A 576716-nucleotide genomic window follows, 5' to 3' on the forward strand; every position below is an offset into this window, starting at 1 on the left:
TTCTAGAACATTCTTTTTCTACAGTGCTGTGAAATGCAAACATACAAATTTTTCATGATGTGTTATCTGATGGGCAGTAATTGTTAGTAACCTTGAATCTAATATAGCATTTTCCTGGAATGTTATCTCTGCTATAATTGATGATTTTTAAAAATGTCCTCACTTTTTTCATTCCTTTTAGGTCAATGCAAATTCCTGAAGCTGAAGGAAAAGGTGAAATTCTACCTCCAACTATACAAAAAATAATAAAAGGATACAACAAATATCTACGTCCATTTTTTGATAGTAAGTAGAAAAGCTGTTTTAATATGATTGAGACATAACATAATGCAGTGTCTGAAACTCAGCAATGAGAGCAAATATTTTTTCATTGTACTCTTTTTTTCTCCAATGTTTGACAGTGACCGATCTGATTATACATGATGTACTCTGATATAATAAGATATAGCGTAATAGCTTTTGTGGCCCAAGGCAAAACATATATTCCAGGCATTCACAAGCAAAACTTCAGACTCACTTAGAAACTTGGCTATTGATGTTCATGTGTTCTCAGTGAAATAAGCTGTAATACCTTACCTATTTACAAGCATTTTTTCACCTAACTTCCTAAATAATAACTGTAAAAGTTTTGATTAAAGATAAGAAAGCTTTATGTATTAAACTGTTTGTAAGAGCACAGGCAAATCTTGTTACTATGCCAAGTATTATGTGCATCTCCTATAAGATTGCAAGAGAATTATTTAATAAATATTTCTTGCCTCGGGTCTTAAAGGTCACTGAGCTGGCTCACTGCAGAACTGTGATGGAAAAGGAATTGAAAATGTCAGTTCCCTGTGTCATAAAGCCACGGTCACCAGGTTGGAAGACCCACATAGCCTACTGCACCAAGGCTGATTATACTGTCCTGCAGTGCAGCCAATGTTGACAAACATCTTCCTTGCTTGAATCGGGCTATTGCATGTATCAGAAATACTGAAGAGTTACGAGGCAGGGTGAAGATCTCTGCCTGGAGTAACTGCAGAATTCTAAAAAAAAAGCTATCCTACATCTTGAAAAGATGCTCAGCACCACATGTCTGTCGGAAAATAAAATTACAGAGTAAATGCTAGGCAATAGTTCTTAAGTTAGATATTCAGAAATGTTAGAGGTTTCAAATGAAGACTTTTATATCTCTTTATATTCTGCTTAAAAATGATTGACTAAAGAGTTTCTCAGACCATACTGTTATCTCTTGCTCTCTAAATACCTATTCAATAAGGGCACTCCATATCATGTGCAATTAATGAATCAATTTCATAAAAATATTAACATAAATCTGTATTTTAGGTTTAGGAGAAAGGGAAGACTCTTTCATCTGGTTTTATTGTAATTGTCTCAGCTGCTGATACAACTGCTATAAAGCATTTACATGGTCTAAGACTAATTTCAGCAAAATAAAAGTAATGCTAATAAATAAACCTATTCTCACTGGAGATGATGCATAGTGGAAAATAACTACATGTTTGGTGGCCATTAGTATATTTCATTACTTCATGGTAGTACTAGAGGTAGGTTGGCACACCCATGATGGATGTGCTTTGGTAGACAGCAAACAGAATTTCATTACAAAATCCTATGATAATAGTTAAGATCAACAGTAATGGACTTTTGAGTTACGAATCTCCCTTTTCTAATGTGAGCCAAATTTTTTCTCAGCTGTTGTAATGCAGCAAGGGCATAGCTCTCTTCCTGCCTGGGAATTTTTTTCAGAGGGATGCTAAGGACTTGCTGTGTTTGCCTGGAAATCCCAGAGGAGCTCAAGCACAGATCAAGTCTGTGTCATATGCAGAGCCAGTCTAGCACTTCCAGACGGTGCCAGCATCGCTGCATATACTTGCCATGCTCAGGCATGCAAACACGGTCTCCAAAATCTTTGGATCTACATTAGCCCTGCTGCTGAAGGAATGGGATGAGACTCTGAAAAATACTTTTCATTGATGCCATTCCTAAATTCAGGGTTGGTGGTTTTCTGAGAAATGATTTTTTTGTAGGGATAATTTAGGTTAGGATGGCCCAGGACGTGTTCATTCTGACTTTTGGACCTGTAGCTTTTTGCAAGATCATTGGGGATCATTTTCCATGTGATAGATGCTTTGGGTAGGGTGGGGAGTGGTATCTGCTCAGCCCTGACCCCTCTCTGTTACTGGCAAGGTGGGCTGCAGCTTTGAGATTCCGGTCCAGGAGAAGCTATTGCTCTTCTCAGAAGCAGAGCTAGTAAACCACCTAAACCGTCAGCTTAACAAATCGGTGGGTTATATTGACCTGTGTAACTACAGCTATCCTAGCTTTGTTCCATGTAATATTCTCCTTATTTCTATGGATATTATCTGCCTGCTGCTGGTGTACCTTGTATCTGTTCTTTGTGAGAAAGATTTCAGTATAACTGGCTTTACTCAAAATCATATCAATGGCTACAGCACACCTGCTAAATAGCTGATGAAGCCAGAGTATTGAGTCATTTATACCTCTTCTGTGACTTTTTACCTTCCTTATCCTCCAAATCCGTAATTCCTTTAGTATGAGAGTTACATCTTAATACTAAGAGACTGACCAATCCAAGATGGATTTCAGATCAAAGTACTGCTTAGACTTGAGTAGACTAATGAACAAATGCATGATAAAACCATAAACTGGGGTATTGTGGTACTGGTGGAGATCATCAGCTACTATAAAAGCCTTCACAGTTCTAATTGTGTCAACATATCAGTGCTGATTTACTCTGAGAAGGAAACTTATATTTCTAGAAACATGAACAGAAAAGAATGTATATGCATATTAACCCCAAGATCTATGTTTACTGTCTGAAGTGCATGAAAGGATATGCATAAAATGGCAACCTAGTATGTGTATGTTGATATGCAGAAATATCCAAAAATAATGTCCTGAAGTCAGCTGCTTTAAGACGCTTGGTACTCTTTTTTATTTTTTTGTCCGAGATTCCTTTGCTTTCAAAAGTGTGTATGTTTCTGTTTGTTTGTGTGGTCAGTTAGATATGCACTCATAAATAAGTGTGAAGAAATTTGTCACAAAACTAGATGGTATTATTTGGTATATATTGGTATCTACAATGCTTTGAGCTTAATGTTAGCTAGTTGTAATGGAACAACTGAAACTTGATTTTTATCAAGTGTGAGGGGGCCAGAGGTTAGCCTGAATTCTAGAATAACGTAATTCAAAGTCATTTCAAAGTTATTTGTCCTTGAAATTTTTCTTCAGGCAGGAAATGGGGATTTTTGAAGTGATGCTTGCTGCCAAGATACAATCATACTCTTACAAAATCAGTGACACAACTCCTTAATATATAACAAAATGTTTTTTAGTCCTGAAAAGAAAGCATTAGGTATAAACAAATGATCATAAAGTGAAAGTTACTTTTTCCTAAAAACCAGGAGAAACAGGAGTATTTACTAGTCAAGGAAATCTTATGGCAGCTCATAAGTTATTAGTTTAATAACCCCTCCATTTGCCTATTTGTTTGTGTTTGGTCCTTGTGCTGGGATCAGCAGATGACTGGAAATTACCTAAGCGGATACAACTCGGCTAGTGTCATTAACAAGGGGATTATGAAGATATTTTTCATTTGAATCCAATGACTGTGTATAACAACATAAAAATTCTTCTCTCCTTGCATGGATTGGAACATCAGTTCCAATTAAGATGTCTAGATTTTAAGGCTGGATTAATCTCACCTTTAGTCATCTCTTCCCCCACAGGTCACCCCTGCAGACCCTTGCTACCCAAACACTGCAACTTATGCCCAATGCAGGCTGCCATTCCCATCTCTAGGTGCCTAAAGTTAGATTAGTTGAAGCCAGTCTTAGTATGTCAAAGGCTTGCAGACAAGTAAAATTGAGCATTTTATGTTTGTCCATGGTGGGTGGCACATACCAGTTACCAAATTATGGGTGTACTTTTACACAATGTTTTGTACAGAGGAATCCCAGCTGCACTGGTTGCTTGGCTGTTCCCTCATTTGAATGTTACTATTAAGAACGTTCTCTTTCCTTAACTATAGCATTTTAATATCCCTCTGAGCTGGTTCATCAAGCAAGTCTTAATAAGCTGAACAGCTAGACCTGGGAAGTTCTATTAGCAAATTTAAAAAAAATTACCTAATCTAGAATGATTTTAGCCATTCTTTGGACTGGAATATGAAATACTCCTATACTAGTGTTAGTAGATGGTATGCCTTAACGTAGTAATATCCATCCTAGACTTTTAGATAGATGTGCAAGTCTGCTATAGAAAAGCTGATGTAAGGGATTTAAAAATGCATGGTTATTTCCCTTAGATGTGCTACATAACCTTGACACTTTATCTCAGCAATACAAGCTGATTCCAACATCAGGTTTTCTGCTGAAAATGTGTAGACCAATTTTATGACTTTAGGTGCTGTGCCAAACCTCTCTGAATTAATGAGCAATTCCTGCTGACTTCAGTGAGCCTTGGATCAGGTTCATAGAGTTGTTAAGGGATGCATAAAATCTTGTAAATAATTTTATACAAATAGATTTTGTTCTGTGATTGAGTGTGATAATTTAAGTGTTCCAATTAGAGACACTAGGAAAAGGTCACAGCTAAGTATATTTGAATATGGAAGCTGCTTTCAAGTGGTATAGAAAAGTGTCATGCTTAAATCAGTTATTCTAAACCACGTTTAAAAGATTATTTTCCTTAGCTTTGTAATGAGTAATATGGTCTTAAAGTTTAAATTCAAGAAAGTGAATTAAATCTTTGAGTCCAACCTTCTGTGTAAGGTGAGTCATCATATTTTTTTCTCAAATGTTGTTTATACTAAGTTCTATGAGTTTTTAATTAGATGAAGCCATTTTAGTCCTCAGAAGTTTACAGCTTACCCCCAAAAGAGACCAGGAGATACCAGAATGTTAGCTGTGTCTAAGATCCTTTGATTTAGTGAGACAAGCTCACAGGGTGTGTGAGAAAGAAATACCACGTAATCATCATCTAAAGACTATTTTATGTACCAGTTAGCCAACGTCTAATCTTTCAGAGAAAGGCAAAAAGCCCAAAATATGAATGACCAGTTGTATATTGGGGAAAAAAAAAATATCTTTTGAATCCCTACTGGATCCTTAAAATTGGGATTTAATGAATCAATGACTTAGTGCAAAACTGTGAACTTCAGCATATGGATGATAATGTAGAGTTTCCTTCTTTTCCCATGGAAATAAGAGACACTGAGACTGTCAGTGCCACCAAACCCAGCTTCCTGCATGCAGGACAGTTTGGTTTTTGTGCTGGTCCCCTGTGTTGTGTTGTCCCTCCCAAATGCTGAGCTCTAGAGACTCTAAATGATGAACAATGATTAAGTTCAGTTAGAAAAAAATCAATTTATTTGAAGTTTCATGTTATCTCTAGCTTCCGTAAACAGGGATCTTGCTTTCCTTTGTCAGAGAATGTGTACAATTTGCTGCTAGATATCTTTTCTGTGCACTTACTGACACTGGGCAAGTCACCTCTCTGTCTTCTCTTTCTGGAGCTGAGTAAATGCTGTTCCTTAATTTTCATGTTACAAGCTTTGATATTAAGCTTCCAGAGTGTTTTCTTCTGGACTATTTCTCTCTCTCAATTGAACTGTCTGCTGTTTGCACTTTTTTTTTAAATGTGGAAAACAAATCTTGTCACAGTAATCTCATAACAGTCTTGCCAATACAGTCTAGATTGCAAAATAATTTAATTCTGTATATTGCTCCCCATTGCAATAGTGCTTCTGCCAAAGCATAATATGGAAAGATCATGTTGAAATGATTATCTGTGACAACCTCTAAATCCTTCTCAAAGGCACTGCTTGCCAAGATAGCTTCCTATGCTGTACATACTGCCTGCATTATTTGTCCCCACATGAATTGCTTGCATTTGGCTGTATTAAAATGTTTTTTTGACAGATGATTTGACAAGCTGTTATTACGATCCCCACCGATTTTTTGTCTTGTCCACAAACTGTACTAGTGAAGCTACATCACTGTCTAAAGATCATTGATGTGAACAAATAGGATTGAAGCTGATTCCTGCTAGAAATGGGTCTGCTTCTGATGCCTTTGTACCAACAATTATAGTTGAGATCTGTCAGAAGGCCTGTCCTAATCTGTCCAGTCTCTTCATGTAATACACATTTGTCAAGAAAGATGTCTTGTGGTGGGAAGTGCACCCAAAAAATCCAGGTGTAATGTATCACGACTTCTAGAAGTCCCATAATACTCTAAAACAAAGCAAAGCAGGCAATCAGGTGGACAAAAACAATTTTTCGTGTCTGCTGGTTTTGGCTGGGGTAGAGTTAATTTTCTCCTCATAGCCTCATAGTATGAGGCTATGTTTTGGATTTGTGCTTAAAACAGTGTCGATAATTCAGGGATGGTTTAGTCACTGCTGAGCAGTGCTTGCACAGAGTCAAGGCCGTTTCTGCCTCTCACCCCACCCCACCAGCGAGTAGGCTGGGGGTGCACAAGAAGTTGGGAGGGGACACAGTCAGGACAGCTGACCCCAACTGACCCAGGGGATATGCTGTGCCATGTGACATCATGCTTGGCATATAAAGTTGGGGGAAGAAGGAGGAAGGGGAGGATGTCTGGAGTGATGGTGTTTTGTCTTCCCAAGTAACTGTTACGTGTGATGGAGCCCTGCTTTCCTGGAGATGGCTGAATGCCTGCCTGCTGATGGGAAGTAGTGAATGAATTCTTGTTTTGCTTTGCTTGTGTGCATGGCTTTTGCTTTACCTATTATCTCAACCTTGCTTTACCTGTCTTTATCTCAACCTATGAATTTTCTCACTTTTACTCTTGTGATTCTCTCCCCCATCCCACTAGGGGGGAGTGAGTGAGTGGCTGTGTAGCACTTAGTTGCTGGCTGGGGTTAAACCATGACATCATGAAACTGTAATAAGTTGAGTGATACTTTTCCTTCTAATTCTGTTAGTTCCGTAGTATTTTATCCAGTATTGCTGCAAGGATGATGTGTTCCTTCAAATAAGCCATCCCTTTTGAGATATTTCTGAATGTCAGAATTGATTTAAGTTTTATTAAACTAAATGAAAAAGAGCTGGTGCTAACAGCTCAACACTGGCAGTTCATGATACTGCTGACTGCTTTAAATAGTATGTCTTCAGAGTTACAAATACATATGTGACACAATGGTGGCTTATTTTGTTGGTACAAAGTTTAGCAGACTGTGATCATTGCAGTGATCCGAACTTAATTTTTAGGTATGCTATCTACCACTCTTCTGGCTGCTTTACTATATGGGATTACTCTGAATATCTGTGAAGTGCATAAAGTAACGGTCTTTGTACACAAATTTCAGTTCAAGTTAAAATGTATGTTAATTAGATTGTGCACCCATTGCTGTAACAAGGCATGCCCTTTGGCATTTCTTTTCCATGTTTTGAAGATTCCCTTCACTAATGCAGGACAGACTGACTTCAGTTTTCTTCTGAAGATTGGTAGACTTCTTTTGAAGTTGTCATTGTGCAGACAATTCCTGCCAAACATATGGAAATGTAGGAACTGGCAGCCTCATCTGGTATACTGCCTCGGTTTTGACACTGTCAGCAGGAGACATTTCAGAGGAAGTTCAGGGGAAACCCTGGTGGATAATTATGGGAAGACTCATTCTGTTATTAATACTTTGCTTATTTAGTAAGGCACTGTAAATTGTATTTAGCCTCACACACAGAAATTAGCATTTAACTCTTAATATTGTTCTGATTTAATTAACTGTTAAAGCAAAGCTATTCTCAGCAGCTTGTATTGTGTTAATAAAGACCCTTTCCATAATTGTGTGTGGGTTTTTTTTTTTTCCTTGCACATCTCCCTGGCATGTTTCTGTATCTGTAATTTTCTGCTGAGTTTTCATGAGTGCTTGGCTTGACAGGCTGGCTGCACAGTGTGAGCACTTGGCTTGTGAAAGACTGTCAGGGCTAGCAGAGCTGGATGGTTTTGTCCTGACTACGCTACCACTGCTTAGTACTTGAACCACAAGGCAGGTCTGTGCTAGGACAATTGGTTTGAGCTTGAAGTACCTCTAAACCTAAGCTAGATGTCTCTTGGTGGTTGGGAGTCACCCAACACTACAATTCATTTGTGTTACTTGGTAATATTTTGAAAAATACTGCAACAGGAAAGAAAGATGTACAAAGTCCTGTTTCTGCGATTCCAAGAAAATGAAACCTAACTTAACTTCAATAATCTTTTTAGAAAGTCAGCTTTTCCTCTCAGATATGTAATGATAGCACTGATAATACTGAAATGCTGCTAATGAACATTTTCCCTAGCCTGTCTTACCTTAACTAGGCAAGGATCAAGTGTTGTTCCTACCAATAAAATATAGGAAAGAGTCTGTTTATTCCCAGCCACAATTCCCATATAACCAGCTGAACACTGCATTGTCATCTCCTTAGGATGGTCCATTATTAAGTATTATGCCTTGCATGATGAGGTTCCCCCCAAATTCTTGTGTGACAGTTGGCAATATTATGCTCTGTTATAGTCATACATGGTTTCTGTAGGAAAACTTAAGTCTTCCATAAGTTCTTCTGTAGGAAGACTTAAAAAAAAAAAATCAGAAAATGGATCATAAATTGCACTGGTTTTTAAATGTAATGTTTTTTGAGGGTCTGACACCTCTCTTGAGGCTGGCAATATTATACCTGTAATAATGACATAGTACAATGGTAAGCATAAGTATCAATTGACTCTGTTGCATCCTAGAAAGTTGGGCTGAGTTTCCTAGGAGGTCAGGTTTTTAACCCTGGAGGGACAAAACATTAAATGTATTCTTGGAGTATCAAAACTTGAAAAGAATGGAAAGAAACAGAAGTTGTCAATGGTCTGAACTTTTCAGTCAAATAATTTTGTTCCAAAGTTAACCTCCAAAGTCTTCTAATCCCTATATACAATTTATAGTATGTAATAAAGGCATAGATTACCATCAGGGGATGCTGCAAGCCTACAGTCCTCGTTTAAGCTGGAGCTTTATATTTGAACTTTCAAGTGAGGCCGGAACAAAGCATTTGTAGATTCCTTCAGGAGTGCCAGCTGTTTAACAATTTTAACACATGCATTATAAATGGAAAGTATTTTGGAAAAAAAAAATACTAATATGCTTATACCACTTAGAATGACACATTTTTTTCTTTAGTGTTACTCAGTGGGGTAGAGTTGGACCCATCTTCCTCTAGATGCCATTTGGGGGCATGTAAGAGGTATGTACACAATGCTTTGCAAGGAGCCAAGAGGGGGTTTCAGCAGTGTGCCTGCAATACGCTGCCACCATCAGCTACGTAGATCTTACCTAAAGTATTTCTGCATTTCTCAGTGCTGCATTCTCTGCTTCTTCATTACTTGGAAAGATGCATTTATTTAATATGAATTTCCTTGTACATGTACTCTGTTAATTATCCTGCACATATTCAACCAGGAATAATGTCATGTTTCCATGAAAGCTCTGCACAAATTCTGCATTTTAAACTGCATGGCTGGTGATCTTCCTTCTGACACTGTAAAATGCAAGAGTCTGAGCATGCTAACGTTACAATGACAACTACTTAGGTAAGGTATTTAATCACACTGAATAAACCTTCAGCGGATACTAATATTGAAAGGAGAATAAAATGACTAGTTTTCCTTTATAAATGCAACTATTTAAATCACAAGTTAACTGCTAATGGTCATAAGCAAGACATGAAAATGCAGTGACACAATATAGACAATATATTCTTAAATAGGCAGTGAATAAAGTTGCTCAGCTATCCCATCTGGATATTAACCATGTGACATTGCCAGGTGCAACTCCTTAGTTCACTAACATCTGATGGACCAGATGTTGCAACTGGAAGAATTCTTTCCACTGCTCTGCATCTCAGAGCAGAAGGGTGTGATGGACCATGGGGATTGTACCTTCTGCACCTTGTGCAACATTTTCCCCAGCACTTTTTTTTTTGGCGGGGGAGTCATATAAACCAGGAAATATTTAGGAAATAAAGCATGTTGATTAAAACCAAGATACTGTTAGTCTAGAAGTATTATATTTTGCTTATGAAATCATTAAAATTCTTTCATAATCTAAGCTTGAGGAATATTTCCTTTTAAAAAAGCTACTAAACATTTAGAAAAAAAAGGATTGTCTTGTGGAAGATTTTGTAGCCAGTTCTCCTGAATACTGAGTATTGAAGAACTATGTGCTAGAAGCTGACTTTCTCTTTTTTGCAGATGGTCCTGTGTCAGTTGGAATGAGTCTGGATATTGCAAGCATTGATACAATATCAGAAATAAATATGGTATTGTAGCTTTTTCAATCTTTCCTGTTTTGCTTGTCGATAAGCTAATGTCTTGTGTTTTCAGTTGCTCGCAATGTGACTTTGAGGCTTTTCCCCTTGTGCAGTCAATGTGTGTTAGGAGATGGAATTTTATTTTTCACTACAGATGGTGGTTATAGCACTGTAATAAGTATAGAAATGCAGATGCGGATCACACCTCTCAGTTACAAACAAATTTGCTCCTGAGTATTAATCCTGATGAAAGGCATATAGAAGAGTATTTATTTTCCAGATGAAATGTCTAAATCTTTATGCATTTCAGAAAATTAAAGATATATTCACATGACTTTGAAGCCATTCCCTTTCCATGTGATTAGACACAGCTGAACTTGTATTGTTTTTCTCTTCTACTGTTAACTGTCACACTAATTTATTCCAGCTGTGTTTCATTACATTTGTATCATTTATTTTTGAACAAACTATGAAATGGAGTATACTTTTCTAATTGAAGATCCTCCATTGGTACGTAGAAATAAAAGGCAAAATTCATTAACCAGATATTAAATATTAGAAAATATTTTTGTGTGTGTATATATAAAAAATAGTGTACCCATATAAATAAATGTATATATCTCTAAAAAGTTTATATAAAAGTACCTCACCATTTCATTACTCAGGCTTCCACAAAAGTTGAATACTAGAGTCCCTCTGTACTTAGTAAGTATTAGTATTTAGAAAGGGGGAAGTAGGGTCAGAACTCAAGATGAACTTATACTGATAAAAACACACCATAGAATCAAAAGTTGATTAAAAAGGTGCTAAGAAATAGCATGATTTTAATGTAAGACTACAAGGCATATCTGAATTGAAGGTGAATTGGTCTGAGAGCTATATGCAAGGTCTTGATAAATTTGGCACCACAGTTTCCCTTGTGATGCTGAAAGGATAAATTGTGCTAAAAGATGATTCCCTTCCTATTTTACTAACTTCTTTTGTCTATCTGAATTTATACAACTTTTTCCAAAGTTTTCTTAAAAATGCATTATTTAGTAGTTTATGTGAACAAAATTATGTTTGCAACCACTTATATAAATCATTCTAAAATGTAAAGATTTAGAGACAGATTATCTGCTTACAAAACTCTGATGACTTCAGCTGATTTATAGCCCCAGACTTAGGCCATCAGCTTTTACTGTAAAATTCCAATGACTAACAAAATCTACTCAGGGTAGTATTTCTTAATGATGTCAACCTCACATCAAGTGCTGGAAAATCTGGCAGTACAAGAGCCAGTACAACTGCTGTCAGAGTGCCAGCATTTAAGAATGGGACATGGAGAGACACGGGCTATTTGTGTCCAACAGCTGTTTCTATATACTTTTGTAAAACAATATAATACAGGCTTGCTCTGTATGATAACTTTGTTTTTTCTGTTTCAGGACTACACGGCTACCATATTTCTAAGGCAGCGATGGACTGATGAGAGACTTTGTTTCAATGGTAATAAGAGTTTAAGCTTAGATGGTCGGCTTGTGGAAATGCTTTGGGTACCAGATACCTTCATAGTTGATTCAAAAAAGTCTTTTCTTCATGATATCACTGTTGAGAATCGTCTTATAAGAATATACCCTAATGGAACTGTCCTGTATGCTCTACGGTATGTATATACCACATACCAACCTTTATATTTGGCTTCTACTTGCCTTTTAAACTTTCCAGGTTAGCATAATTTTATGCTTAAGAAAATGATCTATTTGAAAAAGTAGAATGTACATAGTCTTGTAGTTTTACAAATATGTAATATTGTTGACCGATACGATTAAATTCTTAAATTTAATAATGGGTCTCCTTTTCTTCCCTAAATAGAGCCTTTTGCTTTCATGTAGACTAAATACGGGAAATGTACTTTGCCATTCCAGTTGTTTTGCAATGAAGTCACCACAGAGGAAAGCAAGCTGTGGCAATTGATTTGCATTATTTATTGCAGATTATGCTTTATAATAGATTTTGATAAATATAACAAAATTGTAAAATATATTGTAAAATATCAACAAAGGAAAATGCACACTGTAAGTGAGAAGGGAGCAGGGGATGACCTTTTTAGACTGCCACTAAACTCAGCTATTCTGGAGTGGCTTCCTGGTTTGGATGCTATTACTTTTCCCCATTAGATACTAGTCAATACTAGATTTGTTTTCCTCGCAGTAGATATTTGCCTGCAAATATTAGTTCAAGAAGAATACATAGCTTTTTTTATTTCTACTGATGAGCAATTTTATTCCGTTATTAATCAGAAATATTTTTTTTTTCCCCCAAGGATCACCACAACTGTTGCATGCAGCATGGATCTGACCAAATATCCAATGGATAAGCAGATGTGTACTTTGCAACTGGAAAGCTGTAAGATGCTCAATACTTACTATTTTTATAGAATTAGAAAAATATCTCTGATCTTTTTCAAGGACTGCTAGATATTATTATCAAAGAGGCTGGAATTTTCAAAGAAGCTAAGGGACAGTGTGTGACCAGTCCCTGTTGAATTACAGTAGTATCTGTATACAAAGATAAATGCACGAGGCATCACTGAAAATAGTATGGCAGTACTGAAACGCTGCCATGCTATTAATGATTAAACAAAATCTCAGGAGATTATGATAGGCCTGGTTTTGCAGTGCATCCTGCAGTTATTCTGTTGGTCTTCAGGGGGAGTTCTGTGAGCAGGCGTTTTCTGGCACAGCGGAGAAAATGTTTTTTATTTGTTTTTCTCTTTCAGATAGTACGTAATTTTTTCCCCCAAGGCACAATTCCTTTAGGAAAGAAAGGAAGTGGAATAAGGCTTACTTGTAAGGCATAGAGTTCATATTTAATTAATTTACTGTCTTCATACTGAAAAAAAGGTAATTGCATAGACAGTTCTGTTCTGACATGGATATATACAGATATTTCTGTGACTTATTTAATTGTGTCTGTGCCAGTGCCCTGGGAAAAATGTCATCAATTCATGGAGCAAGACTAAATATACCTTATAGGTTCTCATCTTATTGATGTCCTCATAATTTTCATTAAAATATGCTCTGTAATGCTTTGTAGACATGGTTGCTTTGCAAATACCCAAACGTGCATATTTATAGTTAACTTTTTGCTATTATTCATATGATAAGGCTCTATCAAAATATTTTTGCATGGGATAATGTAAAAGGATACCCAGTCCTGTAAGATGAAAATATATGTTCAAATATATACCAATACATCTTCAAAATCTTTTGGTGTGCTGTGTCGTGTCTTGCCTGCGCCCCCTGCCCCATCCCTACCGATGCATCTAGAATCAGCAGTTTTATAAGATCTGTTTAACAAATAGTGATTTGAATTAGAATTTGGATTTATCTCTAATTTATTTCCCTTTGGAGGAGTGTATTCCTAAGTCAACGCATATGGTTTTACATCAACAGCATTGCCTAATGAGTCATTTAATATTTTCTCTAGTTCTGGAATGAAATATATGTCCCATAAGTAGTTAAATTTATTTGACAGGATTAAAAAAGGGAAAATTCCCTATATAATTAAAAATAAGCATTTTTCAGAATGATTCCATCTGCTTTTTCAACAACACACAAGTGTCTCCTGTCCAAGGGGAAAACACAGTAATGTCATCACAAATGCTCCCATGACATTGGTGTTTAAAGAAAACACCTAGAAGCAATAAATGCAAAAGGAAAGAGTGTGCCTTTAGCTGTGGCCTTTTTCTTCAGTGCACTGTAATACTTTCTATTGGATGTGCTGGAAAATGGTGTTTGCCCCCTCATGAGATAACCTATGACAATTTATAGATGAATAACGACATCATCCTAGAATACTGCTTGCAAATACCATTACCTGGAATTAAGAATTGTGAATGCAAGCATGCGTATACATCCAAACAAATACCAACGTGTATAAATAAAATGTTAAATATATAGCAAATATGTGATCTGAAACCAAGTGTTAGGCCTTCTATTAAGTGATTGCTAATGTAATCAATCAATATTCTCAAGTAATGGCTTTACACAGTAAAGCATCCCTAGCGGCCTTTACAACATGCTATTCTGCTACTAGTAGTTAATAACATTAACTGATTTATACTTTCTACACAGCAAAATACATTTCAGCCCAAATGTCTGTTGTTTCTTTTCCCTGTTATTGCAACACTTTAGAAGGTAGTACAGGCGTATGTTAGGAGCCGGAGAGTTGCCACTCTGAGTCTCAGCTGATATGGCAGACGTGACATTTGGGTACTTGGAGGGCTCCTGTCTTGGTTGGTGCTGCTGGGGGGTTCATGCTCTCTGCCATGTGGTAGGGAACACCACCATTCATTCATACTGGGCTGAGGGCTTTTTCCTCTTCCCCCCTGCCCCAGGGCTCCAGTCCAAATACATATTCATGTTTTTGGCACATCTCTGAAATTTTATTTCCTTTTTGAACTTGTCCTTTACCATTTATTCAGTGAAGAGCCATGTGAAGGCACTTAACTTGTGCTTGACAATCAGAGGGAATTAAAATTAGCAACAGAAAGGTAAAGAAACTAATTTGTATTAGGCATTATGAATGTTTAATCCCAAATTTACGATTCCTGTAGTTAACCCTGTTGACATTAGCTGCTCGTACTGTATCAACAAAGTACAGGAATGAGACATTTTGGGTTTGAGGAATTAGTTAGAATGAAAACCCAGTGTCATGTAAAGAGAATAGAGATTACTTGTAAAAGCCAAATAATATGGCTTAAGGATTTTGTCTCTATAAACTTTTTAAACATTTTATAATTAGCAAAATATTAATCCCCTGAAAAAAGAATAACTTTGCACAGAGGGAGCACTGTGCTATTTAACTTTACTGACTATTGGGAAGACTCCATGAAAATTCTCCACAAATAGAGTTTTGGAATTAGTATTTTCAAAGAATTTTCATAGGAAGGATCACTAAAACCTACTAATTGTTCAGCTAAAGAAAATACTTTGGAACAAAAATGGTTCTATTAAAGCAAAACAACCTCCATTTGGAGATATGCTTGCTATCACCCATCTGGACGTTGACATTGAGAATTTCTCTCATCTCACACAACTTGGACGACTGAATATCTTGTAAAATAAATAAGAATTTACTGTGGTACTCTATTTCTTTGGACTTTATTTAAATAATCTGCAGTTCTTTTGTACTGAAAGAAAGTAAAATAAATCCATGCCTGGAGTTATGCATAAAAACTGCTTCTACGAACCTCTTTGTTTTGTCTGAGGACAATGCAATCATTTGTTTATAGGAAAAGTTACTTTTATTTTTCATTTCCCAAATCTGGGAAATTCCCCAGCGTGTGCTTTTAGAAAATCGGGAACTTAGCTTGGATGTGCATGCTTTTGGCTTAGTCTTTTGACACAGCAGTGTTTTGGTTTTAATTGCTATAAATGTGATAACATGAGCAGAGATCTCTAGTCATGATACGTTTTCAGAAAACTGCCAGTGACAGTGCTGGTGACAGTGAAAACAAGTTTTACACTTAAAGAATGGTCAGGGAAAGAATTTCCAGGTGAAATTGTAATTTTAATTGGTAACCAGCATAGTGTTTCCTTGAAATTAAATTTCTGAACTTCTGTGTTTCCTACATTAAATGTCTGTAGGAAATCAGTTGTTTTTTGTCATTGGAAGAAACAAAGCCCTTAACTTAAAAATATTCAAATGCTCTTATTGTTTTAATGCATCTCTTTTTCTGTGTTTCTAGAGCTTCGTTCTTTTTGCAGTGTATACCCTTGTGCAATGTATTGCATTATTGTCTTCCTGTAATTTACTTAGAATTGAATGGAGTCTAAAAATAATCATCAGCTCATGTTTCTGTCCCCTAAGCTTAGCTATTAACTTCCACAATATAAGTCTGTCAAATAGAAGAATGATTGATCTAAGTAAGCTAAAGGAAAAGATGTTCAAATGCTCCCTGTTAATATGTAAATTGCATTAACATAATCTTGAATTAATCATATACACTAGTCTGAAAATTGCCTCCTTTTAATATAATGGGAAAAAGCTACAGAGGTATTTTGGCTATGGTTGTGCTGCATATTGACAAATGTGTGCAAAATACAGTTGCCTTCTGATAGATGATTCATGTCCTGTCTCAGCTCCTAATTACTGCTTGAAGGTTAAGAGGAAATTTCCTGGGGCCCCCGGAGCATGCCACTCTGTTGAGCCTGCAGAAACATCAGCATCTAAGCTGGTGTCCTTGGGAAGCATCCAAGCTCCTAAGCCAAAATGTCGTCCCAAGTGACGACCCAAGCCCAGCTCAGAGCACGGTGCCAGCACACAGCAGCGCTGTTGCTCTCCTCACCCCTTATGTTTCTACGGGAATGAGGACCAAATGCACTGCATTGAGGAACAGCAGCCTGGGATGCAACAAAGGGCACACTTAATGTTTAGTCCAAATGCTGGCAGTGCTGTGGCTCATAAAAAATGTATTTCTTTAAAGCTTAATAGCTTTTGCCTTTAGAATACCATGTGGTACTAATCTCTTTTAGTAGTTCTGTGTATACTAGAGTAAAAGATATAAAAAAGACCATCTCCAAAACAGTCAGCTTTTAGATTATAAGACTTTGCATGTTGTCAGGAGTTTTGTTGCAAACAGGCATTACATTCTGCCAAAAACTGTCGTTGTTTATGTCTAATTGTACTTTCAGACAGATAAATAAGAAACAGCTGAACCGTAAGTGTGCTGAACACAAATTAATTATTGTGTAAAATAAACACTTGTGTTGGCTTGTGTATCACTACAGGGGGTTATAACATCAATGATGTCATGTTTTACTGGACTAGAGGAAATGATTCAGTTCGAGGTTTGGACACACTCCAACTGGCACAATACACAGTAGAAGACCACTTTACCTCGGTGTCGGAAGCAGTATATGAGACAGGTAAAAACACCCTTCTAACACTTTCTAGGTACAGTTTGGAATATGGCTCTGGAAACAGAGCAGCATTAAGGAACAGAGCACATTGCTTTCTCTTAGGATGACAGTTCTCGTTTTCTGCTGGATTATGTTCTTGAAACCATACATACTTTTCCAGATGTTACCAGCAGAGACCCAGCTCATGTAAAGGTTGAGTGTTTTTCAGCATTTTCTTGGAGGCTGTGCATTATCTAAAGAATGATAAAGAGATGTACTACTACTTCCACGTAATGTCAGGGAGAACTCTTGTGGAGGAAGAAGAGCCTGTAAATTGGGTATTTAAATTGGAGAGAGACCAGGAACCCTGGGTACCCAGCTTGGAACAGTTCCCAGCCTTCCTGGAAATAGCCACTCTGGCTTTATTAGGCAAGTCAAAAGCCTCTATTCAGCCATGGAAATGTCTGTGAATATGCGGGGTGCTTTTACAACTGCAAGAAGTTGGGTTTCATGGCTAGTGCTTGTCAGAGTTGCTCTTCATATGCAGCAGCCTCTGTCCAGCCTGGTGGGCAGCAGAGTGCAGATTGCCCAGCCTGAGGTCCCTCTGCCCAGGGAAGGGTCAGAAGCATTTCTGCAGATCTGCTCTTCTGCTGATCTTGGGAAACTGCTGTAGAAAGTTTCCTCTAACTGCAGGACTTAACCTCATGAAAGAGTCTGTTCCTGTTTATTTTCCAGAGATTTTGAAAGGGCTTTCAGAGAGTTCAAGACCTGCCAGACCTGCTTTATGCTCTTCGAGTTACCCTGATGTCCTTTGTTACTGTTCTTCACTCACACACGGTTTCTTTTCTGCCCAAGCCAACATGTCAACAGAAAGGGTGATCTTTACATGAAGACACACACATCCTTCAAAGCTGTAGTTTCACCAGACAATATGTTACTAATTCTGAATCACAGAAATATAGTTTCTCTATTCCATTGTTGGGTATTCCTACTTTAATAATTCAACACAGAAACTTTATGATCTAATTTCAGGTATTAATTCAGGCTAAAAGTCAAAGTTCTCTAAATGGATATAAAAGTAGAAATGAATACTTACTAAGAAGGCTCCAGGATCACAAAGTATCTTGCTACTTATGTAAGTGACATCTGTTTGCCTTCCTCCTTTTTACAGCTTCTGGGTAAGCAACAGCAGGTTCAATCAAAGGAAAATAATCCTTTACTGCTGTTCTGCCCAGAAGGGTATTAGGACCTGTTCACCGCATAGGAAAGAGGAAGAGGAAACCTGCTTAATCCTTACTACCTTCTATCATAGAGTCCAGACTCTAAAGCCAAAAAAAGTTCTATTATTTTTTACCAAATAGAATAAAAACAATTTCCAATTATAACTGAAGAAACATGATCAGATGAACTGTGCTCTTTTCAGTAAGTGATGCTGTCTTCCTCCCTTTTTGTTGGCAGGAATCATATGTATAAGCTCAAAAGCCACTTTATCTTTTAATTATACATTTTAACACATGCAACTTAGATTAAAATTTCCCATACCTGCTTGTTTCCATTCTCCTGTTCAAGAAAGCCACGTTATCAAGTGTTATGCCGTATTTTTAAAATGAAATCTCATAATCCTCTTAATTTTCTATTGAGTTATGAATTAGGTGCTATTTTCTACAGATTTTTTTTAGGAAAGCAGTGCCTACTGTAGCCCATACTAAAAGAAAAAAGCAACCAGATTATGGAACTATGTAATCAATTTAGAAATGAAAAATGATGCTTTGCATTTCCTTAACACCATTAATTGATATCTGAGAGGATTTTATAAATAAGTTACATTATAAATAACAATTGTTTATAACAGTTATGATTCAAAAGGCTGAAGCTAAAGATATGAGAGAAGAGCCATGTGTAGCATTTCCCAACACAGCAAAAAAAGCAGTCAGGGTCTGATACTTTGAACTTGAACAGACAATACAGCTGCTGTGCAAGTGAAATATTGCACAACAATGCAAAGCCCAAGTTCATGTGCAGCCATGGACAGAGCCAAATTTAAAATGTAGTCAGCAAAATTCCTGCATAAGTAACTTCAGTAAACTTAAGAAAAGGACATTGTGGATTAATCTTGTTTATAGAACAGCATGCATCACATAATAGTAATCACATTATTGTAATCACATAATAGTAAGTCACTTCGAATAATGTTAGCTAGATTGCTGGCTAGGGTTTGGTGTTGATTTCATTTTGGTACAGAATAATTTAATTTTGGACATGGGTAAATTAATTTCTAGAACCACTTCCTACATGTCTTAACTATAGTCCTTATTCCTTATACACTGATACACTCTTGGACCCCAAACCCATGTGTCTGTCTCGGTGGCTGCTGGGTTTTTATTTTAGCTGTCTAGCCAACACCACCTGCATTCTCAGAGTAATAAACAGTGATATATAAAGCTTGCCCTTCTTATTGGAAAAACATAAAAGCAATGAAAAACTGTTACAGTCTAGCTTTTTGTGTAAATAATCATAGAAATAAGGCTGAAATACACTTTAAGAATTCATTTAATCTATTCTCATGTCGCAAGACAAGGTCATCTGTATCTACAGTCTGCTTCCTGACAGATGTTTTAGGAGTAAGCTAGACAGACCTCCAAAGTCTCTGCTTCATGACCTCCCTAGATGGTTTTTTTCCTGGTGATTATTACAAGCATATTTTCCTCATGTCTAATCTGATTTCCCTTGCTGCATTTCAAACCCATATGTGGATATGTAAGACAAATTTCCTGCTATTTTTCAGCAGCCCTTTCATGATTTCAGGACAGATATATCTCTTCTCAAAGCAACACTTTCCCTCTTTTTAATTCATATTCAATAATCATAAACATAAACAGTTGCCTAGATTTCCTGTCTTTGCTATTGTTCTCCCATCTAATTTCTCATATCTTTGCTGATGTGCAGCACCAAAACCTGGGTACCCTGTTCCCATCAGATAACCTCCATAGAGGGAAGGGTTTACCTAATGCATTTCATTAACTCCGTTCCTCGTTATCCATTCTGAGTTGATATTTGCTTTTCTTGCAGAAAGTTGTTGTGCCTTTTTGACCTTGTTCAGCTTGCAATTCCTTCTAGTACTCCACCTCCTTTACTGCCCTGTAGCCACATATTCCCTGTGCTCTGTTTAGGGAGCTAGTAATTCCCACTGAGTGTAATTTCCCATCTGAGTGTAGGACTTTGTACTTGCTTTTGTTGAATTGAATCTTGTTTTACTCAGGCTGATTTTGATAGTTGTTGGGATAATTTTGAACTCTAATCCTGTTCTCTAATGTGCTAATGCTCCTCTCTTAAAAGACACTTGGTATATCATCACATTTGTTAGTGAGCAGTACTGGGCACAGGACAGACCACATGTGTCCCACTTGATAAATGCTTCTATTTTCACAGCAAACGAAGCTAGTTAATCTCAATTAACATTTTTAATTGGAGAAAGAAGCAAAAATGTCATTTAATACTTGAGGCTAATTGGCTGTTGATAGCTTTTCTTCTGGCCAGCAACTTTCCTTAGTCTTGTTCTCACTACTGCAACCCTCCTGCCAAGTCTTCAGCAGCAGCAGGAATGAAGATGCTCAGCTTGCTCAGGTCTAGTCCAACATTGAGTGTTCAGCCGGAGCCCAGAAGGCAGGGGGAGTTATGTCAGGCAGTCAGGGCTCTCAGTGCACTTCCCCACTTAGAAAACCATGAAGTCAGCAAAATGGCGTATTCAAATGGTATTATTTTGGCAGAACAGAGGGAAAGAAGAGACAGAAGCTTATAGTCGGTCTCCTCTCCTTGATGCATAAAGACATTTTCCCTCTTGGAAAAAGATTGCAAAGGGAGCTGGCTGCTGTTCCTTGTCTGCAGTCACTGCCAGGATTTTGATGTCTATCGCAAATCCTGCTTTAGCCTCCTTGGGCTAGCCTTGTCAGACCTCATTTGGCTATGCAGTGTTGAAACGCTGCTGACCCCTGGCCACTCCACATTATTGGCTTCTCAGGTGAGAGGTCAGGACTAAGCCAGTAATGAGTTGCTCTCACTAATTATTAGCGATCTGAAAATCAAAAATTATATAAACTATAAAGGGTGTATAAGAGTGTATAAATATAAGACTCCTACACAGAGAGTGTATGTTCATCAGTCACAGCCTCTTTCTCTTGAAATAGAGGCATTACCTTGCTTTGTCCTACAGGCCCATCTGCAGTTTCCCAAGGCTCAGGAGATTTCTTAGTTAACAATCAAACTTTCCTAGGATTTTCAGTTGTTCTTTTCTGATGTGTGGTACACTGAGTGACTTCTCTCATTACGTTTATCAGTTCTTTTATAATCTGTAATTACTCTCCAATTGTTATTTCTGAGAAAGTCTTCTTTGCCATACAGGGCTTATGAACAATCTCAGACCCGTATTCAGTATAATCTTATCTGGTGAGTCTTTGGTCAGCCTCACCTAAGATTCAAGCAGTTACATATATATATATCTATATATGTTACCATTATGTTCAACTTACCTATCTGAGGTCATATAATCACTCTCTGTAAGCAAGGTTTCCCACTTGAGTTGACGTTGAAAAGTTTTCCATCATGAACTGTTTTTGTGATACTTCTGCAATGTAGAACAGTTTAGAAAGAGAACAGTTTTGGAAAATACTTAGAAAAAGTTACAGAAAGATAAAAACATGTGGAAATGCAATGAATAGAATGAATATCAAGGATATTAAGATGATGCATTTTTTTGTTAACTTCTGGGAAGTTCTTTGTAGTATAGGCAAAAATACACATAAACACTTGGAAAACTTTCTGTGGCATAATTGTTCTGTAAATTTTTTTTTTACAGGTAAGCTAAATGGATAAATATATCTGTACACAAACACTACATGAAAGGGTTTATTTCATTCTTGGGAAATTTGAATTTCAAACTCATTTTTTTGTAGAGCATTTTCCTGAAGAAACACATGTTGAGAAGCCTGCCCTGATCTTTCATTTCCTTTAGTTCACCTCTGAAGAAGAAGTAGGAAAAGAGGTCGTTTATAAGATCTTGACTGTGAAGAACAGAAGATTATGATTCTCTGAGGGAGGGACAAAGGAGCTGTAATAACACATTAACCATATATATTGACACCCTTAGCATTCTGCATCAGTCAGAGAATTGCATTTCAGTTGTACAACTTAGTTGTTGGGTAAAAGTGGGGACGCTACCCGTTCCTTAGTGCATATATTAACTGTAAACAAGCAGCAAAAAAATTGCATACTGAAAACTACATTTTCAGCACATAGTTAAGGCAGTAAAATTCTATTTAAAGCTTTCTTGTACTGTGCCCTTAAAAGGTGCAAGAAGAGAAGAAAATGATGCATTGGTAGAGTTGTACTGATGCGCTTGTGTGAGATGTGCATTGCACATTTTAGCTGGCACCCAAGAGTTTAGCATGCATATTTCATGATAGAGAAGAATGTGCTCTTTGTGCCTGACTGCATGCCCCTGTGCAAGATACCAAAGTGCTTCTTACATAAAGAGTGATGTGGAGCAGTCTTTTACTGGAGTCGAGTTCATCAAAAAGTCCACAGGAAGTAACTGTGGGGAAGATGCTCCCATCCCATCACACTAGAGTGGAAGCTAGGAACTGCCGACAGCATTTGTAGAGCATCAGGCCTTCCTTCAGGCACCTCTGCTGTGACTGTCTGCTGGTCAGAGGGCAGCAAGAAAGAGCAGAGATGCCACGTTCTGCCATCAGCTGGGAAGAGACATCATCAAAAAATGGGATAATCAAAAAATGGGTGACCTAGGGTGATGAGGAAGCCTGTTTGTTTAGGTTTATATCTATTTCTCAGGCGGTGCAGTAGTAGTCAGTGTTGATAAAATCATTGGTATTAAGCAAGATCTATATGAAGTGTCAGATAGGCAGTCCTGTAAATTAGAATATTGTTTTTTGAAGCCAAAAAGCCAAACCTCAAAGGCAAGTTATAAGGAGGAATAAACTAGCTTTTCTTGCCTTCAGAAAGATCTGCCTTAGACCTAGACCTACACCTGCTCAGCTACTGGGAAAGAGTCTATGCTGGTATAATTTTTATGATACTGAAACAAAAGTAGTCAGCTGGAACCAACTGAGACTTGATTTCTTTCACCTCTTTCTACTTTCTAGGGCACTTCAATTTTTAAAGCAGTAGAAAGAGTTAGAGTATATGGAGACTACAGTGTGCTATCTAGATTCGTTCTTCATCTGTAAGCTGGAGGTATTGTCTAGTTTTGTTACTTCTGCCCTCTAGTAAATTCTATAAAGCCCAAGTAACTCAGCTTAATCTTCTTTCACTGTAGGGTGACCTAAGTAGAATACTTCACCTTCTGGTGGGTTTAGAGTATGTATACTGACAGTCATTCAGGTTCAGATTCATCTGAGAAACAGTTAAATGCAGTAATTTGATACTTTGGTAAGTGCTAACACGGTGCCTTTGCTGCAGAGTTAGCTATCTGCTCAGAGGTTATTTCCATCACATCAAATTTAAATCAGAGCAGTCACACACTGAGGTGCCATCCATCATGGGCCAGGTACTTGAATTAAAAAGCATCTTCTCATTGTAATGCAAATGTTTTGTTTCAATAAGACTCAAGCAAGGGTCAAACATGACAATTTTGAGGAGTTAACTTGAGCTGTTCTTGAGTTAACTCTAGTAAAGCCAGGACTAGGATTAATGAACCTGTTTCACTTTTCATCTGACTGATGGCGCCATAGCCTCAGATGTGCAAGTCAAAGGCAATGAGATACATCATTACTATCTCGTATGCAACTCACAAAATAGGAGTAGCAAATATGTTTCTTTTTAAAGATGACAACTTTTGGTACCTGTGGAGTGTAGATGAAAAAAGGACTGTAATATTTCCCTATCTTCATTTTGCCCCATTGCTCATTTCTTTAGCATGGTAAGTATGCATTACATACCTTTTCTTGACTACTTCTTCCTTCAGTTTATTACAGGAGGAGCTCATGTGAATTCTTTGTACAGGTTGCTTCAAAATTTCCATTTTAAAAGCTTTTCTGAACTCTTTAGAGAAATGCTGACACTGTTATTATCATGTCCATGATGTGTCTTTGGATTCTGGGAAGCAGAAAGCCTCAAGGTTAGAGAAGTGCCTTTTATTTGTTCCCCAAAAAGCCACCGTAAGCTGTTACATTTCTATTTCTCTTTGTTTTTCACATTACTTCAGAAATTTCTGGCATTAGGAAAAATAACACAAAAGAACACAGGAACATTCAAAGGGCTTGTCTACACTTGGAAATTGCAGCAAAGTGGCAAAGTGTGGCTTTTAAGTTTGGTATTTTGAACTAACTTCCTATGTACACACTTGACTTTTATACTAAGGTGAGCAGAGATACAGTTGTAGGGTGCTAACAAGGAAAGGCTATAGCTGCACGGCTATTACATATTGGCTGTTTCAGAGTCTTCCTTCTTAAAACAAGCTCTAAGGCTGAACCACAGGAACCCCCAAGTGCCTTTGGTACTCTGTGGGAGGCATAGTCCAGTCTCTTCACTCCCCTCTGCTGGGTACATGGCACCACATCCTTCTCTATGGTCAGCACAGAAACAAGGCAAACGACTTTTGTGGAGGATTCAGTTTCCTGCTGATGGTTTGCATGCTCTGCACTTTCGCAAGAGCTCTGGGTTGACACCCTTCCCTCACTCATGGTGGCCATGCCATCGTCTTTTGTGTGCTAGCTGCAACCATGCCACAGTAATGACAGCTTGGAGTACAAACACTCTTGACTTTCTATTTAAAAGTATCTGCTTTGAGTCCTAGTTAAATAGCAGCCTGGAAGATTGCAAGCAAAATTAATAAAATCCTTAACAGTTTTTATTAAGGTTTTAAATGCTTGCTCTTGCATGCTAGGAAGCCACAGATTTACAATTGCCTGTACAACCCTAATTCTCTTTCCTTAAATATGCTTTATGCTATAGTCTTTTATTGTGCAGACTCAGTATTTTTCCATGGTACTAGTGCTTGATTTAGTGCAAGGACGAGTACAGACAGAAGCAGAAGTAATATTGCACAGTCAACTCTAAGTTTTGCACTTCCTAACTCTTGAGTGCTTAACTTTGGTCTGCTTACACTTAAAATTGATTTTGGTGGGCAAAATGATTTTTACTGAAACAACTGTATTGGTAAATATCACAGTATTGATAGAAGTACCCTAATGTAATCTTTCTTTTTTCACATAGAAATGATGATAACGGTATAAATCATCTTTGTATCTCCTGCCTCATGGAGACAGTTAAAATCTACTGTCCATCTTTGTATCCTTTTTTCTATCAGTCAGAAACTTAAAGAACGCAATATGTTGAACTTACAAAGAAGAACCCTAAGTACAGTGTATTTGTACCTTCAGGAGGAGAAAGAGTTGACTACCAAAGGACTACTTAGTCTACTAGTTGAAAAGGCAGAGTCAACATGGCAGAAATCTTTATTAAACTTTCTTAAATCAGATTAAGATTAGAAGTTAGGCATTCATTTTTAACAGATAGAATTATTTTAATCATTGTAACATTACTGAGAGAAATGGTGGATACTGCATGTCTTGATATCCTCAGATTAAGTCTAGGTGTCTGTGTGAAAGGTGGACTCTATTCCAATCAAAGTGATTGAGTTCAAAGCAAGGGATAATTGGAGAAATTTAATGACTTGTGATTAGGGTCAGACTACATAATATAGTCATTCTTTCTGATTTTAAGAGCTTGTCGTGGTTTAGCCCCAGCCAGCAACTAAGCACCACGCAGCCGCGCGCTCACTCCCCCTACCCCGATGGGATGGGGGAGAGAATCGGAGGAGTAAGAGTGAGAAACACTCCTGGGTTGAGATAAGAACAGTTTAATAATTGAAATAAAGTAAAATAGTAATGCTAATAGTAACAGTATAATAATAATAATAATAATAATGATACACGAAGCAAGTGATGCACAATGCAATTGCTCACCACCCGCTGACCGATACCCAGACAGTTCCCGAGCAGCGATCGCTGCTCCCTGGCCACCCCCCCGCCCAGTTTATATACTGAGCATGACGTCATATGGTATGGAATAGCCCTTTGGTCAGTTTGGATCAACTATTCTGGCTGTGCCCCCTCCCAGTTTCTTGTGCCCCTGGCAGAGCATGGGAAGCTGAAAAAGTCCTTGACTAGCATAAGCAGTACTCAGCAACAACTAAAAACATCAGCATGTTATCAACATTCTTCTCCTACTAAATCCAAAACACAGCACTATGCCTGCTGCTAGGAAGAAAATTAACTCTATCCCAGCCGAAACCAGGACAGAGCTCTATGAAATGTTACTGTTCTCTGGATGCAATTTATACAATACTTTTAAAAATGGAAATTTAACCATCTATTTTCTAGCCTGGGAGTGAGAAGACACTTCTTGGCATCCATTACTTGCACTTCAAGCTTTTAAAAGTACTCTTTTCTTTGACTCCACGTCTCTCAGCGCACCTAAGGGATGCACAAATAGCCTGTCTGTACATATATTGTTGTTGCTAAAGTGCATTCACCATTCTGTCCTGACTCACAGCACTCAGCATTGGGAAAAAACATAGGTCCTGGAGATCATCACTTGTTGGATTAAAATAGATGAAGCCAAAGCTATCTGACCACAGTATATTCAAGCATTACTCCCTCACCAATATTCTGGTTCAAGTACTTCGTTAAAAAAATGTTTTAAAAAACTTAAACACTTTAACACTTAATTTTGAACTTTGAACTTCTGAATAAAAAGCCTGCTCTGCAAAATGTTACTACAAAGGAAGCTTTTGCCTTACTTTGATCCATTGCACCAGTAACAATTCCAGATGCTATGCTTCTGTTGCCCAAACATAGACAAATTTTGCTCAGTTAGTGAGCTGGATAACAAATTCAGGCTTTGCTTACCAGTGTGCTGTTCCCTTATGAAACACAATTCTGTATGTGACTCTGTGAACCCAAACTTTCATCTTCTGGACATCACCCACTTAGAAGCAAACCATTTGTGCCACAACAGTGACACTGCTCAGAATGACACAAACACTGCAATGCACTAATGTAAAGAAAAAAATAGATAGCGAAGATGCAAAGACACTGCTTGTTTTTGAGCGGAATATAAGAGTTAGGTCAGCAGTATCAGAGAAGGTACTTTTGATCCACACCTTGAGTAACAGTAAATGAAAAAAACAAACAAACCCTCCCCCACAATAATCCAGATATGTGAGGCAGTTAAAGATAAGGATCTATGCTAACTTCATAAAATTACAACTGTTATTATGCTAGTTTATTTAGTAGCTCATTGTGGTAATACTTATGAATAACCACAGCTAAATACATGTGTGCTTTCAAATTTCCTTGCATTGTGTTATGTAATGAAACATCCTTTCCACACATTGATGGATTTTTTTTTTTTCTCCTTCACTAATCCTCAGTGAATTTCCAATTCAAGACATCTTTAATGAATCTCTGGATATGGTGACTGGGTGTTATATATTTTTATTATTTTCCTTCAGTTCAATTTAGAGTATTCATGATAGAATTTTTCAGCACTGCATTTATTTTTTTCAAGCTTGTTTGTTAAGCTGTTACTGCATAATACTGTACAAAAATAATACAGGTTGATAATTTAAAGAACTTTTTACGAATTGCACCTTCACAATATTTTTTTTCTTGCTCTTTCCACAGGACGTTACCCAAAATTAGTGTTTCACTTTGAACTCAAGAGAAACATCTTGTATTTCATACTGGAGACATACGTACCATCAATCCTACTGGTTGTGCTCTCCTGGGTATCATTTTGGATAAGCCAGTCATCAGTTCCAGCCAGAATCTGCATAGGTGAGAAGCTGCTAAAACAAACCAAGAGTTGGATCATTAAGATGTTTTCTTTATTGCACATATATGGCATCCATTTAAAAAAATTGGGAACACTTCTGAGTTTTATGGAATTACTGTCTGGTTTGCCATGTGCAGTACATCATGCAGATTCCTCTTAAAGCTGTGCTATTCTTTAACTAAGAAAACGTCTTTGGGAACTACAGGAGACTTGGAGGAAGGGGAGGCTGCTGAAAGCAAAGGGAAGCTCAGTCATTTTGGAAATAATTTTAACATATTCAAACACATGGCATGCACAGACAGAATTGTGAGGCTTTTGTGAGGGTTAATGATACATACTAATTAACACATGAGTAATAAGAGAATTATAAGAGATTAAATATAGTTAATTTCAAATAAAGGAGATTCTGAAAGGGAAAAAATACAAATCAGTTCTGATCAGACTGCAGGTAGGGTGGGAAAAACATTCCTGCAGAATAGGGAAGAAAGAAAGATTTCATATCAAATGAGGCCAGTGGGTAACTGCACTGAGAAAAATGATATCTGCGTGTTTTAAAGGCAGCGTTTGCATAGCATTGCAATAATAATGTGTTAATCATAAATACACATTCTGTGACACCAAAATCTCTCTCACTTTAATTTCCAGTCTTCTCAGATTTACAAACAGTTTTCATGAGTGTGTTTAAGCATTTAACTTGAGAATCACAAGTTCATTTGAAAGTCTTCTTTCCAAAACATGACGCATTAAATGCAGTGGCATACTAAGAGTTCACAGAGCCAGGAAAAACTGTCTTTGTAGCAGGGCCCTTGCAGTAGAGGCCCTTGTTGCTATTCATGTTTTATCAGAACTTACATTTTTGCATTCCACAGGTGTTACCACAGTCCTTACTATGACAACACTGATGATGGGAGCTAGGACTTCACTCCCAAATGCTAATTGCTTTATTAAGGCAATTGATGTGTACCTCGGCATCTGCTTCAGTTTCATCTTCGGAGCATTGTTAGAATATGCTGTGGCTCATTTCTGCACTCTGCATCGACTCAGTTCAAAGGAACTTCAAGAGGTATTTTAATTCTTGATTGTTGTTCTACACAACAGGCTTCAATTATACCTGCTAAAGAGAATGCATTATTTTAGCATTAATGACAGCTGTATTGAAGGAAGTTTCTATTTTAGAATAAGGATAGTGAAAACAGAATAACATTGAGAAAAAGAAAAATTATTTGATTACCTAGAACTTTTTGGAAGAGATCAAACTGAAACACCCTTCCATAATCATTCTCTCTTTTGGCATGGACTTTATGGCCATTTGTCAAACAATGTGCTAGATGCATCACAAAAATCATAGGCACTTCTTGTCTCCCCACAGTGACGTATGCTTACTTACAGTTCAAAAATCAGACTGAGCTTGGTGACTTGATCTTATTGCAATACAGCAAAAAAGAAGAGATTTTATCCAACTTCATTTATGAAATCTTCTGCACATTCATGGTATATGAGTCAGTTTACTAGCAGGCAGCTTCAGGTACTAGGTGTATCAGATCCCTATAGTCTTCCACTTACACCTTCTCTTTCAACAGCTGCAGCTGAAGGTCAGACTGTGGTTCACTTTCTGTGCTGCATCATTATTATAGCAGCATTTTTTGCTGCTCTAATGAGCTTCTCACAACCTGAAATACTGTGAAATATACTTAAAATAAAATGGGATCAAATCAACATAAGCATTTTTGAGTCTGGTGGCTGTCATCTTGCTGAAATTATCAGGACAGGTTCATGAAGTCACATCTTCCTCTCTAGTGTTTAGCACTGTTTTTATAAGCAGTGAAAACGAAATCACAAGGAAGTTGGAAGCTGATTGTCTTGCAGCTTTTAATTACAGAACTGAATCTAATATGCATGGTAGAAAAGAAATTTTAAGCAGATTATGAAATTTCTGGATGAATAGAAAAAAGTGAAACATGGACAGTGAGAATAACAGGAAAAAAAAGCAGGAGAAAGTTTGGTTGAGTGCTGTAGGGATAAATGTCCAGAAGAAGAAAGATTGTTAACTATTTAAGCCAAACTAGAACAGAGCATCACAAATACATAAGCAAAACTCCTCCGTAGGCTCAAGAAACAGGATATTGAATTCAAGTGGAGAAACTTAAAACCAATGAAAATCAGCCAAGATGTGCGTTTTTTATGCCTAGATAGTTTAACAATTAATATGGAATTTTGGCTGTTTGGATGAGAGATAGGTGCTGTAAATGCACAGGAATATGTTCAAAGCTGTCATTAGATCTAGGTGTGTGGCGAAGGACTGAAAAACGGACACAAAACTGAGCCAGCCAGTGGGTTTTAAAAGACAACATCTAACGGGGGAATGTCTGCAAATGGGCAAACACTCGCTTCGAATGAGGATTTGAGTGGAAAGCCTGAAAGTAATTTTACTTGGCAAGGTAGCATCAGTGACAATTCCCTCTGAGCATATTCATCTTGCGAAGTAAGTGGTTGTCATTTTGCTCATAGAGCAGAAAAAAAAAAAAAAAAAAAGCTTATTGGAGGTTTGGGCAAGAAAATAAAGTGTTTTAGTGCTTGGATGATTAAGCATCTTTGGGTCTGTGAAGGGCACTTAGGACTGCCCTTGCCTTCGCCTACCTGTTTCAGATTCCCCTTCATCTGGGGCACGTGCTTGCAGATGGGGCAGACATGAGAACTCATGGACATGAAAGGCATGCATGGAAATAAGTGAAGGTACAGCCCTAAAATGAGGAAGGAAGAAAGACTTAAGGTACAATTTTGTGATGGACTTAATGACTGAAAGGAATGGTCTGTCACTTCAGGCATGTTTCCTGCCTTCTCCTGTGCATCAGGAGTGAGCAAGGCAGTCCAACTCACTTCTTGCCCACACAAACACAAGCATAGAAGGGAAGGGGAAGTTGGTTGGTCCTAGAGCAACTCCAGACTCCGTAGAATAAGGAAAATGCCTGTCATGTCCTTTTCTTACTGTAGCCAAGGATAAGCACCGCTTACTGAGTGGGGTGCCATGGAGAGCACACCTGACTTGTATTTCTCATTTCTCACTGTAAAAAACAAAACATCACAAGGACAGAAGTAGCAGCTAAAATCTCATGTCACTGTCTAGCAGGTACTTAAATTTCTGTGAGTATCATAGAATCATAGAATCATAGAATCATCTAGGTTGGAAAAGACCTTTAAGATCATCCAGTCCAACCATTAACCTACACTACCAAGCCCACTCTAGACTAATCAAGGGTAGACCAGACTAAACCATATCCCGAAGTGCCACATCTACCCGTTTTTTAAACGCCTCCAGGGATAGATCATCACAATAAATGTGTTCTACTCATTATCATATTCTCTTGTGGACATAGGTTAATTAGAAATCTCACATCCCAGTTTGTTATTCCCATATGCAAGCTGATACAAAATTTGCACTCAGTATTATGTAAATAAATGTAGGAGGTGCATTGAAAATGTAACCCTCTGCCTTGTATAGGAATTAGTCGTACTGGTTTGCTTTCTGCTTTGCTCTTTAAAGCAATTCGGCACTGGCATATCGTGTTCTTCTGAAGTCCTTGGGGTCTCCAGTTTAGAATATAAACTGGTGAAACAGCTCATCATATCCACACTCTTGCAGTGTCTCACATCACGTGAACCAGGACCCTCAGAGACAGCTTCAAAGCTAATGGCAAAAGCAGAGGAGCCACCTGCTGCAAGGAAGGTCAGGCAAAATGTGCCATTCATGTCAACTGCATAACGGACTGCCTGAACAGAGAGGTTCCCTCTCCAAAATGCTGAGTTTCTTCTATTTTATACAAAGATGTGGATTGTGCCCTCCTATAAAACAGAGAATTCCTCCTTGGCCTTCATCTGTCTTTCACCTAAACCTCTCCCTTTTGGTCAGAAAGGAGAAATGTTTGAAAACTGAAAGTAAGGTTACAATGCCAGTCTTCAGCCTACTTGGCATTTCCGTGCAAGCGTTGTGCAATCTTTCTGAACACCGAAGAAGCTCTGGGTGTGCAACACTCTAGGCTGAAATATTTTTAATCTTGCGTGTCTTTATTATTTGATGGAAGTGACAACTTTCCTCAATTCTGTTGGCTGTTAGATGTCATCAAACACTTCAGTTAGCATAAACAGCAGCTACAGTAGCACATGCCATATACAGTGCTTTTCAGGTGATGTACAGTACCTTTCCTGGATGCTACCAATTTTCTATCCAAACAGTGCCCTCCTTAGTGCTAGCTGCCATTTTCTCATTGACAGCTGGAATCCAGAGAAAACTTAGTGTGACATTTAAAATTAGAGTCATGGTTGAACACTTGGAACACAATTTTTTTATATAGTGTAAACCACCTTAATCTTTCATCACATTCAGTTCTCCATAGCGAGTTGGAAAAGTCCCTTGATAGTTAGTCCCAGTTTATAAGACTAGTTTTTTTATAAACTAGTGGTTGTGGTTCTCCTCTAGATTAGCTTTCTCCTTTTGAAGCAATGTTGATACAGAGCTTTTGCTGCAAATTAGCCTCTGTTCTGTGAGTGCCCTGCCTTATAACACTGCAAAAAGAATCAAGTACATATGCACCGTGTACGATATTTTCTTCTTAAGTAATAACTGTCTCTTGGGGAGTAGAAAGGAGTTAAGAACAGCCTAATAAAGCATCAGCCTCCTGTGCATTGTTCACATGCAGTTGCATGAAAAGAAAAATGGCACGTACGCAATGTCCTTTCATGCTCTGCAATAAAACTAATTCTGTACAACTTTTAGTAAGCCCTACCTGAGAGACAAATAGATTCTTACACTGAATAATGCCCCAAATCCTACCAGTTTTGAAGTACAGATGTTGGTTTGCTCTTTTTTCCCTTTCTGAAAAATGAGAGCAGTGGAAAAAAGTCAGGACTCTTCTGACAGGTTTCTTTATTTTGTTAACTTTTGAAGCACCGAGTGCATTCATTAGGCTGTTGCTCCGATGCCTTGTTTCAAGTGCCAGGCGCTGCTGACAAAGGCTCCTCTGCCAACCCCAGCGCTTCCCTCAGCTGCCTGAACTTTTGGAAGAAGAGGAGCTAGATATTTATAACAGAGTTAGGCCCCAAGTAGAACTTCAGGTTTCATTTTTAGTACTACCCTGGGGATTGTTTAAGGTTCAGATTGGAATTTTATGGATTGATCGTCTTAATGCTTTATAGGTAGATTTTTATCCTGGCCTTTGGTTTCAAAATTCTCATGTAGCTGCAGGAGGCTAGGTGGAGGATGAGCAAGGTTTTGTAGTGAGTGTATTTTTAGGATGACACATTGTGTTGAGCTACGTTTATCTCTCTCAAATAAAATATACCTGATTTTTTTTTTTTTTTTTTGCAAATTGAAAATGAAAAGCAGTAATAATCTGTTTTTGTAGCTCCATCTGTTCTGCTTCACTGATTCACAGCAGTCTGAGGACATTGTCCAGACTCCACTTTAATTTTCAAGGATGTTACTAATTTTAGGTGAAGAAAGGCTCAAGAACCATGCCATCTACAAGTACCCTGGGCAGAAGAACAATTCTGCACTGGCATGAAGATCATTCAGGTGGCTTAATGAGCTTTCTTTGACCTTAATAGCTGGGATATTTCTAAATAAGCTTTTTCTATGGCTATACATAGGGCTGTACATCTTCACTTTTCTAAAATTTGTCCTTGTCTAATCTATTTCTTCTCATGATGCAAATGGAAAAAGCAAATTGGTCAGAGGAAGGAGATTCTGCATTCTACATTTCACAAACAAATTTTTACCCTTTTCTTGCTTGTATGCCACTCGCTGATTTGGAAGGTAATGAAATCATCAGGAGAAAATTAAAATTATGTGTACACCTGCCTGAATTAAAATGACCCCTCCTCCAACTATACAAATTTAGGTTTAGTTTAGATACAAAGTTGGAGCCAATCTTTGTAGGTTGGATCTGCTGGTATCTCTGCAATATCCCAAACCAAACTAAATGCCCCAGAACTTTCAAGAAAGTTTGTGTTTAGAGCTGAAGCTGCAGCTGATGTCTAATCCTGTGTCCTTTGAGTCAGTAACAGAAAACGTGCTGACTTCAAAGGGTGAAGATTTCATACATGAACTTCATGGCTCTGAGCCATTTCTAATCAAAGAAACAAAACCTACCAGAAGTCTTATACAACATTCTCCAAAGAGCTGTCTTGATGCAGTGAAGCACATAAAAATGCGCTTAACCTTAGTATAACTTTGAACTTAAAGAATGGGTTTCAGGACTTGAAAGAACATAGTATGAGCTATTTAGTATTGAATTAGTTGTGGGGTTTGTCCTTCTTTATGATCCTCTTTTTTGGCGCTTTTTTTTTTTTTTTTTAAGTAATTCGGTTTTCAACACAAAGCACTGGGAATAGAGTCGCCAACTGCAGAGAAGGAAAGTGTCTTGTATTCTGGGGTGCTTGATTTGGGGTGCAACCTGCTTGCCCAGCTGGTCTGGCAGCTCCCCCACTTTCTCCATCTCCAGACTGGGGCTTTGCTTTACCCGCTTTCTAGACACTGACCTTTGCCAGTATTTTCCCTGAGCAGGACAGATTATTGTTGTGCATTTCATGGATTTGCTGCTCTTAAGTAAAGATTAGTGGGCCATATTTGAACAAATCCAGCTTTGCTCGACAGTCCTACGAAAGCTTTTGCAGTAAGATGTTGTTTAAGTCAGTGTTTTTCCTGTAAATGGAGGCTTTGAAAGCTGAGAGGAGCTGTCTGGTGCATGTAGGTGCTCACCCTTGAAATCAAGGAGCAAGCTACAGGAGGAGTTGTAAGAAAAATCCTATTATTTGCTGTAGCTCTAAAGTAAATAGGCGATGAAACAGGCACTTAAGTACCTGCTGTTTTGTTTCCTATCAGGATGAGGGTGAAGAGGCTGAAGGAGAGAGGAACGGAGACCTGGCAGCAGTTGCTAACAGTTGCAGTGCCCCTGACAATACAAATAAGATCGATTCAAACAACAGCAGCAAAACCAGCATTGGCAGAGAAAGGGAGAGAAGTAAACACAGTGGGTGTAGTTCACCAATGTCAGTAATGAAAAGACTTTGCTGTATCTTTGATTGTTTCCATGTTAAAAATCCTTACCACATAGACAACTATGCCAGATTTTCTTTCCCGTTATCATTCATCATAATTAATGTGTTTTATTGGGTGTATTATTTGTATTTCTGAATATTTTAATGTGCAAAATTGGTGTAAAGTTTAGAAAGGGATATGGGAGGGGAAGTTGCAGAAGAATAAAGAAGTTGCATTTGGATAAAGGGATACGAAAGGACATGCCATCTTTTCAAGCATTTCTACAAAGTTTCTTGTTAAATCACTTTTCCACTGTTAAATGACTGTCATCCAAACCTGACTTTCCTATTAGCATGCATCTCCCATATTAAACTATTTATCAAAGGCCAATAAGTCCTTTTTTAATATTTTAATGGTCAGCTTCGTAAAATATGAGTTATATTACACTTGCTTCTGAACTGCATTGAATACATTTAAAAATAAAAACAATGAAGGGTTGTTTTCCTGCTATGCTTTCAGTATTCAGTTCCTTCTAGCTTTGTCAATAATGCATAAATTTTCCAGATTGTATAAGAAAATGTATAATTGCTGATCAAAGTGTTTTTGCTTCATAGAAAGAAACAGCTTTGAAGGCATGGGCTACCAACACAAACCAAAAAGTATATTCATCTTTTTAAGGTCATAAATATGTATTGAGACCCTTCCCTACATCTTTAGACAGAACTCCCATAGGCATTAGCAGAGACTCTTCCCTACGTCTTTAGACAGAACTCCCAGAGACATCAATGGCTTTTCTGAGTAAGTGCAGGGCAGAATATAGAAATGGACTGGAGCCAAAAGGCTTAGATCCAGAGAGATGTTTTTCCCAAGTGAGGACGTACTTAGGCATTGGCCAATCCTTAATAGAATATGGCCATTTATCCTGATGTTTATACTCTGCTCAGTCACAACAGCCTGGGTAACTATTATGCAGAGGAAAAATTTGATATGCTTAATTTTCAGCTTAGCAAATTTCTCTTGAGTCACTTGCCATTAAAAATTTCACATAAAGATGAAAAAGCTTACTTCTTGAATTGAGAAGAAAACCCTGGATATGCAATAACTCTTGAAGAAAAAAGGGAAAGTTTTACACAGGTGAAATTACGATCCACATGAAAGAATAGTTACACTTGATGAAAAACTCTAACAGTCTTTCTGAGTGGTTACTTCACTGACAGATATTACAGAAGTTACTGATATGGCAACCTGTTTCTTATACTGCAGTCTGGAAGTTTAGAAGCACTTATTATTATACCTTCTTCCTGACCATAATATATGTGTGGGTTGCATAGATATGGATACATGTGTATGTGTGCTTTTATAGACTGTGTACCTTGACATTTATGATGATCTGACACACTGCACACATAGAAATGCATTAAAAAGCCCCCATAATATCGAGACCCTTTGATACACCTTTCTACCAGTGTGCTGCCTGTGAAGAACACTATTACATGAGGAGGAGGAAAGTGCAAAATACCAGTGTGGGTTAGATTTGCCCCTGCTCACAACTAAATCCATGAAAGTGGTGTAATCATTGCATACAGGTAAACAAGTATTAGGTCAATAAAATCCGCTCAGTATTTTTATTTTCTAAACTGGTTGAGCACTGAAAGCTTGTTTCTCTACTGTTATCAGTAATGTCTCTTGCAAGGCTTATTGAGGCAATGTGACTTCAAGAACAGTCTAGTGGCTTTTGGTTCCTTGTGAAAGCAAACGCATTCAAGAAAGCAAACCAAGACTGCATGTGTTAAGGGCAAGCTAAGAAAAAGTATGGTTTTTTTATTTAACATTCTGGTGTTGCAGATTTAACCTTAAACCCTTTACTCAAGAACAGATTCTGTGAGATTTTTTTTCTTGGAAATGAGGTGTGGAACTGAACTCTGAGATCTCTTTCCAGTTCTTACTCCCATAAAATTCACAGAAGACATATGGTAAAGCTCTGTATTTAGTTTCTTAAATTTGAAGTTTACATTAATCCTCAATGTTTTCAAATAGTTCATCCACACATTGTGAGTTACCTGTTGTGTTAACACTAAATTTGGAATTTACATTTACTACAAACATAAAGTAAGAATTTAGAATTTTGTAGCTTCCAAGTAACTTGGAGGTAATTCACCTTAAACATTCTTTTAGAAAGCTGTTGAAAGTCTGCATGGATTTATTTCCAGTGCATTAACTCATAACAAGATCTGTTTTCTCACTGATGTGCTAATTGTAAGCAGTTAGGCACTGAAGTCCCCCATGTTTTAATGAAAGAATAGCTTGCACAACCAGATTATTTATTATTATGCTTTGCATAATACTGCATTAATTACAAATTTGAGAAACAAAATTTGGTTTGACATGAATTTGTGTAAGTAGAAGATGTTCCCTCCAGGGGACAAAGGAACAGATTTTCAGTGCAGTGTATGAAGACTGAAGAACAGCATTTAAATTATCCAATTCAACCTACAAAACTGTCCCCAGAAACTACCTGATTCCTTGGAATTAGCTGGAAAGGCTCTTCTAAGTAAGTGGCATTCATGGGTAATGCATTGAAGGCCTACAAGTCAGAGGTAAATTAGAGATGGAGAAGTCTCTTCTGGAGCTAAAAACAGGGGCCGAAGTTGAGGCTGAGGCACTCAAAGCTAGCCTTGACATTGAAAATGGCTTTGTTTTCATACCTGGTGGAAAGTAAAGGGGAAAGACCTAGGATTTGTTGCAGTCATTTTTCTGGTTGAAAGTTGTCTTCTCTTTCTTTTGCTTACTTCTATTTTAATGTTTTCTTCTCAGGGACCTTCTTTGACTCTGTATTCAGAAATGTCCTGTTATATTTTGAGGAACACTTGAGGCAGATGTACAACTAGGGACATGAGGTAGGTGAAGGGTGTAGTGGTGTGAACAGATGATGCACCTTCATGTGATTTACTTTGCGGTTAGCAGGAGGTGCCCTGCTTTTGATGTATCTGAAGGCAGCAGCCAGCCCAAGGAATAAATTTCCTTCCTCTATGGAATACCCCATGCAATGCTACAGGCTTGGGAAAGAGTGGCTTGAAAGCTGCCTGGCCGAAAAGGACCTGGGGGTGTTGGCTGACAGCCGGCTGAACATGAGCCAGCAGTGTGCCCAGGTGGCCAAGAAGGCCAACAGCATCCTGGCTTCTATCAGGAATAGTGTGGTCAGCAGGAGCAAGGAAGTGATTGTGCCCCTGTACTCGGTGCTGGTGAGGCCACACCTGGAATACTGTGTCCAGTTTTGGGACCCTCAGTACAAGAAGGACATTGAGGTGCTGGAGCGTGTCCAGAGAAGGGCAACAAAACTGGTGAAGGGTCTGGAGCACAAGTCTTATGAGGAGAGGCTGAGGGAACTGGGGTTGTTTAGCCTGGAGAAGAGGAGGCTGAGGGGAGACCTTATTGCTCTCTACAACTACCTGAAAGGAGGTTTTAGTGAGGTGGGTGTTGGTCTCTTCTCCCAAGTAGTTACTGATAGGATGAGGAGAAATGGCCTCAAGTTGCATCAGAGGAGGTTTAGATTGGATATTAGGAAAAATTTCTTCACAGAAAGGGTAGTCAAGCATTGGAAGAGGCTGCCCAGAGAGGTGGTGGAGTCACCATCCCTGGAAGTGTTCAAAAAACGGATAGATGTGGCACTTTGGGACATGGTTTAGTGGACATGGTGGTGTTGGGTTGATGATTGGACTGATGATCTTAGAGATCCTTTCCAACCTTAATGATTCCTAGTTTTTACTTTCATTGAAAAATAATCCAGCCACCAAGCCAGGAAACATGAAATTACTACTCTACCCTTAATTGGTTTAGTGGTGGACTTGGTAGTGTTTGGTTAATGGTTGGACTGGATGATCATAAAGGTCTTTTCCAACCCAAACGATTCTATGATTCTACCTGCAAGCCTGGTCTCTTGATTTAGCAGCCATCTCACAGGTGTCTAAGCACTGTGCAGGCTAGAAAAACATCTCTGACCTTAATAAGCTCTTTGGTATTATTTTCTTTTCTTAACAGAAAATTAAATCTATTCCGAAAATAAAATCCTTTGCTGAGGTATTTCTTTAAAGATAATAATAAAAGTTTTTGGAGATTTTAGACATTTGAAAGTATTAATCCTTGCTACCTTTCCACTTTGGTAATTATCTGGTGTGTTTCTCTAATTCAGCTATGTCATAGGTAAGTATCTCATGCAGCCTGCTTACTGGGATGCTAGTTGGGATGTTTTGAGACTATGTGAAATATTCCACCTAAATCAAAAGGGAAATGCTAAGAAAGATGACATTTTAGAACAGGCATTCATTAGCTTTCTCATAAACTAAGAAGGCATTTTAAATGAATATCAGAACATTTATTTTAAAACACATTTTAAAAAAACCAAATAAATGCCCCATCTGAATACTCCAGTCAACACATATGGCAAGTGTAAGATAAAGGCATCCATCTGTTGATCTGAGTACCCAGTTTCAGCCCAGTGGCATTCTTTATTATCAGTGCCTCAGTAACTTAAATAGCTCCATTTCCTTCCTTGCAAGTCTCTTCATTGTTTGTGCTAATTATTTTAAGAGAATGTCTTCTGGCATGGGAAAACATATTAAAAAAAAAAATGCCCCACATTGTCACTCTGCAATTCAAAAAGACATTACCAAAAAGATTAGAGATTAAAGAAAACCTACGTAACAGTAAAGCTGATGACAGAAGAAGAAACAGAAAGATGTAAACCTGCTTTCCGCTAGCAGTTCTTGCCAGTGGTGTGGTGCAGCTGAGCACGTAAACCACCACCGCGAGTGTGATCTGAAGAGGCTACTGGAGAACTGGCGCTGCTGGTACAATTCATTCCATGCAGCAGTAGATGGAGCTAATTAACTACTCTTCATGATTGAATGAGTAAATGTAAATGGGAAACGCTAGTTAAGGAGGACTCTAGGGAAAAGCTATTACAAGCTGACATTTGTACTGTGGTAACTAGGTCATGTTTGTAGTGACAGATTAATTAGAATCAGACAAAACAGCATTGCCGAGTGGACTGTTGAGGACTTCTGTTTTTCTCACTAAAGTTCAGGCTTCTCAAACCCAGACTGTTGTTTCCATCATTTTAGTCACTGAAATCAGTAACATATTCTGCCAGTCTGCAAAGTAAATTCATCACCACAATACCTTGTGTTTTAAGCCTGAATTTTCTGTCCTTATGTCAAGGTTTTCTCCTGCAGGTTATAACATTTCAAATCGAAGTATTATAGCATCTCAGTATTTCAAAGCAGGCAGAATAGTGGCTGTACCAACAGTTTTCCTATAAATATTTATGAAACCTAAATCCCAGGTAATTCACTGGCACACTGCTAACAGTTGACACAAGGATCAAATGAATTTTAAAAGCCAGTTCAAATCTTTTGGAAAAGTTTCCCTTGAAATAGGGTTTATTGAAATGGTTGGAAACAGAGCTGTGGGAGTCTTCTGGGCTGATTAAACAGGTTGCTGCAAGAACAAGCTATCTCAACCCCAGAGCTGAAGACTGGAGTGGATTCTGCTTACTGTAGAGAATTGGGTGCTTGACAGTGCTTAAAGCAGATAAGCTTGACATGATTTCGAAGTCTGTAATGGATTTGCCATTACTTGTTATATAACTTTATAATAATTAAAACCAGGGGTCCACTTTAATTATATTGCCAAATTCAGCTTTTCATCAGTTTCCATCTGGAGACATCTTTCTTACCCAGTCCTATCTGAACAGTCAAACTTTCCATCCTCAGAAAACGAAGGATAAGGGGGCATTTGGGGGCATTTCAGTCTCTTGATGTGAGTTTACTCATATAATTTGCATTCTGGGTTTTTTTCCAAACTGGAATGGACTCTTATTTTCCCATTCCAGACCAAACACAGCCAAAACTTCAGAAGACAAAAAGCCCCATAAGATTTTAGTGCCATCACATGTGCACACAAACCATAACCCTGATTCATTTTCAAACTCTGCTCTGAATTTAAATTTAATCCAGATTTAACCACTGGATAACTTCATCTTTATTAATGCACAAACATCTGTACCACTGTTGCTTCCCTTGCTATAGCAGGTAACTTTTGGAACCTAGACAGTAAAAAGATTTGATACCAGGGTTATTTGATTTCTCAGAAAGGAGAAAAATGCAATTTTTCTGTTTTAAAGGCAGGTCAGGAATGGATCCAGAATAGCAGCTCTCACAGCACTGGCTCTAGCTGGGTCTTGGCAGCTTTGGAAGCAGAACAAGCTGGCCAAGTTAGAAAAAAATTAACATAAGAGTATAAAATGGATTTCAAAACTGAGTTACATATTGACATTCTCAGCTTGTATGCCCCGACCCTCATGCTGATGTTAATGATGTTGCTACAAACAACAGTAATTACATCTCAGAAACAGTAACAAACTTGTGAGATTTGCCAACGTGGGGAAAGCTAGCATTGCACCCACTGATATATTCTTGAAAGACGCAGGAGAAGGGATTGTCCCTCCTTTTCTATGTCCCAGTTTCTTTAGGAGACAGCTCATTTCAGTCCACTTCCAGTTTTGGTTTATGGAGCACCTGCTTTGGATGAATGCCACAACAAGGTGAACAAGAATCACGTAACATTGCATTAGTCTCTTCTAAGAGAACCATCTGTTCAATTATATGCATTTAAATGCTAGTCCATTAGACTCATATGCTGAACTATGTTATGCATGTAGCTAATTCAGTCCTAATCAAAGTGCTTTCCATTCACAGCAATACATTTTTGATGATATCTAATGAATACAACTGTCCTTTTCTGTGGTATTTTCCATCCTTGTGAAGAAAAGAAGACCTATAGGAAAAGCTTCTACCCTACTCTATCAGTGTATGAGTTGGCCACAGGGATTTGGTCCAATCCTTGCTGTAGTTCTATAAGGCTTGCCTTGACAACACTTTTGTGCATTTCTGAGAACAGAACTGTCAGTCTTGACTTCTCAAAATGGCATAATCTTCAAAATAATGATATAGCAGATTAAGGTCTGAAGAAATTTTGTAGGTTGCTAAATATAAATTGAACCTTGTTCTCAACTTCTTTCCCAGAAAGACCAATAAGAGATTGGGCATAATTTTACGATCTTTCCCCATCATTCTTTATCATCTTTGTATAAGCGTTGTGCTCAAGTATTTTTCCTAGTACTTTTTGAGGTTCTTTCATAATCAAAGATTCAGAGATCCTTGTAATTTTTTTTCTTTAAAAGAGAAAAACTAAAGCATGATGTGCAAATAACTGAAGACTTTGAAGTCTGAGGATTCCTAAGCCTGAGGATCATTTTAATTCTACTGAACAACCTTTTCATGCACTGCTGGTCCACATTTTGTGATGCCTGATAGTAAAGACTGATAACTGGAGATTTCCATATGTTTCCATAGAGGATCCCGTATGGATGCCAACTATGTGGCTGACCCTGCACCATTTCAAACCACATATGCTCACAGGTGCTAGGGTCTTATTTCAGATGGAAAAAATGACCAGAGTCAAAAATGCAAACTCCTTGTTCCACAACTGTCCTTTCCAGCACATTCCAGCTGCTGGGTAAAGCCTTGCTAAAGTTTTGGAAAATGAGGTGATATGGCAGCTGTAATGGTAAGGATTTTTTGCGGTTGATCAGTCCCACAATGCACCTCTAACCAAATATAATATAAGAGCCCAAAAGGAAGAAAAGCCAATTCCTTTATTTCTACTCTAATATCCTAATTTCTAATTTACCACTTCTGGGGCAATAATTTCAAAGTTGCGTTTGTCTTGGGTTGCCACACATTACCTTAAAAGTCTTTGGTCAGTATCTGAACCTTCGTTTCCATAACCCAGCTGCAGGTTACTTTTTCTGTGAGCAAGTGCACATAATGGCCTGAGTTGGATTTCTCTCCTGTCAGGTTACTTGAATTACCATGCAGCTCTTTACCGGCAGAATCAAAAACTGTTTCTGTATCTTCTGCATCTCTGCATATGCCTGTATTCTATCTCTAGCATTTCCCATCCCAGAAGGCTCTGCATTGTTCTCTGATAATGTCAGGTCTCCAGATGCACTGCCATGCTATACTAAACATGACAGAGGGACAAGCCAAAATCATCAATTTTAATGATATTTCACCATCATCCTGGTCCTGTGTCATTCCTGTGTACGCTGCAGCCATCAATCTATGTTTGTCTAAAATGGTTCGTGCCAGAACCTTAAATGTAGAGAGGGCCAAAGAGGCTAATTTATTACATTTTGACAAGGACAAGCCTCATCTGACAATCCACTGTGGCTGAGTGCATCTGGTGAATAGTGCATCCACTTTCTCAGATCAAAATTACTCTGTTAGTTTTCATGACCTTCTTATCTCTGTGCTGTCTCTATCTACCCTGGCTTCCTTATCACATAATAGGATTGTGCCTGTATCTTCCAATTTAATTTCTTTTGGCTTTCAATGTGCACGATGCTGAGAGTGCATGCTGGTATGCAAGCCTCTCTTGCTGAGAGGTGGAATCACTCACCCCAAAATATATTGCCTCATCTGCAGTGCAAGAGACTCTTCGTTGGCCATGGCTGCTGGCTCCTCTTGCCACTTTGGGTTTCAAGTGATTTGAGTCACTACCTACACCAAGGAGAACCTCCACCCACAGCTCTGCCTGTCAATGGCTCTCCAACAAAAAGCTTCAGAGACTTAAGCAGATGGGGTGAAGCGTATATTAGGTTAGACATATCAATATGTCTGTCCATTAGTCCATGTTTTTTAAACCCATTCTGTATTATACCATATATGATAAAGGAATAGAAATCTCACAGATAGGATGTTCCTACAAGCTTTATGAAAATAGATGGCCAGGTCAGAGAGATATCTGACTGCTACCCACTGAGAAAAACACTACAGCGTGAGCTTGAGTCTTTTTAAATCCTAGAGAATACACACTAAAGAGAGCACATCTAAGTGGCCCAAATGCAGGAAAAGCTTCAGTCACAATTTACATCTTCCAGACATGAGAGCCAATCAACACCAAAACACAAATCTGGAGAAAATCAGGCTTTGTTAGGTCTAATATTCATGAGCTACTTCTCTGGTCCTAAGAGACTGAAAGTGAGGTAGAAGGACAGAGGCACTGTTCTCTGTTTTTTTCCTGAATTACAGTGGGAGTACTGTGAGAACACTGTACAAATGATGCTGCTATAGCTATAGAAAAAATATTTATGTCCCTAATCTTCCTTTTGTTTTCATTCTCCCCCCACTCTTTCGTCCTTCTTTCATCTTTGTAAATACACTCTTTTAGTATTAGACTAGCATTTTTTTCAGCTGAATTTAAATCTCTCTCTTGGTGACATGAGCTAAATAAAATATCAGCCTGCCTCCTTCACCTCTGGCTCTGGATGGCCTCATGGAAATCAAAGTGGAACATACAAGGGGAAAGAGTTACTGGAAGAAGTGTCTTCACCTTTGTAAAAAAGAGCAACTAAAGGAAAAACTGAAACAAATTTATTGTATTCATCTCCTGAGCAGATTGTATATTTGTAATCCTGACTAAAGAGCAGGTCACTGGAATTTTACAACATATGCAGAAGATATTTTATCTAGAACGTGAAAAACAAAATAATGATCAGAAGAGGGTGCTCTCAGCTCGTGCTGTTTGGGTTTTGTTTTGAACATTTTGGTAGGAGTCTGCAGAATTTTCTTCTCTCTTTGTTGGGATTAATTTTGTAAAATATTTTCTGGGATTTTTCACCATATAGATCACCCTTTGCAATGCACCATGTGTAAAATATAGGCTCAAGTCTTTAATTCTAGACCTTTATATATGCTTTGGAAGGATTTCTGTAAGATTAACTTAAGTCATTCCACAATGAACTTGCTCTGTTTGGGCTTACACTATTTTCTTTTTTTTATGTTCTCAGGCAGTCACACTCTGGTGACATTAATATTTACAGGAACTGAATTCCTAGCACCCATGACTAAGTGCTATGGAAAGCTTAAAAAATTGCAAGAGCAGCAATTCATTCCAATAACACTTGCATTTTTTATCCAGGCATGAAAAAGAAAGAGTAGCATATAACTTTGGTTATCAATTTCCAATTATTGAAATGTCCCACATATCTAAGTATTCAAAAAAAAATTGTGTACTTGATCTTCAGAGAATAATTTAATGAAAACTTTGTGCTGCCAATAATGAGTTTTTCAGCAAAGCATTTAAGCATCGAGTTCACTTTCAGGGAGTGTGGTACATCACAAAATACCTGACATTTGATAAGTTTAATAAAACTTATTATTGATGTCATGGATAAAAATAAGCCTTTTAAAAGTTAGTTGATATATGTGTGCAGTTTCTTTTTTTGAAGGGCCAGTCTTTTAAGGTGATGAAATTTTACTGTGCACGTAGCACTAGAACACAGAAGTAAGTCACGGCTATAACCCTAGATGTTTGCAGACTTGGTTTTCTCGTCTGAAGTGGTGTAGCAGAGGGTAAATTCAGGCAGAATGCAGGCACCCTCTTTTAGTTGGTGCAATGCAGCATTTAGCTCTGGTCCAGCCTGCTCATGGAAGAGACCTCCCTGACTCTGATTCCCCACTATTTCACTTTTTCTAGCAATGCTTACACTTGTATAAAGTCCTGTGTAGCCATCTTTTGCAGGCACATACAAAAACTGCCTGGAGGGGGAGGCTCATGCTTCTTGTATACAACAATGGTGATTGAAATGACTTGTAAAAGGATTCTCACTCTCTGTGCATCTATATATGTCTATACAAATGTTACCTGAAAAAGCATGATTTTATGGGTGGATTCCTTCTGCACTAAAGAGACTGCTTTTCAATTATGTGCATCAATGGTCAGGTCAAAAATCAAACCAAGTAATAAACAGAGCTCCTGCAGGTCCACGTGCAGAGAGGAGCTACTCATCACAGTGGCCTTTTGGGAAAGAGTTAAGAAAGCAAGCAGGAGAAAAGATAGAGTCCATGTCTCACTGGGTCTGTTTACATTTGTGGGAAAATGGCTGATGTTTGCCAGGACTCTGATTAAGGAAAACCTGTCTTCTACCATTTTATGTTTTCATTGTTTTTCAGAAGAAAGGGAAGACATGCAAGTGAGAAAACACAAATACAAGACCAGTTTTCTTAGGCAATACTTATCTGAAAGCACAATATTACAAGGAGGTAACCTGTCACTTATTCTAATGATTTCCACCCAAGTTCTTGCTGTTGCTGCACTTCTCAACATGACAGGTTAAAAATGAAGGAACTGTGTAGCTGAGCAGCACTGCCCCAACTGTCAGGAGAGAAGCTCATTTCTGGTCTCACGTGGATTAGTGTAAAGTGGGACCCAAAGGCATCAGAGAATAAAACTTAGGAATTACTGGATATTCACTACATATTGAAGAAGGGAGGTCAAAGACCACAGGCCACGCTTGTAGCTACTTAGGCTGGTAGAGTGGAGGGTCAGCAATGAGGGTGCATTAAAAAGTCAGAGGAAAAAGCAAGAACTGAGCTGTCGGGTCAGCAATAAGCTAGCACAGATAGAAAGGCAATACATACCCTCTGATCACACTGACTGTGGAAGAGACACCAGAATGCGGAAAGCAACTGCAGAGGGATGTTCACAAAATCACAGCTGACCTCTCTGAGACTTGGACAGGGAGAATAGATATTAGTGATCTGTACTGCAGCTAAAACACTGCATTGCAGACAGGAGAACTGAGTTTTGCCCTGAAACTCCAGCAAGTATTACAAATACAAACGTGTGTATAGCGTGACCTGAGAGCTCCTAACATGCTGCTTCCATTGCTGCCTAGCAAATTCAGCCAGATTTAGCTAAGGGATTGTAATGATGTTAATAACAATCACTCAGTTTCTAAATGCCTGGAAGAAAACTAGCAGAGCTGTAATGAGAGCCCTATAAGATGACACTTTGGAAAATACTGATCTATCTCACCTATTTCCAAGATAAGTTTGCACCCAAAATGGGGCTACAGTAGTAAAGAAGGGAAAGACAATCCCATCCCAGAACACTACAATTTCCCTGTCTGATTGCCTTTGCATTTGGTGAGATGTAGACTGAACAAAAGAAGAGTCTGAAGGTTTGATTTTCAATAGAGTTTACTTCCCACTGACAAACCAGCATAAGGAGCACTGTAGCCTCACAGAGCACTGGACTGAGATTTTTGGAGACTTTAATACTAGTCCCAGCTCTGTTGGTGTCCTTTTCAGCTGGAATGTCCCCACTTATGCATGGAAGTTACTAACCTTTCATGTAAAAGTCCTTGCTCTAATACTGCAAACTGCTATCAGCAGCTATATGTTACTCTTAAAATAAGAGAACAGATTTTCTAGTTGGACTTCAGGCACCCTAGTCTTCTGGACTGGGGAAAAGGATGGAGCACCAGACTCTTGGGTATCTTTCAGTCCTCATTTCTTTGACTCTGTGATGATCTTTGTTATCAGGGCAAGTGAAGGCACAAAGACATGTCAAAAGTCATATGGTGAAGATGTCTGTTTGGATTTGAAATATTTCTCAACAGAATACTGTTAATAAAAAGCAGACAGACTCAGTTGATCATTATAAGCTCTGAATCACAGCTTTTTGGATGTGGAAGGCCAAAACATGTGAGTATATTATGTAAAACAGTTACAAACTGTTTTTCAATACCCCCCCCCCCCTATATTTAAGGCAAATTTAAATAAAATGTCTCAGATAACTCTGTGTAGTTTTTCTAGTTCAGTGGAAAAATTGCTTTTCACAAGAAGTCATCTTAGCATTTTCTCTGTTTGATGCCTCAGCCTGCAAAGAACAAGCTGAATTATTCCACTACTGAAAATGTCTATGGACAACGGGCTATTTTTTATAGGTCACAACAAAGAATTTATATTCAATATTTCTGCCTTGTTTTGTCTCTGCTTCCACCAGCACTTGCAGAGCTAGCAAATGAGCTGTGAATAGCTGCTCCTCTGGCCCCAATATCTGAGGGAGCAGCAAGCTGTAAATTGCCACGGCTGTGCATATTCTTAAACATTTACTTTTGTTGCTTGTATTCTTCTGTTTGCTGCCCCTGAAAACCTGACCTGATTATATGTACAAGTGTAGATCTCTATTTATTGCCTATTGCTGTTCAGGTGATGATTTAACCTCACATAATTTTTGTGTAGCTTTTATTGTTCACTACTAAATATTTTACTGTTCATAAAGATCCGTGGTCTGAACGCTTTACTAAGCCGACTTTCCTACATTGATTGGCAATGATTTTACATAAAAAAAGATCACCACTATATTTATTTCATGGATCTAACTTTTGTATCAGTTCTTAATCACCCACTTTTCAATGACTACCACTTTACTGCAAGGTGCCGTATCAGCACAATAGCCGGACAGTATCCTGCTCCTTTGAACAGCCATCATGAGTGCTTACCAGTAGGATTTTGGACCTCTGAGGGAAATACAAGCAAGAAAACTGGAGAAATCCTTGAAAAGACTTCAGAATATAATATTGTCGTGGTTTAGCCCCAGCCAGCAACTAAGCACCACGCAGCCGCTCGCTCACTCCCCCCTACCCCGATGGGATGGGGGAGAGAATCGGAGGAGTAAGAGTGAGAAACACTCCTGGGTTGAGATAAGAACAGTTTAATAATTGAAATAAAGTAAAATAGTAATGCTAATAGTAACAGTATAATAATAATAATAATAATAATGATACACGAAGCAAGTGATGCACAATGCAATTGCTCACCACCCGCTGACCGATACCCAGACAGTTCCCGAGCAGCAATCGCTGCTCCCCGGCCACCCCCCCCCCCCCCCCCCCCCCCAGTTTATATACCGAGCATGATGTCATATGGTATGGAATAGCCCTTTGGTCAGTTTGGATCAACTATTCTGGCTGTGCCCCCTCCCAGTTTCTTGTGCGCCTGGCAGAGCATGGGAAGCTGAAAAAGTCCTTGACTAGCATAAGCAGTACTCAGCAACAACTAAAAACATCAGCATGTTATCAACATTCTTCTCCTACTAAATCCAAAACACAGCACTATGCCTGCTGCTAGGAAGAAAATTAACTCTATCCCAGCCGAAACCAGGACAAATATGTACTTAAAAAATCAGCATGGATTTCTGCGATAAAACTAAAGCAAAGAATATATGACTGATTCTGCACCCTTTGTCCCTTGTTGGTAAAGTCTGTGGGGGTCCATCTCAGATTTTTTAAAGGGAAGAAAATGAAACTTTAAAACAGCAGCAGTTGGGTTTTGATTTAAAACAGGCATTTGTACAAGTCGATTTCCTTTTCTCCAACAACAAAAAAAATACAATGAATATTTTATAGTAAAAATTCATTTATGTATAAAGAACCACAAAGTTATTTCCTCATTGCAATGACTATAATTGTATTGCTTCAGATAACCCACAGACAGCCCTATAGGACAGAGAACTATTCAGTACCATGTGAATTCAATCCTTTTCAGAATTATCACAGCTGGTCGATATGAAGGTTTGCAAAATCCTGCCCTACACTGACACAGTGATTTCAGCTATTCATGGGATTGTTTTGGGACTCTCTTCATCAAGTAAGATATTTGATCTGTAAAGAATTTTCAACAGTCCTGTTTTTAACAACACATATGTCCTTCTTTTTTCACTTTTGAGATCTGTTTAAGGTCTGTGTCTTTAACACTGACTTTCCAAAGACTTAAAAACTTCTATGTGATGCACTTTGGGAATTTTGTCTAAGTAGAGGATTGAAGGTTGATTCCTGTGCTTAGATGCTTTGCTCAAAGATGAACAGTAATGTGAGTTTAAAATATACTTGCTGTCCATATGCAAGTAGTTCACCTGAAATCTTGCCAGTGAGAGAACTGAGTCTATTGCCAGGTGAAAGAAGCAAAATGCTAACTTGTTTTAGTTTACTATTAAAACCACTATCTAATACTGATAATGCCTCTAGAAGTAGAGACTTAGGTTTTAAAGGGGCTAAAAATAATGCATTCAGTAGTTATCACTGTTGAAGACCTACAAAATTAAGATGTAGTTATTAAGCCATACTTAATCTTTGCCTAAACAGCAAAAAGGCTTTTCCTTGAGCACCTGTGTATTGGCTAATAGTCTGTAATTCCTTCCTCTTCCTTTCCTCTACCCTGATATATGAGTTGCATATGAGTTGAAAAAGAACAATTAGAATGAAGGATAACATTTCCCCCTCCCCCCCGCTGATCAATGGAAATACTGTAATTGGTTGTAATCAGGGATGAAGCAGGACCTGAAACCTTCCAGCTAACATCTTAGGAAAGGTCTGTGGAAAGATATTGAAGGGATACCTGTGGTGTGTGACTGAGTTGCACACTCCTTTTCTCTCCTTGAAACTGTGTCTAGTTGGATAAAGCAAGGAAGCAGGGGGATAAGACAGAATGAAGAGATTAAGAAATGTTGAGCCAAGATATATATAGATATATATAAAAAAAATATACATATATGAACCCAAACAATACCTTAGGAAGGGGAAAAACATATCTGAACTTTTAGATGGGATAACTGTATTTTATTTATCCGTGTTCAGCATTTTATACTACTTCTCTGGCAGACATCCTGCAACTCTGTGAGTCTTGGGGAAAGGCTGACAGAAAGATGATGCTGTGGGGATTTCAATCTTACTGATTTATAATCTTGGTTATGCTGCTTGGTTAGTGGATCATGTATTATTTCTTTCAAATGACAAGCTGCAGAAGCAGGTAATATTTTTCTCTGAATTTTGATATTGATTTGGAATGCATGATGGTTTAATATTTTGTCATTATTAATGATTTAACTGACAGTATTAAAACACAAAAAAACCACCTACCAACAAGACAACCAGGGATTCTATGCAATTGTTCCTTGTTCCCATTTAGTAGGTGCTAGTTTGGAGAGATACGCATGCTATGCTGCGGCTAGCTTGTTAGTCAGGAAAAGCCAACCAGCCCAGTCAACTAGCACAGTTGTTTCCTAAAAATGCTACCTCTGGCTCTTTCTGTGCTCATGTCCAGGTTGCAAACAGTCCTGATGTGGACAAGGAGTGGTGTATTATCCTTTGCTATGAAGAGGTGCATGTGAATTTAATTTGGGGGTTTCTTAAACTGACAATCATAAATTAAAATTTCCTTTTCTCAGGAAAGAAAGTAGTGTTGTTTTGCAAATATACCCATAAACTACTTTCTTATCTTCCTTCTCTGGGTATTTCTTGTTTCTGAAGATGGCATCATAGGCTCAGTTGTCCCTTGTGCCTGAGGTCAGGTTGGTGCTGCAGAGTGGGTAAGGCTTGTTTGGATTGATGCAGCTGCTTGGTGCCCTTCTGTCAGCGAAGGACCTGTGTAGCAGAGATTTATTGTACTAAATCTCAGATATGCATTCCCCTTCCACCCGTCTCTCCTGTGCCATATGAGGCAAAGGACATGCTTCCTCCAACACTTCATGAATGAAATTTCCAAATACCAATGAGCTATTAAAGATAAGAAATTAATTATTTTTTGTTCTGTCACTGTGTGTAGATATCATCTATTTTTTTGGATGGGCAGAAATGGTAAAATGCCCAGCAGGTTACATAGGGAACTGAGGTGTTGAGGATGAGAAGGGGTGGATTTGCAGCAAAGCCTGCCTAAGGAAGAGTTTGGACCGCTGATAGACATCACTGTTCTTATTTGCTTCTGTCTATGTATTTGGTGTATACTGAGATAAACACTGAAATCTTTGCAACCTATCTTGGTTTTAATGATAAGACCATTCCTAATAGGGTGTTCACTGTAGTCTACTTAAATAATCTTCTAATGTACATAACTCAGTGTATTTACTGAGCCAATACAGATCATCCTCTGTATTGAAACCACCAAGTTCAATAACATTCCAGAAAAATGTCAGTAGTCTTGCTTGTGATATCACAACCTTTTCAAATATTGTTTCTCATACAAGTAATTTAAAAGTTAGTCACAGGACATGTGGTAAATAGTAATGTAAAGAAAACTACACTGATTATGTCTAGATCCATGTTATTTGCAGACCAAGTGCCTGATTGAATTTGCAATGGAGGTAATGAAAATCTTTGTTTGACTTCAATTAAAGTTTTATCAGACTCAAGCCTCCAAGCAAATTAACCTGTGTGAAAGGAGTATGTTAATGTGAATGAGCAAGCTCTTGCTTAAATTTCTTAAGTTTAATGTCCGCAACAAACAGATGTTACTAAACATTTCTGATAGACAGAATCAATCAGAATTTACTTGTTTTCCAGATGGCTAACAACGATTTGAGAAGACAAATTTGAACTGCCCTCACTATAAAAGGAGATAGTTTTTCACGTTTTGTGATTTGCTTATCGAGTTACAAATGATGGCAACCAGGAGTGAGAGTTGCAGAACATTTTCTTTCTGTACTAAAAAAGGGTTTCATAGTAACTAAGTTTGTAAGAGTAGATTAGGCGAGTGAGGAACACTTATTGCGTCTAAAGACACCCGAGGAAGCCTGTGGCATAATGAGATTTTTCTCCCATAGGTGGGCTTAGCACCCTTTTTGCCCATGTGCAGAGACTGACATGAAGAGAGCCATACTGTAAAGCATTCTGCATGCCCCAAAGACTTCCATGCATGGCTTAATCTGAATTTATTTCCAAAAAGCACCACTTAATGTGAAATGTTCTTGATGGAAAGCTTCATAGACCTTGCTTTATCACTTTTTAATTACTGTAGGCACAAATGCATTGACAGTGAGAGTTAGTGCCACACATCCCACTGGTTCTGAAACAAGTTCTGTTGTGTCTATTTTTTACCCAGTTTTATTAGTGGTAGAAATATGACTTAACATGCTTATGTACTCAAGTTCTCTGTCATTCTTTGCCTCTGTGCTAAAATGAATAACTGCTTTTTACCCTTAATGCCCAATAGTATGTTCCACTGCTAAATGTCTCTCTTAGTCTCCAAATGCTAATTAACCCACTAGTGAACTCACTGGGGAAATTAAGGCTGCAAGGCATTTTTTTCAACCTTGACTGACACTGAGAAGTAGCATTTGGGTAACCATTCATGTATAACTGAATATAAAGTATAAAGCAAAAGCTTTATAATTGAGCATCTAAAGGAGACAGATGTTCCTGCCTACTTCAGCTTGAAACATATGAAATCATTCAATTTCTTGGATCTGCTCAGACTGGCAGAAACATCATTAAGGCAATATTTCACATTAATTCCTTGGATTTAGCCTGTGGAACTTCCAAAGGATGAGCAATAATGCAGTGGCATTTGCTGATGGATTGGGAAATCCAGGTAGCCTGCATCAAGAGGTGAAGGGATACGAGTTAAAGACATTCCTCCCAGGGTCTGCACATCGTACATTTAACATACTTTCTCTTCTGTCATTAGGCGTGAATATCTAATTACAGCATGTTTCATACATGCATGATCTTCATGAAATAATTCAGAGACTCTCAAATTTTCCTTTTTAGTATCTTGTCATAATCAGGAATAAGAATTCATGAAAGTTCAGCAGAATTGCCTAATCTCTCATTTTCCTAAATGACCAGTACTTTGGCTTTAGGTTGTTTGGATATTAATCGCATTTGTGATGGCATTACATTTAACAGGACATTTTCCCATTAGTCTGTGGGTTTTTCACACGGCATCACTGTGCAACTTTCCTGAGAAGGCGTCCACACTGGGCGCTCTGTGAACAATACAAGATTGGTGGGTAGTTATAAAGTGATTGAAGGAATCTAGCCCAAAGATCAGTCTTCAAGCAATTAATTGTTGTGTGCGTGTAAGAAGGACTTAAGGGGTTATGTCACTTCTTTTCTCTTTTAGCTGGACTACTGCAGATGAAAACAAGCTGCAGACTGAAAATATTATTGACAGTCTGCTTAAATATCAGTTAGCCAGGCATGTACAGTGTTCAAAAGCAGGTACAGTTGGCTCACACTGAAAAGTGTGACTTCAGTTTATAATGCTTATGACTCCTTAATTTCAGAATAATTGCAGACATGTTCTTTTCTTTTTGCATTAATGAATGCCTACCATGTTTGCTCTTTATTGAGAAGATACCAGAATCTCCTGTAGGTTTTCCCACTTTCAAGAAAGTCTATCATAGCTTATCACAGGATGTCTTTGGGCTTCAGTGAGTAAATTCAGAATTCCTGAAATTATTAATTTTATTTCTGCTTTAAAGGGCAGGGTAAAAATAAGCAATGAAATCTCTTTTCTATTTATATAAACAATAGGTTATCAGACATAGGAGTACTCTTGCCAGTACAGCCTAATGAATTTACAAAACCACTTTGTTTTTAAGTATACCACTGAGAAATTTTAAAGATAAGGTTACTTTCAGGGACTTGTATAAATTTGTTTTAATGCTAATATGTGACTGTAAATCCATAAGATCTGGAACAAACTTCCTTGGCACTTGGCAACCATAATGATCAACAAGTTAGCTTACACAGGAGCATAGTTAATGTAGGTGGAAAGAAGAGTTCTCACAGTTTCTCTCTCCTTAACAGGCTTCACACTACCTGAAATCACCTTGTATTTATTACTGTGTAAGGACATATACCTGGGGAGTTACAGCAGAGCTGCTAAGTTTATCTGTGCCCTGAGGACCACAGAAAAAGCACAATAAAGCTAAGAATAAAACAACTTTTCTCTGTTTCTCCAGTCCACACTCCTATGTTGTTTTTCTTCCTCAATTCCATTCCCTTAACAAAAAAGACAAGGTAATAAATATGATAAATCCACCAAGTCAACTCCAAACCCAAAACAACCTTCCAACAACCCACCACCCCCAGGACTGTCTGTTAATGCTATTTGAGGATTGTCTGTCCATATACCTAAAGTTCAAGCCACAGATGCTCAGTTCAATTCCTGGAGAAACCACAGCAAATTTTTTACACAGTGAACAGAACATTAGAGTTCTATGCTATTTCTGTTTGGCAGGATTAGTTCCGTGGGGTTGTTGTTTCCTTGGTATTGTACTTTCACATTCTTGTTAACTATTCAGATAGCTGCCTGTTTTATTGCACTATCCCTCTTTCAAATATAAAACTATAAAGTGTCCTCCATGAGTGTGTGTTTTTTGGTGTGGTGTTTTGTTTGGTTGTTTTGGGTTGGGTTTTTTTTTTTAATGCATTTAAACAAGGTAGAGCTGTCAAATACAGAGTATGTTCTTCAACTACCATGAATTGTGGTTTAGGTTACAGCGAGGCAACTGAGTTTGCGTATCTTTATTTAATCTGAAATATGCTTATTAAGCATGGGAGAGGAGGTAATAGTTGCCATGGGGTCAGAAGGTCCTTAGAAGAAAAAGAGACAACACAGCTGTTAGTAAAAAGAAGAATGGTTCCAGTCTTTTGTGTTTGGGTAAACTCCATTCCATGATATCTGTGTACTCTAGAAATGGAAACAATAGTATCCAAGTCTGTCTATTATGGTTAGAAAATATCTAGCTTTTTTGCAATGTTTTTAATCACCAGGTGGAACTATTACAAGTGAAACAATTTGGTATAAACATTTTTTTTTAAAAAAAAAAACCTAAGCTTACATCACATTTCTGATAGGGTTTCATTGTAAATATATTATATTTTGCTAAGTTCCTACTGTTCCTTAATTGAGAAATTGTGTAGATTGTGTTTCTGTGTCTGAAAACTTTATCTTTGATATGGATTTCATAGCCAACATCAATTGCCCATATATCAGAAGCTCATGTAATTCTGATAAAACCACAATCCTCTTAATTTTAAGAAAAATATTTATTATATTTGTATTTAATTACAACAGCCATATAAAAATCTTTGTAGGAATTGTGTATAAAACATAGTAAGTGACTTAAATGTTTTGTCTTGGAACAGGGTCTTGTCACTTAATACCATTAGTAATTTGAAACACGTATGCTCTTCGGAGGTAGCAAACCCACCCAGCAAGGTCCTTGCCCCAGAAATCTTACAGACCAAAGCCAGACTCCCCTGCTCCCTTCCATGGAGCATGGCTGTCCCACATCGCCTGGTTTGACCTGTCTGCTCCTGCCTCCCTCCAGGCTGCTGGCCATGCTGTGAACAGCCAGAATTGCAGCACCGGGGAGGTACTCCCTCCTATTCCTATTTTTATTCTATTTTAATTGAGTTTAGAAGCTGAAAACCAAACAGCCAACCCCAGATGACCAAAAGATTTTCAATAACCTCCAGGAAGGACTTCCCAGGCGACTGGTGGTTCACAGCCATAGCTGAGAATGTCTGATGAAAATTACTTAGCAGTCATCATCTTTCTCAGTTGGTTTTTGTTGCTTGATGGCAGTGCGGGGTTCTTTTTTCCTGTGGTGTGGTGTGGTGGGTTTTTTTAGTATTTATTTTATATTTAGTAGAACTTTCTCTTTGTCTTGCAACAATGCTGATCCCAGGTATCCACAATGAGTTTTCTTGGCCCTAGCATCCTGTACTCAGTGCACGTCACAGAAATAGTCCCTGTTGAGAAATGACTCATGCTATTTAGTTTAGCCTCAGCAGAGTTTATTATGGTTTTACTCACCCCTTTCAGTTACAATTACTTTTTCCCTGTGAATTACTATTATTATTCATGCTTTTACAGCCCAAAGGTAGACTAGGTGCCTTGCATTACAGGTAGAAGGGCAAGTAGTAAAATCCTAGAGCACAAAACTATCTTTATATTTAATGTAACTAGGAATTTCACACAAATTCCTATCCCCAAAGAATATACAGTATAATTCTTGGCAGAGTGCAGCAACAGGGAAAGTTACTGCAGTCCAAAATTTAAGTTATCAGAGTAGTCTAATTAAGATATATATTGTTCATGTGCTCATGTCAGTTATGAGAAATCTTGCAAAACAAATCTGTAACAAATCCTTTTTGTGTATTTTGCTGATAAGGAAGCAGACCTTGATGGGTGGGAGGAAAAGGGTAGAGGAAAAGGGTATGTGCTGCAAAGATGGAATGTTAGAAAGAAAAAGAAGGCTCTTTCTGGATTAAGTTTCCAATAGCTAACATTTTTACATCCGGAGCCAGACTATCAAGTGAGATCTCAGTCCTGGGAGAGTTTCTGCCCACAAAGCCCACCCACTCACAAGAACTGCTTCATATGTAAAAGTCAGCTGAAATCTCTGTCGCTGGTACACAAAGCAACCTGTAGGTCTTCCCTTCATCTGTGATTTTAATCTGCAACATAACATCAACCCTTCAGCTAAATTCATGCACTCAGAATATTGCTTTATTTGACACTGCTGTGCTGTAGCATGAACAGAAGATAAACAAGCCTATGGGTTATTTCACTACTTTATCCATCTAGAAATAACAGACCATTATTTTGTTTTAAGTACAGAAACAGTACCCTGGACTTCTATTCATATTTGCAATAAAAGCAGAAATACTTTTCTGGAAAGAGCTTGAAAAGAGTTTAATTTTAAGAGATTATAGCACAGTTCTGGTCTTCTTCAAAAGAGGACAGAATAATAAACAGACATAACTCCTCTTTCACAAACACACTCGCTGACTATCATTTCTAAGCTCTGTTGCTGGAGCAATTCCTATTCTATTTCCAGCATCCCAAAGAGCAATGACACACAGCACTCACTACAGTGCTCCTCACATCAGGAATAAAAGGAACAAGAGCAAAATAAAAGTGAACATGGACAGACTTTCCATTACTCCCATCTTCTAAAGTAGATCATTTTTCTCTTTTATGATCTGCCCCTGCACATAGCTGATAGATGAATACTTCCCCTTACTTTAGCTGAACCATCTGTGTTAGTAAGGTTTGCAAGAGAGAGCTCTATTCAGCAACTAAGAACTAGTGCTGGCCAAAAAATACAAGCGGCTTTCACAAACTAGTTTTTTAAATTTCTCTATTTTCATTATCTTTTGGAGCATCCCATCTTTTACTCTGTAAACTGTAAAAACTACTTTGGCTCTATCACCTCTGAAACTTATTGAAGGTGAATAGTCAAAGGCCTAGCTTTGAACAAGGAGCTAGATTTTCAACATTTTTGAATTTCCTGTACTGTGCAGGGCTTCTGGAAGAATTAGATGATTTTATGGTAAAATTCTAAATATTCTGGTTTTGCCTAGGCATTACTGTTTTAGGTCACGTGTTTTCACTGTATCCAGATTATTTGTTAAGCTTTAATGTGCATTGTTTTTTCAAAAGAATTTAAGACTTGAGCATTGAGCTGATAATTAGAATGTTCCTTTTAGTGCACTAAACACATCTTTGTCTGGCATGCGTTACAGTGAGTCCACTATATATGACATTGTCTCAGTACAAGACTCGCCCTGTCTTGTCTTACTGATTAATTAGAAACAGATTGTAGCCAGAGTTTTGACTGGTGGAAAGTGATTGTTACACAGCCAGGGACAAATGATTTTCCCACAGAGACACTCCAGTATTCTAAAGCCAAGTTTAAAAATATCACGGCACTTTAATATTTACATTCATTGTTCAAAAAAAAAAAAATGAACACATGGAAGAATCTGTAAGATATGGTATTACAACAGCCATTGTGCATTTTATGGCACAGTACAGAAGCTGATCTAATTCTTCAGTTGTTACAGCTGGCAAACAACCAGTTTCAGGACCAAATTCTTGCAGCATCTGCGTATAACCATCCAGTACAAAATTTGCAGTGAAATGCACTTATACAGGCAGGAAACTCTTTATCTTCTGTTATTTTCTATACTGTTTCCTATATAATGCTTGGGATCATAACTTTGGAAGCTCCTTTCAGAACCACACTGCGGGGGGGTGGGGGTGGAAATCCAGCCTCTCCACATCTGTCTTACGTTGTTTGTACACTCAGTGCCTCCCCAGGGGAAGAAAAGTTTGTAAGAGTGTTTCATTTTGGTTTTACTTCCTCTTGTTGTTATTTTCTCTATTTATGTTTGTTTATACTACAGAAGCAGAAGCAAAACAAATGTTCCAACCTGCCTTCTGCACTTGGAGCCCTCCTTCCTTCCTGGGAGCAGCTATCCTGCAGCCCAGAGTAGCTCCTCTTTTGGCTTTTCTTCCTTGGAGAAGACTGAGCTTCAATGTGCTGAGTTGCACAGAGGCAGAGGAGTAAAACTTTCCATTAGATCTTTCTTCCTAGATTTTTAGGAAAAGCTTGTAGATCGTTGGGGTTGTTTAGCCTGGAGAAGAGAAGGCTGCAGGCAGACCTTATTGCGGCCTTTCAAGACTTAAAGGGGGCTTATAACAAAGATGGGGACAGACTTTTTAGTAGGGCCTGTAGTGACAGGACAAGGGGTAATGGTTTTAAACTAAAAGAGGGTAGATTCAGACTAGATATAAGGAAGAAATTTTTTATGGTAAGGGGGGTGAAACACTGGAACAAGTTGCCCAGAGGGTGGTAGGTGCCCCATCCTGAAAACATTCAAGGTCAGGCTGGATGGGGCTTTGAGCAACCTGATCTAGTTGAAGATGTCCTTGGTCATTGCAGGGGGGTTGGACTAGATGATCTTTAAAGGTCCCTTCCAACCCACACTATTCTAGGATTCTATGATATTCTGGGTATAGACCATGAAGGACCAAACTCAATGAAACATGCCAGGCTACCTATGTGAGCATTTTCATGTCCATAGGCTGCATCTAACCTGCAGAACAGATGTGTTCCATGGGTCCTGCTGTCTTTGTCTTGACTGTCTATTAACAGGAACATACAACTGCACCTCGACTCCTTTCCTTGCCTGTGCAGGGAAAGCAGGGCATGCAGAGAGCAAAGCACATGCCAGGGGTATCTTAACACAAAAGCAGGAGACAAGGCAGCATCCAGAGGTAGAAAGTACTCTGGGATTGTATGTGTCACATATGCCTATAGAGGCCCTTGTTTATTTTTCCTTCACAAGAGAAAAGAAAGACAAATTTTCCAGCAACTTCTTCAAACTGAACTCAAATAGATATTCTGGCTCCTGGACCCTAAGGGGACTAGGCCTATAATACAGATGTTCAGGGAGAATTTCTCTTTGGTTGCTTAGACCAGATCGAACGGCCTCTGTAGCTCAAATTAAGTATCTTAATTGCTAAGATGTATTTATTTTAAAATTTAGTTTATATGCCTGTTGTGAATAAAATTCAGAATGTGAACCATCTCAGAATCTGCACGGTTTTTACTGCAGCTTCTTATGCTGAGCATCACTTTGATTGCTACATTTTCAGGACAAAAGCCTGTCTCCAGGGTTATATATTTTATAAGTAAGGTAGCACTCTTCAGAGGCCTGTAAAAGGGCGATTTATTAAAAGAATCTATAATTGTCTCCTTTTTTTAACCCATTGAATAACATTAATTTAGCAGAAAGTTGATGTTATTTTTCAAAGACTTCTAAAGGTGCAGACACTTTCTTATTCTGTTGTTCAGTAGCACCTAATGCCCTGACATCCATGGATATTAGTGTCTCTAGGAACTATGTGACACTTATATCTTCTGTGGATCAGTCATAAACCAGGGAACATAACACAAATGGAACACTAACATTTTGTACAGTGTAACATGAAAAAGATGTGTACTCCTGAATTTCCTTATACATGTCTAAAACATCAAGTGAAGCATTTCTGGGGCAGCACGTTTTTTTGGTGTTTATTTGGAATAACATTTTCCAGTGCAACTGGGAAATCTCCTCCTACATATAAAAATAATTGAAAGTGTGTGTATGGGGCACTTAACAGAGGTATGTTTTGTTCTCTGTGTGTTTTAAAATTGCTTTGTTTAAATATGTTACAGTGCTCTGGAGTGGATTCTTGTCAGCTAAATTAAAGTTATTTTGTAGCTGGCACTTGCGCTGCTGACAAGCAGCTACAAAGAATAGTATGTTTGCACTGCAATTGGTTAAAGTATTTGGGAAAGACTGCACCTTTCTCCATCATGTAACAGAAATATCAAGTGAACTTTGGGGGGAAAAAAGAAAAAAAAAGAAGTCATGAAGGGAAGCTTATAAAGATATATTTCTATGGCTAACACTTTCATCAGGTTTTGGACCAAGTCCCTCAGCTGCACTCCTGGTGAAAAATTGCATCCTGTTATGTGATTTCCAGATCTCGAGTGCAGATGTGCCATTCCTTAGAAAAATCACAAGTTATTTGCTCAAAGAGAGAATCAAATCTGTGTGAATTCATTAAGTCAAACACAGGACTGTAAGTATGCATGATGAACCATATGTTTGTCTAAAGAAGTGCTGAATCAAATGAATGAATGTTTACAGAAATAAGTAGAAGTATACACAAGTCACATATCACAGAAATCATTAACAGATATTACACATCACTTCTAGAATCCAATCCCTTTCTTTACCCATAAGCCGGGGAACAAACTTAATTAAACTGTAATAAGTTACTTTCCTCTGTGAAAATTATTTTTGAGTACTTCATCCTGCTACGGCCACAGGTTTCCACAAAATGAGCACTGAACTGTCACATAACCCTTTGGTTAGGAAAAGTAAATACACACACACACACTGAAGCTAAAACAGACTTAGTTTTTTATAAGCTTTTATAGTCTCATCTGAAATACAGAAGCAACAGCTGGGAGTTTTGACATACCTCCTACTCACAGTGCAAGTCTTCCACCCATCTGTAGAACAGATATAATTGTGTTCATTAGGTTTTGTGAGATTTAATTTATATTTATATCTCTGATACACCTAGTTATAAATCAGGAGTAACGTAACAAGTTTTAATTGCTTCATCTCCTCTCATGGGTATCTTTCCATCATATTAAGATATTTTCCCTTTGTTCTGATGAGGATTTGAAATCTAAAAGCTTATGGGTTCCAGCACCTGTCTGCAGGATACACTCTGTATTTTCAGCTGATATTACAAGTGTATCACACTCATTAAGCTGAAAATGTGCCCAATTTTACTTTAAAAGAGCAGATGTTTAAGAATCAGGACTTTCCAAGCCCCATATGGCATTAGCCTAACAGTAAATTCTTTTTCTACAACTGTGACAGCATCATGTTCCTGGAAGAAGTTAAAGGACAATGGAAGTCTGTGGAGCAAAACCTGAGATGGAAAGATGCAAAAATGATCAGACATCTGTAAGTAAATCATATACATTTGCAAACTCAAAACAAATATAACTGCCATTTAGAGTCCCACAAGAATACACTTTAGGTTATACCTGCTAGTACAATTTGCTGTCATATTTTATACAACTGTATGCATTTTAGACACTGGTTGTGTTAAGATCCTGGTTATCGCTAAATACAGGAACATGAGAGCAGCTGCATTAGGTCAGATCAGAGTTCCATATCTGTTTCACACCGGCTAGAGAAAGCAGATGTCCAGAAAATAATATCAGACAGGGCACGCATATAGGATACTTCCCTCTGAGAGCCTCTAGCCACTTGCAATTCAGGGCCTTTCTGAACCAGACATCATTTCTGTTTAGTAATCCTCAATGGACTTTTAAATTTTTTTTTCTGTTTTCCCTTTCATTAACTTGTCCAGTCCCTTTCAACCCATGTAAAATATTTCCTTCTACATCAGAGGCTGTGAAGAGCTAACTACTGCCCCACTCTACCAAGTGGGACCCTGTATTACTTTAGTAGTAGACAGAAGCTTTAAATTACTCTGAGAAAGCAATTATCTCTGTTTCTATATCAAAGGCAGTAAAATAATTACTCCCATGCATAATTTACTGATGTTAACAGGAAGTGTGCAAATAGATTTATCGTGGGTTTTCATCCTTAGAATAGATACGTTATTTTGATTAGTAGGCTTCTGTCATCTGTGTGATATACTGTATGCACTGGAAGTTGATCATGTATTACTGTAACAGCAATGGATAATGTCAGTGGTGTATACATGCTGTATGAAGTAACAAAACTGGCATGGCTCTAAACTTTGTGCATCAGTTATGCACCATCCCTGTGGGCTGAAATTCCATACCAATGTAGAAAAAGTATAGTAGCAGTACTATGTGGCCTGGCTGGGGATGGTGACCAGGCAGCTAGAATGACGAAGTAGCATACCTGTTGGATATGTGGGAAGGATGGCAAGGATTAATGAACGCAAAGACATCTCAAGAGGACCAAAAAAAAAAAAAAAAAAAAAGTGTGAAAGCAAAAGAGCTGAATTAATCTTTTAGCATTGGTGCTTATGAAAAAAGGAGCTTGAGAAAGTTCTGACCACAGGGGGATATGTTTGAGGAGCTGTCAGACTGCAGTGTCCATAGAACTGCTTTGAGAAGGAAATAACAAGAGAAGTAGTAATAAATCCTGACAATCAGGGAGGCCTAATAAAGTTGTCTGGCAGCAGACCCAAAATAGACAAAAGGAATACTGTTTCTCACAACGTGTAATTTGACAATTTGACTTTGGAACTCATTGTCACCCCACTTAGTAAATGCAAAATTATTAATGGATTCATAAGGTAATTAATACAGTGATGAAAGATGACCCACCAAAGCTATTAAGCAGAATTATACTGACTCATACCCAAACTCAAGAAGTCTCTAAACCATAGATACGTGAAAGTTGGGAGTATGTACTCCCGACATAGATAGAATGTCACTCTAATAATAAGAATAAAGAATAATCACTCTACATTTGCACCATTTCCTAAGCATCTGTAGTGACTATTACTAAAGACAAGATTACCTCTAAGGTGGGTCTTTGGTCTGATCCATCTCAGCTGCTCTTGTGTTCCAGGTACTCCAGTAAGTGGGAGATGGTACCATCATTTTTGTAAATATGGGCATGGGTTCTTTATTATAAAGCAAGAAAGGCTTTTCATATTTTTAACTGCAAGACAAATCAGTGCAAGTAAGAATCTTCACATAATTACTAATAGAAGATGTACAGTTTCACTTCGGGCTTTCATAGTGTCATCACCTCTTTTGAGAATAAAGAATGTGCTGCACATATAGGAAGAAAAAGACAATTAAGAGAGTGATTATTTCTGTTTGTACAGTAGTTAAAAATTGCTGTACAAATATTATTTGTGATCTTCGCTCATACTGTGCTGGGAAGATACAGCTGTTTCAACAAAGCAGATAAGTATGTAGTGAAATAGGAAACAGACTTGCTGGGAAAAAAGTAAAAATTTGTATTATGTAAACTGTATGCTCTGAGGAGACAAACTTCTCTCTTCTTTCTCCACCCTGTTTCATTTTATAAGTCTTTTTTCAGTATCTGTAGTCAAAGAAGGTGTCTCTGTTTTGTGCAATTAGTATGTGTTCCAGTACGCAAGATGAACAAATATTTGGTTGGTGTATATGAATATAGTAGACATTTGTGAACTCTGCGTTAATGTGCAAAATACTGAAATGTTCCTACTGAGACTTTGAAAGCAGAATTCAATTGGTGACAGGGTTTTTTCACCTGTAGTCTATTAAAGAAAACACTGATTTAATTTTAACTCGTAAAAAGCAAAGCTAGTTTGATTAAATTTTAAATTCGCTTTTTGCTTAGCAACAATGAACAAGTAATAGGACAAAAAACCTGCAATTTCCTGGATTCTCCTTCTTGCCCTCCTTGAACATAAGTGACATCTTTCTTTACCCAGTCACAAGGGATCTCCCTGACTGCCACAACCTGTTAAAGATGACAGGAAGTCACTCTGTGACGATGGCAGCCAACTCCTTCAGCACCTTAGATGCGTCCTACCCAGTCCCGTAGACTTGTGTTATGTTCAGTTTGCTTAAGGGGTCTACAACTCAATTTTTGTTTACTGTGGGTAGGAACTCATCCTCTGGACTCTGCCACAAGCCAGTTAGAGCTGGAAAGTCTGAAAGAAAACCTTGTCAGTAAAGACAAAGAAGGTACTGAACAATTCAGCTTTTTCTGTATCCTTTGTCACTAGGACAGAGCAGCCCCATTTTCCTCAGCTTTCCTCTTGCTCCAATGACCCTGTAGGAGTCTTCCTTGCCTTTCATGTTCCTCACCAATTTTTTCCCCCATGGATGTTTGGCATGCCTGGTTCTGGCCCTGCATGACCAGGATATGTTTCTGTACTCCTCCTGGGTATCCTGTCCCCATGTTTACCCCCTGTATGCTTCCTTTTGTGTTGGAGCCACTCAGGAGTTCCTTGTCTCTCCTATCAGGTGTCCTCAGCTTCCTGCCCATCAGGACACTGTCCTGCTCTGAAGAGGTTTTCCTTAAAGATCAACCAGATCTCCTGGGCCCTTTGCCCTTTAGGGCAGCCTCCTGAGAGATCTTGTCTACCAGTTTCGTGACCAATTCCTAAACTAACCTAATTTTAGGTCCTACCTAAAGAGCCTGTGTCTTTCCATCACAGTGCTGTATCCGTCTTATTCCAGAAATACTAAGTTTTGCGGCTGTGCACAGATTTTTAACTCCTGTTTGTTTCCCACACTGTGGGCATGTGTGTACTGGCACTTGAAAATGGTCCCCAGTCATGATTCTTTCTCAGGGGATGTATGATAGCCTCCCCCACTGGGTGGTCACCCTTTCTTGTCCTGTGTCTCTATTTCTCTTCAGACTTAGATCCGCCTTCCCCACCCCCGCAAAAAAAAAAAAAAAAAAAAAAAAAAAAATTAAAGCCATGGTCATTAGGTTAGTAAGCCTATTGGAAAAAATAGTCTTGCCCCACTTTGTCAGATGGGTCCCATCCATATTTTCTTGCTTTCAAGATCAATAAATAAAAGATGCAGAAAAATAACTTTTCTTGCACCTTTGATCTTGACCTTGAACTTCTTCATTTAAACCTCAACCTGTCCATTTTATTCTTGATCCTTGCAGCTAGGTTCTATATTTAAAAAAAAAAAAATTAACAAAATGACATCAGTATGTGAATCTGTTCTTTTCCTGCAGCTCTGCAGTTTTATTGGTCAAACAGCCAGCAGTATATATTTATTTTAGCCTTTAGATTTGCTCTCCCAGCTATGTAGTCTCCACTTACCAGAGCCTGCCTCAACCTGTTTTATTCTTCCCACAACTTTTCTCCTTTTCACACACAATCTGGATCCAAATAAATGGTTATTTTGTCTTAAATGTTATACTACAGTCTTCAAAATGTACCTCATTATTGATGATGGTCCTTATATTTTCTGCTGGTGGGAGATATAACTATATAGTATTAATACCATACTAGTGGAGCAGTTTTTATTTTAAAATTGCTTTCTTCTTGTTTTTAATGTAATTTATTTTCATGATAGGTTGTATATTTAAATATGGGTGAGGAAAAAGTTCACTCTCAAAATAACCATAACCTTTTTGTTTATTGTCAGAAACTGTCATTTACGATGAGGTTATCACTTTTTCCATCCTCCTGGGCATACATTATGGTAGAAGTAAATTGCTGCAGCACATTGATTATAAACTGCTGAATTACTGGTGTCTATCACAGTATTCAAATGGGTTTGCTCCCAGAGAAACATTTTTTCCATTGCTGAGTGCTCTGAAGTAAAAGTAGATTAATAATTTACGTTTCCAACTTGCTCCCAGCGTACCAGTGGCAAAGCTCTCATTGCTTTAGGGACAGACAGCAGGGTCCTGCTTCCTATGCAGGGTTTGGGAATACTCTGGTGTGGACATAGCTGAATGAATTCAAAGTTCCCATCAATATACCAATCCATGTGTGACAGCATTGTGAAGAAAGCACTCCTTTATTCACTGAATGACAGTAACCAGACTTAATCAGTTGAGAACATTTAACAAGAATGCAATTGGACAGATCTTCCGTCATTCTGAGCAAGGCTAAATTTAAGCAGAAGCACCAGAAAATATAGGTCACTGATTAATTCACTGGGATTCTGCATTCTCGCTCTGCAATAATCACTTAATGACAAGTTACAGCAAATGCTTCAATGTGATAATTAATTCTGGTTACACATTATTAAGGTCAGAGGAACTAACAGGTTCACTAATGATTTCTATTTTAGTACATGGGACATTTTAATCAAGAGTATATAAAATAGTAAATGTAAGGGAATTTAACAGTATTTACTGGCTTAATACATGACTAAACATTGACTCCTGTTCAGCATGTAGAGGTATTAAATGCTGCTATTCTATCAGAGGGGAGATCCAACATTTTTGCTGAAATAAGCACTTCCAAAACTTTTTATTCCATTTAATTGTAATTTAACAAAAAATCCTGCACATAGTTAATATAGTAACAGACAGAAGAATAGTTCTGACCTACATGGGAATAATCTACGTGTGTAGAGAGAAAAAAATGTTGTATAGTTCTGACCTACATGGGAATAATCTACATGTGTAGAGAGAAAAAGATGTTGTATCTCTAGACAAGAGAACAAAGCAGGGGAAAAAGTCTAACTTTCATAATTGTCTGTCATCTGATGCCTGCTGAAGCCTGGGGACATGTGAAGGTTCACAGTTCACTCACTTAGAAAAGCCTTCTTAACTCCTCATGCTCACCATAGCTGCTTGGCAATCTAGGTACAATACACAAAGGCTCCAGAGAAACCTGTATTCAGAGATCCAAACCACTGGGGAACTAACAAGTCTTTATACATTATTAACATCTTTTTTTCCTCCCCAGGATTTACAGCAAACTTCTTTCCTGCTCTTGCTTTTCTTCTTCAAACTGTGCAGACATCTTAAGGGTTTTTCATAGATTCAGGAGAAACAAGACCATGCTGGACTTCTTGAATATCCCTTTCCTAAAGATTTAGACACTCTCGTAGGAGAAGGGAAACTTACATCTCTTGGTGCTTTATTCAGATCTTCCTTTACACTGGCATTGAAGTTATCGGAAGTTTTTCTAAGCCAAAAGCTTAGGAGACAATCCTGAAAAATGACCATTTACTATGAATGTGTTAGCACTACTACACAGCAGGCTGTCTACCTAATTAATCATAATATAGACTGAAAACTAGCATCAGTCCCATTGACATCTGTCATACTTAGCTCTAAATGACAATATGAAATGTTTATTAATCTCATTGAACTGTTTCTTCATCTCACTGACAACACTTCCAAATCATATATGCTTATTTATCACCCTGATCCCAATGAGCTGAGCTCTCTCAATTTGAAGATGCTCGTGGGAGGTGAAGCAGTCCTGTCTTACTGTTCCCTCTCTCCTTCAGGTCCAGAATGAAGCCCTGACCTAATGATGGATGGAACAATGAGTCTGCAAAGAAGATCCCTCTTTTTGACTGCCTCCAACTCACCCCAGCATGGCTGTAATGTCTTCATGTGCGGTCTGAAACCTCCTCCCTTACTTTGTAGTATAATAAACAATGTGGTAGAACAGCCATAATAGATTATATGGGGAGATTGCAGTTTTGCTGGGGGGTGTGGGGGGGGTCAATAGAAGAAGACAATACCTCCTGGGGAAAAAAATAGAACTTTTGAAAAAGCTCATTAAAATTCTGCATATCTAAAGTTTGTCTTTGGCTTTCAAAATTCTGTATTAGCCAGAAGTTTTTGAATCCTATAGTCTTGCCGCCTTCTCCATTTGCAGTCTAGGTAGGTTTGACTTAAAAAGCTAAACAAACTGCCTGGTGTATCATCTGTTCTGATGCTTAATCAGAAGGTAACTTCAGACTCGCATGTCATCAATCAACTTTAAAAGGCAATAGAGAAAAATATTATTTAAGGAGCTATTTGGAAGTTTCAGACATAAAGGCACAGTGATCAACCTTTGCAGGTGTTTTAGAAAGATCTGTCTTTATTGCCAAATCCCACATAAAGCAAAGCTGAAGAAGGAGATTAAACCTCACTCTTCACTACCTTCTCCCCTCTGATATCTGGTAACAAGATTCCATATACAATGAGTTATATGTGGCCTGTTTTTAATGCTCAGAAAAGATGTTACCATGATCCCCTTTTTGTGGCCCATTTTTATAGGCACTGGATCTGCTACAAAATCTCCTGTATTTCCACCTCACATGCAAAAATCTACTTTTCTTTGCATCTGTAGCAATTTCACCATTCATCTTGCCCTCTTTGTCATTGGTCTGATTCAAATTATCCACCTGGCTTTCTCACAGAGATGACCATTAAAGGGGTTATCACAAGAAAAGAATTAAATAAGCTCTTCTGATTCCAGAATAACTAAAACCAAATAGCAAGTGCAGCAAACCCCCAATGGGAAACCATGCACATAAATTTCAGCTTTTTTTCTGTTTTGATTTTAGTTCATGGATGAGGCTGCAAGAATAAAATAAAATAAAATTTTCATATTATTAAAAATTGTCTTGTTATATAGACTTACAAATTCTATGGCAATTTTTGGCTGTTTGACTTTTGAAATTTTCTAATTGTATCATCACATAAAAACTATGGTATCCTTTAAAAGCATGTTTTTTTAAATAGCTCTGACCATAAAATTCAGTTTGACTGTACTTACATTGCATCCACAATGAGGGTTTTTCTCCTGAGCAAGAATGGATAACCTAAATAATAAAGACTATTTCTAAATGGATATTTAAAATCTGTTCATAGATACACAGATATATTACCCTTTGAAAGGGGTTCTGTGGTCTTAATTTACAACGATCGGTCAAATGAGCATTTAGAAATGAAATGTTCATGCAATAAACCTTAATAGTGCCTTAAGGTTGCCTGGAGAAAGCTGTGGGAGCATGAAAACTTTTCTCCTTAACTCTGCGAATCAATATGGACATGAAACAAAGCCATGACTTCGACTCTGGCCAGTTACTCTTGTGACCAGTGACACCACTAATGCACTTGTGCTAAAGGAATATTTATCTCCATGCATGTGTTCAGGAAGGACACATAGACTAAGGCTAGTCTGGTATCTCTGCTTACAAGAAACAGACAGAAGGTTATTTGAACCCTTTTTCCTTCAGCTTGTTGCAATTCAGTATAGTCATAAATATTTACTGTCAAAGGCATTTGCCGTCTCTGTTAATAAACCTCAATCTCTGCCATTCTCATTTAATGATTCATAAAACCCTGTAATTTTCTATGAGTGTGTTATGCTACCTTTTGCTGCTAAGACATTCATTTCAAAAGAAAAAAACCTGAGAAAAGGAGACATCACCTAAAGTGTCATTAGGGAAATGGTGGCATCTTGGATATCCAGGCAGAAAGCTGCATTTCTGTCCTAACAACCAAATTAACCTTGTAACTTGTTAGGTGAAAAATGCGACTGCACAGTTGTCCAGTGAAGGATAAGTGCTAGAAACAGCATCTTGCCTGACAATTTACTTTTTCTCAATTCTTCCTATCTCTGAGGAAGTGGCATTTTTGCATTACCATAGCTGTGTTGTAGTTCCCATAAAAGTAAAAAGGGGGATGTTTAAAATGTAAAAGCAATTTTGTTATATTACCATGAAAGCCCTCCAGAACAAGCAGAGTAGTTATCCTCTGAGATTTATTACATTTTATCTCAGGAAAAGAAAATCTAATCTGTGTGATTAATGGTAAAAACTACGTATTTTGTTTATTTTTTTCAATAGTATCGAAGATTATAATAGGCAGAAGACCATTTCTTACAGCTCAGTATCAGCTCTTATGTTCTTAATTCACTCAATCTATTAAGACCTAAAGTAATCAGAACTAATCAAACTCATGATTATGAGTTGATACAAAAATAATAAAAGTAGTCTAAGATTATGATATTTTAACATGCGTTTCACCATTTTGTCTTATGATCTCTGTACCTAACTCAGTCTTATCTCAGCACTTTCAGAGTCCACAATTTCAAACCTCACTCTGTTCAGACAGGACAAGGCACTACTGTTAAAATAAGAGCTCAGACTCCCATGTATTCACAGGACACCAGAGACCAAGCCCTCGAACAAAATTACATACAATTACACCACAGTTAAACCACGACTTGCAACTGTTGCAATAAAATTCTTCACTGTATGGCTATCTTGGCTTTCTGCTATATAAGATCCACTCTTTAGATTTATTTTCATGTACAGAAGGACACCCACATCCTCTGCCACTTGGAAGCCAGTTTCCTCAGTAAATGCAAAATCACTGTTTTGCCCTTTGCCACATACAGCCATTTATAATGGCATTTTATATGGGATTGTATAGCCCTGATATTCTGCAAATCAATGATGATGGTATCATTGAGTTGCCATTTACTTACAATGAATTTTACCCATTCCTGTATTTAATTGTGTTGTTGATTTATGGAGATTGATTTTTCTCTTAAAAACTGGCACAGGTTCTAAATGTAAAAGGTATCCAGTATCTCTGTATATAGGGGAAAACCCAGCTGTATCTAATAGGATCCTCCAGGTACCGGGGCTGTGCTGTGTTCAAAGAAAGCATTTCTTTCATGCTGCGTGCTGTCCTTTGGCTTCCTGACAGCAAGTAACACCTAAGTTCATTTTCCAGCTGCCACCTCCATGGTAACATGAAAAGGATTGTGGATAAATTATAAGACTAATCAGTAAATTCTTCACTCTGTCAAGCGCTCTAGCTATTTCTTTCCTGAGAAGCCACATTTTTTTGCTCAACAGACTGGTGTTAACGTTCAAAATTCTGTATCTCTGTTATGTTTTGCATAGACATTACCACAAACGCTATTGGAAATGGCTCCAGGAGCTGGTTGCAGGCTGTTTATCAGACATTAGGGGACAAAAGTGGCCTCTGGAAGCCTGTTTGCTATCGACACCCCTCCAACCTCTCACTTGCTAATGGTGAGAATTTTCATGGAAGTTTCTCACTGAGTTTTTAAAAAAATGGCAGCAAAGCATAGCATTAAACTAATAAACTGTATAGGTCAGAGAGGGGGAAGAAACTGTTATCTACCCATTATGCCACAAATTCCTTGAGAATATTGTTATAATATAATTTCATAACTCTTTCTAGGAGAGGTTCTTCACACATCATCTAACTCTTACTTTTTTCTTCTTTTTCCTTCTCTCCATTACATTCAACTATTTTCAACTGCATTACAGTCAGCTGGAGAACTGGTGAGGAGATGCTCTCTCTGACAGATATAGCATTATACCAGATGCCACAGACACATCAATCAGGTAATAGGGTTTGGACAAAGAGGTATGTAAGAAAACTATAGAAGAAAATTTTGCATCCTCTAGAAAAATGCTGGGGTAACATAAACTTAAAAGCGAAGGTTTTGTGTGGGTTTTTTTCGAGCCATTCTTTGTGGCTTATTGCACATAGTCAATAATTCCATCAATCGTATGCTGTATCTTTCAAATCCAAAATTCAGAGGGAGGAAGCATCCATTTTGTGTTCAGTTTATTACTCAGGCTGAACCATGCCCTCTTTCAAATCCACAACAGAATTGACCCAAAACATCTCAAAAATATCTAGTAAGCTGAGGTTAAGAAGGGGAAAACAGTGCTAAAAAAACCTTATAATGTTTTTGTGGACATCCCAGATACCTAGAACACTTTTTTAAAAAATTTGAATCAGTCTGGTAGAGAAACACATGGAGAAATTTCAGACATGAATCAACAGTAAAATAAGGAAAAATAAGTAATCATAAAAGACAGCGAGGTTTATCAACTCAAAAATCCACTCACTGAGGCCTTGTAACATGAGACAAGGGGGATAAGATGTCAACTCTGATGCCATTTGGGTCATTGTGATTGTGTGGAGTTGAGAGTTCAGCATCAAAACATGCCTTTTGAATGCTGCAGTGTCGTAAATGTCAAATTAATGAAACCACTTAAGTCAGTGAGTGATGTAGGGAGCCAGCCTCCATTGCAGAAATCAACATTAACCACTGAACTTGACCAATGAATCATCCGGTGTTTTCTTCAAAATATCCCCTTCCACTCCATCTATTCTTTTTTTTTTCCTTATTTTTTTTTCCCTGTAGCCACTTTCTTTTTCTCCTACAGTCATAAGAAAAACTTGTAGTTGCTTCAGTATAAATGAGCAAGGGTTCTTGATAAGTGAAGCATCTAAACCAGAAATTTACTGTTTCTATGTGGGCATGAATAGAATACAGGCTTAAAACAAACAAAAGAACAAAGTACAACAACCTCCCAGATGAATACAATTTATTTTGATCTGAGTAATCTCTCATATCTAAAAAAAAAAAATCTTTTTTTTTATCTCAGTCATGAATATTTTGATGGAATAATCATGGATTTTAGTGAAAAACATATTTTAAGTGATTAGAAGGTACAGGATTACTTCTGTACTGCTGGAAACTTGTGAAGAAATGTCTACTACATTGTTACACTTCTGCTTTGTTTATTAGATGTCTACTGTTATTCATACAATCACAAAGTAACACATCTAAGCAGAACAAAAAGCTAAAAAAGTCAATTTAGGTAGATGATGATTTTTTTTTTTTTTTTTTTTTTTTTTTTTTTTTTTTTAGAATTTGTTTAAAATAAACTTTTTTATGGTAAAGGTATGCATTGTGGTTCCTGGAATGTCATTCTTATTCATGGTGTATAGGCTCCTAGAAAGTTAGGAGAAAGTGTAAAACCTGCCATATACAAATTATATGGCAAGGAAAACACACAAATCAATGGACTAAAGGATAAACATGAGAGCTTGGAGGGCATGGCTAAATATTTATTCTTAAATTATTAAACCATTCTATCAAGCTGAAAAGTTATCCCTTACTGCTACATAATTTTTTCAAGGTGGCTATAAAACTATTAGCAGTAATGAAGCATAAATAAAATGATTGATTTTGCCAATCACTGGGAGTGTACCAGACCTTGTGTTATGTAACATGCATCACAGGTCATCTGTAAGCTTCATTAATCATATACAACCCATTCATTCATGAGGAAAAACGATAAATTACTGTCTGTGGAAGCCTAACATTAACCTCACTAATTCCATGGAAGTGCATGATATATTGCAAGCTTTTTTTTTTTTTCACTTTAAACATGTCAGAGACTGTAATCTGTAATCCTGCATGACAATTTAATCCATGTAAGCAGATATTTACATCCCATGGAGCCCCACTGATTTTAGTGGCTGATGCCTGCTCATGTCTAATTACAGTATAGTTTTCCTACTGTTGATACGATGATAAAACTGTGTATGTATAAAGAAGGGAGTTGGGACTTCATTTCACCCAACTTCAGCCAATTAAAATTTGGGCCAATAATTGAACCACAAAAAGTGAAGGGAAGGCACTTTTCTTTGGGTTATTAAATATAGGCAACCAAACTGCTATAGAAGTCATGCTGTATAAAGTGTATTGAAAGCAATCTTTAAAATAATTATTCAGGCTCCAACTAACCTTCTTTTGGGAAGGTATTCCAGAATTTTTCTTCATTCATGGCTTGAGACTGCCCACCAACACTCCAGCTATTTATTCCTATACTAACAGTGTCTAATATTATGAAACTGTCCCTTCTCTTCTAGTGTTTACCCATGATATATTTATAGACAGTAATACTACCCCCCACATTTTATTAGGCAAAACAAACAAAGATCTAAATCTTTTAATGTGTTCTCATGTAACGGGATCTTTTTCTCTTGATTATCCTCAGGATAATCTTATACACTGGTGACAAGAAACTTTCACAAGTTCTAGAGGAGGTCTCACAAGAGGCTTATGCATCTCTGTTTCTACCATAAAGTACTGTAGGTGACAAGTCATTTGCTGCTTGTCTTAAAAAAATAGGTATTTGAAAATAATTATGCTGTCGGTGTCCTGAAACAACCACCTTACAGTGCTGAGTTGGCTTGTCATCCTTGTACTTTATGTCTTTCTGCTTCTCTGCCTTTAACTTTTTCACTTGTCTCTTTTCTTCTACTTGATCATTGCACTTTGGTTCAAGATTTTTTTGTGCATGTTTCGTACAATGATTAGGACAAAATGGTTATGCCTACTCAACCCTGTGGTGACAGTTATGGTAATAATAACAGCAATCTGAACACACGCATTTTCATCCTCTCAAGATAAGCCATAACAGCGTCAACTTTTTTTCTCTTCATCTAATGGCACTGTGGAGTTATCACAAGCAATAGCTGCGAGTTGTTACAACTACATGCTCTCCTAACCTCTGTGGTGCTTAACTCACACTTTAAAGGACACTTCATTTTCCATAGTCCTTAGATAACTAATCCATTCCAGTCTCTGTCTGCAATCAGAACATACTGCAAAAAATATCTGCATTCTGCAAGACAAGTACCTCCTTTTTTACTGAATTAAAAATAAACATGATTTCACTTGCATGTGTTGTAGGGTCACTTCTTAATGTGAACAAACCCAGTCTCATTGCAAGGACTGGAAAAGAGAATCCTCCTTTTGCTTTGCTGAAATATACACATGCTCTGAGATCATTTGTTTCCCCATGTAAATAAAAGGGAACTCTGTCTCCAGACCTACACGTGTAAGTATTAGCTTTATCTTACCACCATAACCATTTTTAGATTGATGGTGAAAGGCATTGCCTCCGGTGATCACTCATGCAGTAGAATGCACATTATATTGCCAACTGACATTTAACAGCATCTAATATGCATTCAGCTGCTACTGGAAAATTTTTATGTAACACTTTCTAGATTTTGCTTTAGTGTACAGATTACGGAAGAGATATGCAGTGCACTGAACAGTAATCTCCAAGGCACTTACATTCATTTTAGAGAGAAAACGGTGACATTTGCTTACATTTCCTGAGCAGAAGAAATGATCACAGCTAAGATAACAGCTCAACCTACAATCCTGTCTTTTAACCTTGTCTTTAGCTTGCATTGTAGAGAACTATACTAAATAGATGATATTAAAACTAGAAGGAATTCCATACAGCTGTAGTAACCATTGTAGGGAATCACAGTTGCTATCTAAACTTATTCCAAGTTTAATGTTCTAGAAACTTTTGAATACCTGATTCACAGGAAGACCCAGTACCAAAATTAAAATGAGAGAGAATCCCAGGGGAAAAAGCTTAAGAAGGTATTTATTTGTAATAAACTGAATACCCCTTTCTTAAGCAAACAGACCAATGTAATTAATAGATTCACCTGAGATTCAGCATACTTGGATTTTGAGCTGAGACTATTCAAAGCACTCCAGGGGATTTAGATGCATATTGGTTATTGAAATTAAATCCCTTAGACTACTTTGAAAACTCTCAGCCTCGAATTCCTTCAGCCCGCATGGGAGGCTGACTGGTTTCAATTACAAGAGGGCTCGTGCACAAAGCAATGCAGGTGAAAGGAAGACTGCAGACACCAAATAATCATTAATGATACTAATGAGTTAAGAGCTACTGGACCCATGGACCATATGATGAAACTGGACAATTAGAAAGTGAAGACCTAGCCGGATATGTGACGTTTGATCCTCCTTTCAATGAAAAATCTATCATAGGATTTCTTTGTTATATTGTGTTGCCTCCTTAAGGATTTTGCTAAGGAAATATTTCAAAATTCAGAAGTTTTATCTACTTAAGCATAACATTTACGCTTTTTACTGTGGTTTTCTTTTTTTTTTTCGTATTAGCTCTTACAATATATTACATAGAATGTTCTGTGTTTATGTTAGCTTCTTTCCTGGATTTATTGATCTATTTAGAAACTTTTCATTGTCAAAACACATCAGGTCTAAGTAGTTTCAATTTCATTTTCTCTTAAGCTAACTAAAATGTAGTATTACAATCAATTAAAAGTAGTTGTAATCAATTAGAGGTAGTTGTAGACTGTATAATTTTCAATTAAAGATGTTATAGCTATGATAGAAAGTAGAAGCGTTTTAAAGTTATTTAAACAGAGGGCAAGATGACTTTCAAAAAGAATAGACATAGTCTGCAGGTGATTAGGGAGCATACATGCATAAGGCTCCTATTACAAAATACAAACCCACACACGTGATGATAAGCTATCACACAACAATAGTACTGCATCCTTGCAATAAAAATAAGGTTTTAAATAATTATCTCCCTGTATTCTGCAAAGCCTAATGCTTCTCTGCTGTTAACAATGACATCTTTATTTAACTTGATTCCTACATTACTACACGAGCCTGCTACAGTTGTGTGCCATAGAGAACAACTGTGAGGTATTCCTCATTTTAGGAAATTAATCTCAGGTGCATTAGGCTGAAGTTTGATTTGGGGGCAGGGAAGGGAGCTTTTATTAGGAAAGAGCCAGGCTGAAGGAAGCTCTTGGGTTGTTGATGGTATGCTGTGCGATGGTGGCAGAGAGTTACACAACTCAAACTGTGAGTGTATTTCCTACTTTTTCCCTTTTAGCCTGTTTTATCTATTCTAAGATTATCTGATAATCTTTACATTAATTCCATTAGTAGGACAAAATGAATTACTAACCCCCCTGATTTTTAATAGACTTTTATGAGGGAACAGTAGAATAATCTTCAAGGAGAACAGTAGAACAACATACAGGAAATAGTAGCAAACCAAAATATTTTCTTGACTAAAACATTTCCTCTGCTGTCTCAGTATCATTTTCCTTCCTATTGTTTTAGCTTGATGTTACTAACTTCCTATTATCTTATATGAACATGCTTATTCTAAATTTGATGATAAGAAATATACAGAAGGAGGAAAGTGCACTTACTCTTGTACCTACAATCTGAGAGTATAAGCTCTGAGATCTGTATGTTTGATTCACTTTCCCCCCCAGGATGTAAGTCACATGTAGGTTTTAATTTCATATTGGTCAATTAAACAATGTATTTGATTTTTATATTTTGCTGATGGGAGGAAGTTGGACAGAAATTCCAGGAGGGGAAAAAAAGAGTCTGTGTGAAACATTTTATAACCATCCATGAAGAGTTAAATAAGGCAACTCCTTCTGGTTTTTGGTTTTGGAGGGGGTTTTTTGTTTGCTTACTTTTTCCATAATTAGGGAAATTTTGGCTCCTCTAGAAACCTTTTTCAGAAATATTTGTATTAGAGATTTGAGGGAAGAAAGATGCAAAAGTTGTATTTTGGAGCTTAAAACGATGAATGTGGTGACACTCACGTAAACCTGCTCCAAATTCAAACCTTGTTGATGGTTATTTTTTTTCCTCAAAAGGGAACAGGGCCAGCAAAAACAAACAAGAATTTCCCCTTCCATTAACTGTGGCATTTCTGAAGCATTTAAGAGTACTAATACAATGCTGTCACTATTATAAAGGCTTCTGAAGAGGTATCTACAAGTGATGAGGAAGGGTGATACAGAAAGCTCAGGTGCAGAGTAGTTAGTTAGGACCAGCCTTTCCTCAGAACTACCATTTCAGGGACAAACTGGTGTGACTGTCTTCCCTCCAGGGACCTGTTGTTTAGCCAGTGAAGTAGGCTTATATTATTTCCCCTGTTACTAAGATAAGAGTCCAGTTCATATAGCTAGTGCTGATCAGACTGATGGCTCTTCTTTGAGCAGATCAAAGGGCTTGATTCTTGGAAGAACTTCTTGGCCAGCTGAATAGCAGGGAGAAGTATGTCCATGAAAGAGCTGACTCTGTGATCAGCAGCAGCATTCCCCACCTCAACCAGAGCTTCCCTCCTTTGGGGAAAGAGGGCTGCCCAACCACCTTACTTTGCTGAAGATACTTCCACCTTTTCCTTCTTAAAGTAGTTTACCCAATTCTTCCCATCACAGGATGTCTGGCTCAGTCAGTCCTGTTTTTATTCCCACAATGAAGTGTGCAATAATGCCCAATACAGACTGATGTGTCTTACTCCAGCATGAGGGCCCAGAACCAGCTGCACCAACACAGATGGTTCTTATCTTCCTGACTACTTTCTTCTCTCTCCTCTCCTAAGATAAAGGTAGGCAATATTAAGTGTAGCTCAGTTAGGCACCCTCACTTTTCTGACACACCTACTGTTAATCTAACACCAAATGCCAAAATCCCTGGAATAGTTTTACATTGGCAGTAGTGCAAACCTTTGGTCTCCATCTTCAAACTGACTGGTTGATTTCATAATCTTTTATGATTCTCATTGCCCTTGGGAGTCTATACTTGCTTAGCCTTTGGTTAAATGAAATAATCTGTCAGTATCTCCTGAGATATTACTTCATTCCGAATAAAGAAATATTAACCATCTTTTTGACCTGTAGATGGCCTACAGCTTATCTGAATTTACTTATTGTCTTTGGTATCTCATAAATGATGTTATACTGATGAAGTTAAAGTAAAACCTTTGAAGTAAAAGAGTAAATGGCTATTTACCACTTATTTTTTTGAACATGAGGTACTATGAACAAAAATAGTCTTGCACACTGCAACTGCTCGAGTGCACATCAGCTGCTTCTCAGTTTAGTCTTGTTTTCAATACTAAATCTGATTTCCTTCCTCTCCCCCACCCACCCATTCACATTCCTTTCTACTTCAGTTCTGGAATGTGTGGTCTGTGGCCAGCTGACAGTTGGGTTTTTTTTAAATAAATTTGAGTATATTTAAACAAGGCATTTTAAAGATCTATGTGTTGTGAGCAGGGAGAGCTGCCTGAATGAGCAGACAGTAGCTGAATGTTTGAATGATTTCTCTTCCCCAACCTGCATTTCCCACCTATGTCTTAGTTATGAAACTGGCTGTTGTTCACATTTCAAAGTGCTTTAACAACTTCAGTAAATCTGTAGTACTACCGATGAATGTGAGGAGATACATGCATATCCTAGAAGATGCATGGCTCCAATAATCTGTCTGCTTAATTTTAGTCTATACTAATTTTTCAGATATTTTACACCTGTACTTTTAAGTTTTATTCTTCTACTGCTTGGATAATGTAAACTGAACTCACTTATAAGTAGGCTTCATTTCTCATAAAGTTGCAGTTCTTGTGATTGAGGATCAAAAAGGACCAATGGCATTATAGCACAGAAGGGAAGTGGTGGCTCCCAGGCAGACATCCTTTCCAAATGAGCTAGGATTTCCATCAGAATATAATGCAAACACTGGATCAAAATCAAGTAATGCAATGTCATTTTTGCAGTATAGGACAAGTTGTAGTTTGTACAACAGGTCTTGCAACCAATTACCGAATGAAACAATAAAGCCTGAGAAAGTGAAGGAACAGCTAAAATAAAGCACTATTGCCTGCTTCTGAAATCACTTAATACATTTTAAAATAGGTTTGGGTTAGCTGGCAGACAACATGTATAGTAGCAGTTTTCAGAAAGTTAAAGGGCAGTAGTTTAAGTAGTTGCTACCTCTACAGGTGGTGGACACTGGACTGGTAGAAATAAAAATCTGTGAATCTGTCCATCTTCTACAGATAGAGCAATGGGTTAAAAAAAACCCAAACACCAACCCCTCAAAAAACAAATCCAAACAAAAAAAACCCCAAACATTAGCCTCAGTCATACAACTCATGTCATACCCATTGACAAGTACCGATCTGGCCTACCTCAACTCCACTAGAAACTTCTAGCTCCGCATCATAAAAATCCCAAACTTTCCAAAATTGTTGCCAGAAGTCTTGATCCTGCTTCTGCTGAGATCAATGAGAACTTTGACATGCAAACTGGAAGAAGGATTAACATTAAAATCACTAAGTATGTAATAGAAATAATAACTCTTTGATATCTTTTTGCTAGTAACTTGCAAAGCATTTAATAAAAACAATGATCTGTAGGGGAATGAAATCATAGATATGGAAGGCTATGGGGCAAGATTTCCCAGTAAGCCAGGGATAGATTGCAGCACTCTTAAGTCCTGCTGTAGTGCTTTAAAACATTCAACTGTAAATTACCTGAATGTGTGTCCCTCAAAGTAATTTTCTGCAACAAATTAACAAAGCAAAGAATTCTGTCTTTCATATTACATTTCTTTAACAAGTGTCTTAACCTATTTCAAGAAGGGTTTAGTGTGGATGTTCACACATCTAAATTGGCCAATTATTTCTTGGTGAAGTATTTTCACTGTAATATCCTAGAGCAGAATATCACCTCTCTAAAGCTAGTGTGTTTACAGAGTGTTAGAATTCCTGGGTTTATGATATTTTATGTGTTAGTGTTAATAGTCTGGTTTGGAAAATGGACAGTGGTCTGATACAATTGCATATACATCCTATAGGTGATATGGGAAGTAGGGGACAAGTTGGAGAAGACAGCTTAGTCTGACCATTTTGAATTTCCCAATTATTCTGGAACTGCATGAATCCCAGCTGATCAGCAGTCCTAAATTTCTTTTGGAATACAATTTATTTTCTTACACTAGGAGTTAACTACTTTTAGGTGGTACCGTAAAGCTTTCCCTTTTGATGTCCTGAACAAATTCAAGGAAGTCTAATGCTAGTAGGTATAATAGGGAAGGGTAATGTGAACTGAAATTACAATGGCTAGATTTTGATCTTACTGCTGTTTTGGAAGAATCTTGATTTGAGTTTTTTTAAAAGATTACTCTATTAAAAAACAAAAAAGATAAAATTTGGATCCTCTAAAGTAACTGGTTTTAATGTAATCTAAGATGATGATCTGTGTGTGACTAGTGGACTTAACTAGTCACTAACTGTGACACACATGGTCTCCCATACTAACATCCACAGACATTTACTAACATCCAGTGCGTTTATGATTTATATGTTTAAGTATTCAGTAATCCTGTTTTCTCATAGATACCCCATGCATTATAAATATCTTCTTTCTTCAGACCAATTTAGATACTCAGAAATCATTCATTTTGGTGAGAAGGAGCAAATAAGTAAAAAGATGGGCAAAGGACAAGCCTTTCTTGCAGATTTACTTCGAGTCTTATTCCTTGTTGTAAGTGGAGTGACATGGAGCATTTATTTTCATTCCCATTGAGGGCCCAGTGAGCACTCACTTCCATTTGCTTCTCTGTCTTTCATGGAGTAGACTTTTTTCTTCTCTTCTCTAAAAGAAATTTCTGGTAACCAGCAGAACACCAGGCTGCCTTAGGACACTGGACAGACAGGAACTTAAGATTCAGTCAACTTTGTTAAATGTGGTAGGGTTGTCTGGGCTTCTCTGAGTTAGTTCCTGGGTAGTCCTGTGAAGAAATTCTTACAAACAGGAGCATGAGATGTCTCCACCTTCCATAACCATCCTGCAGAATTTTGATACTTGAAAGCAAAGCCTCCACTATACTGATGACTGTTGCAACAGGGAGCTGGCTGAATAGAGACTGGCTGAATAGGGAGCTTTTGTGGGGACTTGGGGAAAAAAGGAGAGTCTACCGCCTTTGGAAGAGGGGGCAGGCAACTCAGGAGGAGTACAGGGATCTTGTTAGGTCATGCAGGGAGGAAATTAGAAAAGCAAAAGCCCAGCAAGAAGTTAATCTGGCAAATGCTGTAAAAGATAATAAAAAATTCTTTTATAAGTACATCAGCAATAAAAGGAGAGCCAAGGAGGATCTCCATCCCTTGCTGGATGTCGGGGGAACGTTGTCACCGAGGACAAGGAAAAGGCTGAGGTATTTAATGCCTTCTTTGCCTCTGTGTTTAACAGCCAGACCGGTCATCCCCAGGGTACTCAGGCCCCTGAGCTAGAGGATAGGGATGGGGACTAGAACGGAGCCCTCATAGTCCAGGAGGAAGCAGTTAATGACCTGCTATGCCACCTGGATGCTCACAAGTCTATGGGGCCAGATGGGATCCACCCGAGAGTACTCAGGGAGCTGGCAGAGGAGCTTGCCAAGCCACTTTGCATCATCTGTCAGCAGTCCTGGTTAACAGGGGAGGTCCCTGATGACTGGAGGCTTGCCAATGTGATGCCCATCTACAAGAAGGGCTGGAAGGAGGACCCGGGAAACTACGGGCCTGTCAGCCTGACCTCGGTGCCGGGGAAGATTATGGAGAGGTTCATATTGAGTGAACTCAACAGGCAAGTGCAGGTCAACCGGGGGATCAGGCCCAGCCAGCACGGGTTCATGAAAGGCAGGTCCTGCTTGGCCAACCTGATCTCCTTTTATGACCTGGTGACCTGCCTGGTAGATGATGGAAAGGCTGTGGATGTCATTTACCTGGACTTTAGCAAAGCTTTTGACACTGTCTCCCATAATCTCCTTGGGAAGCTGGCAGCTCATGTCTTGGATGGGCGTAGTCTTTGCTGGGTAAAAAACTGGTTGGGTGGCTGAGCCCAGAGAGTTGTGGTAAATGGAGTTAAGTCCAGTTGGCAGCCGGTTACGAGCAGTGTTCCCCAGGGCTCTGTTTTGGGGCCAGCCTTGTTTAATATCTTTATCCGTGATCTGGATGAGGGGATTGAGTGCACCCTCAGTAAGTTTGCAGATGACACCAAGTTGGGTGGGAGTGTCGATCTGCTGGAGGGTAGGATGGCCCTGCAGAGGGACCTGGACAGGCTGGATCGATGGGCCGAGGCCAGCTGTATGAGGTTTAACAAGGCCAAGTGCCGGGTCCTGCACTTGGGTCACAACAACACCATGCAATGCTACAGGCTTGGGAAAGAGTGGCTTGAAAGCTGCCTGGCCGAAAAGGACCTGGGGGTGCTGGCTGACAGCCGGCTGAACATGAGCCAGTAGTGTGCCCAGGCGGCCAAGAAGGCCAACAGCATCCTGGCTTGTATCAGGAATAGTGTGGCCAGCAGGAGCAGGGAGGTGATTGTTCCCCTGTACTCAGCACTGGTGAGGCCGCACCTGGAATACTGTGTCCAGTTTTGGGACCCTCACTACAAGAAAGACATTGAGTTGCTGGAGCGTGTTCAGAGAAGGGCAACAAAGCTGGTGAAGGGTCTGGAGCACAGGCCTTATGAGGAGCGGCTGAGGGAACTGGGGTTGTTTAGCCTAGAGAAGAGGAGGCTGAGGAGAGACCTTATTGCTCTCTACAACTGCCTGAAAGGAGGTTGTAGTGAGGTGGGTGTTGGTCTCTTCTCCCAAGTAGTTACTGATAGGACGAGAGGAAATGGGCTCAAGCTGTGCCAGGGGAGGTTTAGGCTGGAAATTAGGAAAAATTTCTTCACAGAAAGGGTAGTCAAGCATTGGAAGAGGCTGCCCAGAGAGGTGGTGGAGTCACCATCCCTGGAAGCGTTCAAAAAACGGGTAGATGTGGCACTTTGGGACATGGTTTAGTCTAGTCTACCCTTGATTGATGTAGTGTGGGTTAACGGTTGGACTGGATGATCTTAAAGGTCTTTTCCAACCTAAATGATTCTATGATTCTAAGTGTGTATTGGGTTTGCATGGCAAAGTTTTGGTAGCAGGTGGGCTACAGGGGTAGCTTCTGTGAGAAGCTCCTAGAAGCTTCCTGTATGTCTGACAGAGCCAATGCCAGCTGGCTCCAAGACAGACCTGCTGCTGGCCAAGGCCGAGCCAATCAGCAACGGTGGTAGCACCTCTGTGAAAACATATTTAAGAAGGGGAAAAAAGCCAAAGGGATACAAAAACTGCGGCTGGAGGGAGGAGTGAGAGCAGTTCATGGAGCCTGTGGGAAGGATCCACGTTGGAGAAGTTCATGGAGGACTGTCTCCTGTGGGAGGAACCCCACGCTGGAGCAGGGGAAGAGTGTGAGGAGTCCTCCCCCTGAGAAGGAAGGAGCAGCAGAGACAACGTGTGATGAACTGACCGCAACCCCCATTGCCCATCCCCCTGTGCCACTGGTGGGGAGGAGGTAGAGTGAAGTTGAGCCCTGGAAGAAGGGAGGGATGGGGGGAAGGTGTTTTAAGATTTAGTTTTTATTTCTCATTTTCCTACACTGACTTGACTGGTAATAAACTAAACTGATTTTCCCCAAGTTGAGTCTGTTTTGCCCGTGACTGTAATTGCTGAGTGATCTCTCCCTGCCCTTAGTGATGAAGCTACCCAGACAAAAGTGTTCATCTGGGGGAGAGTGCTTTATTAAGGTTTCCAGTTCTTCAGTAGGAATGCCCATTGTGCAAGAGGAGAAATAATACATTTAAGTTGTACCCTTTAGAAGTGGTAGACTTTTTTTTTCCAGTATGAAAATAAAGACAAGAATTGGCTTCAAAACACATTCCTAATTATTAAACCATTCCCTGGAATATACAAGTACTTAGACTGAGGGGGGAAATGGAGACTAGATGAAGAGATTATTAAAAATAGTATTATTTTTTTAAGGTTGACTATTATTGTAACAGCCCAGCTGCACAACCATCTACAAACTTTATCACTTATGGCAATATTTGAACTTATTCATGACCAGTATCCACAGCCAACTATTAGTTCACATAGTTATCCAATCATTTTAAATGTCAAACAAGTTTGTTCTTTATCTAGCATGGACTGGTAAGAAAATATTGTTTACTTAGTTCACTCAAAGCAAGTTGGATCACTTGGCTTGTTTTAGAGCATACTTTACTGAGCAACCTGATCTAGTTAAAGATGTGCCTGCTCACTGCAGGGGGGTTGGGCTAGATGACCTCTAAAGGGCCCTTCCAACCCAAAGCATTCTATGATTCTATTCTATTCTATGATTTACTGTACCATGCTGAAAATCTGGCCAGGAGAATCAACCCTTTGAATGAACTTAGGTCCAAATATTGGTGGCAGTAACCTGCCTTCAAATACCTGTTTGAATTGTGAAAGGTTGCACCTTCACAGAGAAGGAACCGAAGACTTCAGCAAAGCTGTGAAATTGTGGCTGAATCTCAGTCCAGCAGTTCCAGTTGAGATGAGCTTATCTGACACTCTTGCAGTGGCAGTGTACTTGTCTCTAAAATTGAAAATACAAGAAAGATGTCATTGGACTGTCATGTTTCTGTATAATTTCTTTTTCAAACTTTCTCTGAATCTTCCAGGTTAGGCCTTGGCTAAGCAAAAAACTTTTTTCTTTTTTTTTTTTTCTGGCACCTGACTTCCTACAAAAGATAATTCTGATATTTTGTGTGTGGGTGTGTGGTGTGTGTAGTGGTGTTTTGGTTTGTGTTATGAGTGGGAGTTGTTTGTGGTTTGTTGGTGGTATTTTTTGTTGTTGTTTGGGTTTTTTTGTTTGGGTTTTTTTGTTTGCTGGAGGGGGTTTTTTTGTTCGTTTGGTTTTTTTTGAAAACCACTCGCCACAAGTTTACATGATACATCATAAAACCTGTCTTCCTACTGCATATGGACTGAGTTCCCCTGCATCGAGTTACTTATACTATGGTACCTTTTGGAATGACATCATGAAATGGTTTCTGAAAACCCTCTGATACCACCTGCATGACCTATGATTAAAAACAAACAAGTGAGTGATCCTTCTTATATGAGCCTTAATATAGCTCTGCATCTTCAGCAAAAGATAGCTAGGAGGTTTGTTTCCTCTAATGGAAGAAAACATTGAATACTACTACTATTTTATTTTACTTAAAGTGGAGTAAAGGATTAGATCAATTTGGCAGCCATGCTAAGGATTTGCTGTGTGTTGTGGTAACAACTTAAAACATTCAGGCTGTAAAATATCATTAAAATTGGGATTAATCAGGATTAACACACATTGGGGGGTGGGGAATGCATTATTAAGTCTCCTTGTCACCTTCACAGTTTTCAGGGCTGTGTTTCACATAAAAATATCCTCATGGATTCCTGTAAGTTTCAATAAATGTATTTTTATTGATCCAATATAGATACTGTCTTTACAAGAAGAGCATTTAAAACAAGTTTATATTTACCAAAGCAGTACATCCTTTGGTTATTTTGGGTTTGTTTTTAATTTGCTTGTCCCCTGACCCTCTTGCTTATTTCCTCTGGCAATAGCTATTCCTAGCCTATAAATGTGCTCTGAACACAGAGGAACTCTGCTGTTACCTATGATTTCAGAAGTGTAAATCTATGATAATAAATATCCTAAAGTCAAGAAAGACTAGATGTTAAGCTTTTTTCCTCATGGTCAGTAGTAATAGCAGTTTGATACAACATATACAAACTAGAGGAATATTTTTCTGGTAAATATTCTTTTTTGCTTTTCCTGTTTCCTAGTGACACAGTTGGAAGCAGGAAACTCTTTCTGAGTTTTGAGCTGCAGTAGTCCAAAGGATATCCTTGTCTTTCTCCACCTCTATAAATAAAGTGGGAGAACTTTTACCCTGCCTGTAAAAGTCAGTATGTGTAACTTCTAGGTTGTTTACAAGAAGAGTCAGAGCTGTTCGTAACTATTTGATTTGTTTGCAACTAATAGGTATTGAAGTATTTTACACCCAATGTTACTTTGTGAAGTTTCTGACAAATGTTAGATCCCCAACCACACGCACACAGAGTTTGGGCATCTAATTATTTACTTTGGTTATATAATTCTACCTGCAAAGGAAGTACCACAGGAAGATCAGTTTTCAGTTAAAAAGGGAAAACTTATTTTATGTTATAGTGGACCAATTTTTGGGTCTCTTTCTTTCCTCTTCCACTTGGTAAATTTTCCAGAATACATCATAACTTAACGTAACCTAATATTTGTATTGACAGGATGAGCTGAAATAGCATTTGCCTACCTTGTTCAGTAAAGCACAATGAAGTGCCTTTACAATAGTCTGATTTTGGTTTAAGCTTTCAGTGGTTTTTTTTGAGATTTATTTCTAGAACATCTGCTTAATCACTCAAGCCGGTTTGCTACAAACCTGCACCAAAGTTAGTGGAAGTGTGTGGTTTTGAGGAGGAGCAGTATCAGCTTGTGTGTAGCTGCCTGAATATCAGGTTCCTGATTCCTACAGGAAAATGTTGGAATGGTCATACAGGAATCACAGGAATGAGAAGAGGATGTAAAACTTCATATAAAACCTCAAGAAATCCAATCCCTTTACTTATCATTTGCAGACTAAGGGTATTTTTTTCCAATCTATAACAAATAGGGTCTTGAAAATAGATACCTCTCCTACTGATTAATTAAAAGTAGAACAAAGTTCAATGTCTGCTGTTTGAAGCTAAGCAAATTCTCATAGAGACAAGGTGCAGATTATCTAGAAATGACAGTAATTAACCTTTATGCCTATTTTAGTAAAGACAAGAGTAGGCTTTCCATTACTGGAAATGCATAAATCAAAGTTGAATATCTTTTTTCTGAATGGTTATTTGTATTTTATTTCCATGTAGGACTAATTCAGGAAACTCCTAGATTTTCTCTTATGCAGATCAGGCTGTCAGAGCACCAGTGGACTACTTGATTACTAATAAGTGTTCTGCTATATTGGCAAGATTTAGTGGGTGAAAGCCTGGCTATGTTGAGTTCAGTGGAAATACTGTCACTAGTTAAAATATGACAAAGTTATTGTATAATTTAATTTGCCTGGGGGATGTAAATACCCAGTAGTAATTCTTGATTATGAATTGGGATTATGATTTATTATTTTTTAAATGATGGCATAGTCAGGAGATGAAAGCAGGGTCTTACTCCTCTGCAAAAAGTGAAGCAGGAGGCTGCATTCAGCCGTGCTGCTGGCCATGGTTCATGAGCTGTATGTGATCCAGAATATCCATTCAGTGCATTCGAGACAGGAAGTGTGAACAGCAGCATCAGCAGATAGAGGTGCCTGATTTTTGTAGTTTCTCTGGAAATTCAGAGCTTGTCTGTTGCCTCAACACAGCAGCAGTTCCCAAGCACAATGGTACTGAGGGTGACATAAGCTGGAAATTTTTTCAGTCAAACTTTCCATCACTCTTCCTGTTGAGGAGTGATTTTACCTTTCCAGTCAGCATGGACAAGGCTGGATCCACGAACACTGCATAACTGCTGTCCCAGGAGGGAATAGGGCTCATGCTGGTACTTTGGCGTTGTACCACCTGCTGTATGGCTGGCCACCTGCTGAGATAAGATGGAGGAACAAATCTCTGAATCATGGATCACTAATTTAGGCCATAGACTTTGTCTTTCCTACCTGCAGGGAAGGTAGATTTCAATTCTGTTGTCAAGATCTAGTTAAAGACAGTTAGAGAAGGAAAGAAGAAATGAGAAATTCCACTTGCAGCCTGTTGTAAAAAGGGATCTAACAGAGAGAGCAGAAAAGGAGCAAGGAAATGCATTAATATATCCAGAAGGAATTTGTGTTCACGGACAGACCAGTAATCTTCCAAACAAAACAAAACTGAGCAAAGAAACAATGCATAACTACTTTGTCTTTAACTGTTCCCTCCCTCTGTTTTCTACTTACTCCCCAGATATGTCAGGAGGAATGCAAAAACTTCCACTGACCCCTTCTTTGAACACCCCACTTCCCCAGACAGACACATACACTCACTCTTAATTTTCACTAAGGGCTGAGAATATTGCCCCCCACCCTTTGTCTGTTAAGAAAGGGAGTAATCTTTCCAGAGAAGATGCATGTTAGTAGCCTTATCCATCAGGACTGTACTGCTTCATCACCTGACAAGCTGTCCCTAAATATCCCAGTCAGATGTCCGTTTTTCCTTCATTTGGTACTTTGACCAGGGAGGTTTTACATCACCATGAAGTTGCAAGGCAGGAGAAGGAAGAGCTGGGAACCCGAACAGGGATGGAGGATGAGGGTCACCTACATACTTTGACCCTCTCCTCTCCTCTCTTCTTCTTTTCTTTCCTTTTCTCCTCTCCTTTTCTCTCCACCCAGAGAGTTGTGGTAAATGGAGATGAATGCAGTTGGTGACTGGTCACAAGCGGTGTTCTCCAGGGCTCTGTTTTGGGGCCAGCCTTGTTTAATATCTTTATCGACGATCTGGATGAGGGGATTGAGTGCGCACTCAGTAAGTTTGCAGATGACACCAAACTGGGTGGGAGTGTTGATCTGCTGGAGGGTAGGATGGCCCTGAAGAGGGATCTGGACAGGCTGGATTGATGGGCTGAGGCCAACTGTATGAGGTTCAACAAGGCCAAGTGCTGGGTCCTGCACTTCGGTCACAAGAACCCCATGCAATGCTACAGGCTTGGGGAAGAGTGGCTGGAAAGCTGCCTGGCGGAAAAGGACCTGGGGGTGTTGGTTGACAGCCAACTGAGGACCAGCTGAGGGAACTGGGATTTCTTAGCCTGGGGAAGAGGAGGTTGAGGGGGGAGACCTTATTGCTCTCTACAATTACCTGAAAGGAGGTTGTAGTGAGGTGGGTGTTGGTCTCTTCTCCCAAGTAGTTACTGATAGGATGAGAAGAAATGGCCTCAAGTTGCATCAGGGGAGGTTTAGATTGGATATTAGGAAAAATTTCTTCATGGAAAGAGTGGTCAAACATTGGAACAGGCTGCCCAGAGAGGTGGTGGAGTCACCATCCCTGGAGGTGTTAAAAATGGGTAGACATGACACTTCAGGACATGGTTTAGTAGGCATGGTGGTGTTGGGTTGATGGTTGGACTGATGATCTTAGAGGTCCTTTCCAACCTTAATGATTCCCAGTTCTTTCTTTAAAAAATAATCCAGCCACCATGCCAGGAAACATGAAATTAATTATTACTCTACCTTTAACTGGTTTAGTGGTGGACTTGGTAATGTTAGGTTAATGCTTGGACTGGTTGATCGTAAAGGTCTTTTCCAACCTAAATGATTCTATGAATCTATGATTTTCTCTCATTTTCTCTCATTTTTTTTAATCTCTCCCCCTCAAAGAGGGAGTTCTTTGTGGTCCTTTGTTTTCAGCTTTAGATCGTGTTATGTGATTCTGCTCCTACACTGCTTTGCAAAAACTGCACTTGCTGAAGGGCGCCAGCTCTGTTTGGTGTCCTTTGTGCCAGGCAGTGTACAAAGATCTACTAAGGAATGGCTTTGCCTAAGGAGCTTTAATTTAAAAAAGGCAAATGGAAGAATAATAGAAGAAGGGAAAACTGAGACACATAGTATGATCTACCCCCATTCACATTGGGAAACTGATTCAGCCTAGTGGCTTCTCTAAAACATTGTCATTACTATTGGCTAAGAAATAAAGTAGAAGCCTACTTCTGAAAAGGAGGTAAGTCAGGCATCAAAAACGTCTGGTAGTTACTGCTTCTGGTAGGTACACCAAGAATTGTAGATAACATTGCAGGAGATTTAGGAGCACCTTTAATGAATGTATTTCTATCCTGTTCACCAGCATACTAAGAGGTTTAAGCTCTGCAACGCTATTAGAGTGGTGAATTTCATGCAGTAAAATTCATGGTGGCAAGGAGGCATCCCAGTTGCCTGAACATGGCTTTGTACGCTAAAATTAGGTTTACAGAAAAGACTGAGTGATGAAAAACAAAAGCCAGCTGAACAGAAAGACTGAAAAAAGTTGTGTTTTAACTTTCCCCTGGTATTTTGTGCCCATTTTGTCTAGGCCTGGAATCAGATTCTTAAACCCATGCAAAAAAACCAGAGCAAAACTGTCTGTTTCCAAAGACAAAACCACAAATGATGAATAGAAGGTGGAAAGGGGTATGGTACAGTCGTGACATTCTCGTCATTTATTCTAGATGTTAAAGCAATTCATTTTGGATGCAGAAGGCTTTTTCTCTGCCTGAAGAAACAAAAACCCACCTTGCACTGAACAGTGAGGCCATTTGCTTATATGGGAAATGAAGACGGCCTCTTGTGTTGAGGCTGTGTTGTTGGGAAGAAAGAGCTAGGTTTGGCTGGGCTAAAGGCAGGAGAGCAATTCAGTACTCATTTCTGCCCCCTCAGCTGAAGACAGATCCTGGGAATGGGGAGACCCATACTAAAGGGGGCTGGGAGATAGTAGTTTGCTTTGTTTCCAGACTGTTGAATATAAAACTATTCTGATAATATGTAAACAACTTCCTCCTAGTCCTCTTTCTTCTCGCAGCAGAAGTAGCTACATCCCAAGCAAAAAACAATGTTTCATCCTGTCAGACTTGGGTGGAAAGGGGAGGGGAGGATAAAACATGAAAACAATTAAAAATGTTTATTTTTAATAGTGTCTGGCAGTAGTCAGAGTTTTCAAAACTATAAATAAACAAAGGTCATAGCCAACAATGAGAAACACATGCCATACACATGTTTTTGAAAATGTAGATAAAGAAAACAGATAATGAATAGTACTATGTAGATGGCTCTTTACAGGAGACTCATCAAAACTACCATTACAATTTTCAATAGTATCAGAAAGCAGCTGTGCCCCTTGGCCCAGTGAAGAATGTAAAATTGAGGCGCCTGTGTCCTGTTCCCTGTGTTACCACTGTTCTGCTGGATTTCACCTCCTTTTCCCCTTCTTCTTGGTTTGGGGACAGGACTCGCTGTGCCTGGAGAAGACATCTGTATAGCATGGTGGGCCCGAATCTTTGTACCAGCCTATAGCTGCTTCTGTAACAAGTGCAGAATTTAAAGAAATCTACTCATATGTGGAAAGTGAGAAGCTATGTTCAGTGACTAACCAATGCTAAAGCTCTAGCAAAGAGGACAAGTCCTAAAGTTCTGGTGTTGGAAAGAAGATGAGGGCACCTTAAGGATCAACCCGGACCAGGAAGCTAATACAAACCACGGTGCGTGGTCAGCAGCCCCTCTCTGTCGCTGGGAATGGGTGCAGGAATACGGCTCCAATTATCGGAGCTATTTATGTGCACTTGCTTTTGGCAATCTTGCTTTGGAATGCTGTTTGTAAAAGGTTTCATACTTTTCTATTAAGCTTCTTAAAGGGCCATTATGCATTCACAAAAATCCATATCCATCTGGTAAGGAATGTTTCCTGACTCAGTTAACACCGTATGCATACCAATTGCTGCCATTCTGGAGTGTGATTCAGTATTCCAAATGTGCTTGCATATTAAGAGAGGAGGGTAGGAAATAGAGTGGGAAAACAGTACATTTTACAAGAAAAGAATAAAGAATAATAGCTTCTTAGTGATTCTCAGGAGCTAGGAGTCTTCATTTAAAAACCAGCCCTCACCAGCTTTTGTGATACATTTAGTGTCTGATACTAGTTAATACCTGTATGACACAGAGCTTTACAAATGAGAAACAGAAATAATTTCAGTGACCTTTGCCAGTTATTTTATTTTCCTGAACATTTTCTTTATTCATGTAGTATATTTATGGGGTTTTTAATCACAGTTGTTTAAACTGGTTCTAATAGTCCTTATCACACCATTTTAGAGAGCTTTAGAAGGATTTTTTTGGTGAAATTGTTTTCACAGCAGGCTTTTTGGATATTAGCATTTCCAAGTTTTAAGGCAACAGCTACATTCTCAGCATCTAGTCCTGATATCATAAGATTCAGATGTAGGTGGGGCCCTTTAAAAGTGATAATGTTTTCATGAATCATGTATGCTATGCTTAACAGCAATTAAGTTTTCAAATATATATGCTTTTTATTTTTCATGCCTGTAATACTATGTCTTTTAAGTGGGTTTTTTGGTTGACATTTGCTGCTGTTGCTGTACATAGTACTGTAGTTACATAGTACTTGATTTGTTTTAACACTGAAGGTTTTCCTTTGTAAAAGTACCAAGACAAATTATATAAAAGGGCATACTGCTTCTTAAAAAGCAGGATGACAACTAAAATATTATGGAAGGGAATGTGTTATTCTTGATGTTTTTGCATGAGGGGACCAAGGCAACACTCCAGTTCCCCAAGAAGGCATAGAAAGTATAAAAGCAAACTCAAAAGAGTTACTGACAAATCTGAAAGACATTGGAAATAGAAGGAAGAAGGCATCCACCTGAACAGAAGAGAATGTTGGTTTCTAAACCACCTTTAAGCTGAGGAAAAGAATCATTTGAGGAAAACATGAGCTTGCCAAAGGAACTTGAAAGAAATAGCATGTAGTAGTGACTGACACAATTCAAAGCAGCTTGAAGTGGGAAATGATATTAAAATGGGAATAGGCAGACAAAATAATAGACAAAACTTTCTGCTTGTAAGGCATCAGGGACAGAAATTTATTTTGACAGAAGGAATTTGGAGAAAGATGGAAGCATGTTAGACTTTAGTTGGACTGAGGAATTACTGACATTAGTAGAATTGTTGCACAGCTGTTAGTGGTAATTGGATTTGTTGGCTTTTCATGTTAGGGCTTCTATCAATGGACTTTCTAACTTGGCCACAAAATATAAATCTACTTAAATACTCTGCAAAATTAGGTCAAGCCATGGTATAGTTTATTTTTTAAAACTCTGTTCATGTATAAATAAGAGTTCTCATTTAGTCTTTGTCATTTGTTCTCCTTATGTTTTCAATTGACCATTTAAAAACAAATAAGTTAGTTATTAGAACCACTAGTTATGCATGAAATCTTCTCTATAATACTACTGTTGGCATTTGGATAGGATTCCACATAACTGAGTGACAAGGACAAAATGTAACAGGCAATGTAACATTTGACTATCTTAAGCATCTATTATATAATGAGATTCTTATTTTAATCATTGTCTTTCAGATTATAAGTTGTTATTTTCCCTTTTCTTCTACAAGTGAATAAAACAGCAAGCAGTGGAATACGGGTTAGGTTAATATGTCATTTTAATTCACTGAATGCATGAGAGCAAGTAACCCAGAAATTTGTTGAATATCCTTGCCATTAAGTAAAGAAGGGAAATAGTAATTACTTTTATTTTGCACCATTCGTCTATTGTCACAAGATGGTACAGTCATGCAGAAAAGACATTGATAAACTGGCTTTAATTCATCGGCAGGTCAGCGAGATTGCTGAGGGGCTAGAGCACCTGACACATAAGGGAGAGAGGAGAGAGCAGGTTTTGTTCTGCCTGGAGAAGAGGTGGCAAAGGGAGGATCTTAATGCTCTCTTCAGTCATCTAATGGGTAGTTGAAGAGGAGATGGCAGCTAGACTTTTTTCACAGAAGTACACAGCAAAAGAAAAAGACAGAATAGATACAATTTGCAGCCAGGGAAATTATTTTAAGAGCTAAGGAAAAAAAAAATTCTTTGCAGTAAGGATAGCCAGACACTGGAGCGGGGCCCAGAGGCTGTGAAATCCCCATCTGTGTAGTGATTCAAAATGTCACTGGACAAGCCCTGAACAACGAAATGTACTTTCGAAGCTGGCACTGTTTTAACTGGAGTGTTGGACCAGGTGATGTTCAGAGCTCCCTTCTGACATAAATCATTCTGGCATTCTCTGACTGTGCTTCAAACCCAAACACTATTAACAATGACTCTAAAGTATATTTAAAGGCCATTAGTGAAGTTGCACAAATAGATATTGTTTTTGCTATTTATGTCATCTTTCTGATCTTAGAATATCCACTTACCATTTTATGTCTCTTCCGCAATGAAGAGACTACCTAACCTGCCACCTCTAGAAGCACAAAGGAGAATATTAAGAGATCTTCATAATTCAGGAAGGTGTGGAAAAGACTCATTTGACCTTCTCTATGCAGGGACATGACAGAGAGAAAAAGCATTTTTGTATGACAGGAAAATAAAGCTTGAAATAGCTTTCTACCTGGAAAATACTCAATTTCAGGGGGCTACATTTTTCCTGTGTTTCTCTCTCCCTTTTTCTCTGATACAAGGCATGCTGGTAAGTCACTCGGAGTTCTCATGAGTGAACACTGAGAGGCACTGGCATGTGTACATCAACATCCAAAAGTATGTCCTCCCAGCGCATCTTAAAACCATGTGTGAGAGAAAGAGGATGGCTCTCCTGAAAGCCCCACATTCCTGCAGGAATAGATGCCTGGGTCTGTGGGACAGAAGGCAGCTGCTGCTTCCTCTGTACTTTCTGCTCTGCCTTCTGCAGGACAGCATTTCAATTTCCAGTGCAGTTTTGCACTATCAACCTTACCTCATGTGAGACCTCAGAAGGTGCAAAGTTGATAAAAAAGCTGCTACTCCTTTGGCTGACCATGCAAAAGCGTTAGTCTTCTGCTACTGTGCAAGTAAATAAAACAGCATGAAAAGATGGAAGAGATGAAGGCTAGAACATTAAAAAATGTGCCATTAATAGCATATCTGAACAATTTCAGTCTGTTCTCTGACACAGCTGAGGGACTTGGTAACAGTTGGAGTTGCATTTGGTGGTCATCAGACATTTACACCGACATACACTCCTGTGTAGGTATGGGTTTTTTTTTTTTGGGGGGGGGGGGGGGAAGTTTACATTATTTGGCAGTAAGTCTGAAGTATTCAAGTATTCAAAAACTTGGCTCAGCTTTGAGAACTAGCTAGCACTCTAGCTTTTTCCTCCAAATATTATTTATTTCACTGTTGATAATTTTGTGATAATTATTCTACTCCCCACTGATAGCTTATCCTTATTTGTGTACAAATTCGGAGCTACATTCTTCGTTTCTAACAGAATTTTGCATTGGTATCTGCTCTGCTACAGAATAAATAAAGCCACATTGCTTTTTTCACAAGAGGTTTCTAACTTCAAGGACCTCCTTATTTCAATGAAAAGTTCAATGCAACTTTTTCAGAAACCTGTCACCCTGCACATATAGAAGTGGTCAAACCCATTTTGATTTCAGATACAATACTATATTTACTACTGTAAGTATGATGCAAAATACAAGTGGAGAGAAAACAATGCAATGATATTTCAGGGTTTCTTATGATTTTGTAACATAAAAACAATACAGAGGTGTTTCTCATTGTGCTAATGCAGAATAGCAGCAATGGAAATCCTGTTTTGTCAGTTCTTTCTATCACAGCATTGTTCCCCTCCTCGGTACATGATTCCCTGCTCTGATTACTCCAGTTCTGAATGACTCAGTTTCCGCATTTCCTTAAAAGATTACTCAGTGTGTGAAATAGGTTCAGGACCATTTTGCCAAGAGTCTGTTTCTGCACTCAGTTTTATCCAGTTAATTCTAGTGATTGGTAAAAAATCTGAACAATTTTGCTTTCATTAGTTTGTTACCTTTGTTTTGCAATCGTCAATGCCATATATGAGGTCTTTATGGAACAGGACTATTCTACCTCCGATACTGACGTATTAGTTCACTATGCGTGAAGCTAAAAATCATTGGGTTCTTTCTAGGCGAGTGTTGTACTTTGTGCTTTTTTCCTCCACCACCTTTCAAATAATGTCTTTTCACAGAATTCCAAATGTCCCAGTGGAAATCTGCTCTGGATTGTTGTTCTCCCAGTTACTTTGCCTACCCTTCTTCTAGGCCAAATCTCTTCTAGGCTTGGTTTTTTTAATAATTTCATTGCAAAGGCTTACAGATGTAACATGGTGTTACACTGATGTGATGAGTAGCATGAGATACAGTCATGATGGGATAACGGTGTCAGGATACAGATGCACTGGAGGAAACAGGGTGAATGATTCATTGTTTCACTACTGTCAATAAAGGGTCAATGTTCAAGGAATTAGAGGGCTGAGAGAGTGCCAACTTCTGGATAAGAAATAAAACAAAAGCCCTGATGGTTTGTGGTTATTAAAGTTTCCATGGCGCTCTTCCAATACTAACATACAATTTTGAAATCCTGACAAAATTCAAATTGACTTATTTACATTCTGACTCCCCATATTTCCTATTATTGTATAACACATGCTCGTTACTTAACTGCTGTGTAATGTCCTGTGATGCTAAGCAGGTGCTGCTGCTGTTTTGTGCTTGGGAACATGATCTAAATGCAATGTAAACCTGTAGTGTAATGAATGACTTGTATCTCTAAGTTCTGATTCCTTTCTATATTGTTCATCTTCATGCAGGCTAATGCCGTTTTAGGATTATCTTCCTAAATTTATTTACATTCCTTTTTAACATTTACTCAGCCGCAGCGTAAAATTTCCCTCTCAAGTACTGTTGTAAGGTCATGGTGTATGCATACATAGATAGACCTATTAAAAATCCTTAAGACTTTTGATGCACAGAAACAAAAATACAAAGAAAATAGCCACATACAGTAATCTTCTTACTTCCCTGATTTAAGAAAATTTATTCTTCACTTCTATGATTTAATCAAATAACTGAAGCAAGAATTTAACTGTAAAGAAATTATTAAAATTAGAAAATATTTTATGTTTCAACTGAATCTCTGGTCTTGCTTCTGTCTGCCAGGAAGTTCATCTGAGCAGGACCTGGCATTCTGGGACTCCTTAAGTGTTTAAGTTCTCCTGGGTGGCTCTGTGGGCAAAAAGAGACCAGCACACATCACATTCTGGTTGCTGACCAAACCAAGAGAGAGAACTGTAAGGAGAGATATTCTAAAGTGTGTTCCTTCTAATATACATGTGCAATAACCTTGGGCTAGATTTAAAAGGATTTAAGAGTAACTGAAGGGTCCAAGGTCAACTATGAATTAAAAAACCCTCACTCAGTTCTATTTAACAGCACAGACACCTAAATTCTTCAAGTATCTTTGACTTTAATATACACTAATATACACTATAAACTCTTTATTCTCTTTTTGCACACACCAAAACCCAGCTAAGGAGCTCATGCCCTATCACATGCTATCTGCTGTGTAAGTGTCCAAAGGCACCCAAGCTGTAGGCACGCAGTTTGTCTAAAACTGGCAGTTTTGGAACCCAACATAGCGCAATGTTGGCTGCTTTTCAAGTTGCAGTGCTGCAACTTTTTTTCTTCCTATCTTACAAGGGAATCTGGGATTATACCACCTTCCCAAGACATGGGAAATTCAGTTGTTTGCATATCATGAGCGCGTTGGAGTTGCATCTTCCAAAGTCTGGGAAAATAGCTACCGCCAACACTAAGCATTCTGCTGTGCTGGCTGGTGACAACTGAAGCAGTACCAAGCTTTGTAGGTGCCCAGGTCCTCTTTTCAATTGGACCTGTTCAGACTGTGAGATCTCAGGGCGGGGACCATCATCATCTGTGCTTGCAAATCATCATACAAATTTTACTTTCTTCATATTTGAAGATGACAGTGAAGGAGAGGGAAGATGACAGATTTTTGTTTCTTTATTTGTAATAAAGCAAGGGAAAAAAAGGGATCAAATGCATTGGGAACTGGAGAGGAAACTCTCCCTATTTTTCACCTCTAATGTTAGGAATAAAACCTCCTTTTCTACCTTTACTGTAGGATTTGATAGATGGCTTCAATGTGACTGTAAACCTTCTTGTTCCTTAATAAAACAATATTCTTCAAAAACTTTCAGGATCAGTGAGTTAGAAAAAACGTTAAAATTCTCCTAGCATGTGTTTAGGGCTGAGTTTGACTGAAAAATTCCATTCCTTCTCAGCAAGGTTAACACTGAATGAAATCCATGCTATGTCTCAATAAATGTCTGTTCTCCACTTGTGCTTTCAAAACCAGTATGGATGAGACAGAATTTTTCAAAGCTAAAAAAGCATTTGCAAATTTAAATGCTACATGGTGTTTCTTTATGATAAAGAACAGCATGCAACCATTACAATGTTGAGTGGTCTCATGTAATACAGTCCATTTTGCTGTCTGCCAGTAAGCCTTACACAACTTTGCTTTTAAAAACAAAAGAACAGAGGTTGTAATATTTATGATTCTTTAAATCAACAACTGTACAGAAAAAGATTGTTCCTGAGAAAGTTGCTATTAGCCTGGAATTTCACAAGGGTACTTACCCTTCTATCACTTATTAATAACTTAGTGCCTAAAGGCTCCAATTAGGTATTAGAAAGCAGTGATAACAGGCACAGTAAATGTGCAAGACAACTCTTCCCTAAGGGACTATAATACAACATTATTTAAAAAAACCTCGTAATTCCTTGAAATAGCTTTACAGCCATGGCAGGCTATTACTAACTTTGGCCTATATCCTGCAATGAAAATGTGTGTTTTGAGTCTCCATTGAGTAAGAGAAGGTAAGGAACTCGCTCTTTTTGCAAAAGCCCATTAAAAATGTAAGTCTGTATTACAAATTGGAATTTTTTCTCACTTTTAGCAAAAAGCAGGGTAGCTTGCAGTTGATGCTGAAAATCTGCCCTAAGAGTTACTACTCATATCACATAAAACACTATCGAGACTGCTCCAAAGCCATGGAGTGCCATAAATAACACGCAAATACAAGTAGAAAAGCAAGAAATCTGCTCGTTGACCTGGATGATGAAGCAGTCTTTGACTACAGGTCAAACCTTTGATTTAGGTCGTGTCCACAGCATCAGCCGAGGTGTCTGAAGTCAGCCAAGTGCACGGGCCCTCCCCGATGGCAGTGGCCGGTCAGCGCAGCCCCGGCTGGGGGACTGCGCTGTCCCTTGGCCTAGGCTGGCCTTTGCCCATGGCCTCGATCTCCTTGCCCACCACCAGAGCTACGAACAGCGCTTCGCACGCGCGTGTCCCAAGAGCGGCAGGAATGACGGCTATTTTCAAAACCAGATTTCCCAACGCGTGTCATTTTCCCAGCGCCTGATTTTCCAACCTGTGCCTAGGCTGGCGGCACGCTCTGTGCAGCGCAGCTCGTCCTTGGCGCACCGGTCTGTCCGTGTGTCCCGTTACCGGACAGCCACGGCGGGCTGAAAGCACCGCGCTTCAGCGCAGGTAGCGCCCGCGCAGGGAACTCCCCGGGGCCGCGGCTGCCGGCGGGGCGCGGGGGCGGCCCCGGCCCCCCGGGGGGGCCGCGCCCGGTGGGTGGCGGGAGGAGGGGGCCCGCTGCGCGCCGCGGGGCCCGCCCAGCGCCGCCGCTGCACGGGCTGCGGCAGGAAAGGAGCGGCGGCTCCTCGGAGGAGGAGGAGGAGGAGGAGGAAGGGGGGGGGGGGTCCCTCGGAGCGGAGCCGGCCGCAGCGAGAGGCGCGGCGGGGCGGGGCGGGGTGGGCGCAGGAGGCGTGGAGGGGCGCGCGGAGCGGCGCGGAGCGGCGCGGCGCGTGCCATGCGCGGCGCGGAGCGGCGGGCGCGGCAGCGGGCGGCTCGCTGGCTGGCTCAGCATGCGCGGGCTCTGCCGCCGGCTCTGCCTGCTGGCCGCCGTGCTGGGGCTGTGCGCGGGCAGCAGGAACTGCCCCGACCTCATCGTGGACCGCTGCCTCTGCGCCGCCGAGCGCGCCAAGGGGCCCGGCCGCCCGGCCCTCCGCATCAAAGTGGTCTGCAGCGGCGGCGACTTGGTGGAAACTTTGCAGCCCGCCGTGCTGCCCAACCGCACCGTGTCCCTGTGAGTACGGCCCGCGGGGGCAGCGCGCACCTGGCGCCCGCCGGCCCCGCGCTCCCCCCGCGGGAGGCGCTGGCGCGGGGCGGGGGTGCCCCAAAGCGGAGGGGCGGGGGGGGGGGGACACCCCTCGGCGCGGCCGTGCTCGCCGCCGCCCCGAGCGCTGCTGCCGGGGCAGGCGGGACCGCTCCGCGCAGATTGCAGCCCTGGGCCGGCTTTTAAAAAGTGTGCGAGAGTTCGGTTTGTTTTGTTGTTGTTGTTGGTTTTTTTGTTTTTTTTTTTTTTTTTGTTGTTGTTGTTCTCAGCTTGGAAACTCTCGCTGGCGTTTTGGTCGAGCTGGGGAAGCTGGGCTTACCCCGGTGTGAATTGCATGCCGCTGCGTGTGGTGGTTTGGGAAATGTCAGTGCCAGCAGAACTGCTGGAGCTCGCTGGTGCACCTCTGCGCCGGCGTCGGGATGGGCTCAAACTGCCCGGGCAATAAATGAATGGTATCGGTCATGGTAAACTGCCTTCTGGAGTCCTGTGTGATTGACTGGTTTCCCCCTTCTCTCTCGTCTCCTCTAAATAAAGTTTGGAATTTGTTGTCTCCTTTTTTTTAACAAGAGTTTGTGTACAACCATTTGAAATGACCAGATCTCCAATATTGGTCTCAGTTGTCTGGTAATTGAAAATGACTCACAATTTGGTGTTGGGTTTTTTTGGGTTTGTTTTTCTTTTTTTTTTCCCATCCCCAAGTGACTTGGTTAGGTTATGATGTTTTGTTGCCTGTTGCACGTAGCTAAACTTGAATAAATGGAATATATTGCAAGTACAATAGTAGAACTTTTTGTAACTGTATCATCAAGTATAGGTGAAAGTAATGTCCCTGTAATGGACCCAAGCAGTAATAGCTCTGTGACATTTACCCTTTAGATCATGCACATATCAACAGATCTTTTACTGTTGAATTTAGTTCTGTTGACAATTCCTGCTGTGAACATCTCCACTGTTCACTGCATTTTCTTCAAGTCAACACTTTTAGGAGTCAACTGGTAAAGATAGTAATTTATAACATCTGGGGAGCTTGTGCTTGCAAACGTACAGATGTGCTGCGTACGCTTCAGTTCAGTTTTAGCTGCAACTGTTGAGTGACGATGCTGATTAGCAGTATGTTGATTATTCATTTGGGAAACTTTTGCTTGTTAATATACAAGATATAATAACTGCACTTTCTGCTAAATTTTAAGAAGCTGGTTTATAATAAAATTATTACATCAGCATAAGGTGATTATTACATCAACCTAGGTGATAAATTCACTGCTACTTTTGTAGTTTATATAACTGGCTATATAGTTATAGTTTGTACTCCCCCAAAAGTATAAAATGTCAACATCTTGGGCAGGCAGAAGCTATTTTTTTTCCATTGGTTAAAGATCTGTAGAAGCTCTCACACTCAGCGTGTCTGCAAAGGTTTTTCTTCTTAAGAATTGATTCACAGAGTGTTATTTAGATTTTTTTTTTTTTTAAGAAACTTTTCTTTTAACGAGGTAAGTACCAGTAGATGAATCCAGCTGGCTATAAGATCAACAGGAGTATGTATTCACTGTAATGAAAAGAAATTGAATTGGAAGCAGAAGTGAGAAAAGATGAACGGGGGAGGTGGTATGTTTGAAGTGTGTAGGTGGGAGGATTTGCTCACTTACACATATGATCTAAGGCACCAGTAGCAAACTTGATACCATCACCCTAAACATGAACATTTCAGGTAACACTTGCTCATGCTCATTAGAAAGATACTGTGTTAGGTTTTTTTAACTTAATTAGAAATAGCCATTGACCTGAGAGCTGATTAGCTGTCCTTAGTTGATGTAAAACATACAAACCACTGTTTTTTGTTGTATTTCATGTGGACAAGTATAGTGCCATATATCATGTAACTTATCCCTTGCCTCTTACAATCTGTCTTCTCAAGATTTTTTTCCTTCTTAGTAAGTAAATGTAAGGCTAAATTTTGAAAGTAAAAAGGAAAAAAGTTTAAAATCTGTGTTAGGGACATAAGAATTTTCAGTAGCTGGGACATACAGATGACAATTTGATTGAACGTGTCAAAGATTTTCTAGGAGAAGCTGGTTTTGATGAATTAAATTACACTTGTGAGATTTGGCCAGCTGCAGAAAATAATGATAAAAAGCTCAAACGCTAGCGCTCTTACATTTATTTTTGTAGCTACATGGAAGACTTGGGCAAAAGAGAATATTCTAGTAGATGCTGCCTGCTTCCATTCAGTTTTATGGGCCCACAGAGAGAAAGAGAGCTTTAACATATGGAACATAACATTCTGGATTGCTTTAACAATTAAGAAATGTAGAGGTGAATAAAAGGAACGTATATTCAGATGCAGTAGCGCTGTAATGAAACTATGTAACAAACAGTTTGGGGGGGGTTGGGCAGATTAAGTAATCATCTCATGTATTTTTATTATACAGGGATGCTGCGTCCCTAGTGCTGGGTTGGTTTGTTTTTTTTTTTTGAAGGGAAGACTGAAGCCAAACTCTTTTAACTGTTCTGCAGAGATGACAGAGGAATTATCTCTGCTGTATCTCTTAAGCCATTAAGAGATGAGCTGTGGATGTGTAACATTTCATTTACATGCTAGGTAATGTTGCTTATCAGCAAATTTAAGAAGTTATGATTTGTTAGTTTAATGGTTTTTTCACCAAAGTGACCGTGGGCCTTGGCTGATTTCGACGATTTAGGCTTCTTATGGCATATATGTACTAAAAGTAGCACTACTGAAAATTCTTCTGACACAGTCATACACAGTGACTACAAACTAGTGTGAAGTCACTGAAGAAATGCTTATTCTCGACAGGTTCGGACCAATTATTTCCAGCTTATGAGGTGGGGAAGTTTGCATAGTTTCTTTGAAATCATATGAACACTAGAGCTATTCAGTACTGTCTGAATGCACCCAATAATAAACAATCACACTAGAAATAAAATCAAAACATAAGCTGATAAAGCAACTATCCCCTTCTCTTTATATTAAGAACCAAAACCAACAAAAAAAACTTGTTCTGGACTCTGTTTCACTGTCTTTATTTAGTATTTTACTGCTTTGGTAATGGGATTCAAGTGCTTGATGTGGATCGAAAAAAACTTAGTTGTAGCTTTACAAAGTATTTGCATGTATCTTGTGAAAAGGAATTCTAGCCCTTATTCATTTGCAACATGTATTTCTGTGCCTTGTATATTGGGGCAGCGGTGGAGTACGGGAGTTACTCCCCCCCTGCCTTGAAGAATACAGCTATTGAATCACTAATTTAGGGGATCTGCCCTCCCCACTTCGCTCTTGGTAGGCATGGAAGTGTAAACCCAACAAAGAGGATTCATATCCCTTCAGCATAATACAGTTTTCTCAGTTTAGACTTTATGGCTCAATACTTGGGAATTCTTACATTGAATCAATATTTTACATTTTTTTTTTCAGTTGTGTGATTGGGTTGTTAAAGTGTAACTGTAGAGAAAATGATTATTTGCAATTTTCTTTCTCTTCTATGCTAGCAGAAATTTTAGTTGTTAAACTTTTGCTGAACTTGCTGAAATTTAGGCTATATGGAATACGACAGTAAAAATTGTGTTGCTGCTTTTTGCCATGCAGAAGTCCTACAATTTGAAACTTCAGGAATTAGCAGATTAGAGTCTCTTCAGAGTTATTCCATGTAAACCGGACAGTATATTGGTAGGTTACTTTCTGTACTTTTTTTTTTTTCCCCCTCTGTCAAGTGGTGTTAAAAAGTTTATCCTTTTAGTCTTAGAAGTTCTCAGTTCAATATATGTCTTGATATTGCTGGGCAGAATATACTTTGAAGTTACAAATGCCAACAGTTTCTGATAGTAGCATCGCTATTTTTTTTCTCCCTCAATTCAAAACAAAGTCCAACATTTATACTGAAGGTTGTTATTATTACAAATTTTAGCCACTGATGCACCTGTGGAAACCTGATGTTTTAACTCTCATGGTAGAAATGACGAAAATTTGAGGTAGTGTATGGCTCATAGCAATTCTGCATCATATAGGACTCTTAATGTTTTTTATATCTATGCATTTCTTCTGACTTTGAATCAGAGGTTGTCTCAAATTTCTCAGATTCTCAATTTCCGAGTGAGGCTACATGACTCCAGTGGTAATCCATAGCCATAATACATATATAGGGCTTTTAATCTTCAAAGCACTTTAGAAACATTAAGTAGTCTTCTGAAAGCAGCATTGCCCCACTTTTCTCTGTCCCAAAATTACTTTTCAGTCACATACATTTATGTCATGTCTACTGGAATTTATTCAAAATTATTATATTACTGTGTGTGTTTCATGTCCAGTCTTGTCTTTTACACTCCTATACTCAGTTTAGGATATATCAATATGATTTATTTCATATAAGCATCTTGCTGTAAAAATAGATCACAAAAATGTTCTTTATGTCCCAAAGAGCTTAGAGTTTAAGCTAGCCAAAGCAAACAAAGCAAGAATTGAGGAAAGCATGAACAAAAAATATTATTCAGTAGCTTTATTTCCCCATGTTAAAACTCACATCTTTTTCATTATCGATATGAAATCTCACATAGCATTGCTAATTTGTAAATAACAGCATTATTAAAGATGGTAGACTAATTCTCATTATAAAAGTTTTCATGAACGTTTTCACCTTGGTTAGCTTCCTGTGTTCACTCAAAGTGGCAGAAAAAAAGAATAAAAAACAGGTTTCCTGCTCCATTATTTATGTGTGTATACATATTTATACATGCTTTCTCCAACTCTTTAAAAAAGAAAACTAAACCAACAAACCAAAAAAACAGCCACACCCAGAAAAAACCCAACAAACAAAGCCAGTTTGTTGTTGTGAAAGAAACTCCTAACATAAAGCAAACTGACATAAAATACACATAAGATTTGGAAGGTCTGGGACAGATGGTTGGGGAGAGCAAAATAAAAAGAAGAGAAAAACACTATAGATGAAAACTCTTTAGATATTAGACTAATCTTCCTTGATATTTCATGTTATAGATTCAACTAGAGTGGCCTTAAAATACCATAACTGAAAATATTTTATTTTTCTTTAAGTTATTTCTGATGAGCGAATATCTGCACCTGAATTCTGTCATCTACTTGTCAATAGCAGGAAGTACTATGACCACTTCCAAATTATGACTTTTTTTAATGAAACTGGTGCATTGGCATTACTGGAAATTTTAACATAAGAGGAGGGTGAAAAAACTCTTCAGGAAAATAGAACTTCTTTGCAAATAATGTGCAAAATACACTAAAGGCTGCTTTAATAGTTACTAGATTAACTTTTTAAAGTTATATGAATCAGGCTGAAGTTTCTTTCTCTATTATTATTAATAATCTCTAAATGTCGTAAGTTAAAACAGTGCCATATATCCTCCTGGTACTTTTAAGTCCTTAGTGTAACTTGCTTTGAGGAAAGCAGTTTATGCAAGACAATGGGATAAGAATTTTTGGAAACAGATAAAATTATTTTACAGTGTTAAACAGTTCTTTAATTTGGTAATTTCATTTAGAAACCAAGTCCTTTTTTTTGCTACCTACTGGGAAATTTGCAGTATTGTGATCTTAGTTTCATTCCAGCAGTAAAAATAAACTGGTGGGGATAGATAGGGCGATAGTACTGCATGTGGGAAGGGAGTCTTACCATTTAAGTGTGTATCTAATACCTATTGAGAAGTCCTAAATGAAGTTGGGGTTTTATGATATGGTATAATTTGTCGGCAGGTTAGCTACTGACCTTCATTGTCTTAAGCAGGAAGAGATGTAGTGTATATAACTGGCTCTTTTTTGTTTGGTTGGGTTTTTTTTGTGTAAGTTGGCCTAATATTCATAAAACCTATTTAATTTTAACTATCAGAAGATATGTGCAATATAAATTTGTTTCTGAAGTGTAGGTATTCTTGTCTGTTGCAGTGAGGTAGTGGCCAGGGAGAAGAAGATTTATGTATGTGGAATTTGCCTGTAAGGAAGCTGTACGAGTTGCTGCCCCTTGGGACCAAAGTACTGTCAGCCCTTAAAATGGACTGTTCTTTAAAGATTTGAAAATGTAGCGCTTTTTTTTTTTTTTTTCTTTTCCCCTGTTTCAGAAGGCATACTGAAACATTTTCTCAAAATACATTTTTCTTTTCTTGTCCCCTTCTAAATATCCTGACAGCATTGTAAGATAAGAGGTGAGGTGAAGAGTGGGGGAGTGATGGAGTGGTGGGGAGAGAGGTGAAGAAGGGGAAAGCACTTTTTAAAACAGGTCTGAATAGCCAGAAGGAAAGGGTCTGAAGAATGTTACTAAAATGAAGCTCTAAAGGTTTAATATGCTATACATTCTCATTTTTCTGCATTTTCAGAGGTTTAAAAACACAAGTCTTATTTAATTGTTTGATGCTCTACAACAATAGGTTCATATTAACCCCTGTGACTCTGGAAGCCCATTTATTCCTTTGCCATTAACACAGACCCAGAAACTTCCTGGGCAGAAGTAGCCAGAGTAACACTGCTTGCTTGTGTGAAGTTTCTCCCTATTTGGGACCGTCTGCCCTCACAAATTTTGCAGCTATTGGATCCAACCGTGTTCCAAATAATCCAACCCTACTTTCCTCACTGCTGTCTTTTGTCCTGTTTTTTATAATACAGAGCTGTCTATAATTATATTATATATATTATAATATAATCTGAAAGTTAAAGGGCAGAGTATCTTTACTGAGGCAGAGGTTCTGTCCTGTCAGCCAGTAGGGAACAAATTCATATACGTGAAGCTTACACACTTCCTTCGTGCACATCTGAGTGTCAGAGCTTTGTGCCAGCTAGGTTTTCACTACTTAATAATATTTGCGCACGTTTTCAGGAATTACTGTTTATGCTATTTGACTTAGATTTTTGAGGAAAAATTGCCTATTGATTTCTAAGCTTCCTCCCTTTCCATCTTCCTGATAGAACATCCAAACCCTCACAGCAGTTAAAACGTACAAAACATGAAAAGGTTTGGTATGTGCTTCTCTAATCAACTATGATTAACTTCGATCAATCACAAGTTTGCTGTCTAGTTCTAGACTTCCCAAATATAATTTGGCTAAAAACTCTGTATTATTTATAATATTAACATTTTTTTCCATCTACTTTGGCAATTACTAATACAGGGAACACACAGTTCTTATTTTTGTGGCAACATGCCATTCTTCACCCTTCTCTTAAAAGCAGTTCCAACTGTGTTTTCATGCCTGGGACTGATTTGGGAGTACTCTGAAGGTATGGTTAGTCATATGAAAACTCTGCTTTTGCAGTTTCTATTATAGTCTTGCAGACTTGTTGACAGTTTCTTTTCTGTACTTAGTTGGATATAATCTTATCTGAACAGCAGTATGTCAAATGTATAAACTGTTCTGCCAATAAAGTAAGCACACAGTGGTTTATGGGTATTATGCTCATAGACCTATAAATCTTTGCAAAAACCTGAGATTTATTCCTAGGTCATATAGAATTTAGATTTGCTGATAGCTATGCATAAGTAAGCAAATTCTTTTAAACTTATACTTTAAGCTTTCCTTTGGTGAGTGGCTGTCTTCTGAAATGGTTATTCATCAAAACTCGTGAAGGTATAAAGGCACTGGCATGCATTTTCAGCATACACACTGTAGGCTTTGTATAACACAAAATGAAGTTTAAGGGATTTTCTATGTTATTAAGGTATCATTATGGTTTTCGAGTAACCTGATAAGTCAAGGCCTCCAAATTATGGACCTTTATGATTCTCCGTGTTTGTTGAAGAATTACTGTGATTTCTTCCTTCTAATAGCAATCAAGATGATGTCTCCCCAGAAAACCCTTCTCTTTATGTTATAGGATAGACTGTCCCAGAGAGTGCATGTTTTATGGACAAAAGTATAAATTGGGAGGTTAAAGGCTTTATGTGTACTGTAACTTGAGAAAAGAACAAACTGCATCATAGAATGGAAAATAAGGTTAAAACTAGTAGTAACCAAAGCAGGCCTGGAAAATGTGAAGAAAAGCATAGATTTAATGAAAGAATTGAACACTTAACATTACTATATATTAGTAGTTCCCTGGTAACAGTTATTTTGATATCTGCATTACAAATTAATGTGCATGGTATCAATTTCTTTAAGAGCAGAGGGGTGGAAGAAGAGCATAACCTGTTTGTGAGCAACTTTATTAATACAGTAGGTTTTACAGAAATTTCAGGGTAAGTATACTGAAACGTCAGGAAAGGGTCTTCTAACGGAATGTGCTAACAACCTGGCGCAACAGGAAACCTACCAGCATTTAAGAGAGAGGGAGAAGAAAACCAAAAGTTATTACCAATTTTGAGGAATCAAATTTACCAGCACTCCTAAGCAACCGAATTTTTACACAGTAGCATGTGTCCTATCAGGGAAGCTTTGCGCACTAAGAAAAATGCTTAATTCTCTTTGTCTTCCATGGGCCATCCACTGTGCTTGGACCCATCTGCCATTATTCCCAGAACCTTTTAATTCTGCACTTTCCTTTTTGTTGTTATTACTATTGTTGTTGTTGTTGTTATCACATTGATACTTCTCCCCATTTTTTCTTCTCATCTGCATCTTATTTTTGTTCACTTTTTACATGTATTGCACACTTCACTGCAAATGCATTTCTAGAAAACGAAAAAACCTATCTCCCTCCTCATTAGCTCTGCTCTTGGTCCTCTGGCGTGCTCCGCTCTCTGCCAGCCTCTGCACTTGCACTGCTGTGTGCTGCAGCCTCTGCTTGCAGCTCGCGGTCTCCACCACTTCTTTAGTCTTCCATGACTTTCCAGTTCCTTCTTTTCTAAAACCCTCCATTACCTCTTCCCTCATCACCTTTGATCCTTGACTCATTTTATCCTTCTCTTCTGAACTTAGTGAGTGGAACTGAAATGAGTGGGGATATGGGTCCTCGGAGAGATCTGAATTAAGCCCTGGAGTTCAGCGGTGCCTGGAATTGGGGCCAGGCAGATGGAGTTGATCCTATTACGCAACTTACAAACAAGAAAAAAGGTTGAATTTCTAGCTCTGCCTCCTTACAGAGTTTACCATTAAAACTGCAGCCAGTGGAGTAGAGAAGTCTGAATGTGGTTGTGTCAAGCAGTAATTTTATATTGACCCACCAAACGTGTTTCGATAGAGGGAACAGTCACAATGATCAGTTTTGTTTTCCATCCCCAGCATTGTGTATTGTTTACAAGGAAAGAGGAAAAGCTTAATTTCCAGTTTTCTCTACACCTTTGTGACAGCGTTCAAACAATATTGCAACTGTCCTTCCAAAACTGCAAAATGTGTGCAACACAAATAATTGTAGTGATAAAGATGAAATCTTAATGTGTGCTGTTATTCTCATTGCCGTTCTTGAGCCAGAAAACTAAACTTTTCAATATATAGGCAAATCTAAGCTTAAGGGACTACATTCCTTTCTCCTGTGATATAGCTAGTATTATTCACATTTTAAGTTTATCATATAGCTCTATCTTAAATTAGATCAAGTTAATGAAGTGTTCTCAGCTATGGCTGTAGCAGTTGACAAATCCGTAATAATTTTGCAAAAGCCACAATTTTCCATCCATGCTACATATGGAAACGCAGTGAAAATGGACAAAACAAAGCATGCTTTCTGTTGGAAGAAAACAATATGTTATTCCCTCAGTAACGAATGTCATCATTATAAGGCTTTTGTGTTGGGCACACATTTTGTGAATCGTACTGTACCAACATTTTCATCGTTAGAGTCCCTGATGGAGTCATACGTCATCTCATCTTTAGCAAGATAATTATCTGTAGAGGGAGAATGGTAAAATTTTGTTGTATTATGCTTCAGGTAACTCTTCAAAGTATGATATCATGATTGTTTAAAGGAATTTGGATTACATGGTGCTCAGAAAATGGAGTCAAGCTGTGGGAGTTAACGACACCAGATATTCAGGTAGCTGTTAAACTACTGGTGCATGTGAGAATATCTGTAGTTAGTATCTTTATGGAGCATTTTTCCTCCATGTTTGGTAACAATAGGGTCTCGGAAAGGTAATCTACTCTTTCCCTTGGTTATAGCATATAGGAGTCTTGTGGAGGGAAGTTCCATACTTTTTCCCCTTTAACGCTGGGGGACTTTGGGTAAGAATCTAAGTCCATCCAGTGCGAGCAGGAAGATATCTTCAAGGTTTTGTTTTGGTTTGTTTTGGTTTTTTTTTTCTGATGGTCGTGCTTTCCTTTGCTTTCATTTCATTAGCCACAGTGCTGATAGGGTCACATTAAGTTCTTAGGATTTGAGGACCTGTTTTTTGTGAACCCTAAGTATACCTGAGGAAGAGCAGAGGAAGACTACATTTGAGATATGAACATCAGAAAATGATATGATGTCAATCATAGATGTTTGGTAGTTATCTATTTGTATGATTTAACATATGTATTAAATGAATGCCAACTGCTGTTCATGTTAAAGACTTGCCTGGCGTATTTATACACTTGCTAGTCCTCATGGAACTATAGCAGATATTCTAGTGCTAATGTCTTTAGTTTAAACAGGAAAAAAAACAATGAGATTTGCAGAAAAAGGGAAAGTAATTTTTCTAACACTTTTCTTTGTCTTTCCCTTTACTTCTATAATAAAAGGATGAATAATGAAATTCCTAGCACTTAAAACATGGAGCCCCCCCCCCCCCCATTAATGGTCATTTATTGTTGTACTATTCATAATTCTCTCCACTTTCTGCACAATTACATGTTATAAATAACAATGTAAAGAGTCAACAGTATAGATTGATGAAGCAAAAAATAACCGTAAGAGCTAAATAAATGTAATAAATTCTAATCTGCATTTAGAGCAAATGAAGTTACCTCTTTAAAGTACTTCATGCTTATTGATTATCATTATAAACCTGTTTCTAATAAACTATTCTTTCTGAAACAATTCTCATTAATTAATTTGTGCCTATATTTAATAACTAGTCCATTAGCGAATTGGTCCATGAAATGGTCTTCATAACAATTTTACACAGTTAAACAGTAAATTGCTGACTAGGACAACATCTTTTTTGAATAAATAATATAGCAGTATTGCTAATTGGACAAAATTACTTTAATTTTAAATATCCTCCATATTTTTTCATGTATTGATAGTAAGACTAAGGGAGTTGGTAGCTTGAATCTCCCTGTAATTAAATACTGTTTAAGTTTTCATTTTCTGTAGGTACCTTTGAAGAACTCAGGTCAACTATTTGGTATCGTTATTATGGCTACTTTACAAATGGAATACTTGGTTACCAAGCTATTTGGTAATGAAGAGGGATTAGATGCCAAGCCCTGGTTTGGAATAGACCAGAGCAAATAATTTTTTAATGCTAGCTTTCCAGAGTACTGCTTTAGCTGAGGCAGAGTGATTGTTTTAAACAAATAAAATCCCTCAAGTAATCATTTATTAAATAGCACTGGAATCAAGTTGGTGTTGTGTCGTCCATCCCCCGTGCCCCCCCAAAAGTAGCTGTCAAAATGGTGGTATTGAATTACATGTTGAGCCAGTGGTTCCATATGATTAGTTAGTCTATAAGCCTTTTCGGCTGGCTGGTGTTTCCTTTTTGAAACTGGAATAGCTAATAAAGCTTCGGAAGAAGCTTTAGGCTGAAGAACTGGGGCAGCTGGCTTTCCCATCTGGTTTTACTTGCTGCTTTACTGTTTTGTATGAATTTTCAGTTACTAATATTGTTTTGGAATCTGTAAAAATATGATACATGGACCTTAAAAATGTTTATGGTTACACAGCTTTTCATTTTCTGCAGTCTGGACCATCAATAAAAATATGAGTGGCTGCCCTGGACCAGACCAAACAGCCATGATGTAGCCCAGTACCGTGTCTCCAGTTTAAAAGTGTTTAAAAGCAGGTGCCTAGGATAGAGTAGCAGTGCGATATTTCCCACAAGGATCTTCTAGTCTCCATCCCAACTCAGAGTTGTAGTTCCTGTGCATTTAATTTACCAAAACGGATTGTTTTTCCACAGCCTGGTCCGCCCCCCACCCGGAATCCGAATTTGGAGCATCCGTGGCAACAAGTACCACAGCTCAGCTGCATGCTGGCAAGGAACTTCCTCCTTTTGTTTACTTCTGAGTTTCAAGGGTTCAAAACTCTTTCTAATTTGTTTCAGCCAGAGCTGATGTGGTTATCAAACTCAGGAAAATGGGCCAGGTTCTGTCTTCGGTGGGGGAACCTGTCTCTCTGTTTTTCTCTTGTTATCATTAGTCACTGTCAGTAAGAGGAAAGGCAAGGGGGTGATGAAATGTCAAGAAGTAAAATCAGTTTATATGATTAATAGTCTGCTTTATTGTATATAATCAACATTGTGTTTAACTTTATGAACAAACAGCAGTGATAAAACTTTTTTAATAACCAAAATCATTACATTTAACTCAATCTGTGGGGAAATGCATTGTACTTCTAGGGAGAAAAAGGAAGCTCTGCTCCTGTTTTTAACATTTTGGATTAAGGAAAAATGAATAAAAGGAAGTCAGCTTTCTCATTGGTTGGCCTAGTTTTCTTGTGGCAGTTTGATAGATTTTCCTGCTTCCCTCTGTATTCCTGAACAATAAGTGCATCTTCAATTTTCCTTGTGTGTTGAGGCCAATATTTTGTGCTTTGTTTAGTTGTTGGCACTGTGGAAAGGAGAGAGGGAGAAGGTCTGACTGAGAGAAAAAACTATTAAATTGCAGTAACAGCATGCCAGTGAAGAAAGGTTTTGGAGGAGGTAAATGACTTTAAAAGGTACATAGTGCTGGTCGATTGGTCCTTTTTATTTTTATCTGTTAAAAATAATTTTGATTGGTGATGCTGGCAATGTATTTGTTCAGAAAGACTGCAGCATGGCTCTCCTGATTGATAGCCACTTTGCTTGAGTTAAGCTTCAGTTTTGTCTTTCTGTGTATTTAGTTCACAGCTCTAAGCCTTATAACATACTAATAATAGTTTAGTAGATTTTGTTACTTATTGCGTATGGGTCACCACTCTATTAATCTGAGACTGGAAGGAAACGGGTAAAAGAAACTAAAATTGGAAAAATTTGCATTTTGAGCTTGAATTTTTTGATTGGGGGGAAACAAAGGTAAAAATATTGACAGTTATTTTAAACTGGATTACTTTTTTTAGCTGATCTAGAAGTTGTCTCTCTGTAATGCTCCCTCCTTGAGATAGTCTCTCCACATTCTCTCTGTGGGACATGCATGAGGCTGATGCTCTCTGAACATCTGTTGTTTTGTGTAGGCTGGCCACAAACCTGTGTTTCATCCCTGTTTCTGGGTTTAGGGCAGGCTGCTACGCTTTCTCCTTTTATTTGTTACTTTGTTCTGCACCATTTTCCTGATTTCCTGCCATACTGCTGACAGTTTCTTTTTAATGTGGTTTTTTGGGGGTGTGTTTTGTTTTGTGTATGGTTTTTGGTTTTTTTCCCTTCTCCCATCCCTGTAAATTATGGGAGCCACCTTGCAAGAACTGACCAGCAGGAAAGTCCTCTCCTTGAGCCTTTAGTAGGAAAGCCTTTGTCACTGTTGACCATTCAGGGTGCCAAATGTCTGCCAGATTGACTCTGAAAGAGGAGATGATTAGACACAGAGTTATAAGATACTTAAACCCCATCAACTGCATCGGTACTTCTTACAGTAGGGCAAAATGCTTAAAATTCAGATCACTTCTTCCCTGTATTGATCCGTGTGAATGGTTTGAAAATTTACAGACCTTGCAGAGGAGATCCTGCCCCGTCATCAGAGACAGATCTGCTCTGCCAAGCACTTTCTACGTGTCTGGAGAAATGTGTCCATTGCTGACAGCGAGTCAGAGTCAAAGGCTATCCTGCAGCCGCAGCGGGTGCTGTGGGATACTGGTGGGTTCCCCAGCCCTGAATGAGGATGTGCTTATAGGGAAATGGTTGCTCACTTTGAGCTTGCAAGTACTAGCTTCAAATAGTATTTTTTGTCTGGTTTTGCACTATGTTGTAAATAGAAGTTATTCTGCAGAAAAAGACATATTGATCACTGAACAAATAATGTTTTATTAAGGTTAGTTTGCCAGTGCTTAAAAGAGTAATGAATGGGGCTGGGGGTGAGAATATGAGTTGATGTCTTGAACTTCTGAATACTCCATTACCTGTCCTAGTCTTTTCCTCCTCCACTTCTCTGTGAGTTTCTGTGATTAAGAAGATTCCTATAAAACCAGGACAATATTCAGTATTGATAAATGCTAAGTGAAAAAGGGCATGTGGAACTTTTTAACTTTACTTACATGTTGATTGACTCTGAACTAGACACTTGTTACCTGCAGGAGTGATGCTCTGGAGGTATGATACGCCCTGTGAAAATGACAGCTCAGCAGTAGTCAACGCTTGTAACACAACAAAATATCTTGTTCCTACTGTGTAAGCCCACAGTAGTGCATCTGCATCTTGGACACTGTGTACAGTTCTGGTTCTTCCATGTCAAAAAGGGCACGACTGGACAAGAAAAAGTACAGAAACGTGCAGAGTTAAGGAAAAGCTTGTGTGTGAGGAAAGATGAATAGCTGAGGGAGTCTTATCCTGAAAATCTCTATGGTATGTTAAAAGTGAATACGGAAGGTTGTTCACTGTTTTCCATAGTGTAGAACTGAGGCGGCAACAAATTATTGGATTGGAGTTTCATAAGAAATAAAAAGTAGGCTAGCTGCAGAGCTTCTTGCTGTAGTTTTTATATTCGTGTATCTTCTGTTGACAACTGTCAAAGACAGGACAGTGAGCTAAATAGACTCCTGTCTGGCCTGCTCCTGATGATTTGTTGCTGTTCAGTATATTTATTCATGATCCAGATGGAAAATATAAAGTTCTCGGAAGACAGAGTCAGGAGGAATGATTACAGCCTGGGGCAGCTCTGTGGAGTAACCGGGATCACTTGGCGAGTTGGACTCGATAGATCAACATTCATTTTAACATGGCCAAGAACATTATATATCCAGAACAAAGAAAGTAGTCTGCACTTGCACGTTCCAGAAAACAGTTCCAAAATTGTGTCACTGAAGAGCAGTTAATTATAATGGTGCATAATCAGTTAAACATCTGTTCCTGGTGTGATATTACTAAAAGTGCACTGATAATATCATCTTGGATCCAAAAGCAGGGAATAAAAAGCAGAATTAAGGAGTAAGTATTACTTTTGTTTGCTGCTACTGAGAAAAAGATGACTAGAAAAAGATGTTATAAATATATTTTAAAATTTCAAGGACGATTTAAGAACTAGAAAATATGTGCTGTATCCTTAAATATGTCCTCATAAATCTCTTTTACTTGTTTGAGGTTAAGAGGTTATTTGATCATGTCCCGTAGGTGTGTACACAGAAAAAAGATGGCTGATATCAAAGATAATCTAATTTGGAAAACTATGAGATACAGTCATTGAGAGCTCAAACGAAATGCATTCAGAATATGAATGCCAGTGGAAATCTACGTGAGAGTAATTAAACTTTGGAAGACATAGGAACTGTAATGGATACTTCATTCCTTCTTAAATTAAGACTGAATATTGTAAAACTCAACAAGAAGTTAGTGGCTTGATATGGCTTCTACTGGAAGACGTTCTTTGCATTATGTGACATGATCACATTGGTCTCTTCTGGGCATTAAAATAAATGAACTGGTGAAAATTTACTTCTAGTATGTATTCTTACATACTTATATGAATACTACCGAAACCATGATTTAAGTGTTTTTGGGTATGGACATAGAAATATCAAGAGAATCTATGCAATGTTTTTATCCATATGGGAGAAGCTGCAGTATAGTACTTGTAAAAATGTGACTCATTTTCTTAATGCAGAAGTAGAATCATGGTAATATCAAAATAATTTTGTTGACTGTACAGTAGTACACTGTGTATTTGGAAATACTCAACACTGGATAGTTTCCAAGTGTCTTTTGGCTTGACACTGGCAAACGTGTTCACCAGGTGTACTTCATCTGTGAATAGTTCTTCTGCTTTGAATTCTGCCAAATATTCTGACTCTAATTTAACTCTTGAGATGTTGAACCCAGTGATTTTAATGGTGTTTGTTTATTATTTGATGTTACCCAAATTTAATCCTCGCCACTTTACCTACAAAATATTGTCAACAGAGAAGTTATTATCATAAGAAGTTGCAACTTAAAAATAATCAGACTGTGTCTGCATGCTTCTTTAATGAACTGTATTTCTGTTTTCCCTGTCTGTTGCTGCCGGTAGGATTTTTATTGGGTGGTGGGTGTTGGTAAAAGGGATGCTACTAAAAACCAGTATAGCTCTAAGTCAGTGTATAGCAGCTTTATTGCAGAGATGAAAGTCATTGAAGAGCTTTGTGATTTGAATGTTACCATCCTTTGATCTTTACATTACTCATTAAGTTTAATGTTTCAGTAGCTACTGTTTTTAAAGTCTTCCCCTGTACCCTGTATTTTAAATTAAAAAAAAAAAAAAGCTATTTCTGTAATTTGGCACGGTTTCTTTCCTGTACTAGGAAGTGCGACCTTTTAGCCATATTAAAAAGATTTCCTCTTGGTCTTTCTTAGTATATTTTTTAATAATTTATGCAACTATGAAAGTAGTATATTATAATTTATAAAGACAGGCTAAACAAGTTAGATGTCTGCTCTTTCCACATCGCTTTCAATCAAGTTTACAGCTAGTAGGAGAACCTACAAGTACAGCTTATGTGTGTGAAATTAGTATGTTTTACTTACTGCAATGACAACTGTTTGAAGGAACATATTAATCACTCTGAGGATTCACTGGTAAATTCTTATGTAATCTAGGATTATTTTTGTATTATTGATGGATAATCTCTTGTGTAACAGGTATAAGTATATACATTATATTATACCAAAATTCTAAACCCAGAGGAGTAATCCAAGGTATTAGGGGAAAGGAGAAATCTTCATGCTGACATTTAATCACAAATGCTTTCTAGACAGTTAAACTACTGTTGCTTCAATTTGTAAAGTAAAGGTATTTGGAGGGGGTTTCACAATGCAGCTAGCTTTCAGCTTTCTGCTGTGTAAAACATCACCACTAATCATTTGGAATTAAATTACAATATGATGCATAGCTGCTGGGGGGGGAAGGGTTATGCTTAAAAATAAAAAAATAAAAAAAACCCAAAACACTTAAAACACTTGAACCCAGCAAGCTTTTTTCTCCTTGGTAACTTAAAACTGCATGACTGCCTTTCCTAGACAATGTGCAAACTATTATAAAAGTATTCAAGAGCAAAGTCCTTTGCCAGAACTCGGTAGCAAGATCTTGAAATGTTTTTATGGCATCCATGCTGCAGGCATTAAAGGAAGCTGCTGTTCCCTTGCTCTGTTCAGAGCTCTTCACTTCATCTGTAGTGTCTCCAGATGCTATCCTGATACTCTGGTGTTGGTAAAAATGGTTGCTGCCCATTTCTGCCAGCAGGTAGCATTTGCACAGAAAAAGCCTTTCCAAGTCGCATCAGTTTAATGGCACTGTTAATGAGGTCTGTATGCGACAGTTTTGTGGTACAGCATGTATGATCAAAGATCGTTAGTCTTATTTAATACAATAAGTATTTATACAGCATTTTGATGGAGTATATATCTAAATGTTATTGTCTATAAATCTTGACAACAACCAAGCTGAGAAAATACAAACTGACAATAGGAGCTGGCATGTGAGCAGCAAAATCTATACTTTGGGGATTTCTAGTAAAATAAAAAGCTATTGAATGACTTAAACCAAGCATTTTCTGTATTTAATTCTTCCTAGGACACATCAATTGTACAATATTTCATTTAGGCATTTATATTATGAGCCTGGTGAGAGTGATAATTGCAGCTTTTGGGACTTGTGTCAAGAACAGAGAGTGCAGAACATGTTCTGTGTTCTTTCAAGGTGAATAAAATCTTATTTTACTTTAATTAATATAGAAAGGAGAAACTTACACCAGTCTGACAGAAATACATCAATAGATCCTTTAGTGCAAGATGATAGTATGGTACTTGATTCATTTTAATCATGTGTGTGAGAGATGAATTCCCATTTTCTCTAGTGAGAAAACAGCTCTATGTAATTGGTCCAGTATTCAAAGTCAAGATCCATTTTTTAAAATAATGTTCATTGCTTTGCTATTTTCAAAGATACAATACAAATTTTAAGTTACCCATAAGAAATGTTTTGTGTAATCTGTGACAAAAATGCAATATTATAGTATTTGTTTTCTGGTTTGAGTACCCTAGACAATGTGCAAGTTGACTTAATTTTAGCATGTACCAGAATCTGTAGTCTGGTCTAAAGCTAAATTTACACTGTTTTTATCTGCGATACTTATTGTTCTGAGTGTGTAGTTGAAACAAGTGAAAATTTGTGAGTGAAAGCAAGTGATGACTGACGTCATCTACCTGGACTTGTGCCAAAGCATTTGACACTGTCCTGCATGACATCCTTGTCTCTAAATTGCAGAGACATGAATTTGATGGATGGACCACTTGGTGGATAAGGAATTGGCTGGATGGTTGCATGCAAATACTTGCAGTCAATGGCTCGATGTCCAAGTGGAGATCACCAATGACTGGTGTTCCTCAGGGGTCAGTATTGGGACCGGTGCTGTTTAACATATTTGTCAGCAACATGGACAGTGGGATTGAGTGCACCCTCAGCAAGTTGCCGATGACACCAAGTGAGTGGTGCGGTTGACATGCTGAAGGGAAGGGATGCCATCCAGAGGGACCTGGACATGCTCGAGCAGTGGGCCCATGTGAACCTCATGAAGTTCAACAAGGCCAAATACAAGGTCCTGCACATGGGTCGGGGCAATCCCAAGCACAAATACAGGCTGGGCAGAGAATGGATTGAGAGAAGCCCTGAGGAGAAGGACTTGGGGGTGTTGGTTGATGAGAAGCCTAACATGACCCAGCAATGTGTGCTCGTAGCTCAGAAAACCAACCGTATCCTGGGCTGCATCAAAAGAAGTGTGGCCAGCAGGTCAAGGGAGGTGATTCTCCCCCTCTACTCCGCTCTTGCAAGACCCCACCTGGAGCACTACATTCAGCTCTGGGGCCCCCAACTTAAGAAGGACATTGGATTTGCTCCTGTTGGAGCAAGTCCAGAGGAGGGCCACAAAGACGATCAGAGGGGTGGAGCACTTCTCCTGTGAAGAAAGGCTGAGAGAATTGGAGTTGTTCAGTGTGGAGAAGAGAAGGGTCTGGGGAGACCTTATAGCAGCCTTCCAGTACTTGAAGGGGGCCTACAAGAAATCTAGATAGGGACTTTTTACAAGGGCTTGTAGCAATAGGACAAGGGGTAATGAATGCCTTTAAACTGAAAGAGAGTAGATTTAGATTAGAAGTAAGGAAGAAATTCTTCACTGTGAGGGTGATGAGGCACTGGAACAAGTTGCCCAGAGAAATTGTGGATGCCCCATTCCTGGAAGTGTTCAAGGCCAGGTTGGATGGGGCTTTGAGCAACCTGGTCTAGTGGAAGGTGTCCCTGACCATGGGGCAGGGGGGTTGGAACTAGATGATCTTTAAGGTCCCTTCCAACCCAAACCATTCTATGATTCTATGATTTTGTTATATTTATGATATAAGTGATTTGTGGAATCAAAGTTCATGTTGTATTTTGATAGCTCAGTCTATCATTTTTGTGCTGGTAAGATACATGTTGAAGCTGTTCATAAATGACATTCAATATTTAGGAACAATAAAAAAACCCCACAAAACAAAACACCTTACTGAGTCAAACTGATGGTCCTTTAGGCAAATACTATGTCTCTAAATCCTGTCATGTGAAAAGTATGAATTTAGGTTGCAGGATTATTATTTTTGAGATAAAAAAAGAAAAATAAGAGGGAGCAGTGGTGATGCATAGCTTGTAGGAAAGCAGTAAGCTGCTAAATATCATACAGATTCAGATGAATATTGTCAATGTAGTGAAATACCATCCTTCAAGTAAATCATGGATGCTTCTTTAGTTGCAGAGGGAAGGCTTAATGATTCATCTGCTCTTCCTTCCAGTCCTATTGCATTTTTACATCTACCTACCACGTTATTACCATTTTCTTCCATTATGATAATACAGAGAAGAATGATTATGTTGGATTTCTTGCACATGTTGTAAGGGAAATCACAGCTGTTACTTAAGACCTCTGACAACCTTCTGACTTTGATACTTAATGGATTCTTAGGACAGATTCATTCAGATTAGCTTGATTTATTACAGTAAATTTTAGTTTTAACATCATGTTATATCAGATAAAATACACAGAGTATTTGAACTGACACATACAGGTTAAACATCCTTCTATTGAAAAAAATAAATTATTGTAAGCAGCATTATGTCATCAGAGAATTCAAGTCTTGTACTATTCCAGGTCAGAATTCAGGGGATTAGGTTTGTCATAGTTTGTTTAAGGCATGGACAGGGTCTCAGACTTGAGTTTCAAAAGTCACTGTTGTCTCTCAACCAGCCCCGCAGGGCACCTTTGAAGTAGGCCCTTTACCTTTAGGGTTGCACATTCTAAATGGATAATCTTTAAATAAATACATTCATTTTCAAGTTGTTACAAGCTGCTTTCCTTGCAAAGTTTTGTTAGCTGGGAAGGGGAGCCGATAGAGTTCTATGCTTCTAAAAGAATTTATTTCATAGAAGATGGTAGGGAAGTACTTTTAAAAAAAAAAAACAAAAACAAACTTTTTCCCTATTTCTTCTCTTTTTTTCTGGAGTGGTTTTATTTGAAACTTATCTAACACTTCTAGATGGTCTTCTAGCTGTAGCTGGCAGAAGCCAGTAAAAGTCTGGCCTACTACAAACAGCAAAGTCTAAAAGTAAACCTGCCAGCCATCGGAGTACTTAGTACATTAGAATATGTGTAACACTGATGAAAAATACTTGTGCACTGTTTTGCCTTTTGGGAAGTTCTTATCCAGTTCATGTGTTTGCTGGCTAGTTGTTCTCATCTTCTGAAGAAGCTGGGATCACTCCCCATTTCAGTAAGGTTTTGGGTCTTGATCAACTTTGAAGTCTATTCCTGACTGTCTGAATCCAAACTGGAAAAAGTAGCTTCCTTCTGTGTGGCCACTCTCTGCATTGGAGTGTTCATCTGGAGACAGAGGTTCTGATGAGAGAATAAGCATAAGGGGAGTGACAGTGACGTCTTCAGATGGTCGGTTATGTATTAAAAATAACAGGTGCAGTCCTCAATGTCAGTTAAGGATAAGAATGTGATGGATATGAACAAATATGCTATGGTGTTTCAACTGTTTCTGCATGAAAAGTCATTATTATTGTTTATTTATAAAGTACCATGAAGATGTGCTGGATTTCATAAATAATGTGGGAAGTAGAAGGGAAGGCAAATCTGCTAAAATTATCAAGGATTTTTAAGTACTGGCTCAGTTCAGCAGTTCTTACTGAAGAGCAAAATCATACCTTTTTTGGGTGGATTGATATATGATAGCTGCTGGATTGCTATATTTGATCAACATGGTTCTGAGATTGCCTCAGTCATTTTATCCCATGAACAAGTTGATTGGTACAAGGTATTCAGTAGACTTTGAAGGCAATGCCGGAATATCAAGTCTTCAGATATATGTTAATTACAGTAATAATATTTTGAAAGACTGGAGACCAGAAAAAATGATTCCCAGAAGGAAGCCAACAGTTCCAACTAATTAACCTTCAAAGAAAAATTTCAAGTCTAAAGAAATAAGAAACCTCTTGGATGTTGGATGCTGATATATCAAAATTATCTTGAATTTTATTGTGATATAGTTGTAAGAACATGGATTTTGACTGTCTGCTTTAGGAGAGAAGAGAATTAGATGAAGGATGTATTTTAAAATACTTCAGTGGCAGGGCTGTTTCTTAACACACAAGTCATTATCATATGTCACATACTATTTTTGATACTTTTATTAGATACTTATGCATTGAACCCAGAAAAAGTAAAAGGTTTTTTTCATTTCTCAGGAGAGAAGAGGTAGGGCCAAATGTTATCCTTGGCAGGTGTAAGGATTGGCAGGATTTGGTCCACACTTCGTATTTTTAAACTGTTCACATTTTGCACTTGTATCTAATGAGTGTTAAAAAATCACTACTTGCCTATTAGGTACTCTTGGATTATAAAAAACAATTTTTCCTTTAACTTTCTTTAATATAAAAATTTTGGAATATAACAATGTTTCTCTTTTTAAAAACAATAACAGGTCTCCATTTAAATCATTTTACTGAATCGGTTAACTAGAAAAGGCAAAGCTTCTGTTTTTCCTTTTCCATGCTGCAATTATATTTTTGAGTTCTAACAAAAAACTCATCTGATAAATTTTTACACTTGGCCTGTATAAAGTCTACTTATAGCCCTTCATACCTCTTTTCGACACTAATGAAACTGGAAAAACGCAATACTCTGAACTTCAGAGGGTGATTAGAGTCATAATCCCCAGTAAGCGAAGAGTGAATAACATGGATGCGTCAGCATAAAGAGCAAACAAATACATTGACAGGATATAATGACCACTAAACTTAAGAGGGAGCTTTTAATGAAATTGGAGAGGAGGTGAAGTGAAGAGAGTAAAATTTAACTATAGCACAAATATTACTTACAAAACCAGCATTATTTTCAAAAAAGTTTACCACTGCAGTATAAAAAAATAAAAGTTAAATAGTCTGAGACAAAGCTCTTTGAAATAGAAATACCTAAATGAAGCAGGAAATTTAGTTGATATGAAAGACAAAATTGGTAAAACTAACTAATACTTGTATAAACTGTATCTAAATGCGGGAGTGAAACTGTCAAAGCAGGTAATGTAATGCTTTAAAAGGAAATTTGGAAAAGAAAATGTACAATGAGAAAATCTGTTTACACTGGAGTAGATCAAAAGGGCTGCAGGCATACATTAATTGTTGTTATGGAGTAATAAGCTTATTGGGGACAGACTTTAAACTATGTGGAGTTTTTGTCATTCCTTTAAAATGTGCAGTACATCACATGGTCAGGAACAGGGTTGTCAATGTACAGCAAAATATATCAATCAGCAAGGTAATTCCTATATTTGTGTGTTTACTACCAAAAGCAATCAGAAATGTATTTTAAGTGTTAGGAAAATGCAAGAAAACGCTCATGAATGCTGATAAAACTAGTTAGCTTGCCCTGCTGTTTTTGTTTTGATAATTTGCTAAGTGTTGACATATTAAACGAAGTTCATACCCTTTTTATTTATTGGTGCATGTCAGCTGCCATTATGATATAACGTGTGCTCAGAACAATATATGCAGGGTAATATTTATTTTGCTTTTTGGCAGGTTCAGGTCATCTGCACATTTTGTTATTTTACTTTTTCCTTCACTCCACTTCCCTTAAGTCAGGCACCATAGCTTCCTGTAATGTGGCTTTCAGATATTCTCTAAGGAAATTGAATTTCTAGATTCAAAAGCTGCCCATCTCAAGTTCAAGAGCTCTTCTTTCTTCATGAAAACATATTTATGAAACTATATAGCTTAGGAAAATTTTAATCAGCCTTATGAAAGTTCTTTCTCTTTAAACATAGTAGGAAAGCTGAAGGAATTTAAAGATAAAGGCACATTATTAAAGTTTAGAACACTGTCTTGAAGGTTCATAATAACACCATAGGATTTAGGAATTTAAATTCCTTTTATTATAGAATCAAAACCACCCGTAAGCATATAAAATACTTTGCCTAGTTTACAGACTTAACATTCCAAAGCAGTACAGCCAAGAGCTCCACTTTTATTCTGAGCTTATGGAACTATTAGGAGCTCAACAGCCTTCTCCGGAGAACAGAGTGAATGTTGTAAAGTACCGAGTCCAGTTGGAAAGCAAATTTAGTGTATTTTTTTTAAGTTATGCTGCATGTTAGAAAGTAAGATATTGGAATTTTCACTTCTTTAAGCAATAATTCATTTTGGAATGAATTAGGCTAGTGGTGGTTTGTAGCTGATTTTTGCTGCTCATTCTTTCTGAAACTGTGCAGCTACAAAATTATGCAATATAAACTATGCAGCTAGAAATTGTACTCGTCTTATGAATGTTATATGCCTTAGGCTAATACAGCTTATAAAATCTTGTTGCAAGCTTAAAGAAATATAAATGAAATAATATCACACGTACCATATAAGCTTGTTGATACAGACAATGTCATTTAAGTTATATTCAAGCTAAATAAGAAATCTGTTAATCTTGTTCTTGCATGCCTCTTAAAGCCCACAATAATTTTGTATATATTTTTAAAAAATTATATAATAAATTGCTACCTAAAATGTGTAACTGCTGACTAGTCAGTGGTTAGCTGATGATTTACAGATGGGAGTGAGATGATCCAGATTGTAGGGCAAGGAGCTTTTTATAGTTCTGGTATATCATTTGGATAAAATTACAACCATGGATGCTTTAGAAGAAGGGTGATGAAGTAGTTAAAGTGGGGTACCTCGTTAGGTTATTAAATCTGTTCTTCATTTGAATATGGTGAAACTTGCTGGGACATTCATTGAAACATCTGTCTCGGCATTTCTGAAGAGAATACTGAAATTGGAAAAGTGATAAAAAGTGAGTTCACTTTTATAATTTCAATCTGATCCAGTTAAGTATTTGCCTCAGTTGCCTCTGTCCTGGGTCTTCTCCCCTTGCCCTCTTCTGGCTGTTGTCTGCAGACCAGGACCTCTATTCCATATTTTACTGTAGGTGGTGAGAGACTTCCTCAGGTGCTGAGCTGAGGGAGGCAAGAGCTTATTCTGATTTCTAAAGCACATAGGCTGATACTCTGCGTTGGTAAAATGGGTACTCTCTGAGAATATTCTAGCTCTGTGCAAACAGTTTATTTTGGTGAGCAATTGCCTAGAAATGTGAAAAAGATTTATAAACTGACCTTCTATATTTCAGTCAGCCTTGCATAGCTAGTTGGTGATATTCACATGAGTAAGAGTGGCAGACTCAAGTATTAAATCAGTATAATTTAACATGACTGAAAGTGGCAGGCTTAGGTATGAAGTCATTCTTGTAGTTTTTAAACCTCTCTTAAAATGATTCTTTTAGGTCTGTAAAGGTAAAAAAGCAGAAATAATACTTAAGATAGAAGAGATATCTTAAACTAAATGGCAAATAGCAAAGTACAACGTACAGAGCAGCCCTGCCATTGTTGCTTTATAGTCACGTGCAAGGGAATGTTATAACTTGTACTGCTTGCTATTTAATAATGCCACTAGCTTTATAAATATGTAATAAGAGATAAATTGAAAACAAAACTCAACCTCTCTCCAAATTTGTCATTTTGAAAAGCACTAATCCATTATAGAAAGAATCAGTGTTTTTTGCTGAAATCTAGAAAATCTTCAAGATACTTGTGTTGCTTGGTCAGGTAGTGTTAACTGCATTCTGAAAGGTGTTTATATTTTGTTGATATTCTCCAAATAAGATTGGTGTTTGACTCTTTTATTCAGTTCAACTCTAAGATATTTCAGGAAGTTGTTATGCATTAATTTTGCTATTTTATTGTTATTAACCCCCCCCTTCTTTCTTGATAGTTGAACTCGAACAGATGCTGTAGCTGTGAAGGTATCTGATTTCAGGCTCCAGTGCTAGCAGTAAGTCCTTACAGTTCTGAAATCAACTTTAGAAATAGTCTTTGAAAGGTTTACAAGAGTAACCATCTTATTTTGGAGTACAAGCCATAACTGCAACTGCGATTTCATCTACATTTAAGATAAATTTGCGGTCACACAAACCATGGTAACAGTGATTTATCACAGCTGTAAAAGGTTGGTGCAAGCTCAAAACCTTATCCAACAGTGAATGTTTTCATGAGACTTATTGCCAAGGTAGGTATAGAGGGAGTTTTTGTTTTTAATATCACAGATGATTTAGTTGATCAGAGTGAGAGCAGAGTGGCAATTTGTAATTGACAGACTGAGTTAACAGTCTTGCTGTCAGACAGTATTAGGTGTGGATGAAAGGTCAATGAATGCCACCACAGTTTTTGATTGCTTTTGGTAGCCAAGTATCTACATAAAAGCCAATGTCAGAATTTCACCAAATGACAACTGATTTAACCCTTCCTGCAGCAATTCCAAATGCAGCCACTGTCGAGACCTGTGGCACCCATTAAATGAAAGTACTCATCATTAGCTGGGTTCAGTTGTCATCTTAATCTACAAGAATGGTCACAATTTTTCCAGCCTCGTGCCCTTCAAATATGTGTAGAGATTATATGTAAAGAAATTTTGACAGTTAAAATCTTCCTTTCAAACCCAGGTACTTAAAGCACTCTGTAAAGATGCCATGGAGTCCAGCGATCTTTTTTATTTATCTCCTACACTGAAGAGGGAGCTGAGAATACAGCAGACATCTGACACCTTGATGGAGTTCTGTAGATGCCTTCTCAGGCAGGATTTGTTTGCTGCTGCCTTTAAGTTTATGATGAACTGTGTGGACCAGCAGTCAGATTTTCTTGTACTGGATTTTAGGTCTTTTGGTACACAGCATCTGCTAAGCGGAAGCAATTTCAGGCTTTACGGCTTGACTTTGCAAAGTCAATACTCTGTGGTGTATTGCCATCCTTTTAATCTTGTCTGCTCAAATCGTGTCAAACTATCCCGGAATTTCTCTCAAATCATAGCAGTTACAATAGCGAATGCCCCTTTAAGGCTCAGCTGAGTATTCCTTAGGGTTTGGCAACACAGGAAAGATACTGGTTTTCCAAAGAGGCCTGCAAAATACTTGTTCTCTGGCATTAACAAAGATATAATCTGGCATGATACCTTGTGTGTAACAGTTTTTAAGGTCACTGATGTGGTCTGTATGTAGCTTAATGCTGACAAAACTGGCAGTGACCATTATAGCCCCTAGGGTTGCAAATGCTTGCTGAAATGATGCCACCAGTTTTTACTGCAGCATGTTATTCTCTGAGGTCTATCACCTGAGCAAATCCCTAAGCATATCTCTTAGTAGTTCATTTTCATGTTGGATGGTGGTATACAGACAAAATGAACTTGGTCTTTGCTTTGAGGTTTTCTGCCTCTCTGCTCAGAAGAGCCCCTTCCTGTCCATTGCTGGGTCGGCAGATGTCCCCGGGAGGAGCCATTGCTTTCACAGCCATTCTGCTCGGAGAGGTTTCGTAGCTGAGCTTGATGTTTCAGCTCTTTCACACCTAACAGGAAAAGCACCAAGAAAGCTTTCCCAGAGAGATGAGCTAGTGCTTTACTGAAACATAACTGGTTTAATGGCATCTGTAAAATGAATATATGTATGTGCGTCGGTTTTCATACGTAGGGATTTAATAAGAAGCTCAGTCCTAGCGGTGAAATTAGCTTTGCCTAAAAGTGCAGCTGGAGTTGTCTTAAGCTTTCCTAAGTTGACTCATGCATCTCAGCTAATTCTTGCTCACAGTTTTTGCTCTCGTGGCAATTCTCAGCTATCTAATTCTCATTCAACCTAATGCTCAGGTTGAAATCAGTGAGGTGGGAAGGAGAGTCGCTTCCTCAGAACTGTAGCCTGAAATGCCGGAAATTCGATTTTGTTGCCAACTCAGCCACAAGTCCAAAACCGCATGAATAATTCTCTTTCTGGTACTTTGATTCACTGTCTGTGAAATAATAATACTTACATAAATGGGTGTAATTTTAAGGGTAAAGAATACTCAGATGTGCTTTATAAAACAAAGCACAATACAGCTTCCAGTGGTAGAGTCCTAATGAAGATCATCTAATTTTTTGCTTCTATCATTCTGGATTTTGTCTTTGGTCATAAAGCCTGTGTGAAAGTTTAAATATTTTTGTTTCCATTATTCCTTTGCTTATGATCTAACTGTTTTTGATACCTATGCTATTTTGCACTGGAATTGGAGGGAGCTTGAAATCCTGTATTTACTCATGTCCTGTGTTCTTATCCAGATAGATTATTGCAAAATAAAAATAGTTTTAGGTCCATTCTGCTAAAACCAGGGAGAGAAGGCTTTGCAATGAAAAATAACCTTTGATATTCAGCATCATTCCTAAGACAGACTGCCATTTTAAATATCTGAAAATCTGTTCCTTTAAAGAAGGTTATGAAAATTCTGTTGGCTAAGGAAAATACCTTTCTCAGAGTCAGGAATGATATGTTTATAAATCCTCTAGTATGCATACCGGAATCATAAAAAAGGGCACAAGAAGATACTGCCTTTTCCTTTTCTACAACTCCCTTTTGGTCCTGGATATATGAAGCCAGTTTAGTTTAGCACTTTAACATATAAAAAAAAATTCCAGTACACACAGTATGATAATGGTCTTCACATGCACACATATCACAATAGATAGCTGGTATGTCATTCATTACAGCATTACAGTAGATGTAGGAAACATCAAAAGCATTTTAAAACTCCAGTTATCTTGGCTCTGCTGAATCCCAAGATAATGTCTGAATATCTACACAATAGTGTCTGAAAGGTAAAACATCCCCTCTCTAGGAGTGATTAGTCTGATAAAGGAACATTTCTGAGTTGTACATCTCCAGCATGTATAACTCCAAAATGAAGTAAATTTACAAATAGAGTCTTTGTAGATAGAACTGTAAAAATAGCATCTAGGAAACCTATTTTCTATTTATTTAGTATAGGAACGTAAAGTCATGCCTGTATTGAATATCAGATTATTCAGCAGCAATTGTATAGCTTTTAGTTAAGAAATGCTTCAGAGCTAACAATCCAAATATTTTGCTGTGAGAAGAGCCCTCAGGGAACCATGGGCACTCAAAATGAAGCTGCTAGATGAGATTCCCAAATTCTTACTCTCCTTCTGACTTTTGCTACCTGGAGAAAGCGTGAACATCCTTTTGATGTGGGCTAGTCATCAGCAGCTCCCTGACCTTTTTCCAGTCCTGTATTCCTGGAGGCTGTGCCGAGTCCTGCTACTGCCGCTCGCCCACTCTGGGACCCCTGACTTCCTTCCCTTTGCAAAAGAGTTGGCAGTCCCGAAGGCTTGCTGTGGGCTCCAGAGGAGATTAATGGAGTGTACTGCAGAGGTAACTGCCTGTGCCCTCCTGCGGCAGGGAAGTATGCAGTTCCCTGCTATTCCAGGGAAATGATTATCTTTCGGCATTCCAAGGTCTGTTACAGTAAGTGCTTATAGTGTTAGAGCTTGAAGGGCGGGGAAGGAAGCATTGCCGTCGAATTCATGTGCTCAGAAGTCATGAGTCAGGTTTTGGGGGGAAAAAACCAAAAGACCTTCTTTTTCTTTGGATTCCTCTGGTGTACCTACATGGTTACACTTGGGTCAGCTTTGCCCTCCCGCCCCGTATCCACAATGTCTGGAAACTTCTTATTTTAAAGAAAGTTGACAAACCAGACTTCTCAGAGATGGAGATTTTTAAAAGTGCCAAATCCCTCAAAAACTAATTCCTTTCCAGAGTTTGCCATCTTGAAATAAGATGTATTTTATATGTGTAGAAATGTTTTTGAAAATGAATGGAAAAGAAAATCAGAGCATGACACAGTAGGTAATATTACTGTAGGTAAACAACTCATGTAGATGCATTAAGCTTGGTTTCAGGTATATTGTTCTTATGGGAGTGTGTGATTATCTTGCCATGAAATGTGTTAAGGTACTCTTCCATTATTCTACATAAATATTCAAATTGGTTAGACCAGAATCATATATAATTAAGACACTGAACTTATTAATTTCTTCCTAGTCTATACTGAATATAACTGGTTTTGCTCAGGAGCAATTAGTTCATGTTCACTTGACTTCTGTGAAGGACTTGGCTAAGAATGTTTTTACTTAGTCAAAAAGATGCCTGATACAAAGATTACAATGAGTAGCCATTTTCTGAAGTATATATTGGGTCTTGTGTTGCAATTTTGAAAGCATTTATTTCTGGAAATGAAACTCCTGCTTTTACCTCATCTTTAATACACATCATTCAGAAAGCTTTGTAGAAGAGGACTTCTGACATCTTTTAACTATTCTGTGGCACTTATTGAAGCTAATTTGTAGCATCAAATCTCTGTAAGTGCTTTTCTGATATTCTATAAGAACTTGGAGGCTTATGGACCGTAAGTAAACAAAGTTTACAGAAAGGGGCCTAACTAGCAAGGAATACCGAAGTTAGCTAAATTCAATACAGGGAGCACAGCAGAAATGGATATTTACATGAAGTCTGAAGGAAAATTATCATATTTACTCTCTCTTTAGTCATTGTAATACCACAGTGTGAGGGGAAAACTGATTGACACAGCATTGAAATATTCAGGTTTAATGTTACAAATGTTATTTGATAATTCAGAGACTGTATGTTACAGACTCTTTTTTCTAATATGGATTGATTGTTTTTTTTTTATCATCTGGCTGGCACTTGGCATGCCAAGAAATATCACATGGTTTCAATCTAAATCCAATAATGGGACTAAGTGTCTGTACTTAACTTGCTGCCTTAAATACTATACGTTAGCCATCTCATATGCTAACACAGTAAGCACAAAATGATGATCTGACAAGTGTCACTTGTGTGGCTGATCAGTAAATAACCACTACGTGTGCTGCACGTAGTACAGTTATAAATGAGAAAATGGCATTTTAATGGAAAAGAAATGGATGGATACCCATGCTGATCTTGGCTGTTACTAGAACTGTCTGTTGTGCTTTGTACTTTCCTGTACCTTGTCTTTGATGGATGATGCATCTTCCGTATTGGTACACCCAACTGTCCATTACTCTAACAGTGGCTTGCCTAAAGAATGAATGTCTGAGCTATTTATTTTAGGAAATATTTAAGGACTTGCTCCTTTTTTTGTCACTCTACTTGACTTCAAACAGGTCATGCTGCTTTTCTAAAGAACAAAAGTTGTGTATCACTTGTGCACTGGTTTAATAAATAGCTGATTAATTGTATGTGGAGCAGAAGAGACAATCTTCATCTCAGTTTCTTACTTTCCTTTAGTTGGTTTGTTAGCTATATAGTTTGTTAGCTGTATAGTTAGCTATACTCTCTTCCATGTCCCTGCTTTTTTTCTTTTGTGTCTTTTATTTCTTCTGTTCCTCCTGTAGACAGTCTCTGTTTTTAAAAAATAAATAAGTGCATCTGGTCTCACTTAAGCAAGCTCCTTTTGTGTCATTTCAGGCATCTCTGAAAGATGCTATCACTCTCATTATTTATTCAAGAATCTGAACACACTTCTGAAAAATGAATAAATTATTCTGTCATCATTATTTTAGGAAAACTTTTAAAACTACTAAAATCAATTGGGAAACCATCAGGAATAAGTGAACTTCATTTAACATAGCTGTGATAGCTTCAGGACATGATTCCTTACAAAGGCTTTGGAATTCCTTGTGGATATTGCTGCCAGAGTTTATTATTGTAAAAGCAATGCAGTCAGCTACAGGTATTGTACGGCTAAATGTTTTAGGAGCCATTTGGCAGAAATGCACGCTGCGAGATAAAGCTGAATATTCACAATCAAGTATTAAACAAAAGGTGATTGAATGGGCTGAACATTGACTAATGTGAAAGAAACAGAGACAAAGCAAGGTAGGAAAAAGTTGCATGATGAAAGTGGATCAAATGTTAGGTTTCTTTGTATTATTTATACCAGTGTTTTGAACAGTTGTGCTGAAAGCTTTATTTCAAAGATTGTGGCTATAACTAAAATGGAAAGAACATAAAATATTGAACAACACAGCCTTGGGAAGATAATTTTAAGTACCTGAGCTGATAGATAGCATTTGAGGGGCTAAGGTTAGAAAAAGACAAATCACAAGTAAGACCATCATTGACAATTTTAGCTTGGAAGCTGAGATGTAGATGCACTTGGAGATGATTGCTTCTGTGTTCACTTCATTACATGGGGTGAGAACTACCTTCCCAAATGTCTTATGAGAATCTTATCTTTTAGCCCATTTTCTTAAGGTAACCATGTTGCCCTTCACCAGTGCAAAATCTCTGAGAGATAAGACACAAGAACATTGCTTAGGCTCAAAATTAGTACTTTTAAGTAAGTGAACTGAGTCTTCTGCCTGTAATAATTAATTATTAATTCTGTTTACTGATTTGGCACACCTTAATATATTTTCAAATTGGAAATAAAAAGCTGGCTGAAAGCTTAATTATTTCTAGAAGATGACATGAAATGTTTGTTCCTTTCTGTACATATATTCAGTAATAATATATTAACATAGGGAATTTTTGAAGTAAACCATTTAATAATATTAAATTAGTGCTGGAAACAATGGGAATTCTATACAGATTATTTGCAATAAATGTTACTGTTTTAATGGTTTTCCAGTTTGACTTGGGTGGGCAATATAGAACTGGGATTTGATATGACAGAGGTTGCTGTCATGATCTCACTTGTGACATATGGATCCTGAAAAAATTATTTAAAAGGAAGGCACTGTCACAGAAATAAAACACATCCAACCTGTAGGCTACACATTGGTGATTTTGCTGTATAACACCTAGTACAAATATTCTCAGTCCAGTTAGGGACCCATGTTGGGTTGTCCTGGTTTCGGCTGGGATAGAGTTAATTTTCTTCCTAGTAGCTGGCATAGTGCTGTGTTTTGGATTTAGTAGGAGAAGAATGCTGATAACACACTGATGTTTTAGTTGTTGCTGAGTACTGCTCATACTAGTCAAGGACTTTTCAGCTTCCCATGCTCTGCCAGGTGCACAAAAAACTGGGAGGGGGCACAGCCAGGACAGTTGACCCAAACTGCCCAAAGGGCTATTCCATACCATATGACATCATGCTCGGTATAGAAACTGGGGGAAGTTGGCTGGGGGGGCAGTGATTGCTGCTTGGGAACTGGCTGGGTATTGGTCAGCGGGTGGTGAGCAATTGCATTGTGCATCACTTGCTTTGTATATTATTATTATTATTATATTGTTATTATTATCATTACTATTTTACTTTATTTCAATTATTAAACTGCTCTTATCTCAACCCAGGAGTGTTTTTCACTCTTACTCCTCCAATTCTCTCCCCCATCCCACCGGGGTAGGGGGAGTGAGCAAGCGGCTGCGTGGTGCTGAGTTGCTGGCTGGGGTTAAACCATGACATGGGTAAAGCAGAAGGAGATTCAGGTAAAGCTTAAGGTCTGCATCCTCATGTTTAGGATTCTTTGGTCTGATACTTGTTGTGAGAGTCCTGGGTTTTGCCATAAATGTCTGGTGTCTGCAGCAAGTATAGAGCAGAGTACCTCTGTGCTGTCTAGATTTAACTTCTGAATTTGAGCTCTTCCGGGATTGTTTAACCTCTTGTAAACCACTTCATAAATAGTGTTTAAGGACAAAATAATCCACAATGGCTAATGTCTCCATTACAAAAAGAGTCACCATTTCACCTTTCTGAGCAGTGCTCTGACCTAACTCGATCTGCTTTGGGCAGGAGGTGGGACTGGATGACCTCTGGAGGTCCCTTCCAATCTAGGTGATTTGGAGATCGTAAATTAGCTGTGGCCCTGTGTTTTCTACCTCAGCTGGTCGCTATCCCAAATCTCAGTTTTTAAAACCATTTCAAGCCTTGCAGCACCACCAAAAGAACTGTAAACTGATGTGATAGCCTGTATGCATTATACGGGGGTTGCTTGCTCTCTGAATTAAATATGAGTAATCACCAACTGATTCAAACTTTGGGATCTCATTCTGCCAGAGCATATATCAGTAGTTGTGTGAAGTACTTTAGAAAAACTTTTTTGTGACTCCCTATTAACAGTTAAATCTCTGTTCCTCCCAGTCTTTGAAACCAAATGGAGGACTAAGAGGAGCATTCTGACATGCAGTCCGACTGGTTGAGGCAAAATAGATCAAACAATTTAGATTTAATAACCTAGCTCTTTAAAATGTCTCCTTATGAGAAAAGAGTTTCTCTTCAAATTTAGCTAGGAATTATTTTATGTTGTCAGACCAGTCTTTTTTTCAGACTTTCAGTTTTCAGATATATTACCCAAAGGATCCAGAATGAGTTTTGTATTTTATTGAATTATCAGATGATATACATCATCATTTAAAAAAATTACTGCTGCAGATATCTCTTTTGCAAAACATAATTACAGTCCCAGCAGAACCTATAAGTTAAGATATAACCATTATAAAAACAAACCAATTTGGAGGGAAATCAAAATAAATTACTACAGTGAAAAATTTTCACTGTTTTTTCTGGATTTATATTCAGCAGTTGGTACTGCTTATCTGTTGTAGTAACTAGGACACATGAGTATTTTGAAGACAATTCTGAGCATGTTTTTCAGAAATAATATGGAAACTTTACAATTTTAGAAAGACATTCAAAATTAGTAAAACTGGGAAAAGCAGAACAGGTGTTTTAGGGTGTAAAAGAAGAGCAGTGGGCTGAATAAGAATAATGCTGAGAAGATCTTATGAAGGAAATAAAAGGTAATATAAAAAGTGTAATAAACAAGGAATGGTGACTCAGGAATTACTCCTTTTCCAAAACAACTTAGAAGAAAGAAAGGTGTAATAAAATCTAAATTAGAAAGGTGAATTATTTCTTAAAAAATTTTGACCAAAGAAATTATTAAAATTTAATTAATCTTCTTAAAATTCTTGAACTTAAACAAGGATTCAGAATTTATTTGTAGCATAAAGCCACCTGAATGTATCGTAGGTAATGTAAACAACAGGTTTGGCCCACCTGTGAGAGCTGCAAGCCAGATTGAGATGCTGATGATTAGTTGGCTGAGCAGTAGAGTGTAAACCCAGGAGAAAGGAAGGGTATGCTGTTTTGTTGACTTTGCCATGAATTACCATGGCAAATTACTTGCAGTAACCATTTTGAAATGGGGAACCTAAATGAACTCCTTAGTCCCACTGAAATGAGTGTAACAGTTCCTATCCTACAGGATGAAGATGCTTCTCAGCTCTTGTCTAATTGGTGCGGAGCACACTGGAATGCTCAAATTTGCACATTGTTCTTGTGCATTGTTCACTCAGTTGCTGTGCTCCTCCTGGTGTTGTTTTCACAGTAGCTATTGGTGAATTGTATAAAAGTTTGAATGAGAAACAAATGTAAGAATGTAATTTCCCCATAATGTCAACTGAATTGAATGACAAGCAAATCAAAAGCTCATTCTCCTATAAACAATCACTTCATTAAATCCGTTTGCATATTACACCAGCTGACTCAGTGAAGAAGAACTTGTTATTTTTTTATATTCTGTATCAGTCTTATTTTTCCCACTAAAAATGTGTTTTAAATATATATTCATTGAATGAAGGCTGTGCAGCGAGTCAAAGGAAAACCCAGGAACAACAAGGCATGCAGACCCATGCTGTCACCAATTGCCTACATATGCTCTTAGAAATGGTGTTTTACTGAAAGTTGGGATGTGAGGAATTCCTTCTCATTGTAGAGAGAGCTTCAAACAATTCCTCCGTTTCTCAAAAAAAAAGTTGACAATAGAATCTTTGATCTTCAAAAACGGATGCACATGATAAATTTAATTCATATAAATAATTCTGCTAGACTCAGTAAGACCCGTCATAGAACGCTAAACACACATAACTATCTCTTGACTAAAGACCATGCACATGGTAGGTATAGTGGCATAGTCCAAAAGTTCACTTAGGTAAAATTATCTCTTTTTCAAAAGATGTAATGAAAATGCTGTCTTATCAAAAGATCATGTGTCAGTTTTTTTAGATAACATTGAAAAAGTTATCTGCACTCAAGTTCAAAACTTCTAAAAGCAAGATTTATCTAGACAGTTTAATGATGTTATAAATACATGCATGTGTTGTAGTAAAACAGTAATGATTCATCACGTTTTTATATCCTCAGCAGTTCAATATTCTATGATTTCAGGAAATAGCACTGCATAATTTTATTCTACATAAAGTTTATTTTGTCAAACCTTTTTCTACAATCATCCACTAATGACATAAGTTTTCTGGGTGTTGACTTTATTGATTACAATTGTTTAAACTTTGAGCATACAATTCTGCATGATACTTTGAGTCTTCACTGATCTATAGATATAACCTTTATATTTTTAAAGTTCTTCTGGAAAAAAATGTTTTACTTAAGAGGATCATCTAGTTCAGAAATTTGCTGGTGCTCGGCAGAAGTCATAAAATAGACAACCACATTTCTTTTCTGAAGTACTTACAGTCCTATTAGTAATGCTTTGATTCCTGCTGCTTCTTGTCCTGCTCAGTTAATGAGTTTCACCCTGTAGTGGAGGGGGCTTGTTTCAAAAGCTGGGAACTCTTTAGCTCCCCCACTGTTAAGAAATCATGTTAAGATTTCTACTTGAGAGTGACCTTGCTGCATCCTTTTGTTAATACATTAATACCACTGAACCAGTATTAGGGAGAGGATGAGTTGTGTGTCCTGCTAGTGATGATAGTATTTTCCTTTATTGTTTGAATTGTGATGTTGCTTACACAAAAATGATCTTGAATATGATTTTAGTTAATTAAATTGGTTGGTGTGATGATTTATGCAAGAACTCTCTGGCTTTGTTATTTTGAATGTAACGTAGCAGTCTCTTGTATCACCCAAGAGGACTATTGATGAAAAGTCAACAGTATGAACACCGAAGCAACAAAAGTAAGAGTTTTTCCTTATATTTTGAATTACTGAAAGTGAGGCTATTGAACAGTGATTTTCCACAAAAGCAGTATTGTGTTTTCTTAACATCAGTAGTCTCCTACGTTCCATTAAATGTATGACAGAGTATTAGCATTTCTTTGCACTTTTGGAAGGACTTTCATTTAAGTAAATAATTACCTACAAGGAAATTTCTCGGTGCTTACAGTTTCATCACTGCTTTTGCTATCATCAAATAGTGTCAAGATCTGGAAATATCTGTTCTGCTGGTACTATTCTAATTAGAAGGATAATTAGTTATTACTTCTTTACCTATAGCTGTTTCGGGTTTTTCACCACATGTAACACACTATCTATAATGGAAGGTCAATTTTGAGTATTTTTCTGTTTTCACTAATGCTTGGGATTAGTTATGCTGCAAATGAATGGGTATAACACGAGGTGGTATATACTGAAGTTAATGATAAAACCAGCTGGAATTAGAGGTGCTAAATAACTAGGTTTTATTACATACTACAGGAATTTTGTATGATTCCTTTTAAGAATGACAACACACTTTGTTTAGTTTGAAAAGACTGTACAATGGATTTCTTGTATCCCCTTAGGGAAGAGAGGTGTCACACCTTTTTACTTGAAAAGTGGAAAACCAAACAGGAATTAAGATAAAGTGCACAGTGGTAGCAGGTGTGGTTGGTCTCCTGGTGGGTCTCTTCTGTAATACTCCAGTGTACCTTCAGCTGGTCTAGTGAGTGGACCTTAAAGAAAGGAGTTGAGGGATTAATTTTCTAGACATTGGTTGTTCAGCTTATCTATCAGCTAGACACAGGACTGGGTCAAGTCTGGTCTGAACCAGTTCCTGGGCTGCCCAGCAGAAAATGAGGTGGAAGTTGACATTTTACTGTTTTTTTCATGAAGTTTGGGTGGGGTTGTTTTTGTTTGTGGTTTGTTTTTTGTTTATTTTCCCCTGTGAATATTATCAGAGGAAATACACATTTTCAGTAACGGGTCAACCTTCCTTCTGTGTTCACTATGCCTTTGGAGATAGCAGTCTTTATCTAAATGTCTTGTCTTTCCTGGATTTGGTTATTTGAGATGTACTTTCTCTGTGGATGCACTGCTGTGTGTGCTCGCAATCTTTAGGCTATACTGGGTGGGATGCAGTACCACCTCACCGAAGAAGCCGCAGCTGTGGAATTTGTTTCCTCTCTAATGTTGAGTGAACCCAAGTCCATAGAGTTTGAAGGCATGGTAAAAATATTCTTTCTCTCTGCTTGAGGGGTTGTAGGAAGTTGAAGTTTGTTTGCATTATGATTGAGAGCTTTTTATTTGATACTTTTTTTTTTTAAATACTATAGTTGATTCCTTTATAGTGGGCATGTTTTAAACCTGAATGGGACTTTGTTGCACAGGATTACATTTTTTTGCACTTTTCCTAGTTTCACAAAAGCAAAAATCATAGCATCCATTTAAGCAAACTGTGATAAGATTTGTGCCTGTTTAATTTTATGGAAGAACCAGAAAGAAAATCAGAGAGATGGCTTGTAGCCCATTAGAACAAGTCGTCTTTTCAGGTATGTCTATATTGCTGAAGAAAGAGGTCCAGGAGAGAGTGGAAGCAATGGCTCATTGACCATCTATGCTTGTCCATTGGTAGCATGTTCCTTGACATGATTTTGGTCCTTCTGTACATGTGAGGTTGGTTGTTTTGTTTCCAGTGTAGGGGCAATGAAATAGCAGGCTTCCTGAGCAGCCCACCAGAGAAGCACATTTGCATTGTGAAACTACACGTATGGATTACATACTTTAAGGTGTTGCTGTAGGTCATGAGAGAGTGTTTGAAGGATAACCCTTCAGAGTCTGCAGGAATAATGCTGGAGGGCTTCACAGGACCAGGAAGGACAAACCTGTGTAGAGTTAATGTTTTCTGAACATGTTCCCTGGGGTAAACTGTTCCCTGAAGTGTCTTGGGACAAGAGGCAGCAGAGACATAAGATGTGAAAGGGTCAGTGAAGTGGGCAAACAGTTCGTAATGTGTCTGATCAGCAGAGTGGTGCTGGCTAGTGGATTGCTCCCACAGACTGTTTTAGTTAGATGTATCCTGTGAGGGCTAGGGCTGAAAGTACCACCATTTTAACTTCCAGTTACTTGGGGTAAGAAAGTGCAAAAAAAGTTTGCAAACTGAACTTTAAAATAAATACCTTCTCAGAAGGTTTCTCCAGGAAACTTTTTTTTTTAAAGAAAAGTAAAACTTTAAGTGGGTTTTGGTTTTGGAAAATAGCTTCACTGAAATAAAGTGTACTCATTTTCTTAGTGTTTCTGTCCTCAGAATAAAATATTTGAAATGTGGGATTCTTAGCACATGGCTAGAAACTGATAGTTATTTAAACCAGCTGCCTAGTTACAAAATGTAGTAATATTTATTGCTGTGATTCACTAGCACATGAGAAAAAAAAAAAGACAAGTGAAAATGCTGTGACTAAATAAAATGTGAGAAATACTTAATCATAGTGGGTGCATGGTGGTGATTTGTTTTAAAAATCCAAACTATATTTAATCTTTTCTTAAAATAAATGACTCGGTTTCTGTTACATCTGAAAGTTATAATTATAAGGTATCCAAAATCAAATATATGAATAGCACCTTTTTCTGTGTATTTATCCACCAAAACTTCGCATCTGTAAGTACAAGAAAAGGATGCTCTTCATGTCTCTGTTTTCCTGCAAAACTTCTGCAGGTCTCTGGTTAAAAACATCTCCCTGTAAGCAGGTAACTGTATTCAAGGGAAAAGAGATACCTAACTATTTCATCCATACTTCATACATTTCATGTCCGTTCTGTTACTTTTCTGAAGAAGTAATATAAAAAATTATTCAGTATGATTTCAGCATCAAGAGTAGGAGTCACAATTTGACCAGTCATTGATTACTTGAAAAGATTTTTCATCATCTGTAGTTAAGCATTATTTCTGAGTTAGTATATTGAACATTGTAACCAAAACTTTCCTCCTTTGTAGCCTCATTCCCCCCGCCAATGTCCTCAGAAAGGAAGAATATTAGGAGTTGCACCAAGTTTAACAAGTGATTTATTACTCTATGAAAAATTATGTTATTTAAGTTTGCCAGTGAAGTTGTTCATTGTATTCATAGAATTGGTCTTCAGTACAAACCAAATCCTTCTTGATAACAGCCCATTGCAAGTTCTTGGACATCACTAAAGCTAAATAAACCCAGGGGGATTCCTCCCATGTAGCGTACCAACCAGCTGAATGAAATGTAGATAACTTGTATTAATTGTTAGAGAAAATCCATCCCCCCCCGACCTTATTGGAATGCTAGGATTCCCTAAAGCTGTGATTCTGAACCAAGGAAGAACTGTATTTTAATTATAATACCCATATTACTTTGTTTATAAAACCTGAATTTTAGTTGGCACTGTAGAGAAGAGAAGGTCCTGAAGGAAACTTAACTTTTGAAACCTGATCTCTGTGTGAAAGTCTCTCTGAAAGCCTGGTATAAAGATTTGAAAGGTTACATTTAGAAACTCAAATTTACATAGTTAACTTCTCGGATTTTTTTTTTTCTTTAAATTTTGTGTTATATTTTTCAAGACTCAGTTTATCTTTCAGAAAAATAAAAGCAAATGACTAAATGAGGTAGCAGTATTGCAGAACGTGAGCTGTGTTTACTGAGTGTTCCATTTATGAACTAAATGTTCTGCTTAATCTTGTGATTTATTATTAGTTAGAGAGTTCTCTTTAATTTCTAGGAGTTTGTTTTATGTGGATTAATGATACTGGTTTCAGTCTACACGCTTAGAGCCATACAGAATGAGACCCAGAGGTAGAGAGTAGGAGACCCGTGTGCTGCTGACTTGTGCTACATTTTCATGGAGTTGCCAGCAAAGTTCAGACTGCCCTCTTTTTCTGTGTAGAATGAATAGAAGGCTAGAAAAACAAATTGGCACCATGAAAATTTTTCAAAGACAGAACCACTTGTATCTAAGCCAGATGAGAGTTCTGGAGTGCTTGTATCTTTGCAAATCAGGCTATGCAAAACAGTCCAAATATAATATTTATATCTAATGTCATTGTAATAGACCTCAAAGATGGTCTCTCTGTAACACAGCATATAACCAAATGACCCAATATGAAGTGGAATTTATGATTTTTCCAAGCCCAGCCAATTTTAATTTTGGGACTTCATTTTTTTGTGACTGACACAAGTTCTGTGTAGCCTCAGAAGAGAAGGCGAATAAAAGAACAGAATAATAGAACATATGTATTTACATTTTTCTAGTTTAGATGTTCAGAATTTAAAAATGATTTTCCAATTTAGTCACTGTATGGGCACCTAAAAAGTTCAGAAAATCTGACAAGACAAATTGAAACAGGTTGCAGTCTTTCATCATGTCACTGCTGAGATATATTACTAAGATGGTAGCGAAGAGTTGGTAGATTAGAGAAATAATATCATACATATGATTTTTAATCTGAGAAATAGAAGAAAGATCTTGTGAGATGTGGAGTTTCTTAGTTGATGGCAATAGACTGTGCGTATATTGGAACATATTTAATTTTTGTCATAAACATAGGCCTCTGTAAGCTTTCAGATGCCTCGGTTTAAGTGTTCATGACTGATCCCAAATTGCCACTTGTGGGTTATACTAATCAGTTCTGGGTGAGGAGTAATGTTGCTGCACAAGTGTATACAGTAACAACAGAGCGTAATAACGTACAGGTCCGAACTGAGCTGCTCTGTTGTCCGTGTTCTCTGACGGTGGGCCATCAGATCTCATCAAAATATATTTACACGTGTTTATTGATGAATTTTAGAAATAACTTCCAAAAATCTCCAAATCTTACTGACATTACAGTATTTTAAATTTCCTACATTAATAATTATTTTCTGCTTCACTATGAGTCAGTGTTATATGTTGGCTTTTGCACCTAGACTTGAGATTTTATGTAATAGGTATATGCTGGGTCAAAACACTTACTGTTCATTTACGATGGGAAATGCTAAGAGCGAGGCAAGAGAAGATCGTCTTGTGTAACATACTGTTTTAAAACTTTACAAAAGTAAAAAGTTGATTCATGAAGTCTCAAACTTGCTAGTTAAGAGCATAAAATTTCTTTTAAAAATTTGTTTTACTTCTATCTTTATTGCAAGCTATGTCTCTTATTTTGAAATGGAATTTTGTGCGCTAGAGAAATATAATTTATTCTAAACATTACATTAAAAGACTCATTTCTCAAGCAGTTGGAATTAGATTTTTTCAGAGAAACGTTTCTTCTGCACATTGCATAATCATTAGATCTGTTTTAAAAAAAAAGATTTCTTGAGCTTCTAAAACAAATTACATTTGTGTATTGTAAGGTTTTTAAGTGGCAACATCTTCAGAATGAGTGCATGTTCATATTGTATTGCTTCTGAAATAGCTGGGAAAACATAGCCATGAAAAGTCACTAAACTAGAAAGAGCCACTTGTGACATCAACAGTATTTTAACAAGAAGAGCAAGAATAGACAACTTGTTCAATAGCTTGCATGCAAGGCCAATTTGCACGTGTGCTTGATGGTGGTGGTACTTGATGGGCCAGGCATAGCTTAATTGCTGAATTTCTGCTATGCTGAGGTTGCAACAGGAACACATTTTTGGACTAGCCTGTTTTTGTGGTAAAGAGGTGGGTTTTTTGTTTGTGTCTCCTGCAGAAAATTAAGTACTTTGTATTTATCAGCCATTGATGATATCATTCTTTGTACATCCCTGCTGTAACAGTCACTGCAAAGCGACTGTATTGTCCTCTAACCTAGTGGAACAGTTTTTAACATATCCCTTGCTTCATCAGCCTTTTTGCTAACTGGGAAGCCCAACAAGTACCTTTGCTGGTGGTAATTTAGAGTCTACTAGTGAAATGTAGGCATTTATCAGTGTTGTAATTTTCAAATTGAATCCAAAATTCCTTTGTTGACGTATTTCTTGAATGTGCTTTTATTTAATAAAGAAGAAACTATGCACTTTAGGAAATGGTAATCTTTATTTACTGCTATGATGGTAAAATGCAAATGAAGCAGAGAATTTTGTGATTAGTGTTTTACAGAGCAGTCGTTTACTATAATTACATGTTTTTAATCAGTGGAATTATCATGTTCTATTAACCAGATACTTTCCTGACTTCTTGTAGGATTCTGAGTAACAACAAGATCTTATGGTTGAAGAATGGCTCTTTCTTCGGACTGAGATCCCTGGAGAGATTGTGAGTAACTGATCAGCCTCATTCCACCTTCAGTTAAAAAGTCTTTGTATTTTAAATCTAAAACCAAACATCAGATAATGAAGTTGAGATGTTCAGAACTGTATTGCACAGTAATTGTGCAACTGACAGGCAGTCATCAGGTTAAGAAACAGCATAAAAATGAGCGAATGGGGATGGATGTGGAAAATACAGGAAAGCATTGCCATCAGTTTGGAACTAAAATAAACATCCAGTCAAAGACTTGTACTACACTATGAATACTATCACAGTGAAGACTGGTATATATAATGGTAACGCTACGGTACCTGACAAATAGTTTGGGTTATTTAACTCATTGGTCCCCAATACTTCCATTTTAATTCTATTGTAATTTCAATTTGGTTCTATATTTTAATTATATTCTAACAAAATTGGACAACACTTGTTACTAGAGCAGATGATGACATTGATAAAGCTCCATGATTGTGTATTTCTCATCAATATTTGGAGGGAAGAGGAGCGAGGTTTCCATACGATCTGCTCAAGAGCAACTAATGAGTTAGGAAGAAAACATTCTGAAACTTTGTTGGAGTAAATGAGCAGTAACAACTATACTGCAATAACACTGCTTTCTGTATATATAGGTCACTCATTTGAGAATAATCATGTGAGCAAGTCTAAAAGGCTATTTTTTTTTTTTGTATCTATGGGAAACTTACTTTGCCAGTGCAGCTAAAATGAGTAATTATGTCATGCCTATTTTAAAACATCTCCTGCAGCTTAAGCTAAATTATTTTTATATTGCTTTGTAAGAATACATTCATTATGTAGAGCTGTTGATTTAAAGTAGTTGCTACATTCGTGAATGCATGAATGTGTTCTATGTTGTCTGAATGTTTCCATATGCAAAAAAATTACATACTAAAATCAGCTTTAGCTAATATTTTGTTATATATGTGTGTGATGTGCATGCTGTTTATGGTTGTGTAATAGGGTGTGTAAGTATATGATACTGAGATATTTGAATATTCTAACTGTTATTTAAAAATAAACAGTGTATTTCAAGGTCTGGAGGAATCCACTGTTTGAACAGTTATGTAAAGCAATACTAAATTTTCTCTGCATATAGTTATAGATGTAACAAATACTTCTTTTATTACTGGCAATATTAAATGGTATGGAATGAAGAATTTACCAACTGGTTTAATCTTAGGTGTAACAATGATGAGGTTTATAAAGAAGTTTACAAATATTTTAGACAAAACAATTTAGGGGATAGGACTACAAATTTATTGCAAGAAAGGAAATTAGTAAATTAAATTCTGATGTACTGCAAGTAAAGCATTAGTGCTTAGAAACAGAGGAAAACATTTCACCTGGGTGTGGGTTGGTTTTTTTTTTTTTAGGTTTAATTTACATTGGGGAATGAATACTGAGCATGTACTTTTTAAAACTTTATTAGTTATCTAGTTAGAGAAATACTTCAACCTGAAGAGACATTGCAAACAGTATTGAGACCAGTGTGTAGCCTCAAGTAACATCACCATCTAAACCTTCTTAATTTTATTGTATTGATTTTTTTGTAACGTTACAGATAAAATCAGTGAGTATCATCTCCTCTGTACATGGTGCTAGTTGGCGATGATGTTAATACAAATTCCGTAAGTGGTCCTTGAAGCAAAGACTAGAATTCAGGTGATGACATTCTTATCAGATTCAGATGCTCTGTCTCTTGTTCTTTGGCCCCATACACTTATCAGTATCTGCAAATCAGTTTCAGCTGGCGGGGTAAGAACAGCTGGAATAGTCTACTAAGAGGTGGAAGCAGTGGGTGTGAATGAACTACATCTGGATGAGTGCTCCTAACCCGTGGGCAGAGGTTTTCCCAGCTTTGCCTTTTTCACACATGCCAATTCAGAGTGGTGCTTCAGATGCTTAAAATGGAGAACTATGACAGCAACTGCTGTTGATGTTCATGGCTTATCAAAATGGACCAAAAAGTATTTTTATTCCTTGCCTGAAAGGGGAGGTAGAGAATCTTATGAAGTACGGTAGCAGGAAAATCCAGCTTCCTTTAAGATAATGTTTAGAAGATCAGGTGCTTAGAAACATGGGTGTGCTGGAGTTAAGGATTGCTCATTTAAGTTGGCTTTGCACTCCTTGTGGTCCTGCAGAACAAAAAACTGAGTAATGTGAATGCCATAGAGACAAGAATCATGCCTGTCTGTAATTCTTTTGTGGTTACCATGAGATCATGAGCCAGGAGAGTGTTAGCTTATGTGGAAAATGAAATCATTCGATGTCAAACTTGAAAACTTTCGAGGGGAAGTAAAATTCCAGGTGGAACTGAGTGACTTGTATATTCTGGCTTTTTCCTATCCTGGAGCGATCAAAACCACTTTTGGAGCAGAGAACATTTTGAAGCCCTACTCCAATAACCTAGTGACAACTTTCCCCTTATTATTTTGTTTTTCAATGCATGTCACAACAGGAATTGGATTGCAGAAGTGTCAGTCCTCCCAAGTTGGTGATTTCTCAACAGCGTGTTACACAACTGAGAGATCGCACTGAGCAGTTGTCTCAGGACAACTAGGACTCCTCATTTTATGCAACTTTAATCAAGCAAACCGTGAAACATAAGTTGTTTGCTCCTTAAACGTCCATTCTAAGAGTGAGACAGAATCGATTTCTCTAAAGCTAAGACTATAGTAGAACTCATATTGTGCATGAAATGCAATTTTTCCAAAATATAGTTGGACCTGGTTTGTATTTGTTTCTGCAAACTCCTCAGAAAATTGCATTTTTTTTCAACCATAGCATGAATATTACAAGGTTTCTATTTCAGATTGTCTTAAATTGTATTACTGCTGTAAAAGGAAATCTGATATTAGGTTTTCAGGGGATACAACCAGCCAGGCAGGAAAAAACATGTTTGGGGATACAGTTATTTCTCTTTTAGTAATAGAAAGATAATTCTATATTTACTAATACTTTATTAATATTAAAAATGAGAAAAATAATAATATCTGTAATAAAAACTGTGTAAATAGTAGTGATCAAAATACATTCATAAAATACTAGTATTTTTACTGGACAGTTTGTAAAAATGCTTTGACAAACACCATCTCACAAAAGGCGCTTTTTCTGTATTTTGTATGTGTGTGAACAGTGACTCACAAGTGATCTGTAGAGATGGCACTCTGTCTGCATTTAGTTTGAGTTTTCTGAAACTAAGAATTACTGCCTTGTGCTGTTTTGGAAAGGTTGACTCACCAATGTGTTATGGCATTTGGATCACGATGCACTTCTGTGCCACTGGGCTTACTTTGTAGTACTAACAAGAGGCATTAAGAAGTGAATATAGTTCCTTAAATACCATGTGAAAATAAAAACTTTCTGTAAACTTAGGTTTTGTATGGTACTCAGTTATATTGGCCTTGACTACTCCGTTGATTTGGATGAAAATCAGAAATGTAGGTAAGAAACTAAGTAAACTTTTTTGAAACAAGTGTGGTAATGAAAGTGTTTGTTAAAATATAAAGAGCTTTATGGAATATAATTGGAAGAGATATACAGACCTTGAATTCTACAGATGAGAGTGAGCACCTTGAACCCACTTCTGTGATACACCCTGTGGAGATCACTTCATATTCAGGAGGCTGAGAGTTCAGTTTAGATTTGAAGCTTGGGGCAAAGGCTTGACAGCTTGTAATGGTTTCAGTTTCGTGCCTTCCCTGTCTGTAGTCAATGTATTATGTTCTTGGGAGATGCATTGATCTGAGCAGGACACCATCAGACATTTAAATAAGTTTTTCATATGCTCTGGTTACCATAAAAGAAAGGCAAAGTGGGTTTTCAAAGCCATGAAACAGTGAGATAGTCCTTTCAAGTAAGTTTCAGCAATCCAGCAGTTCTCATTTAGTTAAAATAGTGATTTTGAGGACCTGAACAACTGAAAAATTAAGAGCCTATATAATTTGATGGTATAATTATTCCATAAATTAGAACAATATATTAAATAGAAAAACCTGTGACTTACGGTTCAATTTATTTATTTATTTATTTATTTATTTTAAACTTATGGGCAGTGGCGTTAACCATTGCTATTACCCAAGGACACATAGGCAGTATATGGTATGGACCCTGCTCCAAAGACATTCGGGTCTCTGAACAGTGTGTGGCAGAGTAATATTATTAGTAACAGTTGTGGCAAGTCTTTCTATGCATGAGAATATTTGGCCTCTAAATAGCTTTTCTGGAAAATGCCATAGTCCACATGATGGTTCTGGGGACAAGGACTGAGGTTGCTGGGCCAGCTGTGCTGGACCTGAAGTCAAGATCTAGACTAGGAAAATAAATCTTATTCGCTTGTCCTGATGTCAGCTGGCACAAAAGAGTACGTATTTGAGCTATTATCCACACTGCTCATTTTCTTACCCTCCACAACAACCACTGCATCACAGTTGCCTGGATAGCTCCTGTCCCGCACTAACTGCACGTTACCTCTAGCTGGGGGCAGTCTGTCACGGCGTCTTCTCTGCTGTGGGCTTCCTGGTGCTTAATGGAGCTGGTCTGGTGTTTGTGCATTTTCTGAAGTGGGTGTATGAAGTATCTCTCTGTTTCATAACCAAATGTACTTTTTCATGAAGTTTATAGGAGCATAATTACCTCTGAGACCGCTGTTCCTTTGTCCCCTGTGGCTGAAACTCTTTGACAGGTTCAGAAGCTATTTGGAGGGAACCCACAAATAAAAATAAAGGAACCATGATTGCATAAGCAGTGTTTCCTTGGGAAATCAGGATGAAAGATCACTAAGAAAGATTACACATATTTTTCACAGTTGACCCAGAAGAAAAGCATGCCAGGCACTAATACTTCAACAGTGACTGTTTTATAGAAACTTGCTGTTATATTTTCCCCATTTTCCTAGACAGGTTTCTAGACAAAGAAAAATAATGCTGAAGTATTGGCAAGAATTTAGTATTGAATTTATTTTTTGTTTTAATTTTGTTTTTTTGTTGTATAGATCAATCTTACTCGACCAGATCTCACTTAGATTGTGTGTACTTTTATGAAGTGTTGCTGTATCGTAAAGTTACCAACTTTGTGGCAGTGCTATGCAGTCACATGTTGTCCTCAGTTATTATTAGATAAGATTGCATAACCCCTACTTTCAGTAGATTTCAGCATGACATTCTGCAACTATATATTGTGCTGTGCAATTGAAGTAATAACACATTAACTTGAGGGAATGAAAGGGCAGGAAAGGCAAGCAAAACAAATTAGACCATAGAAAAAAAACGTGTTGTTGAACAGCTGGTATAAAAATATGGTATTTAGATGTTCTTTAGCAAAAGTGATGAAAGGGTAAAATATAAAGGTTTTACATTTTGATATACTGATGTGCTTCTTTAAACATGCAATTTATGTTCTTTAAATTACTGTCCGCTTCATTTCTTTTCCTGCCTATACTTTTGAAATGTGCGTACGCACACACACATGCAGAAACAGAGATGTTCTTCCTAGGCACTGTGAAGGATTGGACATATGCTTGAAGAAATTGGTAAACAGTTTTATTTTCAACACATATGTATGACATCTTTACAGTTAGACTCTTCATAAATTAAATTTAGAATTACTTATTTTTTTGTTTTAAAAATAGAAAAATACTAGTTATAATAAACTAATATTTCAGACTCCAATTGTACAACTCTCTTCTTTTTTTCTTTTTTCTTTTTTTTCTGAAGAGCTTGCAACTAAGGCATGTGCCCCTAACTTCATGCAAGTACTTCTAACAGAAAATAGATTAATAGTCTTGGAGACCTCAGATGACCACATTAATTCATCTCAAATGCCACATAGCCATGTTTAGAGAAATGCTGTGATGTTACTTAGGGAAAAGGCAATTTTAAAATCTGTTTCTTAGAGCTGTCTGTGTAAGTAGTCATGCTATGATTGAAACTGTTCAGTTTTGTCTGTTTTTTTTATTTGGAGAAATATGGAGGAAGGAAAATCAGTACAAGTTCCTTTCAAGCATCTAAAGTTTTCATGCCACTTTTTCTTGTATTTCAAATCCCACATGGATTTAGGACGTTCTCTAGATCTAGTTGATAATGATAACAAATGAGGTCTTTGTTTAATTTCACTTTAAATATTCTTAAAGAACAAAAATACAAATGCTCAAACTGTTGTTTTCCTTTGTCTAGTGATATGTCTGGGAGGCCTGGAGAAATCTAAGTAATTTTTCATTAAATTTCTTATTGTGTTGGCTTGTTGTAGTTGTTTATAAAAAACCTCATTATGCTGCATTACTATTTGAAGTGGTTGAGCATATCCCAGTAGGTGAGGAAGGATGGAAATAGCCATGGGGAATGATTTTTCTTCTGGAGCGAGACTATCTGTATTTTGTGCGCATACTCTAAACTAGACTGAAAACAATTCATATTCCTCTTGGTGCTCATTGAACTTTGAGTTACCCTTTTGGTTTCAGTGTCAGATTAAGAGATTGTCTTTCTAATTACAATGATGCTAGTGTTTGCATGAAGCAGGGTAGTTCCCTTTGTCACTTCTAGGAGCAGCTAATATAGCTGGAAGTTTTTAATCAATGTTAAGTATGCTTGCCTGCAATATATTCAGTACTAAGGCAATTATAAACATTGAGCTCAAAAAGGAAAGCTCTGAAAATTCATGAATTGCTGAAGTTAAGGTAACTGTTCTTCTAGAGAGACATCTGTTGTCTAAACAGAGACATATATTTAATGTCTTCATCAGTGACATTGACAGTGGGATTGAGTGCACCCTCAGCAAGTTTGCAGACAACGCCAAGCTGAGTGGTGCAGTTGACATGCCTGAGGGATGGGATGCAATCCAGAGAGATCTGGACAAGCTTGAGAAGTGGGCCCATGTGAACCTTGTGAGGTTCAACAAGGCCAAATGCAAGGTCCTGCACCTGGGTTGTGGCAAGCCCTGGTATCGATACCATCTGGGGGATGAAGGGATTGAGAGCAGCCCTGTGGAGAGGGACTTGGGTGTACTGGTGGATAAAAAGCTGGACATGGGCTGGCAATGTGTGCTCGCAGTCCAGAAAGCCATATCCTGGGCTGCATCAAAAGAAGCGTGACCGAGGGAGGTGATTCTGCCCTTCTACTCCACGCTGGTGAGAGCCCACCTGGAGTGCTGTGTCCAGCTCTGGAGTTCTCAGCACAGGAAAGACATGGACCTGTTGGAGCGGGTCCAGAGGAGGGCTACAAAAATGATCAGAGGGATGGAATACCTCTCCTATGAGGAAAAGCTGAGAGAGTTGGGGTTGTTCAGCATGGAGAAGGGTCTGGGGACACCTTATTGTGGCTTTTCAATACTTAAAGGGGGCTTATAAGAAAGATGGGGACAAACTTTTTAGTAGGTCCTCTAGTAATAGGACAAGGGGTAATGGTTTTAAACTGAAAGTGGGTGTATTTGTACTAGATATAAGGAAGAAATTTTTTACCAAGGTGGTGAGACACTGGAACAGGTTGCCCAGAGAGGTGGTAGATGCCCCATCTCTGGAAACATTCAAGGTCAGGTTGGATGGGGTTCTGAGCAACCTGATCTAGTTGAAGATGTCCTTGATCATTGCAGGAGGGTTGGACTAGATGACCTTTAAAGGTCCCTTCCAACACAAATTGTTTTATGATTCTATTGTAAATAACAGGTTTGAAGGGTTGGAGATACTCAAGAAATAAAAGTCTTTACAAATACAAGAAGGGGAAAAAAAAGCTATGAACGTATGTCAAGCAGCAGACCGATCAGAAAGAGGGAAGAAAATACTTACCCAGATAAGAATTATTTATCACTTAAAATTAGAATAGCTTTTTGTGAAATGGATGGGTTTTTTTAAGCCTCATCCTGAAGCATGGAGAGAAGCAATTTCTACCAAGAAAATGAGTGGTAAGCTAGTAAATTGGACTGTATTTTTCAGAGCTTAATACACACAGCTGCTTACTCATCTCATTTTTTCATTCATGAATGCTATGGTCAGCCACTGAAAGATATATTTGTCTGGGCTTGCACCATATCCCTGCGTTAGGACCTGATTTCTTACCCATCCTGGGGCTCCTTCCACATTTGCCACTGCCAGTCTTCCTTTGCAGAGGTAACAGCCCAGATGCTCTGGGATTTTGCCTCCCTTTGGTGCTTGGTCCTCTGCCATTATGATAAGTTTTGTCATGTTACTCAGTAACGCCAATGTCACATTTATTCTGATACAGACAGAATACAGAGACATCCGCTTAAATGAATGTGTTCTTTAAATATCTAACTTCATGTAACTGTCAATGAAGTTTGTAACACTTAAAGGAATTATTGCTAAATAATTAAATGCATGTCAGAAAAAAGTACTTTTTCCATAAAATCAATTTAGTTCCATAAAATCCAATTTCTATAAAATCCCTTTAATATCTTACAATTTTAATGGCATGGATTGGTGAGATGGGTATGAGTCTGGTATCAGACTGAAAGGAGATACAAAAATGATCCTTGTAGGACCACAGTATCTTCCATTCCTTACTTTGAAGATTTTTTTTTTTTAACATAAAACATGGATTCCTTATTAACATTTAAAACATTTGAATTGTATCTTGTAAATCATGCAAAAATACAAATGTATGTATTTATTTATTTATTTATTACAAATAAAATGTAATATTGTAATGAGAAGTTTCCCTTATCACCTTACTTAGCTAAAATTATCTTATTCAGAGTAGATAAATTTCCAGCTGACTGTTGAAGTTGGACAAGTTTATTGCTTGACAGTATTTGTTTATTGACAGAATTCTTTTGTGATCATCTGATCCTGGAAGATGTTACGTTTTAGGCATTGCGTTCAATTAAAAAGACAGCTTTTTAGCTACTACGTCTTTAACTTAAAGGTAATTAATCCTTCTTAATCAGAAAGGTATTTGTGTAAATAGGGAATTTTATGCCTGCTCTAGCAAATGCATAACAGTCAGGTAATATAATACTTATATACTGATGTTAAACAGGAGTCTTTTGAAAGAGGCGGCTTTTGTTTGAGGTAAATGATTGGAAATCAGGGACTCTCTTCTTTTAAATTTTGTTGTAAATTTTCATTCAAGTTTTGTCACATCACTTTATGTCTCTACCTCTCTGTGTTTTTCATCTGCAAAATAGTATTGCTGGCCTAGTATCTCCAAATCTAGTAATAGTGGAAAGATCTCAATGCATCTTGAGAGAAAAGACACTGTAAGAAAAAGTACAATGATGATTATGTAATACCAATTATTTTACATTTCTACCTTATATAGATAGAGTAATTATTTTTGATGCATTCCTTCTAGCCTGACTGGGAAGCAGTCTTAACGGACACAAATACAGGAGTGCAGATAGAGGATACTGATGCTCAGTTGATGTATTTTGTGCAGCTCCATGCATCACAAAAGTTCAGCTGTTAGCTAAGTTTAGTAGTAAATATAAACCTCACTTTTTTGTAAGCAGTGAAAATGCAGGTTTGGTAGCAGAAAATTGTCCTGCATCAGAAAAATTTTTAGCTTTGGCTACAACAACTGCAGTAACTCTCATTAAATCCCATGGAACAAATTTGAGCGTGGTGTGGGCTGAATAGCACAGTGTGTGCATGCGTGTTAGACGGGGATGGAGACGACTCTCAACCTGTTGGCTTTGGTGACCAGGCTGTCGTAGTGACAAGACTGAGGCAGTGCTGGCACAACTCTATAGCTGAAAGGACTGTGACAAATGCTAGCAGAGCTGCAGGGCATGTGGCTGAGGTCATCCTCTTGTTGTCTTCTTCACAGGCTTTTTAGGCTCAGTTTTAGTCTAGCCATAAATTTGGTCTGTTATTCCAGTAATATAATCTGGTGTAATCAAGGAGCACATGGAAAACTACAAGTAGGATAGATCCATATATAAAACACTTGTATGAACATACTGTTGTTAAAAATTGATAGAACACTTCTAGCAAATAGGTCTACTTGTAAAAATTTATATTTTTCTTTTTTTTTTTTTATGAAAGGAAGTCAGATGTAGCTGTCCTATTGAATGTATTATTTTTTTTCTGTGAACAGTATTAAATTAGAAATATGCTGAGCAAGAGTTAATGTAATGAACCAAATCCTGACCCAGCACTAGTAATTTGAGTTTGCAGAATTGATAATCCTCTTCTCCTAGTACTGTCACCACAACCAATATACACATGTGTTTTCTGGGTTCAGTGTTGTAAGTATAAAATGAGAGAGTTCCATGGATGCCCTGAGGACTGTAGCTTGATGAAAATACCTGCCTGGTTCCATAAGCAGCAAGGGGTAACATCAGACCTGAAAGATCCTTTGAAAACATCATGGAACAGAAAACTGGACTTGGCAAAATCGCTGTTGGTCCTCATGTAGAAGTAAAGGAGTGCAGCGTGAAATGTGTTTCAAAGTAAATATTATTTGGCTGCAGGCAGTATTTTAATGAATTGCACAGAAGGAGGATATCTAATTTGCAATCGTTGCATAGAAATTTTGAGAAATCAGAGGAGAAACAGGGGTAGGGTCAATGTCACTAGTCAAACTAGGCCAACTTAATAAAAAATTACATTTTCATTTTAAATCTGTGGTCCTTTCTGGATCTCTTGATTACATCCTGTGACTAACAGTAAGTTACTCATTTAGTAATGCAAAAGCTGAGTATGTGCATTTTTTTGAAGGCTGCCCCCCCCCCCAAAAAAAACCCCCACAAACAAGCAAACAGAAAACCTCCCCAAACTCTCAAAACTCCAGAAACTATTATGTCTTGTGTGCAGTATCAAGAGATATTTGGCATTATATCAGGATTTATAAAACTATTGTTATTCTTACTACGACTATCAGAAACAAAGAGAAGTTAAAAGGAAAACAGCATTACCCTCTTTCTAATAGGCATACATACTCCAAGTCTTATAAGAATGAAGTAACTGTCAAGGCACCTGTAATGTAATCTGACAGAAAGATAATGTATTTTTTTCCTCTAGTCATTTGTTATTTTCCAGTACAAAGTCACAATACAGATTATTAGATATCACACACTTTATATTTTAGAGGATGATACAATGGGAAAATACCCTGTATGTCTACTTGTGTAGAGCTGCTACACCATAATGCACAAAACCCCCAGTAATTCTAAAAGAGAATAATGTTTCCTTTTGGAAACAGAGCTGTTTAAAAATAGGAGTAATTAACTCTGAAAAATATGTTAGTAAAATCAATCCCATAATTTTAGTGCAAGGGTCCAGAACCAAGTGTGTTTCCCATCTTCTCTTTCTACCTTAAGCCTGTTTTTTGTTTGTCTCCTAAACTGCCACGTTAATTTCTCTGGTTCTTGTGGTATTTTTTCCCCTCTGATAGAAACAACATGGGCTAACAGGCCATGTCTTTGCTCTTAATTCCATGCTTCATAATGAGACATAAGACTTGCCAGCACTGCATTCCCTCAGAGGCGCTGCTCATTGGCGTGACGGGCGTTTATGCCATTCTGAATGTGCTGCTGGGATTGCATTCCTCCAGTTCTGGCATGAAACTCTGGTTTCAGCTTAGGTACGAAGTTGCCAACTGCTGGTATGTATGTGGCACAGTAATGATACTTCAGACGCCAGTGGTTTGCCAGGTTGCATTGATATGCAACATATCAAAACAGATTTCTGTTGGAAATGCTAGCATGATAAAATAAAACCACTTTGTGGGGACACAACAGTTTTGGGAACATCTTTGTCATAAATGTCAGTATTGCATTTCAACTGTTTTGTATTCACAAAATAGAATAGTTTGGAATGATACAGCTGAACTATACCGCTTAGGACTGATGCAAGCTGTATATCTTTTCTATAAAGAAATGGCAGAGGGGTTGGAGAAGTAGGAAAAACAGAAATGTGGTTTAAGGGTAGTTTGTATGAAGTCACAGAGCAGCATGCTGGGAAGCCAATTAGATAAAGATCAGTGTCAGTTGATCAATAACTGAGGTAATCTTGTGAAGTAAGCTGCAAGGTAAGTTGATAACAGAATCCTTGTGTTCAGTATTTTGTGGTTTTGATCCCTCAGCTGTAGTCTATTGATGGAATAATGTTTTCAAACTCAAAAAAAATTATAATAATTTCTTGTATTCATATACAATGTGGTCTTTAGCATGTTTACCGTTAAAAAGTCCAAAGTTTGATGCCTCATCTGGTAGTATCTGGACATAAAATGTGAGAGACCTCAAGTTCCGAATAGAAACATCTCCTCAGAGTCACGGCGTGCTCATCAGGTAAAAGTCAGGATCAGAAGAAAAGCTCCGAACTCCATTCTTCCCTCCCAGAGAGTTTTCTGGGGCCCACTGATATCTTTTTTTGTTTCTCTGTCTCTGACTTGATATCAATTGACAGATATTTCTCATGCGCTTATTTGAAAGAATTGTATATATTTATATATAAGTTATTCTCTTCCAAAAGTTTGTGTCTATAGACTAGCCTGTGAGGTCTCTGATGAAAACATGCTATTTCTCATTCATATTGTGCTAGTCCATGAATCCTCTGAGGGTACCCAATGACCCTGGGAGCTTGTTGCCCTCAAAAATTCTGGGGATGCCTGCAGAAAGCATAGCTTGTTCTCTGACACTTGTACTTCACCAATAATCTCTGAGAAGGCAAAATAAAAAAAAAAAAAAAAAAACAAATAGAATGTACTTGAAAAGGAATAGAAAGAAGGGCTATGTTTTATGCCAGTTTAGTTTAAAAAAAACAAATCCCCAAAATGAGTTGTCTGAAGTAGTTAGGAAAGCTGATGTAATATAACAGCTGTGCGCAGTTTTTCTCCCCACTTCTTAATATAGACAGAATTGATTAGTTGGGTGTAGTATAGTGCTGCGTGTGTCAAGTAGGTACAAAATGGTTGTTCTCACGAGAAAATTGCATGCAGACTTAGCACATGATAAGCTGTCTTGTGTTAACACAAATTGCCTCGTTCTTGAAATGGAAAGTGACTGGGAGAGCTATAGAGGATGTTTGTATAGTCTGAGCTATGCACATATTCTGTGAAAAAAAAAGAATTACAAAATTCCTCTATGCTCTACTTTAGAAAGTGTATTGCTGAGGAGAATACAGAGTGAAACATTGTGCTGGAATAAAAATGTGTATTTTTATTTGCTTGTGAACTTGAAAGAATAAAATAAAATTGTTCTATGCAATGATAGTGAGCTTCATCTTGTAGAATTAAGCAGTTTGAGTTAAAAATAAGCCACTTGAGTTAGCATAATACAAGAAACTTGTTGAAGCATAAATAAAATGTTTATATCATCCCTTTATAACCCAGAAAAGTGCCAAAGGGGCAGCTTGAAACTCTTAAACCCAATTCATTTCTGTCTATGAAAAAATATGAAAGATGCCAAATCAAGAAAAAATATTGTCATTTTAGGTACCTGGAAAAAACAAGTTTATTAAAAAGCATACCCTCTCAGCCATAACTGTAACACTTTTGGTATGATGCTAGAATTAATGGCCAAGGAAAGAAACTTTTACATCTAATGTGCATTCCCCAGACACATGGTGCATTTGTTATTTTCACCAAGTGTTCCTTCCCTTTTTTTATGTTCAATATTCACATTTGTTTCTTAATGCAAAGTAAGTTAATACTTTTTTAAAGACCTTAAAGACATGCTTTTCAGCTGAAATGGGAGTTTAAAGTACATTGTGTTCAGAACAAAACAGTGTTTTCTGTACTGTGTCAGCAGCTAAATTGAGAATTTGATAGCTTTTTTCCCCTTTGTACCATTAAATGCTTTTAGGTATTTCTGAGAAGTGCAAGTGCCTCACAAGGGACAATTCTCCCATTTGAGTGAAGTTTGAGTACTGTATTAAGCTTTCCTACTGTACAGAGTTATGTGAACTTACAAAAATATTTAGGAATGTAAGACCAGGATGGGTTGCAGCCAGGCTGAGTTTCCAGGGACAAAAAGGAAATTTGTTCAACTCTCCCTCTCATCATGTACACCATAAACTAGCCACTCCATTAATTGCTCTCCAGCACTCCATTAAGAACACTGAAACTTCAGTTCAAAATAATGTCCCGAAAAATTATAATGTGTCAGAGGAGAAGAAATTGTAATGTGTCACAGGGTTTTTTTTCAATTTTCTTTTTACGTGTCTTTGCCACCGTAACCAATAAATCCTTATCAGTTCAAATCTGACAGTCACTTTAACTGTGGGTAAGCCAGCAAGGTATACCAACAGACACACCTGAAATTTTTTCAGTACTGACCACTTCAGGCTGCCACTGTAACTATCCAACATTCCCTCTCTTAGCCTTTTTTAGCATAGAGGAGGAGCAGGGGAAGATCCTGAAGCTGTGTTCTGCGTCAAGCAAGAAACAAAAAAATTTTGCCGTTCCTTGCAGATGCCCAGAGAGGATTCAACTCTGGATATGCAGATATTCATGTGACAAGCTGCAATTTCTAACTCTAGTAAGCCCTGTCCAGACATAAAACCCCTTCTGTAACAGTTTCAGACTGCATTTTGAACAAAAAATTTGAAGGCTCCAAATCTTTATTTCTCTAATAGCTGAACTCTTTTTTTTTAATTTCTGTTTTTTTCTAATCTGTGATCTTAATGTATTCATAGCCTATTTTTATCCATATGATTTTATAGTACTATTATCCTTTAAATTAAACTAATCCCTTTCTTGTTGTAGGGTTCGCCATTTATAAACAATGGTGTAATACTCACTTTCCTTGCCTAAGCAAGCCAAAAACATGATAATCTCTTAGTGACATCATAAAAATAACCATTAAATGTGTACATCCATTAAAAAAAAAAAATTACATATACGAAGCCTGGAATGTATCTAAAAACAAGATTATTATCTGCAAAGATTTATTTTGAATGTAATGACAGCGTACTCTTTTCTTATAGTCTAAAAAATGGATTTGGATGTGGTTTATTGAATACTCAGACAAGTACAATTTCAGCTTAGTTTAATGTTCAGAAGTGATGTTCATGTTGTAATACTCTCATACAGCTGAATACAAGGAAAACCCCTCTGGAGCATCTACATGCAGTAAATATCCTTGGGAAATTCACTGGGATTTTAGGGCTTAGGAAGTCTGTATAAAACTGCTTTCTCTGGTCTTGTGTAACCAGCCAGTGCTGACCGAATTGTCACTTAGAGAAGCCCCGTGAAACTTTAAAGCTTCCTGCTGATGATATTGAATTGATTCCTACTTTTATTCCTATTTTTATTTCTGTTGTCCCTATTTTCAGGTTGAGTGCTGTCAATACTGGATGGGCGGGGGAGGTTCTTTTCTTTTTGCCTTCTCTAGAACTGAGAATTCAGTAAATTGATCTTCTCTTTTTTTAAAAAAAAAAAAAAAAATTTTCATTCAAACTGTCATCTGCACAGAGATAGAGAGTAAAACACAGACCTTCTGTTACAGGTCTTGTCTCCCAACTTCCTTGCATTCAGGTGGTCTGTGATGATTGCTTTGTAGTTTTTTTGTGTAAATCAAATTAAATGCATTTTCTTCAGAAGCAAAACAGGGCATTTCACTTATTTTTTTCCTATTGACTATGTTATTGCACAGCAGCTGCTCCCGGGTTTCGTATACCTATCTACTCATGTATTCAGATTCTGTCTTACCATAAGAGGAGAAAATTCATCTTAACCAATAGCTCTGACATAATTTCTCCTTCATTCAGCGATTTCCTACTTTTCTACTTGCCTCGTCCTAATTTACGTTAAGCAGTGACAATGAAAGGAAAAACATTTAACGGAAGTATAAAAATGGTGTCATAAAATCATATATATTAGCAGAGGGATGGGGGATGCATGTGGAACATAGGAGGTGTTTGGAAGGTGTTAGCAATAGCATGTGTTGGAAATGGTCTTTATGCAGGCTTTCTTCTTTTGTTCATACTGACATAAGAGAATTTCTGGTCTTTCCACCTCTGTGTTGAGTTGCTGTGCTAATGGATGCATGTCCTAAAGTTTTGTTTTCTCATTTCAGGTCTCTCCCCTTTGAAAATTCCCCAAAGTTCTCTGTTTTTAGGTGAAATATTAATTTCCTAGGCTTGTGATTCTTATACTGTAATTTAAAAAAAAATTCCATCCTTTGTCAATGTATTTGTGTTCTTATATCCTTCTGTCTCCTTATTCTTATTGTGTTGAAATAACCTACCAAGACAGGTACTTTGTTTTTACGTGTAGTATCCTATACCTGTATAATTAATTTAAACAGTTACATAAGTGTGCGTGAAGTCCTATATTCTTATTTACTTTTGGCCCATTTCCCCCACAAATCCGGTAAAACATTTGCATGTGACAATTCCTCAATAAAAGAGTTAGGGTTTAATTCTCATGTAAGTGAGCTAAGCCAAGTTTCATTTCTTCAGCCCACCTAAAGCCTCTCAGTAGCCCTTGTGGCTTTCCACACCTGCATGTTATGGAGGTGCTATTCCCTAATGCTCCGCTCTTTTTCACAGGAACAGCCCATGTTTCTTCAGAAAACATAGCTGGCATGCTGCTGAGCAGCCATTTCATTAGCAAGCATTTTAGGAAAAAAGATAGGTGCAGGCTGGGAAGTGAAACTCTGGTTGATATCTCCAAAGAATATAGAACCATAATTTATGAAGGATGTATACTGGACACATGAAGTTGAGCATATGCCAGCAACCACAGCATGAACTCTTCAGGACTCTGGGCTCATGCCAACATATGCAAAAGCTGGTATAGGCATGTCATTGTTGCTGCTGTTGCTTCAACTTGTGTAACATGCTAACACGTGGTATGCCACGCTTTCTTTTGCTAAATGAACCTGGCAAATTCATTTCTTTAAATACTTGATGTGTCTTAGTGAGGTTGAGGTTCAATGGACGAAAACTCTAGCATTTTTAATGAACTGTAGAGCATTAGCTGTGTGCTTTTTATTTATTTATTTTAATGCTTGCACATTTCGGAGGTTGTAAATCTGCTGCTTTAGTGTGCACTGTTGAAGTCACTGGTGGTACACTATGAAGAGGTCTCATTGATTGCCCAGTTTTCCTAGTTAGTCACATGTAAAAGCAGATGTGGATACAGTTTTCATTAACTGGGTTTACACAAAACTTAAAACTTATAAAATAGCTGGGAAGGGTAAATAGCATGTACGCTTCTTCGTGATCCACAGTCAGAATTCCATGAAATAAATTAATAAAGAAAGAAAATTTTCTGAAACAAAAGCTTTTCTGATGACCTATTTAAGTCATTGTGTAGTTCACCAACATTTGAAAGATGATATATGGGATATATGAAAAACAAACCCTAATGAAGTGTGGTGAGCCAGCCAAAAGCAGTCAGGATCACGCAAGGTATTACCAGTCTTGCAGAATGACTGAGAACTTTTTACACTGGCTTACAGATTTTACTGTCAAACTTTAGTAATGGCCTAATGTAAAAAAAGTAATCTGTGAGAACAGCTGCTGCTGACTTTCCTACTTCAATCCACAGGCTGAACTAAAACTAGTACTGGTTTTAGTTCAGTAAAACTGAACTGGTACCTTTTCTTGCTGCAATATTGAGATAGTAGTAGAGCTGGGCAACTTGTATCAATCTTGACTTTGAGAACAATTCTTCTATATGCAATATTATTTTGGTAGTATTACCTCTAGCTCATAAGTTGATGTTCTGATGTTAAGAATAGCACAAATCATCATGAATTTCTAACTTAGAGCTACACAGGAGTGTACTGTCTACATCAGTTGCTAGGATAAATTCAGGTTAGTTACGTATGAACTGGTGGATCAGAACAATACTGCCAGTTTGGCAATATTTGTTCTAAATGCAATTACCTTTCATTTCCCATTGAAGCTTCAAGCTCCTGTGTAAGACAGAATGAGCATGGATTAAAACAAATGAAAAAAGAGAATGCATGTGCATGTATGTATAATATCAGTGCCAATTTGCCAGCAGTGAGCCTGAAGGAAGGCAGCCTGCCTGCTCCACCACTCACCCAGAAAGTCAGCAGAACAGTCAATCAGCCGATTACCCAGCAAGCTATCTACATCCCAGGATGCTAAAAGTCAAAGCAAATTTTTTGTTCTTTACTGGCATTTATCCTTTTGCATGTCAGCTATTCTGTGCTTTTCCTGCACGTTAAGTTTGGGAATGTGTAAGCTTTGTTTTCTGGCTTACTTGCTTGTATTTTCCTAATTGTATATTTATTTAATTTTATTCTATTGCTGAAAACAAGGGATTACTAAGTGTTATTTTATGACTATTATATTTGCCTAAGTGTACCCATTTAGTTTTATCCTACCTGACTTTATAGAATTAAATTGAAGGTGGCCATTTTGCTTCCTATTTGCTTCATTCCTAACATTATCAGAGAAAAGACTTAAGGGAACAGTGCAAGAAGGGGCTGATATCACTTTGATATGAGGCACTTGGTGATTTGTGCTTCCTGTTTGCAGGTTCTTTTGTCTATTATGGGCAGGTAACCTTTATCAGAAGATGTTTTTGAAAGCTAATCAGCGATTCTCATCTCAAAATTAATTGCCTATTACCAGAGCCAAAGTATTCTTTATCTTAACCTAAACAAACCTCTCTCTGAAGTGATGCTGGAGGTCAGTCTATTCTTGATATAACACAATTTTCATCAGCAACAAGTACATCAAGAATCATTTGATCTGCATGAATTTTGCTTAGAATAATGCTCAACAGTCCAGCTTCTACACATTTCTCATACTTCTGGATTGCTTTGGTTTTTTATATACTCCAAACAGTCATAAATTTGGGTACCTAGTCTTGGTTTGCTCGGTTGCATGATAAATATGGGTCATAAATTCCTTTTTTGAGAAACAACATCTAATTTACTGTACCATAGAATTCTTTCTAAATATGTTTTATACACTATTTTTATAACTGTTCAGTAGAATTGTATATGGTATTTTCTTAGAATGTAATAGATACTCTCATTAAAAGTAGTGTTGCCATCCTTTAGGCAAATGTAAAATTATAGAGATTATTACCTTTTCTTTAAAAATCTTCCAAAATGCCAACAAAACATTTAAAAGGTTAAAACTTTAATTTTGAGATCTTTTTTCTCTTTCCCTATACAAAAGTCTCTTCTGAAAGCTTAGTACAGATTTGTTCTAATTCTGTATTTTTAATCTCTAGCACAAATAATTTCATCAGATCTTTTGGTTGTTGTTTGGTTCGTTTTAGGTTAAGCCAGGGGTTAACTTCTTACAGAGATTCATTAAAAAGCAGCTGGGTTCTTTCTGAGGACAAATGGAAAAGTGTTTTGGCCAAGATTTAAAGAAATTATGCAAAAATCAGATTTTTATCCACTCCCCTCTCCTCCCTCAACACTTATGTTCAGACTTGAAATATTCAGACTTGAAATCTGGCAGAGGTTTGTCCCTGTGTGTCAGATGTGGTCTTGCACAGTTCAATAATGATCTGTTTTCATTTGGCTGAGATGCAAGCTTTTAAACAATATATGTTACATTTGTGCAAAGATTTATATTAAACAATGAAATCAATGATCTAACAACATTCACTTGGTACATTTTATATGTGTGTGTATCATATATAAACACTGTGGAAATTCCCATTAAAAGTCATTCTGCAGTAACTTGCTGGATTTATGTGCATAAAGAAAATAAGGGAAAGGAGTTCAAAGATACGTACAGGGCTCTGGACTATAACAGTAGTGTATGTGAATGAAATGTATTGATGGAAAAAATTGTAGCTTCATTAACTGGGGACTGAAGTATGAGAATTCTGATTACCAAGTCGTGCATGATGATGGAATTATGATATCAGTGGTTTAGTGTGCTTATAAATGAATATCAGAAGTTGTGCAATGAACTCTACAAATTTCTCACCTGAAAAGCTAGTATCATATTGTCACTTAAAAAAAATGGTAAATTTTGCAAATGCAGTAAACCTTTGAACCTAGCCAATCAGGGGGAAAAAAAAAAAAAAAAAAAGAGGGAAAAAACCACCTAAAGAAAAGTAAAATAAAAGATTGCCATATGTCAGAGTTTGGTGTTGTGGTATTAAAAAAGCTTCAGTTTCAGAGTTCTGAATGACCTATTTTGGCTTAGCAATATAAGAATCAATTGCTAAAATAACTATTCTGTTAGAAGCAAGTCAGACTAGATGATGACAGCAGTGCCTCTGATCTTAGCAGAATGAATTAAGAAATATTAAGCATAAGATGATAAAAAAGTGACAATTCTACTATAGATTTATCTGTCTTTTCATGTTGATTTTACTTGTTATGAGATTTTTAAGAAATAACGTTTTAAGGGTTGCTATGGCTGTAGGCTATAGAATGTCATCATAAAAAACGTGGAAATTTTCCTCATGGTGATGTATCAAATGCCTGATACTGAGAAGTACCAAATACCTTCTTTTCTTTTTCCTTGAAATCCAGGTGTCATAACGAGAATTGCTCTTACTGTTATGGTATTCTTCAGTATAGTTGTCAACTTGATTATCTTTGCCCACGTTAGATGTGGGCATAAGCATATAAATAAATTTTGTATAATCCTATGGAATACTTAATAATAAAAAAGTTGTAATTACAAGAATATATAACAAAGTAAGCTTATACTGAGTCAAAGTTCGAGCAATATAATTGAACAAACTTACATTGATCAAATTTACATTTTTCCTGTCTTCTCAGAAATTTGTTGCTGCTACCTGCTAAGTTGCATGCTTTTGTGACTGACATTTATTCTAAGTATATTGTCTAATCTGTTGCTCTTAATGTAGCTGTTAGATATTGTGAGCATGAAAGTTTGTAGGCAGAATAGTAATAACTCATTATTAATCTCTAACAAAGCCTGACACGGGGGAGATGTGGTCATTCACTACAAAAATATTCTGTCTTCCTGAAGCCAATAGTGAGATAATTATCTTGGGATATAGAGGCTTTTCTTGCCAAATAATTCTGGGGAATGAAAGTCAAACAGAGAACACTAAATATTTTACTAATATAGGGACATTAGCACTGGATTTATTATAACAAGAAGCTAGACAGAATTGGAAATTAGTGTATAGGAAGGCTGCCTATTTTATCAGGGCTTTGCATGTCCCGGATGTAGCGCAGAGCAATACCTTTTGAGCTTCTCATCTGCACCGCTGTCACAGCGCTAAGCCAAACAGCACGCTAACCAATATCAGGGAACCACGCGTGCTCAACCGAACTGGAGATGAAGGTGATCTTCACAGATGGTAATATTGTTATTAAGACTTAAAGCACTCTGACTAAGACCTCTGCTTTTAAAAAGTTTAGTGGAAAGGGTGAAAGAGAGGACAAAAATAGGAGCAGGAGAAATGGAATATGAGATTAAATAAAAATGGAGCAGGGTTGGAAGATTTAGGTTGGTACCACAGTGGAGATACCTTGGGAAGATGTAAATACAGGAAACCTATGACTGAGTGATGGGATGCTGATACTAACACAGTGAGAAGGGAGGGTACCAGAGAGCTGCTGAAAAAGGAGAAAACCCCATTGCTCTGAATCTGCTTAAACCACAGGCATGTGGCGTTACTTGAGGGGGCTGGCTAGGCCTGGAACTGCTGGAAACCTGTGCTTAGATGTTTGTTTTGTGTTCCTCATCCCTAGAATGAGTGGTGAATACTGCAGAGGGAGTCACATGCTCCGCACAGTGGAGGAGGAAGTAGTTCACATTGCTTAAAAATAACGTGCTTCTGATATGCTTTGCAGGGCACTGAAGTGGGGATCTGGCCAATGAGTGGATGGTCCATGTTGCATTGGAAAAAATGGTTTAGGAGTGTCTTGGGGTGGGGGGGAGGGGGGTGGAAGAAAAAGAAGTTAATCCCTCTGCAGAGCAATCATTACACAGTTACTTGCTTCATTGCAAAACTTTTCCTTTGCAAAACTATGCGAGAGGTCTAATGACATGTAACTCAGTCCTCCCTCAGTCCCCGATACAAGCTTGGGTAGTTTGCTGAAGGCTTGCTGATGCCTGCCTGTCTTCTGTCTAAAGTCAGTGCTTTTTACCAAGTGCTGATAGGTTTTTGACAAAGAGAAAAAGAAAGGAACCCCTGAGAAATCCACAGAAGACACAGAAGAAAATGTCAAGGGACAGAGCAGCAGAAAGCTCTTCACCTTTGCAGCGAAAATAAAGTAACAGGATGGGAGATGTCAACATTACCCAGCTTGTGAGACACATCCCCATTATGCCTGCCCTTAAAGAGATGTCTCCACCTTTGAAATTCAACAGACTGTAGTAGAACTGGAGTACAACCTGCACCAGGAAAAATGATCATAAAGCAAAAAATCAGTGCGTTCTTAAAAAGCAGGTGGATCCTGCTGAAGTTGTAATTATCCCAGGCTGACCTACAGAAATCCTGTGCTGAGCCTTCTGTGTTCAAATGTTCAAACTGATATAGGCAGGGCTCTTTCCTTTTCCTAATCCTTTTCTGAGTTTTTGCCTTAGTATCCTTTGCAGCTAAGGAGCCATTCAAGGTGCTCCTCACCAACAGCTTGGTGATTGTAGGAAAGGTTTGTGACCGAGGGACATGATTTCATCCTTTGTTGGGGCAAGAAAATGCAGAAATTCAGAAGCAGGAAATGGGCAGCGGTTGTGAATATGAATTACAACAGAAATACCGATTTGTTTTTCATCTGTTCTGACCTTTCTTAGAATGGCAGGCTTTTACAGCAATTGTGCTTTGGTGTTTAAAAAAAGAAGTTTCCATCTCCCATGAAAAGGGAGCCAGTTAAAAAGCAGTAAAGTGTCTTCTCTCTTTTTTTTTTTTTTCTTTTCTTTTTAAGATTTCTGACTATTGAACTGTAACACTGGCCACATGTGCATTAAAACTATAAAGTCCTTATGAATCTTTAATGAGGAAATGTTCATGTGCGTACAAAGTAGATGGCTTTAACAGAGGCACCTCAGTCACTTTTAATTTTGTTTCCCTCACCATCCCCCAAATACCTCAAGGGCTCCGTTCTGCATTCCTTACACATTTTGCTTGCTTGGGAAAGACTCTCATTCACATTAATTGAAAGACATCACCCCCTTCCTCCCCAAAAAAGCCCCACAAAACAAAACCAAAACTCCATTTAAAACTCATTTTGATCTCAGAAAACCATATAAAGAGTTTGTTTCCTGATTATTCTCTGAGCTTTTGATATGGGTTGAGGAACAGCTCGAAGAGAATTATTGTAACTGCGAAGAAGGTAACCTTTTAGAAGTGATCAGACGCAGTGTTGTGGTGGAGCTCGTTAGTAATGTTATAATGTTTCATTATAGTTGCTGCTGTAATTAGGGAGGGGAAAAAAGTGTGCCCAGTCTCAGAGCAGGCAAAAGCAGCGAGTCCGGTCACATCCCGAGCGGTCAGCAAAATGGCAGAGGCAATGATGCTTCCTATTGACTCTGCATGGGACCACAGGTAACAGCCTCCTTGTTTGGATTCAGTATTGAAAATAATAAAGGTCAATGTCATTAAAAATAGCATAGGAGTAAAAAGCTAATCTTGCAGGAAAAAATCCCCAAACCTACTAAATGTGTGAGTTTAGTATAATACTGATGAAGGGGTTGCCTTTCTTGGTTTTGGAGCTAACTACATGGTGAATGCAATCAACCACCATAGGACTGTATAAAATCCCAGCCTTTTTACTAATTTGCTTTGCTCGGGAAGATTGTCCTTGCTTCATTGTCCACATTTCAAGAATTTGTTGACCTTAAAATGTGTTTCTGTTTTTAAGGAAAGGAAACTGAGTAGAGAAATTAATACACTTTGAAATGGAACAAGAAACATTTTTTAGTTTGTGGGTTATTTTGTCCTAAATAAAGCTTCCCAGTAATAAAAATAATAGTGTTTGTGAAGATGGATATATAATACAGTGAAATGTAAAAAAAAAACCCTTAAGCTTATTTTTACTTCTGGAGAGGACCAGAAACAGTTGCTTCTCAAATAACAAGTTGTTTGTCAAAATACTACTGTGAAGTATTCCCAGTGTCTCAAAAAGAGTCATGACAATGGAATTGCTCCTCTGTCACTATTCTTAAAATCAGATTCTGAAATCTGTTTGAAGTCATAGCTGTATACAGCTTCAGACTTAGTGTGTTAGAAATAAATATAATATTCAGAGCAATACAACTTATGAACACATTGTTTTAGAGTTCTCCCATTTCTCTTACAGCAGATATCCATTAAATGATAACAGGAGGGAAGCAGGTTCGGTTTTGTTTATTGTGGCTATGGGCTGAGGAGGTCTGCAGCCTGACCCACCTGCAGGTACCCACCTCAGGAAACAGAACACCAGGGGAGGATTACTTTTGCCTGTGGACAATAAATTGGGCACATTGGCTTTAAAAGGGTGGGCATTAGCAACAACTTCTGTTACTTTATGTATATGCTTGTCTCTGATAAAATTATCTTCTTTTTGGTATCCTGCAAATGCATCTTCAAATAACACTTACTTAGAATCTGAGACACGTGGAGGCTGGAGGTGAGATGGGATTGTGCATCTTTGTGGAATCAAGATTAGGTGTCATCCAAAAATAGCTTGTGGGAGGCTACCCTGAGTTTGTACTGATCTTCCAGGGACTATTTCAGCTCTTGCCACAATCTGAAAGCCAGGAGATACAGAATCATAGAATAGTTTGGGTTGGAAGGGACCTGTAAAGGTCATCTAGTCCAACCATCCCTGCAATGAGCCCCTGCATCTTCAACTGTCAGGTTGCTCAGCGCCCCATCAAACCTGACCTTGAATGTTTCCAGAGATGGGGCATCTACCACCTCTCTGGGTAACCCGTTCCCCTGTTTCACCACCCTCATCATAAAAAATGTCTTCCTTATGTCCAATCTAAATCTACCCTCTTTTAGTTTAAAACCATTACCCCTTGTCCTATCGCTACAGGCCCTACTGAAAAGTCTGTCTCCATCTTTGTTATAAGCCCCCTTTAAGTATTGAAAGGCCGCAATAATTTCTCCTCGGAGCCTTCTCTTCTCTGTGCTGAACAATGTAAACATATTCTCCAGGCTGAACAAATATAAAGATATGAAACTTTATTTGCCCTCAAGGTGCTATTTACCTGCATCTTTGGACCATCCTTTTCCCAAGTCTTGTCATATATGGTACCACAGCATGCAGAGATGAGAGAACTTTGTTTGTTTGTAAGTTTATTTTGCTGAAATTTCTATAAAACTAGAACTGATAAGGCTTGGATTTGCTATGACTTAAAGAAATCAGTACTTTGCATGAAGTTCCAGGATTTAAGCTTTATCTGTAAAAAGAGGATAAACACATGGAGCTCAGCATGTCACAACACTGACCATAGCTAAACAGCATGACACCACATAGTAATGTATTATGCCAGCTGGAACTGCTGGCAGACAACTTAATTCAGCCATCAAATTGTAACTGAGGTTAATAGTGGCAACAGCACAAGGCCATGCAGCTGCTGCTGTCCGTGGAGATTTGTCATATGTCAGTAGGTTGCCTTTTAAATGTTCTGAAACGCCAAAGAGTTTGGTGTGGGACAAACCCTTTTGGGTGTGTGTTGTGCCAGGTTCTATGCAGTGTTTTACAAGGTATTGAAATATAACCCAGATTTTCAGGGAAGGCTTAGTATTCCAAGTAGTCCAACAGAAAGAAATGAGAAGGTTTCTTTTTTTGCAAAACTTCTTCATTTTCTTTTGCCTAGTGCATGCTTGGCCACCCAGAAGATAAAGCCAATATTGTATAAGTAATAAAAGTAGCTTCACTTACAGGTTTGAAGGTTTTTCAATGAAATATTTATTTTTGTTACTATGCTAGACAGAAGGTTTTTGCACAGACAGTGTGTTCTGTTTTTCTCACGTCATCAAATGTTTAATGTACGAGCTGTTGGCAATAAGGATATAAAGCTTGTGAAATCCTTCATTATAGCATGCTACAGTTGTAATTCTAAATATTTTCAGCTCAGTGGGTGGCTTTAAATCTGATTTTTTTTTTGTGTGTGTGTGTGTGTTATGAGCCACACAGCTATGCTGGTATTAATTGGTATGATATTGAGCACTTCTGTTGTTGTCTTTGCAAAAAGGTATTTGGACAGTTAACTGACCTAAATAGTTTCTCATCTGTGTATATTTTCATATTACAATGCAGTTTTATAAGGTGGAAATTTAAAATAAGACCCGGTCTTAAAAACTAATTAGCTCTAGATTTTTTTTTTTTTTTAAGTGTAGTTGTGGTGCTCTGAATTCAAGGAAATAAAATTAGGAATTTGTGAATTAAAATGCACCACTGTACCAGGTAGTTACATGTTTTCCCCTTCAAGCAGCTGTTTAACTGTTCAAAACATTGCAAGCAAGTATGTTTTTAACAGTTTATTACATAAATTTTGATTATATGAACACCTAAGAACACCTGGCTACAGCTTTCAGTTACACATATATTACAGTACTATGGATAATATTATTAATAGAATGCATTATGTAAATAGTATGTAATGCAATATAGATAATGCAATATGTTAATGTTATATAACCATGTCTATAGATACCTATGAAACTATGGGTTTATAGATAAAATACACCCGCCTACCATTTCCCTTTCCCTGGTTTCTCAACAGAAGCAAGATTTCCGTTGACAAAGACTGCTGTTCATTATTAAGCTTGCAAATACAATTCCCAGAAATACATACACTCAAAATGGTGTTATTACTGGGCTAATTTTTCTTGGTTTTTTATTGAGCATTTTCTCACAAGGAAACTCACCAAACATAATGCAATAAAACTCCCTTTATTTGCACTCATAGGCTAATTTATAGCAGACATCAGGGAAGATGTCCACTTGTAAGCAAAACCAACCTCCTGCGAAATACTCTGAATGACTGAGGCAGCTGTGTACCACTTGGGCAAGAATGCATTGTCTAAGTGAGGAATTTTAAATTAGTCCTAGCTAGCTACATATACAGACTCGCAAAAGAATGTAGCTGGGGAAGCACATGGGAACTCAGTGTGGAAAAGTGTGTGAGTACCTTCTTTGTGCTCCCAGTCACCCTCTCGTACCCCTCAGTGCACTCACCACCTTACTGAGATCCCAGGGGAGAAGTGACTGATTACCAAAAAAAAAAATTTACGGTTGGAAAATGGGGAAAATCTGCTAGTATTACTTCATATGCTGTTGAAGTTACCACTTCAGATTTTGCACTGCAGGATCTTTTGCCCAGTATTCTGTTGTTTTACTGGTCAAATTTAATTTGGAAGTAATGGAAAACAGAATCTTTCCTAAGTTAGGAAAGAGAAAGAAGGAAAAAGTCTCTAGGCAGAACCTCAGACCTGAACAAGTGTGTGCCTGTTTCCCTTTAGTTGTTAACAGGGTGATGAATGTAATGGATATTCAGTTTTAGTTAAAGTTGCTAAAGAGTCTTCCACTCCAGCCATACTCAAACCACAGGAAAGCATTATTCACTGAAGCACTGTATCTCATCTGTTCTTTTGCTGATTACATTTTGGCTATAGCCAACTTTCCTAGAATCATGTATTCCAAGTCAGATTTATAGTTGCCATGTTAACAAATAAAAAAATTATACTTTGCCTTTCTTCTGCAAGACCTTTAAAGAAAAATGGAGGAAGTGAACTTCTAGTATTAATAAGTAATGCTGAAGTGTCAGCTTTTCCTCACCGTTTTCTTTTATATTACTGCTAAATATAGGTACACTTTAATAATTCCCTTGGGGAATGTTCTTCTGTTGACGCACTAAAGAACATTGTGGAACTCCCACTAATTTTCATTGATATTAATGATGTCAATCTCAAAGAATACTTCGAACATATAATTGGAAAGTTTATTGAGACTGTCTTGGTTATATAAGTTAATATATCATTAATAGTATTTTATATGGGAAAACAGATTGAATTTTATGCTCATTTCCTCAGTTTATGAAGTCTGTCATGTTACCTTGCCCCACCCCACCCCCCTTCTATTCCCTAAAGAAATAACTCTTTTTTCTATGTTGATGTACTTCCATCCCTTGAGAAAACTGTCTCTAAGAAAAAAATGTAATTTTAGGGAAAATTAGTAGTATTTTTCAAAAGCCTATATAGGAAAACAAGTGCCAAGTATTGCTTTAAGGTAGGTTCCCCACTACTATAATGAAGTAGTGTGACAGTGTAGCAATCACCCTGTTCACTGGACTGGGGTCTTATGTATAATAGAAAGTGTTGCTTTTAACATAAAAGATATATTATGCTTCCTGGATTTCCAGAAAGTACTACTTCAAGTGAATACTATGAATGTTTAAGAAAATGTGAAAATAGTTGCTTCTGTCTTTTAGCCTTTCCATTTTAACTATTTTAATGAGATTTTTGTCAGTTAAGCTCCTTCTCCTTCTTTGGGACTCCTGTGGAATATTTTGCTGTTCACTGAAAACACTCCTCTCTTTAAATATGGACAGCTCTTGTTTATCCATGAGTAGATAATCTGTGTTGCAGATGATCTCTGCAGTATGTTAATTTGAGCAGAGCAGTGTAGGTATGTAGCTATATGGCTTTGACAGCTCTATGAATTCAGAAGCAGCATCACAGTTTCATGTGGCACAAAGGTGGAGCTCAAAATGTGTGCTGGATCTCTGCTGGACCTGGGAACACTCAGAAATGTGATTCAGAGGGAATAAATTTTCAGGTGAGTGACAGCAAAGTAAATATACATAGGGATGAGTATAGGACTGCATGTAGGCTCCTCAGTCTTTCTGAAAACTGGCATCCTGGGAAGGAGATTGCAAAGACATCTGAGTAGCAAAGACTTCTAACCTGATGGAATTGGATTCCTCTGTATTAACTACACATTATCTCACTTATTAACAAACTTTCCTATCATGTAAACTCTGCAGTCCCCTTTGCCCTGGGTTAGAGACTACTGAATTTGATGACCCATGGTGGTCAGATGGATATTTACAGGAAAGGGGATGGGATGTGGGAACCTGTTTAAGCTCATCTTTTCTTAGAGGTGATGTTGCTTGATAGCAAATCTTACAGTTCTAAGGAACGTTTGCCCAGGAAATCTCCTACTGAGAGCAAGCTTCAGTTTACTTTTAAAATATTTCACATCTTGCCTCTCTGTTTTTCATATGGAGTGGAATTTCTGGTGTTTTCCAAAAATTTGTATACAATTTTGCAGATTTCACTGCCTGTGAGTTGACACACAATTTAAGACTGGAAGTTTAAAAATACAGGAGTTTCCTATATTTCCTTAAGTATTTCAGCCAATTAATGCAAGATCATAGTTAGTGTTGAATATTCATGATGGTTTAACTGTAACTTTTTCTTAGTTCACCCAAAGGTGAGAGGAGTACGTAGGTTACTAGCTAAGGAACAGGACTGGAGGCAGTTTTCCCTGTGTGGTGTGCCTGCACGCACAGTAGGAAAGTAGTGGAGATGCATAATTAACTACTCCCTTAAAAATCTTGTGTTGGAACATGCTTTTGAGACCAGTTAACAGGATTGCTTTAGAAAAAAATAGAAGTAATTGCATTTATATAAAATTAGTCTTTTAAAACTCTAAAAGATGGAGTAGCGGAAGACAATGCCATAGTTTGTACATCCTGTTTTATGGTCGTTATTGCTTTTACAAGTTAAATCAATGTCAACATAAAAAACTGTAGGAAGTGATTTGTGGCTTTTTTTCCCAATATGTAAAATTCAGTCAGTATTTTGTTTTATGAAAGTTGATTTATTTTTAGATTTTATAGTATAGTTTTACTGTATTTAGCATAGTTATATTGATTGTTATGTCAAATACCATTGGCACAGATGTCATAACTGGGGGCTGGACAGCTGTATGGGAAACTTTAGAAGTGACCGAAGCCTCAGTGAGCAGTGTGGGAAAGATGTACTACTACAGCCACACTGCATAGCATCCATATTCTTTTCTGGAAAACCTCAGGCAAAAAATATGGATCCATGAACTAGATGGGCATGTGCTTTGTTTTTGATCGGTGTATGTACAGTAAATACAACGGGTCAAGTTTCTGGGCATATGCTGACCTCTATGCAAGCCAAACACTGCTGGGCTCAGCGTGTCCCTGAAGTGTCAGATCGGTTTTGTGTACTCTCAGATGTCTGAAAATTTTGGACAAATGAATTTTCTGGATAGTGACACTTGTCAAGCTAAAATAATTGGTGTGTTTCTTCTTTGCCTTCTGTTTTCCTCTTCTCTATCATCTTTATGCAATTTTTAACAACCATTTTATTCCCCGAGTAGTCAGTGAGAAATAAATTTTGTAGAAGCAGACCTTAAACATGGTACTCAGTGTGGCAATGCACCTCATGTATGTGCGCTCAGGGCAGCTATCACTGAACCTATAACAGAGTTACAAATTTATTCTGGAGCTATACTCTATTTACAATAACTTGAAGAATTTGAAACTTTTTTTTTTTTCCTATTCACTAACACTAATCTTACTGAGGTGTTGTAGATGCCGTGTTTTCCATTGGGCCAAGCAAAATTTAGATTTTAGGGCAGGAAATTGTGTATACATGGAATGTTAAAGAAGAAAAACTGTGCGAGAAATAATTCTTGATAGTATGTAATATGGAAAATATGACAAAAGTGCTATTAGACTGATTCGTGTTTCCTGACCTTTATCACCTGATGGCAGCTTTGTATCCCATTTCCTGATAGTGACAGATATAAATTCATTATGCTGCATGGCAATATAAAATATTTCAGGCTATTCAATTTTCATCTTTTGCCTGTGGTTCAACTTTTTGCATCTCACTGATTTAACTCATTCACAGCTGACAGCTTGATGCTACCTGGGTAATGCTTATTTACCTTCTCCTCCTAAACCTTCTTCTACTTAGAAAACTCTTCCTTCATTTCCAGCGCACTCCTCTTTTTGAAATTTGGATGTAACTCCTTTCCTTTTTCATAATGATTTTATGCCTGCATGTTTTCAGACAAACTGAATGGCAGCTGCTAGTTTCCCTTTATGCAGCCTTCCAAATGAGATTGTTATGTTTTCTGCATCTTGGCTTTAATAACCTTCGGCATGTTGGGTTTCAGATAATACGTAGTAGTACACACTCCAGCACTTTGTGCAACATCCTTTTATTTGCTGCTTTTTAAAAAACTTCACTGAATATTAGTTTTTTCACCACCATAGATTTGCATCCCTACCACGCATTTTAGACTTATGATTTAAAATTTGCCTTTGGTTTTTCTAACCTAAAAAATCAGTTGTATTTGAAATTTGTTCCTTCTGTGAATACAGCAGAGATAAAAAAGTTCAAGATGAAGGGCGATGTCACTTCCTGCACTGAATGCCACAGATGTCTTGGCTTTGTCTAAGTCATGTTCAGCCACAGCTGAACAGGAGTTAATGGAGAAGCCTTTATCAGTGTTTTATTTTGATTAAGAGTTATAGTAGAATCCTAAATGTGTTAGTTAACCATGCACTGTGTCAGGGTTCAGAGGACCAAAGAAATACTATCTTTCTACTGTCTAAAATGATAGAGACTTTTTAATGAGAAAATGGCATATAAAAATCATTCCACTATTAAAAGGTGCACTAATACAGACGATACTTATGTCCACGTAAAAGCAGAAAACCACCATGGAGTTAGAAAATAGCAATAACATTTGTAAATACCTGTGAATAGGGTGATATATCTGTGTCACAATGACTGTGACAATAGTAGACATTACATTAGATGTGCCATATATCCACTCTTTATTGCCTATATAAAACGTTGTATTTAACTTTGTACTGATTTAAATGTACTTATAAAAAATATTTAGCATCAGTACTTTATATTGTATTTATTATTTAGGAATTTTATTCATGAATTAATGTTTTGATATATGTGATTGGATCATGTTAAAAAAAGAAAGAAAAATAAAAGCCAAGCAACTCTGTTGTCTGTGACTAAAAGTAATGCCTAAAGGTAGCAATTAATTTGGAACTCAGGCTAATGTGATTAAGGCATGAACATACTTTCTCTCAAATTATCGTTTCTGCTAAGTAATAGGCATGGCTTGATTAAATAGAAAGAAGTAAGAACATCTGTACAAATTTCAGGGGTCTGCAGGGTGTAACCTTCTCTTTTATGCAAGCCTGCAAAAATGCCTGGAACCACAATACCTTGAATACTTTTGGTACTTCTTAGTCATTTTACTATGAAAACACCCGCTAACTATTCCATAAATGTATGTTAAACTTGCTGTGTAAATTTTTGGTTTTACTTTGTAGAATAGCCTGGTTGGTTCTTTAAAGTTAAGTAAAACTGCGAAGTTGTGCATCTATAACACTGTTCCATTTGTTTGATAGCGTAGACTTTTGTTTCAGGCAGTTGGTTCTTGAAAGTGATGTGGGGTGTAAAGTTCAGTTGTTTAACTGTTGCTCCCTTAAGATGACTCAGATGTACTGCATGATCATGTAATATTCTAGAAAAGAAGTCCGGGCCTTAAACTGCGCCTCCCCAGGCAGAGCCACTAAAGGGAGTTGCTGAGTAAACCACTTTCTGGCCCTGATACATTTCTTATCTGCAGATTGCGAAGGTTTTGGACACAGTAGAATTACTGTTTATAAGTGCATGACTTAAGATTGCTGAGCTCATACAGACAAGAAGTTGGCAATAAAAACATTTTGATTTAATAGTTTCTTGCCAATCAATATTTAGTCTTTAGTCTCTCCTAACTAGCTGAAGTTTAAAATCTGTTTTGGTGTTACTGGTATGTTTGACCAGAACAGGTTGTCTACTTGCACTATCTATGCAAAACTTTGAGGTGTATAAACAACTTTACTTGTATCTGGTTAATGCTGATGGTGGTGTGGTCTAAGTGGATGGTGCAGAGAAAAGGCATAGAGCTCTGTGCGGTGAAGAAAATCGCTGGCTTTCTTTTGGTCTCTGGGTGATTAGAACTGCGGTATGGTTCTTCAGAGATCAGCGTCGGTGAGGAACACAGTGGATGCCATTTAAAGGACTTATGGATTAAAGTAGAAATGGATTGAGCCTCCTTTCCCTCATGGCTGATTGGAAAGAAACAGTGAAAGTTGTCTTTTGTGCCAGTAGGTTTATTTTAATAGGATCAATTTATCAATGTGAAATTGGATTCAGTTAATGATGATGCTCTCTCACTCTCAGCTGAGAGCCCGTAATTGGCTATGAAAGACAGCAATATAAAATTTAGAACGTTTCTGCTGCTCTTCCGTTATGATAAAGTATGTGCAATTGATCATATTTTCTATGTATTTGTATGTAATTAGATTATTATTCAGGCTTTTTTAAAAAAAATCATAAATACTTGGAAAATAAAAGGTCATGTTATCCCTTCATAACTCTTTAATTAATTGGCCTCTAGCAATTTGTTTCCTAGACACTGCTGCTGCAGGACTGAGGCACTGAAGCCTACTCTTTCCAATAAAACATCTGAATTAAACAAAGATAATTTGCTACCCTCTAATTACTGTAATGCACCTCTTGGCTTCTGTTTCTAGGTCACAGTAATAACTGTTACAGGGCTGCTGTTTAAGTACATCATATTTATGGATTTCAAAATAGATGCACAAGTGTCTGTGCAAAAATAATGAAAATGGGGTTAGGAAGAAACAGAAAAGTCCAGTGCAAGAGAAATCACGAAGGGGGCACTGCTGTAGTGGGGTCTCTGGTTGCTCTTGTTTCTTCGTGTGTTATATTAAGTAAGGGTAAATTTTCCCAAACCATGTGCAAGTTTGTTATGTACAAGCATCAAAACCAAGATGTTAATTCAAAGACTTTTCTATCCTACCAACTTGTCTGTCTGTTAGAAGTGAGATACAAGAGCTTTTTGGTTTTGTGAGATTTGTTTGAACAGATGAATTTGAACAGACTCTTTGGGGAGAAAAAGTAAAAAAAAAAACAACACACACCCCCATATTTTAATAGTTCATATAGCTGAGCAATGTTAGCCACATCATGTATTTATAACTCCTGTGTCTAAAGATTTGTATTTTCCCTTGTGTTTTATATTACATAAATATGCAACTTAGTTGAGAATATCCATGAAATATTTTTAGTAGTGTCTTATCTGATGGGTAAGGCAAACTCTCACCTTCCTGAACTGTTTGCTCAAGCCACTAGTTAATAGTTTCTCATCTTAAGAAAGTATTGACAAGTCTCAACAATTTTTATTTATTTTCCATTCTTATAGTTTCATTTAGATTCAGTAGCAGCTTCCATGGTATATTCTAATATATTTGATGGTGCTTTCTTATTAGAGTATGCATATGGTTTGGGGATATCCACCTAGCAACTTTTTGCTTGTTTTTTTCATTTTTTATTAACCAGCAGATTAGACCTAGATTTAATGTTGGAAGTTTAAGTTTCAACTGTCTGCAATGAAATCTTGGCAGGTTACAAAAAAATTCACAAATTGTGTAAGAATTTCCTTTGAAGACTTAAAATGAAATATGGAGTTGTACTAATGAAATACGGAGCTGCTCAGCCAATTGGTGGAGAATCTGCTGTGAGGTACATGTCCTTGTCACATACTTTGCTAAAAAAAAAAAAAAGGCAATGAAATATTGCTGAGTTATCTCTGGGGTTTTTTGACTGGTTTTATAGGTACTCCTTTGCACGACAGAGGCAATTTATAACCTTAAGACTTCAGTTTGTGGTTGTGTGCAAGTCAGGAGAGGCTGTCGAATTCATCACCAATATAGTTGTGACTATTTTATTTTCTTAATTTGATGAAGACTTGTTTAATTCTAAAGTGGAAAACTTCAATGTCAGGGATTAAGAAAGTCCGTAAGGAGGGTACCAAATACCTCATTGAGGAGGATATTTGGAAGGTTGATGACAATTGAGATCTTATGCATTGGAAATAGGCTTGGGTTTTCTAAACATCACTGTCACCATCTTTCCTTTGAGAAAAGCTGTGCAGTAAAGGCTGTGAATGGGGAATTACCTTCCCTGCAGTCCAGTGTGAAGGGAAGTTTGTGTGATGATGAGTGGTATTATTTCTGATTAACCAAAGTATTTGTACTTTGTGGGAGCAGACTTTGGAAGACCCTCGCAGTTTGGGGATGCCAGCTGTGAATTCTGTTATTTCCTTCACCTTTCACTATGACTGAAAACCACAAGTCTTCGTCACCCAAGTATCTGTCAGTACAACACCCACTGTTTGACTTGCTAGTCTCAAACTACTGAACCAAATTTATGTCACTGTTTTTGGTAGCCCATGCCAGTAGGTTGCAAAAAATGCCTTCAAAACTGGTACAGCCTCCCTTATCTATGAACCCGGTGCTCGAGAGCTGGAGAAGTTCTTTGCACAGCTTCATGCATGCGGGAGGTCTGAAATGCTGATGACCCATTTCAGTGGGACAAGGTAGCTCTCACCTACTGTGCTTGCTGCCATACTCCTGACCTCGCAGTAACCACAGGAAAAGTCACAGCAACCTCCCATTGCATCAGCCAGCTCTGTTTCATCATGTCAGCATGCTATCTCTGTAATCCCTGTATCAGGGCATGCCGCTGCCTCCTCTCAATGACTAAATGATGATGAAATACATGTGGTGCATCCAGCTCAAAGCTGGGAGAGTACAAGGGAGGCATCACTCTGTTCCTCATAAACATTTATTTTGAGTTTCCACTACTGGCCACAGTTGGATGCAGGACTCTTGGCTGGATGGACTTTTAGTCTTGTCCTGTCTGGTAATTCTTGTGCTCCTATTGTGTAGGAAGCTGAAGTGCTTCACTCGAGGCTCTGACTGCAGCCAGGCATTTAAAGCCTCAGCACTTGCCTTTGTAGATTGAACCCACAGAGTCCTGAAAAAGCAGCAGGACACTCACTGACAAGTCTAATAATATCTTCCAGAAAACTGTGTCCAACTTGCCAAATGCTATAAATACACTGTAAATGCGAGGTTCCAACTACTCTGTCCTTTTCTTTTGGTTTTGCAAATGTCACCGTTACTCATGAAGAGAATGAAAATGAATGAAAACACAATGAAACAAATTGCAGTTCTAGAGGAACACATTCATCTGGGACCAGCAGGCTTGAATTTTCAAAATAGAAATACGAACAAATGATCTCTAATGAAAAACTATGTAAAAATCCTACTATCATTTTAGTCATCTGTTTTCTGTGGGGGTTTGGATTTTTTTCTTTTTTTTTTTTTTAAATGTTGAAATGAACAATTATGAGGTTTGATTCAGTGTTTTAAATGCAGTTGACAGTTTATGCCTGGCCCAGTTCATAGAAAACTCATGTATCATTAATATGGGATTTTCATGCAGTTGGAAGAATGCATTCCACACTCTTCCAACAGAAAGCAGCCTCTTTAGTATGTACAATATGTTCATTAAATACCTTTCTTTGTTTATACAAGTGCTCATGTCTCCATTATTCATTCAAGCAGAAACTAATACAAAATGTGGCACATCTGCTGTAGCACGTAAAAGTAACTAAACAAAACAAAACAAAAAAGACCCTTTTACTTAGGAGGAGGTAATTCTGCTCACTTAGGAGGAATTCTGCTGCATGTTTTTTTCCATAGTTGGAATGTCATCTAATTTCTGATGGATATCAGGTGACATTAGAGTCCTACATTTGTTTTCAAAACTGGGGGAGGGGTATTTTCTCTAATTCAAATCTGAACATTTTTGTATAAATGCATTAGTGACACTTTCAGTGGGAGAGGTGACTGGAATTGCAGAGGATCACTGGGACTCACTGCTGTACCTGAGGTAAGTGACTTGGCAATGCTTTCTGTTGAACCAGTCCAATGCAGATAGCATCTATTATATACATACAAAAAGGAACAGTTTTGACAATTAAAACTGACAAGGCATTTGCCTAGCATCAGGGAAGTGCTAGATTCAAATGTTTGCTCCACACTGGGCGGTGGTGGCCCTTCCCTGTCACAAGGCATGTCCTGCCTGCTGGGGTCTCAGCTGTTCTCCGTCTCTCCCATTTCCTTCAAAAACATTGAGAAACTGATTTCCTTTTTATTGTTGAATGAGAAAAATAATACCAAGTCTCCAGTTTTCATGAAATCAAAATGTTTTCTGGCCCTCCCTTTTATTACTGTATTAGTTAGCGCTACTGAGAAACCTTTCCCTAATACAGTGTCCACCCAGATATGCTTTTTATTAAAGCAGTGACAGCTGGTTTCCTACTCACAGAAATGCTGGAAAATAATTTTGCAGCTATTCTTTTAAGGTTTGAGGATGAGGACTTGGATCTTTCTGCACAGTTGTAGAACGATGGCTGCATTTTAGAGGAACCATTCTCCATCCCAGTTTTAGGAGGTAGCATCTGCAGACTGTGTGCTGAAGAGATCTGAAAAGGTCTGAGTGATCTGGAAATCAGAGCTGGCTCCTTGATACTGGGGAAAGTGGTGTCATTCCCAGGGAGCCAATTTGTGAGGTCATTGCATACCAAAGGATGCAGGGGTCATGTGCAGCTAGATATGTACCCAACCTCTCCCCAAGACTCCTACGCCTGTTAAAGCATATTTGCTGCAAGTATAAGCCAATGTAATACCTTTCTTGATGAAGCAGAGACAGTTCTTTGCTTTAACCCATGCTGCAGCAATTGCTATAGGCATTTAGATAAACCATTAAAGTCTTGTAGTATCTTTGACCATCGATTTTTTTCTTTCTTTTTAGGTGATATAATCAGGTAAATTGAGAAACTCATTGTGTAAATGCAGCTTTAAAGTAACACTCCACTTTGCCATTTCATTATGTATATCTGCTATCAACAGTTTATTTTTTTTTTAATGTGAGTTTCTTAAAAGTTTGGAAGTTTTCTAAATCCTGATACTTTAATGGAACTGTAGATGAAATATAATCCTCATCTATTCATACCCAGTCAAAAATAAACAATTTTTTCAAGCCATTAGAGCATACAGAGGAAAAGTTCATGAACCAATCATTTGGGGCTTTTGGCAGACCATACGAAACTTTTCTAACAGCTATTTATAAGGTCCTAATGTGTTTATTTTCACAATAAATCTGACTTATTGCTGAATGTGTTGGTTTCATAGTCAAATAAACACTGAAGATTACAAACATAACCTTTTGTAAAGTCTTCTGAAAGCCTAAGGCTTAATTTAATAAATGTGATGTTCTCTATATTGCCTGGGAAATGCATGCCAGCTCTGAGAAAAAAGAAAAAAAGAACAGCTCAAACCCTTGCTTTAAGTTACAGAATCAGTTATCACCAAGTTTACATTATAGCTGAGCCATTTGGTCTGTAAAATATTAATAACTGATAGACGGATAGATAAAAGGACTAAGAAGGGATATATGAAGGAAGAGATGCACCTCCATGCTGTTGTTGAAAGGCTGTGTGGAAGAAATACTGTGTCTTTATAAATACAGAAACTTAATTTAGGGATTGTTTAAATTTGCTTAGCTTAATTCTGTAATTTACTAACAAAGTTACATGTAGTTAAGCAGTTTTCAAGTGCTCTGAATGCATTTACATTATGGCTTTTACTGGTTTAATTAGAAGAATTTAAACCATCATGCCATAAATCAGAATATTTGGTATTTGTGCAATTTCTCCAAGAATTTGCCCCTTGCTAGTACCAGATGAGCATCCTACTCCACTAAAGCTAGTGGCTCCATTACCCATATTGTTGAGTGAGGATTTTGGCTCATATGTATAAGAAGATTATCAAATCTTCAGAAAAGACAATTAAAGAATAACCAATCTGTAAAAGAAACTTTCTCATTTTATACCGTGTCCTCAGAAATCCTGTCTGATGTGTGTGTGAACATCCTCATTAGGCATATAATTCCTAATACTTTTAGAGAATCCTACTAAGCTCTTGACCTCAGTGATATGTTTCGGTAATGAGACTGTAAGTTAATTACATATTGTGTTAGAGTACTTCCTTCTGTCAGATTTAAATATATTGCTTTTGAACTTCATTAGATACTCCTTGTTCTTGTCATATTAAAATGTATCACTACGAACTATCAAATAGACTTTTGTGTTGGATTAATTATTTTATTTGTCTGTTGCTAACCAGACTGCATCTTTTCTTCTTCGTGTTAAAGTCCCTTCAAACTTCAACCAAATGCTATATGTTTCACATAATGAAAAAGTTGCTTTATGTAAGTTTTATTGCGCTTCTAGTATGTCCAATTGCATGGGTGGGAAATGAACTTGGCTATGATTTGGTGCAATGCTAAGCATCCAGTGTCAGATAGACTGCTTTATATAACATAGCATTGTTTCAATATATCATTATTTTCAAAAGAACTTGAATCATGGCCATAGAATGTGCTTCATGTGCATGCTTTGTTCTCAGATAGAAGCCTGCAGGATCTCAAACAATTAAAAAGAAGTTGTCATTCCAGTTGCTGAAACGCTAGTGCTTTGGGGATAGTTTGGGAACGGCTCCAAGGGACATGCCTGGGAGGGTGGACCTGGATAGCAGATTGTTTTTAAGAAAACATCCTTCTTCTGAGTGATTTTATGTAAAAGAAGAAAGAGACCATTGAAATCCAGTAAAAATGCTTTGTGTTTTTGGAAATGGTTTTTAAAGTTTAGAAAAAAGGGACCAGCTGGACTAAGGATCTTAATACACTATACAGTAGTTATCTGTTTTCTGGGTTGACACTGCGGACATTTATAAATGCCAGAAATGTTGGTCTATGCCAGGGGTTTTTTTGGTTGGTGGGTTGGTTTTTTTTTTTTTCTTCCCGAGAAATGCAACAGGCTTTTTCTGCTACTGGGAAAGGTGCAAATTAAGCTGCAAATTTCTGATACTTCCTTGAATAATTACTGTCTTGTAGAGCTTTTATGAATATTTTTTCTTCCCAATGAATCCTTTAAGTTGTATTTGGTTAGTTCAAAAGAAAAAAGGTTATAACAATAAACATGGTCATCACATTCCCCATTTTTCTGAAAGTAATTAAGACTTTACTGGCAAGAGTTCATGCTGTGGTAGCCTATAAATCTTGTGCAGATCCATAAATACTGGTGTCATAAATACATTAGCTAAGTCAGAATGGGCAGATTGGTTGGGAAGGAGCTTTTTAGTAGAATGAGTATCATGAGGAGTCCGTGCCCAGGCAAATGCTCACAGTTTATAGAATTAGCTTAAAATGAACACTCCCTCAACATCAGAGCAATCTGGGCCATTTTCATTTGTTTAAATCATGTTTTATTTAAGTTTTGTTTCAACCGCTACTTTGTATTTTGGTTGCATTTGAACTAATTGTAAGACAAGAATTTCTTGACTTCATTCTGGTGTCTCAGAGCTCAGTGACAAAACCTCTATGAATAACATCTGTGGCTGGGCCTGCAAATGACTGTCTACAGGTGAGCCTATGTCCAGTCATTCTATATATATCCAGAATGGGAAAAAATGTGTTTGCACAGCACAAAAGAGCTCCAGCCCTGACTGGGACTTTCTGGAGGCTTCTGTAAGATAAATAAAAAATATTTTTTGTTGTTGTTCCTGGAAACAATTCATTGAGCCAAAAATATACAAAAGTACAAGAATACTTCCAGTTCAGATCACACTGATGCAAATGCTGAAATTGTTCTGGATATCAGCCTCTGTATTTTATTTAATATATAAATGGCCAGACTTATCAGCTTAGTAGAATGTAGCAGTGCTTAGTCATGTCTAGCCCTGTGATTTTAGATGGTTAACTTGTACAAGACTGGTACTACCCCAACCTGTTAGTAAGTCAAGAGTAACAACTTACTCCAAATGTTGACAAAAGTTTCTAGACGAAGTATTATACCTCCTGAAAAACTCCCACACTGAAGACACAATCAAATTACAAAAGTGGGAAATACATCACAGGTAGAAATGGGTTATTTCTAATATCTTGCCAAGAGACAATACTGAAATTCATGCACAGTTCAGTTCATACTCTCTCAGAGTCTACTGGTGTATGGAAATCACTTTTTTGAATTACCTAATTCTGTTGCTCTCTGCACTTCTAGGTAGTATGTCAGGGAATCATTTTAAATTTATGCTACCTATATAATGTTTTTTTTGATCAGTCACCCATATGTTACATAGATTCAAAGTTAGAATGACTGTCTATATTTAGCTCTACTCTACATGAGAGGAGCCTTCATTTAAAACAAAACAAAAAAGAACCTCACCTAACTGTCAACATTTTCAACACTCACAATTTTTTAATAGCAGCAGTCACCAACCCAGCACTTAAAAGCAATAAAATGAATAGTTAAATACACTATAAATCTTATATTTCATACATAATAAATGTGTTGTCATCATCAATTATGGAGAAATACGTACATGGTTGCAACTAAAACTGCTAAATTTGTCTGATGATGATGGGTTTTGCTGGATTTTAACTTGTAGATTTTGACTTTATCTGCAAAGTATTTTTGAAGCCTTCATGAGAACATTTCCATTATCAATTCCACTTGTTGGCTGTAGATGTTCCGATAAATTATTTACATTTTAATTTCTTGAAAACAATATAATATATTGTAACTTATCTGAAATAGTGCAGGATACTCTCAATATAATTAATGTTAACATAATATGGAGCTTGCATTTGAGGTTATTATGCTATTAACACACATTTATAAATATATATTTTTTTTTAGTTTTCAGAAAATTTGAGGGATATTTTGTTTTGAGGCTTCCAGTTAGAGAAAGAGGGAAAACTCCTCATTTTGTGGTTCTATATGTTCAATAATAGATATGTGCATATGCTTTTTCTTTTATTATGCTGACAATTTCAGAATCAACATATTCTTAACATACTTTTCTTGAGCTGAAAAAACTCATTTTCACAGTAAGTTAAACAGTATTAACTACTTTTTACTCTTTTGGTTATTGTGTGAGTTTCATTTCTCAAATTTAGAATGGTTGAAATAATGTGTAATGTTTATTTTATTTCATATACCACTTGGCAGGAATGTGGTGGTCTACTTCCATGAAGTCAAGATCAGCCTCTTAGTTTCTCCCCTTCATGCACGTAAGTGCTCAAAAGAGAGACAAGGGAGTGAAGAAATCTAGGCCTATATGTTTGCCTGCATATAGCTCTATTCAATTCAAGAGGCTGCTGAATGAGTTGTACAACATTGTTCTCTTTGTAGGGCAGTTCTCCCATTAATGAGTCTACTTCCAAACAAAGGCAACTTTTTTTTTTCTTTTTTAATTGTGTTTTTAATTTGTTTCTTTAGGTAAAAGCATAAATACTTAAGCATTGTACTTGGTTTGCACACAATTCTTTGTAATTGGCAATTTAAAAGGAAATTATCTTCATTTTCTTGATGCGAAAAATATTATATATTGATGGATGAGCATGTAATCTCTGTGAAAAATGTTTTGTTAAATCATTAACACTAGGTTGTTTGTCTGTTGAATCAACGACCTTTTGATGGCAACAGAGATTTCACTGTGATAGTTTTTAATATTCTTCTTTTCCCATTAGGGCAAGGAGCAACAGTTTTAAAGCAGCCTCTGTTTCACTTCGATATGAATAGATAAATTGTCAAAGCTGCCAACAAGAATGCTTCCGTATTATGGGGTATGTTGTAAGCAACACTGCCTACAGTGTTCTTGCTGGTAAACACAAACTGTGCACATTTAGTAGTGCAGCTCAGTTCTCATCCTTCAGCTGAATTTAATGAGCTGTAACAATGTGATGAGATTTTGGAGAACTGGCTTAGTGTGTGCGGAGTGGGAGACAGATATGGGATGACATTTTTTCTGAGTTGCCCTTTCCCACCACTTATCAGCGGAGGGGAAGGGATGAGTGGAATACGTGCACGCTGTATATTGTTCCACAGGAAAACACTGTTCTCCAGAATTAACCCTTTCTAAAATACTCTATATGGGAAACAAAATACAAAATCATTTTTAGCCTCATGCTCCATGTCTTTCTGAAATTAAAAAGAATGATTAATTTTCCAAGTATTGCCTGCAGTGTTTCTTAGGGGTATTGCACTGTGCCATTACTACTTAGAGATGTTAGTTGCAATCCCAAACGCATACCTTAGCGCTCTGTGTTGGAAGGGAGCACGTTGCACATTAATTATGCTCTCTGCTCTGGTTTGTCTCGTTTCGTTTTTGCTTGCTGGATTGAAGAGAACATTGATTCTAGTCTTGGCCTATTTTGAAGCCATCTGAAAAGAGCTAAAAACAAACTAAACCCCATCGAAATGGGTAGTAAATAATACATACAGCCCTTAAACAGAAAATTTAGCAGCTTGCTAGCTGAGAAAGTCACTAAGGCTCCCATCAGCAACAAGATATAGTAGACTTAGAGGTTCTCAGCACTGTCATGAATAGAACAGATATTTAGCTTTCAAAATATAATTGTCATCTATTCTTTGGAGTCCTAAGCTCTGTGAACGGGGAGAATTAGGTGTGTAAGAAGAGGATCCAAACCAGCCATCATGCTGAGGGACTAAACAGGCACCAAGTGGCTTATTGAAATGCTGAAGCCTGACGTGATTTTTCCTGTGCAGCCCTCGGTATCTGCTTGGAACAGAAGGACTCAGGTTCAGCCTCTTCAGCCTGAGCACATCACACATTTGCTACCTCTGTGGGAAAGGCCTTAACTGGGATGTAGGTCTGGCTGAAGTGGAGTTCTGCCAATACACAGTCAAGCATTTAAGATTTATGGCACCAGAAAGAAAAAAACAGAAGCGGTCAAGTGCCAAGGGTATTTCATCAACAAGGAGAAAATGGGTTTTGCTATAAACATTCATTTGATAGAATACAGAAATACTGTTCTAGGGAACAGAGACTCCTGTCTGTTTCTTCACGTCCTGTGTGTTTTAAGTGTAGGTATACATCCCTTCTGGGCGAGGACGGCACTGAAACAGTCTCTCGCATTTCCCCAGCTCTAATCGCTAGGTTGTCATAGAAAAGATGGATGGCAACACTTCCTCACCCCTTTGCCGTTCTCTGGGATGCTGGGCTGTGCTTTGTTTTTGTAGCTTTGCTGAGTGCATCCCCTTAGCCTGTCTGGCCACGCAGAGAGCTGCGGCGTGGGCAGGTCTTGTGTGCAAATCCCAAAGAGCTTTTGCACGAGACCAGCTCCAAGGTGTTCGGCAGGCCTAGCACCATTTCTGCGCTTTGGGAACTTGAAAAGCGAAGACTAAGGTACCTGCAGCCATTCAGACATGTAGGAGATGAAGAGGGGGCTGTGAATTGCACTCTGGGACTTAGTATCTATGTTCCACTTAAGTTTAACTTTAGACCGCCTAAGTGCTTTTTTGGACCTGGGCCAACACCTTTCCCATCATGCTTTGGGTGGCCAGTATATATTATTGTGGTTCTGCTAGGCATTAAGTAATTTCTGAGTTTGATATGCTTTGAGTATTTAAAAGTGCTGAAAATGATTTCTGCCATTCAGGTCAATTGATTTGAAGAAGAGATTATCCAGTCCTGCTTTTTATTTCAGAAATGTTTGTACTCCTGTTTGTGAATACTTTATGTGATTTGACTAGCTGTGTCCCAGCATTCTTTTCTGATACTGCTTGTATAAATATAACAGGTTTTTTATGTCTCAGTATTGGCTAAATGAAAATAACCTACAAAAGGAAGAATCTCCAAAGAACAACATATAAATTACTTATTGAGCGCTCTGGCAACTGTTGCTGATCTGTTGAGAGGAGTTATTCCCAGAGTTCTCAGGAAAAGCAGGAATTCAAAATTTCGCATTGACCTTAGAAAAGTCAAAGAGTGACTGCTTCCCAATAAACCATTTTCGCATTAGGCCATCTGTTAGGGAGATTCAGTCATCTTTTAATAAAAAGGTCAGATTCTGCTAATTCACAAGTAATGACAGTGACTTTAATTCACAATTACCTAGAATTGAAATCAGCATGAAGCACAGAGTTGTTAGTTGGGTTTCAGCTGAGAAGGTTTGAGATGGCTTGAAAAAAATGGCAACTTAGAAAGGAAATGCTAGTTTGAAAGAGCATTGTTTCCCCTTTAATAAAACTCTCCTAAAGGAAGAAATATTTTAGTGTTTTTGAATGACACACACACACAGAGCAGGTCAGGTTTTGTTTTCTTGACAAGTGAAGTAGCCGTTGAGGAGGGATGCTTTTGCAGAAGACCTGTTGAGAGGTTTATGTACTGCGATGCAAACTGCATCCTAAAAGGTCAACATTTTTTCAAATAAAAGAATATAATTTTGTAATTAAATCAACATAAAATAATAAATGTTGCAGTGCTTTCTAAATTTTCCATAGATGGGGGGTGTTCTGTTGGTCATATTATTTGAGACTTTGAAAGAATAAGAAAAGTGTAGTCCTATTGATGTATGGTAATATAAAGCTTAGTTTACAGAACACTAGTACAGCCTCATCTGTGAAAGTTTCCTTCATGAAGAGATGCAGGAGACATTTGGAATACAAGGTCTAATTTGACTTGATCAGTACTTAATTATTAAAATTGGATGTAGTCTATAATAGAAATACTTGAAGAATTCTCCATGCCATTGTATTTTACTGGTGCAATGGTTGTTATCTTTGTGGTCCTTATGTCTCTCATATAATCAAGACAGTTTTGCCTTTATGTATTCATTTATATTATGTTAATTATCCTAGTATCTAAACAGTTCATAACATATAGAAAAGGTTAAGATTATTAGATTTCTTTAGTGAGAATGATGTTTGCAAGTGATGGTCATAATCTGCAATTCAATAATTCATTTACTGCATAAAAATATTAAGAAGCTTTTTTATTTTTGGCTAAAAAACATTTAGATCACAGTCTAGTACTGTGATGTGTTTTATGAGTAGGTACTGGATTCATCACTTTTTAAAAGGGCAAAACATACTGTATGTATCTTTACAGGTGTAAAAGATAAAAATGTTTCAAAGCGGGAGGAATGAACGTAAGACATACATTTTTAGTAAATATAATCCCAGGGAAATATTTTAATGGAAAAACATCTTCAGAATTATTACAGTTGTTGTTGCATGAATACAAAACGTGCAGAACATGACAAAAGCCAGGAATTTCTGCTTGAAATTCAGTGGGTAGCAATGTAAGCAAAGGGAAATAAATGTAGGGAAAATCACTAGTGGTTAAAAGTGAGTGAATTGTTTAGAAACAGAGTGAAAGTAAGTTGTATTAGACAACTGTAAGCAGGAATGAAAGGTCATAATTTGCAAATCACTTTTGCTGTCAAGTTAAAATGAAAAGCGTCTTTCCTGTGTTGTCAGTCAGTGCAAAACACCTGTACAATTAAACACAATACCAGTTCCTCAGGGTCAACTGTAGCTGTATTCCTAACCTAGAATAGTCTAATAGTCTGCTAGTTTGGATACATTTATTAGATGTAAGAGTTATTATTATAAGGAATTATTTTTATACACCTCTTAAAATGCAGGTGTGTAAAAACACTTTGCAGTGTTTCTTAGGAGTTTTGCCTGGACACTTGCTGTTAAGTCATCATTTTGTTGCAATATAATTTGTTACTTGTATAGTTGAACAATCTGGTTGATTAGAGACTAAGAGTATTTTTGCTATAGCACAACCATGAATAGATTTATCAGGGTATCGCACATTAGAAAAATTATATAAGGTGTTCTATATAAAAAGGCAATATTAGTACTCATAAATGACAGGAATATAAAATAGACTAACTTGTAAAGTTAGTTTATAGAACTGTTTAAATCATGGACAATTTAAATTTTTTTTTTTTTAAATTTATGTAACATGAAGTTTAGCTGTATTTCGGGAAGTCACTTAATTGAATTTATGAGCATCTAGGCTCCTGTTTCCCATTAGGACCACAAATAGTTCAGTTAGTCTGGTGCGCAGTCAGCCATCTCAGCTGTGTGATATACTCATCTGATGTTTTATGTAGTGATGTCATTAAGATAACACATGATTTGTGTCAGATGCTGTCATCCTTTAAGAAGATGTATCAAGTGCAGATTTATAAATACATGTGTTAAAATAGCCACCATAAAGCACCTTTGCTGCCACCAAAGTTTGTTCCTTAATACTTCTAGCTCTAGCAGCACTGGAAGGTATTAAAAGTTCTTTTGGTAGGGAAATAGTTGTATTAGGATTTATCATATATGGGCATGATTCTGAGCTTTAAAGTGAGATATCTATTGCTGATTAATCCCCATCTGTATGCTTTTTTCCTCAGTATAACATGTGCACTTTACTGTGAAATACACTTCCTAATTCACTTCCACAACTAACTGAAAATAAAATAACCCATTAGGAAACCAGCATGGCACAGCTGGCTAGGCAGGGAGCAGAGAAATTGGGTTGTGGCTCCCCAATGCACCTCTGTGCTTTTCTGCCCCCTTCATGCCTGAATGAGGTTTTGACAAATAAACTGAATTATTTGTGGGAGACAATAGCTGGGTCCCTGGCCTTACACAGGAAGACTGGGGAAACAAAGCACTTTTGAGGGGCTGAGGGAGAGGCAACGTGAAGAAGGTAGGATAAGAGATGCCATGAAGGAAGGTACGAAAAAAACAACCTGGGAAAAGAAGTTTTATTACGCTATGTGGTGAGAAGGATAGAAAAGGAAGTGATATCTAACTGAACGAAACATACTAACAGCATTCAGCAATAGTTAGCTCCAACAATAACATACTCCTTCTTTCCCCGCATCCCTTTCTTGTGCTTCCTTTCCTGTTTCCTCCATTTTTTTGTATACTTTCAGGGCTTGAAGACCTGTGGATGTTCCTGTGGCCGCAGCTACTGTTGTGTGTTATGATGGCTGTGCTGATTTTTGTTGTTGTGTTTTAATAATCTTTACATGTTATAGAGCTGAATAACTGAGACATTTATATAAACAAAAGAAAATTTACTTTAAAAAACTGTAATTTTGTCTGAAACACTAGGAAAAAAACAACAAAGCATGGAAATAATTGAAAAAAAAACATTTCAAGTGGGACCACCAGGGACAAGTTTTAAAGTATGTGCCAACTTACTATTTTTAATAGGAGAGGTTTTGTCTTGAAATTAATATCAGTCTGTCACTTTTGAGGTAGAAGAAATATAATTTGTTGTTTAAAATAATTTTTACTTGAAAAATCTCACAACATATGCATTATATAGCATATAAGGTATATGGCAGTGAGCTTAAAGAATGTGTAGAAATTGTACATTCATATAGATCTTCTGGTCTCCTTTTCAACTTCCTAGTTTGCTCTACTATTCATCCGTATTTCATATTAAATTTTAGCAAAAAGTATTGTAAAATTTCTGCAAGTACCTGCAGGAAAGTGCAAATGTAAAAACTGTGCAGTGAAAATACTGAAGGAAGTTCTTTGGGGTCATTGAAGAGGCATACATTGGCATACATGGTTGTTTTTTAAATTACTCTAAATTTGTCTAAGTTATTACCAAAGCCCCAGTTTATATAAAACAGAGGCTTCTGGGGAAGGATTCCTAGGCCAGTCTTTCACCAAGATTTAATTCCTCTGAGCTGAACTGCTTATAGACAATTCTACCCCACTATCCTTAAACCAGTTCTTATTGACAGTTTAGATTGACAGGATTTCTATGTAGTTAACGTTCCCTCTAACACTGGCTGAATTAAATGTTCAAATGGTCTCTATTTTTAATTTTTTTCACCTCCTTATCTGGAAAAGGCTTCCTGCTCTAGGTGATGCTGGACTGTATCTGGGCGTTGCCGTATTCCCAGGTAAATAGGAAGAATGGCTTTGAGTGTACTTGTTCCTGGAGATGGGTGAAGGTTATTGCAGTGTTGTCCTGTCCATATCCCATCACGAGCTAAATAACGACTGCAGGTTGGTCAGGATTCAGTGTATAATCAGTGACTGTGTCCTTTGTGATATCGTTAATTAAGATTCTTACTCTTTTAATGAGATTACATAGAAATAGTACGCAGGCAGAAAGATGGAGTCCCTCCTTGATATTTTATACTTGAATCACCTTATTTTTAGAAGTGTTCTACTTCTTTCTTACGAAAACACTACAGTAAAATAACCTCTATAGGAAAGATGATTTTTATTTTATTGATTTACACTGAGTAGTAAACTATCTTATTTTTGGCTCAGAACTATTCTAAGCTAATCTATGGGCCATCTGCATGTACTTATCTTTCCTATGCAGCTCAGGGTGGAATTCTTTCTTCTTTTCTTTGGATGTTTTAAACCATGGAAGAAAATATTTCTCTGAAGTTCAAACTGAAATTCAATATAGAATTGCTTGTACTCTTCCAAGTCAATATTGGTTTAGTAACAGAAAAAGAATCAAACATTTCCTTTAAAAAAAAAACAACCCACCCAAAACTCCATGCTACAATGGTTTGTGTATTTTATGGCTCTCATAGCTAATAAAACACATTCTCATTACCCTGGTACCTCTGATAATTTAGTGTAAAAATGCAAACCTCCCTATTTTATTATGGAAAATTGAATCAGATGCGCTTCCGAAAATACTGGATAAATTTCCAATATTTCATTTTCAAAATTGCAGTTATGCTGTTAAACTATGATTAGAGTTTGAAATTTGACCTAAAGATGTTGAGTACACATTGCTGGAAATCTGTAACAGGCAAATAAGTGCAGTCTTAAAATGTGGAATAATAATTCCTACACTGGAGTTTAAACCCTTCTCAGTAGAAAGTACTTTTTATTCACTCTCTAAGTGTCTGTTTTACATTTTGTTTGGTCTGTGCACTTAAAAAAAAGTTGAGCATACTTTTTTCCCCTACTTTTCCACTTTGCAAACCATTTTCTTACAGGTTGGAATTCTGCTCGGAACTGTTGGTTTGTTTTTTTTCTTTTTTTTCCCAAAGAGCCTTTTTTCAATGGGAGTGGAGCACGTGTCAAGAAACATAACCCATGCTGAACTGCCTTCTAGGCATGAACACACAGAGAAGTCCCAATGGGTGTTGAAATTAAGGAAACCTCTGTCTCTTTTCAGCCACCAAATGTTTCTGTGCTTGTCATATCTCTACATAGTTATGGATAGACACAAGCTCTGCTATTGTAATTAATGTAACACCAAATCTATCACTGTACACCAGGGCATGATTGCCAACACCCATGGAGGTATTTTTTGCTGGCACTGCAGAGCTGCCTGCAAAGCTATGAAGACTAAAATCCACTTTATGTGCTTCCCAAGGCATTTATTGCTTCTGACCTTTCAGTCTTGTTTAAGTCCCATGGAACTGATCCATGGGACTCCTTCTGCTGGGCAACACAGCCACTTCATCTCAACTCTCCATGTTACAACTGCCAAGCATGTGCTTTTGCACCTACATTGCTAATGGCTTTCAGACTTAATGTGACCCTACCACGTATCTCTGGTTTTGTGGCATTTTCCAGGAAAAGAAAACATATAGGAACAGTTGTGTATGTTTGGAATTTGAATATTTTGCTGAATTTTTTCTTCTTGAAAACAGGCCAAAGAAAAAGAATCTGGAAAGCATAGATGCTTTTTTTTTTTAATTAGAAAATGCATTTCATTTTGAGCTATAAACAACAAAATGCTAAACTGAAGGCAGGTACCAAACGTCTTTGCATCCTCATCCCAGTTTGTGATTGGTTGATGCTATATTTAGAATGAAATTAGAGTTTGTACTGGATAAATTAATCTTTTAAAATGTTATTTTCTAATATACACATGTAGAAAAATGTATCAACAAAAAATTTGCAATGAAAGTCTATCCTGCTTTACCAAGCTTTTTACTCACTTTTCCTTATTTGACATACCGCTCCTTCAATTAAAATACTCTGAGCCTTATATTCTTGCTCTATGATTATTACCATTAAAATGAAATACATGGTAGCATTCTGTGGGATCCTTTGAGCAAGCAAACTGCTATAAAGCCTGTATCTGTTTTGTTTCAGCTGCCACTATCGGCACTTTGTTTAACATTTTTAAGCATGTTCCTAAATAATGAATAACTGCCAAATTACCACAGCACATTTGATGTGAATGAGTCATGGTCCTTAAATTAAAAAACAAAAATGTGATGACCTTTCTGTTGTTCTAGATGTCATTATTGCCATCAAGTGACTGGTTTGAAACTTCCAATCATTCATTAGTACCTTGAACGGGCAGCAGTTGGTTTTTTGTCCAGTCCTTAGGGTCTATTGTTTTAGGTAATCCAACCAGTAATGGCTTGGATTAAAAAAGAAAATTAAAGGAAAATGTATAATCAACATGCACCAACATGCTAAACAAACAAAAGACCTGTACCCTCTGTGTCTGCAATGGCAGACCATTGCTGGACAATTATTGTCCATCTTTATGTGCATGTTTATGTTTATTATCTTATGGGAATAATCTAAAAAAAAAAAATTTATCCTTTTGTCTTGAAACTTAACTGCAATGCAACTGGAACTTTTCTGATTCTGGAAAGTACAGTAAATATCCACTCTGATCATAAAAAACCAACAAATGAGCTCTGGAGTTTCATGGGAGCGCTTTCGCTGTTGATGATGCTACCAGGTAATGGATATCGCTTAACCTGCCTGTTTCTCGGTCTACAGTGTGTGACCAACAATGCATTCACCAACAATGGAGATGAAAATAAATTTTGATAATATCCAGGCAACCAAAGTATAATAATGAGTAACTGGCTCCTGATAGGTACTGTACAGATGGGTGCATTTGAATTGTCTTCAAACACATTTTACCAATATCATCTTAATTCTTTGTTCCTGTATCCAGGACTGCTAACTCTGACAGTCGCTATCGTGACTGCAGGATAGGTGCTGAATGTTGTCTTTCATCATTAGCTATACCTCTTTCCTACCACTGTGATCATAATGATCTTTTAAAAGCGAATCTTCTTCAAGGGTCCTGAGTCTGCATTCATTTCTTGGGCAAAGGTGCCATTTAGTTTAGCTGGCATATTTTGTATGAGAAAAAAGCAGATGATGTGACCTTCCCCCCCCCCCCCCCGTTGTTGTTGTTTCATAGTAATATGCAAAATGTGGAAAGTCAGTCATATTTCACTGGTATTTGGCATCTGCTCAACAACTGGTTGCTCTTCTCAGAGCTTTTTTGGAAAGTTTGCAGCACCATAATGACAGCTTTCTAAACACAGATGTCCTCTTGTTACAACCTATAATTTTTTATGAAAGATGTATCAATGTCAGGAATTTGAATGAAGTACTGGAATTAGTTGAACATTCTTGTTATGAATATGTATTCAAAATATCTACAGTATATACATTGTAAGTTGGGGGAAGAATCTGCAGTGTCTGAAGGCATAGATGTTGGTACAAAATGCCCAAAACGTCAGAATGTAGTTTAAGATAAATTGATTCTTTTGTTAATAGACTGTGTATATTTTAGCAATTTTTCCCACTATGTTTTATACTGTGTAAGTGCATACTGTGAACTTGAAGCATCAAGAATCTCAAGAACACATTTAGATAATCAGGGATTTGGCCACAGAAGATGTCTAATAGCCGAGAGGCCTGGAGTAGCTATTAAATGTTCTTGTAAAGTCCCATTAGTAGCCTCTTCCTCTTGTTTCATTTACCTCTCAGCTAAGCCATCTGGAAGTGAGTATTTCAAACACAGATTTCCCCTCCTTAAGTCAGCTGTTTTTGTTGAGGTAACTCCTCTTAAATGTCTTTAGAAAGTAAAAGTCAGTTCAAGATTAATGTGTAAGATGATAAACTCCCAGCAGCTTGTGATACTTAATAAAAGAATCCTTGAGTGTTTTTACCTGTGGGACTATTATTGCATACACATACAAATTATCTACATACATGTAGGAAGACAGTGCTTAATGGTTATTGCATGTAATTTATGTAAGTTCAGACTTGTAAGTGAAAAGGAAACTCTCCTCTGCTAACTTCCTTACAACCACTGGAGATTGGTTTTTAATGATAACACGGTCTATTCTGCATTGTTCTTTTTCCTATTCAGGTCTAGGTAAGATCAGAGTACCATGCAGCAAGTATATCTAGCAACTGTAATAAAATTAGGGGAAACATATTTCAATAACTATTGTAATATTTTATTTTTGTGCAGCTGTGGAGCCATCATGTAAGTGCTGCAGTTGTTATGACTACAGCTAGCTTCATGTAGCTTCCATCTATCTGTACTTGTACAAGGCACTTGGTTTTGATTTATTTTCAGGTCACGCCACCAGATATATACACCCACACCACTAATGACACGTCATTCAGATTCAGAATAGATACTTTAAAGTTAGAATGCTGATCAGAAATGATGCAAAACCATAACTGTTAGAAAGTGCTTTCTTTATGGACTTTAACTGGGTCACACTGTGGTCATTCAATATTATGATACTGGGGTTCCTTCCCTTTTCTTTTACTTTTGGTTGGTGATAAAATCTCCTGCATGGTAGGTATGCATGTGTGCATGTGTGTGGCCCAGGCTGGGCTGCTGTTTGGCATGCCTTGGATCATGACCTTTTGCCAAACCTCAGCAGTAGCTCTTGGGGAAAAAACGTAAACATACAACCAAACTTACCCTGGTTTCTTTATTTAGCTCAGAGAAAGTTGATACTCATTGCTATAAGGCTTCAATATAACAAACTCTTTGCTAAATTAGAAAACAGGAGAAGTTAATTTAATATTTTAATAAAAGTGATTTGTAAAAAATACAAGTGGGAGGCAAAGAAATAGCTTCTTCTCATGTAGAAGTAAGAATCGTAAGTGATTAACAGTTGTGATAATTTTATTTATTTATTTAAATTACATTTTAGTCTTCAAGGGTGACAAGGAAGAAAACACCAATTTTGCTGGGCCAGAAGTATATGGAAACATTATGGAATAATACTAATTACTAAGAAAGTGCCAGGGTTGTGGGTAGTATAATAATCTACAATTTTCTGAGAATATCCTTACTAAAATCACCTACCTAATTTAAGTGTAATTTCCAAAATAAGGAGTCTTTCTTTGGGCCAGTGCAACTGATGGACACTTTTCCTTGAAATGGTCTGGCTTCTACTAACATTAAACTGGCCTTTTTTCCTCCTGTAGATGATAGTTTAGGATTATGCTGTTTTTTCCTATGTGGTTACAAGTTATGGGGAAACACAGCAGAGTTTCCATAAACTAGAACATAGAGGATTTCAGTAAATGGAAGACCTTTTGTCTACTTGGTTATTTTAACTGGCATTAAAACTCAATTAAAACTTGCCAACAGTTTGCCACTCATACTGACTCTTTTATATTTGTTGGGAGCTGTTACCACTGTTGGCTATAAGAGATGATCACCTAATTACAACTTGCAGAGCATTTAGATCAGTTGTCAGTTAACACAGAATGTGGAATTGATATCAAGATTAATTATTAAAATTGTTGGTTTCCCCTGCCTAAAATGTGGATATTTGCTCTGAACTGCGCCTCTAAGTAAGTGGTTTTCAAATGTACCCCAGTGTAAAGCCTAAGTCAGCATACATCCAAAGGGTCTCTAGTATTGGGTTGGGGGTTTTGTTTTGTTTGTTTGTTTGTCTTTTAAGTTTAAGAGTACAGAAGCTCACATGATGAGAACAGTGTCCTTTCAGTGTTTTCCATGTGGACTCTGCAAGTTAAAGGACTTCCTTTGACCTGGGTAGTTACATATTTAACATACTGTACAAGCAAAAGGATCTACATTTCGTGCATGAAGATATTGTCAGTAGTGCTGCCCAGAGAAAGCTAAGCCCAGATATTTGGTGTGAACAGAATCAGAGTAGACCAAAGGGTTTAGTATTGAGTATTTGAAGGCTAAAAAAAAATGAGCGTTGGCCTCATCCTAAACCATCAAAGGAAAGTACAGTCACATAGATTAACTTTTGCCAAACATATTGACTTGTCTTTGCAAGTTGATGGGACTCTGGAGAAGAGACTGCAGAAGTTTTGTACAAACCTTTTTCGTTGTGAGAGAGTGTGGAAAATTCTCAGTTAAGTATCTGAGGGAATTGTCACATCATCTTCACCAGATGAAGGCAGAAGAAAGATGAATCTGGTAGCTGCTGCGGGTACCAGGGAACTAAGATGAAAATGTCTGACCACAAAATTTTGAAAAATACAAAGCTGCTTCCAATACTTAGAGAGTGTTTTCATGATAACAAACATCACTCCCTGTATGTCATTTGTGATTACATCAGCTACGGTCGCTTTCATCCAAATGCAGTAGAAGAGAACAAAGCAAGGAAGAAAAGTGCTTTGCCTGGGTTAGGGAATAGGGAGAAGGGCAGAATACCCTCAGGAGGATGTCTGTAGCCCCTAATTGCACTCTGTTGTCTATGGGGTTGTCATCTGCCTTACCAGATAAGAATCAGTGCAAGCACCAACCTTGACATCTGTGTTTCTGCCATTTTTTTTTTTGCTTACGTGATTTCCAGGAGAAAGGAAAGAGCTTAGACCTATGCCTAAGATTAGTCATAGACTGGGCAGCTTTCACGAATGCTCAAATCACCATCAAGGTCCTTGCCCAAGCTCTGCCCCTTTCTGGCACCTTCACCTGTCTCCTGAACTGACACTGTCCTTTTTTTTCTCCCCTGCTGTGTGCCACCTTTTCGCCCCCTGCCTCGTGTTACTATTTTCTTGAGACCATGGGGAATTTCATGGGCTCTGACTTGCTCGCTTTCCCAGGCAGTACAGGCATACTTATCTCCATACTGCACAGTAGCAGGGAAAATGAAGCACTTCTGGGTTTTATGCTTTTTACTAGCTTAGCAACGAGTGAGGGACTGCCACTGTGGCTCAGGGAAATAGGAATGACCTATGGCATGTAATGCATATGCTTAAAGTATCTATATATACATACATTCATGCATCCCTATTTAAAAGTTACATCAGTACTGGGCAACTGGAATAATTGTTGCAGTTTTAATAAGTTCTTGTAATATCCATTGTGTTTCTGTTGGACTAAGATTAGCATATTTTATCAAGTTAATTTTATTTGCATAATGAACATAATGCTTTATTAGTGAAAATAGCTACTGAAAAAGAGGAACTTTGAAATATCTAAAACAAGGTAAGATAAAACTAGTAAGAAACTAAACCACTGGGTTTCAGACATGCATGGCTAAAAAATATTCTAATATATTTCATGACTTTATGAATACTTGTAACTTCAGATAAGTTACTTAATTGCAGATATTCTTAATAATTAAACCTGTATGCTTTGCAGTACTTGCATTTTAAAAAGACTTAAAGCATAGCCTATTGTTTGATTTCAATTTTAAATATCTCCCTTCCTACCTTTCTCCTGGTTCTTTGCTTTTTTTCAATAATGTCATAAGATCAGGAGCAATACATATTCATGATGAAACCACAGTGTAGAGCAATCTGGAATAAAGAAGCAATGGTAATCTAAAAATATTGGACAGGTGACATGGCCATGTATCATACTTGTGTATCGTACCTTGCCAATTATTCAGCATAAACTTTGAGCTGAGTAGACTTTAACAAGTTACTATTGGAACCTTGTTTACAGTTTGGATTTTACAACTTAAGCAACTGAATATCTAGATATACTTTCTAAAGTGAGACGAGAAGGACTTCTAGGGTTTTTCTACACCAAACTTGCAGTCTTGTTCTGCTGTGCATTTGATAGCTCTGCATTTCATATATGTAGGATGAAAGCCTGTACATAGGTAATCAGAATGCCTTATCACCTTCTTAAGGACTCTGAGTGTTGCAAGCTGAAAGCGCCTGTTAAGGGGCTGACTGAGATCTTTGTTAGGGACAGATCACTCATCATCATCACTAAAATGAAATGGGTGTGACACAAATTTTTGGAACTGTATTCAAAAGATCTGCAAAATGACTACCAAAACACAGAAATATTTATTTATGATTTTGACTTTGAAATTAAAATATATCCTACTGTGAACTAAACATTTGGCATGAAATCTTGCCCTATTGAGGGCAATCCCAGTTAGTGGAACTGAGATTTCACCTGCTGTGCATTTTATTTGCAGTAAAATAAAAAGTCATAAATAAGATCACTCATGTGGCTGTTGATACATCCGTACATTGGCAGAGTCAACCATTGTATGTGCTGTAATGTGCTGGAAGTGGCCAGTCTGAGAAACAACACTCTTATTATTGCACACCAGTCATTCCCTATGAATTGCAAATTGTCAGAAGATGAACACTGACTCTACAAGAATTTACAGCATTTGTCTCCTAGGCCTGCTTATCTAATTGCGCTGAAGGCATTTCCTCGGGGTTCACATCATGAAGAGTCTTGAGACAATTCAGTAGTAAATGTCTGTGGGGACTGAGCTGACAGCAATGTCATGGCCCCAAGCACTCTACCAAGAGCAGATGAGATTACTAATGCCAGTGAAATATTTTTTTATCTGCACAACAGCCGATCCTCTGGATTGTCACCAAGTGCAGAATGAAGCATCTATCTGCCAAATATGAGAAATTGCTTGTATTTCAGGACAGAAACCTGACCTGTCTGTTTATGTCTCACATGCCAGCTGCTTTGCCTACATTAGGTGGAAATGATAAATTTATTAAGTGTAAAGTGCACAGCACAATGAATAAGCAAACTAAAAGGCTTTGCTTTGCTGACTGATTATTTTATTCACTCATTGATTAAAACATTTTTTCCTGGGGCAATAATGTCTGGTAAGCTTGTTTTGAAAAATACAAATAGGAGAAGAATTAAAACAAGCAGATTTTTTTTTATCATCTAATCTTAACCATCTGACTTGGAAAAATATGTTTTTATAAGCTGCAAATGACGTAATGTCTTTGGTGTTACTATTTGAAAGAAATCCATGCTTGGTTTTAGCTAAAACAAATAAAGATTAGAATTGTATTGCATTTCACAGTCCTCATGTATAATGGTAGTACAGTAGGTAAAGTGATAATTAATTGCTCTTCTTATTATGTATCTCTAGAGATCTGAAGAATAATTTGATCAGCACAATTGAGCCAGGGGCCTTCCATGGACTTCCAGAACTGAAGCGCCTGTAAGTATTAATTCCATTTGAATTATTCTGAAAATTGTGTTTGTGTCGACATTTCTATCCTTGGGCAACTCAGATATGCCACCAAGCAATAATCACATAAGGACACTGGCTGTAAAATAGAAAATCACACACTGTTTTTTAAATTTACCATGCCGTTTTCTTCTTCATCTTCTTTTTTTTCCCTATTTCCCCCTTCTTTTTTACCTTTTCCCATTTAAAATTACCTGTTTGCACTCAAGCAGACTTGTTCTCACAAGTACATTTACAAAGTTAAAAACCGTGCCTAATTAATGACTTAGCAGACAATATATCACTATAGACACTAATCAGAAGTAAAACTAAGTGGTTTAAATATGTGTAAACAATGTTTTGGGGTATGCTGTGGTTTTTTGTTATGTAAGGTCTATTTTACTTTTATCACAGACCAAGTCTATAAAATAAATTCTTAGAAAGGAAACTTTGTCATGCTTTAGAATTTGTCTACCATTTTCATACCTCTCACATTGACTCTGCTTGGTATTTTTTATTTTTAGCATGGTTTTCTAAGGAAACAAGACTAATGCAATATATATGATTCCCTGTCCCTCATTCTTGCATTCCTCTCTCTGAAAATGTTCTCATAGTACTTTTGAAAGCACTGGCTGATTTTTAAACTACATTTGTAGAGGATAAATATACCTAAGTTACTAAAATCCTACAAGTGGGCCTTTTTGCTTTTAATTAACAAGGACTACAGATCCTCCTTAATTCTACTCAGCCTAAAAGGAAAAGTGGGATGAACCCTTTTTTAATTATAATTTTCCAAGTGACAGCATCCAAATGTCCATGTACTGGCTAACCAGGCCATCAGCACATGCCAGAAATCTTCCTAGCCATCGTGCGTGCTGTCTTATGTGTGATGAGAAAACCTATGAGAAAACAGGGATTATTTTTATGGGATGGGAAGATTTAGATGAGAAGGAATGCAAATCTGAAGAAAAATAAATTTATGAATCCTTCTGCTTTTTTGCTCTGAGGTTAAATTTCCCTAAGTGTACAGGGAACACTGCACAGCCTAAGTAAAAGATTTCCATCTCTGATCATACAGGTTGCTATTTTTTTTTGCTAGTATTTTCTAACACCAACCACTAAGTTTTAGAGCATTTGGGTAGAAAGCCAATGATGTAATAATGATGAAGTCGGAGTAGCATATACATTTTTAATACAAACAAAAACATTAGGTTGAAACATTCTTGCTCACTCTGTATACAGGGATAACAATACAATGAAATTATCAAAATGAGTGCTAATTGTTGCTTTGGCCGCATATTCCAATAACACAACCCTGACCTCTTGTGGGAAAACCAGGAAACCTGTGCAAGTCGTGGGCTGCACTTCTGAAGACTGCACAGGTGGAGCCTTGGGTCAGCCAGGAGAGACAAGTCAAGGAAGAGGAAGTCATTAGGCACTGGGAAAAGTGAGAAGAAAAGACTCTTCAGCAAACTAGAAATGGCAATGTTGAGATTTATCATGCTAGATCTCAGAAAAACCCTTGTTACTGATATGAACAAGTAACACTGGGAGCAATCTAGAGACAGGGACTCGATTAATTACTAGACTGCCACGTTTGGTACAAATCGGTGTAGTTTCGTGGTAAACAAGAAAATCTCTGCACTCCTTCACTGTGCAAGTGTTGGGTAGCAGACAGTTGAGCAAAAGGAATAAATAGTGTAAACTCCTGTTGAATGCTGAATACAGTAATTACTTTGAGACTGTACTTTACATTCACATCTTATTTCACATGTGAAATATAAATGATGCTGTGAAAAGCAGAAGCTGATGTAATAGGGGCAACTGCCATATCGCTATGGCAAGTCAGACAAACTGCAGGCTGTCAACATCAAAATGCTTTCTGTGAATGATTTGGGGAACTGTTATAATTTGTATTTGAATGACAAAATGAATTATTTCAAGGGTTTACTCAAAAAGGTACACACAAAATTGATGAAAACTGAAAATTTATGAAGCACTGAAATTATGGCACTCTGTTATTCAACAGAGAAGAGTTTTGTCTTCTCTAACATCAATTTTACAAGTCAGCATTAGTAAGTTAAATGTCTTAGTCCTGAAAAGGAACACCAGCTTTGTACATTACGAATTGAATTATGTCTAATATAACATATGTTAGTGTGCAGGAATGTGCAGCAAGCTGTCTTTTCTTTTTGCTAATTTTTTTTTTTTAGAAATCATGCTTTACAATACAGAGATTTCAGCCACTGCCATATATCTTATTGTGAAAATAACACTCATTGAAATAAACTTTGAGAAAAGGGGATGTAGCCTTTTGCTTTGTTAAAAATACCATTTTACTGTGTGCCACACTTAGAGAAATATGCACTTGTTTTAATAAGTTTAGATGCAATTTACTTTTGCTACCCAAATTATGCCCCACCCAGTGATGCATTTCTTCCATACCTGTTCAGACTTTGCTTAGGCAGAAGTAAAGCATTACCCTAAGAATCTAAGAATTCTGGGTAGGTTCTTGTTTAGTATTTACCTCTTCTAATAGAAAGATGTCTCTATATATATATGTATGTCTGTTTGTTTGTTTGTCTTAAACTTGCATTTTTAGATTTTCTATGTAGCTTTCATTATGAAAATTTAAAGAATAATGCTAATATGAAATTATTGCACTATATTGTTATCCACACTGTTTTCTTAGCTGTTGCCTACTTAATATCCCTGCCAAGCATTTAAGAAATATTTTCATTCTAATGCGATGTTTCATCATTTAATTGTACAACAATATATTATCTGGCTGATAAAAGAAGACTTTGTAGTGAACTCTAAAGATATTGCCTTCACATTCTAGCTAATTGGATACGTCTCCATGAAAGCAATAACTGGATTTGTCAAGCTACAACTTTTATTATCCTGTTTGATTACTTTAGTGTTCTCTTGTAATAGTAGAAAAATAGGGAATCTGCACAATGTAACAAAAGAATCAGAAGACTACCGCTGATTCTAAACAAAAAATATATTCAGATCAATTTTAACATTTTAATGGATGTATAATCACTTAAAATCCTTACATTAGTGCAAATATTTTAAAAAACATACTTGATAAGAAGGAAAATTTCAAGTCCATATTGAAAACCAAATATTTAAAAATTAAACACTAGTTTAGAATGTACCAAGGGGCAGTATTCATGTTGTTATCACAACATAATTGTTCATACCTATTTTTGTCTCCTTCCTATAGGTACCCTGTACATTATATTGTATGGATGACTTGTACAGAAAACATTCATTCACCTTTCTGCAGACGAGAGTTATAGAACATAATGCCTTGTACTATCTGTGGTCTGACAGCCACAGTATTGCTCTTAGAAGAGCTTGCCAAGTGTTTATCAAGACTGACCTTCTTACTAGCTCAAAAACTAATTGCCCTCTGGTTTCTGTGATTTCTTTAGCAAGAAAGGATCCTGTCAATGAGATGAGATGTTACTAAACAGTAAAAATGTGTCAATTTTGGCTGAGTATTGTATGCAACAAAATGCATAGTATTTTTCATAAGTAAACAAACAGGTGCTAGTGACTTTGATAAAGAAAATTCTTTATATTGGAAATAATTTTTGGTTTTTTATTTGCTACATATATAAAATCACATTTTAATGCAATTAGTATAAGTTGCAGTATGATATGTTTAATTGTGGAATATTGCTCACTAATGTTAATATAAAAGTTGCTAAATCTATTTCATTCAGTTACGTTACATTACAGAAAAAGGTTTTATTTCTCGTTTGTCTCTAACTCCTTGAGCATTAAAAATAAAGAGGCTGTACGTGATTATGTAGGTGTGTCTACTAATAGGATGGCGTTTTTGGTTTGTTTCAGGGATCTTTCAAATAATAGAATTGGTTGCCTAACACCAGAAATGTTTGTTGGACTTAGCAGTCTTCACAAACTGTGAGTATAAAACCACTTTTGTTTTAAACAGGAGAAATCCAAACTGTCACATGGCTTACCTGAGTACAGTTGGCAATAAACTTCCATTATAAGAAAATTATAGGGTTTGTACTTAAAAAAACCCCTCTCCTGAGCCTTTGATTGTTATGACTTGATATTTTAAAGATGTTTTTTCTATCTGTCATTGTAAAATCTATTAGAATTGAAAGAATTAAATTGAATTTATTTCATTCCCACATTGAAAAGAGGCTGAATGTGATGCTTCTGTTTGAACGCATTTCTCTTTGTGTGTCTTGGAAACAAATAAAGGTCAAGCACACAAATGAGACTTACAGTGGTTAAAAAGGATACATTGCTCTTTCTGTCCATGACAGATCAATTAGAAATCTATAGCTTTTTTTTTTTTTCCTCCTGAAGTGTATTCAAAAAAAAGTAAGCGAATACTGAAAAAGAAATGTATGAAGTATCAAGTAAATTTGGGATATCAGGGTAGTTCAAATTGCTTCAAAAATATCAATTTAGACTGTTCATTTAAGGTATTGTGTCAAACACTTTATTTGTCATGGTACTTTCTAAGTCATTAGGTTATTACATGCAACTGCACTGGAATATGCTCTAGAGAGCAAAGCAATCAACTTACATATCCGTAAGCATGCCAGAGCCTGTGTGATCAATAGGTTATCAGGGTATTCTAGAAAGAGCACTCGGAAAACGTGAGATTATGACAATATACCAGGCTGTTCAGTTTTAGGGAGAATCAGATGACCTGGAAATAGAGATAAAATGTGCAATGACAAAGTTTGCTAGTTGTTACTAAGTTAACCAGGGAATTAAAGACAAGGGTTGATACTGAAGGACAGAAGTAATGTACATGACTCCATGACTGGGCAGTAAAAAGGCAGATGAAACTTAATGTAGATAAATATTAAGCGATGAAGGGGAGAAAAATCAACCTGTTCAGGGCTAACCATTAAAATACAGGAAAGATATTCTGAGATTATACTGGATAATGCCATGAAAACATCTGCTCAGTATCATTTAAAAAATATATTAGGGAGTATTATTAAAAGAAGAGAGCAAATCAGAGAACATCCATTGTACTACAGCAAAAAGCAAAGAACCTGCATTTTGAATATTGTGGACAATTCCAGTCTGCTCATCTCAAAAAGGTGACCAAAACTAGAAAAGATTCAGAGAAGGACAAAAATGAATGGCCAAAGGTGTGGTACAGCATAGGCAAGTACTAGGAACGAGTATGTTGGCTGCAACTTTCCTGGCTGGGAAGGGGACAATTCACGGGAAGGTCCTGGTTCAAATGGACATTTGGCCAGACCCAGGAGGGCTCTGTATCTTCATTCACATCTGTCTTCATTCCTGAATGGGAAATAAATTCCTATACTGCATCATAGTGCGTTACAAATCTCGTACTTCGCTTTCTTCCTCTCTAGCCAATTCTGGCATTTCCTTGGAAAAATAGGGAAATCCTTCTAGAAATATCTGCCATGAGGTCAAGATAACACCAGGTAAAAGGCTGAAATCTGGCATGCTTATTGATCACATTAATGAGAGTAACTATGCCAAATCTTCTCTGATGGAAACAAGTGAGAACAGATGATGGGAAGAGCCTTGATATCATGTTGATGAACAGGTGCAGGCAGACTGCTCCTCTTTTTACTTATCAATAGATGAGTTGCCAAATCAGGCAAGCCCAACTCGCCTACTGAGGGTTGCTGGGTCTCCTTTTGTTGTGCACAGTGAACATGGCTGTGACTATATAGCCAAATTACCACAGGAGGTATGTTTAATTCAAAACAGTGAAATCACGTTATTAAATGGAAGGTGCTTCTAGGTGCTAGGAACAACCTCAATAGAAACTGTTCAAATTCCTGGTCTCTCAGGAAAATGTGTCTAAAAATTGTATTCATAAATCTTTCAGGCTCCATCTTAAAAGCTAATTAGAAGTTAAATACAGAACTTCAGTCTTGTAATGGTAAGGAACAGAAATTAATTCACAGTGAGCATACAACATTTGTTCTGTGACAGCGTTTGGCTGTATTATCCCTTTCCTCTGAAGACCAGGAAAGAGTGTGGCAGTATATCTCCGCGTCCTTCACTGATAACCAGAGATGTTGGAAAAAGCCACAATATACGTGCTAAGTGCTGTCTAGTTACCAGGCTGATCAAACCACACCATTTCCATTTCCTTTTGTAAAACAGATATGCCATATCCCTGCTCATTTTAGTAACCTGTGTACCTGTCCCAGTGCTGGTGAATCTTTTCTGAGCATGTAGATACAGAGAAAGTCCCACCAGTTTCCTCTACACTATCATTAACTCTGTATTTTCTTGCATCTGGTCTTTTTGTGCATCCCAAGTAAATACTTACCTTTTCCTCAAGATGAGGCTAAGTTTCATTTCCAGGTGGGTGTAGATGCAGGTCTTTCTGTATTGCCTTCCTTCTTGAGGCCCCAGTTTCTAGCAGAAATTTGAATTAGACCTTTCTTAAGTATGATTCTCAAGTGACATTCTTGTTACACTTTTCACTTTGAATAATATTATTTAATGAAATTACTAGACCTCTCATCTTCAAGAATGTTCACCTCTTCTTGTATGACAGTTCTCTTAATATTTATCAATCCTTGGTTTTGTTATTATCAGATTTCATTTTCACACGCTTACATTTCTGAGTCAGAGTCATTAGTGAAAGCATTAAATACAATCAGTCACAAGACTTTCTGCAGAACACTGGTAATGTCTCACTCTCCTCCCTTCTATCCTGTCCATTATCTTACAGTGTCTTACAACAAATATATTTAGTGCCAGATTCTTCATGCTTTTATGAATGTTATGTCCATACATCAGGGGAAAAAATGATGATTCTGGTAACTGCAGACCTGTTAGTCTGGCCTTGTTGATTTTAATACAGTAACTGAGTGAGTTTTGAAAGAGAAAAATGGAAAAAACTGTTGGCAAATCAGAAATGGGAAAAAAACGATATGCATCTATTGAATATGTATCATGTAATCATATAAAAAGATCACTAATTTTCTAGAGAAGGAAAATTATTTATTGATTTTAGTATACACCTACCACGATACTACCTAAGCAGGAGAAAACCATGAACATTTATGCTAGTGTTTTCATGTGAGTGGAATTAGCCTAGAAGGCCTCTAGTTGCCCAGGTATTTCCTGGATTTTAACTAGTTCTGCAGATCAGTAGTCATACTGTAGGTGGTCTTGGGAAAGATCATTTCCAGAATTTAGTGTACGCTTCTCCCATAAATACCTATATTCCAAATGACCAACCTTACTAAACAGAATAGAAAATAGTAGCAATGGGATATATTTAGGCTACATATAATATCTACTCTTTCTTCATTTCTTACTTACCATATAGCAGTATTGTTAAAGTGTCTTTTGCACCTTGATTTAGTATACTTTCCAAAGTTTAACTTAATTTTTGGTAATTCTTTCTATGCTTCCTGTCTTTTTGCTAACTTTTTCCAGTTCATTATAGTCTCTCTACTTCTTTGATCTTTTTAAAAATTAAAAAACTCCCCCAAAACCTTTTTCATTTTTCAAGATTAAAGATTTGGTTATTGATCCATTTAGTCTATCTTCCATTCTACTTATTCGGGTTTTAAATTGCCTTTCTACCACTGACTTAACAAATGGGGCCATCCTGCATTCCAGTTCATGTACTTTAGTAGCTTTTCACTAGTTACTTTATTTTTTTTATTTCAAAAGTCTGTCCTTTGGAAATCAGAGGCATAGTAACAGATAAGTCTAAATTCCCCTTTCATCTGAAGTAAGTCAATTCATGATTGTCATATCAAAAGTTATGACTTTCTCTTTCATAGGGACCGTCCTCCTTACCAAACCAAAGTCAAGAGTAGCATTACTCTTGTTGGGTCAGTGATTATTTTGTTGAAGAAATACAACCATAACCTCAATCAAGAGGAACTGTTCCCTGCCTTTCATAGTATCATTTGTTCCTCGATCTCAGAAATCTCATATAATGACATAATGCTAATAGTAATTATTTGAGCTGGGATCTCAATTTACCTGTGGTGTAAGAACTGGTGATTGTTTGTTGACTGCAAGCTAATGCCACCTGGTACTTTTCTAACACTTTATAGCTTTTTTCCCCTGGAAGTTTGTACAAACTTCCCATAATCAAGCTTTTTAAACATGTTTAAAATACAGTAAGTCGCCTTTCTGTTGCTACTGATACCTCTGAACTGTGTTTACTTGTCATTTCAGGGGTATGAGAAAGCTGTTCTCTGAAAAGGATATGGAGAAGCATTTACTTAGTGAAACATCAGTGTATGTAATTGTACCAAGGAAAAGATGACAAGTTCTTAAACGTGGAACTGGTTTCAGATCCGTCAAGTGTGGTTTAGGTTACTGAAGGAGCAGTATAAAGATGTATACATATGTGCTGATTTATGCAGTTGTTGACTGTGGTAATTAGAACTCTCCTGTGTTACTTTAGCAGAGATGAAGTACAGGAGGATCTTTGCAGGCTGTTATCAAAACCAGTAGGGAGAGCCATGAGTCCACTGGAAGGAGCAAAGGACATAAATCTTTTCATGCACCTTCTGTGTAGTACAGAGATGATGTTTTCTTATCCTGTTTACAAGCACGAATACCAGGTGAAACAAAATAACACAGTGTGTTTCACTCAATCTTGTAAGTCTAATTCAGTTTGAAAAAATTGAATTAGAGCTGAAAAATCAGCTCTTGGCCCAAACTGACTAGGATGTTTAACCCAATGATGTGATGCATATATCTGAACTGAGTAGGGTGAAGGTATGTTTAAACACTTCACTAAAATGAAGGATGAGAATTGCCTCAGCTTTCAGGAGTAATGCAAACACTCTTCAAAGGGCTTGGTGTTTTTGTGCAGCCTATTTTAGAACAGGACAACCTACAGGATTCTTCAAATAAGAAAAAAAAAATAGTACTATCATCTAGTATTGTTTTGGAAACATGCACACACAGAGAAACCACAAAAAATTGTAAGCCTCTTGATAATGTAGAAAAGACGATATTCAGATTGCAGTCAAGATGTATATTTCAGTGAATAGGAATTGAATTTCAAGTTACTAATGAAATCTAAAATTTCACACAGCTCCTGAAATTACTGCAGCCAGTGAGTTGTGGTTATGTTCCTTGAGACTGATCTAATTTTTACACCTTCTTGTATTTGATGATTTGTACAGTGGAAAATTATTCCAAAATGCTTTCACATCATATGACAGATGCAGCTGGCAGTGCCTCAGACAGTATAAGAGAAGATTTATTATGTCTTCTAAGATATTAGCTTAACTTTTTTGGCTTATCTATTACCCTTTGGCTGTGTTTATGCTGTGATGAGGTGCATGTATTCTAACTAGGAGTGACATAACTGAATGCAACAAATCTTCCAAATCTCCTTTGGCCCCTCAGTGGCCATGTTTCAGTGCTTTGTTCCAGAATTATTTATGCAAATATATTTCTGCTAGGTAATCGAGCTGCCATCCACATTAATTCTCTTTAATCTAAATATCAAGAGCTGTGGAATACTGGGATAGTGACACTGCGCTGATATACTAGACTTCATTTTTTTTAGTCCCCCATAAGTCAGCCCTTCATATTCTGAAATGTTGCAGCATTAAATCTGTTTCAACAAGCAGCTACTGCTGGAACTTCCTTTTGGAAGTTCGAAACAGGACTTCCCCCTTACTTCCAATTGTTTGATTAAAGTACATCTGACCTATTCTTCCTCCTGCCTCTGACTCATCAGCCGCAGTTAGCTTTATGATAAAGTATACCATAAATTCTTGTGTGACTTTCTTGCTGTCATTGAAGCAACTAACCTCTTTGTTTGGTGCCAGAGATAATGTATAAAAACCAGTAACATAGTGAATCAAACAGACCCCACTTCAGCAACATCAAGAAAAAATGCACCATAACCCACCCTCTCTGTACTTCTGTTGTTGGTTTTTACCCCTCATATCCCAGCTTTTTTGCACAGAAAGTCAATCTGTCACCCTTGCATTCAGATTTTGCTTTTTAATACTGGTCTTAGGGGTGAAGCTTTCTTCATATTCATATACTCCTGCTTCCACCTTGTTGTGGTTTAACCCCATCTGGCAACTAAGCACTCCACAGCCACTCGCTCACTCCCCCCACAGTGGGAGTGGGGAGAGAATTGGAAGAGTAAATAAAAGTGAGAAAACTCGTGGGTTGAGATAAAGACAGTTTAATAGGTAAAGCAAAAGCCACGCACGCAAGCACAGCAAAACAAGGAATTCATTCACTACTTCCCATCAGCAGGCAGGCATTCAGCCATCTCCAGGAAAGCAGGGCTCCATCACGCGTAACAGTTACTTGGGAAGACAAAACACCATCACTCCGGATGTCCCCACCTTCCTCCTTCTTCTGCCAGCTTTATGTGCCAAGTGTGACAACATATGGTATGGCATATCCCTTGGGTCAGTTGGGGTCAGCTGCCCTGGCTGTGTCCCCTCCCAACTTCTTGTGCACCCCCAGCCTACTCGCTGGTGGGGTGGGGTGAGAGGCAGAAACAGCCTTGACTCTGTGTAAGCACTGCTCAGCAATGACTAAACCATCCCTGAATTATCAACGCTGTTTTCAGCACATATCCGAAACATAGCCTCATACTAGCTACTATGAAGAAAATTAACTCTGTCCCAGCCAAAACCAGCGCATACCTATATTTTGCCTCAAAATGGTCCTTTGAGACAGATTTTGACTGTTTTACAGCATTTGTAATTTATATTAAAGCTTTTTGCAAAAGTGTTTTATTAATGTCTGTGAAAGCACAAGAGTATTTGGTATATGAAAAAATAAGTGTAAGACCTTATATGTAAGACTAACATGTTTTACCTCTGATATAACAGAAAGCACATGTTTCTGTTAATGGAGTAAGTTAATGGCATAGTAAGTGCTATCAGCTTTGGTGTGCATTAATTTGTTATGTCTGAAATGTTTGCAAACTAGGTGATATACATGTTTTTAGAGCAAACGTCCTTTTAAATCAAGCTAGTGTGGGTTTTTAGGATATCTGAAATGGTGGAATTTCACAACACTATGCATTTGGAGATATTTTAATATATAATATAAATGACATGAACTGATAGAACCAGGCATTTGCAGCTATCTTGCTCATATGTTATTGGGGTGATCTAAGAAGATTTCTGAAATCTTTGTTAGAAAAGAAGCTATTCACAGTGTTGGAGATCTAACACTGGATCTCCAACAATTATGTGTTTCTTGGGCATAGAAATGTATTCCTTTATGACTTGTACAGCGCTGTGAACATGATCCTAGTTTGCTAATTATTAGTAGTAATATGGAAACTGCAAACCAGGTCATTGCCAGAAGAATATGAAAGAATATGAAAAATTGGCTTGCTGGCTTTGTGCTGACTTTTGAACTGTCAGGAACTCAATTATTTCAGCACTTGGCAGAACCACTGAAGAAAAGGGTTACATACTTCTCTGTGATGATAAAAAGAAATCAAAAATCTCTAAGTGGAACATTAGTCAGCAATTTTTAGGTTAACACAGTGAAGGTCAGTACTGGCAAGATATCTCGGTGGATTTGGCAGGACCTATGCAAAGTACATAGATTCAGTAGCTACAGAATGGGCATCACTGGCAGGCACATAGCTACCATACATCTGCTGAACCCTGCTACCTTAGCTGTGGAAGTGACTTACAGTGTCTCCATGTTTCCTAAAATATTATCCAGACATAAAGCCTTCCTTTGGTCCAAACAGAATTACCAAACTTCAGATGTAGTGTTCTGTTTGTTTTGTTGTATGAAGCCTGGATACCTATTTAAGGGAAAAGAAGGGATTTGCATTGGATTGGGAATGTTGGCATCCTGCAGCGGGGTGAGGCAGAGAAAAGAAACCCCTCGTATTTCTGCCCTCTGGCTGCCGTCCACGCAAGGCTAGGCAGATTGCTTTCCCCGTCCTTCAGTTCAGCATGATTGTCGTCTGTCAGATGCTTTATACTACTGTAACTGCTTTCATATTAGTGGAACCGCTTCTGATTTACTTCAGTGTAAATGTCAGGGTTATCAGTTTCTGATTTAGTCCATTTAATGTCCCAGTTCACTGAGCTGCTTCAGCATATGCCTCGTCAGGGCTTATGTTCAATAAGCACATGAGTAGATCCATTTAATTTTAAGTAAAGAGGTAACTGAGTCTTTGTGAAATGCTCAATATTTTTAGTTCCTGTTGATAAATCCAAAATATTAAAGGTATAGAAATAGGTAGCTACCAGCAAACATTCATTTCCACCTTTAGACAGACCCACACTTGAAGAGATACTTGAAAGCCCTTCCATTTCCAAGAGCTTTGTACCACAACTGTATTAAAAGTGCAGTTAGACAAAATCTTAACAATGAGTTCAATTATATCAACACATCTCATCGTCACTCAATATAATGAGAAATAATTTCACTTAACATTGCTGACCCAGTTTATTTTTCTGTATTATTAGAATTTTGCTTTAAACTACCGTGAAAATTTGAAGTGTTCAAAGTTCATTTTCTTTTTTGTTCCCCATGATTTCAGTGGTGAAAAACTACTTGTGTGCAAAAATAAGATTATTGTTTCAAGAATGCTCCATAAATTTCTTAAAGTAATTTATAAATTAGGAATATTTTCTCTTCTTTCTTGAATTCGTTGATCCATATGCATCTGTACAGGCTTCTGTAGGAAGCATGGTTCTTGAGGTGTTTTTTTGTTCTTCCTTACTTTATGAAGATCTTTTGCAGCTTGGTAGATTCCTCACTGGTGGAACATTGCTCCTGATCTGAATTTGTACCTTCAGTTTAGTATACATTCTTTACTTCGTAGACATAAGAGAATTAAAGTCCATAATTATAAAACCATCCTTTTTAATGAAAAAGTAATTAAACCATTTTCTTTGCCAGTCTACATTTTTTTCTGTATGTAACAATAAATCTCCAGTGAAGAGATCTGAATTTTCACTGATGATAGCTGAAATTTTGTAGCCATCCTTGAATTCAGACATGTAGGCTTCATGCACTGGATAGAAAGGAACATATATCAGTATTTCAAAAGCAGGTAATTCATATGGTATGAAACGTTAATCTTGGATACTGCACTAATTTTTCAGTTTACTGGTATAGAAAAAGGCAATATTACTTGACATTAAGCATTTACCTTTTATACTATTAAGGCACTGGCAGAGCAATACTGTTAAACTAGGCAAAATTAAATTGCATCTGGTTGCAAGTATTCAGCTTAATCCATTCAACCATCAAGACAAGAAATAGTAAAACGGTAGTTAAAATGGAAATGTCCTTAATTTAAGGATGGGAAAATTCAGTTTGTTTAAAGTCCTTTGTAATAAAACAATTTATGTGGTTACTTTGAAAACTCATTACTGTTTTAAGGAATTGCTTGTATTCTTCTGAGCATTACTAAATTAAAGCACTGTTTTTATTTCTTTACCTTGAAGTGGCATTCTACATATACGATAAAAATACAACATAGGTCTCACTGGCTAATCATTGTATGAATATTTTCACTTAAATTCTAGAATATTCTCTTCTAGAATTCTGTTCTGTTAAATGTGTAGAAATATTCCTGTTTATTAGACCAAGTGAATAGTATATATATCTTCTGTTAAAATAAAAGAAGTAGAAGTGTATGATTTGATTTGAATATTGCTGTCATTTATGAGAAAGCAATGTACAAATTTAAATGTTTTTACTGTTGTCAAGAAAGCAGAATTTCTTAATTAACATTGGGAAGATTATACTTTATAACAATTTTTTCTTCTTGTATTTGTTATAACTGACTACTGTAAATTGCTTTTTTCTAGGAATTTGTCAGGGAATATTTTTTCAAGTCTCATGAATGGACTTTTTTCTGAGCTGCTAGCTCTGAAAGCATTGTAAGTATAATTCCTCATGTTCGGAAATCTGAAATATTTGAGAAAGACATTAGAATAAACATAGCAGAGTTGAATATGAATTCAAAGAGGATTGTTTCTGGCAATGCATTCCAAATATAAAATATGCAGTATTTTGTTATCAATGTCTGTCTCACTATTATGAGCTGCTATCTTCTACCTGTCCCAGTGAAATGGATAGTGCTGACAACTTGACCCCACTCCTGACTAGCCCAGTCTAGCCATCCTGACTAGCGCCCCTGGATTTTTTCCCTTTATGATCTTACACCTTTCCATGTTTTCATGCATTACATCATATAATAACTCTAAATACAGAAAGACATTCATGTTAAATATTTTTCCTGCAATTATAATAACAATTCTCAGTTATTTATATTAAATGTACCTCTCTCAGATATAAAAGTGTATATTGGATGCTTCCATGGTGAAGTTTCTACTTAAAAGATTTTTTAGTAAGTGAAAGTATGTTATAGTATGACTTCTACAACAGCACATACTCAAATTTAATTCAGTAGTCAGTGATGCTGTTCTGTAACGAAAACCAGAATTTTGGCATAATGTCTTGGAAGTCATTAACACTCGGACAATGTGTATTAGTTGTCTCAGGATATCATTATAATTATACATCTATAATTATACATCCATATTTATGCATCTATCTAGAATTAGTTCTCTTTGGAGTTAGGTAATTTGAATCCAACAAAAGTAAGTACGTTTATGAAAATTGCATGTGTAACAGTTGTGATCTTTCTTTGCCTTTCTAGACATTTCAACACCGATTCACTCATTTGTGACTGTAATCTAAAATGGGTCTTGCAATGGGCCAGGAATGCTTCCGTTCGAATAGCAGAGGAAACAGTTTGTGCTTACCCCAGTGCTTTACAAGGGCTGTCATTTCGTAACCTGAATGAAAACCAGCTGATATGCGGTGAGCTGTACTCTCATTTAACATTACAAATTGAAGTGGAATCCAGAGAAAATATTAAAAACTAGAAATTATGGGAAAACCCCCCCCCCCCCCCCCCCCCAGTAATAAATCTGACTTACTTGCTTATAGGCACAAGAAATTCAGGTATATGGCACAGAAAATACAACTGAGATTGAGAAGGAATGGGAAAAAACCACAGATTTCTTATTTCATACAAAATAATATATATATATATATTGCAAGAACACTACTGCCCTGTCTATATATTAGGTAACAGGTAATTATTATTTAAAACATTAACCCATGATGGTAGCACTACATTGTATACTGCATGAAACTGAGGATTCCTACAGGGTTTTATAGAATGTTCCTTTCAAGTTATATCTCTGACAGTGTGGCATAAATGTCAGATTTCATTCCTGTATTTTTCATTTTTATAAACCTGTAACTGTACAATTTAGTACTGCATCCTGGGTATGAACAGAATTTTTACAGTGAGCTTCAGTTAGGTGAAGTCTGTATTTGAAGATCTATAAGTGAACTGCTTTTTGAAAAAGATTTTCCACCATAGCAAACATGATGGATATGGTGTGAGGAAGAAAACAAAGAAAATATGAACGAGTAAAGAAAATTCCTCTCACACTGAACACTGGCTAGCAAGGAACAGACAAACCCAGAGATTCTAAAAGTATCATGCACTGCAGAGGAAAACATCTTTGCCTAAGATTATGCTGGGGTTCCATAATCAGAAGTAGAATTTCACAGGTACTTCATTAATCTCAGAATCTTTGAATCTTTGACTTTCTTGAATGACAGAAGATTGCTGGGATTGTGACTTTGCTAATGTCTTACGGAAACAAAAGGAAAGCCGCTCTTTTATCCTAATAACCACAAGAAGAATGATGTGTGTTGCTAACATATTTATAGCAGAAGGGGGATCAGGGCTGACTGGAGTAATAACAAAAAATTTGGTTTCCACAACAGCAAATACAGATATTTGCAACTGGGAGAGATGTGAAAGGATGTGAATACCAGCTACAGATGTTCCATCAGCTGAATTGTTAAGGAAACACAGATACCTGTCTGGAGGCAAATAAGGAATGAGCTCTTGTGAGCAAAAGGCAGAGAAGTTTCCAGTAGCCTATATTACTGAATATTTGAAAATCTGCAATACTTCTCCAATACCAAGCTGTCATTTTATAGACACCCAGCATGGGCATCTTCATAGAGATCCATTTCCCAGCAGGAAAAGTCCTCTTTCTGAAAATGCTGGAATGATCAGAAGAATCAATTAAGGACTGTTAATTGGTATTTCCAGGTTGCCAATGGATATGAACCTGTGAATTTCAGAGAGGAAATTAAAGTAATTTCTCAGAATTTTGTAATTTAATTCCTAATAGGAATTAAATTCCTTACCACACCTCTGATACAGAATTTATAAGGCCCATCTAGTTCTCACTGCTGTTTATAATGTCCACAGAACACTTGAAAAAGTTAGTAATGACTGCCAATAGCATGACACCGCTTTTAATATCTGCAGAGTGCTTCACAGTGATTATATTTGCTGAGCCTTCCACCAGCTCTGCAATGTCTGCCAGGTAGTTCACGGTGCTCATAATATCTGTTGGGCAGCTCACAGTACCCACAACATTTAGCAATTTCATTTTCAGTAACTTAATTTGATTTAGGCGTAATAGAAGGCTGTCTGGCACCAAAATAATAACAACTATTGAGAATGTTTTAAGAATAATATGTGTTGAAATATGCATACAGCTGATCAAATTAAACATATCTTGAAGAAAATATTAAGTAGTCATTTGAAAATTAGAAACTCCTGCATGTGAACATCTTTCATACTGTCAGACATTTGTATTTATAGTTACTGATCTTCGTTCTACATGCTAGAAGAGGTCATGAGGTATCACAGTCACAAGACGAGCAAAGAAAAGAAGAATGGAAGGGAAAAAATAAAAATAGATGGGAAATGGCAAAGATCTTTGCAGATGAGTTAGGGAATGAAGCAAAAAGTCAAAGTATGTGAAGAGGAAACGAGATAGTAAAAAAAAATCTGCATAGCTACAGGGGACAGTTTGCTATGAGCTTTTTAGATTTATTTTACAGTTTGGTGGGAGAAGAAATCATCTTTCAAATTTCTTTCTCACAAATCTGTCTTGTGCATCTGATAACTCAAAATAGCCAAAGAAGTCACCCACTGAAAACAGTTAAAAACCTGCTTTGATGTTTCTTATAAGAATTAATTTAAGTAACTACACAGTTTTGGAATTCACAGGATTCTGCTTGCATAGTTCATTAACAGCGTATAAGAGCTACTTAAATATTCTTTAAAAAAAATCTCCAACTTTCAGAAATGTTCGGCTAGAAAGCAATTTTTGACAATGTTGGAAATAAGGCTGAAAAATAGTTTGATGGTAAAAGATAGTTGTGCCTTTGTCTTCTGCCTTAATTATGAGGGACTGCAATGAATTTGTAACAGTATGGACAGAGTATCTTTCTGAAAAATGGTTGTGAAATTGGCTTCATGCAGTGCCTTGTTACTGTTTCTCCGTGAGTCCAAATAAAACTTACTCAATTTACAGGAGGAAAATTACATTTTCTTGAATACCAGTGCTATAAATTCCACCTGAGGTCTGAGAGGAGTCTGTGGTTTTCCCTTGCACACATCATCAGCAGAAATGGATTCTGCAGGCCAAATTCTTCACTCAGGAAAGACCTGTATGAGTTTTTGTCTTAACGGGATTATGAAAGATTGCTCTTAAAGCTGGGTTTTGATTATTTACACCAATGAATGAGGTATTAGGATTTAGTTTCTCAGCCTCAAAGCTGTATTGATGCTATTGAACTAGCGACACTAGGTAGTAAAACTTCATTTGTACTGCAAATTACAATTGACATATAACTCTGATGAAGCCTTTTTGTTAGAAAATGTTGACTCATCAAAGCAGATGTTTGGAAAAGTGCTGACTTTCTTGTCTCCCCCAGTTAGATTTTCTTTAAAGTTTAGGAAGTAGTTGACTTAATATCAGTAATCTTTAAATAAATGATTTGGCTGAAAATTATGTAAATATTTATACCAAAAATATTGCAAAGGTCAAAGTATAAAAATAATTTTATAGTGCTTTAAGACATTATTATTTATTTATTTCCACCACAAAGAAAATAACCTAATCCTCCTGGGACAGAATACTGTTTCTTTTGCAGGTCTCCTACAAATTAAAGTATTGCTTTTTGCATATATGTTTTTTCTACAGATGTTTATAAGTAAATAATTGGGACCATGCTATCACCTTTTTTTAATTAAAAAAAAAAAAGTTGCTTCAAAAGTAAGAAAATACAACAGATATTAGGATTTTTTTTTTGCTTAGAGTTTAATGGATTTATACATAATAAATTACATTTTTGTTCCTTATCATTATGCATTTTTCTGTGCGAGATTGGATAGGTTTAGTTCTTTTCTTGGTGTCAGTAGCTTTTCAGGTATATGTAGTCTTCTGTCCTAATCTTGGTCATCATATTGTTGTGTGGACTATTTTCCTATAAAGCAGACAGGTGAAAAGAACTAGACGTAGTATCTTGTCAGTTCTCAGGAAGTCTAAATGTAGAGAAGCCTAGATTTTTTTTTCAAAAGCCACTTTGCTCTACTCGAGCAGATGGTTTGACATATATACATCCACACCATCTCATCACAGCACTTTCAGGCAAGCTAGTTTTGTGGCATGTCGCCTTTCCTGTTCCTGTTGTTGTCCTTACCTTTCCCAGCAGTCTGCAGAAAGGCAGTCCAGCAGTAAGTCTGATAAAGCAATCTCTAACAGTCTTGGATGGCTCTCGGGCCACGTTAGCAGAGCTCCTTCTAGCCCTTTGCGTCTGACCCTTTCATGAGGAATGGGCTAAATGTAGTCTCGCAAAACTATGTCTATGTTCTTTCTCTATCTATGATGAAAAGATCTATACAAGTCTTTTCCTTGGGAGAAATTAATCAGTTGCTTGTCTCTTTGTTATGCTTCTGTCCCAAATTTTTCCTCATTTCCCACTTCCTTATTTGCTGGGTTGTATTGAATGCGAGAAAATCTCCTTGCATGTTGAACTGCTTCAACACAGGATTGTAGGACAAGAGTGAAAAGAGATATAAGATACAGCGTTATTTATTTACCTATATTGTGCACATCTCTGAAAAACCCGTGTCATTTCAATAACTACAACCAACAAGGGCAAAAGAATACAATTAGCAAAGCTAATATTAATGGATGTTCTTCATATACCATCCTCAGTCAAGAAACTTCCAGAGTAAGGAAACAGATATAAACTCAAATGTTAGATACATTCATTTTAAGATGCAGTCTTAGGGGAAAATATGGTGGAAGTAGAACTTGCAAAGCACAGAGTACCGGCAAGCAAAATATTGCAGCTGAGTAATTTTCCTTTCTTGCATTAACATGGCTGAGATAGCATCTGTTTACCTTGATGGGGGGGATAGGGTGGCCTCCCTAGGCTCAGGAGCCTGTTTTTCAGAGGATGTGAGCATTCAGAAACTGTTTTCAAATTCTGCTGTTGCTCTGGGTGTTCCATGTTCATGAAAATCAACTGCAGTGTGTTTCACCTGGCTTAGAGGGGTTGTTAGAGTACGTTATTTTGAAAGTGTGTATTACAACAAAATGTGTATTCTGTTCATGGGTAGTGTGCCTGTTGGTTGTGATGAATAGAATTATAACTGTTTACATCAAACTTGCAGGGAAAAATTGTTTGGGTTGGTTCATAATTTACTCATAGCTTTAGTAGTCAGTTAGGACTTTCACTATGGATGACAGGGAATGACTACTCAAAATACTGAGCTGGAGTTTTATCTGTATAAGATCTGTATGATTAGGTTTCTAGCATGCCTTAGAGGGCTGTCTACTGAGAAAAGTGTTAACACTAAAGAAGAATAAAAATCCATCCTACTGAAAATAGAGGTCAGAAACAATGGAAGAGAATAGCTACAAGTTGTGAGTGTCCAACAGTGTTTGAATTATTACTCAGTCTCTGAATTCTGTAAACTACTTAGTTTAAAGTGTTAGTTCATGAGTGAAATTAGCAAGTTGTGACTCATTAAAAATTATTGAAATGTGCTTTTTTTTGGTATAATAGGCTCCCTGCTTAGGAGGGCTACTTCAAAGGGAGGGATACAAATCAAAGGAATAGATACTTTTCTGGCTTCTGTATTCTGCAATACAATTCATTAAATGTTTCATTGAAATTGTAAATAATATATTGGGAGGGAGAGGATATAGTTGTTAGGGAATTGTTTGTACTTAACCAGCACCTTGTCCTTTGTAGTTTGCCTCACTTCACTGAGAATCAGAATATTCATCCTCTAAAGGAGCAGAGTCAGATTAAAATGTAAGTGCTTTCTGCTCTGGTGCTCCATATCTGTTCACATCGAAACTGGCGCAAAGCAAAAAAGAAAAGAACACATTTATATTCTTTATGCACTCTTTCTACTTGTGTTCTTAGAGATTTCTTGACCATTTTCAGATTTAATTTCTTACATAGAAAGGTATGAAGTACTTTCATCATTACTTATCTACTCACATTTTCTGATCTGTATTTCTCATGCTTAAATATGAGCAGAACATTAAGGCGTATTTCTCTTGGGCCACATGCAGCTCCCTAGCTTATTTTCCTAGTAATTTTTTTTGCAATCTTACCTAAATTACCACAAAAATTCGGAACATTCAAGACATTTTAAATCAATTACAGTAATATGATTGGGAAAAAAGAGAACATTTTCTTTTCTATACTTCTTGTATAAAGTACTTTCATTTTCTGAAGCAACTTTTTTAATTCTTGACATATATTCTTAAAATAGAGTGTGGCTTTAACTGTTTTCACAGCAATGGGAGAAATAGCGATGTTTTAGGTGCTAAATATGTTGAAATGTCCTTATAATTTTACCTGATGTGCTTGCACATCATTTTCCCTTCATCCCTAGCAGAGTAAGTCTGTTTCCACTGTGCAATAGTAAGAACTTGGAAAGAAAGATGTACTTTTAAAATGCCAAAAGTAGAAAAAAATAGATTGATATAGGGAAATGCAGTCTTTGAAAGGAGACTTTTTCAACAATTACATTTAAGCCTGAAATCAACCGAATGCATTCAGCTTCATTCTGCATCAGCTTTTAAGACTACTGTCAAATATTTTGTGCTAGGGATATTAGGTGAGAAATGAGATTTGAAGCTGCTTTTTTCATATGGTGACAAAAATGAATTATCTACATTGCTTTTTGAGTCTTAAAATTATAATGGTATGCATCTGCACATAGATTGTTCTTAAAAGTTTTCTTTCCTACATGAAATACATTGCAATAACAAATACTGGCTCAAAGTAATTTTCTTAATTTATTTCTCTCTTAGTGCACACAACAGGGCTTTTTTTGTCTCATTTGTTATTTATATAAACTTAGGAATGGGCTTGAGATCATTGTTTCAACCATTTCTTTCTTCATTTACAAGTCATTCTTACTGCATTAACACAATGTAAATATTGAAGTGTGGGGTTTTTTTCAGTATGTAGTAACTGACTAAACTCAAAATCTCAAGTACAAAGAATGATGGATTAATTATCCAGATTTAGATTCCAGTCCTGCAGTTTCTTGGCAGCCTACAGATAGCCTGCTGCATTCATGCGGAGCATCATTGTCTTCAAGAATATGTGGGATCAAGACTTCAGCTCCAATTCTGCAGGGAGTGCCTAATCATATGAGTAGGTCTAATTATTTTGAAATAGGAATATTCCCATTAGTAACCTTTCACAGGATTAGGTTTTGCAAGATATGGATAGTGATACAATTAGCTGTAGTTAAATCCTCTTGCAATTGTTTCTATTTTACAACATTAGCAATTCAGGATTTTCTTTAATAACAAAATGTGGATAATTGCAGAATATCTATAAATCAAATAATTTAACTACATTTTAGACCTTTCAAACATGGCTGTGGTAGATTCATTTTCTATCAGAGCTAAGTGGCCCTTTTTAAATATCAAGGTTTTCAATAGGTAAACATTTGGTAGTATGAAACCAACAATGCTCTAACCTTTTGGCTCCAAATTCTAGATTTCTCATCCTAATATGATCAGTCTCAAACTGGGGGGCAGGAAAGGAATATGGTGCCCTACATTTAATATTAAACATTATTATCTAATTTCTTTAGTGGTGGTTTAAAACACTGCTGCAAGGTTGGGGGCACAAAATAACATTTAAAACTTACAGATGTGAAATAACAGACGTATTAAAATAGTCATTTGAGAAACTTAAAGGATGAGGTTTAATGCTACGTATTTTCTTGCATCTGTGGATCTTCATCCACACGTGAAATTGTGGTTCAACAGAACTTTTCACCCCTGAAATCTCACTGATTTAGATGCTGGAAATGTACCCAATTTGTTTTTCTTCCGATAGATTACTCTTAACATCAGTGGTTTTAATATACAGTTTTGTCTGATTTTCTGCATTGTCTTTGCCTACTTGTTCCAAAAAGCATGCAAAATAACTAGAGGAAAATTTAGCTAAGATACAGTGAGGAGAATACCAGCGAAATGAAGCTGCTTTAATCTTCAGAACTTCTGCCCTTGAAGACTTGACTGGCCATCTCCAAAAGCTAGTTGCTCATGAGGAAAGCAATGGTAAGACAGCCAGCCTTGACTAAGGCCCATGGAGTATCCAGGAAGATATATTCTTTATTCTTAACATGGTAATATGTACATTAAAAGACTAGGATTAAATTTTATACTGGTAATTCCTAGATAAAATTATATAAGCTTCTTTGCCAAACCCATGTTAATATTGTCCAGTTAACAGCACTGATTACAATTTGTTGTAATTAATCTTAATTGTTCTCATGGGAAAGTTCCTTATAAAGCCTCCATTCTAACATCCTCTGTTCTAATTAAGTGGAGTATGCCATACTGATATTTCACACTTTTACAGCACATTTCATCATACAGCACTTTCTTTAATATATGTATAAAGATGGCTGTAGAGAGCTGCAGTTTCTGACACTGTCAGCTGGGCTGAGAGGAGTTTGGAATGGAAAAATTTCATACACTGACTGGGAGAAGTTCTTACTTCAACAGAACTATCACTTGTTCAGCACCTCTTACAACTTTTACATTTCTTTTTCATTTGGCATTCTTGCAGCATAGATGGGTACTTATGCAGCCTGCTGGACTCAGGGCAATTAGGGGCAATCACTGCCACTCTTGGGACCTTCCTGCTGCCATGCTTCCTTGGTCTGAGTGTGTAGTAATGATATGAAAATAAAAAGACGATGGCTAGTGGTGCTTAAGGTTTGGAAAGATGAGTGCTTCCACTGCACTTCCCAGATAGAAAAGCTAATCAATAGATTTTGTAGAGCTAGGTGCTTTATCCTTGCCACTGCTCAGCCATTTTTATTAACTGCAAGCTGTAATGAATGTGCATAGCCACGAGCCTGCCAGCTTGCTTGCCATAAGGATAATTTGAGTAATCAAAATTAGCTTTCTAGCAATGGCTTCTGACTCTTGCCAGTGAATGGATTTGTGTTGATGAATCTTCCAATACCATAGCTGTCAATACGTCACAGTCTTCAAGTTTCAGGATGTGGCAAATAATCAAATGCTCCCCAGCTTCTAAAGTAGACTTCTGGGACAATGTGAAAATAAGAAATTGAAAAGTAGCAGCAGTTTTATTTGATAAGGAAGAAATCAGTGATGAAAAAACTCTTTGCCCATTCTTTTAAATTTCTGCTAGGTATGCCAATGCAAGATGTGGCTTTATTTTGCCTGCATGCAGATAATAATTTTGATGAACTGATTAACTGGAATGAAACCTTAAATTCCTATTGTGGAAACTTTTCAAGTAGCTGTTGCCATTTTACAAATTAGTATTATGATATTTGGCATTTATGTTAAATGCTATTAAGTGAAACCTATTACCTCTGTATTTCTCTACAGCCACTTTCCTACCAAGTGAATCACTGCTATCAGTAAATAACAAAGTGTTTTTCCACTCCTCCCTCACTTAAAATGGTTGTAATGGACACAACACGCATCAGTCCCTAGACCCAGTGCAAAACTGATAATACACTTTCACAGGGGCTTATAAATCTGGGGGAAACAGCTGTAGAGAAAGGCAAGTTAAATAACTTTGTCATGGCTGGACCTGTCATCCACCTGCTGAGTGCTGGCTGAAACCTGTATGAGTTGGATTTGCTAAAAGTGACTGGGTTTGAGCTGTACTTTTCCCAGCTCAAGTTTCCTTAGTTTCTGCACAGGTGCAACTGATTTGAATTAAAGAAGTCTGAGAAGTCATGGAATCCAAGTGCTTCTCAGTGAGCCTGTCATCCAAAGCTGTTATGATTGGAGCTCCTCTTGGCATAACTGCACTGACTTTAATCTTCTGTTTTGTAGCTATGGAGTATATTTATGAGGTTAGCTAACCCAGATAACTGAAGCACCATTAGTAGGGGACTGTGACAGCCTGGGCTCACTGTACTTCTAACTCAGGATAAATCCTGGGATTGCTGCTTCTGTTCAGCTCCCTGCAGCAGCATCTGCATTCTTATCAGTGCCTCGGTCCACTGACTCTGCTATGCCTGCTCATGAGACACGCATCCTTTCTCTCTCTTTTTCTCAGTTTTGATGGCTTTACAGAAGTTTGCAGGAGTAAAACATAATACAAAATTTGTAACTTAAAGTAAAACAGTATACCTGTCTGAAATCTTGCTCTTTGGTTTGTAGCGAACATTTCAGTATAGCACTTGGCATTACAAAATAAACATAAGCCTGTGATTTAATTATGAGATGCTGCAAAAAAATACATCTACTTTATGTTCCTGTCTGAAAAGCATGTATGAGGGTGAAAGGGACTGATAAAATCGTGTGGAATATTCCGTGTCCTGCCAGCATTATGAAGTTGGTGGAAATAAGAAGCTGTTACACAAACAGAAGCTCTACTTTTTCTGCAGTGAGTGGTAAATGAATATGGTACAAAGCCTTCTTGTCCCAAGCCCAAAAGACTTATCTTATTTTGATGTGTTTAGTACATGTTGGCATTTGTATTTTCTTGTTATTATGTTAAAATTGGAGCCAGGCAAAGTGTTTATTAAAACTGAAGCTTGGCTCCAGTTCTGTATTCATTCTTGACTTCCTTGGCATGTGGCACCGTCTGTGACCTTCTACACCAAATCTCTCGTTATTGTCAGCAAATTTTGCACTACGGAAATTTGCACTGGTGTACTGGCACCTCCCTTTCTTGGCAGAACTGGCCTTCGGAGCAATTCAGATCACTCTGTTTTCTTCAGTTCCATTCAGTAAATATCAACAGATATAATTTGCTGTGTCAACAATTCAAAATTTTAACTCATGTTTTTCTATTTGTTTTTCCTCATTTTCATCTGTCCTTTTTATTGGACCAGTTCCTTTACTTTGTCCTCACTTCCAACTTCCCCCCACCATGCTTTCCATGCACATTTCTTTCCTACTGAGGTTGTATACAAATATTAGAGCTCTAACTCACACTTTTGTCAGCAGGATGTGCCGCACTCTGTAGGCACACTCAGTTCAAATAAAAAGCCCATTGGCAATACAATAAATCAAGTGATTAACAAGAAGCAAAATGCCAACCTCTGGGATTTTTCCTGCCTCAAAAGCTTGTGGTGCACTGTAGCAAACTGAATTTTCTACCACGAGGCAGAAGTCAATGGTATATCCTGAGACATGAGCACTGTAACACTGCACTGATGTGTGGGCAACCTGGAGAAACCTGTGGATTTTCCTATTTCTGACTGTGTAAAAGGTGCCAGTATCAATCAAAGCCCAAAGAGGACCAGAAAATGTATAGCAGAAAACTGCGTCTATGGTAAACTGAACAGCAGAATGCTCCAGTATAGTAACCAGGATTATGTACTTAGTAGCTATTTAGCTGTAGAGAGTTGTGCTGCCCAGGTTATATGTCGTGCAGGAGAAAATGCAACAAATCTGACTGGAGGTAGGACGTAGTTTCATTTTTCTCTGATCATGTCTCCAATATCTTGTGCTGGTCATGTTTATTAAGATTTGCTTTTGATCATTCATCCAGAAAACAGTAGTGTCCATTCATTATAAGTGCATACGTTTTAAATGTGATCATACTATATTTAAAATGTAACTAAAATACAGGTTAGAGATGCATTGCATGTTATGTCTTTTACAAATATTTGTATCTCATATACATCCAGTGAGAGTAGTATTTCCTTCACATTCTTCTCCTTTCCATCTTTTAAAACAGTAAACAAAAAGAAAGGAGGAATTAGAATGAAAATTGAACTATTTTTAAAATCTCAAGAACTGAACAGTAAGGCAAAAGGCAGAAAGTATTTAATGTGTGTGCATGTCTGCGATATAAATTGTTTTATGAAGACATTAAGGGCACACACACTGGAACATTTCCTTAGAGCTTCAGTATACCCTGCTGTTTTTCTATTTTAGCTAATGGTTATTGAAATAATTTCTGTTTTCTTTTTCAACTTTATATACATCTTGGGGCACTGCATGCATAAAATGTGCATGGATATACTTTCTGTGAGAAGGACTCTTAAGTGATATTCTGATTCAGTGGTATTTGTGTAACCTGATTCCTCCTCCATATGTCCTCAGTATTCTAGTCTAGAGCTAATCTGAAATACAAGACTGGATTGCATAAAGAATCTGGCCTTCAGTCAACAAAACCCCTTTCTGCTGAGAAGTGAAAGATAAAGATGTAATTACTGTAATGACAGGTTAGACCTTTAGATTCATGCTGCAATCAGTGATTCCTGTGGTGCTCTGCCACAATCATGGTTTAGTACTGACTAGAGAGACAAGACAGGTAAAGACTGTAAAACACTTCAGCAGCCCTTGATCTAAATGCCTATAGGAGAGTCACACCTCTCACTTACAGATGGTGGTGCTGACTCCAAACACGAGGGCAGCAGAGCAGATTGTCTTGGAAGAGGAATCTTGGGGGTTTTTTAATGTGTGTAAAAAATTAAATAAAATCCCCCCAAGTTAGTCCCTCCACTCCCAGGATACAACAGTAAACTGTAAATTATTTTTAATCTTATGAGGCTGTTGTATCTGCCATATGTACACACACATACACACATACTTATATACATATGAGCATCAGAGATTATATATATTTATTTGGTCTTCAGTAATCACATAATCAAAGAGGAAATTTCTCTTGTGTAGGGATATCCTTGCCAGGGCTGTTTTATTTCAAGTGTTGTCAAATCAATGCCAAAAATCATTCCAAATGCTTTCAGAATTCCTTATGTCTTACTTCTTACTTTATTCTCAAAGTCAAGTTTGAAAACGTGTGTTTAGTTATTAGTAAATATTTTCGTTTTTAGTAAATACTTCTATTTTTATTCTGAATTTGAAGGATTCTTGGATTATGGATTTAAAATAAGTATTTCCAGCTGATGCTGATGGAACTATACAATCATTTTATAGCCGTTCAGGATAAAGGGTATTGGCCCTAATCCTGGAACTCTCATTGATGCAATTAATCCTTATATCTGTGAGCTATGTCACTGAAGTTGACTAGAACTTTTGCATTAGTAATAGTTGCAGAACCAGCCTCAGTCATTTAAATCATTATTATCCCTGGAAAACAACTGAAGATCAGCTCTGGTAGTCATTTTTTTGTAGACAACACATAGATTAAAAGCAGATGTTTTGTAGAAGTACTTAAGTGTGCCTTCCTTGCTCTGCAAATGTCATAATCCATAGAAATTTTACTAGTTTCACTTTGAAAATGAGTTTGCAGCATTATTTGTCAATTTGGCCAATCCAAATACGTACATTGTGAAAGGGTTCAGCTGGTCAGAAGGATATCCTGTCCTAATGGTAAACCAAAGGTATGTTTCATTCACTTTGCATCTTTGCTGGGACTTAGAAGGATTTGCAAAGAAAAAGAAAATGAGTAGGTTGTTGATATGACTGATGTCAATCAAAGGATCATTTTCTCCTTTTCTGATATGCTGCGGTTCAAAAAGGTTTCATTTACTTCTGATCATTAATTGACAAAATCTGCACAGAACACATCATTCCTACTCCATTTCTGGGTTTGGCGATTCCTAAGGCTGAGCAACAGAAGTGATAACAGGAGAGCCTTAAAGACCAGCTATAAAGGCAGAGATAAATTCAAAGTGATACTGTTACACTGCATCTGTATGCCAGGCAAGTTATTTAGTTTGACTTAAGAAATATTGATACTGTAGTTCACACTCTTACTACTTCATAGCCTCATGACACAACATGTCATTCTGTGCATAAGCAAAAATATTTATCAAGCTACAATATCCTCACTTAAAAATTACTGTATTCATGAGAAAAAAATTATTTCTGTGAGTAGTATATATTTCTGTTGTGCTTGTGACAGTATGTTTAATTTTTCTGGACTCCATTTTCATAATAATTCAGTTAATTTATGGCTAAATTCCACACTATAACTTTTCCTTATATTCCATAACTGACTTTGTGATGCAACATAAAGATTGCAACCTTTTGGAGAGAGAGGTTGTCTCCATCTTCTAGTAAAAACCTTTAATGTAAATGACTAAGCCCAAGCCTGCAGTTATTATGAATGAGGTATTAATCTGGTTTACTTTCTGTTCTTTTAGTCAGAAGCCAAAGATCATATAGAAATACTAGATATGTTTCAAGAAATGTTTAGTAATGCATCCATGTCCACAAATAATAGGTGCAATCAGAAGATAAACTGCAGGTGGTATATACAAGTAAGGAGGGATATCTGAAACCTGCCCTTTATAGTCACAGCAGACTTACAACATTTTAGTAGATAGTAGCTAGACCCTTAATCCTCTGTGTGCTTCTCCCAGACAGCAATATCACATATTCACTCATGTTCAAATCCTGCATATGATGCTGGCCAGCATTCTTACTCTGTAAAAAAGTAGAAGTGATCCCTCTCACTGTTTGTTCAAAGCAGGTGATGAATATACTATTAAACATTTAAATTCCCCAATAGTATTGAGGCCCCAAAGCTAGGTTTATAAATGCAGCTTCTCACAATTTAAGTGTTCCAAAGACAACATCTGAATGACATAAAGAAGCATGTTAGCGTGGGATGCTGAGTAAGGAGAGGAACAAACACTACTGGTTGTCCACAAATTTTAGCAATTGTAGAACCAGTGATTATGGCTTGCAATCTGGTTAGGCATGGTTAAGTTAATCTGTATTTATTATGGACAAAGGAGGATTTTGAGGAGAAAGTTTAAGGAAGATAAAATGGTGAGCAGTGAAATGGAAAAAAAAAAAAAGTTAAAGTACTTGTCAGAAAAATTGATGTTTGAGGTAGTTACTAGTGCTACAAATGTGGAAGGGTGACCTTTCAACTGACAACCCTGTAGGCTGGATAGATATTAATGATGAGAGGCTTTTAAAAGAAAACAGAAGAAAAATAAGGGAGAAGAAAAATATGGGAGAAGAAGATCTAGCTTATAAATTCTCCTTCCTCATCAAGGTAGAAGGATTTCCAAGGTGCAAGACTGTAGGCATTGCATCTAAGATGAGGTTGCAGTAGTGAAGTTATAAAGTGCCCCAGGCTCAGTCAATTGTTTTGGCATTGTAGACTGAGGTAAAGAGGTTGTATTTTAGGAATTATTGTGCAAGGTGTTCATGGTAGTGTGTTCATCAATCACATATGTGAGTCCTTAGTATTTTTATCACCATTAGAATTTTGTGTGATAATAACAAAATATCAGAGGTAGTAATTTTCTTGTCCTGCCTAAGGAGACTGTATCAGAAAAAAGAAAATAAGGTCTTCCTTTATTCCTTATTATCCTATAAAAGATTATCTTCTTTCTTTAGGTGCAGAGCCTCTATTTCAATTACCTTCCCTAAAATGCTCCTTTTCAATGTTTTGCTACCGATTTAAAGAAATAGCATTAATCTCACAATGTATAGAAAATATTTTACAGAAATTGTGTTAAGGTATTTTCAGGATCTAGAAATAAAAATGGAAGAAAACAAATACTGTCTAGAGATTCAGTCTCTACAGAGACTGTAGGATTGAAGGATATAGCCTTCAATCACTGTCAAATCTATGAATCTATGCATTCCCAAAAATGTATATGCCTTCCAAATTTACAACACTATTTATTTTTAAATTGCGTTTCGGCATTTGGGTATTTGATGATGGCAGCTGTTTTTTTTAAGATTCTGCTTAGAATAATAATATGTAATATTATTATTAGGGTATTTCTTGGGGAAAGACAGGAGAGAGAAAGTTCATAAAATAAAGATGGTGAAATGTACTCCACTATTAAAAAGTAGAAAGAGCTATTTAGATAAATATTTAATGTTGAGTAAAGATCTAGAGAGTATAGATGACTTGTGGAAGAAGAAGGAAGTAGGGACAGGGAAATGAGAAATCACAGGGACAGTTGAACTTCAGGGGAAAGTGGCAAGGTTTTGGTAGCAGGGGGGGCTACAGGGGTGGCTTCTGTGAGAAGCTGCTGGAAGCTTCCCCTATGTCCAATAGAGCCAATGCCAGATGGCTCCAAGACGGACCTGCTGCCGGCCAAGGCTGAGCCAGTCAGCGACAGTGGTAGCACCTCTGGGATAACATAGTTAAGAAGGGGGGGTGGGGGGTGGAAACCATGCACAACTACAGGCAGAGAGAGGAGTGAGAATATGTGAGAGGAATGACTCTGCAGACACCAAGGTCAGTGAAGAAGGAGAGGGAGGAGGTGCTCCAGGCACCGGAGCAGAGATTCCCCTGCAGCCCGTGGTGAAGACCCTGGTGAGGCAGGCTGTGCCCCTGCAGCCCATGGAAGCCCACAGTGGAGCAGATATCCACCTGCAGCCCGGGGAGGACCCCGCACCAGAGCATGTGGGTGCCCAGGGGAGGCTGTGACCCCCTGGGAAGCCCATGCTGGAGCAGGCTCCTGGCAGGACCTGTGGACCTGTAGAGAGAGAGGAGCCCAGGCTGGAGCAGGTTTGCTGTCAGGACTTGTGGCCCCATGGGGGACCCACGCTGGAGCAGTCTGCTCCTGAAGGACTGCACCCCGTGGAGGGAACCCACGCTGGAGCAGTTCGTGAAGAACTGCAGCCTGTGGGAAGGACCCACACTGGAGAAGTTCATGGAGGACTGTCTCCTGTGGGAGGGACCCCATGCTGGAGCAGGGGAGGCGTGTGAGGAGTCCTCCCCCTGAGGAAGAAGGAGCGGCAGAGACAACGTGTGATGAACTGACGGCATCCCGCATTGCCCATCCCCCTGCGCCGCTTGGGGGAAGAAAACTGGGAATAAAGTTAAGCCCTAGAAGGAGGGAGGGGTGGGGGGAAAGTGTTTTAGTTTTATTTCTCATTATCCTACCTGATTTAATTGGTAATAAATTAAATAATTTCCCCAAGTCCAGTCTGTTTTGCCTGTGGCGGTAATCTCTCCCTGCCCTTATCTTGACCCATGAGCCTTTCGTTATATTTTCTCTCCCTGTCCAGTTGAGGAGGGGAGTGATAGAGTGGCTTCAGTGGGGACCTGGCATCAAGCCACCACAGCATATGAGATACTTTAGGCTCTGTAGAATGAGTAAATTTTGTTCCAGAGCACAGTGGGAATTTAATCCACTGACAGTAAAGTTGTCTTATAAATGTTAATTGTACCTATATTAATAACTGTATTTTTTCTTTAATTGGAAGACTAATTTTTTTTTTCTGTACTAAAGCATCCTGCTTTGAGTAGGAGGCTGGACTGGAGCATCTCAAGAGATCCCTTCCAACCTCAGTCATACTGTGAACTATTCTATGAAACCCATTTTCTGTAGGTATTCTAGTAATCCTGTAATTATCTGGACTCACGCCAATGAAAGAAATGCGATCTCTAGAATTCACAATATGATGAGACTTAAGTGGGTAGTTTGAGGGCATATCTTTTATATTAGTGCTTTAATGTTAAGATCTAGGAAGCTAGAATTGTATACAATTAGTTCACAATATTCATGAGAGGTTTTTTCCTATTTTTCTGTTGTTTTGTTTTCCCTGCAGCTGGGCCTCTGGAACTTCCTCTTTTTGAGCTGATCCCATCACAAAGACAAGTGGTTTTTCATGGAGACCGCTTGCCATTTCAGTGTACTGCAACATATGTTGACAATACCACCCAAGTACATTGGTACCATGCTGGTCGTCTGGTTGAAACAGATGAAGAGAGTGGAATATTTGTGGAGGACAGCATCATTCATGACTGCTGCTTAATTACACGGTAACGTATACTCCTTGTAATAGTCAGACTTGTAGGCAAGGTGAACAGATGAAACGCAATAAGCTTCTTTAAAATGTGTATCAGGAGTTGTTTTATTTGAAGCAATTCAGTTGCATGCTTAAATCCAACACACACAGGTATAGGTTTTTCGTGGCTACGAATGGCTGTGGTTCCAAATTGTATTCATTGTGTCTAAGTATCCAGATTTGAGCAACTATGGATTTGAAACAGATAAAACCAGAGTTTCTTACACAGTAAACTGTGAAAAGAAACGGAATTTGGAATCGCTTCAGTAGCATATGAGAGTGACTTACAGCCAAACTACTTCTTCCTGACACCATCTAGAAGATTTATCTACCATAGTGGTCTACCTGTGAAGAACTATCAATTTAAAAGGCTTGGATTAAATTTTGTAGGCTCCAGTGTACTGGATCCTATATTCTTTAGTTAAGTAATCTCATATTTGTTTCTTATTAAAATTGTTTCTCAACTTTCTATGACTTTTACCATCTGTGTGCCTCTGTGTGCTTGAGAGACAGAGATCTACAGAAACCTTTGCTGATGAGAAAAATGCAAGAAGAATGAAGTAGAATAGGCTTCTGTAAAAGAAGTAACAACTAATATTTGGCAATGACCATATTGTTCCAGTTTTGCTTCAGTTTTCCCTTTTAAATCTTCTTTAATAAATTATTATAAATCTCTGTGTTTATTTTTGGTTTTCATCATGGGCTATGGGTTTGTCATTAAAAGCTGCTAAGCTGTTGCAAACATCCTTTTGTCCTCTGCCAATTTCCATCATCGATGAAAAAAAGAGTCTGATTCCGTGTCTATGTTCTGCCTTTCTCTTTGTAGAAGATGGAGTGAAAATAGCTATGCTAATTAGCTCTGGATCATCATTAACATCTTTTCACTCAAACAGTTTCTATTAATATAATTGACCTGAAATGCTTCTTGGACTATCAAATGAAAGTTATGAAGGGAGTCAAATTAATTCCTCTCTACTGGGGTCTTTCGGCTTTATTGATTTTAATTTCATCTACTCGCTGATTATTTGACCCCTTTTGGAGTCCTATAGATCTAGAGGTGTAGATCTGACCCATTGTCACAGCTACTGGCTTTCTTCTAATACCAATGTGTATGGCTGTAGCGGATAATGAAAGAGTATTAGACTAATTAGTATGGTAATGCCAAGTGCATATGAGCTATTACATAACTGCTGAGTCACTTAAATTAAAACATGTTCTTCTTATTTCCATGATATCAAAATTAAAATACATACTGTTAATCTCATTATATTTTTCAACTGAATTATATTTTGCACTAAGCAATTTGTAGAGCATACTAATAAACTGAAATATATTGGCTAAAAATGTTAAGTTTTTCAAAATAGCTATCCTTTTTAAAAAGCTAGTTTAGAAGTAGCTTGACTGAATTTTACCTTATATTGCTTAATTTTTGCCAGACTATAAAATAAAAGTCATTGTCTACCATAGCAATATTTTAATAAGGATGGTTAATCTGCTACCTACTCGTTTACTGTGCCATTAAATAGGTGACCTTGATGCTCATGCTGCAGTATGCACTGGGACCAGGTATTCAGAAAGAATGCTCTCTAAATACGTCATCATATTTGCTGTTATAGGCTGGAAATACACTTTGACTTGTCCAAGTTATGTGATACAGACTGTCAAAATGAGACAAAATATTTTTTTAATTAAACTCACAACCTTTAAACAGCTATTTAAAAGCTTAAAACATTTTAATTGCTTGTTTATTTGAGCTACATGTTTCACTTCACAATATAGTAGGGCATCAATGCTGCATTTACTGCATAGCATGGTCCTTATCCAGTCAAAAATGCTAATACTCAAGCAATCACACCTCTGCCTTGATCAAAACTAACTTACTAAAGGCATGAGAGACGTATACTTTTGAATCTAGCTTTCAAAAACCATGCTATTTTGAAGTCAACAATTTTTTTAATATAATTATGGAGATGTATTGTCTCTTCATGTTGAAAATGAGAAAACATTGGCCAAGTTATGGTTGTAAAAACTCTCTTCAGCATTTCTTAATTTTAGTCCTATCATCATGACCATGTATACAATAACTCCATTTATATAATTATTATTACATGTTAAAATAATATGTAATAGCATGCTTATTACATGCTGCAATAGTATGTATTAATACGCTTGTTACATGCTATTACACCCTAATTTGTGATAGTTTTAAGGCTAAATCACAGTGGTACAAGGCACTGTGAAACATCACAAAGACTATGCCTCCCTGAGGTTATCATATGTTAAGTATAAGATTTGGAGTAAAAATAAAGGTAATTGAAAATCAGTTCTTACAGTGTCACATTTTGCCTTTACTCTTTACAGCAAATGTCCACTCTCTGTGGCTTTCTGTGATTGCACTAAAGGACAGGCTTTGGCTTGTGCTGCTTAGCAATTTAAAGACTTCTGAAGCTAGTTTTGAACAAAGAGGTGAAGTCCTGTTCCAAAAGCTGCTTATTCAAACATTTTTAGATGGTTATTTTATTGGGTAGTTCCAGATATTTCTGGACGTGGATTTACAACACAAATATCATACTAAACCCTTCTGTTTTATTAACTGCCACAGTAGAAGGATAAAATATCCAAATGTGTATTTTTTGTCTCCTATGATAAAGCAGAATAAACTAAAATAAATGTTTTTGTTACAATAATTAAACTTAAGTTTTGAACTGTATTCCGGCCTGTGACATTTTTCTTGGCAAAGAGTATTCCCTTATAGGAGATCTTAAGGTGTTTTCAATTCTGCTGCTAGCTCGCATTTACCATTTCTTGCCAATGATAATAATATTTGATTTTGCTCATGTTGATTTTTCTGTCATTATGCCTGTGTATAAATGTCATAGTCATACCTAAAAATGTAAATGTGATGTGGAACTAATTTCATATCATTTGTGAATGGATGTAGCTGAAATTGTGGCTTATGTTTCCATGAAGATAGCCTAATTTCTTAAACCTGGAATATTAGATTATCAGTTTGATCACAATAAGTAGCAATGAAGCAATCCATATCCCTGAAGCCACATAGAAGGCAGATTATGTATGATTCTCTGCAGTACAGCATCTTTCCCAACTTCCCTACTGTTCCCTTTCAGTGTTTGGAGAGGCTTGCAGGACAGTTATTAGAAAATTAAACTAAAAAAGGAAGATATTTTAGTTTTATGAACCAAGCAAATCTGCAGTAGTAGAGACACTACTTTTTTAAATTTTCAGGAAGTTTCTTATTTACCACATAGACTATAATGACAACTTTAAAGTGTTTTTAGTTCTATTCTGTAAATACTTGTGTAGAGTGTTAAACAGTGCTTATGTCTGTGACAGCTGTAATGGCTGCTCTGGGACCATTACAGTTCACAAGTGCTCTTTCTGAGACATTAAACTGTGCAGAAAGTTAAGAACCCATAAACAGGAGTGTTACAACTGGAGAAACTAACATGCTTTTAACTAAACCTAGCATAGCAGGTGTTGGTATCAGATGTGGTTTTCAGATGTAATTTTTTGTTACGTAGATAGATTTGCCACTGGAAATACAGACTATTAGGTCTCAACTGTGATCCCCCACAAACAGGTTTTTTTCTCTTAAAATCTGTCCTAAGTATTTCAGTCTTCTTAATATGTCTGCTAAATGATGATCTTTTTTTTTTTTAAAAAAAAAAAAAGGTAAGCTTAAGAATCTGAGTGTTTTTTAGAGCATCTAGTGCTTCCTTACATTTTGACAGCAGTCAGTCGGTGCCAGTATGGGATGGTCTACAGTAAATAATGAAAAAAATAGTCATGTTTGAGATAAGACAATTATGGAACTACAGCTGATCCTTTAGGTGTAACAGGGATAGGGGCAATAGTAAGAAAACTGATTTTAAAATTTATATGTAAAATGTGTATATTCATTTCTGAATGCTGCTTTTAGAGGTATATGATTATGTGAGAATCTCCAAAGCTTCCATCTGCAAAAGAAATATCTGATGTCAAGGAAGAGTTTCAAATCATGATCCACTTGTGCTATAATAACAAAGAAACTGGGAGAAAAATAAAAATGAATGCAATGTTGTGGATTCAAAATTATGATCATAATTTTCATAATCAAAAGGTGGGTTTGAATCCAATTAATTTTTAAGTGTTTGAAAATCTCAGTGCAGCTATTAGTAAAGAATTTGGAACTTGGCTGAGAGTTTCACTACAAGAATAAGGATAGTTTAAGATATGATTATTGAGAGAAATGAATATGAGTACAAATCGGTTTCAGGAGGAGACAGGTGGTATCATAACAAGTTTGAGATCCAGGTAGGCATACTGTATAAGAAAGAACAAAAATTCCAGAAATTCTGGGAGAAGGGCAGAAACAGTATGCCTATTTTTTCTGGAAAGCATCCAAATAACCCCTGAACTCTCTTAACAGTTTGTGGCAAGGATACATCTGGAAAAGATATGAAGCAAACAGTAGTGGTTTGGACCAATATTAAGTTAAGAACAGTCTGAAAATGGTATATTGCTGATGAGCTTGCTACGAGGTTGGATAAATAATGGGAAGTTCAGATATGTGCCAAATCATGGCAAAATATTGGAGATTCACACTGCACAAGATTAAAAAAATAAGTGTTAGAATAAATCCAAAGAATCTGATTCAGAAATGCAGATATTTCACAAGCACTTTGGGTTCTGCTGTCATGAGCATTTGGAGATGAGCAGCTGAGGGTCATACTGAGAAGCCCAGGGAAATCAGCAGAAATTGTTTAGTACTGATATTTTGTTAGTTCACCTAATTGACTCTGCTTGACCCTTAGTTGTTGAGCAGTTAGGAAAGAAATGAAGCAAAATAACCATTTAAACTGTAAATCAGTGTTTCTGTATTGTTCTGAGATTACTTTAAACCCTGTAGTCAATGGTCTACAGCTTACTTCAGGCACTGTAGGCAGCAAAAGACTAGTAACAGATGCACCTTTACCAGCAACATTGTCAACAGGAAGATAATATTTAAAATTATTGCAGAATATTATGAAATGCACAGGCTAAGGGTTTGATTATCTGAGATTAAGACAATCCTTATGCAAATTAATTTGGAAGATTAATTAAACTTAGGCCTTTTCTCTAAAAATCTTTCACTTATCTGAATAAAACCCAATGAAAATTTCACTACTAATCAGTCTGGGGAATAATTTAAAATATAACCTGTGGGAAAGTATACCAATACCATGAAAAGCAAAAGCAGAAACCACAGTACCCTCTACCATTAAAAGAATAGATTATTATGTAAGAATTGTGCTGTGCCATAAAAACCGTAGGCTTAATTTGGGTAACTGCTTATTGAAATGTGATTGAGAACTAGATATTTTTACAGAAAATATACGTAAGTATTGTGGGCTGATAGAATAAAAAAAAAAACCCAGAAAAATAGTAAGTCAGAACTGTAAAAAATTTTGATGGAGTCCTTCTTCAAGAATTTTAAAATAGTACCCTTTTTGTGATGTTGAGACCAGATTAACAAGATGCTTTGCACTAAATGTTGACCTCTCACTTCCATCTCTGCTTATTTCCTGCACCTATATATATGGGTCCATCCAGCCATACCACTGAAAGGAAATGTTAAGTTCAGTATTAAGAACAAAAATCTGCACTTTTCCTCCCACAAGGGGGAATCAATAGAGTTTTCCTTTGACTTTAATGATTTTAATCATTAAAGGCCAGAATGATTTTAATGTGGCCCTTCAAACAGCTGCAGCTATACAGCTGAGGAGATGCTGCACTGCAGCAGTAGTTTGGAGCGAACATCCCAGGATTGGCTTTTTTTAAATTACTTTTCCTGTCAACACCAATGTAAGGTATAATTATACATTTTCTCTCAGTCCAGGCAGTAGTTTGTAACCCTGTGCATCAGCTGTGATTATTGGAGCAATTCTGACTTACGTCCAGACTCTAATATACTCCTCCTACCGAGTCAATCACCGTAGGCACTGGTGAAGCAAACCATTTCTTTAAAGCAAAACATGTTAGAAATATTAAAACAAATAACTAAATTACTTTTTATTGTTCTTTCACGTATTTCAGTCTATTCAATGTACAGAACATGTTGTAGGGCATATTCCTTATGGACTTATAGAAAGCTTTTTTACTCCATTAGCATGCTGGAATTCCATGAAAATAGGTCCCAGCCCCTCCCCTTCTTTCTCCCTACAGGATAAAAGAACCCTATTTTTAATTGTTTATGGTATTTTGATTGGATGACTCCTGGCCATCACAAAATAAAGTTTACACTGTTGGAGATACACTATATACTGGAGAAAGAATAGAGATTGTTCCTGAAGTTCTTATGTAGGAATCTGCTGGTGTACCTGCTTTTTAGATCTTCCCAAATTTCTTGCAGGTCAGCAAATAAAACAGGTCAGTATTCTAGCCCTAATACACAATTATTCTGTCCCATAAAGTATTCATTAAATAATTAATTTCTGCATTTGTAACATCACCACTGACTAGAGAGAGTGGGAAATTCTGTCATAGTGTGCATTTGACAAATAATTTGAAATTGTAAAATGAATGTAGTAGCTTTTTAGTTTGTTTTCTTTTGTGTGTTGTTTGGGGTTTTGGGGGGGGGGTTAGGGGTTTGGGTTTTGTTTTTTTTTTTTCTAGTCCCAGTGGCACATAATCAAATAATCAAGAATTGTCATAAGTAGGTTAACACTTCTGAATCATCTGGGAAATACTTTACTTCAGAAGCTTTTTATGCAATTTTGGCTGTTGGACTGATTGTCACAGTGTTATTTTTGTCTAAGAACCTCTGATAGTGTACAGATCACAAGAGTTATGCTAATGAAATAAAGCTTCTTCTGGATATAACATTGCAGCATACAGACTACTTAAGGGCAGATGAAAGGCATACAGCAGGTGAAGCACCATTTCCCCAGAAGACTGCAGTTGTATACATCCTGCAGTCAAGCAGTTTGCTGGTAGAACAAAATTAATAACAATAAATGCATCCCCAAACCTTTCACCAACTGAAAAAGCAGCTCGATGATAGACAACTGATTCATGAAGTACTTTAAATAAGCCCTGGCCCAGGTGTACTCTCTTCAGATATCTTTATAGCACTGTGCTGTCACAGACCTTCCAGGTGTCTGAAGGTTTCTCCGGCAAGAGAAAGCTTTGAATGCTCTAGAGCTGTTGATACCTTTTTTTTTTTTTCTCCCTCCCCACTTTACGTTCCCAGCTAGCTAGACTGGCATATATTGACTCTAGGACTGTGGGAGTATGAAGACAAACGCAAGCATCTCTATGCACACCCTTTGATGCAGCACAGTAGCTGGTAGTCTGTCTCTACCTGACAAGCTCAATGAGAGAGAAAAGGATCGTACAAGAAACCAAACCTGTTGTGGTATGTTGTAGAGCTACTTAGACTTCTGACTCTTTCTGAAGATGATTTGGTTTAGTCACTCTTGCTAGTATTTGTTTTCTCAATTTTAAGAAACAAATTGATGGCATATAAATGTAGGTCACAGGTTCTTTGACATCCATTTACAGAAAATACATCTTGCTATTGGGCAAATGTTTACATAACAAATGGATAATATTGGCCTGTGACAACATTTTTGAACATCTGTGTTTCAGTCAAAGTAATCTGTGCAATACAAACTAAAATAAAGCGAGATGGTTTACTAACCAACATATGGGTCTTTTCTCCCATTTTGGAAGCAGGTTTTGGGCATATTTTTTCTGTCAATATATTGTCATTAAAATTAGGCTCTTTCCAATGGCATCTCTGAAGTCAAATCCAACTGTTGTCATGGTCCTAGCATATTGATGTGAACCAATTAGCTGATAGATAAATTACAGTAAAAGTATGTTATAGCATGTTAAGTTTCTTGGGTAGCTATGGATGGCATTAAATGTTAAGTTATGCTTTGTTTTTATATTCAGTCAGAAGAAACAGAAAATCATGGGTATTGAATTTTCTAAGTGTATGACAAATAAATTACACCTGAAAATATTTGCTAGACATCTAGCATAAAATGAGTACCAACTTTAATCTTCTTTTTGTCTTGCTGTTGCCTCGACACAAGCTTTCTTTAAAGGCCATCAGTCTTCTAAAGCTGTTTCTTTCATGAGAAAATAAGTAATTTTGTCAGAGAGATCAGACTACAATTTCAGTTCAGTTAAAGTGCCTAGATTTACACATTCTCTCTTCATTTTCCATGTTTTAACCTTCTATCCCCTGTGAAAGGCTGCATTCCAAGTAGCAGTGTACTCTGGAGACTGACACTCTTTTTTTAAGTTCTGTGTTAGTATTAATCATTTAAGGTGGTATGGGTTGGAGGCAGGTTATGCAGTCCTTCTGCCTGAGCTGTAGAAAAGCATTCGCTATTTATCTGTCTCAAGAAGAATACGAGGAAACGTAAATGTTATCCGTGTTTGAGTAATTAATTTGTATTTTTCTCCAGGAAGCGTAGTTGGTTCTTCCCAAGTCTTACAGGAACTCAAGTCAGACTTTAAAGCCTTTCTTGTGGAAAGCCAATCAAAATATGGTGGTAGAGTCTCCTCTTTATTTGGTACTCTGTTTCCTGGCATGCAAATGACTGCTGGGGCATACAGTAAATGTCGCTAAGGTATTACTTCAGGACATGGTTGAGTAACTTTGCATAATGAGACCTACTTCTGATTGTCTAATTAGTTATGCATAGCTGTAGCAATGCAAAACTATGCCTCAAATAGAAATCACTTGTCACAGGTTATTTGATTACATGAGTATGGCTTCCGCCTGCATTATAGTTCCTTTCTTTGTAATGACCAATGCCACGGGCTTCTACTGAATATTACATCATCTGCATATTTTAACTAATTTTTCAATATGCCAGTCATCATATTTGAAAAAGGAATCCTACCACACATGAAATTTCCCTGTACAAAGAAGTAACATGTATATTCTCTTTCTTCCTTTCAATGTTTTTACTGAGAAGGCCAAAATAATTTCAAAAAAAACTTGAGAAAAGCTTGCTAGTCATCCTTTTGTTCTCATCAGGCAGCAGTCTTCAGTTTGTCTTGACACCATCTCACGAATGTCTGACTTTGTTTTATGTCTTGGTAGGTCAAAAATTTTGACAAAAGTAGCAACTATCACACCTATGAGGAGTGGAAAGGATTGCTAATGAAGAAGAAGTAGGAACTCTTTCTGACTCATACTCCATCCTTAGGAAAGCTGCATAGTAGAGGCAAGATCGTTTCATTTGTGGCCTGGCATTTATTAGCTTCTGTGAGATAGGATAATCAAGAAACATATACAGCCAAAGGTGCCATCCTCTCTTAGTTCTGTTATGCTCTTGTCAAGCTCCTAAACCAGACAGTCCTGCCACATTCTCAGATCACAGGAGAGTTCTTGCCTTTTATCAAGACTTGTTGCCATGGCCAAGAGAGATCAAGAATGCCTTTCTTCTAAGAGTAAGAAAAACAATCATCTGGCACGCTAATGTAAAAGTGCCAAGACTTAAAATATGTAACTGACCGACTAGAAAACTTTATGAAGAGGTTTAAAATTCTATACAGGCCCACCCTTTCCTTTTGGTCTGCCGGGACTGTGAAGTCACCAAGGATAGTGAGTTCATGGCTTAGGCAGGTGTACTCTTTGCTGGGTAAAAAACTGGCTGGATGGCTGAGCCCAGAGAGTTGTGGTGAACGGAGTTAAATCCACTTGGCGACCAGTTACAAGCCGTGTTTTCCAGGGCTCAGTTTTGGGGCCAGTCTTGTTTAATAACTTTATCAATGCTCTAGATGAGGGGATTCAGTGCGCCCTCAGTATGTTTGCAGATGACATCAAATTGGGCAGGAGTGTCGCTTTGCTAAAGGGTAGGAAGGCTCTACAGAGGGATCTGGACTGGCCGGATTGATGGGCCGAGGCCGACTGTATGAGGTTTAACAAGGCCAAGTGCCGGGTCCTGCACTTGGGTCACAACAACACCATGCAACGTTACAGGCTTGGGGAAGAGTGGCTGGAAAGCTGCCTGGCGGAAAAGGACCTGGGGGTGTTGGTTGACAGCCGGCTGAACACGAGACAGTGGTGTGCCCAGGTGGCCAAGAAGGCCAACAGCATCCTGGCTTCTATCAGGAATAGTGTGGCCAGCAGGACTAGGGAAGTGATCGTCCCCCTGTACTTGACAGTGGTGAGGCCACACCTCCCCTCAAATACTGTGTTCAGTTTTGGGCCCCTCACTACAAGAAGGACATTGAGTTGCTGGAGCATGTCCAAAGAAGGGCAATGAAGCTGGTGAAGGGTCTGGAGAACAAGTCTTATGAGGAGAGACTGAGGGAACTGGGATTGTTTAGTCTGGAGAAGAGGAGGCTGAGGGGAGCCCTTACCACTCTCTACAACTACCTGAAAGGAGGTTGTAGTGAGGTGGGTGTTGGTCTCTTCTCCCAAGTAACTAGTGATGGGATGAGATGAAATGGCCTCAGGTAGCATCAGGGGAGGTTTAGATTGGATATTAGGCAAAATTTCTTCACGGAAAGAGTGGTCAAGCATTGGAACAGGCTGCCCAGAGAGGTGGTGGAGTCACCATCCCTGGAAGTGTTCAAAAAACAGGTAGACATGGCACTTTGGGACATGGTTTAGTAGGCATGGTGGTGTTGGTTTAATGGTTAGACTGATGATCTTAGAGGTCTTTTCCAATCTTAATGATTCTATTATAACTGGAGAAAATGTTAAAGGATCAAGTTTACTGCTCTTTTTGAGAATTAGATTACTTTTAATTTTTTTTAATCCAGTCCCCCAAATTCTCCAGGGGTATAAGATCAATTTATCATTTGTCATATTTGTCATATTTGTCATATTTTATACAGAATATATCAAAATATCAGCACATCTACCATACTTTCCATTCACTTGGGAAGTCTCCGGGTCTTGATGCCACAGGTGAATATTTATGCTGCTTATTGTTCCTGTGAACAGGAGCTTTTATGGATAATTGTTTTTATAAGCTTTAGGAATATATTCTTTCTCAGCTGTCTATAAAGATGATGTGAGATTGTTGTGACATATGAAATAGAAGATTTAATAACAAAAATTTTATCAACTGGCTAATTTCACTTAAGCATTTCAACCTGAATGTAAGAAGATGTATTAAGAGTTAGCTGAGAGCTTGCTGTTATTGGGCTTTCTCATCTGAGACTTCTTAAAAGAACAGTTGCTTCTTTTGACATGAAAGTATTCAGCTACTCTGGCTGAGAATGGCTAGTAATGCTTTTTCTATATTTTCTGCAATAAAAACATGTTAGAATTTGTTGTAAAAATGAAATAGGGGGGTTTCAAGGTACCTGGAGCTCAAAGCCATGATAAATAGGAACAGTGTGAGATTTTTAAAGTTACTGTTTAATGATAAATTTGACTGAATATCTGGATAACTGTACAAAAATTCTGAAGCAATTTAACTTAAATCAAAGGCTATTTACTATGGTTTGCTTGTTTTCTGGGGATCAAGATAATGGCCCTGTAGTAAGTACTTGAGAAAATCATCCCTCGTTGCATGTGTATTTCAAAGGGGAAATTACATACACAGCTGGCTAAACACTTCCTGCCTTGATTGTGGTCTACTTTCATGTGTATCAGAAGTAGTCTATATACAAGAATAGATTCGATCCTTTCTTGTAGCCAAGTTCATAAAAGTGCATATATAATATACAAAGGTTTAAACTGAAAAAGGATGACATTTTTAGAGAAGTTTAAAAGAGAAAAAATATTTAAAATAAATGATATATAATTATTCTCTGTGTATCTTGCAAAATGTCAGGCTCTTTACAAAAGTGCCAAACGCCACAAGTAGAATTTTTTAAGATATTGTCTTAAATACAGATTTGAAATCAATTTAATAACTTTTAAATTCTGTGTTTGTCTTTTTATAATGTACCTTCTCCCCTTTCTGATTGTACTCCATTTCTTCCCACATAATTTATAATTGTCTGAACCACAAGGTATACTCAAAGATGAGCCATTTGTGTGAAGCAAAGTAAATATTTCAGATAATTACTACCTTTTTTCCCTTCCCAACTACTTTCAAAAGCTATACTTTCTTTAAAACTGGAGTAAAATTTATTTCTAGCCCAATAGCATGTATTACTTCCTTAAAATGTAGTAGTCAGCATTACTTTTGTCTGTGAAATCTGTGGAGTTACAGTAATTGGATAAAATTCTATCCCTGATGAAACCAATTGAAAAGCTAAACTTTATTGACTTCATTAGGGCCTGGGTTACAGCCATTAGCTGAAGGAAAGCTTCTCATCTGATTTAAAATATACAGAAAGTACTAACCAGGACAGTTCTAGACAATTTTAAATGTTTCTGAAATTATTTCCTCCTTCTCTAATTCTGCATAGAATATTTAACTTAGGCAGCTAAATATTGGTGTGCTACAGTCATGCAGAATGTGTATTGTAAGAGAAGCCACAAAGTGTCTCTATATTTAACTTGTCTGACACTCGTTACAAAGACTTAATCCAACCTTAATTTATTGATATTAATAACTACATTTCATATTTGGTGGGGGACAGTGTGAAAGAAGTTCGTGAGTAGTAACGTACTACAAGAAATATCAGCATTTGCCTCATCTCATTTTGCATTCATCACAAAAACTATGTATGGCCTCCAAAGTCAATGTCTATTCTAGAAAACTTTTCCCCCATTGCCAAAGGAGGAGGAGATTCTGCTCTTGAAATCACAGCTGAAGGGAAGCATTCTCTGTGAATTTGTTGTGTTGTCAACTTGAAATGCATTTCTGACTTTCAAGTGCTTGTTTATGCAACAAAAAAACCCCATTTTTATATTTGGGAAAAGGAGAACAGGCATTGATACATAACTGATATACTTTTGTGACTGTTGGTAATCTGTGTTATAGCCTGTCATGATCTGAGTGGTCAATCCAAATTGGTGCTGCTAAAAATATTAATACCAATCACTCACATATTGTCTGTCCCTATGATAACATAGAGCAAAACCTGGTTTTATATTTTCATAGAAAATCTCTGAAGATAAGTTAATGTCAGAAAACTGATGACTCGATCTCTATATAATTAAGTATATGCAATAATTAATCTTTTATTTTTATAGTGAACTTATCTTATCCAGCATTGACATTGATGCAACTGGAGATTGGGAGTGTCTAGTCAACAATTCCTATGGAAACAGCACTAAACAAGTAGAAATTGTGGTACTTGAAACAGCTGCACCCTACTGCCCTGCAGAAAGAGTTATTAACAACAAGGGAGACTTCAGGTATGATTTTCTGGTTTTGGAATGTGTTTCATATATTAATATAGATACGAACCATATTCATGCTTACATGATACTTCAGTGTCAGTTACGAAGATGTCGCTTATTTTACTTGTCATTTTTATGTAATATAGCAGGAAGGAGGAACACTGATTTTTATGGGAAATGGCAGCTAGTGCTTCAAGAGCAGCAGCGGTTTGTGAAAGTCAGAGAATCTTTCTTCTAATTCCTCAGTGTGAGGTTATGGAAAATTTCAAAAGATGTAGGCTCTTTACAGCTAAATGAGAGAGGGTTCAAAATTGTTCTTGGTCTTTTCTAAATTATAGAATATGATAACACTGCATTAAAGCATTAGAAGATTAAATGTTCACTACTTTTCTAATCTGTTCCAGTTCTGCTGGTTTTGATCAGCTGCGATTAGAGGTAACAAATAACATAAAACTGTTAGTAAAATATTTCACTGAAGAGACTCAAAATAGCAAGTAAAACTACTTAGTAAAACAAATAGATCATTTGAAGTGAGCTTAAGAACACACACAGTTCCACCAATATATCACAGTTAGAAACCACATCCATCCTGCTATCTGAACCTTAGAGTCTGCACAATTTTGTTGACTAAATGTAATTTTTGTTTCATCTTTACTTTTATCTACATATGCTGTTGTGTTTTTTTTTTTTTGTTAATTCTCATAAAATGAAGAAAATGTTAACAATTCTGTGGAATTTGGTATTGTTTTCAGTTAGCTCTCAAATACTTCAATGATATGCATAAAGCTCATAAACAAAATATAATTACCTGCTTGACAATAACACTGATGTATGGTGGCATTCCCATTGAGAAATCAAGAAGGTAATTTGTTACCAAGTGAATTATAATAAGAATTTAGCTTGAATAGTTAATGAAAGGAAATGCAGATGTGAAAGGAAGTTTCTCTTGAACGCCAGAACTTTCTGCAAATACTTCTGACCTGAAAGCCTCTCTTCATTTTTAAGTTACCTTTAAAACTTTTTCAAAGGTCTTTTACTACTATTTCTTGTGTTTGAATAAAAATAAAGGAATTAATTAGAAAGAAGTGGAGAAACTGACTCATATAATCTGTTTTCTCTTTACTACAAAGCTATTTTATTACGTGGTAACCTCAGTTCCAGTGAGTACCCCACATTTGCTGAACATATATTTATATACCTATTTAATCCATATATATGGTTTAAAATCCATTAGAGATCTTTGACAATCTCAGCTGTAGATTTTTTTTTTTTGGTCATCACAAAAACTGCCATTGTGTTTTTTCATAGTGGACATGCTTATATGTATGTTAATTAGATCTTTTAAAATACATATACTTCCTATCAGATAACACATACCGAATCTTCTAGATGACAACTTTATGAAGTTCATGTTCTTACCATAAAATGACATCCTTCCCTTCATAAATAAATACATATAAATTCTACAGGCTGCACAAACTAACACCAGGGGCATTTTTGTCATTTTATATAAATCAAAAGAACAGGAGTGCACATTTCTCTCCTTATTGATCATCTTTCTAGAAATCCATATAAATTTGTTTTTAAAATGTATATCAAAAGGATGCCAAGTCCATAGGTTCTTTTGGCATTTGAGGAAATGAATTTAAAATTACAGAGAATTTATTAGGCTCAAACTCAGCATTAGCACTTGAAATTTTTCCAAAGGTTTATCCTTAGAGATGCAGCTATCACACCAGTAATTTTTCTTACAAAGGTCTTTGAAGTTTTGGTAACGTAGCAAGTATGTAAGTAGAAAGAGTTGAACCACAAAAGCAAAGCTAGAAATAACAGCTCTTTTATTGGGCCAAAAAAGGAAAAAAGCATCAACTGTTAGGGAAGCGTTGTTCTTTCAGTTGACCAGCCTAGGTGGTATTTGTAACTGCACAACTGCAGTAAGAATTAGGCACTAGCTTTATGTACTAAGAGTTCTTCTCTATGATGGCCATATTTTGCTCATTTTTTGTTTTTCAGCTCTCTGTAAGACCATTCTGAAATGCAAATGATAATGTTGTTATTTCCTATCATTCCTATTCATAAAGGCCAGGTTCTGCTACCTGTGCTAATACTAGTTTCAGAATTCTCTCTTTAGTTTTACTTTTGAGGTAAGTTGCTACTCAGTGTGGCCCAATTACATTAATGCAAACGTTTTACTAAAAATAAGATTTCAGCCCAGAGGCAAAAGGAGAATATGTTACTGTACATATTTTGATTTTTTGTGAAGCTGCTTTCATGGTTCATTTTGCATCAACTGTTTTTACATCACAGAATGAATTATTCCAGTGACAGTTAGCTATGACATATAAAAATATTTTTCTTCTTTCCTTTTCTTTGTTTGAAGTGAGGAAAATTTACATAGCCCCAAACCTATCAGTATATTATGTAACAATGTCCAAATGGACCTGCATCGTATGACTAAGAGGGGCTAATATGTATGTTTGAGCAAAGGTTGATTGTCAAGGTGTGGCTTCACTGGCAGGCAGAATATTTTTATGATTGGCTGGGTTTGATCATTACATCAGTGCAATTAAAGTAAGAGCCATGTCCTTTCCAGACATGCTGACTTGCTGATAATATTCTTCTGGGTTTGTTTGATGTCTCCCAATTACCTGATCCTGCTATGTCCATACTAGCCTCGAAATGACAATGGATTTTGTACCAAAAGAAATAGATCCACTTGTGCTGTTCTAGAGAATGCAGCAGATATACAGAAAAACAGTATTGTTTAACATACCCATGAGCTAAATAGAAGAACTTTGCCTGCTCTTGCTTTATGGTTTGTTTTCAAAGGCTATTTTGGAATCAAACTACATAAATCAAGTATACCTAAATAGTTAATTTTTGAGGGCTAGATCCTTCCTCCTCTATGAGACATAATCTCTGCTGAAATCTTGTTTATTGGTTTCTGATACATCCAGGGATTTTTGCTTTTTGGAGCTTTGTGGCAGAGAGCGCTTTGTAGTGTTGGGTCAAAATGCAAAGCAAAGATTGCCAGGTACGTTTTAAGCATATATCTTTTACAGAATTTAGTAATAGGGTTTTGGGGTTTTTTGCTTTCTGGAGTTATTGCTCTGCTTTGTGCAGTCTGCAAAGATGAATGTAGGGAAAACGCCATCCATATTTTTTTCCTTAATACCAAATGCCTTCCTGGAATTAATGCAGAATTAACGTGTGACCAGCCAGACTCAAGCCTGTATAATTTTGACATTTTCCAAGGAAACAAAGTAATTCATTATAGAACATAAGGAGGTAAAATTTAAAATAGCCTTTTTTCTCATGTATTCTGTATGTTGTTGCTATATTGTAAGTTGCCTTTAAATAAGAAGTTTCACATTGTAATTTTTTATTATCATGTTGTTCATAGATGGCCCAAAACTTTGGCTGGGATAACTGCTTACCATCCCTGTCTCCAGTATTCATTTAACTCCATTGCTTTTCACAATGGTGCAGAAGAGTCTAAGGCATGGCGTAAATGTAATCGGACTGGACGCTGGGATGAAGAAAACTATTCTGAATGTCCTTATTCACAAGAAGTAACTCAAGTTCTTCATGCTTTTAGTCAGGTAACGTTATGAAATCCAGGGCTTCGCTTCTCCAGTACTGATTTTATTGAATAGCTTGCAAGAAATGTCTGTTCAGCCACAAGTTTGGAATAGCTGGACTTTTAACAAAACGTTTTACTTGAAAGACAATGTGTTTGTTTGGTAATTGAAGTTGTAGTAGGAACAAGTGCACAACATTTATTGCCTGTATTTTAATATTTTTTTTTCTCTGGGTGCCTGGAGTCTAGATGACCATTAGTAATTTTGGCAGGGTCATCAGTGCTTCACTTCAGTTCCTTTTGTCTTCCCCTCATGCATTTTTAACAGAAAGACGTTAATTTCTCTTGAAGTCCCGTATCAGAGTTTTGTGAGCTGAAGTGCCTTTCCTCATTACCATTGTCTGTAATAGATTTAAAAGAGCTGCAGAAATGAAGCCTACTTTAGAATGCCTTTTTGATGTCTTCCAAAAAAGCAGTACTTAAATGGTTTCTGATGGATAAGTAAAAGAGCAAATGAGAGAAAAAAGTAAATGGATAGAAATTAATGAGAAAAAAAGAGCCTAACAGGGAACAGCATGGAGGATGGCACAGGCCTGTAGCTGCCATGCTAACTTTTACAACTCTCAATTTCCTTGATCATTTCTTCCCAATCAGGAGTGCTAGATAACACCACAGGAAGTTTGTTTTCAGATGTGTTCATACTTAAATAGGAATAATTACTATATTAAGAGAGCCCGTGCAATTATAGGATAATAAAATAATTAGGAAGGTCTCCAGAATCCAGTCCATTCTCCTGTAAGCAATGAGGTTAGGCCAGGTTCTCAGGGCTTTAACCACTAAGGTCTTTAAAATCTCTGAGGATGGAGGCTGCACAACCTCTGGGGGTAACCTGTTCAAATGCCTGACTATCCTCATGGCAGAAAAGATTTTCTTCATAACCAGTCTGAACTTCTTTCAACTTACTACCATTGTCCCTTGTTCTCCCACCATTCACCACTGTATATATGAACCCTCACTGACACTGTTGTTGTCACAGTGATCTAAAGATACAGGCAAGGCAAGGTTAGTAGCTTTGTATAATATTTTATAAGGCCAGTTAGTTACAGTCTAGAAAAAGTAGACAAAAATCTTCAAAATTTGTTGGGCTGTTGTGGTGGTGTCTTCAGACAACAGCAATGAAATCTGAGACCTAATGCTGAAGATACATTCATATACCCCTGAAATTTATGTCCATGGTACTACTGATGCATATAAATCCATGTGAAATTATAGCAACCATTATACACATGGATGTGATCTCCAGTTTTTAGGAGAACAAAGCTAGCTGATTTATTACACCTAATAATTCTGATGTCTTTTCAGATGCACATCAATTTGACAACCGTGCTTGAATTTTCCCGCCAGCTGACAGCCTACACGAGAGGTGCTTCCCACTTTGCGGATAAAATGGATGTAATATATTTGGCTTATATAATGGAAAAGTTAATTGTCTTCGTGGATGAAGTTGAAGATGTAAGATATCTTCTCTGTGCTGAAAAAAAGTATCACTTAGAAGTGAAGTCTTCACATACGGCCCTGTTCTTAATGTATGCAGGCACACACTGAAGAGTAGCTTCTAAAATTGATTGCTGGTATTCTGATTGCAAATGTTCTGCATATATTGTGATATGTTTCTTTATGCCGAAAAGGACAACTAAGCCATCTTGTCTGACTAACAAAGGCATTGCTGCTTAGGAATAAAAGTTGGTTTAATCTTCTTTTTCATTTTAATTTCTGCCATGTGTAACATATTAGAATGAATCCAAGGTGCCTCTCCATCTGGCCACTGGAGTTACGCAAGCTTCTTTTGTTTTCTCTATTTCATGAGAAGGTTTTCACTGAGTTTTGAAAGCATGTATCACTTCATGTGAAGAGAAGATAATGTGTCTTTAAGTGCAACTTCCTACAGAAACTTTTAGCATAATGTATGGCATTTTTACAAGTAAATCTAATCAGAGAGTTATGCAAACCCTATGGGAAAAGTAGGTTTTTATAGAGAATGGCAATGTTCATCATAGTTTTTACTGTTAATTTTCAGAGTTACTGCTTGCATGAAGATTTCATAACCTGTCATTTTTGTACACATGATAGGTATAGTTAAAACATTTGTTTTCTTTTGGTTTGGCAAAGTTCATTCCATTCTGGCTCTGGGGATTGGAACAGTTAACATTTTAGTGCCAATCTGCGAAAGCTTCCAACTTCAATTTCATCATCATACGCTCGATCTAAAGTGTATTATTAAGTGCTCTCCAAGAATCATGTTTCAAAGCTACAACTATATTTCGGCTCAAAATCCTGATAAGACCTTACTTCTTTCTGACAAAACAAAAATTTACCATCCAAAAGAAACAGTTGAATTTACCATAAAGCCTCTATTTTTCTGGCAGCTGATTCATTATCAATTAAAACTGAGCACCATCTCTAATCTTTTAATTGATTTATTCCACCTTCCAAATAGGTTTCAGTTTCTGGTTTTTGGTATCAAAATATCTCCATCTCCACCACTTATCTCTTACTATGTAATCCCTTACTGTTTTCATAATTTAGAACATTTCTCCTAATTTGCCTCTGTTTCCTTCTATTTTGAACTTTACACTTTTTCCTCTCTCTCAAGTTCACTAAGTAGGTTTCTCATTCATTGAGCTCTTTACTAACACCCATTCCTTAACTCTCACTCATAAGGTACAAAAATACTTACGAAACTAAAGTGTCAGTGGTTTCACACATGAGGCTGCACTCATGTAATTATAAATAGGGTTGAACTTCATTTAATATGAGGCAATATATGAACAAAGTTATATTAGTTTGGAATTGACTAGCAGCTGAAACTACAGTTATATAAAACCATTAGAAATTACTGAAAATACAAAAGCAGAGGTTTTCTGTGATTTATCAAAATAATTTTAAAACCATTTTAGCTAAACTAGTACAGTTCCTGTACATCCTCTCTGGGGAGAGCCTCTCCCAGTCAGCACAGGATTATTCATTTTTATACAACTTAGTGGTACTTTGTCCCATCTGGTGGTTCACCTTTCAAACAAGAGAGCTTCAACAACTTCACTGAGGACATATTTGCAATATACTACAACTTTTTGCCAGGAAGATGTACATGTATTAGGCCAAATTTTTGTATTTTTTAATGCCATGCCTTTACTCTTCATTAATGCATTTAATTATAATATAAATTACTTCATTTTCTTATTTCTCTCCTTTTGTATATTTATAGACTATTGTTCTGCCCTCAGTAAGTTACAGCTTAGGTGACTGGTATATGTTTTAATCACTTCTCATAAATCACTCTAGTCTCTTAATGTGTTTTATTATTATTCATTGTATCAATAACTGTCACATTGTCAAAAGCTGTATTTCTCTCAGTCATATTTTCTCTTCTATATACCTTTTTAATCAGGTTTATTTGTGACAAACTTGTATATCTTTGGCATATTTTTGCCTTCAAAAATAATGGTAATTTTGAAATCTCACTCAAATTAAGTTTTAGAATTTTAAAAAGTAAATATTTGCATTTCATTTTGAAATAATCACGAAAAATAGTCATAGTGATTTTCATTCTTTCTAAATGCAATACACTAGTAAAAATTTGAAACACATAGTCATACTTACCAAAATCTGCAAAATGTCATCTGGCAAAACAAAGATTTATCATTTTGGGTTAGCCACAAGAGTGAATTACAACATCCAAAGCTGTACGCCCACACTTTCTGTATAGCCACTGAGATGATATAAGTTTGTGTCAGCACCTGAGTTATATCTCAAATTTACACCGCTATGTCTGTAACAAAAATGTCTTTCAAATATATTTTCCCTCTTTTTTTTATTTTTTTTTTTCCCCAAAGGTCCTTTGATTAAACATGAAGCAGTTCTTTAGAGGGGCATGGTCAATTTTAATTAGTTTAAAGAAAGAAGGTGATAGTTCTGGGATTCCATTTATTGCCTAATGAGAGACTCAATTTTTCTGGTGTATCTTGAAGATAAGCTTTAAAATTGTGGAAAAAAGCTTTTCCTTGAAGTCAGTTGCACTTTTCTTTTCTTGGTCTATTTTTCAGTCCATTTAATTTTCCAGACAATACCATTTTTTGTTTTTTGGATTTTTTCTTTTCCAGATTGGGGATGCTCTTATTGAAATTGCCAGCAATATAATGTTGGTTGATGATCATGTGTTGTGGATGGCTCAAAAGGAAGACAAAGCCTGCACCAGGATTGTACGATGTGTGGAACACATTGCAAGTCAAATACTGACCAGCAATATTCAAGTTATATCAAAGGTATTTCATAAAATTACAAATCTTTTTGTCAGAATTTATTTTAAAAACAACATTTTTCTTCACAAGTTTTACAAACAACTAGTATACAGAGAAGCAAGATCGTGTAAGCCAGATACACAGCGGAGCCAATTTATGTACTTGGATTCTGTGATTTTTTTTTTTTTTTTTTTTAATTCTCCTGGATTCTATTTGGAAGACCACAATATTTTTTGAGTATCACTGGTGGTATTAAAAAGTGTTTTTTCTTGACTTTGATTTATTGTATTTATTCTTACAATAGGCTGTTCACAACACTATCTTTCTAGTGTTCTTGCTATTCACTCAGTTTCTATTGTTCTTGTCACTGTAGTATATGGGTTTATTTTGAAAGGTCTAAGCTGAGTGAATGAAATTTTTAATAAGAGATAAGACAAAATTCTCCCTTGTTGCCTGAAGATTTTTTGCCTTTCAGAGAGGATTCTAGACAATACTAGCTTAAACCATTTAGAAAATGATCAAAAAGGGTGTATCTTGTCATAAAGATTACTACTTCATGGTTAGCTTTAGATTTTTAGAAGCAAGCTGTAGCAGTATGAAATAATTGTTCTTATTCCTTGGCCTCCACCTACATGAATTTGTCATTTACATACTGAGGGGTTGTCATTTGGATACTGAGAAACTGTCTTTTTGCCAGTTTCAACATCTAAATAGCAGAAATGCATCTAAATCAGAAGCTTGAAACCTATCCCTTTAGAGTTTTAGATAAATATTTTAAAGCCTTATCGCTCCTTGGGTTGGTTTGCTTGCTTGATTGATTTTAAACAATCTTTATTATTTTCTCAGTTGTCCACTGCATTTACATGAAGACACTATTTGAAAGTGAAGTCAGTGCTAGTTTCAATTACAGCAATAAGGTAGAAAAGTGAAAAAAAAAAAAGGGGGGAGGGGATTAATTATAGGCTGAGTCAAATTAAGGGCTGAGCCAACTAACATAATGGCCTTGGTTCTTTTACTGTATATTTTTAGAAAAACAGTTTTTCAAACAAAGACAAAAATAGATTGGACTGTTTTCTGAAGGAAGTGTTTTATTTAATTCCTGTTTACAGAAAATAATTAAATTTGCTGAAAATATTTATTTATTTATTTATATTAAATACATATAGAGACAATAATGTGCCTTTTAGAAGTATTTTGCAATGTGACAGCTAGGGGGGCTCTGTTGCTTTGTACTTAAATTTCTTTTAAATGTCAAGTGCCAAAGGTGTTTTTTTTTTTCTTATCACTGCTTCAGGAAGCTGTTGACATTACTGTAAACAGTAATTCTGTGTAATCAGATGTAGATCTGTGTCACTAACGTTTTTGCCATGCATTATTTTTTTGCTTCTTATAGTTTTCTGTAGGAGAATTAGTTTACTGTTGAGTGCCATTTGTAAATAAACAAAGCTGTGGAGTTTTTCTGGTGTCATCTCATGCAATACCAAACACTTCTGTTCCTTTGAGAGGCCAGCCAGCAAACTGTCTCACAGAAATTGCATCTGCTTTCTTTATTTTAAACAACAGCAAATAAAACCCCAAAGCTTAGGTAGCCGCTAGCTTATAAGACAGTTCCTGAGAAAAAGGAACCCCTATGAACTGTGTCAGTCATATAATATATGCGTGACTGTGTTCCTATACATCGAAAAGCTACTTGGGAGCCATGACTGTTACTCCACATCATTTTTGGAAGACAGAAATGTTTGTCCAGTTCCATAAGGTTGTGGAATGGCTAATTTCAAGGTCAGAAAAACACCAGGATGGATACCTTTGTTTAGATCTTCTTAAGTCTCCCTTGCTGTCAAACAGTGTGTGAAACATGCTGCAGGAAGAACAGCCAGTAGCAGCTTTCAAATGCTTGATAATTTCATATATATATAAAAAATAGGATATATTTAAGGTTTCATTTAATAATCACGCAACAGTAAAACAAGGAAGGCATTATTCTGCCATACAGTATTATAAATCTTAGAGAAGTCATATAGACCAAAGGCTCTTGTCAGGATGCGTGAGGGCCAGGGCCTCCCCAGCCAGGGCCTGTCCCTCTACCCGCAGCGGGGAGCGCGGCAGCTGGGGGCAGCCCCCGCCCAGGGTCACCTCCTCAGTGCGGGTGACGAGGCCTGGCGGGGACGTGAGGCAGCAGGTCAAGGTGAGGGTCAGGCCTGGTGATGGTAACCAGGCCCAGCCACAGCCTGCTGGCTGCCAGGCATCACGAATGGGTGATTTAGAACGCTTAAGGAATGACGCACAAAGGTATTAGTAAAAGTGGGTTTAGTACAATGTTGTACAAAGTTCGATGGCAAGGTTCACTCTATTAATTACTGCATGGAAGAATCATACACAGGAAAACGGAGTTTCACTCGAGTTAGAATGATTTACAGAGAGACGGGGGATGCAAAGGGTAAGGAGGACCCTCCTGCTGAGTGCTGAGGTTCAGAGAATACCCCGTTGCTTTCTAAACTCCTGACAGAGCTTGGGTGTGGCTAGGTCCAAGCTTAGTCTCCGACTTGGACAACGGTTTATGGCTAAAGGATTGTACATGCAAAGTTTATGTGATGTTTCATTAGCATCAGTTCAGCATGCAGGTAAAGTTGCCAAGACAAAAGCAAAGTCAAAATACTACAAGGTTATGCACGATACCTGTCACTTACCAAAGATCTGTCAGTAAAAAGCCTCTCTGCCTTGAGGAGCAATCTTGAGAGGTGTCCCAGCTCAAGGGGAGATCATCGCCATGCAGCCACACTGCCTAGCAGGGAGAGCTCAAAGAAGGCTCACTTAGGCTGTCATATTTATAGGATAAAGTATTTGGCTTGTAGTCAAATTGCATGCGATGGAAAAGGTGTTCAGGAGACTCCCTGTACCCACAACTTTCTTTGTTCCTTGCTAAATGAGTCTTGGAAAAGCCACCCGCTGTTCATATGTTAATCACACGACTGGTGTTCCAAGCTCATATGCTCACTGTGTCACTCTGCTCCACTGTGGGTTTTTGGAGAACAGACTGAAACCAGAGGAGGTCATGGCCTTTCACTCTTCTGGAGCCTGCACCAAACCACCACCAGTCTGGTGAAGGGGTCGAGCTAGGCCAGGCCGTGGCAAGGAAGCCAGCCCCAGGCCATTGGTGGCCCTGGGGCGACAGGTCTGGTGGCCAGGCAGCAACACAGCCACATGGAGTTCAGGTGAGGCCTTGGAGGAGCCTCAGCTTGACATTGGGCCAGAGGGGAGGGGATGGGTGCCCCCTCAGAGGCCCTGGGTGCGGCCAGAGAGGCAGGGGGTGCCCTGGGCAACTGAGAGCTACCGGGGTGGATCTGTATGCCTCAGCACCCCCAAATTAATTTCCCTTCAGTATTGATCTGAGGCACTTCTTTGCTGTGCTTTTATTTTATTTCTGTGTACGTCAGATGTGCAGTTTGAAAAGGAAGACTTCCAGCTGATGATAAAACTTAATGGTCCTGTGTCAGGTGCGTGCAAGATTAGCTTGTGGCTTTTCATAACATGTACCTGACTGTGGCTTGTTTCCATGGATAATTTTTCTCTGAGTTCATCTGTATTCATTCTGAAGCCCATTTTACAATCCTACGTAATGAACACTGGTTTACCTTGCATTTTACCCATCTGTTTCTATATGCTGAGAATGGCATGTTCACACTGTTTTAACATTGTCAAGCATTTACAGGTATGTTTTGGGAGTGGAAAACCCCAAGTGTTTAGAGAATTTAATATTAAAAATTTAAAAAATAAGGCTCACTATCACGAAATCACTTGAATCCTCATTACAACATTATCTAGCAAACATCTTACCATCACCTCACAAATGTGAAGTAGAGAACTAGTGTTGTGCCCATTCTACAGCAGAAAACATGGAGTTATGAATAATTAAGTGGCTTTTCCCAAGATTAAAGAAAACCTGTTACCATGCAAGAGTTTTAACTGAGTCATGGAGCTTGATTCCCATGGTATGGCTAATAGTATTCTGCAAGCAGTAAATTTTTTAACTCCTTGAAATGCTATCTGCAGATGTTACAAAAAATTATCCAAGTAAACCTAATTTCAGGTTTTAGGAGTTTTCAATAAACAGCTATTGGATTTTTAATACAAAAATTATTTGATTCCTAATGATCTTTGGCATTTTTATTCAAGTGTAGAAAAAAAAAAAATCACCTTGAGGCAAGGATAGAAGAGGTGGAAATTTAATCTAAAAAAGGTATGTTTTAGGAATTTAGAAACAATTGAGAAGAATCTTTAGGCTACTTTTACTTTAAAAGTAATACATATATTACTTTTATATAAAAAGTATAAAAAAATATATTGAAGGCCTCTGGATTTTGTCTAAGTTCAACAAAAAGTAAAATAAATTGCTTAATGAGACTTCAGTACTTTCATTTTGGACATATGCAGAATCATCAGTGACTGAAGAAGGTGCATTCGAAAACCTTTTCGTAAGTTCAAAAGAGGACCAGCAAGACATGCACTGTCCTATGCTAAGATTTCATTTGTTCTGGTACCTTGACTTTTACACAGTTAGGCTTCCTTCTCTCCTGCCCTTGTTTTTTTATGGAAAACATTTTCTTTAGATTCATTTATTAGTATGAATTAATGTGATTTTCTGCAGTGAAGTAATTTCTTGTCAGCACAACTTGTATGATGCCCCAAATTCTGAAGGTTTCACACCAATTTTTACCAGGTGGATTTAAGGTTCTTCTGTATTGCTAGGTTGCATAACAGAAGCAAAATACAATAATATAAAACTGCCACGTTTGCACATTTATCCTTCTGATAAACCTGCTAGTTTGTGGCTTAACTCGGGTATCTTTACATTGCAATCAATGTGCAAATACATACACTCACAGATCACTAAACAGTCTATGCCTGGAAGCAGAAACCATATAGCCCAATCAGTGTGGTGCCAGTGTAAGCTAGTCAACCTGATTATAACTTGAGCTATTTATCTCATGCACAGGACTGTGCTGAAATAAATATACTAGTTTAAGGACAGAGACGCATATCTCTGGACTGTGCTACAATCTCCATCTAGACACATCACCTCACTAAAGGGTAGGCCAAAGACCTATAATGTGGTGTTGCATTGAACCATATAGTCATGTTCAATATTCTAATGGAACAAGATCTCTAAAAAAACAATCCATCCACCAAATAGCTAAGAAGCTTTCTGTTTCATTTTTGACGTACAAAGCACATCCTTGTTCTTTTTTTTAATAGTTCCTACTACTGCTGTTGCTAGTTAACTTTATAACTGTATTGCTTTAAATCAGGATTGATTTCATTGAAACTGATGACACAATTGCAAAACTGATATAATACTACTGATATAACTGATACAAATGGATATATTCCTAAAGAAGATTCAAGCAAACCCACTATGCCATTGTAGAATTCTAGATCAGGTTTTTAAGTAAGTTTTATTTTCTTTCTTACCCCACAAATATGTATGGAAGTGTGTGCATGCACAATCCTTTATAAAGTATATACAGTAAATACGCAATGCACATATAATAATGCAATTATGCTTAATGAGTTAGCAACATATCTGTTTCTCAATGTTTTCACAGGTATCTCATAATATTGCTCTGGAGGCCTTTATGATCAAGCCATCTAGTTTCACAGGCATGACTTGCACTGCCTTCCAGAAAATATCTGCAAATTCTGACAAGTCAGTGGTGCGTGATTTGGGAAGCTGGGAAGAAAATCACCATCCTGATCAACATTTGAATTTCAAGTGCAACACTGGCAATCTGAACGGTTCCTTGGTGAATTCTTCTACCAGGGTAAGTCAGTACAATTGTGAATATAACTCATCTATTTCAGTGTATTTTCAGTAGTACCTTTAAGCAGAATAGTGATTTGGAAAAATGTATATTTTATGTGTTGTTAGCATTGTAAACTGGTTAATAATTTCAGCATGTAAGTGGCATTAAACTGGTGTGGCATATTTTGTTGTGCTAATGGATATTCCATTAATGTAATCAGGTGGAATGCAGGAATGCAGGATGGGAATAGAAATGAGTAAATGTCTTGTTCTTTCTACCTCTGGGTCCAGTTCTGCAAACTTTTCTATGTGTAAGTAATCTCTTTAACGTAATTTGAAAATATTTGTTTTAGTGAGGTGCTCTCAGGGGATTTTACGTGGCAAAAAAAATGTATGTTTTTAGGGAAATTACCTTTACTTCCACTAAATAATATTACATTCTCTATCTTCTGAATTTCATACAGAGGGAGAGCGTTACATTGGAGTTTTTGAGTAGAAGCCAAAGAAAAACAATAATAAACAAGACTTTTAATAGAATGCACTGTTATTATCAAATAATGAAGTGGAACAATTAAATTTTGATCTAGCAGGAAATGGAATTTTGCATTTGGCTGAGCATGTTATTAAATTTAAGTATTGCAGAGTTGAATTTTTTTTATCCTTCAGCTGAATCTCAGCTTAATAGGCTTATTTCTTGAAATACTTCCTATGACAAAATTATATTTTTCTGGACAATATTACTAGTTTATTGAACTTGGAGAGTATTTTGATTGAAGTTATTTTCTCTTTGGTGCATTTTAATCTTCTGTACGGACTATGCAGTCAGCGATATGGTAGTTTGTGCTCTCAGGTACCTTCTGGTAAAAAGGAGTCATCTTAATAATGGAAGAATAGGTTTAATTTGTTTTCTGCAATGGAGTTCATTTCTTCTGTGGACACTGTTAACATATCTGTCTATGCTATAGCAAAGAGAAAGTTGTCTCTGAAAAGAGATGTTTGATATCCATAAGATGAAAACCAAATGTCAGAGATCTAAAAGATACAAGATTTCTGCAAGAAGCAACCCTGGAACACCCTGCAATGTATGGGATAGTATTATCGATATAGAAATATACATGGGATTACATGAATTGGAAAGTTTTCTTTATCAGCTCTACCAATATATTTTGTATTCCTTCAGAAACTGAGTACCAACATTTCTAGCAAATTAATCTCTTGAAAGTTTGATGGCCAAGCACTGGTGTCTCTCTCCTGTTATAAAGAATTCTACCACAAATGGAAATTTCTCATCTCTCCTATCAGCATGCATGTATCTCATAGAATCATAGAATCGTTTAGGTTGGAAAAGACCTTTAAGATCATCAGTCCAACCGTCAACCCAACACCACCACGCCCACTAAACCATGTCCCAAAGTGCCACATCTGGCACTATCAAATATGCAGAGTAAGTTAGAATATTTATTTGAAGCCCCTTTCTAAAATGTTGGCAGAATGTCACAATATAAAGATCTCAGTAAAATCTTTCCTAATGTATTTTGAACCCAGCTGACTTTATACAACATACAGAAGGGAAACTCTACTGACTACACAAAGAAAGAAGCTAGGAGAAAGAAAGTAAACTTATCACCATGCAAAGTAATTTTGAAGTACGTGATATATATTCTGACAGAAGTGAGTTTATTAGGTGGATCACTAGTTATCACCTGTATATGAATTTGTAAATATTATAACAGCACAATACAGGAGAGTATAGATTCAGCTAAAAGTTAGTTTCATGGCTTTAGGTTTTAGCACTAAGGTGTACTCAGGTTTTAAATGTGTTATGTGAATAAACAGACTGAATATATTCCTTTAACTTAAAGCTGAAAAGCAAGATGTTTTCATTCATTGTTATTCTGTGAAACTTTTATGCTAAACACTCCTTTAATTCATTCTGAAATAAGTTGTATTTCTTTATTGTTTAATAGAATGACCTGTAGAATTGTAACTGATAACAGAAAATGGGATTCTTTCATTATCCACTAGCAAAATTATTTCTATATTTGTTCAATGGACACAAACAGTAAACCTACTTGATTGTGCTATGCAAAGTTCAGGAAAATAGAGAGTTTGTGATAGAGGTGGGAGTTTCTTGGTTTAGTTACCAATGTTTAGTCACTATATTTTAAAGTAATACTCATTATTATGTCTGACTCTTTAGAACTTCATCTTACATGCTGAGATTAGTCTTAGAATCATCCTCCATTTACAATAGGATTAATCATAAAGAAGAAAAAAAAATCTAATGGAAATCACTAAGTACAAATGGTAATTACACAATTAATTTACTTCTAATAAAAATGTGAAAAGTTGTCCTTAAAAAGCTTAATAAAAGAGAATGTTTATATATTTTTGTGCTAAAACATGTAGCCCTCTTCAAATGTATAATATTGTAAATCATCTGCTCACTAAGCGTAAACAATTGTTTGTGCCATCTGTCTGTTGCTAACCAATTGCACTAATAAAAAAGTGCATACTCATGAAGCAATTTGTGGGCAGTTGATGAGAGAAGACTGAAATAGATGATTACAAACTATCTTAATAATACAATCAAAGCTTTTGTAGTTTACCCATAGTGATATTTCCTGGCAATGATAGGAAATTGATACAAACTTAGTCAGTGGTTGTCTGTACATAATTTAACCTGATCTGGTTATTATGGGATAGAGCACCCCCCAAAGGGGAAGAAATATTAAAAATGTAAAAAGATAAGTGAAAAAAGAAAACCAGTTAAAAAAGAATAAACCTTGAAAATTAATTGATTTAAAAGGCACTGAAAGAGATCCACCATTCAGAGAAGTTCAGGAGATAACCGTTAAAATATACCTACATCCACTTATGGTTCAAATATGTGGTAGGTCTTTTATAGACTAACTTAGAGTGTTTCCAAATACCCTAATGCAAAAGATTGTTGCAGTTTGATACACAAATTTTTATATTTAAATCTTATTCTGACTCTGTAGCCAGTAACCAATCTGAAAGGTTGAAGAGAATCATTTATCGCTACTACAGATCAAAAGTTTCTTCTGGTAGGATTTAGACCCAGTTCCCTTCTCTTAGATCCCATTTCTGCTGCTAGTAGGGAGCTCTTACTGCCTGACTGGACTCTACTGGGTGAAAAAAATGGCTCAGATATAGCTGCCTAGTTTTTGATACAGTGGCTTGTATTTTGACACAGTGGTTGTTTTCATCTCTGTTTAAGCAGGCTTAAGGGCATCTTCCCAGCCTGGGACTCCAGACTGAGATCCTGTCACAGGAATGCTCCCGAGGCACAATTCTGTCCCGTGACCTGACTGTGGTCTAAGGATATCATGATAATGACACACCAAAAAGTCTGCTGTAACATTTGAATTCAGACAATGTGAGAATAGCTTATGAAATTTTAGTGCCATTCAGTATGAATCCAGTGTCTGGTTCCCATTTGTATCAGACCTGAAGCACACTTTCAACCTAATCTCTGTTTCAGCCTGATCCTGTAAACTATCTCCAGTGTGCAAAGATAATCATATACAGTTAACCCTTCCTCTGACTTGCTAAAATTACTTCAACATAATATGAATTTTTAAACTTCCTGTACTATAATAATCAAATGTGTAGTTTATAGGGGACTGTAGATTCAGTATTCATGCTTGGACTTTAAGGAAAGTATTTTACTAATGTAATTTACAGTTTCAGCTTAATTTAAAACAGTGTCAAATAAAAAGTCTTTTCCTCTCTTTAATTATTCTTCTGACACACAAATGAATAAGCAAGTTAAGTTTCAAAATTTCAACAATCTATATTTTCACATGTAATCCCTGACTTCTGAAGTTTGAATTCCTCATAATATTCTCCATGCATTCCATTTAACTTTTCAATTCTATTTATTTCTTACATGCTCTGAGCCAGACTGACCTTTTGATTTGTCAGGTTGCATTACAGGTGATGTCCGTGTGATAAAATGTTAAAAGTAAAATTGGTACTATGATTGGTACTAGACATGCTAACCACAAAAAAAGAATTCTAAAGTGCTTTGACAAAATCCTATGATTACTTGCTTATACCACTTTGAGACATTATACAATTTTAGAAATACTCTTGTCTCAGATACTTACTGGAAAATATAAAATCAGTATGTAAGAAAAGGGTTTTTTCTTGCATAAAATAAATTTTGAATGTCAGACCATATAAATAATACTAAATTCATATGTAAAAGTTAACAGGAGTGCAGAAAAGAACTTAGTGCAAAGATTTCCACCAACAAATGGCAAGGCATTTGGGGTAGGATAAAGCAAAGAATTAAAACCCCCAAAAAGAATTGTGAAGGGGAAAGTTTGAAGGCGCAGAAAATAGGTCTTATAATGAAAGTGCCTTTCCTACAATCCACTATATGTGAAATGTTCACGATCTCTATAGACAATTAATTATACCCGTTTGGAAGCTGCTTTAGTAGAGTGTGCAATAATTAACTTTCTCATTAATGCTAAAACTAATTATAATTATAAATAATAATTACAATTTACACTGGAGTTGTCAAAGCCAGAGTGTAAGACATGGAGTTACCCAGCTATAGGTTCCAAAATGGTTTCCTACAGTACTTCTGTAAAAACAATTAGTTCTGACTAAGATTTGAGTAATACCTTGTCCTCTTTCAGTGAAACAAAAGCAACAACAGCATTTAAAAATTTTTCTTCTAGCTCTTTAGATCACACATTTTCATTAACAGGGACCTTCCTCTTGCACTGGTAATTTGTAATGGTATGTATATTCTAATCACCTGTGAAGCTGGTTATGGAAAGTACTTTCATTTAAGTGTGTGCTTATTGTTACTAATTTCAATGAGTTGCTTATCCATTTAAGATACGTTTTTCCATGTTCAGGATGCATGTGTACAGAACTTTTCAAGGAAATAAGATCAGCTAAGGAAATTTAGAATTCAGAGTAATGTATAGAATTTGTGAACTCAATTAAAATGTAATACAAAATTAAAATACTTCCTGCAACTTAATCATACAGAAGATGGTTACTTTTGATTAATTTTTCTGGTCCAGTCTATCAGACTAAATGTTCCCCAGTCCAGATATTCTTTCATTTACTTCTACGTTAAAAAATTGCACAAATGTTTTTGACTCTCCTGTTGAGAAGATTCACATTGAAATGTTCCATAACCATATACACCATATTGCCATTACCTCTCCCAGTTACTATCCTTATCTCAAATTGCTTGAGCCCCACTTCAGGTGCCAGAAAGGACTGTGACCCTGGCTGGATGCCAAGTGCCCACCAAAGCCACTCTATCACTCCCCTTCTCAACTGGAAAAGGTAGAGAAAATATAATGAAAAAGCTCATGGGTCGAGATAAGTATGGGGAGATCACTCAGTAATTACCGTCACGGGCAAAACAGACTCGACATGGGGAAAATTGGTTTAATTTATTACCAATCAAAACTGAGTAGGAGACAGGAGTGAGAACATGTGTAGGGTAATGAGAAATAAAACCAAACCTTAAAACACCTTCCCCTGACCCCTCCCTTCTTCCCAGGCTCAACTTCACTCCTGATTTTCTCTACCTCCTCCCCCTGGGCAGCACGGAGGGATGGGCAATGGGGGTTGTGGTCAGTTCATCACACGTTGTCTCTGCTGCTCCTTCCTTCTCAGGGGGAGGACTCCTCACACACTTCCCCTGCTCCAGCATGGGGTCCCACGACAGGAGACAGTCCTCCATGAACTTCTCCAACATGGGTCCTTCCCACAGGCTACAGTTCTTCACGAACTGCTCCAGCGTGGGTCCCCCATGGGGTCACAAGTCCTGACAGCAAACCTGCTCCAGCCTGAGCTCCTCTCTCTCCACGGGGCCACAGGTCCTGCCAGGAGCCTGCTCCAGCACGGGCTTCCCAGGGGGTCACAGCCTCCTTCGGGCACATCCACATGCTCCAGCATGGGGTCCTCCCTGGGCTGCAGGTGATATCTGCTCCACCGTGGGCTTCCATGGGCTGCAGGGGCACAGCCTGCCTCACCAGGGTCTTCATCATGGGCTGCAGGGGAATCTCTGCTCCGGTGCCTGGAGCACCTCCTCCCCCTCCTTCTTCACTGACCTTGGTGTCTGCAGAGTCATTCCTCACACATATTCTCACTCCAGCTGCACTTTGTGTCCTGGGGTTTTGGCGGGGTTTTTTTCCCATCTTAAATATGTTATCATAGAGGCGCTACCACTGTCCTTGATTGGCTTGGCTTTGGCCAGCACTGGGTCTGTCTTGGGGCTGGCTGGCATTGGCTGTATTGAACATAGGAGAAGCTTCCAGCAGCTTCTCACAGAAGCAACCACTGTAGCCCCCCCCTGCTACTGAAACCTTGCTATGCAAACCCAAGACAATGAAATACTAGCCAACAAACCCAACAAAATACTGTTGCATTTTGTGCCACAAAACATTGTGTATTTTGATGTACAATGTGCCACAGTAATTTTGTATTTTTTTTTCTAGAGTGTAATAACTAGTAGGTTGATAGGCATCATAAATGTCTCACAAATTATGTTGGCATCATCATTTCCATCATGGTTTCCTCTAACTTCCCAGCGCACATTGCTTCTTAGAGAGTATTACAGCACTCTCCTATATGATGGACTTTGAGTATGTCCATGTCATATAGATTAGTACAAGATCTTTTTTTTTTTTTTTTCAATCTCTAGTTTTTACAACTGCAGAAAACATGCAATAAAGAAAACACTGCCAAGTGAAGCAGGACACCACCAAACAAAACTTAATTTCTCACTTTTATATGTATGGCATATTACAGTGAGACACTGGACTCAATGCTGGAATACATGATATTATAGCTTATTTTGGTTTCCAAATATTTTTTGCTCCAAGTGTTGTAAAATATATCATGATTAAACATCTAGATCAAGACATTTCATGTTACACATCAGAATTTGCCCTGTTCCTTTTCCTTTGGGAACTGGATATTTTTGCCCATTTTTCTCTTTTGCCTATTCTTTTCTTTGTGTGTCTTAGCACCCTTTGGGATACTAATGCATTTTGCTGTTCTTGTATTGGATATTGATATTCATTTGAGAATTTGCCCTGGGAACTTATGGGAAAGTTTGCTTGGGTGTAAATTCTGTATATTGATTTTACAGTAACCATTGTAGGTCTGTTTCTTCTTTCTCCATGGGTAGGTTGTTGGTACTGTCACAAAAGGATATCTTATGTGACGTAGGGATTTTAAAGTTTATTATATTTTACTTGCTCCACCCCTTTATATTTATTCTACATGGTTTTTTATCTTTAAAATATAGTTTTAAATTTTATCCTATAGTGTGTTTTATTGTGATTTAGAATCTATCCAGATGTATCGTATCTATTTATTCAATATTCTGAATAATCACATTCATTATATTTTTTACATTTAAAAAGAATTTTTTTTTATATTCTTCTTCATTCTTAGACATAATATCTAGGAGGTATAGAAAAGTAGTTGTTCATATCTCTCTTATTACAGCCATTGAGTCCTTGTTTTAGAATAAAATTTAAACTAAGTAAAAGCATTTAGTACTGAGAAAAGATCTGGGAAGAATTTCCACTTATTTTGAATTACAGCAATATGATATATATAAACTAGTACTTTCTGTGGAGGCATTCATTTTTTTGCAGGTGTGTTTAGATTGTACACTGAGTACTAGCTATGGAAAAAGCTGCAAGGTCTGTTGTACAGTTGATTAGATGGGTTTAATTTCAAAATCAAAACCAGACAAGACAAACTGCCCCTCTCTTTCTTCTTCCAGAATGCTCAAATCACGCATTTGTACATATATATACCTCTTACTACTGTTCCTTCTGGAACAATGTCTTTATATATTTATGCCTACTATGACATCTTCAACATTTGTAGTTTGGTATTCTATGTTCAATATACCTTCTTTTCTCTGCACATGTTTCCATGGTCTTTTATAATGTGGATGGCTAGCTGCTCCTACAGATCTTCTAAACGCTGAGAAAATGAAACAGTACCAAAATACTATTCATGCATGTGTGACAAATGTCGATTATGTTAGGTATACAGAAAGGTTTCTACAATTCTGATATTTGTTTAACATATGTTTTAACATATAAATATTAATCTACATTATGTTTCTTGAAAATAGGGAAAATTTATTGTCTCACTTTTTTCTGTTTCATAGGTGCTTAGAACAAACTGTAAAATGTGTAATTACAAGCTCATGTCCCTTTGTATTTTATCATGCCCTTTACCACTTCTCTTTTAGCAGATAAAAAGCTTATTCTGCAAATAATATCAGCCACCTGGAAGTGTTTTCTGAGTTTCATGTTTCAGAGACAAGTATTATGTTTAAAACTTAAAGTTATTTAACTGGTTCTCCTTTAATGCTATGTACAGTTTGGACTTCTAACTTGTATATATATGAAGAAGAGAAAGGAAATCTGAATAGCTTGAAGAGAATAAATACAAGGACAAAAGCACTGTGAAAATTACCAACTTGTATTTGATAGAAAATTTTGTTATTTCAACTCATGTTTGCTTTCTTGTGAAACAAGCTTCTGTTCCTGGACAGGCATGAATCATATTGATTTTATGTTTGCTGTCAATGTATATCTGAGAGATATGCTGTCACTCTCTCATCCACAATGGTTGGGTAAAAGACTGTTTTCTTCTGATTTTCTGCACCATTGCTCTTGTTACAGAAAAGTTCTCTTTGGGATTTCCCAAAGAGCATTGTAAGATTAGTTTCTTTGTTATAAACTATCAGGCTCCTTCATGTGCATTCTGCTATTAAATAATAGTTCGTACATTAATTAAGATAAATCTCATAACAAAACCACTTTGACACTGTAACAGTTAATAACACAGTACATTAGTTGTTAAAACATATTTTAAGTTAACTTAACAAAGGTAATAATGAACAAGTAGAATACTGAGTACTAATAAAATTCCCAGTTCTGCATTGACATTTGAGGAATTATACCCCGACTCTAATTTTCTTACTGTACTAATAAGCAACTTCTTACATTTTTTATAGAACTGTATGTAAGTTGAATATTTTCAACTACTGTTTTCTAAATTCTTCTTTCTAATGCCTATTTTATTTTCACTGAGGAAGATTGATGCCAGCTAACAGAACATACTTCAACATCCAAAAAACAATTTCTTTTTTTTTCTCAAAACCTTTTTCAGTACATGGCTGTTTAGCTAATTGATTGCTACCTATTCTTGCTGTTACAGAAGGCATTTCCAATTTCTAAATTGATAAATTTAGGAACTGTAGAAGTGTGTTTAAAAGTTTTCCTCTTTTTTTTTTTTTTTTTTTTGTCCCTGGGTTGGTTTGATTTCTGTTGGATTATGTTGCACCACAAATAGTTTGATGATGACAAAGAGTCAGTAAAATAGATTGCTTTGATGATTATCAGGTGATATGGCTGGATTTTTTTTTCACAATGTGGGTTCTTCTCCTGGAAACTCTAATTGTTTCCTGACTTTCCAGTCTCCAGCTGTATGTGATAATCAGGGGGAAATGGCCAATGGCACAGAGGTGAGGAGGTTCCTTTTGGAGGATTCAAACTCTGCACATGGCATAAAGGTGCTCACTGAAAGGTACAGTCTTTTTCCTTACAAAAGTGACAGTGTTGGCTAGAGCTCTTAAGGATCTGGTCTGCTCAGGGAAAATGCAGCAGTATATGAGGTTATGTATCAAAAATTTTTTGAGTCGTTTTTGGTTTTGTGGATGTAGAGGGATTAATCTATGTGATTTTCTATGTGGTGGTTAGGACCCTATAATTTTTATGTTCTGGGAGTTTTCCAGAGAATGAAAGTGTGTGTGTATATATATCTCTCCAGATGGATAGTTGTTACTGAATATGTAGTGAAAGACAGTAATGGAATGCAAATTTTCAGCCCAGCAATTGGGTATGTTATGTCTGCATTTTAAGCACAGTGTAGACCTAGGGGTGCAATTATAGAAGAGGTATTGTAGAATATCTCTTTTAAAGTGACTTATGAAGAGACTACTATACCAGTGAGTTAATTAATGAAAAGACTAGTATGCTTCAGAACTGTCTGCATGACACAGGAAGTGAAATTTGAGTTAAAATACTACTGCCAATACTGCCTTGCTGTTTATGAGGAAATTCCTTAATTGGGTAGAGTGCTGTTTCTATGTTTTTGGTGAGCTTAGCTGGGAGAAAGAATTGACTTTGATTTTTTTTGTTACTTCCAAAAAAAGCATAAGGATACAAAAGAAATCTGCCAAGTTTCTTTTTTGGGTTAAAAGATTCAATATTTCCTTATTTCATTGACTGTTATCACTTTGTAGAACTTGAGAGATATTTTGTATCATGGTGAATCCAGAAGTACTTAGCATATTCTGACTTGTCAATCCAAAAATATATATAAAAATCTGTGAAGTAAAAAAATTTCTTGCAGTAGTTTTTGATTTAATACAGTGACACTCACTAAAAATACGTAGATGAAATAATGATGAGAGATTTTATTATTACTATTGTTTTAAAAAGCAAGGTAAAGTTCTGGCATTCTCCACTGTATGAAAAGAATGGTAAATTTGTGTGCATCTACAAGCACACATGCACATACCCCTGCGTGTATATAAATGACTTTATTACATAATTTTAAAGCAAGCTTCATGATTTTGGGGACTGGAGCCCTGGTTCCTTTGTGTATGGGGTTAGCAACAGTTATTCTAGAAGGAATAGTGCACACATGGACAAGTAATATTATGTGTTTATGGTGCCTATAAGCTATTGGAGTTTGATCTATTTTCTGAACTTTGGGAATGTCTCCTAAAAAAAATAGAGAGGGAAAATGAAGTAGAAAAGAGTGAGTGAAGGAGAGGGGAAAAATAGTTAACTTAGTAGAATCAGTTTGCTGGGTTTACAGTCCTCATGAGATCGTTCTCTGCTCTGTTAAAATGTACATTGTTGGAGGGTGTGGGAAGAGGGAGAGATTTGGTGATGGGGGAAGAAAGAGTTTTTTGTTTTTAAAACACAAGACAAGACTTGTGTTATTAGGAGAGTTGACTGAGACTGTGATTATTCATTCTTCTCTGCCATTTTAGACTGAACGCCATGTCTTATGCTTTTAAAATGGGATGTAAGAGTGCATGGCTACTGTTCCAGTGGCATCTCACAAACATGAGCATAGTATTTCTTGAGCCCATCTCAATGAGAAATTGATTTTTAACTAAATGAATGTTGATATGCTGATTCATGTTGCTATTGGGAAGTCTTCCTGCATTATTGATTTATGTATGGTTGGCATAATATATATTAAATATATAAAGGAAGGGTTGTAAATTAGTTAAACTGTTATTTAACATAGTACATACAGACCTGAAAAGTACAGATATGATCATAGCATAGCTACCTGACTGTGAGTTATAAAAATCACATCTTCAAAATTCCATAGTTCTACATAAGACTTAATTCATTATTCTAAATCATTGCTATTGTACTCCCAAACTGTCAGTGAAGGAATTTACAGGTGTTAATTGACTTTCCAAATTGTCAATGAAGGATACTGTTTTTAATGTCAGATTAGTTTTTAATGAAGTACTTATGCTCTGTTTTACAGAGAAAGGAATTATAAATAGATAATCATTGTATGACTTTATACACAGTCACTCTAAGTGAAGTTAATTTGCTTCACTATCTTTTTTTTAGGGAATGAAACTCATACGCAGCTTTGCTTTGTTTCTGAGAGAACTTCATCATGAAATACAGACAATTAGATTTCTTTAATGAACTTGAGAAAAACAGATGGTTTTAAGTGACTTTTCATCCAGGCCTTGTACCAATTTCTTCTATTGGTATCAATAAGTTACTAAAAAGTAATTAAAAAAAAATACTAATCATAAGTTACAACTGTACTTACGATAGCTAGAAAGATTCAGTACTTCAGTAAGAAACTTGAATCTAATGTTCTTTCAACTGTTAGTGAAAACTGTTGAATTTAGGTATATAAGGAGAGCCAGGAAGGGTCAGTCCAAAGTTCAATTTAGCCTTGTTTCCTGCCTCTAGCAGGAGTTTAATAAGCTAGATGCTTTGGGAGAAAAATACGTAGAGAAAAGGAAACGCAGTAGTGCTTTTCGTTTGTGTCCACTTCTGTATGCCTTACGGAATTCCTCAACAACAGACTATATCCAGAAGATTGTCAGTACAGAAAATTGGTTCCTTCTTTGGAAAAATAATGATCTGAAGTTTTGAGACATCTTAATGGATTAGGTCTTACAGTACCACACTTGTTATTTATTCACTAAATTATATTATATATGTTCTTAGATGTAGAAGTAGTTCTTTTTCTTAATGTGCCATGAATGCAAACGTAAAAACCTGAGAACAGCAGTGATGATTGTTAAAAAGCCAACATCTGTTAATGTCCTCTCTGTATGCATGCAAATATATATTCATACACTATCAAACTGCACTCCTGGATGTTTTCTGCCATTAATCCTTGTACTGAACCTTTTCATGCATCCTGTGTTACTGTTTAAAAAAAAAAAACAAACAAAACCTCACCAATTGTTTTAGATCAAAACAGGCTGGAGGCTATGAATTATGGATAGACAAGATAACACTGATTTGTATTCTTTTGCTAAATTTAGATTAAAGCCCCTCAGACCAAAAGTCTGATGAACCAGAATTGAAAAACACAATGGCTAATTCAATATGTACAGGTCATACAGTAGATGTAACAGCTGTGTAGTGTATGCTTCACTGACCAGCATATGCTGCAACTCCGAAAGAAAAAGAATGAGCTTAGGACTTGACACTTTAAAAACAACAACAACAAAAAACCCCACCAAAACAAAAAACTGCCAAACCAACCGCAAAAAACAACAACAAAAAACACATTTCTGTGACATTACAGAAAGCCTCCTGTATTTCATAAGCTCACTTTGATCAGTACTGTGTAAAGTGCTTAACAGATTTGAAACTCTTACTAAATATAGTCTATCAAAGTTGCATATAATTATCAGACTCATTGAACTGAAGAGTTATTTACAGCAATGTTGTGTTTCTTCAGCCTTCTGATGATAGCAGTCATCTGCAGAAATGCCAAATGCCACAGAACATCAAATATACTGTTTAAGTGGTATTGATCGTTTAAATGTGTACATTCTTAATTTCCATATAAAGTAGGATTACATATGCATTCCAAACTATTTTATTACCAGCTCCTGTTCACCAGAACAATGGTTTTCAGTCTCTGTGGGCTTTCAGTGTATTTGATTGATTTGGCATCTATATTTTAATCCTTTTCAGAAATTTCATGTCTGATTTAAGTGAAGTCTGTAGTAAGTAAATATCTAACAGGATTATGTGTCAGAATGTATGTATTATATTTGAAATAAAGTGCATCTTCCCCTTAGAGTTTAGCTTAATTCCATCAAATAACAAATCGAATCAAATGGTAGAATCAAGCTTCAGCATTAAGTTTTCCTCCACAGTGCAATTGCTAGAGTTTCTTTAAAGAAGGAACTTTCAAAGAGGATCAGACTCACTGGGTACCTTTTGCTACGGTGTTTCTCAGTGGTTTGTTTCTTGGGGATTCATTAAAGTGTGGAACATCACTCTAGACATAATTGAAAACTAGCAGTGAATGTTAAAATCTGTTGATAGCTGACTGTCCGCAATAAATACTCAGAAAACCTACTGCTGTACTATGTGGGCCTGATTTACCATTGTACAATCCCAATGGAATCACTCCACTGAAAAAGGAGTCTGTATTTAGTTTGGCTAATGATCTGAGAATTCCTGGAAATATCTTGCCCCATTTGTTATCACTTTAAAAAAAACCAAAGCAAACATAAAGTGACTAGGGCACTATTTTTTATCTTCATTTTTAAAACTGTAAAAGGTTATCTTTTTCTTTTAGCATTAGGCTCAGAGATGCTTTAATACATGTCAAAATAAAATCATCAGTGAAAGTAAGATAATTCAGTAAGTACTGAGACACTACAAGCATGAGCTGGTAACCAGCTGCTACTCGTAATTATCTGTTCATCCTTGATAGGCAGTAATGTATTTGTTCAGGCTTATGCTAGTAGTAGTTGCTTATGTAGTAGACATGCCCTGGCAATCCTGCTTCTTCTAAAACACTATTACCACCAGGAAGAGTAAGGTATCTAGATGATGATTTTCTTTCCGATATGCCTTCTGTTTTCAGGAACATGTATACAGTTGATAGGAGATACCGTGAAATCAGCAAATACATGGTATCCTTGAAAGTGGTACAATAGTAAAATTCATTGACCTTACATATCAGTCCAAATAATGGAAGTTTTTAATAATTATTAAGATCTGAGAATAAACTTCCTTTAAAATGAAATGGGTGTTCTGCAACTGGGCTGTAGGTAGAATAAAAAATGAAATATACCTTCTGTAGGTGAAATGTGCAGATGTCATGTGAAGCTGTTATATAACCTGAAGAGTGAGGGAGGAGATGTTTATTCAGCTCAGTGAACAAGTACTGGAAGGAGGTTCACAACTTTAGGACACTAAATTAAACATCATCAGTGCAAGAAGGGAACAGGCTACAGATTCACATACAGCTCTGGTGATGTCTTCACACAACTACAAAGAAGAAAAAAGTGTCGGAAAACTTTTCTAGCACCAGAACTCTTAAGAACTCTTTCTCATGTTGTGTCATTAGCTCTTGTGCTGTTGTGAAAGCATACCACGGTAATTTGCAAAGAAGATATAATGGTACCAACTCCATTTTACTTAACAGTTGAAAGGGCTTGAGAGACCAGAAGCCTATCTCCTCTGTAGGTTTCAATATGTATATATTGAAATAATGCACCAAAATTGAAATAATACATAAAAAATGCGTTAAAAATGAATACGTTCTGAGTTGCTGAAGAGATTATTTTAGACATAACAGTTTCTAGTGGCACTCTATGCGTCATTTCTTCATTTCCCTTTGTACTCAGTTTAAGGGTTTTGTCTACATGCAGACACTGGGGAAAATCAATCTGAATGAATTTTGAAAATGTTTAAGTGAAACTGTAAGTAGACACCCTTATCCAGAATGAAAGTAGCTTTAATTCAGTTGAGCTGAATTAAATTAATTTGGAAATGAATTCAGCTAAATTGAATTAAGACCACTTAGTTATGAAGGAAAGTATCAACAGAAATGTCTAAATAAAGTTTATTCATTTACATTAAATTAAGACTTTTAATAACTTGTTGTAACTTTTCTTGATCATCCCTTGCACACATTCTCAACACACGTACACTCTAGATTTTCCTGAAACTTTTCTTGCGGAGTGTGAGACACTCATTCTGTAATGCTTCTGCCATGTAGAACGAATTTGACTTTGTTTGCTTAATCAGTCTTGAAAACATAGATATTTTTCCTCTCCCTCTTTCTCTGTTTCACCTTGTTATTGCATTCTGGTTGAGTGTTTTCTTCTGTTAAGCGATGCAGGAGGACTGGCTGACCTCTCATTATCCCAATAAGAAATAAGGTAGATCATTTAAACTGTGGAACTACATACTGAAAAATGCTGTACGCTTTTTATCATATGGCTGTAGCTCTAAAAGCTATGTTACAGCTGAAATGGAATTTGCAAAATGCAATGTTCAGAAATTGTTGGGAAGGTTTCAGAGTCTAAATGCATGCTCAGGATGATTTGCTTGACCGTAACATCTTTGAGATGTCTTTATCAACAGTTTCATACTGTTATATAATAGTAGCTTTCTCAGTAATTATCTTAGAATAGAATCATAGAATTGTTTAGGCTGGAAAAGACCTTTAAGATCATCCAGTCCAACCATTAATCTTACAGTCCCTTGCACTCTTAAACAAAAATAAATTTAAAGTGAAAAAAAAATTAAAGGATAGAAGAAATGATTCAGGTATTTTTTATGATCTATAAATAGCAATAAAATGAAAATGCAGTAAGTATAAATCTACTGGAGTTATGTCATATAACAGGGTCACGCAGCCAACCCAGGCAGAGCACAGCATAAAATTTAATAAAAATACATATTAATTCCTCAAATTTCATCTCTGTAGAGTAAACAAGCACATAAGTCTACAGAACTGAATGAAGGAAAACTTATCAGTGAGGAGCCTCAGGTGCATAAAATTTTCATAAAGCTGCTGACAGCATGTGTCAAGATATCCAGCTGCTTTTGTCAACTTATATCTGTTTATATTTTCCTATGGTATTGGCTCCTAAGTACTTATTTTGTAGTACAAGCACCTTATAACCCTTAAGCAGCAAGATAAATGCTTAGAGCTGATTCAGTTAGACTCCTATTTGGAGTAAATCCTGCTCCTGCCTGCCTAATCACAGAAAGTTTTGCTGGCTATGTGGCTATGGCTTGTAAAGAGGCATAAATCTCATACTGTTTGAAAGAAGTGCTTGCATTTTCAGGTTGATCATATCTAACTGTATTCAGACAAACTTGTTGGAATTTGTTGTATTCCTACAGGTTGTGAGACTTGCAGAGTAGGAAGAGAGTTAGAGTAGTGAATCCATTGGACCTGTACCTGTTACCCAATCCATGGCAAAGTGCAGGAGCATTACAGTGGTAAATCCTGCTTCAGTCATTATTGCCATAGGATGGACAGGCAATCTTTCCTGACTGACTTCCCAGAGCATTAGATATACACAAATCCATAATAAGAGAAGAATCTTGTGTGAAGAAGTTAATTTGTTTTAAGACCAGCTACTCTGTGAAATCCATGTGCTCTGACGTCAAGTCACAATGCCATCCTCTTTCTTTTTTAAATACTACCCCTTACAATGTTTTGAAGAATTAGTCTTTTTAAAAAATAATATGTTGCTATTTTTTTACCCTTGCCTAAGAATTCCTTAGAACTTAAATCAGACCCTCTGAAGCCTTGGCCATAACAAATTTGCTTATTGATTGAGCAAATCTAGAATAATCACTACAAATTAAGATAATTAGAACTGTTTTCTCTTTCACTACTTTTTCAATATCTTCTATGACATTTTTATTTCTCTTTCCTGTACTGTGATGTTTATTATGTCCTTTTTTTAAAGGATTTTTTTTCCATTGATTCTGTTTTCTCTAGAGGAAGGCAATGCATTAGAAACTAATCAGGTAATTTGGTTTTTTCCAATAATGTACTAATGCACTGCTTATCACTTAAGCTAATCTGTAGTTCTTTTGGGCTAGTTTTGATTTTTTTCCTTCTCTTGGCAAAAGAAGCTGTCGGGCACATCTTGCCCTTCAGCTGCTTGTGATGCTTCTGCTTATGCTCTGCAGATAAGGTGAATGCCATTCTATAATTGGCAGAAAACCTCATGATAAAGATGGTCCTGGTAAGGGTTAAATACACATTTCCATTTTTGCAGTGCAGAAATTTTCAGGAAATTGGTGGTTTATTACCATATAAAGACAGAAAGTCATCTATTGAGTGCTGTGTGGCTCCCTTAGGCAGAGAAGTATTTGAAAGGTCTATGTTATAGGGTTTTTTTCTGATTTTATTTTTTGTAATACAAACTGAAAGTTTGGTAAAAGAATTATATTTTCAGTAACTATAAAAATTGATAGTTGTGATTGCCCAAAGTTAAAATTATTTTGGAAGTGGGATTTTTCAATTAAAATCTAAAAAAATTCCAGCAGGAATTTTAGACATGATAAATGTAAAAGGTTTTGCTGAATTGTTTCAATAAGTTTTAATTGTTTGAATATTCTTCCCATGATTCTCTGAGCAAAATATAATACTATACAAAGTAGTAGGCAGACTGTATATCATGTTTGTATTTGGTAAATTAAAAAGATGTCTGCTGGGGGAAAAAAAAGGCAGTTTGGTGCTTTTCTTGAGTGTTTGCTTAGCTCACAATCAAACTAAAACAACGTAATTGCTGGAAAAGCATTTTTGAACATGAAGACTCAACTGAGCAGAGGCAGTTACCTTGACAAGTGATGAAGCAACAGAAAGAAGATAATACACAGTTGCCTCTGTAAATCTCCACAGAGGAATCTCCATGTCACCTAACGATTTCCCTGAGCTCCCCAAGTAAAACAGCTGAGAACAAGTAGGTCCCTCTAAAAAGCAATTTAGAGCACCTGTCTTAGACTCCAAATGTCACAGCTAACCCCACATTTACTGAAGCTCAAAGTTTTGGTACTTAAATACAGTGGTTTCATATACTCACTGCTCTTTGCAACCACTCTCCAGTACAGAGTAACTCAGAAAAACTTAGTTAACAATGATAACTGATGGACATGAGTTCTCTCTGTGTATCTTTATCCAGATGCACATAAAATTTTAAACCTTTATGACTATCAGTGGTGATGCTTACATCTCTCACTTTAGATACAGCTTCTTACAAAGATTCCAAATTATGTTTGTCACAGCAATAATGACATCAGCTTAGGCACCTACTTTATGAAACTATTAGCAAACAGGTTTGGGGGGAAGTTTTTGGACAAATTTATTGGCCAAACACTTCCATCTTTTTCTTCAAAGAACTGAACAAAGATTTCTCAGGTGACAGAATACAGTGTTGCACTGTCTTGTGATTCTGATCTCAATTTTCAAAAGACAAGAATTAGGGAAGCCTGCATTATATTTAGTATTGATACTATTATTTATTTTTTTAATACAGTGAAAACCTAATTCACATTGTTAGAGACCAAATCTTGTCATGAGTTCCTTTTCACAGCCCAACATAAATATTGACAAAGGTTAGTATAACATTGGCAAAGTTATTAAAATGTTGAAAGCATACAGGTCATACAAGAAACGACCTGTAACTTTGAGAAAAAGAATCAAATTAGCTCTGAACACAGCAATATCTTTATTAACATTCTACTCAGCAATGTATGTATGCTTTTAAAATTGTACACACAGTGGATAATGCATGTAAAATAAATCAAAGGTGTAAGTTTTAACTGGTGTGTCAAGTGCTTTGAAAAGAGATTGATGCTGAGATAAAAACTACTGCTGCTTGTAGGACACAAGGGAAATTTCTTGCATCAAGAGGATGAGTCCATTTTTACCTCTGATAAATATATGGTAAACTTCGAGTAATGGAGATGCAACTTAATTTTTTTGACAAGTAACATGCATCATTTTGAAAAGGGGAGGAGGATCTTATTAGCTGCCTAGGTTATCAAATAATGCTCTGTCAAAAAATTAAGTATAGTTTAACAAGGTTTCTTAAAATAGAGTTTGAGGTTAAAATCTGAATTCTAATGAAGAGCAGGGATTCACAATGTTTTCAGGGAAATAGGATGTTATTCTGATTCGAGAAGTCTGTGAGAGAGGCATGGTACAATGTCCTCCTTCTAGCAAAATAGTCGAGTCTAACCTACTGGTACTGTTCCAGGAATTTTATATAAAGATTGACCTGTGGCCTTAGTATTTTGAGAAATCATGCATGTCTAGTATAATGGGAAAAAAGGGGAAATTGTGGTTGTTGCTGTATACCAGTAATACACCTTATCAGGGCTTCATGGGAAGGATTTCAATGGATAGAAAGTGGTATTTCCAGACGTTTTGGGAGAATTTGAGAGGTAGGAGCCATAGGCAAAGTATATTTCAGTAATAAAGGAATTAAAAAATTTAATACAATTAATAACACTAAATTATGTGCAATTTACTTCAGCTTTCATGTTTGGGAAAAAAAAAAGCAGCATGAATTTTGACAGAGAACAAAATTATACTGATCGTTAAAATTATTGTAAATTTTACCCTTTACAACTTTCTTCAGTTGCCTTTTGGGGAAGCTCTATTCTTTTTCTTTTTCCCATGATCTCCCAACAGTTCAACCAAGATAATGATGTGTAGATAAGACTTTCAAACTTCACAGGTAAAGTAAATCTTTTAGCTCACATTGAAATCTTTGCAGCAAACTTGGAAAGCCAGCCAAAATATTACACCTATGTTATGTACAACATTAACCAAGCAGCCTTCAATTAATGTGTTTAGTATTCACCTGTTTACTTTTGCATCACTAGTGTTTTTGTTGTGAAAGCACTAATTATTTTCCTTCAAATTAAAGAAATTCAATGCATAATCATTAGGGAGACTCCTTGGAGACCATCTCAATAACAGCTAGATAGATAATTAGAAAACAACTAGATTAAATAGTTGGGGAAAAAAATGATACAGAGTACACATTAAGCCAAAAGTACTTTTTGTTGTTGAATTGCTCTAGATTCTTTTTACTCAGCAAAGATTTTGTATTATTTAAATATGTGCAATATAAACCGTGTAAAAATAGCTCAGCAACTGCTCCATTAAGTTTTATAAATACCTAAATTACAATAACTACTACCACTGATGTAAGTTAAGAGAAGCTGAATAAAACTTTACTCATTATATTTCAGAGTTTAATAACAACATGCTTCAGTCCTAATATATACAAATAAATAAAAAAAATTGTTATTGTAATGAAATAGGATAAAAGATGTGCACATTCATAGTGCATTTACTGTGCATAGTTTACTAGAAAATAATCATAAAAGCCCTCCAGAGGTGCTAACAAGAACTGACCAACAGAGTACCAGCATTCACCTATTGTACAGCTGTTGAAAAACATCTGTCCAGTCATTCTGCCAGTCATATATTTAAACAATAGAATAGCTTTCTTGTTATTTTGTAATTCTCTAGTCCTTCTATAGGTTCTTTGATCTCTGATTATTTGCAACAATTCAATATAGTTGTGGTAAAATATATTAATTGGCACGTGCATATTTTTCTGCTTTCCTTTGACAAAGGTTAGTTCATATCAGGCTAATAATTTTCAATTGTTAGATATTCATGCAAGTCAGCCAAAGAGAAATATTAAACCTTTTATTTTCCTCATTACTGGTAATGGGGGGGGGGGGGGGGGAGGGGGGGAAATGACTCATGTTACCAACATTATAAACCACAAATCCTTTTCTTGAAAGGACTGTGATTAAGGAAGGTGTGCCCGCTAGTGCCTGCTCCTGGTTTGTTTGCATTGTTGACTCTATGCTGGTGCTTTCTGCTTTTCTTACCGCTGCAGGCTGTAGAAAATAGAGGTCTGTTGTGTCATTAATCTTTTTAGAAGTGGTCTGGCTTTTTCTTCTTTTTCTGAAGTGTTCACTAGATCAAATTTAGGTGGAGAGGCTAATAATAAATAATTATACTTGGTGTAGCTGATGCATTCTGTGCTGACCCTATCAGCATCAAAGAGATTTAGTATCGATAAGGCCAAGTGATGGACAAAATCATGTTATAAAGTAAAATATAACCTCTCTTAAAGCTTCAATATTACTAACTGTTACCAGAGAAATAAATCTGAGGTTTAGATACCCACAGTTTTATAAGAAGTGAGATATTTATCACTGCCTTTCATCTCTAGAAATATCTACCACCTTTTTCTGATTAAGAATTGATGGACTCAGGTGTGAGCAGGCCTGTTACTGTGAAATTATATATATCTATACATGGTTTAGGCCTGTCTGATATCAGATGGCTATTTTCAAGACTACTTACAGAAAATTAGTTTGCACTAACAGAAAATAGGAGTTGAAAGTTTTAAAATATGCTTGCAGTAGTTAGCCTATAAATGATGCATTGAAAGTGTTAGTTTTGAAAGGGGTGAATAATTGATATGCAAATAAAGCTGAAGTCTGTTCACAGAAAAAAAGCATTAGAATTTTTCTTAAGTTTTATGTAAATAATTTCCTTACTGTTGTAGTTGTCATAGGTTTGATGTAAAATATTTACATAATACAAATTACACTATGCCCTACCTACTTTTACATGATGAGCAGCTAGCAATCTCATAGAACAGGAAATTTTACTGCTGCCCTTTCTTCCAAGCATTTAGATTAGTTCCATGTCTTTTTCAAAAGCTTGAAACGAATTCACTTTTTAATGCTTTGTGGTTTACCATAATATATAAAGAAATTGTGAGAAACATACTGGGATAAGAAAAGAAGGAACCAGCAGTTACTCGTCTGTCTTTTAATATATTAAAATTCAAATTTCTGTCTTAAAAGTCATTGAGAAAAGAAAAAATAATTAGTTCCTTTTATCAAAATCTATTTGATGTGAAAGTCTGAAAGTACCACAAGTGGTTTATAAATTTTGGGGACCATTTTTTTCTAAACACTTCAATGAACATGCAATTTTTTTCTCAGTTAGCATCTTATGGCAGCATAAATTCTGGTTTGCTTGTTTGTTTTATAAATATAACCACAAATAAACAACAACAAAACCCAAACCGAAACAGAGAATAGTGAAGGGCTGCTCTAGATCTTTTGGTTCATCTGCATTTGGCCAACAAAAAAAAAAGTCAATATAATTCTAGTCTTGTTTGCAGGACTTGAGGTTTTGGCTGTTGGTGGTTGTGTGGTGGGGTTTGTTTTGGGGTGGGGTGGGGTTTTTTGGGGTCTTTTTTGGGAAAAGTCATGGATACTCTTTAGTGGTTAGACTAACTGGTCAAATCTTTCACCAGTTTTGAAATAAACAGTTGGGTACTTTCATTTTGATGTTTAATGTCTTCCAGAATGGTGTAGATAATCTTTCTTGATGATTAACCCATTTGGGCTCATGTGCCACCCTTGTAACGCTTCTCAGGCCATCACTGGGGTGAGTCTCCCAATGCTTTAATTTAGTTTTCTGACTTCTTACTCCTCTTACTGGTCACAAACCACACAATAGAGTATCTTCCTTTAAGAGGCAACTTCTTTCCACACTTCTCTAAGTCTGCAGAATTAGCAGGAATTCTTACTCCTTGTCTATTTCTTGGTCTGTTTTTGCTGTTAGCTCAAAGTATTATGGAGGGACTCATGAATCTCCTCCCAAACTCCCTCTTTCTTACCCTGTATTCCACTAACTAGAAGTCAGCTTCCTCACTTGTGATATTTTGTGAATTTTGAGCTGTTGGACAGCATTTTCAAAAACAAACAAACAACCTCACACCTTGTAAAAGAAAATAACCTGCTTTGTTGAACTGTTGAAGCTAAATAGATACAGCAGTCATACAAAAGGAGGAGTCTGGACAATATGATCACATATATAACAGAATTTATTATCCTAATCTTTTCCTGGTGAATCTGATTGATAAATTAAAATACTAGCTCTAGTACTAGCTGACTTGTCTTCCACACTTTATAAATCAGAAGACACAAAGAAAGTTTTAATACAGAGGCTGTTTTGTTTGCCTCTCAATAGAGACAGAACATGTTAGAATTTGTTTCAGTCTGTATCATTTAGAAGCAAAATTGGGTGGATATTCTTGTTGACTGATTTTTATTACTGAGAGTGATGTTATCATCGGAGTTTAGTGATGAGTCTACATTTGCTAAAAAAGGCTGATTTTTTTTTTTAATGAGTCACTGATGCATTATCCATCATTAGTGACCTTAGACATCTGAACTAAATTGCTCTCTTTTTTTTGAATCGGGAAAATGTAGCCTAATTTTTCCAGTCTCCCATAATTTTCTCAGATTATAATGATGTGAAAGACATTCTGTTTGTCTATAATTATTTGTGCTAGAAGTTGATAGAAAGTTAAGTCGCATTTCAACTGCAGAGATGTTTGTCACAACCGAAGTCCTAGAAAGTGAAATCGTTTGTATATGTAAGGAACAACAGACAAAGCCCACAGGCAAGCTCCTAGACAGTACACGCTTCGCAACACTGTCACTAAGAAGCTTGAGTTTTGACCTAAAGAGAGCCCCCTAAAGACTGAAATGGTAATTCAGGTTTTGTATCTATTTAGTCCTTGGTTTTTTCTGACAAGAGTGCCAGTATGGTTGCCAGACCCAGTTGTGATAATGCTTTATTTCTGTGTGGACAAATGAACAGTAAGAATGAAACAAAAACATGTGAGAAAACATGTAAATAATTTTATATGGAACATTGAACAGGCTAGGTGATTAAGATTTTTGACTACTGCTTTTAAAGCTAGAATTGGTCTGGCAGTATAAACGTGAGAATTCCTGAATAATTCCATTTCTAACCAACGAATGCTGAAAGAAGCTGTCTCTTTGCATAACTCCTGCTCCCCTGTGAAGAGGAGGATATGCCAGAATAGCTACTCATACTATGAAAGTCCCATTCTTACTTGAAGTCATAGACACTAGAAGTAATTTGTTTTAAAGCTTAAAGTGTACTGACATACAAAATTTAAATTAATTGTTATCAGAATATCCTTTTCAGATTAAAAAAGTAAAATTTGATAATTTCAAATTATTTGCAGCTACTTTTGAACTTTTTCTTTCAAAAGATAGTGGTAGCTGTCATATTTACCAAGGAAATTAGATTTTTATTACATTAATCTTAAGTTTCCATGGCATTGTACAACCTGAAGAATTTCAGTAGAATATGGCTCTCTTCTGTACTGAGAACACAACCATGAAGCAAATAATCCCTCATGCAGGCGTGATACTTTTTCTTTTTTTTATCTTTTTTTTTTTTTTTTTTTAAATCCAGCTGGAAAGTAAATAGGAGAGGGGAAAGTAATATACAAATTCCCCTTACAAGGCTAAAGAGTTTGGGGTAATTAAAACTAACTCCTATGCTTGTCCTTCACTGTAGCTACTGAACTTAATGAAATAATATACTGGAATTAATTTAAATCTTCAGTGTTTCAGTCTTCTTACTTGGCACCCTTGTCATTAATCACTTTGAGTTATTTATCAAACAAGTAAAAGTTACAAATCCAACCAAAGACCAAGGAAATTTTCCTCCTCCTTTGACAAATGTAGGTCTTGGTGCCTGTTCTTACAAAAATAACTCATTTCAGGGATCTGAACTTGGGCACAGAGATACCAAATCTGAACCCTTTGGAATGTAAGTATTGAAAAATCTCTTAGAAAAACAGTCTTCAGGAACACTGTTTATTTTTGATTTTCTCTAGAAAAATGATGTTCTCAAGTTTTTCATCAGAAATCAGACCCTTCAAAACACTTCAGAATATCTTTAGTTTCTGACTGTTGACTCCTGTTCCCCAATTTATCTGTCTGTAGTGAATTCCCTAAAGGCTAAGACCATCTGGTCCTTCAGTTTATTTAACTGTTTCTCAGTTTTTGTGAGCCTTGAATTAAAACTGTCAGGCTCAAGGTTTATAACCATAATGATTTCTCAGACATCATTAATTTTAATGTTTCCAGGATCTGTTCCATTTTTGCTCTTACTCTTATCTCCCACGGGAGTAAGAGCTTCCTTTCTTGTAGAATGTGTTTTAAAAGTGGATTAAAATGAAATGAGATAAGTGGGGAGGAATCACTGAGTTGCAATCCAGATCTTTATCAGAGTTATTTTAAATTCTCTCATTCCATATTTCACATATGAAATGACTGTTTATGCATTTTCTTGCTTTCATTTAACCTTCCATTAAACATAGAAATAATTCTATTTTGCCAGTGGGCAAACCTCATCTAATGTAGGTAGCAATTATACATAGTAAGTGAACATGTAACAGTACATTAATTATTAACACATTATGTAAGGGTTAACCAGCTGGTCTCAGAATACCTCTGGGAGGATAATAAGTATTATTTATCCTTGGTTTTTTTAATTGAGAAGATGAAGCCTGTTTGATATGAAGAGGATTGACTTAAGTATTCAAGGGTCCAAGTGCTTTCCAGTCAAGACTAAATGAGAGATACTCAAGCAGAGAGGACGTTATTCTTTCCTTCCCTCCTATGTCTCTGGTACTAAGGCCAAGACAATGGGGTTTGGGGTGGTATTTTGGGTGGGTTTTTTGTTTGTTTGTTTGTATTTTTAATTCCTGCTTCAGAAATTTGAAAGAGCAATGAGAATGATCATAGTTCATAGAAATATGAGATGTAACAAAAAGATAAGCAGCTGAGAAGTCATTGATATTGCTGTTGTAGTCCTTAAAAATAACATTGCTTTTTTCTGTGTACAGACACTGGTTTATAAATGCTGTTATATTTCACCTCTCTTCTATAGGAATTGAATATTTAATATACATTCAGTTAAACTTGCACATCTTTTGCTATACTGGCAAAACTAGTTGCCATTTACTGTCTCAGTGAAAGAGAGTGAAATCTTAAATATGTTTTTACGGATCTTCTATGATATATATTGTATGTCAGTCTTGTTATTGATTTTGAAAAAATGTCTTAATAGTTCACTAAAAATAATACTTTGGGGATTATTATCACTGCATAAACCCAGAAGTTTAGTATTGATATAGGCATGAAAGATGAAAATATATATATTGATCATGACTTTATTGTGGTTATTTTAAATGCCCAGAGCAAGAACTTATATAATATAGTAGATAAATCACAGAAATGTCTAGGGATCTGTGGTGGTTTGCTTGCATTCTTGTTTTAAGATACAGGAACCTTAAATATTAGCCTTTTGGAACGTGGGATTGTACCATGTGTTAAAGTACTTAAGAAAAAGTCTACCGCATAATGTGAACCTTGGGTCACATCAAGTACTCCTCAAGTCCATATTTTCCCATTGCTACCATCACAGCTCCTTTGATTTCCATTGTTGTGGCCTGTATCACATACTTATTCACAGAATGAACAAGATTCCAAGTGAACAAGGGTCTACCAGACCTTAATAAGGGATCCCCTGTAAGGATCTCTGTACTTTTTCACATGATAGACTTACAGTTGTTCTTTTTGGTGGTTCTCCCATATCAGGTGTCCCAGGAACCTTGAAGAAAGGTGTAATGCTTTTGTTAGAACTTAGAAGCTCACATAAACTAGGACAAGTATATTTCATTTCTAAAAATAGAGTTATCTGCTGAAATATCAGCTCAACTGTATTTCACACTATAATATTAATGATTTTAGAAGTCATTTGCCTGGAGGAGGGCAGCAGAAACACAATTTTAAATACGTTAATCTGTATATACAAGAGGAGCGTTTTAAGGAATATTCAATACTTGTTTTAAGACAATGTCAGGTTTTTTAATCAAAGTGGAGGTAGTGTTAGGATTTTAGCAGCCTATTTCATGTACCAGTTGATGGTACATAATAGCCAATCTCACTGCTTAGGAAATCAAGGAGGCACTCTCATTCTTTAGTTAAGATAAAGCTGTTCCCCCATGGTGTCAGAGGTGGTGACAACAGGGGTAGTCTTTTGTGTGAGTCACCAGGGGAAAGAAAATTCTTGGCCTATTACCTCTTCCTTTTTCTTCTTGCTAAAAAATGGAGAGGAGTAATAAAATAGAGCCACAAAACAAAACATCTTGGCTATTCCAAGTGCAACTCAACTTCTATTACAACAGTGTAGCTGGTTGTTCAGAATCATGCTCCACTGCTAGATATCATCATATAGATTTGTTTTGTGACAGCGTCACCAGGATAATCATGACCTGTGTATGGCTGTTAATGGTATGCAAGAGAGAAGTTGGCCTTTGGTTTTACAACAGAATGGCGGTTGTACTGTCTGTACAACAGACAACATGTAAAGCTTTAAACAGCTGTCTGGTATTTGAGCTGTGTTTCATCACAGTTACAGAAAATGGCCAGGACAGGAGCTCGAGCATAAGCTTTAAAATACTGTGTTCGTATGATGGGCAGATAGTTGCTGCATTTCTGTTACTTCCCAGAAGACTCTTCTGTTCTGCAGGTTCCTCTCTTTACTTCTAGGTGTCCAGAAATGTTCAACACAGTCAAAAGAAAAAGGATCTGGTACCACATCTTTTGGAAAATAAAATTAGAGAAGTCTCTGCAATGGGCATGAGATGGGTAGAACAGGACCAATCTGTTACCATCAAGTGGAACAGATGAAGATGGGAAGGACTGCCAAGTACTTCTAGTTGCATAATATAGTTGTAGCCATGTTAATGATATTCCTAGCATCTCTTCTGCCTTTTGATGAGGAGTCTACCCCAGCTATACAAATACAGCCATATTCATCAATCCTCTTTTTAAACTTTCTTGTCCCATGGACAGATGAATTAATTCATCATTTCATCTTTAATTACAAATTTAGCAGGAAAGTAGGCCTCCCCTATTTCTTGCTGATAAGTACTGCCCATCACTTTTGTAAGGAACGTGTTCAGATCGGAAGAATATGTCTTAAAAGCTCCTATTTATCCGTAGCGTAAGACTTTCTTCTGTACATAAAAGAAAATTGTAGTTACAGCCAGTTAGAGAAGACAAAGTTGAGACATCTTTAATGAAATGTTTTATTTCCTCAAGCTGGATCAGCTTTGCACATCTGTGCTTATTTTTTTTATTACTACATTTAATCTAAAAACCTATGATATTCTTGGGGATACTGGTTAATTTTTCCTTGCTTAGAACCATTAACAACTTTCAAGAAATACTTTCCTCTGCAGACTGTATATTGCTTTGCATTATCCTAACAATCACTTCTTAGTTCCATGTGAAGCTCTTTGTATGACCTTCCTACAAGCACCTGTTGTCTTTGTTGTGCTGTCTAAGCATAATTAATGGCACTCTGCTAGTGGCGAGGGTTGAATGCTAATTTGTCATAGAAACCTTGATAGAAGGGTTTTGCACTCCTTGTACTTTAACTTGATGCTACTGTAGCAGTATGTTTATGTTTAGAAGATATAATTATTATTTCATGTTAAGCATCAGCTAAATAACATCTCAAATGAGTAAGACAGCATGGAGTCCTGCCTTGTCAATTAGAAATTACTGAATTAGTAATATTTAACATTAATACTATTGCACAGACATCATGAAAATATATAAAAATAAGGTCACTTGTACTAGTGATTTTAAATTTAAACTTTCTATGTAAAGACATCAATAGAACATGTAGAACTTCCTGTGTAAGGTCTTGTTTCATTGTAGATTTTTAGAATCACATCTTTAACTCATATATATTGTCAATGGTATTAATCAGTTTATACCAGTGGAAGTTCCATCTGTAAAGACTAAAATGGCGACGGCTACATTTATACTGAATGTTAAATTGAGCTTTATTTTGGGTTTGATTCCTAATTCAAACTGTTCCCATTTCAATTTCAAAAAACTTTTAACCATAGCTTACAATACAGTGTAGTCCAGCTTTGAAACTCTGGGCAGGTGTATGCCAGAGATTAGTGTTGTGGTCCAGCTTACCTCTGATATATACTGCAAGCAGAGCCGAGTCTGCTTCTAATTACCTCAGTTAGCTGGCTTAGCTGATTCCTGAGCTTTGGGACAAAGAAAAAGTGTGGGAATTTTTCCAGTCCTCCTCAGAAAGCAAGAAAAAGTGTTCTCAGCTTTTCCAAACTCCACCATCTATATCCTTTCAGATGGTGTGACCAGACACCAGGAAGATGGAGGAGGACTGTATAACCACATGCATGGGCTAGGTTATGACCAGCCACCCTCAAATGGGGTCATTGTTGGGATGTCCCTGTAGTTAGGAATTTTCCTTGCTTTTCTACCTTGAATATTTACCCTTGGACAAAACCTGGGTCTCAGGTTTACTAGTATTCTTCTGCCACTTCACACATTGTCAAATGATTGTTCAGGTGCTAAAATCAAAATCTCAGTAGAGTTTTAAATTAAGGATTAGAACATAGCTGTAAATTAACAGGAATGTGATTATCTACAGCTATGCAAAGACAGTGAAAATTAACACTGATTGCTAGGAATGACTGGATAGATACTTCTCTGTTTACAGTTATTAATGATGCTGCTTGGAGGGTATTTTGCTGTTTTTCTCATTTACAGGTGATAAAGCTTATTTTACATTCTAGAAATAATTTATCTTTTTCAACATTAGGACATAGTGCAATGCCATTGAAGGATATTTTACCACAAGAGGAATAAATTTACCTATGCCTATCAGAAAAAGGCAGCCAAATGCAAATCTACAAATCTTAGGCTGTTGGACTGTTTATATGACAAAATGTACTGTTACAAAGAAGATTGACAGAGTTAACTTGATTCTCCCATGTTGTGCCTTATTAAGCACTCTATCTCAATATTACAGATCTAATTAGCTGGAATCATAGTTACACCACCTTCGATGGTGGGGATAATTGATGTGAGCTGAAGTGACTCTAATAGGCTTGACCTTCAGTCAGTTATGTGAATGGTTAAGAACTTAAATGTGTGCTATATTTACCATCTTACTGAAGGTTCAAACTGATCAAGTCTCCAAAAGAAAGAGCTGCAGAAGTCATTGCTGAGGAAGTCAAGTGCAGGCATACACATGCTTGAAATGTAGCTAGAAGCTGGACTTCTTCCTGGACTTGAAACACCTATGTAAAAATACTACTGACTGGAGCACATGTCCCTATATCTAGGGAAGGAAATACTAATCAAAGAAGTAACAGGTTGTCAGTAGAAACAAAAGCAAAAAAGGTAAGAGGCAGTTTTGTGTTTAATGTCACAGTCTAAATACACCAACATAAATCATCTTCACAAAATTAAATCTACCTGCTAGTTCCTTTGCAGTTTTTGCAAGTGGTTTTCATATCCACGTTTCCCTCAGCAATGACTTAACAGATACAGTGTTTACATCTGCAGTCTTCCCTGGATACAGTCCAGAGCACTGTAACGATGCCTGTCAACTACAAACATGCCTGAGTGTCACACCTATGGTCTGGGCATGTTTTTCTGCACTGGGCAGTGCAGACAGTGAAAGCCTGAGGTGAAAACACCCTCAGCTCCTTCACAACAGAGTATCTTCCTCCTGTTCCCTTGAAGGTCTTGAAGTCACAACCTATGCATATACTATGGGAAGAGGTAGATTTTCTAAGTGGCCTGTGCTCATTTCTTCATGTAGGATGCAGCCATGGATTTCAAAGGCCTCCGTAAAGATATGGTGTTTAGATTGTATAAATATCATCCTTAACTAACTGATGCTGAACCTAGGATACATCAGTAAAGAACTAAGAACATACAAATGGCCCAGACTAAAGATTAATTAATTTGTTATGTAGTCTTTGGCAGTGGCTAAAAGCAAATGCTTAGGGAAGGGTGTCAGAACAGGGCTAGCCTGAAAAGAGACTGCCCTAGAACCTTTCTCCAGCCTCCAACAGTTTGCAGTTCTGGGTTTTCTTGTGCAGTCTTGACTTGGGGAATACCCTATAATGAGTTGTTATTATTAAGAGCTTTCTTCTTAGAGAAAAAGGCAGAATTGTGACTTAGGATAAACTATGTTTTGAACCTCAGGTGAAGCATGGGTTTGGTCTGTGACTGTCAGGCATACTGTTGTACTTTTTTGTACTAATAACAGCTCAGCTAGAAAAGACAGTAGAGCACTGAACTCCAGTGAAAGTCAGATGCTGAATCTGTAATAATGTTTGTGTTTCAGTAAATGACAGCTGAGAAACTTTCTCTGAATAGAAAATGAAGAGATTTCTGAAAGTTACTAATTTCTGTTACTAATGAAAATTGCAGCACTTTCAGTATTGCATAGTGCGCATTACACCAAAATAGTGTGCGTAAGATCTGGTATTCAGCATCTTGTGTGACCTGATGCACTTGGCTGAAAGGCCTGATACATACTGCACTGCCTGTAAATGCTCATGACAGAACGATGCCAAAGGAGCTGCCTCTCATATGTACTTGCTTTTTCTTGTTTTAGGACCTAAAGAAAGCTTATAGTGTTCCTGTGTTGAGGAATGAATTTAATAATTAATGTCATGAAAATATTAATTATTAAATTAGAAATAATTGTGCAATTCTTGTAGGCTCCTAGAAATGACTACTTAACATGACTAGCTAAAAATAATCTTTCAAATACCTCAAAATAGCTGCACTGGCTTTGAAGTTACTAAGCTTACTTTCTGGTACAACATATGGTAAAGATTCAGTGATACACTGTTTTCTGAGTTCTGTGGAAATTATCTTGCTTTTCTATAACTCTCCCTGAGAATTTTGACTTAGAGCTTTAAAAAAAAAAATACACACACATATATATACACATTTAAATATCTATATATGTATGATAATAGCAAAAGTAAAAAAACTTATGTTTAATCTTGACCATTCACAAATATGTTCCTGAATAGTTTCACAGTTTAAGAAATATTGCTGTCATGGTTGCTTATTCCACTGATATTTCATTATGATTTGTTGGCATCTAAGATGAGGTCTTACTCTTTTGGATAATCTGAGTATTTGATTTTATTTGGGTAGCACTTTAGAGATATTTAAAATTGCACTCTCTTTCACTAGATCAGGAAGTGGAAGACATAGACTAACATATTTACATTACTATTTGTTATTTTGGGAAATTAATTTTAATGTTATGTAAAGCATCACATATACAATCCTGTGTGATCCTTCAGGTTCAAGTACCAGTGATTTTCAGCCATTCTGGTTCCTGGGACATTGATACAGTTTCACTGGTGGTGTAGACTGACTTAGAAACTTTACTTCCATTGTTGGTATACAGTATCTATGAATTTATTCTTCTTAGTACTTTTTTATAGCCATCTTAGAATTAGTCCACAGATTCTCAGGGATCCATGGTCCACACGTTGAAACCTGTTGACTAAATAGGGTTGACATAATTCATGAGCTAGCCAGGCAATGAAACTTAGGTTATTGGCTTTTTGCCTGTCAAGAAGGCTCAGATAGGGAAGAGGCAAAATCAGCTCTCTCCCTATTTTTTTTCTCTTCAACTAGCAGCTCCAATATCTTTTTTTCTTTTTTTTTTTAAAACACGTCAGCTTTTATAAGCTTTCCATACTTTTAGGTGGAGTGCTTTTAGTTCTCTAGCTTGCCTTTTATAAAACTGACATGTTTTGTATCAAATAGATGGTTGCTTCAACACACTGTAAAACACAATTGCTTTTCTATAAAAATGGACTAAACTCTTCTTTATACCCTTCAACAAATTCATTTTACAAGCAACTACAAAATAGTGCATTCCACTCTGGTAGGCCATAAGTTGTGTATATTGAGTTACAATACCCTGACAGTGGTCTTCTGTATCCAGGAAGAGTAAGGGTCCCCGTAAATAATATATAAAACTCTTACCTAGAGATTGCTACTAGAAATTGTGCTTTGTGTAGCACTAGATCCTTAGCCTTCTCTGATTGTCATTTTCTGAATCTTCTAAATTTAAATTTAAAAGGCAACCCCACCCCACCCCCCAAATCCACAATTGCTTCGTTCTATATCATTTGTTATTTAATGAGTAAGTACTTCAGCTATTTGAGTGAAATGTGGATTTTGATATTGGAAGCCTGTAATTATTCATAATATTGTCTTCCACTCTGTAATAATGATATATCCTAAACCTCAAGTGTCCCATATAGAGAAGACTGCTAACAAAAGACATCCATTAGTTGTAAAAATAGTCTCCTGATAATATTGGTGTTTATCTCATTTGCTTGAGAAGATAATAATTTCTCAGAAAACGGGAAAAATAAAAACACTACACTGACCTCTGTCTTGATTTTCTGTGAAGGCAGGTATTTCTTTTATTGTATTTTATTATGACAGGTAAATTTTCATTCTGTCTATCTCATTCTAAAGAGAAATGCCAAAGAATTTACTTTGGATTATTCAGTTATGTTCCACGTGGTTACACCACTGTATCTTAACGTTATATTTTACTTCCACATAATTTATTAAGAATTTCTTCTTTTAAGAACAGACACAGAACAGGCTTCAATATTACCGTAGAATAAATACAAAGATTACCTTAAAGTCTTATGCAGTAAATAGAAATACAGTATTTCTAAATACCTAATAATATTTCAGGAGCACTTCCCATGTTTTCTTGTAGCATGAGCCAACAAGCCATGTTTTAATGAAAAATTGGGGGGTGGGGGGGGAGTGTTTCTATTTTCAATTGATGTCAAATCTCTTCCATCTGAGGCCACTAAATTGGTCAGAAAGTTTTTTGTCTGCATGGCATGGGAGGGAGGGAGCATTTATACACAAAAAAGAGAAACAGTGGGTGTTAGCAAAAAAAAGAAGATAAATTGGCTTTTTTTTTCTCTGCCTGAATACACCCTTCTTCAGAAAGTTTTGTTGGAAAGGTTGAAAAGTTCAGATTGCCCCAGCATAACATTAGTGTTCATGCAATATTTTTGTTCCATTCAGTCTTTCCCACAGAATCAAATGTTGCTTATGGCACTAATAAGGTTATGCCACCACTGTCCTGCTGAGAATTTTTTTTCTGTGTTGCTAAATCCACTTCTTTTTTTCTATTCCAAGAACTCTCATTTGGAAAGAATTTCATTTGGCCCATTGCATCTTCATTTTGCTGCCCTGCAATGGAAAATACCCAGGCTTCATCCTTTATGTGAGCCTCAGAATATTTCCACGGTCTTTCAGGGCAAGCGCAGGGATGACAGAAGGTTGATGAACTCTGAGAAATTTTGTCATGTTTATAAATTGTTTTAAGTTAATACATATACTCTTCTCTGAAGCAGTTGCTTTGGAAGCTTTTTGACATCTGTTGGCACTGCTGATGAATTTCCAGCTATGAGAATCCATATGGTATGATGGGAACATCATTTGAGTTGAACATTTCTTAAAATGTACCCTAACTGCCAAATCCTGTTGATGTAGCAGAGTGTATTCTCAATTATCATTTGCTTGTGTGTTATCTCAAGTTAAGTAACTTATTGCTGTATTCCATTGCCTTTTTTGGCAATATGTGAATTGCAGTCTCTACAGTGGAAGTCTCCTTAATCACACAGACTTGCTTGTTAACTGACATACAGGGACTATATTTTAGCAATATCTAGGTCTTCTCCTGCATTGTTCACAGGTATCTGTACCTTCAGAAGAATTTTGTACTTATTCTCCATACAAATTATTAAAAATATATATACACACAGAAACACAGAGTTTGCATATTAATGCATAAATAAACATTGAATAAAATTAGCACCAAAGCTAAATATCATGTCGCAAGGACCCAGAGAAAAAACACAGGCTTTTTTAACAACAATTTAAAAAAAAAAAAAGTTTGGGTTTGGGTTTTTTTTTTTTAATAATCCCAAACCACTAAGGCATGGAGATGCCTTGGGACAATTCAAAATGCTTAGAAGATGACTCCTATCTGAAATGTAATCACATCCACCTTTCTAATCAAAGAACCAAGCAACAATTTGTACAGGTTAAAAACTCAAAATGTAGATAGTGCACAGCTAATCCTACAAAGATATTTCCAAGAACAGACAAAGATCTTTTTTTAAAGTATAGCATGTTAAAAAATGCTACTTCCTTTGAATTAAAAAAAAAAAATGTTATGGAATAAAAAGCTATCCTCTAAAAGGCTAGTATTTTAGCTTTTGATAAATATATGGTTTGCAATAAAGCAACTGTAAAGCTTCTAAAATAAAATGTTTTTACCTGCTATGAAGAAATGGCTAATTGGGGTGTTGTTACCATGTAGTAACAATATGTGTCACTCCCTGTTACCTCTTGCTTGAGTAATGTGTACTCAGAAAGAGAGGCCTAGACTAATTTGTGTTAAGTAACCATTTGCAAGATGGACCTGTAAGATTATAAAATGTAACCAGGAAATACATAAAGCTGGTGTGAATAAAAGGTCTTCATTAGAATTGTCTGTATTGAAAGCACTCCAGTTTTTACAAAGAAGTAACTAAGTGGTATAAACCATTTTCCCATATGCAGACAATACAACATGATATGGAACATGCCTCTTAAACCATTAAGACATTCTTATGAGCTGTAACTGATGTATTAAAATATTGAAACAAAACCTGTAATATATATAATCTTTGCCTCTGATTGTGTTAGTTTTTCTATTCCAGTGCAGACCTATGCATAAGCTGGCACAAATTCATAAATGCCCACACTGCAGCTGGGATAAATTGAATTTACTTTTGGACAGGATAGAGTCTTTATGGTCAGAACACAGATAGTTTAACTGGTAAGAACTGTAAAGCAAAGAGCTTGTCATGGTAGTTAGCGCAGCGCATATTCATGCAGTAGAGGCATAGCTATAGAACGGTAAGACTATGTTCAAAGCTGGAGTTTATTCTGCATTTTGTCATTTGGTTAACTTTTGAAAATGAAGTTAAACACTTTTAATGAAGATCTGAGTAGTTTGGGTCTTTAAGTTATCTAGTAAACCTAAAAACAATCAAAGGCTTTTTAATGTTTCAGTCTGACACACGCCATCTTCAGTCTATTAAAGAATGACCTTCAAATATTTTAACAAAAGCTGACAAAGGAGTTCCATTTGTTTAAGTTCCAGACATATGCTTTATTCAAAATTTTAGGCTTTAAAGTTGACAGGGTTTTTTTTCCTTTCATGAATCTTTTTTGTCATGCACAATAGTTTGTCAATATAAATACTCTAATCAACATATTTCTGTCTTTAGTGTCACCAAAAATCACTCCCAGAATCAACAAAGTGCCTGTTGTTTTTCATTTGTTTCTTTTTAATGAATATGTGTACTTTGAATACATACTCAGCTACAAGGTAGGATCTTTAAAATAGTCTTTTAGTTCTATCATCTAAGCATACTTTGCCTGGACAAGCAATAGCCTGAGCGGACCAATAGGTAGGTGGTGAGGTACTGTGTATCTCTCTGAATTGGCTTGTACCTTTGTAAACTTTCAATTTGCAACAAAATTCCAGACATTGAATTGGGAGTTGGGGCATTTGGAACTTTTGTTAACGGTTTAGTAGCATATCATCTATTTATAAACTAAAAAGGTGCGTCATATGACCAAAGTTCTCTGTGCTGTAGCAGCCTCTTAGATGGCTTGATTCCAAATGTCAACCTCAAAAAAATTTACAGTTGAACAAACAGTATGAATTTCATTCCACAGGCTGAATAACTAGATTTCTTACGCAGTCTGGCTTTGTTTCAGCCTCAGTGACTCTCAGTATGTTGGTTCTAGATGCTGTAGCAAGAGGGAATAATAGCAAGGGGCTCCTAGTTGGGAGTCTTTCTCACATCAGCAGTACTACATCCTCCTCTTAAGAAGTCCTCTCTCTCTGAAAACTAGCCAATTAGTTCCTTCTCCCTCTGGCCTGTTGACCTGTCGTTGACCATGGCATTTGTTGGCTTTGAAAGTACAAAGCCCTTCTAGAAAAGTTACTTCATTTTTTGCTGAAGCAGAATCTTCAAACCAAACAAAATTGGCTAAGATAAAACTGCTTAACTACAGAGAAAGAAAAAGAAAGTGGTAAGTGACCTCAGAGCTATCACCTCTACATAATTCCTTCTTTTTGGCAACTTCAAGTATACATAGACTACCCTGACAAATTTATTTATTTTCATAAGAATCACTGATGATCGCAGCCTCACACAACTAGTAATGAACTTATTTCTTCTAATAGTTGAAACGGTTTTCCTGATATCGGAACTATATCTTCTTTATTGCAAATAAACCAGTTTTCCCTTCATATAATGAAAATGATTGATCACATGCAATATGAAACACACTTCATTATCATGTTGCTTTTCAGACTTCTCTTTTTTTAGATTTAACAAATCAAATCACATCAAGAGTAATTTTATCTGATCATTTGTCTTCTGGAAGTGGGATGCCTCACAATGGACTCTAGCTGAGGCCTCAAAAGCTTCAAACAAAATGAAATAGCAACGTTTTGCACTTTCATATAACACTTCAGTTACCTGATGTCATCTATTTCAGAACAGTATGGCAATTTTTTGAGCATCAAAGATAGATGACTTACAATTTTCTGTTTCAGTTGAATTAACCAATTATGTCACCTTTGTGTTTATGAATATTTTCTTTTAAAATGTAATAGTTTACATTTGCGTTCATGAAATTTCTCACTTGTTCCAGAATTTATCAAGATAATTTTATATATTCTTAGAATAATCTACTAAATTATTTAGAATATTGATGTCTTCTATGCAACATCTAAATCATTCACGACAGTACATAATGGTGACTGACCCAAACAGGCCTTTTGGAATTCAAGCAGAAATGTTCTCTGCTGTAATCTTGTGTCAAAACCTGGTTTTTGCATTCCTTATTTCCAACCCATGCGTGCTCATCTTTTACCACTTTCTGCTAAACTCTGTTTCCCTTATTTGCTTAGGTTAAGATACATTGCAAATATTTCTTCCTTCTTATCCACTAGACTAATTACTCTGACCAAAAAAAAAAAAAATTAAATTAGGTTGGTTTAATATGATTTGTTCTTGACAAGTCTGTGCTATTATCTTATTATCCCCAGGTGCTTGGAAATTGATTTTTTGAATAATTTGTTCTAGTAAATTTTCAGATATCCCAATTTAATCAACTAGTCTGTGAATCCTAAGATACATATAAAAAGGAAGGGGAAAAATGTAAGTACTGGTTTTGCTGCCTTAATTCTGAGACCTCCCCCTCTTCCCTATGTAGTCAGGCCTAACAGCTAATGTTTTGTTTCAGTTGATGACACCTCTCTTAAATTGCTAAGTCCTGTTGAATTGGAAATCTAAATGTTATTTTACTCTTTCCCTTCCACTTTTTCTTGTCTACTGTGCTGTCCCTTTTATTAAAATTATGCCAAGTGCTTGGTCACAATTAGTTGCTTTCTAAGGAAAAAAAAATGCCCAAACAGTTTCAGCTTTCTCTGTTACCAATGATTTGATCTCTTTCTGTTAATGAATGACCCTTTTGTGCTTCCTCTAATTGCAATTTTTAATAACACTTTCTTGGTTGGTTTAATGCACCTTACCTGTTGTTACTTAACATCTTAAACAACCACCCTATGTGTGCAATTGATGTTATTCCTTTATAGGTGATATTGTTTGTTTACACTCTTGGTACTATTCTTTTTTCAATGTCAATCGTTCAAGAGATGTTGATTTCTTGCATTTCCTTTTCATCTTCCTGTTTGGGATAAGTTGTTTTTCTGCCTCCAGAACTGGTTCTATGTAAGACTTCCCATTCTCCTGAACTTTTTTTTTATTTTAAAACAAAACAAAACTTTGAATGTTTGCCCAAGAGATCATATCTTTTGTTTCCTCATTTTGTTAAAGTCTGGTTTTGGAATGTCATTGTTCTTAATGTGCTGTGGCAATTCCTTCCTTTCCTAGTGTTTGAGAACTCATTATTTTATGGTAACTTTCACTCAAACTACCTGGTCCATTATACTCTTGACCAACTTCTCTGTATAAATAGGAATTGAAACAGCAGCCCTTACCAGCACCTACTTACTTGTTCAGCTCTCTGAGGCTATTTCCAGCAAATACCAAGAACTTGTTAGACCATTCGTATCTTCCAGCATTACTTACCTAGCAGAGTTAGGGTAGTTGGTTTGCCATCATCACCACTTCCTGTCCTCCGACTTCTTCTGTTAATTGCTCTGGAAAAGTCATTCACCCTCTGACTGGATTTGATATATCACTGATCCCTATCGTGAGATTGGTCCAGTCTTCCTTCTCTTTTATCCTTATCCAAAGGTCTCTGTTAGATCTTAAGCTCACCTGTTCTTGAACAGCAGGGAAAGTATATTCATTACAGCTATATGGTGCATCTCTGCCTCCATTTTTTACTTGTATGTCCTTTCTTAAGGAGTGTTTTATTTATAGCTTGAGGAGATACTGTATCACAGTAATATACTGATAGAATACTATTACATTTCATTTGAAAGAAAAAAATCTGAGCTCATAAACTGAAATCTGGTTACTTTAGTGAACTGTGCTAAATGACTGGGAAGTATGTCATGATCAATGTATTGAGTACAACATTTGTGGCAGGAGGAAGAAAAGAGAAAAGAATCCTGAATGAGAAAAGAGAACATCATTAGTCTTCTAAGGGCATGCCCAATACTGAGAAAAGGGTGAAAACTGAAAATGTACCAAGATACTACTTAGAAATTGTAAGATCAGTTAGAAAGATTCTAACAAGTCTGAACATGGGGCATTAAATTACTGGAGACTATTATAATGAATAATTAAAAAATAGAATTGAAATCTGAAAGAGAATTGCTTTGTTGACAGAAATTTTAAATAGGATTGGGTATGAAATGCATGTGCAGATTAGCAATAAGTATTGGCTAATTATTCCATTTATTGAGCAGATTAGAGGGCACATTTCAAATACATGTCCAGAATATAATAAAAATACGTACGTACACTTCAAAAAACAAGCTTGCTTATACAGAAAAACAAAGGGAAAATGAAGATGATATAGATTAAAGATACTGCTTAGAAGGCAAATTTCCATTGTTCTGTGCAATGCACATGGCAGTACATATGGAATATTTTACTAAGAAGAAAGCCATCAAAAGCAATACCAGGAATTCTGCATTTCTTGTTCACACTGGGAAAATCTCGAAGTGTTTTTACCCCTCTGTAACAGTGAGGAGGAGTTAATGAGTTTGAGGGGAGGGAAGATGACCATTAAGTCTATGATTACATGAATCTACTGTCCAAGATGCATGTTTAGGGTAATGTATAACAGCTGTGGCGGCTGCTGCCTATGGACTGTAATAATGACTGCAGAACAGCTGCTCTAGTGCTATGAACCCTAGGGGAGGAATTTGTGCTCTCCTTTTACTCTGCAGTATGTAGAGCTAATTTACTTGGATTGCAAGGCTATCTAGAGTTTGCTTCTAAATACTTGAAAATGAAATTTCTCTTATGAACAGAAAATTAACTCAAAATTTGTACATGGTCATGTACACTTGTAGCCATTCAAAGTTATTTATTTGGTTATACCAATGGTTGTTTCTTTCCACAAATATTCTTTGAAGTGTAAACATCTGTTTTACAAGGTCATAAAGGGACTCTCTTATAGTTTAGATATGGTTTTATTTAATCTCTCTGAAACAGATATGTATTTTTTTTACTGTGGTAAAGAGACTGACTTTTTATTGCCTTCATAACCTTTTTCTCAAGTGCTTCCGAAGAATTACAGGTCTCTTTTAACAATAAGAGTTTGGGGGCTTGTTACATAATAATGTATATACTGCTTCATATTGTTATTCAGTCTGTGAAAATCTCATTACACAAAATGTATTATTCAAGAATAACATATATGCTGCATCACATAATAAATATGTAATATACCTCATCAGACGAGAAGCCATCCGGATTTTTGGGTTACTGTTCTTTTTTTGGATAGTAAATATAAAGCACACACTTTGATTTTATAGGAGACTTGAGTATCCTTACTGCTACCATTCTCCACTTCCTTGGGTTTTTATCTACAGGAGTTTATTAAAAATATTTTTCAATCCTGGGGAATTTTGTGTTGTTTCCTTTGCATTAGGGGCCATCCTGCATTTTCATTACAAATCCATACTACCCAGTGACTTCAGTAGGACTGCTCATATTTATTTCTATACTCAAAGAGATAATTTTTCAATCAAAACATAGACTTCCAGACTAGAGTCTTAAGTAAATTTTGCCATTTTTGGTGTGGGTTTTTTGTGTTTGTGTTTTTGTTTTGTTTTGGTGGTTTTTTGTTTGTTTTGGTTTGGTTTTTTTACGCCTTTTGGGGAAAAATGCCATATGAGATAGATAATGATGAAAAAGTATGTCAGCATTCACCAAATATCTGTATATTCAAAATATCTATTAAAAAAATTCCAATGTTTCTTGCTACTGCATTTATTATGCCTTTTTTTAATTGTACAACTGTCATTTCATAACATTTTAACATCCTTGTTTAAGCAACACTTTAACAAATAGCACTAAACAGTGGGTAGACATTGATGAACAGCAAAGAGATATGAGGGGATATGTTCTCAAACTTCTGGAACTGAGTGAAAACTTATATACAGTATATTCATAATCATCCATTTCTCTCCAGATCTGAGTCAGTATTTGATAGTTACTGCAAATTCATTCCAAGCTTCCAGATTATGGGGACTAAAGATGGTCTTTGATCTACAGTCATCATTTAAAAGATCAATGACAGAAATATCACTAAATCCTGTAATTATGACAACTTAATCAAAAGAGTAGGAGTTTACTGTTTTGTCTACATCCTTTCAAGTAGAAACAGATCTCGGACCCATTCCAGTGCTTTTCTATGAAAACAGCATAAAGTTTAGTGCTTGAATGCTAGTGCTTTTTTTAACATTAGTTGCATTTGCCTCTTAGATTTTCCATTGTCTAGTCAGCCATCTCCCTAAGGAGGCTTGTAGAAGTATTTTTAGTGTGCTGAACGTTCTAGCAGGACTAGGATCACTAGACTGTATGAGACATCATGAATGCCCTAGCTAGATACTGCAGTCTGTCTACATTATATGATCTACTCAGCACTAGTAAGACCACAGCTGGAGTGCTGCGTCCAGGTCTTGGCTCTCCAGTACAAGAACAACATTGACATGCTGAGTCAGTTAAGGGCCATAAAGATGAATAAGGGACTGAACATGGAAAAGGTAGGGAGCAATAGTAAAGCAGTACTAATGGTACCTACAGAGAGCGTTATGGCTAGATCGTTTTCAGTACCTCAACTGTTTAGTTTAATACAAGGCACAAGATAAATACATATGTGGTCTTTTGGGTAAGGTTTCAGACTAGCACACAGGTGAGCTGGGTTGTATTTTTGCCTGCATGCCATTTTCTGCATGATGATGCTTAAATCACCTGAATTCTTTCAGACTCAGTTCTACAACCTGAGCAACTAAAGGATAATTACTACCTTGTATGATTATGTAAAATGCTAATGAAGTACCTTCAAATGTTTGAACAGAATATGCAATAGGGATGGGAAGTGTTCTTTTATGAACAATAGATTTTTGGTTTGCTGAAATTTATTATAATGTTCAGTTCTTGTTGCATTTGATTGCAAATTAATTCATTGAAAAGCTGGACAAACCCATGAGTTCATGACAGTTAAATATTTATATAAAGCAGTTTACGAGGTCATGCTTGCCAATCTTGCAAAACTTTGTAAAACTGTGTAAATAATTTAACTTCAGAATATACCATATGAACTTCCTTATCTTTACTGGAAGAACAACTACAGTAATGCAAATAATGACATAAACTTATGCTGACAAGTGCAAGATTTCAAGAGAAAGTGTTGTATTAGGCATGTCAAAAGTTCTGTAATAGAAATTTTGCTTTCCTATTTGATCGCTTTTTTGTCAGATGAGGAAATGTTTTCTGTCTATATTTGTGCTACGCTTGTTCCCAGACTATATGAACTGCCTTAAATTAAGTTAGTCCTAAAACTGGTTGATTTTTTTTTTTTTCTTCGTCATAAATACTGTTGTCAGTGGTTAACTTTAGATAGCAAGATACAGGGCTGTGAATTACTTTGCATTACTTTAGTTAAATAGGAGACTGCAAGTTGCAAATTCCCTCCCATAAAAAGAAGTGTGAATTGAAAGAATATATGCCTCACTCAGCAGAATGCTATTATTATTATTTTATTGTCACTCAAATTTTCTCTATGCGTTCATACACTAGAGTGTGTACATCCTGCTCAGTCTGAATCCTAAGCAGAGCTTGTGGTCTTCCCTGATCTTTAGGATTATTTTTTAACTTTTCTAAATCTGCGCTTTTATGTCTTGAGTATCAAGACAACATATGTGGGAGATATTTCTGCTTGAAGGATCAACAGATTTCTGGTATTTAATTCATTTATAAGATATGATATTCATTTAATTCATTAATAATTAAGATTTCCTTACCCCGTGTTTTGTAAAAGCAGTGTTATTCTAGTTATGTCCACTCTGCCTGCCAATGCCAGAATCGCTGTCTGTGACATCAGTCTCATAATGCCAGCAAAAAGACAGATGGAATATGGTGAGGCAGGTAGGCGCATTGCCTAGCCAACTGCCCAGGAGCTTGGCTGGATCTCGCTATAATGCTTGCCCCAAAATGCTCTAATGAGTAAATGGTGTAGACAAACTGTGAATCCATTCTCAAATCCAGCCTCATGACTACTTTTATACAGAGCTGTAGGTCTGGCATCTTGAAGTCAGATTTAAGTTACACTTACCCAGATATCTTGTAAAGGTGTCTTAAATGGTTTTAAACTGAAGGAGGGTAGCGTTAGACTGGATATAAGGAAGAAATTTCTTACAGTGAGGGTGGTGAAGCACTGGAACAGGTTGCCCAGAGAGGTAGTGGAGGCCCCATCCCTAGAAACATTCAAGGTCAGGTTGGATGGGGCTCTGAGCAACCTGATCTGGTTAAAGCTGTCCCTGCTCATGGCAGGGGGGTTGGGCTAGATGATCTGTAAAGGTCCCTTCCAACCCAAAGCATTCTATGATTCTAAATTGTATTAAGGTCTTATAGAAATCAAATGTATAAATTCCCCTTCTTGTATTAAAATATATATGCTACTAGTTCCCTAAAAAGCTCTATGTCATGCCTTTGGAACCAAATGTGTGTTGTTAATTGTCATTATTTATGTATAGAAGTTGGGGGTTTCTAATTAACCACAGTTATGCTGTCTTCCACGTTAATTCAATGTCTTTTGTCAACATTCTAATTTCACACTAGTGATTTCTATTGTGGAGCAATAAAAGTATGGTTTGGTTTTTTTTAAAATGTTGCTAGGAGATTAATCATTTTTCTCCAATTTCCTGCCTCCAGAAAAGGTTGGACACTTTGTTCCCTTCTAGCCATGAAAGTATTGAACACAGTAACATGTTGGTGTAAATTCTGAAGAATTGTTTGGGAGATTTCATCATGAAGTGCTTCATGTATTTCTTTAACAGCTACTCAGTGAGAGCACTACAGATTTGGAGTAGGACCAAAACTCCTATTATAAAGATCTATATGTAGATTGGTTTTCTGGCTCTTCACAAATATATATATCTTTGGTGGCTCCATATTTGAACTGTATGTTTGTCCTCACGTGAGTGACCACTTCATCATTGCTTTTTCTTCATCGTGTCCTGAATCTTTATCATCTTTGTATCATTTGTAGCTGTTTAGGCCACTGTTTAGTTTTGGTGATCCTTAAGGAAGGAAGAAAATAATAAATCTCATGACAGAGAATCAAAAGAATTTTTGAAATGCCAAAATATCCAGCTAGTAAAACATCCAGAATTCAAGTGGCTTTGTTTCCCACTAGTGAAGAAAGCATAGCAAAAGTCACAGCTTGAAATTTGTATTCTGATCTGTGACTTTCCCTTTGTTAAAAGACAAAGTTCAGCATTGCTGGCTAAGCAAATCACTTAGTTTCACCTGTCATTTCTAGTCTCTATTAAAGAGCATAGTTCTGTAATTGTGACACTCTCTGTAGTATATGAATACAGCTTCTTCTAACAAAATGAATTACTACATGTGTTTTCATTGCTTCTGTGGGAGTAATTGGGTGCACCAATGTAACCATACAAAAATTCAGCATAATAAGCAAACAAATTGGCAAAACCATATTCTTTGCTATGAAGCACATGAGCTTCCAGAATATCTGACTTGGCATATTCCCAGAGTGTGCTGTTGCCCTTCCGCCTTGAGGACTCATTTGCAAAAACTAGTTTGTGATTTCACGAAACAGTCAAGAAGGAATTCCTCTAGTCGTGTCTCTGTACTTACAGCTATGTCTTCTCACATTTCACTGAGTTTCAGTGAGTTGCTGGGTTTCACTGCATGGCTGAGAAAGGTGTGGTACAATCAACACCAAACTGAGGTAACTTTCCTTTGCACAGATCATGTATTGTCCAAAACTATATCATATGTAAGTCTAAGATAGTTTGCAGTTCTGATTTAAAATCCTTTTAATCAGTTCAAAGCATTGTTCAAATCTGGAATGTATCCAAAGGAAAACACGTGTCTACCATGCTCCCTCTATGTCTTTCCTTTATTCTTTGTGTTGGCTCTGCATGGTGGTTCAAACTGGCTATATGATTGATTTGTATTTTATTCTTGGTAGCATGCTTGTTTTCTTCAGTCAAAGCCCTATTCTTAAGGTCTTTGGGTTTTTTTAGATGTTCCATGCCATCCCAATATACAAAAGCTGTTATTTGTCACCATGCCTAACAAAGTAATGCTTTGATCAAGCAAAAACTAATACAATACTTCTCATCTTATGCATAAACTCTGGAAAAAAATGCTAGTAAGGCTTATTTTCTTTTTATTCAGTATTTTTATTTATTAGTATTATTACTTCTGCTCTAGACCTTTTCATTATAAAATAATAAATATCTATATTGTGAATATCATAACAATCCAAAGATCAGATGAAAAATATCTACAGTCAGTTTGCATAAATTACAACTCATCAGTTGACTAAAATGGTGTCTGAAATGCTGGAGTATGTTGAAAGCGGGTGTAATTTATATACCATGCTCTTTCACAGAATCATGTTGCACGAAGAGAAAGACATGTCAGTATGTACAATTAGGTTTTATCTGCCAGCCACATATCAAATAAAAAAGGTTGTTTTAACACTAGTTCCTCTGGATGCAGGCTTGCTGTTACTAGTAGCTAATAAGCCAACATCAGAAATTTCAATTATTGGTACTGTGTAGAGTGGAAAATTCTTTTTGAAAACATTTGTTTACTGAATTTGTTTAGCTCTTACAAACTTTGCTGAATGATGGCCGAGTATCGGTAATTATGTTTGTAATGTCAACATTCTTTAATTTGATTTTGTATTAAATTATATAAACTTTAAGTATTTATTCATCAAAATGAGATCTGAAGTACAAACAGGGAACTAACAATCATACTCATATTTAAATGTACTACAAGCAAATAAGATAATCTTTTCCTTGATGAAAATGTGCTAGTGATGTTTTAAGGCACTTGTAATGCAACACATGTATTAAACAAACCACTATTATTATCAGGTCTATGCACTTAAGTCCATTTTAATACATACATTTTGGCTTCTCAGGAATAAGCATAATTAGCCTTCATATGCTTCAAGACAGGTTTGGGTATTGGTGATGTCATTACTTACAAAATGCCAAATTCTTTTTAGCTTTTTATTCTTTTTAACTTTTGAATGTAGTAGAGTGACTTCATCTTGAATTCCTCCTGCTCGATAGCTTGCACACACTGTATGTTGGAGTTAGTTGGTCTTTACTTAACAAACACTGGTTGAAGTCAGAGTCACATTTTTTGGCACAGATAAGCTAGAACATTTTTTTTTTAAATCAATTATTTGTCTTCTAAGGATATATATGGCATACGATTTTTTTCAAAGTGTGAAAGTCTCCATCTTTGCTTAAGCATGGAAACATTTGATATTCCTACTTCTCCTGCACAACTTTTAAGGCCTGCAGCTTTCTCTCACCTGAAATAGTATTAACAATGTTGAATGCCAGAGCTGCGCAGACCAGTCAGTGCTCAGTGACATATCATCTCAAGTGAGTATGCTTCCATATCAATGCCTCTGTATCCTGTATTTATCTGTTGTAACTATCTGATATTCTCACCAACATGTGTCATTACTGAAGTTAAGGCAAAGTGCAAAGACATCAGTGTCTTCAGAAGTTATTATAACTGTTTTATACTCAACATTCAAGGCAAGCATTTTATGCCAAATAACCTGTATACGTCTGCCTCTTCTTGAGATGATTTGAGAAGTTTAATTTATACCAGTGGTCTTCAGTTATGTGGAAGCAGAGGTACTCAGCTGTGGTTCAAAAAGATTTTTTGCATGGCTTAACTCCGCGATCCCTTTTTCTCGCCATCCTTTGGCTTAATGAGCCTTGACTTCCTGTACAACATTTGTCTCTCCTTTTGTTTCTTGTGACTTGCACCTGCATTCCCAAAGTGAAAGTTTACATTAAAACTTTACTGTACCATCTTGCATCTTCTATTGGTGTTGCCTTGGAAATGTCCAAGACTCTATCAGTTCCATCACTTACTGCACCTGTCCATAGTACCAATGAGGAAGGATATGTCACAAGGTCTGCAAATGCCTGTTAACACCATTCATATGCTGGATTAAGACTTTTGCTGTCAATATGACAAACAGATAGCTTTAGGCTGGTTTTACTCACATTGTATACCAGCTATGTGCAATTAATTGTCTTGTTTGTTTTATGTAGTGATTGTCAGGACCAGGAATTATGGTTTGCTAGTACTTCTCTGACATGCAACTCTGTTTTGTGCAACTAACCTTTCCATCCTCAGATTTCTTTACTATTGCTATTTATACTTAAACATATCATATGGTTCTGTTTGGACTTCTGTGAGGGAGTATCACACTCAAGGTACTTCCTGAACTCACCACAAGCAAGGTTACATACAGCATGTTCTCGGTCTTTTTAAATGCTAGGTGTTTGCAGGTCTGCTTGAGTTTATTGGGAATTACTCAGTATCACATCTCATGATTGTCCCAGGTGTTTTACTGCTCACCAGTTATGTAGTATCACGCTGACAGCACTAAGTTTGAAAACTTCAGAGTCTGATTGTCTTTATTTGCTGTCCTCTCAGTTTTCTCTGATTTTTACTGTGTGGTATGGAGATTTAACTAGAAATCAGATCCTCCATCTTAAGATGGGCATAGGCAGAGGATAACTGGTCAAGCACACAGCAGACTATCTAGTACACTGCCTAATTAAAATTAGATGTAGATGCTGTAACCATTATTTCTTAGACAATTGAGGAGTATTTTAATTATGAATGCTTCATGAAGATGACAGTGTGCATAGGCTTGATTATACATGTAAGTACCAACTCAAACAGATAACATACATAGAAACTATACCAAAAATAAAAAACATCATGTAAATAACAGCAAAAGTAATAGAAAAAAAAAAATCTTTGATGGCATCCAGTTTTAGTTTTGTAATTCTCAAGAAAGTAACTCACGTGAAAAGAGTATCACATACAGAAAGACCTAATTAAGCCACACAGATGATTCTTTCTGACCCAGAGGTGGTCAACTTAGTACCCTAGAAAGTGCCAGTTGCCAACACAATTTACTGGTTATTTCTTACAGTCTATTGGATAAATTCAAAATCATAGTATAAATGTAGGTCTAACTCTGCATCTGCAAAGCTTTGAATCCAATATATGCCCACTAATTTGGCATGATGTAAATGTGATGGGCAAACTGATGCAAAGTCAAACTGCATCTCACAAACAACTCATGTGGGCCTTAAATAGAATTTTTTTTAATAGAGTTTTAAATTTTCAAGTACCAGAAAACTGTATGGGTGTGGATTGCCCATCAATTTAGACTTTCTCGTAAACAAGGTATACCGCTGCAGCTCAGAGTTTCATTTTTGTCCATAATTTTCCAGTTAAAATGTAAGCAGTTGAATTTCTCTAAATATCCATTCTAAATATACTTCAGTATAATTAAGAATCCTTGGATACCAAGTACTGATCAGATGTGTAATAGAAAATATCTCTCTTTGTGAAGGTTTCTACTATTAACTTTGTGTCAGCATTCTCTTTTTTCTAAAGAAATGCCATATTTATTTCATGGGCCTAATTACTAGGTTTGATGGAAGATTTGAACATGATTTTTTCACCCTGCCATTGTTTTCCTGATCTTTAATGTTGTGTGTTTCATAACATTTTTTTATTTTAATTCCTTACAAATTCCTAGAAAGGGAACACTGTAAACTGTTAACTTGAAAAGAAAATTTTCATTTGTACAAGCAGGATAATTTTCCCCAAGGTACAGTCTACTTATTTGTAACTGCTATAAAAATCTCTGTTTTTTCACGCACATGCCAGACGTAAACCCCATACATAGTCTGTAATAAATAGTGCAAGAGATTGCAACAGTGTTAAGGTGGAGATAGTTCAAGTTTACCTTTCATCAGACCCTCAATAAAGACAGAGGCAATCAGTCATCTTCAGAAAAGATATTTTTATTTTACATACAAAGGAATGATTTCCCTATACCTTGATACCAAATTATCATTGAACACAATAAAGACAGGTTTCTCACTGGTAACTAAAACTCAAAACATGAAGTATCTGGCTTTGAACCCAGATTAGAAGAAAGCTAACTATACAACAGTATTCTTAAACCTTGAGAAACAGAAGAAGAATGGATGAAATAGTAGTCTCACTGAAGTCAAATTCATGTGCACTTCAGTGTAACCAGGATTTCATCTTCTATGCTTCTTTTTAGTAAAATCTATCATTATATAAATTTGTTAGACCTTAAATGCACCACACAGATACAAGACAAGAAAGAGAAATAGTTGTAATGTTCTTTATGCCAAAGTAACATTATTCCTAAGCTGCAGACCTGCAAAGATGTTTGATGTAGTTAAAAAGAAAGAGAATAATGTAGTTAACACTTAAAGTAAAATTTAGTCATGCTAAATTTTGGATTTGAGATTTAAGATAATTGTGCATGCTATAATCACCATATTTGCTGGCAGCTATAAAAATAGTATGCAGTATATCAGTTATAGAACCTATCACTGAGTGCAGCAGACAGATGGAAGAGATATGGGGGACAAGACCAAAATTAATTCAGCAAAAGAATGTAATTGAATATGCTTTGTCTATTCCTAGCTGTCATTTTCTCCATGAACTTTGCCTAGTCCAGCTTCTGTCTTCTGGGTGTCCTTTTTCCAGTTCTGTTGTTTCAACTCATCCCAATCTTCAGATATGTTAGCTATTCCTTATAAAAATAAGGACCAGTTAATGTGTTCTTGTACAGCACTTCGAATCTGTACCAATAATTGAACTTTTTTCTGGACTAAGCCATTACCAGTTGTGATGTACTTTGAAGTATGAATTTGTATATATAAACAAAAACCTAATTTTTTAACAGCTCAGATTAGGCCACTACTGGCGCTGCTGTCTTAAATGGTTTTTTTGTAGTTTCAACTGATTGGACACTGTACAATTCTGGTGATGCACAAGGAAAAGCAGAAGCCAGTTTGCTCTGTCTTTTGCTGTGTTATATCTGGGCTGATGAAAATACAAAATCAGAAGTAATGCCTTGGCACCAAACTAAGAAATTGCATCCTGAATAAACATGATTAAGAGTCAAGCTATTGATTAAAACAATGCCATTTTAGCATAGTCCTTTTTTTTTTTTTGAGTGTAATTTCATTTCAAATACTTAGAATTTAAAGCTGAAATCTGCTAGTCAGTTACTAAGACTGTACTAAGCGTGTAAAATTAAGTCATCTGTCAAAAATTATGCTGTGACAGTTTACTTAAAATTCTTGAAACAGATAGTATAGTGAAAGGAACTTTGGGGACTTTATGCACTGTAGAACCAAAGAACAATTAAAGGTTTAATCACCTCTGTGGTGGTTACGGCTGGTAAAATCTCCCAGACAATTTGTGTGAACCATTTTATAGTTCCATTTGGTTATGTAGGCACTAGTTTCAAATCATTATATAACTGGACTGCCTTGTAATATTTGGATAGTTCATTTCTGAGCTATCCATTACTGATGAAGTAGACCATAGTGTTTCCATAGAGATGATCCCTCTCTTTTATCTCTTGTCATATAATCCTCCATGCAACACATTAAACACTGTAACAGAGCAGTGGACAAAATTCTCTGACATATACCCCAAGACTTTGAGCTTCAACATTGTGTATTCCTACAAGAATGGTGATCCTTCGATCCATGTTTTCAGAAAATCAGAATGTTGTGAGACAATATATAAGTATAGGAGCAGTTTTCCCTTTTAACTGGTCCGTTGTTAAAGAGCTAGTAAACTGTATAGTTTGTTGTCTGGATCATAGGTTTTAAGAAAGGACTTTGAAACTGTGCTTGTGGGGTTTTTTTAATGGATTTCAGTTGTTTAGCTTGTGGGAGCTAAAGGATGGGGGCTTAGGAGCTTATGAAAGAGGCTGAACCCCTGTAACACTGGACATACGTTGGTGTGATCTGCAATGAATTGATGTAATGACAGTATAGAGGCTAGCAGAGCTAATGTGTATATCAAATATGATAGAAGGTATCTACATGAAAATGACAACCTTTTTAGATCTGTGGAGAAACAATTTCAAAGGAAAGTTTATTTCATATCAGAGACATTTTGCACCCCATTGCAGTACTGAGAGGAAGCCAGCACTCCTGATTTATTTCAACTGCTCGTGGTGTGACTCTGACACCTGGATACTATGAGGTAAACATAAACATCTGCACAAAACCGTGACTTTCTGGATGTCTGCCTTACCTTGCAGTGTATGTGAGGTTATTTACTGCTGAATAGAGACGAGAAAATCAATTGGTCATTTACCATGCGAGCAAAAAGATGCACACTGGAGGTTCTTCTGGATTGAAACACATGTAATAAATCTATTCTCTAGCCTGTCATAATCCATGTAGCCATCCTCTCCATCACTGTTTGCCAAAGTAAAGAAATTTGGTTTTCAACAATAAATGATTCTATCTTACATAAACTTTAGCCTACACTCAGTGCTTCTGCCTCTTTCAATATCAGTGGAAGTTGCTCATTGATTAAGGAGAGACCATCAGTGTTTTGAATAAGTGATCCTACTTGCTGAAAATTACAGCAACTGAAAATACATATTCTGGATTTGAACTCATGCAATATTTTTACAAACTCCTGTATGTTCACTGAGAAGCAGAAAAGAGACTGCAGCAAATCCTTAACTGCTGTAAATTAGCATAGCGGTGTAGATTTGAGTAGCTGATGATCTGTTGCATTCTTTCTTGAACTGTTAATATTATATAGGTGCCATTTATCAGTATTTCCTGAGTGAACAGTACATGAGTTCTCTGTCTTTAAAATAATGAGCAAATATTAACTTGCATGCATTCTGTTTGTTTTGTTAGATGATTTTGTTTCCACAAGGTATATACAGGCAAGTGATAATTAACGTTCACAGTGTGAAATTGCTAACTCTCCTTCACACACAACAGAAAGGATGTATGCTATAGAGCAAGCTGCAAAATTAAAGTTCTTGTTAATCAGGCTCTGCCAGAGTTACATCTAACTGAAGCTTTTGCTTGGTGCAAATCCAGCTGTATTATCTGACTAAAGCTTATGGTACATTTTCAGCAAGGTATCAAGTTACTGCAAAATGTGTCTTGCACATGTCTTGTATATACAGGGTTTTTCCCTGTTGCTTTTTTTAATTGAGTGCATGAAAAAGTACTTTTTCAGCTATTCTAAGAAATTATTTTACAATTTAAAAAATGGCTCTTTCCAGGTTTTCTATTGTTTAACTTTCAATTTTATACTTAATATGCTATTTTATACAAATGTTTACCTATATGCATTTTAAAGAGATAGAGTAGGGCTTTACATGTAACTTTTTTTAAATTTCAGGTGAAGTCTATTGTTAAATAATGCTGTCTTAGCTTCATAACCAATTGTTTTATTCATTGAATTGTTTCCAAGGAAGCAATACTGTCTGAAAAGAAAGCATAAAGTTTATTGCAGCTTTCAAAATTGTTGTAATAAACATAATGTAATTATAAGCATTAGTATAAACAGTTCCTATACACTTACCAAATACGATTATGGAAATCAATCTAAGTAGAAATATAATCATATTATTAATGTATATACTTAAGAATGAGAAAATTTGAAACTTTTTCAAAAAAAATAATTAAATAACTCAAAATAATATGGTAATTACATTAATGAGAAGCACACTGATTTGTAAATTCTGTAGGCCTGAACACCGTGATGCAGTCTTAAAAGTAGAATATTAGTTTGTTGCCTGGTAGATTGATGTTTCATTTGCAAAGGGTCATTGCAGAAGTGCAATGCTGGTGGGTTCTTGCCCCATTGGATAATCAGACCCTAGATTTCATAAAATGTGTGTTCATTTGTTTGAGACTATCTCTCCTTCTTTCATAAAAAGTAAGAGACTGACTTAGATATTAATGCTTTTTAGTGCTTCAGAATTAAAACCTGAGTACACAGCTATAGTATTGCAGATACATAGAATCATAGAATGCTTTGGGTTGGAAAGGACCTTTACAGATCATGTAGCCCAACCCCCCTGCCATAAGCAAGGACAGCTTTATGTAGATCAGGTTGCTCAGAATCATAGAATCATTTAGGTTGGAAAAGACCTTTAGGATCATCCAGTCCAACCATTAACCTACACTACTAAATCCACACTAAACCAATCAAGGGTAGACTAGACTAAACCATGTCCCGGAGTGCCACGTCTACCCGTTTTTTGAACACTTCCAGAGATGGTGACTCCACCACCTCTCTGGGCAGCCTGTTCCAATGCTTGACTACCCTTCCTGTGAAGAAATTTTTCCTAATATCCAACCTAAACCTCCCCTGGTGCAGCTTGAGCCCCAGAGCCCCATCCAACCTGACCTTGAATGTTTCTAGGGATGGGGCCTCCACTACCTCTCTGGGCAACCTGTTCCAGTGCTTCACCACCCTCACTGTACGAAATTTCTTCCTTATATCCAGTCTAAATCTATTCTTCATTAGTTTAAAACCATTACTCCTTGTCCTGTGACAACAGGCCTTGCTAAAAAGATTGTCCCCATCTTTTCTATAGGCCCCCTTTAAGTACTGAAAGGCCACAATATCGTCTCCCCACAGCCTTCTCTTCTCCAGGCTGGAGAATGTCTGACATTATTTCAGAGGAAGGAAAAGAGAAAATATATTTGACAAAAATGAGCAATGGATGGAATTTCTCATTCATCCTCATTTGTTGCAGCACCTTTCTTTGGAGAAGATCACTGCAAGATAGCAAGCTATGGAGCAAGCGTCTCTGGGCTGCACTGAAACAAGTGTTTTACATCATGGTGGGGATTTTATGTTAACGATAACCAACTCTTCTTAAAATCATGAATGAACAAAGGATATAGAAGCCTAAGTAGAAAAGAAAAAAAAAATCACTTTGGATCACAAATGGACACTTTTTAAAACCCTTTGTAGCGCCTTATAATGCTCTGTTCTAAACCATCTGTGAAATGTGCAAAGATAATAAATGTAAAAGTTTTGCTTTAGATATTCAAATTGGTACATACAACAATTCTTGCCTGCAGACTCAATTTTACTGTCCACTTCTCTCCACCTTAGATAATTACGGACTTCTCTCAGGAGCTCTCAGTTCATTATGTACTCACCTATCTAAAACACAAAGTTTGAATTGGCTTAATTGCTTCAGTCAGCCAAGTCTTAAAAATATCCTATTTGATTATCTCCATAACAGAAAATCTTATTTTCACTGTATGAGTGGAAGGGCCAATTGAAATTGTGTCAATTCCTTTATGTATATCTGAGAAGAGGTTAACTGCTTGGAATAAAATAAACATTTTTTGTTTTACTCAGTTCATTGACTGAATCCACTAACTAGCCAGACATCACAGCTTCTTTCAAAATGTGCGTTTTAAAATTATTACCATTCCCTTGCTTCATATGAAAATATATTTCAGGGTTAGATTAAAATGTGACTAAATAAATACATACTTTAAAACATTAAAAGGATTAGTGTTTTTAAGGCCTATGAGACTGACAGTAGAATTGAGGCACTCTGTCTACCTTCAGCAGTTAATCAGCAATGAAAATAGCAATATGTTTTTGTTAGAGTATTTATATTTGGAAAGGAAATGTCAGCCTCTGTAGATAAAAGAGGGTTATTCAAATCTCTGCTTGTTGAAACTGCCATAACAATAGTAGTGGGAATAGAGTGAAGACAAAGTCATTGCAAGTCTCTTCAGCTTTTGGGTTAGCAGGGGTTGCTGGAGTGAGTTTGGACCTCAGAAACAAATCTAGAACTTTCCTACAAGGTGAAAAACTGCTGGCATGTCAAGCATTAGCTTTCCTCTCCTTATCACTCAAAGAAATGAATGTTATTTCCTTCTTGAACTATGTATTCTGGGGAAAGGGGAGACCTTTTTCTTGCATTTTGTAGATCTAAATCAGGAGTAACAGAGTGAAGCTGCTTTTGGGGTTTTGCTCCAGCTTTTGACCTGGCCTTTTCAAATGCTATCCTGCATATATCTTAAAGCCACACTATGATGTTACTTCTGGAGAATGGCGAGCTTGCTTTCCCTTCTCCCATCTGAGTTCTTTCATCTAAACAGAATCCACATTGTGCACTGTGAGAGTATGTGAAAGCACTTTGTGAAAGCATGGCAATAGAGATCCCATCAGGAAACTTGTCTGAAAATCGGCTTCAGATATAAATCTGGTAAGATGAAAATAATGTCTGAATATCAGACTAGTGTTCCAAATTTAAACTAAAATGTTAATACAGACGCACCCGTAAGTCTACTGTAGTCAAGAAGCATGGATCTGGCAAGCTTATTCAAAAATTTTGGTGAGTCCTATTTTAGAGGAATGCAGTGGTGAGACTGTAATTTTTTTTTTTTCCTATTTCTTAAATTGCTATCTGAAAGACCTTTTCCCTGACTTTAGAATAAATAATCATCTTCACTTTTTTTTAATGGTGCCATTAATACTTTTTTGAAATGTAACAAGAAAACATCCATTAATTGTTAGCAATGCTACTTTAACCCCATTAAGGCATCTTTGACACAAGGGTATAGACTCAGCCTCAGGGCAAAATGATTCACATCTGCCTATGTTGTCATCTTGATTTACTTTTAATTTGTATTTTATTTTATGATATTACATTGCAGTGCAATCTAGGAGTTAATGGATTGTTACAGATCTGTTAAATTCCAGTAACAATCATATTTGTTTTCCCATTGTCATTTACCTTTGACTGTGCAGCCTTTTTGCTGGCAAAAAAATTGTTCCTGTCTGGGTTTGTGGATTTGGAGCCCCAGGTTATATTTTATTCCTCCTCTTGTTTTCTAACTCTTTTCTGCCTTGAATTCTTCTGTTTTTACATTTAAACATTATGCACTCCAGTTGTTGAAGATCGAAGTGCTATATAGAAATCCATTTTTTTTATTTCTTGCATGTAGTGTTCCTGTCAGTTCGGTTTAGTGTAACCTTAAAGAAGGGTTTGATTTCAGTTTGTGCTTGATCTCACATTGCCTGTCACAGATAACAAATGTGTCCAGAGTGATCCAGGACTGAATGCATTTCTGTGCTACTTCCTTCCTCAATCTTTTAGATATGATTCTATAATTATACTTATTTTCCTGTCTTTGTCCTCTGACCAGCATTCCCACATAAATGAAATTATTTAAAAGTGAAAGCATTATATCCTAACTAAAACTTCTTTTTATTATGTATTTTCTTCAGGGTTAGGACCCAATAACTCTTGATCACAGATTAAGACTTCTTATAATAGCATCAGATTCCTTTTAGCCTCTGATGACAGTGATAGTACCCACAGTAATCAACAGCATCATTCACATGTAAATTTTGGAAAATTATTAAATAAATATTCTAATGCATTTTCCCCACAAACTCTTCTGTGAATGTTAAGCATTCTCTTCTCCATTTGCAATGGACAACAAATCATATGCTGCTTCTTCTTAGCAGCACAGTTTAAAGAAATGTAAAATCTGTCTAAAAGAGTACAGTATTCTTCTTCCATTGCTTACTACATTGAGTCAGTTTTACAAAGATGACTGACTAGAAATTTTAAAATATTGCTTATAATAGAACACCCTATTGAGTATTGCTTCTTACACGTTCATTGGGTCAAGAATTTCTGTGGTCCTCAACTGTATACTGACCAGAAGATTACCATTCACCTTTAATTTCTGAGAAAAGTCACTGCAGCTCTCTGAAGATCTCTCATCATACTTGGAATTAATGTATCGAGCTAAGTAACATTATAAAACTGAAAATACTTATTTGTTCTTAAACCAGATTTTTACCTTAGGGTAATACTGAATTTGTTGACTTAAATCATTGTTAGAAATGGTCTGCACAAATTCAAACTGATGCTGTATGTGGGAGACAGCTGGTTGTCATGGTAACTGTAGTGCAGTTTTTAATTCCACTTGGTGAGTAATGCTAACACAATGATGCTGAATAGACCATGGCTTAGCAAGTACAAGTATCTTGCATTCTCCATGTCAAGGTTACAAAGCAGGAAAATGCTGTTGTTCAGACATGCGGACTGCACCATTTTTGGCTTATTGCTTCTGAACAGAGACATTAAAAAGAAAAATTTAGAAAGCTAGAGGATATCAAAACTCTACAGAGAATATGTTTTTGGTGTGTCCATCAAAGAGCCCAAACAAGGTGACACAATTAAAAGATGGGCTGTAAGATATTTATAACTAGTGAATACAGTTTTGTTTTCTTATGAATGTATTTGTCACTGTGGTTTTTAAGGTAGATCTATTGAAGAAATGTGGGAATACCAAAATTTAGAATGGCAGAAGAGCGCAAAATGGCAAATCAATTTTTATTTTTGTGTTTATGTATGGAAAAAAATAGGATATTAACTGAAGTTATTTAATTTTGTTGAAGTGGAGACATTTACTTAATGCTGTTTTCAAGAGAAGATGTTTACTTTTCAGGCAATGTGTCCTGTATGAAAGAAATAAAACACAGTAAGTCTAGGTGTAGTTGGGGAAGTAGGATCAAAATCCACTCATTAATTTGCTAAATTAGTCTTTTCTAGTTTTATCTAGGCCCTTATACTTGCTATAAAATTACTTCTTCCTTACGTTAGACAATAGTCAGAGAAAAATGGGAACACAGTTTTTAGTAGAGTCTGTGCCCTTGGCAGCAGTGTTTTCATATCATTGTAGATATATAGAGCTTCCAGGACTCAGAATTCCTGATGATAAAAAAACTAAGTCTTCCTCATTGCTGAGAAAAACTGGCAGAGTCCCAAATTGTCTTTCTCAAATACACTGGCTTTCAGCTAATAATGTTAGTTATTAATTTTGTACATGATGTTAGTTCTCCAGTTGGCATGAGAGACTCAGGTTTTTTCTGTATTGATTTTCTTTCCCTTTCCCTCCTTGAGCACATTTCTTTCAGATACTTGCTCCTAAATAATTAATTCATATGCTCAGGTACTCGTATCAGCATCTGGTAGTAGCAGTAGTAAGAGTCCAGAAATGCATGTGCAGGATTCAGCAAAGTACTCCCATCCTATTTAATGCACAAAGCAAAACCAGGGAGTCCAGAAGAAAAAGGAAGTGAAATGGTGAACATATTAAGTTTTTATGTTAGAAAATGAACATTGCTACCGCCTAAAATAAAGGCATATCAGTTTAATAGGAGACTGGAAGTGATTCAGCAAGAATGATAACACACTTGGAAAAAAAAATCAGTCAACTTTGGCAGTGGAAGCCCTTGAGAAAGTCTGAATTATACACACTGTTGATGTGTCTGACTGATAAAATGAAGCCCTTTAGAATAAAGGCCTTTGGTACAAATTTGTGAACACACTAAATATACTGATGCCAGAAGAATTGACCTTTACTGAAAAAGATTAGAAAATCAGTAGAGCAAGAGGGGAAGACCAAAAATATTCAAACCGTTGCAAATGCTTACATGTAACAATGTAAACCAATTCATTTTCTACTGATTAAATTGCAAATTTGCTGATTACATAACTAGTTTACAAGATTTAAAAAGTGAACACTTCATGGCATATAGACCGCTATTTTTAATGAACACGTTGCTGTTGCTTTTTCAGTATACAGGCCCTGCAGCACTAATACTTGAAAACTTGTATTAATTCAAAAGCCATGAGCAAAACGAAAAGGCTATGCTTTCCCATCTGCTCCTATAGTACATTGCAAACTGAAAGCAGCTTTGCATTTGGAAGAATTAAGAAGATTGTTATTCCCTTTTGTTTGATCTAAGAAATGGGGAGAGAAGACTGATGTAAGTTTTTAGTTCTCAGTCTTCATTTATTACTATGCGAGTTTCATCCCATCTAACTTTGGCTAGGTTAGCACCTATCTGAGTATTCAAAGGAATCTATTATATTAGAAATCTATTATATTATATTAGGAATCTTCATTCTCAACAGTCACTGAATGGGAATGAGGGGATGCTCCTCCTGGGGTTCATTCAGACCTCAGTTGGGTCCATGCACTACATAAGAAGTCTCAAGTGACCTTCTTTGGCATCTCCACTCAAAGGTGCTCACTTGAGTGAAAGCATTACAGTGCATACTGCCCCACAAATATAAAACCATCCTCACCCAATATAAACTATGAGTTTTCATGTAGTGATGATTGATGACAAGAACTAATAATGTATGTTAGTATTTTAAAATCTTAATCAGGAGAATGTCATCACTGTTTCACAGCAGCTGAGCTACAAAACTTGATTTGACTAGAGGATTAAGATTTTAATTCAGTCAGCTTTTAGAAATGAAATGCCTGACCTTGACTATGTCAAGTGACAATTTTTGCAGTAACAAAGCAAAATTTGCACACATGCCTAGGTGGTTTCTTAGCATCTGTGAAACATTAAGAAATAAGAGTTAGGATTCTTCCAACCTTCTCCAATTAACAGGACTGTATAAAGCGATCTCTAGATTGGTGGAGACATGCTCTGATGGAAGGTTCACTCTGACCTCACTTCCATTGTCGTTGTTATTGGATTTTACTGTGGATAATGCTAGCAAATATTTTTGATGTTCACCGAACTCTGTGACAAATCCCTTAGAAAAACTTAGTAGAATGAATCAAGATAGATTGTCCCTAAGTGCTTGTTAGAACAGATGCATTCTGGGCTAAGGAGTCTGTCTAGATAAACTAGTAACTTGTGATGAGCACAATGAGAGTACATGTGATTCAGCTGGAGGTAAAAGTGTTCTGTTTGGCTATGAAAGCTTTCTGGCTGAACCAAAGGACCGACACAATAGATTTTCACATGAACCACGTACTACATACTCATGTACGCATCTTGCAATGTTTTATTTTCAAAGCTTCCTCATGACTCTAGTTTAGACTATTGGTGAAAACATATCTGCAAATATATTACTTGCAAGAAGAACAACTTATATTGTTTCTTTAAAAAAGGAATGGGGCAATATACTATTCATCACACAATATCCATTTTTTATATATAACCCGGAAATAGAATGGCTTTTAAAAGGGTACTACTCTTAACAAACTGATGACTTACTTTCCATGTGGACTCCTTTCCTCTATTCCTTTTCTGTTCAGTTGTCAAGGAAGTAAGACAGAAGCAAAGGCTCACATCACCACTGGCACAAATTTGGGCCCACTAGTGCTGATAATTAGCTCATGTAAATGTAGCCTTGGATAAATCCCTTTAATATCTATGGTCTCTTATTTCACACACAAACATATGTACCAAATCTATGTTTGGTTTTGTTCTAACTAGGTGTTCAGCATGGCATTTGGCCAGAACTGAACTTTAAAGGTGAAATTCTGACGTTACCATTTCATTGTCATACTGAGCTCAATAACTTATCTTTTGTGTTCACGCTGGGTGCATCAGAATCCTGAATATGTGTGTGAGACTTCCAGAGCAGGGTACATGATTTTGCATGGGAGCTTTGGGGAGCAGCAGCTACTAACAACTACAGGTACTAGCAGTAGTGGAGTTCTGCATACTCAACATCTCAGTTATAAGAATTCTCTTAGTGTCACTTGAAACAGTGATATACATCCATTTTAACACCATGCAACTCAAGGGTCTGGAGACCTTGGGTACTTTCATTCAAATGAAGACACTTCTGTGACTTAGAACCTCTCTCTTGCTGGTGTAACTATAGTCACTTTACTCACTTTTTTTTTTTTTTTTTACATTTCTTCTTATGACACATGATTTCTGACTGTACTGTAGAAGCTAATAAATCAGCTGAGTGACTGAAATTCAGGAAGCAGATTATTGTTTTGGCAAGTTGGAGACTAAAATATATCAGTTTTTCAAAATGGAAACCTGAGTTTAGGAACAGAAGGAGGGAAGAAATATTTTTTCCTCTTGAGGAGTATTTTCTTGACTATTGTGAGGATAGTGAAGTTGTATCTTGTAATAGAGTGAAGGAAGGTGTGATTGTGCATATGTGAACTAAAGAAAAGGCACTCACCACTTTTTCAAATACTTAACTGTCTCTGTATAGCAAAGCAAAGGAATGTAGTGATCTCACATCCGCTTCTAGAAATGTGTGCCTTGCCCAAGTTATGGCTTGTAAGAGTAATGCTGGGTCTGAATTGTTTAATGGCTATAGGCAATGGGGATCATGCCTGATAATATCCAAATAATTCAAAATCTGCAGAATATTGAGTCATTTCATGATCTGGAACTTTTAAATTCACTTCCTAAAAGACCCAAATTGCTAAAATGATTTTCAGTAGTTTCAGCTTTCCTCCATTATCAGAGAGAGATGATGTTTCAGTAGTCATCAAGCAGCGATGTCAGCATTTCATTGTAGTCATCTTTATGAAAAGACAGCACAAGACAAACACTTAATACTTGGACTTCTGTACATTTTATGTGATGTAGAAGCTCACTTGGCCTCAGGAAAATTATATCAAAATATTTTGTTAAAAATTTCTGAATTAATCTTTTTCACTACATTCCCACTTATCTTACTAAATGAACTTTATATTTCTGTAGCTTAACTAAGTGTGAATACCACATCAGTGAAATTAGAAATCCTATCATCTAGTATGATTAAATAGTTGCAATATTCAGTCATTTTGATTGACTGTATTACCTAATCATTGCATCACTGTGTACTCATATTCAATAAATGGATATACACAAATTATCTAAGACTTTAGAAAAATCATAAAATCCATAATGGTATGTACTGCACTATTAAAATGCATATGAATTTCATTTAGTACAGAGTGGTTTCTCTTGTGCATATAAGCCACCTAGTATTCCTTCTCCTTTTAATCAACTGGTGTTTCTCCAACTTTAGAAAAATCTTTGTTAATACTTTATGTCTGAGTAGTGCGAAACATTCTGTTTGTTCCCATTCCTAATAGTTTCTTAGGTGTGATAATTACCAAGCTATGGACCATGCAGAAAGGAAAACTGTTATGAGGCCTACGTTAACACAATCCACCTCATTCAAAAAATAAATTAAAAGTGGTCATGGCAAAAATAACTCATGTATGCCAGTAGACCAAAGCTAGAATTCACTTGATTCCTTCTTCTAAACTGGTAATACTTACGTATAATTGAATTCAGTGGTCAATGAGCTGTAAAAGGTATTTGGTTAGTTAGGTATTCTGTATAATTATGATGCCCTTCCTAAGATCCATGGTAATAGCTTTGTAATTACGTAGCTGAATGTTCCACCTAGACAGCTCACAAAATTACTTACTGTGACTTTATATTTAAAAATTCTAACAATTTAACATATGCCTGTCCCATCCTCTGAGCTCATCTGCAACAACTAAATCTAGAGTCTCATCAATGTAATAATAAAATCAAATATGCTTATCATCTTTCTAGAAAGATCTCACATATTTAATGCCTGAAGATGAACTGAGCTTCTAAATAAAAAGGAAAACTATTCCTTCATCCTAGGCTGCTCAGAGGAAAATGTAGTATTTCTAGGAGCTAATGCATCCCTGAAGGGCCCAGTGAACCAACCTCCTAAGAGGGTGAGTCTTCCTGCAGAGTGCGCTGCCAGAAGCCATCCTTTTTAAAAATGAAGCTGCAATGAGTCTCTGTAGGTCCAGAGGAAAACAACAGAAAGCTGGAGTGTGAATTTTGAGGTATGTCCAAAATTCTTCAAGGATCTTCCCCCCCAAAAAACCCTTTAAATTCCAGTTGAAAACTCATAAGCCACCCTTAAGAACTCTTACATACCCAGGAAGACCAATTTTATGCATTCTCTGGCAGAACTTTCTGCATTATGGCAAGTGCTTGACTTGCAATAAGGAACTCTGAAATGAAGCAGCCATGTAGCACCGTCTGAAAAATCTAAAAAGATCCTTAAAATAAAAACTTAATTTAAATTAAATATAAAACCTAATAATTAACATTGTAACAAAATTGTGTTGTGTTTCTTATATAAAATTCAACTGATTTAATGTTGTTCCCTCATTATTTATTTTTGTTGTGCTTTTTCTGTTGTTGACATTTTGGCAAAAGATACATTACCATACAAGGTGTAAACTTGGGTAAAACTTGGAAATTTTAAAATGAGATTGCTGATGTGGATTTTGGAATACACAGAAAGTATACTAGCAAATTATAAGCAGTAAATCCTTTACAAATATGGTTCTTAATCCTTGTTCTTACATGGCATCTACTGGACCAATAATGTTTGAAGTTGTCTGCAGATTCATTGTGTTTTCTGAGGCTTTTGCAGAATCACCTGTTTCAACTGATACTCAAGTTGCTTCAAAGGATTTGTCTGAAGTCCTCAAAATATCAAGAGTTAAGTATTACGGCCCTACCAAAAGGTGCAGCCTGAGTGTATGGGAGATTGCTAGCTAATCCAACTGTGTAAAGAAAGGATTTTGTCTTTTATCCAGAGCCACAAGGTTACCCACTAGAGCCACTACTGATGCTACCAGAAAAGAAGGATACCTTCATTTTATATTCTATTTCAGGTAGACTCTTGTTTAGGAATGGTAGTGCAGTGATTAGGGTGATTCCATTTTTATGTGATTCTATGTTAGGAATGTTCATCTAAGTGCCAGTAGTTAATGGTTACCTGTGACGGGTATTGCTGGCTTGACCATCATGCAGTATAGGAGACTGAGCTCTTGTAACTTAAGTGCTAAAGATCTCTTCAATTTTAAGGACAAATAGTAGGAAGATAAGTAATAGAAATATATGCCTATGTCTTCATTTTTTACTATTCCATGTGACATCTGTGTTTAATCATTCAGTTTTTAGACATTTATTTTAAGATTGCTAAAATAGGTGTCTACATTAAATAAGTGGCTCAGTTTCCAACTTTGCTGTCTGCAGCTCTTACATATGTGCAGAATTTTTTCTTGTTTCTCAAAAAGATTATAATATCATTTCCATGCTCAATGTTCTTTTATTGCAGATGTGAGTCACCTGAATCTACCATGACTGTATAGTTTTTTAAACTCTTTTTCTTCTTGCTGAGATTTTTTACAAACCTATTAACTATATACTGGGGATGTAAGTAGAAGTAGGAAGTTCCTTTATTCAGGGAATTCATGAGTTCTCAAAAGGAATTTTAGACACTTCTTGTAAAACAGAGAAATAAACCAAAACTTTTCTAACTGCATTGTGTAATTCTATTATAAAGTTTTCAAATACTCCCTCAAGAGTAATTTTTCTCTGTGTGTCCATAATCTTTGAAAGCTATTCTGTCCTCTCTGTTATAAAGGCTAGGAAACATTTTCATACATTTAAGTCTGCATTTTTGCTCTTGACGAATGTCTTATTTGTCCTTGTGCTCATGCTGGCTATTTGCTCACACAACTCTTCTTCCTCCCTAGATGCTATTCCTCTGGTATTTTTAAAGACAGCAGGCACAGCCTCTTGTTTCATTTTGCTAGACTAACAAAGCTAAACTCTTTTACTCTGCACTTGTGAAACAAATTATTCATTCTAATGGTGACCCTATTAACCACCCCCTACACCCATTCTATTCTGGACTGATTTTTCCTGAGCCCTGTTGATCAAAATCGTGTAGCATATTTCTAATTAGGCCTTTAAAATCAGAGTATTTCCCTGTCTAATGGAAATGCATCATCTTGTATGGTCTGGACTGTATTTGCCTTTTTTTTTTAATTGTTAAATCATAGTGGCTCTGAGTCATCCTGTGATCAGCCAGTGCTTTCAGGTCCTTTTCCTTGTCTGTTGCTTTCCAAAGTTGTCTGTTTCACCAGCTTATAATAGAAATTCTCATTATAAATCCGTAAAACACATGATTTTGAACACTGTCTTAGGTGACATTCCTCTTTGTTTCAAGGTCATCAAATGAAAATTGGAAGTCCCCAAACTGATTTTCATAGAAACTTTGGATATATTCACTCCAGCTTGTCTTCCCTTTTCTAAGTAAATAATTGTATTATCAATTTTAGCTTGTTCCTTATTCACCTGACACTATTTCTCACTAATTCTCAATATCTCAACTCAGCTAACAGTTTTCTGTGTAGCATCCAATATTTTATTGAAGATCAAAGAAATTAGGTGAATTGTATTGCCTTGCCTAGAAAAACAGTTATCAAGGAGAACTATCACATGGGTCTGGCATTATTTACCTTTGGTAAACCTACCCTGTCTCCCTTTGTGTTATCTTTTTCTTTGATTTTTTTTTTTCCTCTTTCCCTCGTGATATCAGATTAACAGGTCAGATCTTGCTTGTAGAAGTCCACATACTTTCTTTTCTAAGAAAAGGAAAATATTACATTTTCTGACCGTATTTTCATGGATGCATTAATAATGAAGTCCTAAATGCTGACCTGTGGTTTGGACGAATAATGCATGAATGCATAAGCAACTTCCATGCATCACACTGGAACGCAGAAACAATGACATAGTGGTCCATATAGAAGTGCCTAAAGGACACCACATTTTCATGCAATTTACCAGTCAACTCTTTTGACTCATTAGAAGTGGCCTGTCTTTGGACACAGAAGCAGACAAATATGGCAGCAGCAGCTGTGAGTGATGCTGTGAACTGTGCAATAAAGTTCTTCATTTGTTCATAGGTCTATACCATTATCTACATGCCAAACAGTTCACTCATTCACCCTAACTGTAGATCATTATACACAGCAGTCATCATTACTTTGTGACCAACTGGGTAGATGAAAAGAAAAATTACAATTGTCCTTTGATGTGAACGTGTCAGTTCTTTCAAAGATTTGTATGACAATATTCAGCTCTTACTGAATTTTGCTTTGACTTTTGTGGTAATTTTTATATTCTTGTTCTTAATATTGATTCTAATATTGTCTCCATGTAAACATCAACAGTTTCAGTGAGGTTAAATAAAAAATGTACTACCTGATTTTTTTTCTAGTTTGCTTTAGCTCTACCTCATTCTTTCTATACGGCAGCTTTACTTCTTTCCTTGTCCTTTTTTTAATATAGATCTGAAGAACTTACTGCTGTATGTAAAATGTTTTTGGCAATTATCATTGTATTCATCCATTTCTTGGAACTTAAAATACTAATTTGTTTCACTGATCCATGGGGTTTTTTTCTTTTTCATAGGCTTTCTGATTATACTCATTGTCCTTTGTGATCTGCTACTCCATTCTTGATCCTGTAAGTCCCATTAACTTCTAACAATGAATTTCCTGAGTTTACCAAGTTTTCAAATTTGAAATACAAAATTCTAATATGGAGACTACATTTATTTTTTACTTTTATTAGAAAAGGGTTACTGACAATCAGATTTTCCAAGATTATTTTGTATTAACAGCTTTTCTAAAATTTCCATGTTATTTGCTAAAACATTTCTATAACATGACTCTAGAAAACCTTTATTATTAATTAGTGAGAACTTTAAACACACATTAACGTGCTTTTCTACCTTTTCATACAACTTGCCTATATTTCTTGTTGATGCCACATTTTCACAATGCATTAAAACGGCATTTATACCTGGCTAGAACAAAGATATCTTGGTCTCTGTACTTAGGTTTTCAGATATTGAGATGCATGTGGACTGCAGCATTACTACATAATGACTTTATCACATAATAATCCTAACATGCTTAGCAATTTCATTTCAATAGCCAGGTGATTTTATGTTGCATTTTTGGAAGTACTTCTTCATTTCTCTCTAGGAATCTATATAAATTTTGCTTTTCACTTGCTAGTCATCTCTGAGCCTTTCCAGACTTCTGTTTAAACAGTAGTCTAAAAAGGGTAGTTAAACTGTGACAAATCAGGAGCAAGGTTATGTAGGTAAGTTAACACATCTGGGGATCTCCAACTTTCCTTGCTTGGTATCCTCCCATTTTAAAAGAAAAAAAAAAACCACAAACCAATCCTATCTCTTTTAGGACCTGTCAAATTGTGTTTGTCATTGAGTATGTGTCTTGTATAAACATATTTCTTCAAACTGGCATTGTTTCAATTCTTTTTACAGAACCTTTGTTTGGCATTTTCCCAGATAGCCTAAATTTTGGGGTGGTTTTTTTCTGATACTTTTCATATCAGAAAGAGATCAGTACTCATGTACAGTCTACCTAAAGCCTCACAGTGCTGGGCCAAATGCCCGTCCTTATCTCATATATCATGTGTTGAGATAATTCCAAAGGAGTATTATTTAAATATCTACCAGGAGAGACAGCTGAAAAGATAATTTTGCACTTCTTTGTTATGTTAACCACCAAGCCTTTAACATAAACTCCAAACTGAAATCTTCAGTTGCTTCTAAGGAACTGCTGTCTTGTTTGAGGGCCTAAAAAAGTCTATTCTATATGTATAAATACTTTATTTGCTTGGTTTTATTGTGATGACCACACTGTTAATCTAGTCAGTAGATATTTAGTAATATAGGCTATCACCTGTAGAGCTTAGTTTCTACTTTTTGTTTACTGCTACTGTAACTTTACCTAGCTTGTGCCTATTTTGGCAACACCCTTGGATCTTTAATAATATAATATTTGGCATCTTGCATCTGAATCTATAAAACGCCTCATCAGATTCTTTAAAACCTGGAAACAGTGGAGCTGCTTTTCCAGTTCTCTGCCAGGCGCTCAGGTGATTTCATTTACTACTCTTTTTTTTTTTTTTTTTTCCTCCCTCCAGTTTTCTTCTGACCTCCTGTTAAGGTGCTGGCTTTTAAGTTAAGGAAATTGCTGACTGGAAAAATATACCTTATGACTGTTCTGAGAACTCAAAATTGGAGGCTTTCCTATGAAATATATTTTATCTCAAACAGAAATACTGTGTTTGAACTCAAAATCAATCTAGTATCAAGGCATGCGCAAGGGAGAGCTACTGAAAATAATTTGATTTGTGTCGTTTCACAGTGGTTACCAAGTATCTTCCGTGATAATGATTGTCCTGATAGTGGGTATGGCCTCTCAATATTATGCTAAATTTTAGACAAGTAGAACAAGATAATGGGGAAGCAATGTCAAAAATGGGAGCAGGTCTCTTTAAAGAATCATGAAAGTAGAAGGGCCAACATATCACAAAGGCACCTAAGGCAAGAGGCTGTCTTCCCTAAACACTTAAAAACTCCTTGTAGATGCTAGCATTGATTATAAGGAATGGACTGCTGACCAGAATAATACTGCCTGGGGAAAAACTTCACTTTAAATCTTTCATTTTCCCCCTAAACGTTTTTAATAAGGGTCACACATGCATGAGCTGCAAAAATGTCAAGAGTCTCAATATCCTGAGGACCATTTCCTCTTTAGAATTAGGTTTTCCATTCAAATTTAAAACTTTTGGGATCCAGTTGGATTTACTTGTGCTGTTTCTGTTCGTCAGATATTTTGAAAAACTCCACACACAAAGAAATTAGGTCTGAAATGGAAACAAAAAATGAAACTTCAAAAGTACTTACAAAATTGTACTTTCCAAATTATGATTCAGAGTGTTCAAAACAACCTTTCATTTGGGTTTTTGGAAGGTTTCCTGGGTTCCAAGAAGTCTTGGAAGCCAGGAGTCCTAGGAGCCCCCCCAGAAAATCCTCTGAGCTGGTTTAGAGCTGATAAGCCCTCTCTCCCCAGCTGCAGGTCACACAGCAGATTTTTTTAATATCTGTGCAGATGACATGGAAGAGAACCGAGAGGTTTTGAAATTTACATCATTTCTACCATATTTATGCACAAATGGGTGGATCTCTGTGGATAGCTTTCATTTTAAAACACTGCCATTTTCCAGTAGAAAAATATTCCTCAGAAAAACCTACAGTATGTTCAGGATTTCCTTTTTCTAATGAATGCCAGTCCAATCCAGTTAATAGGACTAAAAGTGAAATTGAGTCATGAAGGATTATTGACATTCTGTTCTGAAAACGCTCACAGAATGTCTAAATCCTAACTTAGTAAATTGCTGACATAGACTCTAAGCTTTTCCAGGGAAAATATGAGATGCTAGTGCTGACCTGTGTCATTGCAAAGCTACAGCTCCCGTGCAGGATGCTTGATGGTGGTTCTGTCTCCAGTGCGCTTTCTTCTGTCTTAGAGGTGGAGCAGCTTCCTGAGATGCTGCCACTAGCACACTCAGAAATGTCAGTTCTTATGTGATGTGGCAATACGGTGTCCAAATAAAATGTTTAAAAATGAGATGATTTATGTGGATTTTGAAACATCTGAAACACAGTCATTCACTCAAAATTTTATGTTACTGTCATTGGTTTTAGTAATAATCTGTTCCCATACTGTGTTTCATCTCCAGACTCTGGAGCACCTAACAGAGCAAAAGAAATGCCATCTTTTTTATTTCACACAGTGAGAGGGAAACTGAGGCAAGAGTGGGAAACTTTCATCACCACACATAAGATTAGCATCATCCAGAACTGAGCCTCCAGCCAGGCTCCATCCATCCTCTACCACAATAACAGGGATTGCCTGAATGCTCAGATCATCCCTCTCCTGTGAATAATGACTAATGCTATTGAAAAGAAGATTCTCACATATCTTAGATGTAAAAATTGTCCACAAATATTTATTCATATTTTTAAACAGCATTGTGAATGTGTGGGCACTCTCAATGTGTGCATTTTTCATTAATTGCCTAGCACAGGAGCTTGTTGGCAGGCATGTTGCCGTAGCAGACAGCTTGATGTTTAATTCCGAGGAATTTCTACGTAAAGTAAATATTTGATGTGCAGTGAGTAGTTTGACTTTATGTGTATATTTGTCCAGTCAAGGAACAGCCCTGTCGCTTTGCCCTTCGCTCCACCAGACTGTCTGCACTCAAAAGAAATTGTTTGAAATAACAGGTATACATAGGGCAGTATTCACAATTAAATTGTATCCCAGGAAGTGACTGTGGATGTTATTTAGTGAAGATTATTAAATAGTTAATATTATGGGTATTCATATTCTTGGTACATTTGGAGGAGACAAATAGGGAAAAACACTCTCCTGAAGTCTAATGAGGAAATAATTTTCTGTAAATGTGTCTTTTTGTCATGTAAGTAATTTGATGTTGCTGCACGTGTGAGATTTGCTCGGTCAGCCCGAGGAGTGCGACCAGCCCACACTAAATCCATTTGTAGGCTGTGTACAGCTTTTCTTCACAATATTTGACTTTGCCCCTGTGAGGTGAAGCTGTACTCTGTGGGTGAGACTTGGGGTGCCGTGATCGGGTTCCCCTCTTTTATAATGTGAGGGGCGGCCATCACCTTGGCCTTTCCCCAGCTGTGCGACCTGTCGTCAGACCTGCACGCCAGCTCCCTGTGCTTCAGGTGTGTGCAGCCTCTTCTCTGCGCGCCCCAGCGCAACTGCCAAGCTCTGTCTACGCTATTCCTTTTTCCCAATGGAGAAGAATTAGAGAACCACAATGAATTAGACAATTTCCCCTTAGCAAAAGTGCTAGAAACCTGTTGTTTTCTCTGGCCTGTGCAGGACTGCTTCTGTCAAGTCATAGCACATTGTTGCTTATCCCAGCGCCTTTAGCTGTTGGTTTCATTATCATAAGCTTATTCACATGCTTCTAGCTTTCTCTTTTTGTGTATAATTAGTAATTAGTGTAATTTAATATGTCATTGTTGTTGCTTTTTCCAGCACAGAATAATAATAAAAATTCAATATAAATATAATCACATTGTAACTTCTCTTACACTTCTGTACGTCTCCAGATAAGACCTCAAGAGTGATCTGGGGTTTGACAAATGACACTTCTAAAAATTTCCGTATATATTTATTGCTAACAATTTTATGGCCAAAATGGTATCATCAGAGGTTCGGCATATACAGATAATTTGGGATATCATAGAGTAATATATGTCTTTTCAGAAGTATGAGATAGAGCCCATTGTGACAGCTTTAGTGAATTAGGCAGTGGAAACAATCTAAGGAAGGGTGCTTGATGTTTAGCTCAGTTAATTCCAATTAAAGCCTTCATAGTAATTCTAAAATCTGATGTAGAAATGTCCTGTTGCTATTTGCTCTGTTTTTGCTGAGTATTTTTAATAAGTGGCACCACCTAGATTGAATACTTATTTAAAAAAGGAATTTTTGGTGTTTTTATTATTAAAATCACAAAACTTTTCCAAAATATACATGGTAAGAAAGAGAAAATTTTACAGAAGCTTTTATCTGTTAAGCATCCCAATGACATCGCAGACTACTCATGCTTTTCTCCCATATTTATCATGAGGTCACTAGATGCTTCTCATATTCATTTTAGTTCGCTGATTTCTGTTGTACCTTATATCCCGCACATGCATATTTGTCCCAGCACATGGACATATATTAATGTCATGTTTGTTTACATGATTGTGAAGATTATTGTTTTACTTCTTAAAGAGGTAGTGCACATGTGCTATGAGGAAACTGTGTGATAATCTATGTAAATTATGTGCACAGAAGCTATACTTTGCCCTTGGGGGAAATGCAAATTAGAACATTTTGTAGTTTGTTTGTTTTTAAATACATACACTTCTCACTTCAAGGCTCAGGACAGACTCCCTGTTTATTTTCCCATTGCTCTTCATTTGTTTTTTCTTGTAAATATCTCAGCCTTTAGTGATTAGTTTGCTACTTTGGCAGGAAAAAAATGCTTGATGAGTGAAGTCCTCAGAACGTAATGTTTGGTGTATTTTATAGCTCTGCTGTAAGGGAATTACCTGCTTGTAAAAGGGTGTATAACACACAACTCAAAGCCATTACAGTGATCTGACAGCCTTCATTCATTTTCTCATTTTTGTGCCGTCTTGTTTTCTGCTGTTACATTAGCGCTTGTAATATTTTTTAATCCTGCATTACTAAAACACAGAGTTAACTGATTTTCCTTTTATGATGAAAGAAAAACATACTGTGTTGTTTACTGCACTTGCAGTTCTCTGCTGATGTAATTTTTGTATTAATAAAATTATTTTTATACTCTTTAAGTACCCCTTCAGAGAAATGTTTTAATGTAAGTTGTCTGATTCTGTTTTAAGTGAAGGAGAAAACCTGGTAGAGGTTGTCTCTTTAAATCAGATCTGCAGTGTTGATGGACCCTCTAGCAGGCACGGTAAGAACCATTCTCACCTCTGCAGCAGGGAGCTTGACCATATAGACTCTCACATTCAATCAAAACGTTTTCCCTTTTAATATGCACTGTACCAATCCTATTCCCATGGTTACAGCTCGTGCTTCTTTGGTTGCTTCCAGTCTGTTGGAAAAGGAAGGCAGCATACATTTCTTGTACAGGAGTTTAAAACATCATGAAAGCAACCCTGTTGTGATTTGCATTTTAAATGTTTCTTTTTTTTTCTCATTGTACAGAATGCTGTAGCAGTAGCTTCAGTTCATTTGCCACAGTCTGTCTTCTCTCAGTCTTCAGCCTGGCAATCTGTTGATAACTCCACTTGCAAGCTACAGTTTATTGTCTTTCGGAATGGAAAACTCTTTCCTAGCACAGGAAACTCATCAAATCTTGCAGATGATGGGAAACGTAGGACGGTTGCCACACCAGCTGTTTTTGCTAAAATAGGTGAGGAGCTGTTATGCGTTATTTCCTTTAATCTAAAAGCTACGGTATACTTGATTATGTAGAAAATAGAGGAGTATACAGTGTGCTGAGAGGCTGGAAACAGTTTCTTTCTTTAGTACAAATGTTTGTAATTGTTCCTATCTGCATGATTTTATTCAAATTATCCTGCAAATAAAGAAATGCACTTGCTGTATGACTAGAATGCAAATTTTGGACTACTGTTTGTTGACAGTGTTCTTACAGCTGCTTGTTTCTTAAAGCACGGTGCTATAGGAAAGAACCTTGTTTTACTCTTTACAATGAAAATTGCAATGTTAACGTCCTAGACACTGATAAAAATAAGGCTTTTGGAGTGGGAATAGTGCCCTGTTGCACATATCAATACTCACCAGTATACTTTCTGATACGATGGATGTAAAACAGGTGTCGTTAAAGGCTTTTGTCTAAGTGTGATATATTGTATGTGCTAGTGAGCCATTATTTTAATTAATTATTCACCCAGGCAATTTTACTAATTTTATTTGATACTGAATAGTGCTCTCATTTCTATTAACATTTTTAAAATGTTTAAATGTGACTTTCAAAGTGCAGAATTGTCTCAGCTATTAATCATACCATGAAACTGAGCTGTTTCTGCAGTTATATGGGCAATAGTGTAACGCTGGTTGTAACTGAAGAATCTGAAACAAAAAAAAAGCTGCTTTGTGAAGGATGATTATATCATTTGGACACATTATGGGACTGAAATGTTCAGATTTATTTACACTGTCGCAAACTTTTCTGAATGTGAGCACTACCATTGATTTTGACCATTAAGAGTATATGTCTATTGCTTTTTTCCCCATAGTTTAGTGTATCTGATCTCTTTACACAGCATTCATCAATAAAGGGTTTTCCACTCCATCTCTCTGATTCAGTTTGTTGCTTTTGCAGATGGGTGCAGTTTTGGAAACCTCACCAGCCCTCTTACTATAGGGTTGAGGCACTTTGCACGGGGTATAGACCCCATTGCAGCCTTCTGGGATTTTGACCTTCTAGATGGACATGGAGGCTGGTGGGGAGAAGGGTGCTACATAATTAGTTCTGCAGGCAATATTACCACCATTCAGAGTACACACTTCAGTAACTTTGCAGTGCTAATGGTAAGTATATGACTTAGCAAATATACCTATATTTCTCTCTCCCTTTTGCCATACATAGATATTATTTTTACATGCGTCTGTATCATTCTTACTTGTCAGTAACTGACCTTCTGCTTTCTATAATGTTTAGTATAAGACAGTCTTAAAGAAAGTAAGTTATTTAACTGCTAGTAAGTGAATAAACCTGGTGGTCGGTTTTAATATCCAGAGACAGGCCTAATCAGAAATGACATTAAATTCAGTCTTACAAATGAAAGTTCCATCAAGGAACGATTAGTATGTAATGGTTATAAATTATAGGACAGGGTTTAAAAATGTATACTCCTGTGTGCTTTTACATCAGCACATCTCAGAGGCTGGTCTGCTTTTGTTCCTGCCCTGCACTGTGTTGATCATACTAATTAGTTGCAGGCATACCGCAATGTTGAATCATTTAATAAATGGAGAGGAATAACATCTTCTGCTCTTTTAAGTAAGGACAGTGCTGTCCTTGTTGATCCTGTAGGAGTTTTAGTTTGTATGCCAATGCTGATAGCCTTCTTACGATGTTGCTGTTCATGAAGAAAAATATTTCTGTGCAGTGCTAACATATCAGCCTGCTTTGGTTTGTTCTCAGTCACACTTACAGTTCCCATTGCAGTTATTTAACTGTCCTGCCTAACAGAAAGTTACGTTCATGAAAGCAAAAATATTATGCATGCAATAATGACCTGTTATTACTCAGGGAATAAAGGAAAGCAAACAAAAAATTACAGGTTTCTAACATATATAGGTGAGAAAATGTTCGCACCATTGACAATTTTTTTTTTATGAGCCAGTTGTAAAAAGATTAGCCAGATGTGTACTATTAATACCAGATTGATCCTGAGTGCTGGTGCATTATTGCACTGTAGCTGCTGCTTGTGTATATTACAGAAATGTTTATAGTTGAGTAAATAATGTATTGTGTGGATGTGTAAGGGACAGCAAACATAGGCGACAGGAATTGCGAGGACGTGTGCAGAGAATACCAATCTGCTGCTGTCAGATGGAGCCCAGATGGCAGCCAATCATAGCACAAGGCTGTGGCACCCATGAGTTAAATGTGGATATTATCGTCCACTTTGTAAGAAGTGATTTCCTTCAGAGTTACTTGAACATTTTTTCACCCATTCCAGAATTGTTCAGAATTTAAGAGCTGTTCCTAAGATTTGACGACATCAAATATACCTCATTTTCTGCAGCTTCTATGAGTTCCTTTTTTCCCCCAGCCTCTTGTTTCCCCAAATGTGAAACACAATTTTGCTTTGAGGATGCATTTCTAAATTCATTAAAGAAAGCACCTGTTGACTTTGCAGGTGCCACACCCAAAATGGCTTCCTCTTCCTTCAACTGTTTGGGTTCAGCCTGCTCTTCTTAAACTTTGGGTAGTTATTAAATGTTAATTAATTACTTGCAAACAACCAATTTCATGGTTTCATTTTGTTTGCAAAAATCTTATACTGACATAAGGGCTACAACTGGTTTTTTGGTTGTAAAGCCAAATGCACATTTATCTCTGACAAGATGTAAAAGATTGTTTTTTCTACAACCCTGAAGGCAACTGAGGCACCTTTTACTGCAGCTTTTGCATCTGGTATGTAATCCTGCTTTAGGTCTTGTGGTTTTTTTGTTATGGTAATTCAACTTTGCTTTTTTCCTGTGTATATCTTCCATTTTTATCTGTGCAAGACAAGAAAATAGAATCTTAGACTCAACCTTGCTTTGCAATTGATATGGTAGCAAACAGTGTGATATGTTCCTTAGCTTATGTTTCACAGTCATGTTTAAGAAAAAAGATGCCTGACCTGAAGTCATTTTAATATATATATACACACACACACACAAATGTGTCTTCCAACAGCTGTCGGAAAACTTTTGTAGCTTCATCATGTGTAATCATTTTCATTCAAGTTTTATTTCTTAATGAGTGTTTTGTGGCATAAAGTCAGGGATTGTTTCATTTGATAGAGACTATGCTTCTCTGGACAGTTCAATTCTCCTACCAGAAATGAAAAATATTTCATTGTTCTGTTTAGCTATTAATTTATAATACGAACAATATAAAGTGCCTGTGTGTATCTTCTTAATTCACACCTGAGTGCCTAATATATTTTAAAATACTAACAAACTGACAGGAAATTTAAAATAGCTAGCATATGGTATGCCAATGAAATTAGCTACAATATCATGATACATGTTATTAATCTAGGATTAAACCATAAAAATTTCATAATTGATTATTATATTTTGGGGTAACAGCAGAAAACTAAAGTAGCGTCTGTAAACTGAAGAGCAGTAATAAAGCAGCAGTGATGAAGGTTTACATTATCATCAGAATAATGTATATCCTGCTGTGGAACAAGATAAAGTAGAAGCCTCAGTTAATCCAACTGTCCATTTTATAGCTAGTACAGCACATAATCTGATTTGTCATCTTTTAAATAGTAAGACAATGTTCCTTGAACAGCTTTTATAAAAGTTATTCCTGCCCATGAACCATAAAAGGGTTAAAATAAAGGTTTCATAGAGTCCTTTTTTAGAAAGTCAGTAATCAAGGATTTATCAACGATTGATAATTAATAAGCATGAGCATACTTCAAGTGAGAGGATTCATGTAGAGCCATTTCATTTCTCTCTGTGACAAGTGATGTCAATGACAATATAGTTTGGAGGTTGGCTTGCAAAGGAGGAGGTATAAGCTTCTTCCCTCACACTGCTCTCACACTTTCATTCTGCTCTGGGTTGGGCCAGTGGATGGAAGTAAAATAGTAGTTTCAGACTTAATATAGCATTATCTTTTTCTGATCAGCTTTTGAATGGTATGTCCTAGGGGTAAGAGTAAAATACTGTGAACTAAACTCCCAAATTATATTCTTGCCTTTCCCTTCATATACTGTGTGTTTAGACCAGTCCCCTATTTTGTCTTCTGTTATATGTAGGAGGAAGAGACACAGTTACCCTCTAGCTTCTTTTGGAGGTGGCCAAAGCCCTCTAGGGTCTTGAACTATGAACTGCTGCAACATGATTTTCTGTTTTAGAGAAAAATTATGAACTTATATATTCTGAAGCTTTGGTATACCTAATTAGAAGCATTTGTTCCATAAAGTATTTATATAGAGTATTTGTGCTCTTTTGTGAACTGAGCTGTATATCAGTATTTTGAATTTCCAAGACAGTGTTTGTGTATGCTATGACCTATCTAATGCCCTGTAGCCATAGTGTATCTGAGTAAAAATTTTTCAGGAGATAACAAAAATATCCAACAGCAACACTGAATTTCAAAATTTGCTGAATATGTTTTGACATATGTTGTCCTTTGCTCTTTAATTTTTCTTAGAAGAGAATCACAATTCAGTAGTGATGGATATGACTGTAATTGTATACATCATTTCCTTTTCCCACCTCAGACTGCTTTGTCAATGGTAATTTCCTCAAATCTGCCAAATAAATACTAGTAAAATTATTAAATCTAAGTATGCTACTTCTCAATTAACCTAAGATGGATTGATAAATATTGTTAGCATTTTTAATTGTAATCCTGATGATAGGTTAAATGAACAGAAAATCATAAACGACTCCTTTCCTGTTTTGTCACAATGTATCTCATCATTCCAAACAACATAGGTGGTGTTTTTGTTGGATTTTTTTTTCCTTTGTGAGTGCAAGGAGTCATTATCTACAAAAGTAGCATACATTCAGTGGATGGCTATTTGGGATAACTAGGGCTGAGGAGACTGAGCTGACAAAAACAGAGCAAATTTGAAACTATTCTGGAAGCAAACCTTGGTAAACTGTGTAAATGAGAAATTGAGGAGAGGCAAGATACTTGGAATGGTTCATGCTAAAAGTTAACAGGATTTTTCTCCTGTTGTTTTACAAGCATTCCCTGCATCTTGTAAGTCTTTCCAAATTGGTAGGCTCACAGTACCACAAAAGCTATGTTTTCAATATTTACAGTGTGACTGGAGACAACTGCAGAATTTCTTAGGCCTATTCATGGAGTTCAGTTCTGAAAACAGTCTTCTAAACTTCTGTGTTTCAGGTCTTCTCCATATTAAACAGCCTGTCTAAGCCTTTTGAGAAATTAATTCATGAGTTGGAGAAGTATTACAGAGATGTCATTTAAAAGATTGACATAATTACAGTATTTTACATTTTCCCCATAGAGAACACAGGGTTTTCTTGTAAGACGCTGTGGAAACACCATTCAGTACTTTGAAAAATCAGGCTGCTTATAAAGAGGTTTAAGAATGAACTTTTCAAATTTTTTTTTGTGTTTAAACACCTACTTTTACACCTACAAAATAGACCTTAGCAGAATGTAAGCACCAAAGACTATGAAAGTGATCCAGAAAGTTTACCTGCTATCTGCAAAATTAACATTTGGTGTAGAGGGAACAGCAAAATTCCCTGGAATTGGATTCCTCTGCATGTGCATAGATGGTTCCCAGTGTGAAGAGCTAGATTTCTAAGCTCTGCTGTTGTTTAGAGGCCTGGCAAAGAGGCACATACTCTTCATCTGAGTGCTCAGCTGGCATGTACTGCTCACCTAACAGAGAATGCTTAGTCCATATGGACAGTATTGAGTCCAGCTTCCCAGAAAACGTTGCTTTTTTTCAGAATATTCCTGAATGTGCCAATCTTTTGCATAAAGCCTTGGAGTTAGAGTACTCATAAGAGCAAGATCTAGCTTTTATTCTTTTCTCCTTGGATTACATCTACTTTTTATTAAATTGCACTTAATAACGTGTTATTTGCTCTGTAAAATGCATAAACAGGCTTGGTACTGGGGTCAAAAACCCAGGCTTGTGTCCTTCAAAATGGAATAACTTTATAACAAAGCAAGCCTCTGACTCAAGCTCCTTCTTTCTATTTGCTCTTGCTTTCTGTTGGCTTGGTGGATCTTGCATTCTTGGTGGTGCAGCTTCAACCAGAGGGTAAAGGGATCCAGACTATAAAGGAGCTCAGTAAAACAGGCCAGCTCTTGGGAGATAGGAGATGTAAGTTAAAAACCTAGAATTTAGGTCTTGAGCCATCTTATTGTCTTGGTGGCTTCTACTGGATTCCTTCCAATTTGTCAATGTCTTTCTTGTACTGACATGCCCCAAACTGGACAACTAGTCAAGATTTGGTCTCACAAGTGGTGAATAGAAGGGAATAATCGCTTCCCTCAGCGTGCTGCCTGCACTTTTGCTAATATGGCCCAATATGCAGTTCACCTTATGTATCACAAGGGCTCACCACTGGCTTGCTTTTAGTTTATTGTCCACCAGGCCCCTCTGATCCTTTTCTGCAAAGCTTCTTTCCAGTCAGTTGTCCCCTAGCCTGTACTGCTGTTGGGGTTACTCTGTCCCAGAGACAGGAAACTTTTTATTTCTCTTCACTGAACTTCACGAGGTTCTTGTAAGCCCATTCCTCCAGTGTGTTGAGATCTTGCCAAATGGCAGTCCTGCCCTCCAGCACATCAACTGCTCCACTCAGTGTGCATTGCAGTGTTTTCAGCTCTCCCTAGAGACCCAACTCTATGGATAACTTCCATATTCTGGTGTTCCTAAACATCCTAATATTTGGCACCTAATTTTTAAGTTTTGTTTTTAGTAGGAGGAATCTAAATCTTACCATAACTGATTCTTCAAATGCACTTGTGTTTCTAAGTCTCTGTGGCACTTGGATACCACTTCCTTGGAGAACACAATTTCAGGTGTCCTGCTTTAAACACAGAAACCAGTTAGACTATACTTTCTAAAGCCATACTATTACAAGCAATATATTAAAAATAAATGTTTAATTTTCCAATGTAAGTACATGGATTACAAGAATTTACAACACAAACTGGATTGGTTTTAGCAACTGTGATTTTGTGAAAGTACCAGATATTTAGTATTAGTTCACTGTATCTTCCCCTCAGCTTTCTCAGCATCTATTAGATGCCTCAGGGCTGCCTTTGGAATGTAATTTGTCTATACCTCTTTATTCTTTCATACTAAGTTTTAACTGACCAGTATAGATATGTCTGTTTCCATTTTTGGAATGAAGTCTCAAGTAAAAGTGAAACAGTCCCATTCACACACTGATGTTTTTACGATTCTGATTGTTGGATGAAATAGCTGACAAAAAGTCTTTTCTGTCACTAATTTCCACCACGAATTTCTGTTGTGCCTTATATACTATGGGGCCATTTACAGCTGAAAGAAGCTGTTTTTCACGCCTTCTTATAAGGGTGAATGAATGACAATTTCTCATTAGAGAACATTTTACCGGCCTTGTAGTTGTAGACAGCAGTTTGTAATGGTCAAAGTCCTGTGTGTATTCATTTTCCTGTAGATATTCCTGCCATTTTTCAATATCATCATCATCTGAATCCCCTCTAGCAAACAAAATCAAACCTACCTTTTTAAAATGTAAGATACAATTATGCTGCTTTGCGTACAGCATGAAAAAAATAACTTTGTTTTCTGTGTGCTGTCTTCCCTAGAGGTTTACTCAGGGGAGGTTGACAGATCAATAAGGTTTAATTATCATCAAAAAGCAGACAAGATAAATTTATTATATATCTATAATTCAGTCAGTTTTAAATATACAAAACTCTTAAAAACAATATTCTACATTGGCAATAATGCATTACGATACTTAAAAGTTTTACTACTTATATACTGTGCAAGATTACAGAAGAGATAATAATAAAAATTGAGTATTTTAGAAAGGAATTAGCTTTAAGATGCTGATTGTTCTGATTCTTCTGCAGGGAAAATGGCTGTATTCCTGTAGGACATATGGCATTTGCTTTTATACTGATGTTCAAACATAGTGATTGGTTGATCCTTGCATTTACACTATTAAAAGCTAGTTCTTCAGTACCCTGAATGATGCAACCTCAAATAAAATTGCTTTCATTTGTTGCTACATAAATGTGTAGCTTCACCATGTTTCTTTTTTCACAACTTCTCAGAGTATTTTTTAGAAATATCCAAGAAATTTATTTCTTTAAATAACTGCACTGTTACTACTATGTTAGTTACAGTAACAGTTTTCTTAATGCACAGAACTGAAGCAAGTGTATGCATAAAATTATGACAGAGTGTACTATTGGTATACCAAATATGACTATATCAGTAAGAGCTAGAAGTAAATATTTTATGATTTTCAGCAGACTATTTCTGTTTAAATTGTCCAGTATTTACATGACTACTCTGGTAATATGAGCCAAAATTGTACTGAACATTTCTGGTAAATAATAGTCTACCTCAAGAAATTAGCTCTGTAAAAGAATTAATGGGGAAATGATCCAAATAAAAATATGGGAGAAAAGATGGTCAAAAAAGGGGTGTTTGAGTGGAGATTCAGTGGCAGTTCTGAGCCAATGGACTTTTAAAGAATTATTTGAAATTTGTGAATTCAGTATATCCCAAATGTATATTCATGCACACTAGAAAAAAAACCAAAATCAAGAGAAGGCCTCAGGAGCATAGGTCTATCGCATTAAAAAGCTACCACAACAAAAGACAGAGTTCTTTTCCTCTTCTATTCCACTTGTGGTTGAGGGAAGAGTAGCAAGAGATGTTAGGAGACAGCATAAGAGTACCTCTGTGACAAGTGACTCCACCTCTGACTTTTGAGTCTTGGTGAACTCAGCAGGGCTGAGAGAGGACTTGCGTGTGGACAAGTAGCGACTGAGTAGATTTAACTGAGGGACACATACAAGCTGAGGAAGTACTTGAAGAAAAGTGGGATGTGATGACATGTATTTGTCATCTTGCTCATACATTATTTGTTCATTTTGATGTCTTTTTATATACGTTGTAAGCTGCTCTGTTTTAGAACTGGCATTAATATGCATCTGGAGAAAGTGGTACAATCAATCTCAGGAACTTTGAAGTTAGTATGAAGAAAAATAATGACTACTAGGTCATCCGTTACCTTTCTGGAGGGTAAATGGAACAGTACCTTTCCCCCTGTTTAATAATTGCATATACTCATGAACTAGCTGCTTGTACATGGACAAGTTCGTATATACATAAATAATAGTGCTGGAAATCAGCTCTCTGCATGCAAATACGATTTAAAAAATGTCTTAACATTATAGTCCCAGTCTCCAAAGGGGACATTTCACCTCAGGAAGATAATGTATTGAATCTTCTTCCAGGGGAACCTAAAACTGACAAATAATAAAAGAGTCTTTTAAATGTATGCCAGTATTTTCAGTGTTAGAGTTCACTGGATTGTCATATTCAGTACTTTTTTAGATTTTAGCTTTTTCTGTGCTGGGATGTATATTCATTTTTGTGTGCACAGTTAGTGCCACTGCACATGGAAACTGGCATGTAGACAACACTTTGCACTCAGGTGATATTTTATGTGCCTAATAGTACTTTTTTGCAGAAATGTAGCGCCACAAACAGATGTGGCTTAATGTATTACAGTGAACCTCTAATGTTTGGTTTAAGTCCGATAGTCTGAAGACATACTGTTTTCTGTAACAGTCGTCTTCTGCTTTCTATCCATCACACCTGTAGATTTAGCTCTCTTACTATTTTTTTACTTGTGAGATCCAGTAATTTAGAAAGGGAATTTGATATGGTTAATTTTACAAAAATATTAATAGTTTTTCATTATGTCTTTCATGAAGAATTGTGTCAGTAGGCACTAGCAGGTCCAAAAGGAATGCATGGATCTTTCCTTTGCTGTTGATATAGCTGTCAGGCTGGTTTTGAATTGATGTAGGTGGTAGAATATTTGCGACTAAGTGTGAAGGTCACTGGGTCAGAGGACGTGTATCAACTGGGAATTATATTTGAATGTAGGAGTGAGTCAGTGGATATTTTGGGTATATTCTCATGGCTTTTGTTGCTTTGAGTGGGTCTTCTGCAGCCATGTATGTGCCATATAGAGACCTTTATGGTAATCTGATATTTTGTACTTAATATCCCAGTAAAATGCACACATAAAGTTCATGTTATCAGATGGAAGAGATATTACTTATGCCTGGAAGATGTAATATTCTGTGTATTTTTTCAGACTTTTTTTTTAATTAGGATATGTCTGCTTGTAGAAAAAGGTTAGTTTCTGTCTTGCAAAGTGTATGCAGATGAGGAAAGAGCAGTCTGATGTTATTGTAAATTCATGGACTATATCTACATAAAAAGTTCATCATCTTATTTTCCTGCTCTTGAAAGAGATCAGCTAGAAACGACAGAACATATTGAAATGAAGTCTCAGAGTTTCACACATGCCTAACAATGTTAAATCATTTTGCTTTCTCCATAGGATTTTAAGACAGTGCTGTCTTTCCCCCAGTACCCAGGGGAGTTTCTGCACCCTGTGGTATATGCATGTACTGCAGTTATGTTGTTGTGCCTGTTTGCTTCCATTATCACCTACATTGTCCATCACAGGTAAGAATTCAATTTTAAGCACTTGTGTTAAATGGTCAGCATTATGCTGAGGTACTTCAGTTTTTCTAACCCTCACTGAAAAGATAAATTAAAATTATCTCTATCCCTGTTGGATAGTAATAGCAGCAATGTGATTTACACCAGAGAAATCAAAAACAGGTTATGTCAACCATTTTTCAAGCTGTTCCCAAGCTGTATCTTTCCTGAGACGTATGTCTAAATTTTCTACACACTAAGATTTCTAACTTGACAATTTAATATGAAACCCTGAGCGCTATCAAATTGCTGTCTGGCAAATTCCAGTCAAAGAGCAGCACTTTGGACAGCTACACTGGGGGTACTGGCTTCTAAGACCAAGTTTGGTTGAAAGACTTGGTAACTATGATTGGATAAAATAAACTTTCTTTGATTAATAAATCTTCTTGGTTGTAGAAAACTTGTGTTTTCCTTTATATGAAAGATTTATAGAAATGCCATTTTAACTACACACTTCTGTTAAAGACCATTAGCAATTTAAAAGAGTAGGAATGTATTGTACTGTAGAAGCTGCTAAATATTAATTAAGTGAACTTAATGCAATGACTTCTGATCTTCAGCTTCCATTTAATCCTTTAGAGATGTCTTGTTAAAGTTATGCATATCTGAAGCTATGCAATAAGCCTTTTGGTTTTATAAGTCTACTTTAAATGTTTGATTAGGTGGAGGAAACTTTAAGCCAGTAGACCCTTTTCAGTAGACTCTACAATTTCTACCATTGATTTTACCTGTTTACTATTGATTTCAATGCTGTATAAATCAGACTCTGTCATATAAGTAGATTGCTAAGTAGGTATTCAAGAATCAGAGACTTTAATGCTATCATATTAAGCATTTTATCCAGTGTAATTTTCATAATAGATATGTTGGTTTTTAATTTTAAAATGTGATTTTTCAACAGCACAATCCGAATAAGTAGAAAAGGATGGCACATGCTTCTCAACTTCTGTTTCCATACTGCTCTTACGTTTGCTGTTTTTGCTGGTGGAATCAATCGCATTAAATATCCAATTATATGTCAAGCTGTAAGTACCTGCCTTAGTAATTCTTACTAATAAAATGAAAACCTGAAACTATTTTTTAACATAATATTGATAGTTCTTTCTTTTCATATATTGTTCTTGGATCTTAAGTTCTTCAAAATAAGTCATCATTATAAGCATGTCTTTAGGCCGGTGCTGGGAGTGTTCAGTGTTTGGTTGTCACCCTAGTTTCTGTGAGAGGCTGACCAATGCATTAATTTCTCTGCAGCTCAGATTTCCTTACTTTAAAAAAAATCCCTGAAAATCATAATATTTCTCTGTTCTACAGGATAGTTGGAAACTACGATTCCCAAATATTTCTAATGTTCTTTCTCATCTTTGGATTGAATGTGTGGAACCAAGGTTACTGCTGCTCTTTTGTAATATATATACCATTTGCCTGAGGATGGCCCGGGCTTCACTGGGTGATCCCTAAATATACTTGGGCAGCTTAATGTTTATAGTATGATTATGTCTTTTAATTACAACTCAAGCTAAGGAGACAAAGAAAAACTGTACTCTTGTGATTTATGGACCCCTGTTTTCACTGCTGGACTATTTCACATCTCTTGCGTCATCCTTTCTGGGGATATAGTGCTGTGAGATACAGAGAGGGCATGGTTTCAGCTGCTCTGAATATAGAGTCTGGGTCTATACGGTGTGTAAAGAGAGTAATTTCAGTCATCTTCTGTAATGCCTGATCAGGGTTTGTTGCAATTTGTCTTAAATATTTCGTCCTCTCGGATTTTGTCAAAGTGCTCCAGATCTCATGAATGTTGTTGGCATTTACCTGTAGTAAAGCGCTTTATTAAGCCAACATTCTCCCAGATATTTTGCCTGTCACTAATCTTGTTCATTTGATTGGCTGGAATGGGTGCAAACAGCAAGAGTCACCAGTCAACAGCAGAGTCACCATAAAACTTGCATAACTAGTGTAAGAGTTATCACTCTAATTTTCAGTGAGATGCTTTGGAAGCCTTTTGTCTATACTTGTGCATGACCATCAATAAACTGCATATGTAGATCTGTAAGCACCTGTAACATTCTGTGTGCAAAGTCTACCTATGTATACTACGTGGTACTCATTTAAATGACACAGTTGTCCACCAGAATATTCTGAGATAAATATCTCACAATATCTAGTGTATTGTGTCATAATTAATCTGTGAGTTGCAGCAAATTGAAATATCACTTATTATTGCCTTTATCTGCAGTTTGCAAGTGAGGGTAGCAGATTAGTTTGTAGGGCAGCCATGGCCATGTAATTACACAATCACAAATGACCATCTGTTGTTACAATCATTGTCTGCTTATTTACTTTGCAGATTGCATGGTAACAATGCAGTATTAACAGCGATAATGAAAAATTGATTGAGATAAATGAGTTATTAATAATCTGTTATGAGTAATACATAAACTACAGGGGTATCTTCATAAAATGCATTATCAGTGACAGCTGTTTCTTGCTGTGGTATAGGGCCAGATCCTGAGCTGCTGAAAAACATGTACACTTAGAGAAACTGAATGTATCCATTCACTTATGCCTTCTAATCTGTTTCACAAAGTTAATTATTTACCTGACACCATGCTACATAGACAATATCATCAGCAGTTAAAATTTAGGAAAGATACAGGACACACACGACACACACAGTCCTCTGGTTCCTCGTATATATTGTCTGATGTAATAGGTAGGGCTAATGGATGCAATAGTCCGAACAATCTAAGACAAGACTCCTATAGCTGGTAACACAGGCTGAACAAACATTCACTCCCAGATCACTGTACCCAATCACAGACCCTTTCTTGCCTACTGACAGGAACGTTTTTCAAAATTCTGTGAGTCCCAGTGGCTGTCTCCTTCAGGGTGATAACCCTGAGAGGATTACTCTGTGAATTAATATTCAGGGTGCCAAAGCTAGGAGGTAAGGAGTTCAGACCTACTAATGGTTTCCTGAGAAGCTCGCATATTTGAACATTTCCCATAGCTTGTGCAAGTGGTGTTGGGGTGGATAGCACTCCTTTTCTCCTGCGTGTGGAATATAGTAATTCTTTAAATCACTCAGCCTAATGAAAGGTGTATTTATATAGCTGTTTTGGGCTTGTGTGTCCCTCAAGTCTAGGTTTTGTTTCTTTCTCCTTCCCCCCCCCACCCCTTATTTTCTTTTTTCTTTTTTTTTTTTTTTAAAGTTCTGGCAAAAAATGGTATTAGGGTTTAAAAATACCTTTCTGAAAATATTACTGCTTCAAGCAGCAGTAACATATTAGTTATACTCCATGTGTAACACCATGAGTGTTGCTACAGCACAGGTATCTTTCCATCTGCTACAATTCAAAACACAGCTTCACCTTGCAGCAACATAATTTTGCACTTTTTGTTTTCTGAGTGCATAGGGGAAGATTCCAAGTGCAAGCATTTTCTGTCCTAATCACTGTAATGTGGTGTCAGCCAGTGAACCTCCACCTTTCTTATTGTAATTATCCCTAAAACTTTTGCACAAATTTCACTGCAACATCCTTACCCAAGTGAAATAATAGACTGAGTTAATTTTTATCCTTCATAATTAACCAAAAAGGGTGGTTCTAAAATAACTTCAGTTGGATCACCTTCTCCCTCTAAATGAGTTGTCCCAGGCTAATTTTAAGCAGCAGGAATTAGTGCTATGGAAATGTACCCATTTTCTGTGATAGATAGCTGGAAGAGCCTTCATATCCCCTTGAAGGCAAAGTAATTACACAAAAAAATGTATTTTCAGAGATGGTAAGATATTTATCTGGAATCTAAAAATCTAAAACCCCTTTTTAAACCTGCATACCTATTTCAGAGAGGATTTTGTATAGACAGTCTCACTTGTATATCTGCTATGCAGTCTTTATGATTTATAAAGAAAACTGATGTTAGAGTGCTGGTCTGGAGGAGTTGATTGCTTCTTCACAGATTTCCTGTGTGAATGAGGTTGTATCTACAGACTGTTTAGATTACCCACGAATCTCATTCTGGGTGTCACTGAATGCTGGCTGTTCTTGTAGAATCCAGAGTCTTGAGTTATGGCAAAATCTTTCATGCAAGGCAGAGGTTGTGTTAGGAGCAGAAGAATGGGATCAATCAGAGCCCAGTACACTAACCAGAAAGGTGCTTCCATCAGCGAGTGGATGATGTAGTCAGCCCCTTCCATGTTCCACAGTCAGGGTCTTAGATTACTTTCCTTCAAAGGGCAGAAGGAGGCTTATTCCTTTCATGTAAGGAATGAGACAGGAGACACAGCTGTAGCAGGGTCACTCCCTGCATGTGGGAGGCATTGATTCTGTACCCTCAGTCTGAAAGATTTCAGTCTCATGGCCCCTACTTTTCAGGAGAGCATGATAGCCGTAAGGCTATGGATGCTAGGGGATGAAATCGTCAGTTCAGTATGTTGAAGCATGAAGAATAGGCTTAGGGGCACAAGATTCATGAGACAGAAAAGTTAGGGAGTGAGACAGAATTATAATTTTTTATCCTAGTGGCCAGTCACTGAGTGGCTTGATTGCTTCAATCACATCTCCAAGAACCTCCTATACAGTTTATCAAATAAAAGTTTCCATGTAAAATTTGGCAAGGCTCAGATCTTCCTCCTCCCTGTTGACTGCCATATGTGAAACTGCTTATGCATTCCTTTCTGTAGGGCAGTAAATGTTCAGCAAGAAAGGCAAAGCTCATTCCATACTAGCCAGTAGCCTGGAAGTTAGAATATGACCCTTGGAAGTTTGAAATTTGGATTTGGATCCTATTAAACTAAGGAGGTCCTACAGCTATGAGCCACATCTCAGGTAGGAGCTGTAGATACAAAAATGTTATAGAAAGAGGAGGAAAACAGCAGTCCTTTCTGTGGTTTGGTGGGGGTTTTTTTTGTTTGTTTGCGTGGTTGGTTGGTTGGGTTTTTTTAAGAATGGGTGTAAAATTAAGGTACTGTGATCAAGTTTGCCAGTGGTCTTTGGTGAGAAAGGTGCTGCATTGTTCAGCTCTGCTGAGACAGGAACAGAGCTATTCATATGCACAAGCAAGAGTTTAGGTGGCTGGAAACTTAACTAGCAGCAACCTATGACAGCTACAGACTTTGCACGCTATGCAGTTAGATGTGCATGCTGTGCCAAAGATTGTCCTTCCTGGTCTCAGATACCTGATTTGTGGTTCTGAACTTCTTGCTCTAAATCTTTTACCTGTGAAGGGAGCACAGGGTTGTTCTAAGGCTAAATGTTTTAAGGTCATGAAATATTCACATCCAGTAGTGTTACAGGCTGCAGAGAAATTCCTGAATCCCTTCATCTCACTGAAAAGAATCACTTTTAGTGCAGGATTAATGGTTTAAACAGAATGTCAGTGCATATTCATATCATACTTTAAATAGAACTGGCTGAAGAAGGACAATCTTATCTGAAATATGATTACAATTGAAAAAAAGAAAAAAGAAATTAAAAACTAGGGGAAAACAAAGAAATTGGTGTGCAATTAAAGCTGATCAAGAGAGCTTTTTGTGCCAAAATGCTTTGCATAAATGTGTATTCTGGTCATAACTGTGGTAACTGCGTGGTGTGGACCTTAAGTTACCTCTAAGGCAGTGAAATTTATTGAAAGAGCACATGCAGAAAGCATTTTCTTACTGTAGAAAAGCATAATCTTCTATTCAGTAGGCTGGTGCTTATTCCCAAAGATAAGAGTTCTAAGAACATGGGACGTGGAAAAAATGAGTCCAAGGAAACAATAAATTTTTCACCATATAACTGCAGTTATTAAATAGCTTTAGGTGCAATGCTGTCGTCAGTGCATATGTCCTGACAGTTCTTTGGCTTGTCAGTGGAATGAATACCTTCTTACAAATAAGGGTCATCACTTGAATATATTCAATCATAATCCTTTGTTCTGTGTGGAAAACTTGACCCTTCCCACACAATTTTATGTGAAATACAAAAGCTCTACTTATAGTGAAAATAGTTTTAAGTGACACTTGGGTATTTAATTTGTATCTATTTATTGGCTTCTTAAGCTTTACAGAGGCACAAATCCAGTAACAAGATATACACAGATAAATTTGTACCCTGGACCTTTAGTGCATACACCATTAAGTGAGAGTTTACTGAATGAAACTATCTTTGTTCTGTTCCCCTTTCTGTTGAGCCTTGCCTTCCCCTTCCATGGCATGAGCTGGTATCTCATGTATTTGTAGCATAGGGCTTAGATGTCTTCCTAGCTTAAGAGAGCTAGAAAGAGGTGATCCCACTGAAGGGGACAGAAGAGCATGCAGCCGCAGCCCCTAAGTGCAACAGTAAGGAAAATGCATCTTCGTGCTATGACTGATGTCAGTGTGGAGATGTGGGGAAGGAAGTGGCAGAGAGCAAAGCCCACCACTTTGAAACACTGAATTTTCAAGATGAGGTGTGACAAGCATTTCTTTACTAATTATTATTAGTGGATGAATAAGAGCAAAAATTCTAGTCCAGAAAGCTTATTTTGTGATGGAAAGAGAGAAACAAAATCATCACCACACAGAGAAAAGGTAGACTTTCCTTTGGAATTTAGTATAACAGCTCAGCGCATCCTTCCAAATTCCACATTTTTGTTGTGTCATTGTCCTGGTTTCGGCTGGGATAGAGTTAATTTTCTTCCTAGCAGCAGGCATAGTGCTGTGTTTTGGATTTAGTAGGAGAAGAATGTTGATAACATGCTGATGTTTTTAGTTGTTGCTGAGTACTGCTTATGCTAGTCAAGGACTTTTTCAGCTTCCCATGCTCTGCCAGGCGCACAAGAAACTGGGAGGGGGCACAGCCAGAATAGTTGATCCAAACTGACCAAAGGGCTATTCCATACCATATGACGTCATGCTCAGTATAGAAACTGGGGGGGGTTGGCCGGGGAGCAGCGACCGCTGCTCGGGAACTGGCTGGGTATCGGTCATCGGGTGGTGAGCAATTGCATTGTGCATCACTTGCTTTGTATATTATTATTACTATTATTATTATATTGTTATTATTATTATTTTACTTTATTTTATTTCAATTATTAAACTGTTCTTATCTCAACCCAGGAGTGTTTCTCACTCTTACTCCTCTGATTCTCTCCCCCATCCCATCAGGGTAGGGGGAGTGAGCGAGCGGCTGCGTGGTACTGAGTTGCTGGCTGGGACTAAACCACGACAGTCATACATGTTTTATCTCCGGATTGTCACCGTTGTCCTTAAAATCTGTCAGTCATGAGGAGGTCCTGTATCATCAGGATATATCCTCTTTTCCTTTAAGCAAGAAGTGTAAATGGATATTTTTTGAGAGGGAGAGGCATATTATTAAAGAGTTAGTACAGAAGATGATAACATTTCTCTCTCTTGACCATGTTTGTTCAATTTGTCCATATATCAGAAGGAACTAAGTTTTTGAAATATGAGCACACTGTGAAGAAAAGTAATGTGACTAAGGTGTGGCATAGCAATGATGTTTTCAGTTCAGTTGCCTCCTTGGAAGTTCAATAACATTGTTTTATTGTACTATTTTTAGGAATCTCATTCATTTAAGTGGCTGCTCATTTCTCTATATATGGCCATACATGTTGTTGTCAAAATTTCACATGTACATGCCTTCTCACAAGGAGTTCATCCCTGCTGCTCGTATTCTTATGGACTCTTTGGCATACTTGTGTAGAATAATTACAGAATATATAGTAGCAGTGCTATGCTGAAATGAGAAAGAGGTTATGAACCAAATCTCCAGAATTTTTCCTGTTCTTTCTCATGGTTCCCGCCTCCTTTTTTTCCCCCCCTTCGCAGTCATATTCACTGTGTCCCTACAGAAATGCTGCAAGCTGCAGATGAACTAAGTCCAGACAGCACTGGCCACTGAACTGGCAATGTCTGCCAGCTGATGGTACAAAGTTGTCTCATTCTCTTATTTCTGCTTCTTTTACCTCCAGCAACAACAGCTATGAAGGCTTTATACTTCCTTGTCTAATGTGTCAGACAAGTCCCAGAAAAAATTACAAAGTGTTTTCTGTTTATGATATTTGCTGCTATCTTCAAGTTTTGTGCTATATTACTAAACATAAACAAAATTAATGGATTTTTTTTTCTTTACCTATCAATTATTTTGTTTTAATTTGAGCAAAAATGAACACTGGTTCAAATAAATCATTATAATAGATTTGTGTTAGCTTTATTCAGCAATTCTCTGTATTCCTTAAACATTTATGTGCTTTCCAATTATAGCAATATTTTACTTGTCACTGCAAAATGTCAGGTTATTGCTTCAAAGGTAACCTCATTTTATATAATCAGATGAAGACTTAGCTGATGTAATAAAGCCCTGGAGATTGGATAAAATTCCAATAACTGTTTCCATAGTAATGAATAACAATTACTAACATAACAAAGATGTTAGTATTTTAGAGGTGTTTGTACTTTATTTTACTTTCAATGATAAATACACCAATTTCTTGGAGACAAAATGATAACAACACTACTGAGAGTTTGTATTTCCTTTTAAGGGAGATGCCAAGATCTGTCATTTAATTTTAAAAATTGTATGGCCAAGTTTATAAGTTCCTTAAAATATGTCTGAAAATAATCTGGTTTTAGGCAAATAGCACTGATCCTATTACAAGAAGTCAGCCTTGGCTATACGCAGCTGAGAGGGAACTACAGCAGGATATTCCTGAAAAATGAAAGTAGCATAATAGCAAGCAAAAATGACAACCTTTCATTCATTTTTAAATTGCATTGTCATGATAAGCTAAGAAATCTTGCGACACAAGCTAAGCTTCGCATCACTTTAAACCCAGGTGTAAAAAGTTGTCCTTAATCAGGTTCTTAGAAAACAAATGTCTTTACAGTCTTGGTTTCATAACATACTATCTGGTATCACAGATGTTATCTATGATAGGTTAAATAACAGAGTCCATGCGCTATTTGAAAGTGTTTTCCCTGGATAGAAATAACCAGAGTGAAAGAAAAAATTGATGCACTTAACAAATTCAGTTTAAAAAATCTGTTTGCTTGTACACTTATGCATTAAGATTCTTCTAGAACTCTTGTTTTACTGATCCACTTACTGACTTGTTTAACTGCCCACTCTTTTTTTAGGTTGGCATAGTACTACATTATTCTACACTCTCTACTATGCTATGGATTGGAGTAACTGCCAGGAATATTTATAAGCAAGTCACAAAAAAACCTCAGCCATGCCAAAACAGTGATCAACCTTCTTATCCAAAGCAACCGCTACTCAGGTATGGAATATTAGCTATACTTTTTTTATGTATTCCTAAAACATAGATTTTAAACAAACTCTCACTCTTATTTCTGTATTCTTTACATTTTACAGACTATAAATAGGATCCATAAAGAATTGAGTCACTTAGGTGTATATAAAAATCTGAGTATTTATTTTATGCTAATAGTTAACTCAGGAGATGGAAATATGCAGAATTGGTATTGGCTAGGTTCAGATACCTTTATCTGAACAGGAACAATTCAAATGTTCCTGTTGGTTTCTTATGGAGGAAAAAAACCTGGCTTGCTTTTGGATTAAGGCATTATTTAATCATCAGAAACTGCGCTATAATGACTCTCCCTTTACCCTTATCTATTCTGCTGTAAATCTTGCCCACACTTGTATTGATTGCGTAGTGACCTGATAGCAACCTTCCTCATTCCACATCAGAGATCTAATGCTATTACAGGAGCGACTGAAAGTCTGGACTCCCTATCAGCTTTCTAGATGGAGCAGACTAACTAACATGTCTCTGACAGCGTGGCAGGTGTAATGCAGTAAGAATTTTAACCAGATGCCTATGAGATGCTGAAACATCAAGCCAAAATAGTCAGTCTGCATAGGGGGGAAAAAAAAAACAAAACAAAACAAAACCAACTTACCACAAACTAGGATTTCCGACCAAAGGCATGAGAAGATGGATTCATCTTGTTTGACTTCAGCTATGAAAAAGTTAGGTGTTAGCCAAAGTTACCTAGTGTCCCTGTATAGATTTTGGAGGGAGACTGAGACAGAGAGGAACTTCCAGAGAACAATTCCTCCCATCTGTCTTGGATGTTTGTGTGAGGACAGGACAAATTGTCTTATGGAGGCGCCTCTTTCCCCACAGATAATGGAAAAACCTGAATGGCCAATTTGGACTAAAGACTTCAGTTTTATTACTGAAGGACAGGAAATACGAATTCTACTCTTTATGGCTTTGCTGTGAAAAATCCAGATTAGTGTATTCTTTTAAACAGACTTAGCTTATTTTATTTTGAACACAAAATGTTTATTAAGTAGCATTTATAGATGGCTGTGTGATGTTGTCACAACTTGTTTAAAGTCTATAGGAAGATGAATCATGTTTTGCTGTCTGATTCTGCTGAGTGAAATCTTTATTAACATGATTAGTTTTCTGCTTTTTAAAACATTTTCTTTCTAGAGATGAAATTGATTAAAGTCAACATAAAATTTGTATAGCAGAGAGAAGAAGAGCCATACTGAACATCAGCTTTGTTAGGTGTAAGCAAGAGGATATACTTTCACTGAGAGTGCCTGACTTTGCTAATCCATTATTTACTATACCATTCTTCACAGATGAGAATTTCACTCTTCAGTTACTAGCTCGTGGCAAAATGAATAATTGCCGATTTTCAAATGCTGCAGTGTGGCTATTAAGGTAGAAAATTGTTACAGGTTACACAGACCCAGCGTAGTGTATGTTCTTCAAATTCAAATCTTGTTTGAGCTGGAAAACAACAGACAATCAGGTTACAGAAAAGATTACTTTAATTAGAATCTTTGTTGTACTGGTCATGTTGAGGTTCTCAGACAGTGAAAATAAACAGTAGATGTTTTAAGTTTAGTAATAGAAACGATAAACCTCCTTTTAGCTGTAGGAGAGCATAATTGTTTAATAGCTAAGTAAAACGATTCTAAGTTATTTTTCTCACTCATATCACCATATGTCCTAGAGGCACAGGAACTGAAATGTCTAATATGATTTCATAATGGTTAGTACTAGATTCAAAGTGGTAAGGATCAATTTCATTTCATGTAGAAAATGGGCATAGTATATGGCAGATTAAAAATCGCTTTAAGCAAGAAAATGCCAAACTCATAATTAGTAATTGTTGTTCTTTTAGAATGATAATGATCATTTTTACGGACATTTTAAGTTTCCTGGGTTTAATAAAATTAAAATCAGAATTATTCTGTATCGTAATATTTCTATAAAATCCATTTAAGATGCTTATATTTCAGTGCACTCATTTATAAGAAATGTTTTAACTAGACAGTGTTCTTGTATGTATAAGTTGATGCCAGCCTTTAAACATATTGTGCCTCAGGTACATAAGAGATAACATTGCAGTTTGTCCGGGTCTGGGTTTGGGTGAGGAAGTGTTAATTTTTGTCTCCATTTGACACGAGTAAATAGCTAAACGATATCAAGTTTGCTCAAAGGAGATTGAGTTAAGCTTTTTTATATGTCAGGACCATCAGTGCGAGGAAGCATATAATATGGTCTGCAAGACACTTTTAAACAAAAGGTATTTTGTCAGTAATCCCTGTCTATAGACCTAGTTTGACTTGTGTTCAGGTTTTGTTGAACACAAATATATGAATGTGTGTGGCAAGAACTGTACACTTTGCTGTTCTGCTTCGGTCTTTTCTGGTAGTGGATGTATATGATAGACTGGGTTTCCAGTTCACGTGTGAGTGTTTTTGTATTCCTTGTATAGGCACTCGCTATACAAGACATAAGGATATCTTTTGTGAGTCAGTAAGTGAGGACTACTGCCAAAAATCAATACATGGAATTTACCAAGAAATTATAAAAATTCTCTCACCACATTTTTTTCAAGGAACTTGATCCACTCTTTAGAGTAGCTGAAATAATGAAAATAAATACCAAAATATCTAAAAGGAGACCTTACCTGTTAGTAGAAAAGGATGTTTGCTTGTAACAGTTGCTTCAGTTTCTCTGCCTGCTACTTGCATATTTATTTGCAGAAGTAAGACAAATGAAGTGCACCTGATCTTTTCCTCCTAGTTTTCCTTGAGCTGTGGCAAGGTGTATCGTATTATGCAAAACTGTGGTTCTCTTAGTTTTCTCTGTTTCTATATAGTGATTAAACTTGAAATCTTTTTGCAGTGTAATTTTACTGAAACTTACTCTTCATGGCAATATGATTTTGAATATTGCCTCTTTTTATACATTAATCATGCATTATATGGTACATTATATATTATACATGACACACCATATACATTTTATTATGTACATTATACATGATATATATATATATTATCTGTTAATTATAGAGTTAAAGCTCTCGGGGCCTATCACTTTGATGACTGGAACCAGCTGTAACCATTCTGGTATTTTTCACTAAATGTGCCTGGATGCTAATGAGGTGGATCAAATTAATGCATCATTGAATTTTGTGTATTGAAATGCTTAACCTTAGCACTTCAACAGATAATGAAATTACTTCCTGTAAAATATACTCTCTGGTATTCTTAATAGAAATAAATAATTCTATCTGTTCATCCTCTGTGGACTTTTGTTAAACCTAGCAGAGTTTTGGCTTCTGACTAATCCGAAGTCAGATTTTGCCAGCAAAGAATTTGCAAGATTCAGCTATTACTTGCAATGTACAAAACTTCTTGTCAGCCCAAGCTGAGGCACAGGTAGTATTAGTTTTTATATCTGACACGTGCATGCATTTTTCATGTGATGTTGTGTGCACGTACAGATTAGACAGGAGTACAGACCAAGCAGAAAATATTCCTGAAAGTTATTCTGTTAAAATCATTCCTTTCCAGAAAGAGAGAAAAAAATTACTATAATTTTTAATAACTGCTGAGCACAATTGCACTATAAACATTTAAAATAAAATAACATTCAATAAGCTGCCAACTGGGCCAGAGATTGGTGTTAAAGAGACAGATAATTAAGTTACCTTTTATCTCAAGGTTAGGTACAAATACGACTCCTAATTTCCTCCATCCTATTTTATTCAATGAGCATCTTGCAAGGTGACTAATATGGCAGACTTCAGATTACAGAGAGTCCAATATCCTATATCTGTCATGAAAAAACATCCTATATGCATAAACAAGGTTGCAGAATCATCTGCAAAATGGATAACAGGTGATGTCACTGTCTCTGCTGAACTTCATCTTGTTTATTATGTAATGTATCTTGATAAGCTTTTTGAAAGGTTCTTACTAAAATTGTGGGGCTTCTAGGAAAAGTGCCTTATGCAGTGCCTTAGAAAAGTTGTGCAGTATTGCTGTAGTAGCAATTTAGGAATGGATTGTGTGTCCTTCCCTTTGTATTCAAAGTACTAGGCTTCATACTAGGGCTATTAAAAATTAATACAGAGAATTTTAGGAAGATCGTAACTCAGGCAAATTAAATCAGTTTTCAGCAGCACACTCAGAGTACCTACAGTCAATGTGACTGGCTTCAACTCCATTCTCTTAGTGGTTTTAACTTTAAATAATTTTAAAAGTTAAGAATCATTTTTAGAATGATAAAGCTGCTTGCATATTTCATATATTTTGAAACGTCTTAACTGTTTTTTAGAAATTTTCCTTTAACTTGTACACAGAGCAGACCTAGAAATAGTAGGTGAGAACTGAAGTACTTCTGCTGAACTGTAATGTCTGCTAATGGATGTGTATATGCATATATGTGTGTGTGTCTGCTATTCTGTATGAGTTTGTATATGGGCAAGTATCTGTACATCGTCCACACACAGAGTACTGAGTGTTGTCTTGGAAGCAGCAACAGGGGTCTTCCTTGTGGGCTATGTTTGTGGCGCAGCAATGACTAACAACCTACACCCTGATCACATGCGTGTGTATGATGTGACAGTGCTCCACTTGCATCTTCCCCCTCTCCTGTGAATGTGGCAGCAGCTCTTCACAGTCGTTCTCTGGCTCATTATTTCTCTCAGCTACCCAAATATTAATCAGTAGTATACAGCTAAACAGTAGCTAAGTATCTTTGTGACATTGAATTATGTTAAATTCTTTCACTGAAAAAAGGAGAAACCACGCTAAACTTTCACATCGAGGAAAACCCTCTCCTTTGGTTTGTGTAGACAAACCCTGTGATGAGCCTCTTGCCTCAAAGTGTGAGGAGATTTTACAGACTTGCATGATACTGCCGGGGTCACGGCATCTGCTTAGTGCTTTGCTCACAATGGTAACCCTGCTTGTCTCAGGATGAACGTTTAGATGCTTGCTCTGAATTCTGACAAGCTGGAAACCAACTCATGGGCACAAATGGATCTACTGCTATACTGCTGCGTTTGCCTAACTGTAGGTCCCAAGAGAGCCTGGCTGAAAGTGTTGTGACTTCCATCGCAAATTGATGATGTGGCAATTTTTACTGAATAAGTTACCAATAAAGCAGGCTATTTCCTGAATTTGAGTTGCACACAACAATATTCATGATGTCATTGAAAATTGGCACATGATGTTTTTGCACCATAATAAAGGTACTAAAACCACTCGAGTAATAAAGACTAGAGACTTCTTACATTTAGTTTTTTAAAGACTGATTATGTCCTTTACCAGAGAAAAACCCTGGTATAAAAAGAACTAATAGTTTCTAATATTCCTGAGCTTGAAAAGGTCTTCAGAAAATGATCTTTGTTACTCTCAGGGTCTAGAAAATTTCCCCTATGAGTTATAACAAGTTGCCTATAATTTATTGCAGCATAATAGCAGTGTAATGGGGGATCAAAATTTGACCAAGATAACAAATTCTCTATTAAACGTCAAGTTTGCCAAATACGTCATGTCATTTTCTTGGCCATGTTCTTTTCTGGATCGTGAGTGTGAATCATATGAAGCAACTTAATTTACATTCTGACAGACACAGACATTACTTGTCCCCTTGACACCAGCAGCTCTGAAATGCAGTTAAGTTCTAGTGCATTTTTCATTAGCACTGGCTCTCAGGAATTCATGTCGTCTTGTATCAAATAGTGATTGAGAGAGAGGGAGAGAGAAAGAGGTCAGATGAAAAGCATCAATTACAGTCCATTGTTTTCTCCTTTATGGTATGTCCTTAAATATGAATTTCCCTAATCTTCATCCATGGAAGCCCATCTTTCCTCCCTGCAGTGGACATACTAAACCTCCTCTATAAAATCTAAATTTAGGCCTGATTATCCCAAGGGATTATCTGCCTTTTCCTTAACAATTCTCTATAGTTTGTATATGTTGAAATAAATGGGAAATGCCACAGGGCGGAATTCTTGGAAGCCCTGAGGAGGTCTCTGTAGTCGACTCTTCACTGTTAGCATAGACACAGTTCTGTCATTGGAGAGTAAGTGAAAGTGATGTCCCCCTGCAAGTAAGGTTTTCACCAGTTGGATGAAGCATGGTAAAGTTACAGTCTCACTGAAAATCTGCTATACTATGCTCAAGGAAGTTGGCTATAATTTAAATACTCGATTGCATCCTTTGCTTACAGGACAGAATATTTTGATGTGGGCAGAGTCAGTCATCAGGAAACTTAACTAATGTCTCTGATATTATCATCAACGCTTCTTATTTTAGTTATTGAAAGTTAAGACTAGAAAATTGTCTTTTCCAAAGTATATTTTTAGATAATTTTCAAATTGTGCTGTAATTAGTTTGATTCATTACTAAACAATGGAAATTTTTGCAATCCTCATGTATTCGCAAGGCCACTTATAGCCTCAATACCCTAAGTTCCTAAAAAGAACATAGTGTGTAACAGCTGCTTTCATACATATTATCTGCAAATCACTATTCCCATGTTTCTTGTTTCAATATTTATCATATTTCCCAGAAAGGAGAAAGGCCATATTGCTAAAATACCATTTTAAATATTTTGCATTTGATAAAAATTGCATGTAAGAGAAGCCATGTTTTCCTTCCAGCTACTGTTTTAGTTTTATTCACCAAAATATTCAACATCAAAATAAGCTAATGTGTTATTATATTGGACATTAAAATAATCTAAGGATAAGAGCCATTTCAAAATTTTAGTATGGTTTAATTATAGAGCTAATCTTTTCAACAATGCTGTATTCTGAAGACAATCTTAATAACTGACATTCAAAGACGACACAGCTAATGATAGAACAGTACCACCAGAAATGCTGATCTTATCGGTCAGACTATACTGCATCTTAGCCCACCAGTTTAGGCAGGTTCTCAAAAAATACCCCAAAACCAACCAAACAAAAAAGAATTGTTATGCTGGGACCTTAGCCAGAATGACCAGAAAGATTCTGCCACCTGAGGTATAAAAGCTGTTGATATTACAAGCTATTTAATATGATCACTCTTAAAAGGCTGATATATGGTCAGATGGAGTCATGGATTATAGCCAGAGCCATTTTATTGCTAGCTAGCAATGTAACAGAAAGATCTGCAGTGGAAAAGGGTATAAAATGGTGACAAGGGAAACATTTTCATGAATTCTTCTTACTCATTTTCAGCCTGAAGCTAAATGCATTTCCATCATATGAGGAAAAATTATCTTAGGTCAAAGAAAATCTTTAATTCAGCTTTGAATTAATTGTTCCACACAAGAACATTTTCAGTAAAAAACAAAATATTAAAATATTAATGAGATTCACAGTAGCTATATATTGTCAGTGATGCCCTGAGAAAGCTGTTACACTTTGCATAGGCCATGTAAATATTCATTGCCAGTATATGGTGTCACAGCGTGGAAGTATTTTCCTGCCTACTCTGAATCAAACAAGAGAAGTGATTAGAACTTTGCTTTTCCATCTTCAAGGTTAGTGACTAAATTATTGTGTTACTGAGAGCAAAATGGTACCACAGCCAGCTGCTTTACTTTTAGTTTCACTACATCTGGCTTGTGAATCAAGCCTCAAACTGGAAGTATTTCAAAAGTTTGTGCTCATTTTCTAGTTGGCAAAATGAGTCTTCACATCTGACCTGAATGCACTGTCAAATGCTTTAAGTGAATGATGCCTGGAACAAATTTGATTTGATCTTATTTCAAAAGTATGTTACAATCAAAATAGAAAAAAGATTTTATTACTGCCATAACTTCATTAGCTACTGTACAGGCAAGATATGCAGGATGTTGACACTTTCCAGAGTAGAAATCCAATAATACCAAATCTTGAAGAGATGTTGAGGTAGAAGATGAAGTTTTATCTTCTTTGTTTAAAGAACAGTGTCTGAGCCACTTAGCATAGATGAAAAGAAATGGTTTACAGTTATTGCAAAAGAAAAGTATGTCAACTTATTACTTGTAAACAAGCTATTAAACAGTAGAGCAAGTCACATATTGAGACTTTCAATTGAAACTCTCCCCAAGTTGTAAAGCTATTGACAAACATAGCCAAAAAAGAAAATTACAACATCTGAGTGATACCTGGTCATTTAATGAGGGAATTATGGTCTTGGGACTTAGAAATTGTTAATAACACGAGTTATGGCATGTGCAAGCTTGCAGCGTTGTGAGCTTCAGGGAGACTTACAATGATTCCTATGATATTTTCAGATTTGAAAGGCTGTAACTGCAACATGCTGATCTGCAGAACCATATTAGGTTGAATTTCCAGCTGCTTTTATCATGAATTCACATCTAGGTATTTCCTGGAAATTCGGAATTCTTGTCACACTATTCCTTGCCTCAATAATTTCTAGAATTCGAGCTAGTCCAATACATAATTGTAGAGGATAAGTTAGAGAGTAGGGTAAGTTTGATAAAAATCTCCATGCTTTGATATGCTGCTCCAGGCAAAATGTAAAACGCTGATTGGAAATTTTGCAAGTTCTAAAAATCCTTGAAGATAATATATTCAAACTCCAATGGGGGCTTTGTAGAAAACTTTATCAGATTTGAAAGAGATAGTATTTTCTCAGATGATTCTCTGGTGTCATACAGATTAAACTTGATTATGCAAAAAGCTGTAAAGAGAAATGAATAAGATAATTTCACGTGTGTCTATTGCCATAGTATGGACAAAGAACTAAGCATTCCCATCTGTATGAAATAATATTCACCACAGTTACAGAAAAGGCTATCTGACTTTCAGTTGTGGATGATTGTACTCACTTATTATTGAGAAAATTTAAAAATTAATAATTTGTTTTATTTAAATAAAGCCAGAGTCACATTAGATATAAATTCTTTCCTATGAAAATTGTTGCGTGAGAAAGATAGAACTTAACGCTTGTTACAGGACATCTCTTTTTTTAAGTGGGTGTCTGTACACATCCAGCTAAACTGTAATGAAAACAGCGATGTTGCAAGAAAACATAAGACATGAGGAATTGTGAAGTATGTTGTGCAGACTGAAAAACTGCAATGTCACAGAAACTAGAACACTATGGGCAACCAACTAGTATAATACAGAATTATTCAATACTCTATAATAACTGCAGCACAGTACAACCACTATGCGTTTAAATTATAGCATGGCATAGGTCTTATTAGGTTATTGCATTTACCAATACATTGTCCCTATTCCATGAAGTAATTTGGGCTTAAAGATATTATTAGATTCCAAGAGCAAATGATAACAAGAAAAAGTACGTGGGTTATCTTAAAATAAACTAGCATTAAAACCCAAATATATATTTTTATGCACATATAAATGTTTTTAGCCATGGTAGTTTTAAATGCATGATGTTAACATTTCAGAATATTTTTCTTTCCTAACGAATGGAAAAGTTCAAGGAAATAAAAATATTGGACAAACAAGACTGGTGAAATCTACAGATATGCATATTAAATTAAATATGCTGCAGCATATTTAACTGTAACTGTTGTAAATTCAGCTTTGGACCTGACTCATTCCATGCAATCTTCCCACCAAATATGTGTGATAATCTCTGGCTTATGCCTGTTTGGAAGGAGGGCTTAAAAGTCTTGGGAGGAAGCATTGCATTAGATCAATTCACTTGGTTTTGACTTGGGAGACCACAGAAAAATACACATACACTTCCGTTGATCTCCTTGACCTTGTACATCCTAAATAGTTGAAGCCCATTACTGGAAATGTGGATGATTCCTTTGTTTTCAATTTAGCCTTCATTAAAAACTCCAAATGAGAAGACATTAAAGAGAAAATTGCACTTACAATTTTAAAGTAGGAGCGTTTATAAAGTTAGCATCCTCCTAGGGTATGACTATATTTTTAATCTGATTTTCAAAATGCTGTAGAAGTAGATGACTCTGGACTTTGAGCAGGTTCTGGACCAATTTTAGTTGTCCTTCAACTGCTAAGTCTGTAAATAGTGAAATAGTCTTCAGGAGCAAGGTGTATAAGTTGTAGAGTGAAAGACAGCTCATTGTTCAAAGCCACATCTCGTACAGCAGTGCCTCAGAGTTTTGCCTTTTGCTTTTATCATCACTTTTCCCTTTAACATAAACAGAAAAATTAGTCACAGCAGCTAGGTTAATGCAAACTGGGAAATTAAAGTTTTCCTATGTCACTTCTATAATTTTAGTATTCTGAGTAAAGAGTAAGGTACATGCTAAGAATCACTTCCAGAGTAGATAGAGCCCTCACACGTTAGATTAAAAGCCAGCCATTGACTGTTGGGGTTAGAGTAACATTTTCTGGATCAATTAGTTCAAAATTACCTACTGTGGAGTTCCTTACAGTGGTTCATAAATGGTAGTAGAGGGAAGGCAGGTCTCATCTATAGAACAGGTTTTGTACATACATAGTATTTTCTCTGCTGTTTTTACTGAACGCTTTAGAATTTATATTTTTCCATGGAAAAATTACACTTCCAGTACAGCCAAGGTATTCAGAATTTGCATTCTGAATTTCCTGACTATTGATCTTCTGATTTTTCAACCTTTGTATTGCACTGTTATAAAGTGCTATGAGTATATGTGTTTTACAGAGGCAGTTGAACAGTTACCTGTGCAGAACAGCATACATTGTAAATGAGAAAAACTCAGTGGAATGATTGAAAGTATAGAAACTGGGAGGTAGACTAGTTCAAGAGGTACATCAGGAGATGAAATTTTGACTCAGGATAAAATAGGGAATCAGTGTGAAAATAACAGAAACTGTCCAAAGAAAGTTTTAAAGAAAACAAAGCAAAGGATGGGTCTTGAAACAAAGTGCAAACCAACACATAGGACTTGGGAGAACTGTAGAAAATCTCAAAGAGATCAATCAGACTCTAACACAGGAAAGGAGAAAACATGAGGACATCTGAGATAGTCATAATATTAATAAAGGAAATGGAAAGGGAAAAACGCTGGCCTGCAGCAAGGTAAGAGACAAACAAATCCAAGTTAGGTAAAAAATTTATCATGCATTTTAAAAGTCCACATCTATCATTATCTATCTTCTGTAATTTCTGTTCAAACCCTAGTCCTGGTCTTTCTTAATGGGAGAGTAAATCACCTCCCTGTTGGTGATTGAGAGGTTCACACCGCTTCAGAGGTTCCACAGCTGAAAGGGCAGGAAAGGAAGAAGAGAATATCTCTGCAGTACCATCAGAAAAATCATTGTATTTCATATTCTGTTTAGAGCGTGACTTTCTGGACTCAAGTGCTTTTGTTTGAAACCCTCATCCTAAACTTTTTAAAGAAAGCTTCTAACTCCTTATTTGCAATGACAGTCATAAACACAAATAGAGAAGGAATAAATGAACTCAAATAACTTGAAAGTTGTGGACCCTCACTGCTAGTTATGAGTGTTAATAACATTGATAAGAGATTTAAAATGTATTAATAACAAAATTCTCTGAAATTATTGAAGACAGGACAATAAATAATAAGCTTAAGTTGCAGTAAGGGGTAAATAGGTTGATATTAGAAAAAGATTTTAAATTATGAAAATAATTGACAATTAAAACAGGTTATCTGGGAGGCTGTGGAAACTCTGTCATAAGCAATTTTTTAACACAGTCATGATAGAAGTTTAACGTGACCCTGCCTTGGAGCTTTTGAGTGGACTAGATGACCTCTTGGTGTTCATTCTTGCCCTATAATTCTGTTATTCTTAAAACAAGCATTTTCCCTAACAGTATTCTCATTTTTCAAACCTTTATTTACTGCTGAATTCCTGCAGCCTTGTTGGTCTTGTAAGAACTCTTGTGTTTTATTATGCAAGCAAATTCTGACAGAAGAGACTTTGAAACTAATGTGTTCCAAATATGCCTTCGGTGTTTGGAAATGTTATGAGTCTTGTAGAAACTGGCTGCTGATCCTCCAGGTATTTTTGTTCAGGTATCACATTACTACATAAAACATAACAAAAAAATTAGGCCAGCTTCTGCTCTGAAATGTCCACACCCACAATGGGTTTTCAGTGAATTACTAGGAGTTACACATATATAATCACAGGAAGATTTTGGTTCATAGATGGAAATTATTGCTTATTGCTACTTACAAATGAAATTCAGTAAATTCCCTGGAATTTTAATTATACAGATTAAAATAAATAATTTAAATATATAATATTTAATATATCTTAGCAAAATAGAATGTCCAGATTAAACTTTATGCCTTTATCGATTGAGTACTCACTCAGATAAAGGGGTGGTGCCATTATTATTGGATCACACTTGGTACTCAGGGATTCACTCAAGATTTTAACAGAATATCTGAAAGTGAATGTTGGCTTAGGTTTTCTGTGAAAGAAGCCCTCGAGATACCTGACATTTATCTATTGATTATGAGAGATACCTAGTTACTGTTTTATCTATTGATTAGGAGGTAGGAGAACTAGGATTACTGAAGAACATTCGTGCTTCTCAATATTTATGAGCAATGCCAAGAAACTGGAGATTTTGGAGATTTACCTTCAAATATTCTATATGATTTTTGTGGAAAATATATGAAATGTAAGAAGTAGTTCCCTGTTCTAACATGCCTTGACTGGTAGCTATGCTTATTACGAGTAGTCATGTCAGTAGATAATAGGTAATTCACCAAGAACATTATCCACAAATCTATGCCTATAAATCTCTGAGCAGATAACAGTTTCTTCAGATATAATTATTGCTTTAACTTATCTCCCAGTCTTTTACTTTTGCAATCATTTGTTTTATAGGTTGATTACAGACGGTCCCTGAACTTGTGGTATTTGGTCACTATATGAGTCATGAGTGGTCAGTCATATTAAATGAGTTCGCAGACATTTCCAGAAAAAAAATACCTATACAGGCAGAGTTCATTTCCAAGAAATATATTTATGCATACCACTTTGGAATTTAGTTTCTGGGATTACTGATGTCAGTAAAACTTGTTCTCATGAATCAAAAAGATAAAGAAGGGGAATCATGGGCAAATTACTACCACTCTTAGTCTTCCATTAGTGATATTGAAGAAGCAACCAATTACCTATATTCCCTCTTCATGTATTTAAGAGAGTGTTTTCCAACTAGGGAGAACACTTTACTTCTTTCTGAGGTTCTGGCATTGCCAAATCCGGTAACAATTATCATACCTAGCAAACTAGGAAACCTTTTGACCTGGAAAGTTGAGCAACAAGATGCTCTTACAGTTTTGTGAAGATGGCAATGGCTACTGTTCATTCCTTTTCAGATCTCCTTTTTCCACATTTTTCCGCATCACAGTAACATTCCGGAAATGACATGTCATTTCTAGCTTTTGATTAATATTTCTCAATTATTATTTATTTATAAAGATAATTCTCCTCTATCTCTGCTTGTCCTTTTCTTTCAAAGTTTCATGATCACTTCTGGCTGAGTGCTCCAAGAAACCCTGTGATTTTTTAGAAACTTACCCTTTGACCTTTTCGTATGTGATGGAAAAGCTTTGTTTTTGCTTCTGGTTAAAATCTGGGATAAGGACCACCAAAAATAGATTTCTGTGTATGTCACTTTTTAAACCACAGGAAAAAGCAAATGTTCATGCCATCATCATACATATAATATTTCCCATAGCTCAACTTAGTAAGACTAAAACTGACAACAGCAAAAAACCTCAACATTAAGGCTAAAAATTGGGGTTGACACTCATGAACTCATGCAATTGTACCTTTGTTTCCTACTTTTCAATAGGGTGAATTAAGGACAAAATGTCAACCTGAATTTTTACCAATAAATCTAAATTTCTATGGTTTTGTGGAGTCAAGTCATTAACTGAATACAGTTTGTCTATGATTTAATAGCAGGGTAACCCATAATCATTCTTTTATGTATAGCATTAAAAGGGAATGCTTTTTGCTGCCTCTAGATTAGCAGGATTGAATTACATCCTATGGAATATGAAGGAGAAAGTGTTCCAGAAAGAAGCCAAAAGCCTAAAACCATGAGTGAAAGTTATTTCCATCATGCTTTAATGCTTCACTGCTGCTTGTTACATTTAATAACACCTACTTGGTAAGATTTTAAGTTCTTGGCTACCTAGATATCTGTCAAGATGATAAACTGGAAGTTGTAGAAGTGGATAACATTGCATAAATCCTAATATAAGCTTTTCTCCATGAAAACAAACATGGAAAGGTAAGCTTTTTCCTTTTTGCAAACTGTAAGGATGAAACCGCTAAGTTCTCTAGAGGGTAGATCAGTTTCTGCAAAAGAATAATGCAATTGTGTAGTACAAAATCATGCAAGTCTGCACTTCACTCATATGGAGCTTGACCAAAGTCAGTGGGAACATTTATGTCAGTCACGGATGCACAACTTACCTGATACAATAACAAATTTTATACATAGCATAACTTTTTCTTTTGTTGCTGCTATACTTGGCTACAGTCACAGCTGTAGGCGTTGTTGATGGGATGTGAAGTGGGGTATTTTTCTGACCTCAATCATGTCCTATCTCAGTTACATTTTAAAAATGCACTGTACTCTTCTGAAGAACTCTGTCGGGCCCTAGGCACAAAGCCTTCTAATTATAGGAATTTTCAGGCTATGCTCACTCACCTGTGAATCAGTCTACTCTGAGTAGTGCATACATTTCAATTTAGACTGATACAAACCAGAAGAGCAATATGTCTAACGAGCCCTTCTCTCAGCATTGACAGCTGGTATGGATGGACCCTCATAAGATTGGAAAGATAACAATGAATAATAAGTTAATCATAGAGACATAAAAATACTGTGTTTGGAAGAAACATCTGTAAGTCATCTATTTTAACTCTCGGCTCAAAGCAGATCCTTCTTAAAAGTTATCTCAGGGCCTCATCCAATCAAGTTTTGCAAATCTCCAAGGGCCTTATTTCTTCCTCCCACCCTAGTTCTGTTTCCTTTCAGCTTTCATCTTGAATGGACCACAAACATGAAATCTAAGGGCTGTAACCTAGTCAGAAATAAAGGACAAAACAAATCACTCTTTATCCCATGAAAAGAAAAACATTAGTTTAGCAGAACATCATTAAAATTCATAGGTATATAATGTAAAGTTAAAATTCATAGCTATGTAATGTAAAATATATAAACATCATGTTTATAAACACAAGTAATTCTCATCAAATTGCACACAGTATATCTAAACTATTGATGATAAGGGATAGCAAAAGAAACTCATTCTTTGGTGGCCACCTCGTTCTGCCACAGTCCATGATTCTGATTCTCTAGTCCCGACTCAGCCTTTCCAGAAGTTTAACAAATTTCTAAAAAACTGCAGAAATAAGAATAAAATAGAGTTGTGATGGAAGTGATTTTTCCATCCCTGCAAACTGAAAGTATCTCTACTTCAGAAGGAGATTAGCACCCTTTGTGCTAATACCGGAATACTGAATATCCAGTGCTCACAGCATTCAAGTGGGATGGCTGACCCTTAGTTGTCTAATTCAAGCAAAGAGAATCTGCCTTCCCCATCACAGAAGAGAGTTCGGGAACCTGATTATTGAGTAATGGTAACAGATGGTTTTCTCTCAACTATCACTTAAACTGTCAGGTTCGCTTGGTGTAATAGTTCACTATACCAAAGTAAACTTCAAATTGTTTCTTGCCTCAGGGCACATTGTTATGAATAGTAGGTTTTTGATCACCTTGGTTGGTGTATGCTGGCCAATCAATGTGTGTAGCATTAAGAAAGTAGGGAACTTTGTTATGCCCTAACAAAAATGTGATATACTCAATTACGTGAAGGCTGCTGTTATTGTTCTAGAAAAATATCCGAATACATTAATCATTGTTACATGGGCTTAAAATTACTTGGTCCAGCTAATATTTAAGCCATGAAGAAAAGGAAATGCACTTTGCACTTTTCTTTCAAATAGCAAAGCTGAGGAATATACTACAATGTTAAAATACATGAAAATGAAGCTGTCACTACTAAGGATTCCCAAGTGAAAAATGACAGGAAGTAATAAAATGCGCTTTAAAAAAATATTGGAATACCATCTAATTACCAAGTCAAGGAGAGTAGTTATTCACAATTAATCAAGTTAATAGGTTTTGGATTTCTGATGTTTTCTTCCTGTATGAGTCCACTGAGGTGTAAGTAGTGGTTGCATATACTATATATACATGTTCCAAATGTGGCCAGCTGTAAAACTGAATTATCATTCATAGGCGATGCCAACATTTTTTGTATGTCGTCTTATTCTGAAAAGGAAATTAAAGTCAATATTTAGAAGTGATTAGGTAATAGATATTCAGAAGATTTTCTCATTAGAAAAAAATGGAAATGTTTCATCTTGATAGTTTGGATTTTTTACCTGAGCTATATTTTGCAGCTTCCTATTTTAAATTTCTGGTGCATAAATTTTCAGTAACTCCAGCCTTTGTGGAGTGCAAGTTAATTCTTGAGGCAGGCACTCTGTTCTGTTCTGCTGCTCTGTATAAGTACTGAGATATTTTTTCTCAGCAAGTATTTATGCACAAAGACAATACAGGGGTAGAAACAACAAAAAAGAAAAAGGCCCGTGTTTAACTTATACAGACACCTTATACAGAACACTTGTTTTTGGATTTTTTCATTGTGTAGTTTTGGTAAATAAAGCAAAGGCCTTCAGAATCAATAAGTCAAGTCATCTAGGGTGTATTTTAGGATGTTAATACCTGTGCCTTGTACTGACTTCACCTGAAAGTATTTCTGTATGGTTTTCTTTATGATTGAAAGCAGTATTCTGTATGATTGAAAATCATGTCTTTGATGTTTGAGGTACTAATTTTTCTTAACTTTCAGGGATGCCCCCTCCTTAACTCATGACCTGTGGCAACCCCTAAAAATATTAGAACTATTAAAAAAAAATTAATTGAAATATTTAAAAATGGGAACCAAAATAAAGCACAGAGTCCCTTTACTGTGCACTGAGTATGGATGTTAGAGGAATTAAAACCTACTTCTATGCTTTTACACTAGAAACAATTCCTTTCAGGAAACTTTCATCTTTTCCCTAAAAATGTGGGTTTGATTTGTCGATGACAAAAGCTTGGTAGCTGGAAAGATTCAGCAGAAAGGGTTTTGTGGTTTCCATGGATCTTCTGCATAAATGCTTTACGATTTTAAATGGCCCTCTGGGTTTGTGACTGAATGCTTCTCGTAGACCAAGAAGATTTAATAATCAAAATGATATTATTTTTATTTAGCGTGTGGTTTCTACATGTCTTAAACAAGACTGTTTGTTCTCTCACTTTGCCTGAGGTTACATCTTGCTCTAGCTGTGTGATTAGATTTTAGATGCATGCAGTTGAAAATAAACCCAATTACCTAAATAGATGGAAGGTAGAAGTAATTTGTGATTAGCACATAATTGTAAAACCAGAGGTGCAGAAGGCTGAAACACTAACTCTGTTTAATTCTGGTGATGTAGCACCTAATCCTTAACAATATTTTAAAGATGGGGGGTTTATTACCTTATTGGTAAAATCCTCAGAAACAGTAAGAATGCTTTAATACTTTGATGTTTTAATATTTAAAAGCCAATAGAGCTACCTCCATATATTATCTATACACAGACAGCATAAATATGTCTTGAGTATTGTGAGTGGGTGTCATTTAAGAATATGCATAAGATATGCTGAACAAACATAGGTAGAGAAATGAAATTTACCGTTGTTCTGTGAACTTCATAACAAAGCGATTTAGAAGGACATATGAATACATTAAATATTAATCTATTAAATATTAAAAATACATAATGTTACACAGTGGCCAGAATATGTATAATTTTAAAGTATTTCTGAGAGTACTCTGTATAACAGTAACCACCCAGTCACTGTTACGTGACAGAAACCAGCTGATGCATTCAGCAGTTTTACATACAATTATGTGTGAAGCTGTACTTTTCATTTTCATTGAAGAAAGGCAATTTTTTTTGCAGAAATGGCAGATTTCATGGGGCAATATTACATTTCCTAAACACATTATTTTAATGGCCTGTATCAATCAAACAGGCTTTATAAGGTGCTTGAAATGTTTCAAGGCCAGCAGAAGAGATAAAAATGCTTTTTAGCTTGTTGGAGGTGTGCTTTCCTGCTACTGTTTTCTCTCCATAAGTAGTAATGTCAACATTCATCATTTAAGAATCAGTAAACTAAAAATTGTGGTATTAGTGTAAAAAACAGGACATTTTTTGAAAACAGTGAGTTTAAGATTCCTGTTTGTCTGCTAGTTTTTGAACCATTGAAGTTCACGTTTTTCACATTTTGCCTATAATTATCTGTAATGGAAAAACAGAAATTTATTCTCATTTATATTATGATCTCCTTAAAGAAACAGTTTGTTTAAGTATGTGACTGTTGCTGAGACTTTCCTTGTCTAATAACTGGCTAGTCAACCTGAGATGGGTAGAGATCGTCAAGCTCCTCTAAGTTTCACGTGACTTAGATGGGCAGGTGAATTACAAAGATAAATACCTCAAGATAAGAGAAGGATGAAATGATAGAGGGATGGCATAACTATGGGAAACATCTCAAGAGAACCTTGTACCATTTTAGACACCAAAGACAATCGTAAGACAAAATCTGTAGGCAATCAGATTTCCGCTATCTCTGTGCCTACATAAAAGTTCAGTAGAGAAAGCTGAGATTCTTTATCGCCTGCCCTCTGGAACAGGGGCTTAATATTGCATCATAAGATACAAGGCTTACAAAAAATGTGCAAATTAACAATGTAGTTTTCATGGAAATTCACATCTCTGAAGTATTTCTTGTGTTTTTCTCTTCTAAACAATTCCAGTTCCCTCTGGCACTGTGGGCAAAAATCGCACCTTCATATAAGAACATTGATTTATATAAGAGAAAAAGGAGAAGACGACATGAATTTAGGAGAATTAACGTGTCCTCCCTAGAGATATTTCCCAGGAGTTCCTGTATTTTCTTTTCATTGTCTGTTTGCACATGTCTGTCTTGAATGCTCAGCTGAGCAAATCAAGAACAAGCCCCCTGGGTCTACCAGTAAAGGTCCCTATCTTCATGACATCGATTGTTTGGTCATGAATATCTTCTGAATCATTCTGTGCATGTACAGAGAAAGAACTTAACAGAAAATAAAACTAAGAGTATTATTCTCTAGAAAGTGGTCGGTTTCATGTATTACCTGTGAAACTCATGCAGTTGAAATTATTCAGCTCTAACTTGGCAATATAGCTCGTAATAAAATTTAAGGTCTCAGAATATCTCTTTTTAATACAACAAACAGATTTCATACCTAAACCCCAAAATACACCAAGTAGTGAATAAATAATCTCTGAATAAACTCTCCAAAGGTTCTCCTCCTGTGAAAGTTGAAAGCAGTGTATTTTCAAGGTGTTGAAAATAGTGTATTTTCAGGTGATATAAAAATTGCAAAACAAGGACTTAATTGGTCTGTTTGAAATTTTAAAAAATTACTGCAGAAGAAAAAGCATTGTTCTTGACAAAAAAAAAGTTGCCTACAAAGCAAGTAAGTGTCAAACTCAACAATGCATAAAACACAGCGGGATTCAGGGAGTTGTATTGGTGACTGCCATAATAAAATATGGGATTGACATAAATTCCTTTTAAAAAATATTATTCCAAAATTTAGTCATAGAAGAACATAGACCAGAACCCTCTGTCAGTGACTTTCACAGTTGATCCAAATTAAAAGATATTTCCTCCTGCTAGTCATTTCATTTGGTTCCTTTGGCAAGCTTAATGAAATATTACATCAAGTAAAACCAAAGAAATCCGTATTTTCTATTTAAAATTCAAGGTGATTCTACTGACAGTCATAAAACATTGATACTAATATAACGTGAATCGAGTATTAAATATGTGACAATATAAGGGTACGGCACTTATCACTATCTTTGCATGCTTTGTTTTTCATTTCACTTTCATATTATATAAAATGGCATTGTCATATATAGGCTGTTATCAGAATTTCTTGTCTTGATGAAGGTAGATAGGTTAATGGTTCTTTTCTCCCCTTTGAAAGGCAGAAGGACATCTTGATGGTAATTGACTTTCTAAAGGTGTACTGCAATGCTCAGTGAAGCAGTTGTGTTTGATTCAGTAGGCTGGAACTGCAAAATAATTTCAGCTAACAGCTCTACGCCAGAGTAGTCAAATGCCTGGAAAAATGAGGTAGCAATGAATTGCTCAGAACAAGAGTATCAGCCATTTTACTACTAGAAATTAACTGTGGAAATAGAATTGAAAGGCGTGTTGTGTTCCGTAGGGATAAAATGACAGCACGAATAGAAAATACTCAAAACGTATTATTTCTCCTCCTATTATTTCTATCCAAGCATTAACAAAACCAGTTTTCTCTCTCTGAGATCCATGCTTTTTTTAAACTTTTTAAAATATATGTAGATTCTTTAAGAAGTGCTAATAAATATATTTTCTTGCTACATGCTGCTTAATACTTTACTTCTTTCCTTTAGAAGTACATTCAGCATGAGTACCTCCTTACCCTGACTTAAGTTATTTATTCATTAAGCCTGAGCAGGAGTAGAAGTCAACAGAGCTAAACAGCAGCATGGAATGCGCTGTAAGAATCATCTCTCTCTTTGATTTCCAACAGCCCCCAAGGCATTGTCCAATAAAACGGAAAAAAAAGAAGGCAAGGTCTCTCTTGCTTCTTAGATACAATGGCTCTTCAAGTTGGTCTAGCTCACTAAGAGACAATATAGTTATCTCTATGTAAATGAAACTCCCTTCTCTTTCTCCTGAAATTTCTCTAAACATTTTTTTGAGTTCTTCTTCTTTTTTTTTAATTTTTTTGGTATATTCATCTTTGTTTGTCCTCTGTGCTGGCTCAGACTGTCTTACAGGGTCATGGTAAAGCCAGCTGCAACTGTACTGCCAGTCTGTAAATTCCTTTTCATCTGCAAAATGCTGAAGTAGAGATAATGGCCACACTAGCCGTGAAGGGTGTTAACCAAGGAAGTTCAATAGAAATAGTTTCAGCACATCCTCTTGGCTTCCTCCACTAGCAGGGCCTAAACTCTCACACTGCCTAAAAAGCAATGCATGAGACATAATCGGACATAGACGGAAAGGAAGAGAAGCTCAGTATGAATATCTAGTGCAATGTGCTCGCATGAGAGAGGCAAGTGTTTTTGAAGCCATTTGATAGGTGAGGTTTCGTATCTTTTGGCACTGACTAGCATTCTCCTACTTTATTGCCCAGGTTCCCATATTATGAGTCTCCAAGGGCATATCCAGCAAGTGTTCAAACTCCTGTGTCATGGCCAATTTTAATAAAAAATTAGAGCCTCATTTTGTCAAGTTGAGGCCTGGACATCTTAAGTTGAGCAAAGAAATCTGCACAGACTTTTCATAATGGTTTTGTCATTCATCTCTCTGTAGTTTAGTCTCTGCCTCTAAATGGAGAAGATTATACATATTCTCACAAGGACATTATGAAAATTAATTAATTAATGTTTTTAAAGCTCTTAATTTGCAATAAGATCTAGAAAGAAGGGATAAAAAAAAAAAATAATAACTACCTGTCCAGTGATCTTTGCTCTTTCCATGTTGAACGAGTGAAATGCCTTATGGAAAAAAATGGACTGTGAACAGGCAGTTAAAAAGAATAACAATATTGCCACATAAAGGTGCTAAGTTGAGTTTTCACACAACTCTTAATTCTGCTATTATTTACCTTTTAGAGTTTGACTTGCAATATTAAAGTTTATTTTAGCATTACTAGTAGATTGGTTTTCCTTTGGGGTTTTTTTGTGTATTCTCCATATTTATATTCTACTTTGCAGACAGTGAAAAAGTGCTTAAGAAATATAGGCTATTCTCTTCAGCAAGGCCATGAAGCAAAACTAACATGGTATTTGTAAATATGTTCGTAAGTCAAGACTATCTGGGAATAGGATTCAAAATGACAATTTTTTTTTTCTTAAATGAAAAGTACGTTTTCAAAATCCCATCATTTCTGCAAAGTCTTCTTTTTATTTTATCAAAATTCCCAGGAAAAAGGACCATGAAATGATGTGATGCATGAAAAATTCAGGAAGAATAATTTGAAAATCAGGCTCATAAATTCAGCTTTCTACAGAGTAGCTACTTATCTGCCTGCCTGCCTGCTGGGTACTTGAACTGTGGCATCTGGTTAGCTCAGAAGTTAATGACCATTTTCTATATGGATTATTTTCACAAAGATGTTAAAATCAAATCCCAACTCAAGGAAAAATAAAGGGAAAGTCATCTTGCTGTGACTCCTCCTTTATTTTCATGTTTATTTTGCAAGTGGCTAATAGATTGACATCTCTTCCTATATGATCTGTGCCCTAGCAGTAAGTAGAGCTAAACAGATGAATCTTTTTTTGTACTGAGGAAAAGGAAAGAAATTACTGTTTCACTGGTATCTTTATCTATGTAACTTGTACCTTTCTAGACTTGTGCATGCAGGGAGGAATACTTTTAAATATACATACATTTTAATCAAGTAATGTCTGCAATAAAGACTATTTGAAGCTATTAAATCACTTCCTGATCCATCACTATTCTGCCAATCTCTGCAGGAAAAAAAACTTAAAATCAGTCTTCTATTACACCCACAAAGCCAAGGTCTGGTCTTTTTTGGAGGAACTCATCCCAGAGGCAAGGTTCTTAATCTGGAAACAATTTTGGACTAGAGAATATCCAGACACTTGAGCAAGAAGTTCATCACTGGGTAGAACTCTCCTTTTACTTGCTGACTTTACTGAGTAATATTTGCGGAAATAAACTCAGAAGAATACACTGTATATTAAGTTAGCAGAATGGATGCTGTCTGCAGGCTATTGCAGTCATTCTTGCTGACATTATCCTGTTTCTATCAGATTGGCTGTGTAGCTCCCAGTATTTTGTGGTGGGGTTTGCCTTTCAAGAGGAGTTCTTAAGCCATGATGTCAACAGAGGGGCATCACCTCAAGCAGTGTCTGCTGCTCTGTTGGGGTTTTTTTGTGTTGTGTCAGTGCACGTAATAAAAAATATTGTACTTACTGGTCTCAGGCAGCTGCAGCAGGAGCAGAGGGGTTCCCTCTACCTCCCCCCCCCCTGAAATTACTGCCCATCATTTGAGCGTGTCTGCGTAGCCTGGTTTTCAGGCTGTAGGTGTGGCCTGCACTGCAGCTAAGAGGTGGGAGCATAGCATGCTGAGGCCTACCAGGCTAGCTTGAATCTAATTAGCTTGGATAACAATATTAGTGAAGATGTGATAGAATGAGCTTCGGTAAATAAATGTATGCTGATGTGGAAGGCTGCTAGGAATCATCAGTACATCCCTGGGTGGCCAGCAACAACAATGTACAAATTTTAAAAACTTTTCCCAAGGGCTCTTGAAGCAACAGCTTGGCAATTGCTTCAAAGCCCCAAATCTTCCCACAGATAGTTTACAGTTTTCCCTGTAAAACGATTTTAAAATATTATATAAATTAACTGCTTGTCAAGATCAAATTTTAGCTGAAAAAAAAGTTTTAATTTCCTCCCTGTGGTTTCCCAGTCTTTAAAGATTTGCATGCACAGCTATCTTGACTACAGCCAAAGCCTCTGCATTAGCTGGCTCTGCCGTAACAGTCGCATCTGCCAGAGCAGGGTTCTTCTGTCTTCTTACTGCTGCCTACAGAGTTTCACGACTGGTAGCCTGAGTTATCACCATTTGCGTTCTTGAATGGTAGAAGAGTAACACAAGTAGGTGAAATTGGCTCTGTCCCGAGTTACTGCATGTTTCTTTGTGAACAGGAGACGGTCCACTGGCTTAGTGAGAAAAATTATAAAATTAACTCAGAAGTAGAAAAGGTAATTGGAAGACTAAAGCTGGTTACTGAACCAAAGCATATAGACCTTTAAAGCTTTAAAACCAAAAGGTAGTAGTGAGAGGAAGTAGTAAATGTAAGTTAAGCAAATAGTGTAGGAAAAAGATTGATCATGATTTTCAAGATAAGAAAATATACCTTAGGGGGGAAAAAAGACAGTTGAAAAGCATGTACTTGCTAAATCTACAAGGTTCATCCTTCCGGTACTGCTTTATTATATTGTTCTGTGAATGAGCATTAGTGGACAGAAGCATCGCCCCTCATTATTGCTCTCGTATGGCTGAAAGACACCAAAAGTTGGCTGCAGCAGCAAAAGCAGCAGAACCCAGCATCTTTCCTCTTACAACCCTTGCACTCGGACCACTTTAACTGGTCTGGAAAATCTGCTCTGTGTACATGCCCAGGCAGTGCTATACAAAATACCAGTGGATGTTAGTATTAGGGCTGCACAGGGAATAGCACACACGGGCTCCTCCTCCACAAGTCAGGCTTTGTAGGCAGTAACAGGCAGAGAGTCATTGGTGAGGCTTAGTGAATACTGGGAGGGAACCACCCTAATTGTGGGATCCTTCAGATAAAATTATGTTGTTCTTGCTCCTGCTTGAACTCACAGAGAGGCAATCATGTTTCTTGGGCTTGGAGGCAAACTCCTGGATGCCATGATTTGCCCAGTCCCTTGATTTACAGTAACAGAGAGGTGCCTTGTGTTTAAACATAGGATGGGAATTAAGAAGTCTGGTTCTGAAACAGATTTTCTGCGTGACCTTGAACACTTATTCTCTGCTTGCTTGTTTTCTCATCTGTACAACAGGGATAATAATGTTTATCGACCACACAGGGGGCTGTAAGGCTAAATTAATTAATATTATAATTCTCGATTCTCTTAGATAAAAGGTTTTCTAGAAGTATGAAGCATAGCTATTTATTATATTATCTGCATTTTATTCTCTTTTTATTCATGCCTTATCAATTCTACTTCAGCTTTTTCTTCAAAATTATTTGTCCTAGTCATCTCATCTGGGTAAAAAAGAAGAAATTGATAAAACTAATGATTGCATAGAAACTAATGTTTGGAAAGACTGGTCTAAATTTCTTAATTTGAAGTATACTTCCTCCCAACTAACATGTATATGGATCTTCTTGAACAATGTTTCTTCTCTTTGGTGACTTTCCAGTGTGGTCTTTTCTTCTTTATATGCTGTTTAAGGTATCTGTGAGCTCACACAAATGGGCAAGAGTATGCACTCCTGCTCTTACAATTTCACTTCCATTTCTTTGATTATATTTTCTATTGTTCTATTTAAATCCATTTCCTTTCTTGCTGACTTTTCTTCTATTTGGCAGGTTTTTCTTCCCTTCACCCTTCAAGAATCCCAAATCCACTAGTGAAGAATCATTTGTATACACTGTCATTTCTATTTGCTGTTTTACTCTTTTTTTTTTTTTTTTTTTTTTTTTCTCAATGAGACAGGTCAGGCAGTGTGCTGCACTGGATATCAGTACAGTGCATCTCAGGTACACTGAAGCCATTTGACTTCACCTTATGTCATTTCTAGAATGTATTTTCTTTCTCTTAGCAATGAGCCAGGACAGCAGTTTGGCTAGATTTTGCTGCATTTCTGAAGCACTGTATAGCTAAGTGCTTCCGGAACATCTGATGCTACTGTTGTAGTGTTCAGCAGCCTGCTAAAAGTGTGAGATATGCAGTAGATTATCTAACACCCAAATACTGGCTTGTCTGAGACTTTAGATAAGGATGTGATTTAAATATATGTATCCAATCTGTAAAAAGTAGCAGCACTGCAAAAAATGAAATTATAGGTTGCATTGTAGGTAAATTCTATGGTGTAATCACTTCAGATGAGTTTGAAGTGCAGTTTCCTATACTTGCTTCTGTATTCCTATTTTTCTGCTCCTTACTGTTTCTTAGATAAATTGGGATTAACTTTTCTATGCCTCATTGCTTACCCTAGTCATTTCCTGAATTTCAAAAATGTCATTGAACATGTCTTTGTTAAAAATAATAATAAGCTATTAGACTATCTTATTCAACATGCTCAAGTCAAAAGATACGTGTATTCATTAAATTGCAGTGAATGAATAGATTTTGTAAGGAGGCAGCTTGTTCATTGGAATTTGTTGAGCTCTACAGAATAAGCCAAGTTTGAAGAAAAAATATATACTTAATGACTTTGAAGTTATAAAATCTGAAGGGCTTTTTGATGAATGTGAAGAATGATTTCCTCTACTCTGTTTACAGCTTAGACCATTAGGACAAAGATTGTAAATGTTAACTTGAAATTTTCTGAGGCCTGGGCTCTAATTCTGATTTGGAAGGAGGTGGGGAAAAGAGGTTAAGAAATTCTGGGTTTGATTCAAATGCTGATGTATTTAATCTTACTATAACTGTTTCTGTAAAAATCCTGCCTTGCAATGACTGTGAAGTTTCCCAATATTTATAACACATTATAGAAAACTAGTGGCCAGATTCCAGTCAGAATGTGTCCCACATTTTATCAGGTTCTTCTTAGTCCTGATGGACAACATAATAGCAGTGATTGGGAAGCATCTGTATCCCTGCATACTGTTTCCCGCACCAGAGGAGTGGCTTGAAAAGAAACTAATTTTGTCTACTGACAGAAGAGCATTGGTTAAACCAGGAAATGAGTCAGGATGTTCAGAGAACCAGCTGAGCTTCTAGGTGCGGTGGAATATTTTCCCTTTTGTCACTGAGCAGCATTCCTTCCAGCTGTAGCTTCACATAGACTGGGTCCGGTGCTCTCCACCTCAGAGACCGCAGCAGTGGGAGTGCTGTGCTCCATGCATAATTTTGTGTTTTGCTTATATAAATGGAAAAAGTGATGATGCTTTATTTGCTGGATTTGGACATAGGCATGCAGGATGCCAGCTTCAGTGAGACATCCCCTAGGACTTCAACGTAGCCTAATGATCATACATTGGAATGACTGCTGTTTCCAAGTAGTTCAATGGCATTTAACTGGTTAAAGGGGTGTGAAACTATGTGGTTTCAGTCTTAGAATATAAGTCTTTACAGAAGGATTAACACTTAGTTTAACACTCTTCTTGGATATTTATGAGATCTTGCTAAAGTCTTAGGGGCCCTCACATTTTAATGCATTTGCAAGGCTGAGTATTGAATGAGTGAAGAAAAGTGTGGTGTATGCAAAGGAATATTTAATCCTCCTGATTTCTCCAGATTGCTCCTTTGTGCAGAAAAAAAAAAAAAAACATTTTGCCAAGTGGACTGCCCCTTTTCTCTTTGCCTAACTGAACTTCATTTCTTTTGTCATCTGGGAGTTAGGAAAATGTTTCTGTGATTTCACTGAATTTCCCTGGGAACATTTTCAGGTTAAAGTGAATACAATTCCTTTGTCTGAATAGTTCTAATTTATAATACTTACATATTTAATAATTATTAAATATCTAGGTGAGTGGAATAACTTTATTTGGGATGTAGGTTCTTTCATTAGACAAGGTTTTTTTCTTCATATGACTGCAATAGTAACTACATTTACTAAAGATGTAAGTCAAGAAATTGTTAAAGTGGGTCCATATAAATATTAAATATTAAGCTTTCTGCTGTTTGCTTCATAAAGTACAGTGTTTATTGTGACAATACTTCGTTCTTTGCTTTTCTGGTTTTAGGAACACATTTAATGTCTCAGCAATATTGTATACTCAAAATACTTCAAGAAGGTACAAATATTTAAAAAGCAGCATTCAACTACAAGTCAGGCAAATTAAAATATCAGTTATTATCTCTCAACAGATTTTACCTGATTAGTGGTGGAGTTCCCTTCATTATATGTGGGATTACAGCAGCAACCAATATCAATAATTATGGGATTGAAGGCAATGCACCATAGTAAGTATAAACTATTATCACAAAACTTTTAAGGAAAACATATTCTTTTTCTTGTGCCGATAAATGTAACTCACTTCATAAAGGGTACCGATGTGCCATTTGGGATGATATTTGTTATGAAATTTTATTAAATAATAGCTATGAAAGAGCTATGTCTTAATCTGGGGCTTGCTGCTTCTCTACCAATTTGACTCCATTACTGTCAATAGAATCACTTTTCATTTACAGAATTACTCTTCATTTACATCTGAATAAGTGAAAGGATATTAAAAATACCTAATGGATAGCATATTTAATGCAGCTACTAATTAATTAAATACTTTCAATTCATTATCTACCTTGAATTGATATCCTTCAGGTGACTTAAAGTAATTTACAAATAATTATGTGAAAAAAGGATAAGTAGAAATCCCTCCCCTCCTTCCTCCACCCCCATCCCTCCCTTAAAAAACAATTATTTTGGATTTTCACCACCTGGAAATGTTCCAGTCACCATGTCTTGCAATCCTGACATAGCCCTCTAGTGCACTAGTGTGTTAGTGTTCAGTACACCTCCACAAGCTATCCAGGATTGTTACTAATTCTTGGCATGAAACATGAGATATCAGTAAAGTACAGTAAGTCTTTCCATAAAAGCATAGTAAAGAGTGAATCAGACTGCAAAGTTAAATACATTCTGTGTACAAGATCAGCATGGCAATGACTGGTACACTAATGGATATCATAGTATTCTGCCAGCACTAGTACTCTGGAGGACATCACTCTTAGTTACTGCTTTGAGCATCTATTGGAATATATTTGAAACTAGTTATGTTCTGGGTAAGAAAAGTGGAAACAAAGGATGATGGTTTGTAAGTAAGCATTTGGCTCCTTAAAGGCATTTTTATAGGTAATTGAAATTTAAATTCTGGTAATAAATTAGTACGTACCATGGCTAACTGTTTGCTCTGCCTACGGCCCAACTCATATTCATATATTTATTCAAACTTATCCAATTAGACAATCACTTATAATCAACAGTATATTAAAAGACTCAATTATTTATGTTCATAAATGTGAGACATTTTTCATTTTGGCACAGTTACAGAGGTTATACTTCTTTAATCATGTTAATCATAGCCAATCAATACCTGGTACCACAGTCTGCACAGAAACCAAGGCACAGGTGAGGGATGGTTATAAGACTGAGTAAAAAGACAACTCAACAACAGCATAGTGAGTTATGTGCCTTATTCATTTTTAGTAGTATTAGTACAGTAAATGTAGATACACAAACTTGAACTTTTTTTTACAGAACTGCTTTTTGAAGTGATTCACACCGAGATTCCACTTGAAATAAGAGCATCCCAAGAGACTATTCCACAGGGGAGCATTCCCATCTCCACTTTGCATAAAATATGCAGCATTGAAATGTACTTCAAGTATTCATGTAGCTTTGTGCTCTCTGCTTATCCAATTAAATATAGGTGGTAACTTACCTACCTTTTCACAGATATCGTTCAGGGAATCTTTTCATGTGCATGTCTGACAGCAAAATATATACTCCTTGGAGTGTTTCTGAGTTCATTAATAAACGTGTGTATGTTTTTGTTTAAGGTTCCGATTTTAAAAATGTAAAGTAGTTATGCTGCAGTTTCTTGTGATAAATAACCAGGGGGACTGCCTCTTTTTAGCTGAGAGGTTCTCAGCCTGGGAGAAAAAATCATTCTGCCCTTGTTATAGTAAGTGGTAGATGATTCCTGGCTTGACAATAATGTGATATCAGAAGGTTCCTCGCTGTATTGGAGGGATTGCAACCAATCACACATGCCTAAATGAGTATGAAGTGTCACACAGCATCACTTTTACAGCTGGAATGGATCATGACAGATCACCTGGTCTGTCTTCCTGACCCAGCAGGAAATTAGCTATATCTAAACCATTCCTGACAATTATTTATCTGAGCTGCTTTAAATGCTCTGATAATGGATACATCACACTTTATTCCAACAGCTTATTATCCTAATTATCCTAACAGCTAGGAAACTTTTTGAAAATCTAATTTAAATCTTTCTTGCTGCAGTTTAAGCCCATTACTTCTTGTCCTAGTCCAACAGATACGGAAAGTAACTTACTCCTCTTTCCAGAAATCCATGTAATACTTAGAATATAAGAACCTAGTAACAGCTGTACTAGCTTACACCACCAGCTCCGAGGCCTGTCTGTAACCATGGCTAAAAGCAGATCATAGAGAAGAGTAAAAATTTGGCAAATACTCATTCTCCCCCTGACTCAAATTCTCCCAGTTTCCATCTGGGATTTCATTAATCAGAAGTGTTTTCTTCTCCCACATTTATTTGATTAGATCATTCATCCTCAGGACAGTCCTGTTAGACTGCCTCTAAATTATGCAGCTTACTGAGGCTTATTCAGCTCATACTGGCTTGTGAACTACTTTAAGCTGCTCTAAACCAGTTATGGTTATATTATTTAAAGCCTAGCAAATAATAATCCATGCTACAATGCGTAGCATACTACCAGTGTATCACAAAGAGACCATCAGTTTCCTTAATTTTTCTGAGGACATTAAAATTGATGTAAATTAACTCCCAGGAATTTCAGAAACAGTGGAGAATTAAGAAATGGAGTATATCTTTTGGGTCCACTCACTGCAGAAAGCGGTGACTGTTTAACTGGAAGTCTTTTTTCAGCCTCTCTTTTACTCAGGCTGTTCTCTACTTTGGCAACAAGAAAATTCTGTAAGAACAATCTTCAGGCTTAAGAGTTGGTATCAACGTTCATTGATGCATACCATTGAAATCTGTACATTTCTATTGCTCACACAGATTGTATAAACTATGCCTCATTTGCTTTTTAATCAAAGTATTAGTGCTGACATTTTTAGTAGTAGAAAAAAGGGTTGACATAAATGGTCTTATACTTCACTGCAATTCTAGATTCTAAACTGACCTACATTTCTTGGAAATTTTCAGCTTTAATATCCTGTAAATTACACTAGACATTTTATTCTATTAAAAAATATGAAAGTGATGCCTCAGCTTAATTGATATTAAAGGCGCACTCCCTTTCTCCACAATGAACATATCTGAACTTCTGAGACACTGTTGGGTCATACAAGTTAGTCAGAAAGCCCAGTTTCACATCAGTCAGTTGTCCATCACATCTAATGTGGGCTATAAAATGTTCTTGACTCTCTTTTTTTGTTGTTTTCAGTTGCTGGATGGCATGGGAGCCTAGTCTCGGTGCTTTTTATGGCCCAGTAGCATTCATTGTGCTAGTCACCTGTGTTTACTTTCTCTGCACGTACGTGCAACTGAAGCGCCATCCTGAACGCAAGTATGAATTAAAGGAAAAGACAGAAGATCCACAGAGAATGCCAAGTACTGAGATGGGCCATGGTCATATTACAGACTCTGTGTCCATTCCCCAGGCAACCTGCCCCATGATTTCTTCTTCCTTATTGGAAAATGAGCATTCATTTAAGGCTCAGCTTCGAGCCGCAGCATTCACTTTGTTCCTGTTCACTGCTACTTGGACCTTTGGAGCACTTGCCGTATCTCAAGGTCATTTCTTGGATATGATATTTAGCTGTCTTTATGGAGCCTTCTGTGTGACCTTGGGGCTTTTCATCCTGATCCATCACTGTGCAAAGCGAGATGATGTGTGGCATTGCTGGTGGTCCTGTTGTCCATCTAGAAGAAACACCTATTCTGTCCAAGTTAATGTGCGCCCAAAGGTTAATGTCAACGGTGACACTCAAGTTCATGCACCTTGTCTTCAAGAATCACCATGTCCCAACAAAACAGCTGTGTATAATCATCCAGCAGCTAGCCACTGCAAACTTACTAACCTACAAGCGGTTCAAAATCATGTTAACTGCCTTTCACCTGTGACACCATGTTGTGCAAAAATGCACTGTGATCAGCTACTTGATGATGAAGCTCACATTCATGTCCACAATGAGGGAACCTTCAGACCCAATATGCACATTCATAGATGTCTGAAGGGCAGAACTAAGCCACGTTATTTCAGTCGGCATAGGTCTGCAGGTGAAAGAGAATACGCCTATCACATTCCTTCAAGTATTGATGGCAGCATCCACAGCTCACATACAGACAGTCCCCACAGTACGCATGATAGCCAGTCAGGTCACAGACGAGCCTGCTGCTCAAAAAGCGATCCATATCCTACTGTCAACCAGCCCGAAAGTAGCGATGCAAGTACTGTAATATATAGTTGTGCTAAAATGCCAGAAAGTGACACTGTGCACCATCCAGCTCATTTTGAAATGCACCCACGGACACAGTCATTGCCGTTTAATACGACGAATCACAACGGAATTCTCAAGGGAAACATGCATGAAGCCATGATATACAGCTCAGATAGTACAGGAAATATCAAAACTGGCCCTTGGAAAAATGAAACTACTGTGTAGTTCATGGGCCATCATAATGTGTTTTTTCCCCCTAAACCATCATTATCTTTGCTTTTATTCCAAACTAAATAAGATGACATATTTGGGTAGCTCATCAGTAAATTGTACAGCTTTTCCATCTTTATTTCCATTTTCTTAGTAAGAGTCTAAAAGAGAGAGATAGCGACAGTTTTAAAGTGAAGTTATTTTTAAAACTTATACAATTATTCCGAAAGATAATTAGAATGAAGTCTAGACAATTGAATATGAGAGGCAATATACTTCTGTTACACATAACAACATTTCTTTAGATATACATCATTTCCATTCATTGTTTTCACTTTTGTTCTGTAGTAACTTTAGACACTTTTTATAAACATATCAGCATCCTAAACTTTTACTTATTTATTTTTGTAGCAAAATATTATTACTGTGCCATGGATTTTAATCAGAAGTGACTATGGTAGAAATGATAAACAGGATTTTATAAAATTACAGCTTTTTAGATCTACAAAAGTGATACTGCCTCTAAAGATCTTCTGTAGCATATGGCCTGTAAAGTTGTGTAATGTACAGTCTCTGTTCTGTCCTTTTTCTTGTTGGAGAGAAGTGCTAGGTAATGTCTCTGTTACATCTATGGTGCTGTATTGGTTGTATTTTGCATGACGTATGTCAGGATATTCCATTTGCTGTTTTCTAGTGTTACATGTGTTAAAAAAAAAAGAACAAAAAAAAAGTGTTGTACAAGGCTGTGAAAAACCCTATTGTTATTAATCTAGAGCATTATAAATCTACAGAAAAAAAAAATCACTCTGCACTAGTTTAAGTGGCACAATCCTTTGTATAAGGTTATATGATAGCTTTGATAAGGGTCCACTCTAATGTCTTTACAGAGCATGCACTACTCATTGTATGTGACACTGTGCGGTGTAATAGCAATCGTCTCAACAAGTTTTACACTTCCTTGTAAAGTATGCCTTTTGAACAAATCTGTAAGCTGTTTCATGATAACCTTTCCACATCTATTAAGGTAGAGCAGTTTTATCATTAACTCTTTGAGGACTACAGTTATTTTCTTAAAATAGCTTATTCTAGTTCAGAGACACTGTATATATGATATTGTCTATTTAGTTACATGATCAATGTAGTCCAGAGTTGTCAGGAAAGAGAAAGTTCAGTCATTTTCCACAAACACACTTTCTTAGAGTCCATCTATTAATTTCACCACTAGCCTTCTGAAAACCCATTTCCTCCCCTAGCAAATTTCAGATTGTCTTTGTCCATTAATGCAAATTTGACCTTCAGAGAAGTTCTTTATGTTCCTGATTTCTGCTGAATTGTAGGGCATGCCAGGGTCAGTACCATTCTCTATTAACAAGGCTCTTGGCAAGAAATTTTTTCATGTTTCCATGAACATCTGGACACAAAGCATCAACTCACAGTACAGAACTGCATCATAATTATCCCTATATGAAGTAAAACCACTTTTTTTCAAATAGGAAGGGTGCAGAATAATAATGGATCACAGAAAATTAATAGGAACATAAAGCTGAGAGAAAAATGTCTATGGTGGGAAGTGAGCAGTGCATCCATAAATAAGAGAAAAAGCACAATTCTGTATGGCCACATGAGAAAGTTTGCTGTCATGTCTTAACACAGGCTTATGTAATTGCTACATTGCTGCAGAGAGGAAATAGAAAATTCTCTTGAGAGATCATCAGTCTGCGATTCTCTGTGTATATGTTGCAGAAATCTTCACATACTTCAACCCATTATTCTGTTATTAGCCGTTTATTAGTCTCTACCTTTTTTTTTAAATATGTAGGAATACATTTCCTAATAGTGTACATAAAGACGACAATTGTAATTGTTAGAATGTTGTAAAAACATGTAAGTCAGATGAATGTGTTCTGCAGTGTTGCAGGTGGGAATTAGTACTCAAAGGGTTAATGCTCAGTATCTGAGTGCAAGAAATCTTGTTTTTCTGTATTTTTGTAAATTTGAAATATATATTGTAAACTCCAGCAGTGCAATGTATCCATCTCAGATTGTGTATTTTTAAAAGGTGAGCAAGAAGAATGCACTAGGTGGTTGTCAAGTTTTAAGCCAATATACAACAGTTTCATGACTGCTTCTTTAGCTAATATGAAAAAAGAAATGCCTGAGCTTTATTATGTATATGCTGTATATGCTTGAACTGTCTCTAAACTACAATACAGTATTTTTCTTTGTTTGCATAATGAAATATTTTCTGTTTAATAATTATTTTCTTTTAATATTACTTTTACTCATTCCACATAGACAGTGAGCCCTCAACAAGCATAGACATAATGTGAAATACCACTTCTCTGTGTCTCAGCACTATGTATATGTATATTCTGTAATAGCAAAATCCTAGGAGGTCTGTAGACCATTATGCAAAATATTCCACACACAGAGCCAAGTGAAATACTCACTCTGCAAGAACCCACTCGGTGAGCTTCTTTATTCAGCTTGTGTTTTAATCACCTCTGTTATTTTGTCTGAGAGGCTAGTTCCATCTTCATAATGGCTTACAAAGAAGTAAATAGGTGCTGCTTTCCACAGAATATCTTATGTGATAAAACTCTCTGGAATTTAAACATAAAATACTAAAACACTTTTCTTATTGTGTTAAAAAATTAATTTAGTGAACATTTCTGGGCTAATTTGGAAGAGATGTGTTATGCAATAATCTGCATATTATTTTTTCAGAAAATATACAGTATAACTACAGAGTAGGAGAACATGGTATTAAATAAATATAAAAATGTTTTGTAACATCAAATTTGACCAAAATGCTTTTTGTGCTTTTGACTTTTTTTTTCCTTAAGATAAATGAGATAATTTCAATGTTTTGGGAGTCTGGCTTTGTTTTATTGTGGGGTTTTGGTCAATTATAGTCAGTGAGCCATTACTACTTTACCTGGTTTCCTTTCCTATAAAAATAAAGTCAATGAAATAACTGGAGTATAAGAGATATATTGTCCTAGTAAGTTCCTCACAGACATACACATGTAACATGCTTCAAAGTCAGCATTAGATTTGGTGATTCATTGATGACATAAAAATGAGTGAACAGATTTTTACTGTTCACTTTCTGTCTGAGCTCAAGCAAGAGAAATTTCATCCAAAAAAGATAATTTTTGGAGAACGATGCAATCAACAGAAATCTGAAGGGTTGTTATTGCAGTACTACCAGGATAAAAATATGCTCTGATGCTATAGTGTTCTTCTCTGCATATAGAAATTCCATTTTTCATGACCAAATTTCAGATCATCTAAGTGACTCCATTTTAAGTCACATAGACTCTTTACAAGAAGAATTCCTACCCAGCCTCATATAAAGAGATTTGGTGTAAAAATAAAGCATATATTTTTGCATATTATGCCTGATCATATGCGCAGTTCCCAAGAAGTCTGTTGGTTGTGTCTGCACTAATATGACTGAGCAGCCTCTGTCAGTGGCCATAAACACATGTTCTCCTTCACCACACAGCTGCCTGCCAACTACCCTGTGGGCACCCTATCCAGATGTTAACCCACTGAGGGCGCCTTCACTGCGGCTCTAAAGCCTTCTTGCTGTCTAAACCAAAAGCAAAGTCTGTGCTTAAAGTCAAGTCAAAGCCACCTTTGATAGACAACACAGGTAATTGGGCAACCTCCACTTGAACACTAAGGACTGAAGGCAGATAAACCTAATGGAAGTGGCTTTAAGCAGTATAAGTCCTCCTTCCTCCAGCTCTCTGCCTAAACTACCTGCCTAGTAGGTCTGCTGCCTACAGAGATCTGCCAAATCCAGATGGCATGGATGCTCTGTCACAAAGCTGCTTCAGGTACATCATGTTTGGGGACATGGGTCTAAGCACCCTGGATGCCCTGAAGATCTGAAATTGCTCTTGTGCAGACGCTATTAAGGCTTACAAAGCTGACTCTGACTCCACAAATTTGGAGGTAAATTATATGCCTTTTTACAATGAAGAGATTGACAGCATGCTTGTCCACTTGACTATTTGGGGAAAAAAAAAAAGAAGCTGTCATCGGGATCAGGCCAATAACCTTTTTAACATAGAATCTTCTTTGCATGGACACAGAAAAAAAGAAGGTGGGGTAAGGTTCTCTGTAAAGGAGACCGCTTGTACTCTCACTGAGTTTTTGTTGCCTATGACAAGAAATGTCAGGCCTATGAAGACACTAGCAGCTCAGCAGCTTCCTTGCCAGAACATGAATTCAAATTCCTATACCAGCATCCTCCAGTTCTGAAAGAAGCTGTAGGAGGCAGCTGGATCAATCAGCTGGGTTTAAAGGCTGGCTGAATGACTTCAGTCAAGCAATTTCAGTATTAACTTGGTGCTCTAGGCAGCTTTTACTTGCTTAGTTAACTCTACAGAGAAGGGAGCTTTTGGTTTGGTTGGTTGTTTTCTTTCACTGTGCCCCATTGACCATTTTTTAATTAGCAGCTGAATCACTAAGAAGAAAACTTACTCTACAAATTACCTTGACTATATATGCCATGGCTTTTTGTTCCCTGTTACTAGGTCTGTGAAGGTGCAAGTGAGTCCTTATTCCCTTATCCTACCAGCCTATTACCTGAGTTTTTCAGGAGCCAAACAAACAAGCATCAGTGAATTCAGGACAGTATTATAGGGCTCACTTCTCTGCGAGGAGGATTGAAATTTGGTTTGCAAACTCTAGAGCAGTTCAACCTCAGACAAATATCCTGCCTTAAAGTTACGCAGCTGGCCATGACTGAGAGGTAAGGGCTTTTTGGTAAACATGGTGTCTGTATACCCCATGGGTGCTACTGTCTCTTTACATTTTGATCTGTTTGAATTCTGTAGTGCCTTGCAGTCTGAACAACAAAATGACTGACTGTTCCCATCAGCCTGTCACTCTGCTCCAGCTGTTCCCCTTAACCTGCAGTGCACTGTCAAGTGAGATTGTCCAGCATAGTCAGTGTTTTCATTCATTCCTTTATTTCTTTCCCAGGTACTTAATAATACCTGAGGAAGGCAGCAGAAGGAGCTTATTTTGGGGTTGGGGGGAAAATCTGGGAGAAGAGTAAATTAGAAAACCTGATTGTGTTTATACATTATTCATATTCTTCTCACAGTCCTTTCTTTTGTTAGCCCATTTGTTACTGAGCTGTAAGCAGTTAGTCACTTATTCCCTGATTCTTTCCATTGTAAGACCTTGTTCTCTACTAATTAGAACATAGCCGAAAGTTAACCATTTAGCTTGATTTATACCCTCAGCAGTTACTGCCCTCAGATGGATTATTTTAAAGAGTTCAGCCAAAACAACTGCAATGTTTTCAGCAAAGAGGCTTGAAGAAAATGTGTTTGTCCACACCACCACCTTTCAGTGATTTTTTTAATAGTTCTGTCTTCAAGGTCCAGTGAGAACTTGGAGAAGGATGGCTATTCTGAAAAGAGATAAGTGCACTTTTTGCTGTTTCTAGAAAGTAAGCGGTTCAGTACAGATGCCAATTTTAGCCCCTAAAAAATATCCCAACATACCACTGTGAAAAGCCTCCCTTCTTCTTAGGACATGTATGCCTTGACTGGGGCTACAGTCACTGATCATGTGCTGCTGCAAGCTATAAGGGGCTCTAAAGGACTTGCCCTACAAATGATTGATTGCAGCTGCCCTCAGCTAGGGTTAGGATGGAAAGCAGGGAGCTTTGATTCTCATGTTCTCTGCCAAACTGTCCAGCTTGCCTTTCTCTCACAGACACCATGATGGAATGGAGGAGGCAACTATCTGATTTGTATGAGGAGAGACAAATGCTGGACTAGAGGAAACCAAAAAGAAGAGGCTGAGCTTCTAGCAGTGGATTGAGTTGAATGGAACAAGCTGACCAGAAGGAGAGAGGCTGATATGAGTAGGAAGCTGCAACAAGCTGGCTTGGGGGCTCATTTGAAGCTGGGAGGGAAAGGAGGCTCATAAAATTGAAAAGAGGGACTTGGAGGTTGGGAAGAAACTGGGACTAAATTGGTAAAACAATTATGTCCATGGGTGTTTCCAGGCTGGGTATGTAAGCCAAGCTTTGTGATTCCTCTGCAGTCAGTAAATATCTGAAAACCTACTAGCAAAATGGCTCTCTGCTTATAATGTTGGTCCTTGTAGAAAATGACAGTGTAATAGTGCTGTCAGCTATTCCATTAATATGTGTCAGAAATCTGTATGATGAATCACAGATGCTCAAAGCTGTTGATTAACCAGATATTCCATGTGCCATATGATAGAATTTCTGAATTTTTAATGTCCTCTTTCAAAATCCACGAATCGTCACAAAAATTACAACAGATTTCAAACAGTACTAGTGAAGCTGAAGGTCAAACACACCAAACTGAGGAACTGTTAGAATGAAGGTTGCCTTTGGAACTTCCATTCACAGCTTTGGTCTGTCTTTTGATGTTATTTTTTTTTAACTATTTGAGTGCATGGTGCTTTCTAACACCTTGGCTTTGATACTGCACATTTAGTGTTCTTTAAATGTGTGGTTTTGTGTACACCTAGAGTTAAGCCAGTCATTTCACTGTAGGCTTTCTTTTCCATCTTTTTTCCATGCTTTTTCTGGAACTTCTAAAGAAAGCCTTCTTGGAAGAATTCTGAGGTTGAAGCCTTCTAATAACACAGACCCTGCTTTTCTACTCTTCCCTGTGCTGAGTGCTAGAAAGGAAGAAATGGCTTGAAAGACTTTCCTTTGAGCTTCCCCTTATTTGGGGTTCTTTTCCAAAGTATTTAAGTAGTTGTATAATTGTTCCAAGTGTTGTCATCACTATGAGGATGTAGGAGCATTAGGAGAAGGAGCAGGCTGAAGTCAAGAAGTCCCTGCCCTGGCTCTGTGCAGCTGTATTACAGTCTGTAGGAAGTCTATACCTTAACTATGATAATTCACATTGATGGATGGGCTGCCTGTAAATCCCATGTTCCCCTGCAATGGAGCCTTTTCTGTAAAGCCTCCTACAGGGAAGATACCTGGGGCTGCTGAGAAGGGCATCACATACCCAGTTGCTCCAAACTGTAGGATGTGCCACTTTGGCCGACAAAAGATGGATGTACACTTGTCTCTGGCATGGCACAATGGCCTGCTCAAGCCAACAGCTGGCTAGCCATACGCACGGGGAGAGAGTTTCAATGCAAATCTGAGTTTTAGCCCCTGTCATTATACAAAGGTCAATCTGCTGTGAGCTGCAGGAAGGTCCCTTCCCTTCAAAAACTCACACTTCACTGCTAACCCTGAGCTCATTGCCCAAACCAGAAGCTGGAAAGCCCTAGTCCCTGTGACAGGATGGCGTGAGAATGCGACATCAGCATGGAGGGCTGGTTCCTCTCTATCTAGTGTAAAACGTATTGACATTTTCCCTGCGTTTGTGTAGGAGAAAAAAGCAGGGAGGAGAGAGTTAAATGACCATCTAATCTCTTCTGGGATAGTAAGGGGAATAGTTTAAGCCCTGCAAAAAACAAAACAAACCCCCAGCCATTCTGAGTTACTACAGAAGCCTTAATTCTAGTACTGTAACAATGTTGTATTCCACCTGACAGCATTGCACAAGTAACCTGACATGCAGTCAAGGGCTATAGTACATTGAAAGTAACTACACTTCACCCACAATGCTTTTCCCTGGGTAAAAATAATCTGTACACAGTTGTACTGTGGAAATACTCTCTGCATCCTTTGATACACTGGTGGACTGTTTTAGACTAAGGATTCATTTAGTGTGGACATGCACTTAAAATGTTTTTGTAATATTGAAGTGAAAAGAGGGAAACTTACTTTTTCTTTTTTTTTTAATTACACAAAAATGCTAATTATCAGTATTGCACTGAGATGTTATTTTTCTTCAGTGTGTAGCTAACACAGAGTCAGACAACTGCATAACAGAGCATTGTACCAAGAGCGAAAAGTAACCATGGAAAATGGAAAATAAAATCCTCTTGCTGTCAACGGTTCAGAACTTTACCTGTAACGGAACGATTCCAGATCATTCAATCTGCTTCATTAGCCATTCATCTTGTGTTATTAAGATTCAACTTGCTTAACAAAACCAGGGAGATCAGAATATGCCAATCAAATTCAGAATGACTTGAACAGTCCTCTGGTATAAGTGGCTTACGTAGTTCATTGTAGATTGATGCGGGGAAACTGCTGATAGAGACAAAACATACAGGATGTGATTTCAAAGGCCCTGGAGCTGTAGGATGACAAATCTTTAGCAGAAGTCCTTTTACTTAGACAAAGTAAGAATAAAATATCTTACGTAGGATATAAGGAGGTTTGACTTTCAATCAGCGAAACAACGAAAGAGAACGACAAAGCAGCATTTTGAACAGCTCAGCACAGGCTTTCCTTCCTTGTGTAACCACTGTTAGATGCAAGGAAATGTTTAATTTATGCAGTCCTTAGTCAAACTTTTTTCACTTTAGAGCAATAAGCTGTAGAGTTGAAATTACAGGCAGAAACCTTTCCATCAGTTTCCATGGGTCCTAGGTTGAATGCACAGTGAACAGAAAAGGCACAGTGTATGGTTCAGAACCTAATCTGAAAACTGAAAAACTGCAAACCTCATTAAATAGATGCTTTCTATCATAGCATGGGGTCGCATGTCCTGGCATGCATCCACAGTGGGAAGGACCTGTAGGAAAAGCAGGTGGAAATGAAGGAGAAATGGGGCATAAAGGCAAGGAGGGTGTTGTGATGGATAATCAAATGAGCAAAAGTGCCTGCTGAAATGGTGTGAGCATGAGAGTGACCACAAGCCCTGGATGAGGAGTAAAGGAGTGTTATTGAGCAGGACTAAGAGGGCTGCACAGGTGAGCCTGTTCCTGTTGTGATGGTCATTCAGAGAGGATGCCAAAAGATGGGATAATGTTTAGACAGTAGCCTTGAAGATAAACCGGAAATATGCTTCAAGCTAAAGGCATGTAATGTGTTTGGGTTGTGGAGAAAAAAGGCAGGCGGGGGGAAGTTGAGTGATTTGATTGCTGTTCACAGGTACCTATGTGGGCAGAAACTACCATACAGAAGGTTCTTTAACCTAGTAGCAAAGGTATGAAAAGGTCCAGTGATTAGGAGCTGAAAACTGAAAGTGGGACTTGCCCTTTAATCTGCAAAAGTAATTAACTTCATAACAATTCCTTAATGATATGGTAAATTGAAATTTTTAACTCAAGAGAGCATATCTTTCAGAAATACATTTCACTTCAAACACAAACTTTTGACCCTGGTGCTATAGGAACTACATGGTAAAATTTTCCAGGCAGTTCACATTATATTGTATGTTCAGTAGACTTAGCCTCAGAAAAATTCTACTTTCAGATAGGTATTGTAGAGGTGAATAGAAAGGACAGTGTCTCAACCTGCCTACATAGAACCTAGGAAATTGTGTTGCACTCAAACACCTTGACTTTGGCCTTCATGGCACTGTTCAGCATAAGTGTCATTTTAATTCCAGGTTGTTTGTAAACTGTATATTTGAATGGAAAATCTTTTTCCTCTGCAACATAATAAAGTTCTTAGTTACTGCTTTAAATGAAAAGCTCCATTAACCTCTGACTAAAACCACAATGGTTCTTGTTTAACTAGGTGTTATCAGTATGTCCTCTAACAGTCTACATTAAATCAAATTCTTCCTTATCTCCTCTCTAGCACCTAATGGCCACACTTTGAGCTACATCAAGAATTTGGTGTTTCTAACTAAATTCCTTCCTTGCAACCTTCCCAGGGTGTTGCCTATACTAGAATACATCCTTTATATCTTCTATTTTTATGTCTTTCTGGTAAAATAATTCCAGATTTCACATTTCCAGTAGTAGAAAAATTGAGGATCTCTAAAGTTTCCCAAAACCTTATTCCAGGTTCTAGGTCCAAAGTTTCATCTTCCATGTTTGGTATGTTTACCTGATCTTCATGAAAGTGATTGAGCCTTTAGTCTGTTGGGAACAAAGGTAAAGCAACCATGTGTTAGGATCCTAACTTACCGCACAGACGCTGGCATTTTCTAGGTAGAGATAGCCCTGATTTTGCACATACTGTTTGTACAAAGTCCCAGCATTTGTATGTGTGCACCTCAAACTGTGATGAACAGGATGAAACTATTCCTGGGCTGTGTTGGCAGATCTCCCTTTTTTTCCTCTTTCCAGCCTCATGCACAGTGGCTCTTCTCATATCCTCCTATTTTTCATTGTCTGACTTTGGTTTGTGCACTCAGTCACATTGCTGTTATTCCACTCACTTTTTCACGTCCTTCTGGAAAGGCAGCACAGGTTCAGTGCTGACCTCAGCTTACCTGACAGCCCCAGGTCTTGTGCTGACAGGGTAGTGCCATGGCTGTGATCTGAAATGCTCTTTGCTGTCTTTTTCTCTCTCCTCCTAGATGTGGATTTATCCAGGGAGATAATCAAGCTGCAGTTCCTCCACCCTCTCCATTTCTCCTGCCTGCTGCAGCCTGCTGGGTCCTGTGATATGATCACCCGTGTCCCTTCTCCTGCATGTTGTGTAACTTCAGTGCCAGGCATCCACAGTGTCCTCTTCTTTATTTTTTCCCTTCTGAAAATGCTTCTGCTGTGCAGCACATAGCTCTGCTTGGTTTTCTATACTATTTCTATACTATTTGTTGTGAAATGTCCACATGTAGTTGTTCTGATTACAGACCTGTGGCAAAGTGATTGAAATGATTTCTGCTCTTTCTCACAGAAACTATTTTATTTGCCTAGTAACTGATTGTTTATGAATACTGAAACATAAGCACCGCAGCCAGCTTGGGAATGTCCTCTGCTGACATTCCCCAGAAGCACCAGTGTTGTACAAATCTACCAGGAAGTATCATTTCTCATTTCTCTTTTAAGGCGCTTGCCCAAGTTCTTCATTTTCCACTTCTGTGTTGCTCCTAAAGCTTCTTGCTATTTCTTGGGTTTTATTCTCCCTCTCACGCTTTGCTCTGTGTGGCTTAGACAGCATCCAGATGGTCTCTTCCTGAAGTGAGTCCTTTCTGGAAAGAGCCTCACTGTTGTCACTCACGAGAGGATGAAGCTGACCTCAAAAGACTGTTCAAAGCAGAGAGGTTATTTTTTTCTTTCACTGGCACTTAGGAGTTATAGAGCTCTAAACTATATATATATGTGTATGTATGCATGTGTACACACGTATATAATTTGTATGTGTGGAGATGTATATACACACATGCATATAAATGAACTGTGAAGAATATTAGATATCAACTTAGTGCTTGTTACTGCCTCCCTCTGTTTTGAGCAAGCTGCCCGTGTTTTCAGAATAAGTCTTCTAATCTGAAGTATTACCAGTATTTGCAGCATTTCCTACTGGTTTTAAATGGAACCTACAATTTTCTAACTGTTACAGGTATTCCAAGTCTGCATAAAAAGAATGAACCATTTAAAATCTCAGAAGCTTTTTCAGTGGTTGTAATTGCTCTTTCACTTGCATTGTAAGTACCTCCCCAGAGGTACAGGAAGTTGCCACTTGTAAAATTAGTCTGAGAGAAGCATGAGATTCCTAATAGTGATATTTTTAACACAATTTTGCACAGGCTGGACAAAATTAGACCTATTATTATATTTCTGATATGCATTAGCAACTTTTGATTCCTTTTAACAAATTTCTCTTCCAGGGAAATGTCTTGATCTATAAGCAAAGAACGCTACTGTGCGATATTGCTAGAGAATTGAAACCTCATGGTTCAAATTCAAATTATTTCAGATGCATGTAGTTTACAAATGGAAATTCCCCCATAAACCATAAGATATTGATGAGTTTCTCCAGTTAAGAGTTAAATGAGTCAGACCACAGTCTATCTAGTCATAACAATTAGAGGCAGAAATCATTAATAATTTAATTTAATTATAACCACTCTTTTGACTGTGGCTGGTGTAGAAGATTGCAAATATGACATGTTTGCATAATTGTTATTGTGAAGATCATTCAGGACAAATAAAAGACTGAAAAAGATGTGAAATTTCTTAAAGGACTTATTTTAATTATTTTAAAGTCATACATTAATTAAGGTGTTTACTTATTAATCCTTGGAAATTAAATTCTGTACTCAGAATAAGTGCTGTAATTTTCTTGAGTAAGTGCTGTGTTTCTCATACATAAGAGAGGTTGAATTGCTCAACCTTAACTTTAGAATTGTCTGTAATAACTTGAGGGATGCTGACAATTAACTCGCTTGACAACTTCTCTATGCCTCTAGCAAGTTTTGTGGCTCTAAAAACTCCCTGTTTGGAAATCTTCTTGTTGGCCTAGTTTATTTGGGTCATTTACCAGTCATTGTCTGCTGCTTCATTTCTTGCTGACCCTAATTTATCCATCTGGAATTAAAGCAGAATGCAGACAGAATTGATTCTGTGGCTCCAGTTGCATGCCAGCTATCACAACAATCTGAAGTACTTCAATATTTGTGGTCCCTCTGGAGAATGTCACAAACAGAAGGGACTGGGGTATCTACTACTCTTACTGCTTTCTGTCTCTCCTCATGCTGGCCCTTTCAATGTAGGAAGTAAAATTCACAGACCTTAGACATCCATAGCTCTCCTTGAAATATCTTTGTGGGTCAGAGTTTTAATTATTGTCCTGTTTTTATGCTAATGAAAAACATTTTAAAAGCCTAAAAGTCATGATACAGGTTCATGATTTTGTTCTTACCTCTTGTATGCACCGTATTCCCCTTCTTACTCCACTCTCTTGGGTCACCCATACAAAACTCACACTGAGCAATTCATCCTCAAGCAGAGGATCAGCCCTAGTGGTTATTTAAAAATAACCGATTTCAGTCCAAATATTTTTTTTCTAGAAAACAGAATTAACTCCACTGAAAAGTAATGTTTTGAGGAACATCGATCATTGTAAGCAGATTAAAAAAGAGGCATGAAAGAAATTAGGTGGTTTAGATTAAGATAGTGAATACTGCAGTAGTGTTCACAGGCTTTTTCAGGCTTTTCAATCCTTGCAGATCTCTTATAGTCAAAAGCTATACATTGCCTTCTGTGCTGCAGTGCCCAGGGAAAAATGACAATCCCGCCTCTTCAGCAGAAATGCAGCAATCTCACTGCAGATGACAAAATACAAAGCCACAGTTCCGCAACAGCAAGCTGTAGAGCTGCCTGGAAGGGCACAGTCTCAGGAAAATGAGAGGTGCCTTCCAGATTCAGTTGTAAGTCTGCTTTGCTTTGCTTTGCTTTCCTCCCCCTGACTCTCCTCGCTGGCCACACAGACTGTGAGGACTATTACTGCACCAGCTGGAGCAGATTTACATTTTGCATGGGAAGTATAATATTGGATAAGAGAATGTGAATCATTTTACTGTTGTGTTGTATCATAAGGTTTATCATTCACTCTTTGTAACTTCGCTCCATCTTACAGACAAAGCCCTGCGTTGTAATTGTAACCAAGCAGTGCAGAGTATCGGTAGCTGAAGCCATTTTAAATGTTGTCCCCTAACTAGTTGGTATCTTCTCCCACACTGTCTTATCTGTGGGTTGTCTGAAGTTTCTCCTCAGAGCACTGCAAGATTTCAGTGGAGTGTCTTGGTGGATTGCCCCTTTTGAAAAGGTAGATGCTGTCCTCTCAGTTACAAACGCAACAGTCAAGAGAATGATGGGTCTTACCAGCTGCTGCGAAGACTGGTGGATGCACCCAGCTTGATGTGGCTGTTCAACGCCAGTGACATGTAAGGTCTGGGCAGATGTTAGCAGTGAAAACAATTTGCCTACATTTGATTGACTCTCCTGTTTATTCTGCTTGCCATCAAAGCCTTCTCGAAAAATCTGGACAAACATCTAAGCACTGAAGTCTGTTCAAGCCATTCTAAATTTCCTAAACATACAGATGTCATTGATTTAAAGGTAACAGACCCATTGTCTACAGTATCTTCTCAGACTGTCTTTCAGAGGGAGCAATCCTGCATTTGTGAAATTCAGGTGCCAAATAAAGGATTAAAGCTTCAGGCTTGATTGCAGCTGTTAGAGCCCTTTCAAAGGCAGCAAGTCATTGGCCTAAGGTAATTTACCTTTTCAAGCTGTTGGAAGTAGGATACATAGAATTTCTCTGAATGCCCATCTGAAATAGCTCTTCTTAGCTACAGAGTGCATTTACTGCACCTGCGATTATTGGGGTAATTGACAAGGTCTATTTTTCCCACATTAGACCAAAAATGAAACATTTATTTTGACACATTGGGCTACTGCCATCTGTGCCCCAGCATCAAAACATTTTTTTTTAATGTTCTGTTTCAGCTGTTCCAGTTGGCCGCAGAAGAGCTTAAAATCTGGCAAAAATAGCACTAATGTTTAACTGTGCACAGAAGGTATTATTTATATGTCAGTAGCACATTGTTTGCTTTCTAGGTCTTTAACAGCTGTATATAATAACATGATCCTTTACGCATGCTAGTTTTCATGGAATATGTCACATGGCTATTAAGTACAAAGCTGAGGGTCAGCAAATCATTTTGTATTTTCCTGATGTGTACAAGGATGATACACAGTCACTGCATGGAATCTCAGCATAAGCCAGATACTATATTATTACATCAAAAGTAATAATGCACTTTCCTGGCATTTGTAGAAAAATTGATTTCTGTTAATCTGAGTCTATTCTTCAAATATTGGGTGAAGAGTTCCATTTAAATCTTTCTGTATAGAAATATATGGTATGTAGTATCCCTACAGGCAAGAACTAGGAATTGGCTCTCAGATGACCTAATTTTGAGAGAGACAATAAGATTACTAAGTTGAGGTGCAGCTGATATCAGTGCCCAAGGCCACCCCTAAGCTTCATCACAGGCTATGTGATGGAAGGTCACCTTACTTCAGTGTCTGTAAACTGTAAAACAAACAAAAAAAGCAGCAGTGCAAAAGGCCTCACAGAAATATGTGTTTTAGATAGAGGCCAGTTCTTTATTTCAAAGTTCTTTAGAATACATTAATTCAAATTTTTAGTTTAATATAAAAGAGTACTGGTCACAAGATGTTTTTCTAAACTCTAAAACTAATTGTAACAGCCAGTAAATAAGTATGCAACAAGCATTTTGGCTGAACCATTGGAGGAATATGAGATAAATAATCTGAGAACTAGTAATAAAATTAAGTGACACCCCAAATATCTAACTTATTTGTCTCAAATACTGATAAAATCTTCCAATTCATAAACAGTAAATTCCAGATGCTGCCTGATATGACTTTTTTAATGCAAAACTAAGGATGCACATCAATCTGCAGACAGATTGCTTGGGAGTTACAGGGAAAAAAAAAAAGTCTTCAGGCAGATTTTTAGGCAAAAGGCATGCATCAGTCTCCCACACAAATTGTGAAAGTTTATCCCCTGTGGTTGATGCTGAAATTAAAATATAATAGAAATGAATGTCTTTCAATTCAAGCTCACCTCATTCTGTTGGGGCAGTAGCCCGGGGAGGGGGGAAGATTTGTGGCTGTTTCAGAGTTACCCAGCTACTGTGTCCTGCCATAAGCTACTACCCTATAAAAGCTAGTGAGTGACCAGTGTCCCACTGAACTCACTGGCCAATGCTCAAGCATCTAATTTCAGTAACAAAACAAAAAAATGTGTTCAAGGAAAAGGGTAGACTTTATTAAAGAAGTTTAAGAAAAAAAAATTATTTTCCCATTTTTAATGCATGTGAAGCAGTCTAAATGAGAAATTAATACTACAAAATTGAATTCATATGGTTCAGTGGTGAGTTGTGGGTCAAAATAGCAGCACTGAGAATCAAAGGATGATCTGTTCAGCTGGAAGCTGAAAGCTGTAACTGGCTGTGTTGTTAAAAAAAGACTTGTAAGCTTCAGTTTTTTAATGCAGTCTTTAGTTAAACGTTATTCCCCTCCCTATTCTTATGTCTCATCATATTTACAAAGATATGTACATCTCTACAAAGCACATATTATGACACTTTTTTTTCCATATCTCAGTATCATTCAGGCATCTTGGGGTTAACAGAAGTGAGCAAAGAAGTCTATTTTTGAGACTGAGAGTTCACTTTGATTATTCATAGATGAATCAGCATGTCGTCATCTCTGTAGGTCTAGACGTAAGAAAGGTATAATATCCAACCCCATGCAAGTCATGACTGCAGTGAAAGCCCTTTATCTGAGCAGTATGAAAGCACATTCACTCAGGAATCGGATGCAGGCTCAGAGGCAGTCAAGCAAGTGCAGCTCAGCTAAAGCTCTGGGGGAGAAAAGAAAATGCTGGCCTGAAATATTGTGAAATATAAATAACAAGACCAATTTTGGTTGCATAAGCCTATGTTGAATAACGTGAAAAAATAATATCCTATAAAAACCAGAAGTCTCTTCCCCAAAGGTAAAGCCACTCATGGCAGTTTAAGACCTTTCTTGTTCTTTGCAACTCTGCTATACCTGCAAGCGCCATCTTTGCTGACAAATTTTCATTGCATCAGTGTCATCAGGAGAAAGGTGCTTGGGCATTTGGCTGTATTTATTTAGTCAGCAGCTTCAATATTTTCCTTTTTCAGTAAACCTCATCTGACATAAATGTAAAAGCTAAAAGCTCACTAGGGGTTGTAGAGCAATGTAAATTTTATAGAAGCGATCAGATATTATCTAAAACTTACTTGTTAACAATTCTTTCAGGTCCTGTAGGGCAGTTGGTGCACATTAAAAGAGATTCCACAGAAATCTGCAGACTTTGCAACCCCATCCTTCAGTCTTTTTCAGTGGAAAACAATGTTTTAGCTGCTCCAACTGTAATGGGATTCCCTGCAGTGTTGCCTAACCTACAATCTTTGGTCAGATTAATATCTCAGGGGCAGAATTTTCTTCAGTGAAAACACTATTGTTTCAATGACATGGCTGAAGTGCAAGATACTGGGATAACACATGGAGAAAAAGCTTATATTATTTTAAAACAGGATAAATTTTATATGTAGGAGACTAAAATATTGTTCCTACCTTGAAAAGATAGCTATGGTACATGTTACAAGATGTGAAGGCACATAGACAGTGTTAATGAAGATCAGGGAAGACTGTAACTGTCATAATAGCCTATGAAGAGCAAGGCTCACCATCTGATTTGCTCACTGAAGGCCTATATTGGAGTATGACACCCATTGGCTTCTTACTCTATGAAGAGTCCTCAGGTGCCTTGTATGAGGTCTCTGTCTTACCCAATTACGTTTAATATATTAAGCTGTATATATGCAAGTTCTGAAAAGTGTTCTGTATTTAAACTAAAAGTTTGTTGCATCTGTGAGCACTACCTTGTCTATGATTATAATATGTTAAAACAGCTGATGACCCAATAATGCAATGTTGGCAGATGCAACTCGTCCATCCATAGAAAATCAATGTGATAATATCTGTCCAATCTGGGCCGCATCAGTATAGGACACCTGAAATATATAGAATCATTTAGATTGCAAAGGACCTTTAAGATCATCAAGTCCAACCATTAACCTAACACTACCAAGTCCACCACTAAACCATAGCCCTAAGTGCCACATCTACACATCTTTTAAGTACCTCCAGGGATGGTGACCCAACCACTTCCCTGGGCAGCCTGTTCCAGTGCTTCACAACCCTTTCCATGAAGAAATTTTTCCTAATAACCAATCTAAGCCTCCCCTGGCACAACTTGAGGCCATTTCTTCTCATCCCATCACTTGTTCTTGGGAGAAGAGACCGACACCCACCTTGCTACAACCTCCTTTCAGGTAGTTGTAGAGAGCAATAAGGTCTCCCATAAGACTCCCTTTCTCCAGGCTAAACAACCCCCGTTCCCTCAGCCGCTCCTCATAAGGCCTGTGCTCCAGACCCTTCACCAGCTTTGTTGCCCTTCTCTGAACACGCTCCAGCACCTCAATGTCCTTCTTGTAGTGAGGGGCCCAAAACCGGACACAGTATTCAAGGTGTGGCCTCACCAGTGCTGAGTACAGGGGGACAATCACCTCCCTGCTCCTGCTGGCCACACTATTCCTGATACAAGCCAGGATGCTGTTGGCCTTCTTGGCCACCTGGGCACACTGCTGGCTTGTATTCAGCTGGCTGTCCACCAACACCCCCCACGTCCTTTTCCGCTGGGCAGCTTTCCAGCCACTCTTCCCCAAGCCTGTAGCGTCGCATGGTGTTGTTGTGACCCAAGTGCAGGACCCGGCACTTGGCCTTGTTGAACCTCATACAGTTGGCCTCAGCCCATCAATCTGACCAGTCCAGATCCCTCTGTAGAGCCTTTCTGCCCTCAAGCAGATCAACACTCCCGCCCAATTTGGTGTCATCTGCAAACTTACTGAGGGTGCACTCAATCCTCTCATCCACATCATTGGTAAAGATATTAAACAGAACTAGCCCCCAATACTGAGTCCTGGGGAACACCACTTGTGACCAGCCACCAACTGGATTTAACTCCATTCACCACAATAGTGGTGAACAGAGAGAGATATTAGGGAATAAATGATAGTCGGCAGGGATATTTTTTAAGTTTTGATGAAAACAGACAAGGATGAGAAAATATCTGGAGAGGGACCAATTACAAATAACCCTGCACGTGCATGCATAATTAACAGGATTCAAGAAGCGGTAATGATTGTTCTTTTAACACAGTGTAAGTCTGCCTAGAGAGGTGAACACATGAAAAAAACTCAGCATGAAATTTACAAAAACATTTTTGACTAGTTTGGCTTTAGGGAGCTTGTCAGATTATTAGCATTATATTAACCTAATTCTAATTTTGTTTAATGTGATTTCTTTTTCCATGAAGCTCTTTGAAAAAAATGTTGTTTATGCAAATAAACTACATGGAAAATTGTTTTTGTAACTAAATGACAGTTGACAGACTAGACTGTAATAGCCAATTGGGAACTTCTAAAACATGATTTGTTTACTCAGTAGTACAAATTGCATAGCTCTGATTATTAGGGACAGTAAATATCTTAATAGTGGCTATTTTAATTAACAGAGTCCTACGGCTGAATCTCAGTTCCCACTAAGACTGTTTTGTGCTGCTCCAATGGCAGCAAAATAGTCTTAATCCTTATTTCAGTACTTGCCCTATTTAATAGTTCAGAGGAGCTGGAATAATGAAGGTCAGATTTGTCCCATTCATTTCCTATTAAAACAATGTGTCTTGCTTGACTGTTTGCACAAAGAATAAATCCTACCACTTTTATCCTCACTGTCAGGTACAACTTCTCTATTTGCCTTCAACTGACTCCATAATTCTTTTTTTCTGTCTGGGATGCACGTCCTTTAAGAAATCCCTCTTCTCCCAAATCTTAGATTTTACTCCAGTGCCAGATCTTTGGATTTTTTTTAGAATTTATTTCTTCATTTGAACTTCAAGGTATTTTTGTCACAGAGTTCTAAATAATAATAATAATAATAATAATAATAATAATAATAATAATAAAACCAACCAACCAACCCAAAAAACTCTGTAGCTGATGCAACATCTGTAAGTAATATAACAACTTTCTCACATCTTCAAATGGAGAAATATGGATACTAAGTAGGGAAAAAGCCATAGCACATGTTGCCATTTTCCTGCCAGTGCAAGATTTTGCCTACTGGCAACAATTTAAAATAGCACATTACAATGAAATTATGCAGCATTATAGGCATGGGTTTCATTTCTAAAAGCCTGGTACTCCCAGAGATATGTTTATTAACTGTCAATATTTGATCATTGTGTCAAGGAAATTTGGGGAAACGCTTGGGTTTCCCTTGTTCCTAAGATCAAAGCCAGTGCTCTGTCAAACCTACATCATCCCAAAAACACAGCTCCTATACAGCGGGGGATGAAAGGAGACTAATTCCAGAGACCATGGAAACCCTCAGTGGGTGAATTACCTAGGCAGGGAGAGGAGGAGGCCACCAGCTCTCTCCTCACGTGAGTTATCTTGTGAGAAAGTGAAACCCTTTCAAAATGACCAACTGTGAATTTCAATATATTTTCTTCTTGTCCTCCTTTCTGCAGGTCCTTTCACACCTATGGGCCTCTCATATGGGAAAGGAGTGGGTATTTGCTTTCTGGGCTGTTTTACTCCACCCACATCTGCTCAGTATGCCACAGGCAGTGACACAGAAGGTCAGTGAAGATGTTGCAAGGAAAGAGTCATTTGAGGAATGTGAAGGAGAAAAAGCTGGTGACAGTGGTAGTCAGGTGAGCAATGCCATGAATGAAATATCCCTAATCTAGCTAGGAAATCATACAGGGCTACTGAGAAGCAATAGAAATATTAGTATAGGAATTAAAACAGTCTGGACAGCAAAAGAGAGGAAGCTGAATGATGGTGTAGGGTGTCAAGCCAGGTATAATTAGGGTAACGCAGCTGAGGTAGGATAATAATAATAGGGTGCAACGTAAGTACGAAGACTACACATTGTTCAGAAAAACTAGAAATAAAAGGCAGGGTAGTGAAAGACTATTATATATTCATAATGTGCTAAGCTAAAAAAATGGGGTAACATGATAAAATGGATAAGTTTGAGTAAAAAACAGTTTAAGGAAGGATCATAAAAAGGTTCGGATAATGTTGGATGTCTGCTTTAGGCCCCTAGAGTTTAATTTGTGCTGGATAAAGATCTCCATAAGGTTATTAGAAAGAGAAATATTAGCATTAGGGAAGATTTAGTGTCTTTATGGGAGATTTTGACCTTCCAGAAACAGGCTTTAGAACAAATATTACTAATAATGGCAGAATGTAGGAATATCTAGCCATAGTAAGTAAAAGATTTTTTCACTGAACAAAGGAGGTATGACAAAGTGATGCATTTAGGAAGGAGAGCAATAGTTATACTTTTGGGGGTTAAACATTTGAAAACTTGACAGTCACAGCATATCTGTGAGTCACTTGTGTAACAGGCAAGAGAAAAAGTGAAAATTGTGCTCAGACATATCAGACAAGCTAAAAAAAAAAAATCAGGCAGTAGTTAAAACTTATCTACAACACAATAAGCAGTTCTGGTTACCTGTATTTGGAAAAAAAAACCAAAAAAAAAAGTATTCTTCTAACCAGAAGAATAATTTTACTATTTGAACTGAAGAGTACAGAGGGACAATATGTAACAACATTTGAAGGCAGAATAAAGTTTGATAAAAAATTCTCTTGGCTTATTTACAGAAAATAAATCAAGGCTGGAGGGGCTAGTAAGGCAAGGGAAAGAAAAGAATTATTGAAGCATAAATGATAACACTGGCATACAAACAACTGGACCTATGCTAGTACAAGTAAAGGATAAAAGATACTTAATCATTGGAAGATTTAACTTCTCAGACACACCAAGGCAAAGGCAATGAACACAGTGAAGATGTAAAACTGTGATTTGATACTTGAGATGGTCACTTCAGGTGACCCTGGCATCCAGGAGGGATGAGATGATTTTGACTCTTGACACTGACTAACAACTGAGATATTTTATCTTGAGATTTTGCATACTTTACAGAAAAGACTGATTTCCAATTTGGATGTCAGGTGGTTTCATTTCATTATTCCCTGATCTTACATACCTTGTCAGTAATTTGGACTGTGTCATAATATATGCTTTTACAATAACTAAGTCTTGGCACAAATTTTTTTTTTGTATTTTTTTAAACGCATTTGGAAGAGAAATGGAAAATGAGAAAGAATTAAAAATAGAATTTCCCAAATGAAATGGTCTTTTATTTATATGATGTTACTATGGAGATACAATATGTTATTGAGAGAAAAAAAAAAAGGCATTTGGTTAGATAGATGCATACTGTCATAGTCACATAATAAAAGGGAGTTAAAATGGATACACTTATTGCTGTAATGTTTCTGGGGAAATGTAAAAGATAGATATTACTTAATTGCTGTTATTTCCCTTTGAAGTTCAATAAATGGGAGATGAACAGATGTGATTCTTGCTGGTTTTAGAACCAGTTTTTCAGACATCTCTGAATTACTTACTTTGTTAGTGTTACTAAAGGCAGCTTTGCCCCTAGAATTAGAAGTCAGTATTTTTCAATGAAAGCTGAGCTAGTGTGGCACAATTATCTGGCAATCTGCAAAAAACAGAAATGAAACGACCAAGTATATGACTGTATACACAGTATTTCAAACATCAAGTGCAAGAGCCTTGAAGTTTCATGAAGCATCCTGGGACTTGTTACATAAACAATACTTTATAAAAAAAAATTTCCAGTATAGTATATGACAAGGTGTATAAACCTATTGTCTTTTTAGATCACGGTAAACTTTAATGACCTATCTGTTAGAGACCTGCTTGCAGAAAATTTTATGTTGCAGATGTATAACGTAATGGAGTGGAATATCTCTGCTATTCAAGACTCTCAACCTAATGCTAGAGACAGGGAAAATGACTTGAGCAACAGAACAACCAGCCAGGTCTTTCCCAGCACTCAGCTGGCTGTGCTTTCTCTAAATGTAAGTTCTTTGTTATGTAAGGCAACCTAATTTACTCTCTCTTCACTAAAAAAAATCTCACGTTGTTAGTGCCAGGTGTTCCCTGTGCAGTGGTCAGGACCTTGCAGCATGCTGTGGCCCATCACCCCAGCTGCACTACAGAAGCTCCTCTGTACTTTTATCCTAGCCATGACCTTACTGCTGAAACTCAGGGCTAAATGCATCAGCTGTAGCTATGGGCAGCTATAGCTCTCTGGGCTCTCTCAGCATCACCTTGCAGAAGTGAAGCATTCAGACGCATTAGGAAGGCTTCAAAAAAAAGTTACTGAGTTGGTGGCTACGGAGAAGCCATAACCCTTTGAGAGCCACCTGCAAACTGTCAATTAAAGCTGCCATCCCACAGCTGAACCTATTTTGCTCCACACTATGGGACTGTTTTCTGTTAATGCATTAAGTGGAGGACATGTGACCTTAAGATTGTATCCTGATCACTTATGAGAACCTGGCTATACATTGCTTTGGCTTGCTATGCAGCAGAAGAGATAATTTTGCAACTTTAGGAACTAAAGTCCTTACTCTGTCATTCACTAAGAATTTATTTGCCAAAAAAATTCAATCCAGGCTGTTCTTGTAGCAAACAAAAAGATGTCTCAGCTAAGTTGCCCCAGATGAATCGTAAAATATAACTTAATATGCACATGCACCTGTTTCATGGAAACTACAGGGGAGAGGAAAATTATGTGAGTTTTTAAAGGTTCTTTAGTAATGATGAGCTCAATTGTATTTTGTTAATGCAAACTTGAAGTTATAAAGAGGAAGATACAATAATGGATGAAACTTCTTTTTCTTTTTCTGCCCTTCCCATTCCCCTTCCTTTCTTATTTTATGTCTAGTTTAATAAGCTGCTATTATGAGAGGGATCCTTTTTTGTGTGTTGCCCCTGACATGCAGATTTGTTTGTATTTCATTTATTTGTCTCCTGAAGATGAATTCAGAACTGCAGGAGCAACTCTGTCAGAATCTGTCCTTACGGTTGGTTTAAATCACCTAGACCACTGTAATAATACTGTGGTTTACAGGAATGATGCAAAGAGACAACTAACCTTTATTTTCTGCCCTCAGATACCTGACCTGTTCCAGGATTACAAAAGCCCATGGTCCTGTTATATGACAGAGGTCAGAATTTACTGACACCAGTGGTAACTGCTACAGAGAACAAAGCACTAAGGTAGGCAATGCGATGAGTAGAATGTGGAAAAAAATCATATATATCTGTTTCAGGATAGTGAAGGGTGAATATTGGCTTGTTTTGTGCCTTGCGTTATCCAGCCAAGATTTCTTCAGTCTGTCACCAGCACAGTGTCTTGTCGACAGTGCTGTCTGTCTTGCAGGCGCAGAAATGCTGTTTTTGCTTTCATCCCTTTTTTTCCTGGCAACACAGTGGGGGGAAAAAAAAGTTGTTAATATTAAAGAGAACAGTGCCGCAAAACTTAGCGAGGGCAAAACTGGGCATCTTGTCTGTATAAAGAGTAATATAGCTGCCTGGTAACGTACAGGCATAGTTAAACCTACAGATTTTGGCATATTAGTCCTCTAAAGGCTGATTAGTCTGTTGTGAGATACTGAAAGGTCACATTGATGGCAATACAGAGGAAGCGTGAAATTTGAACAAGAGGTTCCAGCACACTGGCTTTTTGGAGTTTGCTGACAGGGACAGGTGTAGTAACCAGGAGGTTGGGTCATTCAAAAAGTTACTTGAATTTCATTAACTTTACTGCACTGCAAGAAACTCCATTGTACACAGGGAAAGTCTCATTCCTAAATGCTACCAGGTTTGGGGATTTTTTACACTTAGTCTTTGTAGATGCCAGCATGGAGGCAGACTGCACAAATTTCATTTGAATGATAGAATTGCTGTAACCGTGAAAATTGGGGTTCTAACCTATTACTAGTTTAAGAAATTTTCTAACAACTGTAGCAAAGAGCTCTTTGCTATATCCTTTCCCTCATCTTTCCCCAAAGCACATGAAGAGTCCTGACAGTTGTCAGCATCCCTATCGTTGTCAGTGCTGGCAGGTGAGAGGAAGAACAGAGAAATGTGTTTATTTCACCAAAATAAAAGCTTGCAACGATCATAACTTTAATGCCTCTGAACTGTAAGTCATTCCCCCTGAAATGTCAAACAATGTAAGCTGAACAGGGAGACAAACAACTTGGTCATTATTCAAGACAAAGAAAGGATATTTCTCCTTCAAAATAAAAGAAAACAAAAACACCACACACCCCCCCCCCAAAAAAAATGAAGATGAGCTACAGACATTGATGTTATAACTAGAGCTTCTCAAAGGATTGCTTTTCTCACAGGATGCCTTTTCACAATATAAAATTTTGAACAAAATAAACATTTTCCCAACAAATACTGTGGGCAAATGAAATCTGGAAAACATTCAATTTCTGTTGTGATAAATGAGTGGGAAAAATCACCTTAAATTGAGAAGCAAATTTTCATTGTAAGTTTTTCAAGGACAAAAACATTTTCTCACAGCTATAGGTTGAAAGCTATGACAATCAAATTAGCTTTGGGGAACATGAAGGTTCTCTTGCACTAAGAAGAAGTCAATGCATAATTAAGCCCCAGGTACACTGATAGCTTCAAATTTTTAAAGTCCTTAGGAAGGCTCCGAATTTGACATATCACGGCTATATATAAAGTTTACAGTTGTATATTAAAAACAGTTCTGATGATAAACATTGTGCCAAATACCTCTAAAAATCTAGCTGTCTGACTACCTTTTATTATGTGAAGCTCTAATTATATTTTATGGACAAAGCGAGGTGCAATTTTTCTTATCTTACCCATGAGTTACATTCTCCACATTGTTTTGAGAAAGCAGAGAAAGCACTCATATAAACTAAGGTTAGGATTTATCTGCACAAATTTGCCAAAGAGAGAGTATAGACATCTCTCCTCCTTGCTATTTGTGGCATTTCAAAACTCTGGCCGGTCTTAGCAAAGAGTGAAATGTTGGTATTGCAAAATTACCCATTCCTGAGACCAAGTGCTTATAACTCTTATTTCCACAGAGTCTGAAGGCCAGAAGTGACCACCTACACTGACCAATACATCAGAGCCCAATAATCATTTCCGATTAAAGTATACCCTCCAGAAAGCAAATCGCCACTTTTCAGCATTACTTGTTTCAGTAGTTAATGTTAAATCCGTGCCGTCTTTACAATGTGAATTTTGTCTTCCATTTCCAGTGAGTATTTTTGATCCCTACTAAGACTGTTCTTAGTGAGCAGGGGTACCCCTTTTTAGAGGTAAACATATTAAAAATCCAACTTTTAATTTAGTTTTGGATAAGCTAAGCAAATTTATTTTGCTATGTTGTTCGCTGTTTCCTACAGTTCTACCACCATTATTGTGATTCTGGTTTTGCAATTTCTTGGCATATTTTTTTTACGCTGGGCACTAGGACTGTAAAGTAGTTTGTATCTCTTTCATATTGCTGTTACTGGATCAAAAACACACTCACACTTCTATTCACTAATTAACTTGTATTTATAGGGTGAGTTTCAGCCAATTTTCAAGACAATTTTAAGAACAGCACAGGCTTCCCGCCCCGCCTTGTGAAAGCCATTTACGTTAAGCAACAGTTCTGAAATGAGAAATTACATGGTCATGCATATGTCCACCCTGCAAATATCCACAGAGTGAATTGCACAGTCTATTACCTCAGGCAAAGCAAACTACCAGCTTGTCTAGAGGGATTTCATTTGCCCCCCACTGGCTTGGCAAGGCAACCTAATGTCTGCCTGTAACTGAGCATGTAGATGTGTGCTAAACATGTCCTGGGACCCCTGCAGAACTCTGATCACTCGTTTGTGATACCAATATAGATATTAATAGCCAGAAGTTCAGTAGAGCACTGTCGGGATCATGTCCAGACTGAAATATGAGACTCTGTGCGTGTTTTGCACATGGAAGTGTAAAACATACCTTACACAAGTGAATCTTAAGAGTAAATACATACAAACCTTGCCAGTCATTTCCTGGTAAACTTGGCATTGTAGGTGCAAATAGGAAAGTGTGCCAGAGCCTGTATTGTTTTAAAATCTTGATAGATTACAGACTGTTTATTGTTGCTTTCAAATTCAAATATGACCTGGATGGTATTTGGTAGGGTTATCCCTTTTATCACTACTTTTATGATATTCAGACACATACAAAAGCCATTCATGTTTTCCAAGTTATAACTTGGGATTGAACTTGGTCTTTGTTGTATCATGTCAATATAATCCCTTTATAACGTTTTTTTCTCCAAGAAGAAATCAGGCATGGATACATTATAATCTATTTTTAAAGTCCTTCTCAAGAAAACACTACAATCTATCATGTGATCTTGTATCTGAGATATTATATTTTTGAGTTCAGGAACCTTTATATGAAAAAATGCAGTGTTTCAGTCCATTAGTTGCTCACTTTAGTTTGACCCAGCTTTAACTGGATTGAACATTGTGCTAATGAGATAGATTGGAAATGGCCTTCAGTAGAATGAATGATTTGATGATCGTTACTAATTTGCTACAGGACAATGACTGCATTAAGGAGATGTATTTTTTCTGGCTTAGAAAAGACTTCAGGCTATGTACTAATGGGAAAAAAAAAAAAAAGGAACTGACTCCTATGCCTGTTTGATATCTCTTGTCCAAATACGTTTCTAACACATATAAAAGGAGTCTTTTGCAAGTACAAAGATTACTTAATATGCTGATTTACATTACGTATATGTCTCACATCTTTCATTTTCCAACCTGTTGCTCTCATTATAGCAGAACCTGCAGCTTAGGTTCCATTTCAAACTACTGTTTGTAGAATTGAGTTTCAAATCTTCCCTCTAATCATCTGAAGAGTCTTCCCTCTCTGGCTCTGTAGTATTCAACAGGAAGAATTCTGCCTTGCTAGAAGGATGGATCAAATATCTCCTTTTTTTCCCCTTTTCACCAGCAGTTAGATTAGAATGAGATGCCCCTGATTAAAATGCCAGCAGTTCCCTCTCAGTTAGGAAGTTGCACCACCAACAAAAATAGCTAGCAGTAGGAGAAAAATCTAGCATAGACAGTGTTAATCTATAACAAGAGAATTCCCAGCGGGTTTCTAGGACAGCTCCCCCAAAGCAGACATCCAGCAGTGCACTCGCATGCAGTGAGGGCTTTCAGCAAGCTCCTTCCCAGACAGATTGCACCAGCAACCTAAGCACGGGGCACCTCCAGAGAGAATACTTTTTTGGAGGTCAGGAGGAGGGAGAAGAAAGGGTGAGACATGGTTGTCCTGAATTATATCCGGTGCATTTAAAGATGTCACTTGAAAGAGTGCTGAAAAAGTGTCCTGTGTGTTAAAACATGTAAGATTTCTGGTGGGAGTTGTTCACAGCCCAGGACATTACATTCAATAAAACCTGGCATGGGGTTGGAAGGAGCAGAAGATGCTGTGAAGAGGGTATTTTAAAATCTCTATTGTTAACTAGTCTGCATTTGATCATCAATTTGATCTTTTTAAATTACATTTTCTGTGTGTGAATCATGAAGTGGCTTTTAGGTCAAGCTAATCAAAATAGTTAAAACCACCTTCTTGCTGCCCTACAGGGTCTCATTAACCCATACAGAAAGGGAAACCTGCCACTTCTCAGTGTGTTTCATTTAATTGCTGCTCAAGTAACCAGCCTATTTCCGCTTGTCTAAGCTGTCACTAGTTAAAAAAACAAACCTGAAACATTAGATTTATAAATATTCGATATGGCATGGGGTTTTTTGGTGGTACATAAGATGGGACTTTCTTGTGATACAGTCTTACCTCCAGGACTGACCAATATAGGAGTCAGAATGCCACCATTTACCAACACTTTGGAGCTCAACATCCCCTGGTGCCTAAGCTGGGACTCAGAATGGACAGGCAGTGTGCAACTTTGACATTTATTTCAGCATCAGCTGAAACCCATAGCACACACTTTGGTTGACAAACCTGGCTTTTAGAAGAGGAAGAGCCTGTACTTTATTAAGCAGCTGGAGCATCTAAAGGATTAATCTCTACAGCTATTTAAATGTTAGGTATCTAAACCAAACTTATCACCTACAGAGAGACAACAGCTGACCTTACAGGCAAAAGACGAGGATTTTCTATCAGTAGTAATTCTTCCCTTCCTGAGATAGGCAGGACTAATCACCTTCTCTGAGAGCCTTGTTCTCTCCCCTGAGTATAAAGACAACCTAGCAAGTGGCTCACACCATATGCCTAACTTTCCAAAGGGCAAAGTAGATGAGATGAATCCTACCTTTAACCAGGAAGTGCCTTACCTGGGGTCTGTGCTTGCTTACCAGATACTCTGAGAGTTGTCTATTCAAAAGACATTTCCCCATCTCTTCACTGTTTTTACCAGCAACTCACAATTTCAGTCATAACTGGACCCATAAGAAACGGGTATCTGGGACCTCATCTTCTCTTCTTGTCTCCTCTCATTTCAATATTAAATAAATAAGCTGCTCTTTTTCAGCCTGTGTTCACAGACTGCAAAATCTCATCTGCGAGTTTGACTAGGGCTGAATGGATTATTCAAAGCCTGCATGTTTGCAGCTTCAACGGGGATTGTTTTGGTTCCATTCATTAGAACAATAGTGAGAACAGTATCCAAATGCTCTCACTGTGGCTGCCTGTAATGCTTTTATGCATATGCATTGCTATAGTCGTGTATTGTCACATGGACCCTTTGTATCGTCTGAACCATCTTGCACCCGCTAGTTAAGTTATTGTAGGAATGCTATCTCATTTGATATTTTTTTTTCTGCGTTATCAACTTAAACCTTTAAAGGCAAGCAAATAAATCCTCTCTGCCGTCTTCCTTTAAATGCATAGTAATATATAAACAACACCATGTTTGAAGTCTGTAAACTTCCGTTGTTATTCAGTATTTTTGCCAAAGTAGATGAAGCCACTGACCATTTGGAACCAAATGAGCGCTCTCTGGTGGCCAGTTTCAGTTTTACCGTTTCTCATCAGTTTTGCTCAGGTCATGTCATCATTAAAAAATCCTGCTAATTTTTCTTTTTTTTTTTTTATTTATAGATTAGCATGTTCCTGCAGCTAAAGCAAATAAATTATTTTAAAAAATAGTGTCCCAAATTAAAGTTCTCTTCCCTATTGCTCCTGTGTGTTCCCACAACTGTGATACAAAAGACAGGTATGACAGATATACAGGAACAAGTGATTCTCCTCTACAGTCTTGTGGAAGTTCCTCTGTGAATGGTTCCTAATTAGCACAGGAAGGCAAATGGTGCAAGGCAGAGCACGGCTGGACAGTCTGCAGAGGTCTCCAGAATCCATCTTCTTTATATCTACAGGGTAGCTGTGCTGTTTTTCTTTCTGAGGTCTGGTTAGGGGGTATGCCACGGGCATGTTTGCATGCCACCCTCTCTTCTGAAAGCCACGAGAAATTTAGAGGTAGCCAGGAGCATGGGCTAATTCTCTATACGAAGGGCAAGTCCCTGCACTCTCAATGTCGTCTTTAGCAAAAGGATAGTGTGGACTGGTGTGCATGCTTGGATCAAGGCCCAGCCTCAGATGGCAGTTTAGTATAAATTATTTTAACCTTGATCAACAAGCAGCACTTAGACAAGCGAAAGACTTGTGAGATTGTCTGGCTCCTTCTTCCTGCTGACATACAGCTGTTCTCCGTAAAGTGCCATCCAGACACACGTTCAATGTCTGGCTGAACAGAAATCCCCAGGGAATGCTTACACAGACTTTGAATGTTGAACTTTGTCCAGAGGAGTCTCTTTTAAAGTAGGTGAAAATTAATAGAGATTAAAATGTCATCCTGGAGTGGAAACACTTCCTGGGTCTGTCACACTCGCACAGTGAGGCCCCAAACAGGCTTGTCTGTTCCTGTGTGTTTGAGAAGATGGGTGGTGGTACGAGGCAAGGATGAGCTCAGAGTGAAGCCAGAAAAATGTAAGTACTCAATATTCCTGCAGTCTCTCTGGCAAAATGTCTTGTCCTGAGACTGTTTTAAAGTAAACTGAGAATAATGTGCTTAATAAAAATAATTTTATTCTTATCAAATATATTTCTGTGATGAACAGGATCCCTTTTATTGGTTTGTTCATGGTTTTTTCTTGGGTTTTGTTTTTTTTTTTTTTTTTAGTAAAAAACGTGGCTGGCTGGGAGAGAAGGCAGTTGCCTCTTTGCCTCATCCTGGCTTCTGCTTTCTGGGTTGGGGAACCCCTGGAAGCACGGCAGAGCCTGGGGCGAGGCACTGTGACCCTTACGGAATTCACTCTGGGGCTGGCACTGATTTCCATATTATGTTATGATAGGATTCGGATAAGTGTAAATATTGTTATTAGAAAACTCAGGAATTATTTTTATGAGCATGTTTCACATGGCTATGTGACAGGAAAAGATTTGGGCCTCTGGAAGGAGAGTAAGTTGAAAAAGACAAGTCGGTGTCTTCATGTGCCATACCTTCATCCTCCTTATAATTGCAAATAGGCTAAGTCTAATGTGTGAGGGTTAAAGAAACTGAGTTTACCCTTCTGCAAAGGCTAGCTCAAGGTTCATGCATAATTTAAGTCATACTTTACCCTCCATTTTAAGGTTTTAGGTGAGACTTAAATGACTTATCAGCCTTAAGCTGAATTTTCCCCTTAGAGAATCAATCTATATGCAAAGAGTAAATCAGAGATACATTAATTTCTTCAGTACACAACTTCCGTAAGAAACAGGGGGTTTTATGTTTTATGACTTGAACCACCTAGAAAGCAATGAAAAAAGCTCAGTGCATCCATTGAGATGCCATCTCTGCTCCTAAGGATGAAGGTAATGCTCTGTGACACTAATGTATCCTTGCACCATCTGCTTTTTCAGTCAATAACACTCAAAGCTGTTCCTTTCAGAATTCATTCATTTTAAATGTTTAAATTTTCAGTGGAAAGTATATAGATCATATAATTATTTTTATATATGTTTTCATTTATATTGGATTTATATAGTTTAAAATCAAAGAGGCCAAAAATGTATCTTAACAAGAGAGAACTTAGTTGTGCAAAGATCTTAAAGTAGACTTTTCTGTTTTATAAGCTATTACTGATACGGAGAGATACAAATCCTTTGGGCGGAATTTATATTATTCAGTAAGTTTTTCTGTAACATTTAAAAGAGATCCGAACAAGGGAAATCAAGTGCTCAATGTTTCTTTTTCAATAAATTTCATAATGAAGTAAAACCTCAGGATGGGCTGACAAACATAATCAAGAGTTTCATGGTTTTTAGGTCTGGGAAGTTGACGTGTAAACTGTAACCTAGCACTGAATAGAGCTATTCAAAAACACAACTGTGGGTGTCAGCTCAAATCACATCCCAAGTCATCTGGGGAAAGAGGAGGACCACTAAAGAGTTATTCAAGAAGATGTTAACTTCTCAGTTGCAAAAGTTGAATGTCCTTGTCTTGAATGCTACCTGCCAATTCTCCTTTGAAACTAAAGTATGCACGAAGTCCTTATTTATGTAGTAATATAACCTGTAGCATTAGGGGCCATATGCAGTAATGGTTTCTTTGTCTGCCCCTGCCTGAGGACAGGTACGGTCTTTTCTCAGAAATCTAGATCTATTTCCTTATCAAAGCCTTTGTCACCATCAGTTTATGTTACTGGAAGTTCCTCCACTTGCTGATGTAAACACTGAAAACAGTGAAGCTATGGAAGAATTTGGAAGTCCTCCACAATTTTACGCTGGCAGTCTATTAAGACATATGTTATGAAAATTAACTCTTAGAGATGCTCCCAATGTTTTGGCCAGGCATTTATTTATTAATCTATATGATTAATATTAACTATTTATGCATGAAGATAGGTGTGCCCAAGCAACAGTGAGGCTAAGTCTTCTGTGCACAAATTTTAATGTATCACAGGGAATGCACTTATATAGAAAAAATTGAAAGAGACACCAGAGGAGCTACTGTGTAATGTGAACAGACAGAGCGAAAGGGCTACATGACAATCCATGGAGAGAAAGAGAACTGTCAGATAAAATATAAAGGTGGAGCAATCACAGTACTTGGGGCTGTGTTTAACTCCATTGCTGCCATGCCAGGGTGAGTTCTAGGATTTATTATACAGTTTACATTCATAGAATCATTTAGGTTGGAAAATACCCTTAGGATCATCCAGTCCAACCATTAACCTACACTACCAAGTCCACACTAAACCAATCAAGGGTAGACTAGACTAAACCATGTCCCAGAGTGCCACGTCTACCCGTTTTTTGAACACTTCCAGGGATGGTGACTCCACCACCTCTCTGGGCAGCCTGTTCCAATGCTTGACTACCCTTCCTGTGAGGAAATTTTTCCTAATATCCAACCTAAACCTCCCCTGGCGCAGCTTAAGCCCATTTCCCCTTGTCCTATCGCTAACTACATGGGAGGAGAGACCAACACCCACCTCACTACAACCTCCTTTCAGGTAGTTGTAGAGAGCGATAAGGTCTCCCCTCAGCCTCCTCTTCTCCAGGCTAAACAACCCCAGTTCCCTCAGCCGCTCCTCATAAGGCCTGTGCTCCAGACCCTTCACCAGCTTTGTTGCCCTTCTCTGAACACGCTCCAGCACCTCAATGTCTTTCTTGTATTGAGGGGCCCAAAACTGGACACAGTATTCATCTTTCTGTATGTACCAAATTGCTACAATCTAGATAAATGTTACTAGAGCAGACCTCCTCACCAAACTTTTCTATCAAGATATGCAATATAGTCATACACAAGCAAAGGATTAGAGCAGAGAAAGGGCAGGAAAAGCTCGAGGGTATGTATTTTGCCTTGATATCGGCCAGTTTATCCAGAAGACAGATTAAGAATTCATTGGAAAGGAATGTTAGAAATCGCACTCTCTTTCTGTACTGGCCAGTACTCACAAGCTATATTCAAAGGTCTTACTGAGGTACACCCATGCAGAGAGCAAGTTAATAAAAAATATATCCTGGGTTTCTTGTTCTCATGTGTAGCTGATATCCTGGCACATCTTTCTCAAACTACGATGTGAACTGGCAAGTGGGTTGCCAAAAGTGACATGAAAGAGCACGACAGAGACTCCAGAGTATGGTAATACTATTCTAATCCCAGCCACGCTTACACTGTTATTTTATTTATTATTTGTTACATGCCTGGGATATGCCTGACACATTGCAAGATGAAAGGAAAAGGACTTCTCTTGTGCCTCGATGCATTTTGCTGTGAAACATGCAGCTGTGCCTTTTGTAAAAGCAGGGAGGCAACCTTCCTTATTTCTGTGAGGCATAACCCCTTCAGAAGCAAGAAGTAAGGTCCAGAATTCTAGTAATTCAAGAAATGCTACCTGTAATTTCTGTGAGTTGCTTAAAGAACTGAATAAATTATTTCCATAAGATTGTTTTTCATGGAAAGCTTTTTTTTAAACTAATTTCTTCCCTCCTGCCCCCGAGAAGGACCGCTTTATATTTTTCACACAAGGACCATTAATGAGTGCTCCTTCCACATCCCACTCACACCTCTGGAAACTTGTATCCCATTTCTGGCCTACAGAGATGTAATTAATGTCTCAGATGCATTGTATGACTCTCTTCTCTCTGACATGTCCTAACCATAATAGAACGTGTGAAATCCTGATTTTCAGATCTTAGCAAGGCCTTCCTTGAAGGAAACTGGGAGTTCTATTTATTAGGTAGAATTCTTACTAATTAACAAAGGTGGGTCAGATGGATCAGATTCTAAAATAAGGCCATTTTATTACTCTAATTCTGCTAATGGTACCTAGAAAGGGAACAATTCATGTTTTCAAGGAGCTGCATGCCTTGAATTACAGCACTTTATAGATGCTTTATCATCCCTCTGGAATGAGAAAGATTATGCCTCAAAAGCTGCAGTTTTTCCATGTATGTGCTAATAGACCTTTGAACTAATGCAGAAACAGGCCTCTGGTAAATCACACCTTCCCCGCGTGATTATCTCACTGGAGTTGTTCCCAAGGGCTGAAATAGCCACACACGTGACACACACATTCTCTATCAGATCAGAAATGGACAAATCAAGTTCAGTCTTTGCATTTTTGTAGAACTGAGCTGGGGGATAGCATGTATAACCTAGTCCACTTAAATCCTTCTGTCACCAATAGATGTATTTATAACTTTGTGTATGTGTAGGAATAGATTATTTATATCTTTTTATTATGAGCAATTAGGTAGTCATATAAATAGATGGACAACTGCTGCATGTGTAATATAAATTAGCTGAAGTCAAGGTAAAGGGTGATAAGGGATATATACTAATGGAATAATTTTGTTCTTTTCAACCTCCTGGACTTTTTTCTTTTTTCTGTTTTGGGTTGGTTGCTAATACTGTGGTATTTCATGGCAAGTTTTGCCTGTGAACATGAGGTCTGCCTACTGTTTTGTTCAAGCAGTGACTTTGCGAACAGGTGCAGACAAATATGAAAAGAGGCAGAGAGAAAACACAAAAGAGTCCAAGATAAAGTAGAAAATGTTCATTCACTTTAAAGAAAACTGAGGAGAGAGAACCTTTGGTGTTGCCAGAAAGCAGCTTGGAATTGGAAGGGGAGAATCCCAAAATTTGTCTTCTGTCATTTAATTACTATCCTGTTCCAGAAAACATGACTCTCTGAGTGTTCTTAACAACTAAACATGACAGCACCAAAAGTATAATGTGATTGATGTTTCCTAATCAAATTTATATGAAGGCTCCATATAATGACTGACTGGTTCAAAAATGGGTCATGAGGAAAATTGGTTAAAAAACTCTTAATTTCTAGTTCCCCTGAACTTTTATGCTGATGATTGTTTTTGTAAAGACAATTATAAATTTATTCCTCAGCATCTTACTTGGAGGCAGGCAGGTCAATATTACATATTTATATTAAAAGCTCAACTGAGAATATAGTTATATTTCCCAATCCTGTTATAACATGCTAATAGTTGGGATCTTTCAAAGAAAACTTAATTAAACAGTTCCCTAGATGCACTAAGTTAAGCATTGAAACAACTAGCGTGACATAAATCCTTCAACAACCTTTATAAATGCATTTTTCCCCTAGATTTTGATGTGCCTGTGTCTTGCTTGTACTCAGAATCATCCAATTAAGTTCCAGGAAATTCAGAGCACAGACATGCATTCTGCGTTCAGAACGTACAGATGGCTGAACTTAGAGATTTCACAAGGACTGAGTGGCAGTTCGTTTATTATCCCAGGTTTCAGCTGTGATGGGCAGGTAAATGCTAGCAGGAAGAACAGAATGGGAGTTTCAGGGTGCTCGTGCACAACACAACTCAGGTCAAGCAATACACTCGCACACCTTTAACACACAAATTCTATTCGATCCTTTTCTTATTGCAGTGGTTGATATTACTTAATCATGTCTTGATAATATTTCATCCTTGGCATGCATGGCACTTCATCCACAACTTAATGCAACCCGTCTTTTGTATTTGGAGAACAGACAGGGCTTGATGAAAGTGGGGGCTGTGTTACCACACCACACTGGACAGGGAGGTGATGATGTGTAAAATAGTGCCCTCTACTGCATGAATCGAGATGATGCACTTGCACTAGGTTACCCTCGGAAGAAGGCAGACTGGAGTTGAAAAGCTCCTTCCCTTTAAGTGAAGATATTAAGCTGCAGCTTTTCTGCTCAGGTTTGGTTGCTGGATGCTATCCAGGACTTCTACTTCATCAGGACTTTTTTTTTTCCCCCTCCTTTTGGAGGGGATTTATTCTGAAAAGTTTTTCTTGCAAATTCGGTTCTATTGTCCTGCAATTTCTTACTTGTGATGTAACAGTGAAACCTGATCTAAAGATAACATTTTACCTATTAATGGGAATATGATTTATCTTAAGGAGTAAAAAGCTTGACAAAACCTTGTACCTTGAGGGGTGGCTTGGTCCGTTACGGAAGTCTGTGACAGTTATTGAGATTGTTGCTCTATAAAGATGAAGGAGACTTAATACGCAGCACACACTTTTCTTTAATGGAAACACTACTGTATTCATAACACCTGAACAGTATCAAGAAGCTCAACTCCGACTTCAGGTAATCCACTGGGTATCTAAGGAGGCCGGTAGCCCTGATTTTCTACTGAATAACTCAACTTAGTTTCACTGATCACAGTATGGTTACACAACCCATGACAGCAGAGGATAGGACCAATTGCAATTAATATAATTAGATGTTAATGAAAGCAATGTTTCAATACTGTTGGCCACTGGCCATGGTACAGAGAAATGCAATATATAATATAGCACTTTATGACATAACTCAAACAAAGGGCATTTCTCCTGTCCCATAATGTTCAGTTTCCTTCCCAGATACACAGACCTGTGCAGATTAATGGTCACATGATGGCTGAGCAATGCACAACAAAATGAGAGTTACTTTTCAAACATTATTCAAAATGAAATGTAATATTTATTTGCCTTTTGTACCTCTCAGAGTGCTGTAGGAATGATGAGTAGGCATTCTCAATCCCTTTGCATGAACTGGAACAGAGAGGGATAGTTGCTGGCATAATCATAAGTTAGAAAAGTCTCTCTGTCAAACTCTCTCCAGTTTGCCTAGGTCTATTCGTACTCTGGGTAAATTCAGAGCTTTGGGAAGATAGGTTTGAGTCCATGAAATAAATTTTAGAAATTAATCTAGGCTTGTTTTTTTAAAAAAAGAATGGTATTGCTAGTCCACTATTAGTACAGACTTTTGCATGAAACAGCTGACAACCACTCTGAGCTTATGCAGTTATAATGTCATGCCTTCTTGTTATATCCTTCTAGATTTTCTCCAGTTATGCTGATGTTACATTAGAGCATTCTTCTGCCATACTGTGTTTTACTTTCAGGCTTTCAGAGTCCCAGTAAGAAAATAGTTTGGCTGATATGACAGAATTTATTTTCTGAATTTGGTTACTCATGGTGTGGACCACTTTCTTGACACCCATAAGAATGGAATACCCTTCTCTTTAACTTGCCTGCTATTATTTCCCTTGCACAAAGCAAGTTATAATTAAATTATACTTAAAGGAATGTATTTGTAGGTGGAATTCCCTAGTGCCTAATACATAACAGAAGCAATATGAGTCCATTGATCTGAGAAGGAATATTCTGGGAAGTATATGTTATGAATGAGTTTGCAATGCAACGTGATGACTCAATGATTTACTGTGGATGGAGGCAGATCACGTACCACAAATGCTTGTGATCACAGTCATGTTATTTAATAGCTTTCATGCTGCTCTTAAAAGACTGAGGCAAAGAGCAAATTTCAGCTCCAGTTCTTTGCAGAGATTTTGATGCAACAAAATTGAGTGGAATGCATTCCCTCTGACACATCATTCCTGCACTCAAAAAGTAAACTTATTACTTTGGAAAATAGATTTCTTTAGAACAACGTATTTTGAAAAAAACTGTTCTGGTCAGCTTTTCTGTACAGGCAAGCCCATCTGATGAGAAAATTGCCATATAGTAACGTTTAGACTTTGATAGGAAGCAATTTCCTTGTTGCTGATCAAGCAATGTTTTGCAAAAAAACTTGCATACACCTTTTTATGCAGGTGATGTTGAAGGGGAACTTTTCAAAAATAAATTTTTTACCATTAATTCTCACATTTTCTGAGCAAAACTGAATGCAGTGGATATAAGCTTTGATCATGACACTCTAAAGAACAAGAGAAAAACACTAGTCTACACATGTATTAAGGGTTATGTGACAATATGTCACTAGATAAATTATAGTTTTGTAAAAAACAAAATACATTTTTCATAACCTGGAAGATGCTTGGAGGTTTTCAGAGGAAAATTTATCACCATATCAAGTAGCAGCCAATACAGAAGAAGACAGCCTATCAAAGCAAGACAGAACTCCATTATGTCAGACATCTAAAATCTCTGCTCTGTCTGACATAGTGAAGAATATGATTGGAATTTTCTGATTGACTTTTTTCTCACTGAATTTGTAAGGCTTTTTTAAGTATAAAAGAAATGTTTGATTAAATTCAAGGAAAACAGCCAACCTATTATTTAATATTCCACAAGACTGGATAATATTATTGATGGATAATATGCAATTTGTTGGAATATAGCAAGGAAACTCATGCATATTTTTCCACTTATACATACAATTCACCAAGTAAATTTTTCTTTATTTTTCTCATTATTTTTCTATTAGATAGAAGAACAAATAGAAATTAAGAGACATAACATGAGGAACAGTTTTTTTCTGTAGAGTTATATTTCTATTTTCTAGATTTTGAAAATTAGTCACTAATGTAATTATGTAAAACTGATATAAAAATATGTTGGGATACAACTGTGAATCAAGAGGGCATACTGATGGATTCAGAATAGCATCTTCAAAATAGAAACATGATAAATATTGTCTCCAAAACATAATTGTGGAATACCTTAGAGGTTTCTGAAATCAATTTGCAAATAAAGAGAAACTCATCAATCTTACCATTTTTGCAAGAAGAAAGAATTTATAGCATACTCCCATTAGGTGCTGTAGAGAATTTGGGGCATAACAAGTCTTGGGAAAACCTTTGTGTTTCAAATCAATACAAAACTAGTTTCCTTGTCTCTGTTTTGGGGCTGAAAGTTCATATTCGTGCTAATTTTCACTGAACATTTGTTTGAATGGTGCTTATGCTATTGTTCTCTGCTCATTAGCTCTTTTGTTATTTTTTAAATTTTTTAAATTTTAAATTGTTATTTAATAAATACAAACAAAAAAAAGCTACTTTAATACAACCACATAATTCTAGCTCGTCTTTGCCATTTCTACTCTGTACAAATTTCCCTGGATCATAAATTTACAACCTCATTTGTCTATTTTGTTTTCAAGATGTGAGAGCATCTCTAACCCACTTTTCATGGCCCATTTCTCCCTTATTGGCAGTAGCAGTTTTTATGACTATTGTCACAAGCGATGCTGCAGTGACACACAGCTTTATAAGGGCATCCAGTCCTCACCAACTTGCAAAGCCTGATGAATATTTTCATACTGACTTGGTAACTGAGTCACAACCTTTGTGAATTGCCTGAGGGCACAAAGCAATTCAAAGGAAGAGTCATTTAGAGAACTCATCTTTCCAGACTCCTGTGCTCTGTTCACTAGTTAACAAGGGTCTTTTTGTAATCACAGTAAAATGCTGACTTCTAAAAGTCAGGAAGGATCACTCTGTACGTGCTGTGTTCTTATATTCTTACTTAAGCATTTGTTGTTGGCCAGTAGCAGCCAGGATACTGAACTAACTGGATCCCTGGTTTGACCCGGTATGTCAATTTTTATCTTTAGGCAAGAAAGCTTATATTCCTCCTTGGGTAGCTAGAGGTAAAATATTATTTGATTGATATGATTAATATGCATTCATCAGATATATGGAAGATCTGCTCTTCACCCAGTTCTGAAGAGGGCTGGCAAGACCTTATTGAGCTGTGTGAACAACCTTAGACATCCATAACAAATGTCTTTGTAAAAAGTAGGGTAGGAGAGTAAGGGAGGGTGGTGGAGGAGGTCAGTAATACTTTTCGAAACATCCAAGAGCAAGTTATGAGAGAACTCTCAGTTTCAGTCCTGCATCTCTCCTGTCATCCTCTGGAGTTACACAAGCGTAATTTAGATTAGACTGGAAATGTGGAAACAATTCAGCCAGTGATGGATAAGGAACAGAAAAAAATTCTCCCCTTTCTGATCTTCGGTTGAGCTAGAGAGAGTAAAGAGCAAATCATCTCTACTTCCATTACTAAAATATAGTTCCTAATATGCAAAGGGAAGTAATCCATGGAATAAGAAAGGCACTGTTAAGACACAGGTACTTCACAGGGTGGCACAATGTCTTATGTAAGCCTGATGGAAATGTAACTTGACAAAGGTTTTGTTGAAAACCAGGGAAGTTTTAATGCAGGCTTTTTTTCAGCTGGTCTTCTCACACAGTGCCTGTTGCAACTCTGTGCTACAGTAACACAAAATTGCTGTCATTAATAGCATAGACCTATTTTACATGCAGAAGTAGACTCAGCAGGATGGATCATTATTAAATTGCAGAAAACATTAAAATAAACTCTGGGAATTGAGGTGGCTAATCTGGATAAAGAGTTTTTAAACCATGAGGCAAGGTTAAAGATAATGTAACATTGGAGACTAGAGTACCTAGACTAGACTTGGGACAAGAAAGTGAATTCTGTCATTTAGCTGTTAAAAAACAACAAGAACAAAAACACCCAAACAAACAAACAAACAAAAACCAAAAAAAACAGCCAGTAGCTGAGCCTGTTATCAAAATGCTGTCACAACCATTAAAACTGCTTTTCCCCTCTGTTTCTTCATGTTGGCTGAGGCCCAAACAAAAAACTTGTGATATCGCAGTCCAGTCTCACTTTGGCTTTCTGATTCTTGCAGAAAAGGAATGTAGGTGACAGAACATCCCATTTTCATATTATTTGACTGCAAATCTTTAGGATAAGGAGGTATATTTGCAGTGCTGTCAAACTGATACTACTGTACACATCCCAGTATCTGCTTACCACCAGTGTTGCTGGTAGACCTGGCATTCTGACCTATTGACCATCTGCCCTTACCCTGATGTAATGTAACTTATTTGGAAGACAAGATTCTTTCTCTGAGCTCCCAACAACCTCTATTCCCAGACAGCCAGGATTCATGCACAGCTTGACCTCATGCTGAATTCAGGCTGCCTATGGCAACAGTAAGATGTTTTGTGTCATGTCTTGAGAACACACTGGATGCTTCTTCACAAGTGACCACTTGCATTCAAAGTGGTCACAGTCACTAGCGTCATGATGGTTTCCTACCAGACTTGGTAAATCCCATGTGTAGGCAAAGAAATTATACTGATGTCATCACCTGAGTACACAAATATGGAATTCCACTGAACTGAGAAATAGGCTCTGTATTTTTATTGGAATAAAGGATGATGGATGATCAAACCAGAGGCATCTAAGAGGCAGATATATGTCAAAGTAGAAGCCTCTAATGGAAGAGAATAGCACACTATGCTCAAGTTCATGGCAGTTCATTCTTTGTGAAGGACCCACACTATTATTCTCAGGGTTAGAACATGCTTTCCCAACCTAAACTTATAGGGAATTTCTCTCCTTTGATGCCAGTGCCCATTTATATTTTATGATTACCCAAAAACCATGATTAGGCCCTAGGCAGAAAGAAGGTAGGGAGCAGAGAGGGACTGAAGACTGGTCAGATTAGGAAACATGTGGAGCAAGTTTGTTGAGTGAACATTTGTTTCACACCAGTCTTGCTACCATTGACCAGGAATAGCAACACAGCCTCTCTCCCAGGGCAGTCAGTACCTGGTCCCCTAGCTGCAGCCAGAGGGTTGACTCCCAAAGAGCTTTGCTAGCAGGATGGCACCAAGAGCAGCTATTACAAATTCTGTCAGGTTACAAATATCGCTTTCTCAGGTAACGAGAAAAAAACTAGGAAGGTATGTTCACAGATATTTCTTACCTATATCCTCACCTCCTCCCCTCCTTCAACTACAGAAGCAAGGTTCATTTTTCCTTAATGCATTATATAGTAGGTTTTGAAATCTGCAGGCGGAAGGCACAGTGCTGTTGTTATTACTTACTGTTATAAAAGACAACACAGGGATTGCCATCAGTGAATCTGTCTCTCAGAGTTAGGTTTGAAATTTGCAGTCCTCAGCTATCTGGGTAGGTTTAAGGAATAACTTCTGTTGCTTGTAATATATGAAGCAATAAATGGCTACTGAGAATGATTAATAGCTAAAGTGAAGCTCAGACATTTCATCGATCTCAAAAGCCATTTATTGCAAGTATATGAAAGCAATAGAGATTATTGCTATTATACAACAAACCGTAAAATCAGAAAGGAGAAAAATGCATCTTTTTCTTCTTGCGGATGCTGAGAAAGTGTTCTGCACTTTCCCTCTGTGCTGGATTTTCTGTTGGAAACACATGCTGGAGGCACAAGTGGGATCAATAACATCACAGACACAGCTTTAAATACTGATTAAATGATCAAGGACAGATACTGTTTGAGGATAAGCTGAAAAATTGTTCACAGAAGCAGCTGGTGCAGAATAGAAGTGACCAGACTGGACAATGAGGGTTTTGTGTGCAGATACATTTGAATTTTTCTGGCTGAAATTCTGTGCTTATTATATAACCTCTCTTGATTAATTGAGCCTCAGTGCCAGGTTGTCGGCTGCAGCTGAAGTATGCCTGGCACAGCCGAGGGGAACTGGCACACCAGACTGCTGCTAGACTTTCTTTTATTCTGCCCCAAGCCTAGGAGAGCTCTGTGCCAGTCTGGTTCCCCATAATAAGATTACAGACTGGTCTGACTATTTCAGTTGCTTCTAAACCCAAGGAGTCACTGCTATAGCCAGTGGTACTGGGGCACAGTATTGCCTCTGCCATAGTCTGTGTTTGCCATATGAATACTTGGTGGGCTGGATGTTCCTGTGTTGGTTCTGTAGCACCTGAAGGCTCTCCTTTATATCAAAGAAATGTCCAGTATTTTGGGATCCTTCTGGCTTCACAGTGGTCAGAGCAGTCCCAAGGAGATTCTGGCTTCAGGAGGACATTCCTGGAGGCCAAGTCCTCCAGTTATGCCCAGATAGCCTTTTGCACAAGGTAGGAATAGAAGCCATTCCACTGGTTCTCTGCCACCCAGACAACTACTTACATCTGGGAACCCAGAAGGCATCAAGTGCATTAGGACAACTGGAGGTTGTTACATTGAATATGTATATGTACTTTTTGGTCTCAAGTGGAAGAGGCTTTATGGGAGTATTCAGAGAGAAGTCACAATAAGCACAGTTTTCCCCATATTCCATGCAGTAGTAAGGAATGGCCAGGATTAGGAAAGTCTAACTAGGGAAGCTTGACTGCAGGTCAGGTTTTTTTTTTTTTGCTTTAACCATTTTTCCTGGCTATGCTTCTACAAATAATAGTGTTTTATTTCAAGAATTGAAATACTTTATCTATCCTTGTGAGGCAAATTAAAATTTGAATGTATTGCCTCTGAGATACAAGTAGCTGATTCTTTCCTGCCTCTTGAAAGGGGTGTTCATGGAGACACCAATGCAGAGACCTAAACTTTCATGAGATCAGCAGAATCCTATGCAACACTGGATGGAGGCATTGGCACTACTTTGTACTCTTTCTGCTTCTCTTTGTGTGCTATAAGAGTTTCTTTATGGGATATTCATGTACCTAACTGCTTGCTACACGCAATCTTTCCTCTTTTTTTTTTCTTAATATAAATCAACTGCCTTTACTAAGAATGAAAATTTAATAACATGTTATAGATCCAGATGAATCAATAGCTCTAACAGGTTGGAAGAAAGTTTTGCACAGTTGATTCATTTGGATTATCAAATTCTGGAGATATATACTGCAGTTCATGGATTTTAGGATGCCCAAGATGGCTTTGGCTTCAGCCAGGAGGTAACTGACGATGCCTAACTAATGAAAAATGTTTCAACCCATACTTGCTGTAGCTACTATAGACTTTGAGCTGAACTCAACAATTTATCTTTCTTCCTGGCTCATTAAACACTATTTTGAGCTCTGCTAACATACAGCTAACGACCGTGTCTTTAGGTGTCTTTGCAAATCAGTCACCTCTGCCCCTGAAATAGTTCTAAAAATGACAGGGAAGTCTAAAAATCTACAGTCCTGTAAACCAGGCTGCAGCTCAGTTCTTCAGGCCCTGTATCATGTGAAAGCTGAGGGGCTATTTTTTCCCTTCTGCTGATGAGGTCTCTTGGTAAGAGGAGCTCTTTTGGTAAGAGGAGCTCTTTTGGTAAGCGTTTCTCTCCTGCTGATCTGCATGTGCAATGAACAAGATTCAGTCTCAACTATGTTTTCTGGTTGCATTTATAAGTTTTATAGCTGGATTCTGGGTATTGACTGCTTCTCCTCAGAGGAGCATTTCCCAGTATAAAGGAGTCCCCAGTGGCACAATACATAGATATTACTAATGCATCCATCAGCAAATTATCTAGACAGCAATTACAAAATTGAGATTCGGGTAGTGCAAATAATTGATTTTTTTCAGTGCAGTACCTGAATTGAGAAGTTGGAAGAGAGTGTTAATTTAGAGTGACTGAAAATGGAAGTGTTGGGGTTTTTTCTCAGAATACAAAAAGGGCACTCACCTGTGTGTGGCACCAGGGTTCAAACTCAAAGCCTGCCTGTGTAAAGGACTACTTCCATCTGCCCGGAGAGCACACTACTCACAGCACTTTCAAGCTATCATAGCAGAGATCAACCTTACCAAATGCCTTTTTCCTCTATGAGGAAAAAGTGAGTATCATGTGAAAAATGTGAGTATCATGTTTTGAGTATCATGTGAAACATAAAAATCTCTCTGGAACTATTTTGGAAATTAAACCTGCATTTTTAACAGCTTTGGTATGGCTCCAGCTGTGTTTTTCAGCAAACATTTTCTGATACCATGTATGAGATTTGCCTCAGTTTGCATGTCAAAAACCTCTGCTCTTTACCTCTTGTGAGGTCAAGTGACTTTATTGGATGATCTGTACCTTTGAAAGTTCTTTCAACTATCTTTGTTACTGATTGAAGGGCTTGGCAGAAAGATTGATTTCAGCATTATGATCTGAAATTGATTGTGATCAGACTCATTCTAATCAGCTCTGGCACAAAGTAACATAATGTTCTGCCAAGAACAGTCTGAACTCAGCTCCTGAGAGCTTGACAGTGGAGTACAGCAGCCCTTGGGCTTCCATGGAGAGCAGTTGTTTTCCTAGGGTAAGAATGGAGAACAGGTTGCTGGATTAGCAATGTTTTTATTTTGGATGGCCTGTAAGGAATATGGAGAACAGCACCTGGTATGGTCCCAGGAGATCTGGGTTGTTTTGTCTTGCACAGGTGGAATTTCTGAATACCTTTCCAGTTCAATGTCAGGAAGAAAGAACTGCAGTGACCCAAGCGTGAAACACAGTAGCTAAATCCTCATTGGAGACAAACAGCCACAGTAAATAAAAAAGATGAAATTGTAAATATTGTATATTACCTCTGTTGCTAGTTGATCATGTCATCTATGTTCTAGTTTGTCTTTACGTTTTACTGAGAAAGATTCACAGGATAACCATGGTCACGTCTCTGGTGAAAGGAATAGAACAAAGACACTCGTGGATTTCATATCAGCTGTTGGGGACACTAGGTGATTATTTTGGAGATATTAGGTCTTCAGGATGGACTTTTCCTGCTGATTCATTAACTTCAAGAAGGATTTAAACAATGCAGTTTGATTCACTGCCCCATGGATGGGAGAATACTTTGTCTTGTCAGTGTTTTCCTTTATGAGCAGGTCATAACGATCTCATAAATCTCTAGAAGAAAGCTTAAGGAAATACCCAGATATCAAAAATATAAACAATCCCAGGCTTAAAATTCTGCCTGCACGTAGTTAGTTTTTATGTTTCTTTAATATGAATTTAAGATTTAGTTAATTATTATGAGGTGTTTCTCTGACGGATGGCTAGTACTAGCCTGCAGCTTATTTTCCAGTGTGAAATTGCCATAGGCATCATATTAGACTTTATTATGCACATTATCTTTTAAAATGATCTTCTGCACGATTTTTTCTAGTGTTTTCAAATGAACACCACTAAAATGAATTAAAAGAGCAAGGGGACCAATAGGTACTATAAAGACACCATTGTGTTATGAAGGCAATGTTATAATGTCAAGACTAAAGCAGTTCAGAATCAATTGGAAGATGCTTTGCAATTATAGCATAAATTTGCTCTCCAAGTTTATGGCTTAAATTTCCAGTTGATATGAGCCTCCTGAGTAATGTTGGAAGTGATTTATTTTCATGGTGCCTCACTTTACCATATGAAACAAGCAAAGCGGTCTCCACCTTGCAGTACAAGCCTATTGTGGGAACACCTGGGATGTACAAAGACACTGAGATAAAGGAAGTCAGATAACACTCCAGATGGATAACAATAGAAAGAGTCCCATTATCAATCTCTCTGTATGTATATAAGTGTGAATACAAACACACACACACATATACACATATATTTCTGGATAAATACTGCCTATGACAAACCTAATAATCTAATTGAATTAATGAGACAATGACTCAGAAATTCCCAAACACCAGACTTAGCATTGGATTCATTTTGGACTCATACCTTCTCTAGTCCTAATTTTCCAGTGGTGAAAGCAAGCCATTTGTTTGCACATTGGACCATTAATTAGTAAGTTATTTTCCCATTTGTATACAAATAAAAACAATTCTGGTCTTTGATCTTGCATCTCAATGAGTTTTCTTCAAAGGAAATTATGCCATGACAGTTTTGCTATTGACTTCAATTGAAGCCAAATTATATCTTTATTTCTGCTGTCTTTCCCTGTTCAGCTGGTACAGGAAGGTAATATCAAACCGCAACAGCATAGGATATTTAAAGAATGACAAAGAAAGTGGAGCTGCCTAAATGCAAAGCACATTACCCTGAAGTAGCTCCTAATGGGAGCTATCTATGCCTGGAGTGCCACCTAGTAGAGTTCACGTAGAAAGAATACAGGAATTGGAGATGCAGCTGGAGTTCAGATGAAAACGTATGAGATGAGTGAAAGATTTGAGGACAAGTGAAATTCTATTCAAAGAAGACACAATGAAATCAAAGTCTTTAGACAGTAGACATGTGAGAAGATTCTGAAGATGAAAAAAAGGCACAAGCCTCCATAAAGAAATACACTGAGGAGGTAGATAGAAGAGGACTCTATTGAAAAGATCAGATCTCCTAAGCACCTGAGGAAATTATGAACTTAAGGTCTGTCAGTATTATAAAGACAACAAAAGTGTAGTGTAGTAGAAAAGAAATCATGACTAGAACACAGGTTTAAGAAAATGGACTGTTTGGAAAAGATGAAAACAAAATCAAAGGCAACAGAACAGATGTACACGTAATATGGTAATCTATAAAGAAATAGGAACTGAGATTAAAAGATAAACAACAATGTTGGGGTAAAAGTGGACGAGTATAAGTAGAGGCTGGAAATCAGAAGATTCCTAATATGTAGGAACAGGTGGAGTTTGATATTTCTATGAAAATAATGATGTGACAGCTGCCTATAATGACCAAAGACTGTGCTTGATGATTCTAAAGTTTATATTTCTACCATTCAACCCCATGAAGAGGGAATGCCTATATATGGTTTTCCCCATACAGTAAGCAGTCTATGCATATAATTTTCTGATCCTCTTCAGGAATGCAAAGCTAACACATCCCTATTGTCTTTGTAAGATTCTGAAGTACTTGGAATACAAACTAATCTGCCACTTCAGGCAAGCAGATTTATGCTAATATACGATTTGTAGCAGCAATGGGGCTGGTTTAAAAATTGCAGTGTCTTTACCTTTGAATTTTTTCAGGTTTTTCAGTAGCAGCAACACATAATTTGCTTTTTATTACAATGCTGTCTCACTGCTGCCACAAAGGCAGCAGCAGTTGGCAACTGGCAGAAAGCTTTTCTGTCTTGGAATATATATAACTGCTAAAGGAAGAACAGTACTTTCATAGACTGTAAAAGTATTAAAGACCATGGCATTAAAGCAATCTCTGATTAACAAAAAACTAAACAATTGAAAAGGATATGTCATACACACACAAAACCCAATTCTTTACACTGCAATCCTTCAGTGCCCTCAGTTGCACCCAAACTAAATTAAAATGAGAACCTTCAGGCAAACTGCCATTAAACGAAAACTCTTAAAGGGAGAATGTACAATCTAATTACAGTGTAACAAATGTGTACCTTTCATCTACAAGGCTGGTACTCCAAAATTTTAATAGTCAATTATGATTATATAATCTATTAAAAAGAATAACCAACCCTATACAATTTCCTTCTCCTATAGCTTGTATTCAGATTATGTTGCAGAGACAGAGATGCTGGCAGTTGCTCCCTGAATTCCCATGAATGCATTCTCTGTGGCTAGCTCCCACTGAATTCTTTTTTGACAGTATCCCATGCATCCAGATATCTGGAAATAAAAGGCATAAGGTTTATAACTAAATCAGTAAATCACAGTTAAAAGAAGTACTTCCTTTAAGTTTGCAGGTCATTAATACACTATTTTCAAAAATCTCTTGAGAGTCTACCAATTCCTTCTTTCTTTTTCTTTCTTTTTTTCTTTCTTTCTTTTTTTTCTTTCTTTCTTTCTTTCTTTCTTTCTTTCATTCATTCAGGTTCCAACGTTCTCTTTCAAAACTTTTAATTACATAATGACACAATTCAAAAACATACCGTGAAGTGCTACAGCATGATTGAAGTCATGGAGTAATTTCTATTCTGCAAATGGGCAACTAGTCCAGGACCTTTCAACCTGAAAAGATGAACTAGGGGAGATACGACAACTCTATAGTATCATAAATGAAGAAAGATTATAAATAGGGCATCTATCTACCACCTTTTCAAACACAAGAAATTAGGGGCCTCAAATGAAACAAAGAATTTACTTTTTGCAATGTGCAGGTCAGCTGAGGAGTTTTACAATAGGACATGGTAGATAGTAAAACTATTCAGACTCAAAAAGTGAACGGAGAAATTCATTAAAGAAAAATATTCCAGTGTCTCTTAAACCAATAGACACTAGCACTGCCTTAGGGAATATCTGAACTGTGACTCTTTGGAGGCTGTGAGACTGTGCTGGAAGAACATAATATGTAACTACCTTGTTCCTACACTTTTCTCTAGACTTCTGCTATCGACTGCTGTCAGAAACAGAAATCAAGTCAGCTATTCTGTTGCAAACACTGCTTATGTGAAAATTACAAACTGCCCTAACTCTACTGCATTTACTACAAATTAGATACAGCTTAAGGAGAGCATGCTAAAACTGTGAGAAGACTGAAATCAGATGTATTTGATCCAGTCCCCCTGTATTGTCTGTGATCATGCACCAAGTCTAAGACACAAAACTCCATGTTGCTTCGATGACTTTTGGGTCAAGAGGTTTCTCATGTATAATATCTAAACTATACCTGGATCTTACCTTTGTTTAGTAGTTTTTCATCTCTAATCTACAATTAAGAAGCCATAATCTCTAACAATTGTGATTGCTGGTGTAATTGTTACTAAAGAGATCTCAGTTCATATTCAAAATCTAATCACAGGGAAATGAAACCTCTCTCTAGTACTTCCATAATGAAAGCTGTTTTGACTACTCTTTACCAAAACAATTTTAGTCACTGTATGTTCCTTTAATCTATACTAACACTTCTTATTTCTTTTCAGGTTCTAGAGTATTATTAGTGCAAAATAATGCTTTTATTTCTGCCTTTTGACAATCCTCACCTTTGAGAACCTGATTGCTGTTCTATGTATTTCTGATTTTAATATGATATTCACTTGCATGTTCAGCCAACCTCAGACTCAGAAGATAATTTCCACAGACACTCACATGTCCATCAAAATGTCTTTCAGAAAGTGCCAACCAATACTCTATAAAGACCTTTTTAGAACTTCAACTTTCTTAAGCAATATTGTGGAAAAGAAAGAACAGAAAATATGACTGCAGAACTGTCAGCTTCATCTACATGTGGGTTTTTTTCTAATGCTGAACTGTGTAGTGTTGCATGTCCTCTGACAATTCCCACAGGCTGTGATTAATTGCAGATGTTAATAAGAACGAATATTCCAGTGTGAGAATTGTTACATGACTGTATCAAACAAGTTACAGTGCCTTTTCTAGCAGTTGCCTCAACCGTGAGACCAACGAGGAAAACAGAACAACAGAATTACTGATGAGAGCAGAGGCTCAGCATAGCAATTTTTCTGGAAAAATCTACCAAACCGCATCAGTTCCAGTGACTGTTCTGTCCTGCCTATCAAGGCACTTGTGATAAGGCAAAGTCCGCTACAAGGTTTCATTTACAGAGGAATTCTGCACTGCTGTATTTTATAAATTGGAGTACAGTCTCTTTTGCTCCCTCTATGTTTATTTCATTTTGTTTTCCACCTTGTGCATATTCCACTTGGTATAAACAGTTCTTCAGTAGAGCAGGTAAGTTAACCAGAGCAACCAAGAGATAGGTCTCAAACATCTCAAATCACTTGGATACAGTCAGTTAGTCACTTAAACTGGCAAAATTTACCCAAGCCTAGATTCAAGGTCCAAATAATGCAGGGTAGGTGTCTGAACCTGAGTCTCCTAACTTTACAGGGAAATGCCCTATCACTCAATTAATAATCACTCTTAGCAAGTGAATTTCTCTTATTTAACAAAAAAATATTGATCCTTTCAAAACTAGCATGTGAATTTCTGTGCAGCACCCATAGGTTTGACTTAAACTGTCATTTTACAGAAATGTTTATGAATGCTAGTGGTGATTGCAATGGAGTGCTTACCCAAGATGTATATTTGGGTGAGTGTAGATCTTAGACCCGATTTACACTCCAGAGAAATTTTTCTCTTTTCTTTTTCTTTTTCTTTACAATGCAGTTATGAGTCTAGCCCACGAGGGTCCAGAATTTAGGGTTGTTCTTGGGTAGATTGTGCTGCCTGAGGAAAACATTTTGCCAAATATGCTGGTGAAATACATTTTAAGAAATATTTTATAAGTAAAATAGTGCTGTTATTGGAGTCACATTGGGCTTTATATTCAGAAGCGCCGGGCACTCACTGTTTCCCATGCTTTAATATTTGTTCACAAAAGCCTGAGTTACCAAATTATAAGTATATATAGATTAGAAACATTTGTAATCATGAAAAACATTTTATTCACATCAATTTAGTTCAAAAATGTTAGTAAGAAGACAGCATATATGTGAAAGATTCCAATCTGCCTGAGTTTGGGTTTTTTCTCAGTAGCATGCCATAACTGTGGAATGTATCCAATTAATGTTTAATTGGGAGAAATTGTACAACTGCTGCAGGATGGCTTTTATGGGGCAGTTAATCAAAGTATCTTTGTTTGCTTCACAGTGTTTGTTAATGTATATTTTAATAGAGTATTAATCTTTTCCAAAGAGTACTACCTACAAAATAGAATATAAAACTCTTGCTTTGCTTGATATACTGTACACAGATTATTCATTAACATACTCCATTTTGACATAGAATTATAGGAATACAGGAAAGCACAATAATGAAAATGGCACTATTATTTTCCAGGTACCTGTAGTTGCGAAATTTAATTACAGGAGGAAACAGTCTATCCTCTCCATCCACCATGCTGGTTACAGTGGAGATGTAAGATTTTGATGTGGCTGCACACGTGCTTAAAGCTAAATCAGGAGACGCCTGCTCAGGGCTTCATGCGGCGCGTGGTTACCTGTCCGTTACCGAATGCCAATTCCCCTTCCCAGGCAGAAAGGGAAACAGCCACGGCCTGTGTAATCAACACAATTTGCAGTTTCCAGTGGGGTTTACTTGAACCAAAAACACGTGCCTACACAGGCGGTCCTTTGAAGGAATCCTTGATCTTGAACCTTCAATCGCAAAGGGAGTCTTAACGAAGTTATTTTAGGCACCCTAAGCCCTGCGGATAGCAAAAGTGGGCTAGGGCTCATGAAAAGAAAGTTGCCCATACCGGGTTGTTTGTGCTTCTTACGGTTTGAAGTGCATCAGGAGTTATGGCCATGATCATGCCAGTACTTGGTCACCGGCCTGATTCTAAACGCTGGGGTATATCCAGTAAATCCAGTGATTTGGGGAGTCGATGGCCACCAAACGAGGCCGGGGCAGGCAGCGCGGGGCTGGAGCTGGCCCGAGGTGCCCCTCACGGCAGGGAATCGTTCGGCGGCGGGAGCAGCTCTCCCGCCACACCGCCCCTCAGCACCTCGGGCGCCAGGCAGCGCCGCCGCGCCGGCCTCTCCCCCGCACCAGCCCTCCCCGCCGCCGCCCCCGTTCACCCGCAGAGCGCAGCCGAGCCGGGGCGGGCCCGGGCTCCCGCGGGGCCCCGGCGGGCGCAGCTGGCACTGCGGCGGGCGCGCCCCTCAGGGCCCGCCGCCCCGCCACCGCCTTCTTGCCGGGAATTCACCGTGAGCGGGGAGGAGGGGACGCGGGGCACACGCCGGGATTCGCCGCCGGCCCGCGGTGACGCCCGGGGCCGCCCCGGGCCGCGGCGCGGCGGAGGGCGAGGCGGGCGGCGGGGGCGGGCGCCGCCGCAGGAGGGCGGGCGCCGCCGCAGTGAGGCCGCGCCGCGCGGGCGAGGCGGCGGCGGGCCGCGTTGCCATGGCAGCGCTGCCCCAGCCGAGGGCTTAAGCGGGCGGCGGCGGGCCGCCGGGAGAGGCAGGGGGCGCCCCGCGGCCGGGCCCCGCCGGGAGGGGAAGGGGTTAAAGCGGGGCGGGCGTGCGGGCCCGGCGCCGCGGGGGTCGCCGCCGGGGGCAGCCCGCAGGCGGGTGTGGGGATGAGCCGTGGCGGGGGCCGAGGGCCGTGCTCCGGGCGCGCAGGGAGGCTGCGGAGGTGAAGCTTCTGCTCCCTCGCCGGGCGGAATGGAGGCGGTAGGCGCCGCAGAGGACGTGTTTTATGAGGAGGAGGAGGAGGTGAGCTGCTACGACTTCGAGCCTCTGCCGACGCTGCTGGAGGATGAGGTGAGTGAGGCAGGTGCGGGGACGGAGCCGCCGCCGCCCTTGCGCTCACCTGTGGTGAGGCGGCCTCAGGGGCGGCCCGCGGGCCCCCCTGCCCCGGCGCCTCTTTCTGCCCGCGCTGCGAGGGCAGCCCGCCGGCTGCGCCGGGCCCCGGAGACAGCCGCAGCCCGGGGGCTCGGCCGCCCCGCCGGGAGCGGCCGGGCCGGGTCGACATCACCGTTCGCTCTTCGTGTGTTCAGCGCGGGTTCCTCGCCTTCTCCTGCCCGGTGATCGCGGCTGCCACGATGGGCTTAGTCCATCCCCTGCGCACCTTCTCCACACAACAGCAAAGTCATGGTCCTCGAGTGCGGAGTGGCTCGTAACTCCTGTTGTAGCCGTGGGTTAATTCTGCAGTCGGGAAGTACATGTCCTTGTCGCACCCGATAAAGGGAAATTTCTTATATGGGCAAAACTGTTTCCAGTAGCCACCAACCAGATTTTTGGACAGCCATTTCTTGCTGCCCTCTGTAAAAAGGCCTTGTCACTGGGAAATTAAAAAAAAAAAAAACAACAAACCCAAGCTGTTAAATCTGTTTGGTTACTTATTATGCCAAATAACCTGTAGCTAAACCCCATTCTGTCATCACATTTGTCTGGATTTGTACTTGGTTTTGCACTTGCTTTTTGTTGGTTTTGCTCATCTTTCCTTGTATCTTTCCATATGAAGTGTGTTCCTTACCCCCTAGTGAATGTTTAGGCAAAATCTTTTAGGTTTTCTCTTTTTTTGAGTAAAAGTTTGGTGAACCATATGTGAGCCATTTGTTCTCCAAACCAGATCTTGCGGGCTTTCTTATTTGCTATGTCAAGAACCCAAGCTGAATCAGGATTTAAAAGTGTTTTTGAAAATGAAAAGTCCCTTCCAGCTTTCATAAGCGATCTAATGGCTCAGCAGTTTGGCTCTTCCTCCCATCATCTGTAGCATTCAGTGGAGTAGGCCCTCTCAGACTGGCCCACGCAAAATATAGAAGGAAGGAGGAAGGTGGTAGTGGCCTCCTTTTGACACATTAGCTTAAATATTTAGAGCATTTCTTCAGGATGGGAGAAGGCTGAGAGTCAACTCTCCTGTGTGAGGAAGACTCAAGCCCATTTTTTTCACCTGCTCAGTATATGCTTTAATTGTGGATTCCTACCAGTCCCTTCTATTTAGTTATTCCAGGCACATGAATATTTGCAGTATTCTTGTTGAGAGAATGAGCATGACGTATCAGCTGGTGATTAGAGAAGTTAATAAAAAAGGACTGCTTTGAAGAGTACTCGGCTGACCCAGGCAACCCAGTGTTTTTCTTCAAATACGATGAATTTAATGGATGGTCTTTGCCACATTTTCCATTATTCTGGAATAGATTGTTTTGAAGTTTGTGTGAATTATCTTGGCAAAAAGACTTAAGTGCCAGAGAGCTGTGAATGCTGATGGTTCCTAACTCTGAGCTGCTTAGTCATTTAGTGGAGCCTGTGCTTCTCGTGACTGTACGTAGTGTAAGGAATGAGGTTGGTGTCTGATGTATGTGGTTTACAAAAGCCAGTATGTGAAGCAAGAAGCTGCCTGAGCTGAAGAGTAGGAAATACTGATGGTGAGGGTGTATTTCAAATGCCTTTCTTTATTAGGACTTTCTTCGTCTCACACTCCTTAGTAATTTCAAATTTTTTAACAGTTGTGTATGGCAAATTAATTTGTTTTCTCTTCCTGCTCTCTCTTCCTCTGCTTAATTACATATGCTACTGAACTGTTTTATACTTTCTGAAGAAAATATAAGGGAAAACTGAGAACTAAAGTGAATAGTTAAAGCATGGTTGTCTGGCCAGTTCAATTTTGTAGTTACTAAACAGCAATTGCTTTTACAAGTGTCTTTTACTGATAAAGAGACCAGAGAGAAAAGGCATCAGCATCTCTGTTACATAACACACTCAAGTTTTCCTGTGGTTCAAGTGAAACAACTTTCAGTGCTCTTAAGTACTGAAGTCGTGGCTCGCCAGAAGCTTCAGCTTGCCAGAAACTCCTGTGTTAGAGTCTTAAAAGGATTTCCCCCCTACCCCCAGTGAAAACTTTGTTTCCGTATTGCTTTGGAGATGCAAACTATTCAAATGTATGTCTCGGTGTTTTCAATGCTTCATTCTCTACAAAGGCCTTGCTTTGCCGCAATAGCAGCTTTAATAACTAAGGTCAAGATAGTGTGGTCATTTGAGAAATACATGGTTTCTCTGAAGTGAATCACTTAACGTCCTGGAGCACTGGAAAGAGGAAGTCTTGCTGCATGGTTGTCGTGGTGGTGTTTTGCTTTGTTTTTTTATCTTCGCCTAGCCATCCATTGCTGATGGAAGCCACTGAACGTTCATAGGCCTCCTTTTTCCTTTTTCTTTTTTCTGTATTCCCCCTGAAGGAAGATAGATTTGTCTGACATGAGATCATCATCTTTTGTTTACTTCCCAAATAACGCCACGATAAAGATGGTTTTGTAGGTTTAAACTGTAGATATCGCTGCTGACGATTAATATCTGCTGTAGAGCTCAACCTCAAAGCTTGACTCAAAAAAAACAAAACAAAACAAAAAAAAACCCCAAAATTCTATCAAGTCCTGGTTGTGACTGGAATTTGATATGGAGGCTGTCTTAAAGATTGAAGGGTTGAAGTTTTTATTTATTTCACATAATCTCTAAATTGAGCCTTTCTTGTTCATATGCACAGATGAAACTCATAATTTTGCATCTTGATTAGTGAAACATTCTTTTTTTGTGGTTTTGGCAAATGCCATTGTGTCTAATTAGTGGTTCATTGCTTTGCTCATAGAACTTCTTTTTCTTCTTTTTTCTTTTTTTTTTTTTTAAACTTTTTTTTGGTTGGCCATAGAATAAGGCGTTAGTCTTTGCTTTCCAAGCCTATCCTCATCCTACCTATCAGTTTGGTCGGCTCAAAGCCTAATAGCTTGTGATCCAGCTCATTGTCATATGTTTATGTTTTCAGATACAGGAACCTCTGTGCTGCCCTTCATGCTTGGAAGAAGTTCCCCATAAAGATGTGCAAAACTTCCTCATGCACCCGCAAAATCTGATGGCAGCATTAAGCATATGGTGCTGAGCACAGCACAGAGAAAATGAGATTATTTTTTTGTTGTTGTTGTCTCATGTACCTGAACTGTAAGGGCTTTTCCAGTTCATTATTATGTAGGACTGAACTCCATGAGACCAGGGTCCATGATTAGTGCTAGAAGGCACTGTAGTAATGCTGCCATTAGTAAATCAGTCCATCTCTAGGCTGATGAAAACTAGAATATTGGAAATGGAAGTCAAGTTTCTCAAATAATAGTGAGTGCACTTTATTTCCAACCTGTTTTTTCTTATATTTATTAAGTATTCTACTTTAGACCAAAAAGCAAAATAAATTTTTAGGCTGAAGATTGGTCCTTGTTTGAACGATTTTGAGTGCAACACTTAATTCTCTGAAAAATATGTTAAAAAACTGTTAACCCTTCTGTAAATGGTAGCCCAAATATCACTGACGTTCTCCAGTACTGAGGTACATAAAGAAAGTTACAACTGTATTTTCCAAGGGATTAAAAGTTTAAACCACTACAGTTTTCTGAGCCTTAAGATATCTTGTATTTTGCTTTGCTGTCAATGAGATACTTTCTTTTTTTCTATATTCTAAGTAATATGCAGCTACATCTTCATTTCAAGGTACATTTAATATCATTCAGAAGTATAGTCTTTAGTCTTAATTACTACATATAAATGAGAAAATATTATGTGTAATTAATAGTGGCATAGCTTTGATGCAAAGTAACTTCTGTAGATACTTCCATTTTTCTGTTAGCTTATTTTTCCTTACAGGTGGAATTGATTTTTTTGTTTGTATGTTTTTTGTCATGCCTTTGAGTTCGTGAATTTTTTTTACTTCTGTAGCTATGGGTAATGTATTAGTTTTGTATTCTAAAAAATGTACATAAAAAAGCTAACTGCTTTGAACAAAGCACTGTTTCTGAACATCTTGACCAGAAAAGCCACATTAGAGCCACGTGTTTTTCAGAACTGGATTTTTCATGGCCTTACTGTGATGACAGGGAGGTCAAAGGAAGTTGGCTTATAGTTTAGGACAGTGACTTAGAAACAAAGTCTGTGAACTATTTTGATCACTAAGAGTTCTGGGTGTAATGGGGAGGTCTAGGACAACCAAAGTGTATGGTTTTAAGTCAAAGTATAACACTTTTCCTATGGCTTGTTTGGCTTATGAGTATTTATTAAATAGTCTACACCTCTAAACTTCACAACAGCATCATTCTTAAGACAGGCTAATTTAGAGGCTACTTCTTGCCAGATCACAGATGGTAGGGAAAACTGCTGTGAAGAGAATTTTTAAGTAGTTTATCCAAAGGCACCTGGGAGAGCTTAAGGGAGACATGGGATAAACAAAATATTTTAACTTAGTCTTTCTGCTTTTACCTCCAAATGGTCTGTTTCCCTAACTTTGATGCAGTGTTTATGTAACTTACGTTGCTCCCATAGTAAGTCTTTTTTTGATGTTAACATACTGTGATACCTTTGTTCAGTAAGAGACTCTCTGTGTTAAGAACAAAGTCATGCACTTCGTGTTTCTTGGGGTGTTAATCAGTGTCCTAGAAAGTCTGAGAACTTGCTGGAAACATTACTTGCAGCCAATTGTGTCGAATGTAATCTATGATACACTAAGTAGTGTCATGAAATCCAGGGTAATTTATGAATTCGTATCTTGGCAGGAGAATGTGTCCCTTGCTGATATTTTGTCACTGCGGGATAGCTGTCTTACTGAGCAAGATATTTGGGCAGTTTGCCTGGAGTGTTGCCATTCTCTGAAGAGTGTTGCCCATTCTGCAATCTTCCAGACACTCTGCATCACTCCTGACACGTTGGCTTTTAACACCAATGGCAATGTATGCTTTATGGAACAGCTCAGTGGTAAGTATTTGTGTTTCCAGGCCATTTGTTTTAGAGCTATAGAAACTCATAGTGAGAGACTGTAGTAAAGCATTATATTCTATTCTTAAGACTTGTAATTAAAATAAAGAGAAAACAAAAGCTTGTTTAGGAATGGGTGAGTATAGGATCACATGAAACTATATGCTTGGTTTTGTGATTGATGAACAAAGGCTTTTATGAGTTTGCTTAGAAGATGCTTCCTAGTTATTTTAAGACTTATCCAGGGGAATGTAACTTATCTCCATTTTAAACACTGAAGGTTATGTATTTGTGTATCTGTGTGCACAAGTCTCTACCTATGCAAAGCACATTCTTGGTCTCCTCCAGTTCTCGTTTCATGGATATGTTCTATTTCTAGAGAAATCTGACATTCAATGTATCTTCATGATTGTGGCCATAGAGAATGGGGCAATTCTAGTGCATATTCACTATTAGAAAGGAAAGCTCTCTCTTTTGAATAAAGGATCATTTTTTTTTTTTAAGTCATGATTTTTAGACTCAGCAAGTGTGGTGACTGACTGAGAAATGAATTTTAATATGCTAAAAAAGAGTATGTAGTAGCATGTAAGATCTTCAGGTATCGTAGCAGATGAACAGGGGGATGCTTTACTTCTGATTTCAGCACAGACAAAAAAGCATGTTATTTTTGCTGTTACCTTTTCACATGACCCATCTCTCAAGAGCCTTTGTCTCGAGCCTGTTAGGAATATTACAAAACAAAAAAACCCCCAGCTTTTATTCTATAGTCCTTTTAAAATTTTGTCAGCTTGTAACTAGAAGAACCATTCTAGTCCATATACACACTATTCAGATTTTTGTTAGGTTTTCTTTAACCTAATTTATTTTTAAACCTATGTCAGAATGCATTTATTCTTTTAGTCAAAATCTAGATCACAGTATTTAGAAAAAATGGGATAAGGTAACTTTGCAACAAATGAATATTTGTTGCCTCCTTTAGAATTAAAGGTAATATTTCAAATAAGCATGTAACATCATAAAATGTAATTAATAAAGATGAAAATGTATCTTCATAATTGTTGTGGTGTTTGTTTTGTGCTTAAATTCCTCAAATATAGGTGAGTCAACTTTTAGTTCCATGTTAATAGGGTAATGTGGAATCAATTTCCTTTATTTTAAGGAGCTTGTTATAACTTGAAATTAAAAAAAAGAGAAAAAAGCTGGCTTTGTATTTGTGAGGGTATATGAAAGACTCGTTGAAGAGAATAAATCTAGTAAATGAAAAATGCCCCTCAACTAAGATCTTTGCTTGCAGCTGGGAAAGGGGAAAAAAAAAATCAATTTCTTCTTAAATGTTTTAGTCTAATTGAATAGCTGGCAAACAGTTGATCCAGGAATTTGCTGTATTCACGTGCTTAAAATGTGGGATAACAAATTCCCATGCAAAGTAAATGTACAAAGATTTTGCTCCCTATAGTCATGTTAGTCTCTGACGAAGAGACTTTTCATTAGTTCTCTTGAAAGAAAGTTGCATTTTTCCTAGGAATGCAAAAATTATGTATATATTCTATTTCACACACACACTCCACTGTGTCTTTGACTCTTTCTCTTCCCCTTTACCTCAGATTTTGTTACTATTTGGTTAAAATATAGTTTGTTAGATAGGCACTTGGAGAGGTTTTCCTTTTTGCTTCCCTATAGTTGTTGCCTATGGATTTATTCTTCCAGAAGAAAATTATAACCTCTGGATTTACTTGCCAGTGAGAGAAAATGAACACCCTGTCGCCTCTGCTTTAGCACTGAGTTTTGCTTCCTGCAGGTTCTGTGGTGTTAGTGACAAACGTTCAACAGGATGTTCTGCCAAGGGCTCTGATATCTTCTTGTCTCTCCAAATCAGACAAATTTCCATTGTAAACATCACATTAAAAGAATACAGTGAGCTTTACCAGTGATAAAAATTATATGATTGTACAGCCTTTAAAGTGTTCTATCGAAAGAAAGGGAACAGGTAGTGGGGAGATGAAAAGGGAGTGAGGGAAAGAGGGGGACAAAACATCTTCTGTCCATTAGTTCCCTTCCCTTTCTGCCCTCCTAAATATCAGGAAAAAATGTGGTGTGGGGCGAATGCAGAATTAGCTGTGTACCCCTCTCTTTCAGCGGGAAAGTAGAATCGGGAACATCATGAGGAACTGTAAATCGGTGGCATCTGGATAGTCAGCCATGCCATGTAGCAGAAATATATGAGTATGTAAAAAAAATCCTCTCTACCATATAGCTGAGTTTAGTATCTTCACAATAAAAGAGCTTTGCATTTCACTTCTAAAATACAGGCACAAATATTCTATTAGAGCTAAAGCTATGATGAGTATACTATGCCTGTGAGCATACTTTTTTAATTCCCTGTTGAGAAGGGAAAGTGATAGTATTTGCTTGTAAATTATCTCAATCATCTGTTGGCTTCACAGAAGGATAGGCTAGGTGAGTTGAATATGTATGTGAAGAGTAGGTTTTTAGTTGGCACTTTTTTTAATCCCACGGTGTTCATGTGACATCAGTACAGTGTGATACTACATGCATGCTTGGATGCAGCAGCAACATCGGTCTCTTAAGATGTTCCTTTCTTCCTTCGACCTCTTCCCTTAGAAATGGCTGCTGTAGTAGCTCAGTCCTCTGCTAAGCAGCACACGGGTGGAGAATGTGCTTCCTCAACTCTTTTATCATAGTTAAACTAAGCAGAAAGGTCAAGACTCTAAGTTGGCCTGTAGATGAAGAGGCAATTCGCTGTTTAGGTTGTTTTTGCTGCTTGAACCTTTATCTCCCAGGTCTGCAGTGGAAAATAATGAATGGAAATGTCCCATTAATCAAATCAAATCTGCAAGTCACAGCTGAGCCACACCAGCTTAGGTGATAACATGGTCCAAACATAAATGTCTGAAGGCAAGAAGTAGTTAAGCATGGTAAATGTATTTCTTGGGGGTGTTTTGTCTGTTTTGTTTCTTAGTAGGAAAAGTATGGTATCTTCTTGCAGGCAGTTTGAAACTAGTGCTTTATTTTACTTACAGTACTAGAAACATGGTTAACAAGTTCTTTGTACATCAGATATGAGTGAACCAAAATACAGCTATATACATAGTTTCTTTCACATCAGATATTAGTGTATCATTAAATTTGTATCATCACATTGGTTTGTTTTTTAAACAAGCAAGACTACTAATTTCTAATCTGACACATTTCCTTTTGCTTTCAAAGATGATCCAGAGGGTGCCTTTGTTCCACCAGAATTTGATATCACCGGTAACACTTTTGAGGCAAGTTCATAAATTTATCTGTAAAATAGAGGAGGGTTTAATCATTTTAGTGCTTCTGGCAGTACCAAATGCTCAACATTCCAAATGTATAATTTTAACACCTTTAAAGATTGTGAATAGTAAATTGTGCTGTTTAGATACATTTTGTGGAAATAAAAAGTAAACTTAAAATGCTATATTAATTTTCTGTGTAAACATTTGTTTGCTAACTGTTAAAATGTGAGACTCTATTCTGGCTGAATATGGTGTTGCCCTAAACCACAGCTGGTCTATATTATGTTCACTGGTATCCTTCACTGGTTACATTTGCTTATTTGGGGACTAGCCATGAACTTTCATGACTAAATATAAAATTTGTTTGCCATCCTCTTCAATAAAATAATTCATGGAAGGGTAATCAGCAATTTTATCTTTGATTTAATGAAGAAACAAATGACTATCTGTTGCTTTGCAATGCACAAATGCTCTACATTGTTAAATTAAATTACATTTGAATTGTTTATACTAATTCATTAGCCTCCCAAGTCAACCATCTCATTGCATGCTGCAGGAGTGCTTGCTGGCTTAATAGCCTTTTTTTTTAATACAGTATTTTTTGTGGCATGTATTCTTAGATAATTCAAATGCTTTAATTAGCAACATGTTCTATTCAAGGTATAAAAAAATACTCTGTTTCTTTATAGTTCAATACAAATAGCTTTTACTTTTTGTAGTTACAGCCTTCATAGTCATGTTTATATTTCCTGTATTTCCTCGAGGGAGGGGGCAGAAGGGTAAATGAACCTTGGAAGTGTGTAGTACTACAAGTAAGATGAGAATAAGGCAGGAAGGGTAGTATTATAGAATATTAAGTAGTGCAGTCTTTGAAGGTTAGAGATGCAACATTTCTCCCTGTTGCTATGTTTTGTTAATGTAGTTATACAGGCCAGCAGAGTTCTAGTGATTTTGTGCTTGCTCTCCCACCCCCCCACCCTGAGGCTGTTTTTTTGGGAGTCTTTGTCTGGGGACAGGGGGCCAATGCGGAGGGGGTGTGGGGGATGGTTAGGAGGTGACCAGTATTGCATGTAAACTTGCCAACTGTAGTAGTCTTTATATTCAGATATGGTTGAGGAAAGCAAGTCCCAAAGTCACCCAAAGGTGACTATTTTTTGTTTCTTTCTTTTTGTTGTACTTCTGAAGCTGTACTTAAGGTTTTACATAAATATCTTCTCCATCCCTTGCCACTTAATGAGCCTCCAAGACTTGACACAAACAGTTATAACATTTGTGGAATTTTTTGCTCCTCTGGCAAACTTGCATTTCCCCCCCAATCCTTTCTTCTCCTCGAGGAGTTCAGCGACTCCTGTGCATATAGCAAATAGATACACTGAAAGAGGTTTGAAGACCAAGGGGATCGGACAAGGTGAAATGGGAAGATTGTGGGAATACTAAGTGACCTGAAATTTTAGTTCTGTCTGATATACAAGGCCATCGTATCCCTCCTGGGTAAAACTCGTACGTGTACAGCTTTATTATTTAACTCCTCTCTTTCAGCAATTACAAGCCTATTAAGTCCCAGTGAATCCCAATACCAAGCACAGCACAAACAACAATTATACAGTCAGTGAAAGCTGTTTGAGTCAGGAGTGGCTCTAAACATTGACCCTTTTGCTTTTTCGCAAAGGTTGATGAAGATACGTGAAGGCACGCATTAGTGTGGAAGGAAGTCAACATGCTCTGCCTTGTCTGTTGTGAAGTGGCGAAAGGGCCAGGGTGAACTGATTTCTGTCCGTTGCTCCTATTTCTTTATCGGGCAAGTTGGGGAGCCTTGCGAAGCAGGGAGAGCAGTGCTACAAGTGTCCTGTTGCCTCAGCTGTTTCTCATTGACCATGCTAGGGCAATGCACAAGACTGAAAAGCTAGGGCTTTCCCCTTCGTTGAGGCAGAGGTATATTGTTTTACTCTGGGATTTGTGTGCATTTTGTCAGACAGTTATGGGATTCTGGGTACCTGTGGAACTTTCAAAGCTTTATCTCTGACCACTTTGTGGAGTTTGGTTGAATTTTAAGTACTCCTATAGAAGATCAAATTCTGCCAGGGATTCCATGCTGACCTTGGGTTGCTTTTGCTTGTGCAGTTTCCAAGACCTACAGTGGGTTGATCCTTATGTACCTGTTACAAGGGTTTTATAATATCGTAATCTTTCTAAGTGTCGTGGTTTAGCCCCAGCCAGCAGCTAAGCACCACGCAGCTGCTCGCTCACTCCCCCTGCGCCAGTGGGATGGGGGAGAGAATCGGAGGAGTAAGAGTGAGAAAACTCCAGGGTTGAGATAAGAACAGTTTAATAATTGAAATAAAATAGTAATGATAATAATATAATAATAATAATAGTAATGATAATATACAAAGCAAGTGATACGCAACGCAATTGCTCACCACCCGCCGACCAATACCCAGCCAGTTCCTGAGCAGCGATCCCTGCCTCCTGGCCAACTCCCCGCAGCTTATATACTGAGCATGACATCATATGGTATGGAATAGCCCTTTGATCAGTTTGGATCAACTATTCTGGCTGTGCCCCCTCCCAGTTTCTTGTGTACCCGCAGAGCACGGGAAGCTAAAAAGTCCTTGACTAGCATAAGCAGTACTTAGCAACAACTAGTACATCAGTGTGTTATCAACATTATTCTGATACTAAATCCAAAACACAGGACTATGCCCACTACGAGGAAGAAAATTAACTCTATCCCAGATGAAACCAGGACACCAAGCTAGCTGTTTCCTTCTTGGTGCTAATACTTTGAGTTGTTCTCTTTTTCAAAGGTATTGATACTTTTGTCTATCCTCTCACACCTAGTTGTAACCTCCTACTATGCAATAGCAGAATAGTGCTGGCTTATGTACATCTCTCTGAGGAAACGCTAGGCCCTTGTGCTTTCTCAGTATTACAAGATTCTTTGTACTACCAATAAGTTGCTCTTTTTAGAGGGGTGTCAAATCTTTAGTGTTACCGCTTGCTCCTTCCTTGGTAATGACCTTACTCAGTTGTTCTTTGTTGAAGGAGTGTTTTTGCAGCTGCTTAGTATGCTTTGTTGAGGACAGTGGAAAGTAGTGTTTGTATTGAAACGGTCCAATTCCAATATAAAGAAAAAAATTAGTATCAGAACTGCTAATTATGTTCAGGATTATCTTTGATAGCTGTTAGTCCAGTGTCAAAGCTCAGCTGATTTAAAATACTTATGTCAGCCAGCGGTTTCACTTGATTTGAGTGTGACCTATTTTGTGGCTTCAAAAATGGAAGTACACAATGAGGTTTGTATAGCTACTGGACGACTTCTTCCTCTGTAAACTTTTTTAAAAAAAAAAAAAAAATTCCCTCAAATAAAGCTACCGTTATTTCAACAAGAGATGTTTTGTTTCCTACTTGGTGAATTACTGATCCAGACCTCTAATGGAATTGTGGCTCCAGTCTAATTAGTTACTAAACTTAGCTGGCACTCACAAGCACACAAGGGTAATAGACACAGGAAACAAATTGAAATGCATTACTGTCCTGGTGTCTGAAACAACACTATTAAAAATTTCAGTTTCTAGTTGGAATTTCAAATAGCAAGAGATCTAAAGCTTTGTCCAAATGGCAATGCACAGGACTGAAAAGTAATTGATTTCAAGTGGTTTGTTTTAGACCTGTGCCTGTTTCTTGACCTGTTCTCCATTTGTAAAGTGGGAATAATAACACCAACTTCAGTTACTATTGAGAGTAGGAAGGTAAAAACTAGCCCCTCAGGGAGTTGTCAGTGTCAGGTGTAGAACAGACTTTTTAGAGAGAAAGGTGTTAAGGAAGTAGCTGTGAGAGGGGCTTTTGGTGCCAACAGTGAAGTGTGGCTGAGCTTCCCAACTGGTCACTTCTTTAGTACTGCCACAATTTCAACCTGTGGGGCTGGAGGAAGGATTGCAGTTTCTGAGGGTCTTGGAAGACCTTGAAATGACTGTGTTGCTAAGCGGCTGGAGCAGCATTTAATAGGGTAGTTCTGTTATGTCCTCCTCTTCCTGGTGTAAGCATTGTCACAGTGCAAGGGCAAAAAAGGCAGCCAAGCAGGTACTGCTGGTCTCTAGGACAGTGTAGGACTGAAATAGAGAATCTCCTGGGTATCTGTTCATGTTAATTTTTTTTCCTCTAACTTTGCTGTCTCCTTACAGACTTCTATTACCATTGTGCCCTAGTAGCTGCACTGTTAAGGATTGGTGCTGCAAAGAGAGGGGAAACAGGAGAGAAACTTTAGAGTTATGATCCATACTGTAACTTCAAAGAAAAGGTGAATTTCTGTACAGTACACTTACTATAATTTTCACTTTTATTCTTAATGCACATGCAAGTATGCGATGTGGCTGTGCTCAGTAAAAGCTTTCTGATGACTGAAGCTGTTACTTGCCTGCATTGATTGAAAGATCTCACTTTCTGCTTTTCCTCTAAGCTGGAAGGTGTGTCTGTATTTGCTATAGCAAGTACTGACAACTTTTTTGTTCTCATTGACTCTTGAGCTAGAAGTCAGAAACATCTTGAGTATAAAGACTACCCTCTAACTTTGTAAAGTTTTACTAGTATGCTACTGTAGAGAGCAGTATAGCATGTGAATTTTTCTGTTCTAGAAAACTTTTAAGAGACTGAGATGCAAAAATACAGATTTGGGGCTTCTTTTAAAATTTGCCTACTTGACTATATACCGGGCTTATCAATTCATCTTCAGTATAAACTAATACTGAGTCCTGATTCCCTTCTCTAAATAGGAAGAGCTTTAACCTTTTCCTAATGAAAATGGTTCCTATTTAATTTTCTTGCCCTCGGCAGTACAGTGCTAGACTTGTGAAATTGGACCAATGGGAGGCCCAACAGGAATAGTTAAATATTGGTGAGTTCATTATTAGCCTTATTTCTATCACTACAATACAAGTTTGCCTCAGGTTAAAAACATTGGCTGTCTCAAACCAGTTTCAAATAGCTATTTGTTTGCATCACAAAACTGCCATTGAGTCTTGACACAGAGGTTCATTGATGTAGAACCCCACATTTCTAAGATATGAGCTTTTCAGTGAGATGAAGGACCGATGTCTGCCATGTGTGAACTTGCATTTATAATCTTTTAATAATGTGGCTATTCAATTTTGCTTGTTCTAGTGAACCTCTGTAACAGAAATCAGTGAATTTTCAGCCTTGTCTGCCTATTTTTTAATATCTAAAGCAGACTGGATAATGCTTCTGTTTAATGACTGCTTTCGTTATTTAGAGGTGATAAAATACAGTAGTCCAGAAACCTCAGTATGCAGCAAGATTATAACCTTTCAGAAATAAAAGAACTGAAAAAGTGATACAGAGTTGAATACTACCTTGAAGAGAAGAGGGAAGTATGGGATAAAGAATGGGAAGAAAGCGAAGTTCACACTTGCCTCTGTTTTCTTGTCTAGAAATCCTTCTTCTTTATGCTATCACGGCAGGAGTGGGGTATGCTGATCCCTCACATCGGACAGAATCAGAACCAGAAAAGGCTGAGCACTGCCTGTGTCTTTCCTAGAATGTGACAGCTGTCGACTTGCAGTTCTTAGTGGGTTATAGTTGATTTATTTTATTAAAAAAAAAAGTCCAAGTGTTTCAACAACCTTAAAAATAAACAATTCTACACAGTGGTATAACTAATGCAAATAGAAAAGACAAGCGAAAATGTATTACTCTTTTTTTTTTTTTAAACTAAATAGTTAAGATTCATATGGGTTATTCCTATGAAATGTGACAGGCAGTTGGATTGATACACACCATATAGATACAAATATTTTATTTGCATATAAATGTATGGGTTGAAATGCCAAATGAAGCCTACTGTTCTAGGGAATAGATAAAGAAAGAAAGGTTCAGGGTATATATATGTTGGTCCTACTGAAGAAAACCGAGCTGTCAGTTTGCTGCAATATTTCTCAATAGCTGATCATTACTGAGCTAGTGCTCAGGTCTCAGCTGTTGGTCCTTCTCTAAATATGAAAGCCTTCATCTTTCTCCCAAATCAAAACAGCAGAAGGTATAAAGGAAGTCTTGCCTTTGCCACATCCCTGGTCTTTTAAAGCAGTAGCTTTGAATGCTGTGAGATTATCTCTGCTGTTCTATTCTTTCTTTAGCCTTGGTGCAGGAGGAAAAAAGAAAACTTTTTACACGTTCTCCTAGAGGGGTTTTTGGTTTTGTTTTTATCTGATGGGGGAAATAAGTCTTTTGAAACACCTAGCCTTTTTTCTTGAGTTCTGTTTCCCTTAATCTCATGTAGCCTCCTCTTGAGACTAATTCTATCTAACAGCAGCAAGGCTTGTCATCAGCAGATGGTAACTTATGTATTCCTGTAGACTAAACCATTCTATCTTCTGAGTGTTATTTAAAGCTGTCTTTTCCTTCAGTGACAAAAATAAATTACTTTTATTTGGTTACCTATGTCTCTACTGTGCTATAGAACAGGAAATAGAATCCTCCTGCTCTTGCTTTTACATCATTGGCCCAATTGAGGTTCCATTCAGGAACTTAGTACTGAGCAAATATCACCCTTTAGTTGCTTTACAGAAAGAGCTAACCAAAAGAAGAATATGAGGCCAACAGGATTTTTTTTTTACAGCAGTCTTTTTTCTTTTTTTTTAATGCATGGAATATCTTAAAGTTTATAATTTGATTACCTCAAAAATCTACAGCATGTTGCTTAGTTTTGAAGTTGGGCTTGCAAAGTTGTCATGTTGGTCTCCTCTAGCTGGCTTTTTGAGCATATTGCCGGTATTTTTACACACCTTTTCACAGACTGATTTCTATTTTTATCAGGAATAGTCTGTCTCTTAAGCAGAAAAATGTCCTCAGAAGAGAAATGACTGAAGGTACAGGTAACCCGTTCAATGAAAATATGTAGTATTTTAGGTTTCTTCCTTACTTGGCTATTAGGTTCCTATAAGAAGGCATTATTAAAGCTAAAATAAGTATTTTCCTTGAATCATAGAATCATAGTATTTTCCTTGAATCATGGAATCATAGAATGCTTTGGGTTGGAAGGGACCTTTAGAGGTCATCTAGCCCAAGCCCCCTGCCGTGAGCAGAGACAGCTTTAACTAGATCAGGTTGCTCAGAGACCCATCCAACCTGACCTTGAATGTTTCCAGGGATGGGTCCTCCACTACCTCTCTGGGCAACCTGTTCCACTGCTTGACCACGAGGGATGGGGCCTCCACTATTTCTCTGGGCAACCTGTTCCAGTGCTTGACCACCCTCATTGTAAAAAATTTCTTTCTTATGTCTAGTCTAAATCTGTTCTTCTTTAGTTAAAATCCATTATTCCTTGTTCTGTCACAACAGGCCTTGCTAAAAAGATTCTCCCCATCCTTCCTGTATGCCCCCTTTAAGTACTGGAAGGCCGCAATAAGGTCTCCTCGCAGCCTTCTCTTCTCCACGCTGAACAAACCCAACTCTCTCAGCCTGGCCTCATAGGATAGGTGCTCCAGCCCTCGGATCATTTTGGTGTCCCTCTTCTGGACCCGCTCCAACAGGTCCATGTCTTTCTTGTGCTGAGGGCTCCAGAGCTGGACGCAGTACTCCAGATGAGGTCTTAGCAGAGCAGAGGGGCAGAATCACCTCCCTCGACCTGCTGGCCATGCTTCTTTTGATGCAGCCCAGGATATGGTTGGCTTTCTGGGCGGCAAGCGCACATTGCCAGCTCATGTTGAGATTGAGGAAGATTATCCTCTGATGTACAAAAGTATTTTTCAAATGAGCTTATTTGAGGATTTTTGGGGTTGTGAGGGAAAGATTGGGAGTGAAAAGAGAGCTTGGTGTTCTGTCTTAAAACAGGTGGTTCTTGTGGTAGTTGAAGTTTACTCTTTTAGAAGCCTGAGGAGCTGTGTTGGATAAATTTGCAGATAGTTCCCATGGTAAGCAAAATATCTATGGGAAAAAAAGGACAGATTGTTTTCTCCTGTTATGCTTATGCAGTGTCATAAAACTCTAGGATCCTTAATGTTAAAGATGCACAAATGTTTTGGATCAGTTATTTATCTCCGGCCTCTTCCACATAATGTCTTCTGATTAGTACTGATACTTTCTCAACAATGGATGAAGTTGTCTTGCTTCGTCCTAGTAGAATTATCTGTAAGTTTCTGGTGCTACCCATTCAAACTCATTTCTTTGGTTGACCCTTCATCATACTGGTCTTACTGGCAGAACTTAATTTTCTATTGCAGTCTCTGCTTATTTCCATCATTTACTCTTTAGAATGTTCAAAAATGCTTTTAAAATGTAAGCCTGAACCCTTAAAGGCAACATGAAGACCTCCAGCAGAATTATTCCTTGTCATTATTTGATATCAAAAGACTTCTCATTCATTAATTTTATGTCTGTTTTACATGGATATTCAGGTCACTAAAAGATCCATGATCACTGCTAGACTGGATCTGGAGACTTTATACTCTCTGGAACAAAGACAAACAATTCATTTTTACCATTTGCATGAACCAAAAATAGAGCCATTTCACCAATGTATAAGAACATTCATAAATAACATCTTGTTTTTGAAAGGTTCAGGAACTGATTGACTTAAAGTAGATGGCAGAATGTACAACTTCCTAATCTCCAGCTAAAATTTTGAGACTAGTCCAATTTTCACTGTGAATTAGGTGGTTGTAGAGTTATCTTATTAGGTTGCTTGAGATTTAGTCAAGAGCCTTCAGGATTATGACAAAATGGTTGTCACTCACACATTGTTCTCCTTAGTTATAGCACTTCAAAAAAAGCTTCAAAGAACAACTGAGAACATGGTTTTGAAGTTAAGGATCTTGTCTCCTGGGAAATGCATTGCAAGTGACTTAGGCTCTCTTAGATGACTAAGAACCACTAGAGCCACTAAAACCACTGCAGCAGGTTTTAGAATAAAGTAGAATATTTCAGTTGGAACAGACCTACAGTGATCATCTAGTCCAACTGCCTGACCAATTCAGGGCTGACCAAAAGTTGTAAATCATGTTGTTAAGGGCATTGTCCAAATGCCTCTTAAACACTGACAGGCTTGGGGCATCAACCACCTCTCTAGGGAGCCTGTTCCAGTGTTTGACCACCCTGTCTGTAAAGAAATGCTTCCTAATGTCCAGTCTAAACGTCCCCTGGTGCAGCTTTGAATCATTCCCATAAGTCCTATCACTGGATACCAGGGAGAAGAGCTCCGCACCTCCCTCTCCACTTCCCCTCCTCAGGAAGCTGTAGAGGGCAATGAGGTTGCCCCTCAGCCTCCTTTTCTCCAAACTGGACAAGCCCCAAAGTCCTTAGCTGCTCCTCATAGGACATTCCTTCAAGCCCTTTCACCAGCTTTGTTGCCCTCCTCTGGACTCATTCAATGACCTTCACATCCTTCTTAAATTGTGGGGCCAAGAACTGCACATACTTGAGGTGAGGCCATACCAATGCTGAATACAGTGGGATAATCACCTCTTTTGATTGGCTGGTTATGCTGTGTTTGATGCAGCCCGAACAGGTATAAACCTGTTAGTATATACGTACTCCGGGATTCTTGAACTTTTGAGTCCTTTCACCAATTATTTAAAAAAAAAAAAAAACCCAAACAAAACAACCCACCCACCAAAAAAGCCACCACCTCCTCTCTATCAATTGTAATGGCAACAGATGTTGCCTTTTTACTCAGGGATGCTGATCTATTCAGTTTTTGAAGAAGCACATAAATGAAATATGTATGTTACACTTTCCTTGTAATATTTTTTTTGTGGGCTATACAGGTCAAGTCCTATAACATTATACATAAGTTCTATGCCTGAATAGAGAAAAGGTAGTAAACCTTGCTCCTGCAGAAATCATTCCCATATGAAACAATCAAACAGAAAAAAAACCAAACCAGCCCCTAACCCTCCCCGCCCCACCCCCCAAAAAACCCAAAATCCTTCCTGTTTACCCTCCTCTGTTTGCATTCCTGATACCTACAATGACACCTACCTACTAATTTGGTATTTGTCACCTACAGCTATTCTGTGAAAATTGGTGTCTTGAATGTGGTCTTAACAAGATATTGTGCAGTAGGATAAGTTCAGAAGTGTCCAGCCAGCTTTTTACATTTGCAGTTCTGTATATGTTCCTTGTAGAAAAAAAATCAGAAAAAATGTACATAGATTATTACTTCGAAGAAGAGTGAACTGGTTATTGTACAGCGACAAATATTTTACATATCAGAGTCCTGATGTCATTGATTCATGGCATGGTAAAGGAACTGGGATGCTATTTGAGTTTACTGGCTCACAGTGTTCTTAACTGGAAGTGTTGCACTTCAGTTCTTTAGCTCCAAAATGTGGAATAAGCATCTCCCAACACAGGATGGTGCGAATGTATTACACAGCTCAGTGACAGACTTTACCAGTAGGCACCTTCTTTTAGGTTTAAGATAAAAATAATATACCTTTTTTTTTAAACAAAAAACTGCACTAACTACAAATAACATCGTATTTGCCATACAATGAAAAAAACGTTTATACAGTTGAGAGAAGATAGAGCTAGTCTGCTCAGCATGCATATAACTGTTTCCCAGGTTTCCTTTTTTCTATGCCTACAGGGAATAAATTGTGTTAGTTTAATTAAGTAGTAAATGAATTACCTATAGCAGGTAACTTAAAATTAAGGAGGTTAATGGCTGGTTAATGGAGAGTTGTGACACATGAAACTCAGTTTCAAAGGGAGTTTAAAAAAAAACAGTGTTGAAGAAGCTTTAGAGATAAACGTGTCTAACTTTTGCTATCTAACCTCTGAGGTCTCCAGCAGTTTTATTGGAATGTTCTTCCTTACCTGTCATAATTATGCTTCTACAGTCCTGCAGGAGAGGAGTCAATTGGCGTGCTATTCATCCATGTGGCATGCTGATCTTGGTGATTAAGGGAGCCTGAAAATGGGATGGAAGTGTAAGAAACCTGTTCTTAAGTTGTGTCTTCACCCTGCAAACACATGAGTAATTTCATACACGCAGCATGGTTTAAATTTGGTCAAGCTTCTGTGTATGTTCATCTCTGTGTGACTTCTTAAAGTGAAATGAATGTTTACAAAGGTGGGTGCCAGTGGCTCAAGATATATCTCAGTCTTCACTACAATAGTTAAGGTAACAGCTTCTTGAAACTATTGAGGTCCAGTTGAAAAGTTTGTATATTCTGACTTTTATTTTTTTCTTCTCTCTGGGTGTAGCTCTGGATTGACAATACTGCTTTTCAAATTAATTACTGCTGTAGATGCTGGCAGTTTAGCCTATGGACGTCACCTGTGTCTTAGCCATATGGAAAGCCAAAACATATGGCTGTTAAAGTGTTTGCAGGTAGCATGGAGACTGCTGTAAACCTATTGTATGTTTTTGGTTTTGGGGTTTTTTTTAAACAAATATCTATCTCCTACCAAAGAAGATCTCAAAAAAACCTGAAAAGAAGTTTGTATATAGGAGCCTGAGGAGGTGATTTAGAAGTAAGTCAAAAAGTATGCAAAAATCTTACAAAAGCCTGAAAAACTAGCAAATTTTTTTCCAAATCTATCAAAACACAGAAATGCTGCCAAAAGTCTGCAATGATGGCAGATGAACAAGATACAAAAGAGTTTTTCAAAAAAGCCATAGCAGGAAAACTGTTTAATTTTTTTAAACCCATTTTTATCTTGTAGAACCTGCAGGAGGTTCTTACATTGCAACTCTTCTTTATGGGAAATGATCAAAAATTTGACTCAAATAAGAATGTCAGAATAGACTAGTGACCAAGTTGACAAAATTAGCAGTAAAATAAATTTCCAGGACCAGATGGTGAAACAGCATTCATAAAAGAAGCAATTACTTAGAGTAATATTCTTTAGCCTGAAGAGAATGCCCTGGGGGAGAAGTTATGCTAGAAATCTGTGAAGTATGCCATGGTGGCAGCCATAGAGTGACTATTTGCCAGCCCTCATAAACGAAGAAGTAGGTGGCAACAATGAGATGAACATAGGTGGACTCAAACAAGAGGAAATACTTCTTTGTTATGCAGTAAGCTGTGGAAATTCTTGCTGCAAAACATGGATGCAAAAAGATTGCATGTGGGTAAAGCTAAGACAAATTCATGGAGATAAAACAGTTGTCATGGACCATTACAGACAAGAAGCCTGCAACTACAAAACAGTGAGATTAGAGTGATGTGCTAGGTAGAGTTCCTCAGTTCAATCTGAATGATATAAATAGAGGTCACAAGAAACCAAAACATAGTAAAATGTAGGGACCAAACAATGTTCAGTCATAGTCTATGGGATACGTGCTCTTTCCAAGTGCGTTTAGATTTTACTTGGTTCATTTCTCCTTATGTTTTTGCAGCATTGCTTTTTAGATTATTGTATCTATGAAGCCTTGCTTGTGTTTTGTGATGTAAACCTGACGTTCGCCTAAGAACATACTAAAACTTGAAAGCTTTCACTTAGTTGTTAGGTAAATTAAAAGGCAATTTCAGAGTTGAAATACCTGCAAACTTCAGGTGTGATTATTTGAGAAGATCTGACCTGTAGCTGCATTTTTGTGCCCATTTTTTAGAAGTCTTTTGGGGAAGAATTTTTTCAGACAAAGCTAAGTAGCAACTGTAGTTAGAAGGGACAAACTGCAAGTATAGCTTTGGTGGAAAATGTTGGTTTTTCCAGCATTTGCTACCGATTTCAAGCTAGAGTATTTGTTTTGTGACTAGTCTACAGTGGTTTAGCACTTTTAGCACATCCTGCAGACTAATTATCTGCACACCCAAAGTGCCAAATGAATAAAAAGCTAATATTTAATACAACACCTTCCAGTAATTACAGTTACGTATAAAGGCATTTAGTCCCTTGGTAATGAAGGAAAGTATTAAAAATAATAAGCCTGTTCCCCTTTCATTTTGTTGCTGAAAAATACTACTGTCTGATGTTATTTTGCATAAAAATAGTGCATTTTAGAGTGAGTACATTGAAAAAAGACATAGGTAAATATTAAATGTTTTCTCCCAATAGTAATTTTCTCAAGCGTTAGCTTTGAGGTTTGTAACAACACTGAAGCTTTCATTTACAGAACCTTTAAATGCTTTGAATTGTGAAAGGGTGGAAACATCTATATATGTGCAGCAATCTTAATAAAAACTGCAAGGTAAAATAAGGGTCAGCTGAGAATGTCAAAACCAAGAATTGTCTTGCACTATTCCTCTAGCTTATCATTTAGTTGGAAATATTTTACAGGAAGTGTTAGTTCTGTTACAGTCTGTCTTTTTCAGTTCTGCTGAAGACCTACATTTCTGAACTCAGTGAAATCTCAATACAAAATGTAAATGGTCACTATCCATAATAGCAATATACTAAATGCTTATGCAGTCAGTATTCAACAGCTCTTTTGTCAGCTTTTTTCTCTAGTATTTGTCTGCAAGTATGAGTTCCTATAGAACCTTAGTTCTTCAGCCTTGCCCAAGCAGTAATACAACAGAGCCTCTGTCACACTCTGTGTGTAGGCTTGGAGGTTTTACTTCCTCTCCTGATCTTTTGATTTGCAGATTTTAGAACTAGAGCAGATCATTACTGTTCTCTGATTTCACTTCCTATAGTGTTAAATGGTCATAAAATGGCATGCAACAAGCCAAGTAACTTTTGATTGGAACTGACAGAAGCCTTTTTGAATATATTTTACTCATGATACAGAATTTTACCATGACAGCAGAAGCTGTCCTCTCCCTTGGTAAGTGCTTCCAGTACTTAGCCTGAAAGCTTTAAAAATATGTATCTTCACCTTTTGAATTTTTATCTGAGTGGGTTGTTTGTTTGTTTGTTTACTTTTGAGTCTTGTTGTGCCTTTGTCTCTTGGAAACCACTCTAGTGTTAGAAGTTATCTTGATTTGAAGCTACTTGTGTGATTATGACCTTCAAATTTTTCTCTGACATACATAAGCTCCCATAGCGTGTTGCTGAAAGGAAGACTTTCAGGACCTCAAATCATACTTGTGACGACTTCTCTTTTCTTCGTGTTGCCATTTTGATTTTTAAAGGGCACATTATTTCCATGATGGCCTTCCCAGTGATGCATACAATTATGATTTTACGTACGATTCTTGTTACGTTTGATAACTTTGGGCTAAGAGTAGATGTACTCTCTAAGACCAAATCTGGAGATCCAGTTTCCTAATGTGACTTCTTCCCTTTCCCCCCATCCTTTTTGAAGCTGATACTGTAGTACAGTCTTGCCAGCATGGTCTGTATTTTTTGTAACACATTCAGTCTTTGACTTAAAAGTCTCTTTAGGAATTATGAAGAGGTTGTTTTGGTTGGGTTTTTTTTCTTTTGGATCTTTCTTGAGATGCATGCTATTTATCATCTGTTAATATTACTGTCCTCTAATGCAAAAGTTTCTATAATTCAAAAACTATTCTCCTTAGCTAGATTTAAAACAGGTGGGTTTTTTCCAGAAATTAAGGAAGAAAAGCCCTCTTAATTCTTTTAAGGAAATTCCTAACTGCCAATACAGTACCAGTTTTTGCTTGTCTTCCAGGAGAAGACGTTGTTTGCTGCCCTTTCCTATTTGTTTGTTACTCTCCTTATACTAAAAAAGCCTTAGCTTAATTGTGAGAGTGTTTTAATTGAGAGCAGTCCCTTCTAGTGAGTCTTAGATATTTTATATTTAGGAATTTGCTTTATTTATGGCATTTACCATCTTGCTGTCTTTTCCCTGAAAGTGAAATTTTCTTCCTAAGCCTAAACAGTGTGGTAAGTAGAAGCAGATTTGATGCATAAACTTGGGGAACACCCCACCTAGTGGATGATCTCAAACTCATTTTCTCATTGCTCCAGTTCAGGCAGGAGACTTCAGGTTACAATTGGAATAACTTACATATTAACCATGTTTACTACCAGCTCAGGGAATTAATTAAATAGCTGAATTTTCTTTCCACCTTTTTTTGTGGGGGTGGCAGTGGTGGTGGTTGGGGAGCTGGGAGAGGGGAAAGGTAAAAAGGGGATTTACATTAAAGAAAGTTTCAAGTTGGAAAACATGTTGAAGTTCCCAGTAAATGTTTTGACATAAATTAATGACAGGCTATGATGATTGAAATGGCCATCTTCAAAACTGGCTTTTTTGGGTGTCAGAGGAAAGGAAGTATCTCAACAGAACAATTTTCTGTGCAGGAGGGAAAAAGAATTCTTTCTTTATTCAGTATGAGACTGGCCTTTCCAAGAAAAGATGCAGTGAAGTTCTTTAAAACAGTACAGAAAAATGGAGGGAGGGAGTGGAAGCCTGTCTGCTTGCATCTCAAAGACTTGTGCCTTTAAAGGCAGACTAGGGGATATGAGTTATACCCCACAGTGAACAGAAATCGTTAATTGGAAAAAGTGGGATGAGGTAGTATGTTGCTCTGCCCTTCCTATTCCTGTGTCCTATAATGTCCCCATCTATCCTCATGTGGATGAATAAACTTTGTCAAAAAGCAGATTTTTTTTGTTCTCTCAAAGTAAAGTTTCTCATCTTTCTGTCCTGCTTTTGGAGTTGGTATTTTAGTTGTATATAATGAGATTATATTCAAATATGCTTTCTTATTGGTCTATATTATAAGAAGTACTTTTTTTCTTATAAATTTCTTACTGAGACAAGACTAAATAAACTCTTGTTTACTCTTATGCACTGTGTATTTGGAATAGACGCTACATTCTGTAAATTAAATCAGATGCTGAGGAATCTTGGAGAGGCTTAAGCATACAGGTGATGTCCAAATGATAAAATAGCCTCAAAAGTTATGCCTGTAGGCAAATGAAAAATACCACTTTTGAACTGAACAAAAAAAGAGGAGGCAGGAACAAGAATCTCTTCCATCCATATTCTAGTTCGCTGAGTTTCCCACAAGTATTCTGCTTGCTAAATGCCAAACAGGAAAAGAAATATGTCAAGTAAGTTGACAGTTTGCGGTAAACTGTTTTTAATTCTTACTTCATGGCTACAGCCTGTCTCTTGATGTGAGTTGTTAAGGACATGCCAAGTGTTACAACATTATCTGTTTCCGGAGGCTGTCTTAGTTGCTTTTTCTCCCCCACCCCCCCAAGAATGAATAAGTAGATTAATTTTTTTTTTTGCTGCTGCCTTTGTTAACATTAGCATTTCTATAAATAGAACACCATACTGAATAAATAAAAGTGCAAGATTTGCTGATAGAGTACAAATGCAATGTGTTGCTTACTTTTGCCACATGATGTAAAAGCACATAAGCAATACGTTACCTTTAAAGTGTCATCAGCAAAGCTTGGTGTCAGTTTTATAGTGGATGTTAGAGTCTAAAAGCAAATTTTCCTAATAAAGCAATTCTTCTACCCATTCCTGATGTTAGGAGTGGTATAGGGAGGCTGAAATTGGTTATTCTGTTCAGAAGTACCTTCTGAATTCAAAGGTGTCCCCACACTATATGGCATTATTTCATCTGGTATTCTGACATTGCTTGGTCTGCGTAATGTACAAGTTATGGATGTACACTATGATTTTTTTCCTCCAGTTCTTAGAGGAGTGATTGATTTCTTTCTTTACTAAAGTCAATTTCTGGAACAGAGGTGATGTCACTTGTTGCAGATCATATCAAATACATGGAATAACTTGCTAATATCGAGTATATTAAACTGTCACAGTACAGTGTTACATTTATACAAAAAGTTATTTAAATAGAGCTGTGTTATATTTTTAAGAGTTTGTCTTTGTTTCCTTGTTCTTTTTTAACTTTGAGTTTTCTGTTATATTGTCCATTGAGAAATTCCAAATGATATAGCTCACTGAAACAGAGTATTTAATATCAAAGTAAGAGAATAAGTTCTACACTCTACACTTCCTCTTCACTGTTCAAAAGCTTATGAAACAGTCTGCAGGAAAAAAAAAAAATCTTAAAACCATCTTCATAAATCCTTGGATGCTGGGGAAGGAATTTTGGTTAAATTGCGTCCACAGATTGTAATATACTAAAGTATAAATCTAGATTTTTGTTGTGGTTTGTTTGGTTTTTTTTTTTCTTTCCCCCCCTCCAGGCAGTTACTGGCCTTCCGTCTTGGGCAGGCTTAGAAAAGTGTTAGTTTATACCTAGTTAGTTTTATAGCAAGTTAACTTGTGAGGACTGTAAGACCATCATCCTCTAAACATTTAATAATAGGAGTTGTACTTCCTTTGTGAGTAGCTCTATTAGTCCAGGGTGGAGTTCATTTTCTGCAGCTGAAATAAGTATGGGTGGGGGTAGTGGTAACTTCAGGAAGTATGAAGAAATAAGTGTCTTCCCATCAGCTTGTTAGTGGGTTATTTGCTCAGGCTTCGTAGTTTCATATCCTTTTGCCAATATAGTCTGGTTTATTTTACACACACAAAAAACCCCACCAGTCTGTGAACCGTGTAGTTCAGTAGAGCTACTGCCACTAAGTGGGTTGTAGTGGCTTAATGTGGTGAAGGGAGGGGTGGCGGGCACAGGGGCAAGTAACCCTTGCTCTTGGAATAGACGAATGGCATTCGTTCTTCTGCTAAATCAAAATAAAAATTGTAACCAATTCCTGTCTGAGTTCCTTTGAGATTCTCAAAATAAAAGCAAAAGTCTTCAGTTACTTCTGCTTAATGGTAAAGTTGTATAATAGTGTAGAACTTGAGACTGAAATTACTGCTTTGCAAAAATATTTTTTGATCTTTTCTTTTTAGATCAGATGACATATGGTTTGTTTTTCTGGCCTTTGTCCTAATCTTGATGTGCCCTAAGGGTAAATTAAGACTTTAGATCCAGCAGTCTGCACTAGTTTATGCTTGCTTTGTTTTGGGGGGCATGGAGGAGGGGGGAGAAGTGGAACTGTCCAAGCTACGTGCTCACAGCTTCCTAATGACATAGTGTTGCACTTCCCTTCATGGAGGTGTGCTGCCTCACTGGAAAGTAAAAACATATGCATACCTGCAGAACAAGTCACCTCCCCTTCATACAATGTAGAGACAATAATACAACTTAATGAGAAAATTAGGGGGTGTAGGGGGAGGAAATTACTTTTGACGTTAGAGTCAGTCCTCCTTCTGGGGTGAAAGATAGTCAAGCATATAGCAAATGCATTAGTACAATCAGATTTTATGTACAAATCTGGTCATTCTTTTATTTATGTATGTATGTGTAAATCTGAGAGGGCAGTGTTCAGTACACTTGAATTCATGTCTGTATTGCATCGCCATTGAAATGTTTACACAAGCTTGCACTTATAATCTTGGTTATAAACTTTACTGAATTGTGTTCTCTGAACAGAACATAAAAATAATATACCAGCCATCATGGATAAATTACCATCACTACTACAGCAGATCTGAAAAGGTCTTTTTTTTTAAGAAGCAGACGACTTCTAAAATTGAAGTAGCTGTGTTGTATGGCAAATCTAATGTATTAGCTCTAGATTTAAGAAAGTTGTTGGCTCACCTCCATTTTTATTGGAGCTCATCACAAGGTTGTGGGCTTTAAGAGAAGCAGAGGTGGTAAACATGGAGTATTTCTTAAAATTCTTTCATAAGTGTCTTCAGAGACAAGTGATATTACGCTGTATTGTTTCTGCTTGCTTTCTTTATGCTTGATAGCACTTATAGAATACTGCTATATATAAAGCTTTTGTCAAGCTAATTTTTTTTCCCTGCTAAGAGGAATGCCATTTCAATCTCCTAGCATGCTTCTAACTTAAATATTACTTGCACACACACAGGGGGTTGAGTTTTATATTTAACTGTAGCCAGTGAACAATTGTAATACTGATTATTGGTGAGGAAGAAAAGGAGTTCTAGCTGGACCCCACAGGGTTATTTCTTTTTTGTTTGCAACAAGCATATCCTCCAAAATAGGACTGAGGGCCATTTTCTTCTTCATGTTTAAATTAAATCACCTTTCCAGTAAACCGTTACCTTGTTAAGTTAAAAATGAAAACAATGTAAGCTGTATCCCTTGTGATCTCAGAGCTTTTTTGGCAGGAGAGGGAGAATTGGTAGCATGTTTCATGCCTTTTTTTTGTTTGTTTGTTTGTTTTTTTTTTAAAAACTTCATGCAGGCACACATCTATTCTTTGGGTGCAACGTTGAAAGCAGCAATAGAATATATAGTAGAACCTGAGACAGAATCAGAATTTGGGCAAGATCTGCATACTCTACTGGAGCAAATGCAAGAAGAGAATCCTGCAAATAGGCCAGATATTGAGGTAAAACAGCCCTACATAATTTTCTGTTTTAAAAAAGTGACAAAAATATTTCTGTATGTGTGCTCATTAATACAGAGGTGGTCTTTATATGTAATATGCTCAAATTTTGCAAGAAAGCTGACGTTTTCCCAGAGTCAGTAGAAATTCTTCTTACTTCCTACTCTAATGGAGATATAACCTGAAAAGCAGATGTGAATGTTTTACAGTGATTTGATTTTTTTTTTTTTTTTTAAAAGAAGGTAGGGTAAATATACTTGTGGATCAAATTTTCTCATTAACTGTTTCTTCCCACTTTCTCTTTCTGTGCAAACTAAATATTGAATCATTACATGTAAGAGCACAGTGTGAAACGGTGTGAAATTTGTATGGTGCCTCATGTGATGTTTGGATTGCATTTAATAAGGGGATGGAGGGAGCCATGCCCCAGGAAACCCCTGTTCCTTGGCATGTTCAAAACATTACTACTAAATAGTTTTTCTGTAAATACATAAATGTTTAGCAGTATTTGATTAGCTATCTTAATTGTTTTTGTATTTTATTCCATTTAGCCTCTTACTTTAATTTTTAGAAAGAATTTGAAGATATATAGGATTTTTCAAGGTGATGTTTTCAAAGAATGTTGGTTACCTAATACACTGTTAGTTGACATTGATGTGTGAAAGTTTAGCTTTAATGCATTGTTTTTGTAGACTTTCAGACTTCAGCCAGAGAATAACAGTTGTCCAAATGTGAGTTTTCTTGTATTCAGTTCTTCTACTTCAATAGTGCTATCTACTTTTCTGTTCTTTTTTTTTTTTTCCCCCTGAACTGATAGTGTATGTTCTAAATGGTGTAGCACGTATAATCAATACTTTGCAGAAAGAGTGCTGCAACAGAAGAACGAATAGGATCATTTTTATAAAGCAAATATTGGCTCCCTGGTTGAGGGCTGCCCAGGCAGGAGACCGTTCCTGACTTAGAGCCTATTTGATCAACTCCTGTATTTCTGTTGGTTTACTTTCAAGCAGAGTCAGGAAAGGGATTGTATAGCACTCCCTATCATCTCCAATTGGTCTGTAGCCCCTGAAATCTATTGCTGACTACTTACATCAGCCCAAAAATAGGGTGGTTCAAGCCTGGTCTACGGTAATACATGAAGTTTGCTTTGTGACTATTAGTTTTCTTTCTCATTCCTTTTCCACTGGGCCCTTTCATGGGTGGAAAGGAAGGGGGCGAGCTATATGGAGGGAGATCCCATAGACTTTTCTAGGCTTTTCATTAGACTCCAGCATAGCTGGATACCTGTCTCACTTTTTCCTATCCATCCTCAATCTGATATGTGAACCAACAGAGCCATTTTCTTCCTTCCACTCCCAACAGCAGAAGAGCGGTTGAGCAAGTTAATGTAAGAACAGCTCCTCAGAGCTGTGTGAGGTCTCATCAGTGTTTATCTAGGAACAGTTACTGAGGAAACAATGGGATACATTTGGAGAGGCAGCTCTCTTCTACTTCATGCCCATGATGACAGGTTTTTACATGTGTGAATGTCTGTAGTTAATTGTGTGTGAGACCAGTGCTAATGGTATCAAATGATGCTCAGGCTACAGATTAGAGATGTATAATACTGTTTCTTCTTGTGATCTGATAATGATTGCTTTCTGTAATTGCGTATAGTGCTTTCTAGATATTTGTATTTTGCAGTTTTTAAAAGACTCAAGATTTACTTTTAATGTAATTTTGGTAATAAAAACATTCATCATCCTGCCTATGTCACTCAAGTCAAGGGAGTAGCTGGCTGTTTAACAAAATAATCCACGCTCTAGCTTTTTACATTTTCAGGATGTTATTCATAAATGATAACATTTAAGATTAGTAATTTTTATCAGTTGTTCTTAATGTTCTAACTGTAGGCTAGAACTTGAACTATATTAAATAATTTCATTATAGCCCATGGTAAAAAAAAGAAATTAATTCATCCACATAATAGAAACACACAGTATAATGAACAGTGCAACAAAGACCTCTAGTGTAGCATCATATAAATTCAGATGTACTGTGTGAGTTAACATGATTCACTTTTTAGTCAAAATTCACAAATCTATTAATTATTAAATAAGTATTTAACACTAATTTTCTCTAGAGCATTTTGTCATTATGTGAAGAAAAACTGAAGATTGCTTCATCAAGTAATATTTGTCGGAGCCTGTCTGCTGTTGGAAGAAGGGTTCTTTCAATTGAATCATTTGGTGCTTCTCAAGGTAACCTTAAAATGTATTTAGTCTAGAATTTGATTGCCTGACATACCTAATGATTTTTAAATACTATGTTTGTGTACTTTCCTGTTACAGATTCCTTTCTAGATATCAAAAAGTCATTATTAAATATTTGTGGGGTGGGGAGGAGGGGACATACAACTCTTAATGACCTTTATTATATTTAGTGTCCTTTATGATTAAAAGTGACTTGTCCAGAAATAATTAATTTGAGTAACATACTGATGATACGTAACAGCAGTGGCAGGAAAAGCAATATAAAGATTTACTACGAAAGATTAGAAGGTTTAAATACACATTTAATATAAGCATCTGTTTTTTGCATCTAGATGTCTGTGATAACATGTGGAAGGGAAGAATGTGTCAGAGGAGTTTGGGATCTAAATTATATTCAAATGAGAAAAACAACATAGCAGGTGATTCATCTGCAGTGGAAGATGTGACAGCTACCTGTCATAAGGACTCTTCTGTAGTTACTATGGTGACTGGCAGAGAAAGTGGTTTAAAGGAAATGCAAATTGATCTGGGTAATGAGAAAACTCAACATTCGCAACTTGCAACTCAAGCTACAAAGAGCAAAGAAGAGGACAAACATGCGGTGTATAATGACAGTTTTGCTAGTGTTGCTTTGGATATAAAATCATGTGTTATTGACCTGGAGAGAGATGGCATTTTTAAGAAAGGTTCTTTGAGAAAAATTAAAACCTTTCCAAAGCTACCACTTGAACCTGCAGATACAAATAACTTTTTTACTTCTGTAACCAACAGTGGACCACTAGCTAGAAAAAATCACTTGCTAACCCAAGAGTCACTACCTCTAGACAATAATAATGAGGTTGCTTTTTCAAAGGGAAATCTTAATTCATTTGCTATTAGTAGTCCACCGAAAATAGAACCAAAGAATCACCAGGTTAATGATCTTCATTTAGAAGCTCCATGTGTATGCACACAGGTGTCTGGCATGAATCTAGAAGAGCATATGTCACTTATTAATGGTAAAAAAATAGGCTTTGCTTCATCTGATCACAAAGAAGACTGTTTTGATGCTACCTCTGAAATGCCAAATACAGCTGGTATGCTAAAAGGCCCAAATCGATCAATTGCTGGAACAAAAATGCTAGACAATTACATGAAGTTGGAAGACTCTTCTGAAACTTTTCAAGGGTCAAATGAAAATTCTTTACCACATTTTAACAAGATGGCATCAGTGTTAACGACAAAACCCAGTGGGAACAGATACGGATCAAACCTAATTAGGTCTCCAGAATTAAGCAACGGTGCGATGAGTGCAAACAATAATGAAGATAATCTTTGTGGAGGCAGAGGGTCAGAAATCAAAAGTAATGAGCAGGTAGTAAAAATAAAGTCTTCATTATATAGTTGCTGTAGTCACTTATGTGGAGATGAAATGACTTAAATACTGTGTGATTGCTTCCCCCCTCGCCCCCTTTAGCATCCTGGAAAATCAAAGTTTGCTAGTCTGCACAATTTAAGAGTTAATATGGGAAACGTGGTGATCCTTTTTTCCTCTTTAAAAGTAAAGTGCTACAGTGAAATTTATGCTATTGCAAAATCAACTTTCATTTTAAATTCTTTTTTTTTTTTTGCAAATGGAGCATTCTTGCTAGTGTGTTAGAGCAGCATACTTAACAGCTGATTACATTTGTAAGAGAACATTACCAAAGCATATGTAGATTTTTAACTCTTTACATTACTGTCAATGCACAAAGTTCACTACCTTGCGGTGAGCCTCCCAGGTGCTTACAAAAATTGCAGAGTTCCTGACTGTAAACCTGACCTCATTGAAATCAATGGCAATATCCCATCTGCTTTGGGAGGTGAAAAGACTCCACTTACTTTTTTTTTTTTTAATCTACATGTGCATTTATGTTTTTGAAAATTGTACATATGCTGTATCTGTTCTGTGTTCTTAAATTACCGACTCTGTGTTTGTTATGTATATTTCATGGTAGAATTCAAATATGTGCACAATATGATGGATATGTTGTCTCAAGCATTTCATCTTTATAAATAGCCAAATAAGAAGAGGGAGAGCTGATATTAGTCTGCTAGAATTTGTTGATAGATAGTGTGGTATGGTCTCTGCTCAGATTACATATTTTCAGGGTGGACAAGTTTGGTCTCTGACTAGATGGCTTTCTCTTGTGCCACGTTCAAAGAGATGTAAACAATCCATGTGATAGGAGAGCTGCTGGCTAAAAATGCAGGATGGCTGATGCTTCTTCAGCCTTGCTGTGACTTGATAAAAATGAGCAGCACAAACTTCACACATTTCATTTCCAGAAATTATGCTTAGGTGAAGATATTGGGCTTTTTCCTTGCTTGTCTACTGACAACTTAGCCTTGTCCTCCTTGCCTAATAGCCAGTCTTCCAGCCATCCCATGCAGTGGCATCTAGGGTTATTTTCAGCCTGCATCCATCCCTCTTTTCACCTTGCCTCCACTGGAGTAGTAGCCTAGGACTGCCAAGTGTGTAAAGATCCTTTGGTTCATCACAGCTAAAAAAATTAATGCAACATTGAAGTTTGTGTTCTAACTGCTTTTTCCCCTTTCCTGTCTCTTCTCCCCTCCATAACGTGCACTTACTAAATTCACAGTGCAGGAGGATAGTAAATATGGATAAGTACCACATGGCGCGGTGTTGCTCTCTGAGGGATTTACTCATTGTATGCATATTGAGTCCTTTATTTAGTTTCTAAATCCTGCAGGTTCATTCTTCTGACTCTGGGAAAAAGCCCATTTATGGTATACACATTTTTTTCCTTTTTTCTCTCTCTCCCCCCAACCCCCTCTGACTCTGGACTATGCAACCTTACATGTTCAGAAGAGTGTGCAAAATAATTATCAGATTTATAATCATTCCAAAGTCTTCTGCTCTTGCTATGTCATTTGTTACTCTGGATTTACATGAATCTGCTTCATTTGGTAGATAGGCTTGTATTTCTAACAAGGATCATAGCAATTTCAGTCATTGACTTCTTGTGAGAAAGCTTGTTAGTGTACAGAAATTTAGATGTGTCTTAGTATTCAAGCAACAGAAACAACTGTCTTTCATCTTATGTACAAATCTCTTTTCTGAATGGAGGGGTTTTTTTTAAAATGCTAAACTGTATAAACCTAGGAATTTGCATGTTATTTGTCACAGAGAGAATGGCTAAGATAATGCCATCAGACCACTATAAAGCCACTGCACCTGGTTTGTTGGGTTTTTTGTTTTGGGCTTGTTTTGGGTGGGTTTTTTTGTTTTTGTTTTTGTTTTTTTTTTTTTTCATTTTAAGAAATAAAGGTACCACACTTAAGTCACTTGCCTTGATGTGGAAGTGGGCTTACTTAAGCCTATGTGTTAACTAGAGGGGTGTGGTGAATAAGCTGCCATCACTTAAGAACATAAATAGAGTGTATTGATAGAGGCTCTTTAAGGAGGAAAAAAATCTGTTCTGATAAGACCTATAGTCTGTCCTTACTGGATTATCAAGACAACAGTTTAAGTCTGGGTACATGAAGATACTTTCAAGAAAATAATCTTCCTCAGAATTACAGTTTCCCAAAATTCTTGCACAATTTAAAAGCTGTAACGAAAGTCCTGTTTGCTTTTCCCGCAACAGCGCTTGAGATTGGCACACAGAAGAGTAAACCAAAATACATTTTCAGGTTATTCTGCCATTCTTCTGAAATCTTCTCTTTCTTCAAATACTTCATAATCAATTTAAATAAAGTGTTCTTTCAGCCTGAACAGAATTTCATTCTTCCAAATAAGTAAGCTCTTAGTAGAAGTGAGGTTATCCTGCTCCCACTGAATTCACAGGACATTCACAGTGAATTAGAAAAGGTAACTATTACTGCAGTTACCCTAATAAGCAGTGTCATAATACATATGATCTGAAATGAAGACAGCAGGGTGGTTGTTATCTATGAAACCAGAGTTTTGTAGCTTTATTTTCAGTAGAAGAGAAGTTGCATAGACTCATGCTCTGTATTCTTTTTTAAATAATCAATTCCAGCAAACGTTCAGGTTCTGCAACATAAAAAATATTATGATCTTTAGAGCTTGTTAAAATCCTAAATTGGTCTTTAAAAAAAAAAAATCCCCCAAAAACCCACAAAACCCCCCAAAACATAAACCAAACAAAAAAACCTTCTTTGATTATTTCACTGCTCTATAATTATATCAACACCTATGAGCAACACCTAGGTTTCTGAAATGGCATCTGTTCCTTGAAATGCTGAGCTTCTAGCCTGGTAATTTTTGTTTTCTGAAGGAGGGTCATTCATTTTCAGTAGTCATTGAACTGTATGGCAGAGTCTATTATAAGTCGTCTTAGAGAATGGAGGGTTTCTTTTTAATGTTTTCAGCTTCTTCTTCCTCTTCTGGAAAACAGATTTTATTCCTCAGGCTTCTGCAACATAACAGTTTCTGCCTCTGTCTTACCTCCTGACAGTTGGAAAAATAAAGCCATACTGTGCTATCCCTTATGTGAAAAAGTTATGACTGATGTCTGTACGCTTTCAAGTTCCCTTTCATTTCTCTGTGCCAGAATTTTACCAAATACCTAAAAATGTTTGGGTTTGTTTTTTTTTTTAAGAAGCTAAAACTTGAGTCTGAGAGCCCGTTCATTTACTGCAAAGGCACAAAAAGTGTGAAGCCCCAACTAATGTGATTTCTGTCTTCTGGGCTAAATGGAAAACACCTCAGAAGATTTACAGTGCTGCTCTTTCACTAGTTTTCTATAACAGATAAGCAGGATTGCAGCAAATAGAGCTTTTAGAATAGTATCTCTGCATCTCTTTAAATATTTCTCATTCTTTAGATAAAGTGCAATACCAGTCCCATCCGGTTGAAGATCAACCTTGTCTACTCTGGAGAACAGACAGTTTTTCTTACCTGTCAGTAATACTTCTCCAGTGGACAATATTTTTCTAGTACCCCAACACTGCTTCTTAATGTTGTGTGCTTTACTGCTAGTAAGCGTTACTAAAAATACTCGCTTGCTTTTGTCTGGCTACTGCAATGTATCTTGTGAGGGTTTTCCTAGTAATTTTTATAGTTTTGCATGCCATAAATAAATATTTTTCACTTCAAGTTTGAGTGGGGATCTTTTATTTCTCTAACCAATTTCATTCCAATCAGGTGTGTCTCATATCTAATGCTTTTAAATGTTTCTCTGTGATTCAGATGCTATGGCCTTTACATGGGAAGGGTTAACGGGAACCTGACATATACACAGTTGTTTTCTGTTGGTCATTCATACCCAGTCAAGCATGAGAGAAGTGACAAAGCCATGTAGCTAGAGAATGATGCTTGAACACTGCGGAAATAACACTTGAAGGAAGGAAAAGTTGTCTATTCCCAGAATAGTATTTATTAAGAAAAGAATAATGAAAATCCTGCTTGCTTTGGCTGTTTAAAATATGCCAGTATTATGCTCATAAAACACAGTACATTGGCATAGTCTGAATGCTTTGAAAAGTTTGGTTTTACAATGCTGGGACCAGCAATGTAATAAAAGAATGATCTTTGCAGCACTGGAGAAAAAAAAACATCGCTTTTTCAGCAAGTGAGGTTTAAAATGCAATCTTTTTGACATCAAACAAAATGTCACCAGTATGTAGCTATAGGCAATAATCAGTCATGTGGCTTTTTCATATTTTCTGTCAAAATTTCTGTGCTGTGAAAAACATTTTCTTATTTTAAAAACTGGGTTATATAATTTCTGTTATGAAAAGGTCTGGTTTAGAACATGAAGAAAAAATTTCAGGAAGAGGCACTGGATTATAATTTTGTTTGCTCTTTCATGCAATTTCACTGGTGATAAAAAATGCTTTATATCAGTATTAAAATAATGTTAATGCTTTAAATGAAGTGGACTTGAGGCCTTATGGATGCTGAACAGTTGTTTTGAGCTTGCTTTGCTAAAATGTCTGAATAGGTAGTTAAGAAACAACACATGCTACAGGCAGTTTGACTAAAAAATTTAATCGTGTTTTCCAGCACTTAAGACTTTTTTTTTTTTTTTTTCTTGGCAGTTGAGTGGGCTTTTTTGAAGTTGTAGGAGATAGTAATAGCCATGAATCAGACACTTGCATGTTAAAAAAAAAAAAAAACCAAAAAAAAACAACCAAAAAAAACCTGAGACAGATGCCTAAATAAGGGAGTTTTACACTTAAATGTTTACCAAAACATGAACAGGTTCAGTGGAATTTGAATGTGCATTATGTTAAATCCCTGCTTTGAGGCTTAAATAAAAATTGCCTTATAATGTTAGGTTAAGTGTATTGTTTTTCCTTCAGAAACTATTTCAAGCATACTGCATGTGTTTTTTCATCACAGATGTAATTGTGTCATGAAACATGTCTTAACATGTGCCTTGACTATATTGGATAATTTTTACAAGATGTTAGAAGGACAAGTCCCCAGCAGGTCTGAACCCTCAGTCTTCAGATGAAGTCTTCCAGAATTCTCTCTTTCTGGTATAGGAAGGTGAGCATTTGGAATAACTAGGACACTAGAAGAATGACCTCGGGTACCTTTTTCAGGAACAAAAATGATCTTTTGATATGGTCAAGGTGGGGAAGAGACTTGAATTACAGTAAGAGACAATAGCGATGCAGTCAGTTATTAGTATCACAGGAGAACAACTAGCATATGAAGACTAGCTAGCAATGTTAACATTTTAAGTTTAATCTTTCTTTAGGATGCTTGCCAGAGAGAAACAATGAGGGTATACACTTAAATAATGTTCACCAATCTGTAACCAGACTGCATCCTTTTTTTTTTTTTTTCCTGACTCAGGTTAATTTGGCCATCCTGTGGATGGCAGTGATTCTCACTTCTGCTAAGATTTGCTTTTCCTACATCCTTTTTTCTTCTGAAACAGAATTTCAGTTTCTGGTGCCTTTTCATCCTCTATTTTGTTATCTATCATTGACGCTTTCTTCTTTCTTATAATAAACTTTTGCTGCTGCTCTTAGGGTTTATTCCTATTTTCCTGCTGTGCTTAAAATCTCTTTCTGTCATTTCTTTCTTCCTCTAGAGAACTTGGATATCCCAGAAGTGATGAGAAATACCTTTCAGCTTTCTGCTGTACAACTAACTTCAGTCTCCAGTTTAGTGAGAGATTCTTCTTCCCCTTGCTAGCCATTCATCACCTTCTCTTGAAGTGAGAGGTGATTTGTATATGTGATAGAGGAATTCCATCTTTCTCCACTGCAGCTTTTAGAGCCACTAGGGACATAAACCTCAAGAGGAGGGATTCTCTTACAGAGAAACATGTGGTAGTGGTGTGTACTTATTACAAAAATATTCCCAAATCCCAAAACCTTAATGTTCTAGCCAGCCTGTGGAATTTCTCTTTTGATTTCTCTCCATTTGCATCAGCTGTGCGGGGTGAATTTGAATATTTGGGTGCTTCTTTCATTGTAAAGTGTCTGTGAGCAAAGACATTGGAGGCATGTGAGAACCAGGATGCTATGGAGGGGCGAATGCAGCACTGATCAGGGATAGTTATCAATGAACAGTATGAAGCTCTATTTTGAATGTTCTCTACATTAATTCATTCTTTTGACTATCTGACTTCTTCCTTCCTGCTGTGTAATTGATGTTTTTTTATCAGGCAGTTCAAGAACTTACTTTTCTAGATACAATGAAGGAACACGTTGATGTAAGAATTTTGCATTCCAGGATGCTGGTGATAGCAAAACTTGAGAATGAAGCTTAACCTTATTACCTGGCTTCAAATCTGTCTGTGTTGAAGTTACTAATTTTTGTGATGTGCCACAATGGAGAATAGGAGAATAAAAGCACCAAATTCATTTTTATGTGTGTTGGAGGTAGACAGAATAGAAAACATTTTAAGTAAATCAAAAGGTGTGTTTGCTGGCACGTCTTGTTAAAAACTTATAGTTTATCTGGTTCACCTTCAAGGAATATTTAAACAGTATGAGGCCAAAGTATTACATTCCTTGAGAAGTTCTGGTAAAAATTAAATTATCAACAAAGTTTCAGCTACAGAAATTAATGTGGTTCTTTTTCTCTTCCCCATAGATTGCAGGGAAGCTATTTCTGTTTGTTAATCTTGATGGAAGTTAACGCAGTAGTCTATTCATTACATATTTTATGATAAAATCCAAATAGTGCCTCACTGAAGGGTGTTTCATAGCCAGGATCATGAAAAATTGACTGTAGTAAATGACAGTGCAGAGACTGATTTGTCAAACGTAATGATGTGCTACCATTGTGTATGAGAGCTGTAGTCTATGTGGATTTTACAAACATTGATTAGGATATAAAGTTGTCTGTAAAAACAGTGGAACAGTTCAGAGGTTTTAATTTTTGTTTCTGTCTCCTGTGGTCCAGTTTTGTTTCATTTTATTTTCCAGAGTTAATCCTGATTTGCTTCTGGTAGTTCTTTTCTCCAGCATGGCCTGAAGTTGATATTTAGAGATAGTTTACTATCTTATGGCTGCATATGCAACAGAAAAAGCGTTGTGCTGTTTTTTAAAATAGTTGGATGGGTCTGCTAACCCAGAGGTTTCTGCTCTAACCCAGAGGTTTCTGCCTATGGTGAATTTTCTACTGTTCCTTTGGTAGATGAATGGAGATCGTAAAGTCCAGCTGATGTCAAGAGCCACTAGTAGTGATAAGGTCTTCTATTAGCACAGCTTGATCAGGAAGGTGTCTGTGCAGTACTATCAATGTCAAGTTCTTATATTCACCCCAAAAAACTCCTGCGAAATGTAAAACATGGATTCTCTGAAGAACAGTAAGTTTCCATGGAGCAGTGTCTTTGTCACATTAAGGTATTATGCCAGGTATCAAAAGCTAAATTGATAGCCAGAAAAATAAATGCTGTTACTACAAATCAAGCAGCCCGTGATTAAAAACAGAACAACGTGCTTGGACTTCAAATAAATCTGTTATTAATCCTGTCAATATTGTTAACATCTTTCACAGAAGAACAAGAAATGTTGATGAAATCTTTAAGGTAAGACTTGTAATGCAACTGTCAGGGTAAATCAGGATTTGAACATGGGATTTTTTTTGTTGGTGATCATTACGATTTTTATGTCATTAAGTCTAGGTGGTGTCCTTATAATTACGTGTCATCTTTGACATTCTAAAAAAGTCTTTGCTTCGTACGGTAAGAAAGAGCTTCCAAACAGATCATTTCTGAAACACTTCTATTCTTGCTGAAATCTCACCTGAATTACACTTTTGTTATGCAATTAAGAAACTACTGGTTCATCTATACAGCTAACTGTGCAATAATTTTTCAGTAAGAAGTATTATTAGTTCATTACTGGCAAGTGCAATAAATACCTTTTCTTAATGCTTTTTAGGTGAGTGTGTTGTATATTAGGATTTACTTTTTCCATTGCATCAGTAAACATTTTTCGTTTGTGATAATTTTTCATAACTTTCTGCATCCTCACTCTTTTTTTCAGCGTATCTCTCTAAAACTCCTGTTGTCCTGGTATGGTAAACCTTTGAAAGACTATGAACTCTGGGCATTATGTCACGAGTGTTTATGTACTCTGCAGACTTGCATAGATTATCCAGGTATAGTCTTAATTATCTTAAAATATTTGCTTAGTTATTTATGTTCACTGTATTAATGTTTTCTTTCTTCTGTTGATGCACAATATCTCAACTTCTGTTTTGTGTACAGGAAAAATAATAGGCGGTATTTCTAACTTCGCTCTCTTAAATTGTGAATTTTTACTCAATTTGGAGTTTTCTTCCATATATAGAAGAATATCTTCTTTTCTCTTTATTCTGAGTTTTTATGGCTTTTGCGGGGGAAATCTTTATGACTTCAAGCAGTGAAACAAATTTTGTGTTTCAGTATTTTGGGGATGAAAAAACTGTACTGTGACTTTTAAGAAAAGCACTTGGGACTTGTATCTTGAAATAAGTTTTATGTATATGTAGACATAAAAGTTCTTCTCTTGCCTGGATTTCTTTGTGACAAATGATTCCTGACCTATTTTTGACAATACCAGGGCTTTGTCAGTTTAAAGCATTCAGGGTCTTGTCATGACATAACTCCTTCCACGTTCCCTATGCTTCAGTTTAGAGAAGAATTATCAGAAGTCAACTTCTGAGAGGAATGAGGAACTGTCCTTTGACAGAATTGGAATACGTTGTATGTGACTTGGGAGAAGACCATCCTAACTTTCTGTAGGCATTCTGAATGTTGGTTTAGCTTATACTGGTAATAAATCTGTAGCAGTTCTGATAAACAGAGCACAGGTTACTACCACCACCACCCTCTCTTTCCTTTTTCTTGATCTAAAAAGCCTGCTTTTGAGGGTTCAGACAGGGATGAGTTTGAAGTTTGTAACTGAATATAAACAATTGGTTAGTAAGGTACAGAAAACTTACTGTATCTCTTTGGTTTTCAGCTTCAGCTATTTTATCTTTTGTGATATAAAACTGTTAAAATGTGTCATTGTTTCATCTGAGATAAAGTTAATTTTCTTCCTAGTAGTGGGCATAGTCCTGTGTTTTGGATTTAGTGTGAGAATAATGCTGATAACCCGCTGATGTTCTAGTTGTTGCTAAGTAGTGCTTATGCTAGTCAAGAACTTTTTAGCTTCCCGTGCTCTGCCAGGTGCACAAGAAGCCTGGGAGGGGGCACAGCCAGGACAGCTGACCCAAACTGCCCAAAGGGCTCTTCCATACCGTATGACCTCATGCTCAGTATATAAACTGGGGGGGGTGGGGGGGTTGGCTGGCTGAGGGGCAGCAATCACTGCTCAGGGACTGGCTGGGCATCAGTCAGCGGGTGGTGAGCAATTGCATTGTGCATCACTTGTTTTGTATATTCTTTTATCATTATTATTATTTTCTCTTCCTTTGCTGTCCTATTAAACTGTCTTTGTTTCAACCCACAGATTTTACTTTTTTCTGATTCTCTCCCTGATCCCACCGGGAGCAGGGGGAGGGTGAGTGAGTGGCTGTATGATGCCAACTGAGGTTAAACCGTAACAAAAGGAAATTGGCCATAAGTGGAGATTTCTGAGCATTCAAAGCAATGTTACCCTTAAAACTAAGTATTTGATACACATTGCAACAGAAGGATTGTTTCAGCCTCATAGCAAGTTCCTAATATTTGTGAAGATTTCAAGTAACTGCACATAATGGCTCAGATTCTAATTTAATATGCCTAGCCAGCCTCTGTTACTGTACTTAAATGCACCCAGAATGCATAAGTCTTCAAAATACTGAAGACTGAGTTGTGATCTGAACCTTATGTAGCCTGTAAAAGTGAACGTAGTAATATAAAACGCTAAACGGAAGGCACCTTACTTAAAATTCCCTATTTGATAAATAAAGCTACCTTGAAGTTGAATATTGTTTTCAGATTTAGAATATTTCTGCCAGAGGATTCTCTGCCTGTTCTGAGAGTAATTGTGCATTGTGGAGTGACTTACAGTAGCATTACTATTTCAGTGTCCACACACACACACACATAAAGTTCTCTCAGCATTCGTTTTGAATACTATTAACTTCTTAAAGGTGAAGCTGATATCATATAAAGTGTTTATTAAAATATCCTTTGTCTTAACACTGGTAGAGTAAGTCTGGTAGCTGAGTCATAGTTAAAGATATGAAATGTGGTACAAGCTGGATTATTTATTATTTATTCACTTAGCCTTTTCCTCCAAATCCCTCCTTGATTATACTTTTTTCATTATCCTAAGCATGAATTATCTGGGTAAGAAAACATACCCCAAAGCTAGCCTCTTCATGTATTTTTTAATTCAGTCCTGGTACAAAAGTTGTTTGTACCCGCCATTGAGACTTTACTTATTTCCTCTCCTCTTATCAGAGGATGTTGGTTACATGTTGCTCACGGGCACTTTAGAGAACCCAGCTGAGAATTCTCATGTTGTACTGAACTCCTTGAGGTGTGGTTTGCATGAACTGTGTTGCAGATTCGGGGCCAGAGGCGTTAACTCTTCAGAAGCAAAGATAGTGAGCATGAAGGGTTCTCAGAGGAGCTGCCTCTGCAGAAATACCTAGTAAAAGTTCCTGTTCAGGGAAGCTTTGCATTTCAAGACAGCTTAAATTCAGGTCCAGCTTAAATATTATTGAAGGTAGTATGCGAGCCTTTATTTACATTAAGCATAGTGAGCAATTTAATGGCTTTAGATCTGTTTTGTACAGGTAACTACAAAAGCAAAAGGATGATTTCCTTTCTGTCTTTATTTTTCTCTCTTAGACATCTTCAATTTATTATTTAATAATAAATGAATACATGTTTTACTCTTAGACCGCTTTAATATTTTATTTAATAATTAATAGATTTAATGTTTTTATCTCTTATTTAACTTAATGTAAGAATCTATTCTTCTAGTACCCTGTTTTTAATAAGAAAACAGCGTATTTGATGGTAGTCTGCAAATGCAGGACTACTTGCTAGTCAATTGAATTATATTGAAACGTGTTATTATATTGAAACGTGTTAAATTACAGTGTGCTTTGAAGATGTCAAACAGATAGACACAGTCTTACCACAAGTTTTTCATCATTGAATTTATATAACATGATCTCATGACCTTAATATTTTAAGTTCCTGAAGACTTCAGATCATTTAAAATAGTTTTAGAAGTCAGTTATTTCTTTCTGAACTATGGGAAATTTCAGGGCCTTGCAAATACCAATCTACATCTACATAACACTTCTTCAGTGGGAGAGTGTATGTGATTCTAACTATTTGTGCAAAACTGGAATCCATATCTTATCCCACCCAGAGGAGTTCTGGATCTGGCCACATATGTCTCAGCAGTCTCCAGATAATGACCCTGTATTTTGGTGGGGTTGGAGGAGGGAAGAAAGGAGAGATTAAATGCTTAAGATAAATTGACTATCTTTTATGGGTACCTTGTGAGAAGACTAGAGTATATCTAGCTGTCATATGTTTCTTTTTTTGTTTTGCTCCTTTCTTGGCCTTTCTTTTCAATGCTGGGTATAAAGAGAATAAACTTCCAGTATTTTAAGCCCTTTTATTTATTGTGATCCCATTTTGTTTTACTTTCTTGTCTTTGTTCTGCAGGAATAGCTTTGGGTGACTACGCATCCACTGTCTCTCTATTGGGCAGCATCGTTCTAGCATTAGTGTTATTTAAAGCATCATTTATCATAGGGCGATTGCTGACTTTGCAAATTGGTTTTAAAATTATTTAATTAATTTTTATTAGTGTCACATAGTTACAAGAACAGGTATTTATTATGCCTTGCCCTTTTGTGGCTTGTTTTGCAGTGGTCTTATGTTTGGACTCCGTGCTGATTGACTGCCATGGAAGTATCCTCTTTGCTGCTTCAATAGCTGAAGGTAAACTAATACATTGCATGTTCTGCTTTTATTTCTTTTGGGGGGGGAGTGGAGAAGAAACAAAATATCTTACCTTTTGTTTCTGGTTTCTTTTCTCATTTAGAATCTTGTGATATATTTTATTTAGCTCCTGAAATTGAAGAAGAGGATGTGGATACTGAGAAGGTAATGTTGGTTATGCAGGTTTCTATGCATTTTATCAAAGGACAGTTATATCCCTCTGCTGCTTGAAGAAGAAAACTAAACTCTTGTAAGATGCTGATAAGATTTCTCTTTTCTCCTAATATTTCTTGGTTGTCTGTAGGTTTTTTTATATATTGATGTCCCATGAAATTAGTTGCTTCTAAAAAATAATCTTGCCTTCCAAAATTGTTGGAGTAATGGCCAAAAATCTGTTTCTTGGTAGTTTTCCATAAGGCTTAATTATTTTCAGTTTGTTAGCAGTAAGACAGACTTCAAAGTCGTATTTTCACATTCTGGAAGTCACACTAAGATTGCTATTTTAGACTGTCTAGGCTAAAGCCCAAACATTAATCTCATTTGGAAGATGGGATAAAAATATCACTATCGGTATATTTTTACTATGGGAACGCTATGAATTATGTTTCTTACCAATACAGATTTCCTAGAGCTTTTTGCTATAGGTATAAGCCATAAGGAGCTCTCAGACCAAAGATGATAAAAATGTTAATGAATAGCAGGTAAGTATTTGTCTCCACTGCAACTGCATCTGAATTGCAAACTGTACCACAGTGATCTTAAGAGTCGGGAAAACAGAATTTACGGTACCTTTCTATTATATAACAAGAAAAGAGGTTAGCTAATATGTACCTTGTACCCCATGAGTCCTTTAAAATTAGACATAATAGTCATGAATCAGAAAAAAAAAAAACCTCCATTAAAAATCTGCTAAAGACAGAGTTTGACTTTCTGTAAAATTATCTGTAACTAGAAATTGTTTATATATCTTCTTCTTTAAAGTTGCTCTTTCTTCTTAAACTGCTTTGATCCAACATGCAGGTTTTTCAAAGGCTTCAGAAGCTTAAACTAACCCTGAAATATAATACAGCAGTTTCACCATACACTTGAAATTAATAATCCTAAAGTCTTTATGCTTTATTCTTTTTCTTTAGAAAATATGAAGTAATTTTTTTTCCTTGTTTTTCTACAACATTATATATAGAATAAGCTGACCTGGTTTTTTGGCTTTTTCCTGATATTTGTATAAGTTTTTGGTTGTTATGAACATTTCGTTAGAATTATCATACAGGAATCAAGACTATGTAGTGCCAGTCATAATAACTGTACTACCTCAGTAAAAGGAACTTTTTTGAAGGATATGCTGGGTTGGATGGCAAGTTTTTCGTAAATAAGTAAATTCAGGTTAAAATTGTGATCCCATAGACCTCTTGGAATTCTGAGCCTAAAGGGAAGATAATTTTTTTTTTGTTTTGGTGGAGCTGCTTTCTCCTATTTCAAATATTTTTGTACCTATTAGTAGCTTTTGTTCAACAGTTCAAATGGTTCACAAGTTATTTTCTGTATAGTGAACATCGTTGTTACATTGTGTTCATTGCTGTTCACTTTGCTCAAAGGAGTGCTAGAAAGCATTGTTTAGGACCACATTATTTAGTACTGTGCTTAGGTTTCTGTCCCTTGAGCCTTTTTAATATCTTTCAGAGGCAATGTGAAGAAGCATGGTGCTTTAACTTTGTCAAAATTGCATTTGCAGTACATGCTAACATATGGAAACTAAGCATTAAGTAGACTAAATCTAGATCTGTCTGAAAATTGTAATTCTTCAAATAAAACAAGAAAGCTTGTGAAGATCAAGTACTTTTCAAGGTTCCTCATCATGGCAACTTCAGTTGGTCTAGCTGCTGGTAGCACAATAATTGCTAAAATAAATATACAGTACCTTGTTCTTCTGATAGATGTAATCTTCTCTGTAAAATGTGACTTGTACTGGCTAGCTTGTAATTACTATGTGCTATTTACTTCCTGAATTATGATGACCTTTTTTAAGTAAATTGCAGCTGGATGGGTTTTATGGTAGAACTCTAAGGCTTGCAGCAATCTAAGTTTTTACATGAGAAAGGAATTCTTCAAAATGGTTCTAAAAACACTTTCTTCCTGAATAATTTTCCTAGACAAAGGGTAAGACCAATTATGTCTGTTGCTCCAACAGTAGAAAATTAGCTACTGTTATTGGCTTGGCATGCATAACAGCGAGTTTTTGAAATGGGCTGGGATTTTCATCAGCATCTTCAAAAGCCAAATGTGATCTGTACTTTGGAAGTTCTAGTCATTTTTTTTGCGGGGAATGAGGGGAATTTTTTGATAATTTGCTGGAATCGGTTTTGAAGTGGAAGCTTGTTTTGGTCTGTTCACATCTTTCCTGTCTCTTACGTTATACCAATAGGTCTGCATTTATGGTGTTGCTGCAGTTCTGTGGATGGCTGCAAAATACAGTGTTCCACCGAGTCACAAACTAACATTGCCAAGAAAATTAAAAAAACTTCTTCTGGATATGGCAAGAAAAAACCCTGAAGAAAGACCTTCTCTAGCTGATGCAATTAAGGTTACTAGATTTAAGCAATTTTATGTGAAATTTAGCTGTGTCTAAAGTCTCATTTTAGTGATTTGAATATCAAAATATTAATTTATTTTTGGTGCTAGACTGATATCTAATTAAATGATAACCAGTCACTTTGGGTTTTGTTTTTAAAGTTACCTCCCTAGGGACACAGAGGGGTGTGTTTTTAATTTATATTGAAATTGTCAGTAAGGTACTTGGAATAGGTTCATAAGACTTCATAAACTTAAATTACTTCTAACTGACTATCTTGACTTTGTCCTTGTCCAAGAATACCTCCCTTGATTGAAAACTTATTTACTGACTGAAAAGTATGATGATTTTTTTTTTCTTTTAGACATGCAGTCGTTATTTACTTGAACAAGGTATAAACAGCAAAAGTATTTTGGCACTGTTGAATAAATCTGCCTTTAAGGTAAGAGTGCCACCTTTTTTGATTTTCTGTATTTTTCAATTAATTCTGTACATTGTTTTCCAGTAAGATTTTTGGCCCCTGCAAGTGTAGTTAAATTTGTTCTTTTTTTTTCTTTTCTTTTTTTTTTTTTTTTTTTTAAATTTTCAAGTAGTCTTTAAGTATTGCTTTTTCCTAGTTCTTGCTGTTGGAGTGGTCACTCCGCAGATTTTTGGTGCCCTGACTCCACAATCTGCATGGGTGAGAGCTCAGAAATAAGAACCACCAGTGACTTAATTTCATAATCTCTCTTTCATTACTACCCCTGTTATCGGAACAGAAGACATTAATTTGTAATTGACACAGCATTCAGTCAATCCATGGAACTGACTTTGTTCAAAACTTTGATTACCTAAAAGTTCTCATTTGAAACAGAGGGCTATCAAGGTTTCCAAACAGTTCTACCAGTCCTTAGAGTTTTGTGTGTCATTTGTTTTAATTCTCCACCTCAGCATGACTAGGTTGCTGCTTTGTGCGGATTACAGAAATTGAAAATCCTAAAACTCGAGGTTTATATGGGGTTGGTTTTTTGGGTTTTGGGGTGTTTTTTAAGTAATGTGCTAAGCAGAATTTAGAAAAACAAAAATGCTAATAAATTCAGTTTGGACTTTAATTTTTATTGTTAGGCTGTTGAGGAAGAAGTAATCTCTTCTCAAGATCATGTTGCTTTTGAATTTAAAAATGAAAGTCATGAAATGGGCCCTTCAGAGTCAAGTCTAGGTAAGCAGTCAGACTCTGACATGTTTACTTTGTTTTAATATTCTCTAGATCAGTTCTCCATATAAGATTTTTCTCGGTCAGGTACACATTTTTTTCTATCTAAATTGATTGTTATTTACCTTGCATTTATGTTTTACATATTGCTCATCTTTCTAACTGTGTTTTTGTTTTTAGGATTTGTGCCTATTACCAGTGAAAGTAAACTTGTAGCAGTTAAAGGACCAGTACCATGCCAGATTTCTCTAAATTGTGAGAAAGCTACATTACCTGTTGCATTCACCTCTCCTGCAACTCACTTTAAGCCTATTATTCTGCAACAAAATGCAATTGTAACCAAGTTAGTATATTCTAAAGCAGAGTAAGTTAAACTTAAGACTTCATTGTTAAATCTACTGGAATTGTCCTCAAAAAATTCTTCATTCCTTTTCAGAGAGGTTCACACACCAGCTTCTGAGCAATTCAAGAAAGAAACAAGAAAAGAAAAACACATTGACCACAACAAATCAGGATATATAGAAGACTCTAAAAGCTATGGTACTGAGGACACAGATGTTGTTGAAACTGCACCTGAAATACCTGAGTGTGATTTACAAGTTCCAGGCCACTCATCCCAGATATCTTCAGAAGAGCAAAAGTCAGGCAATGCATTTACTTCTATAGTTACATTGCCATCACCATCTGATTCCTCATGTATTCTACAAGAAAAGAGCATTTTATCTGAAGTTCCTTCAAGCTCCTTAGCTTGCCCTACGTCTCCTAATTTTCTTCATATAAATAACATCATTCTCAAACAGGACTCAGAGAAAAGAGTTTTGACATTTGTGCCAGTACATTTAGCTGTATCAGAGCAAATACCAAATAAACCTCTTCGTTCAAGAATTGCTTATGACTGCTATCATAGTTTGCCAGTGCTACTTTCAAGTACTATTGCAAGTTATAAAATGAGCATGCAAGCAGAAAACGATGCCTCCCTTTGCAAAGGGCAAAACTGTGAGACTACTAGTACACAGAACAAGTTTAATAAAAGTAACCCAGTTATTCAAACCAACTGCCAAGAAATTGAGTGTGCTACCAGTGTAGACAGTATTTTCGCTGAACAAGAACACACACCGCATACCTCAGTGAATCAAGACAATTCTCATCTCTTTGATGTTGAAGTCCTGCCCCAGCAGAACAGCACAAGTGACACTTTGCTACAGAAAGTGGTTCATCTTATACAAGAGGAGTTTGCATTTGATGGCTATCTAGAGAATGGAGCTGAAGTTTTTGATATGGGTATGTACATTTTCTTCTGTATGTTGTTATCATTGATGTATAAGAATATTGTTAGTAATGTCTTTTTTCTTTCTTTTTTTTTTGTTTCTTTTTTCTTTTTTTTTAAACAAGGTAACTTCATTTTAAACTTAAAGGAAGTTAAGTTTGGTATGTTCTCTGATACAATTTGTGAGAAGTTTTGTGACCTCTACTGGGATGAAAAATTATTGGAGAATCTCTATCAGGTAGTAAATGGAGAAAGACCTTCACATTTATGGTAGGTGGTTTTGAACTTTTTCCTTCTTACAGTTCAATGTAATGCTTTTTTCCCTACTTCCCAGAAGCAGGAAAGGATATACTGCTTCTCTTCAGGTGTCTTTACTTGTTTCCTGCCAACTGTTAATTTCCCAGTCTATTGGATACTTCATGGTCTTCCCCATAGCAAATAGTGCTTAAAGGCTTAGCAGAGAATATTTTCTATTAAGCTTGTCTGTAACTCCATCTTAGGATAGCTGAATAATGGAGACCTAATTCTGATCGATATTGTTTTCAGCCATTGATGGGGAGCTTCATAGTCTTTTTAGAAAGAGGCTGTTCAATCAGAAGTGAAATATATTGTTCTTACTGTTCAGTTTGCTTATTTTGTTTGAGTTTAGTTCTTTATACATCCTTTTGTTCTATTCACACCTAAGAACAAGGAAATTAATTTAGCTTTGCTAGAAATGTTTTACTTAACTGATTTAGTTTGTTCCTCCTGGCAATCTTTTGTAAGTAGCCTGTTAATGAGAAAACACCAGTTTAATTTCTCATTTTTACTATTTCATCTTTGTGACAAATTTACCTGAAAAATAATAAAAAACATTTTTGTTTTATTGCAGCCTCCAAATGCAGCATACTTATAAAAACTTCTTACTGTTCTATTGTAAACAGTAATCAGTTTATATGTGGGAGTTATGTATGTTTTCTTTGCGTGCCATGGTCTGGAACTACAAATTGAAAGTTTTGACAAAGAAGCTTGGTAGATACGGTCTAGAAAAACTTCAGTGTTAAAAGATGTACTATCCCTACAGCAAGTTTCAGAGAGAATAGACTACAACCTCTAGATACCAGACCCTGACATGCTGGACTATTTCCCATTTGGGTTGGGATTTTTAAGGAGCCATTGAAAACTGGTTGGAGGTTAGACTTTGAATTCCCCAGAGTTGAGTGTTATGGTAGGAGAAACTTGAGCTGTTACAGATGAATTACTGAGATATATGAAGAGGTCATCCTCTATATGAACTGTTGTTACAAAGTAAAGTTTTTGAAAGCAGGAGTGAAAAGGAAATCATCACTTATTATCCAGTATAAAAATACAGGTATAGCTTTTAGATCACACGCAAGAACTGCCTCAGAATATCTCTGAGACACTGCTTACATAACTTTCTTTAGACAAAGAATATAGCAGGTTTTAATTATTACCTTCTTTGACTTAAAATTGTGATTATTCGTGTTAGGAATGACTTAGAGTCAGACTGTTATCCAGAGGCTGAATCCTGAGTGGAAAACCCGTTACAGTAATTTGCAGTCTAAGTTATGCCTGGAGTTATGCCTTCTGTTTGTATGTGTTCTGATACTTCTGTTGGAATCTTGCCAAATGCTATAAAGGAAAATCTCTGTATCTTACTCAGTGTGCTTTAATGTCCATTTGAACATTTTTTTTCTTGTAAAATAACAACTGAAGCTGAACATGCAAACTTCAGGAGATAGATAAATGCTATGAAACTCTTCACATAAATGGTAGAGTCATTTGTAAGATCTCATTTCACTGATGTAAATGTAAAAGTACATGAAACATTAGTTTTTCCTAATCTTCTTGTGTTTTCAGCATAACTGAGGCAGATGATTCAAAGTGTGGCACGGTATTACAAGATCTGAAGAAACCTGATATCTTTTTGGGAAACAGTGATCAGACAGAGGGTGAGAAGGGACTTCATGTTTCTAGATCTTTGTGTGTGCTAGGAATCTACCAATGACACAAGTTTTGAGAGACTAGCACGTTGAGTGTGTCTTCAGGAAAACATTCACCTTAGCACTTACGAACATTATCACTGAATCTGAACGTTATCATGGTCGCTGTTGTATCAGTATTTCATTTTTATGGCAAGAAAAAAAAATTGTAAGTTTGCACTTGACTGCTGTCATTCTACGTTACAATTTTCCGTTTTGGCTCAGAATGATTGCATATGTAGAGCCAGACTTTCCCATGGGGTATGTGATTTCTTTGCATCAGTAATTTAGGTCTGTTTGACTCCAAGATGGCATATCTAAGCCCTGGAGGGTTGCTCAAGTGAAAACGGAACTTCTGGCAGGCATAAAAGTTCTGTCAGCATCATACCAACCTTTGACTGTCGCCTCAGTCTGTCGAAGTTGGTAGTAGCCTTTATAACTGCAAAGAATTCCCATCACAGCTCAAGGGAGCGAGTCCTGTAGGAGTAGAAAGTTTAACATCTGTGTCGCCTTTGGCTGTATCAAGTATTCTTGCCCTCTGTGTATGGAATAAAAGCTTCAAGTCTTATGGATGGAAAAAAAACCCAAAGAGCTAAGCTTTTTACTAATGCATGCACAGGTCTGACATATTTAGCTTTTGTTTTAAAGCTTCTGTACTATGCATTGTTTAAATGCTTGTTATATATTTGCAGAACATATTTTGTAATTTTCAGAAATGTATTGACCAAAGCTTAATAATTCTGAAATGTCTTTAACCTTTATCATTTTACAATGTGTAGTTGAGAAGAAAGCACACAGCCAAAATATGCATCTAACACTACTGTTAGAGGGCATAGGTAGTCTCATAACTGTATTTTGTATGTGTTGTGTTTAAGTTAACAAAGCATGCATCACAGCACATGACCATTGTTTCTTTCCCCCCATACACCCTCTTTAGGAGAAGGGGAAGCAACCTTTGATGTGAAGGCTGAGCCTATGATAAATACATCATTAGCTGAAATGGATTTTGATGAGTCACCTTTGGATAATTTAAAAAAAGAATTGAGGCTGCAGAATACTATCCCTATAGAAAAAAAAGGGCCATGTTTACAAAGCAACGGCTGTTGTATTCGTCCAGGCTTTACAGAAGAAAATGTAGAGCCAGAGGAAGAGACGATAATAAAGATAGCTGGAAACAGCTACCTTGTGTCTCCCAATCTACCTGACTTTCATAGCTGTAGTCCTGGTTGGAGCAGTGCATTTTATGGAGCTGAATGTTTTGATTCAGAAGTTCATAGTTACATGAAAAACCTTGGAAAGCAGAAATCAAGTGAGTCACAAGATATAGATGCTAAAAAAGTGGTGAGTACATTTACTTAAAATCATTAAGATATCTTTACTTGCTGGTTAAAAGTATGATAATATTTATTGTGTTATAGTGAGTTGAAATACCCTTTGTTCTTTTAAATACTGACTCTTAAGTGTTTTAAAATCCTCAAAATTTGTGATGTCTTATGAATAATAATAATAATAAAGCATAATAATCACTGACCTACAACCCATGTTCTCTTCCTGAAGTTGACCGGAAAAGTACCATCTGCTGTATGCACCAACCCCATGGTGGTAATATTATAGAAAAGAGCTGAGAATGGCTATGACTGGTGTGTATCACAAGCTCTCAAGAGGTCCTCCTTGTCATGTGCTCTGAGCCCCTTTCCCTGACATTCCCTGACAGCTTCTCACCGTTTGCCAGGAGAATGGCAGTTATTTGCTCGTATCTTCTCTTGGAGATGGCTAATCATCATGATGAATGCAGCCTTGTGCCTTTTAAGCAGCTTGGGGGGCATGGAGGAGTATGAGTAGGGGGGTGGTCTTCCATTCCCTTAAAGATCATATTGATCATGTTTACTTAATTCTTACACTTGTGCACCTATCTGTAACAAGCTTCAGTTTGTAAATATTTTTGTAAATATTTCAAGTCCAAAGCCACATAGTAAGGATAATATATAAAAGTGTAGAAATCTATATAGTTGGAGCTAGTGCATGGGAAGGAAAAAGAAAAATTTAAGTAAATGAGTTATTAATACTGGAAGACCTATTAGTATAGGAACACCTGGAATCTTTTTGTGTCCCTGAGAATGGCTAGTTGTCTAGTTTGTGTATCCTTACAGTTTCTGCCAGATACATATTTAATAAAGATGAAGCAGGAGTTGCATCACTCTTGTTGATTTCCTTACTATGGACAGTTAGTTGAATTTGTTGCTTTATTTTTTTTAAGTGAGCTTGCCAAAATAGAACTGAACAGCTGAGAACATGATCTAGATTTCTTTGTTTCCAGATAGCCAGTTTAAATCCCAGTGGATCTATTTACATTCTTTTTTTTTTTTAAGCACTGTGACCTCACTTCAGTTTTCAGTAAAAAAGGGTAACTATTTTTCTGTTATTAGGCAAGTTAAAGCCTGAATCACTGAGGATGTTCTACTTTTTTTTTTTTTTTTTTTTGCTCCTTGATGTTCAGGTGTAAGTCTATGGGAGAAAATAGCATAAGAAACCTGACCTACTATAGGTTTGTGTAAAAATAAATAAATAAAAATTAAAAAAGGTTTTGAGGACTGTCACACTCAAAAATTTCCATCTATTCAAAAATTCCTATTTCTAATCCTATAGGGCTGTTTAATCCTGTGTAACATGCCAGCTAGAGAAAAATGAGCTTGCATAATCTCCCTTGCTTGAAGGACTAATTCTTGACTGAAGAACAGATTTTCAAGAGTAAGGAATTTTCATAAGCATCTAAATAAATTTTTCTGTTTCAACAGGTAGTCTTTTTTACTTTGAGATTTTACAGACTACTCAGCAATTTAGTTTGATTCAAAAGGATGAATCATCTTCTGAGTTCTTGGCAATTGTTTTCCCTGTTTAACAGGCATACAACAAAAATTAAGCAAGCCCTATGGTGCTTACAGTCTGCTTTGGAATTTGCTTATGAAAATAATGCATACTATTATGCATTGCTTCTAGATACATTAATGCATAAGAACTTGGCTAACCCAACAATCATACAGGAGGCTGCAGGGAAAATAGTCTTGAGGTATCTCTGTAGAAAATTATATTGTGTTTGTGCCCAGTACGTTCCTCTGGAGGAAGATTACTATTGATACAAAGTGCAATTCATTCAGTTTAGCAATTAGTAAACAACTCATCTAGAGAGCAAGAGAACACACGTTCCAGTAGCTGAAAAAGATGCATACTACTCTGAGGATGCGAACTAACCTTCCTTGTGTTATCTAAAATTAGTGTAAAATCTTAATAGCTGGACAAAAATGAGACTCTAATCTTATTCTGTCTCAGTAATGTAGAAATAATGTATGTGATCTGGTGCATATGAGGCCAGGTGGACAAAGAAGAATAAAATAATTATTTGCAGACAGTAGAAGCTTGGTATTTTATATAAATAGTCTTCCTAATTTGTAAGATCCCTTTGTGTCCAAGTTACAGGGAATACAATTATAAACTGTCATCTTCAATTATGAAGTCAAATCCACTATTTTCTTCAGAGAAGAAGGTAATGGAAGATTACTCTTGTGCAGCATAGAAATGTTTTGAATGCATTACAAAAGAAAAGTTAATTTTTGCAAAAAAGCATGTATGTGCAGATACATGTATTCTCTGTTGTACTCTTTATATAAAAAAGTCTTGGTATACTAGATTATTCAGGTATATAATCTTAAAAATGTTTTTAATAATATTGTATTAAATGTTCATTCATATCTTTTTTTTTTAATTCAAAAATTCTTTTAAAGTGTCTTGTTACTACAAATTCAGAAGAGGCTGGTTTAAAATATCAGTTACGTTTTGCTCTCGTGACTATTTTTATTTCTTTCACTACCATAGCATCAACAACTTTAATCTTTCTGCTGGCATTACTACAACACTCAGTTTCTGTGAAACCCAGCTTCTTCCAAATGTGTTTAAAATGAAAACTTACAGAATCATAATGTTCCAATTTTAGCAATCTCAATTTAAATTTGCTCATTTAACCTGAGCAAAGAAAACCTTCCTAAAATCCTGCTGTTTTTCCAAACTCCATCAGTCATAACAATTTCTGAAATAAACTATTAGCAATATTGTTGAAATGAGATGAACTGTTACAAGTTTTAACTGGTCAGTATATATAAGAAAGACAGGGAAAAAAAATGAAACTGAACTTTATTTTTCTGCTATTGCAGCAGTCAGGAGATGATGCTACTTAGCTGTAAGACAATCAATTATCAACATGTAGGTGATAAGCAGCTCCACGCAGCTTCTTTCTGCTGTCTCTGCTGCCCGATTCATCAAACCAAAAACTACAAATCAACTGAAAATGTATAGCATTATTTTAATCTCCATACCAGCAGCTGACAAAGACCAGTTCATACCTCATTTTGAACAATATGGATGTTGGTGGTACCATTGATAGGGGTAGGGTGTAACATTTATAAGTCCTTGTGTATTGTTGTACTTGGATGTAGCCAACAGCTGTATTTGTACAGCTGATTCTACAGCTTTGCAGTAAAGTGTGCTAAAGTAATGTTTGGGAGTTGATATTTCAAAGAGTGAATGTTTAAAGATGGTTAGACATTTAAGCTTGACTATGTTTGTCCTGACTTAGTGGTCCTACCCTTTCACGGGGATAGGTCTGCTTGGTCAGTTCAGGTCTAGTCTGCAACTGGAACTGAGTACTGAATGAGAGTCTAACCACACAACAAATTACAATTTTGGAGACATATACATCTCATTAATACACTTATCTCTCCAATGAAAATATTCATGTGATTCAAATGTTTCTTTATTCACCTTCTAAAACTAAATGCAATTAAACTTATTTAGTTTTTTTAATTTTGTATACCTGTAACTTGGTTTGAGAACATGCAGGTTCTGAGAAACTCTGAGTGCCAGCACATATATTTATGATAGAATTAAATATTCTGCCATAACAATAATTAACTTTTTTATTTTTCTACTGGAACCTGTTGGATATTGTCTGCACCTTAGGTAGGTTGTGATTTAATAAGGTGCAAAAAGTAAAACATTGTTATATGATGAACAATAGTAACAATAGGATTAATCAAGCTATTATCATTCAAAAATATTAATATGTACTCTTATGTTTGGAAGGAGTGTGAAATAGCTAGCGTAAAAAATAAAATATTTATGGATCAAGGTGACACTTTCAAATGTCATAAAAATAATTAAGGCTTTACTGTGTAGGTGCTTATCAGATAGTTCATTGCGGTTCTTAAGGTCAGCAAAGGTTAATCTACATTCAGAAAGTTAGTCCTTAGGCAAGCAAGTATATGTCCCTTGCCTCACATCACCTCTAGTCCAGGAGCTGCTGATTTTGCACCCTCATATGGAGCGCATCCAGGCAAACCAAACCAAGTCCTTGCAGCAGAGCAGGAAGGGAAGGCAGCTACCAGGGCTGCCACAGGGCTGCCATTTCTCCTGGGCGATGTCCAAGTCTGCCCTCAGAATGAGAAGAGCTTTTTTCTGTAGTTTGATAAGCCTGCTTCAGTCCTCTTGCAGCCCCAAGCCTTCACCCTTAGCTTTGCCCTTTTCCTCTTTGCCTGCCCTAGGTTTCAGTTATCGCCCAGATCTCATATGCTACTTGTAACAGTCTCCACCAAACTTCAGTACACCCAAGCTGTGACTAGGAGGTTTCTAGTGCAAGTTTTGCATATTCTGGCCAGAGTTTTCCCTTTCCCATTCCTTTTCTCTCTTCCTTTCCCTTCTGCCAATAATCTGCATCCTTTGGTGGTGCCACCTTTCAGCATGTAATAAACTTGTGCTTCAAGGACAGATCGGAATTTGCAATTTTCCCAAGTAAACAAAGTCACTCTATCATTACTTTGTTCCCTAGACTAAGAGATGTTCTATAGAAAAGTATCCTAACAAATTAAATGTACTTCAGAGGGAGCAGAACAATAGAATGTATAGCTTCATCAAAAATGTTTATATTCTAGACCTACCTAAAATGGAAGATGTGGAATAGACTGGGAATTTGCTACTGACTTCATTGCTACTCACCTGAAGTCATTTAGGGAACAAACCACTTCTGTCCATCAGATTCCACATGTCAGAAAATGGCCACTCTTTCTGCTTCCTTTTCTGTGTTCATAGTATCTTAATCAGCTTGGTTTCAATTTAATTGATGAAACAAAAACAAATCTTTAAGTAAAAGCGAGCAGTTTCCAATTCAGAATCTGGATAATAGCTTTTCTGTGCTTTCACTATTCTCTATGTGATGCCTGTGTAGTGGTAAGTCTTTTAAAAATCCACAGGGCTTTTGTGACACTTGATGCTAATGAACTGTGTTGTTAAACCTTTTGAGCTTTTCTGAAAAACAGTGACAGGTTTTTCTCAAACTCAAATTAATTTCTAGTAAGTCCATCCCATTAAAGCTAACCTATTTACCAATCTGTTGTTTGATATGTTAGCTCTGAGCTATGTGTTTTCTGATCACTCTGCTTGTGGGAGTTCTGTCTGCTGCATTCAGTGAACTTACTCCATTTAAAATGCTGTTTCATGTAACTGGGTCATTGCTAGTTAGCTTAGGACCGAAGTGCAAAAGCCACCACTTTTATAAAACATAACACGTTTGTTGTTTCATAATAAATCAGAAGCTGAACCCAAAGTGGATGGCCCATTTTCATTGATTGGTAAAATAATGAAACCTTTGATATGCAAACAAATATAAATGTTCACATTAAATTTGATATTATTGTGAGAAGCCAAATATACTTTCATTTCTATCCATTGCTTGTTATATAATTCTAGAGAAATTGTTTATTTTTTCAATTATGTAAAATGCATAAATATAAAATATGTACACTGAACTTCAAAATTGATATGTCCTTTACTTATAGAGCAGCTCTCCTGTCTGCCTTCTGTCCTGGTTGTATAATGTAATATAATTATACTTGTTTGGAAACCATTGCTTTCAGTCAAACATTCAGTTCTTGCTGCAAATATAGGTCAGCTGCTTAACAGAGCATTTCTGGGGTCTGCATTGATTTCAGAACCCATGACTTTTAATTCTGGATGACTTCTGAGAGTGACTTTTAAAAATGCTCTTGAAAATAACCAGATAAGTGCAATTATAATTAAAGGCATATTTATATAAACGGATTCAGACAAATTTCACTGTGGTCTCATAATACACAAACCAGCTCCAGTTCATAAGTTGCAGAACTGTGGCATAACTAATGCTTTTCTGGGGACAGGTGATGCCTGCTGTAACTTGCCTGTAAGCACAGGTGTGAAAGGTAGTTTTTCCTGCTAATACCATACTCTTGTCTGTTTGGATGTTCTTTTTTTTGTACAAAATTATTCTCTTCTAAAACTTCAGTTTCCTACTAGAACCTTGCATTTCGCATTCTGATCAGAATCCTTTTTCTCTTTAAATAGGAACTAGAACAATTGCTAATGATGGAGACAAAAAATTACAGAAAGACCATGAAGTTTTACCAGAAACTATTGCAGAAAGAAAGAAGAAGCAAAGGTAAGATTACAGCAATTTGCCAGTAATGAAATGGGTACAAATACTTGTAAGGCTTTTTTCTGTAAATCAGAGTCATTGACATTCTTATGCTGTGTGTTTTAAATCTAAAGGTCCTGAAACTAAATCTATGTTGGCCAAATTGAGAGGACAGCTACAGGAGATGAAATCAAAAGTGCAGTTTCTTGAACTGGTGAAGAAATACGTGCAGGCAAGTCAGACTTTATTTTGCTTGTGGTTCATTTGTCATTTCATTACTGCATCAGTGTAGTTGGCTGCTCAAGTCAGTACATGAAATGTGAAATGTTTTGTGTCAAAGTGTCAAATTAAGTAGGATCTAAAAGAACTATTAAAATAAAGGTAATTGCTACTAGTATTGTTTAAAATGAAAAAAAAAAGCAATTGTATGAAATGCAATTTGGCTTTGAGTTGACTGCATTTTGTGCGGATTTTCCTCTTTATTTTCCTACGGTTTATTTTTTCATGGCTTTGCATCTTTGAGCAGATCATGTATGCAGAGCAGTGGGGCGTGGAATCCTGTGTGCTGCCTACAGTCATTCACAACGGGAGAACTGACACCATGGATGTGGCATCTACGGAGGAGTCGTCATTGCTTCTTTACTATAACATAGAGAAACACCAATGTAATAATCAAAATGGAATAAGAGTTCTGCAGGCTGGTACACCACTTGGTTTAATGGCTTATTTATATTCTAGGTATAGTATATTTTGCACATCCTTAATTGGGAGTGGGTTGCTAATAGTTGCTAATTCAGGAAAAAATAGTCTCCATGATAAATCCTAGTTACTCAACATCGAATGAGTTCTCCTCTCTTGTATCAAGTTTAATGTTATTTCTGTCAACACTTGTTTACAGAAGTGGGCATGGAAATGGCAAAAGATAGTCTGATAAGAAATCAACCAAACTGCTAAGTTTGGATTTGGTTAAAACTCGAAGCATTTGATAATAAATAAAAAACTAGTAACTCTAAGCTTTTTTTTATCCTTTACTTATTTGAGGTTTTGCTCTGATAGTTGCCATGGAATCAAGGCTTTATGTTACTGCCAGCAGTATAACAATTCTTCAGAACATATAATTTGATAATTCTTATTAATAGGGTCTGGATGTGAAAATGTATAGGATCTGTTTTACAGATCATTGCCCCAGTCCTTAGGGCTGACCAAGATGCAGGCTTATCTCAGGGCTTAAATGGGGACAAAGATGTCCTTTAACCTTCAACTAGGTTGAGGGCAGTGTTGTTTTAAGGTACCTGAGCTGTAATAGTATGAAGGGTGGAAACTCCCCGAGAGACTCCGTCAGACTTGTGCCACTGTGGAGGGAGCAACTTCCTCCTAGCTACTTCTCCCAGCTCATCCTGACTCTGAGATGGAGTTCTTATCCTGAGTGCTGTTTTTCCTGGTAGTTAGTATTTTGCACAAAGTGAACAAATTTTTGGAATCAGAGCTTCCACATTCATCAAACCCAAACTTTCATGGTTAGCCATAAGCCATCAGGGAGACATGATCATTAACCTGTGTTAAGACCTTGAGATTGTGTGTGTGTGTATAGATTAAAAAAGAAAAAAAAAAAAAACCACTCATTTTTAATGTGTGTATAATAAGTATATTCTGTTGTTAAAGCAACTACTGTTCTAATTAGAGCTGCAGGAAATATTTTCTTGATTAAATTATCTACTTTTTATGCTGTTATTATAATAAAAGTCTTTTAAAACAACATCAAGTGAGATGATAGAAAAAAGAAAATTAAGTGTGTTCTTCCATGCTATTTAGAATGTAACTTTTGGTAGTAATAGAGAGGTCAAAGTGGTTCTTCACAAAATTGCAAGTAGAGAAACTTTTTTTAAAACAAATTATGCTTTCAGTGTTGGCAATCACAGTATCTGATGTATTAAAAAAATAAAAAGGAATCAATGTTTTATGTAGAGCTTGAGCATTTAAAATCCCTACTAATTCTTGATATTTTGAGGATTTTTTTTTTTTGCTGTTCTGTAGTCTAATGCAAGAAGAAATTGTGTTCTTGCTTATCTGAAGTTTTTCTTGTGCTTCACAGAAATGCATTTTTAGAAGGTTACGTACAGCAGTTTCTCTACACATTTCGCTATTTCTGCACACAAGAAGAATTTTTGCAGTTTCTTCTTGATAGAATCAGCAGCACTTTATCCAGGTACAGTAATTTCCTGTGAAAAATATTACCAAAGCACAATTGACTTTTCTCCTCAATGGCAAACAGCTGTTTCTGAAAAGAACTACTTAAGTAAATTGAATTTTGATGTTTGTTTTTATAAGACTCTCTTGACAAGTGAGAGAGAAACTAGAGCAAGTACTATATTTGACAATGTGCTTACTTCTTTTTTCTTCTGAATCTGAGTCTTACTTTTGCCAGTTGTTCAGTGATGGGTTGTAAGTATGACCACAGCTTTGTTTCCATAGAGCCATAGATTCTAGAGACATGAAACATAAAAATTTAAGATAGTACAGTCAATACCAAATAATACTTCTGAGGTTTTCAACACTTATTTTTAAATTGGAATTGGATATCAATTTTGGTGAAATAAGTGCCTTTTTCTTCTCACCAGTGCAAGTCTGGATCCTTCCACATCACTTACCAAAATATGTAACCGCAGTTTCTACATCCTGCAGGCTTGGATTGAAGACTGCTACAGTGTAGACTTTGCAACAAATACTGATCTTTTGTGTACCCTAAAAGAATTTATTTCTTCCAAGGTAAGTCAGAATTTCAGTAGAAGCTTTAAGGGTGGGGAAAAAGAAAAATAATTGAAGTCAGTTATGATATATGTAAGATTGTAATTACAAAAACCTGCCCTAATTATAATTAAAGTAAAAGAAAAATAATGCTGTCTTTGACAGCTATGTTCAATGTGTCTGGTTTTGGACAGACATGAATCTCACAACTATATTGTGTCTTGCTTATAATTTATGGGAAATTGAGTTCAATATTCTGTTAACCTGTTTTGCATTTACAGGTTGCTCCATTAAATGGCTATGGTGAGCACTTGTTGTCATTGCTTGAGGATGCTTCTGCCAGGAAAAGTGGCAGTGCTTATCAGTGCTCCAGCATGGACAAATGTGAAGAGGAGGGCGAGGAGCACAGAAAAACATTCCATTCTCTATGTAAAAAGTTCTCAGAAGATATTTCCAAAAAGGCATGTCTTTTCTTCAGACTGCAGTATACGGAGCGCATTTCCATATATTATTTTCTGACAAAAACTAGAGTATCCAGCTTGGGGTCTACACCCTGATTTAGTAAAATTTATGTACCTGCATTTTAAATTTTATTTTGAAAGTATCTAAGGCCTAAACAGTTCTTTAACTGTGGAAGTCATCTTAAGCCTTAATTGCACCCTGTCAGCTGTTTCAGTAATAATAGATCAGATAATCAAAATTTTGAGAGGAGTTAACTCTTCATCTTTGATGCTAGCATGTGACTCAATAGTTACTATGAAACATTTTCCCCCTTGTCAAACATTAATACTCTTTATTAGGCATATATCTTTGTAAGTCTATAAATATAGGAAAACGGGGGGGGCGGGCGGGGAGGTGAGGGTTTTCCTGCTAGAACTTCCAAACTTGTAGCAAAAACTTGTCTGAACTTCTGTCTGTATTTACTGGTTCATATAGTGTGCTAGTGAAAAGTAACCCTAGAAGCTGGAGCATACTGTAGGATTTTAATGAAAAAAGATCTCTCTACAGAGTGACCAGAATGACATGTAGAAGTCAAATGTATCAGTAACATGCAAGTTGAATTTAGAATCAGCCTCTTGATAAAGGTGCAGAATTCCATGGGGTATACTGGGGATTCAACCAATAAAGAGCAAGCAGGACAGAGAAAACATGGACTTCTTTTATTGTCACTATCACAATGATACTGAAAGGTGGAAGAAAGGAAAATAATGAAAAAACAAATATTTCTTTGGAAAGGACTGTTTGATTCTAAGCAAAAAGAGTACAAGAAATAGTAAGAAGTGAAATATAAAATATAAAACTTCAGAACATAAACTATTTTACAGCAGCAAGCTTGAATACACAGAAATTGCAATTATTGATTGAGATCTAGTAACCTCCTGCTCAGACTCATCAACTATGCATATGATATTAGCTTAAAATAGCAATGTTGAATAAACCAATTAGTGCCTGGGGTAACCTTGAAGATTAGCTGAAGAGTTTTGCATCCACAAAGGTGTTTCTCTAACAATACCTTTCAGAAAGTTAAATCAAGGGGAGACATAATGTTTGCTTTAGAGAAGTTGTAACTGTACATATTTTTTTTTTCTACAGAACTTTAACTGGAAACTTTCCAAAGGCATGGGACCAATTGCACAATATCAGAGAGAGCGACTGTACACTATTTCATCAGTTTTGCCAAAGCCAGGCTATAACAGTTTCACAGAAGAATTCCCAGTCTCCTTTGCTAAAGCAGATGAAGTGGGATCATATCTTTTAACAGAATACAGTGCTCAACAGCTTTGTTGTCAGCTGACATTACTGCAACAGGTACAAAGGGCTAGGTTTACTTGGAAGTACAAATGATACCTATCTTCTTACTTTATACTCAGCCTCCTTTCTCTACCATTTCCCAACCCTGTTTCAAGCTTACTTCCTACTATTTCATAAGACTTTGAATTAAACTAGTCTGTTTTTCTCTTGAAACGTCTACAGTAAAATTTAGAATGGCTAATTCTGTTCTTAGGCTGTATTCTTATCCCTCTGATAAATTCTCTGAAGGTGGGGAGGGGGAGGGGGAACCTCTGTCATTTTTATCCCCGAGCATTTTAGAAGAACTGCTAGATCTAACAACAGATATATCTTGCTCTTTTTGTTTAGGAAGTATTTCATAAATGTCATCCAGTACACTTTCTAAACTCAAGAGCATTGGGTGTTAAAGACAAATGTGTTGCTGTCCAAAAGTAAGTTGCTTATTTTAACTGCCCTTCTATTCTGTTGACGCACAATAACTTACTGTGTTACATCTTTAATACATCCAGGAAGAGAGAAACATTTTAAAACTTAATATGTTTTTGACAGACTAGACAGTCTGTTTACAGCATTTTTTTAATTTCAGGAGATTTTATATATGTGTATGTATATGTACCTATGCACATATGTGTATGTGGTAGATCACATTTGCAAGGTGATTTCTTTGAAATCTAAAGTGGGTCAGGCCGAAATATTTCTAAAGACTTGCGTTAGGGGACTTACTTCAGAGGTTTTATTTTTGTTGGAAAAAATTGTAATGGTTTCTGAAACAGGCTACATGATAATGCCTGTGCGTATGTATATAAAATCTCAATGACCATTACAGAATCACAGAATAGCTGAGGTTGGAAAACGCCTCTCAAGATCATGTAGTCCAACTCCCCTGCCTTGAGCAAGGTCAGCTAGAGCAGGTTGCCCAGGATCATGTGCAGCTGGGTTCTGACTGTGGATGGAGACTCCACAACCTCTCCATGCAATGTTCATTTTGTACTGTTAGGTAGGTGAAGTATCAGTATTCACAGATCTGTAAGAATTTTCCTCTAGTTATTAGAGTGGTTACCAACCTGTTTAAATTACTTGCTCAAAGGTAATTAATGTTTTCATCCAGCCACATGGACCTAATTATATTTGATTATGGTCTACTTCTTACATACTCAGTGGGTTCAGCTGGCTTCTAATTAGTACTTGTCAATTGCACTACCTGTAGCAGACCCTTCTAAGGATAGGGAATGAACACCTAAAGCAGCTCGTCTTTTACAGATTCTTAAATAGCAGAGGCTAAATCAGCTTGTACTGATTTGGGGTTCAGGCCTGGGAAACAAACTGTGTGGTGCCACTAGGTATCAGGCTCAATTTCTTACATGGCTGCAGTTTTTAATGAGTTTGGATTTCTGGCTGTTATTTTGTGTCAGATTGCATTGTTTGTTTTATTCAGTAACAAGTGGTGAAGGTGTCTTTATGTACAGAAATGCATACTGCATATGCCTACCTTGTAATCACATATAATTATCTTGTAATTATAAGGAAGAAAAAGTAACATAGCTCACTATGTACTTTGTAAAAGATTATAAAGACAAGACTGCAAGCACTGCAAAATTATTTTAAATGGTTAGAAGTTGGCATCTTCACAATCAAGATTTTCTTTGAAAATCCAAAGTCAGCATGAATTATTTTTGCCTTTTTTTTCACTCTCTCCATAGAGCTGTTTCTACTGAGACAGTTTCACTTAAAGTCTGTAATCTGTTTCTGTCAAAGTGCATACAAGACCAGTACCTTCTACAATTATTAAGAAATGCAGACAGTATCAGCACCTGGGTTGCTGCTGAAATTGTAACATGTCACACGTCTAAGGTTCGTCATTGTTTTATTGTATTGGTAATTATGAAACAGTTATTTATTTGTTGTTTTATATGAGTTGCAATGTATCAAAGCTGGAAGAAATAGTCTGAATACACCTGTGAGTGGGCAGTTAACAATTCGGTTTGTTGTCACAAGGAGGGTCTTGGACGTTTTGTAGTAGCAGGTGTCAAAAACCTGATAGAATGTAAGAAATGGGTTGCCTGAGGAGAATAGATGTCAAACTTTAACAAGGACACCTCAGTGACAGAAAAGAGAAAACTTTGTGTTGGAGGAAAATGTTACTACAGTCAACAATTTTGATAACAAATCCAAAAAGCAAATGCATCTCTTCTTCTTCCTTCTCATTTATTTTTATTATGTAGACTTATGTTGATTTACTACATAGAAACAGTATATCTTAATGTCTTTTTTTTATATATAGTATATCTTAATATTTTTTTCAGCTGCAGGTGAGCTTGTTATCAAAATTTCTTCTTATAGCAAAATGCTGCTATGAACAAAGAAATTTTGCTACGGCAATGCAAATCCTAGCAGGCCTGGAAAACCTTATTGTACGACAGTTACCAGTAAGTTTGGGACTCTGTTCTGTAACTATTTTGCTTAACATAATCTTGTTCCAATATGCACATTAATGTGAAAAACAAAAATGTATTTTCTTTTATTGTAAGGCCTGGAAAGTTTTACCTGCAAAAGTAGCTGAAATAATGGAGGAACTCAAGGCTGTTGAGGTATAGTATGAAGTCTTTAATGTAAAAATACTTCTTTGGGGTTGGATAAGATGCAAGATCTGCTTAAATGGGTGCTTCTGCAGGATGAAAGCCATAATTATTACTTTGTATTATGAAGGAGATTTTAATTTGTTTTAAAGCTGTTGACTCTTAATCTGAGAGTTTACATTCATTTTCATCTCAGTATTTCCCAAAAATGTATCCTGTGTGACTAAAAATCAAGAAAGAAATTTCAAAGCAAGCTGGGACATTAGATACACTTTTTCTGATGATTTCTGCAGGAGTTTTGTGGCTGTAATCTGTTTTGAAAAATCTTAAATGTTTATTTTATCACAGGCATTCTCTTACTGATTATCCAATTTTGAATCATAGAGTGAAGTTCTAAAGTGTAATTTTGGCTGTGATTTAGAAGAATTAAAAATTATGTATCAAGTATCTTTCGATTAAAGTTACTTTCTTTATTTCTGTACTTTAAAATGTTTGCCACCAGATTAATTCATAGTGTTGTCTTCAACTTCAATGCCAGAAGTTAAAATTCATGACAAATAAATAATTAGTGCTAAACACATGAAGTGGAGAACTTCTTGTAAAACCTGCCCTCATACGTAAGGTGAGATTTATCTGTGTGCATTTTTAAACTAGGTGTTTTTAAAAAGTGACAGTTTGTGCTTGATGGAAGGAGAAAGATTCAAAACACTTCCAACAATTCCATCAGCCCATGTTTTGGCTATGCATGTCCAACAACTTGAAACTGGAGGATTCACAATGACAAATGGAGCTCACAAGTGGACTAAACTTAGGTAATTGTTTTAATTATGTATGTATGTCACCTAACTGTTTAAAATAGAATATTGTCTACTGGAGTAATGAGAGATAATGCAATATTTCACAGTTAGCAATTTAAATAATTTCAGTCATTTTGACATCTAACTAAAGGGACATGTACTATAGAAGAGAATGTTTGATCCCTTTGAAGTTCCTTTAAGGTTTGGGCTTTTGTTTGTTTTGGTTTGGTTTGGTGTTTTGTCAGCAGCAAAACAAACTAATCTTTTTTACCATGTTCTCTTTCAAGAAATATTGCAAAAGTTGTGAGCCAAGTTCATGCATTTCAAGAGAATCCTTATACATATACACCAGATTTCAAGCTGCAGTCTTACCTCAGACAAAGAATATCTCATTTTAAAGATGCAGACATTTCTGCCTTGGCAGCTGACAACTGTGCCAACTTCCATCAGATACCAGCAGAAAAACATTCTCGAAAAATTCAGGACACACTGCGCAGAATGAAGGCAACATTTCAGTAATTATTTACATTTCATCTGTTCTATTCCAAGTGTAGACTGTAAAACTGGATTAAGTTGACTTCATCTCCTGGACCAATTCCCAACCAAATACCTAAGTGAAGTGACTTAAAATACTATCTCAAGTCGAAATGATTATATTTCTTAACATGGAATTATAAAGTGCTGACTATAATGAGATTTGAATCCCTGGCAACTGGATGACATCAAAAGATAAAAAAAAGATAAAAGTAAAGAGAGAGTATAGATGAAAAGGATTATTAATTTTGTCACTGTTTTAGCATTAAAAAATAATTAGCCCACAAACAAATATCTAAAAAATACTGTGGAAATAAGTTAAAATTACAGCTTTTGTTGTAAAGCTGGCCTAGGAGAGTTCAAAGTACAGTTCATTAAATGTTGAGTATATTTTTATATAAACATAGTACACTTGTATCCTGTCACAGTGTGCATATAATTCAGGGACACAGATCCTCTGCTGTCCTTTGACTGTTGGTGTGTCTTGCTTTTATGTTGTGTATTATGAAAACTGTAATTGACCTAAATAATTGGCCATCTTTTTCTTCAAGCATACTAAGGAAGGAGAGAAATGCCATGCTGCAACTTTTTTTTGTTTTGGATTTAATGTCATTGAACTAACCTGTTTCCAAATGAAAGTAAGATCTGAATCTAAATATTACTATTTTGTTGCTCTGCTTCTGTCCTCACGGCCTGGTAAAAACAGTAAATGTGAAATTGCTTTTTTTTTTTTCCCCCCCCCTGTATTTGGCACAAGAATCACTTGGCCAATGTGTGTACGTCTGTATGTGTGCACCTTTGATTATGGCTTTTGCTCCTGAGGTTGCTTTTGTAGATTGCAGTGCTCCAGCAGCATTAAATAGAAGACAACTGTGTGAAATTTGGATTTGCAACTTGTAAAACTTTGGTGCTAACCTATTTATAGAGCTTATACTTACAAGACCTTCTAAATGGCAATGAAATGTTATTGAAATGCTATTGCTAGAAAGTTTGTTGAGCTACCCAGTTTATGCAAGACCAAAATGTTAAGGCTACAAATTAGTTACAAATACAAGTATAGCAGAGGGAACAACAGTAGTGTTGGAAGAGAAGTGGGGAAGGGCAAGAAACAGTTAAAATGAGCTCTGTCCTGAAAGTGATTTGCTAGAACTGTGTTTAAAAAATGAAAAAGATAATGTTTTGGGAGATGGGAAAAGCAGATGTGTACTAACTGTCTTGGCATGTTTTAGTGATGGAGGAAGATAATGATGTAGGAAATGGGAATGTGCACATCTCTAGCATTTTGCAAATTGCACTGTTGTATTTGACAGAAATGGATGTGCACGTGTTAAATTGTAGATTTTTCAATGTTTAAGAGGAAAGCTTCTCCTTTTCTCATGTCAATAACTGCAATATATACATCGCAGGCCACCTGCTTCTCATCTTTCTCAGTCAAACCCAAGGTATGTCCATATTTTCCATTAAATATCTCAGTTACTTTTTCATACTAATATATTAATACCAGACTAACTTTTGTGCTCTTATTGGTTTAAAAACTGGAGAACTCAGTCCTCAACAGGGCTTTCTTGCATTTGTTCTACTTTTAAGATGATTTATTTTGTTATTTACCGTATGTAGGTTTAGCATGTCATTGATTGTAGTATTCTGACTTACCCTTGAGGAAGTAAAATGTGTTGCTATTTCTCTAAAAATTGCCAAATGTGAAAACATTTATTCTTTACCTCCTATCTTTCTATAATACAGTGATTTAAGAATGTTAATGGTAACCTTATGTTCATAAATTTCACATAGTTGACCAATATGCATTTATGTTAAAAAATTGTTTTTATTAGTAGTTATTTGTTTTTTCTCAATTAAAAATTACCATTCACTTAAAGCCACGCCTTGCCTTTGAAAGACAGTAAAATTTAAAGTAGCATAAGCTTTACTAATGTAAAGAACTCTACAAAACTTGCTAATCACATGATCTTAATAAATTCATTTTATATAGTTGCCAGTCAGACTGTTGAAATTGCTTTTGTGGATTTACTTATTTATATTTTGCACTCATGATAATTAGCTCATATATTTCTTACGGTTTTATTGGGATTTAAAGCAACTCTTACATCTAGAAAAGATTATGTTTATTCTATGGCATTAACTGGTGCTATACAAGAATCTTAAAATCATTTCATGTCATCTGTATAATGCTTCAGTGTATCAGACCTTATATTGCTATAATTGCGTAGTATTGAGTTATGGTACTACTTTGGGGTGTTTTCATGAGATATTGTAAGATTTTGTATTGAGACACCACCCCACAACAACAACAACAAAAAATATAAATTGCTATTGAAAAAAAAAAAATCACTCTTTTACAAGAAAACTCATTTGCTTTTGTCCATAAACACTGATATATGCACATCTTATGTGACACAGATTTCAGAATAAAGTTATGTCTAGCATATAACTGTACTGCTTATTTATGACTAACAAGCAGGAGGAATTGGGCTAAAGTTTTCTCTCATTGTGGGGAATGTCCTTTTTAAAAGAAAACACAGGACAAAACATGTCAAAGAAGCAAGTTCACTTGTATCTAGTTGGCAAAAAATCACTGGCATCAGTAATTGTATTGCATAAATGAGGGACTGTGCAGTCTGGCCCCATGTTTCCATTCCAATACCAAATTAGAATGTTTGGAAAAAAATGGAGTTTGTTCTTTAAGCCAGAATTGCCACCAGCTGTCCTAGTTCTTCTTCATTTTTTCCAGACTTCCCTTATCTTGTTTTTATGTTGTTTATTTTTCAAACAGTGACCCATGGAGTTTCTGAAATGAAGTCTGCTCCTTGGGAGCCTTTCCAGTTGCTCTGTGCATTGGTGCTCTTTCTGTGTCCCTTTGCAGATGTCTGTCCCCAGGATCCCTGGGGTTTTTGTGCCTCCTGCTAAAGAGCTGGGAACTGTGTCCTAGTTACACTAGCTGCATTTGAAAGCAGGTTTCCAGCTCCAACACCTCCAGAAGCCTGCCAGGAAATGGGGATGAATTCAGGTGGAGCCTATGAACTATTCCATAGAAGCCCAAAGCAAGAAGCTGGAAAATATTTCATGAATCAACACTGATTCATGATTCTGACAATTTTTTTTTCTTGGGAATTTTTCAAGCACTTCTAAACTTTGCTCGTATGGTTTTGTACATCTTCCTTTATATATTGGATTGGTTTCATAAGCATTTCTGAGACTCATAACTTCTGTGAGTACTGTATGCCATTTGCAAAGGATTAAAATTTTAGGAAATCTGTTTCTAAATAACAAATTAATAAACTACAGTTTGAAAGGAGGGCAGCTAACAATAAGTTTTCAGTGTTAAACATATGGTTGATTGTTTCAGTCCTTGATATTATGAGAGAAAGAGTGCAGATAAATTATTTTTCTCCCTCATACTTGCTTAAATACAATCCAAAGCATATCTACATTGAAATCACACGTTGTGTTCTGTTTAGGGTTTTTCCTTTTTTTTTTTCCCCAGAAAAATCTTCTTTCTCAAAAGATGCTTTATAAATAATTATTTTAAAATACGTGTTGAGCTTTAGAAGGAGTCTCAAAGCATTGGAAATGCAGGTTTGAACAGTATTTGAAAACTCAAGCCCCGTAAATCAAGCTTAATTGAGTGGTCATCTTTGGGATTTGCCTTACTAACAGGTATTCTTCACCTATAAATATTTTTTGTCTTCATTTAGTTATGAAAAATATGAATATTATAAATGTAAGAAATTTTCAGATAGTCGTCTTAACTGCCCCCACTACAATTTGCATTATAAAAGTTTTTTTTTTTCCAAGAGATCTTGTAATTATTTTAAGTACCAATAAATGACTAGTTTGTGGTAGAAGATTCCATTGGGGATTTTATGTGATTTCATACTCGGATAACTCTATAAAATACATGTGAGAATGAACAATTCCACCTTTCCAATCTCTATCTAAAAATTCTTGCAACAAAAAGGGATTTTTATGGACCTTTTTATGGTCCTTTTTTTATGGTCCTTTTTTTAAAAGGACATTTTTATGTGGCTGTTTATAATCTAGCAATGAGTGACAGCAACCCGGGTAGACTAGAAACTTTGATTTGCAGAATCTTCTTCCCTCCCATCACAGGGGGAAGTTTCTTCTGTTGCAATGATTGAAGAAGGCTTTTAGCTATTATGTGAAGGTTCTTTGTGAACAACCTGAAAGTGCACCAGGACAGCTTCAGCCTGGCATTATTTTAGTGTGCTTCCTGTTCACTGATATTTCAGTGTCTCACATGCAAGTGGAATTGGCAGTTGCCATATTATGTCAGGCCATTGTGGTAATCTAGTCTAGAATCTGGTCTTTGCATCATTTTGTTTATTCATTTTTGGTCTAATGTAAATTATGCTTTTATAACTTGTCTGAAAGGCTGGAGTTGAATATCTATCTTGTAAACCTGTCCTGTGTCTTAGCTGTAAGATTAGTTTATTTCTTGAATCCTTCATTCTAATACTAGGGTTGGTCTTTCACTCTGGTGTTGGCATTATGTAGGTAAAATACATACTGGTTTTAGATACTAAAATAGATACTGTGTTTTAAACTGGTAGAACTCAGTTGTCATAATGAAATTAAGAGCTTAGAGTACTGGACAGTTTCAGTTGCCATTATCAAAGACATAATCTGGAAAGCTTGACTGGGTACAGGTGAGCCTGAGCATCAGACTCGGAATTAACATCTCTGCAAATAGATGTTTATTTGTGATCATATCTCATAAAGCTCATAAACAGTAACAGTACTAAATTATTCACTTAAGTAACACATAAGCCGTAAGGTTATTTGCAAACAAGGTAGGGGAACAGGTCTAGAAAAAACTGCTAAATGGCAGATCCACCTTTGGATAACCACAGAGTGGTTGACAGTGACTTGTTATGAAAATGCAAGGCTATGTCCAGTAAGGCTCTGAAGAGGTCTGCCTGCATTTGATACTACTTCATGCCTCCATTGACATGCTCTAGTTTTTGAAGATGACATAAATCTGTGGAGCTCTGCTGGCATGCTGAAGATGATGATTAAAATTTAAAATTATCTTGACGGCTTGGAAAAATGACAGGCAATGAAATAAGGTATGTTACACAGAGACATATGTGAAGTTCCAGGATAATCAGCTGCACAAATGTGGACTAGGATTGCTGGTTTTTTGTGGAAAAGGGAGGATAAAGAATAAAGTCACTCATGCTGGGGAAGCAGTGTCTTGATATCCCCTCAAGGTATCTCCTAAATTTTCTATTTCTTGATGCAGGGAACTGAAAGGGCAAAAGGCTTGACAATAAAAGGCTAAAAAAGAACAGGTGACTCCTGAGATGAGTATATAGATCCACAGATGTTAGCAAAGTATCTTTTCTCCATGAAGGTAAACTGCAGGACAAAGATAGGATACATCTGTTAAAGACCATTGTTGGGAATACAAAATCCCCTAGTATTTAGGGGGATAAAATTAGTCTATTTAAATAAAATTTAAATACATTTAAATAAAAGATAATTTACCAAAAGACTGAAACCTAGAGAAAAATGTGGGAAGTGCCATAGGTCACCAAATACGTTAAGGTGAAATAGCTGACAAATTACTGAATATCTTAGGCTGCATCTAAAATTGCAAAGACAATGTATTTTGAAATGCCACCAATAGTTCCTCATTTTTTGTTTGTCCAGACCAAGGGACATATTGCAGTACACTGTGCTTAACATCCGTACCCATACCACCTGCTTATCCCTCTGATGATAGCCAGGATGTGCTTTGAGCCTGGCATGGGGACAGTTTGGATGTAGCTTTGGGTGTTTAAGCTAGTACTGGGAGCATGGGGAATACTACTAGACCTGTAGTACACAAAATGTTGTTGCAATGTATTGGAGGGAACAAGCACATGCAGGAAGGAAAGACAAAGGGAAAGAATACTAAAATGTATGTAAAAAATGTTTATAATTGTTTTAGAATCTAAAGACAGGCCTACATAGTCTTTTCTGTGTTTAAATTAAAAGGGCTAGGTGGCATAGTATGGGGTCTGTAACTGATGGTCAGCCAGAAGGAGAGTGTGGAGGCTTCATTTGTACAAACAGGCTACTATTTAAGATTTTACTGTGATTAATAGGGAGAAACTAGCTGAAAATCTGAAGGTGGAAAGCAATCAAGATGAAAGTTACCATGAGACAATAAAGTTCATGATTCAAAGGAGAGAAAGAGATGAAAGAAGCAGAATAACCACAATGGTCCTCAAAAAACCAAACTTCAATAAACTCAAGGAACTGGTACTTGAGGTCATGGGGAAGGAATTCTAAGACAAAGAGAAGTTCAGGAAAGCTGAGAGTTTCTAAAAAGAGGTTTTTAAAACAGGCCATATTTTCATGCAAAGGAAAGAAAACTGATAAGAGTGTGGCTGCATTAGGGGCTCATCAATGACCTGAAAAAAATCAAAAAAGAATACTGAAAAAAGTAGGAACAAGAAGGCTGCATTGACAAGAATGAATATAAAAGAACAGCACAGCAGGTTAGGAACAAAACTGGACAGACAAAATGCTATTGCCAGCAAGGGAAAAGCAAAATAATAAAAATGGATTCTTAAATCATTTTCTATTACACAGTAAGAGTTCTCTGCTTACCAGGAGAGGTGAATAAATACCAGATGCTGCAAAAGCCTGCAGTGCTTTCTGTTTCACTCCTTACCCTCTAAACAATGTGTATCATGATCAAAGTTAACCAGGAAACAGGAATGCAGGTTAGAATGGGAGACTATCAAGCTAATTAGATGTATTAGAACATTAAATTCTGATTAAATCTGTTAGATAATACTAAGGAGAAAACCTGAAATAATCTTGTAATGATTATACTATTGATTGAGGAAGAATGAGTGAGTTCCCAGAGAACCAGAAAGTAATTATTATTTATCAGAAGTGGGCAAGAGCACAGTAATGAGTGGAAAGGCAAGGTAAAGAGAATGACTTGGGGAATCAGCCAGACAAACTGATACCAGAAGAGTTACTGAAAAAGCTGTCTAAAAAATCTGCAAGCATAGAGACTAATTTAAAAGGCTATATTAGGTTGCTAAGATCCAGAAGATGGTACCGTAAGGTGGATACACAACTATTTAATATGTTATTTCAAAGGGTAATTACCAGTGTTAAATTGTGAAGATAAATTGAGTGGCATGTAGTAGGGGTAGGACTACCCACCCGTATGTTACGAGTGAAAAGCAGGTGCAGATCCCTCAGGGACAAGGCACAACGCTCAGTAAGTGAAAGCTTTGGGTTTATGGAAAGAGTAGCAACATTACCATGGTGGGAACCCTCAGGCACTAATGCTAATCAGATGGGGACCCAGTACAGTGGAGCCCTGCTTGGGAATGAAGCTCAAGGGAAAGCACTAGGGTAAATAATAAAACCTGTGCTGATTAACATATCATACATATGCAGTGCCCTGTTTTGCTCATTAGCGAACTGGTGTAATGCAGGTGCTGTTGTTCAAATTTCAAGAGCCGTGGCTGGCCTTCACCTTGGTGCCCGTGCAGATGGAGGGGAAAGCAAACTATCATGGCTTACTGTAACAATGAGATAAAACATGCTTGGGACTCTACATAGTCGGATGGGAAGAAGCAAACTATCCCAGGTTACAGGAACAAGATAAGATGTGCTTGGGACTCTACAAACTCAGATGGGGGAGGCGAACTGCGTTACCTTAACAAAGTATTCTCACGGCCTACACCATATTATTATGGGTGGGGCCTGGATCCAATTGTGTCTGGGATTTTTACTAATGAAACACAGGGTGGGATGGAAAGGACACTTACACAACATACAAGATTAGAACTCACAATAATCATGATGATGGTTTAAATTTAAGCTCCAAGTCTTACATTTCTGAAGGATAAATACAAAATGAAAAATAATTGCCGAACTGCAAAAAATCTCTGGGGACCATAATGGATCACAAACCAAATGTGAATCCATGTGTGTAGTTTTCAAACAGAAAAAAAAAAGAAAAAAAGAGGAAGACCTGATGTGTACTATAGAAGAGCTATATATGACAGAAGGTAATCATTTTGCTCTGGCACTATTGAAGCATCAGCGGGAATACTTTACCATTTAAGCACTGCACTTAAGATACATACAGGCAAAATGAAAGAGAATAGAGGACAATAATAAAAATATGTTTAGAAAACATTAACAGAGAAAGAGTGAAAGAATTAGACTTATCTAGAAAAGATTAGATTGAGCAGGACTCTGTGTGTGAAATGTTGCTGTAAAAAGTTATTGTAGCTACAGAGTGAGTTTTCTCCACGCTGTGTGAAGCTTAAGGCAAGCAGTATTAATTTTGAAGCAAGGGTGATTCAGTTTCAGTTTTTACATTGGAGGGCTTTGTGCGGAGCACTGGAATGGATTACTCACCTGTAACACACTTGTAGGATCCCCTTTCCTGTAAATGTGTAAGAACAGATGAGATCAAACTGTCTTCAGTGCCCAGGCTCACTTGGTCCTGTCCCTGAGAAGGGAGAGGACTCAGCAGTGATCTTCAGTCCCTCTGTGTTCTCAGTAAGGTAGATTGGACACAAATTCAAATACTTACCTGCAATCAGGGAATGCTATTAATTCGGTTAATGTCATTGTATTCCAGTCACTTTAATTTTCAAGGTTTTATTTACATTTTTCTACTGATACATAGCAAAAGAGTAGGTGTTGCCAGGGTGTGCATTACTTGAACTTATGTAAAGGATGTTCCAGAGGGATACTGAATTTCCATTATATACATATGCTAATGCAGTGGAAAAATGACTTCGTTCTAAAAGTAGCAGAGGGGTAAAAGCCCGTCATGGACATCTCTCTGTTGGGGGAGGGTGGAAAGAAAAGTCTTGCCAGTCGTCTTAGCTGCCAAGAACTGAGTCACCATCCTGGAAGGATTTAAAAGATGTGTGAATGTGACACTTAGGGACATGGTTTAGTGGTGGACTTGGCGGTGCTAGGTTTACGGTTGGACTCGCTGACCTTATGGGTCTTTTCCACCTAAATAATTCTCTGATTCTGTGATTCTGTCACTGCCTCAGCTAAACTTCTGCAACTTTTTCCCTTCCTTTGTGTATCAGTTTCCTGGATGTGAAGTCTTAATATAACCAGGAGATGGCACAAGAGACCCTTGCAGCCTTTTAGATCTACATGCCGCACTATGAGCAAAGGTACGAAAAACGACCGGCCTTCCAGATGTCTGCCTAAAATCTGCGCGTCAGAAACAGGCAAACACGAAATGGCAGAGATTTTTTTTGTATTGTATTTTTAAAACGAACATGTGTTTACATTCCGCTGCTCCCTTTATTCTTTTAGAGAAATGCATGCGCACACAACTTGGTAATTTTAAATCTTAGTTACCTTCTCTCGATGTGTAATGCACTCATTGGTGTAAAACCTGTCAAAGGAAGTACGCTGCATTGCTTGGAGGAAACGTAGACATTGAATTACGCATTACAGGGGCAGCGTCAAGCATCTTACCTAGCTACATTCCTGTCCTCACCCATTATAGCCCACCTTTTCCCTTATCAGTAAAATGGGAGGGGAGGTCAGGATATGTCTGTGCTCCCTGTTCTGGGGTGCAGTGAAAGTAGGTGGACAGAGTAATTTGTGCTGTGTTGCTACAGTTCTGCATCCTACCAAATTTATTCTCTTTCTCAGCTAATAGTAACATTTGCAGGGTACTTAATGGAAGTGGCTGGAAGAAAGAAAACAGGAAGAAACAGTGTATAGTGAAGAATATACAAGAGGGGAAGAAATAACTAGAAACATGAAATGGAGAAGAGCCTTGAAGTCGGGGCTGGCGGGGGAGGGTAACACATTTCCATTTAATTTGAACAGGCTTGTTCTTGGAGCAGTACAAAGATCTGATTTATATGAGATGTGAGTTAAGGGAAGGAAGAATCAGTAAAATACTTTCACTGCTGGGACCAATGCATTTCAAAGCAGCATTGTATGGCATAGACCAGGATGGGCACTGAGAGTGATAGATGACCCAGGGCTGCCAGCTGTGATAGCTCATTCTCCTTCTGACTCATCATGCTCAAATGCTAACTCTAGAATCAAGAAAGAAAAATTATTCATTCTTTAACAGCTGAAAGTGAAAAGTTGCTTTCAGGAATGATAAATGCTTTAGTCATAGTATAGCTAAATTTCTTTAGAAGGTATTTGTGGGAAACAAAAAGTAAAAATAATGGAACATTTCTGATTTAATTCGTTCTCAGTTTTATATGTAAGAGGCTGTTAAATATAACTTCTAAAGTTACCATCGTGAAAAAATTTATCCTTCTGCAAAGACTGACAAAGAATAAGGCCTTGATCTAAAATGTGAAGTAAGCCTCTGTTAGGTTTTGAAAAGATTTCAGGTTGTCTAAGTGTGACGTTTTGTGGTCTGGATCAGACTGTTAGTTCAAGTGATCTGAATAATTGCTAAAACCAGTGGGATTTGTGTGAATTTTCATATGCACATTATTCTCTGTAGGTGCATATCGTATCCCTAGATAATTCATATTTTTAACACAACCCAGATCCTAAAGCATATTTACGCACCTAGCAATTAATCCCTATCTACTTTGGAAAATAAAACCATTTGTAAAGCCACTTTTCATGCTGCGTTCTTTCAACTAACAGTTTTTAAAGTCTAATTACTAGTCTAGACAGAATTAAACTAAATACAGACTTTTGAGCAGTTTTGTTTGAGCAGTGTCCAGAGAGAACTCTCTCAATGACAGTATGACAGCAATGAGTGCTGAAGAAGAATTTACATGCCTGAACCTTGGCTGGTTTTCAAACTATAATAGTTTGTGTAATAAAAATCAAAAAATAAATTAAAAAAGACAGAAACTGCTGGTCAACCTTGCTTCTGTAACTACAGTGGTACATTTTAAATGTGGTCCTGATTCGTATTGACTTTGACTTCTTTTTTAATAAGCTTAGATTTGGTTAAGGAACTGTTAAAAACATAACACATGTAAGTGTTTTCTTTCTTAACATTTACAGCATCTCTCTGCAGAATATATGTCTTTTTAAAACATTTCACTGATTCTGCTTAGCTGCTGGTAACAGCCTTATGGTAAGGAGCCATGGGAGCTCTTGGCATTTTTTGAGGCCTGTGTTGATTTAGATCAATTCCAAGCATGATGAGACATTTAATTTTCATCTATGCATTGTCACTCTGTTTATTCCAGGCCCTCCTGGTATTTCTGCACATATGGTCTCTTCATTCCTCATGGAAAAGTAGCTCTTATTCTGTCAAAGAGGAAAGATTGTAATAATTGATAATAAAGAGATTGGTTAGAGGCCATTTGTAATGCTTTTAAGTCCTGAAGAGTGATGTCTCAGAAATTACAATGATTGGATAAACATGCCAGGGCAAAGACCATATGAATTGTATAGCAGATGCCAGCAGCCCTTGCTTCCCTGGGCAGACCTTCATAGGAAATCTGCACGTCCACAGATGAACAAACATCCTCCTATGTGTCCTAAGCTACCTTTTTCACTCTTTTAATTGCATCACCACCCAGCTACTCCCAAGGAGCACGTGTTCACTCTACTCTAGTCTCACAGGACCCTTCACTGTTACAAGAAAGGGTCACCTGCTGTCACAAAATGACAGTCCCCTCCTTTGGTCTTGTGTACTTCCAGTGCAGCAAGGCCAAGTTGTGGCAGTTTTCCCCAGTACCTGTAGGGAACCCAAGGTACTTGGCAGTCCTTAGTTACTCTCTTCAGTTCCTTCAAAGCTTCAGTAGGAAGGGGATATCTCAGCACAATCCTGCCCCTCCGCAGGGCTCCAAGCTGGCTGACTAGGGCAAGGCTGGCCTTTGAGTTGGAAGAAGTGGAGCAGCAAGTAGTCCTCAAAGGCTGGGCTGTTATCCCAAAATACATCTGTTATCAACTGCCTACTAGGCATCCAAGCAGGACTAGCTAGTTCTGCAGAACCTCCTCAGCCTGAGACCAGTGTTGCGTGTATACATTTCTGCAGAGCTGCTTTGCATATAAGCACCATTATCTTGATCCCATCCTACCTGTCACAGCCAGATGTCTATAAAGCCACTTCTTGGCCTCTTTCAATGCAGCTGCTGCTCACAAGAAATATAGTAGTCAGTATCAAGTGACAAATCGCAACTCACTTTAATACCCTTGGATGCTAAAATGTTCCCTTCTCCATCACCTCCCACAAAATGGCCTGGCCTGGGGTGGCATTTGGCATTATGATCCTCAGTCTCCTTTGGTTTTCAGGAAGCTGATGGTACTTACTTTCATGGGGTAGGTGCTGACTCCCCAGAGAGAGTAACTATGTGTTGTACAAACATCTGCATAAAGTATTGGCATTATCTTAAGTAAATGGATCTTAAGACTTCTGCTGGTGGCAGTCATGTTAGTATGTCTGAGCTCTTTGTCATAACCTCCTTGCAGCAGCAGAGTGAAAGGTCCTATCTGTTCCTGCTTCACTCTCTGACAAATTCCCAAGGACTTTAGCATGAGCAGGTTTTCATCCCATTGGCAACATCACTTGATTTTAAACATGGTACTTCTGAATCACAGTTTAGCAGGAGGTTTTCAAACAAACACCTAATGAATAATACATAGAAACAGAAAGAAGGCAGCCTAAGAATTTTAGATAAAATTAAACTAGCAGCTGTTAAATATTGTAGCAGTCATCACATCCAGAAGTCATCTGCCATCTATCCAGGTTACTTATACATTTCGTGCATAATGGAAACGAGATTTGGTTTAACCTTGTCACAATGTGATCAATTTGTGTCTCAGGGAGCGCAACATTTGACACCATCTTTTGGCTGTGACATTTGCCTCAATAAAATGCAATTAATAAACCAGCAGTGTATAAAGATGTAATTTGCAGCTCAGATGGTGAAAATGTCTTAAAACCTGTAAAGAAACTATGTGACAGATGTATCAGTGGATGCTAAAACCCAAGATTGTCTATTTTTTAGAGCACCATAGTATGTCACATATTCTTTTTGTCCTATCCAACAGCTTGCCAGGTGCCTTTCTTTGTTGACATAAAATAAAGCTGGAAAAAATAATGTCATATAGATAGACTGTTTTATACTTTTTTAAAAAATATTTGTGTATAGATATATATGTTATACAAAGTATGTAAGCAGCATATAGTATTTATATGTTTATATAATATTATGTAGGGACTAGGAATGGAAATAATTCTGGGCACAAGGGACATTATCTCCTTGGGATGGGATCTAGCCCCATCTGTGGTGCAGAATGCTGTTAAAGTAATGAGAGAGATTTAAATCAAGAATGAAGTTTTCAGGAAAGTTACACTTCCTTTTTCTGATGTTTGTGAGAATTTAGTCCTCGAGAGTGGCATTTTGCCTGACCGCAAAGGAGGCTTGGCAGGATTCTGCAGGCAGGCAATGGCACTGGTATTCCCAGTTCTGACTGGAGAGGCTGCTTCCAGGCCACATGTTAAATACAGCTAACTCAAGAGACTTTGTCATTTAGTAACTCAGTTAACAGAGTAGACTCCTGCAGACTCCTGCATGTCTCCTCTCCATCTTCTGCCTGCTTGGTCTACTCATGAAATATGTTGGCACCAGAATTGGCTACTGCTCAGGAGCTCTGGTACTTTAAAAGATTTCCTCAGGTTTGTGGTGGGGGTAGTCTTCACATTTACCTAATGAAAAGAATAGTTAAGAACCTGTGTTTGGAATATTCAGGATGGGGCAGGGAAAGGGGTGGGAGGGGGATTTTTTTGTAAAATAGAGGAAAGTTAAAACCAATCTTGTACATTTTGGTCAAATAAACTTTCTAAACTTTCCATTGTTAATCAGAAAGTGCTTGGGAAGGATAAATGGATGAGGTTTTAAGTAATTAGATATCATACATTTTCATACAGTGAAAAAACAAAATATGTATGTCATGCAGGGCTTTGTCAATGCTAGAGATGTTTGTAGTCTTCTTTAGGTATGTGACAGATGTACAGGAAGCATTAATGCTTAATGTTTGTTTAGACATTTTTATACCAGTTCCCTTAGTTTCCTCCAGGAAGCTCATTTAGTGGGCTCAGGCTATTGCTGTAGCACAGGTTGCAGAGTCAATCCCTACCTACACAGGCCACAAAACAAAGGGCTCCAGGAGGACTATGGTCATGCCTGGTTGTAGTAGCACCCACAGGTTCTAGATTGGTTATCAACCACCTTTAAATGAAGGTGACAAGAGCATTTGTATTTTTGTTGGTCAGCGACAATTAACTCTTGAACTGTGGCATCACTAGTAGAGCAGAGGAGGACTCAGGCTATGCCATGAGAATGAACAAGCAAGGAGAGACAGCTTAGAAGGGGCTCACAAGTCAAACTTGAACATCGTTCAATGAAACAATTTTCTAGTAAGCAGAAAATGGTAGGATTTAGTGATGGATGGATATAGCAACCATACTTTGAATGGACAGGGAGTTGAAATGTTGGGTTTAGGAAAAGATAGTTGAAGAGGGCTTGAGTAAAACTTCTTACTGGATTAATATAAAGAAAAAGATCTATCTTTATAAGATTAACATTTAATACATTGAAAGAGTTAGACATAAACTAATTAAGTAGGAGGGATTCAGTCTTCAAGCCTCTACCTCAGTGACAGCCTATGAAAGTGATAGAGGCTTGGTTACGTTAACTGTCATCTTGGAGAAAGTGAACGCTGAGAAATCCAGCAGGAGTGGCAGGATAACAGAGCAAGTCACAGGGTAAATGGACAGTAGAGCACTGGGTTTGTGTGCAGGTGGTAGAGGGTGAGGGTAGAGCAGAAAGCAGGAACAAGGACAGACAGATCAGATATGCAGTCGTGATTTCTGGAGGCAGACTGATACAAAGCAGGGGTGTGATAGGTGTTATCAATGGTGCAGTAGTCCCACTCCGTTCTTACACAGGAGGGGAAGATGAAAAGGGGAGGGAATGCATGATTACCCTGCAGTGAAAAACGGCCCGTAAAGCACCAGGAACCTCTTCTCAATATACTACAGAGGCATTACTGCAGCAGCTAAGTGTTCCTGTTATACACAAAACCCAAAGAACGATGGGAACACTTTTGAAAGACATGCATAACGTAGTAAGAGGAAAGACAGGGAGAGTAAGATAGCAGAGAAACCTGTGTGACCTGCACAGCTGCAAGAGATCTGGGAGGGAAGATATGACATGAATTCTGTAACCTCAGCAAAAATCTCAGCAGAGTGTTAATTCTAAAGCAACAGTTGTCGTCTTCTGATTCTTTAGTCCAGAAAACATACTTTATATAAGCAATCAGGAGCTGGCCAATTGGTACAACTGAACTGTTTTTCTGTTTCACAGCCTTCTCCAAACCCCTCACCCTTTGCCTGATGCTTCTAACCTGATGCTGCAGTCCCAGGAGAATGCAATGAGTGAGTTTATCCACTTGCTTGCCTCAGCCTAGAGAGAAGCAGGCTTGGGAAGATCCCTTCAGACAGTGGGTCTTCTGCTTGAAAAGGAATGAAAAAGCCAGCTCTAGAGAAAGGGGGATCGGGAGCAGCGGCGTCCCCTCTCCCGCCAGCGCCCGGGGATGCTGGTCCCTGTGCGCCCCCCCGGGGGTGCATTCCCCAGCGCCGTTTGAGGCCGCTCAGCTCTATAAATGCCATTTGCATCGGGATAGGATGTAACAAGAGCTGTAAATCACTGACGGCGGAGTGAACCTCTCCAGGGGCAGACACGGCGGAGCCGAGCCTCCGCGAGCTGTGGCAATGTGTGAACGGTACCTTTTGTTGGGGGGGGAGGGCTGATGGCAATTAGATGATACTTATCTGTCCCTTTGATGTGTATTTACACAAAGAACGTTTTCCTCTGGGACTTGCGGTATAAAGGAGGAGCCGCGCTCCCCGACACCCACCTTCCCGGCGTCTCCGAAACAAGGCAGGATGACCAAGGCCCCTTTCTCTGTGGAGTGGCTGTCCCAGAGCAGCCAGGCCCTCAAGAGCCCCGCCGAGGGCTCCCCACACCGACCACCCTCCGCGGGCTGCCGGCCCGGCTCCGGCTCCGGCTCCAGCCCCGGCCTAGGCGAGCGGAGCAAGGAGCAGTCCGCCGGGGCCGGGGCCGGGGCCGGGGCCGGGGCCGGGCGAGGCGGCAGGAGCAGGGAGCGCTTGGCGGCCGCCCCCGCTGCAGGTAACCGCGGCCTCCGCGGCCGTCGGGGCACCCCGGTGCTTCCGCGCCGGGAGCGGGAGGACGGGCGGCCGCCGCGCCGCCCCCGCAGCCCGGCCGAGAACCGCCTGTGCGGCGGCTGGCCGGAGGCGAAGGGGACGGGCGGGCACCCCCGCGGCTCCCGGGCCGGGCTGACCCCTTTCTCCCTCCCCCCTGTCCCCAGGAGCGGGCGAGCGGCCGTGGGGCGCGGGGCAGCCCCCGCCGGAGGCGGGCGCCGAGGGCCCGGGCCCCGAGGGGGCGGGCGGCAGGGCCGGGCGGCGGCTGCGCACGGCCTTCAGCGCCGAGCAGCTCAGCACCCTGGAGAGCTCCTTCCAGCGGCAGCAGTACCTGGGGGCGGCCGAGCGCCGCAGGCTGGCGGGCAGGATGCGGCTCTCGGAGGTGCAGGTGAGCGCGGCGGGCACGGCACGGCGGGGGCTTGGGCACGGGCTGGGTGCCCTTGTAACCTCCGCTCTTCTCCTTCCCTCCTCCCCTTCGGCCCAGATCAAGACCTGGTTTCAGAACCGCCGGATGAAGCTCAAGCGGCAGCTGCAGGAGCTGAGGACGGAGCCTTTCTGCAGCCCCCCTCTGCCTTACGGACCTCAGAGCGGCGTTGTGCCCTTGCCGCTCACTTACGTGGCCCGGCCGCCGCCTCTGCCCCGGCAAGGGGCTGCCCCCGGGGGCTTCGCCTTGGCGGCGCTGCCGGCGCCCGCCCCGGACCTCAGCAGCGCCTGCAGAGCACAGCCCGTCGGCTTTTGGGCGGCACCCTGCCCTGTGGGGTACAGGGATCCCAGAGCTTTCTTGCTGGGTGTCTGACCCTCTGATACGGACTATGACTAAGGAGGATTTGCACTACTGATAGTTGTCTGGGCTGCCCTTGTCTGTAACTGCCTAGTGGAGTTATGATGCAGCACTGAGCAAAATATTTTAGAGAGACGTGCTGGACAACCTGAATCACGGACTTCAGGCGCCTGCATTTATAGGCAACTGTGTAAAATAGAAACACAGTGGGACAAACACTAATATAAATGGAATCTTTTAATAAACCTAAACTTTTTCCAGCTTTCATGTGAATTCCTCCCACAAGGATTGTAGAGCTGTTTATCCCGCCCTGTAAGAGAGCTCCTCTTCATTAAAGGAAGCAGATTCCTTATTCTGTAGATCTGTTCTACCTCCCTGCAATTTACCGAGGGTGAGTGCAAAAAAGCGTGACTTTCCGCCTGTCCTCTAAAGCAGGTATCCAACCCCTTCAGCTACTTCCTAGGTGGCACTTTCTCTGACGGGGCTGTGCTTTTAACCAAATAAGTGGATACACCTGTTACTAATACTTAATACTGGGCTTGGTATAGCAGCAGAAAGGATGCTTTCTGTTGCAACCCTTTAAATAACATATAGAATATGATTTTTAAGATGTAAAAAGTTGCTTTCTAAATAAAAATGTAAATATGTCTTCACGTCTCATGTGCAGCCTCAGTAGATTAATAAGGGTCTCTTGCCTAAACAGATCTTGGAAAGGGTCTAGCCTTGAAATTTCTTATCAACAAAGTAGTACTCAACATCTCACATGAACCTAATGGGGTGTTGAGGGTGATGATCAAAAGAAATGTAACATTCCAAAGCTGGTTTTCCCTAAGCGGCAGTAAAGTTTGTTTCCATTATGCTATGCACTTTTTAAGTTTGAATAATGCTCTAGAAAACTTAAAATCAAAATGGCCTGATTTCAGGATAGAGAAAGGGCTCTGAGAAATGATCCTTGACTGATGTAAGTTGCCATAAATCTTTCAAAGTCAATTGTCAACTAACATGAAAAGAGCAATAAAAATTTCCATCACTTTAGAGTTGATCTCGGGGGTTATTAGAAGATTTCCGGTGCACTTGTAACCTGGGCTCGAATAATGAATGGTTCTCTGTCAGTCATCCTTGAACACACCTATTTTCTTTTGTATACAGGGGCCAATCTGCCACTTGAGTACACTTGCCTGGTAAAAATCAACGTTATGTGCCACTGAAGGCTGTGGCCTCTGCTTTTCTGAGTAGCTGTCACATTTGGAAATTGCCTTAATTATTTTGTAATCCATACTGTATTTTCCTCGCCTTTTGAGATATTAGTATTTGCTTGTAATTGCACAATTAATGTGGCTTTAATGCAAGAGTTTCAGAAAACTAATAAGGGCTCAGGTGCTATCAATCTTGCTGAGATCTCTTCAGGAATATGATGCAGTTTGGGATTAAGGAAATTTGTTGACACGAGATAAAAATTCCCATTGAATGGAGTCTTATTTCTCAAAGTCAGGTATTAGTAAACGGCTATATTGATTCGAAGAAAAAAAAAAATCTGCAATTCTCTCTGACTCTTTCAAATGTCCCTGGTTAACTGGGATGTTTCCAGAAAGCTCTGCAATGGTGAATATTTTCTCTGCTCTAAAGCAGTGGCATTTTTAAAATATCAAAATAGTCAAGGCCAATAAATATACAATTTACCTAAAAAAATTTAAAAAGGTCTTAGGCATGAGAATCGATTTGGCTGTTCCATTTTCAAGAGGATAGTGGTTGAGGGGTTAGGTGATCCCCTTATAACCTTGTATGGCCACAGAGGAGAGAACCCCACCTCTCCTCTAAATGCTTTGCTCACCCAATACAGAAGGAATAGTGATAGCCCTTCGTGCTGGTAGAAGCCAGAGTCGGGGGTATCGGGGGCTTGGGGGGGGAGGAGGAGGGCAGCACCCTCCGAGGGGACCTGCGGGAGGCCCCGGCCCCGCGCCAAACGGGGGGAGGGTGGGAGGGAAAGGGGGACAGGCACCGCCGCAGCTGGGCCCGGGGGAAGTGAGAGAGAGATGAAAGGGCTGCGGAGGAGAGAGGCAGAACAAAGTGCTCCCACCCGCGGAGGGGAGCTGCTTCCGTGGGGACAGGCTTTGTGCGGGGGCAGAGCCCCCCCCGAAGGGTAATAAGGGAGAGACAGGAGCACACCTTATCGGCGTCTCCACGTGTCCCGGGTGAGCTGTCTCCCGGGGGCAGCTCTGCCTGAGCCCTGCCGGGGTGTCTGTCCCCTCCTCCCCCCGATCTACCCCGGCCCCGGGGCTGGTAACGCGGAGCCGGCGCCGCTGCAGCATCGGGCTCCCCGCGGCCGCCGGGCCGGGGCGGGCAGCGGGAGGGCAGCGCCGGGCAGAGCTGGCCTGGTGCTGCACCTGCCCGCACCCGAGCGGGGCTCGACGGAGGTCCAGCGGTGCTCGGAGGGGTGGGGGGGGGAGCAGTTCCCCCTCCGTGGAAAGGTTTAGAGCAAGCCAGAGGCGAGCGGGGCTGCCGGGACAACATGTAGCGTTGCGATCGTTGCCACCATTTAAGCCCACGGGGGCTGTGGGGACCGCGCTGGGACAGCAGGGCTGCGCGGCCGAGCGGCACCGGGCAATCTCGGAGGTGGAGGCTTTGCTTGTGCGGCTCCCTGTAGTCTTGCTAAGGCAGGCCGGTTTCGTGCTAGGGGCGCGGGCTGGCCAGCGGGGCTAACGGGGTGTCCTGTCTTTGGGCGTATGAGCTGCAGAGCGGCCGGCGAGGGAGAAGCCCCGGCTCTCTTTGAAAAGGTGCTAATGATCACTTAACATAATGACTCCTTGGCCGCATGTATACTCAAACAAGCACACGAAATGCCTTGCCAGTGTTTTGATAGCGCTAGCTTGCAAATATTGTCCCGTTTCCCCACAATTGCTCAAATGAACGCGGGAGGTGATGCTCACTTGGCTGAGTCCCTAAGGGTAGCAGGTTCCTCCGAATCTGCCATTCTGTATTCTATAATGTGGGAATTATTCCTCTTCTACCTGCAAAAAGTCGTCTTTCTCTAGCAGGCAACTACTATATTCCAGTGGTCTAGAAAACTGTATGTGAAACCATTTCACGTTTGCTAAAGCGGTCGAATTCCGTCACTAAAACGCGGTTGCAAGTTTTATCTTTGATCTGGGAGGAAATAAACCCAAACAACCCTTCATGGTTTATTCCTGCTTGCTTGAATTTCTCACCTGCCGTCCTTTACCCCCGGCAGCACCAGAGGCGGGGCAGCGCCAGCGCAGGACCCCCGCACACGGGCAGTCCCTGGCCGGAGAGCGAAGCCGCCCCGCTCCGGCTCCGCCCCGCCGCGGGCCCGCAGGTGACCTCCCGGGAGGCTCCACCGGCGCGGCCGAGACCCCCCCCCCCCCCTTCGTTTGTAGCACCCCCCTTTGTGTCTTTAATCGCATCACAATAACCATCAGTACCGGAATGCTCGCCGGCAAGACAAAGCGTTGTCCGCAAGTCAGCTACAAATGGAAAAGCTGAGCCGATTAGCTGGGGAGGAGCAGCTTAATGCTTGTGCGGTGAAACTGCTGCAGCTCCCGGCCTGCAGGCTCTGGAGGAAGAGGCCGTATAACCTGGAGACTGGGCTCCCGGGGGAGGAAAAGGGGATGGGAGGGGCAAATTGCCAGAGCACTAACTTCAAAGCCTTTCTCCCCTGCAGTGCGTGCGCGGAGGGGCAGAGGCATGATTGAATTAGCAGAGCGGTAATGGCAGGGAGCCGTCTGCAGCCCGCGCTCGTTAACGCCTGTCCCAATTTGGCGAGAGCAGCCAACAGGGCACTGGGAATAGGGCCGGGGTATTCCCCCCCTGCAGCTCCCAGACACGCTGGAGCCACTCCAGGGACCTCTTTACAAACCGGGTGAAGTTATTCGGCGTTGTGTGCTAATCGGGAGAGATCTCGCACTGGCAGGCCATTACATCTAATTGCTGCCCATTATCTCTTTCTTTGATACGCAATTAGATGACAATTAACTTGATAAATCCCACCGAAGCGGGGGCAGGAGGGAAGAGGAGAGATTTCTTGGTCTCGACTTGTTCCTCGTGCAGGCTTTATTACTTTTCCTTTATAACTGACACTTAAACTCCTAGGCCTCGACGTAGTGTTACCTTCTAACAGTACTTAGTAGGCAGCTAATCCCGGGAGCTGGTATTCAGGTAGGTTAAGTGCTGCAATTCTTGTTTTAGTGCTCAGTTATTCTGCCCGGGCAATTCTGAACAACTGTGGAGGTGTCACAAGTCCTCAGGCAACGCGGTGATGGTGTGCATGGGGGAATTCAAGTACTATTTTGTTTGGAGCTAAGTTGTACTTAGCTTATCTAGGCGCTTTGTCCATTAGTTGCGCAAAGAACTGAACGAGATCTCCCCGATAAATCGTTTTTAATGCAAAGCGCGTTTGCTCCCGCAGCTGATGCCTAGGGATACCCGGGCTTGCAGCGTGTGAGCCGGGAGGGTGCAGCGCTGCCGAGTGAGTCAGTAGCGTTTGTTATTTATGGTGTGTTAGCCCGCATTGTTCCCGTGGGCAAAGGAGCGACCGGGTGATGGCCCTGTTAGTGTTCACGGGTACTTCAAACAGAAAAGCGTCTATTCCGAAACAATCGATCTCGCTGATGCCTAATTGACTATCTAATAGCACCTATCAGGACATCAAAGGAGGCGCTGAATAACCTAGTTAGCATTTCCAAAGGGGAGCAGTGGAGGGTACAAACAGTGATCAATTGTCCCACCGGCCGCGGGCGGGGAGCCGCCCCTCGGCCCCCGGGCCGCCCGGGGAAGGGGCCGGGGCTTGGGCCCCGGGCCCCGGGACTGGCTCCACTCCTCGGCTCTTGTGTGGCCCCGGCCGGAGCAGGGCAACGCACCTTGTCTTGCTGCGCTTCCAGCAATGTGAACTTCGTTCCCTGCAGTAAGGCAGCTTACTCACCTCTGAAGGGCTGCCACGGGCTCCCTCCTGAAAAAACCTGCTGCCCGTTCGTGCAGCTGAACATAGTGGGGTTTGGGTGTGTTTGGTGTTTAGGTTTTTCTCCCCCGGGGGGCTGGGTGGCGTTGCAGTCGTTCTTACTGCATCCTCTATCATCCCTACTTCTCCAGTTTTGTCAAGAAGACTTTGAAATCTCTGTGCTTTTCAGAAAGATAAATGAGATCGGCCTATGATGGAGCCAGTAACTTAGTAGCCCAGCAGGTCCTGTGACCTCGTACATCAGCTCTTAATCTATGATAAATGCTAAGATAGATTGCTTAGTATACCATTTTTTCAGGGACTACTTGTTACAAACACGGCTAGTAGAAGGAAATTTGGAACCTGAAGATTTGCCCCATTATGCTAGAAAGTATTTTTCTTGAGAAGGATTATTCTTCTGTTTTCCAGTTTATGGCCATTTTTTTCTTATTGCTGTCACACAAAAACAGCTGGGGTGATATGTTGAAGGACTTGGCACACAAAAAGCATTCTTGGGGAGTACAAGTACTTCAGCTTCTAGTAAAGGGTGAGCTTCTAGTAACTGGTGCAGGAAACATTGCAGCCTAGACAATGGGCTGAGCCTTCCCCCCAACAATACCTTCATGCATGTAGACCTGCTATAGTCCTGCCTGTTCTCGTGGGCTTATACTTTGTGTGTGTGCACAAAGCCCCAAAAGAAATATTCCCATTGTGTACCAGTGAGATAAATCTACCATTTGTCCCTAGAAGTCTTGTGGAGTTCACATGAAAAGAGCACTTTTTCCTGATGACCTTAACTGTAATTCTCACATCCTGGCATTAATCACTGCACCTAAGCTTCAGGGTATCATACTGAATTACAAATGCACGTAAGTTACCAGCAAATTTCTTGAAGCAAGCATGTTTCTTATGGTTGTAAGGCTTACATGCAAATGCAAAACAACAAATATTTTGAAATATGATCTGGAAAAATAGGTCCACTCTATTGGAAAATACATGTATTTCCCAAGATTCTAGGGTATTCCCAAGTTCTGAGTATACCGAATTCTACATGAAAAAGACATAAATTTCCCTAAGCATTTAGATTTATTTTTTGATTGTAGTTATATATCAATTGAATGATACAAAAGTTTCAAGTGATACAAAAGAATTGAGTGGAAGTAAATTTGTGTCTCCTTTAAGCACCATATTTCTGTGAGGTGAGGGGAGGATTTAACTGCAGCTGCAGAGCTTCTATCCACCCAGGGTCATCAAAGTTTTCAAGTTTCTCAAGCTGCCACCTCTTTCTGATGGGAGCTACAACAGCCACATAACACCTCCCATCCCTTCCCCATCTGTTCCAGGGTTTTGTGGTCCATGGACGCAGCTATGTTCATCCGGGGTGGGGGATCCTAGGGTTGGGTATAAACATCTTATTCAACAGGCAGTTCAGATTGGATTCTAATTTAAAAAAAAAAAAAAAAAGTCAGTTTTCATTGACTTTCAGCAAACAGTGGGGTGGGCCAGCTGCTTCCCTGCATCCTCAGTCAAATGACAGGGAAATGGCAGCAGCTATTCAGGGGTACTAGCAGTTTCCCTCCATAAGACACATAATGTATACATGCAAATGCGCACAGTGGTCTTTTTGGGCACAGCAGTGAATGGTTTAATTACGGCGGTAGGGATGAAGTGTCCCTCCCTAGGTGGTAGTCCCTGGGTGTCACTGTGTGCCTGGGTGGGGGGACTGCAGGAGGCAGGGGACCAGGGGCTGCCTGGTTTGGCATAGGTTTCATCTGCTGGAGAACCAGTGGGGAGGCCCCCCTGGGGGGAGCACACTGCTTGCTGAGCAGGGGTGTGCTCAGCTTAGGAGCTCCTGAATCCCAGTGGTTTTCAGGTACTGTTGCCAAACTTGTTTTTGGCAAGGCAGTCAGGCTCTGTCGATAGTATGCAATGCATTACAAGGAACAACTTGCTGTGGTTGAATACATACATGGTGGAACCTGAGTTTCTCTGCTTGGATTTGTCCACGCATAGGGTCATTCAGAAATGCCTGCTCTGAAATAAGATGGAAAGAGTGAGTATGGTGGTGCATTTGCTCCAGAGAAAGAGGGATCATACACAGGTAGATAGTTCAGGAATACTTATTAAATCCAGATGTTATTAAAATGAATGTCCAGGCACTTAGCTCTTTTGGGGAGCAGTGAGTCACCTATCCCTGTTTGACTGAAATATGTCCAGGAAATGCTATGGGGTTTAAACGCTCCCCTGTTACGGTGGTTTTTGTTGGGTTGGTGACACTCACAGGTATGTGTTTCTGACCCAGGGAGGGAGTCTGGTCTCCAGCTCAGTGTTCAGCTGCTTGGGCTTTTGTGCTGGCTTGGGCATATCGGCCAAAATTACCATCTTGTGCCAGCGGTAACTGAACCTCCATTAGTGGCTGTGCCCAGCACCCCGTAAGGAACAGGCCTATCTGCGTATCAGGGCTGTGCCGAGGCAAGTACAGCCTCTCCCATCCCTGCCCTTAGGGGCTGGTGTTGCAAGCAAAGCTCCAGGAGGAATCCAGCTCCTGGGCTCTGTGGGCTTGGTAAGGTGTTTGCGTTGCTTTACTGCCCGGGGCTTTATCTTGCTCCCCTGGGCTGGGATAAGCTGGTGTGGCCCTTGGGGGCAGGGGGGGGTTGATAACGCACTGTCCATTCTGGTGACCATCGAGTTACAGGAACACTTGAAACAATGAAAATGGGTAGCACGAATATGATTTTCTACCCTGATCTCTCATAAATTGGGGAGTTTTGAGGAGAGTTGGTTTGGTTGAGGTGTTTGACTTTTGTCTTTCTCAAAAAAAAAAAAAAAAAAAAACCCAACAAAAAATCAACCCCAAAACCTCACATCTACTCTTACATGTGGGAACGGAGATTGTTGCTCTTTTCTTAGAAAGAAACAAGCTCCTGCCCCGTTAGACCCAGGTTTATGGTGCCCACTCCTTTCAGCTGTGCATGCTGGTGGGAACCCCGAGAAGTTTAGTGGAAACCGAGGTCCTGTCAGGGCATTCACCCAGTTACACGGATGGCGATTGTTTCCCCGATCTTTAGGAATCTTTAGGAAGCATCGGGGATTAGAATGCATATTATCCAAGTACCGCTACTGCCAGTGGGGTCGTGGTCGGTGCAGTCTTTTTCAGTAAGGTGGCTAAAAGCCGGGTGTAAGTTGGACGCAAGAAGAGCCCTGACACGGGCTGAGCTGCCGGGATGCCCCTTTCCCCAACCGAGCTTTGCTGGGGAGGGGTGTCTTGGTGTCCTCCCTGCATAACAAGGGCATCGTCCTTCTCGGGAAGCGACGTGTGGATTGGGATAGTTTGAAGTTGATGAGGTGCGAGCTTCGCTGCTCACTTAGTGCTTTGATGGCTGACCTCTTTGGGAGATCATTGGCGTTTTCTGGCTAGACAGACGGCGCCAAGTTCAAGCTGAGAGGGCCCGCGGCCCTGCTAACTCCATAGCCCGGCCGCGGTTCCCGGGGATGAGGGCTCAGCCCCGGGGATAGGGACTTCTGGATAGCGGCCCCCCACGGCTTTTCCCCGGGAGGCCGGTCTCCACAGCCCCCGAGGCGAAGCGCCCGGCGGCGGGGCTGGCAGGCGCTGCCGGCCTAGCGTTATCCCCCATCCCTGGCTGCGGGCACCTGCGCGATGCCGGACCCCGCGGCTGGAAACGCGGTGGGCAAAACCGCGCCGTTACCGGCACCGTCGGTGTCTTTAAACGCCCCTTTGCGGGGCTGGGCCTGCCCGTGCCCTGCCCTCCGGGGGCGAGGGGCAGGTTAGCACTTCAAGGGGGTCTCCCCGGCCCCGCAGACACGCTGGAGCCAGGGGCTGTAGACATTTGCCACACGTGTGAACTTTCCTCCTCGCCGGCAGCTGTTATCTCTGCTCGATTCCCACTTTGATGTGGGTTCACACTTGCAAACGAGCCCGCCCGGGACCTGAGCGCCCATATAAGAGCGGGCCGAGCCCGGCGCTCCCCCAGCCCCTCTCCGCCATGAACCAGGCCGAACTCCCTGTGGCAGAAACCAAGCCCCACGGGGTCAGGCCCCACATCTGCTGTGCGGCCCCTCCCCGCGCCCCCACCTCCCTCGGCAGTACCCCCCTCATGGCCAGGGCCGAGCCCCGACGGGGGGGGTCGCGGCCGAGCCAGCCCGCGGACAGCGAGCCCTGCGAGGCGGAGCGGGGCCGCGACAGTCCCCCGGAGCCCACCGACCCGTCCCCGTCGGAGCCAGGTAGGTGAGGAGGGGACGGGAAGGGGAGGACACACGGGACCTCGACTCCCGTCGGTGCAGCGGTCCGGCAGGAGGAGGGGAGGCGGCGGCACCCCCCGGCCGGGAAAGAGACCTCACCGCCGGCCCTTCCCCTTCCCCTTTGCAGCCCCCGACGGCGGCTGGCTGAGCGCCGACGAGTCCTCGGGCTACGAGAGCGAGAGCGCGGGCGGCGAGCGCTCCGCGGCGGCGGAGGCGGGCGGGAGCCGCGGGCGGCAGCGGCGGGCGCGGACGGCCTTCACCTCGGAGCAGGTCTGCCGGCTGGAGAAGACCTTCCAGCGCCAGAAGTACCTGGGGGCCTCGGAGCGGAGGAAGCTGGCGGCTGCCTTGCAGCTCTCGGAGGTGCAGGTGGGTCCCGGAGGAAGCGGATCCTTGCCGCCCCCTCGGCGGTCCCGAGTCGGCCTCCCCTGCGCTGAACAGAGGCAGCGGTCTTCAGCTGCGTCTAGCAGGGGCTGTGGGGAGATCGGTGGGATCCCTCGGGATTAGCGAGTTAACACTCGGGGAACTTGGGGGCACTTTCTACCGGGAGGTATAGAGGTTCCTTATTTCTTAATAAGGTAAACTGCTTCTCCTTGATGTACAGCGATCTGCGTAGACCTTGCAGTTTATATGCGGTCTTCAAGTGATTAATCTAAAATCGCTGAACACGGGACGCTCTGCCACTCTGCACTCCCCAGATCCTCTGCCCTCGGTTAACTAGGGCGAAAGCATCAGTCCAACCCTGTCAGTTCAAGCGGAGCAAAGTGGCAAAGGCAGCTGAGATACAGTTGTTCATAGTTTGCGCGTTATTTTTAAGCGAAGTCCCCGATTTGTCTCCCCCACCCCCTACCCCGTTCTTTTTTGTCACTCAGGTCAAGACCTGGTTTCAGAACCGGAGGATGAAACTGAAGAGGCAGATACAGGATCACCAGCAGAGCATCGTGTCTCCTGCTCCGCTCTACGGCTACCCGCCGGCGACCCCACCCGCCCTGTTTCGGGATGGTCTCCACTACCCCCTTGCTCCACAGCACCAAAGACTCCTGCCTTTTACCCCGGTGCCCCCCGTGCAGTTCAGCTTCTCCTTTCCCGGATACGATGCATCGCAAAGCACCTACCGCTTTATGGCAAATGAGCTGCCATACTACCACCAATGCCTTCTTCCTCACCCTTCTTTCCATCCAGTTATTCAGAACAAAATGGACAAGCAATGCCACCCTGTGTATGCATTATAGGGGAAAAAAAAAAGGGGGGGAAGGCAAAGGGGAAAAGTGTTGTATGCTGTAATGTATTATTTTGTGCTCAGAATCTCTTGTCTGATTTGGAAGAGATGTTTATTATTTTAAGTTAAATGTGAAAAGGAATAATTTTATATTTTTACTAATTGCCATTAAAATTTATTAGATGTGATGCCACTCTCAGTAATTTTGGGTTTGATAGGCTATTAATTCTTTAAATATTAACAGTCTACTACCTTAATTAAAAAAGTAGCAGACCGGATTGAAGCTGCTGAAAGGGAACTGGAGGGAGAAAAGCAGTATCAGAAACTTGCTTTTGCCAAATTTCCCATGGTGTAGGGCAAGGTTATTAAGTTTAGTCTGAAACGGGCATGTTAAGAAACTGGTTTTCATTGCATATCCCCAGTCATGGAAAATACATGAATAAAATCTGAACAGAGTTATATGTGCTAACTCTATAAAGGCTGCACTTGTGCAGTGTAAACAACCACGGTCACCTGAACTCTGATTTTGGGTAATGGGGAAGGATTTAGATGTTTTAATACATCTCACCTGACTTTCCTACACTCATGCTGAGATAGTCTGTACGTTGTGTGTTTGGGAGCCTGGACCTTGGCAGTTGCATTGCACCGTGCTTTTGGCTAAGTGCATCCTCCAGGAGGAAGGATAAACTGTTGGTGATTTTCTCTTCTTTAATATTAATCAATGTATTGCTTTGCATTTCCAGTCCCATCTCCTACCTGAAAGCATCAGCTGTGTTAATTACAAATGTTAATTAAGCTGGTGTGTCTTTAAACAGGCATTAAACAGTTCAAGCCTTCAGTATGGAATTTTAAAGTTTTACAATTACCAAAACAAATACTTTGTAAAAAAATCAAGCGCATAATTGTGTTCGGTTCATAGCCATATCATCTAAATGAGATTTTAATCTGCAAATTTGGCCTTTGATTCACCACTAAATGCCCATGATAATTGCATATTTTGAGGCTTTTTTAAGTAAATTGAGTCCTTTAGAAGAAACATTTAAAGGGAGTAGCTCAAGTTTTTGCTTTATCAATCCTGAATTTTGCTGGTTTTTTAGTTCTTCCTGGGATCAGCTTTCACTCTCTCCTGAAAGAGCATAGTTAACGCTTCTTATTGATCTTTTAGACTTTAATGATGTTTCTTTAATTCACCTGAAAGGTCTTCTAAATGCATTAGAAACTAAGTTGATTGCTAAATTTTCCCCCTCCACCCTCCAAGCCAGTGAGCCACCAAGAGTTTCGATTTAATAGCTTCTCACTTGTGAAAGGATGACTTGGAAGGGGAAAAGGGATTTTTTTCCAATTATGCTGTTCCAAGCCAGACGCAGTCTTAACTCCAAGAGGACCCGGGTCGACATGTTGGAAGCAAACTTGCTGGTTGTTGGGGGAAGCAAGATGTTGAATTACAGGCTGACTGTTCGTTAACAGTCATGCTGCATCTTCCCTGCATTGTATAGTCTGTGTTCAAAGTGCCTGAGAAATGCACGTTGTCCCTTCAGCTGCCTTGCTGCATCTCGGAGCAGCGCTGTCCTGGTGTGACACTGAGGTGGTGTGTGGTGGGGGAAATTCCTTCAAGTGTCTCCGACCCTCCCCCCGGACAGGAAAGGTAGGGTGGCTTGAGAGCAGGTTCGGAGATATCCTCGCTATGGCACGCTCAGGGATCTCTTTTTCACCAGAGGTCATAATCAGACAGGAGATGAGACACAGCAGGCAGGAATTTGAAGGGAAGTATGTCCCCTCCTGTATCTCGATATCTCTGTTGTCTACCAAAGCCTCTTTTCAACTTTGCTCTCCTTAGCCCCACACAACTATTAATGGGAGGCGAGAGAGGGGAAGAAGGGAAAGCACAGCTCAAGGCTGTTGCAGGTCCTGTTTGTCAACTTTTTTTTCTTATGCACAATCTCTACATGGAAGGGAGGGGTGGGGTTTGGGTTTTGGGTTGTTTGCGTTTGTTTTGTTTTTTTTTTTTTTTTTGGGGGGGGGGGTGGGTGGGTGGGGGTTTTCTTGTGTGTTTTTTTTTTTTCCCCCTCTTGACAATTGCGAAGTAGCCTAACAGTCACCTGGCAAGCAGGTTAGGATGGCAAGGGGCAGGGAAGATGTAATCACACCTGCTGCAGTTGCTTTATGCTGATGCAGGATCTCTTGTTTCTCATTGTTCCCTGAAGGCTTGGCTTTATGCTTTTTCATAAAGCTTGCTTTGGGATTTTTAGGAATGGCCCGAGTGTTCCTGCTAGCAAGCCTAACAGAATCCTGCCATTTAAGATTAGTGAGGCTGCCAAGTTTACAGCTGAAACTTCGGAAGTAAAAACTGAAACATTTTCATTTTAAGCACCCCAGGAGACCTGAACTAGTGAACAACTCCAATGGTTTCACCAGCAGAGATAAGTATGTTTGAACACCTTGGTATGTTTGGCATTGAAATACATGCTTGCCAATTAATTCCTTAGCCTCACCTCTCTTTAAATGCATAAATGGAATATCTACATCAACAAACAGGGGAGACCACCTAGGAATGGTGCAGAATATGCAGATAAAAGACAATACTGGACAACTTATTCAGTTTGGTTCATAGGGCTGCCACCTTTGGTATCATTTTAAATTCAATGTGTTTGCTGTAGTTTACAAATCTTCCCTTAAAAGTCCACGCTCAAGTAGAATGGTCAAAGTTTTTAATGCTGCTATCTATTACAGGATATAATTACTATGTAAATTGAAGTATAAAGAGTACTCCCCTTTTTCAGTGGAGATCCCCACATGCTTATAGAATGTTTTCTGAAAACAATCCTTTGGATAGGAAAATTTATACAGACGTTTCAATACAGCATAGTGAAGACTGTAGGAATAAGGGAAGTTTCAAGTCCTCCCCTTCCACCGCCAGTATTACTTCTCTAATACTGGCAAATTCTTTTCTCCTTTAACATAAACCCCCAAATTGGATTTAAAAAAATAAAATTAAATCATCAAGCTATTTAATATAACAAAATAAGTTAAATAATTAGTCTTAGAGCTATTGGGTAGTTCTTATTTAGATTACAGGTAATCTTTGGCATTTTTAACAGGAAGGAAGATATGGCTGGAACCTCAGTCTTTTATGGTCATTGGTTAGAGTTATTGCTGGAATTACAGAAGAGTAACAAGATAATCCTGGGCTGGGAGGCAACAGTAAAGCTGGACTTGGCAAAACTGGCTGAAGGGACTGAGCTGGAACAGAAGGTAACAACAATGCAGGGCTTGGCATAGCTGGGTGAAGGGAAACAGTAGAGGTAGAAGAGACATTGATGTCCATCCCATGAGAATAGCTGGAGGTAGCAATATCTGGGTAACAATGACAGGGCAAAAATAAGCCTGAGAAAAGAGCTTCCATCCTGGCATCTTGAGTCTGACGTTTAAACTTCATACGACGATTCTGAAACCAGGTTTTTATCTGAGGATAAGAAAGAAAGAGTCAAGAACCAACCCACTTGTCCCTTTTCCGTATAGTAATGCATCCTAAAGTCAGACTTATTATCCGAGTGACAGACTATATTACCAGTTATAAGACTTAAGGCTAATAACATTGATTGGTATTCAGTGTAGAGTAACTGTCTAGGCATGAGGAGGGATCAGGCTGTGACAGCTCCATGATGCACGGCAAGCCAATTACTCAGAGATCAGATTTGGAATTGGGACCAGGACTGTAACTCAAGACTGGTGCAGTGGGATTAAACGGGCTGGGTAGAGCTAGTTCTGTTCCAAAATAATTTCTGCAATACTACCAGGTGCATGCATATTTTTAAGGAAGAATTAGCCTGAAAATAGACATTCCGGCGATTGTGCAAGCATTTTTACCTGCGATGAGGTTTCACCTCTTAAGTTTGTACTCAGCGTTGTCCGTTTCCGCATTGTCTCTGGTTTAATACGAAACTGCGGCGGCCAGCAGTGCCGCGCCGGCCGAAGCAGGGATGTAAGCTTGCTCAAGCTTGCTCTCTGCCAGAGGCGTAAGGCTGACAGGCGGCCTGAGCCGCCGCACCTGCAGGAGCTGCCACTGTCCCCGTCCCCGCGATGATCGTGAGGTGCCCACCAACGCCAACACGGGCGGAGGAGGCCTCGCCTCTCCTCCCCTCTCCCGCAGTTTTTAGGAGGGGTGCGAGGGCCGAGGCCGCGCGGGGCCCGCCTCCCCTCTCAGGCGGAGGGCAGAGGCGGGCCCGGGGCGCCCCGGCCGCGCTCACCTGGCTCTGGGAGAGGTTCAGCACGGCGGCCAGCCGCCGCTTCTCGCTTGCGCCGATGTAGCGCTGCTCGCGGAAGCTCCGCTCCAGCTCCTGCAGCTGCGCCGCCGAGAACTTGGTGCGGGGCCGCCCGGGCGCGGCGCCGCCGCCCGCCTCCGCTTCGTGCCAGGGGCCGCTGCGGTCCGCGGCCTCCCGCTCCCGGAGCGCGGCTGCGGCTGCGGGAACGGGACCGGGGCGTCGGGGACGGGCGCGCGCATACACACGCACGGCCCTTCCCTCTGCGGGCGCCGGGCCGCGCGGGCGGTGACGTAGGCAGCGGCCGCACGTGCGGCTGCTGTCTCCCGACGGCTCTCACGTGCGGCGACCGTTAAAGCCTAACGGCCGCCGCCAGCGGTCGCGCCGCGCGAGCCGCCCGCGAGGAGAGGCGGGACTCACCCAGGTCCGCCGGGCTCTCCCGGCCGCCGCTGTCTCCGGGCGGGGAGCGGGGCCGGCGCGCTGCGGCCGTGGGCCGGGCTCCGCCGCGGCTGCTCCGGGCCAGCCACTCCACCGAGAAGGAGCCCTTCTCCATCCCTGCCGCCGCGCCCCGCTCACTGAAGCCGCCTCGGCTTTGGGGGCAAACATTTAAAGCGCCTTCCGCGACGGGGTTTGAAAGGGCCGCAAAGCATCAAATGAGGCTAAGAACAAAGGACCCCTTTGAGAGGCGCTTTAATCTCCCCTTTCAGGTGATTGTTACATCCGCCTAATCTCTGAACGCGGCAGTTAGCAGAACTCAAGGCTACCTGACCTGGCGCCAAGTTCAGCTCCGAGTTGTCTCCTGACCACGTAGCTGCTGCTAATTGCATCACGGCCTGTGCTTTCTGTGCTGCCCAAGCTGGCCTCGACGCTTGAACCACGCCGTGATTTTCAGGCTTTATCTCCTGCTATGAAGGACAAGGATTCAGAAGGGACTGGTAACAAAGGAGGCCACAGATAGACCTCTTTTATGAGACTGAAACCCAAATTGGGAGCTCTTGCCTGTTTGATGCAAGGTTTGGAGGAATCCTGTTGCCTTTCTACCAGCAACGGAGAGTGATTTGAGGTAGGAACAAGTACTACTCGAGCTTGCAAACAGGTAAAAATTCTGGAGAAGCACTGATACCAGTACCTTCCCAATATGCCTATGAGTAACATGCTGCTCTTTATCAAGTCAGGGTGGCTAAATGTTGTTTGAACTAGGAGTTAGTCGTAACTGCAGGGCTAAATATTTTTCACTGCTATCCATGAGGCAGAGTGCTGCAGTTCGGACTCTCATCTTCCTCTGAAGCGTGAGGTACAGCTGTTGACTTCAGTTTATGTAGCATCAGAGATTTAAAGAAGTCTTCAGGGAGAGAAGGTTGGAAACTAGATGGCAGTGCCGTTAGCGTGGCAATTTGTTAGGTCTTTTGTAGAGAGTAGGGTGGGAAGTTTTGAATTATCTAATGGGTAGTAGAATGAGTTAATTTGATGAATTTATTTAAGAATGAGCAAGGAGCAGTTATGTGTCAGGATATTGGACAGGATAAGAAACACTGAGAAAAGGACTAGTTGGCTTGAATTTATCTGTTCATGTCTTAAAACATCATCTCCTTTCCCTGCACCCCAAGAAAGAAATGTGTGCATTTCAAAGTAAACAGTTCTGATGTTCTTATATAGTAGATCAAAGAAGGGCAATGTAAACTCTGTTCAGAGGCAGTCTGTTCAAGGATGATTCAGATAAGGGTGAGAAAAGAACCACTTCTACGGTCTGAAGTGGGCCTGGGATGGCACAGTCCTTATCCTCTGCAAACACAGGCTAACACATTTACAGGTTGTTTCAGTAAACAGTCACTACTGCTTGAGTTTATACAGTCAGAGATAATGAACTAGCTTTCACGCAGAGCTGAACATGTTTGAGACAACACGTTAATTCTTAGACTTCAAAGAACTTCATGTCACCTTTTACCAACGGTGATGTATTTGTAGCGAGATAGCAAGAGTCAGGTAATGCTACCCTTCCAGCTCTTTTTCCCCTAAGGTTTTCTATGTTTTCTCAGGCAGGAATATTATTTTCTCCCATTAAATGTAATGGGATTTACACGCTCTTTTGTGAAGTGTGCCGAAGTATGACATAAGAAAGACATTTTTAGACGCCGACTTTGAATATTCTTCATACATACATCTGCAGTTATAAAGTATTTTGCTCTCCTTGTAATAATGATAGATAGTCAATAGAATTTTAACTGGGCAATCTGTTTTTCTTTTTTTTTTTTTAATCAGCATGACACTTCTACATAGGCTTCGAAGTAAAGAAATGACTTTGCATAGCTGACACTTATGTTTCACTGAAAAGCTTGTCTGAATAGACTAACAGGGATGGCAGTTGCATTGTCTTCATGTGCTTCTAATTCCACCTACAGCAATCTATAGCTTTTAAAAACAATTAAGATGCAAGTTAGAGGTTACAGCTTTTCTTTTTAATTAAAAAAAAACAGAACAAAACAACAAACCAACAAAAACCCACAGAGAAATCTGCAGATATTTCATCTGGTAAATGCAGAAAAACTCAATCTTAAAACAAATTTTAAAAAACCCCAAAGCAGGAAGGAGACTGTTGTTAAGTAGTCTACTTTGATGACAATGAAGGGGTATAGTCTTGAACCCTTAGTGTAGGGTTATGGAAAAATTACTGGGAAAGAATTCAGTGCTCAGGACGATTTCTCTGAAATGGACCATTACATACGTTTTTAGTTAGCTCAGTTCCTAGTCCTACAAACCTGCAAATTAGTCTCAGAAAGAATAAAGTTTGGTCTGGAAAAATGATATAGTGATAGACAATTTCTGAAGTGAATCACTGTAATACATTTAGTGTTACAGGTAACATCTAAACAGAAGGATCAGTAAGATATCTTTCCTTTGTAATATTATTGTTTCTAGTTGTTAATTATTATTGTGCTTATTTTAATAGGTGAACAAATGTTTTTAAGCAACAAAAGGATTGCCACTATGATGTCAGTTTTTAAATTTGTATTTTAGTGTTAATGAAACTTGTGGAGTTTTTCTTGTTTTGTTTTTTAAATCCTTCAATCATTGATCATGTTTTTATCCGATTAGATTGGAGTAATCGATTTTACAGCTTTTAGGAGAAAAGCCTTAATTTCAAAAGACAGAGGAAGCTACTATAATGTTTTTGCATTAGAGCAGTCTTTTGGACTCCTGCTATGGTTAGGCTGGTGAGGCTTCCTTCCTACTTTTTCATGGGACTGAATCACCTGAAAGAGTCTTTCTAGAATTTCTCTTTATCTCCTCTGAGGTAGTTTGGCTTTGAAATTGTACTTAGGAGACTAGGAGTAGGGATTTTCATATTGCCCAACTCTTTTTGAAAATCAAGTATCTTTTTAAAGGGTGGTGGTGGGAAATCTCCTTTGCTTTATCTGCTGGTGGGAAAAACTTTCATAGATTTGTGTCAGAATTGCTTAGAGTTTTTGCTGCTGAGGATATTTTGCATTTAATGCAATCACTTTAAAAACAATGCTAGTAGTTTTAACATATAATTGTAAACAACACAGACATACCATTAAGGACTTTCGCTGCTTCTTGGGTAGAATAAAATGTATCAGTAACAACAATTTTGTGTTGTTATAACTGTTAACAGAAAACCACATGCAGACCTAAAATGAAAGTGGCTCTGGTAGCTGCCCATGTTTTAAACACTACCCCATCTATTGTAAATGGGAGTAGATGATATAATGACTAAACTTTCTTGCCTTCATCTGTGACTGCGCTTTAAAAGATGTATGGTGTTCTCCTATGCTAGAAACTCAATATGTGTTTTGTTTTTAAAGGATTTTAGTATTTAACATGATTGTTTTTCTGTGAGATCTTTCTGTTATGTTTCTTTCAGTTGATATTTAAACTTTAATTGTTTGGTTTTTGAGGGGTCCTAATTCATAACAAACTTTATTTTTGCCAGACCATTCGACCCTCTAATGTTAGAACGAAACTGAACAGGGAGCTCAACAAAACTTGAAAAGGGAGTGTCAGTGGCTATGAAGGTGATAAACACAAGAAAACACATGCTTGAAGTGAATGATATTTTCTGAATGCTAATGTCCGTGCGCTGAGTGTTACTATGATGATTTACCAGAGATACAGAACGTGGCTTGAGGCAAAGCCCCTATTCAAAGGACCTTGATGGAGTGATTGTAATGCTATAAGCGACCATCACATGAGAGCAATTACAATTTAAAGGGTAATTGCCGCGTGTTTCTAGTTAGCAATTAACAACCGGCAGATCCTGTGATGAAACTTTCATCCCATCTTCCATTGATTATCAGTACTTTCTATGAACACATAGACTATAAAAACCATGATGACCAAAACTTTGAATGTAAATAGTAAGCTAGAGAAGTGTAGTGGAGGTGTAACTGAGTCTCATTTTACTGAATTAATGATAACCTTTCTTGACCAAGATCTGAATGAAAATGTTTGGTATCTCTTATAGCTATGTTTTCTTTTGCCTATTTATGTCTCTGTTGAAATAACTTTACGGACTGTCTCATATTAACTAATATGGGTTTAGTAATTTGACCTGTTGTGAAGATCATTTCCTACAAAACAACAATTATTCTCGTGGTGTTGGTTTGATTATGGAAAATATTAATGCATAGAGGCTGTGCTAGGATTTGTCATTATGCTAGTAGTGAAAGTATCTAAGCAATGAAAAGCACTGGAGACAGGTTAATTCAATCATTTGAGTATGTATTAAGGGCATTCATCAAATACAAATGTTGTGTACCACGTTCAGTCCTACCTCATACAGTGGACACACCTAGCTAAATGAAATGTGTTGAGTAGAACTAACAGCTCTCTGCTGTTGAAGGGAATTGTTTCACCTCTCCCTCCCTCCCTCCCTCTATCTGGGCATGCATTTTCCCACATGCTCTGTGTTTAGGTAACCCTCTGATCTATCAGGGAGTCAATTTAGGTTTCTAAACCAGCAGGAAACAAACAGGAAAAAAAGAAAAGCAAATGGCTTTTTAACAGCTAGGAGAGCTAAACCCATTCACTGAAAAGTTGTATGAGCTCTATAACTTGTACAGGGGAATGCTTGTGGCATGGAAAGGAAGAGGAAGAAGCAGGATGATTCCTTTTAGAAGTGAGTAGTTTTGTTGCTTTACATAAATAAATGCCAGTGTCTTTACAGTCATTGGTTCAGTATAATTACTCACTTTCTCCAGGTAGAGAGATTAGGGTAAGAACTGGAGTGATGTGCAGACGCTATGCCTCTGTGTAACTCACTAGTGATTTTTGAATATCGCTTCTACTTTCATGGCTTCCTCTTTGCCAGCTTTTCTAGATGTTCTGATTAGATTAGTTTGACCCAGTAGTACATCCTCTGTTCCTTTCTCCAGTACTTACGAATTGAATGTTGCTTGCTTGCACTGGTGCAAGGCCTCTTGTGATGGTGCTGAATTACGTCACCTAGTGGCGCTTTGCAGTACTCAAAGCAGAACTTGTTAATGGGCTAAAAGCATGCACTTTAAGTACTATACATCTGTGCAATAATTGAGTAACAGCCTGATTTTAATAGTGCATTGTGCTCCAAAAGAGGAGTAGTCTGTTATTGCTTTCTGGCTCCCTCTGACAGTGGGTAATGCTTTTCTTCCTTAAAGGATATAATACGGTAATGGAAAAAACACTTTTAATGCAAAACAATATTTTTAAAGAATTTTTTAGAGTGCTTAGTCTTAACTCCCTTGACACAATATAAGATGCAAAAAAAAAAAAAAAAAACACCCAAGAAAAAATACAAGGATGTTTGGTTAAAAAAAACTTGAGCCATCTCACAGGAAATCTGTCCCTGATAGAATAAATAAGTTGTTTGATATGTCATTAACCTTCTTCATTGTAAGTCTTTTTTCCTTTCTCTTTCTGTTTTCCCTTCTTCACTTGATCTACAGCTTCCTGTATCTACAGATGATAAGGCTTTGATCCTGCAGAATGGAGGAGGAGTCTTATAGGGAAGAAAAAGGTAATAATTTATAGGACCGAGAGGATTGAATTCAGACTGCATTGTAATGCATGTTTTATGAAGTAGAATTAAGACTGTATGAGTAATTCTAGTATGTTTAAACTTTTCAACTCCTAGTAGATTGCTTAAGTTACAAAGATTTTTTTTTTTTTTTTTTTAAAAAGAAAAACGAAAGTCCACAAGGGGGATGTGTATCAAAGCTCACTATCAAAACCGGTAAAAGATACATTTTGCTGACAGGAATAAGCATTGTAATGTTGTAATTCCAAGTCCTTAAGGGGATTGCGTTACAGAAACAGATGGCTTGCAGAAACAGAAGAAAACAGAAAAATACCTAAGGGCCCAAAAATCTTTCCTCCCAGCAATAGCTCTTGTTTTCCCCTATGCTTCATAAATATCCAGTCCTTTCTTTACTTCACCTCTACTTCTGTAAACCGGATCTCCTTTGATTTGACATGCCGTATCTACCGTCATTCTCTCCATCTCTTATTATAGCTGCTTCCTTCTTTCCGTGTTTACGGGGGAAGTGTCAGCAGGGGGAGCGCCGAGAACGCGGGAGAAGCTGGTGCTGGTTGGGGAGCAGTCGTGGGAGAAGGGCTGCCCAGCTCTTTGCAGCCCCGAGCTGCAGCGGGAAAGTTTTTGGAGAATGCTGTATCTCAACAGGTCCTCTCTGGAGTCTGTGTGAAATCTAATTGGTTTGACTTGGCTTTTTGGGGGGGGAGTACGCCTAGAACTTGTTAAAAGTTGGAACAATTTTCATGAGGAAAAGAACAGGTACACACCTAATATTTCTATGCTGTGTGTCTGGTCCAAGTATTGAGAGTTGGGAGGATTAGAGCTCGTTAACTAAATTGCTGTAGCATTTGTCTGATATAGTAAAAAAAACCAGATTAGTTCCAAACTCAGCTATTTTAGGTTGGGTGCCCCCCCCCCCCCCATACACACGGTGTGTAAATTATCATTAAACTGCAGTTCTTCAGTGAAAAACACCCCAAAGTTAACAAAGAAAAATATATGAGGTTGTTTTAGCGGTTTTTGGTGGGTTTTTTTTGTGGGGGGGGTGGTGGGGTGGTTTTTTTTTTAAAACCTAAACCCAAGGATTTTCCTCTTTCGGAATATCTTTGGTAAGGGTTAACTGAGGGTCAGAAAACTAGCCTGAATTGATGCAAGGTAAGCAGCAGCAGGAGGAGGAAGGTATGAGGGATTGTTCCTTTTCAGCATCAGTAAGCTGTTTAATGTGCTCAGTTCTTCATATAGAACTGCAACTTTCTTGTTCACATGTACTACAGAAACTGACCTCTTGCCATCTTCCAAAAAAAAAAAAAGAAAAACAAAAAAGAAACAAGGTTTATGTAGCTGGCGGAACATGAATTTTAAGACTTGGCTTTAGTTTCAGTTAAAAATGAAACTACATGTTCATGATATAGTATGTTGCTGCTAACTGTGGTGGTGCTGGGTTTTGTAGCAAAATACTGTATTTGGATGTACAGACCATGATTCCTTATTGCTTTCCCACTGTCACTTATGCCAGTGCTAAGAGGTAGTGTTACAGATGAATTAAGTTTACACGCATAAGTCAGTTTTTGAAAAAGGTGGAGATGAATGTATTTCCCTCTAGCTAAGTCTTAGCTCTTTCCTCTAGGGCAAATCTGTCATAGGTATTTGTGTGTTAGAGAAAGTGAGTACAGAGAAAATGTAAACTCTCTTTCCTCAAACTGCAGTTCCAAAGATGTTCCTAAGTGTCCTTCCAACTTATGCAACTTCTGCCTCTCTTCTTTCATTATATCGATGCAGCTGGTTTTGCAGGTACAAAATGAATTGGAACAGAGAACTAATTCCAGTGGGAGGGGGAGAAATGGAATTTTTTGTCCACTGTTTTTTTTGGGGTTCCCCACCCCCCCCCCCACCCCCCCCCCACCCCTGGCAGGTTGGTTCTCTGATCTAGTTTAAAGCTTAGATACAGTGAGGCAAAAGTAGGAATAGGGAGTCATGGGAACTACAGGATACTGGTCACGTAATACACATTGTTACCAAATATCAGGGCACGATTTCTGAAAAAAGACATTGTTCCCTGTGTCTTATAAGACTATTGCATGCAGTGATAATGAAAAACTTCACAAAGAAGTTAATTTAGTCTGACTTCTGAGAGGGCTTTTGTTGGATTGTTTTTTATATATTAAAATGCTTCAGATGTAACTGAAACCCACAATATTTATCAATATCTCCCAATATGTAAAATAAAAAGAGAGATGGTTAAGAAAAGAATTATTTCTAAGTGGCAAAATATACTAAACAGCTGAAGGCTAGCTTTTCTCTACCAGCTCAAAACTTGACAGGATTAGTTGAGAGTTCTGTCAGATCCCAGAGACTTGTTTTGAAGTGGTGTTATCAGCATCATTGAATTTGTCTTGCAGCAATTTTTCAGAAAATCTAGCTTCTGCTTCCAGTTGATTTGTCTGAACTATTTGTGCTCCTTAGGCAACTGTTCCACAAGTGTAAGTGACTTTACCTAATAACTTACAGTGCTGTTGCACTTAAGTTTTCGGCTTCCGGTTGCATACCCCTGCTCCTTAACTTTTGCTAGGACTGACACTTTCTGGATTTCTCTATTACAGGAGGTCTTATTCATGCGTAACCCACTATCATAACAGAAAACAGTGGTGTTTTTTTGTTTTTTAACTCCTGCATTACTAAGTTAAAGGCACATATGGAAGGGTTTGAAAACTGCCATAGGCAGTGCAAATTCAGGAAGAGACTACCAGGGCAAGAAGGGGGTTGAGATGACACCCCTTCTGTCCTTTTCACTGCTTTTAAGTCGTGAGTGATTATAGAATGCAACACCATAACAAACAGGAAATTTTAGTTGGCCAGAAATTTTTAAAAGTGTAGGCATTGTAACTTAGATTAAGCTAATTTCTTTCCTGTTTCTCCTAGTGATGTGCTCTTTACTTGGAGACAGTGGATTAGTTTCATAATACTGCATTAATATACAAGAAATATATTGTTTTAGTATAGGATTTTTTAGGTAAATATATTTGTTCTTGGAGGTGCCTTAGAGCATTTAAAAAAAATATTCAGGAATTACTCGAATTATTCTTTTCATATGTGTTTACCAGATGTTCCTACAGATAACACACTACATAGAATAACTGTTACAACTGCAATATTATGCTTTTTTAATATTACAGATTTAGTATTGATTAAATAGTCTTCTGTTTGGGGAATATTTTAAGGCTGTTCTACATTATGAAATATGGATTTTTCTATTTGAAAAATTATTCTAATAAGCTTGAAATGAAATTATTATTCTAGGTGGTTCATGATTTAACCTTTCTTGATTTCTGTGCTGTGTGTTTGGTTTCATCACCTCTGTCACATATTAATCGCCAGTCCAGTACTGGATGGCTTAAGTGTTTTCTATATGTAGAAGAGATAAACAGCATATACTCTTGTGTGTACAGCAGTATGCACCTTCTCCTTTGGCTTTGGAGATTTGTGTGGGGAGATGAATGGACAACACAGTTAAAATTAGAAGGAACTGTGCATGTTTCGCATGGAAAAGATGCTAACTCTGGGGAGAAAAATTGGTCATGAAATTACTTTAAAACCCCAAGCTAGTGAATTTTACTTGATTTCCTCTTGTATTAGAGGTAGATTTGCAATGCTTTAGAACAATAAATAATCAAAAGTCCTTTCCAACTTGGTGCTTCCATCTTTGTGCAACTGATATAGTGTCAGCATTCGTCACTGTCCTGATTCATACCTGACTTAACTTTTATTTTAGTAATGGACATTTTGTACTTTTATCTGCAGATAGAAGTTCACACTTTCCTCTCTTCTGTGTCCCATTTTTTCCCATTTTGCAACAGTTATATGAGAAATGACAAACAGAATGAACAGTAAGAGTATATTTGTGCAAAGGAATTTTGTTGAAGCTTTCACTGCTTGTTTAACTCAGGTGGTGGTACAAACTGCAATACAGTTGTTGAACAGTGAAATCCTTAATACTGATTTTCTTTGTATTTCTTTGCATTTTTCCAGCCCTTCATTTTACTCCACTGGGTATTTACTATTCAATAATGAGGCATATACCTCTCTATGTTATTTTATCATACTGTTTTTTTCAGTTCATTTTAACCTGATATTTTCAGGAGATAGAAAGGACATTTATAGCTAGGGTTCTGCCTTTCTGTTTAAGCCTTACAGAATGGGATCCTCCTGTCCTTACCTGCTAGGTTTACTGCTCCCACTTAAAATAATTATTATAAATAGTTTGGATCTCACACTGTACCACAAAGAAAAGGGAAAAGGTCTCTCCACCTGCACTTTAACCATGTCTCTTACTCTCCCTTCAGTCTTGTTCAGGTTAAGCACAGGGTTGTGGTTTGTGTTTGAGAGATTAAGCACAAACTGGATAGAGATGGAAAAGCCTGTAGATAATCTGTGCTTCACTATCCCATCACTGTCCCATCCCCTCTCCAGTTTTGCTAGCTCTGCTCCAGTATGTCCTGAATTTTACCATTTGTATGTCCTGTTGTTTCACCACTTTATATATGCTTACAAAGACTGGTGTTTTGGAGTTGTTAAAAAAACATGGAGTTTGAGAACATTTAGCGATATGTTACAGTTTGTAAAGTTTTGACTTTAGTCATGAAAGCTGGGATCAATAATCAGTGGTACTTAAGAAGAGTGAGAACTGGATTCACCCTCCTCAAAGGATTTTAAAAACATTAAAAAAAAAAAAATAAAACCAAACCCCAAAACATAACCAAATCAGAGGTGCTTGTTTATCAGTTCATATACACCCCCTCTCCTGAGTTTTTGTAAATGAGCTGAAATGATTCCTATAACATAGTCAGTGAATGTAAACATTGTGTTTCGTGTTTGATTCTAGGTAGCTTATTTGATTATTATAACTTTCTTTTTATAAAAGCCACTAATTTTAAATTAAAAGAAAAAGGATACCGAATATTAAAATTCTCTTCTTGTTGATATTCATGTTCATGTTGATATTAATATTCATGAACTCCTTGTGTTCAATATTGCTATTTGCCTTGCTGCTACCATGTTTGATATGGTTCATCTTTGGCCTGATATTTTTATTGATTTCACTCCAAACTCAAACACTTAGTTTTCTTGCCTTTTTGGTAATAATTGAGATGACATTATTTTTCCTATTGGCTTTTAATTTAAACTGTGTGCTCTGTGTCTTTTGGAAAAAAAAAAAAAAAAACAAAACATCAGTTGTAGTCTTGTTGCATAGGGCTCTGGAAATTGTTATAGGCTAAGTTATACAAGAGGTGTATTAAAGGTAAAATATACACTTTTCTGATACAATTGCATTTTAAAAATTAACATGAAATCTCTGTGGAATTTGAGAAACTGTTATATGGGGGTTTGTCTCTTGTTTATTTATCTTTTTGTTTGTTTTGTATGCCCTTTTTCCACCTTTATGTGCAGTAATTCTGGAGGATCCTCTTGATTTTAATGACAGTTTTTAGATTTAATATTTTTTATATTCAAAAAATCCTTCCATCCGCTCATACGTGCATTAAGTAATGTATTGTTTATGTACTTCCATCCCCTTTACCACAAGCTTTGATATGAAATCAGTGAATAAAGATACAGTTTCGGATGCAATTTTTTTATTGTCTTTTAATTTAAGAAAAAAAGTGACATGTAAATAGAATAGTCCTCTGACACTATTATGTTACAGATAAATTAAATGGTAACTTCTGAAATAATAATTTAGGCTTGAATAGTATAGCATGACAATAACACTGAGAAAAATGACTTGTAATGCACCTAGTTTTGCTTTTTCTAAGCACATAGCTTTACAAGACTTGTTAGAACTTGTGATGCAGGGTAATGCAAACTTTTGATCTGTGACTGAAACATTAGATTTTTATTTGACATGCAGTATGTACAGTTACATTGTTTCACAACAGTAATATTTTTTCCCCAGAATTGATGTGATACATTGCTATTTAGAGTAAATAAAAGTAACCAGACAGAAATATAAAAAATGTGTTTAATGACCATTCTTCTACTGAATGAAAAAAGCCAAGAGCGCTTCTACACCTCCACTTCCAAGATACCTGTGGGTGAAAGAAGAAAAAAAAAATTAGCATGTTTATTATTTGATTTACTATTAAATGTCTGATTTTTATGAGAAAAGAATTTGTCATTCCACACATGCAGGCATCATGTAAAAGGTACTTAGCATCTTAAAGGATCAAATCCTAAGAATAAATAGTACATTGAAGACAGCCCACTTAGGTAACAGTTGCATGACTGACTTGACTCCTAAAGAGTTGCATTTTTGCAGTTTGTGTGACTACATTCCCATTATTTTCAATTGGAGGTTTATGGGAATAAGGACTACAGAAGTAACTTCTTAGCAATGCATATATTTTAGATGGAACATTAAACCAAGCAATGTATTAAATACTGTAGTTGAATAAATGCTTAAAATATTATTCTTGTGATAAATCAGGCTTTTAGGATGAAACCAACATTCAACCATTATATCATAGTAAATAACGACAGTATCTTTTATTCAGTTTTTGATGGTTAAATAAGAGTTTCATAATTTAACCTTTCATTTCTTCATACATCTGTTTTCTCTATACGTTCCTACAGTTGCCTTGGCAATGCTGTTTGAAATGAATGGTGAAGTACCTCAGTCGCCCCATTTTCCCATGCCCTATGCCTCTTTAGATCCAATTCTCAAAGAAGTATATGCATAGGAAAAAGGAACAACGAGCCAGATCAAGATCAACTCCGTTTGCGGCAAGAGTAAACCTGGAATATAAATGTATAGATTAAGGAGAATAAAAAGACATTATATTCTTTACACAGTGGCTTTTCTTTTGAACTATAAGGCTGTTAAGAACTAGTGCAGGCTACAACAGAGGTTAAAATAAGAGACAACCAACATTAATGCCTCAGATTCAGCAGAGACTTAACAGTCTTCAGTATGCTAAAAATTCATCAGTGCAATCTCATTTTTTGAAATACATAAAAGAAAATGTAGAATTCTCAGAAAGAATGAAGAGTCGTCTCTGTAGAATTGACCTGAAGATGAATTACAAGTCAGTAACAAGATCCTGTTTTCAGTATATTGCACTACTGCACAATATTTGAGGCTTTTTTTATTTAAGAGCTGTGAAAATACTCATTTGAATTACTGAACAAATGCATAAGAGAGAGAAAAAAGTTTATAAATTACAAAATACTGTAAAATCATCTCTACAAACAACAGTAAGACTTACCTGGTTAGCTGTCTGATGCTTGAACTGCAATAACTTCGTTTTCATGAGAATTTATGCTTTGCTCAAGACCTTGAAGAAGTATGAACAATACAGTGTAACTGTTTTCATAAGTGATAATCAGTTTGCCCCTTGCCAAGGTCTTTGCTGCACCTGCAGATAGGGTGCACAAAAAGCGCTGCTTTGAAAAACTGCTGAAAACATGGAAAGTATCATTCATATGTTGGGGGAGGTAGAAATGGGAGTGCAATGGACAACAGGACTGATAGGAATAATTAAAGTGATGGCTTGAAACGTGCTCTGAGAATGAGAATTTATCGTCTGTGTTTTCTTTCACATACGTCAATGGTGTTTGGAAAATGTAAATCTGGGAGAGGACTTCTTGTTCTCAAAGCCTGTGCTGTGTTTTCTGTCTAGCCCCCGCTCTCCCCAGCATACTTTTTTTGAGAATCTCTATCAATGTCCTTCACTGCAAATACGACTTTACTGGGGAGATATCAAGGTCTGTGTACAAGGCTTTCCTCTGCTTATCCAGGCACCAGTGAGGCTCCCTGCTGGATGCCAAGGCTGGGAAACATTTTTCACCAGATTTAATCCTATTTGCTAGCAAATTCTTTAACCATTTGCTTTCAAGTTGCTGTCTTTCTTTTAGGACCTTTATTAGGTTATAACTCTTGATTATATATATAGGATGTTTCCTATGTAAAGATGATCTATTTTATATACTAGAAGCCTGGAGTGATCAGCTAAAACTGTTTGGAAGTGGTTCAAATTAATTCAGAGCGCTACAGTATCACAAGTAGCCGCAATACTAACTGTTACGTGCTGTTGTTTATTCATAAGTTTGGACAATCCTGAAATTCATTAAGTGTGCTCTTTCAGTGTCAGAAGATTTGTCAAAGTTTCCTTAATTTCCTAATTTTCATTTTGTAATCTCAGGTTCAGTTTGTTCTTTCCTGTCCTAACAAGGAGTCATTGCATTCTGATTTGTGTACAGTGCCTTGAAATAAAAAGATTTCTGTATTTAGTTTAGGATGAATCTTTCCTTAGATTTTTACAAAAGAGACAAATGATTCTTTCATTTTTCTTTCAGAGACCTTGTGTGCTTCTGGCCTGAAGCCATCCTAGTTGTGTCCTGAAGCAAGTATTGTATATTTTGTGATTTATAATATGCAATCAGCTCTGCTGGGCTTTCTGCCTTCAATCAGACACTTATGTCACCTGGAAAGAGAAAACCTATCCTGCACAAAACCAGAGACTGTTCAGAGCAGTGCTGAACAGCTTCTTATATAACAGACTTGCTAGAGGAATTGTCAGTGTTGGTTTTGGTATCTGCTCTTCTGATAAATACATACAGAGAGAGAAAGAGTTTTGTTTTATTTTTTGTTTTTCCTAGGGGATTGAACAGTAAATTGCTGGATTAGCAGCTGGAATATAGGCACTGTTTATGCTTTAGTCTTGAGTCCTAGATAGGCCATCTAATGTAGGGTGAAAGCATCACCAAACTCGGGAAAGTTGTGTTTTGACATTAGATGGTGTGTGAAGCTTTGGTTAAGGGCTATATCCACAGAAGACTTTAATGAAATCTGGAGTGGGGTCTGAGGCTTCCATCTTTATGAACAGGGGTGGCTATTCAGATAAGTGTTCTCACTAAGAGTAATAAGATTGCTTGCTTGTAAGGAGCAGTCTCCCGATTTTTGTGGTTTATAATTTGTATTGCTTATTTGTGGATTGGGAAAATACATGGTACAGCTGATTTGTAATTTATCAGCCTCTCTTAAGAACAAATCAAAGCTTGTTTTGATTTGGATTGCAGAATTAAACCTTTATTAAATTATGTGTTTTATTGAGAAATATAAATAAAGCAGGCAACTTTGAAATTTTAGAAAAAAAACAATGAACACACTAGTCAATTTTTTGCCTTTGATTTTGGATTGCAGAATTAAACCTTTATTAAATTATGTGTTTTATTGAGAAATATAAATAAAGCAGGCAACTTTGAAATTTTAGAAAAAAAACAATGAACACACTAGTCAATTTTTTGCCTTTGATGTTGAATACAAAGTGCTGATCTGATCACTTTTAACCTTGAAGCATGGTTTCTGAAACATACTCCATTCAGGCATTCCTCTGAAAGCCACATAAAGTCGGTAGCTAGTATAAAATAAATAGCCTGAAATTTTAATGCATACAAGGTGATGTCTCCAATATTTTATGCATTGTATGTGTAATTTGGTATCATAAATGCTTATATTTAACAACCTTTTCCTGTAAAAAGATCCATGCAAACTTCATGCCTATGTGTAGACCTGTGGATCATGGCTGTTAGCTGCTGTTTAAAAAAAAAAAAAAAAGAAAAAAGAAACAGTCAAATGAATTATGTAGCACTGATGTATCTTAGAGGATATTTATTGTTTCAGCCCCCTCTGAGCAGTTAGAATTAGTGGGACTAGAAATCCCAACTACCTTGTAATGTATTTTCAAAGGGGTAGATTATAGTGCTTGTGAAGCTCTGGAACGCATTACACGTTCTTTTATCAGCTTACATCAGAGCGCTCTCTTAGCTGGTATCTTAAACAGTGTGAAAGGGACTTTTAATTTCATTTATGGGTAGTGTGTGTGTGTATGTATGTATGTGTGTTTTGCAAGCATTTGTTTATGGGCCTCAAGTTGGTTTTTGCTTTGGGATTTTTTTTTTAATATTATGACACATACAGCTTTGTGTAGAATTTTCATTTTTAGTATTTCTGATTTTGTGAAGAAATTTAGAATAGAATCTATCTAATAGAAACTATTTCAGTTGGAAGGGACCACCTACAGTGATCATCTAGTCCAACTGCCTGACCAGTTCAGGGCTGACCAAGTTAAGACATGTAACTTGTGGGAGAAAGGTTGAAGGGTATTGGAAAAAGTCTCACATAAAACACCACATGAGTGCTTCCTCTAAGAATAAAGAAAGTTCAGAGTTGAGGGAGGGGGCATTTGGTTACAAAAATTTATTGGGTGTTGCTGAATCTACTTACTTTTTCAGTCAAAAATTTTATGTTGATTAAGTCTGCCTGCAGGGGTATAGAGCTATTTGGCTTTAAGCTGGTGCTTATGGCCCTCTAAAATAAGGAAGTACTATATTATTATGACCATTCATAACTTGTAATGTGAATATTTGGAGGTACAATGCCTTGTTAAAGCTGGCATGAGTTTCTATTTGCCACATAAACTCTCAGTGGAACATGGATGTGAGTGCTGAAGAAAGTGTCTGACAAAAATTTCCTTCATGTTGATTTTTAAGTAAAATGGTAGGATACATGGCACCAAGCAGGCAGAAGACATCTTGCAGAGATTTGCTTTTACACTGAGCAACTAATAGGATAGGAAGTGTTCTATGTTCCAGGGCAGTAGACTACTAGAACATTTGGCTCATGCATTTTATGTATGTGAATTCTGTCCTGTCAATACCCAGCTCCCCTACAAAGCCCAAATATTTGAACCTTGTCCAGGAAGCATAAATCCAAGTTTCTTTAAAACAAACCCCCCCCAAACAAAAAAAAACAAACCAACAAAAAAATTCACAAAACCCCCACCAGCCTTCCCCCTACAAGTACCCACCACCAAACCCACCCTTCCAACCCCACAAAAACATCAACTCTCTATTTAGTATTAAGAGACGATTCAGTAACTCACTGTCTTCAAAGAGACAGGATCATTATAATGTTAATATCTTTTGAATAGTCTAATGCTGTAAATAGCTGCAGAGGTGGAAAAGCAGTGATCTCTTGGTTAGTATATGAACCTTGCTTTTATGCTATATTTTGCAATGAACCTGGATGGCATTACATGTGGGGCAATGCTGGTTATTTCAAATGTTAGGCAGACTCATTTCAGTATTCTCATGCAACTCCAAAGATGGGTGATTGTAGGATTAAGAGTACTCTCATTAAAGTAGGTGATCAACCTCCCTTTAGCTTCAGCATGCATATGTTGGGCAAACGTGTCCAAACCGACTCCCACACTGACTGAACAATAGCCTGTATAAATCCATGTACTTTTTCCATTCAAACTTCAGTAATCCCATCTGGTGTATCTTCCATTATTTTTTAAGTGGAGCTAACAATTCATTTTAATCACTGGAAGTGATGTTTTAAAAGAATGCTTGGTGTTCCTGTGGTTATGGAATATAAATATATATATATTTGTCAAGGCTAATGAATCTGAAAAATGCCAGTGTTCTTAGTGTTATTAATTTGTTGATCATTACCTGGGAGAAGAGGGAGAGTTCAGCATTTTTAAACTGATATTTAAAATCTATTGGGCTAAGTAAAGAACATTCTTAATTGTATGTAGCTACGATCTTTGAGTGCTCTGTTTGAACAGCCCCTTTCTAATGTTAAAAGCTATTCTAGATTGCTCATCTAAAACAAACACTTATAACCTGTCCTTCCATGAATGATTGTTACAGAGTAGATGCAGGCAGAAGGGAAAGCTAACTGGGCTGTAACACACAGACATGAGAAAAAGCCATAGATTTATCTTCAATCAGCCACATGATTTATAGTATTTGAACTGTAGCTTTAAAACAAAGTAGGTTGGAATGCAATTCATGGGACCTGTATGGCAGCTTGGAAAACTATGATTAGGGTGGAGGCATCGTTTTTACAAGTTGAAGATGTAGTAGCAATTTGAGTGGTTAGCTTAAGATACTACTTACAATCAAACTAAGCCCATTTTTTAGAATAGTATTTCTCAAAAAACTTTGGATTTGACAGGGCTGGGCCTTTTCTAATGTATTTCTTATACATTTTTAATGTAGAAATGGTATTTGTTAGACCTACTATAGCACCTGAATTAAAACTTGAATGTTCATTCATAATTGCACATTCTATGTAATGTCCAAAAGAAGGAAGATCAGAAATTAAAACCTGGTTTATGTGTGTTACTCTTTACATTCTAAATAAAGACTGAAGATAAATGTTAACTGGAATGAGATCTGCCAGCCTACGGTGGTGGCTTTCAGTACTGAACCTACACACACACACACACACTTGTATATATGGTTTCTTCTTTCCTCTATCTTAATTTCCATACTTTTTAAAAAAGTTTATTTTCTTGGACCAATAGACTTTTTCTGGTTAGCAACATGATGATCATAGATACAATTTCAGAGAGTGACATGTAAGGATGTTTATGCACAACGAATTTGACGTTCTTGATAAACATATGGTTGGTGCATGTGTGTTTGTATAGGATTATATATGCGTGATTTCAACTGGTTTCGGTCTTTAACTATGCTAAGCAGCTATGAATAAGCATAATTAAAATTCACACTCTGAAGACAGCTTTAAAAACAATCTGAAGTATTGTTGTTATAGTCTAAAAGTGCTTTGGGTTACGGTGGCCTAAGTTGTTGGTTTTGTTTTGTTGGTGGTTTGTTTTTTTTTTTTTTTAATTTAGGACTAATGTATAAGCACTTAGTGATGTAGGCGTGTGATGACTTATTTTTCTTGCTCTAAGAAATATCTTGATTTCTGTTTTCACTTTTTTTCTGTAAGTGCCTGAGAGAAAAACTTCCCTTCTTAAAGATTAGATATAGTTTTAACGTTTCTTAATATATTGCCCTATGGAAGGTAAAACATCCAACATCAGGCACAGCAAAATTATTTAGAAGCAGGTTGTGACCTTTTTGCTGCCGCCTTTCCTATTGGATAAAACAGGAGCCACTTTTTTGGCTTTCAAGGCCTTTCATATACAATCAGTACCTGTATCATTCTCCTTTCATTCACTGCTGAGAAGTTGATTTGTGCCTCTGATTAACCAAGGATGACAACAGTCATTGTAACTTTTTAAAACAAACATCTTTGGCTTTCTACTCTACAACATAGCTTTATACATCTACAAAGCTTTTTGATTAGCTTTCCAGAAATCTGTTAAGATTCATCTTTTGCCACAGTACCTACAAGAACTTTCTTGACAGCTAGGTTGCTGTGGGGCTGATCATATTGCTCATCATGCTGACTAATTGTCTCATTGTTTTCACCTACTCCTTGTCTTCTGTTTCGTACTTGGCTGTATGGAGCAAGAATTATATTTTTTTCATTCTGTAATGTGCTTAACAGAATGCAGTCAGGCTCTTTCTCTCTAATGATGAACTCCTTTCAGTGAAGCTACAGACCTACATTGCCCCGTGTGTTTCACCAAACAAAAATCAACACACAGACCCTTAGCAGATGGTCAGGGGAGCTGGCAAGGGCTTTGCAGACAAAACTTCTGAATTTACATTATGACCCAGTCAGATTATAAGTTTTTAATTTATTCTGTAACATGACATACTTACCTGGACAGACATGTAATTAAATTACTATTATTTGTAGAATTTGAGGTAAACTTTATAATGGAAAGCATAACTAAAAAATACTGAAGATGTGCATGATATTTATATGTAATATTAGGCTGCTTTGGAAGTTTCATATAGTAATGTTCTGCTCAGGTTCAGTTTTTTTAATGAATGTAAATTATTTCACTATTCAATGCCTGAAGTCTTAGCTGTTTGGCTAAAAGTAGGACCTGTGCAAGTTCCTTTTAGGAAAATACACTGAATGCATAAAAGCAGGTGGTGAGTGATCCTTGCAAAAAATGTTCATTTGCATAAAATCAATTTATATAGGCATTATATAAGCAGAAGTGAATGAGCATTCTTGTTTCCAAATGCCAAGCTCTAATTGTGTAACAAGATGCATTATTCTATTATTTTGTTGTTTGGGTTTGGGGGGGGGGGGGGGGTTAATTAAATTGCCTTAAAATGAAGATCCATGAACTGTGCCCAGGTAGTTGAAGCATAAATATAAAAAATATGCTACTGACATGAATAGGAATGGTCAAAGATGTTGGAAAGAGATTGCATATTTTGTGTCTGAAAGAATGAAGCTGGCAAGCATCTCTACTAAAAGAATGCAAGATACAGTAGTTGGCCTTCAAAACTGTTTTTTCTGGGCCAAGTAGGGTGAACAAAGATGATTGTATGTGAACTGCAGGAAACAGCTTATGAAACTAAACTGGAACACACTCATATTCAGAGATCTGATTCAGTGTTCACTGGATTCAGTGAAAGATTCCCAGTGAAAACACGGGACTTTAGAGGAGCATCAAAATCTTCAGTATTTTTTTTTCCATTTTATCTGAATAATATATGAAGGGCCAGTATTTTATGAATCAAAGCTGAAACCCAGCTTGACTGTACAGATTAATTAGAAATTCAGCACAACAAATATAATGATTTGTTTTTTTAAACTAAGGTTTTCCATCTGATTATTTTTAAGTTCCACCTGATATATATTAACTAATACAAGCATTTTTCAAGTCTACCCAAAGAAAAGTTTTTCTACCCCTCAGTTGCCTCCTGCTGCTCTTTTTAAGGAGGAAAGGCTCTCATTATTTTAAATATTTCATTTGGGATCAATTTTTTTTTTCCTGCAAGTGTGGCTTTTACATATTTCCCCCCCCCCCCCCCCCCCCCCCCCCCAATACTGTTAACTCATGCTTAGCTATATGTTTGTATGGGTGATCTATTGCTAGAATTTGAACATACACGGTGGTACTTCTCACTTATGTGGTGCAGAGCTATCTCAAACTGCAGATCACTCTGCGCTACCAGGGTAGCCCAGCTTTCTTAAAGGGAAAATAAAAATAATTGGTTTCAATTTTGCACATTAGGGCAGGCTAAATTTGAACTGTTACTAAAGTGTTGATGCTGGCCACTCTCTCCCTCACAAGTGGCAACTCTGAACTCAAATGTGGTGCTCTATTATTCATGTTTTAAATGATCTGTCTCAAGCATATGATAAAGGTTGCAAGATGCTTTTGCATGCAGGTATGTTCCCCAGAGTATCAGTGAGGAAACAGGCTAAACAGCTCAGTAGCAGACAATTCCCTTGTGTCCTCAGTAGGACAAACAACTTGTTCCACAGTTCCTTGGAAAAGATTGTTGAGCTTATTGTAATATTATGACTGGGGGGATAAGCTGCCCCAAGCCTCTGTATCTCTACCAAATATGTACAGGGGAACAAACATTCTACAAAATGGCTTTGCATTACTAGCTTCATATCTGAACTACGTCTTCCTGTATGATCTGAGTGGATCACTCAAATTAATTCAGCAATGTAGGTATACTCTTACATAATTTTCACTTTAAGTCCCTGCAGACTCATTGACTTCAAGGAAAAAAAAAAAAAGTGATGTTTAAAGTTGAGCACTGATAGAAGTATTTGAACCATTGTCACCTTGTATTTCATTAGAAAGGAGCATGTGTGAACAGGTTTTCAAGTTCTTCTCAATTTGTCTTTGTTTGCAGGTGACTTTGCTGTCTTAATTGTGGTTCATTAGTACACTGATGGAAGTACTAACGAATTTGGTATATTACTGGGGAATCCAGCATGTTCAAAGTTAAATCTCACTATTTATGTTTGTGGAAATCTAGGGAAAGATACTGGTGGAAGCAAATCCTTAACTGGGTCAGTTATAAATCCTTGTAAAGGTTCAGTTTCTTGACATGAAGCTGAGACAGTCTTAAGGGTTCACTGCTGCCTCTTTGCTTTTGCTCTGAATCCCAGCCACATGCTCCTGCTGCTTATTCTGTGCTGGCTCTGGATTTTGGTGTACCTCTCCATAACCCAGCTCAACTCACTAGTTAGTTTCCAATGAAAGACTAATTCAACAAAGAAGTAGCTTTCAGCCAGATGAGCAAGGTGTAGGCAAAAAGAAGGGGAAATAAGGACTCCCCATTTTAGTAAAAGCAAGATTTGCTGGCCTGACTGCAGAACCACACCTTTGAAGTATAAATGGCCAGAATAGTAATTTTTCCATGTCTTGTCCTAGGATGGTGTAACTGGTAACTGTGTGCAATCCCCTCAGACTGGGTTTTCTCTCTATTCCAATTGGAAATAGAGTAGGTAATGTATGCTAAACAGCATAGTGAAATTAAAACCTTCTTTATTATTTTATTTCTCTGGTGGTGTTGTAGCACTCTGTTAGTCTATTGGTTGGAGGCCTTTTGTTAGTATAAAACATTTGCAAGTGTGGATCACCTTCATTGTTATTTGTTTGCCTGAGCTCTTATTACAGGTAATACAATAGTTCCGTGTAGACTATGTGTTGTTATTGTCATTGGATAAAATTTTTAAAAAAAGAATGCATTTCAAATGCATGTGGAAAAATACCTACATGTTAATAAAATGTGAGGATTTCCTTTGCCTGTAAATATGTGGATTGGCTCACAAGATTTTGAGTAATTCAAGCATTTTCTTGAGTGATTAGGAGATGGTGGTAGCACATCTGAACAGTCTGTTAGCCTCAAATGCAAAGTAATGCACCTCCTGTAGACCAGATCCTCAGCTGTGGGACACAGCAGCAAGTCCCAAAGTTTTTGTGCTGTACATTGAACAAAAGTTCATATTTTAGTATTTAGGAGCTTGTTCAAACTTGAAAGATGTGCATTAATAAAAGATATTTCTGAACATATGATACTGTTGTTACCTCTAGTCCTTAGCTGAAGTCTGAATCTATTAATTTTGTCAACAACTAATCTACCTGTGTCCAAAAGCATTACCCCCCCCCCCAAAAAAAAAAAAAAATCATGTTTATACTTAGAATAGTCTTATTTCAGTAGAATTACTAATGTGAATAATATGAGTGGAACACTTTTTTGTGGGTGTGATCTGGAAAGTAAAACTTTAAGGCTTATACAGTTAATTTATATCTTAATAACTGACATTGTGATGAACAGATTTTTTTCTCCCCCCAATCTGTTATACAGCCACAGGGGCAAATACTTTTGATCAGGTTCAAGCAAATTCTCTTCAATTTTAATTACTCAGAAATAGAAATGGAAAAATACAGCAGCTTGCTCTACAATGTTGTCACTGAAGGTATACAACATTCTCAGCAATCTCACTAACAAGCTTCCTATGTTTTTTCTGCATCCTTTGAAGTACTGATATTACCTTTAGAAATATACCAGACAGACAAATTCAAACAGTGGCCTTGACAAAAGATGAAAACTTCATTTAGCATTGGTACAAGTTACTGATATCAAACAAGCTGGGAAAGAAATTAGCGAGGAGACAGAATTATCTTCTCACCCTGCCAGAGGGAGTAACAGCAAAATTAACCTTGAAAACTGTTTGGAGAGCATTCTTGTGAAAACAGTATGACACAATGTTAAAGTTATGGATATGAAGAGGTCAACAGTTCTTAACTGATTATGGGCAGCTACATTTTATTTACTGTGTTTTTAAAGTAATGTTATAGCAGACCTATTTGTGCTAAGATTTCTGAGTGCAAATACAGTATCTTGTCATTTTCTGTAGCCTGATCAAAGGATTTGTTATATTATTATATTGTTCACCCCTCTTCTTAAAAGCAAAGTTTCATTCAGGTATCTAATTTGAACATGTCAAAAATATAGCACCCCAGTCTTAGTCAGACTTAAAATTCTTGCTCCTGCCTCAGGCTCAGTTTCAGATAATCTGCAAGATTAAATAATTAAGTGGAGTAAAAATAAAATTCAGACTTGTTTGATATATTCGAGGATCTTTTTTCTACTTGCAGGAACCTGCTGAAAAATTATCAACCATGCATTTCCATATGGTATGATTAGAATTTATATTTCAGGACATGAGATTTTGTTAATATAATGTTTAGGTCAGTGGGGCATACTAACTTGAACACATTTTCTGTAGACTACTTGCAAATATTTGGTGGTTGTGATAAACAGTCTTCTAGTCTTTTAAGAACACTTTTTTTTTTTTTTAATTAGCATGTCCTAGGTTATAATTTTGGTGCCTTCATTATATGTTTTCAGATCTTAGTTTAAATATGGTTATGGGATAATTGATATGTAGTGTTATGGGATAATTGTTAACCAAAACTAAAATGAGCCATGAAGCATTGCATTTCTGCTTTCAATATAGAGAGTTTTAACAAGTACTAGCTAAATGTTAACTCAACTTGGCCATTTAAATAGCCTTCACTAGGAAAAATATTCTTATCACGTGCTGGTTATCTCACAGTAACTAACACATAATATTCTTAAATAGATTTGGTCATTTGTAGTTTCCCTAAAGTTTAGTGCTTTGAGGTAAATTGAGGTAAACATTAGGGTGAAATTGGTCCGCTAATTTATGTGAAGAATGGAAATAACTGTGTGCATGTTACAGGTTAATGTGTCAGCCAGCTTATGACAAAAGCACACAAATTTCCACCTTTGTGGTAAGGAGTACAGGTATAATGTACCTGGAGACAAGATAACACAGACTACTTTGAGCTGTGAAAAAAATAATCATTCTTGCCTAAGGTTTCTGTCTCTAGAGACAATAAACTTTGAAAGTACTTATTTTGAAAGTTACTTTCTACATCAGAAAAAGAAATGGAGTACTTGCCCAGCTAAGTAGCAGCATTTTTTCTCTTGCATGTTGATGAAGAACAGAAAATGCTTCAATGAGAGGTATTTGGTTTTGCCAGTTTAGTATCCCGAACAACACAACCTGTTTTGGACTGAAAATTTAAAACATTTCAAACTCATGCAACAGCATCCTTCAGGTTTGGTTCTTTGAGACTGCTGAACCAACTTAACAGTTTTCTGCTATTGAAGGATAAAGTCTCTTCTTCTATATTTAGAAATATAGCTGCTATCTGCTTTCTTTTGTATTTCAGGTTTTTTCAGGTGCCTTCCCCCCCCCCAAGTTTGGTGTAGAACACAAAATTCCAGGATCAACAGCTAAAGAAAATAACAGCTAAAGAAAAATAACAAATAACAGCTAAAGAAAATAATGAATTCAATAACAAGTGAAATCCACATCTCATCACATCTCATTAAAAAGTTAAAGAAAAATATAATTAAATTTTCAGCCTTTCTCACCATACAGAGTTCTTCCATTACAAGTTGAGTATGTCTACACTGAATTTAGGTTCCTTCAGCATGTTATTAATCAATAACATAACTGTAAATGGATCCTACAAGGTTGTAATCTGTAACCTAATTAGAGGTAAATATTTTCAGGACCTACAACAAACCTATTAATAAACAATCGAGGCTAAGGTACTAAAGTTGCTAGTGATTTTGAATGTCTCCTCTGCTGCTGCCCCTAAGAGGTCTCATTTTTGTAACAGTCTTAATGCAGAATTTTCTTAATCAGATCTGATTTTTAGGAACATGAAATTTGGCACATGTATAAATAAGGCACGTATATTCCTAATAACTTCTGAGAATCTTAACCCAGAAGTTCACTCACTATGATAAAAGAGGCTCCTGTTCAACTCTGCAGGAGCTACTTTTGCCATGTAGCAGGTGTTCAGCAGAATGACTAAGGCTCATGTTTTGTGTGATCACGTTTATTCTGTGACTGTTTCAGAGCCATTTAAACATTGTGTTCAGCTTATTAGCATATATTGTGTGTAGAAAAAGTTCAAATATATTTTATTCTATTCTGGAACAATACAATTCTTGTTTAAATTAAAGTTATTAAAAATATTAAGTGTTTATAGGCTTGCAGAGGCTGTATAGAGAAACTGCTGTATTTTATTGTACTAAAAACATGTTCTTTTTGTAGATCTGTGATTTAATCAGTTGTTCATAGTTGGTTTCTTTTCCTTGGGAAGCCTTTAAAGAAGATAATACTTAATGAATTACAGCATTATATTTTCTCTTCTGCATGGGAGATGGAACCTGCTTTGAAGTCTGAAAACACCTATCTGGCAATTTGATGATGCTGGACAGTTTTGCCATTCTGATGAAAAATAAATTTCTCCTGGTGCATTCCAGCACTTAATGAAACAAAGACTTCATAGTAAAGGGTGTGCAAGTAGAAAGAGGGAAAAGGACAACATAAAGAAAATGACTGGATCTTAAATTTAGCTGGGGAATATTAGATTAGCTAGAAGTTACTTTATATTGCCATGAAGGGGACTGAGATAGGAAGTTAAAGAATGAGAATTATCATGAATAACCACATGAGAATAAATGCATTTTGGAAGGATTTTAACTTTCCTGAAGCTTTTAGACATATATTCTGTCCCTTTGTATCGGTGTGACAACTCTAGTGGCATAAGGTCAGAAATTTACTGAGGTTTTCAAGATTTAGTCTTGGCTTGCTGAAGCATTAGCGAAAATGATATTACCATTTAAATGTTTTCTTCACTCTTGATGAGTAATATGATGATTTACCCTTTTGACGAGACAGAAAGTTGGCTTCATACTTGTGTAAATTTGATCACTTTATACAGGTTATGTTGAAGAAAGTTGTTATATAGTAAGGATAGATAGAAATGGATGGACATCAGGAAAACATTATGGCTCTATTGAAGTAAAAAAAAAATTTTTTGATAGATGTAATTAGGCCAGGATTTTACTACACATGTCTGCATGGGTTTGTTCAGATCTGTTTTTACTGTCTTTCATGCTCCTGAACCTAAGGGTCTCCTGACAATTCTGTAGTTATACAGAACTTTTGCTTTGAGGTATTCCCTTAAGTAGTACTGCATAATAGCTCAACTGTTCCAAAAGATTCATCTGGTGCAGGATTGCACAATGGTCTATTCTTCTATCATTAGTTGAATTGTGATGGACGACTTCCCCTTAAAGCAGAGTTGTGAATTCCTAAAACAGAGAAAGAAAATACGCAAACTATTTCAGTGTGTGAACAAATGTAATCCATGCCTGGCAGTATCTGTGGCTGAGAATATCTCTAAGCAGCCTCTGTACCATCTGCACAAACTTTTTTTCTTTTGAGAGACTGATAAACAGCAAAAAGAAAAATATTTCCTTTTTGTGCAGTAAGTGTTCACACAGTTTTTTCAAATCTTAACTCTTTATGCCAAGTTCTGAAGTATGTTGGGTGATCTTTGTGTGTCATAAAGACATCAGAAAAAACATCTAGCACTATTTTGACTAAAAAATTAAGGCAGAGTGGATATTAAAAATAGTTTCCTGACTAGAAGATTTTTTTTTTTCCAGTCAGTTTCACTGTACAGTGTTTAAAGACCTTTCAATATTTTATATCTTCCTTACTTTTTTTTTTTACCTAAGTTTTCACTGAATATATTTTGGAAATGTTTGTTCACGAAAAATGAAATTCCTTTTTCAGTATATGCATATCTTTAAAAAACTTCAATGAAATAAGTATTTAAAGCTTGTCAAAATGTATATAAACCAGAGCTTTGATAACACTGACTTTTTTTTTTTTTGTGGTGAAAAGTTTTCCCTTTTTGCAGAAAGTACTTTTTAGATGAAAAACATTCTCATAATGAATATATTAATAATCTCAAAAGCCATTTATATTATGTCCTTGCACCCAAACTATTACAAAACACTTCTCAAATCAGACTCTAAAATACACAGGTGAAATGCAGGACTAAATGAAAATCGGAATTGCTGTCTAAAAACTGCTTTCTTGAATGGGAATATCAACATTTGCATTTTCCAATTTATAGCCAGAAAATGCATCTTATCAGACAATGTAGTGAAAAGATTTGTATCTTCTTGTTAGAATGAACTCTCTCTGAAGATGTTAAGCCTTAGAAAAGAAAAACATTTTGGGATTATTCTGCTTTTCTCCCTGAGTTCTCCCTGGCTTAATTCTGTTTTGATTCCCTCTCCTCTGTTCTAGTTACACTAGAAGGTGCTCTGAAACTTATAAAGTATGACTTTTTTTTGGTGCAAAACATTGCAAATGAGCTGGAATTCATGGAACTCAAGGTGAGAAGAAGCCTTAGAAGGTTTAATATGAGGTGATCACTTCACAGGCTGTTAAGTTTTACCCAGTCACCTCTGCTGTAAACTTAGTAATTTTTTTTTACCATAGTTTGTCTTTCAAAAGATTACCTAATTTTGACTGAAACATCAAAAGATGGGACCGTTATTTTTCTTGGTAATTCCACACCCCTGCCCCCCAACACCCTCCCCCAATTAATCACCTTGTTTAAGATCTTGACTTGCCTTTCTTTTTTTCAGCTTCTCATTATTGGTTCTTGTTAGGCTATTCCTTAGGAACTAGATAATTCTCTGTTATCTATTATTTTCTCTATAAAGATACTTTGTATCGCTTTGTGATGACTGAAACCCAAACAGCTCCTCTGCAGCCGAGTGAGAGCAAAAAATAAGGCACGCATTCCAGTTGATCACTGATAGCTGTACAGTTAGAAATGCAAACTGGTATCAATATTTAGTTCCAAATGTTTCAGTATAAAACTTTGTTTTGTCTTTTCACAGTATATTGCTTTTCATTGAAAGCACAAGGATTTCAGTATTTAATCCTATTCAAATAATTAAAACTTCCATTGTCTATTTCTGGCAATTGTCTTATGTAATCTATTTTCTAAAATTATGAATTCAGAAAAGATTAAGGAATTAATTCTGAATATTAATTTATTTTAACTACTGCCCAAGAAAGTGAAATGGATGATTATGGAAGGTGATAACTTACAGTCATTTGGTCTTTTTAAATGGTTGTTTAGATGGGAAATTATTTAAATATTAATTGAGTATTCTCTGAGTGACTTGGCCTTGATTTTTATTTGGTCCTTAACCTGCTTTCCAGTATTGAGAAGGAGCGTTTGTGTGTAGTTAAATACAAAGATAGCTATTTCATCATTCAGTTGAGTGTTCTAAGAGATCAAACCAATTTTGACCCTACCAGCTCATTGTATAATTTTTTTTCAGATGCAGTCCACCAGATGACTTTGCTGAATGAAATAATTAACACCTGCTGTTTTCAGCCTTCTTTTCTTTAGATGTACAGCCATCTGAATTTTAAGAGAAAACTGCCTTATGGTTGTTACCTGAACTAGCAGCTGTCCAGAATTTCTCAGTTCACCTCTCATCAAGTCAGGGGTAGGTCAGACAAACAACAATAACAACAAAAAGGTAAGCGAGGGGGGGGGGGGGGAGAAGAAAAAAAAAAGCACTTTATGTAATCTGGCTCTGAGGAATAAAGGCAAAGTAGTGATCAGTATTTCAAAGAGTATTTACAAGGGGGTGCTTTCTCTTGCTGTATACCCCATGGCCATTGTAAGAGGGGAAGAAGCTGCTCTGCTGAACGTGTATCAACTGTTCAATTTATTTCATTTTTGCTTTTTCCAGGAATCAGTTTTCTACACCAAAATTCAGCATAGTCCTTTAGTGTTGTTACTGCCCAATAGTGCCTGATCGTACAAAGGAAATAGTTTAGCCATCCTGTTTCAGGACAGATTTGCATTAACATTGGAGCAGACTGCCCAGAGAACTTGGGCAGTGTCTGTCCGTGGAGGTTTTCAATACCTAAGTGGATAAAGCTCCAAGGAATTTCATCTGATCTCAAAGCTGACCCTCCTTTGAGGAGGAAGCTGCACCTAGAGACCTCCTTACATCTGTTCCACCTGAAAGTCGAACTTTGTGGGACTAATGTTAGTTGATCCATTTTATGTGATAGGGCTGTAACACTGAGCTGTATCTGTAGAAGGGGTGCATCTTGAGATTGTTCCACTACAACGATCACACCTGAGTTAGCCTAATAATTTTCAACAGACCAGTGAGAACTTGTAAGGATTTGAAGGAGAATGAATTGTGAATTGACCTAGAGATGGTCACTGCAGAGCTGATGTTTTTGGTGGGCTAGTTCAATAGCTGATTGCTACATGTCCTGAACTTTGTAGCTGAAGAGTCACACTGCAACTCTAATGTTGCCAGCTCAAAACTTTTCCCAAATATTACATTTAGCAAAATGAAAAAAGCAAAGGTGACTTGCCCTGTCTTTTATTTTTGAGCACATTACTTCCAAACTGGAACAAAAGGCACAGCAATTAATTGTTTCTCTTTTTGTAACTGTTATGTACACGTTTGCTAAAAAAAAAAAAAAAAAAAAAAAAGAAATCAGATTTATAACAAAAAATAATTATTTCCAGATACCTTGTGTTACTACTTTTTTAATATATGAAGATAAATAGCCAACTGTGATAAGGTAGAATTGTTATTGTGCTTGTGTTTTTAGTTCATTTTTATCAGAGGTTATAAAGACTGTGATTATAGTGGGTATGTTATTGCTGAATTCTATAATCTCATAGGTGGTTATTTTATAATTTTTGGCATATTGTCATTATATAGGGGCTTAGTTATAGATTTGCCTTTATTACAGCAAATAATGAATCAGGTTTAATAAGACTATACTATTTTGAAACTTGACATTTAGCTCAGTCTTGTTTTTTCAGTTAATCACAATATGGTAACCTTTCTCAGCTAAATTTCTTCAGTTATCATTGGAATGAAATAATTTTACATGCCGCTGAAGTCTGCTGTTGAGAAATTCAAACTGTAAGTCTCAGATAATTTCCCAGTTGCAGTAAAGGTTAGGAGTAAGGTGGGCTAAATACTGGCCTAATACTTCCCACTCACCTTCTAGCTGTCCTTCTACCAAATGATGCCCCAGTTCTATCTTCCAGTGGCCCTGTTCTGTTATTGACACATCCTTAATTTAAGAAAGATTGATGTAGTCCAAAACACTGATGAAAGGGAAACGGAATGAAAAGTGAGAATACTGTATGGAAATATTTTTTGTTACTCTTGAGGGCAAAAAAAAGCATTTCCTACGTTTGAGAGAGACTGCAATTTTATGGCAAACTAAGCTGGTATGATTTCTGTGGACTAGCCTGGTGTCTCCAAGTGCCTTGATTAAACATTTCTGCTTCTTTACTATGTGAGTTCCAACATGGCTTGTTTGATTTTGATCCCCCACACCCCACACCACACCCCCCCCCCACCCCCCCCCCCCAGCACACACTAACCCAGTAAACTATGTCAGTGACAATGAAAAAAATGAATGTCTTTTAATCATGACAGTACACTGGTTGGACAAGCACCAGAACTGGGGCATAGGAGGGAGCAAGGCTGTATAGATGGCTTGAGAGTGGAGCTAAATCTCAGCAATAAGCATGATTTGGAGGCACAGTTTGAGGATAAAGTTACACTTCATGACTGATGTAATCTAACAGCTTGCTCTTGTGAGAACAGTTAATTCTTCAACTGTTCCTAGGTGCATGATCCCATCTTTTCCCTCACACCATCTCTAGCACTTGACCGATTGTGTGATAAACTGATTCAAGTCTTTAAATCATAGACAAACTATTCACTCTCCTTTCTTTGTCAGGTTAGTTTTCTTATGGTTCAACAAGTTAAATTGAGTCAGTGCAGCAGGGTATGATGTGTAGGAGAGCCAGAACAAGCAGAATGTGAAAGAACAGTGTATATAGTCTGAAGCAGGAGGAACAAGATCCCCCCCTTTTGGTAGTGATGAGCTAGTATATCAATTCAGGACTTAATGTCTAACTTAATCCCACGCTCGTTTTTTTTCACAACAGCCCAACAGTTTTTTTCATAAAAATACAATTCTTAGGTCTTATCTTTATTTAATTTCAAAGTTTGCTCCTTTTTCTTGGACCAGTTCTGGGTAACACACTGATTCAAAAGCACCTCTCTGATCCCCTTTGCTAGCTCTAGCAAGTCACAGAATTTGACAAAAAAAAATCTCCGTATGAGCATTATCTCCGCTTTCTATCCTTGCTTTGATTGCTGGCACTAGGAGATGGCTTCTTAAAAAGATAATTCAAAATGCACACTTTTCTATCACTTGAAGTCATCTCTTGCTTTAGATATGATGTTTAACGCGGTGGCTCACAAAATAGCATAACTTAGAACTGCTAGCAGTCCATCAACTTGGTTACTTTGACAATGATCCAGTGAATGCGAGAAGTCATAGATGTGCTCAATAGCACAATCTGTGTATTTAGTTAACAATGCCAAAACCTCTCTGATTTGAGAAGCAGCATTTTCTTCCAGTTTACTTGAGTGGTTGGAAATACATATTTCGAATGTCTGACTGTAATATGGTAGAGGGTATATTTATTAATTGCATCTAAATCCAAAGAGATTCCGGGAAGAATAGAAATCCTCTGTACAGAATGTGATGTCTGACTTGCATTTTCTTCTTTCCAATTTGTATAGTTAATATTACCAGAGGTGCATTTGCCCGGTTGTATGGTTACAACAAGGTTTATCTAGGACCAAAAAACCTGAAAATCTAAGAACGAAGCTGTCTGGGATTTTGGAGCTGGTTAGAATTAAGTGAGCTAGATCTGAGGTTGCTTCCATATGTGACAATAAGATCACCTTTGTGCTAAATTATCAGGTTTTATTTTGTACAGAGAGTTAAGTCTAAACTCAGAATTAAATGTGCGTTTATTTTAACATTGAGAACTGGAAAATACAGGAAGACATTTGGTATTTGGAAATATTCAAACAGAATATTCATCAGCTCACAGTGATAATGATAGTCAAAGTGTTTATTATGCAAGTTTCTGCTAGAATAAAGGACCCAAGCATCACTTAAAGAATGTCAATGTTCCATAGACTGTGTGCTTAACATAGGTAGGCTAAATACTCTGCTAAATTGATACTGATGGGAACACATTCTTCAAGAAAATGCATATATAATCTGTTCTGGGGCCTTGTTATTCAGCTCTCTGTATCACAGACTTTGAAGCAGATCACATAGAGTTTGTTCAGCTGGGGTGAAGAAAGACTTGTAGAAAGGTTTTTCTGTGACAGAGCTAGGGGAGATACCAAGGAGAGACATCAAAATGAGTATAAAAACTTGCCCTAGAGGCCTGTAGCACTGCTTAGAGAAACATAAAGATCAACCTGTGAAGAAAAAGTTAATAGAGCTCACTGTGACTGAACCCTCAGTGCTTGGTCTGTGACCCAGGCACCTGTGATAAGTTATGGTGAAAGTCTGAACTGTCCTATAGTGGAAGGCTTTTCATGTGCAGTTCAATTAACAATCAAAACCAAATTTGAATATCATTGACTTGATTATGTCAACTCTGAGATTCTTAGATATTGGTTTTGTTTTATTTGGTTTGTATTTCTTTATGTTCAATGCATAAATTGATTTAAACTCAGGAGCACTATGAATTGGATGACCATGCAGGGAAGTGAGATAATCTGACTTAAAAAAAAAATTAAATGCACATAACTACAGAAAATCACTGAGTAGTTTATTATTTAGGAAGTAAACCCAGATGATTATAAAAACCCATCTTTTCATATGAATTAAATTGTCAATTTGAGCTCTAGCAAATTCTTTAGAAAGATTAATCTTGATCTAAAGTCATCAAATCACAGATTAATAATAAATGTTTCTAATAGGCAATTTACCTTAATGATTAAGATTGTGTGCCTTATTCTCCTTTGAGCTTTAGCTTCAGTAATATCCTAGGAGTCAGTTTTCACTCTTAAGTGTTTTCTTACTTCATGTCTCATGTTAGGTAGGTAGGAGATTTGGGAAGTGATTATTTTTCAAACAAAGATGGGACACTTCATGCTCACTGAAAAGAGGAAGAGATTAGCTCCCTTTACTTGACCATAATTATTTTCATAATTTATATTCATATAAGTCATTATGAATCATTTACTAACAACCTCTGCAGTCATAAATAATATGGCCTGTTCAAGGGAAATTTGCCAGAAGAGAAGGAGCTAAATACATTACAGACTATTACTATGGTTCTGAACAGTTTTCTCTTAGGCAAGTATCTGGGTCTTCAAGGGCATGCTTATAGGGGAGACAGAAAAAATATTAACTTTCAAAACTGAATATATACATAATTTCATACCAGCATGGGGCACTACATTAGCAAGTAAATAAAGCATAGATTTTAGAATATGTCCTGCACCTTTCCAAATACATATGATGCAATAGAATGGCTAAATGGAAAGTTTTGAAGATTGTAAATTATATCACTAGGTGGCAGTAATAGCTAAGTGAAATGAAATAGCTACCTAAAGCATCTCAGGGTTTTATTTTTAATTAAGTCTCTTAATATCGAATCTAGATATAAACTTCAGGCATGACATTCTGCTATGTCCAAATCCAGGTCAGATATAAGTTATGATCATTCGTAGGTCTGTTAACAGGATAGAAGATACTACAAAAGGCCATTTGCAATGCTTTCTAGGGCTTTGAGGATCCTATTAGGATCTTCAAATTGTTCTATCTGGTTGGTGTTTTTAAAAAACAAACAAACAAAAACCCCCAAAAAGTAGACAGCCAGGAAGTTAGGTGCCCAGTATCCAAAATGGCTATTTCTGATGTAGTAAGACTCAGAGCCTAGAAAACAGGAAACAAACTAGTGAATATAAACCAGTACAAGCAGGAGGCAGATGATGTTCCAGAATCTTATTGGATAGTATGTAAATTGAAACATCTAAAATAGTGTTGATTTGTAGGATTCAAATACGCTTAAAAAAAGAATACTGTAGAAAAAGTTTTGATGGTATGGAGGAAACAAATATAGTAATTATGAAATCAAGATAGTAATTTAAGTCATTAGCTGATTTAACAGCAAGTCTAGTTTCCTGTGTATGTATTAATAATTGTGCTATGTCACCACTGTGACATGGCACAGGTATGCCATATAGCCACTGGAAAAGGAAAATAATCAATCACGAATACACTGCATAGCTCCTTTGTGACACTGGAAAAAGAGAAATAATTTGGCCACAGCTTCCTAGCAGAGTTTCCCCGGGTTACACAAACCACTGGTTGCATGTAGGTGCAGAAGCATAGCCAGTACCCTCAAAGGAAGTGATTACCCCCCTCTACTCAGTAGACCCCATCTAGAATATAGTCTCCAGTTTTTGGTCCCCCGGTACAAGAAAGATATTGATAAACTGGAGCAAGTTCAGTGGATGGCCACTAAGATGGTCAGAAATGTGTTGGAGCTCATTCCCTATGAGGACTGATTGAGGGAACTTGGCTTCTTCACTTTGGAGAAGAGAAGGCTTCATGGAGACCTAACGGCAGCTTCCCAATACAAGGTTACCAAGCTGGACCCAGGCCCTTCACAGTGGTCCATGGTAGGTGGATGACAGACAATGGACATGAGTTGAAATAAGAGAGGTTCTGACTTGATATAAAGAAGAACTTTTGACCATGAGGACTGTCAAGCATTGTGAGATTAAAACCTCCTTGGAGGTTTTAACAGCCCAACTGGATAAAGCCCCGAGTAACCTGGTCTGACAGCCTCAGCTGTTCAAAGCTTACCTTGCTTTGAACCAGAGATTGGTCTAGAGACCTCCTGAGAAGCTTTCCAACTTAAATTACCCTATAATCTTATATTAAACAGCCAGATGGAGGTTTATGAACATGGAATGAAACGAGGTCAGAGAAGGCACACTGCCACACTATGGCAATAAGCCAAATAGCAGATGACATCCTAAAGTAAGATACATAAAGTAGTTTAATAGCTATTGGAACTTAAAATGAATATTGTTAAAAATTTTCCATACTTCATTTCTTTATTTGTTTCCAACGTTCAGTATGTTAAATGTTACCCTATACACATTCTGGGTCTCTTTTTAATTTTCTTTCATCTCTTCTGCTCTCCCCTTGTTCTCACTTAAACACCCCCCCCCCCCCCCCCCCCCCCCCCAAAAAAAAAAGCCTTCCTTATCTTCCCTACTGTGTCCACTAAACTAATTTTTCTTCCAATGAGAAGAGTTTGTATCACCTGTACAAGAGAGTGGAAAAACTACATATATTTATTTGGAGAGGTAAAAATATTCTAGATTATTTTAGCTGTACTGAGGCAGCCAAGAAGATACTGAATCTAAATCAGCATCTTAATTTGTAACAACTTTTAATTGGATAGCCTACAGGCTGGAGAATTTTTAAAGCAAACACATAATTTCATCTCTTTGTTTCCAGTCTCCTATAGAATATATTCACTGTGTGCTCAGCCACAGGCAACATCTCACTTTTTGTATTATTCACAATGAATTAACACTGACATAGCACCCTTTCTTCCCAGATCTCAGGTGCTATGCACAGTATCTCTGTGTGTGTGAAGGACAAAATAGTATTACCACTACCCTTTTCATATATGTTTTAATACCAGTAAAGACTGGGTAAAACCCAGCTTCTGTCTCCCTTGCTTGTATCTGAATACTGCTTTCTTCCACAAGCAGCAATCTGAAAGGAATTAATCAGCCTGAGTACAGGTAGTAAAATCAGCCCTTGAACTTAAGAGGATGACTATTTTGCTGCCTCCAGTGACTGCACCAGGAGCAGATAAGTAAGAACTGTTCTAACAGCCAAGCAGGACAAGCTTGAGATTCAGTCCCAAGCAAATCTAGAATCAACAAAGACAAATTCTGTGCTTTCCTCTGTTTTCTGTTAACAACATACAGAGACCTGAGAGATCTGAGTTATTTGGGGGTGGTTTGGTTTTTTGTTTGTTTGGTTTGGTTTTTTTTCCTTAAAAGAAGTCAGAAATACACTAACTAGTTCTGCTGGAAAATATACATTCACAGATCCAAGCTGTACTTCTTAAGAAGAGCTGAACTCAGGCAATGAAGCTGCTTTCATATGAGCATAATGACCCTAACAAAAAGGAAAGCACAGCAAAATAAGCCTTTGAGTGGACTTTTAATAGCAGAAAGGCATTCTGCCAAGTTTAGGTAAGAAGGCTCTATGCAGAAATTCCTCCTCTCTCCCTATAAAAAACAATATGTAATTACCAGCACTGAATCTAGTAGCTGGAACTAACATTTCACAGAGTTTCAAAATGCGACTTGATTAGCCTTTCAATGTCAAAATTGAAGCTGTGAGAGCTCAGGAAGGTCTGCCAGGCCAGAAGACTCCTAGGTCTGTTTGCTTAAAAAAAGGTTTTGCCATTCCTTTTGTTATCTTTAAGATGACCTTAGTTAAAACAATGAAAAAATAAAACAAATTTAGGATAGCTTGAGGTCCCTATAAATTAGAACAGCAAGAGATTAGTGAGAATAAAAAACACAGTAGAGGGAGAGGTTCATTTGTTTTTGGTATTTAACAAGTATAAACAAAACCCTCCTTACACAAGAAGATGGATGTCTGAGCCCCTGAATCTGTACTGTAATCCTGATTTGCATTGACATTGCAATTTACTTTGAGGAGGAGATAATTTTGTTTATATTTAAATATTATGAACTGTTTTTATTTTTAAGTATTATAATCTTGCCATGCATCTGTCACCATAGGGTCTTCATTTCTTTTGCTCTTTACCACAATCTTTGTTGTAAATTTTAAGGTTCACACTTAAAGATGAACGGTCTGTTTCATGTCTACCCTGATTTGAGTTATACATTGCACTATCTTCTGCTTTCCCATGAGAGGGATATGAAGAGTTTTGCATGATTTGTTCAACTGTTGAATTCCCCACTGGCATGGGTCTGATACTGCAAACTGCAATTAGTAAGACGAACCCAGTCTGCATTACCTCTTATGTAAAAATTATCACTATAGATGTGCATTAGTTCCAGAGAAGCTGTAGAAAGGATAACGACATGGCATATTTTCATGACTATTTTCACCATCAACACTGCATGAGTGGTTCTAGTCCCTGACCTATTCCTATGATGAATTTGTATTTGCCTGAGATGGACAGTGTATACACTGTTAGTGTATATTGTCGAAAGAGAGAAGGAAGTATCTTTTGTAGTATCTTTTGTTATCTTTATGCTAGGTGTTACTTGTGTATACAATTATGTATTTGTATTATGTATTGCAATTATGTATTGTGTATTAATTAGAAAAACTGAAACATGTATTACTATAAGCACTGGCTCTTGAACCTAGAGTAATAGACAAAACCAGTATCTAGCTTACAGTCAGAAGAAAATTTTCATGTTGAGACTTTACTTTTTACATCCATTGATTACAGGGTTTTTTTGGTGGCTTTTTTTTTTTTTTTTGCATTGCCCAAAGACCCAAAACCCCGTAGCAATGAACTTCAGGGTTCAAAAGACATGGGCTATTTAAGATAGGCTGGGTGCTGAATTTTAGGGTAAAGAACTCACGCCTTCCTCCAGAGGCATTTCCTGGATACAGTCACATCTTTTACAGTTATATAAAAGACAAACTGAAAATACAAATAAACAAAAATGGTCATTTAAAATGTAAGTGTCATTTGCAGTAAAATTAGTCTGTACAATCTTTCTCCTAGCTCAGTCCTGTACAGCATGTAATTTATGATAAATGATGGGGAAGTAGCAGAGAGACTGTAAAATCTCCCCTTCCATTGCCACTCAGCCGCAACCATTCATAGGCATACACACATAACTAAACTGAGATATTAGTTTTCATAATCTTACCATTTCTTTTCCTTTTTTCTCCTCAGTGATTTCTGGTATGTGTTCAACCAATCTATTCTCACTTCTATTTTGGTCCAAACCAGAGAAGTCAGCCTAGAAGACGGACCCTCATATTTTCACATAAATTCAACTGTTGGCAAGTGTTGACATGGCACAATGCAGTACTATGTACTTGCTTAGATCTCGAAAGCACTATAGCTTTAGAAGATCAATGTTTTCTTAGGCTAGTTGCTTTGCTGATAAAGCAAAGTAAGTTGCCCAGGGCAAAACAATGTAGTAATTCATCTCTGTTGCATTTGGAACATGCGTTAGCATGGATGTATCAGCACAATCTTCATTATTCCATGTAGGCTGACTTTCCTGATGTGGAAACAACTCCTGAGATTTTTCATGTTACTCTGCTGTGAATGAGTGAAATCCTGGCAACAAAGAAATCAATAGCAAAAATTCCTGGAGGTCATTGCTGTCAGGGTGTTGCCACTAGATACCAATTTAATTTTATTAGTGAGAAAGAATAAAGTGATGTCAGGTGCCTGTGTTTTGAAGCAGAGGTAGGGTCAAAAGCATAGCCTTACATTTTCTTTGCAGGGGAGCACAAGGGAAATTAACACTTTGGTGTTGTAGTCCTGGGAAGCTTCTGTATTTCTGCATAGAAACTTGGTTTCTTAGTTTAAGCACCCAAATTAGGTGTTTCATATTAACACATATAATTGCTGTTGTTGGTGTGGAAACTGCAAATTAATTTTATGTCTGTTTTTTCCTTGCCTGATGATTACACACACCAGCTATTTGTTATCTATTCTGTTTCTTTACACTGTCTTCTAGGCTATGTAAAATGTTCTTTCCCTTTATGGAAAGACTTTCACTTTTTCTGAGGTTGAAATTTCTTTAAGTCAATCTAGCTGCAGGATAGCCTTTTAGCTCTGGTTCAGCATCCTACAGGCTCTTCCCATAGCTTTCAAGTTTGAAGTCAAGTCCTTTATCACCCAGTTACCTTGGAATCTGCCTGCTGGGGCTCATCTTGTGCTTGCAGCAAATTTGCATGAAAACTTTTTTCTAGGGACTTTACCTTTCCTTTTGGTACTCTAAAGGCAGCCAGAAAAAATTAGAAGCCTTGTGCCAATTTAGTCTTCCCAGGAGAAAGCTTCCTTATTGCCTACAAATATTGATGACTGGATGTTCCTGTAACACAAATTTCTTCTTGCTGTTGTCTTCATTCATTGTTTGTGTACCTCCTTTTCCTGGCCCAGGAAATGGGTTGCAGAAAGAAACCATTACACGCTTGATGCCAACCTCCTGCACTGCCCATCACCTCACTGAGGGAATTGGGGTGGAGAGAACATAACCCATGGTGAAAATAAAGGGAGTTGAGATTTGCGCATGGGAGAGGGTAGGAATTTGGCTTGCGCTGAGCCTGGCGAAGGGGGAAGATGTTTCTGTAAGTGTTTGTTTAATTACTTATGTTTTCCTTTTCCCAATACCTGAATCAGTGATTAGAAGGTTATGTTAATTGGCAATAAATTAAATCAAGTAAAAAAAAAAAAATCCCTGAGTGTTAAGACTGCTTTGCCTGTGACAGTATTTAATTTCTTCAGATCTGGAAGCAAAGGAAACTTGGCCTCCTAAGTTCTGCTATACTTTGGTTTTGCTGCCTAGTTTCCCTAGGACATCACAGTGGTACAGAGTTGGAGACAGCTGGGAACAACTATATCTGGACACTCATCTGGGAATAACTCCTATGTAGTTTACATCTTTGGGCTAACCCAAACCTCTGTCCTCTTGCCAGGTGACAGAACTGTTTCAAATATCTTCATGTGTACTTAGTTGTACTCTTAGGAACTGCCTCAGGTGAACTTTCATCCTATAAGTGTATAATGAAATTTTAATCACCAGACAATAATTTTCTGCCTTGAATCCTAATTCTCCACTGGTTTGCACCTCATGTATTAATTTGCACATATGCAGAGTGAA

General features: G+C 37.4%; 5 protein-coding genes across 5 annotated transcripts; all 5 read left to right on the top strand.

Moving 5' to 3' along the window:
• The first annotated feature begins 221 nt into the window (after positions 1-221).
• On the top strand, positions 222-35248 carry LOC104034521 (gamma-aminobutyric acid receptor subunit pi-like). The gene is made up of 8 exons (XM_075717534.1): positions 222-285; positions 10263-10330; positions 11749-11966; positions 12627-12709; positions 17098-17235; positions 27909-28061; positions 28929-29122; positions 34937-35248. Exons 2-8 carry the CDS (start codon positions 10283-10285, stop codon positions 35246-35248), a joined length of 1146 nt encoding a protein of 381 aa, XP_075573649.1. The 5' UTR covers positions 222-285; positions 10263-10282.
• Positions 35249-100430: 65182 nt separating this feature from the next.
• Positions 100431-385544, top strand: LOC104032468 (adhesion G protein-coupled receptor A3). Its single transcript, XM_075717669.1, has 19 exons — positions 100431-100651; positions 143431-143502; positions 201234-201305; positions 205182-205253; positions 215126-215197; positions 215980-216143; positions 233207-233420; positions 246555-246719; positions 250108-250306; positions 251647-251796; positions 254445-254606; positions 260186-260401; positions 333262-333469; positions 334403-334611; positions 343897-344024; positions 344962-345085; positions 353182-353327; positions 381014-381109; positions 384323-385544. Exons 1-19 carry the CDS (start codon positions 100431-100433, stop codon positions 385542-385544), a joined length of 3912 nt encoding a protein of 1303 aa, XP_075573784.1.
• A 52945-nt stretch (positions 385545-438489) lies between these two features.
• On the top strand, positions 438490-504577 carry KNDC1 (kinase non-catalytic C-lobe domain containing 1). Its single transcript, XM_075717714.1, has 30 exons — positions 438490-438588; positions 443352-443550; positions 446779-446837; positions 465891-466037; positions 468157-468274; positions 468619-469640; positions 477752-477866; positions 481576-481647; positions 481751-481812; positions 484070-484228; positions 484581-484658; positions 485321-485414; positions 485589-485751; positions 485845-486689; positions 486801-486945; positions 488536-488627; positions 489595-489998; positions 496080-496173; positions 496284-496381; positions 496676-496887; positions 498242-498355; positions 498768-498915; positions 499176-499355; positions 500488-500703; positions 501034-501116; positions 502386-502536; positions 502989-503111; positions 503214-503273; positions 503916-504073; positions 504346-504577. The coding sequence occupies exons 1-30, from the start codon at positions 438490-438492 to the stop codon at positions 504575-504577; spliced, it is 5742 nt and encodes a 1913-aa protein (XP_075573829.1).
• A 15940-nt stretch (positions 504578-520517) lies between these two features.
• On the top strand, positions 520518-521589 carry LOC142594498 (homeobox protein HMX1-like). The gene is made up of 3 exons (XM_075718063.1): positions 520518-520761; positions 520961-521181; positions 521278-521589. The coding sequence occupies exons 1-3, from the start codon at positions 520518-520520 to the stop codon at positions 521587-521589; spliced, it is 777 nt and encodes a 258-aa protein (XP_075574178.1).
• Positions 521590-530481: 8892 nt separating this feature from the next.
• Positions 530482-532014, top strand: LOC142594480 (uncharacterized). Its single transcript, XM_075717956.1, has 3 exons — positions 530482-530767; positions 530913-531151; positions 531655-532014. The coding sequence occupies exons 1-3, from the start codon at positions 530530-530532 to the stop codon at positions 532012-532014; spliced, it is 837 nt and encodes a 278-aa protein (XP_075574071.1). The 5' UTR covers positions 530482-530529.
• Positions 532015-576716: the final 44702 nt, after the last annotated feature.

The sequence above is a fragment of the Pelecanus crispus genome, chromosome 10 (genome assembly GCF_030463565.1).
Source record: "Pelecanus crispus isolate bPelCri1 chromosome 10, bPelCri1.pri, whole genome shotgun sequence".
NCBI classification, from domain to species: domain Eukaryota; kingdom Metazoa; phylum Chordata; class Aves; order Pelecaniformes; family Pelecanidae; genus Pelecanus; species Pelecanus crispus.

Bases quoted from the DNA above. Each gene is read 5' to 3' on its own strand.
- KNDC1 (XM_075717714.1), top strand. From the start codon at position 438,490: ATGGAGGCGGTAGGCGCCGCAGAGGACGTGTTTTATGAGGAGGAGGAG. The intron at 484,229-484,580 runs GTTACTAGATTT...TTTTTCTTTTAG, and splicing joins CTCTAGCTGATGCAATTAAG to ACATGCAGTCGTTATTTACT. The intron at 488,628-489,594 runs GTGAGAAGGGAC...CACCCTCTTTAG, and splicing joins AAACAGTGATCAGACAGAGG to GAGAAGGGGAAGCAACCTTT.
- LOC142594498 (XM_075718063.1), top strand. From the start codon at position 520,518: ATGACCAAGGCCCCTTTCTCTGTGGAGTGGCTGTCCCAGAGCAGCCAG. The intron at 520,762-520,960 runs GTAACCGCGGCC...CCCTGTCCCCAG, and splicing joins GGCGGCCGCCCCCGCTGCAG to GAGCGGGCGAGCGGCCGTGG. The intron at 521,182-521,277 runs GTGAGCGCGGCG...CCTTCGGCCCAG, and splicing joins TGCGGCTCTCGGAGGTGCAG to ATCAAGACCTGGTTTCAGAA.
- LOC104034521 (XM_075717534.1), top strand. From the start codon at position 10,283: ATGAGTCTGGATATTGCAAGCATTGATACAATATCAGAAATAAATATG. The intron at 11,967-12,626 runs GTATGTATATAC...TTTTCCCCCAAG, and splicing joins ACTGTCCTGTATGCTCTACG to GATCACCACAACTGTTGCAT. The intron at 29,123-34,936 runs GTATTTTAATTC...GTTTCCTATCAG, and splicing joins GTTCAAAGGAACTTCAAGAG to GATGAGGGTGAAGAGGCTGA.
- LOC104032468 (XM_075717669.1), top strand. From the start codon at position 100,431: ATGCGCGGGCTCTGCCGCCGGCTCTGCCTGCTGGCCGCCGTGCTGGGG. The intron at 201,306-205,181 runs GTAAGTATTAAT...GGTTTGTTTCAG, and splicing joins CTTCCAGAACTGAAGCGCCT to GGATCTTTCAAATAATAGAA. The intron at 381,110-384,322 runs GTAAGTATAAAC...TGTTGTTTTCAG, and splicing joins ATTGAAGGCAATGCACCATA to TTGCTGGATGGCATGGGAGC.
- LOC142594480 (XM_075717956.1), top strand. From the start codon at position 530,530: ATGAACCAGGCCGAACTCCCTGTGGCAGAAACCAAGCCCCACGGGGTC. The intron at 530,768-530,912 runs GTAGGTGAGGAG...TCCCCTTTGCAG, and splicing joins CCCGTCCCCGTCGGAGCCAG to CCCCCGACGGCGGCTGGCTG. The intron at 531,152-531,654 runs GTGGGTCCCGGA...TTTGTCACTCAG, and splicing joins TGCAGCTCTCGGAGGTGCAG to GTCAAGACCTGGTTTCAGAA.